This window comes from Mastigoproctus giganteus, chromosome 8 (assembly GCF_048544385.1).
Source record: "Mastigoproctus giganteus isolate SK-2022 chromosome 8, ASM4854438v1, whole genome shotgun sequence".
Lineage (NCBI taxonomy): Eukaryota > Metazoa > Arthropoda > Arachnida > Uropygi > Thelyphonidae > Mastigoproctus > Mastigoproctus giganteus.
The window spans coordinates 90,843,007-91,419,722 of NC_143582.1; the positions used below are offsets into that span (position 1 = coordinate 90,843,007).

Sequence of the window (576,716 nt, forward strand, 5' to 3'; positions counted from 1 at the left end):
ATCTAACCCTGCTGTTAAAGCAACAGAAGGGTTTGATAAACCAAACGTGGTGAAATATAGTTGGTAATCTGGAGTTTAAAATGAACGTATTTGAAGAAAGTTTTTATTGATGGAAATCTTCACGTTTGTCCCTCCAGCTTTGTGAACCTCCTTAAAGCCATTTTGAAATGGAAGAAAAATGAGCATGCAGCAACGTATCTATGCCTAATTGATAAGTCCGAGAATAGTAAGTTTTATTTCTGTAGGTAAACCGATGTTAGAGTACTTTATTTCGGGATGATACAAATTCCAAAAATTGAAGTGATAGCCTGTCAATGAAATGAAAAATTTTCCTCGCTGGGCTCTCTAAAAGCTTGCCATGCTGCACTTTATTCCCTCTGAAATTTTTCTAAAAATTTCAACTTTAATAACTCAATTTCTCAGAATTTAACTAAGACTACAAATCCGCGTTTTGTTTACTTTTATTCGATGTAGTGTAGTTCTGCTAATGAGTGACCAATATTTAACAGCTTAGCTCAAGAAAAGGTGTTTATAGCAACGAGGAAACGGAGTCCTTGGAAGTTTCCGAGGAAACTTCCAGGGAAGAAGGTTTCCGACTATACCTCGAAGGTGGTCGATAGGTCTTTGCTCGATTTGGAAAAGTTAAGAGTTTCAAAATGAACATTTTCCATTTAAGCGAAGGTTGAATTTAAGCGTATGTAAATTATCTAGCACAATTTCTTGTTCTCAGTGTGTGCCGATGATCTAAATCATGTAATGACATTGTTAGATGGTTCGTCCTTAATGTCATGACATATCTTCAGTCAGATCTGAATTCAACGTTTGAAATCTCCTCTTCTTAAAATAGGATGCCATTACTTCGTCGTACATTAATTTCTTTTCGTTCCAAAACTTCCCTTTCATAATGAATTGATCTCTAGACAGTTCGGTTAAGATCATTCGCTGATGTATTACGTCGGATGTTCGATTAAAACAAGAGCGTCCCCATTTTCTATAACGCAAAGAAGGCAACGGCCGAAACTGATCAACGCTGTTTTGTTTTTTTTACATTAATCTGCGAAGCGAGAGCAGGTCGTATTTTTAACTGCAAATCAAAAACTTGTCCACGTGAAATGATTAAATAAATCACCTAACTGTATACGATAATTGAAGTACATTTGTTAGGTTAGCGAAACGGATGAGAAACGATGGCATTCCTTAAATGTTTAAGGCGTGCCATAGCTAGTTTAAATTATATGCTGTGTAGTTGAGTTGACAGTCATTAATAGCAATCATTTGAAGAGACATAACCGTAGAATCAGATTATGAACGAGCCACCAAATAACATAAGCGCAGATTTTTATTTCTCCAAGTGCTCTACTTCGTGAGATGAATTTCGAATGTGCCACAAGAGCTAGTAAATAAAAAATTCTTTCTTTGAAAGAATATCTCGGAATGAAAGGAAGCCATGGCTTACGTTCGCCTTTCCCCTCCCTCTTTCAGATGACACATTCCGACTCTTGCTCTTCACATAATAATATTCATTGCAACGACTACCCTTTTAACCAAATCCCACATTACGAAATAAGCTCCGACCGAATTCTCTTATCAGTGCTTTGAATTGTTGTTTTAACGAAAGAGTTTATACAAAAAATTCCATATAATGAGTTATTTTGCCAAGTATACAAGTTGTCAAATATGACAGTTCAGGAACCGATAGCGAGGAATGTTGTTGTTACAGTGGTTTAGGCGCATCAACGACTTAGACCATATTGAGCCATATATTTTATATCTGTGTGTTCTTTGGTCGATTTATTTTTTGCTGGACGGAAAAGTCTTCAGGGAGAAAAATCATGCTATCCTCGCTTGAGACCGACTAACTCAGCTACGTGCTGAAAGTCCTAAACAAATTTCTATCGTCATTTACGGGCTTCAAACTCTAGTCTCTCCCACCCGGTGTGAGGAGGACTGATTATATCGACTGAACAATGCATAGGGCATAGCAAGGAATGATCACAATGACATAAAATGTTCAGTCTCCAAGGGCCTTTCAGTGGTTAAAGGAATGGGTAAAGGCTTTATAGAAAAGGGGATTTGTTGCTTTAACTGGGGCATGTTAAACCCCTTAAACATTATTGGAAATAGATATTTATTTAAAGTATACCCAATAAAATAAAATATTTCCAGAAGCTTTTACCATAATACCACGTGGTTCTGAAACGGTACTACTAGAATACCTCAACTCTCTATCCAATTTCATCAAGTTTACCGTAGAATCAGAGGTGGACGGTTCGCTCCCGTTTCTGGACGTGCTAGTGCATCGCGTAGGCCCACATCTAGAGACCTCAGTATACCGCAAACCCATGTGGTGCGGTCAATTCACCAACTACGGGTCCGGCCACGCTCCAAGCCATCTCAATAGCACTGCCCGCACCCTGTTCTCCAGGGCCTGGAGCCATTCCAGCACCGACACAATTAGACGTAACGAGATCTCCCGTGTGAAGGCGGACTTAACCAGATGCGGTTATCCATCCCATGTACTAAACAGATGCTTGTTACAGGCACAAGAACTTACTTCCAACCCAAGACCTCCGAAGCAAGTCGGCATATCATCCGCCTACATTCCGTACTATCCAGGAGTGTCAGGACGTATCTCGAAGATCCTGAGAAGTTACAACATAAAATGTGTACAATTACCAGGTAGGAACCTACGTTCACTTGTCTCCAGTGTGAAGACCCCTGTCACACCTGTCTTACGCAGCAATGTAGTGTACCGTATCACCTGTAGGGCCTGTAACAGTTGCTACGTAGGTGAGACATCGAGACGTCTCCAGGATCGCCTCACGGAACACGACAGAGCAATCCGGCTTGCCGAAACTGACCAGTCCGCGCTTGCAGAACATTTTTGGGCTACCAACCACGATCTTGACCCCAAGCGCGACTTTGAGATAGTGGACCACGCGCGACACTTTCGCCACCGCCTATGGCTAGAGTCACTAAACATAATGAACAACCCTAAGGCGATTAAATCGCCAGAAAGGCATGCGTATACATCCAATCCTGGAGACAACCGTTTTATTGATGGATGATCACTGGCGCAAGGCAGCACACGTCCGTGCTACAACAATGACGAATGAGTAACGTGCCACACTTTGCTTGTAATTATTGGAAATGTTTAAGAGATTTAACATGGCGGACTCAAACAAGTTACTTTCCATTCAAGTAATGCAGAAAAGGTGCCAAAATGGATGACAACAGAGCTGAAAGACTAAATTGGGCAAAAGAAAGGCTGGGACAGTCACTTCATGCGACAACTGAGTATCTGCTCAGTTGTCGCATGAAAGGGATCGATATGGCGGTCGAGGTGTTCTCGTCTGGGGAGGCCTTATCTTGGATGGACGTACACAACTCCAGATGCTGGAAGGCGATACTGTAACCAGTGCACGCTACTGTATTGAGGTAATCCTTCCCCATGCGTGTCTGTTCCGAGGTGCCATTGGCCCCGAGTTCGTGTTTATGGATGATAACACCACACTTCATCGCACTGCAGCTGTTGATATGCTTTTGGAAAGTGAGGGCATTGTTCGTATTGACTGTCCTGCCCGTTAGATATAAATCCCATGGGATATTTTGGGAAGACGCCTAGCGCCACGTCCACACCCACCAAAAAATCTTCACCAGCTGAAGATGGCGCTGACAGAGAAATGGACGATGTTACCACAAGGACTTAGACAACATTGTTCTAAATATGGACAGGCGGTGCCAAGCCTGCATCGACATTAGGGGTGACCATATCTTCTACTGAAGATCCCCCTCTTCCCTTTGTTCCATCTTTGGCAGTGATGCATCTGTATCATGGCAGCCAGTGCTATGTTGCCATTTTTGAATAAAGCCCCTCTGTACCGTTGTTGTGTTGGTGTTTCCTTCATTTCTGTACCTCACGAGGTTCCTTCGGTATGCTTTTCCCATATCCAGGCCACTCCTATGAGAATCTACAGGTGAAAATGTGACTGGTCTTTAAATTTTGCACACCAGTGTATATAGATTAAAGATGAGAAACTGAGGTTGTTCAAAATGAGACTGGCCTTACATTGCCGAAAGACAAGTTAAACATGCAGTATAAACGGAGACAAGAGACACAGTTTCCGGAACTTTGCATGTAGAGAGGAGGGTATTATTCATATTATGACGGTGCAATCAGATTTAGAATATTGTATCTAGGTCAGGAAGTATGTATATAAAGCACACCAGAACTTCTGGAGGTGTGCAAGGAAGGACGACTAGATTGAAGCGTGCTAACCATTATTCAGACGAATGACTTAGATATGGTCTGTGGAGCTTGGCAATTGTACACCAAGGCGGGGGGAGGGTCAGGAATTTCAAGTGTATAAGGTCCTGAGGGGAAGAACAAGAAGGAATTTTCTCTGGCCAGAGACATGAGCAAGCGGGCACAACTCTTGACGTTTTAAGTAGAAGCTTACCTTCATGAAATGTGTTGTGGAAGTTGGAATAAGTTTCCTGTAAGAGTGGCCGACACGGAGAATTTGACAATTTCAAGACTTGGAAACACTTTCTTGATGACTGTGCTTGCAGATGCACAATATGCCAATTTCCTTCCATCATACCTGCGTGACATTAGGTACATTAAGATTGTGTAACGTCCAACAGTTCAGTAACTGCGGCATTTTGTATTAAACGTGACTTGGAGTGTTAGGTGTTCCACTCGTTAAAATCGAAATCACTTAAGACGTTATGTTTCGATTAACACTTAAACAAAAACTTAAATTCACAATGAATTAGTCGAGCTGAATCATTCTATATATTGCAGTTGTCTGCTACCCAACCAGTGAAATTTGAAACTTTGTTAGTTCAACTGATGGAATAATTTATTTATCCCTATTTTATGTTACACTTTTTTGGGAGATAACAGCAAAAAGGGAGGGAGAACACATAAGCCAATGGCTTTTTAGGGGGTGTTCCCTTGAAAATACAATTGAAAAATTGTACAGGTAACATTCAACAGGAAAGATATAAATAAATTGGAGAGTTTTGTACATTTCTTTACAGAAGGCTTCGAAAAGCATCACTACTTATTAATAAATAATTGCGAACATTTTTTTTACAACTAAATGAGGAGAGAAAAGAAAAATGAGATACATGCACAGAAATTTACAAACTATTTGCCGACTTCTTCCTTTAACATTTATATATTATTTCCATGTTGGTGTTTAAAATCCAGGAGTTTGAGTGGAAGGTGATTTGAATCAGACATCCCTGGTGTTGATGTGTTCAATTAGTAGTTTCTTGAATTGATTTATTGAAGTGACATTTTTGCAGCAAGTTTGTTCCAGGATTTAACACCTCTGTATTTTACTTTTCTGACCTATGGCTTTTCTGAAAAGCGGAATCTTCAGGTTGGCTTCATTTCTTAAATTGTATGTGGACATGTTTATGTAAGGGGCGGCTCCTAGAACGTCAGTTCAACTCCGCCTCTGTATCTCTGTGAAGAACAGTATCACTACAAATGGGCCAGATATGTATGTGTGACGTCGGTTTGTGTGTATTATGTGTGTGTGTTCTGTTATGTTCTGACCGCTTGGCTACCCAGAAGCATCAGTCACCTGGATAGATGATTCTGGGTACTCGTCCACACCACGGGAAGGTGGGCAAGTTCCAGTAGATGGGACACCTATGGTCTCAGAGTATGAGACAAATAAAATTCCTTAGATTGTATGATATTTCTTCTTCGTTTGTGGTTATGAAAAAGGATCCGAAGAGAGGGGAAGTCTGCTGTCTTCACAGCATTGTAAACAAGGATCGCCTAGGCTTTTCTGCAATAGCTGGTAGATGCTTAGGAGTCTCTCTTGTATCTCGAACTAACCGATGCGTTCCAGAGAAGGCCCAAAATTGAACGAACGCATCGATTGAGAATGGAGTTGATTCTCGCAAGGTCTTCTTGGCTGGTGGTACCATATGAGATGATTCCATAGATGAGGTGCGCCTGAATTAAAGAAAGGAATACTTGTCTGAGAAGAGGAGACACCCAAGCAGAGACCCTGGCGAGTATTTCCGCTAGTGACAAAGTTTTCTTTGGTATAGTTATCATTTGTTTTGCCCAACTTAGCTTATCATCTAGCCAGATTCCGAGAAACTTGGTTTCATTCACCCTTTCAAGTTGGTTTTTCTTTGTATGTTACGTCTGAATCAATATTTAGTGGTTTGTTTTTCGTTCTAAACACCATATTTTGATTTTTCTTGATTCAGTATAAGCTGATTCTTTTGAAGCCAATTATGCATCACTGAAAGCAAGGCAGAGATTGACTTGAAGCTCATTAGGGTCTTTATCTGTAATTAGGATGGAAATATCATCGACATACGCTACTAGGTGAGAAGATGGAAGAGAGAAATTCATCGATGTAAAGAACAAATTGGATAGGTCCAAGAAGTGAGCCTTGAGGTACTCCCATGGAGAAATAACAGATGTCGGAGTATGATTGATTTGTTCTTACGACAAACGGCCGATCGGTAAGATAGGAGAAGCCTTCAAGGAGAAGGCTCATTTTCCCTCTCAAGCCAAGGTTATTGAGTTTAAGTAGAATAGTATGGTTTATGCAATCAAAAGCTTTAGGTAAGTAAAGAAAAGTGCTATAGCATAGTGACCTTTTTCAAGACTATCAATGATCCTTGAGCAGAAATCAACAATTGCAAGATCAGTGGATCTTTTAGAGTGATAAGAATAATGTTGTTGATGGTTGAGCTGATTTTCTTGAAGAAAACCCCAGTCTGCTATGAATTTTTTTCGAATAATTTTGCAAAAAATTGTAGAGCTATTGGGCGAAAGTTGGAGTTCCAACGGATTCCCTTTGGAACAGGGATGATTATTGCTTTTTTGAATTGAGAAGGGAATTTACCAGATTGAAAGAAGATATTGAATATATACTTCAGTGGCGTAATAATTGAGCTAAGGACCTTTTCAGCAGAGACGGAGATATTTCATCAAAGCCAGGGGCTCCCTTTTCTTTCAATTGATTCCTGCCTCTAAAATCTCTTGATCGGAGAGAGGAGCGAGAAACTCAAGTTTTTGATTGAGTATTTGGAAGATTCTCTCATTTCACTATCTCTGGAGTCAAGTTCCTCTTGAAAGAGGTTATTCACACTTGAAATAAAGTGGTTACAGAAGGCAGTAACTTTTAGCTCGTCATCTGAAATGAGTACCTCGTTTTCAACTACATCTCCAACATAGCTCCGTGATTTCAGTTTCCTTCCCCGTAATAGTTTGTTCGAAACTGTCCATATTTTTTTTTCTTGCTTGTTATGATACTTCTAAGTTGAACTATAGTACTTTCTTTTCTCTGACTGAAAGAAGTCAGTGACTTTGTTCCTGTACGTTTTGTATTTAATTTTATCTGCCTCGATTCCTGTTGCTCCTACAATTCTTGCAAGGTTGTCTCTTTTCTTTAACATATTACAAATCTTGTTTGAGATGAACGGGCATATTTTCCCTCTTGTCCTGGTAGCCTTTTTATTCCTTGGGCTCCTGATACGACAAGTATTTTTCATAGCATATTTAGGATATGCTTAAAAAAGCAGTTAGTTGCAATTTCAGGATCACTTGTAGCAAGCACTCCATCCCACGTTGACTGCTGCAGATCGTGACAAAGCTGATTGAGTCTGGAGTAACAGATTTGAAAGTGCATGATTTCTGCTTCATTTATTTCATTTTCAATTACCATTTAAGATGGGACGATGATCCGAAATAGTTATATCAAGTATTGCAAACGTGAGAGAGCAATTCCCCAATTGCGAAGGGAATTGTGGGACTCTCCCATTCTAGTCGGGATATCTCCATCAGTAAGAACAGAAACCGTTTGAAGTAATGACATCTAGGAGGTCTTGCACCTGAGAGGAAGAGCTTTGAAGAATGTTAATATTAAATCGCCAATCAGTAGAAGGCTTAGGAATTTGCTTGTGAAATGGGATAGTGTTGTCAAGAGTTACAACTGAGGGAAGGGAGATCGGTATAGACACCCGATCACCAAAGAGGCAATGCGGATAAAAGTGAGTTCACAAGCTTGATCAGGCAGATTTGACATAGGAAGTGGCAGAGCATCGCAGATGACTATGAACATAAATAACAACTCCACCTTTTGAATCGCCTCTGCAACTTTGAAGAAGAGTCTGGAATTTTGATTGAAACCTCGGGAGAGAACCAGGTCTCAGTAAAAACCATCGAGTCTGGATGCAGATTCCATGTCAGTTGAGTGAGGATTTCATTATGTTTTACAAGACTGCGAGAGTTTATATAGAATACAGTTATTGCATTTTTTGTTGCTGCTGTAAGGCATAAGTTGTTTGGCTTAATTGTTGGCGAGTGACAGGGTAGAAAGATCTTTTTTTTTACAAGAGTTAGTGTCATTCAAATTCTGGTAGGCTGAAGAGACAGACATTTGTAAGCGTTATTTCCTGTAGAGATTCCTGGATATCTGGAAAAACTCGCGGATTGTCACTCATGCTCACTTGTTTCGATAGCTAAGTCACTAGCTGGTAACCTAGGGTCAGGAACAGGGGGGTCGTCCATAGATAGGTCGAATGATAGTTCCCACAGGCCAATAGTGGTCCTTAGTAATCCATCAAAGTCTGTTTGCTGATATTGAATGTAGAAAGAACTGTAAGACTCGTGTTTAGAAATCATTTTATTGCCTCTGTTTCTATCTGCAGCTGCGTTCTGATGTGCTTCTCTATCGCAGAGTTGGGGTTTGAGTCTCGAGACAAAAATACCCTTGGTCAAACCTTTGGTTCTGGGAATTGCTCTGATTGTAGAGTTGGTGGCTGTTCCCACAACAGGAGGAGGATGTCGACGTCTGCCTATGTGATTAGAGGCAGATAGATTCCGCTATCTTCCGATGAGATCTGTCCGCCGCCTAGAAGAAATATCTTGTAGGAGTGGATTTGCAATTCGATTGACAGTCTTAGATGTTTTCTGAGACTGACTGGGGACAGGAGCATATACTGGAGGGTATGGAGGTTGCCTTTGTAATAGATGCGTAAGTGGCTTCTGGAGCAGGGGTTGGCTGGAAAGTAGAATTTTCCATGGGGTTTCGTCCAATTGTATGTAGGACTTTATCTGCTGGAGTTTCGAATAAGATCTGTCAAATCCGAAATTTTCTTTAGTAAAATATAATTAAATTCACTCAATTGCGCGTTTTCCAAATGTTTTTTAGTTTCATCAAGAAGAGACCATGGATTTGTGAGTGTCCAAGATTTGAAAAATGAGTTGTGGTCAGCTCATTTGGATTTTCATCTTGTGAAACTTCTTGGTTGAGGTGAGAGAAGGAGCAGATTTGTCTGTTCTGATGGCACGCAATGAGGTATGGCCTCGGATAGCCCACTCTGCCGAGTATCCATTGACGACGAGGGACAGTTGAAACACTGCGGTTCACCGTCGGGAGGGCTTGAGGGGTCAGCTGGACTGGAGCCCAAGTTATTTCATGTTTCGTCTGCTTTTTCTTTGATTTATACAAGGGCCTTCCACGAGTCTATCGTTGCTTGTGACATCTTTTTCCGGTTTCGCAGTTGACATCTATGCATTTGATGCAGTACACAAGACCGCATTGCATTGAAGGAAGTCTTTGCATTTCTTTTTGCACAATTGGCAAATAATTCGTATTTGCGGAGCCATTGTAATTAACAATAAGTACACAGAATTTCTTTTGAGATTATACAAAGTAAGATATTATACAGCACAATTATTGCTATCTGAAATAATTTTGTACTAAACGTATCCGTGAACTTTAGTTAAAATTCTTCAGAATTCATTCAAAGAGTGAATTTTAAAGATATGCTTAGTTAATTCCTAATTTAAGCAACAGTTCTGGATTTCATACCACTGCAGATTAACTAGCAGAGGACTTTTTTTGAAGGTCTTTTGGAAAAGATGTTATCTGCACACGAAAAAGTCCTGCACTTGCTAATTTTGAATACATATCTGCCAAAATTTCCTTTAAAAATCATAGTACTTTAAATATTTTTCTCAATAGCTTGTATGTGTTGAATGAGCGAAATTACACCTGATATCCGTTACACCGTCAGGAATACACGTACAGTAGCAAGACTAAACAAACGGGGTGAAATTTTGATGTTTTTATTCTTTACGAATAAGGAAATCGAGTATTATAGGTATCTTGCTGAAAAGCCAGTTGTGAAAATGTAAGCCTCATCTCCCAGTTGTTCCACCTGTTCTGTTGAAGGGAGAGATTGTGTAAGCAATTACACTTTAAAAAAAATCATCTTTTCTTTAATTTTTTTCCTTTACAGTTGATCGGCACCTGTTGGTGGCAATGTGTAATCCGATTGTGGATCCTGCTGTTACTGAGATCAATTTCTCTAATATTGACCTTAAGTTTGTAATATTTTTAACTGGTATGTGCCAGTTCTCAAACTCTCACTGAGAACCGAAACTTTTTGCGGAACTTGTAGAAATTGCTACTGAATTGAGCAAGGTTTCCAAATCCTCACAGCTGAGGATACTCGGGATGTAATCTCGCGAATAGTATTGGAAAGAGTTTCTGCTTTCACACGACGCGGAAAACTTGTGGGCTAGCTTTTCCGTTACCGGCTAAGATGAATTAATCAGAGGTCAGACTCCTGTGGAAAAATTCCTACCTTGGTTGAGGTCTTCGGAAAATTGTTGCATGGTTTATTTCAGGCTGCTTCTTTAATTTTCTTTTCAACCATAAAGTACGAAAACGTAATGCTAGTTTCAGGTATGTTATGCCTACGCGTTCGTGGCCTTGGTTGCCTTAAGCGCAGTACTAAAACCACCAAATTGCTTGATAGTGAACACTTGGCAAAACGATATTACTACGAGCATTCCTACCCAAATGAGTATAAACTTAAATGGGCAGAAATTCTGTTTATCCATTCATTTGAACAAATAAAATTTATAATTTAACTCCTTTTTAACTTGCAAGTCTACTAGGATATCTAATTTTCATTAGATTAATTAATCCCGAACTTTTTTCTCCTTTTTGTAGAAGAAAGAAAAGAAATGGCTAGAACTGCTCGAAGGGAAAAGAAAATACCAGTAAGTATTGATATCCATAATTTTTCTCCAGTTGATTTGAAAAAGTAGTTTATTTCTCCGTGCAGCTACCGTGGCCAGATGGAACTTCATTAAATGTTTGTTTATCCGTAAGGTATTTTCTAAACGTTCTTGTAGTCTGAGTTGGCGCTAACTTCGATGTCTCCGACAGTGAGAAATTTCTTTAAGCGCTAATGGTGCAAAGAGGCGTCTGTAACATCCCGAATTTGCTTCGTGTCATCTCGGATCCCTGGGAATCTCTCCATCTTAATGTAAAGTTGTTTTCGTGTACTAACGGCACAGGGGTTTCTCCCATCTTCGCGTAGCATACATTGTGTGTGGTATCACTGGTGGCTCCTAGTCATTAGCCCATCTCCACTTTGTTCATCTGTGGTGGTGCAGAACCTCTGCAGATCGGGCCCGAAAAAATGTCAGCCTAATGTGCTGCTTGTCATCCTCCAAGTCAAAGGTACTCAACAATTAGATATCTTGCCTTTCAATCTTCCGCAGAAGAAATGTACTGGATGCAGATGAAGCCTAATGTGCTGCTTGTCATCCTCCAAGTCAAAGGTACTCAACATTAGATATCTTGCCTTTCAATCTTCCGCAGAAGAAATGTACTGGATGCAGATGAAAAAGATCACAATGAGCCAGTGCCTCTATAATACATTATTTCACAATTCATTTCCCAAGTAAGGGGCGCCTCCGTAGCCAGGTGGGAAGGAGCAGCAGTGCGTAGCACCCGCTTCTTGATTAGACCGGGGTTCGAGCCGTCACCACCAAATACGGAGGATGTGGAAAGGTCAGGGAATGACCACCGCATATTCCCGGAGCAATATGGCCTTAGTTGCTAATGCTCCTAAAAACCAAATGACAACATTTCCCAAGTAGTAAAGTCTAGGAAATAATTTGATCAGAAAATTAGGATCGATGACAGATGCAATGGACTGACACGGCACGATTTGTTATCTAATCCAAAAGTGGAGTATGAGGATGTAGTTTGACCTTTATATTGGACTGTGTGGTGTCGGATCAGTATGGTATCTATTTCCAGAGTCGAACAAGCGGGAGGTTACAAGATTCAAATAATGAACTCAAAAGTTCCCCCCCGCCTCCCACAAAGTAACCTAAGGTCTTCTCTCCTAGTATTGATATTTTTATTATTTATATTGTTTACTTGATATCTGCCTTATTTACAACAAGCGTAATCGGGTATCCCAATAAATCACAGTAGGCATATTTTGTTCATTAAAATGCAGCTCGTGCAACTTTCACACAAAGTTGATTTCAAATTAATTAACCAAGCTGAATTCTAAGTTTTTAGTTCTTTTCTGAAAAAACTGACACTGAGAAGATCTGGAAGGCGGTAAAATCTTGTTCTTTTTCCTATAAGGATACGAACATTATCCACTGATAGGTTAGGAGGCCAATTTACAAGACGTCTCTGTTCCTAGTACAGTAGGCACATTAACAGGGCATGTTCCCAATCCTCGTTCTGACCACAAGTGCACAACGGATCTGGCTCCAGCCTCATCTCATGGAGTTAGTCCCGAGACAACCATGGACAGATTCCCGGAGAATTCACAAATTCACTTGTTGAATGAACTTTTGTCAGCAGTCCAGAATGGATTCTTCCCATCTGGACTGCCAAATAGCTGTTATCTCAGTCCAGCTTTTCTTTAATGTCGTTTGATGTCATGCTCAAAAACGTTGTAGATATCCCTTTCTTTAACGTGTAGATTGTGCCTCTGAATAAAATATATAAATCTATGGGCAATTTCACCACTAAGAATTGAGTACATTATTTGAAGCCGTACGAGGGACGCGGTGAACAGTTAGTTAGAAGAACAAATCTTTGAATTGATATCAACTTCCTGTTCACAACAACATTCTGATGCCAAACGCCTGCAGCATACGAGACAATAGGTAAGAATATAGTCTTGTAATACGGTCTGAATGTTTTCTTATTCAAACCCCATTCCTCCTTACAAATGCTTTTTACAGCAGCCGTAAAATTTCTGATTTTATGTACCGAATTAGTTGCATGTGGCAAAAAAGGTCAGTTTGCCATCCAATAATTAGCAGACATTTAATTTGTGAGACGTATGGTAGTTCTGAATGGTTCAGAAGAATCTTAGGGGTCTCACATAATTGAAGTGACTTTTAAAAGTCAAAGTTGGATTTACTTGTAGAGATTTTTAGCTTGTTCATGCTCGCCAATGCTGCAAGGTCGTCAAGTAATGGCTGTTTTCTCTTCAGTAAAGAACGGCCTTCAATCACAAGATCGTCTGCATAGGCCATCTTTAATACCTCTGGATAGTATACATTGTTGTGTGAAACAGGACACTCATAAGGCCAGAGATTTAAGTGTTTGTATATGTGAAGTGTTGTGTATAGTTCTTCTGGCCATTTAGCCGTTGGGCCCTTAATTGGACCTGCCGTTGATTCCACTTTGCCTCGTGGAGGTAGATCAGGTACCCATTTGTTTTATATTTACTCTGGCAGGCCATTCCACTTAATTTCCCGAGATTTCAGTCGCAAGGGCCTATTCCGTAAAAGAAAAGGAGGGGAAACGCTGAAATTTAGGTAAGGCTGAGAGGGCTTTAATGTAAAGCGGTTTAATTTGGAAATGGTTGAATTTTGACGTTGTGTGGGCCGTACGCTGAAGGTTAAGTGAAAGCAAGCTCGAATATCTGGAGAATGTTAAACAGAATTTCTGTAAAGAAAATAAAATTATCTGAAGCTTTTGTTAAAGAAGCTATTGAGTTTAAAGGAAGGCGAGGCCCCCAAGAGAGATGTATTCAATTATAATGAGCCATCAGACCATTTGGAATGTTAAGTAGACTCGGCAAAACTCTTCTTGAAGTGTAGAAGTACTGATGTTTCCACAAATGTGGTGCTAAGTAGGAGTTTGGTAAGTGCAGTGAGGTTTCACTTATGTAGTATGAAAGAACATAGCGTGTAGTTAGGTTGCCGACTGTCTCTCGACAAGAATATCCTAAACATATGCCATCGCGGGAATCACAGTTGGTAGAATCGCCGTCCTCTTCACACCGGTGGAAAAGCCTTTAGTTTGAATGTTAACGTTAGAAATTTTGTAGGCCTTTTCACAAAGCGACTGGGTGTCAGGCGCATGTAGCTTGGGTTTTCTCCCGAAAATCCTCTTTTTTTTTTTTTCTTCCAGCAAACAAGCAAATTAACCACAGAACACATGCAACTTTGAGAGCGTATATAGGGGCGCGATATGGCCAAAGTTGCTGACGCGTCTACAACAACCAAATCTGAAGGTGTCAGCATGGGTTCGTTGACAGGATCATGCTTTATATCTGAGGCTTTTAAAAAAATCGCTTGCTATCAGGAGGCACAAATCTTCAGGAGTAAGAGAAGTCTAGATATTGCGAGCAGAATTTTATAGACGATAGTAATAAATTACCTGGCGAGATCAAATGTTTGAAATTCTGCGTGGAATTGTATGGTCACCTTGTGTAATTTTGTGGAAAGTTCCCAGAAATTCGTTTCCATATAATGATACTTAATACAAACATTAAACCACTTACAAATATCTTCGAGTTTTTATTCACCAACCGGAAAGCTTGTGCGCTGCAAAACTAATCAAAGTGGAATTTATCAATCTTTAGAAGTGCGTACTTTGTTTCAACGAACTAGCCTGCCACTGCTGCTACGGGTAAATTTCGACTCTTCTTTTAAAAAGAAGCTACCAATGATCTGCAGTGATAAGGGAAAAAATAATAAGAGGCCTATTTGTGTGATCATCCTAGGGTGACCGAACAAAATCAGTGCGGGCTCCGTGGACCTGTTTCAAGAATTTTTACGTGAAGCAGGGGAATTCCAGACGACATACCATTCTTGGAGATGACCATGTCAAGAACAACTTACGTCATCGTCTGAGGATAAATCCACAGCTCACCCAATTCGTCGGTCGGTGATAACCAAGAAGATGGATTTATCTTTTTTTGATAAATTCCGCCATGATTACAGTTTTGCGATTATGCTGCCATCTACTGCTGAGCGCACATTTTCCGGTCAGATAATTAACTGATCCCAAAAAGTTGAAATTAACACTTGGTCTTTCATCCTGTATTACACCTAACGTATATCCATAAAAAATAAATAAATAAAAAGCTCAGTTGAATATAGTTAATTACCTGTAGATTTTTATATTTGATAATTTATTTTCAGGTTTTCTTAGAGCCCCATCCAAGAGAATATCGTGCAACCCAGGTTACAACGACAGCTTATATTTTTATGGAAGAAAACGTCTTGGCTTTGGACATGATAAGAGTAATGAAGTAAGAATTAATGTATCACTCAATTTGTATAAATTATCACTGTCATTCACCTTTCTTTTTTTTATACTGAAAATTTGTTTTTCTTCAGTAAACTGACCGAGGAAACGCAGTTGCAGACATAATATATTGGCACCTTAGTTGTTTTGGTGGCTTAATGTGCACCTACTCACTCCCATCTGGCAGTTTCAATAATAATTAATGTAATTGCTCCTTATGGATTTTTTCCTCTTTCTATAATTAAGTCAGTCCACTAAACGTGATGATTTATTAAATCCCCAACTAAATATAAAGTGGATATCATCTTTCTTCAAATTCATGTTGATGACGGCGAATTCTTTCCATACCAAACACAATGAATGCAATATCTCCCCCGTGGTTTTCCCATAAGGGAAATTTGAATATCTGAACCTTCTTTCAGTCTAATTTCACTGGTGTTTTTCCTTCTACGTAATTTCTTTTTTCTTTCTTAAGTTTCGAGAGGAAAAAAACAGAAAATGAGCAATTTTCAGCTCTTTCAATTATAGCTCCACTTCAATATGCCTACTCCTTCCGAATCAATACCTATTCAACTCTTATACCATCTCGAAACGTTCCATTAGATCAATGATCGCAAATACGGGCTCCATTAGTGTTAGTCCACTGGTAATATCTTGACTTATATTACTCCTTTTTGGGCAAATTCACTGAAGCAGTTTTCGATATCTACAATGGCTAGGCCTAAACCTAGGAGAAGAATCTCCTTTTCAGGGTTGAATGGAGCAAAGATGGATAATCTTTCCGCCATCGAGCTCGAGACCACAGACAAATAACATTGCAAATTACTTTCAACTTAAGAGGTTGAAAACAACCCATCAAGTGGGGATGCCACCATCCCTCACTTTGCCTTTTCTATCAGTAAATTATCACCATTCCTTGTGCAGAAATGCAATGAGTTTACTGCAGGTTCACCGAAATCAGTAAGAGTCCAGTCTAGCGATCTTCTGGTAGTCTGCTTAATCCCGACATCCCGTAAAGCTATTAAAGCTGACAACCTTTGGCGGACATCCAATGAAAGTTGCTCCTCATGCCACCCTAAACTTCTGAAAGGGTGTAATAACAGAATGGGATTTATTAACTGTATCAGAGGAGGAAATTGTCCAAGAACTACGTAAACAAAGTCATCTAAGCAATAAGGGTCATCTCTCGAATAGATGGTTGCCTTGTTCCGACAAGGAGCATAATCCTGACTTTTAGCTCTCCCAACATCCGGCAAAGCAGACAATTTCCACTGACCTTGCATCCCAAACCCCATCAGAAGCTACAAGTGCCAAAATGTGATACCTAATTGTAGATAAACGGAAAACAACCATTCTAATTGCATTCTTACCTCATTGCCCAAATTGTAAGGGTTAACCGCTTGGCTTTCTCTCCTATCATGTGAACTATAGAAGCAAAGAGAAAAATGCAAAAATTTAAAGTGGAGAACAATGTCACATACTCAGAGGCGAGAAGACTAACAAAATAACCAAAGCGTATATATGCCACAGCTGCTAAATTTTCAATAAGTAAGCATTACTGATAGATTTTCCTACAGCAGCGTACTCTAGAGCATGCTGCTGTAGGAAACAATCATCTAATAAATCACACAATTCTTAATAGTGTGAGTGACCAACTCATAAGTTCCATGTAATATCTGGGAAGCTAAAATCTGCCATTATAAAACAATCTGATTTACTGGCCCACTATTTCTCTGTACAGTTGGTCGTTGTACTCGTCAGAGTCATTAGGCCTATAATCCACTCCTAGCTCCTCAATTTTGCTTTCCCAGTGCTGATGTCACACCAAACTAACTCAACATCACACTGTCAAGTGGATGCACTTAGATTTTGTTTCTTAACAGCATAACACTTCTTCCCTTTCTATCCTTTTGTACACATTCTACTCGCCAAATTCCAGTTGTGCATTGCTTATATCTGTGTGATACCACGTCTGATATCGCAACAATATCTGCCTTTGATGTCTTGACCAGCACTTCAAATTTATTTAATGTACTCCTAGCATTGGTATACTTGCAAGTATACATGCACTTATTCTTGCTCTTAGTTACCCTAACACAGTCCATCTTATTTGTTCCATGATGATTCCATGCAGTCCTTAATCTCCAACAGCTTGCTTTCCAGACTGCTGCTCATTCCAGTAGCAGTGTAAAAATCACTTTCATCCCCCTCAAGCTAGCAGTTTTCCGACCTATCTAACGCTGCCTCGATAGCGTCAGCAAATATTCTCGCACTTTTTCTATTGAAGTGTATCCCACCCTGTAGGAGCAATCTCGGCTTTTAACACAGACCACGCTGTGAAAAAATTCTACCCATGTCCTTGTATCCTCTGGAGGGCCAAATTAATGGACAAGGCTCTCGTCATATACTCTCTCCTGTTGTCTTGGCCGGAATTTCAAACACTTGAAATTTAACCCTAACTCTCGACTTTTGTTTTTATCACTTTGTCCTTAAAAGATATCTGCTCTACAACGTCAACTTTTATTCTTGGCAGACATACCCTCGTTCTATTCTTTTTGCACAACTTTATTTCCCGTCTCCCTGACAACTGAATCACTGAAAATAACTAGCACCTGTGGGACCAGTGTATTCTGCCTTGAAGATTGCCGCTGTGTTGCCTGATGCACAAGAGTGAGCTCTGGCGTTGAGTTGAGCAGCTCAGTTTAATTGGCCCCATTTCAATTTCTTCGAGGACATCCACCCTATTCTTCAAACTCTGACTCCCATAACAACACTGAGTTGGCGCCTAATTTCTTGACACTCTCTGCACTTAGCACACACAGAAACATCTTCCTTGGCTAGATAATGTCCAGTTCCAGAAATCTGCAAAAATTTCACAAGTTGCATGCGTTTTTTTAGACTGCGATGCGTTGGAGAATCGCCTGCTTCGCTTTGATTTCCCCTGAGCTACAGCACTCCGGCTACTTTGTGCAAGTTGCTTAGCTGCTCTAATCTGGGTCATGATTTCCATTTAAATACAACTTAATTAATAAAATTTAATTGACAATACTACCTTAACCTAATGCAGTAATGCATATTACGCTATACCTTACAAGTTCGGGATATAAGCTATCAGGTTACGCAATACCGTAACGATAACAACCTTAATTAGATATATCCTTAGCATAAATATAAAAGTTATGCCAACAAGTGATTAAAACCTTAACTTTTTAATCACAATTAAAATCTCATTCTTCTGCGCTACTGGTTATGTACTACGATATTCGCGCCAAAATATCGTTAATGAATGCCTTTTGATACAATTGGCGATATAGTTCAAGATGTTCATTCTTTTGGTCTGAGAGTGCAGTTAGCTCAATTTCTACAAAGCATAGCTTCCTATGCTGTAGAACATTTCAGGTTAGTTTTACGAACATCTTAGCCAAAATCATTTGAACAAGAGTAGTGTACCGCAGGTTTCCATCCGCGTCTGCAACATTACTTACAATAAGTACACACATGACATAATGTAGTTAGATCGTAATGTTTGAAAATGTAATCACGAGTGCTACGGGAATGGCTTTTCCGTAGCAAAAAAAGAAATCCACTGCAATCCATTTCTGAAAAAAAAAAAAGCACCCCACAGACTACATCTGTATCCAGAAATATATATTTAAAAATCAGTGATTCTTTTACCGACAACTTTCGTTTATTGTGTTTTTATTTAGATAGCAACTTAATTTTGCTGCTCAAGTATAGCTTGTCAAAAAAAAAAAAAAAAAAAATTTGAACATCCTAAGAGGGTTTGGTCCCGCTTGGATTATGGATCACCAGTCTGACTTCGCAATGAAAGTTCTCGTATGTCTGAACACTATCCAGCATATATGTACCCTTAGATCAGCCGTGAGCACCTTCATAGTGTTCTGTGGAAGGTGCCACCAGTGGTTTCCCACATCTGCGCTATGGTACTTTCTGAAGAATTACAGAATCTCTGTAAGAGCCAGAAAGTGTAATCTGGTTTGTGTGCAATGTTCTGTCTCTGGCTGCTTGGCCACGGTCCCCTAGGGGACCCCACGTTGCCCGCCAACACCACTGGGAGGCGAGCCAGGCTGCCCATTACTCTCCCTGGCCTCTGCCAGGGTTGCTTGAGCTTTCTGATGGAGGAAAAAAAACGAGAGTCGTATAGAAAAGATGATTGAAGGAGAATGAATTTGGGTGGATTGACAGGGGAGAATTAGTCCACCCTAGTTTAGGCGAAGTAAGGGTGAGAGTTTGAAAGTCAGGGGACAGGCGCCCTTGTGTAATTGGCATAGTACTTGTAAACCCTGCATTGCGATGAGTGCAGCAATCCCGCACCTAGATCGGTGCCAGCGGTATATCCTATCCATTTTAATTTTCAAATCCTGCACTCGAGGAGTGCCAGCATCCCGCACCTTGGATTGTACCTGCAATAAATGCTACCCTATTCGGGTTAGCATGACCCTGTGTGTGTGTGTTCTGGGTTCTGTTAGTTCTTGGGCTCCGAGTTCTGCAATCTTAGCTCGCCTAAATGCAAATGTTTCCTGCATGTAGGTGATTGATAGTTTATAGGTATGTTCACTCGAGTAGCAGAGTGAATTCTTGATTGCAAGGGTTCCTGTGTATTGTGGTGAGGAATTTAAGCCTAATGTTGTCATAGCTGGGGCACTCGTACATGGGTGCCCCCAAGGCTCCTCTTCGCCGCAGTGGCAACGTGGATCATACTCAATTCACATGGCCGTCAGTTTTTGTTGGAAGGATTCATGCCCGGTGAGGATAAAGATCACATGGAGACCCGGCGAAAACCAGGGTGGAGGTTCTGGGTGAGTTCTAATTATAGATGGAAGGAATAGTTTTGTGATGGTCCCTTTGTTGTCGTGTCCCAGTCATGTTGCCATATCTCTTGTAGATGTTGGGTTATCAGTCTTCTTTCCGGCCTGGGGTGGTTTGTCAAGTTGAAGATTAAGCAGTTGGGTTGGAACTCCCTTCCTTAAATGATAGAAAAGCCCTCTTGTAACCACTTCTAAGTATAGTGCCTGGCATCAAGTTGTTACCTGCAGAGCAAGGGTACTGACGGTGTGGCAAGCCCTGCAAATTGAAAGGAGCGTGAACCTCCGGACCATAACACACAATTGACACGTATATTGCTTGGTATATGAGAGTAAGGGCCGTGTTTCAGCCCTGCTGATCTGCCTTATCAGAGCAGGGTAACTTTTGAATTTTGTTGGCTAGATACTTAGTGTATTCTACCCTGTAGGAGCTTATCTTCTAAGTCTAAGAAGATACCTAGGAGTTTGACTTCCGTGTGTAGTCGTATGGATGTTAAGTTTATTTCATTGTAGGCGGTCTCCTGATTTGTAGCCCGCGTTTAAGGAGTATGGATTTTGTTTTCTGACCTAAAATGGTAAGATTGTGCAGGGCCACTCAGTTCTGGAGTTTCACCTGTATTCCATCTGCAGTTGTCTCCAGGGTTGCCCTAATATCGGCACATACCAAAAGGACAAGATCATCCGCAAAGGCCAAGGGCTTCCCATGGTCCATGTCCAGGACAATAGACCAGAGGAACGGGCCAAGCACAGAGCCCTGCATACAGCTTCAGTCGATGTACCTAGTCACTGTCTGAAATCTATTGGTAACTTGGACTTTTCTGCCAGTTAGATCTGACCATAAGCTGTTGTATAGGTTGTTGGAAACATTTGACTGCCGAAGAACGCTGGGCGACCCTAGTGGATCAACGGTCCCAGCGAAGTCTACCATGATGCAAGGGAATGCGTAAAGGCTGTGTTGCTTGAGTGATTAATCTGTTTATGGCATCTTCCCTGCTGCAACCTGCTTTGAATCCAAATTACTTGTCACTTGGAAGTTGTTTTTTCTTCATATCTGGCGTTTAAGCGAAATAGAGGGCGTTCTTTTAACTTGGCCATTATAGAGAGCAAGAAACTCGGGTGGTAGGAGATTGGAATTTGTGGTGGCTTGGCCGGATTTTTCAATATAAATTTCAGTTTCCGTTTTCCAGGATGTCGGAAAGGTGCCTTCTGTCAAGCACCTATTTAGAAGGCTTAGGAGACTAACAGGATAGTATCCTGGAAATTAACCATATCCACTTCCAGCAGGTCTTCCGAGGTGCTTTTCCTTCTTTCATTTGTTTATTGCCATGTTAATGAAGGGATTCCACAGAGGCAGGATGATATTTGTAGTTTTGATGTACTATTTGTTGATGAGTCATAGCTGCACTTCAATGTTGTAAATGGTGCCTAGAATAAAATTAACTCTTCTCCCAGGTGTAAGTAGAAGAACCATCCATCTTGAGTCCCTGATCCCCAAGGGTACTTTTTCCTGGAAGTCGAAACCAGGTTTTGCCGCGTTTACTTTTACGTATTACTTTTGTGCATTCATTTCTGAAAATGCGGTAAGCCTCCCTGGCGGCATCTACCTCATGTGGAAGAAGCCTTGATCGAGCCTGCCGGAATATTTTTCTGGTATGGTGGACTCTTATTCTGAGATCCTGTAGTTGGATCCCACCAACTACCTTCAGTAATGCCCTGTGGGAATCCACAATAGACATCTCAGCAGCCACAAGATTCATTGCCACTAAGCTCACTGACTGGAAAGTCCGCGAGGCTTGGACAACTTCCGACCATAGGGTGATTACTTTTAACCTTCAGCGCTCAATAGAATCAGCACCTCCGCCTAGAAACAATATCATCTGCTATGCAATTAATAAAGCAGACTGGAACTCCTTTAATTTAACGGTCCAAGCTTCCCCTCAAATTCCTGGAAACACCAACCAGCATCAGAGGAAAATAACATTAATCAATGTCTGACAAAACAATCAAGAAGAAACGCCCTTTTCCGAGTGCTGTCCCATGGTGGCGCAACCAACTGGATAATCTCCGCCATCAGGTTCATACAGCACGGAAATCATTTCGCTGTACCTGGTCCCCTCATGAAGTTGATGCCCTACGCAATAACTATCGTAGGCTAAGAAATAACTACGCTAGTTTAGTTTAGAGCCAAGAAGAAAGTCTTGGAGCACATGGTTTCCGACTGGAAACAGCACCCCCTGGGGAGTTGTGTATCGCATTGTTACGAACAAGCTCCCCTACAGTCACCCCGCAGGGCACCACAACCCTAACATGCCAAGAGTCAGACAACCTCTTGGACACCCTGTTCCCGCTAAACACAGATCCTCAATCCAGCCAGCAACAAATCTGTACTGAAAACGCATCCTACAGTACCACTTCTATAGAACAGCCTTTCAACTTAGATGAATTAAAACTTGCCATCGGTCAAGTTTTCAATGAAGTCTAACCCTGGGCAAAAGCCCAGGGTTAGACTTCATTGAAGCAGCAGTAATTAAGAAGCTTGCAGAGACGCAATCAAATCTCCTTCTCAGCCTGTACAACCATTGTCTGGAAGTTGGCCTCTTCCCAGACGACTGGAAAGAGGCCAATCTACGCCTCATTTTGAAGAACCCAAGTAAACCACAGCCAAGGTCATACAGACCCATAGCACTCCTTCCCGTTTTTAAGCAAAATATTTGAACGTCTTCTCCTATCCAGATTGGAAAAACACTATAAAACTGCAAATCTTCAGTTCGGTTTTCGGGCAGTCCGTTCAGCAGAAGATGCTCTTCGACAACTCACAGATTCAGTCAAAAATTCAGCCACCAAATACTTAGTAATATCAGTGGATTTCGCCGGGGCTTTTGACTTGCTCTGGTGGCCAAGTATACTACGAAGACTCAGAAGCTAGCGTTCCAGCAAATCTTTACAGCTGCATACAGGGCTATCTTCACAACAGAAGTGTTAGTCAGAAATGTCTACAGAGGATGCCCCCAAGGCTCTGTCCTTGGCCACTTTCCTATGGAATGTGGTCATGGATGAGTTCCTGAACCTAGACCTGGGGATGTTTCCACCCAAGCCTTCGCAGACGACTTGATACTGACAGTCACTGGAAACTCCAGAGCTTCCCTGGAAACAAGTCAACGGATCCCTTACAAAGCTACAAGAATGGGCCAGCCTCCATATATCCGCTGAGAAAACTACTTCAATTCTACTCAGAGAACCTTGCAAATAAGCAGGCCACCGCAGATTAAAATTTCTGGAAGAATCATCAAACTGACAACTGAGATGAAGTACCTTGGTAATTCTCGACCCCCAAGCTCGCGTTTTACCTGTATCTTACCTGACTTTGCATACCTTCGTTGCGAAGTCGGGAACTACACGGCAATGGTAGTGAGGATGAGCCGGTCTGACTGGGGCCTAAATCGCCGCTCACTGCAAATGCTATACAAAGCTGTATTTATTCCCACTATAACCTATTGTACAGGTGTCTGGTATCATTGTGCCTTTTGTTCGTAACCAAAGGAAGCTCACCTCCATCCAGCGTAATATCCTTCTCACTATCACCCGTGCCTGCTGCACAGTAAGCAACCCAGCGCTCCAAGTCCTGGCAGGAGTTCTCCCTCTGGACCTGCAGATAATTCGCAAAGGCGTGCACTACCGGCTCGCAAAGAGATTCCCTACCACCATCATGGATTTCACTACAAACACCATGAAAGAAGAAAAAAAGTGCCTTGCAGTCTACCTTCTTAACGCCTGGCAAAACAGATGGAATACCACCTCCAAAGGTTCCATCACTAAAAAATTGTTACCTGAAATAGCCCAGATCTATCCTAAAGCTCCAGCATGGTACAGTCCAAGGTTATATACCACTTTTCTGATTACAGGCTATGGATCCATAAATCAGACTTGCCTCTATGAACATCGTGGATGACCCTAGCTGGCTTTGTGGTGAAAACGAAGACTGGGATCACATATTCTATGTTTGCCCGCTCTATGAGGATCTGCAAACGTTGCTCATATCAAAAATACATGCCTTGCCACGAGGAAAATGAACATTTTCTGATCAATGAGGAAGACCAGTACCACACTTTCTGCCTTCGCCATAATCTCTTCACCAGAAGATCACTGGTACAACGTCCTGGAACTGATGCACATTGATCAACACCCTTTTCTCATATACTGAACCATCTTCACCTAGATTGTGACCACTTCTAGCTACTGAACTTGACACTCAGGTCGCTTGAATTGTTTCATCCGTGTCTCTCTTGATACGTGATTGCCTTCCCACCGTCTCGAGGGCCCTCTTCTTCCGCTTAGGTGGGAGAATTCCCACGCAACCTGCGGAGGATGCCTTCTCTTACATCCTCCATCGCTCTGTTTATACCTCCTTTCTTTTACCCTCTCCGGTACTCCCTGTACTATATATATATATATATATATATATATATATATATATATATATATTTTTTTTTTTTTTTTACTTGGTCTCTTTTCAGGAAGCTCAGGCGACCTGTAGGAGGCTAGCCAGAGAATTACGGGCAGCCTGGCTACCTCCTAGTGGTGTGTGTGTGCGGGCAACGTGGAGTCCCATCAGGGGCCCTGTGGCCGAAAGCCAGGACACCCAACAGAACCCAGCACAATACTACATTTACAACAATTTTTCTGGCTTTCACAGTGATACTGTTTATCTCCACAGAGTTCATATGACGCAGATATGGGGAACCACCGGAGGCGCCTTTTCCCCCAACACTATGCACATTATGATCAAGGTTGCTACGCTGTAGTACAGTTCCGATCAATGATCTTATTAGTGCATAGATCGGTTTCTTAGTTGAATCCCACCAGGGAACTACATACCAATAGGGATTTTTCTGCACGGAATGGAGAGATCACATGCAGATCTTATGGTAATAATCTGTACGCAGTCGTCAAAGGGAGTCTTTTTGTTAGTTCAGTCCGAAAGCGTTGCTAGTCCTTTTTTTTTTAATTGTATCGTATCACATCTCGTGGGATCGGAGCGCTCCGTTCCACAGAGCGAACTAGAGAAAAATGATATCACTGTGTAGTCCGACGTGGTCCAGGCTTCTTGTACGGTCCATTTGGCTAGTTTGTTGGCAATACTTGGTGTGGCCTCTGTAACATCTATGGTGCCTTCCCAAAGGGGGCTGCTGTAGGCTGCAAGTTTATCTGGACAGTTTATTATTTGAAGCCTGTGGCTAAGAAGCATTCTAGTTTTGCACCGTTTCTTTGGGCAGATCTGTCAGGAGTGAGACTGTGCAAGAATAGAAATCTGCAGTTTGCATCCATGACTTATCAGCTACCCCCCCCCCCCCCCCCGAAGATTCTGAAGAGCTGTCTGAATGGTTGAGATCGCTGGGGTGATATCCTTACCAGGGAGAGCATATATTAACAGGAACAAGTGACCCGAGTTACTTGTGCACAGAAACTGTTTGCAGTGCAGAGTCGCATAATCTTTGTACTGATTTCTGGGTTCCTGATGATTATTGATCCCCATGTGTTGTCTGTTTTACAGTAGATCCGTTGTGTAGGCTGAAGGATAACCTGTAACCCCACCTGAGAGAATATACGGTTCCTGTAATAAGGCCACATCAATTGGGTTTTCCTCTGTTTTTGCTTTTAGTTGGTCAGCTACCAGCCTCTCTTTGCGCGTTCAGTTGAACTATTTTTATTTCATGGCGGCAGTTTGTAGAGGGGCCTCTAACCATAGTTGACTCATTTGATATTGGCTTTTAGCTATACCGGACAGTTTCCATCCTTGATTGAGGGTTGATGAGTAATTCTTCATTGCTTTGCGGTTTGCACAGACTGGGGGTTGGGTTTTGCTGGGCAGTCTTTGTATTTGTCCTTTTGTGGCACAGTGGCCGCACGTTGAATCACGCTGGATGCATGTATGCGATGTGTGGCCAAAACGAAGGCACTTGTAACATTTCGTAACTGAAATATGCTCCTTAAGCCTATGGCATTCCCCGCCTATGAAAATGCGACTCTGGTTCTAAGATTTGCCATACTCGCGTGGAGAGCTGGATTACCCAATTTACATTAGAATGTGATTTAGTACTGTGTTTTGGGCTAAGGTCTTCTTCCTCAGCTAGGTACGGACAGGTTTTTGTGGTAAATTTCCTCTTTGACAAATTTGGTAAATTTCCTCTTTGTCTGATTTCCTCAAATAAGACAATTGAGACTCATTTTTTCTTGGGGGGAGGGGGCCTCTAACAGTACTTGGTCATATTTGCATTAAATAAATTTTCTGTTTATACTCCGGGACGACCAAACGGTCAGGAGGTCACAAGATGGACAGAATACAAGAAACAGCACCGTATTCAGCGGTCACGGGCTTGAATCCCGGTTACTCAAGGCACGTGTACTTATGCACCCGCGTGCTTGACCACTCGGCTACTACGGCCTTTACTTAAGATTGTTTGTACCTCTTCCCTACAGTTGGTTTCAATTACCGCGCCTGGTTGCCCAGTCTTCTGGACAGTCTTCATTTGGTCTTTTAGATTTTTGGTTAAAGTCTCGGTTACTGCTTCACTTGTATCAAGCTGCGCGTCTTCTGTCGGCTTAATCAGAATTATATGTGAATGTCTTTCTTGTTACTGTTTTAGTTTGGGATCCATCTGGTTTATGGAATAAGACTTTAGCCCCATTCCTCAACGCCTACGCGAAGGTAGGGGGAGTTGTTGCATTTGTTTTCTCCCCTTTCTGAGGGAGAGCCTCCTATTTTGCTTGCAGTTTTTCGTATTCGATGTAGAGGTTGAAAATCAGTCTCCATCTTACCGAATATAGTAATGAGGTCAGTGCGGATAGCAGCAGTAATTTTGTTTTGGTTTTTCCCACATACTCCTCAAGCGTCCCTCTGATAGCCATAATTTGGTCAACTGGGGCCTTCAGAATATCTCTTGTCCACTTTCTTTATATTGAGGTAAATGAACTCTCTGAACCTCAGGAAAAATTCCTTACTGTGTAACTATGCGCCAAAAATTAAAGTATTCCATCTCACCCCAGCTGGAAGTATTTCTTTAATCCACAAAAAGCCATGCCATTCCATAATAAACCTAATGAAAACTGCCCTGTAGGACTTTGGATGAGCTCTTGCACATCTGGGACATTATCTTCCAAGACATTGATACTTCTGAAGCTCTCTGGTCTCATCCCTTTGTGACTTTCTAAGACGGGGTAAATGCTCCCTTACAAACAGCGTTCAGCAGCTACATACAACGCATCCGTCGAAAAACTCAAACTATATATCTGAACTGATAGCTCCAAAACAGCACCAGCTGTAGGTGCTGCAGCAGTTTCTTTCACCTTCCCAGTAGGCGTCTCATTCTTACTGAATGTCTTGTCTGTACCGCAGAACTGGATGCAATGAAACTAATCCTAGACAACATAATCACCATTTAAAGCGAGCTGTAATATATATATATAGACTCCTTAAGTACGGGTAACTGCCATTCGGTCTTTCTTTCTTTTTCATCCCATCCTGAAACAGATCCGATCTGCATGGTCACTATTAAACATCCACCCAGATGTCGCCTTTTGAATTCCCGGTCATATCAGCATCCCAGGTAATGAATGTGTGGATCATGCTGGTTAAACATCCCGCCACTAGATCTTCTCACCGGAAGGTGCCTTTTCTCGGAAAATAATCTTCTGCTCGCCTTTGACATTCAGATTTTTAGAGTACTAGTGAACATCCATGTTTCAACTGCACTCGCAGAACTAACTCTTCCTCTTTATCCCTTTTTAATTCTGTTTATTCCCCCCCTTCCTTTCACATGTATTTCCTGAAAATTGCGATCTTCAGAAATTATGCCGTCAACAAACATCTATCTTCTTGGCCTTCAATCCCTGAACGGTACCAAACTATACGTTCTAATACATCTCTTGTTTGAATTATCAAACTGTGCTAAGTAATTCGTACTCTTTCTCAGATATTGTTTTTCTTCCTGATCATTATTTCGTGTGATGTATTCTTGGGCTTTTCCCAGTGTCGCATGCAACCTTTTACTCCGAAAACTTTTCGAATGCATTTTTATTGAACTGTCTCTGACTTCTAATTTCTTCATTATACTTTTAGTATCTAATCAGTGATTTAAACAGTTTGAATTATAAAATTTCAATGTCTTGATGCGAATTTTGAATCTTTTATAGCGCTGTCCTTTCTGCACCTCGTGGGCAAATGTACGTTGCTTTCTTGGACAACGCAAATGTGTCTCCAATACACGTTACTATGAACGAACTTTACTTAAGATATAAAGACGAAACCGATGAGCTACTGCACGTCAAGTATTGTTGTATAGAAAGATGTTCATTTTCAGCTGGCCAAAAGGCAGAGTACAATAAAGTAAGTGAAAATATAGAACTATCTTAATTTATTTTGTAGTCGTAGTGTTGTCATTAAGTATTGTCTGAAAAGCTGTTTTCTTTTAATTATTTTCAGGGCAACTGTCTGATTCAACTGATATTGTAAGAGTTCTTGCAGCTTTCTGCATCGGTAGCTATAGTTTATTCGGAAAACGCAATGCAGATCGAACTTCAAATTATAAGCTTAGTTTGAACTTTGTGCAGTTTGGGTTGTTACCTGAACTGCTGAAATAAGTACTTGTTTCATTTGTCAAACAGTTTTTAGTTTTCTAAATAACTACACGATATTCTCTAGTTACCTACAAACAGGAGAGGACTGACCATTCAGGCAGTCCCTGGTGGACTGCCTTATGGACGGGTCAAAATATCCGCAATGTTGCAAAAGTAAACAACAAATCAATATTAAAAAAACTTATTTATTATAAAAATTGCTTTTGTCAGCACAAAAGAAATTATATCAACTTCTCATCCAAGGTCCTGTTCGCGCAAGCAACAGGAGGTGGCTTCTACGATGGAGACTAACTGAAAATGGAACAAAACATTGGAAAAAGAAAATATAAGATCATGGCAAACAAGCGAGAAGTGCCATAGGAGAAATTCCAACACTGGAAACTGCAACAGAAGAGAAGGAAATGAGGTAGAAGCTAAATAGAAATATGGTTGAAATTACAACCCAGGAAAATACAATTAAGAACTTTTCAACAACAGAATTATTTCAAAGGAAAACGTTGATTTAACTTCAAACGCCATCCGATTCAACCAATCACGCTTCCTAATGTTTAAAAGAATGTTTACATATCGACGAAGACTTCGATTACATGGACATTGGATTACGTACTTTTTTTTTTTTTTTTTTTTTCTTTCTGCACCAATGTTTACTTTTCTCGTGACACCTAAAATGAAGAAAATATTTACATTCGAATTTTGTTATACTCTACATTTAATCCCAAACACATTTTTAACGGAATATTAGAACACAAACGCGGTAGTTATAGTTGTGTTGATGCCTATTTTAATGTTCCATAGAAGCAACGAGAAATTTTTTTTTTTTTCTTGTTCTGAAATAAAGCTCTGCATAACAAATCGTTGAAGCAGATTGCTACGAGTTTGTGGTGAAATTAATAAGAAAATGTGGCTTGAGTAAGAGGGAAAGAATAAAGTACAAGGTTGTTGTTAAGTTCTTGAGAGAGACTCAGGACCCTGGGTGTGCAAATCTGGTGAGTATGGTACCCACCATATGTGAGCTTGTTCCATGAGAAACTGGATCGAGGAGACTTCCTGAATCTCTTATTGTCGGACTTTGATAATACATTAAAGAAATAGCAAACATGTAACAAAATAAACAATTACTAAAAACGCTGTTAGCTGCTGTTAATCATAATTGAAATTTAAGAAAAAACATCGCCAAAGAAGTTTGCGAAGCCAAAACAGTGAGTTTACAGTATATGAGCCAATTTAAATACCCGGGCCAGTACCCCCCTCCTCCATTGCAACCTTACAGTTGAAATTAACCTATTTCTTAGTCTGGAATCTCCAATTAACATTAAAAGATAAACCTTACTTCTGTCCTTTTTTTTGATCTTTTATTAAAAAGATCAAAAATGATTTATCCAATTCATGGTATGCAAAATTTAACTTGTATGGAGTCTGGTTAGCTGTGGTAACAGAAGCGCATAAAATTTGTGTGGGTTTTCTCAATGAGGGAACACACGCCAAAACTATCTCCTAAATAGACTAGGAAAGTCTCGCTAAACTAAAGTGGGTATGTGGACTATTTAGCTTAAATCTTTTTTAAACAAAACTTGCAACTAGTGTTCTTCTAGAGAATTTGTATGACCTAGCTGAGGGTTATGCAACCACCTGTACAGTGGTTCGAGCCTATTTAACATCTAAATACGTGCTGGTTTTGCACTCTGCCCTTCATCGTCCGATGTTTATTCTGGAGTATAGTTTTCTTACGTTGCCCCATCACCATCAAAACTAAAAGACTTGAAAGATAAGGTCTGTAATGAAACTTCGCCGGTTTACCTTCATTGTTTACCAGAATTTGAAACTTGCGCAAATGAAGTGAAGATAAAGTATGATATCTTTCCCGCACGTAGAACCGTCATTTATCTTCAGTTGCTATTTCCTAGGATAGATCAAACTTTACGCAAGTATACTTTAAGTAAATAAACGGCTTTCAGCTACGTGCATTCCTTCAATAATGCAAACAAGTTAAGTAACGTACTGCGTACGTTACATCTCAGGCGCGTTCAGCTTCATTTCTGAATTTGTTTTCTTTAGAATTAATAGAACTCGAATAAATTCTCTTGCCAATTAGTTAATAAATAATAGCGTACAATTGTAAATGCAACACGTGTTTAACTGACTTCTGCGATTTAATGAAGTAAACAAATAGCAACAAGCTCGTACAGTCAAGTCTTGTATCGCGCTTTACTTTAAAAAAAATGATTTTAATTACATACTGATAACAAACTAAATAAAACTACCACTTCGTATGCACGAACAGAATTTTGTGTCCATCACATTGCTCATTCGTGCATTACTACAGTCACACTATTAGTGTCCAATGCTTAATCTACGATATATGGACAGCCTATATGGAAAAATAAAATAATTACCCGATTTATGTTTGGAATGTCTGCAGAGCTATCATGTATTCCTTCAAAATAGGCTAAAGAAGCAAAATACAAATTTGCTTAAGTCCGTCAACTTGGAAGTAGTTAAATGTGAGCAGGGGAACGTGTGATGAAGACAATAGGTGCTATACGCATATCTGAATTCTATTAGACACTTGGCTAGGGCAGAAGATCAGTAGAACACGATCTCGCAAATCTAAAGAAACAGATTTGTGCACCTCAAGTGGAGCACAGCAACTAAATTTGAATTCTTACTTTAAACATTCATACAAAGTGACGAATAAAGAGCACGTTCAAACAATGATTTCGACAAGCTTAAATTAAGCTTCACAGGATTGATGCTAAGGAACATGCTCCAGTTCGAAGCCATGGGCATAGAACTGGAGAAAACGTAATGGGTAAACGATCCAGTCCTGATACTTGAATAAACGTATATCTTTATTCAAGGGCCTCCTTTATTGGAGGACCTGAAATGGACCTCTTCAGCACAGATAATAACGACCAATAGTTGTAACTTTTATCTACTGAAAAAGTCCTTCAGGCCATAAAATTAAATGAATACTACCCTCTCAGGATTCTTCCCCGCGCAAGCAACCCAAACGGAAACTTTCTCATTGAATGTCCTCAACCTTTCTGACATCAAAACAAAAGTTCTCTGACGGCAGCTTTGAAAATTAACGGATACATAAAATTTTACCTGCGCAAAGTATTTGCGTTGAGAGTTCTCGCTAGTAATTTGTCGGCCGTACTGTATTGGCTTCCCCATACCAATCCTACACTTCATTATTAATCTTCCATTCGAGTAAAGGGCGCCTATTTATTTTCTTTTCTCAGTTGGATGATAATTCCTGCTGTCAAATGGGGGAGGGGAAAATTTTTAGAAAAAAAATTTAAATCCCACGGGCTTTAATTCCATCGAGCATTCTCTGAAAACTAGGCTGGAACCTTATTAGTCCCTTATGGTAAGGCTACAGCTAGTTATCTTTACCTAGGAAGTATTGTTCTGCTTAACTGTGCCAAAACATAAATGCTTAATTGGATTCAGTCAGATCAGGGAAGAAAATAATAGGTTCACCAAAGTCCTTAAACCACTACATTGCTCATACTTTGTAATATGGAGCATTGTCATACAGAGATACAGACCTTCTCCCAAGAATTGGCAATACAGGAAAAATTGAGTTGCTCAATGCAAGAGGCGCTGACTTGTATCTTTGGAGCAACTGATTCGACTTAAGAGCAGCTGTACGATTATGGTAACTCTTTTTTTTATCGTTTCTGGTCGTATCAGTTTTTTGTTCGTTGTCTCTAATCAGCTTATTAAAGCGATTTTCGATTTCTGGTCGTTTCAGGTTTCGATATGCCCCTGAGTGTTGTCTCAGTTTGTTTTGCTTCCTGGCTTCAACATCCGTACTATGAGGCATAGTGAATGTAAAAATAAGATAAATGAAGGTAAATGAGAATTGTGTGTATATAAAGTCTCTTTTATAACATTTAGTCATTATAATACTACTACCCTACCTTGCATTGGAGGGTGAAGTGTCACAATTCATACAAAAAAAGTATGTGAAACGAGCCTTGTATAAGCTCTCCCCCGTAACCTGTTTGCAGCTTTTCAATTTCAAAAAAATCCTTGAGGCCTCGTGTAGATAGTCGTGACAACAGCATTTTAAATAGCGCCTACTATAATTCGAACACTCCTCATACTGTTACTTATGACTTAATGTTAATTCCATTTTTGCTTTATAAAAGTAATTTAATGTTATATATATTACGCCCAACTAGTGTTCCGTGCTTTTGTATAATTCGAAGGATGGAATCCTCTTGGCCTTGTTTGGCATGGTGGACCACACTGTTATAACTATTTATGAATGCAGTTCGTTTTGATGATTTTGTCATCTTGCGTTATTCATAATTATGTTGTGTAATTATGACCAGTCTTCATATTATTTTAATAATAAATACTACAAATTTAGGTAGTTCAGGAGATGTTTTCCCTCTCCAGAAAAACTGAACTTAATTCCTAATTTTTTTGTTTTGTTCGTTTTCCAGTACTTCGAGCAGTTCATCAAAAGATGATGGCAACATTCTTTTCAAGAATACTCAACGCATGCTGATCTTTGACGGACGCTTGGATCAAAAGAAGTATAGTTGCTGTGTTTTTATTATTCTACAGATCACGGTCGGACATAAATCTTCAAACACAAGATTAGAGTATATTTTAATGTAATTTCGATACAACTTACTTTTTACCTTTTTTAAAAAAAATATTTAGATATTATTCCACTTTTAACGAGAATACTTTTGTATTTGGCTTAAATCCAATAAAGTTTTTTTCTGGTGAAAAAGAAGTATTTGGAATACGCCTAGTTCACTCTTCCCCCAGCACATCTCAACTCTGCTACTTCTAATCTGGTATCAAGGACTGAATCGTATACGCTGATTCACACTGAAACTTCATTTCAAGCAGTGATATTAACTCGTTTTTACTTCATATCGCTAATATGCCTAATTAACTTTTCCATATTTACCATTCCCGAAAAGCGTTTTTACGTTGTTAATGACTGTGTAGAATAACACTGGAAGATAAAGTAACGAAACCAACGAACAAGTTGATCTGATGGTGAGAAATGTCTGGCTAAAAACAGGGACAAGGAGTCTTCAATAAAAAGAAAATGCTTTTTGTATAAGCATACTATGAATTTTTACACCCATCACAAAATACCAGAAATGCGCCTTTGTTTCCATAAATTACATTAATATTTTTGAATTATAGTAGTTTTACATAAGACAGGCTTTTCTAATTGATTTAGACAACGATTATCAAATTATGAATTCAATTATTCTAATTCTTTTTGGCTGTTGTTGCCGTGGTCCCATATACCCTAATTATGCCTCTGCGAATCAGATTGGACCATTGCATAATAGTATCAAATAACCCAGTTGATGTCGCCAACGAATTGGACAGGTATTTCGCATTGATCTTTACCGATCAATGAACTTATTCGGAGAAAAGCAGGGCAGTATGTGATTAGATACTGAAAGTAGAGAATTTATTTATTGGAAAAACTTACAAATCTAAAAGCAAGTAAGGCAGCTAGGCTGTTGTACGCCCAGTAACTTGGAGGGAGGCAGCGAGAGAATGCATTGAACCATTAAGATTAATTACGAGGAAATCGTTGGACTTGGACGTTTCTTTTGAGTTGAGTAAAGAGTTCTCATATTTACCTGTTGGTCTGGCTTCAATATTAGGAGGGAACTACGGAATCAATATTTAAGGATGCAATAAATGTTCGTGTTCTGAATATTGGACAGTTTTGTGTAATAAAACTGCACTTTTAATACAAGCCCATCTGAAGAATAACTGACTGGCCATCCTTCAGATGGGCTAGTGTTAAATGTATTGGGACTACTTCCTGATTTCTTCAGACGAAGGAATATGACGAGTGACGTCGATTTGAATATGATATAAGGCAGAGGAAGAATGATTAATTCCAAGCAACACTTTCGGAAAGACTTGGATAGGCTTTGGAGATGTCATAAAAGTAGAAGTTATATTTTAAAGCGTCAAAATGGATGATTTGCGCTTGAGCAATATGACATAAGAGGTGTGATTTTAAAAATTCGAGGATCAACTAATATTTTTGAAAAATGGAGCTTACCGGCTATTCGAATGGCTCTCCGAAGTGATTTCTTTACGATGATAACGATATAGGCCAATTCCAACACTTTGCAACGTTTAGAGGCATTCCTAGTAGGCTTCTTTTGGAATTGCTAAAAATTCATGTGTTGGATTCTGAATAATATTCGGTCGTAAATATAAACGTTCAAGGAAACTAAGCTTGAGAAACAGATCATTGCAAGGAGGTAAAATTCGGTGAGGCTGACGGATAGGGTACTACTGTGAGGAAGTTCTTCGCAATAAATTCTTGGGACTACTTCTTAGAAGTGTATAGAGGCATTGTCATCATTAGATATAGGATTATATGCACTAAAACAGTTCAAATATGTACCAAAATGCTAATATGCTCTACAATTTTACATTTATTACTCGATTAAGTGAACCACAGTTTTTCTTTGTATACACGTTAAAGTACAGTGTAGGAAAAGTTAACATTTTTAAAGGTGGTTTTTTTTTTCTTCCTTTTCACACCTGGTAATTTGATACAATAAACAATATTGATCTGCTTCTACGGAAGTGACTGGGCTATATTTTAAAAATGTGAGCTTTAGAAGCCTCTACTTGAAATGAAAGTTCCTCTTCCACTTAACTATCTATTTTCCTTAAAGTGTGAAATGTTTTTTTTCTTTTCTAAGACATTGTATTTTCTTATTTCTTCTCTTATGCCTCCAGGCACGGTTGAAATTTGCAGTTCAACTTTTTCCATCTCTCCAATTGTACTGCTCAGTATCCACGTTTCAAGTTCGGTTATACAACTAGGTATCCAGCTGAAATGAGTCTGGATGAACAAGCCTTTTTAGCAAAAAATTTAATTCTATAAAGGAATTTATTCCTTGGATAGTACATTCAGCTGCTATTTGTAGTACTAAGGAATCAATCTTTTATAGAATCCAATCTTTGCATAAAACGATGGCGCTTGTAACCATGTTCCCATCTTGCGAGAAAAGGATCAGGTGGTAGAGGAAGTGTAGGGAGCATATTTGCTGTTCTCGAAGGCGCTTTTGACAAAATCATTTTATACTGGAAACTTAATTTCTCCCGAATTGCCGCTGCCAACTTATGAGCCATGGTCTAAGCAAGTAACATTGATCAGATTTGGATAGAAAACTTGTAACGCAGAAGCGGCTTTTACCATATACGAAGCAGCTTCAACAGAAATGCGTACTCTTTCGCTATGGGTCGATTCTGACCATAATGATTGCAAACAATCATTACAAAATCTTGTTATTGTACAGTAATTCCTCTTTTCGAGGGCCTTAAAAGAAACTAAATGACGCGATCATGGGCGCTGGCAGCGTGGTGCAAGTGCACCACCTTTTGGATGTCCAAGTGATAACTTTTAATATTATAATTAATTGAAATACTAAAACAATACATTCTAAAAAAAATAATTAATTCAAATTTATCAGAACAAAATGAATAACTCTTGAAAAACAATCGCCATCTTTAAATAAAAATTGCAATCTTCTCTGCAGATATAGTTGTGAATAAAATTTATTGCCAATGACCAAGTTTCGCGCCTTTTTCCTTTTCATTCTGCCGAAATGCGCTTGCAGTCTGCGTGGTGTGAGCAACTTCAGACCGTTGCTCACACCACGACATTGCAGTTTCTAGCCAGTGAAGGCCTCCGCGTGAGTGGTCCCGCTCCTTCATCAAAATCACCTTGGTTCAAGTGAACACGTTCATCCTGGACTACTGAAACTTTTTCTTCAGTTAAAATGTGAATAACCAGGATCATCGGCATTGTTTAACCACGTCTCTGCATCATCTTGCCCACACTCGGACAACCCGGGAATCTCTTGAAATAAAGTTACAATCTCACTACGTCTTCATTAGTCTTGCACATGTGACCGTCAGTACCCTAAAGTTGATGCCATACCTTTTTACGGATTTCTCTCCTACATGTTCCAATCCTTAACGTTGAGCTTTTTTGGAAAGTCAGCCATGCTCTCTTCATTTCCCTCTGGTAGCAGCAAGCGACGCAAGACTTTTTTTGGAAATTTTTTTTTTAGTTTTTCTATAACACCTTGATTCATCATTGGATGTAACATTTGGCAGTAAAATCCTGACAACGAAGCTCTCGTCAATTGAACTCATTTTTTCAAGAGGAGGGTGGGATGGAGCATTATCAATAATAAACAAAACTTTACCAGCTTTATCCTCATTTTATCGATGCCTGTTCACACTTGGAACAAATTCTTAGCTAAACCAATAAAAAAAAAAAAAAAAACGGAATTCATCCAAGCATTTTTTTTTTTTTGTCCTTTATATCCTACTGGTAGGCACTTTACACCATTTTTAAAGCATCTTGGATTTCCGAATCACCAACAATGGTAAAAAATGCTGTCCACTGCATTTGCACCCATGTTACTGTAACACGCTGTTTGTTAGCTTTTGAAACGAGGAGCAGCCATTTCGCGTCGTGATGCAAGTGATTTACAAGGGAATGACTTCCAATTAAGACCAGTTTCTTCTGCATTGTAAGCGTCATCCTTAGAAAACCTTCCTCCGCCATTTTCAGAAGACTCTTTAAAAGCTTCTGCCTCTGGGACATCACCTGATAAAGCTTCTTGAATTTCAAGTTTCCTTATATCGTGACGAGATTTGAAAATTCAGTTATCCTGTACTGGATTTAAATTCAGATGGGCTTTTAAAACTTTGATTCAGTTGTAACGTTTTTTTCGCATAACAGAGGTCCAGAAGAGTTTGACTTTTCTTTTGTAGAAACCATAAATAAACGGTCTTCTAACTTCTCATCACTAGCTTTTTTTTCCTTCATAGTTTTCTTTTTGGGGGGGGGGGGGGCTGTGCTCATTATCTAACTTCGAAGTAAACTTCAAAATTTCGTTTTTTTTCCTGCTGTGTCAGATATGGTTGCTTTACCAACGTTAAAAATCTTAGCAAGAGATACCGGTTGCGCCTTTTCCAGTTTATTAATAATTGGTATTTTGTCTTTTATTGACGCCATATTGCGGTTTATTTTGCCTGTACACGCCATTATTAACTCTAAGGGGCAACAGTATTAAAATTAAAGCAGAATGACACAATATTTCACTTTGAAATAGCCGCGAACAAAAACTCGAACATTGAATGATTAGAAACAAAACTGAAATAACCTCACACTGCAGTGGCTCGCAGCGGATTGAGTGAAAGGTAGCCTTCCCCCCCCCCCCCCAACCATACTCCAGCGTTGAAAACGGTACAACACAATGGCGCAACAAGGTCACGGGAGGCTATCCTGGGTACAGACAGTTCTTGAAGTCAATATTTGATTTTTAACTCCTGTAATGACAAATTAAGACTATATGCTATACTGCATTATCTTCAAATAAATAATGGGAAATGAATGCTTAAAGAGGTAGGAGTAATATTTAAGCATGACAACCAGTGCATTAAAGTAGACACTAATTTTATATTTTGGGGGCGGCTGTGGTTCTGATAACCGACGTTGTACTGTGTTTTTTTTTTTTTTTTTTTTTTGTTGCACCACCTTTCAAAATATCCTGCCCGTTGCCCATGGACACGATGGTTCAGCGTCTAATTAATTTTCCACATACAAAATGTGCAATATAGTGGCCACAAACGAATCGTCATGTCCATAGACGAAATGTAATTTCGTCTATGGACATCCACATGTAGTTTCTCTAATATCTTAACGAATTTCGCCAATAAAGTCAACATAAATAGCTTAAAGGAAATTCTTTCTCAAGGTAGATTCGTCTGGAATATTCTGATTTATACAATATTTTTTCAATAACTGCTTGAAGACTCGATTGGTTAACTTATTGAAAAGGATATTACTGATTACCAAAGCAACACAAATCCTTGGAAAAATCACTTTTCTTTCGAAGTACATGTCTTGGTTAAGTCATTTCTCTGGAAATTTTTCCTTTTCTTAGCCTCACTGTGCGATGCTGTTTTCACGTGTTGACCGATCCTGAATTTTTTTCTTGCGGGGAACATTCTTTTCGCAAACAACGCACAACTCAATGCCATCCGTAGCAAAATCATCCCGTGATTGGCAATCTACGATTCTATACGAAGTTTTGTAACAGATTTAAGTTTTGTAATGTTTAACGAAAACTTTCATCTGATGTAGTCGATAGCATGAGAATGAATAGCAAGATACCATTAAAACGTTTCCCACGCTCAGTGAAATATTATCCCAAACTAATGTAATTGCCATACATTATTGTTACGTAGTTCTGAGATCATTATTTGGAAAAATATATTTAAGGAATATGCAGTATTGCTTGTAATATTTGTTATACGCACATGACTGCAATGCCCACTATTTGTGTAGCAATTGCATATAATCCAAAGTCTAGTCATCACGCAAACTCCAATTCCCTGAGGCTAATTTGCCGGTTGATTATTTTTTTTTTTTTTACCACGCGGGATAAATTCATAATGAACAATGCACTGAGAGCTAGAATACAACTGTGATCACCATTGATCAGATTGCTTTTTTTATTCTCCTCCTTGGAAGAAAACTGTCTTTCTTTGAAAGGATTGGGCCTCTGTTTTTGGGGTCATAGCTCACACCCACAATTTGTTACCTGTGGTGATGGAAGAAAAAACAGGCCAGCAGCAGCAGCACGTTGCCGAACACACTGATGTGAGTAATGGGTCACTCGACGTTCTGTATAGTTGGTGAGGATGCTCAAACTTGGCTGAAATGCGTGGCTTACCAAATCTTCAAAAGTACGTTGACATTTCAATAGCAAATTTTCAGTAAGTTAAACGTCGATTACCTCTGATCAAATAACGAATACTAGCGATTGAGTCATTGGAGTTTTTTAAAGTTAAGGGGCGGCGAAAGTGCAGGTCGCCCCGAAGGACAAGCGGCCATCTTTACATTCCATAAACCACTGAAAATATTCGAACGGCAAAAGCACCTTCTCTGAAAGCTGTTTTTAATATCTTGTTGGTTTCGGTTGCACTTGCCCATAACTTGAAACAAAATTTACGAACTCACTACTTAGTAAAATCACTTGTTTTAAAGTCCAACTGAACAGAAACGCCTATTTAACACGCCATAATTCAAATTATCCATTCACGCATCGCTGTGTCTAATCATAGAATATGTTGCGCCAAGTCGTAAACTCCTTTGTATCTTGCAATCCTTAAGACAAAATTCTAAATTGCAATATACAAAATCAATTTCCGAAATTTTTGATTCCATCTCGTACATTACGAGTGGTTGAATTAAAGGGAAAGGAGAGACTTGGACGTTACTATCTAGACTGACTAATTCTGCATTAAGTACTGACAGACTGCAAGGAGGGCATAATGTATCATATCGATGACTCGTAGTACATTTGGTTGTAGCCATAGGGCAAAATCTTACTGTTTAAGGGCAATGTCAATGCCCACTCCTTGAGTAGTGTGGCGAGCTTTTTGAAAATAGCACACTACTGTATAGCCATAGTTGCTGATGCTATCGGATTTTCTGTATGCGAATTTCTGCGCCTTTGTTGATGGTTGGTCACATGATAAAGCAGACTACAAATCCGGTTACATACCCCATCTTCAGCCCCAAAGCAATTGCAAATAAGCTTTAATTGTTTATAATATGAATATTTTTTAACACCATAAGCTAAAATGTGCTAACTTTAACATGGGTCTTATTATGGTACGTGCACTTTAATATCCGAAGCCTGTTCAAGAATGAATCGGTTTTGTAAACAAACTGATTTAATAATGAAGTCTTATTAATCGGATACAATAAAGTATTTTATTGTATCCGAGCAAAGCAAAAAATAAATATACAAATCCTTGTTTGCAAGAAATCCTAACGCATTGGAACCCCGCTTAAAACTGCACGCACAGGTAGGTAGGATTAATGAGGATTGTTTGTCTCAGTCTAACCAGCATCTAACAATGCATTAAACGTCTTATCTTCATTTTAAAATGTCCTCTTGGGTAGTACAGTTGATAGAATCGCCATCTTCTCCACATCGAGTGGAAAACACCTCCCTTCAATGACGAGAGAAATATTTATGGTGCTATTTCACGACGTGGCTGAGTTAGTCGGTCTCTGGCAAGGTTAGCATGTTTTTTTTTTCTGTGTTCACGGAAACTCGAGGGTTTTTGTCCAATAAACAGCAAATCGACCACAAAACATAAAAATATACGCAATTTACAGACATTATATACGGCGCAATATAGCCTAAATTGCTGATGCGACTACAACAAACAATCTCTTTTGGATCCTACGAGAAAACTATCCATCCATGTGAGGAAATGATTATCCAAGATGGTATATTAATCACCCCCACTCTTTGCTGAGATTTTGGAATCGTTTCTTGGAATTTCAGCTCCAAGAAAAGATTCCTAGGTGATGATTAAAAATTTTTGTTGAGTGCAAGATCCTCAGCACACAGCAAGAGAAAATCAACAACTGGTAACACAAATCAAAACAAATTGATTACCTATAGACGATAGGGTACCACCTCAAGACCGCTCAGATACTTGTAACAAAGAGGAGAACGGGGAATGATACACTGGTGTTCAAAGAAAGTGCATCACCTAGGAATTTCACATTTTTAACCCTTTTTTGCGATGGTATGTTACATTAATGACTAGCACAACAAAGAGAAATATAAACAAAAGATATTTATTAATAGTTAAGGCAAAGCTAAGTAATATTTCACAGGTGCTCTCAAAATGTTCCAAAATGAGCATTTTCAGCAGTTTTGGTAAACACGCCAATTATGGCTGAAATGCTAGCAGAAGCCCTCAATTTGCTTCAGTTTATCATTTTAAATGGTAAACGAAATGAAAAGTTCACCAGGTGCAAACTAATATTTAGTTGAACCGTCTCTGGCCCTGATGACAGCAGCACACCGTCGAGGCATTGACAAGATCAATGTCTGAAGATAATGAACTGATAGTTCGTGGTTCCAAACACGAATTATGGCTTCCTGAAGTTCACGAAAGTTCTTTGGTTGCTTTCTGGCAACTGCACATTGCACACGATGCCAACAGTTCTCTATAGGAATCAGGTCCGGGCTGTTTCCTGGCCAGCTAAGAGTTGTAATGGACCGTTCGTTCTTCCAACCATTTTTCCACCTGTAACAAATAAACACATTACCGTCGAACTGCTAATGCAGAAAAGAAGCTAAAGTAACTGCAGAAGTGCCTACTTACAATTTTCACCCAACGACAAGGAGCAGAGTCGTCCTGAAAGATGCAGTTACTTGGCAGATTGAAATGGTCTTTAATGGTTGGCAGCAATTTGCCTTCCTATATAGCCAGGTATCCATTGGCATTTACGGACCTTTTGTAAACGACAGGTGACCTACTCCGCCATAGATACAAAATGCACCCCATATCATTTGGTTGGGAATTTCACTGCAGACATCATACTGGTGTCTGGATGGTATTCTTCACTACGTCTACGGCGAATCGTTTGTATCCCATCAGAGTTGTGCAGGTTGAATTTCTTCTCATCTGAGAAAATAACTGACTTCCACTGCTCGGGGGTCCATTTGACATACTCCTTAATTACACCAAATTAATCGGGCCTTTTTCATTTTTTGTGTGAGGAGGGACTTCTTCTTAGGACGACGGGTTACATGTCCATTTTCAAGAGGTGTTCTGACTATTACTGCACACTACCACTCCTGCATGTTCTTCCCATTCTCTTTTCAGCTCAGAAGTTTTATGGTTTTTAATTCATAAGCTCTTCAAGAACCGGTCCTGTTTTGATGTAGAGACTCGTTTGCGTCCGGTTCCTTTTTTCCTATCAGCAGAACCAGTATTCTTGAGTTTGGAAAGAAATCTACTCACTGTCGACTGATTACAAGACACTCTATAAGCAATATGACGGGAAGAACATCCTTCCTCACGTAAAGCAACAATAGCTCTCTTTCTTCGTGGCGTCGACTGCATGTAAATCGCCATTCTGACACAAGCAAGGAATGACTAACTCTTTCAGAGCGTGCTTATATAGCTGAAAGTAACAGCTGATGCAATATTACGTCATCACATACGCGTGTCAATCTTATCTGATGCAATCTGTAAGAAATAGTGCCATATACTTACGTTATTCGGACGACAATTACAATTTTAAGAGGTGATAAACTATAGTGAATAGGATATAAATTAAAAGCCTCTTCCCACTCAGACAGTTTACCTGACGTGAGAACTTCATTTTCTAAGAACATTTCTTACAAAAAAAAAAAAGAGCGTAAGCTGCATTTTTTTGGCTATTTTCCAGAGCTGTCAGGTTGCCACAATTTTTGATAAACTAATAAGAGTATATAAGAGAGGTATCTTCATCGATACTGGTGTATGCCTCTGAGGTCTGGTCCGGATCACTGACATGCTACAAGAAAGAAATTATTACCCGTGGAACGCTGGATCTTGTGATGAACTACATGGCGGGTAATCAATTCACCATCTTTAAATCCGTCTTTCAAAAAAAAGAAAAAAAAAACTGATGGCCCAGATAACAGCACCCCTAAGTAATTTATTTTATTTTGTGGCACCCCTACTCAATTTTCTAACTCTTAGATCCGATTCACTCTCTGTATGTGTGTGTATATATATATATACAGATATATATATATCTGTATGTGTGTGTGTGTCTGTACAAATTTGTATAGATATACAGAGAGAGATGATTTTTTAATATTATACATATATATATTTATAATGTTAAAAAAAGTTATATTATAGTTATTACAATAATATAACTATAAATAAAATTCATAATATAAATTATATATATATAATTTTATTCTTTATATAGAAGAATTAAATAAACATCAATTATAGATCACCACAAAATTAAGAAGATACCGTACACCTTTTTATAATGAAATAAATATATAAATTAAAAAAAATAATAAGTTTAAGTTACTTAAACCCAAATTACTTGGCATCCCTGGAGTCTTGTTGCAGCACCCAGGTTGAAAACCACTGGCCTAGAGATTCATTATCCCAACCAAGAATCTCTACACCCTTGCAATACTTCCGAATTCTAGTTTTGTCCTAGTGCTGACGCCCGTGCATCATTTGTGGAGGACTTTGTCTTGAATAGAAACCTCACAATACACAACCAACCCAGTCCCTTAATCACTTATAGTAGCTCTATTGGTGAATCCAAATCGATGTCACCATCTGCTCTAGGGACCTTGGCGCCCTGGTCTCCGACTGGAAGGCTATCCCGGACGGGACCCTCGGCGTCCACAGAGTCACATTTTTCCTCATTAATTTAACCCCGCTCAGAAAAGACAACCAGATAAGACTACCTGCACTTGTCAGGTTCTCCACCAGAAATATCGATTGGCAGTCCTTTGAACGCTGTATTAAAGAGAACTTCCCTGCGAATTAGCCAAATCTATATGAATCCACACAAGCCAATGAACTGGTAAGTTCTCCAACAAGAAATCCTCAAAGCATCCTATAAATCTGCCAAAGAAAATATTCCCACTTGTTGTCTCCACTTAATGGGCCAATGCTCTCACTAGGCTTCGGATATTGGCACTGGGGTCCCGTCGCTACTACCAGCGGCACAGGGAATGTCCGCCCACAGAAGTTGAGCTCTACAGTGACTACATCCAAAGGAAAAACGATTATACTAAAGCCATAACATTCGGAACAAAAAGCAACCTGGATGAGCTTTGTTAAGGAAACTGGAAATTCCAACCCTTACCCTTGGGGCTTAGTATATAAAATTACGAGAGATAAAACCTTCACCCCTGAAATTTTCAACGCTGTACAGGCTAACTCCCAGGAAACCTCCAACTGGCACGATTCAGCCAACCTAATTCTTGATAGGTTGTTTCCTTCGGACGACGTTGCAGAGGATCTCTGAGAACATACAGCAATCAGAAGAGCAAATCGCAGTTAAGCCACATAAAGCACAACCGAACCTTTCACCTCGGAAGAGCTGACCACAGTACTACTGAAAATAAACCCGAACAAACGGCCTGGTTTAGATCTGACAGAGTATACCGTCATCTTCCGTCTGTTTGAACTAAGACCGCTATACCTGGCGCCTTCGTAGCCAGGTGGGAAGGAGCAGCAGTGCGTAGTACACACGCTTCTTGATTAGACCGGGGTTCGAGCCTGTCACCACCAAATATGGAGGATGCAGAAAGGTCAGGGAATGACCACTGCATATCCCCGGAGCAATATGGCCTTAGTTGCTAATGCTCCTAAAAACCAAATAACAACAACAACAACCGCTATACCTACTCCTGCCGTACAACAAATGCTTCCAGGAAGATTTATTTATAAGGCCTGGAAAACTTATTTTCTGCGCCTCAGAAAAAAAAACCGCATACGTTCTTTCAGATACTCGTTCTTTCCGTCCCATTACACTCTTGACAAATCTAGGTAAAATTCTTGAACGCCTCGTGGCCTTCAGTATCTCGGCGCTTTTCCAGGCGAAAAATCTAATCTATCCGCACCAATACGGCTTCACTCCAGGGCGCTTCTGTGAAGAGGCCCTTTTCGATCTGGTTCTACATATTGAAAACTCCGAGTCCAAGTTTGAATTGGCAATTTTTGTCAAGGGGGCGTTCGGTTCCTTCTGGTGAAGGAGCGCCTTAGGTCTGCCAGCTGTTCCCATCTACTCTATAAACTTTTCTTTAGCTACTTCTCTGAAAAAACTGTTATCCTAAAATCTAAGTATCAACATGTTCTCAGGCATTTTTCTCAAGACTTCCCCCAGGGGTAGGTTTTGTGGCCTCTAGTATGGAATATGGTTCTACAGGATTGGCTCTCCTGCTCCTTTGAGAACACCAAAGTTGTAGCCTTCGCCAGACACTTCGCCAGTGGCCTGGCAAATCTAGGAGGGACATTGAACACGACAATCGGGTCCTGTCCGATCTCTCCTCCTGGGCAGCTTTTTGGTTTTATTTGGGTCAATGCTGAGCAGCATTAACCCAAGTAAAACCAAAATGATGCATTTTAAGCACAAGCTAGACCTCAGGCATCCACCACAGGCTAAAATCTCTGGAAGCTGGCTACCCATAGTTACTCAAACTACCGTTCTCGGAGTGGTTATTGACTACAAATTGAGCTTCCTGCCACACCTTACCCATCTCAGATCAAAAGTCAAGAAATTTTCCAGCTCCATTATTCGTATCTCCAGGAATGACTGCACCTTTCCAAGAGGACGCTGGGTCTCTTCTATTAAGCAGTCTTCCTGCCGATCGTCACATATGCGGCCGGCACCTGGTTACACCGGGTAGACTTGGTCAAGATGAGAGACAGATTGAGTTCCATCTAACATACAATGTCACATAAAACCCTTAAAGTTTCCAGAACAGTCTCTACAGCAGTCATCTAGTTCATAGCCGGAACTCTTCCTCTGGATCTGTATACCGTCTACATAGGATTAGTATTTAGAATTAGAAAGAACGTCCCCACTCAGTTAGCATTAGCATTATTAGAGGTGTATGATGCAAGAAAGCGAGCTTATATAGCATCAGCCAAAAAAAAAGAAACTTCCCATTTCACCAATCCATTCACTCCAAAAGTTTGTCTAGTTCAGCCTTGAATTTATTTAAGCTGTCAACTGCCGCAGAATCTGAGCAAGAGGAAGAATCCCATCAGCATTGATCTTGCTCAAACTGTTCAAGGCCTTATACACCTCAGATCACTTCGCAGATGCTAGTCTCCAGACGCTGCAGTTTGCAGAACTTAAGCCCTCTTGATACATCAGGCCTTTGATCCACTCACTAATCTCGTTATTCTTCTATGTACTCGTTCCAGCAGCTCTACATCTTTTCTAAAATGAAACCTCCAGACCTGTATGCAGTATTCAAGGTGTGGCCTGACCATTTCCTTATACAAGGAGATAATGACCACCTTATCCCTGTTAGCAAAATTCCTGTATATCATTGACAAGACCCCCATGAGCTTCTCTTGCAGCCTGTCTGCACTGATCAGAAATTTTCAAATCAGACTGCAATTACCCCCAGGTCTGATTCATTCTCCACTGCCCTGAGTGTAGTACCATACAGTTGGTATATTACTCTGCGGTTACTGCTACCCATATTCAACACTTTGCATTTGTCAATGTTAAACTTCAGTTGCCACCTTCTACTCAACTTTTCCAGATCATCTTGCAGTAGCTTGCCTTCCTTACTATCATTAACAACTCTACCAACCTTCGTATCATCTGCAAACTTGGATGTAAACCTGATATACCTTTACAATACCATTGATAAATACACAAAACAACAGTGGGCCCAACACGAACCCCTGGGGGAAAACATTAATAACATTAATCCCCGAAGGGCAGTGTTCTTTGGTTACCACTCTCTGTCCTTTCCTACTCAACCATCCCTTTATCCACAGCAGCAACTTGCCCTTGATGCCATACTGCACCAAGGAAGACTACTTGTACAATAGTCTTCCACGTGCAACGGGATCAAAAGGTTTCCTAAAATTCAAGTACAGTATATGAAATCAAAATTATGTTTTGCATCCAGTTCATTTGTAACCACATCGTAGTATCCAATCAAATTAGTCAGAAAAGACTTTCCCTTAACAAATGCATGCTGTGTCTGAACTATAACAGCAGTCTTGTTTAGATGATACTGCAGTGCTTCTTTAACCAGTAACTCCAATATTTTTTTCCCGGAACAGAAGTTAAACTAACAGGCCTGTACTTACTCTTGGCACCTTTTGATCCCCCTTTGTGAATTGGGGATACATTTGGGCATCTCCAGTCATGGGGACCTCGCACGAATCCAAGGAAACTTTCATAATTATGGTTAAGGTTTTGCTTACTTCCTTTGCTGCCTCTCCATTGAGAGAGAGAAAAGAGAATCTTTATTGCAACATTTGATTGTAAGGTTAAGGTTACAAGGTATTGCAACTTTCCCTTCACGGCCAAAAGGCCAGGGGTTTACAAATAAGAAGTGTTACAAAAACATTAAATACTATAAGACATTAAAGAAACAAAAACAAGATAACATTAAATTATATAGGGATAAAACAAAATGAAAAATACAGTTTAGAGTAGTGATTATTGCCCTCACAATTTATGGGAGAGAGCAGCAAGAGCACTGTCAGGCTCGTTTCCCGTTATGCTCACTTATTAATTCAGAGGGTCTCCCTATTCGGGGCAGTTTCACTTCCGTCGATGAGTTGCAATGCTTTGTCAAGAGATGGTGGTGCTACGTCCCCTGTGGTCCCCATTCCCTGTATTAGTTAAGGGGATTGGCAGATCCACCTGCAGTTCGCGGTCCATGGAGTGTGTTGGACCGGGTATCGTTGGTTGACGGCAAATTTCTTAAGATCGGCGTCGATGTCCTGGATTCTTCCGAGCATGTGGTATGGTAGCAAACGATCTGATAGGTAGAGACGCATGAAGAGGGCAAATAGTTGGGGTGTCTGAGCTGAGCAGGTGGAATTCTCCAGCCACAGAGATCCCAGAATGAAGGAGATGTGATCAAACCGGAAATAAATTGATAATAATAATAATAAATAATAATCTTTAATGTGAATATCAGTCTTTTTTCGTCAATAAGATAGGCTAGCCTGGGGATTCCCAGGACCTGGGCGATTTCAGTTGTATGAACATGGGGTGGTAACCTGTGCTTGTAGGTTACCCATTTGAGGAGCCAATATTCTGCTGCCCAGATGGGTTTTCTGATCGTAGGTGCTGATGAGGCCCAGATTTCAGTTGTATAAAGTAGTGGGGAGTATATAATGGTCCTGACATATTTTGTTGCTGTAACCCTGTCCGAGACGTAATGCAAGTGTTGTTTCGCTCTCCATTTCAGGTGCGCCGCACGACTGATGAGTTTGTCAATGAGCTTGTTGAATCTGAGTTTTGTGTCAAAGACAACCCCCAAATCTCAATGATAACGAAACAGTCCGGATGGAAACTCCACTTACGTTAGGCGAGATGATTGTTGTTGTTTCTTTCTTCAGGGAGCAGAGCACGCACTTAGACTTCGCTGGGTTAATGTTAAGGCCAAATTGTTTAAAGTAGCCCGCTAGTGTAAGGAGAACACTGTTAATTTCCTCTGTGATCCTATAGAGGTCTGTGTTTGCTTGGGTGGTAGTCAATATTTTTAAATCAACCGTGTAAGATAATACGTCTGGTCTCGGGCAGTAAAGAGAAGACAAGAGAGGTCTCTCCCCCCCTGTGATACTCCTGGGTATTTGCTTCATATAGGTTTTTTTTTTTGAATGATGGAGTATGATAGTACAGTTGAGAAGGAGTGATGAGAGAAAGTACAAAGAGGAAGTACAAGTTGTAAGAGGGCAGGTACCTGAACAGTATCAAAAGCTGATTCGATGTCGAGGTTTGTTATGAGAAGTTCTTTTCTCTCAAATGCTGTTGGTAGTGGCAAGGAGATTGGTAATGGTGGACCTATTTGGTAATGAAGAATGAATTTGTGGTGGGGCATCTGGAAGTATGTGAGTTATTAGAGTTGGAAGGAGGGCTCTTTCTAGTAGTTTCAGGAGATATGAAGCCTGAAGTGCTTTTCCAATGATGGCGTTCTTATTTTCGGGTGTTACCTTATCAGATATACATTCCATTGATGAGGGAAGATGCGACTGGTCAGCATTGATTGCATTAAAGATGCTAACAAAGGGTTCTCTGCGCGCGTAGCACAGTGATATCATCACTGTCCTCCCGCCGCCTCCGTAGCCAGGTGAGCAGGAGCAGCAGTGCGTAGCACACGCTTCTTGATTAGACCGGGGTTTGAGCGCGTGACCACCAAATACGGAGGATGCGGAAAGGCCAGGGAATGACCACCGCATATCCCGGAGCAATATGGCCTTAGTTGCTAATGCTCCTAAAAACCAAATAAACAACAACCGTCCTCCCCGCAGCGGGTGGAAAAGGCCCGGGTTCGAATCCCGTCGATGACGCGAGGAACTTTAATGGGCTTTTTTCATTCCGTGGCTGAGTTAGTCGGTCTCAGGCGTAGATAGCAAGGTTTTTTCCCCAGAAACTGGGGTATTTCGTCCAGCAAACAGAGAAATTAACCATAGAACACACGCAATTAACAGACATAAGACACAGCACGGCAGATGAATTTAATTATTCGGGTGGCCTAAATAACAGGGATTTAACAAAACACTCGATGATATATGGTCTCAGGCATCTCAACATGAACTGCGTCATTCCCTCAGCACCCTCAGCTCTACAGGACGGGGTTGAATTCAAGGTTGTCAAGATTTGGTTCTTTGTTATGGTTATAGTTGTCAGAGAGTTCTGTTTGTCATGATTGAATATGTGGTCGAGGTTACTGCTGGATCCCGCAACGTCTTCAAATCTGGTTACGAAGTCAATCCACCTCTGGGGGTCGAGTTGCTCTGGGAAACTGGTGGTTTATTCTGTGTATGGTATCGTACTTATTGCTAGCAAACGATCAAAATACTGTAGTTCTTGATGGTCTGGGATTTTTAACGGTTGAAAATGCCTCTTGCTCTTGAAAAGGTCATTCTGTCATTAATTTCACCAGACTGCTTCCATTGCTTATGGAGTTGCTGCTTTAGTTGAGAGGCGGAGTTTGGATGTGGGGACCACCATGATCTCGAGTGAGGAGTGATAGTGACTGTCTTTCAGGTAGTGTATTGAGCTACCGTAATAATCCATTGAGTTATCAGGTCGACTGCTAGTAGGGTATCGCAGGATTCAAGGACATACCATGGGATGAGAGATGCTACTGTAATTCATCTGGAAACATCCAGATATTTTGGACTAGAAATTGTCCTTCGTATCACCTGTCCTTTTGGGTTGTAACTTGGGGTTGGCGGTTCTAATTGTATTAGGATTGGTTCTTGGTCAGAATTAAAGTAACCATCTTGAGGAGTCTGAAGCGTACAGGCAATAGAAGCAAAAATCAGATCCAGATGGTTTGTACCCCTTGCAGGGCCTTCATTTTTTATAGTAAGGGCAGCTACTCCAACCTGTGAGAGGAGCAATTTTTTCATGTGTTCCAGACATGGAGGGAGGTTGAAATACCCACAAACAATTTTCGTTGATGAGGCGTGGAGATGGTGAAGGATCCAGTTCGTCACCTCTTGTTTCTGGTTTAGGATTGGGAGGTATGTAAATGACAACGATTTCAATGGAAATGGACCTCATTTTCAGCAATGCGAAGAGCGCCTCATAATCATCTGAGTTACTGGAGATGCTGTTCTCAATGGTGAGGATGGCTTGATTGTAGAATAGTGACGTTTCTCCTCCGCTCCTTTTATTTCTGGATGTGAGTACAGAGCCACAGCCACTTGGAGTCATAGCTGCAATGAAATGCTCACTGGGTTCTAGTCAGGTCTAGGTGAAGCAAAGCATATCAAACTCTTTCGATAGCAGAATTAATTTTGTCCATGGTTTCAATTTTATTCCTTAAACTACAGATGTTTTGGTACAGCAGTGTGACCATGGAGGCCAAAATGATTCTTCTAATTGTTCGGACTCTCGTCGATTTGTTCTTTCGAGGACGGGCCGTATCCCTTAATGTGATCCTGGTAGTCATCGGCATCTCGGTTTGGTGGGTTATGTTTTGGGGTTATCTTTCCAGAGGCGATACCGGGAGGCAACTCAGGTTGGAAGGTAGCAGCTGAGCGTGTACTGAAGCATCTAACTTTTGGATGGATTGATCGCTACTGTGGCTATAGTCGAGTCAGCTGTCTTTATTTTTGGAGGCCTTGGCGTTTCCCAGCGTGTCATTATGGCGTGTTGCTCTCCTGTAAAAGGGGCGTATCATGGTTTCTACTCGCCATATAGATGGACTTTTTACGTTGTGATACCGTTCGGAGTCGCATTCGAGCATGAAAGGCATAGCTTTGGTGCTTGGCTGGAAATTTTTCCACTGAGACATCAAGTTGCCGCTCATCTCTGAAGGCTGTTGCGATTTGATCAGCTGTGGTCTGAGGGAAGAGTCGCGAGACATATATGCTGCTTTTCTCCTTTGCCTTAGTGCTTACTGCTTGGAGCTGTGAGGTGGTGAATGTTCCTATAGCATAAGATCGGCTTGCTCTTCGTCTGGGCAAGGAGCTCTGTTTTGGCTGCTTCTTTTCTGCCGAACGCATTCCAGTTTCCGACTGTGTCGCCGCGATCTGGGCCCGGTCGTAGGTTGATCAAGGGCGATCTGTTGATTGGCATATTGAGGATGTTGTCACATTTCTTAGACTGGGGTCTGTGGGATGGGGAGGTGGTATATTCCGTGTGGGCTGATGAATGGATGAGCTGCGGGGAGGCTGCAATTGTGTGACATCTTTCTGAGCTGCATGAATATGCTGCATGCTTGGTGTTTTGGTTAGATTCGATTGACTAGACGTAGGCTCAGTTTCAGTGGGGATTTCGTTTCCTTCTAACTGGCGATCTGCATGACCGGAAAGGTTTGAAGAGGAACCTTGAATGCTAGTCGAGTACACAGGTTTATATTGTGACCATTCATGAGGGATGTCCGTTGAGGAACGAAGTGTAAGCCATTCGGGGCAGCTGTTGCTGCTCTGAGAGGAATGGTAGGTGATTATTAAACAGCACAGTTCCTTCATTTTCTTTTCAATAGTTTGGATTATAGATGCTTTACAGATGTCGTGTATCGCATATAATTGGGCTGGCTGCTCTGCGTCTTGTACTTCCAATAGCTGTGGATGTCCGGCGTTTATGGCAGGATGCGGGTTCATAGTCATATCGGTTTCCGACTCGACACATCTTCGACTGGGAGCTGTGTGTGTGTGTGTGTGTGTGTGTGTGTGTGTGTGTGTGTGTGTGTGTGTGCAGACGTTTGCGTTGTCGCATTCTTGATATCTCGTAATCTTGTCGTCGACGCCATTTTTCTGTTAGTGCAATCCGTTTGAGCTGGCTGACGCACATCTTCCTTTGTATTATTTTTATCGGGTGTATCTTGAGGGATAGTACATGTGGTTTTGCGGCGAGCTATCTGGGTACGTGTGAGAGAGGTGGAGGCTCGGTCAGGTGATGCGTTAACTAGCGCAGGCACTGCATTCCCACAATTACCGCAGGCGTATGAGGCCAGGAGGCACTTTAGAACTTTAACTTTGCTATATTTTTCACAAAATACCCGTGCGCAGGGACAAATGCACACGACTGTGTGTATGATTTTCCGAAAAACAGCTCTGGCAGGTTTGTTTTGCGTGAATGGGTGGCATCCTGGAATATTCTTAAAAAAATCTTTTCACACTCAGGTAATTCAGTTGCAGAAAGATTAGTTCAGTCTGAGTTACTCAGTATAGGTTTATACAAAGGTAGTTTCATTTGAAATGGAAATTTCATTTCATTTGAAATGAAAGTTTCATTAGCCACTGAGGGTGAAAGTAGCGTATCTCTGGAGATGTCGGAGGCATTGAATACCTGTTTGTCCTGACTGCGTTAATCCTCCGTGTGGTTAGAGTTTAGTGGATGCGGCTGACCTTGGTTGCCGGACGGTCTCTACTTTTTATTAGGATATTAAAATTAAACTGTAAAATACATAATTACCTGATGTTTATGCGGCAATGAAATGTCCACCTTCCTGTTCAGCTTGGCGTGGGGAGTATATCTATATCAAACATTCGATATTACTACTATTGCTTCTGAAAGAAATACTACTGAATCACGGAGCACCTTTTCATGCGACCAGTGCCGCTCAAGACTGGCATAATTCTGTATAGATCCCATTCACCCCAGGTGCCTTTCTTAAGTTTAACTTCAACAATTTCTCCTCCACGTTTACTCTCAGTTATTAAAAAAATCATTTAACTCCCTGTTAGAGTTTGATAAGTTTCTGGCCTCCACTTCCCTACAGAATTCCTAACGTGTGAATGTAGATGCAAAATGATCATTCAGTTTGTCAGCTACATGAGCAGAATCATCAACAATCGAACCATCGATATCAAGTGGACCAATTTGATTCGTTCCCTTCCTTCTCGAATTTACATAAGTAAAGAAGTGTTTAATGTTTATCTTTGCATCATTTGGCAAAGATTTCTCGTAATCTACCTTCTTTTGCGCCTACCTTCCTTTGTGACTTGATTGATTACAGACTATCTTATATCTATCATGGGCATCTGCGCTCCTGATAATTAATTATGCATCCCATGCATTTTTCTTCTCTGCCATTAGTCTCATTAGTTCATCTGACATCCATTTGGGCCTAAACCTTGAACAGTATTTCTTAGTTGGTGCGAAAAGCCTAGTAGCTTCCAAGATTAGGATTTGCTTTTGGTAACATCATCAGTTGGTCCCAGTGTATAGAATATAAAACCTCTCTGAGACCGCTGTAGTCACCTTTACGAAAGCAAAAACTCTTCTCTTTACGTAACCCTGATGGCAGTTACATCTTTGAGTAAATCCCACATCAGTACACTATGATCACTGCCACCTAGTGGTTCCTTTATCTTCAGATTCTTGACATCGAGCTTTATCTTAAACAACGACCCAAAAGCTGAGAAATCCAGATGCTACAACGAGTTAGTGAACATCAGGCAGCCCCGCTAGTATACGTCCCAGATTGGTACGGTTACCTGAAGATTTCTTCCCGACGTCACCTTTACATATTCTAAATCTGTCCAATTTTGGCTTTCCCTTATCCTGGAGACTTCCTTCCTGGTTACAGGACACAGTTCTGTTAATGAAAAATTGCACCAACTAGGCCTCTGCACAACTGACCTGTGCTACCGGAGAGCCAAGGAAAACTGGTGGCACCTTTTGACCGTATTCCATAAGATCTGTGGAAAATTTTTTGAACATCATCCCAAAATCTGAATATCAATTATACCAGTTACTCCTAACCCCTGAACATCTGTACTTCAGAACTTTGCTACAGAAGTCTTTGGTCGCAGGAGGAGATCACATACAGTGGTCAACACTCCCGGCGTTGGGCCTGAAGTGAATTAGATAGAACTATTTTTTCCCCTTATTTTATCTTTTTATTTATTTCCCTCTAAAGTGTATCTATGCAATATTTTTTTCCTTTTCTATTTATTTCATCTCTCTCTCTCTAGCGTATTGCCAATATTTTCTCTCTCTCTCTCTCTCTCTCTCTCTCTCTCTCTCTCTCTCTCTCTCTCTCTCTCTCTCTCGCATACAATTTTTTCCCTCGCGTTTTGTCTGGAGTCAGCCACTCCAGTGTAGCATTTTTTTAAACAGCATCACTTTGTTGTTTTTTTTTTTTCTTCGCATTCTGCCTGCAGTGAGCCACTCTTGGGTAGCAATTTTTATTTTTATTTTACCAGCACCATTTGCTTTCTTTTTTTTTATATTATTTCATAACCTGCACAACGGACAGTTTATTATTATTATTTTTTTTTTTTGTCCCTCTGGAATGGACCCCCAGAGGATCGTGGTGGGCCAGCCTGGTCCACCCACCTGCTGGCAACACCAGTTGGTATGGACTAGTACCCAGAAACATATCTCCAGGTGACTGATGCTTCTGGATGGCCAAGCGGCCAGAACAGAACTTTGAGTAACACACACTTCTCACACAAACCTACACCAATGTCATTTCTGGCCCTTTTACAATTGATTCTGTTCTTCACAGCGACACGAGGCGAAGTTGAACAGATGTTCCAGGTGCCGCCTTTCACATATACACATGTCCTTGCAAAACTTCTCATTGGCCTTCCTTCCCCGTCCGTTGAGACTATCATCTCTGCCACAAAAAACACGAAGAAAGAGCAAACAATATGACACTGTTCCCCGAGAATGAAACTTGCAATGCTCGTATCTGTAGAGAGTATGTTTCAGAAAAATACCCAACAATACTTCTACAACCCTGGAAATAAATCCAAATAGATTCATTAATGACGATCTACAGGCAAAAAAAAAAAAAAAAATCTTGAAAATACATGTCAACATGTCGACTTAAAAAAATTATGCTGCGTCCATACCATACCTCGCTAATGAATTAAATAATTTGGACTCTCTGGTGTCCCTGAGATATCACTTTACTCTCATATTAAATTTTCATCGTAGGAACGACAAAATTGTAAATAAATTCCTGGTCAGTCTCTAATCGATTTTAACAGGTGTAAATGATCTGTTCACAATTGTTGTTAGCTATTGCTTATAAATACAAGGAATTGTCAATAAATTAACCCTCACCTAGAAATATTTGAGTTAGGGTTTTTAAATTTGGCTGGCAATTTCATCCTACTCTATGTAGCTACTTTATAGAGCTGCACATTTTTCCCATCTCTGGATAAGCCCTTTCAGGTCTCTTGAATAAACTCAATTTGAGCAGAAAACTAGGCTCTGAAATTTACGGCTCCGTAATGGATTCTTCATTTTAGGAAAGAGGAACAAGTCTAGACCTGAGAGGTCGGAAGAATAACGTTGGTGCTGCAGATTTGTTCCATGAAGCTGTGACACCATTGTCGCAAGCATGCCAAGCTGGGCTTGCTACCTGAGAGTCTAAAACACTGATGGAAGTCATATTCAGTCCACTTGACACTCATTCGGTCCACTTGACACTCAAGTCAAGTGAACCGAATTTCGGCGAAGATCGGTGACGGTTAAATCCTTATTGGAAGCTTGAAATGGTAGAAACCATATTTAGTCTAAAAGCTCCAGCAAAGCCCCCATTGGTCCATCATGAAGTACGATTGATGTCTTTTGAGGTTTTATGATGGGCATCATGGCGAGATCCAATCTTCCTTGCATTTCGAGGGCACAGCTCTCACACTGGTCAGTGGAAAAGATTAAGGCATATTCCCGACGCGGATGATACGCCGTGGTCAACCCGTGTTCTCCTGTTACACCCTGCTAGAGAATCAAGAGAGAGTGATTTTCCATTATTCTGAAAAAATTATTCCGTTCTTTCGGAGAAACGAGTCATCCACACTTTCAGTAAATTTCGCCTGTCTCTGGTTTTGTAAACACGGTAGGCACAACTGGACCCTAGTTTAAACCAGGGCTTTAAAAAAAGAAATCGCTTTGAAAATTTCTTATTACAGAGGCCCCTCTATTGTGAGGCCCAAAGCTAGCACCTAATGCACCTATTTATAAGTACTGCTCTGCAGGCCGCTAGATAATCCACCGGACCAAACCTATTGGATATCTACAAGGCTACTTGATCAACAAGTTTATACGGGGCGCATTGTCGAAGCCACGTTATGTCAAGTAGCTGGTCATACGCCCAGATTTGGATATGGCGTACACATATCCGATGTCTTTTGAATATGACATATCACATATCCTTTGTAGTGATATGCATTAAGAATTTGCAGATAAAAGAACCACTGGGTAACAGCGATCACAATGTACTGATGTGGGAATTACTTAAAGATGTAACTACCATCAAGGCTAAAAGGAAGAGCTTTTGCTTTCGTAAAGGTGACTACAGAGATCTCAGACAGTTTTTAAATTCCGTACAGTGGAATCAACTGATGATGTTACCGACGTTGAATTCTAAATGCGAAGCCTTCACGAACTTAATTCTGGAGGCTACTAGGATTTCATTCCAACTAAGAAATACTCTTCAAGGTTTAGGGCTAAATGGATGTCAGATGAGTTAATGAGGCTCGTGGCAGAGAAGACAAATATATGGAATGCATATAAAGTATCAGGTGACACAGAAGCCTATGGCAGGTATAAACTAGTCTATAATCAAGTCACAAAGGAGGTTAGGCAGGCGAAGGCAGATTACAAGAAATCTTTGGCAAAGAATGCAAAGAAACAGAGCAAAGAGTTCTTTACTTATGTATACTCTAGAAGGAAAGGGATGAATCAGCTTGGACCACTTACGATAGATGGGTTGACTATTGATGATCATGCTCAGGTAGCTGATAAATTGAATGAGTATTTTGCATCTACATTCACACATGAGAAGTTATTCAATGAGGAGAGTGTCAGAAGTTTATCAAACGCACACAGGGAGCTAAGTGATTTTGTTATAACTGAGAGTAAAGTGGAGGAGAAACTTCCTTATGTTTAACTTGTTGAAGTTAAACATAAGGAAGGCACCTAGAGTGGACGGGATCCATCCAGTTATATTAAAGGGGGCAGCAAAGGAAGTAAGCAAACCCTTAACCATAATTATGAGAGCTTTCTTGAACTCAGGGGAGGTCCCCATGGATTGGAGGTGTGCAAATGTATCACCAATTCACAAAGGGGGTTCAAAAGCTGACTCAAGTAACTACCGACTTGTTGATTTAACTTGTGTTCCGAGGAAAATAATGAAATCACTGGTTAAAGAAGCATTGCAGGATCATCTAAACAAGACTGCAGTGATAGTTAAGACATAGCATGGATTTGTTAAAAGGAGGTCTTGTCTGACCAATTTGATTGGGTACTATGATGAGGTCACAAAGGCACTAAATGTCAAAAATAATTTTGATATCATATAATTGGATTTCAGGAAAGCTTTTGATACTGTTGCACATGGATGACTGCTGTACAAATTGGAGAGGTATGGCATTAAGGGAAAGTTGCTAAAATGGATAAAGGGTTTGTGGAGTGGGAGATGACAGAGAGTGGTAATCAATGGACACTGCTCTTCGTGGACAAATGTTATTAGTGGAGGTCCCCAGGGTTCGGTGTTTTCTGGCTATTGTTGTTTTGTATATTTATCAATGATATTGATGAAGGTATATCGGGTTTAATTTCCAAATTTGCAGATGATACAAAGGTTCGCATGGTTGTTAACGCCCGTATGCTACTCCAACGGGATCTAGATAAGTTAAGAAAATGGGCTGAGAAGTGGTAACTGAAGTTTAACATTAACAAATGCAGTAACCGAAGAGAAACGTACCAACTGTGTGGTACTACACTCAGGGAAGTGGAAAGTGAAAACGACCTGAGGATAATTATGCAGTAAAATATGAAATTCGCTGAGCAGTGTAGATGGGTTGCCAGGGCAGGTCATGGAAGCTTGTCAATGATATATAGGAATTTTGCTAGCCGGGATAGGGAGCTGATTATCCCCTTATACAAGGCAATGGCCAGGCCACACCTAGAGTATTGTGTACAGTTCTGGAGGCCTCATTTTATTGCTAGAACGTGCACAAAGAAGGGCAACAAGATTGGTGAGGGAACAAAGGGGGTGCTCTTACCAAGAAAGATTTAAGTTCTGCAAATTTCAGCGCCTGGAGAGTGATCACCTGCGAGGTGATCTGATTGAGGTGTATAAGGCCTTGAATAGAGGAAAGATAGTTGTAGAATAGATGTGCGGAAATTTGTCTTTAGCCAACGGGTAATTGATTTGTGTAACAGGCTTCCATCTTTTGTTATGGAAGCTAATAGCCTAAATAAATATATGGCTGAGTTGGACAGGCATTTGAAACGAATGGAGGGGTGAAATGGTTGGGTTTTTTTTTTTTTTTTTTAGGATGATGCTGTATAAGCTTGCTTTCTTGCATCGTATGCCTCTACTAATGCTAATATTAATATGACGTACACATATTCTATGTGTACGTTATATCCAAAAATTTCGTTACTTCATAGAACCTGTCCTCCCTCATTTTCTTACTACTCAATACGTGATGAATTGTTAAACTAATAGAACAAAACAAATTCTTCTGCGAAAAGATATAAACCTCCCAAAACTTTGTTGTTTATTTCATAAATATACACTGAGTGATCACTAAATTATGACCGCCTACGTAATACTTCGTAGATCCTCCTTTTGCCCTTAGTACAGCAGCTATCCGACGTGGTATTGATTCAACAAGATGTCGGAAGCGTTCGAGAGGTATGGCCAACCAAGCTGTGTGTAATGCGGTCAGCAATGCAGGTATGGAGGTGAGTGCATATCCAGATGCCTGATATGTCTTTCCATAGTGTCCCACAAGTGCTCTGTGGGATTGATATTGGGGGAGTTCGGAGGCCAATCGCTATAAAGTAAAGTGTAAAGTGTTTGGGGTCAAATGGCACCAGGGGTTTCCCCCATCTCCGCGTTGTTTTCATTGTAGGTGTACCAGTTCACTGGAAATGCCAGAGATTTAAAAGTGTGCGGATATTGTATTTGTGCAGCGTCATGTACCGTTGTTCTTCTGGTCGTTTAGCCGCTAGACTACTGGTGAGGCCCAACTTCGCCCCATGGAGGCAGACCACAGACCAGGAAACACCAGCAGGCTAAAATTTACTCTGGCAGATCCTGCCGCTTAATTTCCTGAGATTTCGGCGGCTAGGATCTAAAAAAAAAAAAAAAAGGGAATAAACACATAGTGGGGATAGCATTAAAATTTGAAAGGCCGGAAATATTAATGGGCGAATGTAATTTAGATTAATATAATTAGGTTTGGAAAATTTGGGGCATTCGCTTGCATCAGATAGAGTGGGGGAGGGAGACTAAAGGCTAGGGGGAGATAGACAGAAATATTGGAGTCAACAGACTAGACGACTCCAGATTTTGGTGGGGGAATGCCCATGTCCCACCAGAAGGGAAAGTGAGGAGGGGAGGAAATACTCCCCCTACCGGGGAAAGGGAAGGAAAGGTGGGCCAGGCAAGGGTGCCAGCTCTGACCGCCAACATGCTTATGTCATCAGTGGGTGGAAGGTCACTCATGGGACAGTATCCCGACCAAGGTATCCAAAGGTCCAATTTATTTAGTAGTCATTCATGGGACTAGTCCCGTCCATATCGTCTTCATTTCTTGCTTCTTGTACTCACTACAGTTGAAGCTGTCGGTGGTGTAGTCTGTTTACGGGCAGTTTATGCCGTTCGGGGTTATGTTGGTATCAGGTCCATGCCGTGGTTTGCCATAGTTTATGCCGGGTAGACCCTTTACGGCTGCAGTTGTGGTTGTGGGAATATCCTTCTTCTTGGAAAGAGATCTTGTGCAAACTGGGTGAAATCATTGTGGGTGTCTTCTTCAGTTAGTCCTGGTCTCGTAATATTAGTTGGGTGTTAGTTATGTGTCGGCAGCGGAGGTTTTCGTACAGTTGGCAGTCGTACATTAGGTGTCTCCATGTTTCCCGTAGGCCACAATGGCATAAGGGGGTGTCGCTGTCCGAATCCTTGGAGTTTGTCTCTTATAGCGCCGTGTCCAGTTAGCAGATAGGCAACAAGGAGTCCGGGAGAGAGCCAAGGTGGATAATTTGGGAATACTGGTTGTATATTGGGTATAAATTTTCTAGTAATTTCAACCTTGCTTGATGCTTGCCAGCGGTTTGGCCAGACCTGCTGGAGGTATATGAAGAGACGTTTACGTTCTGATTTGGAGTCGTTTGCAGGGTCCACAATGGAGTTCAAGTGGGTAGCTCCTTGTCCTTTCGAGAGTTGGTATAAAGTGTAACATAGCGGGGTGAACACAGTCAGCAAGCAGTTGACGACAGCGGAGACCAACCTTGTTCCACATGCAACAGGGGTACACGTTGCGGCCAGTGAACCCCTGTTGAACCTCCACTGGCCTGCACTTTTGATACTATACACGATCCATCATGCATGGTATCAAAAGTGCAGGCCAGTGGAGGCGGTTTTTAGATTTGTTGACGCCAAATCCGTACACGACCATCCATGGTGTGGAGTAAATAATGTGATTCATCTGACCAGCACACCTTCTTCCAGTCTTCTAACGTCCAACTTGCATGCTCTTTGCACAAGGCAAGTCTTTTACGCGGATGAATCTTGTTTAGGAGAGGATGCCGTAAGTGTGGTCTGCTGATATAGCCCATAACTGCGAGCGTGCGACGCATGATCATGCCAGATATCGTTCTGGGTTGGCCCATGTTGTACTGGGTAGTCAAAACTTCAACAGTGCTGCGCCTGTTCGCCTGTACGAGTCGTCAGACCCGGCACTTACCTCTAACATCAACCTTTCACTGACCTTTGCAGTTTTGCCGTCGGGTCGTTGTTTGATAATTTTGATGCCAGACCTGGTACACTTTAACTGCAGCGGCTCTCGAACACCCCACCAGTTCAGTCGTTTGGGAAATCGAGGCACCAGCTCGTCGAGCATCCACTGTCCTTTATCAAAAGTCCGATAAAGCCTTCCTTTTACCCATAACGCTCTGAATTTCACTACCTACTGAACCACTGACACGTTATCTATGCTACGTAGATCGACTACTTCGCACTCTCGTACCTCACGTGGTCAACGGTCTCCTTCAGTTTTCATAGGGGTTGTCATATTTCAGTGATCATTCAGTGTACATCCTCTCGGTGTGATTCTTTAGTATTATAGAGAAAAACAACCTTTTAAGTGTTTAACAACTGCTTAATCTTAAATCATACTTCGGAATAGATTTTACACATTAATGTATACAGAGGTTTGAGAATATAACAATCATTACAGATAAACTTGATAAGACTTCAAGGAAACACAGAGTTTAAATTTTTCAGTTTTTCAAGAACAGATGGAACTTTGGTGAAGAAAATTTTATTTTCAGGTCTCAACAACAGATGGAAACAGCAAGGAATTTTTTTATCTTTCAGGAAAAAAAAAAAGGTTTTTCATCATGCACAGAAGATGCCGCGCCAGCGATGCAGGAGCGAGAAGCGGCGGCGGCGCTCCTCACAGCAAAAACACTCCAAAATAAACTTCCAGAAGATGAGGGGACGACTACCCCACAGCATGACCACATCCCCCAAAATAGACCTTCGATGCAACGCCACATAATTAACGTTAAAAATATTCACAAAAAATTTATTATGACGTCAAAACCGATACATTCAAAGACTACATCTAGACCTCTAATACCCCGAGAGGAAACGTCGCAGACAACAACCCCAGTTCACACCCTCAAGCTAAAGATAAATAAATAAATTGAAAATTAAATTCTGAAATTGCGACTACCGCCATCTATCGAGAAAAAAAAATAAAAACACTCGCCAGAAAATATAAATCGATTTTTTTTTAACCCCTCCCCTCAGACATTGTCAAGTCAAACGCGTGTACTGAAACGCATTCGGACCAGAACCAGATACTTCTTACTTCTGAATATACCATGAATTGTCAAAATAATAGAAAAACTTATCTGAGAGAAGATCTTAACCTCACAAACACTTCCTCCCTTTCATAAATATGCATGGTCTAGTTCTATTCCCAATAAAGCCCATTTCTACTTAAAGTCTGCCAAAACCCATGTACTTTTTCTTACAGAATCCCAGTTATCGGTTATGTCAACTACTGCTAATCTCAATTGTCCAAATTATTCACTGCATGACTCCTTTCGCTTCAAAGGTAGCGCTTGTGCATATGCCCGTTCTAATATTTCCTGTCCGAGACAGTAATTTGGAATCGCTTCTTTTCGAAATTCTCTGGTGTAAAACATCTCTAGCACAATCTGTCAAATTCATCTGTACGTGGTCTAAATTCCAATCACAATGAAATTCATTTCCACTTAATCTGCCAAGCCCCACGTAATTTTTCGCACAGAATTCCAGTTAGCTGATTCAACCATTGCTTATCTCAATCGTCCCAATTATATTATTCGCTTTATGCTTCTTTTCGCTTCAATGGTGGTACTTTTTTATTTGTCCACTCTGACATTCCCTATCAGAAATTTGGAATCGCCTCTTTTTGATCTTCTTTGGCTTTTAGACGGGAGAACAGCGGCGGATTATCGCACAGGCGTATGAAGCTGACGCCACGGGCCCCCACATGCCCAGGGGCCCCCAATCCGAGGGAAAAAAAATTGTTATTATTTCATTTTAAAGCTTTAAGTTACACGAAGGTTTTATTTATACGAAAAACGAAAACGACACGGTGTTAGAGCTGTCCTCACATACCATTACAATTCACCACTCGCCGGTGAGTGTTGAATTGCACGCAGCGTTTGTGTGCAAGCAATAAACCGTATATGTCGGCACAGGAACAGATTAGATACTTATGCTTACTTATAATTTTTGTTCTAGTTTTCTTATTATAGAAATAAAAAGTTTAAATAAAAATTCGTGCCTTGTATTTATTCATTTAAGTTTCAATATTTTAAAATTTTAGGTGGGCCCCTGAAATGCATAATCTGCTACTGCTAGAGAAGAAGAAAATCTGAGTAGGGTTATGCGGAGGGGGGAGGGCATAATAACCCTACTCATACTTTTTCTTACTTCTGAATATACTATGAATTGTCAAAATAATAGAAAATCTTCTATTATTTTGACAATAGAGAAGATCTTCACATCACAAACACTTTGTAGGCGTTTTCCTTTTCTTCTGGTTGCAACCTATTGCTAAAATTTAGTTAGCTAAAGCCAGTATTTCCTACTTTAATCAGTGTTTGATTTAAAGCCTCTGAAGTCGGGGCTAGGGCGCCGACTTCAGAGGCTTTGGGAGAGCCCAGTTATCGGTTGAGTCAACCACTGCTCATCTCAGTTATCCAAATTATTCACTGTATGATTCCATTCGCTTCAAAGGTAGTACTTGTGCATATGGCCGTTCTGATATTTCCTGTCAGAGACTTAGTAATTTGGAATCGCTTCTTTTCTAGATTCTCTGGTGTAAAATCTCCCTTGCACATGCTGTCAAATTCATCGGTTGCCTCTATCATCTTCCAAATCCATTAATCACTTGGAACGGAACCTTTCACTTCCTTTCTTTGAAAATTGACCTTCTCCAGTCCAACTTTCCTAACAGCGAGGTCATTATTTTTCTTGATGATTTTAATGTTCACAACTCTAGCTGGCTTCCGTTTTTTAGTCACAATGCCCAGCTGGTCGAGATTCTGTGGCTTTTGCAATTACAGTACTAATGACCTTGCACAGATTGTTCATTTACCTAGCAGAATAGCAGAAGATCCTAATCGCACAACCAACACACTTGATCTTTTTTCTCACAAAAAAGGCACCACCTCAGATCACATCTTGGTGATGATCCCTTCTCCAATGGAGCCTTTCTCGTGGTTAATTTCAACCTCGTGTTCTTTCGCATTACAAGAATGCAAAATTGGATGATCTCCGAGATTTCTTTTCTTCTTTTCCTTGGTCGGATTAATGTTTCAAATCTTCTGATGTAAGCATTTTCTCAGATCGTGTAAGCGAAATTTTTCTTGTAGGAATGGAATCTTTTATTTTCAACTCTACCTTAAAATCTCATCCTTTATCTAAACCTTGATTTTCCAATAAATGTGCTAAGGCTGTTCAAGATAAGAATGTTGCATATTGCAATTGGCTTGTATCAAAATCTTCAGATTCATTTTCTGCCTACACCAAAGCTTACAACAATTGTAAAGCAGTTATTAATCAGTCCAAACTAGAGTTTGAACAAACTAGAGTTATTCTGACCGTTTGGTCATCCTGGAGTATAAACAGAAAATTTATTTATTTTTTATTTTTATTAATCGTTCCAAAAAATATTTCGAACAGATTAAGAACAAAAAAACTTGTTTTTTTGTCCATACAGTCGAGCAATCTAATTTCTTGCCAAAGCTATTTGACACAACTTTTGCCCCTCTCCATTCCCATCTGTGTCAAAACTAAATGGTTCTATTGCCACCTCAGCCAAAGATAAAGCTGAATTGACAGCAACCGACTTTTCTTCCAGCTCGTGTATTGATGATCTTGGAAAACCACTTCCCACCATTCCGAGTATACTGAATGTTGTCTTTCTGCTGTAGTCTTCTGTCAAAAAGATGTCAAACGGATTTTGAACAATCTTGATGCTAAGTTAGCTCCAGGTCCTGATGGAATTTCCCGACTTGTCCTTAAAACCGGTCATCTTGCGCTTACTCTTGTTCTGTGTTGCATTTTTCACTTTCTTATTCCATCAGTCTTTTCCCTTCTCCTTGCTCATATCCAGCCAGTTCCTAAATAAGGTGTAAGGTGTATTTAGTGTCAGACGGCAACACGGAGATGGGGTTTCCCCCATCTCCGTGTTGCTTTCATTGTGAGTGTACCAGTTCGCTGGGAATGCCAGAGATTTAAAAGTGTGTGGGCTTTGTATCTGTATGATGTCGTGTACCGTTGTTCATCTGGTCGTTTAGCCGCTGGACCCCTGCTGAGGCCCAACGTTGCCCCACCTTCGCCCCGTGGAGGCAGACCAGGAACCCAGTAGTTTTAGTTTCACTCTGGCAGGTCCTGCCACCTAATTTCCTGAGATTTCAGAGGCTAGGACCTAAAAAAAAAAAAAAATAAAATAAAAACGCGCGCGCTCTTTTATATGCACGTACGTACAGACAGATACATATATCCATCATCGTCGGTTTGATGATCGTTAGGTGAGGGGGATAATACTTGCATAATAAAGGCCGAAAGAATGGGCGAATGGGAATTTTGACATAATTAAGTTTTTGTGTGTGGGACATTCGCTAGCATAAAGATAGAGTGGGTGGGAGACTGAAGGCTGGGGGGGTTAAGGCAGAAATATGGGAATGATAGAGTAGGCAACCCAAGAAGTCAGTGAGGCATGCGCATGCCCATGCCTCACCAGGAGAAAGTAAGGGGCGCCGGGGGAGACCGTCCCACCATCGGCGCAGGGGAGGGGGTGGAAAGGCACCAGGCAAGGGAGCCCGGTGAGCTGAAGAACAGATGTTCTTTGGTTATAATGGTAGTGGGTCGTGGGCTGCGGTCATTTGGTTTCTCCTCGTCCTCCTCCTCGTGAACAGTGCCTGTGCGTAATCCGAGAAGGCTTGATACTCCTCCTTCGTGTCTAGGAGGTGATGTTCTTGTCCCTGTGGTAAGTAATGGATTCTGGTGAGTAAAACACCACGTAGGTCTTCATAGAGCCTGCAGTCATACATTAGGTGCTGCCAGCTCTCCAGCCCCCGCAAGTGCAAGTTGGATCAACCTGAATCCCAAGTAGAGACAGTTTGGCATTAATCGCTCAGTGTCCAGTTAAGAGGTACGTTGCTTTTAGACCTGGAGAGAACCAGTTGGGTGAGGTTGGGTAATTTTTTTCAATATTGGGTAGAAATTTCTTTGTGATCTCTCCCTTTTGAGAGTTGCACCACCTTTCCTGCCATGCCTGCTGCAAGTGAGTTTGTATCTTCTTCTTTCCCACATTTCTGTTGCTGGTTAGGTCAATAGTGAACCCTAGAAAAGTCTGTGGGGTGCCTTTGTCTAGGTAGTATAGTAGGCCGCGTTGAATGATTTCTTAAGTCCAGCGGGAGAGTGCCTGCGAGCACTTGCAGGGCGTGGGTGCTCACCGTGCGAGTTCCTAAATAAGGTATGAGGTATGAGGTATATTGAGGGTATAGCGGCTCCTGGGATTTCTCCCATCTCCGCGAATGTTCTATGTATCGGTGAAAGCCAGAGCCAGAGATTTAGAAGTGTGTGGGTCATAGTGTGCAAGTGTGCATAGTTTTGGGGGAAAGGCGCCTCCGGTGGTTTCCCACATCTGCGCCATATATACTCTGTGGAGACAAACAGTATCACTGTGAAAGCCAGAAAAAAATTTTTGTGTTGTAAATGAAGTATTGTGCTGGGTTCTGTTGGGTGTCCTGGCTTTTGGCCGCAGGGCCCCTGATGGGACCCCACGTTGCCCGCACACACCACTAGGAGGTAGCCAGGCTGCCCATAATTCTCTGGCTAGTCTCCTCCAGGTCACCTGAGCTTCCTGGAAAGAGACCAAGTAAAAAAAAAAAAAAAAAAAAAAGATATATATAAAATAATATAATAGGGTACAGGGAGTACAGGATGTACTGCAGGGGGTAAAGGAAGGAAGTATAGACAGAGCGACGGAGGATGTAAGGGAAGCCATCCTCCACAGGTTGGGTGGGAATTCTCTCACCTAAGCGGAAGTGGAAGAAGAGGCCCCTCGAGAGGGTGGGAAGGCAATCACGTATCAAGAGAGACACGGATGAAACAATTCAAGCGACCTGAGTGTCAAGTCCAGTAGCTAGAAGTGGTCACAATCTAGGTGAAGATGTTCAGTATATGAGAAAGAGTGTTCATCAATGTGCATCAGTTCCAGGACGTTGTACCAGTGATCTTCTTCTGGTGAAGAGATCATGGGCGAAGGCAGAAAAAGCGTGGTACTGGTCTTCCTCATTGATCAGAAAATGTTCATTTCCTCGAGGCAAGGCATGTATTTTTGATATGAGCAACGTTCGCAGGTCCTCGTAGAGCGGGCAAACATAGAATAGGTGATCCCAGTCTTCGTTTTCACTACAAAGACAGCGAGGATCATCCACGATGTTCATAGAGGCAAGTTTGTGATTTATAGATCCATGGCCTGTAATCAGGAAAGTGGTATATAACCCTGGGCTGTACCATGCTGGAGCTTTAGGGTAGATCTGGGCTATTTCAGGTAAGAATTTTTTAGTGATGGTACCTTTGGGGTAGTATTCCATCTGTTTTGCCAGGCGTTAAGAAGGTAGACTGCAAGGCGCTTTTTTTCTTCTTTGATGGTGTTTGCTGGGTTTGTAGTGAAATCCAGGATGGTGGTAGGGAGGGTAGTGTGTGGGTCATGAGTAGTGTTATATGTTGTGCCCATTGTTTATCCGGCTTATTGGCCGCCAGGCCCCTAATGGGACCCGACGTTGCCCATACCTCGCCACGTGGAGGCTAGCCGGGTGTTACCATTGAGTTAATTGTACTCTGGCAGGTCCTGCCACTTACTTTCCTGGGATTTTAGTGGCTAGGACCTAAAATAAAATTAGAACGACCGCGGTTGATTTTAATTCACTTACATTAAAGCGCTAATATGGGGTTTGACGCTGAAGGCCTGTTTCTAAAGTGCCTAAAAGGTTGGGCGAAATTGTTTTTGGTGTATTTTAAATTTGGACGTGTAGGGCTATACACTGTGCAAGAGAAAGTGCTGGGAGGGGAGCGTGAAGGCCGGGTTTGAAATAGGAAGAAGAGGGTCGATAGGGTAGGTGACCCCCAATTATTCAGTGAGGCATGCCCATGCCCCACCAGAGGGAAGGAGTGGTGTGGTGTGGCAGGGAAGAGAGGAGACAGCAAGCCGTCACCTCCCTCCCCTGCCGGGTGTGGGAGTAAAAGAATTGAACTGCACAAGAGAGTGCAGAGCCTTGAGCCAATATGGCTCCGTTGAGGCAGCAAATGGAGTTTCTCTATCTTCGTCGGTCTTCTCTGTCATTGGTAGCGTTTGGTATCCAGATTTGTCCTCAGCTATGAACACTGGTCAGGTCCGTTGTTAGTCTGTTTCTCTTCATCGTGGGAAGATCCGCATCTCCATGGGGTTTTATTCTTGCGATCGCTGGTTTTAGATGATTAGTCTTGAGCAGGTTCCTGAGGGAGGTTCTCCTTGAGTCCTCTCCATGCGTGTTCTGTGTCTCTTTTTATTTATTTATTTATTTTATTTTATTATTTTTTTTTATCTTCTTCTGTAGATGGCTATCAGTATTTTACGCCTACCAAATAGTTTTTAGGCATATTCCTTTAGCTCCCTGTATTCCTCTAGTGAGTCCAATAGATGTGATTCCAAGTTCTTGGGGAGGTAATGTATTGCAGTGATCAGTCTGCACCTGAGGTCCTCATAATGGGTGCAATCATACATAATGTGCTCCCAGCACTCAAGCTCCCCACAGGCACAGCTCGGATCCACCTCAATCCCCAGCACTGCCAGCTTGGCTTTAAAGGCCCCGTGACCAGTCTATAAATAGGTGGTGTATAAGCCAGGTTGAAACCAAGTTGGGGGACTGGGGTACATCCTGTCGATGTTCGGAATGAATTTCCTGGTGATATTTCCCTTATTTGAGTTGGCCGAGCGCTCCTGCCAAACTTGCATCAGGTTCCTAAATAAGGGTATTTTTTTTTTTTATTTCAAAGTATTTTATTATTTTTTTTTGGCGGGCTCCAGGGTTTCCCCTATTCACCTATAAGGGTGACATAGTGACATAGTGTTTTTTGACAAGCGGCACCGGTGCTTTCGCACAACTCCGCATTTGAATCTCTTGTGAAGTAAGACAGTACAGTACTGTGAAGGCCAGATATCATATGTTAGTGTATGTTCATGTTTGCTTAGTGCGGGTTATGTTGTTCATCTGGCCGCTTAGCCTAGGGTCTGTGGAACACCACAGACTGCTAGTTACCGTCACTGGCACTGGGAGCCGGACCAGGTATGTGGAAAGAGAACTCTGGCTGGCCGACCCTGGGGTTAGCCTGAGCTTCCCAGGGAGGGCCGAAAAAAAAAAAAAAAAAAAAAAGAAAATAATAATAAAAAAAATAAATAAATAAAATAAAAAAAAAATAAATAAATAAAAATAAATAATATAAAATAAATAAAAAAAATAATTATAATAAAAGAAATTAATAATCAAAAAAAATAAAAAAATAAAATAAATAAAATAAAAAAAAATAAAAATAAAAAAATAAAAAATAAAAAAAATAATAATAATAATAAATTAATAAATAAATTAAACAAAAAAATTTTTTTTTTTTTTTTGAAATAGGCGAAGGGGTGAGAGATTGAGGAGAAGAAAGAAGGTAAGCAGAAGAGAGAGGGTGAGGTAGGGTGGGCTCCCCCAGGGGGGGAGCCCACCCTACCTCAGGAAGAAGAGAAAAGGTTGTGAGGTCAAGTGACCCACAAAGTCAGATTTCCTAATAGCATGATCCTGCATTTGATAAGTCAAATGCCAGTCCCACTCCCAGAGGAGTATTTATATGAGTTCCTGCACAAGTAGGAAAATCAGATATTGTCATACACCTTGAAGAGAAGAGGTGCCAGCAAGTGAGTGGGTCCCACAATGGGCAAGGGGCCCAGTGTCAAGCAATTAAATCTTCTTCATCCAAGGGTGACTTGTAGGCAATGAGCAGTGTCCCACACTGGGACTTGGATAATCTTCTCTTAGGGGATGAGAGGCGGCTCATGGATTCATGAAGCTCAAGGATTGCTTGGAGTTCTTGTGGCTATTGTAGAAAAGTCCTTTTTGGGTTCGTGGGTTTGTCAGATAGCTACCTTTGTGAACGTCGAGAGATTCCTGTTAGGTCATGACAAAGATCAATATTCTGTTTGTGTTTTCTTTGATTCCATTCAGGATATGTTCTGTGAATTGAGTTTTGGGTTCATTATAAGATGGGGGTGCGTTGAACAGTTTGCTGTAGGTGAATTTGACGCATTTCAAATACAGTCTGGGCAAAAGTAGTGAAGGCTTTGTAGTGGTTTCGTCAATTATGTAGAGGTGTTCCTGCCCACTGGGTATATTTCCAGTTTTGGTGATTAGGAGACTTCTGGGTAAATCATAAAGAGGGCAATTATACATGAGGTGAATCCAGTCTTCATTGTCACCGCATGTGCAGAGAGGAGAATCGGTGAGACCCAGGGCATGCAGCTTGGCCCGAAACGATCCATGACCAGTGAGGAAGAAGGAGACGTGAAGGCCTGGTGAGTACCACGGAGGAGGTTTTGGTGCAGTTATCATAACTTGTGGAAGAAATCTTTTAGTTGTTTCACCTTTGGTTGTTTGCTCCCAAGATCTTTGCCAATGCTGGAAGAGCTTAGAGTAAATCTGTTTCATTTCGTTTTTTGGATCGTTATCTAGATCGAGTGTTATATCCAGAATGGTGGTGGGAATTCCTCTCTTTATGCGGTATGCAAGGCCGCGACGAATAACCTCCAGGTCCAGAGGAAGAGTGCCTGCTAAGACCTGCAGGGCAGGATTACTGACTGTGCGGCATGCTCTAGTCACAGTGAGTAGGATATTGCGTTGAATTGTATGTAGCTTTGCTTTATTACGTGCAATGATGGCACGAGGGAACCATATGGCTGCACCATAGCACACAGCTGGTAAGAAGATGGTTTTATAAATTAGCATGAGAGTCCTCCTCTTCAAACCCCAGTCTGCTCTGCTAATTCTTACGATCATGGCAGTATAACGACGTATTTTATTGGAGAGGTAATTAAGATGAGGTAAGAATGTTAATCGGGAGTCGAAGGTTACTCCTAGATATTTTAGTTCTGTTTTGAGTTGCAATGTCTGCCCAGAGATTTTAATTTGGGGTGGTCTTCTTATGTCCAAGGATCCTTTGAGGAGGATAGTCTTCGTTTTTTCCCCAGAGATGACTAACTTGTGGTTGTTTGCCCAATTTTGGAGGATCGTTAAGGCAGGGGAGGCAATTTGCTCAAGCTGAGTTCTAGAATCAGCTTTGATAAGGAGGATGAAGTCATTTGCATAGGCCATGCAGTCCACAGGACCCAAATCCATAAGAAGAAATTCATCTAGTATCAAGTTCCAGAAGTAGGGCCCAAGAACCGAGCCCTGTGGACACCCTCTAACAACTGGTCGGGAGGTTTTCTGAAAATTTGTTTGAACAGTGACTGAGCGGTTGAAGAGGTAGTTCTGGAGACAGCGGTAGAGGTTGAGTGGAATATTGATTTGACGTAATCTCCTGACAATGCTGGGCCACCAGATGGAATCGAAGGCACCAGCAAAGTCAATGGAAATAGCCAGTAGATATTTTTCTGTGGTTGAGTTTGCTGTGTTGAGCAGATTGTTCATAGCATCTTCAGTGGAGCATCCTGGCTTAAAGCCATACTGCTTTGGAGAGTCTAAGTTGGCTGTCTGGTAGTAGGTGGATAATCTGGATTGAAGCAGCCGCTCCATTAACTTTCCCAAGACCGGGAGAAGAGCAATGGGGCGGTAAGATTTGGGTAGAGTACGATCTTTATCTGGACAAGGGTGACAAATCCCCCCCCCACCATTCAATTATTGTCGCATTGAACTTAGGTCTATTCTTTCTAAAATAACAGAGAAATCGATTAACCGCCAACTTTAAACTGTCTAGATACTTTCCATGTGATCAACAATCGCCAGTATGGATTCCATCAGTGTTCATCCACTGGTGATATACTGGCTTATGTTACCCATCTAGGACACATTCAATGAAAACGTTTGGTGAAATTCAAGCAGTTGTTCTTGACATTTCAAAAGCTTTTAGCATTAGCATTAGCATTAGTAGAGGCATTTGATGCAAGAAAGCAAGCTTATGCAGCATAAGCCAAAAAAAAAAAAAAAAACCCACTTCCACTTCACCCCTCTGTTGGTTCAAAATACCTGTCTAGCTGAGCCTTAAACTTATTTAGGCTATCAACCTCCACGACAAGGGATGGAAGTCTGTTCCACCAACCAACCACCCGCTGGCTAAAGGCAAATTTCCGCACGTCTATCCTACATCTGTCTTTCCTCAATTTGAATTTATGCCCTCTCAGGTGATTTTTCTGAGCTAGAGGAAGAATCCCATCAGCATTGAGCATGCTTAAACCATTCAAGGCTTTATACACCTCTATCAGATCACCTCGCTGGTGCCTAGTCTCCAGACACTGTAATTTGCAAAACTTAAGCCTTTCTTCGTAAGAGCACCCCTTTGTTCCATTCACTAATCTTGTTGCCCTTCTCTGTACTCGTTCTAGCAGCTCTACATCCTTCTTGAAATGAGGCCTCCAGACCTGTATACAGTACTCTAGGTGTGGCCTGACCATTGCCTTATACAAGGGAATAATCACCTCCTTATCCCTGCTGGAAAAATTCCTGTATATCATTGACAATACTCCATGAGCTACTCTTGCAGCCCGTCTGCACTGCTCAGAGAACTTCATATCTGCCTGCACAACCACCCCCAGGTCCCTTTCATTCTCTACTACTGTCAGTGTAGTACCACAGAGTTGATACGTTGCTCTGGGGTTGCTGTTTCCCATGTGTAGTACTTTACATTTGTCAATGTTAAACTTCATTTGCCACCTCTCAGCCCATCTGCTCAACCTTTCTAGATCCTGTTGCAGCAGCATAGTGTCAGTAGTGTCCTTAACAACCCTGCCAACCTTTGTATCGTCTGCAAACTTGGACATTAAGCTTGATATACCATCATCAAAATCATTTATAAATACAGAAAACAATAATGGACCCAACACTGAGCCCTGATGGACTCCACTAATAACGTTAGACCACGATGAGCAGTGTCCATTGATTACCACTCTCTGTCTTCTCCCCCTCAACCACCCCTTTATCCTTTGCAGCAATTTGCCTCCAATGTCACACTGCTCCAATTGTGTAGCAGTCTTCCATGTGCAACAGTATCAAAAGCCTCTCTAAGATCCAAGTATATAATATCAAAGTTATTCCCTGCATCCTGTTCTTTTGTGACTGCATCACAGTATCCAATCAAATTGGTCAGGCAAGACTTCCCCTTAACAAAACCATGCTGTGTCCGAGCTATAACTGAAGTCTTGTCTAAATGATCCTGAAGTGCTTCTTTAACCAGTGCCTCCATTAAGTTTCCTGGAACAGAAGTTAAGCTCACAGGTCTATAATTATTTGTGTCAGCCTTTGATCCTCCTTTGTGAATTGGGGTCACATTTGCACATTTCCAGTCTATGCGTACCTCCCCTGAATCCAAGGAAGCTCTCATAATTATGGCTAAGGGTTTACTTACTTCCTTTGCTGCCTCCTTTAATATAACTGGATAGATCCCATCCACGCTGGGTGCTTTTCTTGTGTTTATCTTCAACAATTTCTCCTCCACTTTACTCCCAGTTATTTCAAGATTCTGTAGCTTACTGCTAGAGTTGAATACACCTCTGGCATTCCCCTCGCTGAATAACTCCTCATGTGTGAATGTCGATGCAAAATATTCATTTAGTTTGTTAGCTACCTGAGCAGGATCATCAACAGTTGACCCATCAATATCAAGTGGACCAATCTGATTCATCCCCTTCCTTCTAGAGTTTACATAAGTAAAGAACTCTTTGCTGTTTTTCTTTGCATCCCATGCCAAGGATTTCTCGTAATCTGCCTTCGCCTGCCTAACCTCCTTTGTAACTTGGTTGCATATCAACTTGTATCTGTCATAGGCTTCTGTGTCATGTGTTAATTTGTAAGTATCCCATGCATTTTTCTTCTCTACCATATGCCTCATTAGTTCATCTGACATCCATTTTGTCCTAAACCTTGAACAATATTTCTTAGTTGGTATGTAAAGCCTAGTAGCTTCCAAGATAAGTTCTTTGAATGCTTCCCATTTTGAATTTGCTGTTGGTAACATCATCAGTTGGTCCCCCTGTATAGAATTTAAATACTCTCTCAGTCCATCGTAGTCGCCTTTACGGAAGCAATAACCCTTCCCTTTACCCCTAATGGTAGTTACCTCTTTGAGTAAATCCCACTTCAGCACACTGTGATCACTGCCACCTAGTGGTTCATTTATCTGCAGATTCTTAATGCATGAAGAATCACTGCTGATAATCAAATCAAGAGTATTACTCCTTCTAGTTGCCTTCCCGAACATGCTGATGTAGAAAACAATCATCCAATAAATCCACAAAAGCCCTGCTTGTGTGTCAGTGACCAGCCCCCAAATTCCAGTTAATATCTGGGAAATTAAAATCTCCCATTATAAGACTCTCTGATTTACTGGCCCACTCTATTTCGCTGTACAGTTTCTTATTATACTAATCAGAGTCATTAGGCCTATAGCACACTCCTACTCTCAATTTTGATCTCCCAATGCTTATGTGACACCAAACTGACTCAGCACTGCACTGTCCAGCGATGTCGTCTGGTTTCACTTCCTTGGTTTTTATGTGTTTCTTAACTAATAGCATAACCCCTCCCCCCTTTCTATCCTTCTATCCTTTCTGTAGACGTTGTACTCCCCAAATTCCAGTTCTGCATCCCTTATATCTGTGTGACACCACGTCTCTGATATCCCAACAATATCTGCCTTTGATGTTTTGAGCAATACCTCAAATTCATCAAATTTATTTACTAAACTTCTAGCATTGGTGTACACTCAAGTATACCTGCACCTGTTTCTATTCTTAGCTACCCTAACACAACCCATGTGTTTACTTGTACCGCAATGGCTCCCAGCAGTCTCTGAAATATCATGCATCTTGTTTTTCAGGCTTCTACTCATTCTAATAGAAGCAATGCAAGAATCTCTTTCACCTCTGCCAGTGGCTACTGTCAATCTATTGGTCTTTGTCTCCCCCCAAGCTAGCAGTTTTCCGACCCACCTAACACTGCCTCGATAGCATCAGCAAATATTCTTGCACCCTTTCTATTTAAGTGTATCCCATCCCTGTAGAAGCAATCTCTCCTGTTAACAAGTACAGTCCAGGCTGAAAAAAATTCTACCCCTTGAGCCTTGCACAATCTTTCCAGGGCCGAATTGATCGACAAGGCTCTCATCATATACTCCCTCCTATCGTGTCTGGGCAGAATTGCAGACACTTTCAAATTCAACCCTAATTCACGGCTTTTGTTCAACAGTGACCTGTACTTGTTAAGTAATTCTGCCGGTCTCCTACTCTTAATATCATTAGTGCCAACGTGTACAACTATATCACCTTTTGTGCCCTTAAAAGATGATATTCGCTCTACAACGTAATCGTGTTTTGATCGTGTTTAGCTTAAAGGTCTTTTAAATAATCTTCTATTTTATGGTTTACCAACTGCTTTTTGTAATTCGGATCCAGTTTTCTATCTGACTGCTCATTACGGATTATGGTAGATGTCTCTCTCTGTCTGCTAGCTTCTCCACTAATGCTGGTGTTCCCCAAAGTTCAGTTTTTTCTCCCACTCTTTTCCTTTTGTGTATTAATGACCTTCTTCCATTGACCAGAAATAGTATCCACAGTTTTTCTGATGATAGCACATTGCATTCCATCATCCAGTTTGAGAAACCCGAACACCATCGACTTCTCGAATATCCACTGTCGAAAATTCCTTAAATGCTGATCTCCAGGTAGTTCTCAAGTGGTTCAAATATAACTTAGTTGATTTCGATTCTTCTAAAACTCAGTCCTGTCTTGTATCTCACAAAAAAAGGAATCTTCTGCTCCTACGCTTTTCTTTGATGACATTCAGATTTCTAGACAAGATTACATATCTCTAGTAGGGATTACCTTGACTTCTAATCTCTCTCTTGGCATAAGTCCACTCAAATATTGCTTCCTTTGCAAAGAAAAAAAGCGTGGTTTTCGCTTTTTCATTCTGCTTTACTTTTCTTCCAAACAGTTTATAACTATCTATACAAATCTGGAAAAAAAGGACTTCCTACGCTGGAAAAGTGGAAATTTATATCTACTCGTGCAAGTCAGAATGATAAAATAGCAGTTATGGGATGTAATAAAGATATCACGGAGTTTCAAAAGGGCATGTTTATGGGAGCTAGTCCGCCGAGTGCTTCTATATCGGAAACAGCACGTCTTGTCGGTTGCTCACGGCTCACTGTGGTTAAGGTATACAAAGAATTGTGTAGAACTAGTCGGTTCACATCTCGCCGACAGAACTGTAAAGGATTACACAGACTGAGTGATGAGTTCATGGTGAGTGAAGGGTGCAGCGCGTTGTGTGCGGGCTCAATTGATATGGTAATACAATATAGCGAATGCAAGAACAACATCCCAAATGACGAATGGCTGCACATTCAGAACATTTGGGGTTCTCCAAGCAGCGACCCAAGAGATAAGCTTTCTCCAGGCAGTTCTCTAGTGACTCAAAGATTATTATTATTATTATTATTATTATTATTATTATTATTATTAGCCATATGGTGCAAGGAAGCCTGATGCTTATGCTGCATCAGCCAAAAAAAAAAAAAAATTTCTGAGAGAGAGAGAGAAGTAGAAGGGAATCACCGATTAAAAGAAGAATGATTATATCCAGCTAACTTAGTTGTTTTTGATTCTTCTAAAACTCAGTCCTGTTTTAGGACTGAGTTTTAGAAGACGACCCAAGAGATACGCTTTCTTTACCAGTGATCATCTTTACATACCTTTGGACTCCTATGTGTGTGTGTGTGTGTGTGTGGGTGGCAATCAACAGGAGTCCGTGGACGCATCGTTCTCAGTGCCCTCTATCCAGGCAGGTGGCAGTGTTTACTTAATATGTGGCATGTTTTGCTTGGAAGAACTATGACCCCAGGTGCTTATGGACCAACTTTCACTAGTCAGGTCTACTAGCAGCCCTAACATGTGCACCCTGCCATATTGCATTTTTAATAGGACAGAAGCAGGATTTTCCAAGACGATAATGCGTCATTTCATCTGTCCCGCAGGAGTGGTTCAAGGAACATAGTGAAGATATCACCCACCTTGAATGGCCTCCAAATTCACCTGACCTCAATTCAATTGAACACCTGTGGAATGTTTTGGAACAAGAAGTGGGTTGTATGAACATTCAACCGTCATTAATTCTGAAGCATGGCTGCGGTTTCTAATGGGACGTTTTCAGACATCTAGTGGAATTAGCGTCTAGGCGACCAGTGGCTGTTATCCGTGCGAGAGGGGGCACAACACGATTTTAGGTAGGTGATCATAATTCAGTGATCACTCAGTGTATGTGCTCATAGTCCTAACAAGGTCATATATTTTTTTGTCCCATGAGAACCCCAGAAAGCCTTGTAATTGTCTCTCTTCCGTCTTACTCTCCTGGTTACTGCATGTCCTAGTAGAAGCACTGCGAGAATAAATTTCTCTTCTGCCTATAGTTGCTATTATACTATTTGTTTGTATATTCCTCCTCTCCTCCAGTACCCGCCCCACCGGTGAATATAAGCACTGTCCGCCCTACACTGGGTGAAAAGACCAGTTTTGAATACCGTAAATAACAGGAGCTGTTATTTTCACTATTAACTATTAATCATTCGATATTAACTGACCATAACGTGGCTTCAGTTAGCCATCTCAGGAGACAGTTTCGTGGTTTTTATTTTCAGAAACTCGAATTTTTTTTCCACAAAGAGGAAAATCGACCACAGAACCAGAACACAAGTAATTTACAGACATAATATATTACACACACACTGTGTTAGTTAGGTTTCCAACCTACCTAAAACTGTCTGTCTTAATAGAACCTGAAAATATACTTGCATCCCTTCTAGTTAAGTGTGTCCTGTCCCCTATAAGAACATTCTCTCCTGCTACAAAGTGTAGGCCATTCTGTAAAAATTATGAGCCTTGCACAATCTCTCCAGAGCCAAGTTGATTGACAATGCTGTGCTTGTCAATTCTTTCCTTCTATCCAGTCTCGGCAAATTCCAGATACAAAATTTAGCCAGAATCGCTGCTTTTTCGTCAGCATTGTGAAGTAAATCCTTAGACCACGTATGGTTAATATTATCAGTACCTATACGTACATCATCATCTTTCGTGCAGGGTTCGGAATGAATGCCCGAATGCAGGTCCGGTTTCCGATTTCACTTTTGTAAGTGTCGTGCTGACGAGCATTGTGCTTCGTAAAATTTTCAGTTTTTAATCTTGTTTTTGTGTCCTTAAAAGATGACAAATGTTAATTAGCAAAACTATAAATTCTGAGATTTTTCCGCGAGATCCTTCTAGAAACCATGCTAAACCAACTGTCCAGGTCATCTTAACTTTTTCCTCTTCTCTGTGACAGATCTGGTGGTATAGTAATTTCCCCACTGTAGCTGGTCTGCAATATCATTAGCTTTTGTGTTTGTCAAATATACCCCAGTTCCATTCCACCCATCCTTTTTTGGCACAATGAGTTTTTATTTCTGGCTACAAAAAAATATCAACATAAACTTTTAAAACTGGAATGCTTAGGTAAATGTTAAAAAAAAAGGCGTAAATTTAAAAATGTCAGTGATGAGGATGCAAGAAAAAAATGACAAAATAAATGAATAAAATTCATTTCTGTAATCTTCTTATCTATTATGGATTGGTAGTACCGTACTTAATTATTTATTTAAAGTTGTGTGCAAAAACATTTGCTAGTAAAAATTCTGTTTTTAGATTCAGGAGTAAATTTTTGTTTCCTAAAATGACACTAGAGCTTTTGCAGTCATTTCGTACTGAGACATTCCGTATGAAGTTATCTGTTGTGTTAGAAGTTTACAGCGTTACTTAATATGAAAATGAGACCGTTGGGAACCCTATGAAATCATTCGATATTTTAAAAAGAAGTACGGTGAAGTTTAATCGGGAATTAAGTAAATAGCATGATCTTATTTGTATATTTTCTAAGAAACCCGTGACACATAGGGTGCGAAACTAATTCTTCTTATGACCGGCTCCTCTTACACAGAATGGCGGTGTTTGGTTGGGGTAGTTGCCGTTGTTTAATATCGTTTATTCACTGTAAGCGTGTGAACTCAGTGTCTGTTGTATGTAGTGTTCGGTGATAGCAGGGTGTTTTGAGTAAGCATATTTGTGTTATATTGTGCAGAAAACTTAGGTAATATAGTAGTTTTTAATGGATTTTCGTATTTATTTCTGTTTTAAGAATTTCCACAGCTGCCTGCGTTCCACTTTAAAACTTCTTAATCTCATCTGTACCATCCATATTAATAAAAAATCGTCATTTAACACGTGTAATTCTCTCTATAGGAACAGTAAATTTTATAATAAATAAATTTAGATCGAGGTTTGGATATATATTTTTTCCGTATTATTTGTTTATTTATTTATTATTTCTTATAAAATAAAATACCAGTGATTTTTTGCGGAATTTGCTTCTTACTTTTGCCGTTTAGGAGGACCTTGCTATACTTTTACGACATCAAATGTTATTTGTTTCTTCCTTATATAATTTATTTTAATCGTAGCATTACTGATGCAATTTTTCCGTCGTGTTGGTTATATTGTAGTACCTGCCGATCGTTACGTTTAATGCAGTGATATAATTTGTATTGGTTCAGAAAAATAGTTGGAAATTGCATACAGACCGATCAAAGAATTTTTTTTTTTTTTAAACTGGCAATTTTAAATAAATTTTATCGTACAACCACATAAATTGAACAGGACTGTGATACAAGCCACAGAAGAAGGGCAGCAGTTTTGAGGTTTTGTAAGCTGATTATGCAGATATGATTTGTAAATATTACAGACGACCAAATGGTGATATTTCAGAATATATATTACAGCTTGTTAAAATGTTTAGAAGTATATATGGTGTTCGTATATTTGCCCCTGAAACAAATGTGATGAACAATAAAAATACACAACGGTTTCATATCATCTGCTGTGACAATTATAACCCATGAAACAACGATTAGTAGGTCATTCAGTTAAACACTAGGATAAAATATCATTAGTATGGTGGGAAAAAGAGAGAAGAAAATACATTTTCGAATGGTTTTTATTAAGATGTGTCTATATGTTGCACTCAATTGTGACAGTTGAACAAATCGTTTATTCTAAAAGTTATTATGAATACTCCTCCTCGTAGAACACATTATTTTGGGATGGATTAGTGGGGTGACCCAGGTTGGTGTCCAAGCAGACTGCTGGAAAATAGTAAGGAGCAAAAATAAATTTGCAAATCTTACATATTTCAGCAAACAAAATTGTTTAATTTACAGTTAAGATATTTTTCAGCAGAATGAAGTAAACTGGCCTAATAAGAATTTTCATGATGGAAAATCTACTGCTGCTTTCTGAAGAAAGAAAGAAATTTAAAAAAAATAACCTTAGTTGAAAACTAATAGAACACAAATATTCAGTTTAATGATGAAAGAATTTATTGTCGTGTATATCATTAAATGTTGTGCATGACAAACTTGTTATAATTGGGACATATGGCCACTTCAGAGAAGGGTAAAGAGTAAATAAATTGATTAGACTTAATGATGTCATGTTTTTTGTTAGTGAACAATCAAATTTAATCCTTTGTAAGCCTAATTGAATTGAAATTGGATAAAATACACTGAATGGAATAAAATAATAGTGCAGTCACTTCATGAAGAAATTTACATCCTTTCATGGATGTAAAAAAAGGAGGGAAGGAAAGACTCATTAAGTGCTGGGATGAATAAGTGATTATTCCCCCTCACCTCCTTTTTGTTTGGTTTGTACCCTAATGTTTCATTTGGTAATCTAGCTGTTGGTGTTGGGTTCTAGCTGCTACATTTAGAACTGGTTCTGATGAGGTGTGGCAATAAAGTTCCTGGCCTGGTATATAAAAATAATACAGAGCGAAGGAGTTCAAAAATATTTTTATCACCACCTGATTGAATGCACTTATTACACCACACCATTCTAAAAGTTTATGCTGATGCTAGATCAGGTGGATGGTTGATCTGTATAATGCTATCTTTTGTCAGAAATGTCTTTGCAAGTGAAGAATGGGCAGGGACATTTTCATGCAACAAGAACCAGCTGACTTTCTCCTAAAATTATGTCCTCACCTAGGAAATGCATTCAATAGTCTTTGAAGCACCTATACGTAGAACTCAGCATTAACTCTCTCCCCTTCAGATACAAATTCCTTGCGAATCACACCCTGTTTTTCAAAAGACATGATTAGCATAGTCTTGATCCTAGTCTTCTTTAAACAAAACGTTTTGGGCCTTGGTGGTGATTTGGAAATCAACTGCATGCTCTGGCTCTTTGTTGTACTGAAACACCCAACACTAGTCTCCAGTGACAATACAGTTGAGGAAATTAGCAGCCTTGACAAGTCTGGATGAAGTCTTTGCATGGTTACACTCTTTGTTGCTTCTGCTGATCCATGAGACTGTGGCACAGATTTTCAATACAGTTGCAAAAGGTTGGGAAATTATGGCAAGAGATCATTGTCTCCTTATTTACATCCAACTCATCAGCCATCATTCTGAGGGTAAAACAATGAGCTCTTGCCATTATTTCCCAACCTTTTGCAACCCTGTTTTCATTTCGAGAGGTTGATGGCTGTCAACTTCTTATGTCATCGCGAATCGCCTCATTTCCATCTTTGAACTGTTTATATTGTTTCAAACACACTGGTACAACTTAATATTTCATCACTATAAACAGTTTAACAGATTTTCCCAGTTTAAAGCAAAATTTGATATTCATTCGTTGCTCCATTGCAAAATTGTGTCATGGAATGTTAAAGCTACTGATGAAACTGTCATTACTTGCAACCTGTCAGCCTACTAGACAATCTTTGTATCATCATCTGTTGGAAGAAGTTTGAACAACAACCTATCACTTGAATTTATTTTCATACTCATTGAACATAACTAAAAAGCACCAGTCTGGGAACTTTATTGCTACCCTTCATATTTCAATGCAGTTTTCTTATCTAATTTTATATATCCATCAGTAAATTGCAGGAACTATTCCTGCACCGTAGTTCCTTTGTAGACACATTATTAGACCTGAAGGTAGCTTTCAATAGAATCCCAAAACATTACCAAAAATAATTTTTATTGAGTAGGTATTGACGATTTAAATAGCATTTTAGTAAACTTATGTAACCTCATATGTTGTAAAGGAGTGTATCTTCTAGTTAGCTTTAGTTTTTTTTTTTTTTTTTTTTTTGTCAGATGCTCATTCATAATATACCATGTTAAGACTACATGTTGTTCTGAATTAAACTCCTATTATTTTTTTGTTTAATTACCACATTAATATATGTCCTGAAGCTATTTTACTTTTTGGTAAAGTGTGATTGTGGTATTTCCCCTTAGTATTTTGGCAAAAAATTTGTATTCCTAAATTCTTTTATAGTTCATATAAATTCTGTTCCTTTTTTTACATACTGAGATAGCAATTTTCTTTTCCAGTTAGCTATTTTTTAATATATTTTTTTCATATTTAATTTGTTAAAAAATAGTGTTATCTCATTTAGAAAATATTACAAGAAATATTAATGTGCAAATCAGTCTGTTTAATCATGTGGAGATCATTTTGACCTCCAAAGTATTACTTAAATTAGCTTGATATAGAATGTAACTTAGTTTCTGCAGCATTTAGTGCTTGTAATCTAGCCTTAAATGCCTTTAAAGAAAAGTTTTTGTCCAAGTTTTGCTATTAACCTTAGTTATAGGTAACTGTTATTAGATTTTGAAATATGACTGATTGCATGAGACAGATTTTTATTCCAAAATTTAAATGCTTACATTACAGCTGTTTTTGAATGTTTTTCATTTAAGCTTGTCAGAAAGAATTAATAAAGCAACACTAATATATATGTATTTCTTACAAATACGAATTGGTATACATGTATATCAATGCTAGAAGTATAGTATAAATTTGATGAATTTGAAGTGTTGGTGAAGTGAATTTGAAGTGAATTGTTATGTATAAATAAAGTTTAATATCATTTCGAAATATAATTTATTATAAATGTATGTAAGTTTATGTTCTACATTACAAAAAATTATATTATCCCAATTTGTAGTGTATTATGAAAAAAAATTGAACTTTTAAGCAAATTTATTAAAGCTGAATAAGATGCAGCAACACATCTAAAGAAAATGACCAGCTGAGTGGCTCAAGTGAAAATGTTCAAGTAAGCTCTCATGCAATGAGTGCAGAACAAAACTCCAAAGAATAAACCCCTACACAAAGAACATTTAAAGCTATATATAATTATGTATTAAAACTGATTTAATGAAAATATAAAGTAGGGTTTAATGCATTCCACCACACTAAGGGTGTATTCATATTCCATGGCATTAATGAAAGGTTAATAGTTATTGAAAAAAAGCTTTCATAGGATAAGTAGATGTGTTTGTTCAACATCGTCCAAATCTTATATCCAGTGGATGTTAGCCACCATAATATGACTAATCAGTCCTTCAGGAATATCAGCCTTTTCCATTTTCTCTTTTTAGACCTTCAGTCTGAGTCAGAGAAAACCAGCTTTCCTCTAACAGTGCCATTGCTCTCCCTTTCTCTTGGTTTTGTTAGCACTATTACCATTCATTTTTGCTTTGAATATCTGTTTAGCTAATTTTCCCTTTCTGTGTTACTGGATATTGTTCTCCAAGGATTTTTTCTGATTTCCTTATTTTTAATATAATCCTGCAATTGCTTGCATCTGTATTTCTGTTTATATTTCTTAACCATTCACTTCTACTTGGTGCATCAAAACTGTTACAGCAGCTTTGTACATTGGAGCTGTAGTCTAGTGGTCAGTTGTGTGGATGCATAAGTACACGTGCCTTGAGTGACTGGGGTTCAAGCCTGTGACTGCTGAATACGGTGCTGTTTCTTGTATTCTGTCTATCTTGTAAACTCCTCTGACCGTTTGGATGACGAAACGGTCAGAGGAGTTTATACCCCATCTGTTTATACTCTGGTATAAACAGAAAATTTATTTATTTAACCAATGAAGTTTTTTGGAAAATGCAGCAAGAAATTTTTTAAAATGGGAATTTTAAAAATTATTTTTAATTCTGAAACTGCATTAGATGATAAGTTCAAAAATCAGTTTTAGAAACAACAGGTTTGTTATGAAAAAAATATATATATTTCCCTGACTGCCTTAAAGGCAAACTTTTGGCTGAGAAATGTGCAAAAACAAAAGCAAATTGAAACTCTGGAAAATTAAATGGTGGGTGATTTTTTTTTTTTTTTTTTTACTACATTTTTCCAAAATGGAGTGCAAAAAGAATTTTTTATGCCTGTGAAAAAATAATAATTGATACAGTTGGGGACTTTTACCATACTTAGGGAATACTGAAATTTTCACATTGTTTTGAAAAGTCACAACAAAATCATTTGATGATAATCGATCAAAGTGCTCACTCAAAGTTTAAAACTCTTGTCCGATGACAAAACCAAATAGTTCACAATAATGCCCTTGAGCACAATGTATTCATCCTCTTGGTGATGTTATTAAATGAAAAATGATATTAATAATTCTGGTTTGACTCACGAATAAACAATTTCTAAAGAGCATAAATCCAAGCTCCGTCATTGTCATGCAGAGGACTAGAATCCTGTCAGTAAAGACGGAGAATCCTGCATAGTGCAATGTTATTTTCTCATATTTTTCAATATATGATGCGAAATGAAGTTATAAATAACCTACTCCTATACTAAAATGTAAAAACTTATTTCAGGAATTAAGTTTTTGTTATTATTATTTTTTTTACATTTCTTATCCGGTTCTTGGGTCTGTTGGTTAAAATAGGCTGAAAACCTGTATTATATACAGCCAATTTTGTCATTTTGGCTAATTTCTTTTCTTCTCACAGTGAACAAATTTTATTAGCATCATGTGCTTCCTGCTTTACTTATTCTGTTGATTTTTTTTTTGTCACTAATATTCCATCTTATTAAAGACTAACTTGTTCTAATCTTTGGTTATTTGCTCTGCCCTCAAAATTTTCTTCCCCCCCCTCTCTCAGCTTTCGTTTAGATATTTTATTATGTAACTAAATTACATATCAAAATATCTACAACCTTTATTTAATTTATTCTGAGTTTCTTATGGTCCTTTCAAGCTATTATTTCACATCACACATAACGATGCTCCAATTCTTACATCTCCCACATTAAACTTTGTTATTTTTTTAATAATAAGCAGTTCCCATTGATGCCAGAGGAGCCTTTATTGTTAAAAAAATATATACTGCTCTTAATAGCAATTTTTAGGAAAGTATACAAGACAGATACAAATAACTGAATTTTAAAATGCCATTGGGATGAATTATTAACAAATTTCTCTGTACCAGATAGATGTAATCAATCATATGGCATCTGTCAGATTAGCATTAGCATTAGTAGAGGCATTTGATGCAAGAAAGCAAGCTTATGCAGCATCAGCCAAAAAAAAAAAAACCACTTCCACTTCACCCCTCTGTTCGTTCAAAATACCTGTCCAGCTGAGCCTTAAACTTATTTAGGCTATCAACCTCCACTACAAGGGATGGAAGTCTGTTCCACCAACCAACCACCCGCTGGCTAAAGGCAAATTTCCACACGTCTATCCTACATCTGTCTTTCCTCAATTTGAATTATGCCCTCTCAGGTGATTTTTCTGAGCTAGAGGAAGAATCCCATCAGCATTGAGCATGCTTAAACCATTCAAGGCTTTATACACCTCTATCAGATCACCTCGCTGGTGCCTAGTCTCCAGACACTGTAATTTGCAAAACTTAAGCCTTTCTTCGTAAGAGCACCCCTTTGTTCCATTCACTAATCTTGTTGCCCTTCTCTGTACTCGTTCCAGCAGCTCTACATCCTTCTTGAAATGAGGCCTCCAGACCTGTATACAGTACTCTAGGTGTGGCCTGACCATTGCCTTATACAATGGAATAATCACCTCCTTATCCCTGCTGGAAAAATTCCTGTATATCATTGACAATACTCCATGAGCTACTCTTGCAGCCCATCTGCACTGCTCAGAGAACTTCATATCTGCCTGCACAACCACCCCCAAGTCCCTTTCATTCTCTACCACTGTCAGTGTAGTACCACAGAGTTGATACATTGCTCTGGGGTTGCTGTTTCCCATATGTAGTACTTTACATTTGTCAATGTTAAACTTCATTTGCCACCTCTCAGCCCATCTGCTCAACCTTTCCAGATCCTGTTGCAGCAGCATAGTGTCAGTAGTGTCCTTGACAACCCTGCCAACCTTTGTATCGTCTGCAAACTTGGACATTAAGCTTGATATACCATCATCAATATCATTTATAAATACAGAAAACAATAATGGACCCAACACTGAGCCCTGAGGGACTCCACTAATAACATTAGTCCATGATGAGCAGTGTCCATTGATTACCACTCTCTGTCTTCTCCCCCTCAACCACACCTTTATCCATAGCAGCAATTTGCCTCCAATGTCACACTGCTCCAATTTGTGTAGCAGTCTTCCATGTGCAACAGTATCAAAAGCCTTTCTAAGATCCAAGTATATAATATCAAAGTTATTCCCTGCATCCAGTTCTTTTGTGACTGCATCATAGTATCCAATCAAGTTGGTCAGGCAAGACTTCCCCTTAACAAAACCATGCTGTGTCTGAGCTATAACTGAAGTCTTGTCTAAATGATCCTGCAGTGCTTCTTTAACCAGTGCCTCCATTAATTTTCCTGGAACAGAAGTTAAGCTCACAGGTCTATAATTACTTGCGTCAGCCTTTGATCCTCCTTTGTGAATTGGGGTCACATTTGCACATTTCCAGTCTATGGGTACCTCCCCTGAGTCCAAGGAAGCTCTCATAATTATGGCTAAGGGTTTGCTTACTTCCTTTGCTGCCTCCTTTAATATACCTGGATAGATCCCATCCACCCCGGGTGCCTTTCTTGAGTTTATCTTCAACAGTTTCTCCTCCACTTTACTCCCAGATGCCAAACAAAACCTCTCATGATTTATAAATGGAAATGAAAATAGAAAATACTATATCATCATTTAGTGAAAATTAATATTACTATTAGTACCAGTTAAATGATGCAATGTAGCACCAGCCAAAAATAAATACATAAGTCAAATCTAAATTAAAATAAATTAAATAATGTCACTTCATCATTTACCTGTTTCTTTTGTATTTATCCAATCCATCCTTAAAATAAATAAACTTCCAACCTCCACATGAATAAATGGAAGTTGATTCCAACACTTGGTCACTCTGACTAAAGGTAACTTTTTGGATATCCAGTCTACAGTTATTCCTTCTAAATTTAAATTTATACCCCTTATGTATGCTGTAACTAAGAATAAAAATTCCTTTGGCATTTAGTTTATTCAAACCTTTCAAGGCCTTGATGTCTTGAATCAGGCTACCCCATGAAATCCTGGTTTCCAAAGAGTGTAGCTTACAAATTCAACTCACTCTCTGTACAAAGCTGGTATTAATATTAGTATTAGCAACATGATCTAAGAAAGCAAAGCTTATAAAACACTGCAAAAAAAAAAAAAAAAATCCTTTCAATAATTTGTCCAAATCTTCCTTAAATTTAATTAAACCACCCAACTCCAAAACATTAGGTTGAAATTTATTCCACCAATTGAATACCCTTTGGGTGAATGTAAATTTCCACACATCTATTTTGCAATTATCCTTTTCTAATTTAAATTTATGCGTCTTATGTATGGTTCATCTGAGAATGTGATAATGATCTCTTTGTACCTGCTGCTAGAGTTCTTGTACTTCATTGTCAGAACCCCGTGGGCTGTTTTGGCAGCTTGTTTGCACTGCTCAGAGAATTTCATATCAGACAGTATAATTACCCTTAGATCTTTTTCATATTCTGCTACCTTGAGTTTGGTAGCACTCAAATGGTATGCTATTCTGGGATTAATGCTGCTCAAATGCAGTACCTTGCATTCATCATTATTAAACCTCATTTCCTATTTTACAGCCCATCTGCTTGTTTTATCTAGATAATCTTGAAGTAGCACATTGACCACTATGCCCCACCTTTATATCACAGCAAATTTAGATACCTAACTTGAAGAATACCTACATCAATGTCAATAATGATATCAAAAACAATAAGGGGTGACCAACCCATGTGGAACCCCACTCATTACATTGGTCCATGAAGACCAGAGGCCATTTGTAACCATTTGTTTTTGTCCATATTAGCAAGTTGATTAGTGAATGAAACAAAGGGTTGCTCTTAAAAAGAAAGACTTAAGTTTTGCAAATTACAGTGTCTGGAGACAAGGCACCTGTAAGATAATCTGATTGAGGTGTATATAGCCCCAAATGATTTGAGCATGCTCAATGCTGATGAGATTCTTCCTCTTGCTCAGAATAATTACCTGAGAGGGCATAAATTCAAGTTGTGGAAAGGCAGTTGCAGGATAGATGTGCAGAAGTTTGCCTTTAGGCAGTTGGTGGTTGATTGCTGGAACAAACTTCCATCTGTCGTTGTAGAAGTTGATAGCTTAAATAGCTTCAAGGTAGAACTAGACAAACATTTGGAGCAAGTGGATGGGTAAAATGAGAAGGGTTTTTTTTTGGCTGATGCTGTATAAGCTTGCTTTCTTGCATCATATGCGTTTGCTAATGTTACATTGGTTACTATTTGCTCTTATTTATATGACAATTACTGTTGTACAGTATTAAAGGCTTTACTAAAATCTAAGTACAGTAGATGCTGCTTATTGAGATCACTTTGGTACCCTTGATAACAGTAATGAAGAAACAAGAATGCAGCTGTTCAGCATAGTTTATTGATGCACAGCAAAAATGTGTACATAAGATGGTGTATGTTGACAGAAAGAAAATGTTAAAATCAAGCAATATAAAATACTGCAATTGACTATCACTATTTCTTCAAGAAAGTCATCATTAAAAATGAAACTGTTGTAATGTTTCTGGAAATCCATACAAACCATTAAAATCAAGAATTAGAAAAGGGTTAATGCTCTACTGCAAAACAATCAGATTGGTAGGAATACAGATACAGTACTTTGCTTCACAGAGTTATGCCATCCATAACCATTTGAACTGTATGGAACAACTACAGTAACTAGATTTGAAACATGCTGGATTTCAGTAACAAATCAGGATGTTAAATAATCACTTTCACTGCGTATGCATAAGCTGCAATAAGGCAAATAAGTGATAACATAAACTCAGGTGCCAATTACAATAAACAATTTTTTTCTATGTATAGATTGGAACTTCATAAAAGCAATACTGTTAAACAAATGATAGCATTATCCATGATCACAATAAGCAGTGTGCACTGTATATATTGCCAGAATTATTCTTTGCATCCAGTTCCTTTGTAACATCTTCATAGTAAGCAGATTAGTGAAGTGTGACCTTCCTTATGTTTTTGTGTTATTGCCTTATGACTACTTCATAACTACTCTCCACTTCTATCAAGATGAACTTGCATTGTTTCTTTATATTGATTACTTTATTTTCCTTGGTGCAGGGGTTACAGGTCTTTTGTTGTGCCTGTTTTACCTTTGGAACCACACTTGTGAATAGGGGATACATTTCTGTATCTCCAATTGTCAGAACTCTTAGATACTTCTGAATACAAGGACTCTGTCATTATCATAATGATGGCTAAATGTTTAATTACCTCTTTTGTGGCTTTTAATATAATTGGATAGGTTCAATCGCACCAGGCTCTTGTTCACTTTTAGCTTCAGTGATTTCTCTTCTGCCTTACTTTGTTATTATAAAATCATTTAAATTGTAATCAGCATTAGAAAGACTTCTGCTAATCCAGCTCTAAAAACTTTATGTGAATGTAGATGAAAAATATTCAATTTTTACAGAATCATCAACAGTTATACCATTCATATCCAGTTGTCCACTGTGATTTATTCCACTCTTAGCTTCAACATACACAAAGCATTCCTTGCTGCTTTTTTTTTTTTATTTATTTATTATTTTTTTTTTAATTTTTTTTTGCATCATTAGCTAGACTTCTCATCTACCTTATCCTGCCTAACTCCCTGAGTAACTTAATTACACACTGGAGGTACAGAGTTTTGCTTATTGTAGGACTCAGTATCCCCCACCCCCCAACAATTTATAATTATCCCATGAATTTTTCTTCTCTGCCATTGAACTCATCAGTTTATCTGACCCCTTTTGATCTGTATCTTGAACACTATTTCTTAGTTATATAAAATTCTTAATGGCCTCTACAATTACTTCCCTGAGCACTTCCCATTTGACATATTTTTAACATCATCAGTTAGTCACACCAGGTTTATAAAAGAGAAATTTTTCTGATCCCATCATAATAAACTTTGCAAAGACAAAAATCCTTCTCTTTACACCTGACAGTTTTTCTTTGAATAAATTTCAGTCACATCAGTAGCCTGTGATCACTGTCACTTAAAGGTACTTTTACTTGAAAATTCTTAATACATGATGAATCAATACTAATAGTGGGCTTTTTCTTATTGCCTCTCTAGCATTTTGGTGTGGAAAGTAGTCATCCATCAAATTAAAAAGTGTTTTGCTACTGAGTGAGCTGCCAGCTTACAAATTCCAAGAATACCTGGATAGTTAATATCTCCCATGATAAGACATTCTAATTTACTGGCCCTCTATATGCAATATTCAATTTGCAGCCTAACCGTTTTTTTACATAATGGAAAAAGTGTTATGCAAACGGTGGCATGACAGATGCTCCCATTTAATTACTATGCAGAAACCACAAGAAAAAAAAATCCAGAACTATTGTATTAAAGTTTGTATGCATTTAGAAAGCTAGAAAAATCTCAGATTTTTAGCCATTGATTAGAGTAACGTGAGAACGTTATTTTTGAAAGGCACCTGTCGAGTGCTGTGCAATCAATTCTTACGTTCTGAAATTCTGATATTTAATATCTTGCTTGAGGTATAAAATATTATAAACTGAATAAGTCAAGATAAACTTAATGAAACTTAAGCTAAAAAGCTTATCTATTTGTAACAAAAATAGAATGATGACAAATAAAATAAATAAATAAAAGTGATAAAACATGACTACACTAGGTGCCTTTAATAGTTTAATTTTTTTTAATGAAATTATGTAACACTGGAGCCATGATTTGTAATCATGCAAGACAGTGCTAGTCAGGAGTAGTGTAGTAGCATCTGCTAAATCAGTGGTAGAAAAAAGGAGAGAAAGAAATAATAGGATCGAAAAAAAAAAAGGTAGTGGGAAAATGGAAAAGAGGGAAGTGGAACGGAAGAAAGGAACAGGAATCGATTAACATTAACTAGTGGAAAGCTGTAAACCAGGGATGGGCAACCTGTGGGTTGGACCTGACCTACAGAGCATTTCACATGTCCTGTGGTGGCCTGCTGAAAAAAATTGTAATTTTAAGCATTTATTTCTTATTCTGCAGACAATATTTGCATCACTTTTAAAAATCAATATTTAGTATGTATTTTATATTCTGAAATAAAATTTTAACTTCTTTGACATAAGACTTTTTTTTTGTCATTTCTCTGAATATAGAAGAGGAACCACATACATTCATGTAAGCTTTCCCAACAATTATATTCCTAGATCAAGAGTATCAATAAATGTGAACAGATAATTTACAAAATGAAACAAAGATAAAGAATAAAAATTACAGATAGCTATGCCCAGCATTTTTGCCAAATACTGATATGCTTGCAGAACATTTCCAGTACTAGAAAATTAAAGCTGTATTTTATTTCTTCATTTCTTTTGGTATTATGAAATAATTTCATGTCATTTATATTTCTATTCCATTTGTGTTATTATTTTATTGCCATTTAAAACTCTGTAGTCATTTTTTAAAATTTAAACAATCCTACATCCAGAGCCATTCAGAATTGGGTAAATATTTATGACATTTTTTTCCTTAATTTGGACCTTAATTCCTTAATTTGTTTAATTAGTTTTAGAAGAATTAAAATTAAGTTTTCTTTGTTCCTTTGGAGAATTATTAAGAGGAATTGCTTCAGTTATGTTGAGAATGTCAAGAGCAGTTGCTGATGGACAATGGAGAATGTTTTCAATTAAAGATTAAATCTCTGTTCTAGCAAAACAATCAATAAATAAAATTATATTCATTCACAAAACAGTGATTTTGAAATTTTTGGTCACTGGAATTCTTAACCACAGTTTTGCTGGTGACACTACTTGTTCCACATTTCTGTTTGGGTAACCTTGCTTAACCCTGTGCAAACACATTGGTACATTTTCTTGACCAAAAAATCAAAAACAATGAAAAGAAATTAAATATCTAGAATTATATAGAAATAGAATTTTCCTATTATCATAATAGGCATGCAAACAATTCATTTTCAAAGGGGAAAAAATTAAAGATTTTTATGTAAACAACAGATTTTTCATACAGAATTTCTACATGAGAGAGAGAGATGTCATTTACAGAAAAGCATTTACTTTTAATGGAGCATGCTCCATTTTCACAATGAGTTGCCTGATATTGCCCTACTTCACCTTAAATATATTAGGTGGCATTTTTGACCTTGTATATGTCAACACCCAGGGTTACTAAATTGGATAAAGTGGAATGTGTGACGGACATAGCTTGGCACTTGACTTATCACAAACCATTTTCTTGGTGACTCATATAATACTGAGAACTTAAAGAATATGCCCAAGTGTGACATCAACAGCTTTTAGAATTATGAAAGGAAGAGACCATGTTATGAATGGTGTGTAGAAAATGTTAAAAATGAAGACTGAAGAAGGTGAACAACTAAGATGACAGTGACTTAATTCCAGAATGGGATTGCATTATATTTTGGCATATTTATTAGTGATTAGAGTACAAAGAAAAAGTTATGAATAATGTATTAGGATATCCAGTTTATAATGTTCTTTTTGCATTTTTTCTGACACAGTTTCATGGTTACAGCTGATGGACTGGTGTTGGTCAGTATTTTTTATTTGCTTCTGCATATTCATCAAGTAACATTTTCTATGAAGAAATCAAACTTGATTGGGCAGGAGATTTTACTGACACATACTGTTCAAATAGAAAATCAGAGCATTCGGCATTATTGAAATAGAACTGATATTCGTATATATTCCTCTTTTGTCGATACACTAAATTGGTGGGAGAAAAAAGGACTTCAGGAATATTATCCCAGGCTTTCTAATTAATCCAAAGCAAATTTTGCATATTTCCTACCTCATTTCAAGTGAGAATTTTCTTGAAAGGGAACTGATGATCACTAAGAAACATAGCAGGTGTGTATAAAATTTTGCAGGCATTGACAATACGAGATATACTTAAATGATGCCAATTTTGTAACTACTTAGTAGTTGCCTACATATAAACATAATGCAGTAGCACAAACCTATTTGATAGTACATTTTATTGTTTGTGGTCTTTAATCCTTCATTTTACCATTTGTGTCTGTGTTTTTTTAACAGGAGAGACTGCTTTCACAGGGATGGGATACACTTAAATAGAAAGGGTGCAATAATATTTGCTGATGCTATCAAGGCAGTGTTAGAAGGTCCGGAAAACTGCAAGTTTGAGGGATGGTACACAGACTAATAGATTAATAAGAGCCGCAGGTAGAAGTGAAAGTGATTCTAGCACTGCACTGCTTCTGTTGGAACGTACAGCACCCTGGAAGCAAGGTGCTGTTAATTTCAAAACCTGCTGTGATTCATCATGGAATATGTAAATACATGGCCTGTGTTAGTGTAACTAAGAGTAAGAACAGGTGCATGTATACCAATGCTAGGAGATAAATTTGATGAATCTGAAGGGCTAGTTGAGTCATCAACTCCTCATCTCTGATATCAGATATAAAGGATGTAGAATTGGAATATGGAGAATACAATGTATAAGAAAGAACAGACAGGATAGGAGCACATAAAGTGCAATGTTAAGTCAGTTTGATGTGACATAATCACCTGGAAAGCAAAAATTAGAGGAGTGTGTTATAGGCCTAATGACTCTGATGAGTACAATGAACAACTGTACAGAGAACTAGAGTGGGTTAGTAAACCAGAATGTTTTATAATGGGCAGTTTTAACTTTCTAGATCTTGACTGGTGTAGATTGGTCACTCCCACATTAGGATGACTTTTGTGGATTTATTGGATGACTTTTCTAGAGCAGCATGTTAGAGAGGCAACAAGAGAGAGTAATACTCTTGATCTGATTATTAGCAGTTAAAATTCATGCATTAAGAATCTGCAGATAAAAGAACCGAACCAATAGGTCGCAGTGTATTGATGTGTGATTTACTTAAGGATGTAACTACAATCATTGGTAAAGGGAATGGGTTTTGCTTTCAGAAAGGTGACTGTAGTGGTGTCAGTCTTTTAAATTCTATACAGAGGGAACAACTGATGATGGTACCATCAGCAAATTCTAAATGGAAATAATTCAAGAAAATAAACACAGAAGCCGTTAGGCTTTTTATACCAACTAAAGAAGGTTGAGCCAGCATTGAGAAGGTTCAATCAACATCCATTTAGGTCTACACAGAGATTGGCTATCTCTTTAGGCAGAGATAGCCAATCTCTGTCTTCTACCACTCAATCATTTTATCCATAGCAGTAACTTATCCTTAATTCTGCACTGCTCCAATTTATACAGTACTCTTTTATGTGTATCAAAGTATTAAAAAAAAGTAACAGTATCAAAGGCTCCCCTGAAATCCAAGTACCGTATTTCCCATGTATAAGACGCACCTTAATTTTTGGGCCCAAAATTTGAAAAAAAAATGTATTACATAAAGTTATTGAACTCAAGTTTTATTCATCATAAAATTCATACAACTCATCGCTGTCAAAACTCCCATCCATTAGCTTGTCCTTATCTGTGTCTGATTAGCAGTTATCACTGTCTTCATATATTGCCTTGTCCTCAGTTCCATCTATGGCATTTGAAATGCCACACTTCTTAAATGACTTGACAGCGATCTCAATCTTGATATTATCCCAGAATCTTTTCATCCAAGTACAAATTTTTCCTATAGTTGGTTTCTTCACTCTTCCTGCTGGTGTCAAATTGTCCCCAGAAGACTTCATCCGTTGGTTCCATTCGTCTCTCATGTCAGCTTTGAAGGGTTTGTTAATGCTGACATCAAGTGGTTGGAGCTGGGATGTCAAAGTATGACGGCAAGTTTTGTTTTTTGCTCTACAGCAATCTTTGTGTTTTTTGTTATGTGCGCCCTGAACTGATCAAGCACCAATAGAGCAAGTTTGCATAAGAGCCTGCCTGGTCTCCTGCTCCGAACTTTCTCAAACCAGATCTTCATCCCATCCTGATCCATCCAACCTTTGTCATGAACGTGGACAATCACTCCTCGAGGAATGTCTTCTTTTGGCATTGTTTTTGCGTTTGAAAATCAGCATAGGATGTAGCTTGGTTCCGTCAGCACAAAAAACTAGAACAACTGTATAATGGCTCTTTTCATGTCCACTTGTCTTCACAGTTCCAGTTTTCACCCCCTTCTTATCAACAGTGCTGTTACTTGGGGCATCAAATTGAAGGGGGACTTTGTCCATATTTGCAATCTGTCCCAACTCAAACTGATGTGTCTTCCGACATTGAATAACAAAACGATGAAATTCAAGGACCTTCTGCTCATAGCTTTCAGGCATCTTTTGGGCAAGTCTGGTGTGTGTACACATGCTTAGTCCATTCCGTTTCATGAACCTGAAGCACCAATTGTGTCCTCCTTTGAAATCAGTAACTTCTTTTTTATCAGCAATTCTTCTTGCCTCATGCTGAACCATCTTTGTGGACACAGGAATTCCAATTGCCCTTTGCTCTTCAATCCATATCTTCAATTCCCTTTCTAAATCAGGCCATTTTGCTAACTTGCCTCTCATGGCCTTCTTCTGCTGTGGCGTTTTCAGTAGGGTTTCTTCTTCCCGTAGCCAGTCTCGGATTGTTTTCTCAGTTGGAGGAGGACCAAACTTACATTCAGCAGCACGATTTCCATTCACTTTTGCAAACCGGATCACTTTTAACTTGAATTCAGCACTGTACGAAAATCTTTTCTGAGCCATTTCTGGGCAGAACGTGGCAAAATGTAACCTAATATACCGGTAACAAGTGCAAAACAATGAGCGCAAAGACAACAAGCGGGAAATGCAAGTAAAAAAATCTACAACCACTGTATAAGATGCACCCAGTTTTTAGATCCCAAATTTTTCAAAAAAGGTGCGTCTTATACATGGGGAAATACGGTATATGATTATTTTTAAAAATTATTTTTAATTAAAATTTATTTTTGGCATCCAGTTTCTGTGTGACCTCATCATAGTATTCAGTCAGATTGGTCATATAAGGTTTCCCCTTCATGGACCCATGTTTTGTCTGAAGTATAACTGTACTCATGGCTAGATGTTTCTGCATTACTTCTTTAATGTGACTCCATTGTTTTCCTTGGAACAGAAGTTAAGCTAACAGGTCTATAAATTGATTGAGTCACCCCTTTGATTCCTCCCCCCCCATTTGTGAATTGGGGATACATTCACACATTCCCAGTCCATAGGGATTTTCCCTGAATCCAACGATGCTCTCATAATTATGGCTAAAGGCTTGCTTACCACCTTTGCTGCCTCTCTTAATATTGCATAGATTCCATCCATCCCAGGTCCTTTTTTTATGTTCAGTTTCAACAATTCCTCTTCCATGTTCCTTTCATGTATCACAAAGTCATTTTGCTCCTCATTGGAGTTTGATAAAATTTTGGCATTCCCTCCCCTAAAGAATTCCCACGTATGAATGCTGATTCAAAATACCTATTCGATTTGTCAGCAACCAGAGCAGGGTTTTGAACAGTTAACCTATTTGCATCAAGTGGCCCAATGTGATTCTGTTCCTTTCTTCTACTGTTAATATGAGCATAGAAGCCTTTTCTGCTTTTCTTTGTCAGAAACTTCTAAAGAATTCCTCATATGTGAATGTAGATGCAAAATACATTTTCAATTTGTTTTGTCTGCACCCTGAGCAGCCTCTTCAACAGTAAACCCATAGACATCAAGTGGTCCAACATGATTCAACCACTTCCTTCTACTGTTAATATAAACATAGAAGTCTTTTGCTATTTTTCTTTGAATTCTTTGCCAGGGATGTTTCATAATCTGCCTCAGCTTGCCTGACCTCCTTTGTGACTTGATTACAGACTAATTTATATCTACCATAGATTTCTGAATCATATGATAATTTATATGCATCCCATGCACTTGCCATTTTGTCTCTGTAGTCCATCTGACATCCATTTAAGTCTAAGCCTTTAACAGAAATTATTAAAGGCTTAGAGAAATTGTTGTTGTTAAACATAAAGGCACCTGGGGTGGATGGGATCTATCCAGTTATATTAAAGGAGGCAGCAAAGGAAGTAAGCAAACCCTTAGCCATAATTATGAGAGCATCCTTGGACTTAGGGGAGGTCTCCACGAACTGGAGATGTGCAAATGTATCCCCAATTCACAAAGAGGAATCGAAGGGTGACATGAGTAATTACAGACCAGTTAGTTTAACTTCTTTTCCTGGTAAAATAATGGAGTCACTGGTTAAAGATGCATTGCAGGATCATCTAGACAAGACTGCAGCAATAATTCAGACATAGCATGGGTTTGTTAAGGGAAAGTCTTGTCTGACAAATTTGATAGGATATTATGATGTGGTTACAAAGAAACTGGATGCAAAAAATAATTTTGATGTCATATACTTGGATTTCAGGAAAGCTTTTGAATTGTTGCACATGGAAGACTACTGTACAAATTGGAGCAGAATGGTATTAAGGGTAAGTTGCTACAATGGATAAAAGGATGGTTGAGTGGGAGAAGACAGAGGATGGTAATCAATGGGTGCTGCTCTTCGTGGACTAATGTAATTCGTGGAGTTCCACAGGGTTCGGTGTTGGATCCACTGTTTTGTATATTTTTCAGTGATATTAATGAAGGTATATCAGGCTTAGTGTCAAAGTTTGCAGATGATACAAAGGTTGGCAGGGTTGTTAATGACAGTAATGGCAGTGTGCTACTGCAACAGAATCTAGAAAATTTGGGCAGATGGGCTGAGAAGTGGCAACTGAAGTTTAACCTTGCCACATGCAAAGTACTCCATATAGGTAGAAGTAACCTCAGAGAAACGTAACCAACTGTGTGGTTACAGTTCTCTAAGGTGGTAGAAAATGAAAAAGACCTGGGAGTAATTGTGCAGTGAGATATGAAGTTTTCTGAGCAATGCAGACAGGCTGCCAGTGCAGGCCACGGGTTTTTTTTCCATGATATATAGGAATTTTGCTAGCAGGGAAAAGGTGATTGTCCCTCTCTATAAGGCAATGGTCAGACCATGCCTTGAGTACTACGTACAGGTACTCATTTTAGGAAAGATGTAGATTTGCTTGAGCATGTATAGAGAAGGGCAACAAGATTGGTGAGGGGAATGAAGAGATCCTCTTAGCAAGAGAGGCTTAAGTTCTGCAAATTTCAGTGGCTTGAGACTAGGCACCTGCGTGGTGATCTGATTGAGGTGTATAAGGCCTTGAATGGTTTGAGCATGCTGAATTCTGATGGGATTCTTCCACTTGTTCAGATTACAAACCTAAGGGGGCATAAATTCAAATTAAGAAAAGACATGTAGAATAGATGTGCAGAAATTTGCCTTTAGCCAGCGGGTGGTTAACTGCTGGAACAAACTTCCATCTGTCGTTGTGGAAGTTGATAGGTTAAATAAATTTAAGGAGGAACTGGACAAACGTTTAGAGGGAATGGTTGTGTGAAATTTTTTTTTTTTTTTTATTGGCTGATGCTGCATAAGCTCATACACTTGCTTTCTTGCATCACATGCCACCACTACTACAAACAGTATTTCTTCCTTGGTATGAAAAGGCTTGTAGCTTCTGTGATTCTGCTTCCTTTTTAGAATTTGCTGTTGGTAACATCATCAGTTGGTCTCACTGCATAGAATTTAAAAACTGTCCGAGACAATTGTAGGCACTCTTACGAAAGCAAACACTTTTCCCTTTACCCTCGATGGTAGTTACAACCTTAAGTAAATCAAATCAATGAACTGTGATCACTGTTATCCCTTGTTTCTTTTATCTGCAGATTCTTAATGCATGAATTATCACTGCAGATAATTAGATTGAGTATTACTTCACTGGCCTACTCTATATCTCTGTATAGCTGTTTGGTATACTCATCACAGTCATTAGGCTAATAACACACTCCTACTCTCAGTTTTGTTTTCCCAGTGCTTATAGAAACCATATGCTTAAATTGTCATAGTAATCTTTCCTGAAATTAAAACTGTGCCTTTGCCGTTAATTGATTACTATTACCTGTCAATGGTCCCTATACTATCAGCCCTATTATGTCATCTGATCCCAGTGCTTATATTGGGGAAATGCTGACATAATGTGGCTGGCATTAGTTGAGGCATGTGATGCAAGAAAGCAAGCAAGCTTATAGTGCCACTCAGAAATTGGGGACGAGAAGTTCCACCATGGTATGATAGTGTATTTTAGGGAAACAGAAGGGGTGGTGATGGGGTCATACTGCTTATCAAAAGCAACCTGGGCACTTTAAATAGCTTTTTCTGAATCAGAAGTTACTTATGCCTTCCAGCATGGAATCAAGTGGGAGGGAAACAAAATTTATAAATAAACTAGATGATTTTTATTTGTACCAGCATGTCATGTACTAGCAGAGAAATTGCTAGAGATAAGAATATTCTAAACCTCATTATTACTCATAAATCAGATGACATCATAGGGCTGAACGTACAGGAACCATTGACAGGTAGTGATCACACAGGTGTTGGCTGAAAGATGAGAATTATGTTACAGTTGTTAAAGGTGAAGACATGGATTTTAATTTCAGGAAAGAAGACTATGGCTATTTTTTTTTTTTTTTCTGGAGAGAAGTTTAAGTATAAAATTACTTGCTTTATATTTTGTAAATTGGGGATGTATTTGCATATAAATATGGCTGAAGGTTTACTTACCTCTTTTGCTGGCTCCCTTAATATAATTGGATAGATCCATCCATTCCAGGTACCATTTTTAGGTTTAACTTCAATTTCTGTTCCACTTTCCTCTCAGTTATCCCTAATCATTCAACTCCCTATTAGAATTTAATAGACTGGTATTCCCATCCCTAAAAAAATTGTCATGTGAATATAGATGCAAAATATCTATTCAGTTTTTCAGTAATGGGAGCATGTTCATCAGCTAAAATATTCATGTCAAGCAGACCAATGTGATTCATTCCCTTTCTAGTGTTTACATAAGTAAATAAGTCTGCTGCTTTTGTTTGTATTCTTTTCCAGTGTCTTCTCATAATCTTTGTGATTTGGTTGCAGACTAGTTTATGCCTAGGTTTTGTACCCCCTTATAATTTGTGTCCACATATTTTTCTTCTCTGCTACAAGTGTTATCAGTTCATCTGACATATTAATTCTAAGAATTGAACAGCATCTCTTAGTTGGTTTAAAAAGCCGAATAGCTTCTATGATTACTTTCTGTTCCCATTTACAATTTGCTGTTGTAACGTCAATACTTGGTCCCACTGAATAGAATTAAAAACTGAGAATGTTGTAGTCATCTTTATGAAAGTGAAATACCATATCAGTAACTTGCAACATCTCGTAACATGCTAGTGTAGAAGACAGTTATTCAGCAAATCCTTAAGTTTTGCTACTGGATGAGAAACCGATACACAAGTTCATTCACTACCTGCAGTACCATTACATTCACTACCATTAAAATCCCTCATTACAAGACATTCTGATTTATTGGTGCACTGTTTCTCTGTATATAGTTGTTTATGATACTCATTACAGTAATTGAGCCCATAACGCACTGCTACTCTTAATTTTGTTTTCCCTGTGCTTATCCAAACTGACTTAACTGATTGCATTAGCCACCCATGTCAGCTGGGTGCACTGTCTTAGATTCTGTATGCTTCGTAACGAAGAGCATAACTCCTTCAAAACTACTTATATACTTGGTAGGGTTGGGCTGAAAGCAATAGTAGAATGAAGGGATTTGGGGGTTACAATTTGGTTGGACTTTTAAGTTCTCTGAGCTTAAAAGTTCTGAGTTTTAAGTTCTCTGGTTATATAGTTTAGTAAAGAAGGCACTTGTGGTATCCTAATAACGATTTATTAAATATTTGCTTGTAATGATAGAGAGGTTGTAATCCCACCATATAAAGCAGTTATAAGACTGCACTTAGAATACTAATTTCAAGTATGGAGACTGCATCTACAAAAAGACATTGAGCTTCGCTTCTTGAAAGGGTCCAAAGATGGGCAACTGGCTTAGTGAAATCTGCAAAGGGCCATCTGTAAGAAACCAAGGAACGATTTCAGATATATGGGTTACAGAGCTGTTAAGCAGAGAAGAAAGTAAAATGAATGAGGTTGACATTTTCTTCATTACAAATGATTTCAGAACTAGGGACAGAGGTTTAAACTGGATTGCAGAAAATTTAGTTTCAGCAAACAGTTGCTAATTACTGTAATAAGCAAATGTCTCCATGGGTGGTCAAGGCTTAGAGCTTGGGGAAATTCAAAGATCAGCTGGATGGATACCTACATGAGGAGAATCTCAAAGAGGTAGTCTGTATTATTTATTGTTATTTGTTGTCTGGTTGAGCAAAAACCTCAGGCTTCCATATGCTTAATACTAATTATGTTATATATTAAAAGTGTTTGTGAAAATATTTCCCTGTAATATTTTACCTTCACCCACCCCCCTCCAAAAAACCAAGAAAAAAAATATGAAGGTTGGATCTGCCCATGGGAATACCTAAATTTCAAAGTTCACAACAGCAAACAGTATGCCTTGCTCTAACTGCAAGGTTCCAGACAGGGACACAGTAGAAGCAATGTATCTGGTCCCCCAAATCAATCCCTCACAGTTCTGACAAGAAGGACCATGCAGTGGCCTCTACATTAATTCTTGTATTTTGGTCTCCTGAACTCTAGGACAAGCTATGGCTTGAAGAACAGTTAAGAGAAGTATGTAAAGGTTAATGGTAGTGATGGGAGAATTACACAAAACTTGATTATAGAATGATCATTTTGTTATAAGTAATGAAACAGTTATTCAATAGCTTTAAATTAGACTTGAAAATTTCAGAATGAATAAAACACACTATGAAAATGCTGATTTAATTGTCAGTTTATTCAGCCATTTCAAAAACAACCAAACTGTTTGATAATGTTCATTAAAGTATAATATAAATTGATTATTGACTACTATATTTTGCATCTAAATCCAAACGAGAGGAGTTATTCAGGGAGGGGAAGGCCAGAAGTTTGTCAAACTGTAACACAGAGTTAAATGATTTTGTAATAACTAAGAGCAGCAATTGGAGGAAAAATTGTTGAAGATAAACGTAAGAAAGGCACCTTGAGTGGATGGAATCTATCCAGTTATTTTAAAGGAGGTGGCAAAGAAAGTAAGCAAACCCTTGGCCATAATTATGAGAGCATCATTGGACTCGGGGGAGTTCCCCATGGACTGGAGATGTGCAAATGTATCTCAAATTCACAAAGGGTGACACGAGTAATTAGAGACCTGTTAGTTTAACTTCTGTTCCAGGGAAAACAATGGAGTCACTGGTTAAAAAAGCATTGCAGGATCATCTAGACAAGATGGCAGTAATAATTCAGACACAACATGGATTTGTTAAGGGAAGTCTCGTCTGATCAATTTGAAAGGATTGCTATGATGTGGTCACAAAGGAACTGGATGCAAAAAATAATTTTGATATCATATGCTTGGATTTCAGGAAAGATTTTGATACTGTTGCACTTGGAAGACTACTATACAAATTTGAGCAGTATGGCATTAAGGGCAAGTTTCTACAATGGATAAAAGCAATGTTTCCCAAACTGTGTTCCGCGAAAAATCGTAATTAATAATTAAAAAAAAATAGTGAAATAAATTTTTGATATTTGTAGCGTACACCACTTTTGTATCATTATAATTTTTAACATTTTATTATTTTTTTTCCGGTTATTAATATAATGACGTAGGCGCTGTGGTAGTGGCTGTGTTAAAATGTGTTCTCAATTGCATTAAAATTTGGTTTAAGCATAAAAACTGAAAATACATCTTACCATACAGAAGAATAGGTACATTAGATGCATTTGTTATATCTGTGTGGTGTGGTAAATATTTAAGATTAAAATAACAGTTTAACAGATAGTGCTTTCGAAGAATACAGAAGATTATGCAGCAGTTAATGCCATATGAAAGGAGTGTAAATTTGAAAAAGAGGAATGAATATTTTAAAACGTAAAAAATGCATTAATCAGGGGTTAAGACTGTGCCAATCAGCATGAAAATATGTTATGGTAAGGAAACATTGCATGCTTTATGGTTTGGGAGAAAATTATTTTAATATATATTTGACATAGTTAATTGGAAATATTTGACATTAAGTAGGTGGTAGATGACTTTCATCAACCGGTGAAATACCACCACTTTGCTTATTGGGGGCTTGAAGTGGTGAAACCCATGTTTAGTCTCTAGAGCAAAGTTTCCGGCATCCCCCTCCCCCCATACTTCTCCTTTAACCCATGCACGGTACTAAGTACTATAGGTTTTGATACCTTTCGTGTTTGGGGTTTTCATAAAAAAAAAAAAAAAAAAAAAAAAATTAGACATCGAAGGACTGATAATAGTGTCACATTATGAATAAATTCATTGACTTAAGATATAATAACTACTTGTGTGAATCTAATGAATAATATATATATATATATATATATATATATCTGTTTATATACATAGACAACCTCTGGAAACCAGGCAAAAACAAATTGTAATCAGCCTTCTGCACTAAGCCGGGGGCTCTGCTGTAGTCACCGTTCCTCTTCAAGAGCATCTTGTGGGATGCATGATGACTCTTCCTATGATTAAAGCCGGCCCCTTTCAAAATCCGCCATGTGGTAGGCAATTGCATACCACCACATTATCTGATGCCACAGAGACCATAACAAAACCAACTCCGAAAACTGTTGTAAATGGAAGACCTGCAACTAGGTGGAAGGATGGGATCAGTGACCTTTTGGGCATGACATTTTGTGATGTTGCTCGTTTGTTATTTGGTTTTTAGGAGCATTAGCAACTAAGGTCATACTCCGGGGATATGCGGTGGTCATTCTCTGACCTTTCTGCATCCTCCGTATTTGGTGGTCGCCAGCTCGAACCCCTGTCTAATCTAGCAGCGTGTGCTACGCACTGCTCCTGCCCACCTGGCTACAGAGGTGCCAATACTGCTTGTATAGCACACGATTGATGCAGTTGGAGGAATTTGTTGGTGGCCACAACATCTCAGGGAATTATGTGACTGGAAGAAGAAGAAGAAGAAGAAGAAGATAGACTAATAATCAAATAGACCGTAGAACACTTTATTTTGGAGCTTTTGCATAAAGAACTATGTGTACAGGTAATGAGATCTACAAAAAAGTAGCAATGTAGTGATCTAATATGTCATTTGTATGCAGTTTAGCCTGGAGTACACGGGTTGAGGGGGGCGAACCAATATCATAACTAAACTCGCTTTCTTGAGAAAGTGAGTTTAGTTATGATATTGTCTTATACACCTGACTGAGGTGTATAAGGCATTGAATGGATTGAGATGGGATTCTTCCTCTTGCTCAGATTACAAACTTGAGTGGGCATAAACACAAACATTTAGTGGAAGTAGGTAATACCTAAAGGAATGTGAATCGCATAGGAACCCATAACCAGAAACATCACTGTAAGTCGGTACGCAGCGCTGTTCATCAGTTTGCGAGAGGGAAAATTTCTGGTTTACTCATTCAAGCAGTAGTCGCCGCACGAAGAGCATGCATTGATATACAAACTGTGAGCTGACAGACATGCACCTAGTGTATGGATTAGCAGAGGGCAGTGGACGAGCCGCTCAACGAATTTATGGAGAATGCTTCCCAGACAGACATGTACCGGACCACCGTTTGTTTGCACGTGTGCATCAAAATTTGTGCGATTATGGATCATTTAGAGGTAACAGGAGTAGTGCGGGCAGACCACGTTCGACACTAACTCCTGCCATGGAAAAAAGTGTGTTGAATGCTGTCCAGAATAATCCTACTACCAGCGCATGTGCCATTGCCTCTGCCTTAGGAGTGTCTCGTTGCAATTTACAGCATGTCTGGCATGACGATTCCTTACACCCCTTTCATCTCCAAAGGGTTCAGTTACTGCTCCCCCAAGACCATCCTGCACGTGTGGCTTTTGCAAAGTGGTTTCTCCAAGAAAATGTTCAAGACTTGATTTTTCCGGCCTATGTTTTGTTCACAGATGAGGCTTATTTCACTCAGGAAGGCTTATTCAATCAGCACAATGCGCATGTGTGGGCTCACGACAACCCACGCAGTGTGTGCCCCCATGTGGCACAACATCGTTTTGCAATAAATGTGTGGGCAGGTATGGTCGGTGACTGCTTAGTCGGCCCATACCTGTTACCATCCCGCACGAACTCTGCTAAATATCGGATCTTTCTTGAACAAGTTCTACCATGATTACTTGAAGATGTTCCAGCAAATGTGAGACGCAACATTTAGTTTCAACATGACGGGGTGCGTGCCCATTATGGAAGGTGCGTTCATGACCATTTGAACAGGTGTTTTGGGCATCAATGGATTGGCCGTGGTGGACCCGTTGCCTGGCCCCCACGCTCACCTGATTTATCGAGTCTTGATTTCTTTCTGTGGGGAGCCCTCAAATCTATCGTGTATGAATCGCCTGTGGAGATGGAAATGGATCTCGTGGCAAGACTCGTCTGCGCTGCTGCTACCGTCAAAGAAACTCCAGGTGTATTCGACCGTGTCGGCCAATCCATGCTGCGTCGGTGTCACGCATGCATCATGTCTCGTGGTGGAACCTTCGAGCATCTATTGTAACATCATGAAATGCATCCATCTTGTACTCCATTGTTAATATTATGTCAAATAAATGTTTGCCACTAATTATTGCCTTGTGTCATTTCTACTTCTTGTGCCTCTGCTGCTACTATTTTCCCGTGACATTTCCGGTTATGGGTTCCTATGCGATTCACATTCCTTTAGATGTTACCTACCTCACTTAAATGTATTTGTGGTTGAAAAAAGGAACTTTAAAACGAGAAGCAAGTACTTTTAGTAGTGCAACTGTGGTCGATGGAAACGAACACAATATTGTCACACTTCAAAGTGAGCTGACCGGGCTAGCCGAGTGGGTAAAGTACCTGCCCGGCAACCCAAAGGTCGCGGGTTCGATTCCCGCCTCGGGCTTGGATCAAAGTACTGCAAAAACCTTGGGAGGTGCAATATGGCCACAGAAGCCGATGCGCCAACAACTACCAAATCAAAAAAAAAAAAAAAAAACTTCAAAGTGAGGATGAACAATCGCAGCCTTTTGTTCCCAAAAATCCAAAGTGAAAAAACCGGAACCAACTAATAAAAGACCAAAACCAAAGTATGATGACACTTATTTGAATTTCAGCTTTACATTTGTTGGAAATAAAGATGCTCCTGATGCACAGTTTGTCGTATGTAATAAAATATTAGCACACAGTTCTTTGGTTCTCAGTAAACTTGTGTTTTATAAGCTTTCCCTAAATATGTGTGTTCAGTAAATATACAAGTGTTCCGTAAATATATTGTGAGATGAAAAGGGTTTCATGACTAAAAAAGTTTGGGAAATTCTGGCTAAAAGGATGGTTGAGTGGGAGAAGACAGATAGTGGTAATCAATGGACACTGCTCTTCGTGGCCTAATGTTATTAGTGGTGTCCACCACAGTTTGGTGTTGGGCCCGTTGTTGTTTTGTATATTTATCAATGATACTGATGAAGGTATATTAAGCTTAACGTTGAAGTTTGCAGATGATACAAAGGTTGGCAGGGTTGTTAATGACATTATGCTACTGCAACAAGATCTAGAAAAGTGGGCAGATGGGCTAAGAAGTGGCAACTGAAGTTTAATGTTGACAAATGCAAAGTACTGCATATGGATAGCAATAGCCCCAGAGAAATGTACCAACTGTGTGGTGTTATACTCAGAGAAATCGAGAATGAAAGAGACCTGGGGGTAATTGTGCACTTAGATATGAAGTTTTCTGAGTAGTGCAGACAGGCTGCCAGAGCAGGTCATGGGGTCTTATTATTATTAGCAATATAGTGCAAGGAAGCCTGAGGCTTATGCTGCACCATCCAGAAAAAAAAAAAAAAAAAAAAAATTACAAGTTACCCAGACAGAGAGAGAGAGAGTAGAAAGGAATCACCAAGAAAGAGAAGAGTGATGATATCCAGCTCAGGACTTCTTTACTTATATAAACACTAAAAGGAAGGGGATGAATCTGTGCCAAGCCCATACTCATTAGATGTGAGTCTTGTCAATGATATATAGGAATTTTGCTAGCAAGGATAAGGAGGTGATTATCCCCTTGTATAAGGCAATGATCAGGCCACATCTTGAGTACTGGGTACAGGTCTGAAAGCGTCATTTTAGGAAGGATGTAGAGTTGCAGAGAATGGCAAAAAGACTGTTGGGGAACAGAGGAGTGCTCTTACAGAGAAAGGCTTAAGTTCTGCAAATTGTAGCATTGAGACTAGGCACCTGTGAGGTGATCTGACTGAGGTGTATAAGGCATTGAATGGATTGAAATGAGATTCTTCCTCTTGCTCAGATTACAAACCTGAGTGGGCATAAACTGAAATTGTGCAAAGACAGTTGTTGAATAGATGGGCAGAAATTTGCCTTTAGCCAATGGGTAGTTGATGGCTGGAACAAACTTCCATATGTCTTTGTGGAAGTTGATAGCTTAAATAAATTCAAGGAAGAGGAGGACAATCTGTTGGAGTGATGGATGAAATGGGAAGGGTGTTTTTTTTTTTTTTTTGACTAATGCTGTATAAGCTTCCTTTCTTTCATAATGTGCCTCTACTAATGCTAATATCACATGAGCACTACTCATTGAATTTGGAAATTGCAATGAGTATTGCTGAATTAGTGCCAGCTGTTACCTCCATTTGAGCAGTAATTAAATTATACCACCAAATATTTCTGTTAACTGATTGGCTTCAGTTGACAGGAAATATATATTTTATCTTTTCAGTTGTTTTCTAGTTATTAGTTTAGCCATATTTAATTTTAAAGCCTTATTTTCTGTTCTCTGTTTCAGTTGCATCCATGCATAATTTAGTTGATGTCCTGCATTTGAATTATCATGAACTCCTGCTTCATCACTGCCACGATTTTACAACTGTGTAATTTTATGAATCTGTTTCATTTGGGGTAAATAATGTTTTTTGCTTTCGTTAAACTAAGCAGCAGTGCAAAGTTGTCCAATTAATTAGTGCACTTCAAGTTTTTGCATTTTTCAAATTGAAACCCTAAATCTCTATATAATGTTTTCTTAACAGCTTGGTAATACTACTGAAATTTATTTCTCTTTCTATCACCTTAAGTAATTTCTTCATTGTTGCTACCTCTTTCTTCACTTCATAGAATTCATTTATCTTTTGGTGGATCACATTGTTTAAAGTCATCAGTGTATTTACTATTACTTCAGTCTCTTTTTGTACAATAAAAATTTGCCATTCTGTTTGATACCTTTTCATTAAATCCTTTTAATTATTTTTTCTGATTTTTCAATAGCAAGGGCAGCTTGTTTGGTTGATTTTTTTTTTTTTTACAGTAATTTATATATATCATTACACAATACTTTCAAATAACATTGCTAATAATTTTACATTTCTTGCTGCTGACTTGTTTCTTTCCTATATTTAAAAACAGTAAAACTTATTAACTGATATTACTATACAAATAGCATAACTGAATGGTATGACAAAGGCAAGCTCTAATTAGCTTTACTAGTACTGACAAGTTCAGCAACACTAACCTCTACTGACTAACCTCCCTTTCGTTAAGTAGCCATTCTTCACTCCAAACTGCACTGCCCTCTTGAGGGTCATGGTATAGTATGCAAACTGTATTTTGTATTTTTAAATTTAATCTATTTAGTAATTTCATATTTTCATTTTTGCTTGAATGAAGATTGAAGTTTTTGTTCAGTTGTGTTGATTATTTGGTGTGCAGAATGAGTCAGTAGCATACCTAGACTGATATACATCACATACTTCCCCCCCCTCACCCATTTAAACCTTGGACTGGTTAGGTATTTAATTGGTACTGCTATTATACTGAATGATGACTTATATCAAAGTGACTCAGTGATGCAAGTCACATTTTCTATAACAACTGAGTCATCAGCCAAAGGATTCGTTTTGACTGTCAACAACCCATTAGCATTAGTAGAGGCATATGATGCAAGAAAGCAAGCTTGTGCAGCATCAGCCAAAAAAAAAAAAAAAAAAAACCCCATTTCACCCATCCATTTGCTCCAAAAGTTTGTCCAGTTCTCCCTTGAATTTATTTAACCTATCAACTTCCACAACAAAAGATGGAAGCCTGTTACACCAATCAACTACCAGTTGGCTAAAGACAAATTTCTGCACATCTATTATACAACTATCTTTCCTCAATTTGAAACTGTGCCCCCTCAGGTTCTTAGTCTGAGCAAGAGGAAAAATCCCATCAGCATTCAGCTTGCTCAACCCATTCAAGGCCTTATATACCTCAATCAGATCACCTCGCAGGTGATCACTCTCCAGGTGCTGCAATTTGCAGAACTTAAGCCTTTCTTGGTAAGAGAAGAACCCGCCTTTCCCCCCTCACCAATCTTGTTGCCCCTCTTTGTACTTGTTCTATCAAATTTATATCCTTTCTACAATGAGGCCTCCAGACCCAAGGTGTGACTTGACCATTGCCTTATACAAAGGGATAATCATCTCATTATCTCTACTAGCAAAATTCCTGTATATCATTGACAAGATCCTGTGTCCTGCTCTGGCAGCCTGTCTGCACTGCTCAGAAAACTTCATATCTGACTGCACAATTACCCCCAGTTATTTTTCATTCTCCACTACCCGAATGTAGTACCACACAGTTCGTACATTTCTCTGGGGTTACTGCTACCCATATCCAGTACTTTGCATTTGTCAATTTTAAACTTCAGTTACTACTTCTCAGCCCATCTGCCCAACTTTTCTAGATCCTGTTTCAGTAGCATACTGTCATTACTGCCATTAACAACCCTACCAACCGTTGTGTTATTTGCAGACTTCAATATTAAGCCTGATATACCTTCATCAATATCATTGATAAATATACAAAACAACAATTGCCCCAACACCGAACCCTGTGAGACTCAACTAATAACATTAGTCCATGAAGAGCAGTGTCATTTGTTACCACTTTGTCTTTTCCCACTCAATCATCCTTTTATCCATTGTAACAACTTGCCCTTAATGCCATACTGCTACAGTTTGTACTGTAGTATTCCATGTGTAACAGTATCAAAAGCTTTCCTGAAATCCAAGTATATGATATCAAAATTATTTTTTGCATTCAGTTCCTTTGTGACCACATCATAGTACCCAATCAAATTGATCAGACATGACTTCCCCTTAACAAACCCATGCTGTCTGAATTATTACTGCAGTCTTGTTTAGATGATCCTACAATTCTTCTTTAACCAGTGACTCCATTATTTTCTCCAGAACATAATTTAAATTACAGGTCTGTAATTACTTGTCACCCTTTGATGCTGCTTTGTGAAATGGAGATACATTCACACATCTCCAGTCCATGGGGACCTCTCCTGAGTCCAACGATGTTCTCATAATTATGGGTAAGGGTTTGATTACTTCCTTTGCCACCTCCTTTAATATAACTGGATAGATCCCCCTCCCCCAGGAGCATTTCTTTTGTGTAATTAAAACAATTTCTCCTCCACTTTGCTCTCAGTTATTACAAAACCATTTGGCTCTCTGTTAGAATATAATAAGCTTTTGTCATCCACTTCTCTACAGAATTCCTCATGTTTGAATGTAGATGCAAAATGCTCATTGTTTGTCAGCTGTCTGAGCAGGATCATCAACGGTCGAACAATCAATATCAAGTGGACCAAACTGATTCATTCCCTTCCTTCTAGAGTTTATATAAATAAAGAAGTCTTTGCTATTTTTCTTTGCATCCTTTGGCATAGATTTCTTGTAATCTGCATCTCTGTTGTTATGTTACTGGGCACAAAATGGCAAGTTTCATACAAATAGCAATGTTTGTATCATTCAGATTATACTAGCTATGTCAGTGTAAAAAAAATTAAGTCATGCTCTTTAGGAACATATCCCTGTAGAGGGCCACCTGTATTTTTTAAAATTTTTTTTTATTATTATTTTTGTATTTTACAAAATGTAATGCACTATGCAGATTTTCACTATATTTATGTTGTTATGTGTGTATATAATAAACTATTTTTATTTTATTTTGTAGAATGTCTGACTTGTTACTGGAAGCATTACTTCAAGCAGGCATAATACAAGAGGAAGCAGCAGTTACTGAAGAAAATTCTACAAATGTATCAGATCCATCCAGTGAGATTGTAACCAGTATAACACAAACAGAAACTTCTTTTATCAACAGACTTAATTCTTTTAATGCCACAAGTACACCAGTTAGAATACATCCACATATAACACAATTAACAAATTCCTCTTCAGCAAGGCAGAATTTTCAAATAATAAATGGACCTAATAGATCACTTAGGGTTGAAGCATGTACGGTTTCTCCTTCGCCAGTACAAAATTCACTCCATACAATTGCAAAGTCTGCCAGATCAGTTACCCTTCAGACACCAACACCACAAACAGTACTTCCTTCTGCCACTGGACAGAATCATCTTCAGATAGTAAATGGACTTGTTAGACCAGTAAGAGTTCAAGTGCCTACAACATCTGTGATTTCAGCCTGTGGACAGAATTCATCTCCTGCAGTAAATGGAATTGTTACACCAGTTAGAATTCAGGTGCCTACAACACAAGGAACAGTTTTGTCAACCAATAGACAAAATCCTCTACAGGCAGTAAACGGACTTACTACTAAGATTCACGCTCCTATAGCTCAAGCACTTGTTTCGCCTAGAATTAATTCTACACAGACAGTAAATAGGACGATTAGAATTCAACCAGTAGTTACATCAACATGTGGAGAAAATAGTGTACAGACTATCAGTAGGTCAGTTAGACCCATTAGGTATCAGGTATTGTCACCGGCCCCTGTAGGTAATAATGCTCATATAATAAATAGGCCTATTAGACTCCATGCACCTGTCACTCAAGCAGTGGTTTCTTCTGCAGCAGAAAACAGTCTCCATATTTTAAAGAGACCTGTTAGGCCTCTCAGACTCGAACCACCCGTAACACAAGCAGTTGTTTCTCCAGCAGGAGTTAATTGTGCACAGTCTCTAAATAATCCTGTCAGACCAGTTAAACTTCAGACGCCTGTCGCACAAACATTTTCATCTGCTATTGGAGAGAATCAGTTCAGTGCATCAAATAAACTGGTAAGGTTAATAATTCCCCATCTTTAATACTGTATAATACTGTATATTGTTGTTGTATAATATATAATAGTTGGTTATATAATAATATGTAACTGAATGTAATACAGGGTGTCCCAGAAGTCACTGCGTATTTTGGTGAAAGAGTGATTTTTAAATAAATTTCATTACAACAAGTATATTTATTCTTTTTTACATAAAACATAAGTACAGGCATACCTCGAATAACGAATAGGATGCGTTCTACGAAATTACTTCGTTAAGCGAAACTTCGTTTTCAGAGGTAAAAATACTATGGCCAGAATAGGGATACGTTCCTACGTAAAGAAAATGAAAAGCTTTTTTTCCGAACAAAGAAAAGTTTTATTAAATAAACAGTCAACTTACATACAAAGTGAAATCACATTTTAAAATACGAGTCTAAAGTTGTTGTTTATGCTCTTTTTCTCTTTCATTTAGCAATTGCCTATACGGAGTTATTGCATTTAACACTGATCGCTTAACAATAACACTTCTTCCTAAATCAGGATCATTTTCACTAAAAAAATTTAAAACGTTTTCAATGTCATTTAAGTACCTTTTTTTAAATCTTTGGTTGTTAACACTTTTTCGGCAGGAACTTCTTTAACTTCGTCTTCATTAACTTTGTCTTCGTTGCTAACAAGGTTTTCTAAATCTTCCACTAAAAAAAACATCATCTTCTGCATTCAATAAATTTCTAACATCCTCTTCATCGACATTTTCGAAACCTATTGATTGAGCCATCTGGATAACTTCATTTCTAATTTCTTGGATGTTATTTTCTTCTTCTAGTACAACTTCTGGGCCAAACTTATTTTGCCATATTTTGCGCCAAACTCCATTTAAGCATTTCTTAGTGACTTCTTTCCAAGAACTATCAATGTTTTCAATTGCGTTTTTAATGGTGTAGTTTTTCCAAAAAGTTTTAACTGTCATTTCCTCTTTATCCTCTAGTTCAGTTAAACTGCTTAATGTTCGACGCAGATAATAAGCTTTAAATGATGCTATTACTCCCTGATCCAATGGTTGAATCAGGGAAGTTGTGTTTGCTGGAAGAAACACAACTTTGACAGGAATGCATGTGTCCAACGTGTTAAGATCAGTAGGATGTCCCGGAGCATTGTCTAACAACAAAAGAGCTTTTTCTTCAAAGTTGTTTTTTTTTTGACAATACCGTTTTACTTCAGGACAAAAGTGGTTAACAAACCAATCAGTAAATAACTCCTTGGTAACCCACGCTTTTCTATTTGCTTTCCATATTACAGGTAAATTCATTTTTATGTTACCTTTTAACGCCCTCGGATTTTCTGAATGGTAAACTAATAACAATTTTAATTTATAATTGCCAGAGGCATTTGATCCGAAGAGTAACGTTAAACGGTCTTTGGCTGCTTTGAACCCAGCAGCTGATTTTTCTTCAATAGAAATGAAGCTTTTTGTTGGTAGCCGTTTCCAGAACAAACCGCTTTCGTCAACATTGAACACCAAATATGGAAAATTTTCACGTTCAATTATTTCCTTTAGTTTTTCTGGAAACTTATTTGCAGCTTCTCCTGTTAATTTTACACTATGAATCCTGGCCCGTTTTTTAAATTTCTCGAACCAACCACGAGAAGCCCCAAAGGTTTCCGTAATTTCTTCAGTTTGTTTAGATTTCAGGTGATTAAACTGGAATAATTTTTTTTTTATGTTAAATGGGGGCTTGAAATTGCCGACTTCGTTATATCGAAGCTTCGTTATCAGAGGTAACGTTAACCGAGGTATGCCTGTATTTGTAATGTGTTAAAGATATTATTATAATTTTTAAAATTTTTTAATGTTTTATTTTCAGACCCATAATTTGTGATGAATGTTCATGAGTGAATTTTTGATGTTACATCCCACATCAAAGGAATAAAGCTTTGTGAAATTAGGGAGAGATTTCATGGTGTGGTCCATTAAGCTGTTATTTTTGATTTGATTGACAAGTTCTGCACACATTGCTGCTCAACATGGAAAACCTTATTCATGCAGGTCATGCAACAGTTGGATGTGGTAGGGCTTTTTCATCTGTGTCAAATGCAAAATTCTGTGAACTGATGTCTTGAGTATGTTCAGTCTTCGAGATCCCTCCCTAACTAATAACTTTGGTTCCTCTTTGAACATTTCTCTAATTGATTCAATGTTTCACATGCTGTCCTTGGGCGTCCACATCTCTCCTCATCACACACAGACCCAGTTCTTTTAAGCGTATTCACCAGTTCACGAATTGTATTGTCTGTAGGACTGGGACTATGAAATCTTTCCCTTATTTCACAAAACTTCATTCCATTGATGTAGGCTGTTACAACAAAAATTCCCTCTTGAACGTTCATCATGAATTATGGGTCTGAAAAGAAAACATTAAAAAATTAATAAAAAATTATAATAACATCTCCAACACATTACAGATACTTAAATTTTATGTAAAAAAGAATAAATATACTTGTCATAATGAAGTTTATTTGAAAATCGCACTGTTTCACCAAAATACGTAGTGACTTTTGTTTCACTCTGTGTATTCAGTTTATGTTAATCAGGTTAGTCACTTAAAGTTTCAACTGTATTTTACCGATAAACTGTTAATTTAACCTTTTAGTACACACTTGCCCATTTGTGACACTTAACATCGACCACCCACTTTATTGTCCTCAGCGACATTTTAGTTGTTTCTCCACTTATTTGAATAGAATCCAGAAATAGATGACTGGGTTCTATTCCTGTCAATAGCTGGAGGAATTTCTGAACTCCTCCCCAATCAGTTAGCCAGATTAGAGAGGCTACTCCTTCCACCTGGAAGGAGTAGTTGTTTACTTTGTCGTAAATCAAGAGGTATCCCTTACAATGTAAGGTATACCTCCTGATTGAAATGTAAGACTTACATTTCAATCATTTGTAAGGCTTACAATGTAAGACATTGTGTCGCCAGCACGCTGTTAGTGAGGCTACAAGCTTTCATCTGTCACAGTCGATCACCAGCTTCTAAGCATGTAGTATGTATTGAATTTATTTTTGTGTATTCGTAAAGTATTTTTTTTTTTTATGTTTTCACAAAACTAGTGTGTGAGAATAGCTGATAAAATTTGTAGTGATATTTGATTGTATATGTTGGGTGAGGTTTTTGTATATTTTTAATTATATTTAATTAATAAGTGATATTTTGTTTGAGATTGGAATTATTTATTTTAGGAATTTAATGTCAGCCCTGTACTCAGTATAGTATACTGAACAACATAGATAAGTGGGTCAAAAATCCTGTTTTTACATCAACCCAATACTAGTTTTTTCATAGCTGTAAAGAAACCCTACCCGGTGGTCCTCAGTAAGTAAAGAATGCTTGAAGTGATCCATGAATAATAAAAGGTTGAGATGCTCTGCTATAGAGTTGTATAACCGACACTCATATAAGCTGCATTATGCTGCACCAAGGGACTAGAAATGACAAAGCCCAATTTCATTTAAAGAAACTATGAAGGATTGAATTCATGAATTAGCCCATGAACAGAAGATTATTAAAAAAATGCACACATCACAGATAAGTAGTCTGTACATAAGGCATAGCTGGTAACATCTTTGTAGCTGCTGGCTAACTGTTTACTGTTTGTAGGTATATACCACAATATAAATAATTGTGGTAATAAAATAAAAAAAAAAAAATTATATATAAGCCTGCATGTATGGTAGCATTACACTGCCTTTTATTTGATAAAATGTTTAAAAAAATTCTTTTGTATATAAAATGTCTGTTATATTAAAATAAAATGGCTGTTATTTTATTTATTAATAAATTAAATTTTAGTCATAATGTATTAAATATGCATTTGTCTAATTCATTATGCTTGGTGTACTTAAGGTATCTACTAAAATATTGGGCATTTGAATTTATCTTTAAAAATTTATTTGCTTAATTTATTCATTCATTTATTTATTATTATTATTTATTTTATTTTTTTTTGAGAAATTTTTACTTGCAGTTTTTCCAAGAACATGAGCTATTAATGACTAGCTCAGTGGTGATGCTGAATGTTAACAAAAGAAATGGATCATTATTAATTCAAACAGTGAGATTAATGATGATCCATATCATTACATAATAGTGCAGTCCATATGATCACTGTACTCCCATTATGTAATCGTGTATTTCTGATTAGTTAATATTGTTGAGGAATGAAAGGAGCATTGTTCCCCATTTTTCTGATATCTTTAATTAATGCTATGAGAAATGTCAAATATGTGCTATAGTTTCTTTTAAAGGAAGTTTCTGGTTTTACCAAGATTTTTAATCTAAGCACTCTAGGCCAATGTTTTCCAACCATTGTTTCATGAGCATTTCCTCAAATGTTCTGTGAAATGTTCTGCCAAAAAATTCACATTTATATGCATTTCAAAATTATGATGCACTTTTTAACTTTTTTGCAAATATGTACATATATCTATATTTTTCATGTATGTGCTTCTGGGAGTATATAGATATGGACTGTTTTTCTTCTCAAAGAACATTAAGTACATTTCAACTGATATGTATGTTTATATATTATCTGGAAATTTGACCGCTACGTGCTGTCATGTCTTATCAGCATTTACAATTAATAATGGATACTATTCTAATAGATGGAAAAGTGCAAATAGAGCTTTGAAAATCAGAGGAGGATGCTACATCTGTCATTTGTTTCTGCCTGATTTTGGCTTACAAGAGCTGAAATTGAAGAAATTTTGTGAAGTTCAGATCCAGAAAGTCTGAAATTGAATTTTATGGTACAAAGTACACACACGAGTAATATTCACAAATTCCTCTACTATTGAAGATTTTTTTTTTTTTTTTTTTAATGAAAACCTACAAACATAAAAGGGAAGAGAATCTGTAGTACTGTCTATGAGCTTTAGGTTGAGAAGACAAAAATGCTTGTTGGCATTAGACTTGAATTTTTGTGAATTCAAGTTATGCTGAGAGCAGTCAGAAGTTAGTGAGATATCTAGTAATTTTTATATCATTTAAGATGAACAAAGGAGCAGTAGATGCTGTTTTGCAAGAAATAAGACATGACTGAATTTGAGAAGAATTCATCTGTTTTCTCTGCCCCACTGAAAAATGACCTGAGATCAGCATTTAAAGGCTTGGTAGAGAATATTCAAGAAGCTGAGGCTGTTTGTGCAGGGATTTTGAAAATTTAAAGTTGAAATGTAGTGTGCTGTCATCTAGTCAGTGAAAGAAGATTATTAATATACAAGAGGAAAAGAGTGGGAGGAAAATCCATCACTTGCAGAGAGTTGTCAGAGATATAACTGGATACCCAGTTGCAAAAAAATCATTTGGGCAATCCATAATGTCGGAGCTGGTTTAGAAGACCTTTGTGCCAAACATGATCAAAGCCTTAGAAATGTCAAGAGCAACTACTTCAGTTTCACCAAACATTTCCATTGAATGTGTCAAAGGATGGATGATATAAACCAATATATCACTAGTAGATAAGCATTAACAGATCCATATTGACAGTCATTGACCAGATGAAAGATTTCAACACTAACAGTTGCCAGAATGCTTGACTGTTTAAAAGGAACAAGTTTTCTACTCTTAATCTGTTCAAAATCAAATTTTGATTAATAACTGTTTTACAATTGTTGCAATCTTTAGTATAGGAGAAAACAAAGCTGGAAATTGGATGAAAGCCATTTGCAATATGAAACATTGTTATCATGAACAGAAAGCTAACCTTATTGCCATTTTTACAATTAGTTTTAACAGTTTTTCTTCCTCTTTCCTCTCAGTTATTACAAACTATTTAGCTCCTGGTTAAAATTTGATAAATTTCTGGCATCCCCATCCCTAAAAATTTCCTCCTTTGTGAATGTAGATACAAAACAACTGTTCAATCTAACATAAACCTGAGCAGGATCATGAACACTTAAACCATTTTTTTTTTTTTTTTAAGTAAACCCCAAACACGAGAGGTATTAGAATCTATAGTACTTAGTACTGTGCTTGGATTGGAGGTTGAGAAGACGAAAGAAGATATTTGTTGACCTTGGACTTGAACTTCTGTAGATTTTCAGGAAATTTCAGGAATTTTCAGGAAATACGTATGAAGGAAGGTTGTTCCAGAAAACGGCAGTTGAATGAATAAACGAGGAAGATGAAAAGTTGGTTCTGTGAGTTGGAAGTTGGACAGTAAATGGATGTTGGCTGGTGGCAGCACGTGTTCGGACTGTTTTGAAAGAGAGAGCGGGAATTATAGAAGCCAATTCAGTGCCCATGGAAGTATCTGTAGAAGAGGCATACAGCAGAAACAGTACGTCTATGAGACAGCGAGTGGAGAGAGACTGTTAGAGATGAATCATTAATTAACCTAACTGCCCTCTTCTGAATGGAATCAAGAAGCTTGAGAGAGATTTTGGGGGCACTACCCCAGATGTGGGAACAATATTCCATGGCAGGGCGGATTTGCGATTTATACAGAGTGAGCAGCTGTTTGAAAAAAAAGTAATGCCAACAGCGAAAGAGAAAACCAACTTTTTTAGATGCAGAGGAAGCAATATTTGTAATGTGCTTGTGCAAAGAGTGATTAGAAGTCAGGGTAGTCCCCAAAAGTGATATATCATTTTGCCTAGAAATCTGAGTGCCACTAAAGATAAGCATAGGAGCAGAAGAATCCTTTTTGCGAGATATAAGACAAGACTGAGTTTTAGAAGGATTGGAATCAACTAAGTTGTCTTTGTCCCACTGGAGAATTACATGGAGATCGGCATTTAAGGAATTGGTAGCAGAGCTTGGTCCTTGAGGTTGTCACAGACATTCTCTCAGATATACCAGACAAGCTGTACTTGCTACCTGGGAGTCTAAAACGCTGATGGAACTGATATTCGGGTGACACTCAAGTCAAGTGGACCCAATTTCGGTGAAGTCCGGACGGTCTGTGACAGCCAAATCCTCTGCTTGCACCTTCACGACGGTGGGACTGTTAGTAATCCTGGGTATAACCTCCATGCACAAGCACATGGTGGGTGACCACCCAGGTGTGAACCAACGTAAGCAGGGGTCGAGGTGTGGTGCCCACACCACATGGAGGAATGCCGCCCCTCTATGTTACCAGGCAGTACTAGGTGGTAGATGACTCTCATCAACCGGTGAAATACCACCACTTTGCTTATTGGAGGCTTGAAGTGGTGGAACCCATGTTTAGTCTCTAGAGCTAAGTTCCGGTCAACCCTTCCCTATCTCTTCCATCATGCAGTATGATTGATGACTTTTGAGGTTATGATGAACGTCGTGGCGAGATCCAATATTCCTTACATTTCGAGGGTACAGCTCTAAAACGGTTTTCGCAGGCCGGCCGCTAGTTAGTACACCGGACCGAACCTATTGGTAACTCTCTAGGAGGCTTCCGGATCAGCTAGTGTATAATCTTGCTACCTCTACTCTGCCAGATAGTGACTGGAGGGAGTCCGAGTAGTGTGTATGCGGGGAGCATTGTCGAGGCCACGTTATGTCAAGGATCTGGGTATATTCTTACCACATGTACGCCATATCCAAAAATTTCATTACTTCATACAGCATGTCCCACCCACTTTTTCTTACTATTGAATACACCATGAATTGTCAAACTAATAGAACAAGCTTATCTGCGAAAAGATCTAAACCTCCCAAGGATTTCCTAATTCATTTCACAAATATACGTGGTCTCAACTCTAATCTCAACGATGTCCATTTCCACTTGCAGTCTGCCAAACCCCATGTACTTTTTCTGACAGAATCTCAGTTATCGGTTGATTCAACTACTGCTCATCTCAGATGCCCAAATTATTCGCTGTATGATTCCTTTCGCCTCAAAGGTGGTACTTGTGCATATGTCCGTTCTGATATTCCCTGTCAGAGACTTGGCAATTTGGAATCTTCTCTCTTTGATCTTCTCTGGCTTAAAATCTCTCTACCTCATTGTGTCAAATTCATCTGTTGTCTCTACCGTTCTCCCAACTCCACTAATCACTTGGAGCTCTTTGACTTCCTCTCGTTGCAACTTGACTTTCTCCAGTCCAACTTTCCTAACAGTGAGGTAATTTTCCTTGGTGATTTTAATGTTCACAACTCCAGCTGGCTTCCGTTTTCTAGTCACACCGACCCAGCAGGTCGAGATGCTGAGGCTTTTGCAATTACTAATGACCTAGCACAGATTGTTCATTTACCTACAAGAATACCGGACAATCCGAATCATACAGCCAATACGCTTGATCTTTTTCTCACAAACAACCCTTCTAAGTACACGGTCGAAGTGAGAGGTCCTTTAGGCACTTCAGATCACAACTTGGTGATTGTCTCTTCTCCAATGGAACCTTTATCTCATGGCTATTCCCAACCTCGTGTTGTTTGGCATTACAAGAATGCAAAATGGGATGACCTGCGAGACTTCTTTTCTTCTTTTCCTTGGTCGGATTACTGTTTCAAAACTCCTGATGTCAACGTTTGCTCAGATCGTGTCAGTGAAATTATTCTTGCAGGAATGGAATCCTTTATCCCACACTCCACTTTAAAATCTCGTCCTTTATCTAAACCTTGGTTTTCCAATAAATGTGCTAAGGCTGTTCAAGAGAAGAATGTTGCATATCGTAATTGGCTTGTTTCTAATTCTTCAGTTTCATTTTCTGCCTACACCAAAGCTCGCAACAATTGTAAAGCAGTTATTAATCAGTCCAAACTAGAGTTTGAACAGGCTAAGAGTAGAAAACTTGCTTCTTGCCCTAATGGTAGCCGAGCATTCTGGTCTCTTGCCAAAGCTATTGGCCGCAACTTTTACCCATCTCTGCTTCCACCTCTGTCCAAACCAGATGGTTCTGTTGTCACTTTAGCCAAGGATAAAGCTGACCTGCTAGCATCCCATTTTTCTTCCAGCTCATGCATTAATGAACTTGGTAAAACACCTCCCACCATTCCCAACACGGTCCATTCAATGCCTCCTGTGGTCTTCCGTCAAAAGGATATCAGAAGGATTTTGATGAATCTTGATGCTAAGAAAACTCCGGGTCCTGATGGTATTTCTCCACTTGTTCTCAAAATCTGTGCTCCTGAACTTACTCCTATTCTTTGCCGCCTTTTTTCACTTTCTTATTCCAAAGGTGTTTTTCCTTCTGCTTGGAAATTTGCTCATATCCAGCCGGTTCCTAAAAAGGGTGACAAATCCCTCCCATCCAATTATCGTCCCATTGCAATTACTTCTACTCTTTCTAAAGTAATGGAGAAATCAATTAACCGCCAACTCTTAAACTACCTAGAAACCTTCCGTCTGATCAACGATCGCCAGTATGGATTCCGTCGGTGTCGATCCACTGGTGATATTCTGGCTTATGTTACCCATATATGGACTACTTCAATGGAAAGGTTCGGTGAAACACAAGTAGTTGTTCTTGACATCTCAAAGGCTTTCGATCGTGTTTGGCATAAAGGTCTTCTAAACAAGCTTCCATCTTATGGTTTGCCAACAGTTTTTAGTAATTGGTTATCCAGTTTTCTCTCTGATCGCTCACTGAGGGTGATGGTAGATGGCTCTCTGTCTTCTAACTTCTCCACTAATGCCGGTGTCCCCCAAGGTTCAGTTCTTTCCCCCACTCTTTTCCTCTTGTATATCAATGACCTTCTTCCATTGACTGGAAATCCTATCCATAGTTTTGCCGATGATAGCACATTGCATTCAACTTTCCATTTTGAGAAACCTTGCCCTGCTCAATCAGCTTCAACTTCTCGAAAATCTGCTACCAATTCCTTAAATGCCGATCTTCAGGTAATTCTCCAGTGGGGCAAAGACAACTTAGTTGATTTCAACCCTTCTAAAACTCAGTCTTGTCTTATATCTCGCAAAAAGGATTCTTCTGCTCCTATGCTTATCTTTAGTGACACTCCAATTTCTAGGCAAAAGGATATATCTCTTTTGGGGATTACCCTGACTTCTAATCTCTCTTGGCACAAGCACATTACAAATATTGCTTCCTCTGCATCTAGAAAACTTGGTTTTCTCTTTCGCTCTCGGCGTTACTTTTCTTCCAAACAGCTGCTCACTCTGTATAAATCGCAAATCCGCCCTGCCATGGAATATTGTTCCCACATTTGGGGTGGTGCCCCCAAAACCTCTCTCAGGCTTCTTGATTCCATTCAGAAGAGGGCAGTTAGGTTAATTAATGATTCATCTCTAACAGAGTCTCTCCACTCGCTTTCTCATAGACGTACTGTTTCTGCTGCATGCCTCTTCTACAGATATTTCCATGGGCACTGTTCTTCTGAATTGGCTTCTATGATTCCCGCTCTCTCTTTCAAAACAGTCCGAACACGTGCCGCCACCAGCCAACATCCATTTACTGTCCAACTTCAAACCCACAGAACCAACTTTTCATCTTCCTCATTTATTCATTCAACTGCCGTTTTCTGGAACAACCTTCCTTCATACGTATTTCCTGAAAATTACAATCTACAGAAGTTCAAGTCCAATGTCAACAAATATCTTCTTTCGTCTCCTCAACCTCCAACCCAAGCACGGTACTAAGTACTATAGGTTCTAATACCTCTCGTGTTTGGGGTTCACATAAAAAAAAAAAAAAAAAAAAAGAATTTTGAGAAGTTGAAGCTGATTGAACAGGGCAAGGTTTCTCAAAATGGAAAGTGGAATGCAATGTGTTATCATCGGCAAAACTATGGATAGGATTTCCAGTCAATGGAAGAAGGTCATTAATATACAAGAGGAAAAGAGTGGGGGGAAGAACTGAACCTTGGGGGACTCTGGCATTAGTGGAGAAGTTAGAAGACAGAGAGCCATCTACCATCACCCTCTGTGAGCGATCAAAGAGAAAAACTGCATAACCAATTACTAAAAACAGTTGGCAAACCATAAGATGGAAGCTTGTTTAGAAGACCTTTATGCCAAACACGATCGAAAGTCTTTGAGATGTCAAGAGCAACTATTTGTGTTTCACTGAACCTTTCCATTGAATTAGTCCATAAATGGATAACATAAGCCAGAACATCACCAGTGGATCGACACTGACAGAATCCATACTGGCGATCATTGATCGGACGGAAGGTTTCTAAGTAGTTTAAGAGGTGGTGGTTAATTGATTTCTCCATTACTTTAGAAAGAGTAGAAGTAATTGCAATGGGACGATAATTGGATGGGAGGGATTTGTCACCCTTTTTAGGAACTGGCCGGATATGAGCAAATTTCCAAGCAGAAGGAAAAACACCTTTGGAATAAGAAAGTGAAAAAAGACAGCAGAGAATAGGAGTAAGTTCAGGAGCACAGGTTTTGAGAACAAGTGGAGAAATACCAGTGGGACCTGGAGCTTTCTTAGCATCAAGATTCGTCAAAATCCTTCTGACGGAAGACCACGGTAGGCATCGAATGGAGCGTGTTGGGAATGGTGAAACATGAATTTTACACAATGAAGTAGAGAGATTTTAAGCCAGAAAAGATCAAAGAGAGGAGATTCCAAATTGCCAAGTATCTGACGGAATATCAGAACGGACATATGCACAAGTACCACCTTTGAGGCGAAAGGAATCATACAGCGAATAATTTGGGCATCTGAGATGAGCAGTAGTTGAATCAACCAATAATTGAGATTTTGTCAGAAAAAGTACATGGCGTTTGGCAGACTGCAAGTGGAAATGGACATCGTTGAGATTAGATTTGAGACCACGTATATTTATGAAATGAATTAGGAAGTGCTTGGGAGGTTTAGATCTTTTCACATATAAGCTTGCTCTATTAGTTTGACAATTCGTGGTGTATTCGATAGTAAGAAAAAGTGGGTGGGGCATGCTGTGTGAAGTAATGAAATTTTTGGATATGCCGTACACATGGTAAGAATATACCCAAATCCTTGGCCTTGACAATGCTCCCCACATATACACTACTCGGACTCCCTCCAGTCACTATCTGGCAGAGTAGAGGTAGCAAGATTATACACTATCTGATCCGGAAGCCTCCTAGAGAGTTATCAATAGGTTCGGTCCGGTGTACTAACTAGCGGCCGGCCTGCAAACACCGTTTTAGAACTGTACCCTCGAAATGAATGTAAGGAATATTGGATCTCGCCATGATGTTCATCATAACCTCAAAAGTCATCAATCATACTGCATGATGGAAGAGATAGGGAAGGGTTGACCGGAACTTAGCTCTAGAGACTAAACATGGGTTCCACCACTTCAAGCCTCCAATAAGCAAAGTGGTGGTATTGCACCGGTTGATGGTCATCTACCTCCTAGTACTGCCTGGTAACATAGAGGGGCGGCATTCCTCCCTGTGGTGTGGGTGCCACACCTTGACCCCTGCTTGCGTTGGTTCACACCTGGGTATAACCTCCATGCACAAGTACATGGTGTACTTGTATACTTGTGCATGGAGGTTATACCCAGGATTACTAACAGTCCCACCATCGTGAAGGTGCAAGCAGAGGATTTGGCTGTCACAGACTGTCCGGACTTCGTCGAAATTGGGTCTACTTGACTTGAGGGTTACCCAAACATCAGTTCTATCAGCGTTTTAAACTCCCAGGTAGCAAGTGCAGCTTGTCTGCCATATCTGAGAGAATGTCTGTGACGACCTCAACAACCTCATTCACATTTATTGGACCAATGTTATTCATCCCTTTACTTTTTGTGTTTACATAAGTAAAGAAGTCTTTGCTACTTTTCTTTACATTTTTTGGAGAGATGCCTTTTAATGTGCTTTTGTTTGTGACTTGATTACAAATTAGTTTATATTTACTGTTGGTTTTAGTATCTCTTGATAATTTATGTGCATCCCATGCATTTTTCTTCTCTGCTATGAATCTCATCAGTACATATGACATCCATTCAGTTCTAAGCCTTGAACAATATCTCTTAATTGGTATAAAATGTTTAATAGCTTATGACTACTTCCCTGAATGCTTCCCATTTTGAATTTGCTGTTGGTAACATCAACAGTTGGTCCTGCTGCATAGACTTTTAAAAACTGTCTGAGACACTCACTTTTTATGAAAGTAAAAGCTCTCCCTTTTGCACTTTGAAAGTAGTTGTTTTTAAGTAAATCTCACCTCTGTATGCTGTGATCACTACCACCCAGTGGGTCTTTATTTTTCTGCAGATTTCTAATGTATGAAGGTTCACTGCTGATAAGCACATTAAGAGCATTGTTTTCTCTTATTGCATTCTCTTAACATTCTGGTTTAAAAAACAGTTATCTAGTAAATCCACAAACATGTTGCTATTGGGCGAGTGACTAATCTACAAGGTCTGCTCAGTATCTGGAAAGTTAAAATCCCGCATTATAAGACATTCTGATTTACTGCCCACTGTATATATCTGTGCAGTTTGTTATAGTCATCACAGTTATTAGATCTATAACTCACTACTACTCACATATTATATTAAGAGTGAGCGAGAAATTTTGATAAAAGTTAGTGGGTGTGATTTAATTCAATCACTTTTGCTTTTCATATTCATTAAATGACTAAGTGCTTTCAGAGGTAATGTCTCCACAATCCTTGGCATTTGCACCTTTCTGACAGCTGGGATCGTGGCGCGGTGTAGTAGGTGTGGCTTGTTTATTTATTCTTTTGTTTAATTGGTTAATATAAGGCATAGATGGGATGAGAAATTACTTCAGTCTATTTTTTCTACCTTCCAAGTGACAATTAGTATTGATTTATCGTTTCCCTGTGGAAGTTGGTTATTTTTGATCCACAGTGATTTTGTGAGTGACATGGACTATGAGAGTTAAATAAAAATAGTTTGTTTTATTTAATTCTTTGTAGTTATTCAACCCATCATCAATCATGTTAAGTGCTGAAAAGAAAAATTATCGACAGTATCTGGATGAATATCTAGCTTATGGTTTTATTGAAAGCCCATTCAACTCAAGACAGGCTATATGTCTTATATGTAATGGTTTTTTTTTTTTTTTTTTTTTAAATGAGGCTATGGAACCATCAAGACTTTTAGATCACTTAAAAAGGAAACATCCTGTTAAAGTTGGTAAATATTATTATTATTATTACTAGCCATATAGTGCAAGGAAGCCTGAGGCTAATGCTGCACCAGCTAAAAAAAATTTCCGAGTTACCCTGAGAGAGAGAGAGAGAGAGAGAGAGAGAGAGAGAGAGTTGAAGGGAATCGCCAAGAAAAAGAATAATGATATCCAGCTCAGGACCCTGGGTGTCATCATCATCAGCCATTTTCAATCCAGTGCAGGATGAAGACCTCTCCAGTTATAGTCTTAGACTTAGAGGGGGAACAGGTATCCTGTGTGTTATCTGACACTCAGCCTAAAACACTGATGGGTCCAATATCTCTCTATTACCCTGGGTGTACCAAGCCTATACTCACCAGATGTGAGCCCCTGGGGTTATATATATCGAATATTTTAAAATTTAAAACAGAATTTTGAGCAACGTAACACCGTTACTTACTTATTTAAGAAGAACACAAACAAATGAAGATTGGAATGATGGTATCTTACAAATTTGCAGAAATCATTGCAAAAACTGGTAGTGCTCATTCAGTTGCCAAGAATCTTATACGACCCTCATTAGAGACTAATTTTAACAGTGATGCATCAAAATCCTTCCAGCATTTTAAAAGCATTGCCATTGAGCGACGATTCAATTCAGAGACAAATCAGCGATTTGGTATCCTTTGCCACTTGGTGCTACCTCCATTGTTTTGAAGACAAAGGTTTTATAGCCCATCTAAAGGAAATATATCCCGAAGTTCTTGCAATACACTGCTTTGTGCACCGACATCATCTGGTTGCAAAAAATATTAGTCCGGTTCTTTATCAATCTCTCAGTATATTTATTAAAACCATCAATAAAATAAAGTCACATAGCAAATATGATTGTCTTTTCAGAAAATTTTGTGTTGATAATGAAGAACAGTATGTGAGGCTTCTTTTACCTACAGAAGTCAGATGGCTTTCTAAAGGAAGCCGTCTAATAAGACTTGTAAACTTTTTTCATACGATAATTAGTTTTTTTGGAAAACGAAGGGGAGACAGATTTAGCAAAGAAGATCAGCAAACACAAAAAAAACATATACTATATGTCTTGGATTTTTCAAAAACTTAATGAAGTATCACTTCAACTTCAAGGGAAATTATTACCATGATAATTGCGATGATAGACTGCAAACACGTATTAAAAACCTTCACCGAAAAACTGGAAATATTTGAAAGCAATTTAATGAGAAAACAATTTCATTGTATGCAAGAGTTAGCTGAAATCAATGAATCTCTCACTGAGAATAATCTTAAGAATTATTCAGATCATATCTGTTCTTTAAAAGGTGAACTGAAAAATAGATTTTACGATTTATTTTCTTTTGAAGTGAAGAAATTCAAGAGGAACTCATTGAATTAAAATGTAACAAAGAATGCAAATATAAATTCAAAAAGTGCAAAATTGCTGAGTTGTGGAGATCAAAAGCAACTATACTTCGTAGTTTTCCAACTTCTTATATGGTTGAAAGTGGTTTCAGTTCAGCAAATAAAATATTAACAAAGGAAAGAAACAGAATTGATATATGTTCAAGAGTAGGTATTAGAATTAAACTTGCTATCATACCGAGCATTGAACTTTTGGCTAAGAAGCATCAGGCTCAGGGATCCCATTGAATAAAAAGTAAAAAAAGTAAAGTGCAGCCATTATCAACCCACTGCAGGATGGAAGCCTCCTCAACAATTCATGCTGAGGGAAAGTATCAAATATTTTCATGTTTAAAATTTCATGGGGTGGGGTGATTAGAAAAAAAATTGTCTAAAAAAGCCCTTTGGGGGCGATAAAAAAAAAAAAAGGTTGAGAAACACTGCTATAAACAAAAGGAGAGCGTTACATTCTATTTGATCCCGACAATGTCTGCCTGTTTTTTTTTACTCTTTGTGATAATGTCTGGCGGGTGGTATTCTCATAATTGGGGTTATAGTCGTGGGATTTGCTTCTCTTTCGACGGAAACTTTTACTTACAAAAATCTGGTCTCAGCATGGGCAAGTACCTTTCTCCATTCTTTGACCCACTTGGAAACCACTTCCCTAAATGAACACATGTTCAAACTAAAATTCTGGGGTTGATACATTGAAGATATCCTGTGCATCTGAAATGGCAGCCTAGAAGACCTAAATTCCTTCCACAAATTCATTAAATTCAAAATGGAAATTAAAGAAAATGGCACTCTCCCATTCCTGGATATTGCTCCAAAGAAGTTAGCATCAGTATTTTATCAGTATATTAACATCAGCATACCACCCCCCCCCCATACTACATAAAAATCGGAGTAGTAAATTTGTATGTCGAGTCCTCACCAATGGTTACCCACTACATGTGACAAAGAAAATCCTAGACTAAGCCATCAAAGAGACCAAAGACTCCTGAAGCAAAATGAAGGAAATTCCATACATCTGCATTCTATAGTAGTACACCATTCCCCCCCCCCCCTCCAAACAACACTTAAAAATACCCAACAATTCCAGAGGGCCAAGATACCACATAAGTTGAGTTTATGGGGTCACCTACATTTTTTTTATTATTATTATATTTTTATTCAACTGCGTTTATATACATAAACTGTGTATATATATATTATATATATTATATTTGGAAGGAACCAAGAAAATCAATTCTTTACAGATACATTACAGTATTTATAATTCTAAGGAAGGATTATAGAAACCTGTAATTAAATACATATTCACTGATTACATAAGTAGGTAACTTATGGAGATGGTACCAGGAACATCGGTTCAGCCCCACCATAAACGTTGTGGCCTCTAGTAACATGGTCTGTCCTGGGAGGGAAATTATCCTGCACCCACTGGAGGAAGTGCTATACCAATGGGTGCCAGCAAAATTGCTCACGTACCCTGGTGGGCCAGTCCATGGGTAACAGCAAAAAAAATGAAATATTAGCATTAGTGGCATATGATGCAAGAAAGCAAGCTTATGCAGCATCAGCCCCCCCCCCCCCCCCCCTATTTCACCCCCATTCGTTCCAAATGCCTGTCCAGCTCAACCATAAATTTATTTAGGCTATCAACTTCCACAACAAAAGATGGTAGTCTGTTCCACCAATCAACTACCCACTGGCTAAAGACAAATTTCCACACATCTGTTCTACAGCTGTCTTTCCTCAATTTGAAACTGTGCCCCCTCAGGTTCTTAATCTGAGCAAGAGGAAGAATCCCATCAGCATTCAGCTTGCTCAACCCATTCTAGGCCTTATACACCTAAATCAGATCACCTCACAGGTGCCTACTCTCCAGGCACTGCAATTTGCAGAACTTAAGTCTTTCTTGGTGTAAGAGCACCCCCACCCTTTGTTCCCCCTCACCAATCTTCTTGCCCTTCTTTGTACTCTTTCTAGCAACTCTACATCCTTCCTAAAGGGAGTATATGATGAGAGCCTTGTCGATCAATTCGGCCCTGGAAAGATTGTGCAAGGCTCAAGGGGTAGAATTTTTTTCAGCCTGGACTGTACTTGTTAACAGGAGAGATTGCTTCTACAGGGATGGGATACACTTAAATAGAAAGGGTGCAAGAATATTTGCTGATGCTATCGAGGCAGTGTTAGGTGGGTCGGAAAACTGCTAGCTTGGGGGGAGAAAAAGACCAATAGATTGACAGTAGCCACTGGCAGAGGTGAAAGAGATTCTTGCACTGCTTCTATTAGAATGAGTATAAGCCTGAAAAACAAGATGCATGATATTTCAGAGACTGCTGGGAGCCATTGCGGTAAAAGTAAACACATGGGTTGTGTTAGGGTAGCTAAGAATAGAAACAGGTGCAGGTATACTTGCGTGTACACCAATGCTAGGAGTTTAGTAAACAAATTTGATGAATTTGAGGTATTGCTCAAAACATCAAAGGCAGATATTGTTGGGATATCAGAGACGTGGTGTCACACAGATATAAAGGATGCAGAACTAGAATTTGGGGAGTACAACGTCTACAGAAAGGATAGACAGGATAAGAAGGGGTTATGCTATTAGTTAAGAAACACATAAAAACCAAGGAAGTGAAGCCAGTCGACATCGCTGGACAGTGCAGTGTTGAGTCAGTTTGGTGTGACATTAGCATTGGGAGATCAAAATTGAGAGTAGGAGTGTGCTATAGGCCTAATGACTCTGATGAGTATAATAAGAAACTGTACAGGGAAATAGAGTGGGCCAGTAAATCAGAGAGTCTTATAATGGGGGATTTTAATTTCCCAGATATTGACTGGAATTTGGGCGCTGGTCACTCACACACTAGCAGGGCTTTTGTGGATTTATTGGATGATTGTTTTCTACATCAGCATGTTCGGGAGGCAACTAGAGGGAGTAATACTCTTGATTTGATTATCAGCAGTGATTCTTCATGCATTAAGAATCTGCAGATAAATGAACCACTAGGTGGCAGTGATCACAGTGTGCTGAAGTGGGATTTACTCAAAGAGGTAACTACCATTAGGGGTAAAGGGAAGGGTTATTGCTTCCGTAAAGGCGACTACGATGGACTGAGACAGTATTTAAATTCTATACAGTGGGACCAACTGATGATGTTACCAAGAGCAAATTCAAAATGGGAAGCATTCAAAGAACTTATCTTGGACGCTACTAGGCTTTACATACCAACTAAGAAATTTGTTCAAGGTTTAGGCCAAAATGGATGTCAGATGAACTAATGAGGCATATGGCAGAGAAGAAAAATGCATGGGATACTTACAAATTAACACATGACACAGAAGCCTATGATAGATACAAGTTGATATGCAACCAAGTTACAAAGGAGGTTAGTCAGGCGAAGGCAGATTACGAGAAATCCTTGGCAAGGGATGCAAAGAAAAACAGCAAAGAGTTCTTTACTTATGTAAACTCTAGAAGGAAGGGAATGAATCAGATTAGTCCACTTGATATTGATGGGTCAACTGTTGATGATCCTGCTCAGGTAGCTAACAAACTAAATGAATATTTTGCATCAACATTCACACATGAGGAGTTATTCAGCGAGGGGAATGCCAGAGGTGTATTCAACTCTAGCAGTAAGCTACAGAATCTTGAAATAACTGAGAGTAAAGTGGAGGAGAAATTGTTGAAGATAAACACAAGAAAGGCACCCGGGGTGGATGGGATCTATCCAGTTATATTAAAGGAGGCAGCAAAGGAAGTAAGCAAACCCTTAGCCATAATTATGAGAGCTTCCTTGGACTCAGGGGAGGTACCCATAGACTGGAAATGTGCAAATGTGACCCCCAATTCACAAAGGAGGATCAAAGGCTAACACAAGTAATTATAGACCTGTGAGCTTAACTTCTGTTCCAGGAAAATTAATGGAGGCGCTGCTTAAAGAAGCACTGCAGGATCATTTAGACAAGACTTCAGTTATAGCTCGGACACAGCATAGTTTTGTTAAGGAGAAGTCTTGCCTGACCAACTTGATTGGATATTATGATGCAGTCACAAAAGAACTGGATGCAGGGAATAACTTTGATATTATATACTTGGATCTTAGAAAGGCTTTTGATACTGTTGCACATGGAAGACTGCTACACAAATTGGAGCAGTGTGACATTGGGGGCAAATTGCTGCTATGGATAAAGGGGTGGTTGAGGGGGAGAAGACAGAGTGGTAATCAATGGACACTGCTCATCGTGGACTAATGTTATTAGTGTAGTCCTTCAGGGCTCAGTGTTGGGTCCATTATTGTTTTCTGTATTTATAAATGATATTGATGATGGTATATCAAGCTTAATGTCCAAGTTTGCAGACGATACAAAGGTTGGCAGGGTTGTCAAGGACACTACTGACACTATGCTGCTGCAACAGGATCTGGGAAGGTTGAGCAGATGGGCTGAGAGGTGGCAAATGAAGTTTAACATTGACAAATGTAAAGTACTACACATGGGAAACAGCAACCCCAGAGGAACGTATCAACTCTGTGGTACTACACTGACAGTGGTAGAGAATGAAAGGGACTTGGGGGTGATTGTGCAGGCAGATATGAAGTTCTCTGAGCAGTGCAGATGGGCTGCAAGAGTAGCTCATGGAGTATTGTCAATGATATACAGGAATTTTTCCAGCAGGGATAAGGAGGTGATTATTCCCTTGTATAAGGCAATGGTCAGGCCACACCTAGAGTACTGTATACAGGTCTGGAGGCCTCATTTCAAGAAGGATGTAGAGCTGCTGGAACGAGTACCGAGAAGGGCAACAAGATTAGTGAATGGAACAAAGGGGTGCTTTTACGAAGAAAGGCTTAAGTTTTGCAAATTACAGTGTCTGGAGACTAGGCACCAGCGAGGTGATCTGATAGAGGTGTATAAAGCCTTGAATGGTTTAAGCATGCTCAATGCTGATGGGATTCTTCCTCTAGCTCAGAATAATCACCTGAGAGGGCATAAATTCAAATTGAGGAAAGACAGATGTAGGATAGACGTGCGGAAATTTGCCTTTAGCCAGCGGGTGGTTGGTTGGTGGAACAGACTTCCATCCCTTGTCGTGGAGGTTGATAGCCTAAATAAGTTTAAGGCTCAGCTGGACAGGTATTTTGAACGAACAGAGGGGTGAAGTGGAAATGGGTTTTTTTTTTTTTTTTTTTGTGGCTGATGCTGCATAAGCTTGCTTTCTTGCATCAAATGCCTCTACTAATGCTAATGCTAAAATGAGGCCTCCAGACTTGTACACAGTACTCTAGGTGTGGCCTGACCATTGCCTTGTATAACGGGATAATTACCTCCCTGTCTCTGCTAGCAAAATTCCTATATATCATGACCTGCCCTGGCAGCCCGTCTGCACTGCTTAGTGAACTTCATATTTGACTGCACAATTACCCCCAGGTCTTTTTCGCTTTCCTCTTCCCTGAGTGTAGTACCACAAGTTGGTACATTTCTCTTTGGTTATTGCTACCCATATGCAGTACTTTGCATTTATCAATGTTAAACTTGAGGTGCCACTTGCCCAACTTATCTAGATCCAGTTGGAGTAGCATACTGTCGTTAACAACTCTGCCAACCTTCGTATAATCTGCAAACTTGGATATTAAACCTGATATACATTGATAAATATGCAAAACAATAATGGGCCCAACACCCACCGAATCCCACTAATAACATTTGTCCACTAAGAGCAGTGTCCATTGATTACCACTCTCTGTCATCTCCCACTCAACCATCCCTTTTATCCATTGTAGCAACTTACCCTTAATGCCATACCTCTCCAATTTGTATAGCAGTCTTCCACGTGCAACATTATCAAAAACTTTCCCGAAATCCAAGTATATGATATCAAAATTATTTTAGGCATTCAGTTCTTTTGTAACCACATCATAGTGTCCAATCAAATTGGTGAGACAAGACCTCCCTTTAATAAACCCATGCTGTGTCTTAACTATTACTACAGTCTTGTCTAGTTGATCCTGCAATGCTTCTTTAATATCATGCCAGTGATTCCATTATTTTCCCCAGAACACAAGTTAAACTAACAGGCCTATAGTTATTTGTGAATTGGTGATACATTTGCACACCTCCAGTCCATGGGGTACTCCCCTGAGTCCAAGGAATCTCTCATAATCATGGCTAAGGGTTTGCTCACTTCCTTTGCTGCTTCCTTTAATATAACTGGATAGATCCCATCCACCCCAGGTACCTTTTTTATGTTTAACTTGAACAATTTCTCTTCCACTTTGCTCTCAGTTATTACAAAATCAATTAGCTTCCTCTTAGAGTTTGATAAACCTTTGGCACTCCCCTCATTGAATAACTCTTCATGTGTGAATGTAGATGCAAAAATATAATAAAAAATGATAAAATGAAATAAATAAAAAATGTGTGGAGAGAGAGAGAGAGAGAGAGAGAGAGAGAGAGAGAGAGAGAGAGAGAGAGATACAAGTCAAATCCCTGAGACTTACAAGGATTTTCATAAAAATAACATGCATTAAGGTTACAGAAGTATTTCAAGATTATTAGAAGTATTTTAACAAATTAACAGTCAATGTTTAAAGAGAGGAATAAATATAGATTTATCGGAAATTGGGAAACAAACTTGATACTCAAAAAGCAGGACGTTGTATATAAAATAATACAATTTCAAAATATAACTACAGTTAAACATAATGGCATACATAGAACAGAGACATAAATAATTTTCTAAGATGAAACGACATTTATTAGGTTAAGCAGATTACAATAGATTCAGTAGACAAGTTCAGTTTAAAGTATTAAGAGAATAGAGGGCAATTGATTTTAAGAAGCTATAAATTGCAAACTTAAATGTTAAAAAGGGTTTTTTTTTTTTTTTTTTTTTAATGTAAACCCCAAATACGAGAGGTATTAGAACCTATAGTACTTAGTACCGTGCTTGGGTTGGAGGTTGAGAAGACGAAAGAAGATATTTGTTGACATTGGACTTGAACTTTTGTAGATTGTAATTTTCAGGAAATACGTATGAAGGAAGGTTGTTCCAGATAACGGCAGTTGAATGAATAAATGAGGAAGATGAAAAGTTGGTTCTGTGAGTTTGAAGTTGGACAGTAAATGGATGTTGGCTGGTGGTGGCATGTGTTCGGACTGTTTTGAAAGAGAGAGCGGGAATTATAGAAGCCAATTCAGAAGAACAGTGCCTGTGGAAGTATCTGTTGAAGAGGCATGCAGCAGAAACAGTACGTCTTTGAGAAAGCGAGTGGAGAGACTCTGTTAGAGATGAATCATTAATTAACCTAACTGCCCTCTTCTGAATGGAATCAAGAAGCCTGAGAGAGGTTTTGGGGGCACCACCCCAGATGTGGGAACAATATTCCATGGCAGGGCGGATTTGCGATTTATACAGAGTGAGCAGCTGTTTGGAAGAAAAGTAATGCCGAGAGCGAAAGAGAAAACCAAGTTTTTTAGATGCAGAGGAAGCAATATTTGTAATGTGCTTGTGCCAAGCTTGATTAGAAGTCAAGGTAATCCCCAAAAGAGATATATCATTTTGCCTAGAAATCGGAGTGTCACTAAAGATAAGCATAGGAGCAGAAGAATCCTTTTTGCGAGATATAAGACAAGACTGAGTTTTAGAAGAGTTGAAATCAACTAAGTTGTCTTTGCCCCACTGAAGAATTACCTGAAGATCGGCATTTAAGGAATTGGTAGCAGATTTTCGAGAAATTGATGCTGATTGAGCAGGACAAGGTTTCTCAAAATGGAAAGTGGAATGCAATGTGCTATCATTGGCAAACCTATGGATAGGATTTCCAGTCAATGGAAGAAGGTCATTAATATACAAGAGGAAAAGAGTGGGGGAAAGAACTGAACCTTGGGGGACATCGGCATTAGAGAAGTTAGAAGACAGAGAGCCATCTACCATCACCCTCAGTGAGTGATCAGAGAGAAAACTGGGTAACCAATTACTAAAATCAGTTGGCAAACCATAAGATGGAAGCTTGTTTAGAAGACCTTTATGTCAAACACGATCGAAAGTCTTTGAGATGTCAAGAGCAACTACTTGTGTTTCCCCAAACCTTTTCATTGAATTAGTCCATAAATGGGTAACATAAGCCAGAATATCACCAGTGGATCGACACTGATGGAATCCATATGGCGATCGTTGATCAGATGGAAGGTTTCTAGGTAGTTTAAGAGTTGGTGGTTAATTGATTTCTCCATTACTTTAGAAGTAATTGCAGTGGGACGACGTGAAGGTGCGAGCAGAGGATTTTGCTGTCGCAGACTGTCCAGACTTTGCCGAACTTATTTAAGTTCAAGGCAGAAGTAGACAAACTACAACAGATGGATGTTTGTTCCAACTATGAACCACCCGCTGGCTAAAGGCACATTTCCGCACATCTATTCTACTTTCCCCAATTTCAATTACTCCCCTCTCCTCCCCCCCCAGGTGAGTAATCCGAGCAAGAGGAAGAATCACATTAGTATTGAGCTTGCTTAATTCATTCAAGGCCTTATACACATCAATTAGATCACCTCGTCCTATATCTTCAGAAGCTGCAATTCAGAATTTAAGCCTTTCTTGGTAACACCATCCCTTTGTTCCATTCACCAATCTCGTTGCCCTTTTGTACTCGTTCCAGCAGCTCTACATTTCCTAAAATGAGGCAACCAGACCTGTATAGACTACTCAAGGTGTGGCCTAACCAAGGGGACAATCACCCCCTGATTTCTGCTAGCAAAATTCCTGTATATCATTGACAAGACATCATGAGCCACTCTTTCAGCTTTTTTGCACCCAGTTGGTACTTACTTTACTCTGGGATTACTGCTATGTAAAGTACTGCCATATGCAATACTTTACATTTGTCAATGTTAAACTTCAGTTGCCACCTCTCAGCCCATCTGCTCAACTTTTCCAGATCTTGTTGCAGTAGCATACTATCATTACTGTCATTAACAACCCTGCCAACCTTCATATAGTCTGCAAACTTGGACATTAATCGTGATATACCATCATCAATATCATTGATAAATACCGAAAACAACAATGGGCCCAACACTGAAACCAGAGGGACTCCACTAATAACATTAGTCCACAAAGAGCAGTGTCCATTGATTACCACTCTGTCTTCTCCCACTCAACCATCCCTTTATCCATAGCAGCAATTTGCCTCCAGTGCCACACTGCTCCAATTTGTGCAGCAGTCTTCCATGTGCAACAGTACCAAAGGCCTTCCTAAGATCCAAATATATGATATCAAAGTTATTCTTTGCATCCAGTTCCTTTGTGACTACATCATAGTATCCAATCAAATTATCAGCAGTAGTCAAACCATATTACGTTGACCAATCTAATTCATTCTTTTTCTTCTGGAGTTTACATAAATAAAGAAATCTTTGCTGTTTTTCTTTGCATCCTTTGCCAAAGATTTCCTTTGCCTGCCTAACCTTCTTTGTGACTTGATTACAGACTAACTTATATCTGCCATAGGCTTCTGTGTCACAATAATTTATATGCATCCCATGCATTTCTCTTCTCTGCCATGAGCCTCATTAATTCATCTGACATCCATTTAGGCCTAAACCTTGAACAGTATTTCTTAGTTGGTATGAAAAGCCTATTACCCTTCAAGATTAAGTCCCTCAAGGCTTCCCATTTGGAATTCACTGTTGGTAACATCATCAACAACAGTGGTCTCTCTGAGACCACTAGTCAGCTTTACGGAAGCAAAAACCCTTCCCCTTATTACCCATGATGGTAGTTACATCTTTAAGTAAATCCCTCATCAATACATTGTGATCACTGCCACCTAGTGGTTCCTTTATCTGCAAATTCTTAATGCATGAAGAATCGGAAAATCTACTGATCAAAACAACAGTATTATTCCCTCTGGTTACCTATCGAACATGCTGAGCACTGTAGAAAAGTCATCCAATAAATCCACAAGTCTTCTTGCTAGTGTGCGAGTAACCAACCCACAAGTTCCAGTCAATATCTGAAAAGTTAAACCCCCCCCCCACCCCATTATAAGGTATTCTAATTTACTGGCCCATGCTATTTCTCTGCACAATTGCTTATTATACTCATCAGATTCATTAAGCCTATAACACACACCTACTCTCATTTTCCCTTTTCCAGTGCTTATATCACACTGCATTGGCCACCAACATCAGTTGGATGCACTTCCTTAGATTTTGTGTTTCTTAACTAACAGCATAACTTCTCCTGTCCTATCTAACCTTTCTTCCTGTCCTATCACTTCAACATTTTCAAGAGAACAATAGAAAATGAAGCATTAGCATTAGTAGAGGCATTTGATGCAAGAAAGCAAGCTTATGCAGCATCAGCCAAAAAAAAAAAAAAAAAAAAACACCCACTTCCACTTCACCCCTCTGTTCATTCAAAATACCTGTCCAGCTGAGCCTTAAACTTATTTAGGCTATCAACCTCCACTACAAGGGATGGAAGTCTGTTCCACCAACCAACCAACCACCCGCTGACTAAAGGCAAATTTCCGCACGTCTATCCTACATCTGTCTTTCATCAATTTGAATTTATGCCCTCTCAGGTGATTTTTCTGAGCTAGAGGAAGAATCCCATCAGCATTGAGCATGCTTAAACCATTTCAAGGCTTTATACACCTCTATCAGATCACCTCGCTGGTGCCTAGTCTCCAGACACTGTAATTTGCAAAACTTAAACCTTTCTTCGTAAGAGCACCCCTTTGTTCCATTCACTAATCTTGTTGCCCTTCTCTGTACTCGTTCCAGCAGCTCTACATCCTTCTTGAAATGAGGCCTCCAGACCTGTATACAGTACTCTAGGTGTGGCCTGACCATTGCCTTATACAATGGAATAATCACCTCCTTATCCCTGCTGGAAAATTCCTGTATATCATTGACAATACTCCGTGAGCTACTCTTGCAGCCGTTTGCACTGCCCAGAGAACTTCATATCTGCCTGCACAACTACCCCCAAGTCCCTTTCATTCTCTACCACTGTCAGTGTAGTACCACAGAGTTGATACGTTGCTCTGGGGTTGCTGTTTCCCATGTGTAGCACTTTACATTTGTCAATGTTAAACTTCATTTGCCACCTCTCAGCCCATCTGCTCAACCTTTCCAGATCCTGTTGCAGCAGCATAGTGTTAGTAGTGTCCTTGACAACCCTGCCAACCTTTGTATCGTCTGCAAACTTGGACATTAAGCTTGATATACCATCATCAATATCATTTATAAATACAGAAAACAATAATGGACCCAACACTGAGCCCTGAGGGACTCCACTAATAACATTAGTCCACGATGAGCAGTGTCCATTGATTACCACTTTCTGTCTTCTCCCCTTCAACCACCCCTTTATCCATAGCAGCAATTTGCCTCCAATGTCACACTGCTCCAATTTGTGTAGCAGTCTTCCATGTGCAACAGTATCAAAAGCCTTTCTAAGATCCAAGTATATAATATCAAAGTTATTCCCTGCATCCAGTTCTTTTGTGACTGCATCATAGTATCCAATCAAATTGGTCAGGCAAGACTTCCCCTTAACAAAACCATGCTGTGTCTGAGCTATAACTGAAGTCTTGTCTAAATGATCGTGCAGTGCTTCTTTAACCAGTGCCTCCATTAATTTTCCTGGAACAGAAGTTAAGCTCACAGGTCTATAATTACTTGTGTCAGCCTTTGATCCTCCTTTGTGAATTGGGGTCACATTTTCACATTTCCAGTCTATGGGTACCTCCCCTGAGTCCAAGGAAGCTCTCATAATTATGGCTAAGGGTTTGCTTACTTCCTTTGCTGCCTCCTTTAATATAACTGTATAGATCTCATCCACCCCGGGTGCCTTTCTTGTGTTTATCTTCAACAGTTTCTCCTCCACTTTACTCCCAGTTATTTCAAGATTCTGTAGCTTACTGCTAGAGTTGAATACACCTCTGGCATTCCCCTCGCTGAATAACTCCTCATGTGTGAATGTCGATGCAAAATATTCATTTAGTTTGTTAGCTACCTGAGCAGGATCATCAACAGTTGACCCATCAATATCAATATGGTTAGAAACAAACGATTACTAACCATAACTCACTATAACCCTAATCATGAGAATACCACTAACTAGATGTTACCACAAGGAGAGGATTAAAAAATAGCTGTACATAGTAGGGACCAATAGGATGTAGTGCTCTACTTTTGTTTATAGATATAAGATTCTGCTTCGATCATTCTCCTGGCCAAATCTCCTGTTTCAGTGCTGTAACCTAGAACCAGCATAGACGCCTTATGGTCTTTGCACTATGTTTCTTTATTCATTTGATATCCTTGCAATTCTTAATAAGTCTTCTGCACCGGGGTGTATTGTTGTAATTGAATTTGCAATGTAGGAAGTAAGAGAGCTCTATCGGTAGAGTTGTAGCTATGTAGTTTTCATGATTCATTTTATCTTGTGTTTTATCATGTTTATAGTTTCTAAGTTCCTGAACACACATCAGAAATATAATATCTGGATGGATATTTAATATAACTGGATAGATCCCATCCACCCCACGTGCCTTTTTATGTTCAATTTCAACAATTTCTCCTCCACTTTGCTCTCAATTATTACAAAATCATTTAGCTCTTTGCTAGAGTTTGATAAGCTTCTGACTTCCACTTCCCTACAGATTTCCTCATGTGTGAAAGTTGATGAAGAATAGTCAGTCAGCTGCCTCAGCAGGTTCATCAACAATCGAACCATTGAAATCAAGTGAACCAATGTCATTCATCTCCTTCCTTCTAGAGTTAACATAAGTAAAGAAGTCTTTGCTGTTTTTATTTGCATCCTTTACCAAAAGTGTTCTCATCTGCTTTGCTTGCCTAACCTCCTTTGTGACTTGATTACAGATTAGCTTATATCTAGCATAATCTTCTGTGTCACCTGATCAATTTATATGCATCCCACGCATTTTTCTTCTCTGCCCCGAGTCTCATTAGTTCATCTGCCATCCATTTAGGCCTAAACCTTGAACAGCATTTTTTAGTTGGGACAAAATGCCTAGTAGCTTCCAAGATTTCTTGAATGCTTCCCATTTAGAATTTGCTGTTGGTAACATCAACTGTTGATCCCATTGTATAGTATTTAAAAACTGTCTGAGACCACTGTACAAAACCATTGTATAGTATAGTATTTAAAAACTGTCTATATAGTATTGAGACCATTGTATAGTATTTAAAAACTATCTGAGACCACTGTACACCTTTACAAAAGAAAAACCCTTCCCTTTACCCCTGATTGTAATTACATCTTTAAGTAAATCCCACAGCACGATGTGGTAGCTGCCACCTAGTAGTTCCGTTATCTGCAAATTTTTAATGCATGAAGAATCACTGCTGATAATCAGATCAAGAGTCTTACTCCCTATTGCCTCTCTAACATGCTGCTGTTGAAAGCAGTCATCCAATAAATCCACAAAAGCATTGCTAGTGTGTCAGTGAACAACCAACAAGTTCCAGTCAATATCTGGGAAGTTAAAATCCCCCATTATAAGACAATCTGAGTTACTAGCCCACTCCATTTTTCTGTATAGTTGTTCATTGTACTCATCAGAATCATTAGTCCTATAACACACTCCTGTCAATTTTGCTTTCCCAGTGCTCACGTCACACCAAACTGACTCAACATTGCACTGTCCACCCATGTCAGCTGGATGCATTTCCTTAGATTTTATGTATCTTAACTAACAGCATTACTCCCCCTCCCTTTCTACACATTTTACTCTCCAAATTCCAATTCTACATTCCTTATCTCTCTGTGGCATGATGTCTCTGATATCCAAACAATATCTGCCTTTGATGTCTTCACCAGCACATCAAATTTATTTAAGAGTATTGGTGTACATGCAAGTATACATCCACCTATTCTTACTCTTTAGTTATCCTAACACAGCCAGTGTATTTCATTGTTCTATGATAACTCCCAGCAGTCCTGGAAATCCCCAGCACCAATCCAATAGAATCAATGCTCACTCCAATAGAATCAATGCTCACTCCAATAGAAGCAGTGCAAGAGTCACTTTCACTGATTCATGTGGCTATTGTTAATCTATTAGTCTGTGAATCCCTCCCCAAGCTAGCAGTTTTCCGACCCACTTCACACTGCCTCCATAGCATCAGCAAATACAGGGCATCCGGGCTAGAGGTATCCAAAAATACACACACACACATATCTCAGCATCTATAAGGTGTATTAAAATTATTATTTTTTTATTATACAGAGTAACTCACCAAGTTTTCATGAAGGTTAGTAAAGTTCAATGTGGGCACCTTTTGTAGGTCGACAGATGTCAAAACGAAATTTGAGCTCTAGCCAAGTGTTTTCCAGCAGCTGAGGCGTTATTAGAGCAACTGCTTCAACGATATGCTGTTTCAAATTGTCCAAATCTTCAACTTTTCTCTGGTACACACAGTCTTTAATAAAGCCCCATGCAAAAAGTTCAGTGGAGTCATATCCGGAGATCTAGGCGTCCAGGCAGTTGGGCCTCCTTTTCTGATCCAACGTCCGGGGAAAGTGCACTCCTAACCAGACATTGACTTTTAGTGTGTCCCTTTCATTTTTGATCACTTGGTGAGGATTCCCCATACCCCAAATGCAGCAATTGTGCCTGTTAACTTTTCCGCAAATGTGAAAGGTTGATTGATCACTGAATAATAACAGATCAAGATAATTGGGATTATCATCGATACAGCTGATCATCTCAGCAGCAAAATCAGCTCTTAAGCGGTAATCATCTGGCTTAAGGTGTTGAAGAAGCTGAACTTTGTACGCATGCAAACAGAGACCGTTTGTGAACTGTTGAACGAGGAATCTGCAGTTCATTACTAGCCAGTCTAATTGACTTACTTGGACTCCTAGAGAATGACTCACGCACCCGATCCACGGTTTCATCGGTCACACACTTTCGGGTGTTTCAGGAAGTTTGTGAAACCAAACTTCCCATCTCTTTTAGACTGGGATAAGACTCTTTTAGAGTCTTATCCCACTGAAGAATTTGGATGTATGAGGATCCACATTCCATTCCATTCCATTCGTGCATGCTGCCGAACACATGTAACTGATTGAAATTCAGCTAACCAAAGCATGCATTGCACCTTCCGCTGTGGTGACCACATCTCAACTGAAGGACTGAGGCAATAGCCATTCTTATGCCATTTTTGTGCATCTACCTGCACTTGACCTTAACAGTGTGACGAAACAAATCTTGGAGAGTAGTAGTAGTAGTAGTAGTGGCACTTGATGCAAGAAAGCAAGTGTAGGAGCTTATGCAGCATCAGCCAAAAAAAAAAAAATCACACCATACCCTCCAAATGCCTGTCCAGTTCCTCCTTAAATTTATTTAACCTATCAACTTCCACAACGACAGATGGAAGTTTGTTCCAGCAATTAACCACCTGCTGGCTAAAGGCAAATTTCCGCACATCTATTCTACATCTATCCTTTCTTAATTTGAACTTATGTCCCCGTAGGTTCGTATTCTGAACAAGTGGGAGGATCCCATCAGAATTCAGCGTGCTCAACCCATTCAAGGCCTTATAGACCTCAATCAGATCACCGCGCAGGTGCCTAGTCTCCAGCCACTGCAATTTGCAGAACTTAAGCCTCTCTTGGTAAGAGGATCCCTTCATTCCCCTCACCAATCGTGTTGCTCTTCTCTGTACACGCTCAAGCAAATCTACATCCTTCCTAAAATGAGGCCTCCAGACCTGTACGCAGTACTCAAGGCGTGGCCTGACCATTGCCTTATACAGAGGGACAATCACCTCCTTTTCCCTGCTAGCAAAATTCCTATATATCATTGACAAAACCCCGTGACCTGCCCTAGCAGCCTGTCTGCATTGCTCAGAAAACTTCATATCTGACTGCACAATTATTCCCAGGTCTTTTTCATTTTCTACCACCTTAAGTGTAGTACCACACAGTTGGTACGTTTCTCTGGGGTTACTTCTACCCATATGCAGTACTTTGCATTTGTCAAGGTTAAACTTCAGTTGCCACTTCTTAGCCCATCTGCCCAAATTATCTAGATCCTGTTGCAGTAGCACACTGCCATGACTGTCATTAACAACCCTGCCAACCTTCGTGTCATCTGCAAACTTCGACATTAAGCTTGATATACCTTCATCAATATCATTGATAAATATACAAAACAACAGTGGACCCAACACCGAACCCTGTGGGACTCCACTAATAACATTAGTCCACAAAGAGCACCCATTGATTACCACCCTCTGTCTTCTCCCACTTAACCATCCTTTTATCCATTGTAGCAACTTACCCTTAATACCATTCTGCTCCAATTTGTACAGTAGTCTTCCATGCGCAACAGTGTCAAAAGCTTTCCTGAAATCCAAGTATATGATATCAAAATTATTTTTTGCATCCAGTTCCTTTGTGACCACATCATAATAACCAATCAAATTTGTCAGACAAGACTTTCCCTTAACAAACCCATGCTGTGTCTGAATTATTGCTGCAGTCTTGTCTAGATGATCCTGCAATGCATCTTTAACCAGTGACTCCATTATTTTACCTGGAACAGAAGTTAAACTAACTGGTCTGTAATTACTCGTGTCACCCTTCGAACCTCCTTTGTGAATTGGGGATACATTTGCACATCTCCAGTCCGTGGGAACCTCCCCTGAATCCAAAGATGCTCTCATAATTATGGCTAAGGGTTTGCTTAGTTGGTTTGCCGCCTCCTTTAATATAACTGGATAGATCCCATCCACCCCAGGTGCCTTTCTTATGTTTAACTTCAACAATTTCTCCTCCACTTTGCTCTCAGTTATTACAAAATCATTAAGCACACTGCTACAATTTGATAACCTTCTTCCATTTTCAAACTGTAATAATTCCTCACGTGTGAATGTAGATGCAAAATACTCATTCAGTTTGTTTGCTATCTGAGCAGGATCATCAACAGTCAAACCATCGATGTCAAGTGGACCAATCATATTCATTCCCTTCCTTTTAGAGTTTATATAAGTAAAGAAATCCTTGCTGTTTTTCTTAGCATCTTTTGCCAAAGATTTCTCGTAATCCGCCTTTGCCTGCCGAACCTCCTTTGTGACCTGATTACAGACTAGCTTATATCTGCTACAGGCTTCTGCGTCGCCTGATAATTTATATGCATCCCATGCATTTTTCTTCTCTGTCACGAGTCTCATTAGTTCATTTGATAACCATCATCATCATCATCATCAGCCATTTTCAATCCACTGCAGGATGAAGGCCTCTCCAGCAACTTTCCAGTTCCTTCTGTTTTGAGCACTGGCCATCCATTTACTACTCAAAAACTCATGAATTTCATCTATCCATCTCCGCCTTTGTCTTCCAGGTTTTCTTCTAGCTCCTCTTGGGTACCATTCTGTTATTTTCTTAGTCCATCTGTCATCATGTCTTCGAGCTATGTGTCCTGCCCAAGACCATTTTAGTTCTTTAGTTTTGATAAGAATGTCCTTTACTTGAGTTTGCTGCCTAATCCATGTGTTTCTCTTCTTATCTAACAGTCTGATTCCCAGTATAATTCGTTCCATTCTTCGCTGTGTAGTTCTCAGCTTCTCTTCCATTCTTTTGGTGAGTGCCCAAGTTTCACTTCCATAAGTCATGGTGGGGAGTATACATTGGTTCATTATTTTACGTTTCAGACAAACTGGGATATTGCTCTTCAGTATGTGACTATATTTCCTGAATGCTAACCATCCAAAATTTATTCTTCTCTTGACTTCCAGCCATTTATCATTATTACAGCTAATAACTTGTCCCAGATAAGTATATGACTCCACCTTTTCAATTACTGCTCCTTCAATCATTATTTCCCTTTCCGTGGCATACTTGTTCATCATTACTTTTGTTTTAGCCATATTCATCTTTAGTCCAAAATCCTTACTAACTGTGCATAACTGATTAAGATTTTCCGCTAATTCTTTGGGATCGTGGCTTATGACCACAATGTCATCTGCAAATCGTAAATGGTTTAGGTACTCTCCGTTCACATTGACTCCTTTCTGCAACCAGTCTAATCTTCTGAAAGCTTCCTCAAGGGCAGCCGTAAACAGCTTCGGAGATATTGTGTCTCCTTGTCCAACTCCTTTCTCGATTTTAAATTTGCTACTGTCTTTGTCTAGTCTAATAAAGGATGTAGCACTCTCCTATATTTTCTTCAAAATCATAATATATGGAGTATCTATGCCTTGTCTTTCCAGTGCCCGAAACATTGCGTTATGCTGTATGGAGTCAAATGCCTTTTCATAATCCACAAATGCCAGGCATAATGGTGTTTTATATTCATTTGCTTTCTCCATTAGCTGTGATATTACGTGAAGGTGATCCATAGTTGAGAATCCTGTCCTAAAGCCAGCTTGCTCTTTCGGTTGATTCTCATCAAGTATTCTTTCTAATCTGTTAGTAATGACCCTTGTGAACAACTTGTAGATATGGGATAACAAGCTAATTGGTCTATAATTTCCAATTTCTGATTTATCTCCTTTCTTATGCAGCAAAACTATGATTGCATTATTCCACTGCTTAGGCATCACACCTTTTCTAATGCACTTTGTGAAGAGCCTTGCCAGTTTTTGTGTTATGTCTCTTCCTCCCAATTTTAACAACTCTACAGTAACTTCATCTTCCCCCGGGGCTTTCCGATTCTTCATTTTCTTCAATGCATGTTCTACCTCATCAGGAAGAATATCGGGTATGTCGTATGTGTTGCTACTTTGCAATCCATGTTCCCCACTGCTGGTATCATTCCCTCGCTCCTTGTATAATTCTCTATAGTAGTCTTCTGCTATTTGAATTATGCCTTCTCTGCTGTTTATAAGTACACCATCGTTATTCTTCAGTTTCAGTATCATTTGTCTTTCTGTATTACTGCTCATGGCTGCTGATTTAAATGTTTTGTTTTCCCTTAATGCTTGTTCTACTTTTCTTGTGTTAAATCTTCTTATGTCCTCTCTGTCTCTTTCTAATGGCTTTGCATAACTCAGTATACTCAATTTTCTCCCTGTCAGTGTTTTTCTTGCTCTTCATTTGTCGTCTTTGGTTCATCATGACAAGTGTTTCTTGACTAATTTTTTCTTCTTTGGATTTCTGTTTCCCTATAGGTTTCTTGGGCTTTATCACTTTCAGAAAGTTGTAATATTCCTCGTCGATATCTTGGTCCTGAGCAGTCTGCAGAAGCTCAAACTTGTTCTTAAGTTCCAGTACATACTGCTTTTTCTCCTCCTCTGTTATTTCAAAGACCTTTGTATTATTTACTCGAGTCAGTTTTTTCCTTTCCTTTCCTACATCTATATCAAGTGTACATCTTACCATTCTGTGATCACTTCCAACATTTACCTTATTCAGGACGGTAACATCATTCACAATATATCTTCTGTTAGTGAGGATGAAGTCGATTTCATTAGTTGTTAATCCATTTGGACTCTTCCATGTCCACTTTCTGTTCACCCTTTTCTTGAAAAAAGTGTTCATTACTGACAGTCCTTGAGATTCTGCAAATTCCACAAGTCTTTCACCTCTTTTATTTCTTTCACCAATTCCAAAATTTCCTATAGTTCCTCTTTCTGCGCTGTTTTGCCTTTTTCCAACTTTAGCATTGAAGTCCCCCATAATAATAGTGTAGTGGGTTTTCTGCTCATCTAGAAGACTCAATTTCGGTGTACATTTCTTCAACCTCTTCATCATCATGGCTCGATGTTGGTGCATAAATCATTATAACCTTTAGCTTGTACCTCTTAGAAATCTTGAATATTAGTCTTGACACCCTTGGTGATGTACTTTTGAATTCCAAAATGTTGTTTTTAAAATCTTTATGGACCAGAAACCCAACTCCACCTTCACTCCTTTCATTGTTTCCATTAGTGTACAGCAGATTTCCACTTGATAAACTTATAAGTGATTCATTTCTTCTTCTTGTTTCAGCCAAACCGATGATATTCCAACTCACATTTTCTAATTCCTTTCCAGCTCTAATATCCTGTCTTCACCGATGAGTGATCGTACGTTATAACAGGCCAAGTTCAATTTCCGTGCATGGCAGCCTGGTCGTACCCAGAGATTCTTAGCACCCTCTGCTTCCACTCTGATCCTCTCGCTGCCGTAAGAGGGAGAGTGAAAGCTGCTGGGGACTGAGGGCCGTTTGTATTGTTGTGCTTTCATTGCTGGAGGGTTTGGTCTTTTCCTCTTCACGCTGACCAGGCGTCTTGAAGAGAACCACTCTACACGTTCGTTGCCACTTAAGTGACGTAACAGGGCTTACCATCGAGAAGGTGTGCATGAGTGGATTTTAGGGAGGCAGGCCAACCGGACTTCTCCTAAATCTTCTGTAATAGAGAGATATTGGATCCATCAGTGTTTTAGGCTGAGTGTCTGGTAACACACAGGATACTTGTTCCCCTCTAAGCCCCTATTTGATAACCATTTAGGCCTAAACCTTGAACAATATTTCTTCATCGGTATGAAAAGTCTAGTAGCTTCCACGATTAATTCCTTGAATGCTTCCCACTTAGAATTTACTGTTTGTAACATCGTCAGTTGATCCCACTGTACAGAATTTAAAAACTGTCTGAGACCAGTGTACTCCCCTTTACGGAAGCAAAAACCCTTACCTTTACCCCTGACGGTAGTTACCTCTTTGAGTAAATCCCACTTCAGCACACTGTGATCACTGCCACCTAGTGGTTCCTTTATCTGCAAATTCTTAATACACGAATGATCACTGCTGATAACCAGATCAAGAGTATTACTTTCTCTGGTTGCCATCCAATAAATCCACAAAAGTCTGACTAGCGTGTGAGTGACCAACCCACAAGTTCCAGTCAATATCTGGGAAGTTAAAATCCCCCATTATAAGACATTCTGATTTACTGGCCCACTCTATTTCTCTGTACAATTGTTCATTGTACTCATTCGAGTCATTAGGCCTGTAACACACTCCTACTCTTATTTTTGCTTTTGCAGTGCTTATGTCACACCAAACTGACTCAACATTGCACTGTCCATCTATCAACTGGATGCACTTCTTTTGATTTTATGTTTTTCTTAATTAACAGCATAACACCTCCTCCCTTTCTGTCCTGTCTATCCTTTCTGTACACATTGTACTCCCCAAATTCCAGTTCTGCATTCCTTATATCTTTGTGACACCACGTCTCTGCTATCCCAACAATATCCGCGAGAGATTTCCTATCGACTGTGCTTTCGTTTGAGAAGTGGTTCTCGCATTATAAGCAGTTATTTTTGGATACCTCTAGCCTGGATACCCTGTATTCTTGCATCTTTTCTATTTAAGCGTATCCCATCTCTGTAGAAAAAGTCTCACCTGTTAACAAGCACAGACCAGGTTGAGAGAAATTCTACATCACAAGCCTTGCACAATCTCTCCACTGCTGAATTGATTGACAAGGCTCTTATCGTATACTCCCTCCTATCATGTCTGGGCAGAATTGCAGATGCTTTCAAATTTAACCCTAACTTGCAGTTTTTTTTTTTTTTTTTCTCTTCTTCTTCAACATTGATCTGCACTTGCTAAGTAAGTCTGCAGATCTTCTTCTCTTAATGTCATTAGTGCCAATGTGTATAACAGTATCACCTTTTGTGCCCTTAAAGGATGATATCTGCTCTGCAACATCAAATACTTTTGCCCTGGCAGACATACCATGGTCTTGTTCCAGCTATTCTTTTTGCACAATATATTTCCCATCTCCCTGACAATAGAGTCACTAACAATAGCTAACTCCTGTGGGACCAGCCCATTCTGCCCTGAAGATTGCCGTTGTGTTGCATGATGCACAAGAGTGAGATCTGGAGTTGAGTTGAGTAGCTGAGAGCTTGATGGGTTCTCCATTTTAATTGTTTGAGGGAATCTACCCTATTCTTCAAACTCTCATAGATGCCCATGAGAATGCTGAGTTGCCACCTAATTTCTTGACGCTCTCTGCACCTAGCACACACACAGACATCCTCCTTGCCTAGATCACATCCCATTCCAGAAAGTTCTGGAAACATTTCACTAGTTGCACATGTTTTTTAGGCTGTGATGCATTGGAGAATAGCCCCTTTGGTTCTCCCCCGAGCCACAGCACTCCCACTGCTTTTGTGCACGTTGCTTTGATTTGGGGCATGATTTCCTTTTAAATATGGTTTAATTAATTAACAATGAAAATTAATACGGTTAATAAATTTAATTGATTAATAGAGTATAGTATACTACACTTGACTGTACAATACTATATATTATCATAATGCAGTGATATGTTAAGATAGTATCAAGCTGTCAAGTTCGAGATGTATACTATCAAGTTACGCTATACCATAATGTTAAATTAGTTATATCCTTAGCTAAATACACTCAGTCCTCATATAACACGTGCTTGCACTGCATGAATTCGGTCATACACAATTTATAAGTAGGGTTACGATATCGTATATAGCACAAACCGAATTTGCTTATGCACGATTCACCTTTGTGTTTACAAGAAATGGCAGTCAAACACGGCAGTCAAACCCCAACTGAATGCAACACAATAGGAATGAAGAGAAGATTCTGAAAATGTATTTGTTTTTTATATCAGTGAAGGGGAAACACATTTCACCACAATAACATAAAAATCCACAATTCCAACTATCGGTATTATTGCAAATGCAATTAGATCGAGTTTACTACCAGTTTGTAACAGATTCCACTAACAAAATGCAACTGGAGATTGTTTTTATTGTTTTATGGTAGTGACCTTCAGAAATGTGCTTTAGTAAAATGTGAGCTAGTTGAGGTGTTAATAGTTGTGTGTCTGCCTGTATGGTGTTGTTTATTTAGTTGCTACAACCGGCAACTTTGTTTATATCTATCAAGCGTGCCTCCTCATTTTGTAATTGTGCTTTATTCCCTAAAAATGAGTAAAACACTTAAAAAGTGTGAAAAGGAAGCATCCTGGTGAAAACACTACAGATTCAGAGAGAAAACTAAAAGCAATATTGATAGAGGCAGACTGGGTCAAATTCTTACCCGGGAAAATTTGTAGTGGCCTCATACTAGTGTTTATGGCCAAAATCACACTGACCGCTGGCTCACCATGGTTTCCCTGATAAGGTGTTATGGCCAGTCCACCTCTATCGATAGAGAAAAAATATGAAATTGTGAAACGTTTTGAGCAAAATGAAAGAACATGTGATGACGTAGCTAAATGATCATGAGCGACAGTGAATAGCACACATTCCTTGAGTGGACCTGGGTTCAAGCCCGTGACTACTAAATACGATAAATACTTGTATTGATGGCTTATTGTAAACTCTACTGACTTGGTTGTCATGCCGGAATATAAACAAATTTTTTTAATTTTTTTTTCTTGCACGTGCTACAGGCCTAAATGAGGCAAGGCTGAGAATTAGAAAGAATGCAAAGATAATAAAAACAACTTTCATAGCAGGAACAACTCAAAGTATAACAAAATCCATTAGATCAAGACACAAAGAATTGGAAGAGATGGAACAGATAGAAGATCAGACAAAGAACAAGTTTGCTTATGATAGAAGTAAAAGCATTAGCAATATTTTATTGCGTAATAAAATACATATTTTATTTCGATTTTTACTGTGTTTTGGTAATGTTTTGGTTACAAATGTGTGTCTTCAATCTTGGGTGGTCGGCACCTAAACCTATTTTTCCCATAGGGCCCATTATTTATATATATTGCATGATTTTGCATTGCACGAGGACTGACTGTACAAAAGATATATGCCCAAAAAAGTGATCAAAACCTTTACACTACTTTTTAATCACAATTAAAACCCCTACTATTCTTCTGCTCTACTGGTTACGTTATACGATATTTGCGGCCAAAACTCCGATACAATAGTGGTATATAAGTAGTGAGTCGTAACTTACAAAATGACTAGCTAATTTATAAATTAAGCTAATGACCACTACTAAGCCTATTTAATCTATTTTTAAAATACAAATATGTTAATTAATCAAAAATATAAAATGTGTAAGAAAAACTTATCATTTGCAGGAAAGAAATGTATGCCTTCACACTTATTAACATTAGTTGAGGCATATGATACAAGAAAGCAAGCTTATACAGCCTCAGCCAAAAACAAAAAAAAAAAAAAAAAAGAAGCCTTCCCATTTTGCCCATCTGGCCACTCCAAATGTTTGTCTAGTTCAGCCTTAAATTTATTTAAGCTATCAACTTCCACAGCAACAGATGGAAGTCTGTTCCAGCAATCAACTACCCACTGGCCAAATGCAAACTTTTGCACATCTATTCTACAACAGTCTTTCCTTAATTTAAATCTATGCCCTCTCAGGTTCTTAGTCTGAGCAAGCGGAAGTATCCTGTCAGCATTGAGCCTGCTCAAACCATTCGAGGCCTTATATACCGCAATCATCACCTCGCAGGTGCCTACTCTCCAGATGCTGCAACTTGCAGAACTTAAGCCTTTGTTCCTCTCACCAGTCTTCTTATAAAATGTAGATGATCCTGCCAAAGTGAATGAGTATTTTGCATCTTCATTCATACATGAGGAATTCTATAGGGAAGTGGAGAACAGAAGCTTAATAAACTTGAACAGGGAGGTAAATGATTTCGTAATAACTGAGAGCAAAGTGGAGGAGAAATTGTTGAAGTAAAACATAAGAAAGGCACCTGGGGTGAATGAGATTTATCAAGTTATATTAAAGGAGATGGCAAATCAAGTAAGCAAACCCTGAGCCATAATTTATCAGAGCATCGTTGTACTCAGGGTAGGTCCTCATTGACTGTAGATGTGCAAATATATCTCCAGTTCACAAAGGGGGGTATGCCATGAGCAATTACAGACCTGTTAGTTTACTTTCTGTTCCTGGGAAAATAATGGAGTCACTGGTTAAAGAAGCATTACAGGATCATCTAGACAAGATGGCAGTAATAATTCAGACACAGCATGGGTTTGTCAAGATAAGTCTTGTCTGACCAATTTTATTGGATACTATGATGTGATCACAAAGGAATTGGATGCAAAAAATAATTTTGATATCATATACTTGGATTTCAGGAAAGCTTTTGATACTGTTGCACGTGGGAGACTACTGTACAAATTGGAGCAGTATGGCATTAAGGACAAGTTGCAATAATACATAAAAGGAAGGCTGAGTGGGAGAAGACAGAGTTTTAATCAATAGACGCTGCTCTTTATGGACTAATGTTATTACTGGAGTCCTCCACAGTTCGGTGTTGGGCCCATTGTTGTTTTCTGTATTTATCAATGATATTGATGAAGGTATATCAAGCTTAATGTCAAAGTTTTGCTGATGATACCAAGGTTAGCAGGGTTGTTTTTAATAGTAATGACTGTATTCTACTGCAACATGATCTAGAAAAGTTTGGCAGATGGTCTTAGAAGTGGCAACCGAAGTTTAACATTGACAAATGTTAAATGCAGAGTGCTGCATATGGGTAGCAGTAGTAACTGCAGAGAAATGTACCAACTGTGTGGTGTTACACTCAGGGTAGTGGAGAATGAAAGAGACCTGGGGGTAATTGTGTGGTCAGATATGAAATTTTTTGAGCAGTGCAGACATGAATGCAAGAGCAGGTCATGGGGTCTTGTCAATGATATGCAGGAATTTTGCTAGCAGGGATAAGGAGGTGATTATCCCCCTGTATATGGCAATGGTCAGGCCACACCTTGAGTATTGTGTACAGGTCTGGAAGCCTCATTTTAGGAAGGAGGTGGTAGATGACTTTCATCAACCGGTGAAATACCACCAGTTTGCTTATTGGAGGCTTTTGAAGTGGTGAAACCCATGTTTAGTCTCTAGAGCAAAGTTTCCGGCAACCCCCTCCCCCCATACTTCTTCTTCAACCCATGCCACGGTACTAAGTACTATAGGTTTTGATACCTTTCGTGTTTGGAGTTTTTCATAAAAAAAAAAAAAAAGTTGCTAGAATGAATACAGAGAGTGGCAGTAAGACTGGTGAGGGGAACAAAGTGGTGTTTTTATCAAGAAAGGCTTAAGTTCTGTAAATTGCAGCGTCTGGAGACTAGGCACCTGCAAGGTGATCTGATTGAGGTTTCTAAGGCCATGAATGGATTGAGCAGGCTCAATGCTGATGGGATTCTTCCTCTTGCTCAGATTACAAACCCGAGGGAGCATAAACTTAAATTGAGGAATGACAGTTGTCGAATAGATGTGCAGAAATTTGCCTTTAACTTGCAGGTAGTGTATTGCTGGAACAAATGCTTAAATAAATTCAAGGAAGAAGTGATCAAACTGTTTGAGCGAATGGATGGGTGAAATGGGAAGGGATTTTTTTTTTTTTTTTGGCTGATACCATATAAGCTTGCTTTCTTGCATCATATGCCTCCACTAATGCTAATATTGTCTGATAACCTAATCTAAAATTAAAAAGAAAACTTTTTTTTTTAGCTATAATTGCTTCTGATTATATGTCTTATCAATTTAATTTACATAATTGTTAAATGTTCTTCTATCTCTACCCCCACCCTATACCATTTATGATCTGCTGACAGTGTTCAGTAAGAATCCTGAATTTAGTGTAGATATTGAGCTTGTATTTCTGTTATGAGTTTAATAAAACCTATTTTATTAATTTCATGTGGTATGATGTCATTTATTATTATATATGCTATTATAATTTATCGTATAAAAAGAAATTAATATTTAAAAACATTTTACTTCAAATTAAAAATGCCTTCGGATGTTATTGGAATTGAAACATTCGCATAAAATAATGGGTTTTCAGTATTGAACGAGAGCACTTCAGTAGCTGTACTGGTTAATTTGTATTTGAATTTTGGCTTAATAATTTTAAAATAATAGTGTGCGTATCATACACTTAAATGGAAGAATTTTTCGGGGAAGCATAGATTCCCCCAAAACAGATTTTTGTATTTGTGTGAGTTATTTTAAATGAGTGTAGTAAACTCTCACAAATCTGGAAGACAAAAATTTAATGCTCTGGGGGAGTCAGGGGGATCCAAAAATCATATCAGGGCTGTGTTTAAAATTCTGTGATTGTGGAAAACTTGACCATAACTACATTAAACAGAGTTTCCAGTGGAATCAAGTGTTTTTTTTTAATCACAAGAAACTTCTGTGATTGCCAGAACAGCAGCTATGGAAAAGTTTCTCAATATATTATAAATATTAAGTTGAAAAATTATAATTAGTGTACATATTGAATAACAGTAGCTGTTGGGTGTAATTAAGAGCGACTAAAGAGAGACACATCATGGAATCTGACAGTGAAGATTTCTGTGCTTATATTAACAGTAGAAGGAAGGGTTTGAATCACTTTGAGCCACTTGATGTCTGTGGGTTCACTGTTGATGACCTTGCTTAGGTTTCAGACAATAGGTATTTTGCATCTACATTCACTACATTCAATTCTTTAGGGGAGGGGATGCTAGAAGCTTATCAAACTGTAATGAGGCACTACATTACTTTCTGTTAACTGAAATGAAAGTGTTGAGAAATTATCATTAGTAGAAGCGCGTGATGCAAGAAAGCAAGCTTATACATCATCAGCCAAAAAAAAAAAAAAAACCTTCCCATTTCACTCATCCATCCATTCCAAATGTTTGTCTAGTTCTGCCTTTAATTTATTTAACCTATCAACTTCCACAACAACAACAACAGATGGAAGTTTGTTCCAGCAATCAACTACCTGCTGGCTAAAGGCAAATTTCTGTACTTCTATTCTACAACTGTCTTTCCTCAGTTAGAATCTAGATTTGTAATCTGAGCAAGAGGAAGAATCCCATCAGCATTAAGTTCCTAGTCTCCAGAAGCTGCAATTTGCAGAACTTAAGCCTTTCTTGGTAACAGCAACCCTTGGTTCCACTCACTAATCTTGTTGCCATTCTCTGTACTCGTTCCAATAACATATTGGAATGAGTACGTAGAAAGCTCTACATCTTTCCTAAAATGAGGTCTCCAGACCTGTATGCATTACTGAAGGTGTGGCCTGAGCATTGCCTTATACAAGGGGATAATCACCTCCTTATCCCTGCTTGCAAAATTCCTGTATATCATTGACAAGACCCTATGACCTACTCTGGCAGCCTGTCTGCACTGCTCAGAAAAATTCATATCTGACAGCACAGTTACCTCCAGGTCTCTTTCATTCTCCACTACCCTGAGTGTAACACCACATGGTATATTTCTCTGTGGTTACTGCTCCCTATATGCAGTACTTTGCATTTGTCAATGTTAAACTAAGTTGCCACTTCTCAGCACATCTGCCCAACTTTTGCAGATCCTGTTGCAGCAGCATGCTGTCAGTACTGTTATTAACAACCCTGCCAACCTTTGTATCATCTGCAGACTTTGACATTAAGCTTGATATACCTTCATCAATATCATTGATAAATATACAAAACAACAATGGGCCCAACACTGAACCCTGAGGGCCACCACTAATAACATTTGTCCATGTACAGCAGTACCCATTGATTACCACTTTGTCTTCTCCCACTCAACCATCCTTTTATCCATTGTAGCCGCTTGCCCTTAATGCCATACTGCTCCAATTTGTACAGTAGTCTTCCATGTGCAACAGTATCAAAAGCTTTCCTGAAATCCAAGTACTGTGTATATGGTATCAAAATTATTTTTTGCATCCAGTTCCTTTGTGATCACATCATAGTATCCAATCCCCTTGACAAACCCATGCTGTGTCTGAATTATTACTGCACTCTTGTCTAGATGATCCTGCAGTGCTTTAACCTCTGACTCCATTATTTTCCCTGGAACAGAAGTCAAGCTAACAGGTCTGTAATTACTCGTGTCACCTTTTGATCCCCCTTTGTGAATTGGAGATACATTTGACATCTCCAGTCCATGGGCACTTCCCCAAACAACAATGGCTTTTTATGTCTGTCCTCAAAAATATAAATTGTTGAGGATAGGCATAAAGGTACTTGGGGCAGATGGAATCCATCCAATTATATTAAAGGAGGTAAGCAAACCCTTAGCTATAATTATGAGAGCATCCTTGGATTCCCGGGAGGTCCTATGGACTGGAGATGTGTGAATATATCTATTCATAAAGAGGTATCAAAAAGTAACATGATTAATTACAGACCTGTTAGCGTAACGTATGTTCCAGGAAAAATTATGGAATCACTGATTAAAGAAATAAGGCAGGGCCATTTGGACAGGCATGCAATTATACTGCAATCACAGCATGGAGTTGTCAAGGGACCTTCTTGTCTAACCAATGTGGTAGCTTACTATAATGAAGTGACCAAGGAACTGGATGCAAAAAATCATATACTTGGATTTCAGGAAGGCTTTTTTTGCTGTTGCCCATAAAAAGACTGGAGCAATGTGGCATTAAGGGTAAGTTACTGATTTGATAATAATAAGAGCTTAATTGACAGTACTCACCTGTGAGTACCGTCAATTAAGCTCTTATTGCTATTATTATTATTAAGTTGATTACATAATGGTACATTAAGAAGCTCTATAAATCAGCTTAGGGGTAAGCTACTGCTATGGATGAAGGGATGGTTAAGTGAAAGAAGACAGAGTGGTTATCAATGTCACTGCTCTTCGTGGAGTTCTCCAGGGTTCAGTGCCAGGCCCATTGTTGTTTTCAATATTTATCAATGATATTGATGAAGGTATGTCAGGCTTAATGTCTACGTTTGCAGATGATACAAAGGTTGGCATAACTGTTGTTAACCACTGTTGGTGGTTAACAACAGTTATGAGGGTGAGCTACTGCAAAAGGATCTAGGAATATCGGGTCAATGGGATGAGAAATGGCAGTTGAAGTTTAACAATGATAAATGCAAGTTACTGCACATTGGTAGCTGTAACCCAAGAGTAACTTATCAACTGTGTAGCACTACACTCAGATAGTGGAGAATGAAAAAGACTTAGGGGTAATTGTGCAGTTAGACAAAATTCTCTTTGTAGTGCACACATGCAGCCATGGGGTTTTGTCAATTATATACAGAAACTTTGCTAGCATGGATGAGAAGGTTGATTTTCCTTTGTATATAATTTGTACGTAATTAATAATTAAAAAATAAAATAAATAAATTTTGCATATTTGTAGCATACACCACTTTTGTATCATAATTTTTAACCTTACTTTTTTTCTGTTATTAATATACTACCATAGACTAATAATCAAACAGATCTCGGAACACTTTATTTTGGCAGGCTTTTGCATAGAGGTAATGACATATGAAAAAGTAGCAATGCAGTGATCTAATATGCCATTCATATGCGATTTAGCCTGAAGTATACAGGTTGAAGGAGAGGGGAAGTGAACCAATATCATAACTAAACTCACTTCCTAGTATAAATTTTTTTTTATAATTATCAGCATTTCAAAATATTATTATTAAAATAAATGACTACGGATTTGTGGTTGAAAAAAGTAACTTTAAAATGAGAAGCAAGTACAGTACTTCTAGTATTGCAACTGTGGTCGATGAAAACGAACATAATATTGTCACACTTCAAAGTGAGGATGAGCGATCACAGCATTTTGTTGCCCAAAAATCCAAAATGAAAAACAGGAACCAAATAATAAATGACCAAAACGAAAGTATGATGACAGTTATTTGAATTTCAGTTTGACATGTTGGAAATAAAGATGTTCCTGATGCACAGTGCGTCATATGTAATAAAATATTAGCAACATTTCTTTGGCTCTCACTAAACTTGTGTTTCGTAAATATATTGTGAGATGAAAAGTGTTCTGTGACTAGAAAAGTTTGGGAAACGCTGGTATAAGGCCAGGGTTAGGCCACATCTTGAGTACTGCATACAGGTCTGAAGGCCTCACTTTAGGAAAGCTGCACATCTGCTGGAACAGGTGCAGAGAAGGGCAACCAGATTGGTGAAGGGAACAAAAGGTTGCTCTCACCTAGAAAGGCTTCAGTTGTGCAAATTGCAGCGTCTCAAGACTAGGCATCTGTGGAGAGATCTGATTGAGGTGTTTAAAACCTTGAATGGATTGAGTAAGCTGAATGCTAATGGTATTTTTCCACTTGCTGAGACTACACACACGAGGGGGACAAATTCAAGTTGAGGAAGGATGGCTTTAGGATAGATGTGTGGAACCACTGGCAACAATCAACCAACCACTTTCCTTCAGCTGGTGGTTGGTTGATTGTTGGAACAGGCTTCTATCTGTTGTTTTGGAAGTGGATGGGTTGAATAAATTAAAGGAATAACTAGACAAATTCTTGGATGGTACAGATGGGTGAACTGTGGTTTTTTTTTTTTTTTGGCAGTTGCTATATAAGCTTGCTTTTTTGCATCATTTGCCATTACTACTACTGCTATTATCAACAAACAGTCCATTTGGTGAGTTTCATTAACTTTAGGAAATGTGCTACTTCTGAAACCATGGTAAAAATTTACTGCAGTCATATTTAATCTACATTTGTGACTATAGCAATTTTTATTTACTAATTTTACTTTTTTGTTTTTTGATGGGGCTTAGCATATGAAGCTTGAGAAACTTTTCAGAAGTGAGTAATGTACTATAATTTAAGTAGTGGTAAAAGTTCTTTGAACCTCCATTGGAACATTGCATTATCTTTCTACACTAGCTGAAAGTCTGTGCACATTAGATTTCAGAAACCTCGTCATTCAGAAATTAGTAAGAAAGAGCCATGTTTATGAGATTCTATTATCTGTTTATTAAAATTTAAATTCATTATGGAAGGTTATTTTATGCTAATGCTGCTTATTAATGTTTTTTAAAATTACTGAGGTTCTGTAGATAAAAACGTTGAAGAACATTGATTTAAATAAGAGGATATGTAGGCTGGTTTGCTGACTGGCTTTGGGAGAGGGGTTGGATTAGAATTTTGACAAAGTTATTATTGTTATTATTTGGTTTTTAGGAGCATTAGCAACTAAGGCCATATTGCTCCGGGGATATGTGGTGGTCATTTCCTGACCTTTCCGCATCCTCCGTATTTGGTGGGCACGGGCTCGAACCCTGGTCTAATCAAGAAGCATGTGCTATGCACTGCTGCTCCTGGCTACAGAGGCGCCATTGACAAATTAGCTGTACATTAGTACATATGCTTTGCTGTAGGGTGCTTGTTTGTGTGATCTTTTTGTGTTGTGGCTATAAGAGTCGGTGTGTTTATAGATTGATTTGCATCTTATGCAAGTTTAAAACCATATAATAGCTTATGGTTAACCTTATTCCTCCTGCCTGAGATACTCAAACTACATTTTCAACTGTGAAGATGCTTTTAAGAAATTACCCACACTGATACAATTTGAACTGAAATTACCCACACTGATGCAATTAGTAGATGTACCATATTGTCACAGAGACTGTGACAGATGTTAAATTGTATACCTGTTTTGCTGTCTTATTATAAGTGGAGTAAATCAGTTATTACAGAAGTAAAAACTGTTATAGCAGTTAGTATGCCATCAAAATATTCATACTTTCATGTATATGAATATTTTGGAAAATAATAGTATAACAAACCTGTTATCAAGCTATCCTTTTAACTTTTAATGTGTAAAAAAAAAAAAAAAAAAAAATAGAGGAGAGTGAGAGTCACTGACCATTACTCTATCTTAATATTTGCTAGGTAAGTATTCTATAATAGATTTAGATATTTGAAAGGTGTTTAAACTGTCTTTTCAGCCTGAAACAGCAAAAATTCCTAATCCTGTGGCCGAAGAGCCAGAAGAAGAAGAGGAAGAATTAGGCTATGCAGAAACCTATGCTGAATATATGCCTTCTAAGTGTGAGTTTACTTGAAATTTTTATACTTAAAACCTGTTCATGTTATAAAGCTCATAAAATAAAGAGACATTGGAAACAGTGACGGATTAAGGCATGGGCTAGCAGAGTCCTTGCCCAAGGCATCATTCTTTAAGGGGGACCAATTTAAAAAAAATATATATATATATATATCCTTAGTAAAGGGGGCACCTAAAAATCTTTTTTCTGGGGGCTCAAAAATACCTTGGTCTGCCACTGATTGGAGATCAGTGATCTTCAATGTGTGAGTTCTCCAGAGTATGCATGTATATTTACATTACCCATTTCCTATTATCTCAATAATAGAAATTTCATTTCATTAATTTTTTTACTTTGAGGTTCTTTAAGCTTTCAAAATATTTTAATATTTTGAAAGCAAAGTGCAAAACAAAAACGAATAAAATTTATATTGTTTGAGATAACAAGAAATGAGCAAAAAGTTTGAAGCAGTTGAAAAGTTCTGGTCAGCCCAGCCCTATGCTATATTTAGATATTCTTGAAGTGCTTTTTTTTTTTCTTTTTTTAACACCAGTCTTGTAGTTCCTAATGAGATGAGTATTGATCAGATAAAATCCTTCTTTATTCTATTATGCATTGTTTAATTGTATTCTATAATTTTTTTTGACATTTTTCTATTTCACAGATCCAGCTTATTATTTCATAAGTGTTTCTAAAATCATCATTCAGTCTCAGTGTAGCATAGTGTTACATGATTAGATTTATAATTCTGTTTTGTTCTCTTTGCTCACACATTTCTAAGTTTGAAGACTTTTTTTTCTTCTTTTTTTTTGTCACTGTTTGGCACATTGTGCTGAGTAAATTTTTATATTTTTTCTGTTAATTTAAAAAATTTTTGATTTTAGTTTTGCTTTACTGTATTCATCATTCTGTCATACCCATGGTAAGTGGTATAAGGCCTAAAATAATAGTAAAATAGCAGTCATTATCTTTGTTCTACTCTTGTGTAAGAGTAGAACAAAAATAAGTATAATATTTAATACTATTATAGTAACAAAAAAAAAAATTGCAAAAAAATTTTTGCAGTTTTTGTTGTTACTATAATAGCATTGATTAATGTTGATATTCTAATGCTAATGATGTAAGTTAAAGTGTGCATGCTTTTTTCAATCATTTTTGGTGTTCCAAAATAAGGTTAGGTAATATGCAAATGCATTAATGCACAACTTTCTTATCACTTAACATTAGTATTAATAGTGACAAATGATGCAAGGAAGCAAGCTTATACATCATCAACAAGAAAAAAAAAAAAAAAACTGCTCAACCCCTCTAATAACACTGACGAACAAAATGAAACTTTTTTTCCCCCTAGTATCCATAATTTTCTTAATTATGGATATCTTAATAATTATCTACAAAACAGTAGATAATTATTGTTAAAAAAAGTGATAATTCCAGTCTCAAGTGAGACTATAATTATCACTTTTTACACAGTTAAAAATAGTACAGTACATACACTATTGTAAAAAAACATTTATTTACAATTTAAAGATGTTGTGCAGAATTAATTCTGATAAGAGATTGAACAGTGCTGCATTCCATGTAAATTTTAAAGGAAAAAAAATGATCGTTTATTGAAATAAGTTGGGAAAAAAACTTTACAGAAAACATTCCAATAACCCAACTATTTAGAGGCCAATTTTGATATTTCGAAATCCTTGTAGATATTGTTTTGCCAAAACAATATCCACAAGGTGTTGCTGTTGTAGTGCTACTGACATAATTTAAAGTTGGCATGCTTTCAGTAATCATTTTTGGTGTTCAGAAATAAGATTAATAAGCAAATGTCTTTGGTACACTTTGTCTGGAATGTTGTAGTACAACATCCTACAGTAGTCTGCTGACATACATTTGTTTCAAAAACCTTGATAGCAGTTTTCCATTGACTTAATGTCTTGTTGAAATTGTTCGCCCCCCCCCTTTGGGAAAAGAACCTTAGTGCAAATGCAAGAATTGAAGTTTCAAAAGCATATGACATCTCGTTTTTTTAATTTTGAGCTGTTTCTGAAATTCATGTTTGTATGTGGGATACCTATGGTTACCCAAAAGTTTTCACAAAACCACCTGCCATGCTTTTAGTTCTAATACATTTCTGCAAGCTTTCATCCTGCATAAGCATAATGAAAGTTTTGAAGAATGAGTGGTGGGTGGTATGATCCATTAATGGAACATACTGCATTCCTGGCAATCGTGTGTACTTTGATATTTGATCATTATTGAAACATTATTCACTCACATTCAATGTAATGGCCTGCAGTAGAAACTCTGTCCCTTTGACATAGAAAACAATAGTGTTTTGAGGTTACTGCAATGCTGTATTGAATTGCATAGAGCACAGTCTTCATGTTAGTCTAAAGTGTCTTCCCCCCTTTGATGAACAGAGTGGGAAATGGAGTGCGGATGGCTTTAACCAGGTGTTGGCATGGGACCTGACAGATGCTTATCAATAAAAAAAAAAAAAAATCTCACAAGTTACCCTTTAATTAATATGTTCATTAATTAATTGCTGACCGCATCACAGTGTTTACGTATATGCACCTACATATACAGAACAGCCAAGCCGTCCGTCATGTACACTGTATTTGAAACAGCCCAGTTCTGCTGCGAATGCTCATACTCGCTTAGCAGATCCTAGCCCTTAGCCTTAAAATTTCAATATACTGTAATTTTGTATTGTTTTTTTTTTATTTTGAATTATTTTAGTTCCTGGATATAAATTAGAAAATGTACTTATTGTTCTAAACACATTAAAATAAGTATGAAAAAACAATTGAATATTATTTCTTTAATTTAGATTTTTTTCATACAATTTATTATTCTTAGAGATATAGAAATTGTGCATAAAATGCAGTATGAGGCGAATTTTTAAATAAAAAAATTTTTGTTTAAAAATCCTGTACCAAAAGCCAAATGTTTCTTTTTCATGCATTTTTCAAAAAAAAAAAAAAATCCCTCATTGCCCTTCCACGTGCACCACCTTAAAAATTTTCTGCCAGCGACCATGCACCCGGTGCTGGGGGATGCCGGGAATTTTTCATAATGAATTTCATAATGAATGGTGTCTTCACATTAAAAAGTTTGAGAACCACTGGTCTAATATGATGGGCAATTCTCCTCATATACAGCTTTCATCTCATGTATTGGTTTTGCTTCTCAGTTTTGCAAATGAAAAAATTTTATAATGGATCAGACCTGAACCTTCTCCAGCATACCACCTCTCACTGTATTCTTAGTTCTAGTTCAGTAACCAATGGATCTAGAAAAATATATGTTAAATAGGAGACTTAGTAGTATGCACACCCTATCAAATCCCTAACTCAAATATTTCTAGGTGAGAGTAAATATTTATTGATCACCTATTGTAATAATACTGTTTTATAAATTTTCTTTAAAAAAATAATAAAAATATACAAGTATTGCAATCTTTTAAGAAAAGATGAAATACTGCTGTAGTTTCATGGACAATTCAAAAATGCCCAAAATTTTTTTTCAATAACTAAAAATAAAATTTCACCTGCAAGATGCTGTACCACTGTTTGTGTAATAGAGTTTGTACCACAACTGCTGGGTCAAGTTCCCATTATGCAAAAGAACAGCTTTGCGATTTCACTGGTGTTGGTGAAGAGGCACCATTCAAGATGTAAGGTGTACGTGTGACAATTCCACTGATGTCATTTGCAGTAGTAGTAGAGTAGACTGCTTACTGCAAACAATGCCACCAAGACTTGGTTCTTTTTGTTTAACCAAGCTTGTTGGTTAAACAAAAGAGCTTGGTCTCTAATGAAGTCATTCAGTTCATCTTGGTTAAACAACTGTCTCTTCAGTGAGCATTTATACTCAGGGTTGGCTGAAGTTATTTGGGCTCTGCCAATTGCAGTCCATTTCATCTTCTAAATAATCTAGTTCATGCTGTGGAGGTGGTAGTAGTGGCAAATGATGCAAGAAAGAAAGCTTATATAGTGTCAGCCAAAAAAAAAAAAAAAACACAGTTCACCCATCCATACCAGCCAAGAATTTGTCTAGTTCTCCTTTCAATTTATTCAACCCATCCACTTCCAAAACAACAGATGAAAGCCTTTTCCAACAATCAACCACTTGCTATATTTTGAGTACCCACAAAAAATTCTCTCTTATTTTGGTCTCACTGATTTGAGAAAATTTTTGCCTCAAAGAGGAAAATCCTTCTCTGTTTTTTGTCCATTGCTTTCACAAATATTTTTATCAAACCTAGCTTGATGTGCAATGGAGGTAAGTAGATTTTTGTCTTATCCACCAAAGGAGCATGTTCTACATTTTTCTGGCCTGGCATAGTTTCTGAACAGGCTGTCCATTTTTTACCTTGTAGTGGCAGAACAAGGTGTTAAATTGGAAAAAAACGGAAAAGAACCTGTAGGTTATTTTCCTTCCCGTGAACTGCATGGGCCAGTGGATACTTATTTCCATTATGCAGTAAAACTGCTTTCAAACTGATCTTCGATGAATCACTAAAAAACCTCCACTGCTCGGGGATGTGCTCCAGATGTAACTCATTAATTCCTGAACATAGTTACAATATACCAAAGCACCATCAATGGAGTAATAGATTATTATGTTAGATTGCCTCCTCCTATAAAAAGACACCTTTACACCCTTTTCAAGAAGATTCCACTGCTGAAGCCATGATCCTAGTAATTGAGGCTTGGTTTTGGAGAGGTCCAAATCTCAGACCAAATTGCTCCATTCTGCCTGAGTGGTTAGATGTGGCTTCACAGTATCAAGAGTTGAAAAGTCTGGATCTGTACTCATTCTGCATCTTCTAGAGACTCCTTTTCCAATTCTGAATCAGTCAAGTCCATAAGTTTCTGGTGGCTTTGGCACTGACATTATACCGTTAGGATACTCTTCGTTATGCTTGGATTTCCCAGAAAAACCAGAAATATTGGTCATGCAAAAGTAGCAGTTGTTTATGTGGTCTTGAGGTTCCCGCCATATCACCGGAACAGAAAAAGGCATTGATTTATGACTACCTCTAAGCCAGCCTGTCAAAGTCCTTGAATTTGAGCTACAGGAAATCTTTGGAGCCCATACTTTATATTGATCTCTGAACTTACATCCAAAATAGACTGGCCCCGAGTGCCAAGCGAGTGATCTAGCGATTTCCAAAGCGATTTTCAAAGCGAATTTTCTATAAAGAAGTAGTTAAAATTTCTAAAGTCTTTTACTTTCAAAGTTATTTATTTTCTGGCTCTTTATAAATAAAGAAGGAAGCCTCCTACAAGAAAGGAAAATCACCTTTCTTTTGTATATATATAACTAACTCTTGTAACACACTAACCACTAACTTTTTATCGCTTGGTCACTGGTGGCACTGCTCCTACCTCCACGTGGCGGGGCAGGTAACCTGGGAGAAGGAAGCTCCTCTCCCGGGGCGAAAAGGAGCAACAATGGATTGCGACGAATTTCCACCAATAGAGCCAACAGGCTCTCAACAAATTGACACCCGTAGAAGGGAACATGATCCTAGTCTCTCGAAAAGAATGAGAACAGATTCTAGCAAACCAGAACCACCAGCTTTTTTGATAATGCATTCATTATCGAATCAACCAGTAAGCAATTTGTCTCCCTTTGTCATTCAAAGGTGTCTTGAAAATTCAGCAGGAACACCAAAAATGGTAAAACGACTTCAGTCAGGAGATCTATTAATTGAAACCACGCAGGCAAGACACTCTGAACTGTTATTGAAACTGTCAACTATAAGCGGAATCCCAATTAAAGTCACGCCGCATAATACACTGAACTCCTCTAAAGGAGTAATAAGTGAGTGGGATCTACTAAACGTCACTGAAGAGGAAATAGTTACGGAATTACAAGAACAAAAAGTAACACAAGCAAGGCGAATCATGATCCGGAAAGACGATAAACTAGTTCCAACACGAAATATCATATTGACCTTCAGTACACCAAATTTATCAAACTCAGTAAAAGCAGGCTACCTCCACTGCCGAGTCCGAGCATACATTCCAAATCCCTTAAGGTGTTTCAAATGCCAAAAATTCGGTCATTCTCAAACAACATGCAGAGGAGAAAATACATGTCCTATTTGTGGTTCGAAAAATCATTCTCAAACAGATTGTACTGCAAAATCTCCAGAGTGCCCAAATTGTAAGAATGATCACCCAGCTTATTCAAAATCATGTGATCTGTGGAAAATGGAAAAAAATATACAGAAGTTTAAGATTGAACACAAAGTATCATATCAAGAAGCAAGAAGACAAGTCAAGGTAACTATGCCAAAACGCAGCTATGCTACTGCTACCCAAAACTGTCAAGCTGTTGCTACCCAAACAGAAGTGTCAATCCCACCTAACACATCCATTGCAGAATGGGCACGATCTGTACTTTTGACAGATCAGCCCGCTAACAAACCTGTTTCAATAGACGAAGTAAACAATACCCCACTCTCAGTTCCATCTAAAATTACATCAATCGATAAATCACGAAGGAAACCACAAAGGCAACGTGCCTCTGAATTGAAACAACCAAATTCAAGCAGTATGGACAGCGAAGCTGTAAATGCACAAGAAGAAACAGTCCTTGAAAAATTACATCAATCGATAAATCACGAAGGAAACCACAAAGGCAACGTGCCTCTGAATTGAAACAACCAAATTCAAGCAGTATGGACAGCGAAGCTGTAAATGCACAAGAAGAAACAGTTCTTGATCTTCATGCAGAAGATGACATGGAGACTGGATGTTCATCTACTGGTATCGATGATGTAGAAGGGAGTACAGAATATGGACGCCCTTATTTTCCAAGAAAGGATAAGATAAAACATGATCGTCAAAAGCAAACTGCACCCTCTTACAAGAAACAGACAGAATCATCTTCCCTCTCTAAAACCAAATAATGATGCACATCATACAATGGAATTGCAGAGGTTTACGTAGTAATACCGATGATATATACGATTTGATCTCACAATATAATCCGGTAGCCTTTTGCTTGCAAGAGACTTACTTAAATCCACAGGTAACTTATTCGATTAAACATTTTACAGCCCATAGAAAAGATAGATTTAGTTCAAGCCATGCACATGGTGGAGTTGCAATTCTAGTGAATTGTAAATTTCCAGCAAGAAACATTCCTCTTCAGACCCACTTAGAAGCCGTTGCAGTTCGTGTAGCAATGGGAAAAACAATAACTCTCGTCTCATTGTATCTTCCACCTAACAATATCTACACGTTGAAAGAATTAGAAGATCTTATAAAACAGATACCATCTCCTTTTTGTCTTCTTGGTGACCTAAATGCACATCATCCGCTATGGGGATCTGCTTACATGGATAATAGAGGGCACTTGCTAGAAAAACTCATAGACCAACTGAACCTAACTTTGCTGAACACTGGTCATAACACCTACACTCATCTCTCCACGGGATGTATGTCGGCAATTGACTTATCTATATGCTCCCCTGAGTTACTTCCTACTATAGATTGGACGGTTTTAAATGATCTGCACAACAGTGATCATTTTCCAATAATATGCAGAATTCAAACAATGCAGACACCTTGCCCCGATCATCGGGTATTATGGAAATTTTCTAAAGCAGATTGGGAAAAGTTTTCTGTCTCCATCTCCTTTGATAGCCAATTGATACAACTAGGGTCCATTGATGATGCCACCGAGCACATTACCAAACAAATACTAGCAGCAGCTTCCAAAGCAATACCAAAATTTTCTACTTTCAAACACAGAAACCTTAAACACTGGTGGAATGACGCTTGTACCATAGCGAAAAAAAGAAAAAAATAAAGCCTGGAATCAGTTCCATAAGTTTCCGACCACCGACAACCTAATCCAGTTTAAAAGGCTTAAGGCAAAAGCACGACAAATTAGAAGACAAGCCAAAAAAGAATCATGGATACAGTTTGCCTCTTCTATCACAAAAGACACTAGCAGTAAAACTATTTGGAAAAAAATTCGACAACTAAATGGCAAATTTTTCCCGGTTTCTGCTCCAATATTAATCAAGAACGGACAAGAAATATCCTCACCACAAGAAATAGCTAATGCGCTTGCAGAGACTTTCTCCGAAACTTCTGCCACTACAGCTTATGATACTTCCTTTCTACAAACTAAAGCCATAGCTGAAAAATATAAGATAAATTTCCAAACTACTCAGTCTCTAGCCTACAATCAACCTTTTCGTCTTTTTGAACTCCAAACAGCAATAAACAGATCACCAAATAGCGCTGCTGGAGCTGATGGAATCTATTATGTAATGCTAAAACATCTAAACAATATAGATTTGAATTTGCTAATAACTTTCTTTAATCGAATCTTCCTTGAAGGTACATATCCCTCTACCTGGCATCACTCCGTTATTCTAGCCTTTCCCAAACCAGGAAAGGATCAATCACTCACACAAAATTATCGACCAATCTCCCTCACCAGTTGTCTTGGCAAAACTCTAGAAAAGATGGTACACAGGCGACTTACCTGGATTCTTGAAACTCAAAAGTTGCTAAACAACAATCAATTTGGATTCCGACAAAACAGATCCACTTTAGATCTCATGGTGAAAGCAGAAACTAACATCCGTAATGCTTATGTAAAAAACGAACACCTTGTAATGGTAAGTTTGGACATTGAAAAGGCTTTTGACACAACTTGGAGGTATGGCATATTGCGAGAACTTTATTCCCTAGGACTGCGGGGACATTTACCGAAATTTATTAAAAACTTCCTCCAAAACAGAACTTTTCAGGTTCGCTATCAATCAGTACTTTCTCGTATCTATACCCAAGAAGAAGGTGTCCCACAAGGGTCAATACTTAGCGCTACTCTTTTTTCACTTAGGCTAAACACTATAACTCACAATATTCCCAGTACTGTCGAATTATACATGTATGCTGATGATCTCACTCTATCTTGCAGTTCAAAAAATATTCCTACCATTGAAAGACAGCTGCAACTCTCCATAAATAAGCTGGAAATATGGACACAGCACAATGGATATCGTATGTCAGAACAAAAAACAGTTGCAATCCACTTCTGCAAAAAACGCAAGCTGCATCCGGAACCGGAACTTCGGCTAAAGAACCACCTGATACCACTCACCAGTAATTTTCGTTTCCTAGGTTTAATGTTGGACACCAAACTTAACTTTGTTTCTCACATAACATATCTCCGAACAGTATGCTTAAAGAAACTAAATATTCTTCGGTCCATTTCTGCTATGAAATGGGGTGCTGATAGATACTCTCTCCTACATCTGTATCGCGCTCTTATCAGGTCCCGATTAGATTATGGAGCTGTTGTCTATGACTCTGCTAGGAAAAGTGCACTAACCAGACTGAACACCATCCAACACAGTGCCCTTCGTACTTCGCTAGGAGCCTTTAGAACATCCCCTGTCCAGAGTCTGTATGTAGAGGCGTATGAACCTCCACTTCACCTTAGAAGGAAAATGCTGCTCCTTAATTATGCAGCCAAAATTCAAAGCCTTCCAGCCCATCCTGTTCGACCATTGCTTCTCAACCCTGATTGGATCACGTTCTACAACAGCAAAGTTACAGAAAATAGACCCACTGGTATTCGATTAAAAGAATTGATACATGCCTGGGACATAAACTTTGACAATATGCTTCAAGAGAAAGATGTACCTGATCCACCCTGGTCTGTAACTCTACCTCACTGTGATAACTATTTTCAGCAATGGGGAAAAAAATCCCTGCCATATGAAAGTATTAAACAGCTACATAAAGACCATGCCCTCAACAATGCTCAACGCTGTATAATATATACAGACGGTTCGAAAACAGACTCTTCTGTTGGTGCTGCAGCTGTCTTTTCCACTTTTACGCTTTCAATATCATTACCAGTTGAGTGTAGCAGTTACACTGCAGAATTATACGCAATAAAATTAGCCCTAGAAAATATAAACACTTCCCACAATACTAGCAGTATAATATACATAGATTCCATGAGTGCAGTATCCGCTTTGGACAATAAACTTTCAATATCGCATCCCGTCATAAAACAAATTTTTTCCTGCTTAAACCAGCTACGAAGTAAGAATCATGCAGTGCTATTTTGCTGGATCCCAGGGCACTCTGGTATCACAGGTAACGAGAGAGCAGATCAGGCAGCCAAACAACCAAACAGTGCAATACCATCACATTACCATGTACCATACGTAGATTATTTGAAGCACATTAAAAAAATCAATACAATCCAGTGGTCTGAAATCTGGAGGTCACAAACGAACAACAAATTGCTTGAAATCAAAGAGAAACCAGCACTATGGAAATCTAGCTTAAGAAAAAACAGACAAGAAGAGGTTGTGCTAGCAAGATTACGCATAGGGCATACACATCCAACCCATATATATCTACTCAAGCAGGAGGTCCCACCTCAATGCACTCATTGCGCTTTACCACTTACCGTCAAGCATATACTCTTAGATTGTAAGCAGTATTCCTATTTCCGAAAAAATAGTTTCCCTTCACTGTCACAACTGAAAGAGCCTCTATCACTTGCCCATATTATTGGAAACAATGCGAATTTAAAAGAACTATTCACCTTTCTTAAGCAGATACAAATATATGATTTTCTATGATTACAAACTGGAACCAAATTTTATATAAAAACAGGTCATAAGAACAGGCACATTTTGGCCCTAGTTGCCCTTGTGCCCAAAAATACCAATACCAATACCAATCCAAAATAGACTTCATGGGCTTTTCTCACAAGTTGTGACACTGGCTTCCACTGTGATTTTAATACCACTTCTCCACAATTGCAGCAGCAAAAGCTGTCAGGCTTATTTCAGCAAGAATGCAACATTTTCATGTATGTTTAAAGTATTTTTTTTTTTTTTTTTCATGAAAACCCCAAACACGAAAGGTATCAAAACCTATAGTACTTAGTACCGTGCATGGGTTAAAGGAGAAGTATGGGGGGAGGGGAATGCCGGAAACTTTGCTCTAGAGACTAAACATGGGTTTCACCACTTCAAGCCTCCAATAAGCAAAGTGGTGGTATTTCACAGGTTGATGAAAGTCATCTACCACAATAAAGAAATTGTAGCTTTTTATTTTTAATTTAAACACTTCAGAGTTTACACTAATGCACACAACACTCGTTTACAAACACTTGTTCACCACTTGCTCTCTGAAACAGACTTTTTGAAATACAAAGATGCTTGCTTAGTGTGGAACCCACTTGTATATATACTGGTAGAGAAGTTTCTGGAAGAGGCTTACGATGCTTTTATAGAACTCCATCTAAAGTTCTAGAACCTTCCAGAAACATCTGACCTTTCATCTGCATGCAACACTATTCTAGAATGGTCCAGAACATTCTTGAATGTTGTAGAAATCTCCCGAATGTTCTAGAACAAATTTTTAAAAAATAAATGAATAGATAAAATAGATGGAAAAGATGCTTAAACCAACTACAGGTCTTGGTTTTCAATCGTTAACCTATGATATTTGAAAACTGAATGAGAACTTTTTAAGTATATATATCTGAATTTTTAAACATATTTCCTAAAAGAATCTATCAATTATTTTGGGGAGGAAATTGATGCCGACCAGTGTTTTTTGAGTTTCTTTAAACTTTTCCATGCTCAGGTGGTAGATGACTTTCATCAACCGGTGAAATACTACCACTTTGCTTATTGGAGGCTTGAAGTGGTGAAATCCATGTTTAGTCTCTAGAGCAAAGTTTCCGGCATCTCCCTCCCCCATACTTCTCCTTTAACCCATGCACGGTACTAAGTACTATAGGTTTTGATACCTTTCGTGTTTGGGGTTTTCATTAAAAAAAAACCAAATTTTTAGTAAATCATAACCAATGTTTCTAGTGTTGTTTAATAATTGATTTTGCTCTGTCTTGATTTAAGAGTTGATCTTGATTATACATTGAAACTTTAACGGACAGCCATGGGAAATGAGAATTTGTCCCTTAGAGAGAAGTGTCTGCTAACAAGAAGTCTGAGGGAGAAAAAAAAAAAAAAGAAAGAAAAATCGTTAAACATTTAATGTAAAATTAAATTAAAATATATACAGATTTTGAACAATATTTTTGTAAATAATATACAATTACATACACAAGAGATAAAGAAAAATCGTCAAACGTTTAATGTAAAATTAAATTATATACAGATTTTGCACAATATTTTTGTAAATAATATACATACAAGTGTGCTATGCATATTATGACTTTATCTTAAGAAAAATACATACAGTAATCACTTATTTTCTTCTGCACCTTCTTCCGGCTGATAATTTTGTTTTCAACATTTGTTTGGAGTGAAGAAACCATCGAAAGTCCTTCAGTATCTTCCTCAGCGACGAAAAACATTTTTAAATGATTGATTTGTATGAGCTCTTCTTCCATTTTCATCGGTGGTTCGTCGTTAATATGTTCTTCGACAGAATGACCTCCTTCCATTTCTTCATCCTCATGAAGAACTTCTTGAACAATATCAATGATAATGTCGTTGATATCTAGAGCACCATCTTCTGTAGTGAGGTTTGAGTCTATATCTTTGTAGCCAGGGTCACTTGTAGCTGAAGTATCGTACATTATCAATAGACGTTGAAGTTCTTGTTCTTCTTGTTGTTCCACATTGCTGTTCACAACTTCAATTTTTGCGTTTGAGAAGCCAGACTTTACAAAACAGTTCACAACAGTTTGTTTTCTAATTGCGTTTACTGAAGAGGAAATCCATTGAATCGCATCTAGGATGCTGATTTTCTTTGCAAGGTCACTCGCACATGTTACATCGTTCATGTTTGCAATGAGATGTCTTAAAACACATTTTCTGTAGTGAAGTTTAAAATTTTTTATTATCCCTTGATCCAAGGGCTGACACTCTGCAGTTGTGTTTGGTGGCAGAAAAGCGATTTGAATGTTGGACAATTCAATGTGCGGGTGAGATGCAGCATTATTCATGAAAAGAATAATTTTTCTGTTTTGACGAATCATGTTTTGGTTAAAGTGACTTATCATTTCGCTCATGATATCTCGTGTCATCCACGCTTTTTTATTAGACTTCCAGACAACATTCAAAAGATTCAACTTTATGCCCTTGAAACAACGAGGATTTTGTGGTTTTCCTATAACAAGAGGTTGTTCAAAGTCTCCCAGCATATTTGTACACAATAGTACAGTCAAGCGTTCCTTAGAAATTTTTCCGCCCTGGCACTTTTCGTTTTTTAGACTCATTGTTTTTTCAGGAAGAGCTTTAAAAAACAACCCTGTTTTGTCACAGTTGTAAATATCCTTAGCTTCAAAATCACAACATAAATCTTCCAATTTGACGGTCCACTCTGTTACAACCCCAGTATCAACAGATCCACCTTCACCACTTATGGTTTTCCAAGAAATTTTATGCCGAGTTTTGAACTTGTCTGGCCATCCCACAGAAGCTTTGAACTCATTTACTCCCATAGATTTCGCAACCTCCATGGCCTTTTCCCTAATAATAGGTCCATTGGTGGGAATTTTTTTAGCACGTGTGCAACAATGCCACTCATACGTAACATTGTCAATTTGAAGTCCAACAGTTTTCAGGATTGATTTTTTGAACCTGATCATTTCCATGTTGCCAAAATTGTTTGAGCAGTTCATTTTTTTTCTTTAGGATGTCGCTTACCTGCGTCTTCCCGATTTTGAATTTTGCAGCGAGATTGTGAACACTATTTTTTTGCCGATCATACACATTAATGAGTTCGACTTTATCTTTTAAAGTTAAATGTTTATGAGAAGACATTGTGCACTTCACACGACACTGAAAAAAACTGAAAAGACGAAAGGCCGACCAAATTCCCTCCCCCCTGCACACACCGAATTCATCAGAAGTTTTACACGTGCCTTAAAATTCTTGAAAAAGAGTTTAGAACCGCGACGTAAACCTTGATAAAATTCAGAGAATCGGAAATAGAAAATAAACACACGATTGAGGCAATACATGGAAGAAAAGTTCCTAGAAAAAGGGCCGTGAGCTCGCCTGCTGTCCATTATGGGGAGTTCAAATTAAGTGCTAATCTAAACGAAACAGTGCAGATTGCCTGTCCGCGTCCGTTACAGAGAATGTCCGCTAGACAGAAGCTGAAAACACGTTAATACCAATAGAGGAGAGTTGGGGAATTTGAAAATGTCCGTTGTAGAGAGATGTCCATTAGAGAGAGGTGTCTGTTAGGAGAAGTTTAACTGTATTTACTTTGATGTAATTTTTGTTCAGTTTTCTGAAAATTTTAATGGTTTGGGGCCAGTAATCTCATTCCATATGCAAAAATAATTACCTTTTGTCTTATAGAAGTTTTGCAGTTAAGATGATATAAGCTTATATTACTCATGAAGCAAGTTGTATAAGCTGTTTCTTTTACAGTAAAAATTGGAGAACGTCATCCTGATCCTGTAGTCGAAACTAGTTCTCTGTCTAGCATACAGCCACCAAATGTTGAATATCATCTCTCCATTTCTGAAGAAGTAGTAGACAGGAAGCTTTTATCAGCTCTCCAGTTAGAAGCCATTGTTTATGCTTGCCAAAAGCATGAAAATATCCTGCCTGATGGATCGCGATCTGGATTTCTGATTGGTAAGTTAGTAATTTTCAAATAATATGAGGATTATTGTTAAAGCTATAGTGCTTTTTTGATAGAATTTTTAGTTAGTATTGTGTATTATGATAAGATACAGTTAATGGTAAATAAAATCATACTAATCACATTCTCTTCATATATTAGAGACCAGATTACCACACACACAAACACACGGAAAAAGAAAAACAAAAGGAAGATAGATAATAGAAATTTATTTGTGTAGGTCCTAAGATCAACAAATAAAATTTGTTCGTTATCTTATGAGTTATTTAGCATTGGGTCGCTTTGAAAAGTAGAAACAAAGAATGACAAGATACTGCATAATGGTTCTTTCACTCAAGTATGTTATACCATACAGATCCAAGACTCATCTAGACAGGAATTCACCAGTTTCCTCCATGTTTCCAGCTTCTTAGAACATCGTGTGCTTGGTTTGTAATGGAGTTCCCCCCAAACCAGTGATCTCACGTAGCAAAATAAATTATTTCCAAATGAAGATGGAAACTGTTATGACTAGAAATGGGCCACAGAATGGTTTCAGAATTTGATTCACTCAGGAAAGTGCCACCAGGTGTAGAAGGTTGAAAAACACTGCTATAAATGTGATAAACAACAGTTTCATTACTATAATTTACCAATGATTTCTACTTTACTTCAGTAATCATTGACAATTCTCATAGAGATTTTAATGCTGATTTTAGAAATGCATTTGAATTATCTCTATCGTGTACAGTTTTGATTACAACTGGTTTGTTATAGCACTTGTGCAGCTGGAACTCCCAGATGAAGGTATTATTAAACATCTTTTTAGAAAACAATATGCACCATATAATTCCCTTGAGTTGTGTGACAATTCAAGTGAAAGCAGTGAGTGTATGAAGCTTGGATATATATTGACTTAATACACCTGAAAACTCATAAGCAGCAGGAAAATCAGATACAACCCTTTCTTTAATGTAGGAAAGTCAGCGTTGACACTTGCTGATTATGACCAACAGACACTGGTATACTTGCTTCCCTCCCATATGGGAATAAAAGTAAGAACTTTGGATCTTTTTAAAAATAAAAATGAAGGCTTTTGGATTTTTTCTGGAATAAAAGTAAATGCTTTGGAATTTTTATGGGATTAACTTTTATTCCTATTTAGGTGCTGAGGTTTCTTGTGGGCATTCTTCTATTGATGTTAGCTAAGGTTATCACTTAGAATTCTAGAATGATGATGGATCTAATATTCCTCACTTGGAGTTGGAGGGTGGAAAATTTTGGCAAAGTTCAGTTGTTATGTAACAATTAAAGGCTCTGTTTGCACCTCTGTACTGAGAAACTTAATAATTCTTGGTATATCCTTTGTGCACACAGATTTAAAAATAATTTCTTATAACATTCCTACTCTTTAGTGAGAATATTTTAAGGGGTTTTTACTGTGCCAATGGGTATAATGGTATTATGAGTATTACATATTGGATGGCTATATTTTAGCACTTTTCTGGTCCTGTGGTCAATTTTATGAAGTGTGATGCATTTTTTTTTTTTTTTAATATCTCTAACACTCCGATTTGAATGCTTTTCAGCTTGTATCACTTTCTTTTATAAATTCTAGGAATTACTGTGTAATTTCTAGTAACAACTGACAGGCTGGTTTAAATTAAACTGTATTAAAATAAATAAATAACTAGATTTTTACATAAATAAAGTACTAAAACAGATATAAAATAAAAGCGTTAAAATATATATAAATAAAAAAGCAATAAATAGAGCTTTCGGGACAAGATGTCCCTTCATCAGCTAGTCGGTGTATGGGTAAAATAACAGAAGATGACTGGACATGTTCATAAATCACAACTCCAGTGCCAGTAACACAATATTACACATGTGTAAGGAACACCAGCTCTCATCGCATTGTATTATGGCAGACCCCATAATGGAGTGTATATGAACTCCCCTATTACGATTCATAGTACTGTTACAGCTGATTTTGTGAAAGCCTCAAACCACGAGTGCTCGCAGCACATCAATAGACGACAGTTTCAATGTCGTGTCAGGGATCAAGGTTATGCTGCTCGACCCAGTACTGTTCAGCAGCAGCAGCAGCAGCAGAGCACATCAAAGTTAGTGGTGTGGAGAGCCACCTCATGCTCTGAGACATGATCTTTTAACCTCCTGGCAGTCTCACAATCCAGACCTGCAATATGGTAAATTGAACCGCTCCTTAAAAGGGAGAAATAGGTGTTTTAACTCTGGAAATAATGGAATGGAATTTCATACCAGGAAATTGCATTGCATTTGTGCATCCCGTGTTCGTCATTATCAATTGCTTATCTTTTTTACTGTTTTAAATTTTATAACCCAAAAAAAAAAAAAGAAAAAAAAAGTTGGTGAACAGAAATATTATTCAAGCAAACTTCATATCTTGTAAAGGTAATGCTATATTTACTGTAATATTTATTAGAAATTAACATGTTTAAACCCATGTCAGCAATTTTATTGAGTTTATAACTTTTTAGCATTTTACTTTCCTGACTGAACATTTTTTCGAGTGCTCTGCCCCACCCCTATTTTCCCCATAAGTTCTGTTTTTAATGTGCGAAATACTATAAGACAGAGATTTTTAGGAACACATGTACTGCATTGTAGAGGTATAACTGACTGTAATATGATTAGCTTTTAGATGTCTTCATTCTATCTCGATCTATTCACTTTTTATGGATCCTGTAAAATTTGAAAAATGTCATGTTTCTGAAATGGCCAAATCAGTTGTTGGATTTTTTGCATTTAATAATTTTAATTAAAAAATTAAAATAAATACAAAACCTGCATGATTAACAATTTTTAGAATTAGAAAACAGGTCTTGATTATCGAGTTCTATGCGGTGTTGTGCAATTTTATTGTGATTTTGTCAATCAATCAGATCCTCCCCACAATAATGAGTTTTATCTCTGTTGCCTACATCCCTTATTATTTGGGCACGTTTGAATATCTCGCTCAAGTTTTACATTCTTACCGTATATGGAGTATGCAATTTCCTGTCAGGAAATTGCATTCCACTATTTCCAGAGTGAAAACACCTATTTCTCCTTTTTTATGGAGCAGTTCCATTTACCATATTACATGTCTAGATTTCGGGGTGTGTTATGTTGGTGAGACTGTCAGGTGGTTAAAAGATCGTGTCTCAGAGCATGAAGTGGCTCTCTGCACCCCTATCTTTGAATGCGCTCTGCTGTTGCTGAACATTATTGGGTCGAGCAGCATTACCTTGATCCCCAACATGACATTGAAACCGTAGACTATTGGCGTGATTACCACCAGTGCTCATGGTTTGAGGCACTCCACATAGTCAGCTGTAACAGTACTATGAATTGTAATAGGGGAGTTCGTATACACTCCATTATGGAGTCTGCTGTACTACAGTGCGATGAGACTGGCGTTCCTTATGCATGCATAATACAGGAGGGCCTCAATTAACGTGATTAATTGAGGCCCTCAATTAACGTCCCGCAAGCGCATTGCACAAAACGGAAACGCATTAATCGAATATAATAACCAATAGGAAAAATTATAATTGGTCTTTGACCTTCTGGAATGTCCATAAAGAATTTTAAAAATACCTTTTAAATAACTTTTTAACTGTATACAGTGTAAAAGATAATGAAAATAATTATGGAATTAAATGTTTATTGCATAAAACAGCGGTTCCCAAACTGCGCGCCATGGAATATTTTAAAATTTCGAGGGAAACACAGCGATACTCGCCATCTGTCGGACACTGCGCGAACTACTAGCTCGAGGTAGTTCACAGTTTTGTTTCTTATTAAGTTGTTTGGACCTAACTACTAAGCGGAACTGTTAGGTATTTCTTTTGGTCTGAGTGCGCCTTAAAAAAATTACTGAGACACTAAGGGCGCCGTGAATCGAGAAAGTTTGGGAACCTCTGACATAAAATACACAATGAAGAAATGACGGTTGCGGAAATATTTGAACAGTGTTGACTTTCTCTTTTCATCAGTCAATTTCCAATAGCTGACAACAATCTTCTCTGGGCCCTGGCGAAATAAATATTGCAGAGAACGATATTTATTTGCGATATGAAAGATTTCATCTAATTCTTTTACCGTTATCTCCTTCGCAGTAACATTTTCATCTGGCTCATTTAAAAATTTGAATTTTTATGCAAGTGTGCATTGACTTTATTAGCAGGAGACAAACAAGTAACACGTCTTCTTCCGATGGAACACACCGAGGCGGGCAACAGGCAAACGTTTGTTTATTGACCATACTACTTGCAGTAAGCTTTAACGCGCGATTCAAATCTTTTTCAACTATCGCATTAAAAAAAAAAAAAAAGATCGCGTTAACTGGAAATTTGCATCGTGTAAAGTGAAAAGTGGTATAATTTTTCAAATAGCGTTAACTGAAATTCACGTTAATCGAACTCGCGTTATGAGAGGCCTTCCTGTACTGTGTTACCGGCACCAGAGTTGTGATTTTTGATTATGCCCAATTGTCTTCTGTTATCTTAACCAATAATCAAAATAAAATCAGAATAGAAATTAATTAATCAGAATAGAAGCCCCAAAAGCTTCTATTTTATTGCCTTTTACTTGTGTGTGTGTGTGTGTGTGTGTGTGTGTGTGTGTGTGTGTGTGTGTGTGTGTGTGTGTGTGTGTGTGTGTGTGTGTGTGTGTGTGTGTGTGTGTGTGTGTAAAATATTGTAGGTAGAACATGTTAACGAGCTTTATGTAAAAATTAAAACTGACGAATATACGGTGTACACCCTGGGAGTGATATGTTGTGAAATAAAGGGGGGGGGTGAAATGAACAGGAAAATAAAACAATAAGATTTGCACCAATTGAAACAATACCAAATAAATTTTGAAAATATTTTAAGATTTTGAAAAAAACTTGAAATATTTTGAAAAAACGATCAATGTTTTGCTATAGCAGAGTCCCTGATCCATAAGTTATGTTATTGTAATTCAGACTTATCTAATTTTAAATTTAATTTTCCTCCCATATCATATAGCTTCTCTATATCATTATTCTTGACTATGTTTTGTGCTAATAATATATATTAGTGCTTTTATTTTATATCTGTTTTAGTATTTTACTTATGTATATATCTGTTTTAGTATTTTACTTATGTATATATCTATTTATTTATTTTAATAAAGTTTAACTTAAATCAGTCTTTCGGTCATTACTAGAAATTATATAGCAGTATACAGCCTGACATTCAAGACCTGTTTTCTAATTCTAGAAATTGTTAATCATGCAGGTTTTGTATTTAATTATTTTAATTAAAATTATTAAATGCAAAATATCCAACAATTGATTTGGCCATTTCAGAAACATGACATTTTTAAAATTTTACAGGAATCCACAAAAAGTGAATAGATCGACATAGAGTGAAGATATCTAAAAGCTAATCATATTACAGTCAGTTCCTCTATAATGCGGTACATGTGTTCCTAAAAATCTCTACCTTGTGGTATTTCAAACAACTTGCATTAAAAACAACAGGGCTTATGGGGAAAATAGAGATAGGGCAAAGCACTCAAAAAAATGTTCAGTCAGGAAAGTAAAACACTAAAAAGTTAGAAATCCAATAAAATTGCTGTCACAGGTTAAACATCTTAATTTCTAATAAATATTACAGTAAATATAGCACATTACCTTGAAAAGATATGAAGTTTGCTTAAATGATATTTCTGTTACTGACTTTTTTTTGGGGGGGGGGTTATCAAATTTAAAACAGTAAAAAAGATAAGCAATAATAATGACGAACGTGTAATGCACAAATGAAACAAGTTTATGAAGCTTAAAAAATTGGAATGAAGAGCAGATTCTGAAAATTTACTTATGTCTTTTATATGAATAAAGATTTCGTGGAAGGAGAAACACATTTCACCATAATAACTTAAAAACCCACAAAATTCCAGCTATCAGTATTATCACAAATGCGGAAGATCGAGTTTACTACCAGTTTATAATTCATCATCATCAGCCATTTTCAATCCACTGCAGGATGAAGGCCTCTCCAGCAACTTTCCAGTTCCTTCTGTTTTGAGCACTGGCCATCCATTTACTACCCACAAACTCATGAATTTCATCTATCCATCTCCGCCTTTGTCTTCCAGGTTTTCTTCTAGCTCCTCTTGGATACCATTCTGTTATTTTCTTAGTCCATCTGTCATCATGTCTTCGAGCTATGTGTCCTGCCCAAGACCATTTTAGTTCTTTAGTTTTGATAAGAATGCCCTTTACTTGAGTTTGTTGCTTAATCCATGTTTCTCTTCTTATCTAACAGTCTGATTCCCAATATGATTCGTTCCATTCTTCGCTGTGTAGTTCTCAGCTTCTCTTCCATTCTTTTGGTGAGTGCCCAAGTTTCACTTCCATAAGTCACGTTGGGGAGTATACATTGGTTCATTATTTTACGTTTCAGACAAACTGGGATATTGCTCTTCAGTATGTGACTATATTTCCTGAATGCTATCCATCGAAAATTTATTCTTCTCTTGACTTCCAGCCATTTATCATTATTACAGCTAATAACTTGTCCCAGATAAGTATATGACTCCACCTTTTCAATTACTGCTCCTTCAATCATTATTTCCCTTTCTGTGGCATACTTGTTCATCATTACTTTTGTTTTAGCCATATTCATCTTTAGTCCAAAATCCTTACTAGCTGTGCATAACTGATTAAGATTTTCCTCTAATTCTTTGGGATCATGGCTTATGACCACAATGTCATCTGCAAATCATAAATGGTTTAGGTACTCTCCGTTCACATTGACTCCTTTCTGCGACCAGTATAATCTTCTGAAAGCTTCCTCAAGGGCAGCAGTAAATAGCTTCGGAGGTATTATGTCTCCTTGTCGAACTCCTTTCTCAATTTTAAATTTCCTACTGTCTTTGTCTAGTCTAGTCTGATAAAGGAAGTAGCACTCTCATGTATTTTCTTCAAAATCATAATATATGGGGTATCAATGCCTTGTCTTTCCAGTGCCCGAAACATTGCCTTATGCTGTATGGAGTCAAATGCCTTTTCATAATCCACAAATGCCAGGCATAATGGTGTTTTATATTCATTTGCTTTCTCCATTAGCTGTGATATTACGTGAAGGTGATCCATAGTTGAGAATTCTGTCCTAAAGCCAGCTTGCTCTTTCGGTTGATTCTCATCAAGTATTCTTTCTAATCTGTTAGTAATGACCCTTGTGAACAACTTGTAGATGTGGGATAACAAGCTAATTGGTCTATAATTTACAATTTCTGATTTATCTCCTTTCTTATGCAGCAAAACTAGGATTGCATTATTCCACTGCTTAGGCATCACACCTTTTCTAATGCACTTTGTGAAGAGCCTTGCCAGTTTTTGTGTTATGTCTCTTCCTCCCAATTTTAAAAACTCTACAGTAACTTCATCTTCCCCCGGGGCTTTCTGATTCTTCATTTTCTTCAATGCATGTTCTACCTCATCAGGAAGAATATTGGGTATGTCGTATGTGTTGCTACTTTGCAATCCATCTTCCCCACTGCTGGTATCATTCCCCTGCTCCTTGTATAATTCTCTATAGTAGTCTTCTGCTATTTGAATTATGCTTTCTCTGCTGTTTATAAGTACACCATCGCTATTCTTCAGTTTCAGTATCATTTGTCTTTCTGTATTACTGCTCATGGCTGCTGATTTAAATCCTTTGTTTTCCCTTAATGCTTGTTCTACTTTTCTTGTGTTAAATCTTCTTATGTCCTCTCTGAGTCTCTTTCTAATGGCTTTGCATAACTCAGTATACTCAATTTTCTCCCTGTCAGTGTTTTTCTTGCTTTTCATTTGTCGTCTTCGGTTCATCATGACAAGTGTTTCTTGACTAATTTTTTCTTCTTTGGATTTCTTTTTCCCTATAGGTTTCTTGGGCTTTATCACTTTCAAAAAGTTGTAATATTCCTCGTCGATATCTTGGTCCTCAGCAGTCTGCAGAAGCTCATACTTGTTCTTAAGTTCCAGTACATACTGCTTTTTCTCCTCTTCTGTTATCTCAAAGACCTTTGTATTATTTACTCGAGTCAGTTTTTCCCTTTCCTAAATCTATATCAAGTGTACATCTTACCATTCTGTGATCACTTCCAACATTTACCTTATTCAGGACGGTAACATCATTCACAATATATCTTCTGTTAGTGAGGATGAAGTCGATTTCGTTAGTAGTTAATCCATTTGGACTCTTCCATGTCCACTTTCTGTTCACCCTTTTCTTGAAAAAAAAGTGTTCATTACTGACAGTCCTTGATCGCAGATTTTAATTCTGCAAATTCCACAAGTCTTTCACCTCTTTCATTTCTTTCACCAATTCCAAAATTTCCTATAGTTCCCCTTTCTGCGCTGTTTTGTCTTTTTCCAACCTTAGCATTGAATTCTCCCATAATAATAGTGTAGTGGGTTTTCTGCTCATCTAGAAGACTCTCAATTTCGGTGTACATTTCTTCAACCTCTTCATCATCATGGCTCGATGTTGGTGCATAAATCATTATAATCTTTAGCTTGTGCCTCTTAGAAATCTTGAGTATTAGTCTTGACACTCTTGGTGATGTGCTTTTGGTTTATAATTAGATTGTGCTAACAGTAAAGTCCAATAAACCGGGAACTGCAAATTGTTTTTATTTTTTTATGGTAGTGACCTTCAGAAATGTGTTCCTATGCTATCTCGCCTCACGAAATTTCTGTTTGAACAGAAAAATGTGAGCTTCTGAAAATGTGAGTCGGCCCTCAATATCATCTATTATCTTGTGAATACAGTAAGAACAGTGTGTCTCTGACCAATACAACTACAGTAAATGGGAAATATAGCTCTCACAATTTTGACGTTTTTTAAGCTTTATAAACTTGTATGTGTTGCTGCACAGATTGCTATGTTCAGCTTGGTGCTGGGTTTAGCATTCACCTGGTGTTACTTGCAGACAGAATTGCATATGAGGCCACACAAAAATCACATTATACTCATATTGTTCCCTAATATATCAGTCTCCTTGGAGCAAATTCGTGTTGCAAAAATATGCATTATAGCAGAACTGACTGTACTCTGAAGAAGGTAATTTACCAGTCATTTCTAAATTACTTTCAAGAGTGTTGCTTTTTACAGCAACTGATTTTAATATTTACAGCAACTGATTTTAATATCTGACCTATTTAAGCATTTACAGCAACTGATTTTAATATCTGACCTATGATCTTTTTGCAGGAAAAAGAACTATAAAATGTTTTGGAAAGGATCATATTATTGAAAAAAAATAAAAAATACTTATTCTAAACAGAATAAACAACAATATATGAATTAAATTGGTTTTCAGCAACATGGTCATGTTTGTCATCTGACTGCTTTGTTTTGGACTGCTTCTTATTCAGCTGTCCAGTTGTATATTCCTCTCGTAAAATTTTTAGTCCTCAAGTAGGAAGTAGAATGAAAAGTTACTTTCTTTCCTTCGAAATTTAGTCCTATTAAGATTCTAATGACAAATAAGTCTTATAATATTGTGCCACCACATTTTGACCTCAAGACTTTGGGCAATTTGAAGCTGTAAATAGCAGCTTCAAATACCTTTTAGTATTTATCTAGAACAGTGGTTCCCAAACTACTGAGATTTATGGACCCCTTCAAAAATCAAAACAAGCTTGCAGACCTCCTTCAAAAAAGTTTGTGTACTCCTGTGTGTGTGGGGGGGGGGAGGACATTGAGTTTTCTGAAGAAAAAAATTCAAAGTTATATGTGTGAAACAACTAAACTTTATTCTTATTTCTTTACAGGTATATAATAGTAACTTTATTTATCATCAATTTGCTATACATAGAATGAATAATTTGAAATATGTATACAATTATATATACTAACCATATCGAAAATAAGTAATGTTCTATAACGAAATTCATTGTGATTCTATCAGTATATATATTATTTTAAGAAAATAAACACCTATTACTTGATACCTTCTGAACATTTCGTGGACCCCCAGTTTGGGAAACTCTGATCTAGAACATCTATCCATCATTTTTTTACTTTCTTTAACACACTGAAGTTCTGTTCATTAGTTTGGGAGGAGTGGCTCCCCATGGGAAAGTAGCGAAATATTTTATCAAAACATCAGTTAAGGATAACAAAAATCTAATATTCATGTGATTTTTATTCTGGATGGGAGATTCTAGGAATTGCTCACTATCACAGAATATAAATATATAGTTTTTTTACATTTTGGTTTAATATTCTACTTATAATTCCTATGAATGCCTACATGGTCACAGGTTGGACACCACTGGACTAATCTATTAAGTAAGTGCGTGCGTGTCACTAGCACTTATTTAATACAGACAAACAACCCATTATTTTTTAATAGGTTGTTTGTCTGTAATGTAGATGTGTATAAATAGTTAAAAAGTCAGCTAAAATCTCCTCCACATTTTGTCTGTTGACAGGATTTCAAAGAAGGTAATCCAGAAATATCAGCATTAATTTTTTTTTTTTTTTTTTTGTTTTCTAGTTTAATCGGTATTTTTGCTTTATAGAATTACCAGTAGCTTAAATTGTTTGTGTTCAACTTCCCATAATGTCACTTAAGTAGGCCTATAAATTGAACTTTATTTCCTATGTGAAAAGCATTCAATGAGGCCAAAGGCTGGGGTTCGTAATTTGTCAAGATTGTAATTCTTTTAATGAAGTTTTTCAAGTTTGATAATCAGAAATCTTTGAAAAGTACTCTTGTTATATTTCTTATTGCAGAGGGTTACTGCCTCAGTGTTCTGGACATCTTCACAAACAGGTTAAACTAATTAGATAATTCATTTAACCCCAGGGCTCAGAATGGAAGCTGGAATGGTACTCTTGTTTGTCATATGCATTAATAATATCATAGATATCTGTTAATTCTTTCTGCATGTATTATAGTGATAAGTTCCAATGCAAGCCCTGTTTAACCGTTGTTGTTAATCCTTAAAGTAAGTTGTCATTAGGTAGGCAGAATTAATTGTTAGATTTCTAACTAGTGAATGCACAGAACTGAGATTCTTCCCAAACAGGTAATAAGCACGCACCTTCTCCTATTTGCAGAAATAACTAATAGTTTATTATGGGGAATGAAAACATTGTTATATCATTTTAAGTTAAAGTTGATAAAAACTTAAACCATGCAATAAATACAGCAAAATAATTAATGCTGTTAAAAGAGTTAGAGGTGAGACAAGATGCTGTGCTGCTCCTATGAACCCTGCCATATCAAAACAAAATATAAAATTAAAATTATATAAAATTAATTAATAAAATATAAAAATAAAATTAAAGAATAAAATAAATATAAAAACATAAGCTAAAGAATAAAAAGAAAAAAGCCAAGCAACACTCACCCTTGTGGGAGCAAATGTATATCTCCTTGCCCAAAGAAACACATGCCCACACCTAAAGAATGAGTGCTATTAAAATAAAATAAAAATAATAACAAAAGAGCTCACAAGCACCATCTTTTCAAGGACATGGGCACTTGTGACTCTGAAAAGGATACAAAATATAAAATTAAAATTATATAAAATTAATTAATAAAATATAAAAATAAAATTAAAGAATAAAATATAAAAATAAAATTAAAGAATAAAATAAATATAAAAACATAAGCTAAAGAATAAAAAGAAAAAAGCCAAGCAACACTCACCCTTGTGGGAGCAAATGTATATCTCCTTGCCCAAAGAAACACATGCCCACACCTAAAGAATGAGTGCTATTAAAATAAAATAAAAATAATAACAAAAGAGCTCACAAGCACCATCTTTTCAAGGACATGGGCACTTGTGACTCTGAAAAGGATCCAATCAGTATTTCAATCACTGATTGATATCCCAGCCAAATATCAGTGGATTTCATGATATACCCCAGACATTAAAAGAAATAATGAGCCGAGTAAAATATGCTATGGCCACCATCCTATATGGAATAAATTAAGACAGACAAACAAAATGCAAATATGCAAAACTCATAATTAAGAAATCATAATAACAGAGACTGAACTTAAATAACTGAAATTATTAAATTACTATTATTAATGTAAACCAAATCATAGAATGAATTAAAACTTAAGCATCCAAATTAGCAAAATAATTAATGCTATTCATAGGGTTATAAGTAAGGCAAGGTGTTATTCTGCTCCTTGGAACCTTGCCAACCTGTATCAAAACAAAAAATAAATAAAATAAACAAAAAATATAATAAGCTAAAGAATAAAAAAAAAATATAGTGCTTGTGTGCTGTTTTTTTTTTTTTTTTCTTATTTTATTAGCACTCGTTCTTTGGGGTGTGAGCATGTCTTTTGGCAAGGATCCACACATTTGCTCTCCCAAGGGTAAATGTTGCTTTTTTTTCTTTGTTGGGTTTTTTTTTTTTTTTTTTATGTTTTAGCTTATAATTTTATGTTCATTGTATTCTTTATTAAGAAAGTAGTCTGGCACTTATATCTCTGATTTCATTTACCCTTAATAATCCATGCAAAAAAGATATTTCTCTCTTTTAGTGTTCTTGCTTATTCAGTAACTTTGTAACTTAGTGTTGAACTACTTTTGTCATACTGCACCCTGAGTGAACCACTGGCCAGTTTAATATCACCGTGGAACAAAGAGAGAGAGAGAGAGAGAGAGAGAGAGAGAGAGAGAGAGAGAGAGAGAGAGATGGAAGATGTCCAGTGTGAATACTGCTGAAAAAAAATGTATTCTTTGTTAAAACTATGGTTAATCTCTAGAATATTGCAGAAAGGTGTGGAAGGTTTCTGAATGTGGTAGAACACTGTAGATTATTCTAGAAAGTAGGAGTGTTATTTCAATATTATAGATTATAAATGATTCTAAAACTTATAAACATATAAAATTGAACACTTTTCATTCAGAAAGACTGTTTAGTGCAAGTTTTTTGTGTTTCATGATAAACATGGCAAGAAATAAGGAAATAAGTGTTGAAAAAAGAATTACAACTCTTTATAAAGAAAATTATTCCATGAGATGTATTGCAAAACATTAGGTGTTTCGTTTAAAGCTTAAATTTATAACAAACTACCATTTGATGATTCAAAGAGACTGGCAGTTTAAAGGACAAACCATGATCAGGATGAACCATTCATAACAACAGCATAAGATAAGACCATAACACTGATTTCTAAAGGCATTTGATGAATTTCTGCTCCTGAAATCCAAGCTGAGTTTAATAGGAACATAGAAACTCCTGTGTTCTACATTCACTATAAAATTTTTGTCTTAAACAAGCAGGACTTCTTGGTCATGTAGCAGTCTGAAAATCTTTATTAAAACTGAAAAATCGAAAAATGGTTGACTTGGGCTGAGCCATCAACATTGAACAGTTGAAGAGTGGAAAAACATACTGTGGAGGGATGAATTCAAATTTCAAATTTTTTGATCCTGGCGTATAACTTATGTGAAACGATCAACTGAAGAAAAAAAATGGTGCCATATTGTGTGTCTACAGTCAAGCACGTTCGTGGTTCCATCAGGATCTGGTTTTGCTTCTGTTTTTCTTGCGTGGATAACTCGTTAGAATTAAAGGAATTTTAAGAAAAGAAGGCTATAAAAACATTCTTGAACATAATGCCGTATCGTCTAGACTTTGACACTGTAGAAGAAATTTTATATTACAAGACAACGACCTGAAGCACAGCTTTAAGCTGAGCAAGAACTTTCTAGCAACTAAACAACAGGAGGGGGTATTGCAGATTATGGTGTTACCACCCCAGTTGCCTGACTTAAACCCAATAGAGCTTTTATGGTATCATCCAGACTATCAAGTCCATGATGTTTGCCCAACTTCACAAAATTTATGGGAAACCATCTAGATCACTTGGAATAATGTTACTCAAGACACTATTATAATATTAATCGCCAGAATGCCACTATCTTACACAGATTTTATCACTATCTGTGTAAGATAGTGATAAAATCACATGGAGGATATTTTGATGAAAAAATCAGTATATATGTTGATATTAATCATTTCAACATTTTTTACTGTAAATTTTTCAATGCTTAATAAAAAAAAATCGATCGTAAAATATTTGTAGTGTGTGTTTGTTTTTTTTTATATTAAACCTTACATTGTAATAACTAATTTCAAAAAAAAAATGAACAAAATCTGTTCTCATATGCTGTGATTTCAAACTTTTAGGTGGGAGTGTATATGCCCAGAACACAGAGCAGTCTTCTACGAAAAAAAAAAAAAAAATTAATTAAATTAAATGAAAAGTACCCTTCAAAGATATTACATATACAGCACTTAATTTTTGCTTCCTGGTGTTGTACTTTAATAAAATTTGTAATTTTATGATTATAATTAAATTTCTTCATTAATAACAGGGGATGGAGCTGGTGTTGGTAAAGGAAGAACATTAGCTGGAGTTATTTATGAAAACTATCTTTTGGGAAGGAAGCGAGCTGTATGGTAAGAATTGATTTAACTACTGATGAAGTAATTTTTATGTGTACACATATGTTTAGAGTAATATATTTTCATATGTTGAAGTAGATTTATCTTAATAGTCTTAATTATATATACTTTTAAATTTATGGTTATTTATAGTTTAAATTTTTCATTACTCAGGAAAATTGATTTATATTTATGTACTTTCCATCCTAGGTTTAGTGTTTCTAATGATTTGAAATATGATGCTGAACGAGATTTAAGAGATATTGGTGCAGGAAAGATAGAAGTTCACTCATTGAATAAAGTAAGCAGATATGAATCTTTTAAATATAACACATTTCATTTACAAAAGGCTAAATTTCATAATGTTTTTTAACACCTTCAGTTAGTTGTATAATTAGACTATCTCTTCTGTAAATATCTAGAATGCTTACCTTTCTTGGGTTTATTGAAAATGGTCCTACAATTAGAGTATGTGATAGTCAAATTTGAACAAATTACACGAGCGCAACTTCATTTTTGATACATGCTTTTTTCAAAAGATCCTAGTAAAAATACTTGCAGATTCTTACTAGAAAAATCTAGTAAGAGTCTCAGTATAAAATAAAAATTCATTCCAGACAAAGTCTTGAAAGGTGGTGTAATGAATATTCTTCTCAGGTCTGGCAACCAATCTGCTAGAAACATAAGCAGCAGTAACCATCTGACCAGTAATGCTATAGCCATGACTTCCAGAGAATGAGAGAATGCAACTCTTTATGTTGGAACCAAACCAGCAAAAACCATGTAGTGTGTAACTATATACACAAACTGTAGTCACACGCCATATAGTGTGTGACTAAAACTTGTGTACCTGGAAGAATCATGCAGGAGATTCTGTATACTAGAATACAAGAACATATCGAAGATTTTTTATAAACTGTTATAATACTACTTATACTATGAAATTAAATGCGGCAAATTAATGCATTGATTAATGTTATACTTGGCATGGTTAAGTTCTGCTTCCTGATTGTCAAAGGTACTCTAGAAATCAAATTTAAATAAAATCATAATAAAATATAAAATAAAATAACATACAGGAACTCCCCGACTTACGCAATACTCGACTTATGGAAATTTGACTTTACATAAGTTTTTGCTGGCCGATGCAAACTTTAAAAAATCGGGAAACATATTTTGCATCCCATAGGAATAAATAGAGGTATAGTCAAAATGATTCCAAAGGATTCCAAAACATTAAAATATGCGGTGAAGTCGCCAGTGCTGATTCTGCTGCTGCAGAGAAATTTTGTAACGTGTTGTAAAAAATTATTGATGAAGGTGGCTATTCAATGCAACAAATTTTTAACGTTGACGAGACTGCTCTGTATTGGAAAAAAATGCCTGATCGAACGTACATTGCCAAAGAGGAAAATACAACACCAGGTTTGAAGGCGTCAAAAGATAGGGCTGGCTCTGTTTCTTGCTTGGGGCTAATTCATCAGGAGATTACATATTAAAACCACTGCTTGTGTACCATTCTGGAAATCCTCGTGCATTTAAGGACATTAATAAAGCCACTCTACCCGTTCATTTCTGATCAAACCAGAGAGCATGTATAACAATATCTCTTTTTGAGGATTGGTTTAAGTGCTGCTTTATTCCAGAGGTTGAAAAATATTGTAAAGACAGTGACGTTCCTTTCAAGATTTTGCTTCTATTAGATAATGCTTTTGGATGTCCTATGCATCTAGATGATTTCAATTTGAATGTGCGAGTCATATTTCTACTGCCAAACACGACTTAACTCATCCAACCTATGGATCAAGGTTTTCAAATTTCAAAGCATACTATTTATGCACAACATTTGCTCAGGCATTGTCTGCAGTAGAGGATAAGAAAAATTTTATGTTAAGAGACTTTTGGAAATCTTACAGTATTTACCACGGCATCTTAAACATTAATAAGGCCTGGGTAGAAATTACTAAAAGTTGTTTAAATGGAGCATGGAAGAAAATATGGCCACAGCACATAAAAGGCCTCAAAGGATTTGAAAAAGACGAATCATATGAAGAGGTTACAGATAAGATTGTAAAGGTTGCAGAGCTACTTCAGTTGGAGGTTGTTGCCAAAGACGTGGAGGAGTTGATAAGAGGAAGAAGAGAAGGAATTATCTAACGAAGAACTTATTGACTTGCAGGCAGTGATAGTGAAAGAGAAAATGCTGACGAAGCTCAAGATGAACCAAATGAGGAGCCAAGATGCTTCATCACCAGAGATGGCAATGGCAAGGTTTGAGAAGATGGATCCTGACAGCGAACTATTCTTAAAAGTTAAAAGAGGGGGTGAATGATATGCTTGCTTGCTACAAAGAAATCTATGATGAAAATAAAAAAAAGCCACTGTCCAGTTATCCATTAATATGTTCTTTCGTAAGGTTGAGCAGCTTGCCCAGGCGCCTCCGTAGCCAGGTGGGAAGGAGCAGCAGTGCATAGCACACGCTTCTTGATAGACCGGGGTTCGAGCCCGTCACCACCAAATACGGAGAATGCGGAAAGGTCAGGGAATGACCACCGCATATCCCGGAGCAATATGGCCTTAGTTGCTAATGCTCCTAAAAACCAAATAACAACAACAAGCAGCTTGCCCCTTCTAAATCTCCATAGGCCTCAACTTCCACAGCTTTGTACTTATCAGCTGAAGGCCGATTCTGGTCACGATGCTCGAGAGGTAAAACTTGCTGACATTATGCTTGTGTCTTCTCCTTTTTTGTAATTTTATAATTTTGAAATTTTTCTAAATTGACACTTTTGTAATTTTACTAGCGCATGTGATAAAAAATTGAATAAATACAATAAATAATTCTATTCACATGTTCATCGAACATTTCTTTTTTGATTCAATCAATTCAGCGAGCACAGTTGCGAGTGCTGCATAAGCATGGGGGAAATTCTGACTTACGTAGCATTCCGTGGAATGCAACCCTTCCATAAGTTGGGGAGTTCCTGTATAATAAAATCAAAAAAAACCTGAGGTGGCACTTGCTGGACCAAATGCACTATATTCCCTGCTCAAGAAAGATGCTCCCTCACACCCACTAACTGCTTATTAAAGATTTATGTCAGGATAAAGAAATCTGCAATGGCAGCTCATTCTTTTCATTGCAGAGGTTCGTTGAATTTCATCCAAGCTTCACTTCTGTTTAATTTTTTTTCAAAAATGGACTTTAAGAAGCATTATTTATAAAATGCTTCTCAGCTACAACTATTGGTATATAGCAAGGAGTAGATTTTGATCCGACTTAACTGTGTTATTAAAGTCTTACAAATCAACTTTACAGCATACCAAGAGCTCTGACACTAACAACCACTCCAGTATAAGTAAAAACACCTCCTTGCTGAAACAGACTTGTACCCATGAGAATCAACCATTCCAACACTAATGGAGAGTTCATATGCAATCTCAAGAAAAGACACCCTCATGCACCCCGATCATAGGTGATCTCAAGGCAGCCTTAGCTCCATTTATTGTGTGTAGGTCAACAGTATTGTATTCTTAATAGTCACAAAGGTTTAACTTAACTGTATCAGTAGGGCTATGTTTACATAAATCCAGATAATCTATTGCAATTAGTATTAGTATTGATCAAGGCGCCTCCGTAGCCAGGTGGGAAGGAGCAGCAGTGCGTAGCACACTCTTCTTGATTAGACCGGTGTTTGAGCCCGTCACCACCGAATACGGAGGATGCGGAAAGGTCAGGGAATGACCACCGCATATCCTGGAGCAATATGGCCTTAGTTACTAATGCTCCTAAAAACCAAATAACAAACAACAAACAAACAAACAAATTAGTATTGATCAGCTGAATAATAGGGAAGTTTATTTATTGTGCATTTATCAAAAGAAAATAAATAAAATAAACTCTTGAACTTTGTTGGACTCATTTCATGATCTATTCTACTGCTTCCCAAAACTTTTTTGTGCCCTTTTCCTCCATTCTAATTTCATTTGCCAATGCAGAAATACTGCTCTCTCATACATTCTGCTTATTCCTTTATGGGCCTTAAATACCTTGATCAGGTCATCTAGTGGTGACCTTATCAAGGTGATTAGGTCTTCTGAGGTGTCTAGTGTCCAGGCCCTCCATGCATGAACCTCTAAAATTCTTATGGAGACAAAGACAACCATTAGCACCTGAATACATTATTCCAAATGTGGTCTTATCACTTTATAAAGAAGAATAACAGCACCTTTTAGGCCATTGACAATACACCCCCCCCCCCAAGTCTTCCTTGCCACCAGTCATCTCCACTTCTGTTATTACCATTGTCTTTCTCATCCGAAACCACCTTTAATTCCAAATCCCATTGTCTGTAAACTTCCCCCTCTTCCAGATTTCTTTTCCCCAAATGAAAAAAAAAAAAAAAAAAACTTATATTTAGCTGGATTAAACTTCAGTTGCCATCTTTCCATCTATAGTTCTTAACACTCTATCTCCTTTCACTCACCCAGCCACTGATCCACTTGGCGCCTCCGTAGCCAGGTGGGAAGGAGCAACAGTGCGTAGCACACGCTTCTTGATTAGACCGGGGTTCGAGCCCGTCACCACCAAATACGGAGGATGCGGAAAGGTCAGGGAATGACCACCGCATATCCCGGAGCAATATGGCCTTAGTTGCTAATGCTCCTAAAAACCAAATAACAAACAAATAACAAACTGATCCACTTAGGTATATTCCCTGTAATTCCAGCATAATCCAGTAGCCTCTCTTGTGGACCAATTCAAAAGCTGTACTAAAATTGTTTCTTACATCTAAATGCTTTGACATAGTAACTAGGTTCATTAGGCAAGATATTCCCATTAAAAACCCCTGCTGTGATAACTTTAGAATTTCATTCTTATCATGATGTTCATGAGGTGGTGAAAAGTAACCAGTTTGTGGTTACTTTTCACCACCTTACCTTCTCACTTATGAATGGCAAGACATTTACACTTCTCTGTTTCAAAGGAATTATCTAAGAGTCTACTAATAATCTTATAGCATTTCTAATAGATCAGCAGAACAGGAATATGATTCTTGTTTATATTCTGTTCTCCTCTGATTCTGTTATCGTTAATAATATACATAACTATGTTATTAGTTCTTGGTGCCATTATTTACTTTAATTAGTGGTTTAAGAATTTACAACATTTAAGCATCACAATGTAAATGAGTTATGTACTGTGTATTACAGATGCTTTGTTATCATTAATATAATTCATTCTGAAGAAGGGATAAATTCTTGTTCCCCCATTCTACTGAGTTTTCTACAAAAACTGGAATGGAAGTTTGTTGCAGAAACTTATTACTAAAGAAATTTGTAAAGAAAACTACCAGAGTATCATAGGAAGTTGCATACTGTGATCCAAGTAGCCAGCGCATGAAAAATTCCCAAGAACCGGTCCTGTTGATTTGTAGGTTTTTATCCCCCCCCCCCAATAGTAATCCAATAATGGCCTTCTATTATGTTATCCTTGGAAATTAATATCTCCAAAATGAGTTCCTCTGAACTTTGTTTGTCAGCACTTGTTGCTTGGCAGCATTGTAGCATTTATTATGGTGTTGAGCACATTTAAAATTAGAATTTTATGTAGTATTTTTATTTTTTTTTATCCTGTATTGTTCTATAGGCTTGATAGGATTCAAAACTGATTACAGAAATAAATTGGTTGACTGTTTGTACAGTTAAGTTTCTAAAAAATATTTCATGTGGTTCAGTTTGTGTATTCTTATTTGCAATTATTTGAAATACAGGCAGTTCTTGCTTTATGAGTTCCCGGGTTTATGAGTTTTTTTCCCCAAGTATCAACAAAATTGAAAATATGAAACATTAATTGCAAAAAACGAATGTTAAACATTCATAAATACCGCATTCCAAACCACGTGCTATACAATGCAGTGTACCCCGCATTATGATATTAATCAGTTCCAGAGACACCATCGTATTGTTAAAATATCGTAATGTGACCCGATAACACATTGTTTTTTGGTAATTTGTTTCAAGATCTTGGAAGTTGTAATTTTTGCTGTATAACTAAACTATTTATCTCTCTTAAATGTCATTTTTAAGGTCATGAGCGTGACCTTAAGGCCATATAAAAAGTCATGAGCATGGTTTGTAAATTGTATTAGTTACCAATTCAAATCATTAAAATGCACTACACTTTCATCGTTATCCTATGTTCCGTTATAAGAATCAATTTTAAATGCTTTTGTGATATTTTTCTAAAGCACATTTCTGGAGGTCACGACCATAAAACAAAAATAATTTGCACTTTCCGGTTTGTTGGTCTTTTCTTTTCTTTTCTGTTGTTTTTTTTTAAGCAAGCAATTATAAACTGGTAGTAAACTCTATCTTCTTGCATTTGTGAAAATACCAATAACTGGAATTGTGCGGTTTTTTACGTTATTATGGTGAAATGTGTTTCCCCTTTACTGAAATCTTCAATCGTATAAAAAACAAATAAACTTTCAGAATCTTCTCTTCATTCCTTTTTTTTTTTAAGCTTCGTAAACTTGTTACTCCATGCGAATCATGTTAGTTGCAATTTGTGTGTGCCGTTAAAAAATGCTTATGCATGCAATCGTGAAATTTATAATTAAAAGAGAAGATTATCTTGGAAACAAACGCCTCTTGAAACATTTCTGAAGAAGACGACTCCTTGTGAAACAAACAAACGAGTGCCAAGCCAATAATGAGTGATCAACGAGTGTGCATTTACTCGACGATGATGATGAATAAACATTCTTTAATATTTGTAGGTCTTAAATAATTTCTCTATTATAATTTGCTTGATTTTACAGGCTACATTTTAATTCCTTTTGATAAATCAATCGTTGTTTAAACATAAACTAATTAGCTAACAAATTTCATTGTTGATAACGTAACCCCTATTTTTAACATTGTCTATGGCAAATAAATTCCTACTTTACAAGTGCGTGCTAGGAACACATTAACTCAAAGTCTAGAACTACCTGTATTATTGGGCACAAAAAATCAGAGGATATCTAAACAGGAGATCTCCGTGTCTCTAAAGTTAGATATGTAGGAATCCTGGTCCTATTCTTAATGTTGTGGTGTAACTTCTTATTATATAGCTAGCTGCACTGCTACTAAATGAAAAAGGATGGAATGCCAATCCCATGTGTAATCAAGTCACAAAGGAGGTTAGGCAGGCAAAGGCAGATTACGAGAAACCTTTGGCAAAGGATGCAAAGAAAAACAGCAAAGAGTTATTTACTTATGTAAACTCTAGAAGGAAAGGGATGAATCAGATTGGACCACTTAACATAGATGGGTTGACTATTTATGATCGTGCTCAGGTAGCTGATAAACTGAATGCTATTACAAACAATGCTCTAGGCAGCAAATTTTAATAATCCACACTTCCTCTTCTGTACGTTCTGTTGATCCTTCATCTGAAGGGAAAGTCAGGTTATTACTGTATCTTAACTCTTGCACTAATGCCATAGTATTTAACTTGTGTTTTGCATTGTCTTTTTAGACTTCCATTAGTGTTTCTTCTTCTGCATGGAATTTTGCAATGAATACTAATTCCTAAGAAAAGAGTGGCAATCTTTACTTCCAATTACATTGATATACATTTTTTTTTTTTTTTTTTTTTAATATTTAGTAGGTGAACTTGTACAATTTTTAGGTGGTGATTCCAAATCTGTAATTTATATTTCTCTGCCATGTAAGTTTTTTGCACAAAATGAAATATAAAAAATGTACTTCCTACAGCAAAATATGTATGTATTTTGAACATTCATTAGACAGTTTTCAGTAGAGTATTAAGAACAAACGGCAATATACCATTTGTTCTTAATACTCCAGGTAAATAAATAAATAAATCTTTATTGCAAAGATATACATATAGTGAAGTACATAAGTAGGCTAAGCTCCTTCTAAAGCAAGGTATATGGCCATAATACAAAAATTACTGGCATGGAGGAAGCTCACATCGAGATATTCAGCATTCTCCCCATCAGGGATTATTACAGTTAGTATATTTTATATTACAGAAGGTGTTAGTTTAGTTAGAAAAATTGAAACAAGAATGACAGATTGACATGAATGAACAATTTCTGTTGTCAGTTGTGAATAAAAATTCAATAAGAATTATACCGTATAAATCAGTATAATTCATAGAAATGCTGTAGACATCAAATATTCAATAGAGATTTTGTTTTAAGCAGGCTCTGGAATAGATCCTTAATTACTTTCTGCTGATTTTTTAACAGGAACTTTTCATGACTGTAGTTAGAATGTTTAACCCATCTGCAGTCATGAAAAGTTCCTGTTAAAAAATCAGCAGTAAGTAATTCGAAATTGTACACTTTTTGATGTCACCTTTATTTTCAATCTTTTCTGCAAGCAACACTAAAAAATCCATGTTTTATATTAAAATATTTTAAAATTATTTTTAAAATTGAAACTCTCCGTCGACCTGTTAGTGAGCAAAATGTAAATTGAAAAATCCCACATGCTTCAATTAACACGTAAAATTATATGCCAGCTTGTGAATAGCAGGAGTGCCCACTGCATAAAATCATCTTCTCGAATATCCACTACCAGTTCCTTAAATTCTGATCTCCAGGTAATTCTCCAGTGGGTCAAAGATAACTTAGTTGATTTCAATCTTTCCAAAAATTGAGTCTTGTCTTATACAGTAATACCCCGACTTACGCTACCCCGACTTACGCGAACTCGGAGTTACGCGGTTCTTGATTTTTTTCGTTTGGCAACGCTGCCGCCCACTATCTTCAAGGTCGTTTTTCATATGTTATCGATATACGGTGCGACGGCGGAGAATGAGAGCGAAAGATGAACAAAATTCAACTTTGCTGCTTTTATGTTTTTTATATCAGTGAAGGGGAAACTCATTTCACCATAATAACGTAAAAACCAACACAATTCCAGCTATTGGTATAATCGCAAATGCAATTAGATCGAGTTTACTACCAGTTTATAACAGATTTCACTAGCAGAAACGCAACTGGATTTTTATTGTTTTATGGTAGTAACCCCTAGAAATGTGAGGTGTTAATAGTGTATCTCTGCCTTTATGGTGTTGTTTATTCAGTTGCTACATGCGCGCAGCTTTGTTTATGCGTATCAAGCGTGCCTCCTCGTTTTGTAATTGTGCTTTATTCCCTAAAAATGAGTAAAATACTTAATTAAAAGGTGTGAAAAGGAAGCGTCCTGGTGAAGACACTGCAGATTCAGAAAGAAAAAGAAAAGCAATTATCGATAAACAGAGGCGGACTGGATCAAAAATTCTTACCCGGGAAAATTTATAGTGGCCTCATACTATGGTTTATGGCCAAAATCCCACTGGCCCACCGGGGTTTCCCCGGTAAGGCTTATGGCTAGTCCGCCTCTGTCGATAGAGAAAAAATATGAAATTGTGAAACGCTTTGAGCGAAATGAAAGACCACGTGATATTGCACGTGCTACAGGCCTAAATGAAGCAACGGCGAAAAGCACATGACAATTGCAAACTTGACAGGTTGAAAATTGAAAAGGGCTCAATTGTAAAGGGCTTAAAAATTTTAGAAAACAGACTCCAACGAAGAACGCGTTATAGCTACAAAGCAAGGAATAAAAAAATTATTAGCTTGCTACGAAGAAATTCTGCGTGAAAAAAAGAAGGCGCTGTGTCGTCAGACGAATTTGTTAGATTTTATGAAGCCATCGACATCGAAATAACTTTTTTACGTAAGTCATTTGTTTTTTTAATACATATTTTGTATTAATATGTATAAAGAACTGCAATTTTATTAATATTTTTCTTCTAAACTAGTGTTTTTGTTAGTCCTTGGTCCCAATTAAGCAAAATTTATATGTATTTATATGCAAAGTTGTACCCCGACTTACGCGAATTTGACTTACGCGATTTTCGTCGGACCCACCTATCGCGTAACTTCGGGGTATTACTGTATCTCACAAAAATGATTTTTCTGCTCCTATGCTTATCTTCGATGACACTCCGATTTCTAGGCAAGATCATATATTTCTATTGCGTGTTAACCTGACTTCTAATCTCTCCTAGCATTATTAGCACATTACAACTATTATTTCCTCTGCATCTAAAAAACTGGGTTTTCTCTTTTGCTCTAAGCATTATTTTTCTTCCAAACAGCTGCTCACTCTGTGCAAATCACAAATCCATCCTACCATGGATTTATTGTTCCCACATGTGGGGTGGTGCCCCCAAAACCTCTCTCAGGCTTCTAGATTCAATTCAGAAGAAGCCAGTTAGGTTAAGTAATGACTCATCCCTAATAGAGCTTCTCCACACTGTCTAATAGATGTCCTGTTTCTGCTGTATGCTACTTCCATGGGCACTGTTCTTCTGAATTGTCTTCTATAATTCCTGCTTTCTCTTTCAAAGCAGAACAACACATGCTGCAACCAGCCAATGTCCTTTTATTGTCCAACTTCAAACTCACAGAACCAACTTTTCTTCTACCTCATTTATTCAGTCAACTGCTGTTTTCTGGAACAACTGTCATACGTATTTCCTGAAAATTACAATCTACAGAAGTTTAAGTGTATTGTCAACAAATATCTTCTATCAGCTTTTCAATCTGCAACCCATGCACAGTACTAAGTACTATAGGTTCTAATACCTCATGTTTGGAGTTTTCATAAAAAAAAAATAAATACATAAAGAAATAAAATGTGAAGTGCACATGTCAACAGTTTGATTCCAGATGATGCTTCAATGTCATAAAGCCAGGGAGTATTACTGATGAGGAAAGTGCATGTTAGTAAATCCAGATCTCTATCAGTAATTCTACCTGCCACACAACATAGGCATATAATTAGGTTTAACAGAAATTTTCAGTGGAGAAATCAAAGAAAACATTTTGAAAAACAGCTATTAAGGTTTTCTGGTTGTGTTGATGAAGAGCTTGAATTACTGAAATATTGTCTGGGGTCTCATTGATTGTGTGTGCCCAGCTTGGGTTAAAATGTTTACATTAGAAGCTGACTAAATTTGTAAGGCTAAGTCTTCAGCTTGTATAATAGTAATATGAAGGCAGCAGTGTGCAACAACAGCTAGGCTCCTATAATAAACAATAAAGGCAGTTTATGTGATAATTCTTGGTCTCAATTCTTCATAATTCTAATTCTGGATAACCAGTGTGACCATCTGAGAAGTCCAACACAGAAGTAGGCGGACAATAGGCCTTTAAGTGAGAGTAGATAATATAATGTAATAGTTCCTTGAGATCAAACACTGAATTGGAACATAAGAACATGGCTATGCTCTAAGATTTTCAAGTGATATTTCTTTTAATGAGTTCTGGTAGAGGACTGCATTTGAAATATTCAGTGGTGATTCTGAGATAAATGGTCTTGGGTATCTTATTATAAATTGTGGAACCCCATAGGCTTCAGAAGTAGCAGTCAGCGATAGCATACAAAGGGTACTAGGAAAGTTTTGCAATACAGCTTTGTTTATTTAATTTTTTCAAAGTAATTTCCTCTACATTCAATACACCTCTCCATCCTCCGAAACCAATCTTTAAACCAGTTCTGCCAAGTTTCACTAGGGAGTAAAGCACACTCGTTGTCCCAAGCCCATAGAAGGTCCTCATCACTGGAAAACCGCCTCCCTTTTAGCTTCATTTTCACATGCGGGAACAGTGCAAAGTCGCAGGGAGCAAGGTCTGGACTGTAGGGAGGGTGCTCGAGAAGTTTCAGTCCTGTCGTGGTCAAATATTCGGTGCAGGCTTTGGCGCGGTGAGCTGCAGCATTATCGTGATGGAGGTACCAGGTGTCCATTCTTGACTTTGGCCGCAGGTTCTTCATAGATCCAATGACTTTAGGCAGGCATTGTTCAGTATACCACTTAGCTGTGACTGTCTTCTGCGTGTCCAAAACGACACGTTCCACAATTCCACTCGATTTGAAAAATACAGCTATCATTTTCTTCTTTACAGATCGGGATTTTCTGACAATTACGGGTGTGTCGTCATCACCAAAGACCCAAACTTTGTTTTGAGCCTTGGTCGGCAGATCGTAATAGTACAGCCAAGTCTCGTCACCTGTCACGATGTTGTTCACATACCGAGATTGTCCCTTATCAAACTTTTTTAACATCTCCCGGCACCAAGTCACACGTCGTGTCATCTGCTCTTCAGTCAGTTGATGCGGCACCCAGGAGAACAAAGTTTCTTCACGTGCAAATGATCTTGCAGAATCGAACGAATTGCTGGTGCATTTAGGCCCAAAGTATCCTCTATCTGTTGGTAGGTCACTCGCCTGTTTTCGTCAAGCATTTTCCTCACAGCAGTAACGTTTTCCTGCGTAACTGACATTCGTGGCCTTCCCGCCTCTCAGAATCTTCCAGAGTGAAATTTCCCCTTTGGAATTCTCTATACCACCTGAATATCGTTGTACGATGTGGACAATCATCATCTAGTGCAAGAGTCATTTCTTCTAAGCACTGGTCTATGGTTAAACCACGCACGAAATTATACCGCAAAACTGTCCTTATCTCATTTCGTGACCACGATGCCATCGCAAGCACTTTACACTCTCACTACTAATGAATAACTGAGCCCATCGACTTGGCGCGGCGGCTACTATGCACGTATGAACATGTCTCAACATGCAGCAACAAGCAGCTTCCTGTGATTCATTGTTGCGTCATATTGCAAAACTTTCGTAGTACCCTTTGTATTAATGCCTTTAATCAGCTGTGGCCCAGAAATTGTGATATCTGCTAAAGCATCAGATGGTGTATAGTCAAATGTTCAGAAGACCTGGCCCAATGCTGTGCCAGGTCTTCTGAGCAATCTGAAAGCATGCAGTTTTTCTTCAAAAAACTGCTTGGCAGTTAGTGTTGATAATGCTCTGTTATAGTATACCTAAAAACTGAAGTAACAAAGGTATGAAAAGAAGAGATTGTGATTAATTTCATCTAATTAATCATCTTATCATCTGATTAATTTGTGTGGTAGGAAGAACTGCGTACTTTCCTGTGAAAATAGATGAATATTTGTGGAAATTTACTACTATCTACAAAAGAAGTGCTAAAAGGAAAGTTGAAACGTAATTGTTTAAATAGATTTAAACAATTAAGTTTCAACTGGTGCATGCCACTGACATAAAAAAAAATTGAAAGTGATCTTTGGTTAAATGTGTAATTAGACTGGTAGAACAGTGGCCACCTTTGACAAGTCTGTTTAAAGAAGAGGGTAGAAGTGGTGACAAAAGCAGTATGGTTTCAACTGGTGCATGCCACTGACATAAAAAAAATTGAAAGTGATCTTTGGTTAAATGTGTAATTAGACTGGTAGAACAGTGGCCACCTTTGACAAGTCTGTTTAAAGAAGAGGGTAGAAGTGGTGACAAAAGCAGTATGAATACTTTTTCAGAGTTACCAAATTGAAAAGTATAAAAAGCAATCACTAGCGAGTGGACGGACATGTTTAATCCAAAAGTTCATGATCCAGAGTTTTGGTAGAGGGAAAATTGAACTTATGTAAAAGAACTGGTAAACTTTTTGTAAAAGCAATCCTAAACAGGCCAAGAAAGTCTGTTCATGTTTCTTTCTTCTGGCTTGATTAATGCGATTTGCTTGTTTCTTTTAAATGTTAGATCAGATCCACATACTTATGTCATTACTCCTAGATATGTTGAAAACTGTTACATGCAAATTTATTTTACTAACACTTTTTAAATCTTCCACTTCCATTTTGGAAATTTATTGCCATAGCAGACCAAACCAGATGGATGATTGTGACTTGTCATGCATTTCTACTGCAAAGGTCGTGGGGAGTTTAAAACAAGAGCAGAAGACTGTTCTTTTGCTCCACGAGGAAGTACTTTATGGCTGCATTTGACTCTGTGTCATTCCCATTGAAAAATTGTCCAAATAAATGCTGAGGTAGCACAAATTTCATGACGCTGCCTCCGTAGCCAGGTGGGAAGGAGCAGCAGTGTGTAGCACACACTTCTTGATTAGACCGGGGTTCGAGCCCGTCACCACCAAATACGGAGGATGCGGAAAGGTCAGGAAATGACCACCGCATATCCCGGAGCAATATAGCCTTAGTTGCTAATGCTCCTAAAAATCAAATAACAACAACAACAAATTTCATCGATTTTCATTGCATCATTTTCAGATTTGAAATTTATTGTAGGTAAATTTCTGGTACTTCTTGGTGTTGTTAAAGAGAAAGAATTAGTTGAAGCAGTATATGCTTTGCAGCATCAGTTGTATCAATTTCAGTGTGAGAACCTACCAGGTGCTATTATGAAACAAGAAAGAATTGATGTCCAGTGGTCCTTGGTTGGCAAACTGACAAGTGCATAAGGATGCTTGTCCTTTTAACAGTTCCTTATAACAGTGCTAAGAGCATATTCATCTAGGTTATAAAAACAAAAACTGAGTTGAAATCTCTTTCCCTTCCCCAAATTAATTTCTTCCACTGTCCCATATGCACACATCCATCTTAGAACTGTGGGATCTCCCCCACCCAAGGGTTGCTGTGTTGCTACTATGGGTTTTAATTAAGTTTAAAATACGCCCCTATTACTTTCCCTAACATGCTGGTATAAATAGTCATCTATTTAGTTAAACATTTTGTGCTCCATGGTGGATTCCTCCACTTACCGGTAAGCCACAACTTGAAACTGCCCATTCATTCACAATTGCTTGCCCATTCGATCTTATGTAGAGACTGTCATCATACTCTTTGCAATCTTCTGGTCTGTAGCACATCCTACTCTCATCTTCTCTTGCTTCCAGCTGTCTCTTCGTACAGATTCTGTGTTGTCATGCATAAGTATATTGATTATACTTATATATGCAAAAACATAGTTATCAACGGATTTGACAGGATCATATTGACAATAAGCTCTTCAGGTCAAACCAGAATTGCAGTTTTGAAAATCATGTACAGTAAACCCCCGCTATTCGCGGTATCTGTATTCGGGGTCGCTTATTTAATATAAAATGAAAACCTATAAAAATGTGAATTTTAAAGCGCCGTGAACATTTTCCGCCATAAAAAAAACATGAGCGTGGCTAAAATTATCTTTCCCGGTCAAAACAGCGTTCAGTGGGTGAGGGAGAGGGGTGACAAAATCGCGAGCGTGGGTGTTTCTCGCTAATCCTTGTTCAGTATGTGTTATACGCTTGTCATGGAAGGTTTCATCATTTGCTTTTAATTTATATGCTTATAAATTGAATAAATTTATCAATTTATAAATTGATATGCGTACAAAAGTGATAAATCTACCGTTTTCAGTGTAAAACAGACTTTTTCGAGTGTGTTAACGGAAGAAAGTGACTTTATTGTGGACAAATTCTTTCTAACCCGTACAAAAATATGGCTACGAATAACAAGAGAGATGTGAAAAGATCAAAGAAGGTGATGACATTAGCGAATAAAATTGAGTTATTAGACAAAATTTCTAATGGTGAAAGTGTCTTCTCAGTGGCAAAACATTATAAAATCAATGAGTCAACGGTACGATCAATCAAGAAATCAGAAGAAAAAATCCACCGTAGTGTCCGTGAAAACGCACTAATTGCTTCAAAAATTTGCTCTGTAACTCGTGATGTTAAATTAGAAAAAATGGAAAAAGCTTTAAATCTGTGGATAGAAGACCGAACTCAAAATAAAATTCTGTTAAGTTCACTCATCATTTGTGAAAAGGCAAAACTCCTTTATCAAAACTTTAGCAAAACAGGTGATAGCACTGACGTGATAAGTTTTTTAGTTAGCAAAGGCGCTGGTTTGAAAGATTTGTTTGAAATTTCTAATAAATATTACATTTAATATTTAATTGTTTCATATTTTCATTTCGATGCCATATGCTTGCATTTCACTATGTACATAGTCATATCATGAAGGTACATATAATACATACATAGACAAAATTTTAGACTAGTTTTTCTTATATATTTCATACTTTGGAACGGAACCGCTTTATTACTATGGGAGCCATAACTCAGTATTCGCGTTTTTGGTATTCGCAACATTTTTCAGGAACGTAACCCCCGCGAATAGCGGGGGTTTACTGTACTTTTTCAAACAGAAAAGAGCAAGTAATACTTTTGAGACAAAATTTTTTTTTTGAAGTGCCACTGAAGCAGTAACTACATGTTGGTCAATCTGATGTCAGTGATAGGGAAAATCATGGAGGCAGTGATCAAGAATGCAATACGGCAACAGTTAGGTAGAAATGTAATTCTGATACAAAACATGTTTTTTTTAAAGGAAAAAATCATCTTTAACTAAATTGGTTAGCTATTTTGAAAGAGTTACTTATGAGCTGGATGTAGAAAACAATTTTGACATTGTTTATTAGGATTTTAGCATAGTATTTGACTCAGTCCTGCATGACAGGTTACTGTTTGTGCTGGAATATTTTGGAAACAGGGTAAGATTCTTAAATGGATCGCAAGTCACTACTGGGCAGAGGCAGACTTGTGATTAATCACTTAAGTTGGGCTAATGTCAGAAGTGGAGGATATATTAGGATCACTTTTTTTTCTGATTTTCTTAAATGACATTGATGAAGAGAAACAGAGCATGAAATCAATTTGCAGATAATGATTGGCACAAAGCAGTGTTCCATCAGGTCAACTTTTATATGTCTTCAATTTGCCACTTTTCATCAAAATTTTGCAAAATGCAAGATCTTACACTTGGTGAACAAAAACCCCAAAATAACTCGTAAACTTGGGCGGGGTGAATTACACGAAGAAAGGGATTTGAGTATACATAGGGTTCTCGCACTGTAGACAGGTGGCAAGGTTGGCTTGGGTCTCTTATTGATGATGCTGAATAACAATCATTAAGGCTATTGTAAGCCCTGCAATGTTATATCAGGTAGTCCATTAGATGGGTAACCCATTTGCTGAAATTTGCAAGCGTGCATATATGAGGAAAGACAAAATATGAGCTAAAGAGTTATAAACTAGTCAACGTAGAGGAGGGTGTGATGAGATCTGTGACTCCAAGAGGGGTCAGCAACCTGCAGCTCTTTAACTTTTAGCCCATAAGAATCAAAGTTTGAAATGGAGTTACAGGACTTAAAAATCAAGGACATGTGGAGTGCAAGACTAAAAATGTCTTAAAACTGAAATTGAGGATTTGAAGAGGCAAAAAGCTGCCCTTGCAATTCTACATAAATGGATGATGATAGATGAGTCATGAATGGATAATGATAGAAAGCAAAACCAAATTGTGTTTGATGCGTGGTGTAGCTTACCGGACACGTATATGAATTTGAAAATATTTGCGTTTGGACTTCTCTCAGTTTTTGGTTTGATGATAAATTTCTGCAGGCAAATATTTTCGAACATGAACTTTAAAAATAAATCAAGAAACCATCCAAACAATGCGAGTCTATCAGCATGTTTAAAGATGAAAATTACGGCATACTCGCCTGATGTTGAGAGACTCGCTCAAGAAATTCAACTGCGAAAGTCATATTAATCAGAAATATTGTTAATAAATAATATTTCAAAAAATATATATTTTTTAATAAAACACATTCCCACTCTATTCCATTTCTTAAAAACTCCCCCCCCAGCTTGAGCTGAAGTGCGGCTCTTCGGATTCTCTCTTTTTTTTTTTTTTTTTTAATTAGATCAAAAATGGCTCTTCACTCAGAAAGGTTGTCGACCCCTGGTATAGTATAATGAATGAAGACAGATTTTCACTGTTATAAATGATTCCAGAACTAGGAGCCATAAAGAAATTATAGTAGGTGTAAAGGTTTAGATTGGATTACAGAAAGTTTTCTTTTAGATACTGAGTTGTTAATTATTGGAATAAGTTGCCCTCTGTGGATAGCTGAAACTGACATCTTGGAAAAATTCAAAGGTCAGCTGGGTAGTTAATCTTACTGGAGGAGGGAAACACATCAATAGTTTTTTATTTATTATTATTTTTTTTTGTTTTATTTTATTTTTTTTAAATAATTTTTATTTATTTTTTTGTCCCTGCTGCTGTAGTCAGATTAGAGCAGCAAGGAAAAAAATCAGTCAGGGGGGGTTTCCTTGCACCAATGTTACTAATACTAGTCAGACACAATTAAATTAATTTGTGCATATTTACTTGAACAGGAGGACCTCCATTGTGCTCTAGCTGTCACACTATTTGTAAACACCTAAAATGTGTGGTATCTTTGCACATTTTCTGCAAGCTACCTATTAATTAAAGATGTGTAAAGATTTATCATTTCTGAGGTGATTAGCTCTGAAACAACAGAATTCATTTATAAACACTAAGATTATTCATTTGAATGCATAAATAATTTCATTGTGAATTTTCTATATGGATTTTCATTAAATAATATTGCTTCTCTTTTCTTATATTTTAGTTCAAGTATGATAAAATATCTTCTAAAGCAAATGGAAGTGTCAAGAAAGGAGTTATATTTGCAACTTATTCTTCCCTAATTGGTGAAAGTCAGTCTGGAGGAAAATATGGGACACGTCTAAAGCAGTTGCTGCACTGGTGTGGTGAAGAATTTGAAGGAGTTGTATCCTCTTACTTTTTGCTAGAAATGATTCTTTTAGGTCTGGTTTCTTTATGGATATGCAAATAACTGAAATGAGAAATTTCCAAATATTTTCACCCTAGCTTAAATTTAATATTATCCCAAATTATAACGCTGGAATAACACACAGTCATACCTCACAAAAAAATTTATGTCAGATACTCCACATTTTAGGCAAGCAGGCTATATTGCTATAAAAACTGGAGATATTTAAATATCTCTGCCATAACTAACCTAAAGCTCAACATTACAGTAAAAATAGCTTAAAATAGACCTTATTAATGTGGAACTTTGGCCTGCCGTGCTCCACAAGGTAATTAATATTGGTTCCATTTTTGAAATGCCAATTCACAATACATCATCTAATTGTATTTAATTAATCTAATTCTATTCAATTCTTGAATCGAACTTCAATTTGTGTGTGTGTGTGTGTGTGTGTAAACACACAGACACCAGTGCACCTGTTGTCTCAATGTAAAGAACCACGGGGTGAGGTCGGAAAATGCCTAGGAGGGCTACAATGTTTTTTACAGTGCAAACAAAGTATGACTAATGTGGAACGGTTATGAAAATATGGCAAATATGTAGAAGGTACAGACCCACACTCCACCAGTGCCGAGCCACTATAGCTGATAGGGGGTAGTAAAATGAAATATACTTTTAGAGAATAGTAAGTTAAGTAAACAATTTTTAAATGATAATGGCTTACTTTATTTATTTATTACTTACTTATTTATTTTTTATAATCTGCAGTGAGTTATGTAACAATTAATATAATATGAGGATGAATGAATTACAACTAATAGCACAGAAAAGATAGGAAAAAAATTTATAATAAGTGATCATAAACCCAACGTACATATTATTTTATCTACACTATAACTATGGTTTATGGAAGCACAAAGTATTTCAATTAGCCAGGCAATTTTGTGCAAATTCACCAAATTTTTTTACTAAATTACTTTATTTTAAATTTGGTAGCCTTCTCTATTTTAAATTTTGTACATCTAAACTGAATGGCAGTGTGTGTATATAGAAAAAGGCAATTTTAGCAAGAGGTCGAATCAGAGGATGGCAAATATGCAAAATCTGAATATAGTAGATGAAAATATGATACATAGTCAGGAAATTCATCAGGGGACTATTCCTGACCATGTATCAGGCACTGCATATCCAAACTTGTCTGTAGTATTAGAAAATGGGGGAAGCAAATATGCAGCCTTTATCGTAGTACTAGTATACAAGGTAGTCCCTGCGCGGTGTAAAAATAATAATATAAATTAAAATAAATACAAATTTACAAAAGTGTAATGTGAAATATAATACAAATGTGAAGTGTGGAAGGGATGAAAGGTAATTAAATTAACATAGTTGAAAATTAAAATTCAAAAATAAAGCAGAGAAATTTGAATAAAAAAGTGTAGATAAGCAAATGGTATAGGGGTGGTAAAATTCTTGGGGAGGGGAAGGGAAGAAAAAGATGGTCAAAAGAAGGCAAAAATATCGATAGGATTGAGGATAGACAGAGCGTTCGTATCACCCTTGTGTTACACTAATAGTTCTACAAATGGAAAAAAAATAGAAAAAGACAGTATAAAGATAAAGAGTGTCTAAAAAGTCATTAAAAATACTGAACTTACTTGGTGTGTAGGGGCCCAACCTTAAAGACAGGGTTCTGGTATAAGCAAGCATTAGTAAAAATAGGTGTTAATACCATATGCTTGTAGAGAGGAAGGGAAATCGAAACTAAAACTAAAAGTCGGAGTTACCTGGAGTCATTAAGTCCAGCGGAGGAGAGATGTACACAGCCAGGATGCAAAAGGGGGGGAACAATGACAAGTCACCGAGTTATACAGATTTAGAGAAACAGAAAAGGATGACCTCTATCGTTGGGGGGGGGAGAAGCGGGAAAGATGGCCTGAAACATGAAATGCCAGACAAAAGGCCGCAGACATACCAATATGTGAAACAGAAAGTAGAACAAGAATAAGTCCGAACTACAGGAGATAAAATTATGGTAAAATTTAGATGATCAGCGAAGAGGGTTTATAGATCACAGCTCCAAACTTCCAAGGTGACAAACTGCTGTAGAAAGAGAAAAGTGCAGTTTGGCACAACTGAGGTTGATTGAAGGTTTAATGAATCCATTGAAGAGTGTGACAAAAAAATCTGGCAGGCGAAAAAACTATTGATGGAAACAGAATTAAAAACCTTGAAGAAGAATTTTCGTATCCATAGATAAAATTAATTCTACCAAATAAAAGGCCTGGTTCAATGATGCAAGGATACCATGCAGACAGTAGATCTGAGACCGGTGTCAGGAAAGCAAAGTACCAAACCTAGCGGTTGTAATCAGGGAAGAAACACACTTAAGTCCAGGAATAAAAAGCCAAATGTATAGGATTCCAAAAAGTAGAAAGGATGTAATGTCTGTATGTACTGTCAGAGAGTAAAGCAACAGTAATCTCATTCTGAGAAAGAACCTTAAAAAACGGAAGTAATGAACAGTGATTACTAACTAAGTAGTGAAAATCCCACCAAATAATATACAACTGTGTTTGTTTGTTTGTTTGTTATTTGGTTTTTAGGAGCATTAGCAACTAAGGCCATATTGCTCCGGGATATGCGGCGGTCATTCCCTGACCTTTCCGCATCCTCCGTATTTGGTGGTGACGGGCTCGAACCCGGGTCTAATCAAGAAGCGTGTGCTACGCACTGCTGCTCCTTCCCACCTGGCTACGGAGGCGCCTATACAACTGTACAATACCGTTAACACGGACAGGTGCCAAGTAAATCAAAATTGAATTTATTTTTAATTGTAGAAGAAACTATACTGAAACAGTATTTGATAAAAAAGGGAGGTATATTATTATTTAAAAGCTTGTTACAAAAAACTTTTATTGCTTTGCTGAAAAGGATATGGTTGCTGCATATGTTGGCTAATCTTGATAGCTTGAATACAAATAGTATTTTTGCGAATTTTATTGGAAATATTAAATTGCCAATTTTTATTTTGTCATAAGATACATGGTTAGGAGTAGTCCCTTGATGAATTTCCTGACTATGTATCATATTTTCATTTACTATATTCAGATTTTGCATATTTGCTATTCCCTGATTTGACTTCTTGCTAAAATTGCCCTCCCATATCTGAATATAGTGTTATTTACTTATTTATTTCTTTGTTGTTGTTTTTTTTTTTTTAATTTATTTGCTTCCTCAGAACCAGTTGATTTTTGTACTAGGTTTTTCAAATTCTTTCACATGTTTAACCACTACTTCACTTCCACTTTCAACTACCCCTTAAACTTCTCTTAGTTCAGGCACTGTGTGTGTACTTTTCATTTCCATTTTCACAGACACTTTCATATCTATTTTACAAACCACACATTATTTATATCCTTTTGCTTCCTTTACTGCTGCACTGTGTGTTTTGGAGCATTAGACATATGATAACTTCTGTTATTTTCCTTTTTCTGCTTATTTTGCTTTTCAACAGTTGTATATTACTACTATTTGTGTATGCATGCGTGTGCGTGCGCGCACACACATACACTCATGGAAAAGCCATATTTCGTGAAACTTGTGTAATTCATACAGCTATTAGGTGAGAAAGTATAAAGGTAATAAAAGCTTCTTGTTGAAACCACTAATAAAATTGAGTCTTCAGTTCAGCAATTCAAATTGCAGTTTTGCAGGTTCATCGCTGACTTGAACAGAGAATGGGTTTTCAAAGGTCGCCGTCGTCATTATCAACTGTCATCATTCTGCTATCCACAGGTCAGACGTATGAAGCCTAGCTACCATGCCCTGTCCATGTACTTCTGTCCATCATTGATTTCACTCCAGTTTCCTCCTCTCTTAATGACATCAATCTTTATCATGTACAGGACCTTCAATCCTATTCTGGAGTTTTTCAACCTGAATTCTCTCCCTGATCACATAATTTCTGATTTTGTTGCACCTTGTCTTTCCAGCTATGCTCCTCACAAATCTCATTTCTGACCCCCTGCATTCTGCTTTCATCTTTTTTCCTCATAGTCCAAATTTCAGAAGCATATGTCACAATTGGTACATAATTGGTCTGGTATATAGCATTCTTACACTTCAGTGGTATGTTTCTGTTCCAGAGCAGATCTCTTGTCTGCCTGTAGAAATTACACCTGCTTGTATCCTTCTACTTATCAAAGATATATATACACACACTAAGTTCATTGACCCTCATTTTAAAGTTTTCAGTCATTTCCACAGAACACACACACACACACACACACTTGGAAAGAGAATACTTACTGATTCATCCTTGTGAAGCAAATCTGTGAAGAAAAATGACAGAAGTTAACTCTTTCTGAAATAGTTTAAACTTTTTTCTTTCTTTAGTAAAAACCTGTGCTCCTGAACTTACTCCTGGTCTTTGCCACCTTTTTCATTTTCTTATTCCAAAGGTGTTTTTCCTTCTACTTGTAAATTTGCTCATATCCAGCCAGTTCCTAAACTGGGTGACAAATCACTCCCATCCAATTATCGTCCCATTGCAATTACTTCTACTCCTTCTAAAGTAATGGAGAAATCAATTAACCGCCAACTCTTAAAACTATCTAGAAACTTTCTGTATGATTAGCGATCGCCAGTATGGATTCCATCAGTGTTGATCCACTGGTGATATTCTGGCTTATGTTACCCGTTTATGAAAAAGTTCAGCAAAACACAAGCAGTTGCTTTCGATCGTGTTTGGCATAAAGGTCTTCTAAACAAGCTTCCATCTTATGGCTTGCCAAATGTTTTTTTTTGTAATTGGTTATCCAATTTTCTCTCTGACTGCTTACTGAGGGTGATGGTCGATGGCTCTCTGTCTTCTAACTTCTCCACTAATGCTGATGTCCCCCATGGTTCAGAGGAAAAGAGTTTCCTTCCACTCTTTTCCTCTTGTATATTAATGACCTTCTATGATTGACCGGAAATGCTATCCATAGTTTTGCTGATGATAGCACATTGCATTCTTCTTTCCAGTTTGAGAAACCTCGCCCTGCTCAATCAGCTTCAATTTCTCGAATATCCGCCACCAATTCCTTAAATGTCAATCTCCAGTAATTCTCCAGTGGGGCAAAGACAACTTAGTTGATTTCAATCCTTCTAAAACTCAGTCATGTCTTATATCTCACAAAAAGGATTCTTCTGCTCCTGTGGTTATCTTTGGTGACACTCTGATTTCTAGGCAAGATGATATATCTCTTTTGGGGATTACCCTGACTTCTAATCTCTCTTGGCACAAGCACATTACAAATATTGCTTCTTCTGCATCTAAAAGACTTGGTTTTCGCTCTCGGCATTACTTTTCTTCCAAACAGCTGTTCGTTCTGTATTTAAGTGACTTAAATACAGAAAATCACTTAAATTTCTGTAAAACTTAAATCCAAAAGAATAAAAAAGATTTTACTGCTTTCACCCTCCTTTTTAGTAAGCATTTTTTTTTTTTTTTTTTTTTTTTTTGTTTGCATGCACTTTATTTAGGTTAATTTATTTAGTTAGTTTTTTTATTATTTATTATATTATTTTTTAAAATTATTATTTATTATATTATTTTTTTAAATTTATTATTTATTTATGTTTTTTTTTTAATATTTTACTTCCCTAACTGCACATAAGCATAGAAACACAGTTTATTGATACATGATCAGGTGTAGTCCTCCGATGAAATGCCCACATTATGCCTCAATCTTTTATAGCATGCATCATATATTTTAACTTTTATTTTTCTTTCCCTTATATTTAGATTTTTATTATATCAAATTATTTTCCCACATTCTATTCGATGCTTGCCATTTCTTTGCAATTAATTAAAAGAAATTTAAGAAATTTAAGGCTGAATTAATAATTGCTTATTAATTCAACCTTAAATTTCTTGTGATTTGATGTATCATTTAGGTTTTTTCACATTCTTTCTCTATCCACCTTTAATACTTCTTTCTTTCTATCCTTTTCCTATTAGTCAGCAGGTGCTAGCACTCAACACAAATACTTACACCTACATACATACATGCACTCGCCTGCCTTGGCTTTGTCTTTTCAGATGCTACAATGACATATAGGGGAAACCCTGGAAACTGCAATTAAAACAAACACACCTTGACACCTATGTTTGCCTACTAGTTTTGGCACCTTGTGTTCTTTATGCTTCCATCTCTTAACCCTTTTTTTTTTACTTTTTTTTCCTCACTTTATTACTTCAACCTTAAATATATATATATATTTTATTTAAAAAAAAAAAATATATATATATATATTTATATATATATATATATATATATATTTCTTTTAATTTTTCCCCCCTTTCTGCTAGCCAGGAAGGTTTAATTACAAGTTCACATAAATAAAATTCCACTGTTACCAGTCACTTTAGCCACATTTTTAGAGCTTTATTTATTTTATTCTGTATTCGATTTTCATCCCCAACAAAACCCCATGGGAGCTTACTAAAAGTTTTTTTTTTTTTTTTAGCATTAAATTTGGATTTGTTGCAGATTAATTGAAGGAATATTTTTAAATGCTATTTTTATGTCAGATGGTTCATGATTAGCTAGTTCATTATAGCATTCTATACATTTGATGCACTCTAATGGAAGCTTCATTCTGTATTCTTTTAACTTAAAGTATTAAAAAAGAGGAAAATTTTTAAAATGGTGAATGCATTAATGTGGATATGTGCTACAAATTTAACTATATTTTGTATATGGTTTCAAACAGCCAGATACAGATTAAATACCATTCTCTTAATGTAAATAAAACACCCAGTTTTTTCCCTTGAATTAATGCAGTCTTCATTTGGGAAGAATAAATTTTAACATAAGCTCCTCTGTTCTTGGTGTATGTTATTTATCTTTTGTTTTAATTGCTTATATATGGCATATGAATGTGAAGTTATTGACTTAATCAATTACTTAGATTGTTTTTGATGAATGCCATAAAGCTAAGAATCTATGCCCAGTAGGCTCAAGCAAGCCAACTAAAACTGGTCTGAAAGTTTTAGAGCTGCAGAATAGACTTCCAAGAGCCCGTGTTGTATATGCAAGTGCCACAGGTTAGGAGATTTTTACTTGCTTTATATAATTAGCTGAAAATTAACATTTGTTGTGAAGTTTATCCCAGTATATTTAGTAGGAATTGCAAATTACAGGATGGGTGGGCATATATTAGTCACCACATTACAAAATGTCATGAAAAGTACAGCTCAAAATTTCATGGAACTTCAGTGACTACTAGATGGCAGAGCTGATAAAGGTCGCTCCCAAAATTGTGTTGTTGTGAAACACTTTTGTGAGCAACAAAAGTAGGTGTGTGCATGTTTGTGCGTGCTATAGGAGCTTAAAGAAAAGAAAGCACTCAGACTGTTTCGAGTTGGGGGTGAAATTGAATATTGTTTTGATATCTTTTGAGCTGCAAATGGAGCCTACATAGAAACCTGTTAATGTCTGCATGAAAGCTTTTTGGGTTCTTTCAAATAAAATAAATTTGCCCACCTAGTATTATGAAGCCAGCAATCTGTATTTTCCTGTAGTTTCTAGCACTCATAGTGTGTAGTTTTTAAAACTTAGAACATTCTCTTCAGCCCATAAGCTTTAAAAATAGAAATATTGATTTTGGAATGTTGACTGAATGTATAATTGTAGACTATCACTGGATTAACTGATTGTTAGTTCAAAACAGTAAATATAACCAATGAATAAATCAGACCAAAATTCCAACTATGAAAACAACTTAAAGCTCCTTAAAAACGAGTTTGGATTCACTTTAAAACAGTTTTGGAATTGCCCTTAAAACAAGTTCAGCTGTTGTGTTTTAATCTCTCTCTCTCTCTCTCTCTCTCTCTCTCTCTCTCTCTCTCTCTCTCTCTCTCTCTCTCACCTAAACAAGTGTATTTCTGCAGTGAAAGACTAAGAACAAGCAATAAGAAAGAAAACACTATATTTTTCAACTTAGATCAAGGACGAGACATTTCTTTCTACATAGTTAAGTATATCTTTACTTGATCTCCGTAGCAAACAAGTATTCCAAATGTTAATCTTTCCATTAGGTAAGTATCACTATTAACTTTCTTCATCATTTTAATGGTTAATTTCTTTCTCCTTTCTCATTAACCTTGTTTCACAAAAAAAAAAATTGTTATTAAAACTCATGTTTGCTTGCTTATTTATTTATTTTTTTTTGTCACTTCACATTATCCAAGGAAAATCTATCCATGTAATCTGTATTAACTTTTGGTTTTGTTCTGTTGTTCACCTAAACAGCTGTATGATCAGTTCATAATGGTACAAGAGTTTGGCATTAATCTTGCTTTATTCTGCCTTTGATTATTAAGCTTTGCTCCACGTATGTAACTCTTACCAAGTACCACATGTCCTAAGTTCAAAAGCATTAACATTACTTTTACATCAAATTATAACTTTATAACTGCTTATGGAATTCACAGAGTTAAATTATAATTAAACTTTTAATTGTTAAATATATAGACAGTCTCTCTACATTAGTAATCTCTCTCTCTAACATATACAGAGTCCAGTCACAATATTATGACCATCCCCCAATGCAGACATCACACACCTATCAAATTATACAGCAGATCATGTCAAGTTCACACACTGCAAGCAAATAAGGCTTGATGTTCAGCCTCTGTCATGGGCAAAGCACATGACCTATCAGACCTGGAAAAAGGCATGATCATTAGCTATCAGGCCAGTGGTGCCAGCATTTCCGAAACAGCGGACTTTGTGAAATGCTCAAATGCTGCAGTGGTGAAAGTGTATCAAGACTGGACGAATGAGACAGTTTTGATGATCCAATGTGCCAATTGTTAAGCCTCATGTGCCATTGATCTCATAGGTGAATGTAGACTTAAACTGTTGATCAGGACCGATCGGCGCACTACTGTTGCTCAAGTGGCCGTCCAAATGAACGTGGGGCCACCAGAAAGATCTCCAACCCGATAGTGCATCGGGCTCCAAAGCAGACACTTGGTGACAGCACCCATGCTGTATTAGGCATGAAACCTAATACAGCATGGGTGCTGTATTAGGCATGGTGTATTAGGCACAGACAGACACCCTGACATGATTGTTGGTAGAAGGCTGGCTTTATGGTCTGGGGAATGTTTTCATGGCATGGCTTGGGTCCGCTGATACCTCTGGAGGGCACAATGAATGCAAATGGTTACCTATCGATCGTTGCAGATCAGGTACACACATACATGTTGACCATGTTCCCTGGGGACGATGGTATTTATCAGCAAGAAAATGCACCATGCCATGTCTCCAGAATTGTCTGAGTGGTTTGAGGAGCATGATGAAGACTTTAAGCTACTCCCTTGGCCACTGAATGCCCCGCATCTTAATCCAATTGAAAATCTATGGGACCACCTTGATCGACACATCAGACAGATGGATCCTCCACTAAGGAACCTACAGGAACTCCAGGGTGCACTGCAGTCTGCATGGTCACAGATACCCGTATCAACCTTCCGCCGACTTATTGAGTCCCTCCCATGGTGGCTGGCTGTGGTGCATGCTGCAAAAGACACATATTCTGGATACTAGGTGGTCATAATAATGTGACTGGACCCTGTAAAAATCTTTTCCCCACCATTAGTAACACATACCTCATGTCATAAGAACAAGCATGAGAAGTCACACTTATCGAACAAGTTAGTGCATAGCATCATTTTAGTTCATAGTAAATCACCAAAGTAAGTTTTTGAAATGGTAACGTTTTTTGTTACCTCTCATATTGTGAATGCCTTCACAATGAGTTGCCATGATATTGCACTGCCTCAAATAAGCACTGCTTATTTGAGGTAGTGCAATATCATGCAATGTTACTTATTCCCTGTAGATACCACCACTCAGATGTGTTTTTAAGGTTGTTGACTTCTCGTTGGTGGGTGGGTACCTTGGTGATACAATAAGTGACAATTCAGTTATGAAGTATAACTCCATAATATGAGAGATGCCAGATGGTGTGTGACAGTAAAGACTAAAAAGGATTTTTGGACATTTACCTCAGACTACAGAAAATTTACTAATTAAACAAATTGGTCTTCCCTACTCGCGAAGCATTGCTTATTCAAGGTAGTGCAATATCAGGGCAACTCATTGTGAAATTGTGAAGGCATTCACAATATGAGATGTAATAGAAACAATGCCATTTCACCTACTTCAGTGATTTACTACGAACTAAAATGATGCTTTGCACTAACTTGTCCGATTAGTAAATTTTCCATAGTCTGAGGCTGTCAGCCCTCAAACACTTTTCAGTCTTTACTGTTGTACACCATCTGACATATTGTGGGGTTATACTTCATAACTGATTATGAAGTATAACCTGGTGATACTTATTGTATCACCAGGGTACCTACTTGCCCACCTCACCATTCTGCCTCAATTGCATATGATCCAACTTTCCTAAAAACCAAAACAATAACTGAAAAATATAAAATAAATTTCGGAATGAAGTCAGCCCTCTCTTATAATAAACCACTAACTATGTATGAATTAGAAGAATCCTTAAAAAATTCAGCCAATAGTGCACCTCCTCCAGACGGCATATACTACCTAATGTTAAAGAATCTAAATGAGAGAACTCATTAAACTCTCCTAAAACTTTTCAACCGAATATTTGTTCCAAATTATTTTCCCATTTCCTGGAGACATTCTGTTGTTTACCCATTCCAAAACCAGAAAAAGACAAATCAGACCCGCATAATTATAGACCACTCTTACTTACTACCTGTCTGGGTAAGACTCTGGAAAAAATGGTACACAGTCCCTCACCTGGAAATCCAAACAATCAGGTTGGATTTCGTAAAAACAGATCTACCCTAGATCTTATGATAAAGGCTGAGGCAAATGTGCGATTCATAAAGAACGAACATTTGGTCATGGTGAGCTTAGATATAGAGAAAGCCTTTGAAACTACGTGGCATCATGGCATCCTTCATGACTTACATGCCCTAGGACTAAGGGGACATTTACCATCATTAATTCTGAGCTTTCTCGAATATCGAACCTTTCAGGTTCGTTATCAAAGTGCACTCTCGAAAATCTGCATACAGGAGGAAGGAGTCCCACAAGGGTCAGTCCTCAGTGCCACACTGTTCGCAGTTAGAATACACACTCTAACAACAACCATCCCGATTTCAGTAGAAACTTATCTCTATGCTGACGATCTCACTATATCTAGTCACTCGCAAAATATGTTCTCCATTAAAAGGAAACTCCAACTGTCAATAAACAAAACACAGTCATGGATGTTACAAAATGGCTACCGACTATCTCCTCAGAAAACGTTTGCTATACACTTCTGCAAGAAACGAAAACTGCACCCTAATCCTGAATTGCGCCTGGGAAATCGTGCTATTCCAGTCAATGACAATATTAAATTCCTAGGTTTAATATTGGACAAGAAATTAAACTTTCTGAAACACATACAGCATGTATGAACTATTTGTTTGAAAAAAAAAATGAATATCCTTAGAATTCTTTCTGCAGTATCATGGGGAGCTGACTGATACGCCCTTCTTCACTTATATAAAACCATAATCCGATCCAGACTAGACTATGGTGCACCCGTATATGACTCAGCTAGAAAGTCAGCATTACAGTCCCTAAATACCATTCAACACAATGCACTTAGAATAGTTCTAGGTGCCTTCCGAACATCTCCAGTGCATAGTCTGTATATTGACGCACGTGAACCTCCATTATCCTTAAGGAGACAGATGCTGCTGCTTACGTACACTGCCAAACTTCGGAGTATGCCCTCACATCCTATCTGTCCCCACCTCTTTAACCCATCTTTCATAAATTTCTACAGGAATAAACCAAATGAAAATAAACCTGCTGGAATCAGATTGAAGTATGTTGCTCAGTATTGGAATGTCCTACTCAACAATATCCACCAAGATACCAGAGAAATAGAGCCTCCGTGGTCCACTTTGATGACTTTTTTCGGCAATGGGCAAAACAGGCGCTGAACAATGAAAATATACAGCAGCTACATTTAGCTCATGCATCAGCAAACAAACACTGTCTGCATATATATACTGATGGATCCAAATCTGATAGAGATGTAGGTGCTGCACTAGTTCTTCCCACTTGTGCAATCTCTGAAAAACTTTTCCCAAGTTTCAGTATTTACACCGCTGAACTTCATGCAATAAAAATGGCTATCAAACACGTCAACAACAGGTCTAATGAAGAGATAATAATCTATACCGATTCCTTGAGTGCAGTAACTTCTTTACAACATAAATGTCCGAACTCTCACCCTATCCTGAAATAAATCAGAGCAGAGTTAATTAATCTCACAGAGCATAACACAGACGTAAGATTCTGCTGGAATCCAGGGAAATGAAAAAGCAGATCAAGCAGCAAAAAATCCAGTCAACCCCTTGTTTTCACTTGCCTCGATTCCTTATATGGACTGCAAACTCATCATAAAACAGTCATGCATTGACTAATGGACATCAGTATGGCAGCAACAGACCCATAATAAACTTTTCCAAATAAAGAAAAAGCCACAATACTGGAAATCTAGTTCACGACTAAACAGACTAGAAGAGGTTGTCCTTGCAAGGACACGCATTGGGCATTCCCATCTGACCCACCTCCATTTGTTGACAGGTGATGAACCTCCTCACTGTCGTCATTGTTCCACCCTACTTACAGTGAAACACATTCTCCTCGAGTGTCCCTACAATCATGCTGCTTGATTAACAAATTTTAAATCGGTTTTAACCCAAAACAATTCATTAGAGATGAACCATATTCTCAGTGATGATGCAAATTTATCCAATTTATTTAATTTTTTAAAACAAATTCGTTTATATGAACTTATCTGACATATGAATGGGAAAAAAAATCATTTGCAGAATTATTGTGACAGGCACAATTTGGCCTTAGTTGCCCTTGTGCCAATAAACTTCCATTTAAACCAACCAACCAACCTGCCCACCGATGAGAGACCTACAAGCTTATAAACACGTCTGGGTGGTAGTATCTGTTGAGAGTAAGTAACATTAGTCTTCCCTACTGGTGAAGCTTTGCTTATTTGAGGTAATGCAATATCAGGGTAACTCATTGTGAAGGCATTCACAATGAGATGTAACAATAATGCTGCAATTTCACCTACTTTCAGTGATTTACTATGAACTAAAATGATGCTGTGCACTAACTTGTTCAAATAATAAATTTTCCGTAGTCTGAGGCTTTCACCTCTAAAACCCTTTTAAATCATATTTATTCTTGCTTCATTAGCCATGCTTAATAAAGAATAAGGTTTAACCCTGTTTCACACAGTGCAGTGTGTACATATTACAGGTTATACTAAACGAGATAAAAACTGCGAGTTAATCAAGTAGTCTTATTTTATGACAAAATTCATAGTGCTCCCTGTTTTAATAACACTCCAAGTGCACTCAATTCTAATCTCAACGATGACCATTTCCACTTGCAGTCTGCCAAACCCCATGTACTTTTTCTGACAGAATCTCAGTTATCGGTTGATTCAACTACTGCTCATCTCAGATGCCCAAATTATTCGCTGTATGATTCCTTTCGCCTCAAAGGTGGTACTTGTGCATATGTCCGTTCTGATATTCCCTGTCAGAGACTTGGCAATTTGGAATCTCCTCTCTTTGATCTTCTCTGGCTTAAAATCTCTCTACCTCATTGTGTCAAATTCATCTGTTGTCTCTACGGTTCTCCCAACTCCACTAATCACTTGGAGCTCTTTGACTTCCTCTCTTTGCAACTTGACTTTCTCCAGTCCAACTTTCCTAACAGTGAGGTAATTTTCCTTGGTAATTTTAATGTTCACAACTCCAGCTGGCTTCCGTTTTCTAGTCACACCGACCCAGCAGGTTGAGATGCTGAGGCTTTTGCAATTTCTAATGACCTAGCACAGATTGTTCATTTACCTACAAAAATACCGGACACTCCTAATCATACAGCCAATACGCTTGATCTTTTTCTCACAAACAACCCTTCTAAGTACATGGTCGAAGTGAGAGGTCCTTTAGGCACTTCAGATCACAACTTGGTGATTGTCTCTTCTCCAACAGAACCTTTATCTCATGGATATGCCCAACCTCGTGTTGTTTGGCATTACAAGAATGCAAAATGGGATGACCTGCGAGACTTCTTTTCTTCTTTTCCATGGTCGTATTACTGTTTCAAAACTTCTGATGTCAACGTTTGCTCAGATCGTGTCAGTGAAATTATTCTTACAGGAATGGAATCCTTTATCCCACACTCCGCTTTAAAATCTCGTCCTTTATCTAAACCTTGGTTTTCCAATAAATGTGCTAAGGCTGTTCAAGAGAAGAACGTTGCATATCGTAATTGGCTTGTTTCTAATTCTTCAGTTTCATTTTCTGCCTACACCAAAGCTCGCAACAATTGTAAGGCAGTTATTAATCAGTCCAAACTAGAGTTTGAACAGGCTAAGAGTACAAAACTTGCTTTTTTCCCTAATGGTAGCCGAGCATTCTGGTCTCTTGCCAAAGCTATTGGCCGCAACATTTGCCCATCTCTGCTCCCACCTCTGTCCAAACCAGATGGTTCTGTTGTCACTTCAGCCAAGGATAAAGCTGACCTGCTAGCATCCCATTTTTCTTCCAGCTCATGTATTAATGATCTTGGTAAAACACCTCCCACCATTCCCAACCTCCTCCATTCAATGCCTCCTGTGGTCTTCCGTCAAAAGGATATCAGAAGGATTTCGATGAATCTTGATGCTAAGAAAGCTCCAGGTCCTGATGGTATTTCTCCACTTGTTCTCAAAACCTGTGCTCCTGAACTTACTCCTATTCTTTGCCGCCTTTTTTTTCACTTTCTTATTCCAAAGGTGTTTTTCCTTCTGCTTGGAAATTTGCTCATATCCAGCCAGTTCCTAAAAAGGGTGACAAATCCCTCCCATCCAATTATCGTCCCATTGCAATTACTTGTACTCTTTCTAAAGAAATGGGGAAATCAATTAACCGCCAACTCTTAAACTACCTAGAAACCTTCCGTCTGATCAACGATCGCCAGTATGGATTCCGTCAATGTCGATCCACTGGTGATATTCTGGCTTATGTTACCCATTTATGGACTAATTCGATGGAAAGGTTCGGTGAAACGCAAGTAGTTGCTCTTGACATCTCAAAAGCTTTTGATCGTGTTTGGCATAAAGGTCTCCTAAACAAGCTTCCATCTTATGGTTTGCCGCTGTTTTTAGTAATTGGTTATCCAGTTTTCTCTCTTATCGCTCACTGAGGGCGATGGTAGATGGCTCTCTGTCTTCTAACTTCTCCACTAATGCCGGTGTCCCCCAAGGCTCAGTTCTTTCCCCCACTCTTTTCCTCTTGTATATTAATGACCTTCTTCCATTGACTGGAAATCATATCCATAGTTTTGCCGATGATAGCACAACGCATTCCACTTTCCATTTTGAGAAACCTTGTCCTGCTCAATCAGCTTCAACTTCTCGAAAATCTACTACCAATTCCTTAAATGCCGATCTTCGGGTAATTCTCCAGTGGGGCAAAGACAGCTTAGTTGATTTCAACCCTTCTAAAACTCAGTCTTGTCTTATATCTCGCAAAAAGGATTCTTCTGCTCCTATGCTTATCTTTAGTGACACTCCGATTTCTAGGCAAAATGATATATCTCTTTTGGGGATTACCCTGACTTCTAATCTCTCTTGGCACAAGCACATTACAAATATTACTTCCTCTGCATCTAAAAAACTTGGTTTTCTGTTTCGCTCTTGGCGTTACTTTTCTTCCAAACAGCTGCTCACTCTGTATAAATTGCAAATCTGCTCTGCCATGGAATATTGTTACCACATCTGGGGTGGTGCCCCCAAAACCTATCTCAGGCTTCTTGATTCCATTCAGAAGAGGGCAGTTAGGTTAATTAATGATTCATCTCTAACAGAGTCTCTCCACTCGCTTTCTCATAGACGTACTGTTTCTGCTGCATGCCTCTTCTACAGATACTTCCATGGGCACTGTTCTACTGAATTGGCTTCTATAATTCCCGCTTTCTCTTTCAGTAATTCCTGCTTTCTCTTTCAAAACAGTCTGAACGTGCCGTCACCAGCCAACATCCATTTACTGTCCAACTTCAAACCCACAGAACCAACTTTTCATCTTCCTCATTTATTCATTCAACTGCCATTTTCTGGAACAACCTTCCTTCATACGTATTTCCTGAAATTTCAATCTACAGAAGTTCAAGTCCAATGTCAACAAATATCTTCTTTCGTCTTCTCAACCTCCAACCCAAGCACGGTACTAAGTACTATAGGTTCTAATACCTCTCATGTTTGGGGTTCACATAAAAAAAAAAAAAAAAAAAAAAAAATCAGGTATGGTGCCCCCAAAACCTCTCTCAGGCTTCTTGATTCCATTCAGAAGAGGCTGTTAGGTTAATTAATGATTCATCTTTAACAAAGTCTCTCCACTCGCTTTCTCATAGACGTTCTGTTTCTGCTGCATGCCTCTTCTACAGATACTTCTGTGGGCACTGTTCTTCTGAATTGGCTTCTATAATTCCTACTCTCTCTCTTTCAAAACAGTCTGAACACGTGCCGCCACCAGCCAACATCCATTTACTGTCCAACTTCAAACTCACAGAACCAACTTTTCATCTTCCTCGTTTATTCATTCAACCGCTGTTTTCTGGAACAACCTTGCTTCATATGTATTTCCTGAAAATTACAATCTACAGAAGTTCAAGTCCAATGTCAACAAATATCTTCTTTCGTCTTCTCAACCTCCAACCCAAGCACGGTACTAAGTACTATAGGTTCTAATACCTCTCATGTTTGGGGTTTACATAAAAAAAAAATAAATAAAAACTCCTCTTTTAGGTGTAAACAATTAAAATAATTAACAAAGAAAATATAACTTACCATAAAAAAAAATTGGATAATTTGAGGGTGGATGAAACTACACACAGGAATACAAGCTAAATTTATGATATATATTAATTAGCTAATTAATTTAGTCATAATCAGTTACTTTGTCTATACAGACGTATTAATATTATTCTAATTAATTTGAAAATATATCAGTATTCCTTCTATAACCAATTTTTTTTTTTTTTTTTTATTATTATTTAACCCCCTCCCTCCCTTTCAACCAAAAGTTGAAAGGGAGGGAGGGGCTCTTTTATTATAATAATAGTTTTTTTGTTTTATTCTGTACTTTGCAGAATAGCAATAGTACGGAAAATGAATATACTGTTAACTTATTTCTTATTGTACATTATATGCTGACAGTATTTAGACATGACTGCTTTTACTGTTAGTCTGCCTTTTCATTTCCAACTTGTTTTCTGATTTCTTGAAAATACACAGCACGAAGAAATCAGTATACCAGCAGAACTTGGGATCTGTTGTAAGCTTATTGTATAGTGTGTATTCTATAGGTCTCTAGTTTTTAGGCTTATAATAAAAAAAAATAAATAAAAAAAGTAATAACACAAAACCAGCCAATTCAAATATATTATGGAGGGCTACCGTCCTGACACAGACATGTTTGACAAAAATGGTTCTGTGGAAATTAATTCTCATAAATAACAAATGAATGACAAAAAAAAATTGTAAAATTACAGTTATTAGAAGGAAATCAAAAAAAGGAAAGCCACTCTGGGCCAGACAAAATTGAATGGAAAATTATTATTAAAATTCCATAAAGTAAAACCTCATATTCTTAAAACATTGCACAACAAATATTTAAATTAGGGTGCCTTTCGTAAATTATGAAAAATTGCCATCCTTAATTTATGAACCAAAAAAATCCTGAAAAGTCTTGCTACCATTCATGTTATAACCCTGTAGCATTAATATCCATAATGGGGAGAAGTTTATGAACATTTGATTGCAGCTGTTAATCTACCAATATGGAACATTTAAAGATGGTCATGTACATATTTAAATATACAGTTTGGCTTCAGTAAAGATCATAGCACTATAGAAGATATTAAAAAAAATAAAAGTAATGGAAATCATAAAAAAATAAAAGAAAATTACTAGCACTTCTTACAGACCTCTAAGCATCTTTTAACTCAGTCTGGTGATGAAAGAGTCAGGGCTGAAGACAACTGAAGGTGTGCTGCCTTTCTGAGTTTACAATAAAATTTAATGTTTGCATGTTGCTGAATCATCGTTTTTAGAACACTCAATTGAAAAAAAGAAGTGTTCACTGACAGTGGCTTTCTGCTAGACTTACGTAACAAGTGAAAACATGATCTGTTCAAGTGCAAAAGATGTAAACTCTGCTCACAATCTTTTAGTTATCAGTGTCATCGCCTCTCGGCCTTTTGGTTAAGATCAAAGTGTAGTTATCGGTTTCATTCAGAAATTATATATTTTTTTCAAACCTTGTATGCTACTGGGTTTGGTTCAGAGCAATTATGATGATCATAATACAGAAACACTTAGGGAAGGTTAGCTGGTGTATGTTTGCTTTCAAAATCACCAGAGCTTGTCATACTGTCTCTATTCCAGCTCTGTATGTTTTGGCTGTTAAATTGCCTCTGGACTTAACACTTCTTTCAAGTCTAGATTACCATTCTAAGAAAAAGATCTGTCATCATTTTAGAAATACAGTAGGTCCTCATTATAACCTCGGTTTGCATTACACTGATTCACTATAACACTGTTCTTATATTATAACCCATATCTCACTATAATGCTGTCACAAATCACTATAACTCTCTTTTACTGGTATACAGATTGATTTTTGGCATGTTTAACAAAACTATTTCATCTGATATAGTCGATAGCATGATATGAATAGTAAAGCATTATTAAAAGTTTCCCACGCCCACTTGAGAAATTTTCTCCCACACTAATTTAATTGCAGTACAGTGACTTATTACATTACTTCCGAAATTAACATTTAAAAAAATGATCAAGTATATTGCTTGTAATATTTGCGTTATATGCATTTATCTGGAGTCTAGTCATCACTCAGTACAGTGTTAGGCATTGTCCATAATGGATAGTTTGCTCTAACATTGTATCATAATTAATGCCAGGCTTTAAAGTGGCGAAGGATCAGTTGACTTTATTGTTGGGTGGTTACACTTCAGGGAATTTTAAATTAAAACCCCTTTTAGTTTACTAGGAAGTGGTACAACCCAAAATTGATCAAAGAGACAGAAACTCAACAGCCCAGCCTATTGGATTAATAAATTCATGATTTTAGTTGGCATTTTAAGCTTAATTTTGATAAGCAATGTTTTGATGTGCATACGTATAATGATGTATAATTTGACATATATACATATAATTATATATGTATGTAATGCAGAATATTTTATATGTACAAATTTTTGAATATTAAATATTTTGACCAACATTTGAGTCTTTTCACTACCATTTATTATTTATTAGGAAATATCCTATGGGATAGGCCGCAACTCACAAATACATATGTTACCTTATGGGAATACAGTGCCCACTTAGTGCTTTTTCCGAAACTAATTATCAGCGTTAAGTGGGGATCACCTGCACATACATATAATGGGATAACAAGAATGAAGAGCGTCCAACAGAAAATTTCATACTGAATTTTGCCCTCATTTCATAATGCAGTGAGCCCTTGGTTTTTCTTTCAGCCTCTATCCTACGTTTTCCTCAGAATTTATGGATCGCTCAATCCAAACTCCTTGACCTGTGAATCTGAGGTGAACCCCCATACCTATATGAAGAATGGGAAAATTACTTTAATTTATTATGTGAATGCCATATTTATTCTGGCCTCAGAAGCATCCTAACTGAACAAATTGATAGAGTTTTCCACAGTCAAGAACATAACCCAATCAGACAAAAGACACTTGGGAATTTTACCTACTACTCAAAGCTGTATTTGAGTAGTAGGTAAAATTCTCCCCCCTCCACCAAGTTTAATTATGTCTTCTGTTTAATTAAAATTGATTTTTTTTTGTCTAAATTTATATATGGGAAATATTTAACCATTCAGAAAACTGGATATTTTAGTGTGCTTGGACGATAAGTTTTCTCATAGTTTACTGCTGTCAAGTAATCTGATCTACATTTTTAATGGAAATTTCAAGAGTTATTTTAAATTTGCTGTCATGTCAGAATTTTTTTCAAATTAAAAAAAAAATACTGGTGAAAGTGCTTTGGGGGTTTTTTTTTTTTTTTTGTATTTTTACAGATTTTACAAATTATTTTTATATAAAAATACCAAAAGAAATATAAAAATGGAAATATCAAAGGTGGCTACATTCACCTATCATTTGTCATTTGAGATGACCACACATTGGATTTATTATACAGTAGACTGGGTTAAATGTATACCTTTTTGACTTCCTCAGGCAGCTAGTTTTGGTGGTTATTCATCTTTTTAGCATTCAGCAGTAATTGGCCACTGACATTCCATCCCCCATCTTACCATTTTTTTTTTTTTTTTTTATTTCTTTTATATTTCGATGGAATCTTTCCTTCTCGCTCTTCACTTAAAGTAATTAAATTTGCTGAGAAATAGTTAATGATTGTTGTTGTTTGATTTTTAGGAGCATTAGCAACTAAGGCCATATTGATCCGGGGATATGCGGTGGTCATACATATTCACATTCTTCGTATTTGGTGAATACGGAGCCTCCACGGGCTCGAACCCCGGTCTAATCAAGAAGCGTGTGCTACGCTCTACTGGCGCCTCCGTAGCCCACCTGGCTACGGAGGCGCCAGTTAATGAGAGTGCAAGAAGTATACCTTATAACACTCCTTTTGCAGTCTAGTTTTCCGAACTTCTCCAGCCTAGTTTTCCGAACTTCTCCAGCCTAGTTTTCTGAACTTCTCCAGCATGGTACTCAGGACTGTTTCATAATTTGGGTGTTTATTGTTTCTCAAAAAATTGCATACTATTTTAAAGCCAGTCCAACATCTCTTTCATATTTGTTCACAGATTCTTCAATAGAGAGCCCAGCAGAGGCTTGCTGATTTGAGGTCTAACAAAAATTCCTGCTCAACTAGATGATTGAGACACATGTCAGCACCAGTACAGTGTGTACAGGATGCTGTATAATATACACTGTGCTGCCACTTTATTAGGTACACCTACCTAGTAGCAGGTTGAGCCTCCTTTAGACTTCAAAACAGCCTGAATTCATCTAGGCATGTATTGAACAAGATGCTGAAAATGTTGTGCAGGAATGGAGTGTGGCGCAGACATGAGTGTGTCACGCAGTTCCTTGAGATTCAATGGAGGTGTAGGCCTGCGGCGAACGGCCCTTTCCAGCTCATCCCAAAGATGTTCAGTAGGTTTGAGATCCAGGGACTGAGAGGGCCACTGCAGCAAAGAAAAGTCACTGTCATGTTCCTGGAACTATTCCATAGTGATTCGGACTTTGCACCGGCTCGTTATCCTGCTGGGAGTAACCATCTCACTGAGGATAAACTGTAAACATGAACGGATGCACTTAGTCAGCAATGATGTTTAGGTACGATGTGGCATTCAGACGTGAATCTATGGGTATCAATGAACCCAACGTGTGCCAAGAAAACATTCCCCACCACCTTGCACAGTAGTCGTCAGACATGACGGGTCCATGGATTCACGTTGTTTTTGCCAAATTCCGAGCCCATCAACATGATGCACCAGGAACTTCGACTCGTCAGACCAAGCAATTGTTTTCCAATCCTCAATAGTCCAGTGCTGGTGTTGCTGTGCCCAAAGGGGGATTGCTCTCTTGTTCTTCATTGATAACATAGGTATGCAATGTGGCCGTCAGCTGTTGTAGCCCATTCGCAACAAAGTGCGACTAGTGGTCTGTTGCGATATTTTGTTCTGTGCACCAAGGTTGTATTCTGATGTGATGTGTGACATTGTGCCCATCTGTTTGTTTGCACAGTTCTAGCCATCCTCCTCTGACCTCTCTCTCATCAACAAGCGATTTTCTTCCACAAGAGTGCCGTTGAGAGGATGTTTTCTGTTCATTGCACCATTCTCGATACACCCTTGAAACTATGGTGCGTGAAAAGTTCAGGAGAACTGCCGTTTCAGAGATGCTTTGTCCAGCACGTCTTGCACCTACTACCATGTCACGTTCGAACTCCATTAGATCACTCCTTTTCCCCATTCTTGCTGCGGTTTGTACGCTTAACTGATACTAGAAAGGTTGTTCTGCTGCATTTATATCCACAACTGTGACTTGCAACGTTGCATTTATATCCACAACACGTGACTTGCAATGTTGTGGGACGAACCAGTTGGTGCACAGCAGGGGTGTACCTAATAAAGTGGCAGCACAGTGTATATTATCATGGTCATGCAGCAGTTCACAAGACACTAATCACCCTGACTGACTAATACCAGATGCATTTAGTTTGGTGTAATGCTTGCTGTTCTTTGGACTGTAGACCAACAGAAAGCTGTACTTTGGAGTGACAAGTCATTGTACATGGTCTGCCAATCTGACAGTTGCGCTTGCATAATGGGCTGAATTGAGTACAGTGGGTATCAAAAAAGTTGAACTGGCCAACCGAGAGCCATGACCACAATCCTATAGAGAACCTGTGGGATGAATTGGTTTTTAATGTGTACATGTGAGGAGAGACTGGCGGAAAACAGCTGAATTGATTACCACTTTAATAGCTGAATGGAGGAAAATATCGGAGGATATTTACAAAAAGAGAAAAAAAAAAAAAAAAAAAAAGAGTTCCACAGTGATTAGAGACTCAAAGGTTACAGATTCCAGTACACACTATTAGTTTTCCTGTAAATAAAGATTATTTGTAAATATGCAGGTGTCATTAATGCTAAGGCAGTGTATATCAGTGAACAAATTAAGAATTGAAAAAATCCACTGCGCTCAGATAACTGATTTGCCCCCTCCCCACAAGGTTGCAAAGTGGGAGAGTTTTCTCTCTTCAGCTTCTAGAAAATTGTTCTGGAATTAATATTCACTTGGCTCTCTCTCTGATATAAAACAGTATAGATGCTTGCTTTCAAGAAATTCATTTATAGATTCAAGGCGAATGCAAGAGATATCTTATGCTTGGCAACATAACATCTTTGATCCTTCTAATCTCTTTCGCGTTTCAACTCTGATGGTGGGATGCAGAACTGGACAATGCTTTCAAATGTAAATGATTCGTTGAGCTAAACAAAGACTTCAAACTCCCCAGTCCATTCATGGTTATTGTAAAACTTCAGTCAACTGTAAAGATAAAGAAACATATCGCTAATTTTTTAATGCAGGTTCCTAAAAATAAAATGTTTTTTCCTAACAAAAGTCAAATATTTCACTTCGGACAATATAGTTGCTTGCTTTGATTCCATTTATAGATACAAAGAGAATGCAAGAGATCTCTTGGGCTTGGCAACCTCTTAACTCTGAAATGGTTAAGAAAGCAATAAACAAGCCTCCTTATAAGTAACACTGCATCGCTAACACTTCGCTACTCGTTCCAACAGCTCTCTTAGGTTCCTACATATTACCTTCATATTCACTCACAATTTGTAAATTGTGAGTGAATTCAGCAGATTTTCCTACCCTTCAGTGAAATTGACAGAACAGCTATATGGGTACTTTCAGAAGATAAAAAAAAAAAATTAAATTAAGAAAACTACTTGTTTTACCAATAAATAAAATACATTGAACAGTGAGCTGATTTCCATAAATAAATAAATAAATCTTTATTTGTCCTACCATACTAAATAAAGTATTACATTGGTGAGTGACATTTACTGCCCTTCACGGCAGTAAATGCCAGGAGATCCATTTCATGCCGAACGCTGATACACTATATATATGCTTAGCATTAGATGGATATTATATGTATATAGATAAAAATAAGGTAATTCATAGCTTTTCATTTCAGATTTATTTCTTAGATTTCAAAGTTTTTTTTTTTTTTTATGCTATTTCTATTGTTGCTCCACTATTAAATTTTGCCACAATCTTTTCAAATAGGTGCAACTGAACCAAAAAATATGGCTTATATGGCACGATTAGGGTTGTGGGGAGAAGGCACCCCATTTCCTAAATTTGATAATTTTATCTCAACAGTAGAAAGAAGAGGAATGGGTGCAATGGAACTTGTTGCAATGGAAATGAAGGTAATAAAGTTTCTTATAGGTTTCTTCTACCAGATTTTTAAATAGATTACTGTTGTAAAACTCTTCTGTGTATTATATACTGTTTAAATATCTATCCCAGAGATTGAATTATATTGTATAAACATATCGTTAAACTGTATAGATAATATAGTATTTTGAAGTTAGACACTTGTTTATACCAAAATATGTTACATATTTTTGATCAATGTTTGTTTACCCAAATGTTCCAGAAATTTGAATGTTGCTAAGTAACACTGCATGCATCCATTGTGAATCCATGTGACGTTGGGCTGCATAGAGTCATTGAATATTTATGCGCAGTTCTTTGGTGGTTGGTTGATGACAACGATCGCTCTGGGCATCCATCATCGAGCACCACCCCAGAAAATGTCACAAAGGTTTGGGTAGTGATCCATGAAGACTGCAGGCAGACCATCCACAACATTTGTGGGATTGCCGTACGATACTTGTCAGCGGATTTTGTCAGACAAGTTGAACATTAGAAAGATTGCGGCCAAGTTCTTGCCATGGTTACTGAGTGACTACACAATTTTCTACCACCCTGAGTGTAGTACCACACAGTTGATACGTTACTCTTGGGTTACTACTTCCCATATTCAGTACTTTACATTTGTCAATGTTAAACTTCAGTTGTCACCTCTCAGCCCATCTGCTCAACTTTTCTAGATCCTGTTGCGGTAGCATGCTCTCATTAATAACAACCATGCCAACCTTTGTATTGTCTGAAACTTGGACATTAAGCCTGATATACCTTCATCAGTATTATTGATCAATACAGAAAAGAACAATAGGCCCAACACCAGACCACTGGGGGACACCACTAATAACAATAGTCCATGAAGAGCAGTGGCCATTGATTACCACTCTCTGTCTTCTCACACTCAACCATAGGAGCAACTTGCCCTTAATGCCATACTGCTCCAATTTGTATAGTAGTTTTCCATGTGCAACAGTATCTAAAGCTTTCCTGAAATCCAAGTATATGATATCAGAATTATTTTTGCATTCAGTTCCTTTGTGACCTGCTTGTAGTATCCAATCAAATTGGTCAGACAAGACTATCCCTTAACAAACTCATGCTGTCTGAATTATTACTGCAGTCTTGTCCAGATAACGTAGTGCTTCTTTAACCAATGCCTCCATTAATTTCCCTAGAACAGAAGTTTTAAACTGGCAGTTCTGTAATTATTTGGGTCACCCTTTGATCCCCCTTTGTGAATTGGGGTCACAATTGCATAACTCCGGTCCCTGGGGACCTCCCCTGAGTCCAATCATTATGGCTAAGGGTTTGCTTACTTCCTTTGCTGCCTCGTTTAATATAACTGGATAGATCTCCTCCACCCCAGGTGCCTTTCCTATGGTTAACTTTTGCAGAACTTCCTTTGAAGCCTTTCTTGAAAAAGCATTCCTTTATGTTCCCCTCACAAATTTTGTTACCCTTCGCTACTCGTTCCAACAGCTCTCTATCCTTTCTAAAATGAGGCCACTGGACTTGTATGTAGTACTCAAGGTGTAGCCTGACTATTGTCTTATATAAAGGGATAATCACCTCCTTATCCCTGCTAGCAAAATTCCTGTATATCATTGACAAGACCCCATGAGCTGCTCTGGCAACCTCTCTGCACTGTTCAGAAAACTTCATATCTGACTGCATAATTATCCCCAGGTCTTTTTCATTCTCCACTACCCTGAGTGTAATACTGTACAGTTGGTACGGTACTCTGGGATTACCACTACCCACATACAGTACTTTGCATTTGTCAATGTTAAGCTTCAGTTGCCGCCTCTCAACCTTTTCGAGATCCTGTTGCAGCAGCGTACCATCGTTACTATCATTAACAGCCCTACCAACCTTTGTATCATCTAGTTTATATTTAGTGTAGGATTCTGTGTCCTCTGTGACACTGAATCCTGCACTAAGGATTCTGTGTCATCAGAATTCTATATATTTTTACATATATAGGATTCTGATAGGAATCTAATACATATCCTATATATTTTTCACTTGTGACATTAATATCATTAGCTCGTTTGATATACATTTGGGTCTAAGCTTTGAGAAGTATCTCTTAGTATAAAAAGCATAGTAGCAATTACTTCCCTAAATGGTTCCTGTTTGGAATTGGCAGTTGATAACGTCATCATTAGCACACTTAGCCCACTGAAGAGAATTTAAAAAATGTCTCTTTACTTTTGACAGTTATATCCTTAAGTAGATCCTACATCAGTACACTACTATGACAGAATATTTAAATCTCACATAATGCACATATCTCACTTTTAATAATGCCTGTTATCTCCTACCATTGTTTGGCACATAATGGCCTTTAGCTGCCGTTGCATCATAAAACCTCCAACAACAACAACATCAGTACACTACTATCACTGCCACTTGGTGGTTCCTTTATCTTGAAATTCTTAATGAATTCGTAATACAGTTTCCAGTTTTATTTGTCTCTAGGGAAGCACCAGTTTCTGCACTGATTCAAATTATTTTAGCAATGCACAGTTTTAATTTGAAATCGGTACATGCTTTACATTATGATAGTTAACTAGATCAAACTTTGAATACCTACCACAGGCTATGCAGATATGAACTCATGACTCATGTGGGAATTGACGATAACCATTTCCATTTAAGTCATGATATCCTCAGACAAAGTATTAAATGCTGACCTAATAATAACTATGATTAAGGTAAAAAAAGGTTTGTTGACCTGTTCATCCAAGAATGGTAAGATATCTTCTTCCATTTCTACCTTAAACTTGATGTTAGAACATTAATCATCTTATCAATAAATATTTTAAGTTCATTGCCATGGAAATATAAATATATTTTATTCACAGCTACACACATTGTCATGTGTAGCATACACTTTCCAAGAAGTAGATTACTCATTGGATTGTTGACTCTAAAAATGTCATCCCTGTGATCAGCATATAAAGGTGATATCTTGTAACCACATGCATGTGATGAAGGAACTACTGTAGGTTCTGGAACATTATTATTTTGAATGAATTTGTTATAGTATGCAGTAATTGTGTAATTAATTTAAAGTCTCTCTACCTTTTATTGTGTTTCCATCCAGAACTGTGTAAAAAATAGGATTTGCTGATTTTTTTTTTTTTTTTTTTTCCCCCTCTTCCTCATTTCACCCTGATAAAATTGGCATTTTAATATATGGCACTTCACTATATTTTAAAATTTTAAGTCTCCACAGAAGAAATTTTTGTTTAAACTAAGGAACATTATCTCAGATTTTAATTACTTTAAAATTTTTGTTTGAAATACAAAATGGCTAGTTATACCTCTTAATAATGTTGTAACATTATATTTATTTTTCACATTTAGCTGCGTGGATTGTATATGGCCAGACAGCTGAGTTTTGCTGGGGTGGCATTCAGAATTGAGGAAATACCTTTAATTAAGAGTTTTATCCAAATGTATAATGATTCTGTTAAATTGGTAAGTAACATTGAAACCTATTTAAAATTATAGTAGCGTTTCACTTTTATCGTATTTCCCCATGTATTATGAGACGCACCCTTTTTTCGAAAAATTTGGGATCTAAAAACTGGGTGCGTCTTATACAGTGGTTGTAGATTTTTTTTACTTGCATTTCGCGCTTGTTTTCTTTGCGCTCATTGTTTCGCACTTGGTACCGGTATATTAGGTTACATTTTGCCACATTCTGCCCAGAAATGGCTCAGAAAAGATTTTCGTACAGTGTGAATTCAAGTTAAAAGTGATCCAGTTTGCAAAAGTGAATGGAAATCATGCTGCTGAACATAAGTTTGCTCCTCCTCCAACTGAGCAAACAATCCGAGACTGGCTACGGGAAGAAGAACCCCTACTGAAAACACCACGGCAGAAGGCCATGAGAGGCAAGTCAGCAAAATGGCCTGATTTAGAGAGGGAATTGAAGATATGGATTGAAGAGCAAAGTGCAATTGGAATTCCTGTGTTCACAAAGATGGTTCAGCATGAGGCAAGAAGAATTGCTGATGAAAAAGAAGTTGCTGATTTCAAAGGAGGACACAATCGGTGCTTCAGGTTCATGAAACGGAATGGACTAAGCATGCATACACACACCAGACTTGCCCAAAAGATGCCTGAAAGCTATGAGCAGAAGGTCCTTGAATTTCATTGTTTTGTCATTCAATGTCGGAAGACATCAGTTTGAGTTGGGACAGATATCAAATATGGACAAAGTCCCCCTTCAATTTGATGTCCCAAGTAACAGAAGGAGTGAAAACTGTAACTGTGAAGACAAGCGGACATGAAAAGAGCCATTGTACAGTTGTTCTAGCTTGTTGTGCCGACAGAACCAAGCTGCCTCCTATGCTGATTTTCAAATGCAAAACAATGCCAAAAGAAGACATTCCTCGAGGAGCGATTATCCACGTTCATGACAAAGGTTGGATGGATCAGGATGGGATGAAGATCTGGTTTGAGAAAGTTTGGAGCAGGAGACCAGGTGGGCTCTTATGCAAACCTGCCCTATTGGTGCTTTATCAGTTCAGGGTGCACACAACAAAAAACACAAAGAATATTGCTTTTGAGCAAAAAACAAAACTTGCCGTCATACCTGGAGGCTTGACATCCCAGCTCCAACCACTTGATGTCAGCATTAACAAACCCTTCAAAGCTGCTATGAGAGACGAATGGAACCAATGGATGAAGTTCTCTGGGGACAATTTGACACCAGCAGGAAGAGTGAAGAAACCAACTATAGGAGAAGTTTGTACCTGGGTGAAAAGATCCTGGGGTAATATTAAGATTGAGATCGTTGTCAAGTCATTTAAGAAGTGTGGCATTTCAAATGCCATAGATGGAACTGAGGACGAGGCAATATATGAAGACAGTGATTCGTCATCAGACACAGATGAGGACAAGCTAATGGATGGGAGTTTTGACAGTGATGAGGAGTTTTATGAATTTTATGATGAATAAAACTTGAGTTCAATAACTTTATGTAATACATTTTTTTTTTTTTTTTTTTTTCCAAATTTTGGTCCCCAATATTAAGGTGTGTCTTATACATGGGGAAATACGGCATATGTGTGTTTGTGCCACTTTGCACAGATATGAATTTTAATTTCCATAAATTTTAAAAAAATTCCAATTCAGATTCATGACTGACTGTTAATTTATAATTTATTTTTTTACTCTGCTTATTTTGTGTATACACTATCCTGTTATTTTTTATTAATAACTTAACTCATATGGCATGGCATCATTACAGAAGCCCATATTCTCATTCATTATCCCTACATTGCTTTTGCCTGTGCAAAAGCAGTGTGTTTCAAGGTGTGTAATGTCAGTTAAATTAGTTTTGTGAAATGCAGTTGTTTCATGGCATAAATGTTCAGATCCAAATGTAATCTTTCTTTTTTTAAAGATTGACTGTAGTTGACCTGACAAATCTTTATTTGTGGGTTAAATCTATATTCTGCAATGAAAAATGCATGAACATTGTAAACTCTGGTGCTGAAAATTTGGCTGGCCTTATTTGTGAGAAGAAATAGAAATTTATTTATTTGATAAACAATGCATAAATTCGATAATAGTTTTGATATTTTAGATTTTTTTTCGTTACGGAGGAAACTCCATTAACATTGATATCAAACAATTTAAAGTAATGAGTAACCCTAGTCTAGTCTGCATAGATTTTGTCTACAAAATTCAGTGTTTCTCAGTGTATTTTCGTATTCCATGTCTTTGACAATGGTGGTTATGTGAACAATCCAAATATATTTTGTTGCATTTGTGGTAACTGTGTTGTGGTGAAACAGAGATAGGATAAACATCATTTGTGTTTGGAGTTAAATTAGGTGGCCAAGATAAATGTTCCCCCACACAAAGTGTAGTGTGTGTGTGTGTGTGTGTGTGTGTGTGGATTGTTTTTTTTTTTTTTTTTTAAGGAGCATTAGCAACTAAGGCCATATTGTTCCAGGATATGCGGTGGTCATTCCCTGACCTTTCCGCATCCTCCGTATTTGGTGGTGACAGGCTCGAACCCCGGTCTAATCAAGAAGCGTGTGCTACGCACTGCTGCTCCTTCCCACATCTCATGAAGGATCATATCTTAACTGCTACATTTTGTTCCATAAATGTAGCAGGTTATAATGCAAAGAACAAATAGGGCATTGTGTACTCGAACTACCTGTACCATTTCCACCAGTTGGTCTTGAACATTTGCCATCAGATCCCGAATCTGACATTCTGTGATCTAGAGAACGATATAAACCGTTATGATAGAGAAGTTCAGAAACTCTGGACTGCAGCTTTTTACACAAAGTAAACTCGATCTCTTGAGAGATTTAAATGTACCGAAAGGGTTTGTGGAGATTTTAGAATAGAAACTGAATTCCAAATGTATGCTGGCTCCAGGAACAGCTTTTTCATGTTATAGATGTTTCAAGAAAGAATTTGCCCATATTTCCAAAAAAAGGCCCAATGATATATTGCAACAATATTCCTGCAGTTATGAACTTTTTTTTTTGAATTTTCTACTAAACTGCAGAATGGAGGCTGTTATTGACTCATTGAAGTAATCCTCAAAGGAGTTCTTCAAAATGGAAACAAGTATGTATCCATTCCTGTAGCCATTCAGTACACTTTAAAGAAAACTGTAAAGTGTTAAGCTTCTTTCGGAAAAAATTCAGAATAAGGATCATGTTTAGCTAGTGTGTGAAGATTTTAAAGTTATTTGTCTAGTACTCAACCAACTGCTTGGTTTTTACAAAAATGCCTTGCTTTCTTGTGCAAGTGTGATAGTCATGCAAGAAGAGAATGTTGGGAGAGGAAAATGTGCCCGGCAGATGATACAAAGGTTGGCAGGGTGGTTAACAGCAGTCATCAGGGTGAGCTACCGCAACAAGATCTAGGAAAATTGGGTTGATGGCCAAGAAATGGCAGTTGAAGTTTAACATTGACAAATGCAAGGTACTTCATATGGCTAGCAGTAACTCCAGAGTAACTTATCATCAGGGAATCGAACGCATAGTCACACGTTCCGAGAAGTGTTTACACCGACTCAGTGACTATGTGGAAAAGTAATGCAAGGTATGTGCTTTCTATTGCATAATGTTACATACCACAATAAATGTCTCTTGGGTTACAATGGTCAATTGTAACTTATTTTTTGAATTACCCTCATATAAGTGCTTGCATTTTGCATCATTAAAATGTAGTGTCACTCTTCTGAAGAAGTCTGTACTAATCCTGTATAGTCCTGAATGAACACTGATCTGCAGTGGTCATTCATCAATCTACTGATCTTCATATCATCTGCAAATTTTGACGTATCCTGTATCACTTCATCACTGTCGTTTAAAACATCAAAAACAACAGCAGTACTAATCCCTGAGAGGACCCACTTCTCATTCTCAAGAATAATTATTCATCAGTCTGCTGCCTCCTGCCCACAGCTACTCTGTGATCCATCTAAGCCTCTTCCCTGTGATTCCAAGATGTTCCAGTTTATCTGGTAACCTCTTGTGCTGAATGAGTAAAATGCTTTGCTAAAATCCAAACAAACAATGGCAAAATAGCTAACCAAAATAGCTATTTGGATACAGTTGTTAGTAGAATTTAACACTTGAAGACTATATGCCATAGTCTCATTTCCTGAAATTAAACCATGCTGTTTCCTTCAGAATTACATTTCTATCTAAATGACCCTGTATTGTACTCTTGCCTCCATTTTCTCTACCATTAAAGCCAGACTGACCAACTGGTAATAACCCACTTCATGTATAGAACCACCTTTATGTATTGGCAATACATCAGTACTCAGCAATCCAACCGAAAGGAATCTCTAGCAAAGTTCAATGATACCCTCATATTGAACCATAATGGTTCAGTGCACTCCCTTACTGCTTCCTTCAGAATTACTGAGTGTGCCATGCACTTACTTGCCTTTAGGCTCAAAAACTTTTCTTATAAACTTATAAAGTCTTCTGAAATTTCAGTATTTCTAATTTAATTTTCCCTGCTTCATCATGCAGCTTCTCCTCACTATGAGGGATCTTTCATCTATTTAGTCCAACAGAGTTATTTGTGGCTATCCCACATCTATTATGCATGGATCTGATCTAATTCATTCTTTTCTTCTTTGTATTCATATATGTGAAAAGTCCTTGTCTTTAGCCAGCAATTTCTCATTATCAGGTTTTGCCAACCTAACCTTTTCTGTAGTGCTATTACAGTTCAGCTTGTATCTGTTGTAGGCTTGTCATCGCTCTTTAATTTTCTCTTGCCACCTTTTTGTGCTCTGTTAAACTAGCTAGCTCATTTTTCATCCATGTCAGCATTATCTTCGGGCTTTATTTTCTTAATGGTATGTATGCATGCATTCACATCTGTGACTTTAAAGGTATTCCATAATTCTAATATTTGCCCTCTGCAGTTGATAGAGGCCATGTAAGACTTGAAGCTATATGGTTTCCTTTCCTGAAATTAAATTCATTCTTTTCTAATTCATTCTTTTCTATCTTGGTTAGTTAGTTAGGTATCTATTGTAGGCTTGTCATCGCTCTTTAATTTTCTCTTGCCACCTTTTTGTGCTGTGTTAAACTAGCTAGCTCATTTTTCATCCATGTCAGCATTATCTTCGGGCTTTATTTTCTTAATGGTATGTATGCATGCATTCACATCTGTGACTTTAAAGGTATTCCATAATTCTAATATTTGCCCTCTGCAGTTGATAGAGGCCATGTAAGACTTGAAGCTATATGGTTTCCTTTCCTGAAATTAAAACCAATTCCTTTGCCTTTAGCAACTGTTAACATTTCTACTCATTATCCAACTGAGAACTGTATGACATTCCTGTCTAAAAATTCCTATACTGTCATCCCTGTGATGTTATCTGGTGTGTGGGTGATGATAAAATCTTTGTGCATACCTGAAAATTATAGTCTACAGAAATTTATGTCAAATTTTCTCTATCTTCTCAATCCACACGAAATTATGGTTCTACCGTTTGATGAATACCTTTGATGTTTGGGGCTGTGATATATAAAAAAAAAAAAAAAAATGAACCATACACTTGGTTAGTTATCTTGGGATTGATATGCAAATTGTAAATTAAAGTTATCTTAAGTTTAGTTGAAAAGTTATTTTTAATAATTTATGGTATCAGTAAGCAATTGAATTTCATTAAATATTTCTAATACATAATAGTGGGTAGAAGCACGTAAAAAATTCCAAGAAGCTGCTGAATTAATGGAAGGAGATCCACGCTCAAAGAAGACAATGTGGAGTCAGTTTTGGGCTTCCCACCAACGTTTTTTCAAATATCTTTGCATAGCTTCAAAAGTACGGCATGCAGTGGAGTTGGCTAGAACAGCAGTAAAGGATGGAAAGGTAAAATTTTTCTTTTCTTTTAAATGGGCAGGAGGAATCTAGATTTTAAATTTGATTTTTGTTAGCAAAATACGAGACACGTAATTTCATGCAATGTAGCAAAGAAGCCAAAAACATAATTTTCTATTTTTTTATTATTCGAATTAGCCTTTTGTGACTGGTTGCCATAAGTGATATCCAAGATGTAGAAATGGCAACTGGTATTCCCAAGTGTTCGTGAGATTTTCATGAGTGTTTTGTGAGGCTTATTTATTTACTGATTTGTCAGAGTCCATATGGATTTTCATGTATTATTTCTGTATGAGTGTGTATGTGTTCACTGGCTGATTTGCATGTTACTGCAACTGTAAAACCTAGAAAAGCTTGTGTATGGGGGGGGGGGAGAACCAAAGTCCCAGTTGAAAAGATATTTAAGAATTCTTTTCAGTCTCTTATAGGTTTTGAGTTCCCCCATACCAATGCATAACAAGTGGTGTACTGACTATACTGCCATGAAAAATTCTTCAACAGATATAATGATAGCCGAAATAATTTAAAGCTAGAGATATCACATAATTGACAACCAGGCAACAGGTTTCCTAAAATTGTTGCATCATCAATATGTAGTATGTGCACAATTTAAATTATGTATGTAAAAAGAAAATCCTTTCTTTTCATAATTGTTATTAAAGCTAAAGTGATAACATGCATTAGACCCTAAAGAAGCAGAATTTCTATAACAGATAAGTTGTACAGTTTATTTATCATTACACAGTCACCTTGATATTTTATAAAGTAATCTACTGTGTGTAATAACTGTGTCACTATGAAAAAGTAACCTCTTCCTTAGCAGGAAGACAGTGTTCATATTGTTGAAAACTTTGTTATAATTCCTGTCTTTCACTCTCCTTTATTTAATTTAATTTCTTGTTAAATGGCAACCAGTGAAGGAAACTGTTTACCATTTAATAGTGGATGATACTAAAAGTTTTATACCTGTTAAGAAATATTGTTCAAGGTTTAGGCTTAAATGGTTATCAAATGAACTAATGAGACTCGTGACAGAGAAGAAAAATGCATGGGATACATATAAATTATCAAGCGACTCAGAAGCCTATGGCAGATATAAGCTAGTCTGTAATCAGGTCACAAAGGGGGTTAGGCAGGCGAAGGCAGATTACGAAAAATCTTGGCAAAAGATGCTAAGAAAAACAACAAGGATTTCTTTACTTATATAAACTCTAAAAGGAAGGGGATGAATCTGATTGGTTCACTTGATATCGATGATTCGACTGTTGGTGATCCTGCTCAGATAGCAAACAAACTGAATGAGTATTTTGCATCTACAGTCACACATGAGGAGTTATTAAGGTTTGAAAATGGCAGAAGGTTATCAAATTGTAGCAGGGTGCTTAATGATTTTGTAATAACTGATAGCAAAGTGGAGGAGAAATTGTTGAAGTTAAACATAAGAAAGGCACCTGGGGTGGATGGGATCAGTCCACTTATATTAAAGGAGGCGGCAAAGCAACTAAGCAAACCCTTAGCCATAATTATGAGAGCATCCTTGGACTCAGGGGAGGGCCCCACGGACTGGAGATGTGCAAATGTATCCCCAATTCACAAAGGGGTATCGAAGGGTGACACGAGTAATTACAGACCAGTTAGTTTAACTTCTGTTCTGGGTAAAATAATGGAGTCACTGGTAAAAGATGCATTGCAGGATCATCTAGACAAGACTGCAGCAATAATTCAGACACAGCATTAAGCGAAAGTCTTGTCTGACAAATTTGATAGGATGTTATGATGTGGTTACAAAGGAACTAGATGCAAAAAATAATTTTGATATCATATATTTGGATTTCGGGAAAGCTTTTGACACTGTTGCGCATGGAAGACTATTGTACAAATTGGAGCAGAATGGTATTAAGGGTAAGTTGCTACAATGGATAAAAGGATGGTTGAGTGGGAGAAGACAGAGGGTGGTGATCAATGGATGCTGCTCTTCGTCGACTAATGTTATTAGTGGAGTTCCACAGGGTTCGGTGTTGGGTCCTCTGTTGTTTTGTATATTTATCAATGATATTGATGAAGGTATGTCAGGCTTAGTGTCGAAGTTTGCGGTGTTGTTAATGACAGTAATGGCAGTGTTCTACTGCAACAGGATCTAGATAATTTGGGCAGATGGGCTAAGAAGTGGAAACTGAAGTTTAACCTTGACAAATGCAAAGTACTGCATATGGGTAGAAGTAACCCCAGAGAAACGTACCAACTGTGTGGTACTACACTTAAAGTGGTAGAAAATGAAAAAGACCTGGGAGTAATTGTGCAGTCAGATATGAAGTTTTCTGAGCAATACAGACAGGCTGCCTGGGCAGGTCATGGGGTTTTGTCAATGATATATAGGAATTTTGCTAGCAGGGAAAAGGAGGTGATTGTCCCTCTGTATAAGGCAATGGTCAGACCACAACTTGAGTACTGCGTACAGGTCTGGAGGCCTCATTTTAGGAAGTATGTAGATTTGCTTGATGTGTACAAGAAGGGCAACAAGATTGGTGAGGGGAAAGAAGGGATCCTCTTACCAAGAGAGGCTTAAGTTGTGCAAATTGCACTGGCTGGAGACTAGGCACCTGCGTGGTGATCTGATTGAGGTGTAAAAGGCCTTGAATGGGTTGAGCACACTAAATTCTGATGGTATCCTTCCACTTGTTCAGATTATGAACCTAAAGGGGCATAAATTGAAATTAAGAAAAGACAGATGTAGAATAGATGTGCGGCAATTTGCCTTTAGCCAGCGGATGGTTAATTGCTGAAACAAACTTCCATCTGTCGTTGTGGAAGTTGATAGGTTAAATAAATTTAAGAAGGAACTGGGCAGGCATTTGGAGGGAATGGTGTGATTTTTTTTTTTTTTTTTTTTTTGGCTGATGCTGCATAAGCTACACTTGCTTTCTTGCATTACATGCCACTACTACTACTACTACTACTATTTTTTGTTAATGGGGATATTACTTACTTTATAGTGCTTTTGAACTTTATTTCTGTTTATTTTAATTTAAAAATGCAGTTTTTATAGTTCACCCTTTCACCCTTAGTTCCTGGAAAACAGCTGACTTACTATTATGAACTCCTAAGACCAAAGTGTGTTTCCTTATTGCATTTAAAAGCCTGCTGGCTATAGAATTCATAGATAACAAGTTGCCAACTGGGTTTTTGGAAGTGTTCATTTAAATAAATGTTATTTGACTTGAACTTAAATATAATCACATTTTGAGAACCACTTAATGATCCAGTAGCACTGTTTGGTAAACATGAAAGAAGAAAGATTTGATGTACAATAATTCTTGGTTGGTGAACTGACAGTTCACAAGGAAACTTGAAATATAACTGTTTATTCCAAATAATGCTTGGTATTTTAACAGGTCTCACAGCAGTGCTGAGTGTAAGAGAATATCCAGCTGGGTGGGGGAACTCAGTTCAGATATTCTCTTTCTTGTGAAGCTTAGGAAATGATCTTGACAATCAGATATAATTAGATAGCAGTGCCATTGTTACAAAAAAAAAAAAAAAAAACTTTAACTCAACATTTCTGAAGAGGGCAAAGTCTGCAACAGTATCTTTCTTGAAGCAGTCATAATAAGTTGATATTTAATAGACAATTCAAGTGGAAATCCAGGCATAAAAATCCTATAAGCTTGTGTTTGAAAGCATACTCTACTTGTAAGCAATCCTATGGCTTTATTTTAATGTAAAATATTTATATATATATATATGTATAAAAGTTTGTAGGTAGAGAATGGAATAGGTAAATGGCTGATGGAACTGAAATTGTAACTATGGAGAACAATCAAGGGACAGAAGTTAATAAGAAGTAATTAGAAGTACTTAATGCTGTGTATTCTATGATTTCAATGCCTTCTTCAAGAGCCAGCTGCCAAAATCAAAGGAAAAAGCATCATACACCAACTCGATCTCAGTAAGTTATCCTCTTTTATTTTAACCTTTCACTTTGCGTTCTGCCTCTGTTGGGTAAACCATGAAATATACGTATGCCTTATAATTTCAATTTCAACCCTTATCTTCTATACTGGCTTTTCAAATCTACCATTTTCTGCATATATTTCATGTCAGAAACGGCGGCCTTACTTGTTGCTGCTTTTTCCTTTTATTTCGGTGGCTGGCTCTCGAAGGTGTTGAAATCATAGGATATGCAGAATTAAATACTTCTAATTACTACTTATTAACTTCTGTCCCTTGTTCTCTGTAGTTACAATTTCAGTTCCATCAGCCTTTTACCTATTCCACTCTCTACCTATAAAACTTAAGTATCCATTATGGTCGAGGGTTCCTTCTGCTTAATTTTGACAGTGTGCCTGGTCCATAAACCATTAATTATTAATAATATATACTGTTACACTCTTGGTAAAATTCTTATAAATAATTTATATATATATTTAAATAATGGCTTAAAAGTTAGAATGTAATAACATATAATAAAAAAATAAATTTTTTTTTGAATTATCGGTTATATATATATATATATATATATATATATATATTCACATACACTGAGTGATCACTGAATTATGACCACGTGAGGTACGAGAGTGCAGAGTTAGTCGACCTACGTAACATAGATAAGGTGTCAGTGGTTCTGTAGGTAGTAAAATTCTGAGCAGCACAATGGGTAAAAGGAAGGATTTATCAGACTTTGATAAAGGACAGATTGTGGGTGCTTGATGAGCTGGTGTCTCGATTTCCCAAATGGCTGAACTGGTGGGGTGTTCGAGAGCCACTGTAGTTAAAGTGTACCAGGACTAGCATCAAAATGGTCAAACAACGACCCGACAGCAAAACTGCAAAGGTCAGCGAAAGGTTGATGTTAGAGGTGAGCACGAGGTCCGACAACTTGTACAGCGAACCCAATACAACATGGGCTGTACCAGCAGACAATCCCTACGGCATCCTCTTCTAACCAAGGTTCATCAGTGTAAAAGACTCACCTAGTGCAAAGAGCATGCATGCTGGACGTTAGAAGACTGGAAGAAGGTGTGCTAGTTGGATGAATCACGTTATTTACTCCATGGATGGTCATGTATGGATTTGGCTTAAACAACACGAGGCTCTTGATCCATCGTGCATGGTATCAAAAGTGCAGGCTGGTGTGGGTCATGTTTCACTGGCAGGAACTTGGACCCCTAATGCATGTGGAACAATGTATCAGTGATCTCCGCTATCATCAACTGCTTGTTACGCTTTGTTACACTTTTTCCCAAATGGCAATGGTGTCTTCCAAGATGACAGTGTGCCGAGCCATCAGGCACTTGTTTTGCAGAAATGGTTTGAGGAACACAGTTCTGACTTCCATCATATCGATTGGCCTGTGAACTTCCCCGATATCAATCCCATAGAGCACTTGCAGGACACTATGGAAAGGAATATCAGGCTTCCGGATACACCAATCACCTTCATACCTGCATTGCTGACCACATTACACACAGCTTGGTTGGACCTACCTCCCGAACGCTTTCGACATCTTGTTGAATCAATGCCACATTGTACTGAGGGCAGAAGGTGGACCTACAAAGTATTAGGTAGGTGGTTATAATTTAGTGATCACTCAGTGTGTATATATACACATTATTCAGTGAAATTTAGTATCTAGTGTAGCATGAATTTAAAAAAATCTGTTGTGGTATTTTTTTTTTTTTTTTCCCCTCCTGTTTTGGCCAATATATCTCCTGCTTTCCTCCTTAAAGTTACCTAATCTCCACCTTTCCGAAGGCCAAGATAGCAGCTGTGCATTAGTGTTACCATGTTGTTTTAATATATTTATTGCTTGCAGTAGGACCTTCAAAGTTCACATCATGAAATCTAATTCATTTATTTCAGTGTGTTGTAATTGGCTTGCAATCAACAGGTGAATCACGTACATTAGAACAAGTAGAGGAAAGTGGTGGAGAATTAACAGACTTTGTTTCTACTGCAAAGTAAGTGTGAATGTCGTTAGCATATGAAATTAAAATATATATATATATATATATATATATATATATATATATAAGATGTTTGTTAGAGTTAATTTTATTTAAATATTTTAAAATGGTGAGTGAATTATTTGATTTTACACACACGCAGTACAAAAAACATTAGTTGTTTAATATGGAAAATTTTTTGTTCTCAATGGCAGGGAAACTCATTTTCCATTTATAATTATATATGAATTCTCCCTATATCAGAATTGAGCAGTGAACAACAATTTGTTTTTAAATATTGAGAGTAAAATGTTCTTCAGTCTGTAGAAATGTAAAGCAATGGTATGACAGAAAATGAATAAAAAAATAAGTCTGCTAAGTTAAATTTTCATAGGTTTTTTTTTTCCCCCCATTTGGCCAGCCTTTTCCAAGATACCAAAAAAAAAAAAAAAAACCTGAATGGGTATAAACATGCATTCACCGATGAGCCAAAACATTATGACCAGCAAGTCGCTATGCAAATCAAAGCAACTGCAGGTGAACTATGTGCGTGTCGGGACATGGTATAAAAAACACCTGATACTGAGCTCCGCTAATCAGTGTTACTTTTGTTCTTCAGATGGGAAAGAAAGTGGACTTAAGCGAGTTTGACAATGGCCAGATGACTGGGTCAGAGCATATCCGAAACGGCACTGCTGGTGGAGTGCTTACTGTCAGCCGTGGATAGTACCTACCGAAAGTGGTCCAAAGAGGGGGAACCCATGAACTGCTGGGGAAGTGTTGGACGACCATGGCGACTCATCGATGCTCGAGGTGAGTGAAGGCTCTCCCAGATGGTATGTGGCAACAGAAGGGCAACTGTGGCGCAACTTGCCAGTAATTGGAATGCTGGTGGAAGGAGTAATGTGTCACAAAACACAGTACATCAAACCCTGCTGAAAATGGGCCTGTGTAGCCGCAGGCCACTCCGAGTGCCCATACTAACCATGGTTCACTGACGGCAGCGCCCACAATGGGCACACGAGCCTTGAAACTGGACCTCAAGTGATTGGAAGAAGGTCGTCTGGTCCAATGAATCGTGTTTCCTGTTGCACCATGTGGACAACCGGGTACATGTGCGTTGTTTACCTGGGGAAGTGATGGCGCCTGGATGCACCATGGGAAGAAAACAAGCTGGTGGCGGTGGTGTCATGCTTTGGGTGATGTTCAGCTGGGATACCCTGGGTCCAGTCATCATCCATGTGCCAGGCACTCTGACATCTACCACCTACCTAAACACCATTGCCAACCAGTGTACCACCCTTTCATGGCAATGGTCTTCCCCTTTGGCGGTACCATCTTTCAGCAGGATAATGCACCAGGCCACACTGCCCGGATTGTTCGAGACTGGTTCACGGAACATGAGTAGACTTCCAGGTATTGCCCTTGCCTCCAAATTCCCCAGACATCAATCTCATCAAGCATCTGTGGTTTGTGTTGGAACAGCAACTCTGGTCTGCAGCATCTCAACCACAGACCTTACAGGAGTTGAAAGGATCTGCAGGTTACATGTTGATACCACAAGACACATTTAGAAATCTTGTAGCATCCATGCCTTGCTGGGTTCAAGCTGTTTTGGCTGCACGTGGAGGACCAACATCATATTAGGTAGGTGGCCATAATGTTTTGTCTCATCAGTGTATATTATCAGTGAAATTTAATTTCTAATAAAAAAAAAAATCTCCTGTCTTTTTACCTGTTCTAGATTGCCTGGGGATATAGAATGATTATAAATAACTTCATAAGTTGTTATAAATTGTATTCAGAGTGTCTGCTTTTAATATTTACTCAAGCTGGATCACTTAAGAGGGAAAGACGTGTTTAAGACAGTCAGTTTACAAGATTATTATCGTTAACTATTTTTGGTGGCCACATGGACTCACACTATGGTCAACTCAAATGCATAATGAAAATTTAAGCTGCAAAAATTTTTTATTCATTATCTAAAAGATTATGAAACCAAGACCTACTGGCATGGGATTTCAGTTGTGGAACTTAGTAATTTCTTGTTGCTTGTTTAATGGAAGTGCATTTGCAAAAAGAAATAGACAACCTCAAAAACCAAATCTGAAATATGACTCCCAGTGAATTCCATCACCTGTTTTTGTCTAACGAAGAAGATGAACACATACTTGGGTGTTAAAAAGTGAACCACTATGTAATTTACCATATTTCCCCATGTATAAGACGCACCCTTTTTCGAAAAATTTGGGGTCTAAAAACTGGGTGCATCTTCTACAGTGGTTGTAGATTTTTTTACTTGCATCTCCCGCTTTTTCACGCTTGTTTTCTTTGCACTCATTGTTTCGCACTTGTTACCGGTATATTAGGTTATGTTTTGCCACGTTCTCACAGAAATGGCTCAGAAAAGATTTTCGTACAGTACTGAATTCAAATTAAAAGTGATCCAGTTTGCAAAAGTGAATGGAAATCGTGCTGTTGAACGTAAGCTTGCTCCTCCTCCTCCTCCAACTGAGAAAACAATCCAAGACTGACTATGGGAAGAAGAAACCATACTGAAAATGGCCTGATTTAGAGAGGGAATTGAAGATGTGGATTGAAGAGCAAAGGGCAATTGGAATTCATGTGTCCACAAAGATGGTTCAGCATGAGGCAAGAAGAATTGCTGATGAAAAAGAAGTTACTGATTTCAAAGGAGGACACAATTGGTACTTCGGGTTCATGAAACAGAATGGACTAAGCATGCGTACATGAACCAGACTTGCCCAAAAGATGCCTGAAAGCTATGAGCAGAAGGTCCTAGAGTTTCATCATTTTGTCATTCAATGTCAAAAGACACATCAGTTTGAGTTGGGACAGATTACAAATATGGACGAAGTCCCCCTTCAATTTGATGTCCCAAGTAACAGAACTGTTGATAAGAAGGGGTGAAAACCGTAACTGTGAAGACAAGTGGGCATGAAAAGAGCCATTATGCAGTTGTTCTAGCTTGTTGTGCCAATGGAACCAAGCTGCCTCCTATGCTGATTTTCAAACGCAAAACAATGCCAAAAGAAGACATTCCTCGAGGAGTGATTGTCTACGTTCGTGACAAGGGTTGGATGGATCAGGATGGGATGAAGATCTGGTTTGAGAAAGTTTGGAGCAGGAGATCAGGCGGGCTCTTATGCAAACCTGCTCTATTGGTGCTTGATCAGTTCAGGGCACACATTACAAAAAACACAAAGAAGATTGCTGCAGAGCAAAAACAAAACTTGCCATCATACCTGGAGGCTTGACATCCCAACTCTAACCACTTGATGTCAGTATTAACAAACTCTTCAAAGCTGCCATGAGAGACGAATGGAACCAATGGATGAAGTCTTCTGGGGACAATTTGACACCAGCAGGAAGAGTGAAGAAACCAACTATAGGAGAAGTTTGTACCTGGGTGAAAAGATCCTGAGGTAATATTAAGATTGAGATCGTTGTCAAGTCATTTAAGAAGTGTGGCATTTCAAATGCCATAGATGGAACTGAGGACGATTCAATGTATGAAGACAGTGATTCCTCATCAGACACAGATGAGGACAAGCTAATGGATGGGAGTTTTGACAGTGATGAGGAGTTTTATGAATTTTATGATGAATAAAATCTGAGTTCAATAACTTTATGTAATAAATTTTTTTTTCAAATTTCAGGCCCCAAAATTAAGGTGCATCTTATACATGGGGAAATACGGTATGTTAAAAAAAAAAATGTCTTATAAATTGGAAATAGTTTAGGGTTTTGTATTCTCTGTACAAGTTAACCTTAAAATTTTAGATAATTTATTGATACTTATACAGCAGCATACTATATACCAGAACATATAGTAAGTTCTATTTTTGATGAAGCAAGATTCAGCCTGAATAGTGATTTTTGACATTGTTATATTTTGAGAGAATGTAGTGCTGATGTCTGCCAACCATTGTATGAAAGAGGATGACTTCAGTGATGGAAGTTATAATGGTGTTGGAAGCATCACCATTACTAGCTGAATGCCTTCTATGTCTACAAGTGTTGAACTTTGACTGTCTGGCCAAATATGTCCTCTGTGACATCTTAGTCAGCATGATATATTTCCATCTGGCACTTATTCTGAGTTTAATTACCAGTGGTCGGGGTTTGATTCCAAATAATGACTTAATGAATTTCCAAAGTTATCTTTAGTCGAGCCTGTAGCTAGCCAATCTCAGTCAAGGAGGATATGGTTTCTCCCCAAGAAAGCAAGCTTAAATAGCATCAGGTTAAAAGAAACTAGACTTCAGACCTCCATACCTGCCAAATATGTGTCTAGTTCTTCCTTGAATTTATTCAATCCCCCCCCCCTTCCACAACAGATGGAAGCCTGTTCCAGCAAGCAAACATCTGCTGGCTGGCAGAAAGCAAACTTCCACACATCTATCCTGCAATCTTCCTTCTCCAACTTGAATTTGTGCCCCATCGTGTGTGTAGTCTCAGCAAGAGGAAAAATGCCATAAACATTTAGCTTACTCAAGTGTATGCAAAGCCTTAAACACCTCAATCAGATCTTCCTGCAGTGCCTAGTCCCCAGATGCTACGATTTGCAGAACTAATGTCTTTCTAGTTAACACCCTTTTGTTCTCCACCAATCTGGTTGCCCTTCTCTGCACTCAATGCAGCAGATCCTTCCTAAAGTGAGGTCTCCAGACTTATATATAATACTCAAAATATGGCCTTGTACAGAAGGATAATCAGCTCCTTATAATTGCCAGCAAAGTTTTTGTATATCATTGACAAAACCCCATGAACTATCCTGTTCAAGAGAAGAATGTTGCATATTGTAATTGGCTTGTTTTCAAATTTTCAAGATTCGTTTTCTGCCTGCACCAAAGATTGCAACAATTGTAAAGCAGTTATTAATCAGTCGAAACTTAATTTCGAACAGGCTAAGAGTAGAAAACTTGCTTCTTGTCCAAATAGTAGCCAAGTATTCTGGTCTCTTACCAAAGCTACTGGCCGTAACTTTTGCCCATCTCTGTCAAAATGAGATAGTTCTGTTGCCAATTCAACCAAGAATAAAGCTGACCTGCTAGCATCCTATTTTTTTTCCAACTCATATATTGTTGATCTTGGTAAATCACCTCTCACTATTCCCAGTACACTCCATTCAATGCCTCGTGGTCTTCCATCAAAAAGATGTCAGAAGAATTTTTACTAATCTTGGTGCTAAGAAAGCTCCATGTTCTGATGATATTTCTCCACTTGTTCTCAAAACCTGACCTCCTGAACTTACTCCTGTTCTGTGTTGCCTTTTTTTTTTTTTTTTTCACTTTCTTATTCCAAAGGTGTTTTTCCTTCTGCTTGGAAATTTGCTCATATCCTGCAAGTTCCTAAAAAGGATGACAAATCCCTCCCGTCTAGTTTCTACTCTTTCGAAAGTAATGTCGTAATCAATTAACTGCCAGCTCTTAAACTATCTAGAAATCGAGAAACCTTCTATTTGATCAGCATTCGTCAGTATGTATTCCATCAATGTTAATCCACTGGTTATATTCTGGCTTATGTTACCTATTTATGGACATATTCAGTGGAAAAGATTGGTGAAACCCAAGTGGTTGCTATTGACATTTCAAAGGCTTTTGATTGTGTTTGGTATAGAGGTGTTCTAAATTGGTTTCCATCTTATGGTTTGCCAACTTTTTTTTTTTTTTTATAAATGAATATCCAGTTTTTTCTCTGACCGCTCTCCTCTCTGCAGGTGATGGTTGATGGCTATCTGTCTTCTAAATTTTCCTCTAATGCTGGAATCTGATGTTCCTCAAGGTTCAGTTCTTTCTCTCACTCTTTTCCTCTTGTATATTAATGACCTTCTTCCACTGACCAGAAATCCTATCCATAATTTTGCTGATGATAGTGCATTACATTCCACCTTCCAGTTTAAGAAACCCTGCCCTGCTCAAACATCTACAACTTTTCAAATATCAACTACCAATTCCTTTTCCATTGTGGAAAAGATAACTTAATTGATTTCAGTCCTCCTTAAACTCAGACCTGTGCTATATCTCTCAAAAAGAAATTCTTCTGCTCCTATGCTTATCTTCATTGACACTTCGATTTATAGGCAAGATGATATATCTCTATTGAGGATTACCCTATATTCTAATCTCTCTTGGCATAAAGACATTACAAATATTGCTTCCTCTGCTTCAAAAAAAACTGGGTTTTCTGTTTTTCTCACAGCATTAGTTTTCTTCCACCTCAAATATTGGAATATTGTTCCCACATCTGGGATGGTGCTTCGATACCTCTTTCAGGCTTCTAGATTCCATTCAAAAGAGGACAATTAGGAGTGAAGAGACAGAGAGTCTCTTCACTCTCTGTCTCATAGATGTTCTGTTTCTGCTGCATGCCTTTTCTATTGATACTTTCATAGGCACTGTTCTTCTGGATTGGCTTCTATAATTCCTGCTCTGTCTTACAAAGTCGTCTGAATACATGATGCAACCAGTCAATATACTTTTACTGTCCAACTTTCCATTCTCTGGAACAACCTTCCTTCATACGTATTTCCTGAAAATTACATACAGCAGTTCAAAAGTGATGTCAACAAATATCTTCTTTCATTTTCTCAACCTTCAACCCATGCACAGTAATGAATACTGTAGGTTCTAATACCCCTTGTTTGGAGTTTTCGTTAAAAAACTTGTAGCCAGATGTTTTCGACCTTAAACTTGTTCATTTCCTTAAACCTTGCTCATTATCTCCCTTTTGCCTTCATTAGTTGTTTGTGGGGTCACTCGGATCACATGCACATATATTTGAAAAATCAGCAAAAAATAATTCAAAATTTTTCACATTTTTTTTGATGCCACCAACTATTTTAATCCTTTGTGAATACAACTGTGGCACAACTATGAAAAATCCAGTTTTTTATATTAAAAACATTTTTTAAATTAAAATTTGAAATTAAGACTTCCTTTAGACCCATCAGCGAGAGAATTGCAAATTGAAAAATCCTTGCACTTCAACTAATGCAAGCAATTGGATGCCAGCCTATTGATAACAGGAGTGCCTGCTTTATAAAATAATGAAGCATGCATGTCAATGGTTTGATTCTAGATGATGCTTCAATGCCATGAAGCCAGAGAGTGTTACTGATTGGAGAAAACAATCAGTAATACTCTAGCTGACAGAACGTGTGACAGATATCACACATGTACATATAATTAGGTGCAACTTAATTCATGAGTTTTTAATTAATTATTGCAATGCTAATTGCAATAATTAGCAGATTTCTGGAATTTTCAGTGGAGAAATCCAAGAAAATCTTTTCGAGACACAGCTGTTAGAAGTTTCAGCCGTGAAGATGGAGATAAAGAGCACAAATTGCTGAAATATTATGTTGCGTCTTATCAACCCCCTTACATCCGGCACACTGTTAAAAGAGTTCCCAACACTTTGAGAACTAAGTAGACTAAAATTCTTAATGTTTTTTATTCTTATGTGGGTACAGCTTGAAGACCACTGCTTTTTCATATTTGTCATTCTTCATCTCATTTCTGTTAATATTTCAGTTTCTGTAATATAGTTAATAATAATGTTTTGTATTTTCAGGGGTGTTTTTCAAAATCTTATTGAGAAACATTTTCCCGCTTCCAACAGAAGAAAAACATTAAAGCTACTTGGCCTTGACGAAATATTAGATCAAACAAATGGCTCAAAACGTAAAAGATGTAAGTTTGTTTGTTAGTTGAAGGAATATGAATTTGTATAATTTATAATTTTCTTACTTTATTTTCTAACTGCATTGGTATTTATTTTAAGCCATTTAATTGATTCAGTAACCTACGATGATTAATTATCTGTTTTTGCCCAACAGTATTATGTTTTATACCGATTTTACCACCTGATCCTCAGTATGTCTATTTTGGGATTGAAGGTAGTATTTATTTACTTCTCTCTCTCTCTCTTTTTCTCAATCAGAAATCTAGAAGAAAATTTTAAAGATTAGTAGATAAGAGTGTCAAGTTAAATCTATTGCTCATTGAAAATTTTTGTTTTTGCTTATTACATACTACACTCCAAAAAAAGTATCTGGGTGCACATTGATTTCATGTTGATATCATTGCCACTCTCTTTTGTGGTGTGTGTGTGTGTGTGTGTCACCATTTGGCTGACACACCATGAACCAGTCCCAAACAGCACCAGAAGTATGGTGGAGCATTCTACTCTTGAAACAAACATGAATCTGTACCAGTGAATTGCTACATCTTAGGGAGTGTGGAATGGCCCAAAATGTTAAGGTAAGTGTCAGCAATATTGGTTCCTCTACAGACCCACCAAGCTTTCTAATCTGTACCATTAGAAGCAACTCCACACTATAACCTTACCTCTTGCAAATGTCATTGTTGATTCAGTGCACTCTGGCAGCAGTCATTTTTCAGGCATCCTCTGCATCCACACCTGCCCATCTAATTAGAACAGGGTGTAACTCTCCATAGAACTAATTTCCACTGCTCTTTGGATCTGTTATGCTATTCATTGTGCCCTGCAGGGTAGAGCTCTGATTGTGATTGGTGGTGTTTAGCTTATGTGCTACTGCTGTTCCATGGAAACCAAAACTGTGGAATTCTGCACGTAGTGTGTTCGTGCAAATCTCCTGTTTATGCTTTTATTGTTGGTTGGTGTTTTGCAGGAATGTCTGATGAGATATTTGTACTAACCTTCCAAATAGCCTCTGGTCACGTGGAGGAGCTTCTGTGATCTTACTGTGCATTGCTGGATGATGATGGTTAACCATAGCATAGGCTGTCAGCAGTTTGGTATCTGTGTCGTGACGATCCTCTCGTTCATTGTAAGGTTTGTGGTACTTTTCTATGATCAAACTGTTCTGAAACGATTAAAAAAAATTAAATTATTTTTCAAATAACTTATACATATTTAGATTAGTAGTCATTCAAAATAGTTCCTTACTTATTGGCCAACCTCTGTATATATGTGATAAATTTTAGGAAAGAAAATTATGAATTGTAACTGCAAAGTATCAGACATTTTCAGTGCCACCGGAAATTATTTGTTAATATTACATCTGCTTTTGAATATCCACATTTAATTAAGCGGGAAGACAGAATAAACTTTATTTGCTAAAATACTGACTTTATATATATATAAATGGGTATTCGATGTAACTCTATAAAGGTAATGTTTAAAGAGTTACACATGAAAAAGGTATACAGTTGATGAAATGGTTTCAGTGAATGCAAAATTAATAAATAGGTATGACAGATGCACTTAAAAGCACAAAACAGCATTAAAGGATGCAAGAGTAAATATAAGTTGTATTAATATATTGAATTAAATGGATGTGATAGTTATACAAAGTGCCAGAAACTAGCAGGGTGAGAAAAGTAGAAAAAGAAGTGTAGTAGGTTTATGAAAGATGAAAGAATGTTAAAATCCTAGAGGTTTTGATAAATTAAAAAAAATTATGGGCTGAATTACCAAGCCAATATAAAGTGGGGGAACTGTAAAACAAAATTAGTACATCAAAATAATATAATGCAAATAAAGTGGAAATAAACATTAAAGTGAAAATGTTATGGCTGTCATTAGATGTGGGGGGAACATATTTAGTAAATGGTCGAATATAGGTAATGCAAATATGCATAATCTGATGTCAGCAGAAATAATTATTGATACATGATCCGGTATTTCACCAGGGGGACTACACCTGACCATGTATCAGGAACTACGTTTCTATACTTGTCCATAGTAGTAGAAGAAAGGTAAATGGGCAAAACAAGTCATGATAAAGAAATTAGCACTTTCTAATACAGTGTGGACAAGGTAATTCCAACGCAGTGTAATTTATTGAGGTATAAATAATTTAGTTAAAATAGAAAAATGTTAAAATGAATATGTAGAATTTATTGTAGGATTTAATTTTGTGTAGATAGGAAATCAATTTAGAACAAGCAAATGGTATAAGGGTGAGGTATTAAATTGAGGAAGGGGGGAAGGGAAAATGGAGTATTTTAAATAAATAAATAAAGAAGAAAAATAGCAATAGAAGTAGGATAGTAGGAATGTTCGTTTCACCCTCATATTGCACTAATAGTTCAACGAATGTAAAGAAATTAGAAATAGACAGCAGAAAGATAAAAAGCATAGAAAAAGTAATTAAAAAATACCAATTTCTTCCCTTTCGTTGAACTATTAGTGCAGTACGAGGGTGAAATGAACGTTTCACCCTCGTACTGCACTAATAGTTCAACGAACATTAATTTTGAATGCCTTTGTGATATTTTTCTAAAGCACAACTATAAAACAACAAAAACAATTTGCACTTTCCAGTGTATTGGGCTTTTCTGTTAGTGCATCTAATTATAAACGGGTAGTAAACTCGATCTTATTGCATAAGCGATAATACCAATAACTGCAATTGTGTGGGCCCTTCACTGAAATCTTCAAAAAAAAAATAAAAAATTTTTTTTTTTCAGAAACTTCTCTTCATTCCTATTTACATATTAGAATGATGAAGGGAAAGCAGCCAATGAAAAGTGCAAGTGGTGGTAATGCCAGGAAACGAAACAAAATTGATTTAGAAATGAAGATGAAAATTATTAAGTACGAAGCAGGAAAAAGTTTGTCATCTATTGGAAGAGAATTAGTTCTCACTGCTTCAACAGTGAATACTATTTTAAAGGACAGTGCACATATAAAAGAACATGTCAAAGCATCAATGCACTTAGATCAACAGTGATCACAAAATAGCGTTCAGGTGCTATATCGAAGATGGAACAGCTGTTAATAATATCGATGGAAAATCAGATTCAGAAGTGAGTGCCTCAGAGTCTAATAACCATTCAAGCAAAAGCAACAAGTATTTATACATTAAAGATAAGTACGGCAAACCCCAACCCAAGTTATTGGCAAGCAGCGGGTGGTTTAATAGGTTCAAGCATCGCGCTGGTTTCCACAATGTTAAAATATGTGTAGTCACCAGTGCTGATTCTGCAGCTGCAGAGAAATTTTGTGATGTGTTGGAAAAAATTGCTGATGAAAGCGACTATTGAATGCAGCAAATTTTTAACGATGACGAGACCGCTCTGTATTGGTAAAAAATGCCCCATCGAATATACATGGCCAAAGAGGAAAGAACAAAGCCAGGTTCCGTGGGTTCAAAAGATAGCACCACACATTTGCTTGGGATTAAAACCACTGCTTGTGTACCATTCTAGAAATCCTCGTGCATTTAAGGGCATCAATAAAGCCACCCTACCCATACATTTCCGATCGAACCAGAAAGCATGGATAACAATATCTCTCTTTGAGGATTGGTTTAAATGCTGCTTCATTCCAGAGGTAGAAAAATATTTTAAAGACACCGGCATTCCTTTCAAGATTTTACTTCTATTACATAATTCTCCTGGACATCCTACGCATCTAGATGATTTCAATTCGAATGTGAGAGTCATTTGTACCGCCAAACACAACTTCACTCATCCAACCTGTGGATCAGGGTATTATTTCGAATTTAAAAGCATACTATTTACGCACAACATTTGCTCCTGAATTGTCTGCAGTAGAGGATGAGAAAAATTTTGTTAAGAGCCTTTTGGAAATCTTAAAATATTTACCATGCCATCTAAACCTTAATAAGGCCTGGGCAGAAATTACTAAAAGTTGTTTAAATGGTGCATGGAAGAAAATATGCCCACGAAAAAGACGAATCATATGAAGAGGTTACAGATAAGATTGTAAAGGTTGCAGAGCTACTTCAGTTGGAGGTGTTGTTGCCAAAGATGTGGAGGAGTTAATAAGAGGAAGAAGAGAAGGAATTGTCTAACGAAGAACTTATTGACTTGCAGTCAGCTATAATGAAAGAAGAAAATGCTAACGAAGCTCAATATGAACCAAATGAGGAGCCAAGACGCTTCATCACTAGAGAGATGGCAATGGCAGAGTGTGAGAAGATGGATCCTGACAGCGAACGATCCTTAAAAGTTAACAGAGGTGTGAAAGATATGCTTGCTACAAAGAAATCTACAATGAAAAGAAAAAAGCACCATCCAGTTATCTATTAATATGTTCTTTCGTAAGGTTTATTGGCCGACCCCTTCTAAATCTCCACAGCCCTCAACCTCTGCAGTGGCATACTTCTCAGCTGAAGATGTCGATTCTGGCAATGATGCTCGAGAGGTACAACTTACTGACATTATTCCTGTCTCCTCTCTCTTTTTTTTCGTAATTTTATAATTTGAAAATTTTTTAAATTGCATGCTTTTCTAATTTTTCCTGCTCATGAGATGAAAAATTGAATAAATACAATAAATAATTCTATTTACATGTTCAACAAACATTTCTTTTTTTGATTCAATCAATTCTGCAGAACGCAACCCTTGTGTAAGTTGGGGAGTTCCTGTATTATTATTTTGATATACTAATTTTCCTTTACAGTTCCCCCGCTGTATATTGGCTTGGTAATTCAGCCCATAATTTTTTTTAATTTATCAAAACCTCTAGGATTTTAACATTCTTTCATCTTTCATAAACCTACTACACTTCTTTTTCTACTTTCCTCACCCTGCTAGTTGCTGGCACTTTGTATAACTATCACGTCCATTTATGCATATTTAATTCAATATATTAATACAACTTATATACAGCAGACTCTCGATTTACCGGGATCAGATTAATCGGGACACTTTAAGACTCCAAATTAAAAAAAAAAACCCAACCAGAAATCATAAAATTCAAGTAATAACTAGAATAGGTATAAACAGATGTTTTGCAAGTCACAAATAAGCAACCAGAAGTTCCATTATAAGTCGTCATTGGGAGATTAGTGTACCTATTATCTTTAGTTTAGTTTGTTTATTAAGTCGCATGATATAGTAGCAATATTACATTAGTCATTCCCGAGTTCTAAAATTCGACTTACGCAAGAAGTCCTGTAACGTACTCTTATGTGTGTCAGGGACTTACTGTATTTTTGGATTAATTGGAAAATCGATTATCCGGGAATTTCTTTATACCATCTATCCCGGAAAATCGAGAGTCTAGTATGTGTGTGTATGTATATCAGTAAGCTGTTAAATTATATTTTAATAATATTATCTCTGGCCAATTTCTAGCATAGCATAGCTAAAACTGGTAAAAAAAATCATTATAGAAATGGATAGCTTTTCCAGTTTGTTTCAGATATATTTAATGGTGCTAGCACCATGACAGCATGCCATTCAGTGTATTCTGTTTATAATTGATTATATATATATATATATATATATATATATATATATATATAGAAAATTATTTTAATGTTATGTGCAAATCTTTAATTTAACTTATGCTAATAATGAAAATACCGTGTACCCTGGGAGCGATGTATGTTGAATAAAGGGGGGAAGAACGGAAAAGAGTAACGTTATAAACAAAGTGCGAATTTTGAAAAATGTAAAATTTGAAAAGAACGAAAATAGAAATAGCAGATTATTGAAAAGAACGACCAAAGTAGAAATAGCTGATTGATTGATTGATTGATTTGGTAGTTGTTGGCGCATCGGCTTCTGTGGCCATATTGCACCTCCCAAGGTTTTTGCAGTACTTTGATCCAAGCCCGAGGCGGGAATCGAACCCGCGACCTTTGGGTTGCCGGGCAGGTACTTTACCCACTCGACTAGCCCGGTCGGCTAGTAGAAATAGCATTGCAGTATCTTTCATAATTTCTGTGTCTTCTTCAGAGGTCATCCACCTAAATTATGAAAAAGAACAGCAATACTCTTACTTCTGTTTCTGACATGTTCTGTATGTCAAAAAAACACGTGTACGCGGACACGTTGTAAAAAATAATTTAGAATATAAATTTTGAAAAAATAAAATACAAGTTAAGCAAAAATATTATTCCAAAGTATAACATACAGAACATGGATGACCTTACAGAAGTAAGTAACCCGCCAAAAAGAGAAGACAAAGGAAGCGAGTGTCCGATTGACAAGAATGACAAGAATGTCAATAACTTACCGCTACGTGACCGGTCGACGGTATTTTCATTATTAGCATAAGTTAAATTAAAGATTTGCACATAACATTAAAATAATTTTCTATATATACATTATGGTTGTAGGGTACCTTTGCTCTTGCAGTGTCCCTGATCCATAATTCATATTATTGATATTCCATTTTATCTCTATTCAAATTCAAATCCATTTTCTTTCTTTACTTAATTTTAATTTTTATTCATAATTATATATATATATATATATATATATTTTTTTTTTTTTTTTTTTTCTGTCTGCATTTTGTCTATATTTATATATAAAATTTTTAATAAATTTTAATATTCTCCTGTAGGGGGCTTGTGCTTCAGTGCTTCATTTTGAATCAAGGTTCATATACCTAGTTATCCAGCGTTTTAGCTAATAAAGTTTATTTCTGCCTTCCAGCTTAAATAAATACACACAAACTAACTCCATTTCATAGATGTTCACTACAGTGAAATGTGCAAATTTTGGGTTTGTTGCTAGCCTTGCCTTGTGCATAGCATATCAAAGAATAATGAGGTTCTGGACTTGTCACTAATTGGGGGGAATGCACATTTTTTCTTCAAATACTCTCTTCTGGAAACAATCTACACTCTTTCAGCTCAGTACACTGAAATAAAGATCAGTTTACACTGATGGTTACTTGCAGGTTTGTGATTTACCCAAATCTGCAAGTAATCTTGGAGCATCTGTGCTCCTTTCCAACAATACCATAGCCCAAAAATTGCTATTTGAGTGTAGTAGTTACACTTCTGAACTTTACACAATCAAAATATTCTTAAATTTTGTTTGGAATCTTCCCTATCACAATGTCATCTAAACACTCACCACGGTTCCAGCTACAGAGGAAAAATTATTATAATTCATTACTAAAGTAGATTTAACAGATTCTAGCAAGAACAAAAGTAAACAAACAAATTTTACTTTTTCGTTAGAGAAGTTGATCTGTAATAGTACCACAGATGAGATTAGGAACGCCAAGGCTGAGTATAAGAAAGCACTGACTAAGAGTTCAAAGAATGGAGATGAGAAGTTTTTCATGTATGTGAATACAAAGAAACAGATTCCACCTCTTCAACCTCCACTATGCAGTGGTGGTATTGCACTGGTTGATGAGAGTCGTCTACCACCTAGTATTGCCTGGTAACAGGGGGGGGGTGGCATTCCTCCATGTGGTGTAGGTATCACACCTCGACCCCCACCACTATACTGCTCTAGACTCCCAGGCCAAGCACAGCTTGGCATATCTGAGAGAATGTCTGTGACATCCTCAAGGACCAGAATTCCAGAACTAGTAGCCATAAATTCAAATTTCAGGAGAAGAGGTTTAGACTAGATTGTAGGAAGTTTTATTTTAGCCAGTAATTTGTTGATTACTGGTAAAAGTTTCCTTCATAGGTAGTTGAGGTTGACAGTTTGAAGAAATTCAGAGATCATTAGGATAGTCATCCATGTGAGCAGGGAAGTGCATAATTTGTATTTTAACTACTTTTTTTTTTTTTTTTTTTTTTTGGCTGATTTAGCAAAAGCCTATGGCTTTCTTGGACTATATGACTAACTACAACTCTGATTGAAGAAATCTTTAAGAATTCCCCTACATTATAATGTTGTGTAGGGGTTTTGATCATTAATACATTCATTATTGAACTTTTTTGGACCCTATGTCATAAATATTTAATTAATATTAAGACTTAATGGTTAGAATGAACTCTAATTTTATTTTATTGCTGCTTGAATTTTTTTTTTATAGCAAATCAAGATGAACCGGGAAAAAAGAAGTACAAAATGGATGACCAAAATGAAAAGGCACATGATGAGAATCAGGAAAGTAGTGATATTGGCTCATCAGACTTAGACTCAACAGGTGAAGAAAGCAATTTTAATTCAGAATCTGATTCTGAAAGTGATTCAAATCCTTTTGGAGAGGACAACATTTATGGTATCTATATATTTGTTAATCTTTTTTTTATTTAATTTAGTTACTTTGTATTTGGGAAAAAAACTATTTGATTAGTTGCTACAAAGTCTTAGTTATTTATATTATACAAATTCTTAAATAAATTTAAGGCAAAGGCCTCATGATACAATTACTAATTTGTAGATTTGAGCAAACTAACCTTCTAACTGAATGCATCAGTCTTGTTGCATTCAGAAAGGCAACTTGTGGTTAAGTAGGCACTTAACCACAAGTTGTCTTTCTATTGCATTTAAGGTATATATACACTGAAAGGACAGAATTCATGGGATACCTAGTTCATGGTGCCTCCATTGCCAGGTGGGCAGGAGTAGCAGTGCATAGTACACACTTCTTGATTAGACCGGGGGTTCGAGCCTGTGACCACCAAATATGGAGGATGCGGAAAGGTCAGGGAATGACGACCGTATATCCCCGGAGCAATATAGCCTTAGCTGCTAATGCTCCTAAATAACAAACAATAAAAAAAAAAAAAAAAAAAAACCTAGTTCATGGGCAACTTGATGCTGTCACCCCTCTCCCTAGTGGATGAACCCACTACTTGGCAGGTATATAGTTATACTGCATCACTGCCTTCATGTAGATGGTAATTTGATGTAAGTATGGATAAATGTCATGAGTTAACTGACTTCAAAACAGGGATGATAGTGGGCACCTGACGCATGGGTCACTATATTGCAGAGTTGGTACAGAAATTGCACTATCCCCATTCGACAGAATCATGGGTGTATAGGGAATGCACCATTTCCGGAATTCTGATGGGATCCTTCCACTTGTTCAGATTACCAACCTACGGGGACATAAGTTCAAATTAAGAAAGGACAGACGTAGAATAGATGTGCGGAAATTTGCCTTTAGCCAGCGGGTGGTTAATTGCTGGAACAAACTTCCATCTGTCGTTGTAGAAGTTGATAGGTTAAATAAATTTAAGGAGGAACTGGACAGGCATTTGGAGGGAATGGTGTGATTTTTTTTTGGCTGATGCTGCATAAGCTCCTACACTTGCTTTCTTGCATCATGTGCCACTACTACTACTGCTACTATAACATCTCATTGTGGAGAAAGGCAGTAAATGAACATAGCCTTCGACATCTGTCTTGCATTGTTTCAGCCAACCAGAGAGTGACAGTGGCACAGATCACCACCGACTTCAACGAGGGTGGTGCCAGAAACGTCTCCATCAAGACCATCAGGGGATTCATTAGCCTCAATAAGTTAATGGAGCAGCTGACCCACCAGTTCCATTGCTAACAGCATGACACAGGACTACTACGCCACCGGACCTTGGATGATTGGGGACGGGTCTCATGGTCTGATGAGCCTTTTTTCCAGTTATTTCCTGTGAATGGGAGGGTGAATATCTGGCAGAAACTGCACAAAGCTATGCACCCATCATGTTAACAAGGACCTTCATGCAAGTTGAAGGTCGGTAATGGTCCAGGTCTTGTTCAACTGGCACAGACCATTACTGACCATCCCCCTGCATGGTCTGGTGCATGTTTAACTGGCACACACTGGAACATCTGGTATGTCTAGATGCATCTCTGAATGGTCCAGATTGTGTCCATCCTTGCAGACCATCTGCATCCCTTCATGGTCATCGTGCACACAAAGGGCAATGGACTCTTCCAGCAGGACAGTGCACCTCCCCACAGAGCTGTGGTGACTAGAACATAGTTCAAAGAGCATTCTGCAGATTTTACCTCCATGGCATGGCCTCCCCATTCACCAGACATGAAACCTTAGCGATGCTGTGGAAAGGTCCATTCGAGCTTTAGATCCTCCACCCAGGAATGCGACAGAATTATGGACAGCGGTGCAGCAAGCATGGATGGAAATACCTGTGGAATTATTTTGTGAACTTAATGGACTCAATGGCTCGCTGTGTGACTGCCCTTTTCCGGGTGAATGATGGGCCTACCCGTTACTGGTAGGTATCCCATGATTTCTGTCCACTGAGTGTAGTGCAGCACAAAGGCAACTTGTGATAAGGTGCCCCTGCAATACTAGGTCAACACAATTGATTACAAACTCAGTTTGCTGAGTGCTACATGCAAACTCAGTTTAAGCCCTACCTATACATAATGTTATACAAATTTTGCTAGTTGTATAGTAAAATCAATTATTAATATTAAAATCTATATGAAATAAATTCATATAAAATCTATATGAAATAAAAAAATCAATTTGGGGTTCCCCTAAAACGGTTTCTTAATTGGTGTCTCACACACTCTAGGGCATTGGTTCTTAACCATTTTGTAAATTCACCTCCGTATGCTATCTTCAAATACTTGGCCCAAAAATTCAATTTTGAAAAGTCCTTGTTAACTTAATTCACATTCTTCTCATTACAGCAATTTGAAAATGAATAGATGATGCAAAAAGAAATATTATACGGTAATTTGGGAGGTGAGCATTCTCAGTTGTGTTATAACTCTGAAAGGAGGTTATGTTAAGAATTTAATTAAAAGATAAACTGCAGAACGATAAAAGATAAACTGTGCAAAAAAAGGAATTTTTAAATGAAGTTCTTTTATTTTGGCATGAGAATTTATTTTTTAATTTAATGAATTATCTTTAGTTAAACTTGTTGAAATTTTGCATGCATCGTTTTTTTAAGCATTAAAAATTTTTACTTGTTCCTTGAGGTTGTGCCTAATATATTCAGTTATTCATTTCCAATAACATGATAATTTTATTTACAGCCATTGTATGTTGGGATTTCAATTTTTAAGTGATGATAATTTACGTTATGCATTGCTATGTGATACATTCCCCCCCCCCCTGCGCCTCCGTAGCCAGGTGGGAAGGAGCAACAGTGCATAGCACACGCTTCTTGATTAGACCGGGGTTCAAGCCCGTCACCACCAAATATGGAGGATGCGGAAAGGTCAGGGAATGACCACCGCACATCCCCCAAGCAATATGGCCTTAGTCGCTAATGCTCCTAAAAACCAAATAACAAAAAATAACCCCCCCCTTTTTTTTTTATGTATGAGTTTGAATCACAAATAAGAACTTTTAAGATACTTTTCATGTCTCTATTATAGAAAATATTTCTCCTTTTGTGAGGGAAACTGCTTTCCTTACAGTGGCCAGGAATAGAAATCTCCTTTTTTACTATACAATACATTCATCAATTCTGTTTCGGCACCTCCATAGCCAGGTGGGCAGGAGGCAGCAGTGCGTAACACACACTTCTTGATTAGAGCGGGGTTCAAGCCCGTGACCACCAAATACGGAGGATGCGGAAAGTTCAGGGAATGACCACCGCATATCCCCAGAGCAATATGGCCTTAGTTGCTAATGCTCCTAAAAACCAAAACAAAACAAAACAAATCAATTCTGTTTACCAAATTGTGGGCATTTTCAGAAACAAACTAATGTGGCTAGACAACTTTTTTTTTTTATTTATGATTATGATATATATATATATATATATATATATTTTTTTTTTTTTTTTATGAAAACCCCAAAAATGAGAGGTATTAGAACGTATAGTATTTAGTACCGTGTTTGGGAAGACGAGAGAAGATATTTGCTGACATTAGACTTGAACTTCTGTAGACTGTAATTTTCAGGAGATACATATGAAGGAAGGTTGTTCCAGAAAATGGCAGTTGAATGAATAAACAAGGAAGATGAAAAGTTGGTTCTGTGAGTTTGAAGTTGGACAGTAAATGGATGTTGGCTGGTGGCAGCACTTGTTTGGACTGTTTTGAAAGAGAGAGAGAATTATAGAAGCCAATTCAGAAGAACAATGCCCATGGAAGTACCTGTAGAAAAGGCATGCAGCAGAAACAATGTCTATGAGACAGCGAGTGGAAAGACTCAGTTAGTGATGAGTCATTAATTAACCTAACTGCCCTCTTCTGAATGGAATCTAGAAGCCCAAGAGACGTTTTGGGGGGGCACTGCCCCAGATGTGGGAACAATATTCCATGGTAGGGCGGATTTGCGATTTGTAGAGTGAACAGCTGTTTGGAAGAAAAGTAATGCTGAGAGCGAAAGAGAAAACCAAGTTTTTTAGATGCAGAGGAAGCAATATTTGTAATGTGCTTGTGCCAAGAGAGAGAGAGAGAGAGAGAGATTAGAAATCAGAGTGTCACTAAAGATAAGCATAGGAGCAGAAGAATCCTTTTTGTGAGATATAAGACAAGACTGAGTTTTAGAAGAATTGAAATCAACTAAGTTGTCTTTGCCCCACTCAAGAATTACTTGGAGATTTAAGGATTTGGTAGTGGATATTCGAGAAGTTGAAGCTGATTGAGCAGGGCAAGGTTTCTGAAAGTGGAATGCAATGTGCTATCATCGGCAAAACTATGTGGATAGGATTTCCAGACAATGGAAGAAAGTCATTAATATACAAACAGAAAAGAGTGGGAACAAGAGGAACTGAACCTTGGGGGATACCAGCATTAGTGGAGAAGTTAGAAGACAAAGAGCCATCTACCATCACCCTCAGTGAGCAATCAGAGAGAAAACTGGATAATCGGTTACAAAAAACAGTTGGCAAACCATAAGATGGAAGCTTGTTTAGAAGACCTTTATGCCAAACACAATCAAAAGCCTTTGAGATATCAAGAGCACTGGTTGTGTTTCACCAAACTTTTCCATTGAATTTGTCTATAAATGGGTAACATAAGCCAGAATATCAGCAGTGGATCGACTGATGGAATCTATACTGGCGATCATGGATCAGATGGAAGGTTTCTAGGTAGTTTAAGAGTTGTCGGTTAATTGATTTCTCCATTACATTAGAAAGAGAAGTAATTGCATTGGGATGATAATTGGAATGGAGGAATTTGTCACCCTTTGTAGGAACTGGCTAGATATGAGAATATTTCCAAGCACAAGGAAAAACACCTTTGGAATAAGAAAGTGAAAAAAGGTGGTAAAGCACAGGAGTAAATTAAGGAGCACAGGTTTTGAGAACAAGTGGGGAAAAACCATCAGGACCTGTAACTTTCTTAGCATCAAGATTCATCAAAATCCTTTTGAAGGAAGACCACAGGAGGCATTGAATAGAGCGTGTTGGGAATAGTGGGAGGTGTTTTACCAAAATCATTAATACATGAGTTGGAAGAAAAATGGAATGTTAGCAGGTCAGTTTTATCCTTGGCTGAAGTGACAACAGAACCATCTGGTTTTGACAGAGTTGGGCAAAAGTTGCAACCAATAGCTTTGGCAAGAGACCAGAATGCTTGGCTGCCATTAAGGCAAGAAGCAAGTTTTCTGCCCTTAGCCTGTTCAAACTCTAGTTTGGACTGATTAATAACTGGTTTACAATTGTTGCGAGCTTTGGTGTAGGCAGAAAATAAAACTGAAGAATTAGAAACAAGCCAATTACGATATGCAACATTCTTCTCTTGAACAGCCTTAGCATGTTTATTGGAAAACCAAGGATTAGATAAAATACGAGGTTTTAAACTGGAGTGTGGAACAAAGGATTCCATTCCTACAAAAATAATTTCACTAACACGATCTGAGCAAACGTTGACATCAGAAGTGTTGAAACAGTAATCTGACCAAGGAAAAGAAGAAAAGAAATCTCGTAGGTCATCCCATTTTGCATTCTTGTAATGCCAAACAATATGAGGTTAAGAATACCCATGAGATAAAGGTTCCATTGGAGAAGAGACAATTACCAATTTGTGATCTCAGGTGCCTAAAGGATCACTCACTTCGACCATGTATTTAGAAGGGTTGTTTGTGAGAAAAAGATCAAGCGTGTTGGATGTATGGTTAGAATTGTCCGGTATTCTTGTAGGTAAATGAACGATCTGTGCAAGGTCATTAATAATTGCAAACGCCTCAGCATCTCGACCAGCTGGGGTTGTGAACATTAAAATCACCAAGGAAAATTACTCACTGTTAGGAAAGTTGGACTGGAGAAAGTCAAATTGCAAAGAGAGGAAGTCAAAGAGTTCTAAGTGATTAGTGGAGTTGGGAGAATGATAGAGACAACAGATGAATTTCACAAAATAAGGTAGAGGGATTTTAAGCCAGAGGAGATTCCAAATTACCAAGTCTCTGACAGGGAATATCGGAATGGACATATGCATAAGTACCACCTTTGAAGCGAAAGGAATCATACAGCGAATAATTTCGGCAACTGAGATGAGCAGTAGTTGAATCAACCAATAAATGAGATTCTGTCAGAAAAAGTACGTGGGGTTTTACACAGACTGCAAGTGGAAATGGACATCATTGAGATCAGAATTGAGACCACGCATATTTGTGAAATGAACTAGGAAGTGTTTGGGAGGTTTAGATCTTTTTGTAGATAAGCTTACTCTATTAGTTAGACAATTCATGGTGTATTCAATAGTAAGAAAAAGTGGGGGGGGACATGCTGTATGAAGTAATGAAATATTTGGATATGGCATACACATGGTAAGAATATACCTAGTTCCTTGACATGACGTGGCCTCGGCAATGCCCCCCCCCCTGCATACACACTACCCGGACTCCCTCCAGTCACTATCTGGCAGAGTAGAGGTAGCAAGATTATACACTAGCTGATCCGGAAGCCTTCTAAAGAGTTACCAAATGGTTCATTCCAGTGTACTAACTAGCGGCCGCCCTGCGAACACCATTTTAGAGCTGTGCCCTCGAAGTGTAAGGAAAATTGGATCTCGCCATGGTGTCCATCATAACCTCAAAAGTCATCAGTCATACTGCATGATGGAAGAGATGGGGAAGGGTTGACTGGAACTTAGCTCTGGAGACTAAACACGGGTTCCACCACTTCAAGCTTCCAATAAACAAAGTGGTGGTATTGCACCACTTTGATTGGGAGTCATCTACCACCTAGTGTTGCCTGGTAACACAGAGGGTTGGCATTTCTCCATGTGGTGTGGGTGCCATACCTCATTAGTGTATATCATGTATAAGGCTGTGGATTAATTGTATCTTTGTGTGTTGCTATTTGTATATTGAATTTGCTATCTGATTTATAAATTTAATAGCTTTAAATTTTTTTAAAATGAGGCTTCAATTAACTGATGCTTTTGCCTGTGATTTTCTATATATTTCTAACCGAATGGAAGTAAATGTGTACAAACATTTCTCACCATTATCTATATAAGCTGGAACAGGGGCTGCTTTAATTACCATAAAAATTTTGCAGATGGTTGTAAATTTAACTGTGACATTTTTTGTTTTTACTATTAAAAATTTTTTTGTGAAATAACTAATATAGTGTGAATGTGGAACATTCGCATTGTATTAGTATTATTAGTAAAGTCTGTATTTAGTTTGTGTTTATTTCATCAATTGCAATTGCATTCCTGGATAGTATTTGTTTTTAAAATAAATAAGTTTGCACGAGGCTGGAATATTTGTAACACTATATAACAAAAAAAGTTTGTTAATATTTCACTGTTTCTTATGTGTATATGGTGGGCTGAATCTAACAGTGTAATTGGTTTTTCTCTATTGAGTATCAGTGCCAATATTTTGGCAGTAATTAAAAGTTTTATGTTTTTGTGATATGCGTATTACCTAAGTGCATACCAATAGTGTGATATATAAGCACCTATAGTATTCATATAAGTCCCTCCCTCTTCCCACAGTACGTTATGGCTATCAAATGAATGTATTAGTTATCCCCATTGGATATTATATAGGTATGAAACAGGTGTCCTTTTCTGTGTGATTGATGGCATCAAGTTATGGCCCCCTCATTTTGGCTATGATGATTGCAGATTTACTTCAAAAGACAAGTTTCTCGTTAGTTAGCCTTTTGCCATCCCCTAAATGATCATGACAGCTGCTACTTTTGTGCAGTGGATATATATCAAACTAAAAATTCTTTAAATCAAAAAGCTATAGTTTGTCCCAAAATTCCATGCTGTAAATTAAGACCTGCCAGTTGCCATTCTACCTTTCAGAGATCTCTTCAGAACTGGATAATGAATCTGGTGAACAAGATATTGTGATCACACCTCAGAGGCTTGTTCAAGTAAAGTGCCACATTGCCTTTATCAGAAAGAATTGCATAACATAGTGATGGACCTAACAAAATCCAATGCATAGTTCTGACATCTCATTTAAAAGAGTGGAATGTACTGGAGCTCAGCTGCAAGACTTTCTCACAGAAAAGGACATGCCTTATACACATTTCTGCACTGTTGCAGAATCTCTTTGCTATTGCTTTACTCCGTTTGATCTTTATAAAGAAATTGTTATTAGTTACAATCCAGAAGAGTGGAGTTTTTTCATAGACAGTTCAAGGAAATATTTTAATTTTGTTGCTTTACATTGGGGAATATACACCAATTGATTTATGTCAGGCACTATGTTCATATTAAAGGTGAATAAATGGGGATGATTGTGGTGACTTTGAGATGCTGGAGTTTCTTTTGATTTTGTGAGGTGGTTTACTAATTTCCCTTACTTTATCCCTCTGGGACAGCAGAGCAGTAGACGAGTACTATGGGAAAAGAAAATGAACCCCCAAAATTGAGCCACAACCTTGCACATGCAATGTAATAAACAATCTCTTTGATTCCAGGATAGTCTTTCTTTTGATAATCCATGTCAATTGCAGCTTGACATGGATTATCAGAAAATTTGTTAAAGCATTGGGTCCTTAAGCATACCTTCAAGCATATACAATCTAATCCAAAATTTTTCAGTAAAAAAGTAATGGGTAGCATATTCATTGGCCCACAAGTTAAGCACAGGAACTTGGCAAATTGACTGATGCTTGAATGGCTTTTTTGGTAACATTGAGTCAGAATTACAAATAAGTAGTTGACAGACTGATTGAAAATTACAGAAAAATAGGATGTCTGTTAAGCACCATTACTTGCACTCTCACCTGGATTTTTTCAGTACAATTCTGTAGGATGCTAATGAATAGCATAGGGAGAGGTTCCACTATGACATAATGGTCAGTGATGAAACTATAATGGTTAACTGTATCTGGTTTGTGGTTCAGGATGATTACACTGACCATGAAAGGCAAAGGCATTCAATTGTTAAAGATTTTTTTTATTAAGGTTCTGCTTTGTAATTTGATTTTTTTTTTTTTTTTTTAAATTATGTACTCTTATGAAATATTAATACTCTTCTCTACAGAAGTTAAACACGTTGATAAATCTCTTATAGCATTAATGCATATTTCGTTTTTCTTTAATTTCTGAGCAAACTGTTGGACATATGCACAAATTAAGATCATATTTGAAATCAGCATTTTTTAAGTCATTTTCAGAAAACTTTAACATTTGTTACATAGTGTAATTATTCTGGCGTATATGTGTGTTTATTACATATTATTCTCATTTTAGAACCATGGTTGCGCAGGAAGAAAAAGCCAAAAAAATCAGTTAAACATAGAAAAAAGCAACCGGAAGTTTCTAATGAATGTAATCCCAAAGTGGATGATAAAAGTGAGTGTTGATTTTAAACATCCATTATCATAATAGTGGACAAAGAATCATAGCAGTAATTTTATTGTAATATATTTATTGTCAAAATAATAATAAATTTATATATATTGATTAACATTTTGTAATATATTTCTTTTCATCTTTCAAAGTTGCAGTAGTGGCTGCTCTCTGGCTTCTTCATTATATTCTTTTGTAGGTCTTGAATTATTAAACTTTATTAGCTTACATTATTATTATTATTATTATTATTATTTTGTTTTGTTCATATTCTGTTTGGCATGTGTATCAAGATATTGAAATTTCCATGCTAGGATTTTAATAATTAATTTAATGCAATATTATTATGCAACATACTAAATGTTGCATTAAATTAATTATTAAAATCCTAGCATGGAAATTTCAATATTTATTTATTTATTAAATGACATGCTAACATCAGGAAGAAGGGACAACTCAGTTTTTATCAAGTATTGCATAACATTTTCTTGTGATTATGTGCAATTTGGACTGCATGAAATTTAGTGTGTGATTATGGACAGATAGCTCAATTTCAGTTCTTTGTGGGTATTTGAGTTTAGCTTGTTTTATTACATCTGATGAATTGTTGAATGGCATGCTACATGCTTAGAATATATGGATTTTGGAAAAATTTTCCTATACAACTGTATATAACAACTTTAGTACCTTATACAACACCATGCCCTAAGGACCGAACTTTTTTCCTTAGAACATCGATACAAAGTCTGTATATTAATACTCATGTGCCAAATCCTTGCACAAGGAAAAAGTTGTTGCTTATGTACGCATTCAAAATACAAAGTTTCCATACCTTCTTTTATCAACAGTTTGAAACCCTCAATAGAAATCAGCTTCTATTGTAAAACCAGGAGGCCATCTTTTTTAACTAGCATAAAACTGGAATGTCTTCACTAACAATGTACAACAGGAAGAACCGTGTGCTTCATGGATCCCCCCCCTCCTCCTCCTCCTCCTCCACAGCCAGCCCCTCGAAATGGGCCTCTGTATATGATGAGGGTCTCAGTGATGTTGCTGGTCCCTATATGATTCTAAACACAAAAATAAATAATCAACTCGAATCAGTATGCCATGGCTGCACTGCCGGCACCTCCATAGCCAGGTGGGCAGGAGCAGCAGTGTGTAGCACACGCTTCTTGATTAGACTGAGGTTCGAGCCTGTGACCACCAAATACGGAGGATGCAGAAAGGTCAAGGAATGACGGCCGCATATCCCTGGAGGAATATGGCCTTAGTTGCTAATGCTCCTAAAAACCAAATAACAAACAGCTGCACTGCCACCGTATATAGTTTAAATAAGGAAACATAACAAACAAAATGTAAATTTAAACATCAATCCACGGGATCAATGGGCTTCCACCCCCCCCCCCCCCCCACCCCCTTTTTTTTGTAATTTTATTTGTCCTAAGTGTAGCACTTATTTGATTTGTGGTAAATTGTCTCTTTTTCATATTGGTCTTGATGACATACCCGCATTTGTCTAATCATAACGTGGTTTTGCTAATTATTGTTTCACAAATTTATTACTGACAATGGGAATATACCTGCCCACTGTCATAAATGGATTGCAAATTACCTTGTCGGTTATTATGTCAGTAATTTGTTGGTTCATGACAGCTGAAATGGTCTGTTTGAGCCTTCCAAAATTAATAATCGAAATTATTGTGAAAACAGGAAAGATAAAGGGTTATAAAACAGTTAAATCACAATCTGCGGGTCATAATGGCTAAGAAAATTGAGGGATAGGAAATAGTGGTCTGAACCAGATAGTTCATCATAATAAATTTGGAAAACTAATGAGTTGCAAACATCATTTATGTTATGTTCATGCCATACAGATTGCTGTGTGTGATGTTCTTTATAAGAAAACAAGTGATTCTGATATAAATGTTTCTCAGGAAATGAGTGAGATGAAGAGGAGTTGAGTACAGTAGTTGAAATTGAGGAGTTAACTGCAACTGAGAAAATTAATCAAATTGCCATCAGTGAAGACATCTACTTCTAATCATCTACATTATAATGTAGATGGTTAGAAGAATTAAGATTATTTAGAAAGTCACCACTCAAGAATGAAATTTTATGAAATTCGTGAGAGCGGAGCATGGCCATGAAAAGGCCATGGCCCACTTTACCGAATAAGAAATCATTATTCAAATCTGTAAAGATGACATGTCAAGGCTATTCAAAGAAGGCAAATCACAATCTAGCTCTTCACATTCAGAAGAAAAGGAAGGTTAGGAAATTGCACAATCCCTGCCACTAGCAGACACATTAGAAGCAGCAATACAATCAAAAACAAAAACTATGCATAATTCAACATTTTCATGTCAGGCTCAGAATTCTTAAAAATGCATTTGAAGCAAGAACTGTTATTCGAGACAGTAGGGAACAGAATGTTATGAATTTATTTAATGCATTGAAAACCATTTTGCCAACTTCTGTTGAATCAGAAAGGGCGTGTTCTCCAGTAGGTTTATTTATAACAAGTTAAGAACTCGTCTTAATGATAGAAATATCAATTGTTTGTTTTTTAAGAAACTATTTTAAAAATTTTGTTTGACTTTAAATATTTAAAATAAAAATAATCTTTTTTAATCTGCATTGTAATTAAAGGAATATAATATTTTAGCCTTTTATTTGTTCATTGTTGATGAATAGCTTATGAATTGTTTAATAAATAATAAATAGCTGCCACTAATGGTGAATACAATTCATATATTACAATGTATAAATGGTCATCTAGGCAAGTAATTGATTTTCCAAATTCTAAAAGGGGTTTCTTATCACCAAACAATAAAAAAATTGCCTTTCTCTTAATATACCACCATTTCCTGGATAACTTGTACATTGTGGCATTGAATTAAGAACAGTAGAGGAAGAAAGGAAATTTAGGTTCATGTTTCAATTAGCTAAAGTGAAATTTTCACTATTATAAGTAAATCTAGAACTAGGGGCCATAAATTAGTAGATTTAGATCTTGATTGTATGAAGTTTCCTTTCAGTCATAAAATTGTTAATTACTGGAATTAAGTTAGTTCCATGGGGTAGTTGATGCTGACAGCTCAGAAAATTCCAAGATCAGATGGATAGGCTTCTTTTCAATTTTGTATTAGCCATGTGGTGCAAGATAGTGCCATGTCCAGCCATTCTGTCATAAGAATAGATGGCAGACACAGGACTGCCTCTCATTGACTAATATAATATTTGAACAGCATGTTGCAGAGGTTATCTTTATCAAAGTACTTTAACTGAAAGGCCCTTGCTATTACTTAAGCAAATGCAATTTTTATGATATAATTAACGGATAAATCATCTTATTTTTAATTTTGCAAATCAGTGAAGCCAAGCAGAATACTGCTGTGAAATATATGATTTGTGGACTCTGTTAAATTCTAAAAAATAAATAATAAATATATAAATTTATGTATATTCTCTAGATGGCAGAGATCAGAAGAGTTTACAAATTCATCATGAATGTATACATATTGAATTATTAATGATGGCCAGATTTTCAGCACCACAGTCACAACTGGTATGCATTTTTTTGTAGCAGCCCTTGGTAACCTATACACTATGACAATCTATGGACTTGAACCCAAAACCCTCATCACCATCAGACTTGTGAGGATCCCTTGAATCTGCAGACAAGTCTGGGGGTGGGAGCATGGGTGGACTCTGTTCGTGCAGGTGCCACAAATGAATTACATAGCAAATAAAAGTTAAAAAGCATTCTGTGAGACCTTTTTTCTCTAGAATTTCTCAAGCTGAGATTTGAGTTAAGCATTTATGTATCAGACTACATATAGATGAATAGAACTTTAATTTTATTTTTTAAATCTACATACATTGAAACATGAAAGGAAAAATTTTGAAAGTGGATTAGAAATATTTCTATTCATCAATCACAATGTTTGATTATTGCATCAAGCAAAATATTTTATTTTGGGGTTCACTGGTAAAGCCAGAGATTGAAAAGAGGGGTCCAGGCCAAAAACATTTGCATGACACTGATTTAAGTAATCATATGGATTCGGCCCTGGTTCAGTGTTGATAGTTTTTAGACCTTGGGCATTGTGTACAGACTTTTGGTCAAAGCACTCTTTTGAGAATTAGACCCATCATCAGTTGGGATCAGAGTACCATGCATTCAACCTATGTTGGAATCAGTGGTTCTGTAAAAGGATCCATGTTGGTTCAGTTTCTACAGTACTATCCATTCTGTTTGAAATTTTTGTTTTTCTGTTTCCTTTTTCATTCTACGCTGGTTACACGCTCTTCCTTTCTTGTGTATTTACCTGATCCCTCTGTTATTTTTATTCTATTTTCCCCCTTAAAACTGCTCATATCTGTGTCACTTTGTCACATTTCTTTTTCACTTATTCATTTCATCTTCATTTCCTCTCCACCTGCCATAAAAAGCACAAGCTGCCCTTGTAAACCTATACCTGAAATGATAAAATGTACTGCTTCCATAGACAGTGCACTATGACAATCTAATTTTGTCTGTTTGTATATTTTAAGCCGACCGGGCTAGCCGGCTGGGTAAAGTGCCTGCCTGGCAACCCAAAGGTCGCGGGTTCGAATCCCGCCTCGGGCTTGGATCAAAGTACTGAAAAAACCTTGGGAGGTGCATTATGGCCACAGAAGCCGATGCGCCAACAACTACCAAAAAAAAAAAAAATTGTATATTTTAATCACTGCTTTATTTTAATATGATTTTAAATAAAGTTTTATTCAGTGTAGTTGGAGTTTGTGATATTCTATTTAATATGAATTTTTTTCAGTTGCCATATGCATTTTAGTACACTGATCTCTTGATTTACAAATACCACAAACACCTGAGAAGCAGTTCATAAATCAGAAGTTTTTAAATTAGCTGCAATTTTCCAATACATATAATGATATAATGAGAAGATGCCTGCCAAAAAGTTTTCCTCTTCTCATTTACATAATGGCTAATATCAGAATGGCCAAATAATGAAAGGACATAGAATTCCTCTTTAGGTGAGGAATTCTGTCTTTATGTACTTTTAGACATAAAGAGATTGATGTCATCAGTTTGGCTTTATGTAGATTGAAGAGCAAATAATGCATGAAAGTAAGCTTATGTAGCACCAGCAAGGGGAAGAAAAAAAAACTGTACAGTTCATCTATCCGTACCCTCCAGAATTTCTCTAGTTCTTGAATTTATTCAACCCATCCACTTCCACAGCAACAGATGGAAGCTTGTTCCAGCAATCAACCATCTTCTGGCTGAAGGCAAACTTATGCACATCTATCCTTAATCAACTTGAATTTATATACCCTCATGTGCATAGTCTCAGCAAGTGGAATAATGCCATTAGCATTTTTTCAGCCATTGGAATTAAGCTTTAATGCCCAAGTTTCCAGCCCCCACTATGTGGAGGCAGGAGCAATGTCAACTAGTGACCAAGCAAATGGAAAAAATAAAGAGTAGTATATTGCAAGGGAATGGCAGTGCATTGTAGTGGAACTTTGAAAGTTATTTAGAATCAGTTTACATTAAATTAATGAAATTTTCTGGGCTTTTTTTTTTTTTTTTTGTGTGTTAATGACAGGAGAAAGATAGGGAAACTTTTTTTCATTAGATGTGAGCTACACAGTTTCAGATAAAGATTTAGGATTGTCCCTGCTTGCCTTTTTCTCTCTCCCTCCACCCATGCACTGGTAGACTGATGTCTAATGCATTTTTGCATAATCATAAACTCCTCAACATTGATAAAATTATACTTGATTCAAATACTCTGTCTATTTCATATATTTGTGGAATTACTGAATTGTAATTTAAAACATACTTGTATAATGCCCACTCACTTCATCCCCCCCTCTCTGCGTGCATACACATAAATACAGATGACACCTACATATTTACTTTTTAATTTGTGTTTTGTATCAAAAATTTGATCAAGAAAATTTGTCCTTAATCCAGAGTTCTTTCTAGATGTAAACTGAAATACTCAAACTCTTCTTTCATTACACTTTTATCATTTTTATTTTACTGAATTTGTTTGATATATTTATAGATCCAGGATCTCCTAAGTTTCTTACTGTTGATATCGATGAAAGAACAGCTGCTATGAAAGAAGAGCTTCTACAAAAATTAGAAGAATTAGGTGATAAGCTTCCACCTAACACTTTAGATCAGCTTATAGATGACCTAGGAGGTCCAGAAAATGTTGCTGAAGTTAGTTAATTTTATAATCTGCAGTTTTTTTTTTTTTTTTGTATTAAAATGATGAAATATTTGTTCAAATATTTTTGGTTCATAGTTTTAGTGCTTTGACTCAGTGTAATCCATCTACTCAAATTAGTAGTAGTTGTAGTAGTGGCAAATAATGCAGGAAAGCAAGCTTATATACCTTCAACCGGGGGGGGGGGGGTGGACACTTCACACTTCACCTGTCCATACTTTCCAAGAATTTGCTATTTTTTCCCATTTCCACAACAACAGATGAAAGCCTGTTCCAACAATCAACAACCCACTGGCTGAAGGCAAACTTTCCCACATCTATCTAGCATCCATCCTTTCTCAACTTGAATTTGTGTCCCCTCATGCGTAGTCTCATCATGAGGGAGAATGCTTTTTTGGTTGTTCCTTTGCTGTTCTAGTCTGGGTATGATTGTCGTTTAAATACAATTTAATTGATTAATTTTTTTTTTTTTTTTTTTTTTTTATGTGAACCCCAAACACGAGAGGTGTTAGAACCTATAGTACTTAGTACCATGCTTGGGTTGGAGGTTGAGAAGACGAAAGAAGATATTTGTTGACATTGGACTTGAACTTCTGTAGATAGTAATTTTCAGGAAATACGTATGAAGGAAGGTTCTTCCAGAAAACGGCAGTTAAATGAATAAATGAGGAAGATGAAAAGTTGGTTCTGTGGGTTTGAAGTTGGACAGTAAATGGATGTTGGCAGCACGTGTTTGGACTGTTTTGAAAGAGAGAGTTGGAATTATAGAAGCCAATTCAGAAGAACAGTGCCCTTGGAAGTATCTGTAGAAGAGGCATGCCACTTCACCTGTCCATACTTTCCAAGAATTTGCTATTTTTTCCCATTTCCACAACAACAGATGAAAGCCTGTTCCAACAATCAACAACCCACTGGCTGAAGGCAAACTTTCCCACATCTATCTAGCATCCATCCTTTCTCAACTTGAATTTGTGTCCCCTCATGCGTAGTCTCATCATGAGGGAGAATGCTTTTTTGGTTGTTCCTTTGCTGTTCTAGTCTGGGTATGATTGTCGTTTAAATACAATTTAATTGATTAATTTTTTTTTTTTTTTTTTTTATGTGAACCCCAAACACGAGAGGTATTAGAACCTATAGTACTTAGTACCATGCTTGGGTTGGAGGTTGAGAAGACGAAAGAAGATATTTGTTGACATTGGACTTGAACTTCTGTAGATAGTAATTTTCAGGAAATACGTATGAAGGAAGGTTCTTCCAGAAAACGGCAGTTGAATGAATAAATGAGGAAGATGAAAAGTTGGTTCTGTGGGTTTGAAGTTGGACAGTAAATGGATGTTGGCAGCACGTGTTTGGACTGTTTTGAAAGAGAGAGTTGGAATTATAGAAGCCAATTCAGAAGAACAGTGCCCTTGGAAGTATCTGTAGAAGAGGCATGCAGCAAAAACAGTACGCCTATGAGAAAGCGAGTGGAGAGACTCGGTTAGAGATGAATCATTAATTAACCTAACTGCCCTCTTCTGAATGGAATCAAGAAGCCTCGAGAGGTTTGGGGGGCACCACCCCAGATGTGGGAACAATATTCCATGGCAGGGCGGATTTGCGATTTATACAGAGTGAACAGCTGTTTGGAAGAAAAGTAATGCCGAGAGCGAAAGAGAAAACCAAGTTTTTTAGATGCAGAGGAAGCAATATTTGTAATGTGCTTGTGCCAAGAGAGATTAGAAGTCAGGGTAATCCCCAAAAGATATATATCATTTTGCCTAGAAATCGGAGTGTCATTAAAGATAAGCATAGGAGCAGAAGAATCCTTTTTGCGAGATATAAGACAAGACTGAGTTTTAGAAGGGTTGAAATCAACTAAGTTGTCTTTGCCCCACTGGAGAATTACCTGAACATCGGTATTTAAGGAATTGATGGCAGATTTTCGAGAAGTTGAAGCTGATTGAGCAGGACAAGGTTTCTCAAAATGGAAAGTGGAATGCAATGTGCTATCATCGGCAAAACTATGGATAGGATTTCCAGTCAATGGAAGAAGGTAATTAATAATACAAGAGGAAAAGAGTGAGGGAAAGAACTGAACCTTGGGGGACACCGGAATTAGTGGAGAAGTTAGAAGACAGAGAGCCATCTACCATCACCCTCAGTGAGCGATCAAAGAGAAAACTGGATAACCAATTACTAAAAACAGTTGGCAAACCATAAGATGGAAGCTTGTTTAGAAGATCTTTATGCCAAACACGATCAAAAGCCTTTGAGATGTCAAGAACAACTATTTGTGTTTCACCAAACCTTTCCATTGAATTAGTCCATAAATGGATAACATAAGCCAGAATATCACCAGTGGATCGACACTGACGGAATCCATACTGGCGATCGTTGATCAAACGGAAGGTTTCTAGGTAGTATCAGAGTTGGCGGTTAATTGATTTCTCCATTACTTTAGAAAGAGTAGAAGTAATTGCAATGGGACGATAATTGGATGGGAGGGATTTGTCACACTTTTTAGGAACTGGCTGGGTATGAGCAAATTTCCAAGCAGAAGGAAAAACACCTTTGGAATAAGAAAGTGAAAAAAGGCGGCAGTGAATAGGAGTAAGTTCATGAGCACAGGTTTTGAGAACAAGTGGAGAAATACCATCAGGACCTGGAGCTTTCTTAGCAACAAGATTCATCAAAATCCTTCTGATATCCTTTTAACAGAAGACCACAGGAGGCATTGAATGGAGCGTGTTGGGAATGGTGGGAGATGTTTTACCAAGATCTCTAATACATGAGCTGGAAGAAAAATGGGATGCTAGCAGGTCAGCTTTATCCTTGGCTGAAGTGACAACAGAACCATCTGGTTTGGACAGAGGTGGGAGCAGAGATGGGCAAAAGTTGTGGCCAATAGCTTTGGCAAGAGACCAGAATGCTCGGCTACCATCAGGGCAAGAAGCAAGTTTTCTACTCTTAGCCAGTTCAAACTCAAGTATGGACTGATTAATAACTGCTTTACAATTGTTGCGAGTCTGGGTGCGAGGTTAGCCTGTGCGGACGTAGTTCCTTGAAGCTCTTGAAACAGAAGTTTTTCCTGATTTATTTTCTGATTTATTAGTTTAAATTGTCATATTAACTTATTTTCTAGAGTAGCTTTATATTCCTAGTTACGATACTTAGTTTAAAGTTTAACTTAGACAGAGAATTTGTAGATATTACTTAGTATCGGTAACGGTATCAAATCCACGTGTCACAAATTGAACGAGAGGTCTTTTTTTTAACCAAATTTAGTCGATTTATTAACCAATTGTTATATCAAATTATCTTCTATAAGTAGATTATAGATCTAGTCAGGATCCTTAGTTTATTCTAAATTGAGATAGCGAGATTTGGAAGCTAATCAATACTTACGAGTCCGTAGAAGTACCGTTCGAGAATTCCCGCCATTTTTACACGATAGCATAAGCTTAGTGTAGTATAGTGCATAATATAATATTGTCAATTAATCAGTAAATCTATTAATCTTGATAAACTTTATTGTCAATTAAATTGTATTTTTTACTCTATATATATATAACGACTTAATCGTAACAAATAATTAATACATAACTATAGTGGTACACGTGATACGGAAGTTGTATAAAGGGAACTCGTAGAAAACACTAGATACCGAAAAAAAAAATATATATATATAACATAACTGTTTTGAGATATAACTTAAGGATTTAATTTTTGTTTTGAAATTTTATTGAATTAAATTGGAATCATGACTCTGACCAGAGCAGCAAAGCAAAAGGCTCAAGCTAATGGGAGTGTTGTGGTTCAGGGGAGAACTGAGGGGGGGCAGTTGCCCTCTGAATCACAGTCTTTTAAAATGCACTGTTTGCTTGATGTTTGCGGAGCAGTCGGGTACGGGACATGATACTGCCAAGGGGGATGTCTTTGTGTGTGCACGATGTAAGGAGTGCAAGGAAATCAGGCGACAACTCAGCGTTGTTATGGGCCTTTATGAGAGCTTGAAGGGCAGGGTGGATGCCCTCAAAGGAAATAAATTGAGGGGCCCATCAAGCTCTCAGCTGCCCACATCAACGCCAGAGCTTGCACTTGGTCATCAGGCACCACAGAGGCAGCCCCCTAGGCAGAATGCGCTGGTCCCACAGGAACTAGTAGTTGTTGGTGACTCTATTGTCAGGGAAACGGGGAACATGCTTTGTAAAAAGGATAGGTGGAATAGGATCAGGGTATGTCTGCCAGGGGCAAAGGTTGATGACGTTGTAGAGCGGATATCATCTTTTAAGGGCACAAAAGGTGATATAGTTGTACACGTTGGCACTAATGATATTAAGAGTAGGAGACAAGCGGAATTAATTAGCAAGTACAGGTCAATGTTGAAAAAAAGCCGTGAATTAGGGTTGAATTTGAAAGTGTCTGCAATTCTGCCCAGACACGATAGGAGGGAGTATATGATGAGAGCCTTGTCGATCAATTCGGCCCTGGAGGGATTGTGCAAGGCTCAAGGGGTAGAATTTTTTTCAGCCTGGACTGTACTTGTTAACAGGAGAGATTGCTTCTACAGGGATGGGATACACTTAAATAGAAAGGGTGCAAGAATTTTTGCTGATGCTGTCGAGGCAGTGTTAGGTGGGTCGGAAAACTGCTAGTTGGGGGGGATACAAGGACTAATAGATTAACAGTAGCCACTGGCAGAGGTGGAAGTGATTCTTGCACTGCTTCTATTGAAATGAGCAGAAGCCTGAAAAACAAGATGCAGGATATTTCAGAGACTGCTGGGAGTCATTGCGGTACAAGTAAACACATGGGTTGTGTTAGGGTAGCTAAGAATAGAAACAGGTGCATGTATACCTGCGTGTACACCAATGCTAGGAGTTTGGTAAATAAATTTGATGAATTTGAGGTATTGCTCAAAACATCAAAGGCAGATATTGTTGGGATATCAGAGACGTGGTGTCACACAGATATAAGTAATGCGGAACTGGAATTTGGGGAATACAATGTGTATAGAAAGGATAGACAGGACAGGAGGGGAGGAGGGGTTATGCTATTAATTAAGAAACACACAAGGTCCAAGGAAGTGAAGTCAGTCGACATCGATGGAGAGGGCAGTGTCGAGTCAGTTTGGTGTGACATAAGCATAGGGAAATCAAAATTGAGAGTAGGAGTGTGCTATAGGCCTAATGACTCTGATGAGTATAATAAGATATTGTACAGGGAAATAGAGTGGGCCAGTAAATCAGAGAGTCTTATAATGGGAGATTTTAATTTCCCAGATATTGACTGGAATTGGTGGGTTGGTCACTTGCACACTAGCAAGGCTTTTGTGGATTTATTGGATGATTGTTTTCTACATCAGCATGTTCGTGAGGCAACAAGAGGGAGCAATACTCTTGATCTGATTATCAGTAGTGATTCTTCATGCATTAAGAATCTGCAGATAAATGAACCACTAGGTGGCAGTGATCACAGTGTGTTGAAGTGGGATTTACTCAAGGAGGTAACTACCATCAGAGGTAAAGGGAAGGGTTTTTGTTTTCGTAAAGGCGACTATGATGGTCTGAGACAGTATTTAAATTCTATACAGTGGGACCAACTGATGATGTTACCAACAGCGAACTCAAAATGGGAAGCATTCAAGGAACTAATCTTGGAGGCTACCAGGCTTTACATACCAACTAAGAAATATTGTTCAAGGTTTAGGCCTAAATGGTTGTCAGATGAACTAATGAGGCATGTGGCAGAGAAGAAAAATGCATGGGATACATACAAATTAATGGGTGACATGGAAGCCTATGATAGATATAAGTTGGTCTGTAACCAAGTCACAAAGGAGATTAGACAGGCAAAGGCAGACTACGAAAAATCCTTGGCAAAGGATGCAGAGAAAAACAGAAAAGAGTTCTTTACATATTTAAACTCGAGAAGGAAAGGGATGAATCAGATTGGTCCACTGGATATTGATGGTTCAACAGTTCATTGCACCTTGAAACAAAATTACATGTAGAATTAACCCCATATAGCAAAGTGTTAGTCTCTTTATAGCGAATTTTTAAAAAAATTAGTAAAAGCATTTTAAGATTTTCAAGCATTTACTGCTAAACAGTCGCTCAAATATACTGCCTCCTTCCCTCCGAAATTGCACATTAGCATCTGGAATTAAATAATCATCCTTTTAGTGAACACTTGTGGCCATTGACGCCCATAGGAAGGTCTTTATTTCATTTTTGTTACAGTCATTAAACCAAATGGGTTTTCTTTAAAGGGGTCGTAAACTTTACAATAAATAGGGTAGATTTGTAAATTAATGTTGGTTTAGGGGGAAACGAAATTCGCTGTGGTAAACTTGAGCATGCTATAGCGGCAATACATAGAACGCTGCCATAGTCGGTTTTTAGTAACGCCTACTGAGTGATATTCGCTTCTCACCTCAACTGTACCATTTTATTTTTTTTTTCTTAAAAGTAACATACAGCATACATTAACCATAAATTTTCTTTCGTGTATATATGAATGAAAGCAGAATAAAAGAAATTCACAAAGTCGTATATTTCTTCAAAGTGATTGATAGGAAAGGTCGATACTGTTGAATTGGCAAGCGAACGCCATTGAGTAGGCGGTACTAACAATTCACTATATGGCCAGCGCAGCGAAGTTTGCAGTGTATGTATCGGCAAGAGCTGCAGTCGAGTAATTTTTACAATTGCAGGAACAATGTCAAAAAGAAAGTAAGTATTAATGATAATGCAAAGATTGTTATGATATTGACCAGGGATTTAAGAAAAAAGATGTTACAGAGAAATGTGGTATACCTGCAAGCAGTTTATCTACGATTTAAAAAAATCGAGAATCGATTTTAAATGCAATTGAAGGAGGAGCAGACAAGAAACGAATTAAGTTGTGTATATACGAAGATGTTGATAAAGCTGTTTTAAAATGGGTGCAAATGATACGTGAATAGAATATACCAATATCAGGCCTAATAATTAAGCAACAAGCTCTGAAATTTGCTCAGTCCCTTGGAATTTCATTCTAAGTGCAAACTGTGCAAATACAGAATTTAATGCGAGCACTGGGTGGCTAGAGAAATTTAAGAAACGCCACAGAATTGTGGAAAAGGTTATTTGTGGAGAAAGTGTTAATGTAAGCGAAGAAGATTGCAACAGTTGGGGGAACAGTACCTTAAAGATTTTGGAAGAATATGAGCATAAGGATGTTTTTAATGCTCACAAAATGGGTTTATTCTTTTAAATGTTTACCGAATAGAATGCTTGCTTTTAAGGATGATAAATGTTTTGGCGAAAAAGAAAGCAAAGAATCACTGTGTGCTAGTTGGAGCAAATTGACTTTTAGATGACTTTCATCAACCGGTGAAATACCACCACTTTGCTTATTGGTGGCTTGAAGTGGTGAAATCCATGTTTAGTCTCTAGAGCAAAGTTCCCCCCCCCCCCCCATACTTCTCCTTCAACCCATGCGCGGTACTAAGTACTATAGGTTTTGATACCTTTCGTGTCTGGAGTTTTCATAAAAAAAAAAAAAAAATATTGACAGGATGTGAAAAATTAAGACTTTTAGTCATCGGAATATCAAAAAACCCAAGATGTTTTAGAGGCACAAAATCTTTGGAAGTTGACTACACCTTTAATAAAAAGGCATGGATGACAAGTGATATTTTTGAAGAATGGATATTAAAACTAGACAAGCGTATAACAAAAAAAATTAAAAAGGAAAACCGTGTTGGTAACTGACAACTGTCCGGCACACCCTGCCAAACTTAAAAGTGCGAAGTTGTTGTTTTTACCACCAAACATAATGTCAAAACTCTGCCAGTGGACCAAGGCATTATTAAAAATTTTAAATTTCATTATTGAAAGAGAATAATAATGAAGATTGTCAATGCGTTATCAGAAAATAGAAACTTGGAGGTTACAATTAAACTTAGAGATTGCATCTCTGAACTGGCAAAAGTTTGGACAAACGATGTCACTGAATACACTATTTAAAATTATTTTTTGAAAGCGGGATTTGCATTGAATACAGAAGTCGAACAATGACTGGACGAACAAGATGAACTGCCCCTTTCACAACTGAAAAACTATTGGACATTATTAGAATTGTCCGGAAACATCGAAAATGAAATAACACTGGATAGTTATGTTTATGTAGATCACAGCAGAACATTCAAATGAAGATGAAATAAGGTCGTGTCTAAGCAGTATTTCAAATAAGCTGCTGAACAGCTTATTTGAAATACTGCTTAGCCACGACCATGATCACTAAGAAATTAACGATGTGCTGAAGATGCATCAGAACAACTCGTATAAAAGCCAACTCACGAAGAAATGAGTAACGATTTTAAAATGGTTCGTATGGGTCTACAGTTTTGTGAAAATGTTCCTGATAATGTTTTAATGCTCTGAACAAGCGAGGTTTTTTTTTTTTTTTTTTTTTTTGAGAATCAGACAATTTTTTTAACTGTACTGTGCAAACGAAAATTACGAATTTTTTTAAATTTGTGATACTTACCAGCGAAAATTGTGTAAACGTGATTTAAATAAGTATGTTTTTGAAATAAAATACATTAAAAATAAATGTAAATTCGTTTTCATTTTCTAATTAGATAACAATTTCTAATAAAAAAGATTCTCTGTATAACGAAATTTCTCTATAATGAATTTTTTCGCTGGATTTATCAAATTCGTTATAGGGAAGTTCGACTGTATTTTGAAAATTTTTCGAAACACTGAAATCTTTGTTCCTGCTGTGAGTATATTCCGCTGCTGTAACTTAGAACTTAACAGTTCAGATTGTTTTTTCGGAAAATTTGTCTCAAACCAGATCATTCAACTCACCTTTTTTGATTAAATGTACCTCACTACGTGAACTTACTGTCTGATAGTCGACATCTTGTGAAATGGAGGCTTCCAGGGAATCCTCAACTTGAACTTGATCACTATTATCTTCCTCTATAACTGTTTCCTATAACTGTTATCCCAAGTTGAGGGGGGGGGGGGGCACTGGTACTGGCAAATAATGCGCTGTGTGGAACAGGCCAAATTGCAGAAGGTATATTTCGATATATTATAGCACGTTTCCTTTTTATAGACATACCAGGCATATTTGTCATACAGAAGTAGCAATCATTAATGTGGTTAGACGGTTCTCGCCAAACCATAGGGACTGCAAAAGGTAATACTTTGAGTTTGCCACATAACCACTTCCTATGGTTTGTCATACAGATAATACAACACTTGTGAGATGCCCAAGGTTTGTCTTGATAACCAATTTTACAAACAAAATAAAAATAATTCAAAAGTTTTGTAATGTTTTATATATTTTTCCTTTGAGTCCTTGGGGTATACTGTCCACAAACAACAAAAATTGTTTGGATAGACACACTTCCTATGTGTCTGCTTATTCATTGTAGCACTATATGAATTTCTGAAAGCACAAATTCAGTTTTGAACACTACAATATAAAAACAACACAAATTCAATTTTTATCACTGCACAGTATGGCAACTTACTAGTTCTACTTATGTGAAAACACTGAAAGGAAAAATATTTGAGAATCGGTAGGTAGAGCCGGAAATTATTTTACTGCTCCTGCAAGGGTTGCAGGCCACACCCTCCTACGCTCAAGGGGCTATTTATGTTTGGAGGATAAGTTTATAATCTTGAGAACATGTCAAACGTAACTCCCTCTATTTAATAACTGCGACGTGATGTGAAACTATCATGGTGATTTTCGAAATCTACGCATAAAAATTGGTTAAAAGCAGCATTTACATTCTTGGAGGTAAAAATCATGTTGGCTTATTGTTAAGGGCTTATTAAAAATAAATATGAATTATATGGTTTAGTTACCAAATTAATTTTAAGAAGGGTAAGTGTGACTTAATTTTAAAAGGAAATATTTCAGGCTTATGCTGTTAGCTTTGAATAATAATAATAATAATCACCTCTTACCTTTATTGCTACTAGGTTGGTGAGTCTTCAAAGCTATTTCAATCATGATTTTTGTATACCTGATGATTCATATAATGAATTCACTTTCATACTATTAAATTGTACACTTTACACTGGTAACATGGTGTGTGTTTTATCTGAGCAAGAAGTATTGACTGACCAACACTAGTAACCGGAAGGAAGATAAATGTCTTTTACTAGGAATCATTGAAACCCCAAAAAAATTTAAAAATTAAGTTTTATCGATGCCAATTTTAAGATTTATTACTAAAATTACTAAAAGACTGCAATATTGTTCATAATATTTGCACCCAATTCTTTTTGGCTTAATTAAATTAGCTAGTTAAAAATAAAGAAATATCTGACTGATTAATGCCTTTGTAATCACAACCAAAGTTAAGAAGAATCTAGGTCAAAAGGGCCTAAGCCCTTTTGACTGGTTTAACAAAATAACATTTGAATATTTTAAGGGCACAAAATGAATTATGCCCATTCTGCAGAACAAGAACTGTAAAAGTGGGAGTTGATTCCATGTTACTGCATCTGTATCTTCACAACAGTATGAGCTAGAATTATGCCTTTTTTTTACCATTAAAAAGAAATATTTTCTGATCACGTGGACCTAATTTTCTAAAAATAGCCAAAATTGGACCTGTTTATGTCCTTTGTACTGCCCTCGATAGATATAGCAGCATTCTCTTATTTTTCCTTGCAGTTGCATAAATTTATATCATTCTATATGTAGTGAAATAATTGCTTTTTCAGATTCAGAAGTTATGCCTGCTAATAGTAATCTGTGTGGTATGAGCTATTTGGAAGCAAAAGTGGAGTGGGCTAATCCACATTCCAGAATATTGTGAAGATTATTACGAGTCTCTATATGTAGGTTTATTATAAAAAATTGAGCCTAAAGATGTGAACAAGGCTCCAGGAGTTGATGGCATATGCTCAGTTATTTTGAGGGAGGCGGAAAGAGAGTGTATTAAACCATTAAGGTTAATTATGAGAGAATCTTTGGACTCAGGAGAAATTCACTTGGATTGTAGAAGTGCCACCATATGGCCAATTCATAAACATGGTTCTAAGGGTGAAGTGGATAAATACTGAAAAGTGCAGTATATGATCGTTTGGATATGAATGGAATTCTGAAGGAAACACAGCATGGTTTTGTAAAGGGAAATCATGTTTAACCAACCAGGTAAGTTATTTTGATTGTCACTCATGAGCTGGATGTAGGAAATAATTTTTGCATTGTTTACTTAGATTTCAGAAAAACATTTGACTTGGTACTGCATGAGAGATTGCTCTATAAGCTGGAACGCATTGGAATCACAGGAAAAATACTTAGATTTGTCACAGGGTGGCTGCAAGGGTGGCAGAGGGTTGTGATTAATGGTTACTCTTCAGATTGGGCCTGTGTAAGAAGTGGGATTCCCTAAGGATTGGTACTGTTTCAGAATAATTTCCGTATAGGAAAAGTACCATGAGCCTTACACTGAAGGAGAGGATTGTAGTAAAGTGGTATACAAGATATAAAAACTGGTGTACAGCTGCAAAAGCTGTATACCAGTTCAAGAAGTTTTTTGGATATAAACCACCCACAATAAAGACCTTGAAGCAAATTGTGAAGAAGTTTGATAGAGTGGAAATGATACAATATTCCAAAACCTGGTAAACTGTGTATCTCAAAGACATCTGCCAGTTTGAAATTTGTAAAAGAGGGTATCAAAAGGAATCTGAAAAATATTTCAAAGAAAGTGACGTTTGGAACTTGAATACAAGATTTACCATACCATGTTGCTACAAAGTTTGAATGAGGATGACCCAGATAGAAGATTGGAGTTTGCTGAACAGGTTTTGGCCATAAGTGTTACAAACCCCAGATATTGTTAATGTTTTTAGGACTGATGATCTGTTTTTTTTTTGTTGTTGTTGTTGTTGTTGTTGGCACATTGGCTTCTGTATCCATAATGCACCTCCCAAAGTTTTTGCATTTTACTGTGATCCAAGCCCGAGATGGGATTCGAACCTGCGACCTTTGGATTGCCAGGCAGGCACTTTACCCGCCTGATGATTGTTTTGATGGAAATGGAATTCTGAAGGAAACACAGAATGGTATTCACATTTAAACTAAATAGAACTGTTAATATCCATAACTGTTTATTACTCCCTTAACAATGCCATTCCTTCTTTAATAAGGATTTAAATATTCTTGGCTTGAATTTGTATTTGTATATGCATCTTTTTTCTTTGAAGGAATCATGACAAGAGAAAGCTACTTGAGATTGCTGAAAGACAAAATCATTTCTTTAATGTAGTCCAATATCAGTTTTTATCATTGCTTTTTTATGTGGGATGAAGCACCAGCTCACTATATAAAAAATTGGCTGTGAATTCGTAGACAAAAACTTCTTAGTTCAATGGATCAAATAGTTAGGGTTTTTTTTTTTTTTTTTTTAGTTTATATCCTTTTTGATTGCTTGGCTGTAAATAACAAAATTATTTTAAATATTTATATTTAAAATAATGTTACTAAAATTGTTATTTACAGCCAGTCATGTTTTATTACTTATGGATCACCTCTATATATGATAATGATGTAAGATGTAGTGGTATTAGCATTAGCATTAGTAGAGGCATTTGATGCAAGAAAGCAAGCTTATGCAGCATCAGCCAAAAAAAAAAAAAAAAAAAAAAAAAAAAGTAACATAAAAAAATAAAAATAACCACTTCCACTTCACCCCTCTGTTCGTTCGAAATACCTGTCCAGCTGAGCCTTAAACTTATTTAGGCTATCAACTTCCAGTTTGGTAGTACAGTTTCTGATTAGAAATTGTTTTAAAAGTCTGTTTTTTTTGTTTTTTTTTTTAAGTAAATGCTAAAATAATTAAAATTAATAAATCTCATTTATAAATCAGTGAAATTGGTCAGAAATTAGCAGGGTGTCCATAAAAATAAAGACAAGAGTGTAAATTATAGGTCTGAATCCACTGTGATAGTGGGTTAGACTTCTCATGAAACTGAGAGCTACCTTTATACGATAAAATATCTAAACAGTATAAAGTATATAAATTTATGTTGTTATACACAGCTGAATTTGTCTTTTGGTTTCAATAAAAATATAAATATTTTATTGTAGATGACAGGCAGAAAGGGTAGAGTTGTAAGTACAGATGAAGGGACAGTAAGATATGAATCAAGATCAGAATATGATGTATCATTGGAAACACTAAATATTACAGAAAAGCAAAGGTTCATGGATGGAGAAAAGGTATGTTCAACCTTTAATTTATTTGTGTGCTATATTCATTGCCATTTCATGTGAGAATGTAAATATATGGTAAACTTTTTAAAAATAGATCAAAAAGAAAGTTTTTTTTTAGTCTTCCTCTAGGTATATTATCATCTCATTCATTTCCTTTGGATAATAGTTTCCCAAACTGTTTTGCTCATGGATCCCCTTTTGGCTTCGAAAAATATCTGCAGATCCTCGCAGCATTACTCATGTTTACTTGTCATAAAACTGTGAAGAATGTTGTTATAGGGTGTCTGGATCAGGCATGTCCCTAGGCAGAAATGTATTCGGTTCCCCTGTGCCCTGCTTACCTGGCTTACTGTAATCTGCCAGCCCTGGTCCAAATTATAGGTATCTAAAATTAAAATCTCAGAACTGATTTATTATATGTTCACAATCTACCTTTTTCAGACTGACACAAAAAAAAAAATAACTGAATAATAAATTCACTATTTGAGTATACAATAAATTGTACCTCATAGACTACTAGTGTGAAGAATGTTGTTGTTTCTTCGTCTCACAAAGTCCTTTAAAGTTGATTGTAGACAATTGAATGTCGGGAATGACATCCAGTCTGTATCAATACAGTAAACCCCCAAAATATTTGCGGTTTCGCGTATTCGCGGTTGCTGATTTAATATAAAATGAAACCTAAAAAAAATGTGAATTTTAAAGTGCCGTGAATTTTCCCCCATAAAAAACATGGGCGTGGCTAAAATCATCTTTCCCAGTCAAAACAGCGCTCAGTGGGTGGGGGAGAGGGTTGACAAAATTGTGAGCGTGGATGTTTCTCGCTAATCCTTGTTCAGTATGTGATATGCGCTTGTCATGGAAGGTTTATAAATTTTGCTTATAAATTCAATAAATTTATAAATTGATATGCTTACAAAAGTGAAAAATCTACCTTTTTGCAGTGTGTTAGTTTAAACAGGCTTTTTCGAGTGTATTAACGGAAGAAAGTGACTGTTGTGAACAAGTTCTTTTCTAACACCTACAAAAATATGGCTACGAATAACAAGGGAATTGTGAAAAGATCAAAGAAGGTGATGACATTAGTGAGTAAAATTCAGTTATTAGAAAAAATTTCTAATGGTGAAAGTGTCTCGTAAGTCGAAAAACATTGTAAAATCAATAAGTCAACAGTACGATCAATCAAGAAATCGAAGAAAAAATTCGCCGTAGTGTCCTTTCAACCTAATTGCTTCAAAAATTTGCTCTGTAACTCGTGATGTTAAATTAGAAAAAATGGAAAAGGCTTTAAATTTGTGGATAGAAGACTGAATTCAAAATAAAATTCCGTTAAGTTCATTCGTGAAAAGGCAAAACACCTTTGTCAACACTTTAGCGAAACTGGTGATAGCACTGGCGGGATAAGTTTTTAGCTGTAGCAAAGGCACTGGATTGAAAGATTTGTTTGAAATTTCTTAAATTTCTAATAAATATTACATTTAATGTTAAATTGTTTCTTATTTTCATTTCGATGCCTTATGCTTGCATTTCACTATGTACATAGTCATATGAAGGTACATAGAATACATACATAGACAAAATTTTAGACTGGTTTTTCTTATATATTTCATACTTTGGAACAGAACCCCTTTATTACTATGGGAGCCATAAGTCAGTATTCACGTTTTCGGTATTTGCAGCATTTCTCAGGAACGTAGCCCCCCTCCCCCCACAAATAGTGGGGGGCTATGTTCTGTATTTATATATTTTTATTTATACTTTATTTATGTTTTGTTGCTGCACACCTTAAAAATCGCACAGATAAGTTGTGGGAAACAGAAGTATGAGCACTGCATATTTTAAACACTTGAGGATATTGCTTTAATTAAATTTTAAACACTTGAGGATATTGCCTTAACCCATACCATCTTAAGGTTGCTTCACTTACCTTTAATTCTTTTTTTTTTTTTTTTTACACTCCTTATTTCCCAAGTTTTTTACTTATTTCTTCATTTCTAGCAGGGATAAGGAGGTGATTATTCCCTTGTATAAGGTGATGGTCAGGCCACACCTTGAGTACTGTATACAGGTCTGGAGGCCTCATTTTAGGAAGAATGTAGAGTTGCTAGAATGAGTACAGAGAAGGGAAACAAAATTATTGAGTGGAACAAAGGGTTGCTGTTACCAAGAAAGACTTAAGTTCCGCAAATTGCTATGTCTGGAGACTAGGCATCTGCGAGGACCCGATTGAGGTGTATAAGGCCTTGAATGGTGTGAGCAAGTTCAGTGCTGATGGGATTCTTGCCCAGATTAATCACCTGAGGGGACATAAATTCAAATTGAAGAAAAACAGTGGGTGGTTGATTGCTGGAACATACTTCCATGTGTTGCTGTGGAAGTTGACAGCTTAAAATAAATTCAAGGCAAAACTAGATGAACATTTGGAGTGAATGGATAGATGAAATGGGAAGGTTTTTTTTTTTTTTGTCTGATACGGCTCTTCTTCTGAGGATCCCTTCACTAATATAGAAATTGATTCTGCCATTAATACCCTTACTATTGGCAAAAGTCCAGGTCTGGACCTCATGGAGGTTTCTGTGATTAAAAGAATCTGGAAAATCAAACCTATCCTTATTTCTATCCTAACGAATTCTTGCCTTCGGTTTGGTGTTTTCCCTGATCGCTGGAAAATTGCCAACTTAAAAATCCTTCCCAAGAGTCCTGGCAATCCAGTTGCCTCTCCTTCTTCTTATCGTCCAATTTCCCTTCTTCCTTTTCTTGGCAAGTTGTTGGAAAAACTTCTGGTTTCACGTTTCAAGGGTTACTATAACTCAAAAAATCTTTGTTCTTCTTCCCAGTTTGGTTTCACGCAAGGTAAATCAACTACAGATGCAATTAATCTTCTCCTGAGCACTGTTCGAGCATCTCCTTCTAAATACATTCTCGGTCTCTTTGTAGACTTCAAAGGGGCCTTTGACACCTTATGGTGGCAGAGTGTCCTGGCGAGGTTTCGGGAGGCCGAGGTCTCCTGTCCTATCTACAAACTAATTTCTAGTTATTTCGATAATAGAAGCCTTGTGGTCTCCTCCGGTTTTTGCTCGGTTACGAGGCCGGTTTCTAGGGGTTGTCCTCAGGGATCCGTTCTTGGCCCTGTTTGCTGGAACGTGGTGTGGTCCTTGATGGATGGCTAAATGCCCCTCATGATGATATTGTCAACATTGCCTACGCCGACGATCTTGCCTTGCTTGTACCTGGGAATTCTCGTCTAGAATTGGAAATTAAAGCAAACCACATCTTGAATGATCTTCACATGTGGTGTTCCCTCCATAAACTCTCCATTTCAGTCCCTAAAACTAAACAGGTTCTTCTGAAAGGCCTACTGAATCGTAATCGTCCCCCTGTGGTTAAAATTCTTGACCAGGCTGTTAAATTGGTAAGTGAATATAAATACCTTGGGGTGGTGATTGATGATCGTTTATCTTTCATTCCCCATTGTAAGTACCTTCGGCAGAAAATCCGTTCTCTTACCGGCTGGCTGTTGCGTCTTGCCCGTTCCCTCTGGAATCTTAAGTCGTCTTCTCTTGGTCTTTACTACAAGTGTATCTTCATCCCCATCGTCTGCTATGGTGCTGGCGCTTGGGGCTTCAGAATTCTTAATTCACTGGTCCAAAAATACCTTCTGCAGGCGCAGCGGTCCTTCCTTCTCTATACTTGCAGGGCATGTAGAACTGTTTCTACTGATGCCCTGCTTGTTATTAATGGTCGTCTCCCTATCTACCTGGAAATTATATTGCATTTCTTGTCTTACCATAGGAAATCTCTCTCTCCTGCCTCGGTGGGAGATTTTGCTAATTATTATGAGAACTCTACAAATGTTGATCTGGCCAGACTTTCCAATCTTGCTTTGGAAGAGTGGCAACACTCTTGGGATGATTCCTCTCTCGGCAGAATCACATACGCTTTCTTTCCTCGTGTTTTTATTAAAGATAAAAATTTTAACTGGCTTCAACTTGGGTTATTTCCCACTTTCTTAATCACGGGACATGGAATTAATTCTCGTTTGTATAGATTTGGACTCGTCCCCTCTCCTCTCTGCTCTTGTGGCTCTGAGGAGACGGTTGAACATATTGTCCTACATTGTAATTTATATGTGGATTTAAGACAACAATTGTCTATCTGTACAAATGTATATAATTTAGATGATTTTTGGCGCCTGGTTGGGTCGGCGGACTCTCTTTCTGCCTTCTCTTCTTTTGCTAATAGTGTCTTCCGGAGAAGAGTGGCTTTATCAAGGAATAACCCTTGATTTCGTTATTTGTTCTTAATATTTATATATATTACTGTATTGATTTTTTTTTTTTTTTTGAGAGGAGTTTCTTCCTTGCCTAAATTGTCTTGTGTTTTGGACGCAGAGTTTTTGCGTCTTTTTCTGGAGACTTGTTTCAGGTTTTTGCCTGGCCGAGTGGGAGAGATGGACCTCCCCTCTCCCACTTCGAACTCTGTCCGGGTTGCCTGAAATGATTTTCTGTGTTAAATTGTATGTATTTTGTAAATACTGTAATTATCTTGTTAATATCATGGTGCTTTTGTTTGATTTGTTGTTTGCTCTCAGAATTGAGAGTAACTGATTTTATTGTGTTTTAAATCAGCAGTTAATCTTAAATGTTTATATTGTACATTACTTGTGTAGTTAGCTCATTATTATGTTGAAGAGACAGTTTTTCTCTTCTTGCGTTGTCTGTTTGGCTCTGAGGAGTGGGATGGACCTCTCCCTGCTCCCTCAGATCCAACCTTCAGTTGGCTATTCTGGTTGAGTGAGAAGATTTTCCTCTCTAGCCTGTCTTACTGCTGGCTGCTTCTCTTGCTGCTTGTGTTTTGATTTAATTTAGTTTTCCTGCGGGGCTAATTATTTGTTGTATTTTTCTTTCCTGCCTGATTGCAGCTGCAATCAGTTGGGTTTTTGCTAGTACCATATAGTTCTTAGTCTAGCATTTTTAGTTGTAAATGGGTTTTGGTTCTGAGGGGTGGGATGGACCTCTCCCCACCCTCTCAGATCCAATTGCTTTGTTGGCAATTGACATCCATTTTTTTTTTTTTTTTTTTAATGCTTACCTATGCATTATTGTTAATTCTACGTGTCTTGTTATTTGAAACAAGTTTTGTTTTTCGCAGCTTGTGGTAGCAGCTTTGCACTTGCTGGTTATGTACATATGTTTATAGATTAGATTACTTGTGCAGAGACATTTTCTCTGCATATTAATTAATTATTGTTTAATACTTAACTTATTATTTTGATCTGTTATACTTAGATTTAAATTTAGAATTGCTTTTGATTCGGTTAACTAATTTATTTGTACAGTATTTATTGGTTTTGCCTTTGGCATATCTTTGCCTTGGGTGAGGTCTGTTTGTCTCTTTGTGTTTTGTATATATGTTTCTACATTTCTTCTGGTTGACTATTTCTGTTAATTTCTTGGTTGACTAATTTTTCAGCCAAGATTTTAATTACTTATTTTGTAAATATTGTATATTTTACTCTCTGCTTATGCAGTGTAATTTGTTAATATGTTTACTGCTATGTTTCATATCGGTGACATAAGTATTTATTATTTATCTTAATTTATTCTTTTAAGTGGCTATCTAATAGCCACTTGTACATTACCTATGTTCTTTCCTTGAGACTTTTCTTTTTCCCCTTGTCGGTGCAAGTTGGGCTTCCTTCCCGGCTAGGGGAATCTTTCTTTCAAATGTACAAGCCTTCAGGCTTCAAAATTTTACCTCTTCAAGCTCTCTCGCTTGTTAGATTTTCCAACTAGTGTTTTCCTCTTTCCTGTTTCTTCTTTTTCCTGAGAGAGTGTTTTGCTCTCATTTCTTCTTCTACTTTCTTTTCTCCTACTTTATCCTCCCTATTCATTATTTACTATAACCGGGATTCCACTTGTTGGAATCCCACTAAGTGTAATTTAGATAGTTCCTGGAGCGCCTCCACGTGGCTAGGGACGGGAGTCGGGACGCAGGTAGCTTGCTCCCTGCCTCCCGGCTGCTAAGACTCCAGGGCCGGCAAACAACAACCATCACAACACACATATATACTTACACACACACACACACACACACACTTGCCGGCTATAAATAACCTACAGATACTACAGCGGTATATAGGGGTAACCCTGGAGGCCGCAATCAATACATGAATACCTTGTCCCTTGTCCGATACTGTATAAGCTTGCTTTCTTGCATCATATGCCTAATATTTAAAACTTCCATTTCTGAATATTTTAATTTTTGATCCCTTCCTTTATTTCTTACTCAGCTCTTAGTTCTGTAGTTTAAAATCTGCTTAAAAATTGTGTTATAAATTGCTAATTTCTTTTGGGTGATTTCTTGTTTTTTCAAAATAAACTTGTTTAACTAGCTTTTTTCAAATTAAACTTGTTAAACATGGACAAAACTTATTGGTTTTGTCCATGTTTAACCTTTCATTAAAGACTTCCCAGCTACGTAAAGTTGCTAACTTTTCCAATTTCTGGTTATTTAGTCTACAGTTTAAGTTTACTTATTTCACCCAACTTTTGTAACATTTTATTTCATAATTGAATTCTTTTATTAAATGGTTTGTGAAAATTATATACTGAAATGATGAGATATATTTGTCACTGCCATTTTTCAGGATTATAGAAGAATTTGATGCCATCAAACAAGGAGAAGTCATAGCTCCTAACTTAGTAGATAAAATCAGCCTGAATCCTAACCCAATATCCACCCCATGCCATGTTTAATATGTTAATAGAGAGTAAGCTATATGAATAGCCATATCCTCGAGATGGCCTGAATGGATAACATATGGGACGAAAACTTCATTGTTAGGTCATGTATGTATGGATACATTACTGTCTAGGCAGTTCCCCGCATCAGCCTACAATCTGCTATCATCTGAGTTTGCATTGGCATATATACACATGAAGTCGAGCATGTTAGTATTGTGGCAACAATGCAAGAAAGCAAGCCTATACAGCATCTGCAGAAAACACCCATATGCTTCCCATATCATCCACCCATCAGCATTGAGGTTACATTAGCATTAGTAGAGGCATATGATGCAAGAAAGAAAGCTTATGCAGCATTAGCCAAAAAAAAAAAAAAAAAACACTCCCATTTCACCCCTCCATTCGTTTCAAATACCTGTCCAGCTCAGCCTTATTATGCCCCTCTCAGGTGATTATTCAGACCAAGAGGAAGAATTCCATCAGCATTGAGCATGCTCAAATCATTCAAGGCTTTATACACCTCAATCAGATCACCTCGCAGGTTCCTAATCTCCATACACTGTAATCTGCAAAACTTAAACCTTTCTTCGTAAGAGCAACCCTTCGTTCCATTCGCTAATCTTGTTTCCCTTCTCTGTGCTCGTTCCACCAGCTCTACATCCTTCTTAAAATGAGGCCTCCAGACCTGTATACAGTACTCAGGGTGTGGCCTGACCATTGCCTTATGCAAGGGGATAATCACATCCTTATCCCTGCTAGAAAAATTCCTGTACATCATTGAGCTACTCTTGCAGACCATCTGCAATGCTCAGAAAACTTCATATCTGCCTGCACAATTACCCCCAGGTCTTTTTCATTCTCTACCACTGTCCGTGTGTACCACAGAGTTGATACGTTACTCTGGGGTTACTGCTTCCCATATGTAGTACTTTACATTTGTCAGTGTTAAACTTCATTTGCCACCTCTCAGCCCATCTGCTCAACTTTTCTAGATCCTGTTGCAGCAGCGTACTGTCATTAGTATCCTTAACAACCGTGGCAGCCTTTGTATCGTCTGCAAACTTGGACATTAAGCCTGATATACAGACCAGCTTGTACCATTAATTTATATGTATCCCATGCATTTTTCTTTTTTGCCACATATCTCATAGTTCATCTGATATCCACTTAGGCCTAAACCTTGAACAATATTTCTTAGTTGGTGTGTAAAGCCTAGTAGCTTCCAAGATTAATTCTTTGAATGCCTCCCATTTTGAATTTGCTGTTAGTAACATCATCAGTTGTCCCACCATATGGAATTTAAATACTCTCTCAGACCACCATAGTCACCTTTACAAAAGCAAAAACCCTTCCCTTTACTCCTTATGGTAGTTACCTCTCTAAGTAAATCCCACTTCAGCACACTGTGATCACTGCCACCTAGTGGTTTCTTTATCTGCAGATTCTTAATGTATGAAGAATCACTACTTATAATCAGATCAAGAGTATTAATCCCTCTAGTTGTCTCCCGAACATGCTGGTGTAGAAAACGATCATCCAATAAATCCACAAAAGCCTTGCTAGTGTGTGAGTAACCAATCCACAAATTCCAATCAATATCCGGGAAATTAAAATCCCCCATTATAAGACTGATTTACTGACACACTTATTTCCCTGTGCAGTTTTTTATTATATTCATCAGAGTCATTAGGCCTATAACACACTCCTACTCTCAATTTTGATCTCCTAATGCTTATGTCACACCAAACTGACTCGACAGTGCACTGTCCAGCGATGTCGACTCACTGCACTTCCTTGAATTTTATGTGTTTCTTAATTAATAGCATCTCCTCCTCCTCCTCCCCCCTTCCTATCCTGTCTATCCTTCCTGTACACATTGTACTCCCCAAATTCCAGTTCTGCATTCCTTATATCTGTGTGACACCACGGCTCTGATATCCCAACAATATCTGCCTTTGATGTTTTGACGAACAACTCAAATTCATCAAATTTATTTACCAAACTCCTGGCATTGGTGTAAACACAAGTATACATGCACCTGTTCCTATTCTTAGCTACCCCAACACAACCCATGTGTTTACTTGTACCACATTGACTCCATGCAGTCTCTGAAATACCCTGCATCTTGTTTTTCAGGCTGCTGCTTTTCTCAAATCCACGTACACAGTGTCAAAATTATTTTTTGCATCTTCGTTACTGCATCACAGTATTCAGTCAAATCGGCAGACAAATTTCCCTTTAATAAATCCATGCTGCAACTGCAGTGTAACTGCATTTCTGTCTAGATGGTCCTGTGTTGCTTCTTTAACCAACAACTCCATTTTTTTTTTGCTGGAACAAATATTCATGATACTCATGTCACCCTCTGATTTCCCTTTGTGAGTTGGAGATACATTTGCACATCTTTAGTCTGTAGGGATCTCCCTTAAAACCAAGAATGCTCTCAAAATTTATGCTTGCTAAAGGTTTGCTTACCTCCATTGCTCTCTCCTTCAATATAATTAAATATATACCATCTACCCCAGTTGCCTTTTTTATGTTTAGCTTCAGCAATTTCTCTTCCACTTTCTTATCATTTATCACAAGATCATTTAATCATATCACAATAAAATTGTGATCATTTTATTGCAATATCACATAATTTGGAAATGGTGCTATGTGGTGTGATTACCATGGATTAATTTTGAAATGAACCACTCGTTTAGCACGTGGAAAATGCAGAATTAGTTTATCAGTTAAGTGTTTTGGCCTAATATACATGTTTCAAGGATAAAGAAATATGAACAATAGAAGCATCAGTTCTGTAAGTTTCAATCTGGTTTGTTCTTATACCATACATTTTTATGAAGAAAGAAAGAATTTGTGGGCAGTGGCCTTTGAAATCAATACTGACACTACACAAGAAAACATGTTGAGCATTAGCATGCTAATGCTAATATTAAGTAGTTGGAGGAAAAAAGCATAATCAATTGATAACACGAGTCTGCATCTTAAAAAAGGTTCTCTGATGTTTTATTGTTAATAAATAATCTGAACTACATCTTTAATGGAAATTTCTAAAGTTACTTGAAATTGTCTTGAGAATTTTTTTTTATATAAAAAACAAAAATATTGATGGAGGTGCATCTGGTTTATTTTGTATTTTTACAGATTTTACAAATGAGTTATTTTTATATAATAATATATAAAAGTAGAAATATCAAATTTGGAAATTACACTATGTGATGATTATCCATGGATTAATTTTTAAACGAACTGCTGTTTTATGATGTGGAAAATGCAAAATTTGTTTATTAAGTGCTTTGAACTAATTTCTAAACTTATTATAAAGGTGGCAGTTTAGGATCGTTGCAAGATTCCATCAATCAGACCATACTGGACTGCTAACAGCTCCTCACACTGTCTTGTCTAAGACTGCTACAGGAATGGGTGCATATTTGTTTTCATTACAAAGGAGAAGTCTGATAATTTTTGATATTCGCTTCGATGTGTCAATAAATAGCCTCCACTCTTTTGCTTGGTAAAAATTCCATAAAAGTGCATAACTGCAGGAACGTTGCTGCAATATATCATCAATCTAGGAAAATTTGGGAAAATCTTCCCAAAAAGTTTTGTTTACAAAAGTACAGGATCAAGACTGTTTTTCGACAAATGGTGTAATTCACAAGGAATTTGTACCTGAAGAGGGGGGGGGGATCAGCTATGTTCTAATTACAGGTGCTGCTTCAAAGGCTATTTAAGTGCATTTCCCTGGTGAGGCCACAATTCTGAGAGAAAGGCAGCTGTTTCTTATTGCACAACAATGCCTGTGCCCATTCCACACTTGTGAAAACTTTTTTGATGGAATATTACATTGCACAGATCAACATCCACCCTATTCTCCTGATTTAGTACTAGTGAATTTCTGGATGTTAAGGGCATAAAGAAAAGCATAACTGCTGAACTGAACTATCTTTAGATATCTTCGCTGACTCTTTTCAGGAACTTTTAGGTGTAATAAATGCATTCATTCAGGTGGTGATTACTTTGAATAAAAATAAAACCATTTTTGAGCTCCTTTACTTTGTAATATTTTTATTGCACCAGCCTAAAAACTTTATTGCCACACTTTGTACATTCACAGTAGTAAAATTAATATTGCTGGCCATTCCCTGGTTGTTAAAGGTAGTGGATTGATGAAAGAGAAGTATCTTATGTTCGTGAAAACTAAATTTGTAAATTTTTTGAGTCGTTTGTTTGAAAATGTGTTTTTTTTTTGTTTTTTTTTAAGTAATATGAATTTGGTGTCTTACTTTAAAACACTCTTAAACATTTGGACAGAGAAATTGAAAGACGATGTTCTCTGATCTGTGTAATTGTTTTGGAAACCCTTGCATACAACCCAGAATAGTTTTAATTAGCAATTTATATTTCTTTAAAATAAATACAGTGGATTTGGGCCACTGGTTAATCAGGGCAGCATTTATTTGGGACAAATCTTAAGGAACAGAACCCAATCAAGAAAATAGCCAGGGTTTACTTCGCTTAATTGGGACAACATGCCGTTTAATCGGGGCAGGAGACTGCAGGACTCTAGATTACCCTACAATTGTCTCAGACCATACAACGTGGTTCAGTCAGATTTCTAGAGGTCACAACCATAAAACAATAAAAACAATTAGCAGTCCCCTGTTTATTGTGCTTTTCTGTTAGTGCAATCTATTATAAACAGATAGTAAACTCATCTTACTGAATTTGTGATAATACCGACAGCTGGAATTCTGTGGGTTTTTATGGCAAAATGTGTTTATGCTTCCATGAAATCTTCAATCATATAAAAAAAATTTGTTTTCAGAATCCTCTCTTCATTCCCATTTTTTAAGCTTTGTAACTTGTTACTCCATTCTCACTTGTGTGTATCATGTTACTTGCGATTTCTGTTTGCCGTGTTCTTTGTTATTGATTGCTTATCTTTTTTTACTGTTTTAAATTTTAACCCCTGCCCACAAATGTCAGTGAACAGAAATGTCAACTAGTTAGTATGTACATATTACAGTATATATTAATTAAGCTATGCACGTAAGCATAAATTTGTTTTTAATTGGTAATGTGATAAAGTATAAATTTGTACTTAATATATCTTTACTTTTTTAGCCTGTGGATAATATTCCTCCTATTTTCGCTAATTAGAATCGCTGTTTAATAGAATTAAATTCAATTCACAAACGTGAGTTGAATTTACATAACATGATTTGATTACGTAACATGATTTGATTGTACAGAAACAATCAAATTTAGAATTAAATCTTTCATAACATGATTTGATTGTACAGAAAATCAATCATAAAGCTGTATTTTTTAACTATTTGCATGAAACTTCGCATAATTGGGGGCTGCTTAATTGGACCAGGGTGCACTAGTCCCAATGTGTCCCAAATAACTAGAATCGATTGTACTTCTACTATCCTTTCAATAGTTTGGGGGAGGGGGGGGTTGTTTTTTTAAAATGCACATGAAATCCTCCGTAATTGGTGGTGTTATAGAAATACATCACATTTTGAATAATCCGATGTCAGATTGACGAGGATATATTTTAGTGAGTTGTGTTTATAAATTTTGTGGAAAAGAATGCCACAGTTTATTAAGGCATGGAAAGGTGCTCATTAAAGTTTTAAAAAATTTAAGTGGGGCGGCCCAAAGCAAGATCTGTATATATCACCCGCTATTTATACTTGTGACTGAATGAATTGTGCTGTGTTGTCAAACATCTGTTTATCAAAGACAAAAGTGATATTGTTTGAAAATTGAAAAAAGGTATTAATACCATGGTTTTCTGAATATACAACAGGAAATAAGTTCCAACATTAACAAAAATTATGTGTGATCAGTTTTTGAAATTTCACTTCTGAATTTTATAGTGATAATTCACTAAATACGGAGGGGAAAACTTTGGATCTGCAAACTATACTTGGTTCCTCTTGGTTGTTCATAATTTGTTTCAACAATCATATGATCATTTGAATCTTTAGCAGCTGATCAATTTGAAGTGTCTGGCGTATGGTATTTAAAAAACCTCCATACTTTTGTTTTAATTTTATATCCATAATTCACCCAAAAGAAGATAAAAAAAAAAAATTAATGTAATCCAAATCCTTCTTTGTACTTCGTTTGTCTGTGTACCTAATTTTAATATTTTCTTGTTTTGCACCACTTATTTACAAATGATAGTAAAATAGCTTAAAAAAAAAACTCTGACATTACTGTGCCACCAGTTTAGTTGTTATCCATAGATCCATAGACAATATGTATTGCTGCTCTATTGTTTTCCCTCTCAAAAAATGAATAAACAATACAGTAAGAAGAAAGAGAAAAGAAAGATTTTTAACATAGCCGCAAAAGAATGGGTCTAGTACCATTTCTTCTATTTTGCAGTTTTCATAGCATTCGCCTTACTAATAGTTCACTGATATATTTAGTTATATTTATCAATATTTATGTTAATAATGGGTTATATAAAATAAAGTATAAAAGAGTAATAGGCAACTTACAAGTTAAAAAATTAATCTGCATGCTTGTTTCACTATCATCAGTAGCTTAGCATTTGAATTTTATATCCAAAAATAAAAATCAATCTTTGCCATATATCTTAACAAATCATATAAAAATTTATTTTTTATCTATTATTATTTTTATTTATTTATTTTTTTTAAGAAATGCTAAATAGCATTACTGTTATGTTATGGGGCCATTCTGTTCACTCCTATATTACTGCATTGTTATTCTGTCATTTAGCACATTCATACTGGAGCAACTCAGCAAAAACATGTTAACTGGTGCAGTCACCAAGTGTTGCAGTATTCTTTTGGGTTACTTTACTTGTGTCTAAAGAAAAGGTTATACCACACTACTTTCTACCTCTACTTCTTTAAGAAGTAGAGGTAGAAAGTAGAAAGTTTCTCCCTCTACTTCTTTAAGAATATTTTAAAATATTTTAATTTTTTATTACAAAACGAGAATGTTTTGCTTAGTACCCACCTATCAAACAGATTGACCCATCAACTACAGGACTAGATCCATGTAGGATCTAGTCCTGTAGTTGGAACAACCCACAGTGGACTGATAAATCCTTCTAGTGATAGCAGTTCATATGAATGACTGAAATATTTCCATCCTGCACTTCATACATCACTTACATTTAATAACAATATAAGAAAAAACTTTATACACAAGTGATGACAAGTGATATTTTATTACTGAAAGTTATCATCACACTTTCTAACTTTAAATAATTATAGCTTACATATGAGTATGATCTAAATATTAGTGTCCTCCGCTAATTATATATCAACTATATTTTACAAAAATAATGAATTTCATTGCATAGGAATGATTATTTTTATGTTTCTTCAAAGGTGATTTTCTGTATAGGCATATATTCTGAATGAATGACAGATTATAAGGGGCTTTATTTTATTTTTTATTTTTTTATTTTTGAAAATGATCAAAAATAGTTCATTACTATGCAAAAGGAAAGAAGGTGATATGAAACTTTCTAATAGTGGTGTGATTTTTGACAACAAATAAAAATAGATAATTTTTATATTGAATCACAGAAAGATAAATAGAGAAGTGCACCCTGTTATATCAGTGTCAGTTCATCAGGCAGGAAATCCACTAGTAAGTGTAATTTTTGACTAACATTATCTCTATTTATTCATTACTACACAATACAGAACAACACAGTGAGATTCACTTATGCTATTTTACTTCTGAATACCGTGAATGAACAGACATGGCAGAAGCATTGAAATTCATGGAAGAAGCATTGAAAATGTGGTAATGTGTAGGCACTGGTGATTCTCATCGCCCATTATGTCAGTGACGATTCATCTGGTGGGGTGATTCACCAGTGGGTTGCAGCAATTGATGCTTGTTTAGTGCAAAAATTCGTGCTAATTAAGTATGAAATTATGCCAACTCATTTTAGAGTCAAAATACATAAAAAGTGGGAGGACTTCCCAATAGAATGAATGAATTTTATAAAAATACACTCATCTATAAGGATAAATTTGTGATTTGCATATATATTGATAATGGAAAGAGTATTAAATGATTTATATTTTTTGTTTCTCTGTATTAAATTTCACTGTCTATTCCTCCTAGAGAATTGCCATAATATCAGAAGCAGCTAGTTCAGGAATTTCTCTGCAGTCGGATCGTAGAGTTAGAAATCAAGCAAGAAGAGTTCATATTACACTTGAACTGCCATGGAGTGCAGACAGAGCAATTCAACAGTTTGGTAAGGTTTTTTTAAGCTGTTTGTGATTTGCATAAATATCCAAAACTTGGATCAGATTTTTCATGTTTCATTAGCCAAAATCTTTAGTTACCTTAAATTCTCACATGGAAATATCTAATGCTTCATGTTTTTGTAGGTGGCAACATTGTGGTTTTTAAAATCCTGGAATTATTCCATGTCCATGTTAATGCCACATTTTGCATAACTGTACTCAGTTATGCAAAAAGGAGATACCCAAATGCCATAAAATGATGGTTACACATTCAGAAAATAGTGCCCTGATTCATGTAAGTGTTACAAGTACACTTACAAGTACACTTACATGAATAAAGTGTTATTGAAACAAATGCTTGGTATAAAAGTGTTAAAATGAACCAAAATTAAAAAGCTCTGATTTGTCATCCACTATTAAATATAGAAACCTTGCTAAAATGTTAAATAATATTCTTAATGCTGACGTAGAAATTTAAGATAACTTTTGTGGAATCTGCAAGGGGGACAGAAAGGAAGGTCTGTAAAGACAGATTCAGAACACCATGGTGACATGCAAGAAGTTAAAAGTAGGAGAAATAAAATATATATGAAATTTTTGGTGAATAAAACCAATTAATCCTTATTGGAATATAAAGGAAGCACAAAAGAACTGAGATATCTGTGAAATAGACTAAAGAAAAATCTTGGAAAGATATGGAAAAAAATGTAGCAAGAAAGCAGAAAATGTTTTCATAGTTAGTTGCAAATCACACAATTGAGAAAAATCATAAGATAATCAGTGATAGAAAACAAAGGGCAAAGTAAAGTTATGGATCAAACAGAGAATAACAGTAAAGCTCTGGAATTGGTTGAATAACAATGACACAAGTAATTAGGTGCGACTCCCAATGAGACTGGAAGCTAAAGTAAATTCATTCTTAAATAAATGATTGTGTGAAAATAAAATTGAGAAAGATACCTACTGGAAACTGCATGTCTCTGGATGTCAATTATCTAAGTCCTGTGGTTCCCAAAAGTACCCAAACCAAATATTTCCTTATGCCTTGTTATATTGTGCTCTGGATTTTCCACACATAAATTATCCAATTCACTATAAGAATATCAGTGATATATAACCATATTTTTCCGTAGTAGTAAAAACTACAGAAGTAGTGTAAATGGCATCGATTTAATTGTATCTCATATTGTGACTACCTTCACAACAAGTTACCATGTATTGCACTACCTCGAAAAAGTAATGCTTCACCAATGGAAAAAATTAAGATAACTTTTGTGGAACTATCGTTACTTATTCTAGGGGATACCACCACCCAGACGGCACTGTTTCAAGGTTGTTGGCCTATTGTTGGTGGGGTAGTAACCCGGTCTTGCAATCATGCCAACTGTTGTGAAGTATAACTCCACAGTATGATAGATGCCAGTTGGTGGGCACAGTAATAATACTAAAAAAAAAATAAATAAATAAACACGCAAGGCATAATAAACTACGGATTGGTAATTCACTATAAGAATATCAGTGATATATCACCATATTTTTCTGTAGTAGTAAAAAACTACAGAAGTAGTGTAAATGGCATCGATTTAATTATATCTTATATTATGACTACCTTCATAATGAGTTACTATGTATTGCACTACCTCGATTAAGGGGCGCCTCCGTAGCCAGGTGGGAAGGAGCAGCAGTGCGTAGCACACGCTTCTTGATTAGACCGGGGTTCGAGCCCGTCACCACCAAATACGGAGGATGCGGAAAGGTCAGGGAATGACCACCGCATATCATGGAGCAATATGGCCTTAGTTGCTAATGCTCCTGAAAACTAAACAACAACAACCTCGATTAAGTAGCAATTCACCACTGGAGAAGACTATTGTTACTTTTATTCTCAGGGGATACCACCACCCATTTGGCACCATTTCAAGGCTTGTTGCCCTATTGTTCGTGGTGGGCCATTTACACTACTTCTGTAGTTTTTTACTACTACAGAAAAATATGTTGATATATATCAATGATATTCTTATAGTGAATTACCATTCCATGTGAAATGTTTGCCGAACTCTCTGGAACAGAACATGATCTAGCCAAGGAGGATGTCTTTGTGTGTGCCAAGTGCAGAGAGTGTCTAGAAATTAGGCATAAACTTGGCGTTCTACTGGGCTTGAGGTTTAGGGTAGATGCCCTCGAAGAAATTAATATGAGGGCCCGTCAAGCTCTCAGCTGCCCAACTCAACGGCAGAGCTCACTCCTGGGCATCAGGCAACACAGCGGCAATCTTCAAGGCAGAATGTGCTGGTCCCAAAGGAACTAGTTGTTGGTGACTCTATTGTCAGGGAGACGGGGAATATATTGTGTAAAAAGGATAGATAACAGGACCAGGGTATGTCTGCCAATGGCAAAAGTTGATGACGTAAAGCATATATCATCTTTTAAGGGCACAAAAGGTGATATTGTTGTACACGTTGGCACCAATGACATTAAGAGTAGGAGATCTGCAGATTTACTTAACAAGTACAGGTCAATGTTGCAAAAAAGTCGTGAATTAGGGTTAAATTTGAAAGTGTCTGCAATTCTGCCAAGACACAATAGGAGGGAGTATATGATGAGAGCCTGGAGGGAATGTGCAATCAATTCGGCCCTGGAGGGAATGTGCAAGGCTCAAGGGGTAGAATTTTTTTTTAGCTTGGTCTGCGCTTGTTAACAGGAGAGACTGCTTCTACAGGGATGGGATACATTTAAATAGAAAGGGTTCAAGAATATTTGCTGATGCTATCGAGGCAGTGTTAGGTGAGTCGGAAAACTGCTAGATTGGGGTGATTCACAGACTAAAAGGTTAAAAGTAGCCGCAGGCAGAGGTGAAGGTGATTCCTGCACAACTTCTATTAGAATGAGTAGCAACCTGGAGCGAGGGATGCTGCGAGTTTCATGGACTGATGACAGTCATCATGAAACAGGTGGGTATATGGGATGTGTTAGGGTAACTAATAATAAGAATAGGTACATGTATACTTGCATGTATACCAATGCTAGAAGTATAGTAAATAAATTTGAAGTGTTGGTCAAGACATCAAAGGCGGATATTGTTGGGATAGCAGAGACGTGGTGTCACACAGATATAAGGAATGCAGAACTGGAATTTGGAGAGTACAATGTGTACAGAAAGGATAGACAGGATAGGATGCGAGGAGATGTTATGCTGTTAATTAAGAAAAACAAAATCAAAACAAGTGCATCCAGTTGATATAGATGAACAGTGCACTGTTTAGTCAGTTTGGTGTGACATAAGTACTGCGAAAGCAAAAATAAGAGTAGGAGTGTGTTATAGGCCTAATGACTCAAATGAGTACAATGAACAATTGTACAGAGAAATAGTGGGCTAGTAAATCAGAATGTCTTATAATGGGGTATTTTAACTTTCCAGATATTGACTGGAACTTGTGGGTTGGTCACTCACACTAGTAAGACTTTTGTGGATTTATTGGATGATTGTTTTCTGCAGCAGCATGTTCGAGAGGCAACAAGAGAGGGTAATACTCTTGATCTGGTTATCAGCAGTGATCATTCGTGTATTAAGAATTTGCAGATAAAGGAACCACTAGGTGGTAATGATCACAGTGTACTGATGTGGGATTTACTTAAAGATATAATTACCATCAGAGGTAAAGGAAAGGGTTTTTGCTTCCATAAAGGTGAGTACAGTGGTCTCAGACAGTTTTTAAATTCTGTACAGTGGGATCAACTGACAATGTTACAAACAGTAAATTCTAAGTGGGACGCATTCAAGGAATTAATCGTGGATGCTACTAAAAGTTTAATACCTATTAAGAAATATTGTTCAAGGTTTAGGCCTAAATGGTTATCAAATGAACTAATGAGACTCGTGACAGAGAAGAAAAATGCATGGGATGCATATAAATTATCAAGCGACTTAGAAGCCTATGTCAGATATAAGCTAGTCTGTAATCAGGTCACAAAGGAGGTTAGGCAGGCGAAGGCAGATTACAAGAAATCTTTGGCAAAAGATGCCAAGAAAAACATCAAGGATTTCTTTTCTTATATAAACTCTAAAAGGAAGGGGATGAATCTGATTGGTCCACTTGATATCGATGGTTCGACTGTTGATGATCCTGGCCAGATAGCAAACAAACTGAATGAGTATTTTGCATCTACATTCACACACGAGGAGTTATTAAGGTTTGAAAATGGCAGAAGTTTATCAAATTGTAGCAGGTGTTTAATGATTTTGTAATAACTGAGAGCAAAGTGGAGGAGAAATTGTTGAAGTTAAACATAAGAAAGGAGGCGGCAAAGCAACTAAGCAAACCCTTAGCCATAATCCATGGACTCGCGGGAAGTCCCTGTGGACTGGAGATGTGCAAATGTATCCCCAATTCACAAAGGGGGATCTAAGGGTGATACGAGTAATTACAGACCAGTTAGTTTAACTTCTGTTCCGGGTAAAATAATGGATTCACTGGTTAAAGATGCATTGCAGGATCATCTAGACAAGACTGCAGCAATAATTCAGACACAGCATGTTAAGGGAAGGTCTTGTCTAACAAATTTGATAGGATATTATGATGTGGTTACAAAGGAACTGGATGCAAAAAATAATTTTGATATCATATATTTGAATTTCAGGAAAGCTTTTGACACTGTTGCACATGGAAGACTATTGGTACAAATTGGAGCAGAATGGTATTAAGGGTAAGTTGCTACAATGGATAAAAGGATGGTTGAGTGGGAGAAGACTGGGGGTAATTAATGGGTGCTGCTCTTCGTGGACTAATGTTATTAGTGGAGTCCCACAGGGTTCGGTGTTGGGTCCTCTGTTGTTTTGTATATTTATCAATGATATTGATGAAGGTATATGAGGCTTAGTGTCGAAGTTTGCAGATGATACAAAGGTTGGCAGGGTTGTTAATGACAGTAATGGCAGTGTGCTACTGCAACAGGATCTAGATAATTTGGGCAGATGGGCTAAGAAGTGGCAACTGAAGTTTAACCTAGACAAATGCAAAGTACTGCATATGGGTAGAAGTAACCCCAGAGAAATGTACCAACTGTGTGGTACTACGCTTAAGGTGGTAGAAAATGAAAAAGACCTGAGAGTAATTGTGCAGTCAGATATGAAGTTTTCTGAGCAGTGCAGACAAGTTGCCAGGGCAGGTCATGGGGTTTTGTCAATGATTTATAGGAATTTTGCTAGCAGGGAAAAGGAGGTGATTGTCCCTCTGTATAAGGCAAATATCAGACCACACCTTGAGTACTGCATACAGGTCTGGAGGCCTCATTTTAGGAAGGATGTAGATTTGCTTGAGCATGTATAGAGAAGGGCAACAAGATTGGTGAGGGGAATGAAGGGATTCTCTTACCAAGTGAGGCTTAAGTTCTGCAAATTGCAGTGGCTGGAGGCTAGGCACCTGCGCGGTGATCTGATTGAGGTGTATAAGGCCTTGAATGGATTGAGCATGCTGAATTCTGATGGGATCCTTCCACTTGTTCAGATTACGAACCTAAGGGGACATAAATTGAAATTAAGAAAAGACAGATGTAGAATAGATGTGCAGAAAATTGCCTTTAGCCAGCAGGTGGTTAATTGCTGGAACAAACTTCCATCTGTCGTTGTGGAAGTTGATAGGTTAAATAAATTTAAGGAGGAACTGGACAGGCATTTGGAGGGAATGGTGTGATTTTTTTTTTTTTTTTTTTTTTGGCTGATGCTGCATAAGCTCATGCACTTGCTTTCTTACATCACATACTACTACTACAAAAATAAATGGATGTTCTGACTGAGGGCTCAGTTTTGTAACTTTTTTGCTGAGGAAGAAATGGGAACAGGACAGCAACCCTACCTTTTCAAAAAAAGATAAATCCGAGGCTGGAAAAAACAAGCACTTGACACTTCAGATGCCAACCAACAGATCCACCTTTCCAAATATTGGCTAAATTCCTGCAGTGGAATTGTGGATTCTTGCAAAAGTGTAAACCAGTTTGTTTTTTAACGGGATGCATGCCTAATTGCAAAAAAAATCCTTTTGCATAATATTGCAATCACACATAAGGATAGAACTGGAAATGGATCTGCCAAATTGCTATCCTTGTTGGTAGCTGCACTCCATTTCAAGCTATACCTCTAACCACCAACTTAGAGGCAGTAGCAATCTGTCTTATTGTAGGATTTTAAATAAAATCTGTTCCATCTGTTTTTTTTTTTTTTTTTTGCTGGCACTGATTTTCCCTAGATAATCTTATTTTGCATTTGCCTTCCCCTGTCGTACTCTTCAGGGATTTTGATGGACATAACACCCTGTGGGGTGGTGCTGACATTAATGGAAAGGGATGTGTCATAGAGCATATGCTTAATGACAGTGACTTCTCTCTTCTAAGTGTGGGAAACCACCTTCCACATGCCTATCCATTGATCTTTCTGTTTGCTCCCCCTTCACTTATTTGGGAGGTGGAAGAGAATCTGTACAGAAGTGATGGGAGACCATGTGTTCATTTTAGATTGCCGTAGTCGAAGATTGATTGCACTGACTGGAATGCCTTACAACATCTGGCAGAGTTTGACATCACTACAGTCAGTCAGAAGCCTATCAATGATGCAGTGATATACATCACAGAAAATATTGTTCATGCAGCTGCAACTGCCATTCTGAAAACATCAACTCGATTTCCACCTTTTCCCAAACGATAGTGAAATGCAGAATATACATCAGTAAAAAAAAAAAAGGCTCAAAACAAAGCTTGGTCAGTGTTCCAACAGTATCTTACTGCAGACAGACCAATAGCTTTTAAATGTATATGAGCCAAAGCACACCATCAGAGTCAAAAGGAATTATAGATCCATTCATTTGTTTTCCAGTTAACCAACATTAGTGGTGTGGGATAAAATCCAGAAACTGAAGGGAAACTATACATCTCACCCTTCATCAATCCTAGAGTATAATGGGTGCACTGTTGCAGAACCAACTTCAGTAGCTAATGCTCTTGAAGAAACATTTTCTAACATCTCTGCAGTGTCATCTTATTCCCCAGAGTTCCTGGCCCTGAAACAAGAGAATGAAAAACATGCCCCCAGTTTCACATCAAAGGGTCTTTATCCTTACAGTGGGCTGTTTACTATAAGAGCTAAAAATAGCTTTAATTCATATGAAGGCAAGTGCTGTTGGGCCAGATGGCATCCATTATGAAATGATTAAGCACTTTTCTAAAATCTATGGGTCAACTGCTCTTTCTGTATAACAGAATTTTTCTTGTAGAGCTGTTTCCCAAATGCCTGGTGTGAGGTAGCCATTCTTGTTTTTTGCTAAACCAGGAAAGGATCCTAAAATTCTACCAACTATCGACCTATTGCCCTTACTAGCCATTAGTGCAAAATCCTGGAGAGAATGGTCAGTGCTCATCTTATATGGTAATTTAAAATCAAATTACTTTCTCTCTAGCATGCAGTGCAGCTTCTGAAAAAACGTGTTAGTTAAATGGTCCACTCTGGACCATTTAAATGGGCACTGGCTAATGAATTCAGGTTCTTGCTGCATTAGACTGGAAGCATCCATTCAGCATTCTTTCCTAAAACAAAAAAAAAACATTATCTGTGGTTTTTGTTATGGAAGAAGCATACGATACAACTTGGAGATGGCATTTTAAAAGACATAGCTTCGATCTTATACGTCTTCTCCCTCTTTTTATTAAAAACTTTATCCAATCGGTCTTTCCAAGTTTGTGTAGGATCAGCTCTTCCTTACCATTTTTGTCAAGAGGAAGGATCAGTTTTAAATGTTACACTTTTTGCCATCAAAGTAAATTCCATCACACAACGTTCTTCAGCCATAAATAGTAACCCATATGTTGATGAGTTTAGCATATTTTCTTAGTCGTGAAACATGAGGGTTATTGAAAGACAACTGCAGCAAGCCATTGATCGCCTTAACTCCTGAACACTGGCTAATGAATTCAGGTTCTCACTGCAAAATCTCAGTTCCAGTTCATAATCTGAACTTGAATTGAGATTTGGACAGAATGCTATTCCAGTAATAGTAGACAAAATTCTTGGGATTCATATTCAATAAAAAGTTGACTATTCTCCATGCTTTCTCCTCTACTTCTTGGGGTGAGGACTGATGCACTTTACATTGCCTTTGTCATATGCACTTGTGCAATCTCAACTGAATTACGGATCCCAAGTATACACATCACCAGCAAGTGTTCTTTGATGGCTGGCCCCATCCATCATAAGGCTACCTGTATGCTACTGTAGTATTTCGAACGTCTGATTAAGCACATCTAGAGCCTACATGTGGAAGCAGATGAACCACCATTATCGGAGAGAGAGAGCTGAAATTAAGTAATGAAGTAGAGATCCTTTGTGTTTCTACAAAAAGATTTGTCAGAGATGGTTTCAGGTGTTATTACACAAAAATAATTTATGATTCAACTAGAGATATAGGTGTTGAGTGTTAGGTTAAGTTTTTTGGGCTTGGAGGTGGCTTTCTTTTCAGGATTGAGTGTGATAATTGCTTGTTTCACAATGGTGAAACAGTAAAGGCTGCCATACTGTAATATGGCCATAGAGGTCATATCCCCATAGGAAATTCAAGGTTATTACTGGAGAGAATTTCTTGTCTGGATAGAAGGTTATGCAGTGGTCATTGTTCATTTTTCTAATTGTGAGGAGTAGAGGCTGTGTGAAACTAATATTGGTAAAAGTGACTATACAAAGTTTTAGGGTTTATTGAATTTTACTAGACTTCAAGGTCACATCGATTCTGTTGTAACAACCATATCTCTTCCATCATGCAGTATGATTGATGATTTTTGAGGTTACGATGAACGTCGTGGCGAGATCCAATATTCCTTACATTTCGAGGGTACAGCTCTAAAATGGTGCTCGCAGCCCGGCCGCTAGTTAGTACACCGGACAGAACCTATTGGTAACTCTCTAGGAGGCTTCCGGATCAGCTAGTGTATAATCCTACTCTGCCAGATAGTGACTGGAGGGAGTCCGATTAGTGTGTATGTGGAGAGCATTGTCGAGGCCACGTTATGTCAAGGATCTGGGTATATTCTTACCACGTGTATGCCATATCCAAAAATTTCATTACTTCATACAGCATGTCCCACCCACTTTTTCTTACTATTGAATACACCATGAATTGTCAAACTAATAGAGCAAGCTCATCTGCGAAAAGATCTAAACCTCCCAAGCACTTCCTAATTCATTTCACAAATATATGTGGCCACAATTCTAATCTCAATGATGTCCATTTCCACTTGCAGTCTGCCAAACCCCATGTGCTTTTTCTGACAGAATCTCAGTTATCGGTTGATTCAACTACTGCTCATCTCAGATGCCCAAATTATTCGCTGTATGATTCCTTTCGCCTCAAAGGTGGTACTTGTGGACTTGGCAATTTGGAATCTCCTCTCTTTGATCTTCTCTGGCTCAAAATCTCTCTACCTCATTGTGTCAAATTCATCTGTTGTCTCTACCGTTCTCCCAACTCCACTAATCACTTGGAGCTCTTTGACTTCCTCTCTTTGCAACTTGACTTTCTCCAGTCCAACTTTCCTAACAGTGATTTTAATGTTCACAACTCCAGCTGGCTTCCGTTTTCTAGTCACACCGACCCAGCAGGTCGAGATGCTGAGGCTTTTGCAATTACTAATGACCTAGCACAGATTGTTCATCTACAAGAATACCGGACAATCCTAATCATACAGCCAATACGCTTGATCTTTTTCTCACAAACAACCCTTCTAAGTACACGGTCGAAGTGAGAGGTCCTTTAGGCACTTCAGATCACAACTTGGTGATTGTCTCTTCTCCAATGGAACCTTTATCTCAAGGCTATTCCCAACCTCATGTTGTTTGGCATTGCAAGAATTCAAAATGGGATGATGACCTGCGAGACTTTTCTTCTTTTCCTTGGTCGGATTACTATTTCAAAACTTCTGATGTCAACGTTTGCTCAGATCGTGTCAGTGAAATTATTCTTGCAGGAATGGAATCCTTTATCCCACACTCCACTTTAAAATCTCGTCCTTTATCTAAACCTTGGTTTTCCAATAAATGTGCTAAGACTGTTCAAGAGAAGAATGTTGCATATCGTAATTGGCTTGTTTCTAATTCTTCAGTTTCATTTTCTGCCTACACCAAAGCTCGCAACAATTGTAAAGCAGTTATTAATCAGTCCAAACTAGAGTTTGAACAGGCTAAGAGTAGAAAACTTGCTTCTTGCCCTACTGGTAGCCGAGCATTCTGGTCTCTTGCCAAAGCTATTGGCCGCAACATTTGCCCACCTCTGTCCAAACCAGATGGTTCTGTTGTCACTTCAGCCAAGGATAAAGCTGACCTGCTAGCATCCCATTTTTCTTCCAGCTCATGTATTAATGATCTTGGTAAAACACCTCCCACCATTCCCAACACGCTCCATTCAATGCTTCCTGTGGTCTTCCGTCAAAAGGATATCAGAAGGATTTTGATGAATCTTGATGCTAAGAAAGCTCCAGGTCCTGATGGTATTTCTCCACTTGTTCTCAAAACCTGTGCTCCTGAACTTACTCCCATTCTTTGCCGCCTTTTTTCACTTTCTTATTCCAAAGGTGTTTTTCCTTCTGCTTGGAAATTTGCTCATATCCAGCCAGTTCCTAAAAAGGGTGACAAATCCCTCCCATCCAATTATCGTCCCATTGCAATTACTTCTACTCTTTCTAAAGTAATGGAGAAATCAATTAACTGCCAACTCTTAAACTACCTAGAAACCTTCCGTCTGATCAACGATCACCAGTATGGATTCCGTCAGTGTCGATCCACTGGAGATATTCTGGCTTATGTTACCCATTTATGGACTAATTCAATGGACAGGTTCGGTGAAACACAAGTAGTTGCTCTTGACATCTCAAAGGCTTTTGATCGTGTTTGGCATAAAGGTCTTCTAAAGAAGCTTCCATCTTATGGTTTGCCAACTGTTTTTAGTAATTGGTTATCCAGTTTTCTCTCTGATTGCTCACTGAGGGTGATGGTAGATGGCTCTCTGTCTTCTAACTTCTCCACTAATGCCGGTGTCCCCCAAGGTTCAGTTCTTTCCCCCACTCCTTTCCTCTTGTATATTAATGACTTTCTTCCATTGACTGGAAATCCTATCCATAGTTTTTCCGATGATAGCACATTGCATTCCACTTTCCATTTTGAGAAACCTTGTCCTGCTCAATCAGCTTCAACTTCTCGAAAATCTGCTACCAATTCCTTAAATACCGATCTTCAGGTAATTCTCCAGTGGGGCAAAGACAACTTAGTTGATTTCAACCATTCTAAAACTCAGTCTTGTCTTATATCTCGCAAAAAAGGATTCTTCTGCTCCTATACTTATCTTTAGTGACACTCCGATTTCTAGGCAAAATGATATATCTCTTTTGGGGATTACCCTGACTTCTAATCTCTCTTGGCACAAGCACATTACAAATATTGCTTCCTCTGCATCTAAAAAACTTGGTTTTCTCTTTCGCTCTTGGCGTTACGTTTTTTCCAAACAGCTGCTCACTCTGTATAAATCGGAAATCCGTCCTGCCATGGAATATTGTTCCCACATCTGGGGTGGTGCCCAAAACCTCTCTCAGGCTTCTTGATTCCATTCAGAAGAGGGCAGTTAGGTTAATTATTGATTCATCTCTAACAGAGTCTCTCCACACGCTTTCTCATAGACATACTGTTTCTGCTGCATGCCTCTCCTACAAATACTTCCATGGGCACTGTTCTTCTGAATTGGCTTCTATAATTCCTGCTCTCTCTTTCAAAACAGTCCAAACACGTGCCGCCAACATCCATTTACTGTCCAACTTCAAACCCACAGAACCAACTTTTCATCTTCCTCATTTATTCGTTCATCTGCCGTTTTCTGGAACAACCTTCCTTCATACATATTTCCTGAAAATTACAATCTACAGAATTTCAAGTCCAATGTCAACAAATATCTTCTTTCGTCTTCTCAACCTCCAACCCAAGCACGGTACCAAGTACTATAGGTTCTAATACCTCTCGTGTTTGGGGTTCACATAAAAAATATATATATATATTGCATACTTCCTGCAAGGTTTAATTTTGCTACAGTGGCCCCACCTGCCTGCAGTTTCATTTAATAAAATTAAATGTTCACTAAATTGTTTGTGTGAATTCTCCCATAGAATTACATTATGAGGTCAGGTTGGGTTGTTTGCATTGCCCAGTGTTGGCTCGAGTTGAAGGGCAGAGTGAATCTCAGTCGCAGACACTGCTGTATCTTGAGATCTATCATTTCTAGAAATAAAGTGTTACAAGGATGTATATGCAGTCCTCTGATTGATGATATCATTGGTTGAATGTTGTTGCCAAGGATTGTCTTCTAATGCTTGCTTGAACTTCTCCATAGAATAACATTGTCTTGGCCATCTTGCTTTTTGCTTTCTGGAAGAGACTTTAATATTACAATATGGACTGTCTAGTTATATAGGTAAAATAATAGTGCTATTGATAGTGGTGCCTTGGCCATATTGTTTTCTTGAGGGCAGATGTGGGACTGCCTGAGCCACAGATGATAAATAGATAAATAATTTCATAAATATTTTATTTGAAGTTTTTTGAGTGATGAAGTGGTGCCACCAGGACTATAGAGCTACAGCGGATGAATGTGAATAAGTAATATTATTTCAGGCTTCGTTATAATATTTATTGAATCTGTATTGTTCGGCTACTATTATCTTTCTTATACTCGCACACCTTTTCGCTCACTTCGTAATTCCGACACTTTTCTGTATTGGTTAAAGATGGATTATGATGATAAACATATGTAGGGTGACAGATATGGAGGACATTGCAACCTGATTGGTTGATGTCCAGTGGTACTCTTACAGGTTGCAGAAATCCGTGTACAAAAATCCCATTGTGCAGGAACCTGATGTGGCCAGTGGATTGTTACTGCAAGGAACAGGTCATTGGTGGAATGGATAATGCATGTAAGGATGGTAATGTATCTAAGAAAGAAGGGACAAAAAAGAGGATTAAGTCAAAGCAAAAGGGCAGAAAATTTGTGGAGAGGTAATTTGAAAAATACATCTGGTGTTGAGACACCAATGTGGCAGACAGCAGCATTGGTAGATGCTGAACAGGATGAAGAGCTTATATATGCACAGATCCTTCCAGATTCTGGAAAACAGAGTTAAGGCATAAAGTCCAGAAAGCGATTGGGAGGGTATTATATCTGAGTTGGCACTAGAGGACAATCTGAATATATCATTGACTGGTTTTCTTTCTGGCAGGTCCTTGCATACCTCTTTACTCATGTCATAAACAATTACCTTCAGAATAGGTCACCTTGGTTTGGAAAAGGTTACCCCCAACCGACAAATCCTTTCATTTTTTTATTTTTTTTTTATTTCCTCAGAATCTTTCTCACTTTCCAGATCTAATACTATACCATTCTCCATTGCTGGAGGCTTATTTTTACCTTAACCATTTTGAGCATTCCAGTCATTGCTCTAATAACAGCATTTTGCACATTCCTACTACTCTTTAATTTGGAGCTATTCTTTGCCTTAATAACCAGAGCACAGCCTTACTGGTATCAATCTTCAGTTCTGTGGCCTCTTGACCCTGTCTTGCTATAAGGATCCTTATCGAAATGATTTTTGTCTCTGCCGAATGAAGAGTCCAACAAATCACTTATCTGCCCTTCGTATACCTTAACTAATTTCTCTAGACCACTTATTTTTTCCCTCTAAATTTTCATTCTGCGCACCTAGTTCAATAGCTGCAGTCTCTAATGTACTTCAACAGGATAATATTTCCCACCTCAATTCCTACTAAATTACTTGTATGATCGAAACTTAAATTATATTAGTAGAACTGATATGGATTGTGAAAGCATTAATAAAGTGCGAACAGGCAGGAACTGGATTCCAGAAGTTTCTGGACAAATATACCTGTTGTCCCAGAAACATTTATGTAGAAATAATGTCTTATAGACTAAATCTGTTGTACTTGGTAATGAGATGTTATCACTGCCAAGCATTTGGATACATGGGTAAGACTTGTAGACGTGGTGAGCCTGTATGTAGTCACTGTGGTAGGAGTGTTTGTTGCTAAAGTGCAGGAAAGCTTCTGTCTTGTGTGAATTGTGCACTGAGGGAGGAATCCTAATCATCATGTGAGGGATAAACAACATTTATCCCTCACAGAATGGCACAGAAATTGTAATGCAGCAGACAGATTTTTGTCTGATAATGACAGGTTGCTCTAACTACAGGACTGATACTGGGAACATAGTACAAGCAACTAGAAGAGAGTTGCATTTTAATCATAGAAGACAGGTTAATTTCTCTCATCTTGAAGAACTCAAAATCATCCAAATGCACAGTGGTCTCGAGCTGTTGCAGATGGGTTTTGAATTTCTTACAACCATGAGGGAGTTGATATCTCTTGCATACAGGAACCGTATGTGGTCAATGGGAGGTTGATGGGTTTCCAGTTTTGTCCATGGATAGCATCTTGTCATGCAGGTCAGCTGCATGTAATAACCATGGACATTTTCAGCTCGAATCTTGCATAACTAAGCTGTCTCAGTTTTGCACATCTCATTCTGTCTGTGTTTGTATTGAATCAGCTGGTGTTAAATTCTATTTAGTTTCTATGTATTTTAAATATGTTGATGATATATATATATATATATATATCCATACATTGCTGGAGGATTTGATCAGTCACTTGCAGGGGAACAGGATATTCTTCTGTGTGGATGCTAATATGAAAAATCATCTATGGCACAGTAGGTTGATGCGAGGGGACTTGCATTAGAGGAGGTTAATTATCCATTGTGAATTAGTTGACTGTAATGAGAGCCCTGCCCATTCTACTTTTTTTGGGTGTAAATGGTGACTCTAATATAGATGTAAGACACTCAGCATTTGATGGTTCAAGTCAAAGTGGGTTTCCAGTGATCATAGGTTTTTACCGTTATCATGGTGCCTTCAAGTACAGTAAGTCCCCGACTTATGTAAGCCCAAGTTACGTAACTTTGGACTTACGTAAATGTTTTTCACTCATACATATATATATATATATATATATATATATATATATATATATATTTTTTTTTTTTAGGATTGTAAAATTTTAATCGGTAAAAAAAAAAAAAAAAAAAAAAGTGAATAAAAAATAAGCAATCAATGACGACGAACACAGCATGCACAAATTGCATAAGTGAGATATGGAGTAACAAGTTTACCAAGCTGAAAAAATAGGAATGAATAGAGAATTCTGAAAATTTGTTGTTGCGTTTTTTTTTTTTTTTTTTTTTTATATATGACTGGATTTCAGTGAAGGGGGGACAATTTCACCATAATAACATAAAAAACCCACACAAAAAAAAAAAAAAAAACACTCCATTATTACTTCAACATAAATAGCTGTGTATAGTATGCTGTAAACTGAAATCCCTGCCAGACCATCCTACATAAACAAGTTTTCCCATCTGTGTTTGAGTAATTTGTACAATGCCTGTCACACTTCCAATCATCCTTTTGGTATTCCTGTCCAAGCACTGCAGACAGGGTTGGCCAGCACTGACTCCTTTAGTGTACCTCTTGCCATTCAATGAAAACATGGCCATAGACCCCTATTAAACCAATTTTTTATCCTGTGACAAGAATAAACAAGAACATCCATTTTGCTGGGTCACTGGATCCATTTTGCTGGGTCCTGACATTCCAGGAAATGAACATTCAATTATTGCAGCAAAAATAGCAAGCCAGATTTAAGCCTCTCATAAAGAGCCAGTGCATTGATCAGTGGCAAAGCAAACTTGTCAAACCCAGACAACTAATAACTTTTTCAAATAAAGCAAGAACGTGAGCCTTGGAAAATTAGTTCGAACTTCCATGCAAGAAATAATATTGGCTAGGGCATACACAAGCAGGGGCAAACTAGGCAACTGCCTAGGGCCAGTAATTTTTTAAGGCCCGTAAAATAGTTTTATTATACATTTTTATAGGCAGAGGCCTCTTTTTAGCTTTCAACATAATGCAAGACATTTTTTAATCCATTCAACTGTGTCCTCCATTGCAATTTCTGAAAGGTGGCAAACCTAGGTGGGACCCGAAATGAGAATCTTGCCCAGGGCCCGATTTTTCCTTAGTCCGCCACTGTATACAGATTATACCCACCTGACTTGCTACTACCTCTTAACAGCTTCTGATCCACCTCAGTATCTCATTTACTATACCCAGCTAACTATTCAACATATTACTGTTGGTTTTCCCCCTGTGTAACAAGACACAACAATCAATCCAGGCCTGTCTGTTGAGAGCTCAAGTTTCCCATTACTCTGTGAAATCATTAATTGTATTTAGCAATCATGGGGTTGAACCACAGTCACTCTCACTCCTGACCACTTGGCTATGTAAATACACTTATTCAATAAAACACAGGTATCAGTAAATTCAGTGAATTTATTGTTCATATTCAATATTATCAATATTATTCAGTGAATAATATCACTGCCATCAAAATATTTGGCACTATATAGCCTTTGTTGTACTTGCACTATTAAACAGTTACAATAGCAAATACAGTAAAGAAGGGCGGAACTTCTGAAGAGGATTAAATTAAAACAAACCAGATTGGTGAGGAATGCAAACTGCAAAGTTCAGCAACTAGCACTAAGGGGAATAAGTAACATGAATGAGGGAGGTATATTCTTGCTGCTGGTGAGACAAGAACCAGGGGAAACAAATATAACATCTTAGGGAGTAATAAAAGATTGGATCTCATGAAGTTTACCTTGTGACAGTACATTATAGATTACTGGAATAAATTACTTCCAAAGGTGGTAGAGAATTTATAACAGTTCAAGGCAGAATAGGATTGCATCCCCCCCCCCCCCAGGAAGATTCATAAAAGGTCTGAGATTCCTTGCTTCATTTGGCCATATCAAGGACATGGCAAATTTTAAGTGTTATTAATTGTTAATTGGGAGCACCTGGTGTGTAATGAGAGACAGAACTCAAAACAAGCTGTCATAAAAGTAGCTCATATTGAAACAAATAATAAAATAGGCCTTTTGATATGTGTTTAAAAGTAGTGCTTCTTGGTCTGGCTTGTAATTCAAGAAGTTCCACCTCATTCGTTACTAATTGTATTGCAGTTATGTGATACATACAGCATTTCTCTTACTGTGAATCATTCGATATCAAGAAAGTAAATATCGATGATGAAAGCATTGCCATTATTATTATTATAGAAACAGTTTTATTAATAGGAACTGCACTATGCAAAATTTGTGTATGCACTTGAGTGCATTATATTGTTATTTAATTATATTTATATAATTAATTAAAATTCAGACATGCATAAACATATTTAGTTCCTGATTTGAGGAATTTTCACTTAATCTGCAAGCTTAAGATTATAAATTCTATATTAAATGAGGTGTTATTGTTAATAATTAGGACGTACCCACAGATCAAATCAAGTAAATGCTCCTGAGTACTTGTTTCTCATCTCTGATCTGGCTGGAGAAAGGCGATTTGCTGCCATAGTAGCTAAGAGACTGGAAAGTTTGGTAAGTAAAGCATAAAAATGGATCTAATCATAAATTGCAGAATTCCTTTAAAAAATGGATTACTTTTGTGTTTAATTGAAAGAAAATTAGAATAATCCAAGTTCCTAATTTCTATAAGGAGGTGCAGTAAATATAATAAACAATTTTTAAAAATATATAATAAAAAAAAAAACTGCTTTGAGTAATTCATTATTACATCTGGATATGTGGTGTATGCTGCAGTTAAAATTATTATATGTCTTATAGAAGAGGTTTGGAACTTTGACTGTGTGAAATAGGAAGTAATTTAAGTGGTTGTAAAATTAAGTCATATGACTAAGTTTTAGGCATTCATTTGCCCTATTCATTCAGTTAAACAGTACCCAGTAGTCTGCTGTTAGCATGCATTTTTATTTCAGAATATATCTGAAAGCAGTAGCCACTTGAATATTATGACTAAAAAAGTTTTGTGGTTTTGAGTAAATAATTTACTTAATTTTCTTGCATACTTTAACTTAATTAAAATTAAAAAAAGCAAATAAAGTACTGCAGTTTACTTTGGTAACTTTAAGAAGCAGTACACATTCATCAGCAAAACAGCTTTTAGCATTATCTTGTGAGGCTATAGCCAATATACTTTATATATTGAGGCAAGTGACTTGGCCACCTCTGCACTAAGACAATATGTAAACAAATCGAGGACTTAGTGTCAGACAACTTTAACTACAAAATTGCATTTTTGTTTTGAGACAACTTTAGTTTAACTTTATACAAATAACAATGCATATCATGTCATAGAAATGTATTTCTCTGGTAGTCTACAAGTTAGCATGGGCTATAAGCACATTTCCGGTAAACCAAGAAAATATCAAATGACTTTTTCTTGGTTAATTACAAAAATGTTTACTACAAAATGATTTTGTAGTTAACGTTGTCTGACAATAAACTCTTCAAATGTGCATCTTCAATAACAAATTCTCAGATGGTTCAGAGGGTCATTCCATGTCAAGTGGCCTAGGGGTCCCTGCTTGACCATCTTTAATTTTGTTGAAACTTGGTGTGGATGTTTAAACAGGTTTCAAATGAAACTGTGCAAAATTTCAGTTCAAAATATAGTATGCTTGAGGCCCTAGCACCTTTTTTTGTGGAGGTCACTTGTGTTATGCAGAATAAATTACAAAAAATTTTCAAAGTTTTAAGTGTTACTGTTGCTCAACGGTGAGAGGTAGTGCTCTGAAACTTGGTATACCTGGTTAACTTTTGGCAGAGAATGCAAAACGTTTGGTGTCCAGGCTCAAAAACCTTCACATTTTTTTACAATATGGACTAAAACTGCACCAAAATTTTGTCGCAACAAATTTAAGCAAGACTTTTGAAAGTCATAACTTTGAAATAAAAACCCTTTGGACATTCTACTTACCAACTGCATGAATTCAACTTAACTAAATATCAGCTCTTATACTTGTTTTCTGGCTGAGATATTTTACTTCAAAGATTGACTCAAAATTTGAAAGTCAAATTTGACCAATTTTAAGGGGCAAATATCTTAATGTGGGACACCTTCATTAAGATATCTCTCTTTTTTGCCACCACTTGAAAGAGAAGAGTTTCAGTTACAAGGATCATGGTTTATCTGTTTTGTGTCTTTGCACTTAAGGCATTAAAATTAAGCCTAAACATCAAGTAGTTTTATGTGGTATGGAGTATATATACTCCATATATATACTATATATAGAATATGGAGTATATTCTAGAATTCTGGATTATTCTAGAAGAATACAAAAAAAGTATAAATAGCTGATATTTGAACCATGCTGTTATTAATGTGTTTTATCTTCATGATGAACAATTTGTTTATTTTGTTCCTCAATTTTTTATTGTTTGACTAATAAAGTTAATTAAGTTTTCATTGCTTGCAGAAACGTCCAAACTATGTAATCAGAAGATTTTGCTGGTAATAAGCTGTACTCATGCACCATCAGTCATATGGATAATTCTAAATGTCATGTACTATCCTATACACACAAAACTGGGTTAAAATTATTTAAAGAATTTGAATTTAAAGAACAACAGCTGATAGGTCGACATTGTGGATTAAAACTGGGTGAAGAAAACACAATTTGTCTACATCATGAAGCTTTGCTTTTGACAAAATTTGAATTTTTGCAGCATTCATGTTGCAATCCTTTCCAGAAGAAAAATCATATGATGAAAAAAAGTTTAAAACCAATTGATTTGTCAATAGCAGATCTGAAAGACCTAACAAAGGTAGACATAAAACCAAGCCAGAAGCTGTGCCCATCATGCCAAAAAGAGTCTAACAGTTGAAAAGCAACAACAGGAACATCAACTTCATCTGGATCAGACCATGATGACAAAGTGCATGTGACTGAAAGCTTGAACACACAAGTTTGATGACTATTGGTATTTCTCCTCTGAAATTTCATCGAATGGCTAAGAGAGACTCACAAGGCTATGCCAAAAGGAAGGCAAGTCAAGTACAAGATGTAATTGCCAGTAAAATTGCATCTATTGGTGGCATGAATCCAAATGACATCATGGAGCTAAGTGCAAGTCATTGGTGGTGGAAATTGCTTAGATTACAATGAGCTGCTGAAAGAAAAGTTGATGGTATTAAATCATTCAGAAATACTTCCAATATTATCACTAGCTCCAGTTAGTTGGTCCATAAAGAAAGAAATGGAAGAGTTTATAGTGTCTCAGAAAGAATGGTCAAGAAAGCTAGAAAACTTAAAGCAGATGAAGGAATCTTGGCCATACCTAGAAAAAAGCTTTCTGGACAAGTAAAGCAAAAGGCGATGGAATTTTATGAAGATGATGAATTTAGTTGTATATATGCTCTGGAAAGAAAGATTACATTTCCATTAGAAATGCAAATGCAAAAGCTACTACTACTCAGCAACTTGAAGGAAATGTTTGTAGCTTATCAAGATAGAAATGGATCGGACGTTGGATTTTCTAAATTTTGTGAACGACCCAAGTGGTGCATCACAGTTAGTGCACCAGGAACACATTCTGTGTGTGTATACACAATCCATCAAAATGTCAAGTTAATGCTAGCAGCAAGTCCTATTGAATGTGATTACAAGGTTCTCATTGTTAAACAGTCTATGATTTGGAGTCAAAAGATTGTATGCTTCATTGGTGTGAAAAATATCCAGGAATATATTAATTTAAAAAGTTTCTAGAGAATATTTTTGAAAACAATGAACCAGAAGATATTGAATTCAAGCAATGGATAGACACTGACAGAGATAACTGGATACAAAGCAATTAACAACAGAAGATTTTATTGAGAGTTGAGTACAAAGATATTTAACCTTTCTTGTCATCACTACATTGCTAAACATCAAAACTTCCATTTGATGTCAACAAAGAAAAGCCTAATGACCGGAGAATTGGTCATCTTGATGGATTTTGCAGAAAATTATTTGTTTGTTGTGCAAATTGCTGTTAAGGGTTCCACTGGGAGATAGCCAGGCTACATTGCATCCATTTGTCATTTATTACAAGGATGTTGAACTTCAGAATATAAGTTTCTGCGTAATCAGTGACTGCCTTTGACATGACACAATTGCAGTGCATGTTAACCAACTTAATTGAATATTTGAAGAGTTTCATGACAGAAATCAGGCACATTTACTACTTTAGTGATGGTTCTACAAGAATACAAGAATTTCAAGAATTTTATTAACTTGTGTCATCATCAAAAGAATTTTGATATCAGTGCTGAATGCAATTTCTTTGGCACTAGCCATGGTAAGTCATCATGTGATGAAATTGTTGGAACACTAAAACAATTGGCAGCATGTGCAAGTCTCCAACGCCCAATTGAAAAACAAATCCTGACACAAAGAAGCATGTTTGAATTTTGTGACAAGCATATGACTGGAATAAAATTCTGTTTTGTTTCTAAAGAGGAAATTGAGCAAGTAAGGCCATTTCAAGAGAAAAGATTCATAGATGGTTATACTATTGCTGGAACAAGAGAAAATCATCACTTCAATCCTATTGATGTAAGATAGTCTTGTTTGCAGAGTATCAAATGACACACCATCATCATTTGTAGGTCATATAGATCAGACTAGTGAAACCAATATTCAACATGTGCCAATTGTTAATTTACAACCTGGCCAATGCATTGCCTGTATTTATGACAATAATTGGTGGATTGGAAATATTTTTGAAATTTCATTTGAAGAACATGATCTATTGGTAAATTTCATGCATTCTCGTGGAGCAGCTCGCTCATTTCACTGGCCTGTTAGACAAGACATCTGCTGGATTCCTGAACAACAAATTATTGCCAATCTTCCCACTGCAAAAACGACAACAATGGGACGACAATATAGTTTGCCTGAAGTAGCAATATCAACCATCAATGAAAAATTCCAGTCTATTATGAAGCAGTGATTCAATATCTTCACACTCAAATTATAACAATATCAAATTGTATTGTGTTTTAAATAAATTTTGTTGCAGTTATAACTTCTTTCAAGCTTAGAAACCAATAGAACATCTTTATGCTTGGAATCCTGAATAAAGACCACTTTTCAGGCTTTGGAACTTGCACTAAAGAAACCCTTGAAATTTCTTTTCTTGCCATTTGCACCCCCACCCCCCATTGTAAAAAATACAGATCTTTTTGTGCATTGCCAATATATCCTTTCTCCTTAAACCAAAGGGCAGAGTAATTACAGAAAATTTCACTCTTAGAAATGCAATAGTTCTGTCCTTATTGAGATGTGAAACTTCACCATGAAATAAGTGTACAAATATTATGTGGAAAATATAAAATGTTTAAGGCCATTTTTTAGGCCTTACGTAGCAAGACACAAAACTGAAAAACCATGATTCTTGTTGCATAAAACCTGCTCTTTCCAATGGTGGCAAAAATGAGAGAATTGAAGGTGTCACACATTAAGATATTTGCCCCTAAAGATTGGTCAAATTTTGACTCTTATCTTTGAAAGAAAATATCTCAGCCAGCAAACAAGTATAAGAGCTCATATTTAGTTAGGCTGAATTCATGCAGATGTTAAATGGAACGCCCAAAGAAGAAGGTACCAAAGGTTTTTATTTCAAAGTTATCAATTTCAAAAGTCTTGCTTAAATTTGCCACAACAAATTTTTGTTGTGGCAAAAATTTGCAGTCTAAAACTGTGCCAGTTTTAGACTGCAAATTTTTTTCTTATTCTTAATTTTTAAAATTCTTAAAATTTTTCTTATAATACCATGATAATAGACTAAGTATTAAATAGCAAATGCTTAATGTACGGTACTCACCTTGAATGTAATCTGCAATAGTTTTACGAAGAGACTGATGGCTAAATTTAAGGTGGAATAATTAAATTAATGAATTAAGGCGGGATAAAAAATTAGTTAATTTAACGGAAATTTAAGATAAGTGCAAGGAAGCAGAAGTGCACCACTCCGTTCCTGGTTGTCATAAGGTAGAAAGTAGTTAATCTAGAACTTAAGTGAAAAAAATTGATAATGCCAATAGTCATAACGACGGACTTTCGTTAAGTTTTAACTTCGCCAACAGAAGACGTTATGTGGGGAGTAGACGCATGCTGTATTTAAAGAATTATCTATACTCTCGTGATGCTCTTTGGAACACGTGGGAATCTCAAATGTGAGAGATTCCAAGCCGGGGAAAGATTAAAGGGGAGTTTCGCATTTATAATATTGAAATTAGAATGGTGTCGGAACCATTCAATAATGAGAGCTTCATATTGAATTTTGTGGCTGGTTTTAAGTTTAATAATTACAAAAACAAACAAACTTAAAAACAAATTTGATATAATCTTAAGAAAACTTTGACAAAACAAAGAAATCAATTTATATACACTACAATAGGTAGGAATCTGTAACAATATCCTCCCTATTACCAAACTATACGAATCTGGCCATCCTTTAAGACCAATTATTTCTTTCAGTAAATCAGCTTTTGCAAACTTATCCACTTACTTAGTTAAAATTATATCCCCTCTCACCAGATTCTCAGAATTTAAAATCAGCTATACCAATCAGGCTTTTCAGAAAATAAGTACCACTACAATTTCTGATGGAGATATTCTAGCGTCTTTTGACGTAGTATCTATATACACCAACGTGCATATCCCATTCACATTACAGGCTTTACGAAAGTTTTTAGCAACAGACGACACCTTAATAAAACGTACCTCTTTTTCCATCAATGATATCCTTGAACTCACTTCGCTATTACTAGATGCCAGATATTTCAGATTCAATAACAAAATTTTTCAACAAATATTCGGTTTATCCGTGAGTTTAGGCATTTCTGCTCCTCTGTCTGAAATTTATTTAGCTACAATAGAGAATCAAATTTTACAACCATTTCCTTCAGAAATAAAATTATACACATGTTACGCAGATGATATACTCATGATAGGTAATAGATCCACTATAGACAATCTTTTTTCAAAATTTAATTCAATACATGATAGATTAAAACTCAATCTTGAAATTGAAACGAACAATCAAATCAACTTTCTTAACAACCTTATCATTTACAAAACAGGCACAAAACTAGGTACAAAGATTTTCAGAAAAAATACACACACAGGAAAATACCTACATTTTGCTTCGCACCACCCTTTTAGTACAAAAAAAGCTGTCCTGTACAACCAAATCCATAATGCCATAAAATATAATTCCTCACAAAATGACTTAACTAACGAACTTCAATACCTCACAGAAAAATTTATAGCTAGGGACTACCCAACCCAATTATCCAACACACCATTTTTGCCTCCAAAAGTAAAATTAACAACCCACCCAAACCCACTACTTAGGCAAATACACGCATCATCCTCCCTTACCATAGCAAACTTGCCGGACAGTTTTGCCGAGTATTTACAGGCACAGATATCTCCCTCATTTTTTCAGCTTATAATAAACTCGGATCCTTATTTAATACTTACAAAGACACACATAAGTACCCGACTAGCGATTTGAACAATATAATTTATCTGACCAAATGTCAACCAAACTGTGATGCCTGCTATATTGGTAGTACTACAACAAAGTTTGGTTCTACCACAACCTCTAATACTCGCACATACTACCACTATAATAGTTTTAGAACTGGACAATCTAGCATGGAACTTACAATACATGCCCATACCCACAATCACACTCCCCTAATCGATTCTGCTATCACTATTATTAAACTTAAAACCAGCCACAAAATTCTTCAATATGAAGCTCTCATTATTGAATGGTTCTGACACCATTTTAATCTCAATATTATAAATGTGAAACTCCCCTTTAATCTTTCCCCACTTGGAATCTCTCACATTTGAGATTCCCATGTGTTCCAAAGAGCATCACGAGAGTATGGATAATTCTTTAAATACAGCACTCGTCTACTCCCCACTTAACTTCGCCAACTGAAGACGTTATAATTTAACAAAAGTCCGTCATTATGACTATTGGCATTATCAATTTTTTTCACTTAAGTTTTAGATTAACTACTTTCTACCTTATGACAACCAGGGACGGAGTGGTGCACTTCTGCTTCCTTGCGCTTATCTTAAATTCCGTTAAATTAACTTATTTTTTATCCCACCTTAATTTAATTATTCCATCTTAAATGGCGCCTCCGTAGCCAGGTGGGAAGGAGCAGCAGTGCATAGCACACGCTTCTTGATTAGACCGGGGTTCGAGCCCGTCACCACCAAATATGGAGGATGCGGAAAGGTCAGGGAATGACCACCGCATATCCCTGAGCAATATGGCCTTAGTTGCTAATGCTCCTAAAAACCAAACAACAAACAAACAAACCATCTTAAATTTAGCCATCAGTCTCTTCATAAAACTATTGCAGATTACATTCAAGGTGAATACCGTACATTAAGCATTTGCAACAGTAACACTTAAAACTGAAAATTATTTGTGATTTGCTCCACTTAAAACACAAGTGACCTCCACAAAAAAGGTGCTGGTGCCTCAAACATACTATATTTTGAACTGAATTTTTGCACAGCTTCTTCGGAAACCTGTTTAAACATCTACACCAAGTTTCAACAAAATTGAAGATTCAAAATTAGCCACCCTAGAGCTAATTTTGAATCTTCAATCTCCTCCCAAAAATGTTCCACATCAGCAAACAGCCCATAGGCAGCCTCCTTCGCACAGAGCTTATCTGCAAGGTGTAAAAATTAAGGTGTAGTATTGTCACTTTACAGAAAACCAGATATTAGGTTGAAAAAAAACTCAGTATTTTTCAAACAAATTGCCTTGAGTGGTTATGAGATTGTTTGTAGAACCCTTGGAACATTTTTTTTTAAATGCATTTGAACTGGCCTACCTCCAATTCCTTTGTTTGTTTTAATATCCTGTACACTCTTAATTTTCATCCTTTCAGCACCAATTTGATTTGGGGAACAAGTAATATTCTGAGAATTGGTTTAGGTCCATAGTCCTATACTTTGCTAAAAACTCATTGACATTCAGTGCAGAATCCCCCCCCCTCCCCCACAGTATCGTCATATGACAGAAACAGATGTTTGCATGCTTTTTTTTTTTTTTTTTCTCTTTGTTTGTAGTTGTATTCAAGACAAATAACTCAACATACTACATTTGAATTGAGCAAGGAGAGATCATTGTCAACATCTTAATGAGCTCCTTGCATGCTTTAAATCTGAATAGCTTTCATTCATCAGTCAAACAGTAGGAAAAAAACCTAGTGCTGATCTTCTGTTTGCCAAAATAGTCTGACAGAACTTCAAAATGTCCCTTGACAATGAGAAAATTATTTTATAAAAATTTTCAACCATTTTTGGTATTAAAAGTGTTGAATGCCCAGAGCTCTCATAATTTAACACAGATTTATAGAGATTCTCTTAAAACTCTTCAGAGACATCCTTCCATCTGTCAACTATTTTTAATGAGTAATATATGTAGTGGGGTGTACCCTTTCAACAAGATTCAAAGTGATATTGATCTGCACAATACAAAATTGAAGAAATTCTATGGAAGAACTTGAATTCGTAGTTGATGAACAGGAGTTATTGCTACAAATAAAAAAAAATATAGTTATGAATTTGTTTTAATATTTTTTCTTTTCTTTTTTTTCTTTTTATTTCAATTTTATTTTTGATAATCCTGCTGTAACGTTCAACTGTAAAAAGTCAAATAGAAAAAATTAATATTTAAAGTATATATGCATGTCATTTTGCAGTTTTTACAAATTTCCAAATCCCTTGAAAATATTCACACTGAGTTACATGTATACAGTTCAGAAACCTGCTTGTGAAAAAGGTAATCAAGATAAATATGGGCATCAAAGGCCACTTCCACAAAGAGGCTTAGTGCAACACAGTAAAGTGACTACAGTGCAGAGGTAGCCATTCACATGCTTCAATGTCTGTCATAGTTTTATAACTTATTTTGCTGATGAACAGGAGCATAGTACAACAAATGGACTGGTTACCTTGAATATGCTTCATTGACTAACCAGAAGTTACTAGACCTGAACATCTTGCAGTTTGAAGCTTCCCCACCATACACATCTTAAATGTTTTGGTAGCTGCAGTCACATCATTACCTTTTTTTTTTAAATTCATACTGCATTATATGCTAATGTGTTCTTCTGATTCCTCCATCCTGTTTTTAATGCCTGGAAAAAGAAATGGAATACTGTTAACTTAAGACCTAAATAGAGGCTGATGATTGTCTCTAAGCAAGTTAGCATAGGAATATGAAATATGATATACATAGATACACATATAAATAAAATACAAGATTTGAATATTTACATGTCTCTGTGCAGAATAATTTGTTTGGGTTGTACTATATTTTACTACCTGAAATAGTGAGCCCTCTCTAGAGACACAAACACACGCACACACACCCACCCAGGTGTGTCAAGCATATTTCGAGGCCAAGTGATATACTTGTGATTCATAAAGTGCTCTTGATAAGCGATTGAAATTATATTTTAAGTTTCTATATTTCTTTCAATAGTCTTACTTTAAAAACAGTTCTATACTTGAAAAGCCACAAGTTAGAATGCAGAAAGGAAATACACCTTTCTTTACATTTTCCTATATTTCTATTTCTACTAATTAACTAACACTTCAACCACTTGGCCTCCGAGCAGCACTGCTCCTGCCGCCCCTGTGGCAGGGCCGGTAACCTGGGGAGAAAGTTATCCTCCAGGGCTAAAAAGAGTAACCATAGATATAAACTACTATCCACCTCTGGAGCCTTCAAACTCAAGGCCAGACAAACCCAATGATGGTGACTTTAACCAAACCAAAAAGGCTCCAAAGAGAAGTGCAGTGCAATGAGATGCCAAACTTTCTGGTGACACACACACAAACACACACACACACTCTCTCTCTCTCTCTCTCTCTCTCTCTCTCTCTCTCTCTCTCTCTCTCTCTCTCTCTCTCTTCCCCCCCCCTCCAACCAGTCTGTCGGCAAGTTATCACCATTTCTTATCCAAAGATATTTGGAATCCATTGCTAGAATACCAAAAATGGTTAAACGACTGCAATCTGGAGACCTTGATTGAAACAGCTATCTCAAAGCATTCAGAGTGGCTGCTCAAAAACCTGCAGCCCAACATTTGCTGGGCTGCTGGTACCGATCACTCCCCACACTACATTAAATTCATCCAAAGGTGTCGTCACAGAATGGGACCTGATTACAGTATCTGAAGAGGAATTAGTGCAGAAATTGAGCAATCGAAAAGTAATTAGTGCAAAATGTATAATGACAAAAAAAAGATGGAAATCTCGTTCCAACTCTGTCCATAATTTTAACTTTCAGCACCCCCAGATCTGCCATTCTCAGTAAAAGCTGGCTATTTAAACTGTCGAATTTGGCGTTATATCCCTAATCCCATTTGTTGTTTTTAATGCCAAAAATATGGACACTCCCAGCAAGCATGTAGTGGTGATGCCATTTGTCCTATTCGTGGTTCCAAGGAACATACACAAGCAGACTGTTCAGCCTCAAGGCCTGTTTGCCTCAGCTGCAAATAAAGTCACCCAGCCTTTTCTAAATCATAATGTGGAAGACAGGGGAGAAAATCCAAAAATTTAAAATAGAGCACAGTCACATACCCCGAGGCATGCAGACAGATTATGTCACCCATGCCCAGTCGTTTGTATGCATCTCACGCTCGAAGCTTTCATTGAACAGCAGCTCGAACAGATGCATCAATACCTCCCAGCACATCTCTAGCTAACTGGGTTAAAAGTACATTATCAAACTCTGGCACATCAAACTAAAACCAGTGAAGTGACCACCACTTCAATCAGCATCCCGGCTGATACTCGGATGGTCCTGCATGACAAAGAAAAATTAAAAACTACTAAAGACAGCAAGAAACCTGAATCATCCCCAATAGTATGGAAGTAGGTGTACACTCAGATTATGAGGAACCCATACTAGAACTTTTCGCAAATGACACTATGGATACCAGACACCCCATCTTCCCAAAAAAAGACTGAAAAAAATGCTCCTCGGACAAAAAACAGTCACATGAATCATCTAAACCTAAATGAACCACAGCATCTTACAATGGAATTGCAGAGGCTTTCCTTGCAACGCTGATGATATTGAAGACCTAATTAACTGATATTCTCCAGTTGCCCTTTGTCTACGGGAAACTTACCTAACCTCACAAATTTCTTCTTCGATAAAGAACTATTGACTTTCTCGAAGAGATCGAAATACAGCTAATGCAGTCAATGGTGGTGTGGCAATCCTAGTAAATTCAAAGATCCCAACTAAACATATCCCACTTCAAACTGAAGTAGAAGCTGTTGCTGTTTGTATAACTCTCCATATTGCAATAACACTTCTATTCGTCTCAATCTATTTACCGCCAAACCGTACTTACTCTTTTAAAAATCTTGAAGACCTTTTCATACGGATACCTCCACCTCTCTGTATATTAGGGAACTTTTAACGGGCACCACCCCTTATGGGGTGCTCCTAAATTAGAAAGTGGGGTCAACTAATTGAAATCTTTTTAGAGGCTCTAAATCTCACCATTCTCAATACTGGTGCACTGACACATGCACAGCTCCCAACTGGACACATCTCAGCAATAGATCTCTCAATTTGTTCTCCAGTACTGGTTCCAACCATAGAGTGGTATGTAATAAATGATCCCATGGGCAGTGATCGCTTCCCAATATATGCAACTTTTTGATAGCACAGACTCCTTCAACTCAACCCTGAAGAAAATGGAAATTTGTCCAAGCAGACTGGGAAAAATTTCAGTCATCAATTGCCTTTGATGAGGAAAAAATCCGCCTCCAGCATATTGATAATGTGACAGATTACATCACGTCACATCTTCTAAATGTGGCTAAAGACACAATACAACCATCAAATCCCTGGGCCGAAAGCATAATTACTGGTGGAAGAATGAGGAATGCACCAAAGCAAAGAGAACAAAAAATAAAGCCTGGAATTTATTTCGGCAGTCCAAGCACAGCCAATCTCATTCATTATAAGAAATTAAGGGCGAAAGCACATTTCATACAAAGGCAAGCCAAGAAAGAATCCTGGACCCGTTTTGCATCCAGCTTTCACAGAATCACTAATCCCAAAATAATGTGGAAAAAAATTAGCTGTCTGGTAAGTTTCCTACCATACCTTCTCCATTCCTCTTCTGGAATGGGCAAAATCTATCTAGTCCCTTAGATATAGCTAATGCTTTGGACAATACATTTGCTGAAGTCTCAGTAGCATCAGCCTATACTACCTCATTCCAACGAATTAAAAACACCAAAGAAAAGCATGCTATTAATTTTCAAACTGCCTTCCTTCTTCCATACAACAAACCTCTGCAATATTCTGAATTTTTGCATGCCATTAGAACAGCCCGCAATGATGCTGCTGGACCAGATGGAATTTATTATGTCATGCTACAACATCTTGATGACAAAGCTTTGCACCTTCTTCTTGTCTTTAACACTTGTATATTTTTAGAAAATGTTTTTCCAGCTTCTTGGCATCACTATATTTGGCATTCCTAAAGCCTGGGAAAGATCCATCCAACCCCCATAGCTATAGACCCAATCTCTCTCTCTCTCTCTCTCTCTCTCTCTCTCTCTCTCTCTCTCTCTCTCTCTCTCTCTCTCTCTCTCTCTCTCTCTCTCAAGTTGCCTCAGCAAAATCCTTGAGAAAATTATTCATAGAAGACGCGTCTGGATCATTGCGTCAGAACATCTAATGGGCCTTGGTCAGTGTGGCTTTCATCAAAATAGGTCATGTTTGGATCTTATGGTCAAGGCTGAATTTACCATTCGTAGTTTTGTTAAACATGAACATGTAGTAATGGTTTCAATAGATATAGAGAAGGCTTTTGATACCACCTGGTGGCATGGTATGCTTAGTGATCTTTACTTTCTTAGACTACAGAGCAAACTTCCTATATTTGTTCAGAACTTTCTACATACTAGATAATTCCAAGTTCAATACCAACAAGCCCTCTTTGCAAAGTTCATTCAGGAAGAAGGTTCCACAAGGATTGGTACTGAGTGCCACTCTTTTTGCTCTTAGAATAGATTCTATCACTAAACAGCTCCCAAATACAGTTGAGACTTACTTTTATGCAGATGACCTTTCCATCTCCTGCCATTTCCTTAACATGAGATCTGTTGAAAGACAGCTTCAGATATTACTTAACAAAATAAAACAGTTACTATCCATTTTTGTAGACAACGCAAACTTCATGCGGATCATGAACTTCAAATTTCTAACATCTTAAACTTATTGAAATAAGTTTTAACTTATTTCAATAAGTTAAATTTCCTAGATCGTATTTAAAAATGGAAAGACTTCCTGTCTAAAAAAGTTAAACATACGCAGAGCTTTATCTGCCCAAACACGGGGTGCAAATCATACCTCCCTGCTTCAGTTATATGGGGCATTAATCAGATCCTATCTTGATTATGGTGCTCCCATCTATGATTCTGCCAGAAAGTGTGCATTACTCTGGCTTCAATACAGTGCTTTGAGAATTGCACTTGGTGCATTCAGAACATTGTCAGCACATAGCCTCTACACTGATGTTCATGAACCCACACTAACTTTACATAGGAAAACACTGTTATTGAATTATGCTATCAAGATACAAAGTTGTGCTTTTCATCCCATTCAGTCATACCTTTTCAATCCACCATTAGAAAACTTATGTAGAAATAAATCTAACATAGTAAAACCAGCTGGTCTTTGCCTTCTTGAACTGGTGCAGGTTTGGAATGTTTCCATCAATTCCGTACAACAGATAGCAACTTGTACTCAACCACCATGGGCTCTTCCTCCTTTACCAATCTGTGACACTTACCTCTGTCAATGCAGAAGAATATTTTGCAAGCATCAAATGTCAAACAACTTCATGCAGTTCACACTCAAAGATATATTGATTTTTCTCCAATTGATACAGATAGCTCTAAATCTAATTCAATACTGCAGCTGCTCCAAATGTTAGAGCAGCTGCAGTGTTCTCAAATACCATTATTTCAGCAATCCTTCCACCCAAATTCAGTATCTTCTCAGCTGAATTATCAACCAAACTAGCTTTAGCAAATCTCTATTCTGACTTTTCCTTAAAATCTGTTATTTACACTAATTCCCTCAGCTCAATCATGGCATTATGTAACTCCTCAGATAAAGTTCACCTGTTCTAGATGAAATCAGAAGCTTATTACTACAAATTGAAGAATGCCACGAACTGGTCACTTTTTGTTGGATTCCAGTATGTTGGAAACCTCCATAACACACACACACACACATGAATTGTAAAGTATATTAAAAACGAAAATATGATTTGAGTTTGGCAGTGCAAAAAAATTACTGCTTTTGCAATAACTTAATAGATTATAATGAAGTGAACTGCTGAAGTTTGGCAGTGAAAATTATGCAGTGCTGCAACATTGACAGCATAAGATAATGTTAGTTTAGTCAACTGAGACAGTTGGTTAAAATTAAACAATTCAAAGAAGAAATATGTGACATATTATATCCACTTGGATCTCAAATGTATATTTTTGCTTAATCATTCCAATACAATCAATATTTAAACATGGACAACTATTCAAAAATAATAGCATAGCAATAAGATAGAGAGAGAGAGAGAGAGAGAGAGAGAGAGAGAGAGAGAGAGAGAGAGAGAGAGAAAAATAACATTAAATAATTGCTATAATGGTTATCCACATTTCAAAAGTTAATAATTGTTGGATACTTTGAACAGCTTTTCAAAAAATATATATATTAAACAACTTGTTTCATTTTAACAGCCACAGCCTTGACAGGAGTAAATATCAGATTGAATGCCTATACATTAAAAACATTTATTTAAATATATGGTATTCTGTTAATTAATTATAGTGAAAGCTTTTTAAATCTTGAATATTTATTTTCATCTGTTTTTGAACACTTTAGTGATCCACTTTGATATAATACTTTGCAGATGTTTTGTAATCATGCGTTGAATTCCATAAGAAAATGGATAAATAAAACTCTTGTCTGCATTGAAAGTTAGTGGTGTTTGATGGAAAGGACATCAGGCAGTTTGATCCACTTTTTTTTTTTTTTTTTCCATTTTTCTTTTGCTAGATTTGGCCTCCTGTGACTCTTTCTCAAATATAATATTTACAGATAACTTCTTCTTTGTCTTCACCTTTTCCCATGTTATATGGGGTCGGCATTCAATGTTCCCAATTCACACTTTACATCCTCTTCTTCTCCTGCAGTTGGATTAACTTATTAACTGGAACACATCTATTGGTTTTGGCATATTTTTTATGACTAGATGCCCTTCCTGACGTCGACCCTCACCATTTATCCGGGTTTGGGATTTAAGCTGCCGATCTACTAAACCTGCCGCAGCCATATAAATGGAGTAGCTCTTATTCAGTGATGAAGCTTCCTCGTGATGTCACAATTTAATAATTTTACGCAATTTATGCCGAATTTCTAGTCACCACTGAACAAGCAGGTGGCACTGCTGTAGTTCTTTTATCTCCTGGAAACATCCAATAAAAAAGTTCATAGTCTGAAAAATAAAACCACCTTTAGGTCCCAAATCTTAACCTATCACTCACCCACATTTATTTTATCTAAAATATAACTTCTTTTTGAGCAACACTCACGAAAACCTTCTTTATTAATTAATATTTATAGATAACTACATAATGAATTTTCCAAAATTTTACGTATAATTATTTTTGGCATTTACATTGTGTTTATACACATTTTTTTCTACTAATTATATAATTAGGGGGAAAAAAGCTTTTGCAAAATCGTTCGGTGTTTTTTTTTTTTTTTTTTTTTTTTTTTGTTGGAATTCCTGGCTGACATTTGTCATAACTACCATAACTTCTACTTTACTCAAAAATCAACATACCTGTATTGAATTTTGTGGTTTGGAAAAAATAAAAATCAGATGCCACCAGGTTAGGTGAAAAAGATAAGACAGTTATAAAATATCTGGAAAGTTAAATATAGAGGATGTTGTAAGACAGCTACAGAGTGTTTGGAAAGGTATTTGAAAAGTTATTGTTGCACCATAACCTGGAACATTAGTTATGGAGTAATTTCAATTTTTCTTTACCTCACAGATGAGAGCCCTTCCTTTTAATTTCATCTCGTAAGCACCTAATTTCTGAGTACAGGAATTCATAATGAATTATGCCTTTGTGGCAAAAGATTATTCTAGCATAACTTTACTTTTAGACATATCAACCAATTTTTTTTTTTTTTTTTTTTTTTATTCTGAAAAAAACGTGTGAAATTTCTGTTCAAAGGACTGATGTGTTTTCTGTAGGTCATGAAGATAACACCATAATTCACCTCCTTTCTTCACTGTTGTTTTTTGAAATTCTGATTTACGATCACAATTTTCGGTCAGTTCTTTTGAAAATTAAAGTGTTGTACTCAGATCTGCTGTTAAAAACTTGGGAACCAAGCAGTTGCATAATCTTTTGCAACCGCTTGGTTTCAAGCAGTGATATTCCATTTCCAGTGACTGTACCTCGTTTTTATTTGACAATTGTGTGAATGATAAAAATAACAAGTTAAGTTCTAAAATGCAAGAGGCTTGATAACAGACCTGTGTTCATCATGTAGTCAGTTATGAGAGTAATGAGGAAGTGAGTGAAACTATAGGGTCAGGTGGGAGAAGAGGTTACAGTGCAGTGAGGTAGTCTCCTACATCTTACATCATTCTCAGTGATATTGCATCCTTAATGGAAGTGCCTGTAATATTTTAATACCTTACTTCTTGATAGCTTTTTCACTCTATGCTTAAGTGGTAATTTCAGCAGTTTCTGAGATGGTTTTCTCTAACAAATAGCAGTGTTCTAAAAATTGTGCACGTGGGCAACCATTATGCCGCTTCTGCAAAAAAATTCTAGACATTCCAGTTTATTTACAAAATAAAATAGTTTCTCCTTTTTTGTTTATGTATTTATAATAAATTCAGTCCAACCTTTTGATCCTACCATGTATAAACATCATAAAAATAAAATGCCATATGAATAGAAAAATTTTTTATGAATTATGAAAATTTTTATGAAACTGAAAGGCAACTTATAACTTACAGGGAAGCTGATTTGTCTGTCACTCTCATGAAACAGCTCCAGTGAGGACATTCTTTACAATAAGAAATGTATAAGTACAAAACTTTCTCTGAATGTATTCTTGTAAAGAGAGGTGCTTGAGAATCATTTGATATAATAAATAAAATGCTGGTGACTAGAAATGCCCTTCTATTAGAATGGACGTTTAAAATAAACAAAATAACTAGCATGATTGGTTACCATATGAAAGCAAAATAAATCATAAACAGTATTTCCCCCTCCTCAAGTATCAACTAGAGGTGAACAGATTTTCTTGCTCAAATTGCATTCTTTAACTTACTAGAGATTTCAGTGGAACAGGACTGTTATTTTTATGCAAGGCTATAAAAACTATAGTACTCTGTCAGAGCTACCCAAGAGGACTACTTTGAATAAAGTTCATTTCGTATACCAATAGAGATTTATTATAAAATTAGGCTCATTACTTGAGCTATATCTTGTATTTGTTTAAGGTATGGGGATTGCCCAAGTTACATCACGGAAAATGTAGAAGTTTAACTGCACTGGTGTGCAAAACCTAAGGAACAACACTATTTCTACCACAAAATCAAATGAAACAGCCTATGGCAATTTGCATAACTGTGGCCATTCAGTAGAAAGCTGGTGCACATGCAAAAATTTGAATCATGAAAGGGCTCACATAAACAGATAACAGAAGCAAGTTCGGCAGTTATGTGCAAATTACCGAATAGTGAGCATGATTGTTACAGGTGTTCAATTGGTTTCATACAGTGCTAAAGACAGCAAAATGGCCAGTAGACAACATCTGGATGACTTTACCCCGGGGTCGAATAATTGGGGAAGCTCGAGGAAGGTCAAAGTGTGAGGAGTGTGGCATGCATGGGTGGCCTTCAGAACGACAGGTACAGCTGTTCGAAGGACCAGTGGTGGTCATCCACGAAAAACAACGCCCAATGATGACTGCTATATACTCCTATAGGCCAAGACAGACCGACACCAGACAGCGGGATCCATTGCAAACCAGCTGCACAGGACGCAGGATATCGCGGTTTACTGTGGCCAGGCAACTCCACAATGGTGGTCTGTTTGCCCGACAGCCAGTGCACTGTGTCCCTTTAACACCTGCCCATTAGAGACACCATTTACAGTGGTGCATTGAACACAAGAACTGGACAGCAGCGCGAGTGGGGTAAGGTACTCTACTGATGAGAGTAGATTAAGTCTCAGCAGCGATTCTGGATGTCAGTTAATCTGGCGAGAGGTTGACACACGGTATCACCCCGCAAACATCACTGAAAGGGATCGATGTGGTGGTCGAGGTATTCTTGTCTGGGGAGGCCTTATCTTAGTTGGACATACACAACTCCAGATACTGGGAGGCGAGACTGTAACTGGTGCATGGTACTGTGCTGAGGTAATCTTTCCCCATGTGTGCCTGTTCTGAAGTGTCATTGGCCCTGAGTTCTTGTTTATGAATGATAACGCCACACCCTATTGCACTGCAGTTGTTGATATTATTTTGGAATGAGGACATTGTTCGTATGGATTGGCATGCTCGTTCTGCCGTGAAATCCTATGAAACACACATGGGACGACGGAGATGCCCAGCACTACATCTACACCCACCAGAAAATGTTGACTAGTTGAAGATGCCACTGACAGAGGAATGGATGATGTTATTGCAAGAACTTATCAACAACACTGTTCTAAGTATGGACAGGCGGTGCAAAGCCTGCATCGACATTAGGGGTGGCCATATCTCCTATTGAGGGCAACCTCTTCCCTTTGTTCCATCTTTGGCAGTGATGCATCTGTATCATGGCAGCCAGTGCTATGTTGCCATTTTTGAATAAAGTGCCTCTGTACCTCACGAGGTTCCTTTGGTATGCTTTTCCCATATCCAGGATACTCCTATGAGAAGCTACAGGTGAAAACCTGACTGGTCCTTAAGTTTTGCACACCGGTGTAGTATCTTGGTAAATGTAAACTAAAAATCATGTTAATCTTGTTTATTCGAGGACAAGGTTAACAATGTGATTTATCAATATTCTTACACATTTTTCAACAATGTAACTGATAATTAAGTTATTTTACATAGGACAGCAGTGCTCTGATCACAGAGACTGTTTGTAGCTAACACAAATGCTTTTATATTTGTCATAAGTAATGTGCTTATTATTAAAGAAATGAGAGCAATCCTGTAACGTCAAGATTAAATGCATAATTTTTTTCTCGGTATAAATTGTTATTTTGTTGACAATTACTTTAATTACTGGTATGCGTGATGTATGAACCTATGCAGAACATGGTAAATATGTACAGACTACAGTCAAAATGATAAAGATGCAAGAAAAACTTGGAGAAAAAGAAATAATGGCTTTTGTATTAACTGTGTGAGAGCAATACTTGTGACAAGGAGATTGCCAAATATATTATTATGTAAAGCTTAATTATGCACAATTTTTATAAATTTGTTATCAGTTAGATAATGGAGTAATGTGGAAATTTAACTAGTGTGTTTAGTATATTATTAAGCTGATAATTTTCTTTCAGGGAGCATTGACCCACGGCGATAGAAGAGCTTCTGAGAGTCGAGATCTCAGCCGTTTCAATATTGATAATAAGGTGAGTAACTAAGAATTTATTTTGATATTAATGTAAAACGGAGGTAGAAGCTAAAAATGCAAATAAAAAAAAGCCTCGTGAGAGAAATATTTTGTTTTTTATGTGTTTGTAGTTCGTTTAACCTTTTCACAAATTAGTATTAGTATTATCCACATGGTACAAGAAAATCCTGGATTTTTGCTGCACCAGCCAAATAATAATAATAATAAACCACCTCTTTGAACCCATCTCACATAGATATCTAATCCAGCTTAGTTTGAATTTTCTCTAGCTTCCAGCCTCAACTAGGGAGGCAACTTTCTCCAATAGTTAAAAACACTTGCTAAAAGAAACTTCTTGAAATCCTGTCTGCATCCACAATTTAAATTGATGGCTCCTAGTTCTGGAATCATAACAATGAAAATTCACCCTCATCATTTTAAAATCTAAGTTCCTACATAGACAAAGTATCATTGGTCTATGTAGGCATTTCTGTTTTTATTCAGATAAACAAGATTTTCTGTATTTTAAAATCTGAAAAATGTAACACTTTTACCTTTCCTACTGTATATAGATGTGATTTTTCAATTTCACACAAAGAAAGGACATTTGAAAACAAATGATAAAACATAGGGACACTGCAGTGTATAGAAAGAAATGTTATAAAAAGATGTTGCATTTCATGTATTGTTGATGATGTTGTACATGTCAAATGTTTGCTTGCATATTTTTTCATAGAACATAATTTTCTTCCGAGTCAGCTGATCATGCAAGTGCATTATTCAGAAATTTCCAATTTAGTAATTCTGAAAAAGTACTCGTGGTTTTTTTTTACCACTTCTAACCTCTTTTTAAAAATGTTTGTCAAAGGCTGCTATTATTCTATTCAGGCAATTAAATACTTAACCAAGGACAGTCAGTGTGTGTATACACATGCTTCATTTTTTTTTTTTTTTTTTTTTTTTGTTTTTTGTTTCAGTGGCACGCATTAGTTGAAACTATTTAAATCAATCTTTCCACTTAGCCCTTCTTTCTAATTAGTCATATTAGTCAAGATGTGCAATCCACTTGCTATCACCAGCAAGTGGATTGCACATCTTGGAGTAAACTTGTCTTTTAATACTCTTTTAGGCCTACCTAAAGGTATATTATAAACACTAAGTGCCAGATAGTTTTTTTTTTTTTTTTTTTTTTCTTTTGAAGGAAACACATATGCTTTCAGAAGATGTCCAATGTTTTACCCTGTAATCACCTTCCAATACTGACACTGAGAACAAGCTGTTTCGATTTGATAGTTTTTTTTTTTTTTTTTATATATATAGGATATAGCTTTTACTTTTAGCATTAGCATTAGTAGAGGCATTTGATGCAAGAAAGCAAGCTTATGCAGCATCAGCCAAAAAAAAAAAAAAAAAAACCCACTTCCACTTCACTCCTCTGTTCGTTCAAAATACCTTTATGTTTATACTCCGAGATGACCACATGGCCAGAGGAGTCTCACAAGATACAGCACTGCATTTAGCAGTCATGGGTTTGAACCCAGATCACTCAAAGCACGTGTACTTATGCACATTCGCCTTTGACCACTCGGCTACGACGACCATTAAAGAAAATGGTTTTTTCACCCCTGGCGGGACTCGAACCCGCAATTCCCGGTTTAGGAACAGTCATTAAATATTTGGAACAGTCATTAAATATTTTGCCTTTGTTCAATTCTGCAGAATTACCTTATTATTGGAAATGCTTGATTTTTCACTTGAAATGAGTTTATAGTTTTGTATATTGTGCATTTATTAAAATCATCGATTTCAGTCATGGGAATAAATTAATGGCACATTTTAGGCGATTTAAAAGATTTAATAGTTTTGTTCAACTTCCACTTCTCATTTCTTATTCAATGCAAGCTTCATCTAGACCAGTGTTTCCCAACTTTTTTTGCTATGTGGCCCAACTGGCTTTTGGCCTGACATGTCATGACCTATTTGGGATCATAGTTGAGCAATTTTTTGAAACCAAAGAAATGTCAGTAACAACCACAACTTAGTTCAATTTAAAAGTATTTAACGGATCAATGTTTCTCACTTGAACAATTTCTGTGTGAAAACAAAACATTGCAGGCATCTGCTGAATGAAAAAAAAAAAACCTCAAACCAGTTTAAGCTGAAGCTACTTTATTGAGAGATGCTCCTCTGGATTTTCTTCACCAGTTTCCCAATTCCTAGGTTCTGTTGTAGAAAGCGCACATCTAAGATCTGCCTCACATTCAAGGTAGTTCCAAGCCTTTGTCTTCAGCTGCACCAATATTGAGAAGCCTGATTCACAAAGATAAGTTGTTGGAAAGGGCAGGAGCTTCCGAAAGCATTCCTTTGCAACATTGGGGTAGCTTCCCATCTTTTTTGGCCAAAACTCATAGATAAAGGAAGCTTCAAAGACATCTCTGCATCCAGAATCATTTTGAAATTCAATAGGTTCATCTTGCAGGTCATCCTGGACATCACTGACTTTAACAAGAAAAGGATTCCTCGTGAGTTCCAGTCCATCCCTCCCAATTTCTGAAAAGTACTACAAAAATTCTTCTCAGAGATAGCTGCGGTGTGTCACAACATCCTTTGCAACACCAGGATCCAACAGATCATTAATAGTGACTGCTGAAAGAAGAGATTCGAACATGGCGAAGTTCTCTTCCTCAGCCTTTCATTTACAGTTTCCAAGCATTCTGTATAAATGCACTGAGAGTGTCATTGAACTGAATGATAGTTGTTCCCTTTTTGTGAAGCTTTAGATTCAGTCTGTTCAGTTGATCAAAAATATCCACAAGGTATGCACAGCAAAAGACCTACAGCTTTTCGTGGAAGGAAGCTTCAAGTTTGTGCTTTTCTTGCACTTCTAGGAAACTCTACAGCTCTTCCCGGAGTTCAAACACTCATGCCACACCATTGCCTTTTGATAGCCAACACACCTTGTTGTAGTAGCGCAGATTCTTATGCTCTGAATCCATTTCTGTGCACAATTGCTTGAACAGTCACAAATTCAAAGCACTTCGTTCACAATTTTGATGACTTGTTCAGTAACATCCTGAAGATGAGATGGAAGAGTTTTTGAAGCTTGCAAGTGAATTAGACAGTGAACACCAATGGTGCGTGGAGATCAATCTCGAACAAGCATTTGGAAGCCACTTTTTTCTCCTAGCATAGCTGAAGTGCCAACGGTGCACACTCCACATAGATTGTGCCAGTTTAGTCCCTCATGGTCAAAGAACTCTGATACTGTTTCCATCACATCCACAGCTCTGGTGTTTCTTTTGAGAGAACTGCAGAATAAGAATTATTCCATGATGGAATCACCCTTCACATACTGAACAAAGTCAATAAGCTGGGAACAGGATGAAACATCTGTGGTTTCATCCAACTGAATTGAGAACAACTGAAATGCAGCATCTTTGATTTCAGCAATCACCTGTTCTTTTATGTTGCTAGACAAGTTCAGCAATCCTCCTTGAACTGTATTATTTGATAAAGAAATTCTGTCATACAGATAGGACATGGGGGTGATGGGGGAAGGAGTTATAATCTTTGTTAAGAAGCACATATAACTTTTTCTCAGCTTCTCTAAGCAGAATACAAGTCATCTTCAGAGCACATGGCTTGATCAGAGTCTCTCCCATTGTATGAGGTTTCTTCTGTTGCACAATGAGGAAGCTGACAGCATAAGAAGCCTCCTTAAGACTCCTGTCTTGCTGAAACAGTGCTCCACTTTGATCCAAGCACTGGCGCTTCACGTTCTCTTCCATTTGCTTGAAGTAGTCCACATCCTTATGTTGATGTTGTGGATGCATCTTCCCTAAATGGAGCTTCAACTTCAATGGGTACAAAGAGTGATTTTTGAGAACTTTCTGGCACAGGTCGTATTGTCCCTTTAATTCTTCACGATCATGGAAGGACGTGAATCCAAACTTTGTATTGCTCATCATATCCTCGTTTTGTCATTTCAGAAATGTTTCTGGTGTAAAACTTTTAAATACGTAGGAAACAGCAAATATAAAATAATGTAAAAAAAAAAAACAACACTAAAAAAAAAAATGCAGGGAATAAAAAAAATGGACATATGATCATAGCCATTAGATTGGATCTCAGATCCAAGAATAGTTTGAGTAGCATGGCCCCTACATTTTTTATCAGCATGCAATGAATTGATGATGCTTGAGGGATGACCCCATTTATTTATCGTTTCACCATATATATGTTCTTCACTATAGAAGTTGTTACCATGAAATATACTAACAAGATAACTTACCTAGAAATAGTGTCTTGGAAGGTGATAAATATGAGCGAATGACACATACTTCTGACTCAAGCTTGCCACAAAACATGAATAAGTTGTCAGCAACTGCCAGAAACCAAACACTACACAGAACATGATATGACTCGTGCAAGTTGCATGAATCATAGTGTTCTGCCAAGTTTGTCGGGTACAACTTGAAAATGGTGTGGCAAAAAAGCTGTCAAGAAAAAAAGACAAGAATTAGGCAGTCTGTGTGGTCCACCTGGAAAATGTGCTGTGGCCCGCCACGACCCACAATCGGGAACCCCTGATCTAGACTAATGTTTGTCTACCTTGTTTTATAGAGTAGGTCCCTTTTGGGAGGAAAAAAAAAAAAAAAGCTGTAAGTACCCCAAATAGCTAAAAGTTTGATTTTGAGACTTTTTTTTTTTTTCCCCTGCTCTGCCAATGCACCAAGTTTTTTTTTTTTTTTAAACAGCTTAATTGTGTAACTAGTTGGTTGGAAAAATTGCTTACAGTACTGTACTTTTGATTGTGCAATTGGAATAAACCACTTAGGTGATGTGTTCAGTGCATTACATTTACAGGGCACATTTCTGTGATTAATAGAACTGAATAGTGAATATAGTTATCTTATCAATTAATTACTAAGATTATAACTTTAATAAAATTATAGTTTTATGTTCTCTAAACTTAGCTGTTCACTTTATTTACAGCTCAATAATATTTATTCCTTTTTTTTTTTTTTTTTTTTTTTCTTCTCTCTCGCTCTCTCTCTATGAGGTGTGTCTAAAAAGTAATGAGACTGGTGCTATGAAATTTTTTTATTAACAACTGAACTACAAATCAACATTGTTCCCTTGGTAAGCCATACACTGCCGGAGACATTGCTCCCACTCCTGGTAGCAGTGCTGGAGGTTTTCAACTGAAAGTGCCTTCAGTTGGTCTGTCACGACCTTTTGGATGTTGTCTACAGTTCTAAAATGACGATCTTTGAGGTGGAATTTGAGCTTGGGGAAAATGAAGAAGTCACGTAGACTCATATCAGGCAAGCATTGGGGGCTGCGAAACCACTGGAATAACCTTTTTGGTCAAAAATTCTGTCACGGAAATTGCAGTATGACAGGGAGCATTGTCAGGATGCAGCATCCAAGAGTCCGCAGTCTCCAGTCGGACACAATTAACCCTTTTTCTGAGTCATTCAAGGACCTTACAATAGTACTGTTGATTAACTGTTTGTCCTTGAGGCAAGAATTTCTTATGAACACCACCTTGACTGTTGAAAAAACAAATAAGCATGGATTTGATTTTCGATTTGCTCATTCTTGCTTTTTTCAGGCGAGGTGAGTTGCTCATGTACCACTCCGAACTTTGTCGTTTGGTTTCAGGATCGTACTCGAAAACGAAAAAATGTTTGATATGTTTTCAATACAAGAAGATCTAGGCACACATTTCATTGGTGAAGTTTTTTGGAACCAATTTTGCACAAATTTTCCAAATGCCCAATTTGGAAATGTCGTGAACGGTTTGGTGATTCAAATTCAACTCACTATCGATCATTCTGAGTGTCAAACGCCGATCAGACCTCACAAGAGCTCTCACTTTGGGGCCCCGGGTGCCAAGCGTTATAGTGATCAAGCGATTCCCTGAGTGATTTCTAGAGCGTTTTTGTCAAAGCTACAGTTATATTCATTTGTAGAAGTTTTCTTACGTTCCCATTAATTATTTGTTACGAATTGTAACTAAGTTACAGGAAGGAAATTCACCTTTCTTTTTTTCTCTTTAAACTAACGCATTAACCCTTATACCGCTTGGTCACTCTAGCGGCACTGCTCCTGCCTCCCCGTGGCGGGGCCGGTAACCTGGGAGAAGAAATCCACTCTCCTGGGGCTGAAAGGAGCAAAGATGGAAAACAGTTCTTTTCCACCTTTTAGAGCCATCGAGCTCAAGACTAGAAAATGAATCCGAAAATGACTACTCTCAACCAAAGAGGTTGAAAACAACCCGACAAGAGGAAATACCAGCATTCCTCATACTACACTCTCTATCAGAGTTGCCTCTGAGTAAACTGTCCCCATTCCTTGTCCAAAAATGCATCGAGTCTGCTGCAGGTTCACCAAAAACAGTAAAGCGGCTCCAGTCAGGGGATCTTCTTGTAGAGACCATGAAATCCCAGCATTCCGAAAAATTATTAAACATGACTACTTTTGGCGGACAACCAATAAAAGTTACTCCCATGCCACCTTAAACTCCTCGAAGGGAGTAATCACAGAATGGGACTTGTTAGCTGTATCAGAGGAGGAGATAGTTCAAGAGCTAAGTAAACAAAAAGTCATACAAGCAAGGAGAATTATGACTCGGAAAGATGGTGTTCTTGTTCCCACTAGGAGCATAATTCTTACTTTCACCTCTCCCATCCTACCATCATCTGTTAAAGCAGGCTATCTCCATTGCCGTGTCCGTCCTTACATCCCAAACCCACTCAGGTGTTACAAGTGCCAAAAATATGGACACTGCCAAACTGCATGTCGAGGTGAGTCAGTATGTCCAGTTTGTGGATCGAAGGAGCACAATCAAACTGAATGCTCTGCTACGACTTCTGTATGCCCAAACTGTAAGGGTGATCACCCAGCTTTTTCCAAAAGTTGCGAACTTTGGAAGCAAGGGAAAAAAATCCAGAAATATAAAATTGAGAATAAAGTGACATATCCAGAGGCGAGAAGGCAAATACTAAAAACAGATCCAAAACGTACATATGCAACGGCTGCTAAACAATTTCAGTCAACAGGTACACAAACAGATGTTGCCGTTCCCCCCAGATATGTCTATCGCTAATTGGGCACGCTCCATACTCTCTGCCCCCCAAACAGTGTCCTTCGCAACAAAAAACTGAACAAGCCAGTAATACCCCAATTACCATTCCAGCTAATGTAAACCCAACAGCAAAACAAAAAGTAACAGAAACCATGGTATTGAAACCACCAAATTCAACCAGAATGGATATTGACCAGCACAATGACCCAGAAGATGCCATATTGGAACTTCATGCGACTGATGAGATGGACGTAACGCGTCCCTACTTTCCAAAGAAAGACAAAGGAAAATCGGATCAATGCAAACAAGTCCCAACTAAAAAGCAGTCAGAAACAAAAACAACCAACAAAACCGCCTAATGGAAAGAATTCTTCAATGAAATTGTAGAGGGTTTCGCAGTACAAAAGATGATATATGTGATCTCATCCACCGTTATGATCCAGCAGGCGTATGCCTACAGGAAACTTATTTAAATTCACAAGTGTGTCCTACTATAAAAGATTACTCTATCTTTAGAAGAGATAGAAATATCGACTCTCCAGCCCGTGGAGGAGTGGTGGTTCTTATAAGAAACAACGTACCCTCCAAACATATTGCTCTTCAGACTCCTTTTGAAGTAGTGGCAGTGCGCATTGAAATTGGCATCACTCTTACAATAGCATCTATATATATTCCTCCTAATTTCTCATTTTCTTCAGATGACCTAGAAAAACTAATAGAACAGCTACCGTCTCCTTTCTGCTTACTTTGAGACTTTAATGCTCATCATCCGATGTGGGGATCTCCAACAATTGACAAGAGAGGCAAGTTAATAGAATCTCCTCTGGACTCTTATCAACTTATTCTTCTGAACACTGGTGAACCTACCTATATTCATTTTTCGACAGGATCCATGAGTGCAATAGACCTGTCAATCTGTTCTCCTTCCATATATACTATTATGGAGTGGTCGGTTCTTGAAAATCCACTAAAAGTGATCACCTTCCGATTCTCTGCAAGCTGCAAACATGGGCAAACTCTCCTTCACTACGTCGCTCCACTTGGAAATTTCGTAGGGCACGCTGGTATGAATATGCAACTCAAGTGCAGTTAGACAATAAAATAATCCAATCTCAACCCATAGACAATGTCACAGAACATGTAACTAATCAAATATTACAAGCTGCTACCTCTGCAATACCAAAATCTTTCCCGGGGAAACGGAAACATAGTAATTACTGGTGGAATCAAGATTGCACACATGCCAAACAGTACAAAAATAGAGCTTGAATTTATTTCGTAAATTTCCCACAACTACCAATCTAATTAACTTCAAAAGACTGAAAGCTCAGTTCCGCCAAATAAGACGAAAAGCAAAGAAAGATGCCTGGATTGGCTTTTCCTCGAGCATAAACAAGGATACAGACAACAGAATTATCTGGAGAAAAATGCAAATGCTAAATGGCAAATACATTCAGTCCCCAGCTACAATACTAAACTGGGAAGGGAAAGAGTTGTCATCCCCGGGAGAAATAGCAAATGCCTTAGTGGAATCGTTCGCCAGTATATCAGCAATAGCCTCCTACAAACCAACCTTTCAGCGAATTAAAAAAACTGCAGAGCAGCATAAGATTAATTTTTCCATGAGAATTTCACATCCATATAACCAGCCATTCACATTAACAGAACTTTTTGGAGTGCGCAATAAAACATCAAATAACGCTGCTGGTCCAGATGGGATCTACTATATAATGTTAAAACAACTGAATGACAGAGCAAAAAGATCATTGTTAAACTACTACAACCGAATATTCTTAGAAAATGCTTACCCAATTTCCTGGTATCACTCAATAGTTCTAGCCTTCCCAAAGCCCGGAAAGGATCGTACTTTTCCACATAACTATAGGCCAATTTCACTGACCAATTGTTTAGGCAAAGTCCTGGAAAAAATGGTTCACAGGCGGTTAATCTGGTCCCTGGAAACTAACAACTTGCTAAATAGTAATCAGTACGGGTTTCGAAAAAGCCGTTCCACCTTATACATAATGATAAAAGCAGAGTCAAATATACGTAATGCCTTCATAAGGGGACAGCATCTGGTGATGTGCGCCTCCGTAGCCAGGTGGGAAGGAGCAGCAGTGCGTAGCACACGCTTCTTGATTAGACCGGGGTTCGAGCCCGTCACCACCAAATATGGAGGATGCGGAAAGGTCAGGGAATGACCACCGCATATCCCGGAGCAATATGGCCTTAGTTGCTAATGCTCCTAAAAACCAAACAACAACAAGCATCTGGTGATGATTAATCTAGATATTCAGAAAGCCTTTGATACCACCTGGCAGTATGGTGTTCTTAAAGATCTACACTCTTTCGGCTTGAGAGGTCATCTACCCCAATTTATACAAAGCTTCCTATGCCATAGAACTTTTCAGGTCAGATACATGAATAATTTATCCAAAACATTTGAACAAGAGGAAGGTGTACTACAGGGTTCCATTCTAAGTCCAACATTATTTGCAATAAGAATCACCAACATGACAAGGGATGTACCAAGTACCGTACAATCGTACATGTTTGCCGATGACCTCATTATCTCTACTCAATCCATCCCAGACTATGAACACCATCGAAAGGCAACTTCAGATTGCTATAGTTAGAATAGAATCATGGGCATTGCGGGATGGTTATTCCCTAGCAGAAAAGAAGTCTACTGCTATTCATTTCTGTAAAATGAATAGCAGTAGACTACATCCGGATCCAGAAATATTTTTAAATAACAGCCTGATTCCTGTCACTAACAATTTCCGTCTGTTGGGGTTAAATCTAGATAATAAACTTTATTTTGCTTCCCATATGGCGTACCTCCAGAATACTTGTCTTAAAAAACTGAATATCCTAAGAGCTGTCTCCGCTATGTCCTGGGGTGCTGACAGAAGCTCTCTCTTACATCTTTATAGAGCTTTAATAAGATCGCGCTTGGATTATGGAGCACCTGTCTACGACTCTGCCAGGAAAAGTTCTCTATTACGTCTGAACACCATCCAGCATAGTGCCCTTAGAATAGCTGTTGGAGCCTTCAGAACATCTCCAGTTCACAGCCTGTATATTGAGGCAAACGAATCCCCTCTGCATCTCAGGAGAAAAATGTTATTGTTAAATTATGCAGCAAAGATTGGAAGTATTCCAGCCCACCCCAGCTGGCAGTATCTGTTTGATCCTCAAAACACCCTCCTATATCACAATAAACCTAATGAAAACTGCCCCATGGGGATTCGATTGCAAGAACTGATGATCAGTTGGAAAATTAACTTTAAGAATATATTCCAAGATCTTGCTACTCCTGAACCTCCCTGGACTGAATTCATACCTCTCTGTGACAATTTCTTTTCAAGATGGGGAAAATCCTCCCTGGCAAATACCAACTTTCAACAGCTACATAAACTGCATTCTTTGGAAAACTCGGAGAAAGTTCATATCTATACCGATGGCTCCAAAACAGATACGACTGTTGGTGCAGCAGCAGTTTCCGCCACTTTCTTAACAGTTGCCTCTCTTCCCGCTGAATGCAGTATCTATACTGCAGAATTATTTGCAATAAAACTGGCTCTAGATAACATAAACAAATATCATATCAAATAATCTCTGATATATACAGACTCTTTAAGTGCAATAAGTGCCTTTCAATCTACCTTTCCTCCTTCTCATCCCGTTCTTAAAGAGATCCGGTCTAAATTATTTTACCATCAAACAGCCAACTACAAGGTTATCTTCTGCTGGATTCCTGGTCATGTCGGCATCCAAGGTAATGACCGTGCGGATGAGGCTGCTAAACATCCCGACTCTGGATCTTACAGTCAACTGAAAGTTCCATACACAGACTACAAATCCATTATTAAAAAAACATGTTGGAAACAATGGTCTCACCTCTGGCAATCTCAAACCAATAATAAACTGTTCCAGATAAAAAAAGAGCCTCAACTGTGGACATCTTGTTTTAGAAGAAACAGGTGACAAGACGTAATCCTGGCAAGGCTTCGCATCGGTCATTCACATCCAACTCATCTGCATTTGCTTTTGGGAGAGACTCCTCCTCAGTGCTTTTTTTGCCAGTCGAACCTAACAATAAAACATATTCTAATTGAATGTCCCCACCTTTCATCTGTCTGAAATTCCAGCTTCAGCTCCCTCTCCAACTTGTAGGAACCCTTAACCTTATCACATATTCTTGGTAAGAAAGCAAATTTCAAGGATCTGTTTATGTACAATAGAGGTTGAGAACTATAGCTAAACAACAGAACTGAAGAAGGTCTGCAACAAACTAACTGCTGCTCATATAATAAATAAATTTGCATTTATTATTCTTCAATGGCCTTGCCACTCTTGGCGGAAAAGGCCCGAATTCAGATCTCATCGATGATATGGGAATTTTTAATGAGCTTTTTTTCACAACTGGCTGAGTTAGCCAGTTTCATGCAGGGATTACATTGTTTTTCTCAGAAAACTGGTTTTTCATCCGGGAAACAGGCAAGTCAATCATAGAACACAAGCATTAGGCAGATGTAACACACACACACAACAATACATGTGGCAAATATTTCACTAAAACTGTTTTTGAGAAGAAATAAAGATTAATATTGAAGTAACCTCTCCTTCAGTTCCCTTCGCTGCTAGCAAAGGTGTACAGACTCATGTAATAAAATGACTAAAAATGCAATTTGATAATTTTTTACATGTATAACTATAATCATCCTTTTACAAATTACAATTATTGCAAAAAAAATATCAGACCACAAGCAAAAATGCCAATTTCATTGAAAGTGTGACCCTGAGATTTGTTGATTGTGATGACACAAAAGCTAAGAAATTGTCTTCTTTTTAAAATAAAAAATGGCAAGTTACTTTCGCTGGGAACTGAATCAATTCTCAGGATTTGAAAATTGGTTGGGAATTTTTTTTTTTTTTTTGAAAATTTTTTAATTTCAATTTTATTTCTGAATAAAACCTATTGCAAAGGAATTAGGTCAAAAAAAATCGGTCAGATTTTTTTTATTTATTTATTTTTACTATTAATTAACCTATCGCAAAAGGAATCAGCTTGCTTAATCTTTGAGTTCAAAGAGTGTCACAGACTGAAGGACACAAGTAAATTACATATATAATGCCACAATATGCTCTAGGCTGCTGGTTCACCTTAAACCCTATAGCAACTTCAATAGCTCCTATTCAAGATGAATTAAGGACTTCATTGGGAAGCATTCAAGGAATTAATCGTGGAAGCTACTAAAAGTTTCATACCTATTAAGAAATATTGTTCAAGGTTTAGGCCTAAATGGTTATCTAATGAACTAATGAGACTCATAATAGAGAAGAAAAATGCATGGGATGCATATAAATTATCAAGCGACTCAGAAGCCTATGGCAGATATAAGCTGGTCTGTAATCAGGTGACAAAGGAGGTTAGGCAGGCGAAGGCAGATTACGAGAAATCCTTGGCAAAAGATGCTAAGAAAAAACAGTAAGGATTGCTTTACTTATATAAACTCTAAAAGGAAGGGGATGAATCTGATTGGTCCACTTGACATCGATGGTTCGACTGTTGATGATCCTGCTCAGATAGCATACAAACTGAATGAGTATTTTGCATCTACATTCACACATGAGGAATTATTAAGGTTTGAAAATGGCAGAAGGTTATCAAATTGTAGCAGGATACTTAATGATTTTGGAATAACTAAAAGCAAAGTGGAGGAGAAATTGTTGAAGTTAAACATAAGAAAAGCACCTGGGGTGGATGGGATCTATCCAGTTATATTAAAGGAGGCGGCAAAGCAACTAAGCAAACCCTTAGCCATAATTATGAGAGCGTCCTTGGACTCAGTGGAGGTTCCCACAGACTGGAGATGTGCAAATGTATCTCCAATTCACAAAGGGGGATCGAAGGGTGACACGAGTAATTACAGACCAGTTAGTTTAACTTCTGTTCCGGGTAAAATAATGGAGTCACTGGTTAAAGATGCATTGCAGGATCATCCAGACAAGACTGCAGCAATAATTCAGACAGAGCATGGGTTTGTTAAGGGAAAGTCTTGTCTGACAAATTTGATAGGATATTATGATGTGGTTACAAAGGAACTGGATGCAAAAAATAATTTTGATATCATATATTTGGATTTCAGGAAAGCTTTTGACACTGTTGCACATGGAAGACTATTGTACAAATTGGAGCAGAATGGTGTTAAGGGTAAGTTGCTACAATGGATAAAAGGATGGTTAAGTGGGAGAAGACTGAGGGTGGTAATCAATGGGTGCTGCTCTTCTTGGACTAATGTTATTAGTGGAGTCCCACAGGGTTCGGTGTTAGGTCCACTGTTGTTTTGTATATTTATCAATGATATTGATGAAGGTATATCAGGCTTAATGTCGAAGTTTGCAGATGATACAAAGGTTGGCAGGGTTGTTAATGACAGTAATGGCAGTGTGCTACTGCAACAGGATCTAGATAATTTGGGCAGATGGGCTAAGAAGTAGCAACCGAAGTTTAACCTTGACAAATGCAAAATACTGCATATGGGTAGAAGTAACCCCAGAGAAACGTATCAACTGTGTGGTACTACACTTAAGGTGGTAGAAAATGAAAAAGACCTGGGAGTAATTGTGCAGTTAGATATGAAGTTTTCTGAGCAATGCAGACAGGCTGCCAGGGCAGGTCATGGGGTTTTGTCAATGATATATAGGAATTTTGCTAGCAGGGAAAAGGAGGTGATTATCCCTCTGTATAAGGCAATGGTCAGGCCACGTCTTGAGTACTGCGTACAGGTCTGGAGGCCTCATTTTAGGAAGGATGTAGATTTACTTGAACGTGTACAGAGAAGGGCAACAAGATTGGTGAGGGGAATGGAGGAATCCTCTTACCAAGAGAGGCTTAAGTTCTGCAAATTGCAGTGGCTGGAGACTAGGCACCTGCGCGGTGATCTGATTGAGGTATATAAGGCCTTGGATGGGTTGAGCATGCTGAATTCTGATGGGATCCTTCCACTTGTTCAGATTACGAACCTAAGAGGGCATAAATTGAAATTAAGAAAAGACAGATGTAGAATAGATGTGCGGAAATTTGCCTTTAGCCAGCGGGTGGTTAATTGCTGGAACAAACTTCCGTCTGTCATTGTGGAAGTTGATAGGTTGAATAAATTTAAGGAAGAACTGGACAGGCATTTGGAGGGAATGGTGTGATTTTTTTTTTTTTTTTTTGGCTGATGCTGCATAAGCTCATACACTTGCTTTCTTGCATCACATGCCACTGCTGCTGCTACTATTACTGCTACTACATTCTCCAGCTGGTGGTTCGGAACAATAGTCACCTATTTGCCTGAATAAAAGTTGCACCTTTTTCCACCTGAAAAATATCCATTTGAAATAAGAGTGCAATCCATAAACAGTTCTTGTGGAGGTGTGTGTGTGGGGGGGGGGGTGATTGTCTAGATTTAGCAGACATATAGTACATTTTTGTGAAGTTACGTTTGTGCTTCATTTATACAATCAATATGAATGTTGAATTAGTGTTGTCAACTAGGGAGCTCTAATGAAAATACATCATACCTAATTTTTTTGCTGTTACTAGATCCTCTTGTTAATCTAGCACATGCCATTCATAGTTCCTTACCTCCAAAGAAATTTATTTTCAAGTATTCTGTGTATATCAGTGTTTTGCATTCATTGCTATCATGATTAGTCTAAATGTTGAAGTGAAGATGAGATTTTTTTCACTTCAGCAAGGAAACTGGGCTTTTGCTGCATCAGCCAAAAATAACTTGACAACACACCAACTATAAACTTCCTATGATCGAGGATACTAGTTTTTCAATAATTTATATTTCCCTTGGTTTTTGTATAGTATTTCAGCGTGAAAATTCCCACATCATTCAACTTTATCTCTTCTCCTTATACCTCAATCAGATTCCCACACTAAACAAGCCTTAAATGGGACTGCAAATGAGAACATGATATTTGGTGATAGGAGAGACATTGCACATAGATAGTGCATGCTAGGTTGTAATAGGCATATGTGTCACTCCTGTTAATGGAATTGTTGCTTACTGCAAAAAAAAATGATTTATTGTGAAGTCTTGTGGACCATTTTCATAAATTATGCAGGCCACGGGTTGGGAAACATTAAGCTAGAGTGTGGTATCCTCAACTTTAAAACCTTCCTCATATATGAATGTTGATGCAAGATATTCAACTTATCAGCGACCAATTCAGAATCACCAGTACTGTTGCTACAGATATCAAGTGGACCAATATGGTTGATTCATTTCCTTTTACTGCTAACATAAGCAAAGAAATTGTTGGTAATGTTCTTTGCACTTTTAGCTAAAGTCTTCTCATAATTTGCCTTGGCATTCCTAACCCTCTGTGCAATATTATCCTATGCATGTTTCTTTTCAACCATTAAGGGTCATCACTCTTATCTTCCATTGTGGTCTCTACCTTGAACAATACCTTTTTGTTGTAATTCCCCCATGAAATCAAAAATCCATCTCATTTCCTCCAGTAGAAACTACTTCTTTAAATAGATTCCACTGTGATCACTGTGATCCCTTTATTTCAAGATTCTTAATATGTAATCTTTTCTTACTGATAACCAGGTCGGGAATATTTCTTTCTATTGTGGCATCTCCTAAACATGATGATATAAGAAGCAGTCATTCAGCATCTCCTCTTTTCAATCTTCTCTCTACCACATTCTGTCAAATTCGGTCTGTTGTTCTCCCAAATCCACTAATCACTTGGAACTCTTTGACTTCCTTTCTTTGAGAAACTTGACTTTCTCCAGTCCAACTTTCCTAACAGTGGGGTAATTTTCCATGAGGATTTTAATGTTCACAACTGCAACTGACTTCCATTTTCTAGTCATACGGACTCAGCTGGTCAAGATGCTGAAGCTTTTGCAGTTACTAATGACCTCGCACAGATTGTTGATTTACCTTCCAGAATACCAGACAATCCTAACATCATACCTAACACAAACAACCCTTCTAAGTACACGGTTGAGGTGAGTGGTCCTCTAGGAACCTAAAATCACAACTTGGTGACCATCTCATCTCCAATGGAGCCTTTCTCTCGTAGTCATTCACAACCTCATGTTGTTTGGCATTACAAGAATGCAAAATGGGATGATCTGCAGGGTTTCTTTTCTTCTTTTCCTTGGTTGAATTACTGTTTCAAATTGCTCAGATCATGTCAGTGAAATCCTTTATTTCACACTACATCTTAAAATCTCATCCTTTATCTAAACCCTGGTTTTTCAATAAATATGCTAAAGCCTGTTCAAGAGAAGAATGTTGCTTATCATTAGTGGCTTGTTTCCAAATCATCAGTTTCATTTTCTGCCTACACTAAAGCTCTCAACAATTGAAAAACAGTTATTAATCAGTCCAAACTAGATTCCAAACCGGCTAAGAGTAGAAAACTTGCTTCTTGTCCAAATAGTAGTCGAGCATTCTGGTCTCTTACCAAATCTCCTGACCGTAACTTTTGCCCATCTCTGTCAGAACGAGATGGTTCTATTGCCACTTCAGCCAAGATTAAAGCTGATCTGCTAGCATCATGTTTTTTTTTTTTCCAACTTGTGTATTAATGATCTTGGTAAAACACCTCCCACCATTCCCAGTATGCTCCATTCAATGCCTCCTGTGGTATTCCATCAAAAGGATGTCAGAAGGATTTGGACAAATCTTGATGCCAAGAAAGCTCGAGATCCTGACCATATTTATCCACTTGTTCTCAAAACTTGTGCCCCCTGAACTTACTCCTGTGCTGAAAAACTTACTCCTGAACTTACTCATTTATTGAAAAACCAGGGTTTAGATAAAGGATGAGATTTTAAGGTGTAGTGTGAAATAAAGGATTTCACTGACATGATCTGAGCAATTTGAATTCTGTGTTGCCTTTTTTTCACTTTCTTATTCCAGAGGTGTTTTTCCTTCTGCTTGAAAATTTACTGATATCCAACCATTTCCTAAAAAGGGTGCCAATTCTCTCCCATCCAATTATTGTCCCATTGCAATTACTTCTATTCTTTCTGAAATAATGAAGAAATCAATTAACTGCCAACAATTACCAGTATGGATTCCATCAGTGTCAGTCCACTGGTGATATTCTGGCTTATGTTACCCATCCGTGGACAAATTCAATGGAAAAGTTTGGTGAAACTCAAGCAGTTGCTCTTGACATTACAAAGACTTTTGATTGAGTTTGGCATAAAGATCTTCTAAATAAGCTCCCAACTTATGGTTTGCCAACTGTTTTTGTAATTGGGTATCCAGTTTTTTCTCTGACTGCTCACTGCAAACAATGGTAGATGGCTGTCTGTCTTCTAACTTCTCTGCATTAATGCAAGGTTCAGTTCTTTCTCCCACTCTTTTCTTCTTGTATATAATGACCTTCCATTGACAAGAAAGCCTATCCATGGTTTTGCTGATGATAGCACATTGTATTCCACCTTCAAGTTTGATAAACCTTGCCCTTCTCAAACAACTACAACTTCTCAAATATCCACTACCAACTCCATAAATGCTGATCTCCAGGTAATTCTTCAGTGGGTAAAGATAACTTAATTGATTTCGATCCTTCTAAAACTCAGTCCTGTCTTATATCTCTCCAAAAGGATTCTTCCACTCCTATGCTTACTTTGATGACACTCCGATTTCTAGGCAAGAACATATATCTCTATTGAGGATTACACTAGCTTCTAATCTCTCTTGTGCATAAGCACATTACAAATATTGCTTCCTCTGCATCTAAAAATCTGGGTTCTCTCACTCTCTCAGCATTACTTTTCTTACAGACAGCTGTTCACTCTGTACAAATTGCAAATCTGCCCCACCGTGGAATATTGTTCCCACATTTGGAGCGGTGTCCCCAAAACCCCTCTCAGGCTTCTAGATTCCATTCTGAAGAAGGCAGTTAATGACATCTCTGTTAGAGATGTCATTAGAGATTAATGACATCTCTAACAGAGAGGTGTTTTGTTTCTGCTGCATGCTTTTCTATAGATACTTCTATGGGCACTGTTCTTCTGAGTTGGATTCTATAATTCCCACTCTCTCTCTCTTCCAAAGAAGTCTGAGCATATGCTACAACCAGTCAACATCCTTTTACTGTCCATCTTCATACTCATATAACCAACTTTTCTTCTTTCTCATTTATTCATTCAACTTCCGTTTTTCTGGAACAACCTTCCTTCATACATATTTCCTGAAAATTGCAATCTACAGAAGTTTGTCTAGTGTCAACAAATATCTTCTTTCATCTTGTCAACCTCCTACCTATACATTGGGGTTTTCATATAAAAAAAATTCTAGAAATATTTGATTACTTGTTGAATGACCAATCCACTAGTTGTGCTCAATCTCTGAAAATTAGTGTCCCAAAATAAGACATTCTGATTTGTTAGCCCATTCTGTTTTGCCCTATATTCAGCTTTTTTTAACATGGTTATATACTTTTCACCCAAGTGCTTGGTTTGTTGAATATCATTAGTACCTACGTGTATACAAAATCCCATTAGTCTCTTTGAGAACTGACAACTGGCTAGTTACACTAGCAATAGTAGCACAGAGAAAGGTTCCGGTTCTTTTCCACCTGTTTTTATTACAAAATATATTTGTCAGAAAATGTTGGTGCTTAAAATATTTTTATTTATTTTAATGGTTAATTTGTTTTTGTATTGAAGACCATATAATTAGGGAGAGGCTTATATCCCAGCAAATATGGTATTAAATTTTCATTTGTCAACAGATTATTTAAATATGGATTGTTGTTAGAATGTAGCTTCTCACTTGCACTTTGTAATTGTAAGATTATTTAGATTTGATGCATACATTAGTTTATTATATATTGTGTGTGTGTGTGTGTGTGTGTGTGTGTGTGTGTGTGTGTGTGTGTGTGTGTGTGTGTGTGTGTGTGTGTGTGTGTGTGTGTGTGTGTGTGTGTGTGTGTAGTATGGCCGTACAGCACTTGAATATGTAATGCAAAATATGGTATTTAATTTTCATTTGTCAACAGACTATTTAAATGTGGATTGTTGTTCGAATGTAGCTTCTCACTTGCACTTTGTAATTGTGAGATTATTTAGATTTGATGCATACATTAGTTTATTATATATTATATGTATGTGTGTGTACTTGTAGTATGGCCGTACAGCACTTGAATATGTAATGCAAGCTGTAATGCAAAATCGAAAGGAGCCTCCTCTTGTTCCGTCACCTACTGATTATCATGGGGAATTTTTTGCTGGTAATGTATTTACTTATGTTTGTGAAATTCTCTCTTATTAATTTTGCCTACTATGAAAATTAAAACTTATTAGATGTTGAAGAATTGCATTTGCAGATTAGCATTAGCATAAGCATATGGTGCAAGAAACAAGCTTATGCAGCATCAGCCAAAGGGGGGAGGGAACGCTCCCATTTCACCCCTCTGGTCGTTCCAAATACCTGTCCATCTCAGCCTTAAATTTATTTAGGCTATCAACTTCCACAACAAAAGATGGAAGTCTGTTCCACCAACCTGCTGGCTAAAGGAAAACTTCTACACATCTATCCTACAACTGTCTTTCCTCAATTTGAATTTATGCCCTCTCAGGTGATTATTCTGGGCAAGAGGAAGAATCCCATCAGCATTAAGCATGCTCAAACCATTCAAGGCTTTATACACCTCAAACAAATCACCTCTCAGGTGCCTAGTCTCCAGACACTGTAATCTGCAAAACTTAAGCCTTTCTTCATAAGAGCAACCCTTCGTTCCATTCACTGATCTTGTTGCCCTTCTCTGTACTCTTTCCAACAGCTCTACATCCTTCTTAAAATGAGGCCTCCAGACCTGTATACAGTACTCAAGGTGTGGCCTGACCATTGCCTTATACAAGGGGATAATCACCTCCTTATCCCTGCTAGAAAAGGATGCAGCATTTTTTTTTTTTTTTTTTATGTGAACCCAAAACACGAGAGGTATTAGAACCTATAGTACTTAGTACAGTGCTTGGGTTTGAGGTTAAGAAGATGAAAGAAGATATTTGTTGACATTGGACTTGAACTTCTGTAGATTGTAATTTTCAGGAAATACGTATGAAAGAAGGTTGTTCCAGAAAACGGCAGTTGAATGAATAAATGAGGAAGATGAAAAGTTGGTTCTGTGGGTTTGAAGTTGGACAGTAAATGGATGTTGGCTGGTGGCGGTACGTGTTCGGACTATTTTGAAAGAGAGAGCAGGAATTATAGAAGCCAATTCAGAAGAACAGTGCCCATGTAAGTATCTGTAGAAGAGGCATGCAGCAGAAACAGTGCGTCTATGAGAAAGCGAGTGGAGAGACTCTGTTAGAGATGAATCATTAATTAACCTAACTGCCCTCTTCTGAATGGAATCAAGAAGCCGGAGAAAGGTTTTGGGGGCACCACCCCAGATATGGGAACAATATTCCATGGCAGGGCGAATTTGCGATTTATACAGAGTGAGCAGCTGTTTGGAAGAAAAGTAACGCCGAGAGCGAAAGAGAAAACCAAGTTTTTTAGATGCAGAGGAAGCAATATTTGTAATGTGCTTGTGCCAAGAGAGATTAGAAGTCAGGGTAATCCCCAAAAGAGATATATCATTTTGCCTAGAAATCGGAGTGTCACTAAAGATAAGTATAGGAGCAGAAGAATCCTTTTTTGCGAGATATAAGACAAGACTGAGTTTTAGAAGGGTTGAAATCAACTAAGTTGTCTTTGCCCCACTGGAGAATTACCTGAAGATCGGCATTTAAGGAATTGGTAGCAGATTTTCGAGAAGTTGAAGCTGATTGAGCAGGACAAGGTTTCTCAAAATGGAAAGTTGAATGCAATGTGCTATCATCGGCAAAACTATGGATAGGATTTTCAGTCAATTTAAGAAGGTCATTGATATACAAGAGGAAAAGAGTGGGGGGAAGAACTGAACCTTGACGGACACCGGCATTAGTGGAGAAGTTAGAAGACAGAGAGCCATCTACCATCACCCTCAGTGAGCGATCAGAGAGAAAACTGGATAACTAATTACTAAAAACAGTTGGCAAACCATAAGATGGAAGCTTCTTTAGAAGACCTTTATGCCAAACACGATCAAAAGCCTTTGAGATGTCAAGAGCAACTACTTGTGTTTCACCGAACCTGTCCATTGAATTAGTCCATAAATGGGTAACATAAGCCAGAATATCTCCAGTGGATCGACACTGACGGAATCCATACTGGTGATCGTTGATCAGACGGAAGGTTTCTAGGTAGTTTAAGAGTTGGCAGTTAATTGATTTCTCCATTACTTTAGAAAGAGTAGAAGTAATTGCAATGGGACGATAATTGGATGGGAGGGATTTGTCACCCTTTTTAGGAACTGGCTGGATATGAGCAAATTTCCAAGCAGAAGGAAAAACACCTTTGGAATAAGAAAGTGAAAAAAGGCGGCAAAGAATGGGTGTAAGTTCAGGAGCACAGGTTTAGAGAACAAGTGGAGAAATACCATCAGGACCTGGAGCTTTCTTAGCATCAAGATTCATCAAAATCCTTCTGATATCCTTTTGACGGAAGATCACAGGAAGCATTGAATGGAGCGTGTTGGGAATGGTGGGAGGTGTTTTACCAAGATCATTAATACATGAGCTGGAAGAAAAATGGGATGCTAGCAGGTCAGCTTTATCCTTGGCTGAAGTGGCAACAGAACCATCTGGTTTGGACAGAGGTGGGAGCAGAGATGGGCAAATGTTGCGGCCAATAGCTTTGGCAAGAGACCAGAATGCTCGGCTACCATTAGGGCAAGAAGCAAGTTTTCTACTCTTAGCCTGTTCAAACTCTAGTTTGGACTGGTTAATAATTGCTTTACAACTGTTGCGAGCTTTGGTGTAGGCAGAAAATGAAACTGAAGAATTAGAAACAAGCCAATTACGATATGCAACATTCTTCTCTTGAACAGTCGTAGCACATTTATTGGAAAACCAAGGTTTAGATAAAGGACGAGATTTTAAAGTGGAGTGTGGGATAAAGGATTCCATTCCTGCAAAAATAATTTCACTGACACGATCTGAGCAAACGTTGACATCAGAAGTTTTGAAATAGTAATCCGACCAAGGAAAAGAAGAAAAGAAGTCTCGCAGGTCATCATCCCATTTTGAATTCTTGCAATGCCAAACAACATGAGGTTGGGAATAGCCTTGAGATAAAGGTTCCATTGGAGAAGAGACAATCACCAATTTGTGATCTGAAGTGCCTAAAGGACCTCTCACTTCGACCGTGTACTTAGAAGGGTTGTTTGTGAGAAAAAGATCAAGCGTATTGGCTGTATGATTAGGATTGTCCGGTATTCTTGTAGATGAACAATCTGTGCTAGGTCATTAGTAATTGCAAATGCCTCAGCATCTCGACCTGCTGGGTCGGTGTGACTAGAAAACGGAAGCCAGCTGGAGTTGTGAACATTAAAATCACTGTTAGGAAAGTTGGACTGGAGAAAGTCAAGTTGCAAAGAGAGGAAGTCAAAGAGCTCCAAGTGATTAGTGGAGTTGGGAGAACGGTAGAGACAACAGATGAATTTGACACAATGAGGTAGAGAGATTTTAAGCCAGAGAAGATCAAAGAGAGGAGATTCCAAATTGCCAAGTCTCTGACAGGGAATATCAGAACGGACATATGCACAAGTACCATCTTTGAGGCGAAAGGAATCATACGGGGAATAATTTGGGCATCTGAGATGAGCAGTAGATGAATCAACCGATAACTGAGATTCTGTCAGAAAAAGTACATTGGGTTTGGCAGACTGCAAGTGGAAATGGACATCGTTGAGATTAGAATTGAGACCACGTATATTTCTGAAATGAATTAGGAAGTCTTTGGGAGGTTTAGATCTTTTTGCAGATAAGCTTGCTCTATTAGTTTGACAATTCATGGTGTATTCAATAGTAAGGAAAAGTAGGTGGGACGTGCTGTATGAAGTAATGAAATTTTTGGATATGCCGTACATGTGGTAAGAATATACCCAGATCGTTGACATAACGTGGCCTCGACAATGCTCCCCGCATACACACTACTCCCTCCAGTCACTATCTGGCAGAGTAGAGGCAGCAAGATTATACACTAGCTGATCCGGAAGCTTCCTAGAGAGTTACCAATAGGTTCAGTCCGGTGTACTAACTAGCGGCCGGCCTGCGAACACCGTTTTAGAGCTGTACCCTCGAAATGTAAGGAACATTGGATCTCGCCACGACGTTCATCATAACCTCAAAAGTCATCAATCATACTGCATGGTGGAAGAGATAGGGAAAGGTTGACCAGAACTTAGCTCTAGAGACTAAACATGGGTTCCACCATTTCAAGCCTCCAATAAGCAAAGTGGTGGTATTTCACCGGTTGATGACAGTCATCTACCACATAGAGGGGCGGCGTTCCTCCATGTGGTGTGGACGCCACACCTCGACCCCTGCTTACATTGGTTCACACCTGGGTGGTCACCCACCATGTACTTGTGCATGGAGGTTATACCCAGGATTACTAACAATCCCACCATCGTGAAGGTGCAAGCAGAGGATTTGGCTGTCACAGACTGTCCGGACTTCGCCGAAATTGGGTCCACTTGACTTGAGTGTCACCCGAATATCAGTTCCATCAGCGTTTTAGACTCCCAGATAGCAAGTACAGCTTGTCTGGCATATCTGAGAGAATGTCTGTGACAACCTCAAGGACCCTTTCTCTTGAACAAGTAACAGCCATCAAATTTACATTGAAGAAGAGTCCATACAAGACATGAGCAAAGTCATATCAATTAAAAGTTCAGAAAAAATTTGAATACATACCTTGTTGGCCTCCAAGGTTACAACTTCATTGTGAAGTAGTATAAATCAATGCATGGCTACTAATTAATCAATTACATCATTTCTGATCATTGTTAATTCCTCAATTAGCAATGTAGTTTAATTGTAGTTTAATTTACCAGGTGATGAAAATCAAGAAACACCAGTATTAAGCTGCATTATGAGTATATGAATGCCAAGATATTTAAAAAAATGCCTGAGTGACCATTAATGTTTCGGCCACTACCACCAAAGGACTAAGTCCAAACAAGCTGAACAGTAACATACTACAGACCTCCTTTACTACACTCAATGATTAAGATACACTCCAACAGGAATGCTCTCTAGACATCTCCACATCCAAACATGTCCATTGAAACAAAGCATGTATAGCGAGATCCATTGGTCCGTAACACCTTCTGTAATTGTTCTTGGGTCTGTTAATATCATGAATAATACCATTCTAAATGTTGTTTCACATTGGTGACTATGGTATTGGGCTTATGTTCAGCTGCCCTACTGTTGAACCTAACACTGCAATTTCCTCTGGATGATTGACATATTATTGGATTTTCTTATGGCTTCTTCAACCTGGTTTGTGATGTTTTTTGCAGACAACATACTACAGTCTTCTAATTTTGAATAAGGTCCACCACAGTTGATTTTGGGAAGTTTGGACAAGTTGCATTTGTGCACATAAAAGGGTTACTGATGTCACATCCAACCACCATCCCACAATGAAAGTTTGTAAGTTACAACCCACAACCTATACTGGATTCTATTGTACTGCTGCTGAGCCAGTGTTCTTAGTTGTGGAAGCGAGACTTCTTTTGACACCTACTCCACAATATTGTGAAGAGATCTCCAAATATTTTACATAATAATATGTAGATGTGTAACTGGTTAATGTGGGTCAGTGTCACTCTTTTGCTCCTTTAGGGTTTGAATGAGATGCTTCTGGAGTCTGAAGATGAATCAAGGCCTCAAAATGTCAGTGGACAATCATTCAACAGTTAATTAAGTGGAAGGATATGATGAAACCAATAAACAGATGGCTAGTGACAGCATAATTTGCTTCATTAGTTACAAGAGTGCATTAGTTAAATGAATAGCAAGCAAATGCATAATTTATTTTTACAGGGTGACCTTTAAATTGATGTTGATATTTATTGAGGGAATAGTTCGTTAAAATACAAGAAGTCTACACTCAGTTTGAAGTAGGAGCACTGGCTTTTGGGTTAGTGTTAAACAGATTAGTGACATCATTTCTGCTTCTAGCATTTTGCAAACATCACGAAGTGGGATATGCAAATCATATTGTTCCACAAAATATTATGTAAATTGTTTTTCTGTATTTTTTATAAAATGTGTGATGGAACTATAAGGCTGCAACAAATGGATTGGTGGGGTACAGTTACTTTATTACGTGTATGACTAACATTATCAGAATATGCAGACATTCACTTTGTGTATGGGAAGGAAATGCTAGAGACGCAGCCAGCAAATACCAACATTTTCCAATAAGGCAACACCCTAATTAGTGTGTTTGTCACCATCCATTATAATTTGAGGGAATGGGTACAGTGAAAGGGTATCACGATTGAGGCCTATCCCAATCATATTCTACACAAGCAGAGAAGAGGTGCTAGATATTGTGACATTGGATCCCTCCACCAGCACACGAAGAGTTTCTGCAAGAATGGGTCATCCCAAAACCTTTGTTTGGCCCACACTGCATGAACATGGGCTGTATGCATACCATAAGCAGAGAATTCTGGCATTGCAAGCAGGCGATTCACTTTTGCATGAGCAGTTTTGTTTATGGATACTTAATCGTATCAACAACAGCCCTGACTTTCTTTTCAGTATCCTGCAGACCAATGAGGCAACACTGACACAAGATAGGATATTCAACATGCACAATTTCCATACATGATCAGTGGAAAATCCTCATACCATTCAGCAATCCCGTTTCCAAGTGGGGTTTAGCGTCAGTGTGGGCCAGTATTGTAGGAGATAACTTTATTCATCGTGAGTTCCCTGCCAACGTAAACACAGATCATTTTGCAGTGGACATTAAAAGGCTTGGAGGTTTGAGTCTCTCTCTCCTGGTTTTATTATGATAATTTTTTTGAAATTAGGAAGTCTCTCTCTCTCTCACACACACACACACACACACACACACACACACACACACACGAATCTGCAGTCACTAATGACACTGTATCTATTAAACTAAACAGTAGAAAAATAGGGGGTTTTTTGTACAGTCCACGCTAGATTAAAAATTAGATTTTACAGACAACAATGAATATACATTGTATATTAAAATACAATCATAGCATTGTTTACCAGTACAGTAATACCCCGAAGTTACACAATAGGTGGGTCCGACGAAAATCGCTTAAGTCGAATTTGCGTAAGTCGGGGTACAACTTTGCATATAAATACAGTAAACCCTCTCTATTCGCGGGGGTTACGTTCCTGAGAAATTCCGCGAATACTAAGTTATGGCTTCCATAGTAATAAAGGGGTTCCGTTCCAAAGTATGAAATATATAAGAAAAACTAGTCTAAAATTTTGTCTGTCTATGTACCTTCACAATATGACTATTTACGTAGACAGTACATAAAATGACTATGTACATAGACAGTGAAATGCAGTAAAGTGTTGATAAAGGTGTTTTGCCTTTTCACGAATGATAGGTGAACTTAACAGAATTTTATTTTGAGTTTGGTCTTCTATCCACAGATTTAAAGCCTTTTCCATTTTTTCTAATTTAACATCACGAGTTACAGAGCAAATTTTTGAGGCAATTAGCACGTTTTCACGGACACTATGGCGGATTTTTTCTTCCGATTTTTTTATTGATCGTACCGTTGATTCATTGATTTTATGATGTTTTGCCACTGAGGAGACACTTTCACCATTAGAAATTTTGTCTAATAACTCAATTTTATTCGCTAATGTCATCGCCTTTGATCTTTTCACATTTCACTTGTTATTCGTAGCCATATTTTTGTACGGGTTAGAAAGAACTTGTCCACAATAAAGTCACTTTCTTCCGTTAACACACTCGAAAAAGTCTGTTTTACACTTTTGTTTTATCACTTTTGTAAGCATATCAATTTATAAATTGATAAATTTATTCAATTTATGAGCATATAAATTAAAAGCAAACGACGAAACCTTCCATGACAAGCGCATAACACATACTGAACAAGGATTAGCGAGAAACATCCACACTTGCGATTTTGTCACCCCTCACCCCCCACCCACTGAGCACTGTTTTGACCAGGAAAGATAATTTTAACCACGCCCATGTTTTTTTATGGCGGAAAATGTTCACGGCGCTTTAAAATTCACATTTTTTTAGGTTTCATTTTATATTAAATCAGCGACCGCGAATAGCGGGGTTTACTGTACATATAAATTTTGTTTAATTGGGACCAAGGACTAACAAAAACACTAGTTTAGAAGAAAAATATTAAATAAAATTGCAGTTCTTTATACATATTAATACAAAATATGTATTAAAAATAAATGAGTTACGTAAAAAAGTTATTTCAATGTCGATGGCTTCATAAAATCTAACAAATTCGTCTGACGACACAGCACCTTCTTTTTTTCATGCAGAATTTCTTCGTAGCTAGCTAATAATTTTTTTATTCCTTGCTTTGTTCTTCATTGGAGTCTGTTTTCTAAAATTTTTAAGCCCTTTTCAATTGAGCTGAGACCTGTCAAGCTTGCAATTGTCATGTGCTTTTCTGGTGGAACTGGTCTAAAGTGTCGGATACTTCAGTGACGTTTTGCTCACGCATCTCTGTGAGCTCATTCATTGTCAGCTCCTGACTATGTGAATCCAACAGCTCGTTGACATCATCATCACCATTGACTTACAAATCTTCTATCACATGAGCATGTTGTTCATGTGATACATGAACCGATCAATGATCAGTTTCTGGCGTTGTTTTCGTCTCGTTTTTGAAAAAAAAAAAATGGACAAAATTTCTTCTAGACACCATTCAATGTTTTTTTGTGAATTTCATCCCAAGATTCTTCAATTATTCTTACGGCATCTAAAACATTGAATTGTTTCCAAAAGTCTTTAACAGATATCTCACTATTTACATCTCACAATGTAATTTCCAACAAAAGTTGAGCACGAATTCGAACGCACACATATAAATATGACAGTTGGAATACAAATTCTTGTATATGTGTGCGGCTCATGCGGCAGCAAAGTTGAATTTTGTTCATCTTTCGCTCTCACTCTCCACCGTCGCAACATATATCGATAGCATATGAAAAATGACCTTGAAGATAGTGGGCGGCAGTGTTGCCAAACGAAAAAATCAAGAACCGCATAACTCCGAGTTCGAGTAAGTCGGGGTATTACTGTAGTACAATATGCTTTCAAATATTGGCTTACATAGAAGTATGTTTTTTGTTTGTAGATTTCTGCAAAGTCAGTAAAAATTATTTATTCATTTTGTGATTAATACATAGTTAAATATTCTCTGATGTACATCATTACCACGAGAAATTATTAGCAGATTTGGATAAGAGTCAGTGTCACTCCCAAGTGATCACTCATCATATTTTTCATTTTGATAACTCTGAAAAGTACTCATTGCTTTTCTCACTATTTATAACACCTCATCTTTAAACAAACTTTCAAAGGTTACTACTGTTCTACCAGTCTATACATTTAACCGCAAATATAACCCAAAGACAGTAAATATATAGACATATGCTTCAAAATCCTATTTACTTTGGTAGCATTTGTTTAAATTTGCATTTTCTTTTAGCACTTCTTTCTAGATAGTAATAAATTTCCAAAAAGCATTCATCCACTTTCAGAGGAAAGTATACATCTCCCTGGCCCCGGATGCCAAGCGTTTTCCGTGGCCAAGCGATTCTCTGAGCTCTATAAAGCGATTTAAAGCGTTCTCCTTTAAAGGAATCACTCTTCTTTTAAGTTCCACGTTAGTTTCACTTAAGTTCTTAAAAAAAAAAGCACTGTAGACTTCATCTTACAAGTTGTAAGTTAAGTCAGGAAAGAAAAGACAACTTTCCTTTTAATTTTATTAGAGTTACTAACCTAACAACCGCTTGGCCACTTGTGGCATTACTCCTGCCTCCCCGTGGCGGGGCCGGTAACCTGAGTGGGAAAGCCAACCCTCAGGGCCAAAAGGAGTATAAAATGGATAAAGAAACCTTTCCCTCACTTGATCAGTTGAGATCACCTACTGATCAAGACCAACCCGATCATGACACTTATCAAAATAAAAGACAAAAAACAGATCTATGTCAACAAGATCACCCAGCCTTTCTCCTTATTCATTCTGTTTCAGAGTCTCCTGTTAGCAAATTATCCCCATTTCTAATCCAGAAATGCTTGAAAAATGCTGCAGGATCACCGAAGATGGTAAAGCGATTACAGTCTGGAGATCTGCTGGTAGAGACAATGAAGCCAAAACACTCAGAATTTTTATTGAAACTGACTACTTTTGGTGGAATTCCCGTGAAAATAACGCCTCATGCCACTCTGAATACATCAAAAGGAGTTATAGCAGAGTGGGATCTGATTAACATCTCAGAGGATGAAATTGTACAAGAATTGACAGATTAAAAAGTAATACATGCAAAAAGAATATTAATCCGGAAAGATGGAGAATTAAAGCCAACAAGGAACATAATACTGACCTTTAGTACCCCAAACTTACCAACAGTGGTCAAAGCAGGGTATCTGAATTGTCGTATACGTCCATATATACCGAATCCCATCAGGTGTTACAAATGCCAGAAATATGGACACTCCCAGGTAGCTTGCCGTGGCACTATGATTTGCCCAAACTGTGGTTCAACAGAACACACTCAAGCTGATTGTACCGTAACCTCCTTCATCTGTCCCAATTGCAAAGGTAACCATCCGGCATATTCAAAAAATTGTGAAATGTGGAAAGTGGGGAAAGAAATACAAAAATACAAAACAGAAAACAAAGTAACGTATCAGGAAGCCAAAAAGCACATCATGCAGTTTATGCCAAAACGCACGTATGCACAAGCAACCAAACACAATCATTCTATTGCTACTCAAACTGACATTGCAGTCCCTCCAAACATTTCTTTTGCAGATTGGGCCAGGTCCGTGCTTAATGCTAAGCCACAACCTGCCAAACACAAGCAATTAATACACCAATTTCTAGGCGCCTCCGTAGCCAGGTGGGAAGGAGCAGCAGTGCGCAGCACACGCTTCTTGATTAGACCGGGGTTCGAGCCCGTCACCACCAAATACGGAGGATGCGGAAAGGTCAAGGAATGACCACCGCATATCCCGGAGCAATATGGCCTTAGTTGCTAATGCTCCTAAAAACAAACCAAAAAAAAAAAAAAAAACACCAATTTCAGTTCCTCCTAACGTGCCTGAAACTACAAAAAAAGCAGAAAAAACAGTACCTACAGATCATGCTCAGACCAAGAAACAGTTCCCTATACATATGGATGTTGGCAACAAAACTGACCAAGAAGAAACTATATTAGAACTTCATGCAGACGAACACCGGTTTTCCCCAAAAAAGACAGAAATAAATCAGATCGTTATAAACAAACTGCTTCAAAAAAACAGACAGATCAAAACACAACTCCTAAAAGCAAGTAATGCAGCACATACTTCAATGGAATTGCAGAGGCATACGAGCCAATATTGATGATATATATGACCTGATTAATAAGTACAATCCAGTGAGTGTTTGTCTGCAAGAAACAAATTTAACACCACAGGTAACCCTCTCAATTAGAAATTTCACAAATGTACAGAAAAGACAGGAATACTGCCAAATCCGCACATGGAGGAGTAGCAATACTAGTTAACTCTAAAATCCCAGTTCGACATATCTCTCTACAGACTGACTTAGAAGCTGTTGCTGTGCGTATTGCGCTTGGAATAACACTAACTCTTGTTTCAATATACCTCCCACCAAACAGACTTTTCATGCTTAAAGAACTAGAAGATCTTATAGCACAATTGCCAAAACCTTTCTGCCTTTTTGGAGATTTCAATGGGCATCACCCGTTGTGGGGATCTTCAAGCATGGATAAAAGAGGACATATGATAGAGACATTACTGAATCAACAGCAGTTAACCTTGCTAAATACTGGCCATCACACTTATGTCCATCTACCCACAGGCTCCTGTTCAGCAATTGATCTGTCAATCTGTTCTCCCATACTGTTCCCCAGTATGGAGTGGTCAACCTTATATGATCCACACAACAGCGATCATTTTCCAATTATATGTAAAATTCAAACAAAACAATCCCACTCTCCAGATTACAGAGTAAAATGGAAATTCACAAAAGCGAACTGGACAAAATATTCATTCTGTATTAATTTTGATGATCAATTTATTAAAACCCAACCAATAGATAAAGTCACAGAGCACATCACCGCACAAATTTTGGCAGCGGCTTCTGAGGCAATTCCTCAATCCTCTGCAAACCAAAAAAGACATGCAAAACACTGGTGGAATGAGGCCTGTAAGAGTGCAAAACGAGAAAAAAATAAAGCTTGGAACCTATTTCGTAGATTTCCTACAACAGCCAACCTCATTTTATATAAAAAACAAAAGGCAAGGGCATGACAAATCAGGAAACAAGCCAAAAAAGAAGCGTGGATAACATTTGCTAGTACCATTACGAAGGACACCAGCAGTCGGCTAATATGGAAGAAAATCCAACAATTAAATAATAAGTACATTCCCTTCTCTGCTCCAATCTTGATTAAGAATGGACGAGAACTGTCCTCTCCAAAGGAAATAGGCGATTTCCTTGGAGAGACCTTCAGTCAAATATCATCAGCTTCTGCGTACGACAATCCTTTTCTGAAAATCAAAACCTGTGCATAAAAATATAAATTAAATTTCAACACCAACCAATCCCTTCCTTATAATCAACCATTCATCCTAGCTGAACTCCAAGAAGCTCTAAACAGATCAGCAAACAGCTCAGCAGGACCGGGCGGAATCTATTATATAATGCTTAAACACCTAAATAATGCAGCTTTAAGATTATTACTAGTATTCTGCAACCGGATATTTCTTGAATGTGTTTATCCTTCCTCATGGCATCATTCTGTAATTCTTGCCTTTCCAAAACCAGGAAAGGATCAATCGCTTCCACAAAACTACCGACCAATTTCCCTAACCAGCTGTTTGAGTAAAACACTAGAAAAAATGATACATAGGAGATTAAAATGGATACTAGAAAGCAAAATGCTACTAAATATCAACCAATATGGTTTCAGACAAAACAGATCCTGTTTGGACCTTATGGTAAGAGCCGAAACTAACATTTGGAATGCATATGTTAAAAATGAACATCTGGTAATGGTGAGTCTAGATATTGAAAAGGCATTCGATACCACATGGAGGTATGGCATTCTTCGAGAGCTGTATACCCTAGGGTTGAGAGGACACATACCTCAATTCATCCAGAACTTTCTCAAGTGCAGAACCTTTCAAGTTCATCACCAGAATGTACTTTCACAATATTTTATTCAAGAAGAAGGGGTTCCTCAAGGGTCCATACTTAGTCCTACCCTCTTCGCAATTAGACTAAATACCATGACGCAGAATATCCCCAAAACTGTAGAAATATATATGTATGCCGACGATCTTGCTATATCATGCCATTCACCAACCATTAACAGCATAGAGAGGCAGTTACAACTTACCATAAATAAGTTAGAGACATGGACTGTAGAAAATGGTTATCGCCTGTCAAAACAAAAGACAATTGCAGTTCATTTCTGTAAAAAGCGCAGATTACATCCAGAGCCTGAACTTAAGTTAAAAAACCAACCAATCCCTCTTGCCAGCAATATCTGCTTTTTAGGTTTAATATTAGATACTAAACTTAATTTTTCCATGCACATAACTTATCTCAGAACTCTCTGCTTGAAAAAACTCAATATACTCAGAGCCATCTCCACCATGGCATGGGGTGCAGATAGATGCACTCTCCTGCATTTGTATCGTTCGCTCATCAGGTCTCGTCTAGATTATGGTTCAATAGTATACGACTCAGCTAGGAAAACTGTACTTACAAGACTGAATACAATACAGCACAGTGCTCTTTGCACTGCTCTTGGAGCTTTTCGAACATCTCCGGTCCAAAGTCTCTATATAGAGGCATACGAACCACCACTCCACCTCAGAAGGAAAATGTTACTCCTCACCTATGCAGCCAGGATTAAAAGTCTTCCAGATCATCCGAATCGACCGCTGCTTTTCAATCCTGAAAGGGTAACATTCTATAACAATAAACCCACTGAAAATAGACCAACTGGTATTAGACTACAAGATTTGATGCATTGCTGGAATGTTCATTTTGAAAACACGCTCAAAGAAACCAAAATATCTGATCCGTCTTGGTCCTCAAACCCACCTTACTGTGATACCTATTTCCAACAATGGGGAAAAAAGTCCATGGAAAGCTGTTACATCAAGAAATTGCACGAAGCACATGCCGCTAGCAATGCGCAGAGCTGCTTAATATATACTGATGGCTCAAAATCAGATGATGCCGTAGGTGCTGCAGCAGTCTTTCCCACATTTACAGTATCTGTATCTCTCCCGACTGAATGTAGCAGTTATACTGCAGAACTTTATGCAATCCACCTAGCTATATACAATATCAATATCTGTCTCAACACTAATAGTTTAATTTATACAGACTCTATGAGTGCGCTTTCCGCAATAAGTAACAATTTCTCAACCCTACATCCCATAATAAAAGAAATCCAGTCTCGTCTAAATCATTTGAGGAATCTGAATCATACCGTAAGTTTCTGTTGGATTCCAGGGCATGCTGGAATCACAGGTAACGAAACAGCAGACCAGGCAGCTAAGCACCCAAAGAGCAACGCACCTCCATCTTACCAAGTACCCTATATAGATTTATTAAAACATATCAGATGTATCTGTAGGGAACAATGGTTAAACATTTGGAAGACACAGACAAACAATAAATTATTTGAAATTAAACAAGAACCACAAATATGGAGCTCGAGCTTGAGGAAAAATAGGCATGAAGAAGTAATACTGGCAAGATTGCACATAGGGCACACACACACCTGACCCACTTGTTCCTGCTCATGGGCGATGACCCTCCTGTATGCATGCATTGTTCATCACAACTTACAGTTCGACATATTCTGTTAGATTGTTCGTGTTACTCCCATATCAGAAATACTACCTTCCTTTCCCTGACACAAATGCAAGAACCTTTATCACTAACCCACCTATTGGGAAACAATGCCAATCTGAATGAGCTTTTCGCTTATCTCAAACAAATTAGACTTTATGAATGTATCTAATAACAAATAAGGCAAACTCCGGTACCATTCCAAATATTTGAATAGGCACATTTTGGCCACAGTTGCCCTTGTGCCGAAAAACCTCTACACCAACAACAACATACATCTCCCTTTTCAGCACAGAAATTAATAAGAGAAGAACAGCCTATTACCACTAAATATTCAATCTCTTTTAATACCCTTGCTACTATAGTTGTCAGGGCCTACCATAATAACAGTCCCATTATCAAAACTAAATGCCAGAGTTTTTTTGAAGGAATCCCACATGCTTTCAGATTGTTCAGTAGACCTTGTCCAAGGCTGTTTATGTTCCTATGTACCATGTAGAGTCACCTGCAATGCTGGCACTTAGAGCAAACTTCTTTCAATTTGATGATTTTTTTTTTTTTTTATTACAAAAGGTAGCCACAATGGGATATAGCTTGGAATCACTTTTATTACTGCTGTCTGTAGAAATTGAAAATGGTCCATTTTTCAGAGCCATCACTACCTCTATCCTTATACTTGCACAATTTCACTAACAATTCCTTTGTTTTCCTTCTTCCACAAACTTTTTTTTTTTTTTTTTTGCCATTTTGTTATTGGTTTATGCATCTGATCATGCAAGGTGCAGAAACCAATGCACCTGCATGATCAGAAAACCCACATGAAGATTTTGTTCTATGACATCTTCACCATGAAATGCAACAGTGCTGTTGTTATGTTTATTTATTTGCAAATTTTTGCTATCACAATTCCCACCACTGAAATTGAAAAATCACACCTACATATAGTACATAAGTCAAATGTGTTACTTTTTTTCCCCAATACGTGGAAAATCTATATATTCTTCTGAATTTTACTTCATATTTCTTTGGGCTGACAGTGGTCAGGGAGAGATGTGCATGAAGGCACATTTACATATTATGAGATTGAGCACATACATTGTCACAAGAAGTGTGCAGCCCATTGTTAGCTGCTGTGCCATTAAGTCAGCTGCAATAAAACAGTTACAGTGAAGTTGTAAACTCATCTCGTCTTGCCCGTCCAGAGTATAAACAGACATTAATTTATTTACTGGAACACTTTATTAATTAGTTTCACACCACACAAGTATAATGAAATATCGTACATTACAGCGAAGAACGCTATTATTGCACATTTCTATTTTGCAATGTGGACCACCACAGCACACCTGAAGGTCAATTGATTAATGAAAATAGAAAAGAATAGAGACTCTTTGTCACTAACTATATTATGATGGTGAGATGGAAATTTGGCATCTGTGCGATTAACTTATTTATATTATTTTAATTATTTAATTCTCATTATCTACATTTTTTTTATTCTTATTTTATTCTTTTTTCTCTTGGGTTATTGATCAAAATCTAGAGGTGAGAAATCTTCCATTGTGAAGTTACTGAAGTGGTTTTGTATGTGATTGTTTGTTTCAGTATATTCACTTACTGAAAAAAATAAATAAAGAAATAAAAAAATAACAGATGGATACTTTTTACAAGATTATTTTATCCTTTTTTTTGAATAAAAATACAGTTTTAGACTTCCTCCCCTTTGTGTGATCGACAACAGCATACTTTCCTCCTGATACGGCAGTTGGGGGAAAAATTTTTAGATACTATTGGAACACCTTCAATTGCCTTGAAATCCGTGCAAAAAAAAAAAAGTCACTTTAGAAACGAAACATTGTAGTAATAATACTAATAGACGCAGTTGATGCAAAAAAGCACCCATATGAGCATATGTAGCATCAGCCAAAAAATAATAATAATAAATAAATAAATAATAAAAAATAAATAAATAAAAAATCCCCACAACCATTCCCTCTAAAAGTTTATCCATTTCCTCCTTGATTTTATTTAAGCTATCGACCTCCACAACGACAGGTGAAAGTTTGTTCCAGCAATTAACCATCAGCTGGCTAAAGGCAAATTTCCAAACATCTATTCTACAACTGTTTATCCTCAATTTCAATTTATGACCCCTTGGGTTCATAATCTGAGCAAGTGGAAGAATCCGACCAGAATTCAGTGCTCAGCCCATTCAAGGCTTTACACACCTCAATCAGATCACCTCGCAGGTGCCTAGCCTCCAGCGGCTGCAGTTTGCAGAACTTAAGCCTCTCTTGGTAAGAGGATCCCTTCATTCCTCTAACCAATCTTGTTGCTCTTCTCTGTACACACTCAAGCAAATCTACATCTTTCCTAAAATGAGGCCTCCAGACCTATATGCAGTACTCAAGGCATGGCCTAACCATTGCCTTATACAAAGGAATAATAACTTCCTTTTCCCTGATAGCAAAATTCCTGTATATTATTGACAAAACCCCATGACCTGCTCTTGCAGCCTGTCTGCATTGCTCAGAAAACTTCATATATGACTGTACAATTACTCCCAGGTCTTTTTCATTTTCTACCACTCTAAGTGTAGTACCACACAGTTGGTACGTTTCTCTGGGGTTACTTCTACCCATATGCAGTACTTTGTATTTGTCAATGTTAAATTTCAGTTGCCACTTGTCAGACCATCTGCCCAAATTTTCTAGATCCTGTTGCTGTAGGCACACTGGCATTACAGCCATTAACATACCTGCCAACCGTTGTTTCATCTGAATCTTCGACACTCAACCCTGATATACCTTCATCAGTATCATTGATAAATATACAAAACAACAGTGGGCCCAACACCGAACCCTGTGGCACTCCACTAATAACATTAGTCCACAAAGAGCAGCATCCACTGATTACTACTCTCTGTCTTCTCCCACTCAACCATTCTTTTATCCATTGTAGCAACTTACCCTTAATATCATTCTGCTCCAGTTTGTACAGTAGCCTTCCATGCACAACAGTGTCAAAAGCTTTCCTGAAATCCAAGTATTATTTTTTTTTTTTTTTTGCATCCAGTTCCTTTGTAACCACATCATAATATCCAGTCAGATTTGTCAGACAAGACTTTCCCTTAACAAACCCATGCTGTGTCTGAATTATTGCTGCAGTTTTGTCTAGATGATCCTGCAATTCATCTTTAACCAGTGACTCCATTATTTTATGCGGAACAGAAGTTAAACTAACTGGTCTGTAATTAGGCGTGTCACCCTTCGATCCTCCTTTGTGAATTGGGGATATATTTGCACATCTCCTGTCCATCTCCTGAGTACAAGGATACTCTTATAATTATGGCTAGGGGTTTGCTTAGTTCCTTTGCTGCCTGCTTTAATATAACTGGATAGATCTGATTCACCCCAGGTGCCTTTCTTATGTTTAACTTCAACAACTTCTCCACTTTGCTCTCAGTTATTACAAAATCATTAAACACCCTGTTACAATTTGATAACCTTCTGCCATTTTCAAACTTTAATAATTCCTCATGTGTGAATGTAGATGCAAAATACTCATTCAGTTTGTTTGCTATCTGAGCAGGATCATCAACAGTCGAACCATCGATGTCAAGTGGACCAATCAGATTCATCCCGTTCCTTTTAGAGTTTATATAAGTAAAGAAATCCTTGCTGTTTTTCTTAGCATCCTTTGCCAAAGATTTCTCGTAATCTGCCTTCGCTTGCCTAATCTCCTTTGTGACTTGATTACAGGCTTCTGTGTCACCTGATAATTTGTGCATCCCATGCATTTTTCTTCTCTACCACGAGTCGCATTAGTTCATTTGACAACCATTTATGCCTAAACCTTGAACAATATTTCTTATAGGCATGAAAAGTCTAGTAGCTTCCACGATTAATTCCTTGAATGCTTCCCACTCAGAATTTGCTGTTGGTAACATCCCAGTTGGTCCCACTGTACAGAATTTAAAACTGTCTGAGACCACTATAGTTACCTGTATGAAAGCAAAAACCCTTCTCTTCACCCCTGATGATAGTTATATCTTTAAGTTGTTGTTGTTATTTGGTTTTTAGGAGCATTAGCTACTAAGGCCATATTGCTCTGGGGATATGCGGTGGTCATTCCTTGACCTTCTCAGCCCACCTGGCTATGGAGGCGCCACATCTTTAAGTAAATCCCACATCAGTACACTGTGATCACTGTCACCTAGTGGTTCTTTTATCTGCAAATTCTTAATACACGAATTATCACTGCTGATAACCAGATCACAAGTATTACCCTCTCTGGTTGCCCCTCAAATGTGCTGCTGCAGAAAATAATCATCCAGTGAATCCACAAAAGTCTTGTTAGTGTGCGAGTGACCAACCCACTAGTTCCAGTCAATATCTGGAAAGTTAAAATCCCCCATTATAAGGCATTCTGATTTACTAGCCCACTATATCTCTGTACAATTGTTCATTGTACTCATTTGAGTCATTAGGCCTATAATACACTCCTACTCTTATATTTGCTTTCCCAATGCTTATGTCACACCAAACTGACTCTACATTGTACTGTCCATCTATGTGTGCAATACTGAGTACCCAGTCTTGAGAATGCTATCTTAAACTTTGAAACTTCTTTTGTGTACTGTTAGTCTTACATTTTGTAAAATAATGCCAGTGTTATAGTTTAATTTGTTTGTCACTTTGATTGCAGATATTCGAAAATCCCTTGTAGGTGTTGGTGTTATAAATGAAGATGAAACTACTGGAATTCAAACACTTGAAAAGGGTGATGTATTTTTGGTTTAATAAATATCTAAATTATTTTTTTTTTTGTAATTTTTAAATAGTAAACTATTTGAGTGTTCTAGCATTATTATAATGTTGTTCATGTATATAATGCAATACATACTGGGTAGCCAGTTTATTGGGTACATCTCCATCATATATAAAAAAAACAGGATGTGTACCCTGGATGCACAAAAGATGTTTTATTTTATGAAAACTTCCGTAGCAAACGTACACTTGAGATTGTATTTTCAACACTTTTCACAATTCTTTAGTAGATGACGAAAGAAAATCAAAACTGTTTAAAATTTTAAAATCAAACGACTAGAAACAAAGTTATGAACAATGTTAGTGACTGAGTTAGCGTCGTTGGTATCATTTCTGTCTCGCATTTTCTTTACCAATTGGTTTTACTTCAGTCCAAAATATTTAGTATGATCGATGTAACGTTTTATGCTCACACCCGCTTACTCTACTGAATCAACATTTAGTGACTGGGTTAGCGTCATCTAGGAAGTGACGTCATTTTGATCTCATTTTCGTCACCAATCTGTTTTACTTCAGTCCAAATATTTAGTAGGTGCTGCCAAAGATGTTTTCACATCAAAAAGATAGGTTGAATAGGACCAGGGTATGCCTGCTGGAGGGGGGGGGTGATGTAGCAGAGCAGAGCAACTTTCATAATTTAAGGACACAAAGGTACCATTGATATTTAAAAGGAAATCTAAGAATTTACTCAACAAGTACAGGACAGTGTTTAAAATTAGGGTTGAAATTGAACGTTTCTGCACAGACGTCATAGCAGGGAGTACATAATGAGAGCTTTGTCAATCAGTTTTCTAAATGAGTATTGTAAGCAGATCTTTTTAATGACTTTCAGCTTGCTGTGTTTTAGCATGAATAGAGTGCTATGCATTAATTTCATGTAGGATTGCTGCTATTCCATTCGGTGAGCAGTGTCCCAAATCTATTAATGCTTTGGGGACTGGCTCTGTTGCATCTACTATGTTCTTGTCTAACTATAGTGATTTTTTTATCTTTTAGTGTTCTGCCCCATATATTTTTAATTAGCTGAAATACAGTATAAGCACATTGTTTGGTGGTATTGTAGGTGAAGTTCCTGCCATTAGACCTATTGTTTGACCCATAAGGATAAAGTGATTTGTAGTACAGTATGAAGAGGTCTTCTGTGATTTCACTTTTCGCTGTGTTTTCTTCTATAGTTATTATTGCTTTAGTTATATTACTAAACTGTTTTTTGAAGCACTTCAGTTCAATCTCATTGGTATATTTATCTGAATCTTTTTTTTAATTTGTGATCTGTATAGGTTTAATCTTAAATGCAGTTACATGCTTGTTTGTCCAACATAATACAACCCACATTGCTTACAGCTAATGACGTATATAGCATTTTGCATATGGCAAAAAATAGGAATGCTGTATACTGTGGTATTGTGTTTATTGTGCATGTATGAAAATGTCATACATTTTACTTTTACATTTGCTAAATTTTAACTGATAAAGACAGGCTATATAATCTGCTATGTATGGCAAGATGTTACTTCCATTAAACAGTCGGGATTCATATAAAAAATTTGTCTGTTGGTTGCATTGAATGCTACATGAACCATATTTGGATTTAACAGGTCCTTTGCGGTCTTAACCAGAAAACTTATCTTTGTGTGTGTGTGCATGATTATTTATTAAAAGATCAGAATTTAAGGCTTAAGGCCTACTAATTTCTCTAATGTATCCTGTTAAATAGGCAAAGTATTGAGCTAATTGCGTAATATTTTGATACTTCAAATTATTTGTTCAACTTTTCATTTTCAAATTTATTCTAATTCAGACTTATTTGGACTGTTGTCCCTGTAGTGACTAGCAAAATAAGGGTACTAATACCACCTTTTGTATATATATCACCTATATATAAGATATATTTCTTATATATCACCTTTTGTACCCTTAAAATATTTTTCTGGTATTCAGAATCTCGGTATTGTAAGCCCTATTAGGGCTTACAAAATTAGTCAAGAAACACTTGTCATGATTAACCGAAGACGACAAACGAAAAGCAAGAAAAACACTGACAGGGAAAAAATTGAGTATACTGAGTTATGCAAAGCCATTAGAAAGAGACTCAGAGAGGACATAAGAAGATTTAACACAAGAAAAGTAGAACAAGCATTAAGGGAAAACAAAGGATTTAAATGAGCAGTAATACAGAAAGACAAATGATACTGAAACTGAAGAATAGTGATGGTGTACTTATAAACAGCAGAGAAGGCATAATTCAAATAGCAGAAGACTACTATAGAGAATTATACAAGGAGCAAGGGAATGATACCAGCAGTGGGGAAGATGGATTGCAAAGTAGCAACACATACGACATACCCGATATTCTTCCTGATGAGGTAGAACATGCATTGAAGAAAATGAAGAATCGGAACGCCCCAGGGGAAGATGAAGTTACTGTAGAGTTGTTAAAATTGGGAGGAAGAGACATAACACAAATACTGGCAAGGCTCTTCACAAAGTGCATTAGAAAAGGTGTGACGCCTAAGCAGTGGAATAATGCAATCATAGTTTTGCTGCATAAGAAAGGAGATAAATCAGAAATTGGAAATTATAGACCAATTAGCTTGCTATCCCACATCTACAAGTTGTTCACAAGGGTCATTACTAACAGATTAGAAAGAATACTTGATGAGAATCAACCGAAAGAGCAAGCTGGCTTTAGGACAGGATTCTCAACTATGGATCACCTTCACGTAATATCACAGCTAATGGAGAAAGCAAATGAATATAAAACACCATTATGCCTGGCATTTGTGGATTATGAAAAGGCATTTGACTCCATACAGCATAAGGCAATGTTTCGGGCACTGGAAAGACAAGGCATTGATGCTCCATATATTATGATTTTGAAGAAAATATATGAGAGTGCTACCTCCTTTATTAGACTAGACAAAGACAGTAGGAAATTTAAAATTGAGAAAGGAGTTCGACAAGGAGACACAATATCTCCGAAGCTGTTTACTGCTGCCCTTGAGGAAGCTTCCAGAAGATTAGACTGGTCGCAGAAAGGAATCAGTGTGAACGGAGAGTACCTAAACCATTTACGATTTGCAGATGACATTGTGGTCATAAGCCATGATCCCAAAGAATTAGAGGAAAATCTTAATCAGTTATGCACAGCTAGTAAGGATTTTGGACTAAAGATGAATATGGCTAAAACAAAAGTAATGATGAACAAGTATGCCACAGAAAGGGAAATAATGATTGAAGGAGCAGTAATTGAAAAGGTGGAGTCATATACTTATCTGGGACAAGTTATTAGCTGTAATAATGATAAATGGCTGGAAGTCAAGAGAAGAATAAATTTTCGATAGATATCATTCAGGAAATATAGTCACATACTGAAGAGCAATATCCCAGTTTGTCTGAAACGTAAAATAATGAACCAATGTATATTCCCCACCATGACTTATGGAAGTGAAACTTGGGCACTCACCAAAAGAATGGAAGAGAAGCTGAGAACTACACAGCGAAGAATGGAAAATCATATTGGGAATCAGACTGTTAGATAAGAAGAGAAACACATGGATTAGGCAACAAACTCAAGTAAAGGACATTCTTATCAAAACAAAAGAACTAAAATGGTCTTGGGCAGGACACATAGCTCGAAGACATGATGACAGATGGACTAAGAAAATAACAGAATGGTATCCAAGAGGAGCTAGAAGAAAACCTCGAAGACAAAGGCGGAGATGGATAAATGAAATTCATGAGTTTGTGGGTAGTAAATGGATGGCCAGTGCTCAAAACAGAAGGAACTGGAAAGTTGCTGGAGAGGCCTTCATCCTGCAGTGGATTGAAAATGGCTAATGATGATGATTCAATGCTTATCAAGGGAAAACTATTCCGATTGAAATCTATCATTTACTTTTTATGTTAAAATTAAAAAAACTAATTTTTATTGCCCTTCGATAGCACGCTTCTTTGTACTAAGTAACTCTCCTTTTGGAGACAAAGGTTGCTAAATAGTTAGTTAGTTAATTTTATAAATTTTGAGACAGGAAGTATTTTTAACAATTTTCAAAGTTGGAGTTGTCCTGGCAAGGAGGTACTCAGATAGCCAGTGTTGAGACGGCGGCGGTGGCCATGCAAGACTCTGCACCTGTGCGGAGTCTTGTATGGCCCTCACCTGCCAATCGCTTCTCCACCAAGACATTAATTGCTTCTCGTGGGAGAAGTCAGTCACTTCTCCCACCGTCGTCATTCACAATAACTGGAAAGACTGAAAATAGACAACGTTTTCATTCAGTTCCTCAGTTCAGTTTTAGGTCAAGCTGGGGTACTAGAAACTTTTTCAGTTACCATAAAGCTGTCTATTTGAGATACTACCCTAATGACCATTTGTGACTATGGACCCTTCATACTGAGTGCCCGGCACTCAGTAGCTGATCAATTTATTTGCGCTCGTAGTGTTTTTATCTGAAGGCATCTTCCTTTTGTCCATTTTGTTAAGGGCACTTCTTAAAACAATTAAAACAAATCACGAAAACTAATGTATATATATTACATTAGTTTTCGTGAAGTGCGTGAGTTAATGCAAGGCTAGCTGTGCTAGCCTCACATTAACTGACTTTTGGTTCAGATTAAATGCAACCTGGTATTGCTATACAATTCGCACATTGAATTTGTTAAACAATTCACACATCAAATATCGCATTAATCGCGATCTAGCTTACATATTAACCAAGTTTTGTAATAAGATATATTAGTAATATTAATAGAGGCATTCGATGTAAGAAAGCAGACATATGAGCTTATGTAGCCCCAGCCAAAAAAAAAATAGATAAATAAAAAAATTCAAACAACCATTCCCTCTAAAAGTTTGTCCAGCTCCTCCTTGAATTTATTTAAGTTATCAACTTCCACAATGACAGATGGAAGTTTGTTCCAGCAATTAACTACCTGCAGGCTAAAGGCAAATTTCCACACATCTGTTCTACAACTGTCTTTCCTCAATTTGAATTTATGCCCCCCTCAGGTTTGTAATCTGAGAAAGTGGAACGAACCCATCAGAATACAGCGTGCTCAACCCATTCAAGGCCTTATACACCTCACAGGTGCCTAGTCTCCAGCCACTGCATTTTGCAGACTTAAGCCTTTCTTGGTGAGCAGACCCTTTTGTTCCCCCTCACCAATCTTGTTGCCCTTCTCTGTACATGCTCAAGCAACTCTACATCCTTCCTAAAATGAGGCCTCCAAACATATGCATTACTCAAGGCGTAGCCTGACCATTGCCTTATAAAAAGGTATAATCATCTCCATTTCCCTGCTAGCAAAAGTCCTGTATATCATTGATAATACTCCATGGCCTGCTCTGGCAGCCTGTCTGCTTTGCTCAGAAAACTTCATATTTGACTGCACAATCACTCCCAGGTCTTTTTTGCTTTCTACCACCCTAAGTATAGTTACACAGAATTCTTTCATGCAGTACTTTGCATTTGTCAATGTTAAACTTCAGTTGCCACTTCTGAACTCATCTGCACAAATTTTCTAGATCCTGTTGCATTAGCACACTGCCATTGCTGTCATTAACAACCCTGCCAACCTTTGCATCATCTGCAAACTAAGCCTGATTCTACTTGTTCCAGTCACATAGTTCCCTGAGGAGCTGTTGTGGGCACCAACAAATTCCTCCAACTGCATCGATCATGTGCTATACGAGCAGAATTGCAAAATGTCATGCCCAAAAGTTCACTGATCCCATCCTTCCACCTAGTTGCAGGTCTTCCTTTTACAACTGTTTTTGAAGTTTGTTTTGTTATGGTCTCTTCGGCATCTAATAATGTGGTCGTATGCCATTGCCTACCACATGGCCAATTTTGAAAGGGGTCGGCTTTAATCATAGCAAGAGTCATCATACATTCCATGCTCTTGAAGGTGACTATAGCAAAGCCCCGCTTAGTTCAGAAGGCTGATTACAACTGTTTTTTTTTTTCCTGGTTTCCAGAGGTCGTCTATGTATATAAACGGATATATATTATTCATTAGATTCACACAAGTAGTTATTATATCTTCAGTCAATGAATTTATTCATAAGGTGACACTATTATACCTCTTCTTCCTTCTTCAATGTGTAATTAATGTCCATTATTTCCAATTAATTATGTTGAATACAATTTAAGCGTGATATACCTTCATCAATATCATTGATAAATATACAAAACAACAGTGGGCCCAGCACCAAACGCTTTGGGACTCCACTAATAACATCAGTCCACGAAGAGCAGCGTCTATTGATTACCACTCTGTCTTCTCTCACTCAACCAGCCTTTTATCCATTGTAGCAGCTTACCATTAATACCATACTGCTCCAATTTGTACAGTAATCCACCATGCGCAACAGTGTCAAAAGCTTTCCTAAAATCCAAGTATATGATATCAAAATTATATTTTGCGTCTAGTTCCCTTGTAACCACCGTATAGTATCCAATCAAATTTGTCAGACAAGACTTTCCCTTAACAAACCCATGCTGTGTCTGAATTATTGCTGCAGTCTTGTCTAGATGATCCTGCAATGCATCTTTAACCAGTGACTCCATTATTTTACTCAGAACAGAAGTTAAACTGACTGGTCTATAATTACTTGTGTCACCCTTATGAAAAGCTTAGTAGCTTCCACAATTAATTTCTTGAATGGTTCCCACTTAGAATTTGCTCTTAGTAACATCATGATTTAGCCCCACTGTGCATATTTACATAGAAAAGCCTATCCTTTTGCAGGGGAATAGTAAGTTGCGTGTGCTTCATATAAACAAGTACTTTGTATAAACTGAGCTTGTATTAATGGAATTTTTTGGTGTGTGCGTGTGTGTGCAAGAGAGAGACCTGAACACTGTTCCATTAGTATCTGAAAATACAAAAATCCAAGGTGTTTTAAAAAATGTTCATCAGTTCCTTTGTGAGTAGCTAAACAATTCAAAAGCACGACTGGTGAAATTTTTTTCTAATTGGATTTTGTCTCTAGAACAATGCATGAAGGATGAGAACAGAAATATTGCACTTGATCGACAGTTATGCAGCCCTTAAGCCCATTCCATGACATTTAAATAATGTCAAATTTTATTTCTGTCACCAGATTGCTTTGATTTTGCAGCTACTAGATCAAGGAATTAACCAAAATACTGAAGTGCATTATAGGTCAGATTCTGTTAGATGGATATTAGCTAATATTTCCATGGGTTGCGGCGCCTCCGTAGCCAGGTGGGCAGGAGCAGCAGTGTGTAGCACACGCTTCTTGATTAGACCGGGGCTCGAGCCCGTGACCACCAAATACAGAGGATGCGGAAAGGTCAGGGAATGACCACCGCATATCTCCAGAGCAATATGGCCTTAGTTGCTAATGCTCCTAAAAACCAAAATGATGCAAACAAATATTTTAGAGGCAATGCAAATGTTTAGTACAGCTTGGAATTCAGAAGTTCAGCTGAAGACTATCAGTAGAAATGCAATTACTTTTGAAGAGTAAAAATAAAAATAAATTGTTTGTCTGAACAATTCTTCAAGACTTTATAGAAAGATCGTTAGTTAAACAAACTGCCAAAAAAATTACTTATTTTTTATACTAAACTTTTTGAGTATTCCAGTGTGTTGAGTTTAATTAAAATTTCGATATAACAAAAATATTTTCATTTCCCCGTGTGTGCATGCGCGCACATTTTGATTCGACAATTGGCCAAGTGGCAACAGCACATTACCTTTAGTATTAATAACACTGGATGAAATCTCTCCACTGTCTTCGCCCCTTTCATTTTCTCTCTCTCTCTCGGGCACCTCCGTAGCCAGGTGGGAAGGAGCAGCAGTGCATAGCACACGCTTCTTGATTAGACCGGGGTTCGAGCCCGTCACCACCAAATATGGAGGATGCGGAAAGGTCAGGGAATGACCACCGCATATCCCCGAGCAATATGGCCTTAGTTGCTAATGCTCCTAAAAACCAAAAAACAACAACAAAACAACAACAACTTTCTCTCTCTTTGATTTTATAAGTACTTAATTTGCATATAATCGATTACATAATTGAGAATTATAATTGAAATAATTGAAATTGATTGTTTCGATTATGATTCTCAATTATGCCTAGTTATAGCACTATCCCACTTTTAGCATCACTCTTATCTTCTGGTCCCATGATTAATCCTATGAAGTGGAGGTGAGGGGGTGGCTGCTTATAATGCTCTTTGTAGCCAGTCCTGTAGAAGTGATATAATAGGAGTTTACTATATTATTAATTTTAAATATGAAATATAATATAAAACAGTACCCAAAAATTTTGTGGGGACACCAGGACAATCATAGAAAAAAGAGTTTTCATAACAAACCCAAACCAAAAAAAAGTCTAATTAAAGAAGCAACCAATAACTCAGTGAAATGCTTTCATCACCTATTTTAATGGCAATGCAAATTCAACCAAATGCAGTATTTTTTTTTTATGTCATAGTGTTTTTTATGTTTAATAAGATAAAAATAATAAATATGTAATAAACAATTTTTTTTCCCCTTCTGTTTAGATTATAACAATATGAGTAAATTTCTGAACCGTATTCTTGGTGTAGAAGTAGAACTTCAGAATCGTCTGTTTCAATATTTTACTGACACACTAGAAGCTGTCATTAGGAAAGAAAAAAAAGCTGGCCAGTGGGACATGGGAATATTGGGTATGTGGTGTTATTGAAGTTTCTGTGCATATTTTTTTCATTAGCTAAACAACCATTTTTATCTATAATGTTAACTGATGTGGATATTGATATATACATCTCCTGGTTAATTTGAATCAATAATATACAATTTCTTAACACTAATTATGAAAATCAAGCAAACATCTGAAATCCACTGACCAGTAACTCAAAAGTTATGTTGTTAATTCAGTATATCCCCTTGATAGCATTTTTCAGAAGGAAGCAAAATTTACATGTTTTTGGTGTAGTTATTTTCTTGTAATAAGGGAAAAATGTCTGCAAAAACAAAATATATATAAATGGACATGAACTGTTTATTAGGTATTCATCTGCTTCATTGATTTTTTTTTTTTTTTTTTTTGTTTGTTTGTTTTGAAGACAGGAGGTTTTTTTTTTATTTATTATTATTTTTTTTTTTTTTTCGGAAAAAGTAAAAAAAAAAAATAAATTGCAGCCATTATCAACCCACTGCAGAATGGAGGCCTCCTCAACAATTCATGCTGAGGGAAGTGGACGATAATCTGCCACGCTGGTTCAGTGCGGGTTGGCAGATCGACCGTATTTAGCAGTCAAGGGCTTGAACCCCGGTCTACTCAAAGAGCGTGTGCTACTGCACTCCTGCTCCTGACCACTCAGCTACGGAGGCCTACCCTTTTTTTTTTTTTTTTTGAAAAACTTTTACCTAATCTGCAAGGACCCATTAAATTTTAGGGCGATTAAAGCCTCAAACTAATTTAAACTTAACTAACATGCATTTAGTGGTGTTACTAGTGCTTTGCATCATTTTGTACACAGCTAAATTATATAAAAAATGCAAAGTTTCCTCAAAGCAGCAGCAATCATCATTATTATATATCTCTCTCATATCATGACACCCTCAAAGTGAGTAGCCTACTTTTGCCCTTCAAATAAGTAATGCTTTCCAATAGACTATTTCTATTTCCTTACCATCTACCACCTAGATGGTACCATTTTAGAGATGATTGTCTTCTTCTGGGTGATTAAAGAGGCACCCAAAGTGTAAGGGAAGACAACCCAGTTATGAATTATTTCTGCAATATGAGAGATGCCAAAAGGTGCATGATTTTAAATGCAGAAATATTTAGAGCTGTTAAATCTACAGAAAACTTTACTAACATATGGTTAGCATTATTTTGTCCATAGCTTATATAGTTTGTAAATTAATAAGCAAGTGAAGTTTGTGAACCTTCATCATTATACAACATTTCACCATGCAGATGGCACAATTTCACAGATGACTAAGATGGCTGCCCTCATTAATATAACTATTTTGATTTCATTTCCCACTGAATGCAGCAATCATGCCACTGAGTTATGTTACTTTAAGCTTGCCTTAGAAATGTTTTTTGTTTTTTTTTTTTACCTGTGAATTCAAAAAATAATATATACCAACTCAGAGCTTTTCTCTTAGCTTTGTAAAGTAACTCCTCATCTGATAATTCCTTAATTAAAACACATAAGATCTTAGCATACAACTCGAGGAGCTACAGTCAGTAGTTATCTTGTGTTGAATTCCATGCCACATTGGTGTACCAGGAAATGAAGGTACAGATCATACTGTCAAGCATCCATCCAACATAGCCCAAAAAAGTTTCTGCTACCATATACTGATTATAGTTAGTATATGTAAGGAAGAATGGATACTTTTACAGTACATGCAAAGACATAATAAGCTCTTTCAGTTTAAATCTGAACCACAATTATGGATCTCTCCTGCTTCCATATAAATAGAAAAGAGGAAGTAATCCTTCAGAACCTGAATAGGTTATACTTTGCCACACACACCTTCTTTGAATGTGCCTTGTTCAACAATGCCTAATGCTCCTCATTCAGTTTCCTCTCAAATGTATGAGAACCTATATCATTCTGCCATATCATAGTTGCATTGCAGAGCTGTTTTTTTTTTTTTTTTTTTTTCCTGAAATGAATACAACTGTATGATTACTTTGATTGCTCCATAGCAGTCATTCAATGTAACCTCAATTACATTGTTAGGTGTGGCCTAAAGTAGGCCTTGTGTCAGCAACTCCCATAGCAGCAGCAACAACAGTCCTGCATTTCAGCAGTTCTTCTGGAAGATTTTATTCATTATCAAAACCTGAAAATCCATCACTTCTGTCATCCTCATCATGATGATGATCACACTCTTCATCCTCTTGATACTCAGTGACTGTGAGTAATCAACCATGATAGAAAACTGTCATTTTCATGAAACAGACTGTTTTCTTCTGTGCTGTCCAAGATGTTACTGATACCCCCACTTCTTAATTGATTTCATAACTGTCTCAGTTTTTACTACATTCCAAGAACTTTTTACCCATTGACACGCCTGAGAAATTATTGGTTTCTTCATACGACCAGTAGGTGTTTGCATTCATTCATTCATTTAGTCCATTCATCTTTTATGAAAGCTTTAAAAGGCTTGTTAATATAAATTATCCAGCACAGTTGCAGTAAGTCTACCTGGAATTACAGTGAATTCTGTTTTTAAGTTTTCCACCCTTCTTTTTGTGGCCTCTGTGTTGTTGTTTTTTTTTTTTTTTTTTTTTTTGTGCATGAAATTGGTCCCATACCAGTAGAGCTGGTTTCTTGAGAAGGCCCCCAGGATACTGTGACTACACTTTTTCCAGCCATGGTCAGCGCTGCTCCTGCCTCCACATGGCAGGGCCAGTAACCTGGGGGATAAACCAACCCTCAGAACTAAAAGGAGCAGAGATGGAAACAAATAAATTTCCATGTTTAGAGTCAAAGAGCTCTCAACAAAGTGACAATCATGATACTGACCATGGCTTTTCTCTCTCTAAGAGAATGAAGAAAGACACTTGCAGACAAGATTCACCAGCATTCCTGATGATATATTCTGTCAACACAACTTGTGGGCAAGCTCTCCCCCTTCATCATTCAGAGATGCCTCGAACATGCTTCAGGTTCACCAAAAATGGTGAACAGTTTCCAACTGGAGATTTATTAATAGAGACCACCAATTCTCAACATTGAACTGTTATTATTCTTCAAAGGGATTGATCACTGAATGAGATTTATTGAACATTCCTGAAAATGAAATAGTTCAGGAACTTAAAGATCAAAAAGGATCGTGATCTGTAAAGATGGCAGTTTAGTATATACCCGGAATATAATTTTAATTTTCAGTTCTCTAAACTTACCAGCTTCCTTCAAGGCGGGATATTTAAACTATTGTGTTCAGCCATATATTCCGAACCTCCTAAGATGTTTTAAATGCCAGAAATTTGGTCCTTCTCAGACATCATGCCGTAGAGATGCAACATGTGCAAACTGTGGGTATGCAAACAGAACGTAAAGCATCAACTCCACAGTGTCCTAATTGCAAGGGCAACCATCCGGCATACTCCACAGACTGCGACCTCTGGAAGTTGGAGGGGGAAAATACAAAAATATAAAATTAAAAATAGTTTCCTACCAGAGGGAAGAAATTAAGTATGCCAAAATGCACCCATGCTTCTGCTACTTACAGTCACCAATCAATAGCATGTCAGACAGAAGTGTCCATCCCTCCAGACAAATCAATCTCAAACTGAGCTCGATCAGTCCTCTCGGTCCAGCATCCATCTCCATCAAACGTAGCATACCAATGCAATAATACACCACTGACAGTTCCATCCCCGAGACTTCCCCATTGCCAATAGTAGATAATTTGCAAAAATCAGATCCTGTTGAGGTGAGGCAATCTCATCTATCTAGCATGGACACAGATGATACAACCAACCAAGAAGATCTGCTTGAAATACATGCAGATGATGATATGAAAGCAATGACTAAGGACACCCTACATTTTCAAGAAAAGAAAAATCAAACTCGACAGATAGAAACAAGCCACTCAGAAAAAACAGACAGTCATCTTCTTCTCACAAAACAAAATAATGGAACAAATCATACAATGGAGTTGCAGAGGTTTTCACAACAATATTGATGATATCTATGAATTAATTCACCATTACAATCCTGCTGCCACATGCCTACAAGAAATGAATTTAACACCAAAAAATCTCCATTTCAGTAAAAAACTATACTACCTTCAGTAAAGATTGATCTGAAACTAACAGCCCCATGGAGGAGTAGCTGTATTCATGGAATCACGAGTCTCCTCCAGGTGCATTCCACTGCAAACGCCGTTAGAAGCTGTTGCTACACATATAGTAATTGGTATCACATTGACAGTGGTCTCAATATGTATCTTCTGCCAAACCATTTGTGAACGATGCAGGATCTGGAAAATCTTATTTCTCAATTACTTTCTCCTGTTAGAAGATTTGGATGGACATCATGCATTGTGGGGTTCTCTTGTCTCAGATGGACATGGTGAGCTTATTGAAATGCTGCTTGACAGAGAGAATTTGATGCTGTTGAACATTGGCTTACCCACTTACATCCATTTTCCTACTGGGTCACCTACTGCAATTGATCTCTCAATCTGCTCCTCTTCCCAACTATAGCGTGGGCAGTACATGGCAATCTAAACAGCGATCACTATCTGCTGATTTGTAGCATTCAAACCACCCATTCCAAGCAAACAGAAACAAAAACTAAATGGAAATTTTTCAAAGCGGACTGGGCAAAATTTACCAATCATGTATCTTTTGATGATGACATCATTGAGTCTTCTGCTGTTGACACTGTCACCGATCATATTACAATATAGATACTAACAGCTGCAACAGCCGCCATCCCACAGTCACAAATAAGGAACAATCAGCATATCAATTACTGATGGAATGGTGATTGTAAAAAGCGAAAACAGGAAAAATATGTAGCATAGAACACTTTCTGCAAATATACCACCACTGCCAACCTTATTAACTTCAAGAGACGGAGAGCCAAAGCTTATTACATCCAACGAAAGGCCAAAAAGGATTCATGGATAAAATTTGCTTCATCAATCAACAAAGATACCGATGCTCGAATAATCTGAGAAAAAATAAGGCAAGGTCAATGTTTGAAAACCTTATGAAAAAAAGAGGGTAGTGATGAGACATTTTTTAGGTAGCAAGGAATGGTCCATGCGATTTAAATCTCAAAGTAAGTGCTGCTGTTTGAAATTAAGTGGCAAGTGTAGATGCTGAGGCAGCTGCAGCATTTCCAGCAGAGTTTTGTGCTATTTTATAGGAGGGTAATTTTCTTCCTGATCTAATTTTTAATGTTGACGAGACCAGGCTTTATTGGAAGAAATTGCGATCACAGACCTTCATTGCCCATGAAGCTGCATTGCCCAATCTGCACTAGGTTTCAAGGCTGCAAAAGGCAGGCTAACACTTCTGCTGGTTGCAAATGTCTCTGGCACTTTAAAATTAAAACCAATGTTGGCACCATTGGTTTTAATTTTAAAGTGCCAGAGACATTTGCACCAAGTGCTCTCAGACACCAAATGCTCTCAAGGGTTCTAAAGAAAGCCATGTTGTCAGTCTACTGGAAATAGAACAAGAGGACTTGGGCAACACAAGAAATCTTCTTGGATTGGTATACAAACTATTTTTTGCCTACTGTGCTCCACTTTTGTCAAGAGAATGAGTTACCAGGCCAAAAGCTCTTCTTCTCTTGGACAATGCCCCTGGCCATCCTGCAAACCTTGTTGAAGTCGGAACATCTCTGGACATCAATGTTGTTTACATGCCACCATACACCACTTCAGTTTTGCAACCCAATTGACCAAAGGGTAATAGCAATCTCTAAAACCTATTTCCTCTGCCAAACCTTCATGGAAATGGTAAGAGTTTGGGCATCTCAGCCAAAACTATCAAAGATTATTGGCACTCATTTGACATTTTGAAGAGCATTAATAACATTAATGCAACCTGGGAGGAAGTGTTAGTGAACTGGTCAAATGGAATGTGGCACAAACTTCTCCCACAATTTAAGCACGACTTCACAGGATTAGAGCCAGTGGAGAACATTGTTGAAGACTTTAGCAGGCTGGTGCAAGAGGCTGGATTACAGTTGAATGCAGGTTACAGCTCAAGATGTAAGAGAGCTGTTGGGTAAATGGACAGCAGCTTTCCAATGAGTACTTGGAAGAATTGGCTAAAGAACTAAGCCAATGGGAGGAGGAGGAGGAGAAAGAAAAAGATGAAGAGCCTCCTCTAAAATCTATGAATAAAAGCAACCTACAGCACATCCTTTCAGCCATGGAGACCCTCACTGATGAACTCTGTTGAGATTGACCACGACTGGGAGTGAAGTTTGAAAATGAAAAGGAGCGTAATTGTATCTATTTGCCCTTATTCTGAGATTCTCAAAGAAAGAAAGAAAGAGGAAATCTTGACAGTCAACACGGCATGCTTTCTTCAAAAAAAGGAAGATCCTCAACCAGGACTTTATCAGAGAATTGTCAGTATTGTCATTACAGTATTGTCAAAAAAGATCAATGCAGGGGCCTTACAGTGTTGCTTACAAAAATTTTCAGTCTGGGATTTGAACATATCAAAGTAAATGTACAGAGTTTAATTTTTTTTTTATTTAATTACATTTAGTTTGGTTATTTTATACTGTATTACATTTGATATATATTCATAAAAATACTGTTTTTACATTCATAGCATTCATTTTAGAGCTTTAAATATAGTAATATATTACCTGTGTAAATTTTAAGAGGGACTTGGAACATAACTTATTGACTTACATTATATAATTAGGTTCATTTTACTCTGTGTTTTTTGTTTTGTTTGCCACAGTTCCATCAAGAATGGAACCCCATCATAAACAGAGGGGTGTGTGTGTGTGTGTGTGTGTGTGTGTGTGTGTGTGTGTGTGTGTGTGTGTGTGTGTGTGTGTGTGTGTGTGTGTGTGTGTGTGTGTGTGTGTGTGTTGGTTTGTATATTTGTAAATAAGTCAGTTTTTGATAACTAGCAAAGTACTCATTTCAGTAAATTGGTTTCTCCCTGTAGCATAATACAACAGAATATGCATATTTATAAATTTGTCCTGTCTTTTTAGATCTTGGTGCCACAGGGGATGGTGTGAAAAGAATAAGGTGTCAGCATTTTGTTAGGCAAACAGCAACAGGAATTGCCGAGACAGAATTACATATTGTAAGTGTTATATAGAATTATGAAATATTCCTTTTTTTGGTATAGAATAATTGTCTCTTACTTCTTTCACATATAATAGATTAACAGTATGACTTGCTATTACCATTTTGAGCATCAATATTTAATGCCAAAATCATAAGGCAAGTAATTTTAAATGGAAAACTGAACTTTTAACTCTTGAAGCCTTTGGCCATAATTTTGAGAGCATCTTTTGGATTCAGGGAGGGTGTCTGTAGATTGGAGATGTGCAAATGTCTCTCCTATTCAGAAAGGGGGGGTCGAAAGGGGAAGGGAGTAATTATAGATCTGTAAGCTGGATCTCTGTTCCAGGGAAAATAATGGAATCAATGGTTAAATAAGTATTGCAGAACCAACTTGACAGGAATGGAGTTAAACAGAAATTGCAGAGTGGATTTGTTAAGAGCCGTCTGATTTAACTATTATGACTTAGTAACAAAGGAACTGGATGCAGAAAATTATTTTGACATCACATACTTAGATTTCAGAAATGCATTTGACATTGTTTCTCATAAAAGACTGCTGTAACTGTGTAGCATCATGGGCAAATTACTGCTGTGAATAACAGGCAGTTTTAATAGTGGTATATAAAGCATCAGCCAAAAAAAAAAAAAAAAAACTTCCCGCATCACCTGCCCATCCCTCCAATAATTTTTCTAGTTCTTCCTTGAATTTATTCAAACTATCCACTACCACAACAATAGATGGAATTTAGTTCCAGCAATCAAAAATCTGCTGGTTGAAGGCAAGTTTTGCAACTATCCTTCCTCAATTTGAATTTATGCCCCCTCGTGTGTGTGTGTGTGTAAAATGTCATCAGGATTGAGTTTGCTCAATCTATTCAAAGCCTTAAACACCTCAGTCAAATCACGGTGCAGGTGCCTAATCTCCAGATGCTGAAATTTACAGAACTGAAGCCTTTCTTGGTAAGATCATCCTTTTGTTCCCATTACCAATCTTGTTGCTTTTCTTTGCACCCATTCCAGCAGATTTACATCCTTAGACAATTGAGACTCTGGACCTGGATGCAGTACACAAGATGCAGCCTAACTATTGCCTTGTACAGTGGGATAATCACCTGCTTATCCCTATTAGCAAAGTTCCTGTATATCATTGACAGAACCCTATGAGCTGTCTTTGACAGCTTGTCCAAATTGCTTGGATAACTTTGTATGTGACTGTACAATTACCCCAGATCTTTTTCATTTTCCACTACCGAGTGCAGTTTCGTTCGGTTGGTATGTTAATTTGAGATTGTATTGTTGAAATTCAATGTTGAATTTCACCTGGCATTTGTCAGCCCATTTGCCTAATTTTTCTATATGTTGTAGTACTGTATATACTTTGATCATTGTTGATTGGTATAAGACAGGATATGTTTATAAATGTGCACTGCCCTTCCTGGACTAACGTTATTAGTGGAGTCCCTCAGAGTTCAGTGGAAAGGCCAGGGAATGACCACCGCATATCCCCGGAGCAATGTGGCCTTAGTTGCTAACGCTCCTAAAAACCAAATAACAAAACAAACAGAGTTCAGTCCTGCACTGGACTGGACACCTCACTGTTTTCAATATTTATTAGTGATATTGACAAAGGCATGTTAAGTTAATTGTCTTAGTATCCATATGATACAAAGGTTGGCACAGTGATTAACGACAAGAATAAAGATGGACTACTGCAAAAAGACCTAGAAAATTAGGCAGGTGGGCTTGAGAAGTAGCAGAGAGGAGAAGTTGCCTCCCATTATAGTTCTGTTATACCAGTGGTTCTCAACCTTTTTGATCGATGTACCCCCTGAAAGTTCGCAAAGTCCTCATGTACCCCCCCTAAGATTATCATAGCCATAGAATGCCAAGAACAGGGAATTTTTCAGTTTTTTACATGAAAAATGGGCATTTTTCATTTTTTTTAATGTGTACTGTATTATAGTGGAACAAAAAATAATCACTACTCTTAAAATTTTAAACTATTAATGTAAGTATTATTAAGACTTCAAATTAAAAAATAAAAAATATTCTTACTCAGTGAATCTAATAAGAGACCTGCTGTGAAAGATTTTCACCGATTTTGCTGAAATTAGGTGTCAAAGTTGATAATTTACAGTGAATATCTGCTGAATATTCAAGCTGTTTCTCCTTTTTGATTTTGTGTCACAAGATTTGGCAAACCCACATTCACATAAATAAATTGCCACAGTTGGTAAAAGTTTACGAAGTGCTTTGTCTGCTATATTAGGGAAAGAATCAAACAAACTGACCCAGAACCAAGACAGTGGAACACTAAAAAACCTTTTTTTTTTTTTTTTTTTTTTTTGAGTGACATGTTACAAGGGATATCAATCAGTTCTTCTTTTGTGAATAGGACAAAGGAGTTTCAGCTTTTCAAGAAAGGGTTAACTGTCTACCAGTAATTTCCAATGTCTGTAATGACAGGAAAATATTCTCCAAAAGAGATCAACAGTTTTTTGAGGTATTCAGTTATTGCTTTCTGTAAGTGGAGATATTTTTTCAATGAGACATCTAGTAAAAGTATTGAAGGTATCATATTGTCCTGCTTTAGCTCTCTTTCTCCAAAGAATAATTTTTTTCTTTGAATGCAGAGATTTTATCATTATCCATGAAAAGTGTCTTATTTTTACCTTGAAATGATAGATTCAGTGTGTTCGGTTTGTCAAATGTATCAGCAAGGAATGCAACCCCTTGTGAATTATAAACACTAGACAAAGTTGATGAATCTCCGCAGTTAATCTCAAGTTGTTTTTCTTTGTGGCTTCAGCTTTATGATCAGTAAGAAACATCACAATTTCAGAGCCTAATTCAGAGAATCTCATCAGCACTTTACCTTGACTCGGCCAATGTGCTTTGGTGTAAATTGTAAGCATTCGTAAATCTGCCGTAATAGCCTTGTACTTAAGCCATTAGATTTCACATAATTGATGATTTTTATTAGTGTCTTAAAATATCTTAAGTTTTTCACAACTAAATTTTCCCTGTGGAGTAAACAGTGACTTCTTGAACAGGAAGGGTGTACTACTGGCTTGATTCTCTTAACAAAACTTGAAATTGGGCTCTGCATAGCCTTTCTACCATCAGTACAGATGTTAATACACATCTTCCAGTCAAATTCATGAGTACAAAAAAAAAAAAAAACTGTCAATTTTTTCAAAAATATCATCTCCTGTTGTAGTGGCGCCTCCGTAGCCAGGTGGGCAGAAGCAACAGTACGTAGCACACTTCTTGATCAGACCGGGATTCGAGCCTGTGACCACCAAATACGGACGATGCGGAAAGGTCAGGAAATGACCACCGCATATCCCCGGAGCAATATGGCCTTAGTTGCTAATGTCAAAATAACAATAACAACCTGTTGTAGTCGTTTTCGAATCATCACAGGTAAGAATGTCTTCACTTAGCTCACCGTTATACGGTTGTCAGACAAGTACTATCGGCATAGCTAGTCTACTGACAGCAGTTGCAAGGTAAAATAAAGTGATAGTTTAAGTCTACAAATGAATCCATTGAGAAGATCGGGTGAACAAATTAAAATCCTTCTTTTTACGCTGTCATTAGAGAGTGGCACCTGTTTAATTTTTGCTGATTCATTGGATCCAAATATAGTCTCGTACACAGGTCAATAGCACATGGCATTATCAAATTTTTACCAAATAGTGAGAGCCTCTCCTTGACAAGCAACGTGATAGCTCACTTTTAATGAGGCTTCTAATAATTCTTTTTTACAACTCACATATATGTATTTCACCAACAGTCATGATGTAATATTTCTTTTTCTCTTCAAAATAAGCAATAGATTTAATGACTAATTTTACAGCCGAAAGCTTGAAGTACTCTTGATTATCTATTAAGATTCTTAGCAAAGCTTATTATCTTAGTACTCACCTCTGACAATTATCGTTAAGTATTTATATTTGTAATAATGACTAATTTTACAACTGAAAGATTGAAGTACTGTTGATCTATTATGATCTGTAAGGAGGTGAGTACAAAGATAATAAGCTTTGCTAAGCAATAATTTACCATTCAAGGTCTCAATGATTTCTTTTAAAGTTCTCATCAGCAGAGAGAGAACACAGAGGGATTTGATTCTGCTCATCACCACAATAATATAAGCCATATTTATTTCAAATATTCATATTGTAATTTTTTTTTTTTTTTTTCTTTTTTTTTTTTTTTTCTCTTTCTGGAGCTGATTTGCTTGTAGACAGACTTGGTGAATGGTCACGATTACACTCACCACTTGGTCTGCCATATTGAGGTGTTCTTGACTCATCTTCACATCTTTTCTCATGATTTTCTGTTCTCTCTGCAGGATCTGACTTTTGCTTTGTTCCTCTTACTAAAAATTTATCGATGATTCGACGGTGTGAAATTAAAATTAAAAATAGTTATGCAGAAAAACCACCCTTCATCACAAACTCGCAACACAAAGCATTTCTGGGACTCATAGCTATTGTATATCTGTTTTTCTGAGAGGGAAAAATAGTAAAAATTGACTATATATTTGCTTCAATATATTCAGTATTTAGTTACCTAGTAATTTTTGTAGACAGCAGCATATAACATCCTTTCGTTGACTAGAAGTTGCACTTAGGACACTCAGCCTAAAACACTGATGGATCCAATATCTCTCTATTACAGAAGATTTAGGAGAAGTCCGGTTGGCCTGACTCCATAAAATCCGCTCATGCACACCTTCTCGATGGTAAGCCCTGTTACGTCACTTAGGTGGCAACAAATGTGTTGAGTGGTTCTCTTCAAGACTCCTGGTCAGTGTGAAGAGGAAAAGACCAAAACCCTCCAGCATATGAAAGCACGATGAAACAAATGGCCCTCAGTCCCCAGCAGCTTTCACTCTCCCTCTTACGGCAGTGAGAGGATCAGAGTGGAAGCAGACGGTGCTAAGAATCTCTGGGTACGACCAGGCTGCCATGCACGGAAACTGAACTTCGCCTGTTATAACGTAATATCACTCATCGGTGAAGACAGGATATTAGAGCTGGAAAAGGAATTAAAAAATGTGAATTGGAATATCATCGGTTTGGCTGAAACAAGAAAAAGAAATGAATCACTTATAAGTTTATCAAGTGGAAATCTGCTGTACATCAATGGAAACAGTGAAAGGAATGAAGGTGGAGTTGGGTTTCTGGTCCATAAAGATTTTAAAAACAACATTTTGGAATTCAAAAGTACATCACCAAGGGTGTCAAGACTAATACTCAAGATTTTTAAGAGGTACAAGCTAAAGATTATAATGATTTATGCACCAACATCGAGCCATGATGATGAAGAGGTTGAAGAAATGTACAATGAAATTGAGAGTCTTCTAGATGAGCAGAAAACCCACTACACTTATTATGGGGGACTTCAATGCTAAGGTTGGAAAAAGGTAAAACAGCGCAGAAAGAGGAACTATAGGAAATTTTGGAATTGGTGAAAGAAATAAGAGGTGAAAGACTTGTGGAATTTTCGGAATCTCAAGGACTGTCGGTAATGAACACTTTTTTCAAGAAAAGGGTGAACAGAAAGTGGACCTGGAAGAGTCCAAATGGATTAACAACTAATGAAATCGACTTCATCCTCATTAACAGAAGATATATTGTGAATGATGTTACCGTCCTAAATAAGGTAAATGTTGGAAGTGATCACAGAATGGTAAGATGTACACTTGATATAGATTTAGGAAAGGGAAAAACTGACTCGAGTAAATAATACAAAGGTCTTTGAGATAACAGAGGAGGAGAAAAAGCAGTGTACTGGAACTTAAGAACAAGTTTGAGCTTCTGCAGACTGCTCAGGACCAAGATATCGACGAGGAATATTACAACTTTCTGAAAGTGATAAAGTCCAAGAAACCTATAGGGAAAAAGAAATCCAACGAAGAAAAAATTAGTCAAGAAACACTTGTCATGATGAACCGAAGACGGCAAATGAAGAGCAAGAAAAACACTGACAGGGAGAAAATTGAGTATACTGAGTTATGCAAAACCATTAGAAAGAGACTCAGAGAGGACATAAGAAGATTTAACACAAGAAAAGTAGAACAAGCATTAAGGGAAAACAAAGGATTTAAATCAGCAGCCATGAGCAGTAATACAGAATGACAAATGATACTGAAACTGAAGAATAGTGATGGTGTACTTATAAACAGCAGAGAAGGCATAATTCAAATAGCAGAAGACTACTATAGAGAATGATACAAGGAGCAAGGGAATGATACCAGCAGTGGGGAAGATGGATTGCAAAGTAGCAACACATACGACATACCCGATATTCTTCCTGATGAGGTAGAACATGCATTGAAGAAAATGAAGAATCGGAACGCCCCGGGGGAAGATGAAGTTACTGTAGAGTTGTTAAAATTGGGAGGAAGAGACATAACACAAATACTGGCAAGGCTCTTCACAAAGTGCATTAGAAAAGGTGTGACGCCTAAGCAGTGGAATAATGCAATCATAGTTTTGCTGCATAAGAAAGGAGATAAATCAGAAATTTGAAATTATAGACCAATTAGCTTGTTATCCCACATCTACAAGTTGTTCACAAGGGTCATTACTAACAGATTAGAAAGAATACTTGATGAGAATCAACCGAAAGAGCAAGCTGGCTTTAGGACAGGATTCTCAACTATGGATCACCTTCACGTAATATCACAGCTAATGGAGAAAGCAAATTAATATAAAACACCATTATGCCTGGCATTTGTGGATTATAAAAAGGCATTTGACTCCATACAGCATAAGGTAATGTTTCGGGCACTGAAAAGACAAGTATATATTATGATTTTGAAGAAAATATATGAGAATGCTACCTCCTTTTATTAGACTAGACAAAGACAGTAGGAAATTTAAAAATAATGAAGGAGTTTGACAAGGAGACACAATATCTCCGATGTTGTTTACTGCTGCCCTTGAGAAAGCTTTCAGAAGATTAGACTGGTTGCAGAAAGGAGTCAATGTGAACGGAGAGTACCTAAACCATTTACGATTTGCAGATGACATTATGGTCATAAGCCATGATCCCAAAGAATTAGAGGAAAATCTTAATCAGTTATGCACAGTTAGTAAGGATTTTGGACTAAAGATGAATATTGCTAAAACAAAAGTAATGATGAACAAGTATGCCAAGGAAAGGGAAATAATGATTGAAGGAGCAGTAATTGAAAAGGTGGAGTCATATACTTATCTGGGACAAGTTATTAGCTGTAATAATGATAAATGGCTGGAAGTCAAGAGAAGAATAAATTTTCGATGGATAGCATTCAGGAAATATAGTCACATACTGAAGAGCAATATCCCAGTTTGTCTGAAACGTGAAATAATGAATCAATGTATACTCCCCACCATAACTTATGGAAGTGAAACTTGGGCACTCACCAAAAGAATGGAAGAGAAGCTGAGAACTACACAGCGAAGAATAGAACGAATTATACTGGGAATCAGACTGTTAGATAAGAAGAGAAACACATGGATTAGGCAGCAAACTCAAGTAAAGGACATTCTTATCAAAACTAAAGAACTAAAATGGTCTTGGGCAGGACACATAGCTCGAAGACATGATGACAGATGGACTAAGAAAATAACAGAATGGTACCCAAGAGGAGCTAGAAGAAAACCTGGAAAACAAAGGTGGAGATGGATGGATGAAATTCATGAGTTTTTGGGTATAAATGGATGGCCAGTGCTCAAAACAGAAGGAACTGGAAAGTTGCTGGAGAGGCCTTCATCCTGCAGTGGATTGAAAATGGCTGATGATGATGATGATGTATGGAGAAATGACATGATTTCACTTTGCCACTATGATAGGTTGGACAGTGGTTTTGATTTAGCTTCTCAAAACAAGATATATTCTAGGACATCAGAAATAAACACCTAGAAATCAGTAAAATTTTGCAATTAGCTGATAAATATTTTACTAAAAAGTAAAAGGTTTAGGCCCACAGTGCTATACCATTTAAGAAACACTTTGTGGTGCCCCCCCTTCTGTATCAGCACCCAAGTGCATCACATTGATTCCATCATGACAGGTGGAATTATTATTGGTGGTTGCATGGGCTCCCGTGGGTAACTCGCTTTTTATCAAGCAAGGAAGGCAAACTGAGAATGCAGTATATATTCAACACAGTTTACAGACATTATGTACAGATACTTCACAGCATTAGTTGTTTGGTGCACAAAACAAATACCCTTTTAAACTACCCTCCTCCATGCTGATGCTAACCAAATGTATTCTGGCTTTACCAACCCTTAATCAGGGGCACTGAGAGATGCCACAGGCTCTAGGGAAAGGGAGCTGACTGACTTGACTTTTTACAGGACTTCCCTAAAGGGAAGTCCTGTAAAAAGTATACTGCATTACAAATCGAATGTGGTTAGTTCACTCTATCAAAAATATGAATCATACCATGATTGTTAAATTAACCATTAGCAGCACAGCATGTTAACAGTTTTCATTCTTTATTTATCATTATTTGGTGTCTTATTCAGTGTATAAGACACCAAATTGTCTTATACACTGAATTTACATGGACCCATCAGTCATACTCTAAAAGCTAAACATAGCATGGCACTCATTATCAAGACTTTCAGAAGATTTATCCTTCATTCTTAATTTTAAAGTCCTACCTCTGTGGAAAATCCTCCATGACAGTATGCTGATTCCACCACTTGTCATTTATTTGTTGGAGTGGTCTGGATTCAAGTCCAGTCCTAACCTTTCACCTTTTGTATTTTACATTGGAGGAATTCTCATTCTCAAAGAGGTTTTCAGTTGGGGCTAGTTAGCCAATGTCAGGCAGAGGAGTAGGATTCTTCCCCAGCTGCTGACGTGCTGTAAAACCAATAAACCAAACCAGGTGGTGACAGAAAAAGGATAAACAAGCCGTGGGCAAGAAATATCCACTTGCATAGTAAAAACTTTCATATCTCAGAGGTCAGGGCTCAGAATGGACTGGAGCAAACAGGGTTCCAATTCATCACATTCATCATAAAGTCATGTGAGTACTTGATTATTTAATTTGAAAAAAAGCTATTTTATTTAACAGTATTCCTTTTGTAAAATTTCCTGTTTTGAGCCCTGTCTGAGATTGAATCTCTGCCCAGACACTGCATTCAAGGAAATTAAAAAACTACCTACATAACATGCATACATTTTTTTATTATCATGGCTTTTGTTATGCTAATTGCTGTAGTATTGATTTTTACTAGTTTTCATTCTATGTATATAATTATTAGTAAATAACCCCCTATTCACTGCGCTCGCTTCTTTTGATAAAATAGAATGAAATACTTACAGAAACTTTTGACTGTGTGTCTCTTCCTCAGCTATAAATACACAAACACATTACTATATCTATATAATATCAGTATAGATAAACAACTCAAAGAAAAACTACGATAATTGTGTAAAAGGTATCATTTCATCTGTATCTCATATTGTGCTTATCCTTCACAACAAGTTACCATGTATTGCACTACCTCGAATAAGTAACTCTTCGCTAATAGAGAAGACTATTGTCACTTATTCTTGGTGTGCACCACCACTCAGGCGGCACCGTAGTTTTTCTTTAAGAGTTGTCTATGGTGTATCTAGACTGATATATAGATATAGAATCTTAAAATATTATGCCTTGTTGTATTTAGTTTATTTAAATAAATACATTACACGTGGCAATCAAGGATGGTCATGTTAGATAAATATAGCATATGACCACGCTTAAACAGGTTTGTTTTACCACAGTAAAACAAGCTCCTGTTACTTATTTTTGTGCTTGTTACGTATTACCGCATAACCTGCATCTCTCTTCTCCCATTAGCTGAATAAATATCATTAGGAGGAAAATTATTTTAATGTATAGAAAGATATTAATAGTATTTTAGCTACATTTATAGATTAAATATTCTTTTGCAGCTGGTGACATATTATCATGAGCTTGGGCCCTGATGTAGCATTTCCTTATTGGCCCTCAGGGTTATTCTCCTTTCATTTTCGCTCCTGAGTTCATGACTCTGGTACCCTTGCACGATAGGATGATTTGGCTCTTTGTGGACTACTCTGGGGAACTAACTACCATTTACAGTATTCTTCCCAGAAAATTTTGCCAGCTGGGTGTCATTATGAAGTAGTTAGGTGGGGAAGTGTAATACTTCGCAATATTATAAAATTTTCTGTTATTAATGTGACTTAAGTGATTCAGAACAAAAATTAATTGCATAATTTAACATATGCTCCTGTTAATTGCATAATTTAACATATGCTCATAGTATGTTCGAATTAATATTAATTGAGATCAGTGAGCTACCATACGGTACCAAGAGAATCGCTTCAATTTTAGCTGGGCGGTCAGTTAAATTCACCAAAGAGGTTAAGGATTCCTTGCCTGATTGCCTCCCTTCCACCAACTCCTTAAATTGGCCATGGTACAATCCTAATAATGATTAAACCACTTGGGAATTGTGAAATATACTTCTATAGATATGTTGTTACTGTTATTGTAACTGTTTACTTCACTACGGTAAATTAATTTCTAAGGTCTCCCCACTTCCCACACTTTTGGTGTACTTGGCTGACATCCTGTGAAGTATGGAACCCTAGGTCATTGTCCCACTCCATTTCTGCCATTGATCTTTTAGTTCTGTTGTGGTAAATTAATGCAGTAATTTTAATCAGTATGAGAAAGGTAACAGTTATTCTGTGGAGAAATTCGATCAATTTGTCACTGTGGTAATTGTTGCTAAGTTTTGCTTTTGCACCATTATTAATTGTAAAGCTCAATATACATTGAGCTGTACAATATGTATACAAACATATGCACATTTGCTCTGTTTTTTTTTAGTACCATTGCTTATTCAGTGAACATATAGTGTTTGTGAGCTGGTGACCAGTCAGTTCGTCACTTTAGAATAACCCAGAAAACATTCATTTTTCTGGTTGTTTTATTATGGATGTAAAATAAATTTATTTTCTTGATTATGTTGAATTAAATAATGCGTGTGTGTTCGTTCTTTAAATGATTTTCTGGTAGATAATGCATTATTTTAAAAGCCTACATATGATATTGATTAATAAATTTTTAATTAGTATTGATTATACAAAATTTAATATTTATAATAATTTGGACTAATGTTTATAGGTAAAAGTTGAACGTGGGATGCCATGGGATGATGCTTGTGAACTTTGGGCAGAACTAGTTGGAAATGAAGAAGGATTTTACTTGTCTTCACAGGTAATGAATATATTACATTTATGAATCTGTCATGATTATTTACTGTTTATAGATTTTTTGATGGAAATATGAAATTTAGAGATGCTTGTCCATCACTCCAAGCTACTGTGAATAATGTATTCTGCCCAAGAAGATTGATGTGTCCAGTATAGGCAGCATTCAGTAGACCTGGCTGCATTACATGATATGAATCATGATGGTTTAGCAAAGTTTGGAAAGGATATGAGTATCAAAGGCCAGAAGAGGGAATATCACTTTTAAAGAATGGTTGGCGAACTATTCTCATGCAAACCAACCATGTATAACATCTAACAGTAACTGCACAATATAACACAAACAATTGCAGCCAAGGGTTAACATAAAATATTAACAGAGACACCTCAACAGTAACAGAAAGTAACTAGACAAAACTAGTATATAAATTAGCATTAGCATTAGCATTAGTAGAGGCATTTGATGCAAGAAAGCAAGCTTATGCAGCATCAGCCAAAAAAAAAAAAAAAAAAGTAACATAAATAAATAAAAATAACCACTTCCACTTCACCCCTCTGTTCGTTCGAAATACCTGTCCAGCTGAGCCTTAAACTTATTTAGGCTATCAACTTCCACGACAAGGGATGGAAGTCTGTTCCACCCACCAACCACCCGCTGGCTAAAGGCAAATTTCCGCACATCTATCCTACATCTGTCTTTCCTCAATTTGAATTTATGCCCTCTCAGGTGATTTTTCTGAGCTAGAGGAAGAATCCCATCAGCATTGAGCATGCTCAAACCATTCAAGGCTTTGTACACCTCTATCAGATCACCCCGCTGGTGCCTAGTTTCCAGACACTGTAATTTGCAAAACTTAAGCCTTTCTTCGTAAGAGAACCCCTTTGTCCCATTCACCAATCTAGTTGCCCTTCTCTGTACTCGTTCCAGCAGCTCTACATCCTTCCTGAAATGAGGCCTCCAGGCCTGTATACAGTACTCTAGGTGTGGCCTGACCATTGCCTTATACAAGGGAATAATCACCTCCTTATCCCTGCTAGAAAAATTTCTATATATCATTGACAATACACCATGAGCTACTCTTGCAGCTCGTCTGCACTGCTCAGAGAACTTCATATCTGCCTGCACCACCACCCCCAGGTCCCTTTCATTCTCTACCACTGTCAGTGTAGTACCACAGAGTTGATACGTTGCTCTGGGGTTGCTGTTTCCCATATGTAGTACTTTACATTTGTCAATGTTAAACTTCATTTGCCACCTCGAAGCCCATCTGCTCAACCTTTCCAAATCCTGTTGCAGCAGCATAGTGTCAGTAGTGTCCTTGACAACCCTGCCAACCTTTGTATCGTCTGCAAACTTGGACATTAAGCCTGATATACCATCATCAATATCATTTATAAATACAGAAAACAATAAAGGCCCCAATACTGAACCCTGAGGGACTCCACTAATAACATTAGTCCACGATGAGCAGTGTCCATTGATTACCACTCTCTGTCTTCTCCCCCTCAACCACCCCTTTATCCATAGCAGCAACTTGCCTCCAATGCCACACTGCTCCAATTTGTGCAGCAGTCTTCCATGTGCAACAGTATCAAAAGCCTTTCTAAGATCCAAGTATATAATATCAAAGTTATTCCCTGCATCCAGTTCTTTTGTGACTGCATCATAGTATCCAATCAAATTGGTCAGGCAAGACTTCCCTTTAACAAAACCATGCTGTGTCCTAGCTATAACTGAAGTCTTGTCTAGATGATCCTGCAGTGCTTCTTTCACCAATGCCTCCATTAATTTTCCGGGAACAGAAGTTAAACTCACAGGTCTATAATTACTTGTGTCAGCCTTTGATCCCCCTTTGTGAATTGGGGTCACATTTGCACATCTCCAGTCAATGGGTACCTCCCCTGAGTCCAAGGAAGCTCTCATAATTATGGCTAAGGGTTTGCTTACCTCCTTTGCTGCCTCCTTTAATATAACTGGATAGATCCCATCCACCCCAGGTGCCTTTCTTGTGTTTATCTTCAACAATTTCTCCTCCACTTTGCTCTCAGTTATTACAAGATTCTCTAGCTTACTGCTAGAGTTGAATACACCTCTGGCATTCCCCTCGCTGAATAACTCCTCATGTGTGAATGTCGATGCAAAATATTCATTTAGTTTGTTAGCTACCCGAGCAGGGTCATCAACAGTTGACCCATCGATCTCAAGTGGACCAATCTGATTCATCCCCTTCCTTCTAGAGTTTACATAAGTAAAGAACTCTTTGCTGTTTTTCTTTGCATCCCTTGCCAAGGATCTCTCGTAATCTGCCTTCGCCTGCCTAACCTCCTTTGTAACTTGGTTACAGATCAACTTGTATCTATCATAGGCATCCGTGTTACGTGTTAATTTGTATGTATCCCATGCATTTTTCTTCTCTGCCATATGCCTCATTAGTTCATCTGACAACCATTTAGGCCTAAACCTTGAACAATATTTCTTAGTTGGTATGTAAAGCCTAGTAGCTTCCACGATAAGTTCTTTGAATGCTTCCCATTTTGAATTTGCTGTTGGCAATATCATCAGTTGATCCCACTGTATAGAATTTAAATACTGTCTCAGTCCATTGTAGTCGTCTTTACGAAAGCAATACCCCTTCCCTTTACCCCTAATGGTAGTTACCTCTTTGAGTAACTCCCACTTCAGCACACTGTGATCACTGCCACCAAGTGGTTCATTTATCTGCAGATTCTGAATGCATGAAGAATCACTACTGATAATCAAATCAAGAGTATTACTCCCTCTAGTTGCCTCCCGAACATGCTGATGTAGAAAACAATCATCCAATAAATCCACAAAAGCCTTGCTACTGTGTGAGTGACCAGCCCCCAAATTCCAGTCAATATCTGGGAAATTAAAATCCCCCATTATAAGACTCTCTGATTTACTGGCCCACTCTATTTCTCCGAACAGTTTCTTATTATACTCATCAGAGTCATTAGGCCTATAGCACACTCCTACTCTCAATTTTGATCTCCCAATGCTTATGTCACACCAAACTGACTCGACACTGCACTGTCCAGCGATGTCGACTGGCTTCACTTCCTTGGATTTTATGTGTTTCTTAATTAATAGCATAACCCCTCCTCCCTTCCTATCCTGTCTATCCTTTCTGTACACATTGTACTCCCCAAATTCCAGTTCTGCATTTCTTATATCTGTGTGACACCACGTCTCTGAAATCCCCACAATATCTGCCTTTGATGTTTTGAGCAATACCTCAAATTCATCAAATTTATTTACTAAACTCCTAGCATTGGTGTACACACAAGTATACATGCACCTGTTCTTTTTCTTAGCTACCCTAACACAACCCATGTGTTTACTTGTACCCCAATGATTCCCAGCAGTCTCTGAAATATCCTGCATCTTATTTTCCAGGCTGCGGCTCATTCCAATAGAAGCAGTGCAAGAATCACTTTCACCTCTGCCAGTGGCTACTGTTAATCTATTAGTCCTTGTATCCCCCCAATCTAGCAGTTTTCCGACCCACCTAACATTGCCTCGATAGCATCAGCAAACATTCTTGCACCCTTTCTATTTAAGTGTATCCCATCCCTGTAGAAGCAGTCTCTCCTGTTAACAAGTACAGACCAGGCTGAAAAAAATTCTACCCCTTGAGCCCTGCACAATCTTTCCAGGGCCGAATTGATTGACAGGGCTCTCATCATATACTCCCTCCTATCGTGTCTGGGCAGAATTGCAGACACTTTCAATTTCAACCCTAATTCACTGCTTTTTTTCATCAGTGACCTGACCTTTTTTTCATCAGTGACCTTTCATCAGTGACCTTTCATCAGTGAAATTAAAAAGTTAATTTGAATAATTTAAAAGAAAACAAATGATATTAAGAGACTGCTGGACAGTTCTGAAGTACTATCTGTGTAAGAATACTTTCACTAGGAATTATAATGACCTCTCTCTTTGCTGTCTTCTGTCCAGGCACATGAGGGAGTAAATGATGAGAGTCTTGTCAATCAATTCAGCACTGGATAAACTGTGAAAGGTTAATGGGGTAAAAATTGTGCATCTGCATGTGCTTGTTAACAGAAGAGACTGTTTACAAGATAGAATAAACTTAAATAGAAGGGATGCAAGAATATTTCTTGATGAAATAAAGGCAGTGTTAATTGGATCAGAAAACTGATATCTGGGGATACACAAACTAGTATATTAACAGTAATGCTGCAAGGAAATGTAGCAGTAGAGCATTATGATGCAAGAAAGGAAGCTTATGTGGCATCAGCCAAACAAAAAACCATTTCACACATCCATTCCCCTCTAAACATTTGTCCAGTTCCTCCTTGCATTTATTTACGCTATCAACTTCCACAACTACAGATGGAAGTTTGCTCCAGCAATCAGCTACCCACTGGCTAAAGGCAAATTTCTGCACATCAGTTCTACAACTGTCTTTCCTCAATTTGAATTTATTCCCCCTCGAGTGCAGAATCTGAGCAAGAAGAAGAATCCCATCAGCATCGATCTTGCTCAAACCATTCAAGGCCTTATACACCTCAATTAGATCACATCACAGGTGCCTAGTCTCCAGAATGCACTTTGCAGAGTAGCCAGGTGGGAAGGAGCAGCAGCAGTGTGTAGCACACGCTTCTTGATTAGACCGTGGTTCGAATCCGTCACCACCAAATACGGAAGATGCGGAAAGGTCAGGGAATGACCACCGCATATCCTGGAGCAATATGGCCTTAGTTGCTAATGCTCCTAAAAACCAAACAACAGCACTTTGCAGAACTTAAGTCTTTCATGGTAACAGCAACCCTTTGTTCCACTCACTAATTTTGTTTCCCTTCTCTGTACTTGTTCTAGTAGCTCTACATCATTTCCTAAAATGAGGCCTCCAGACCTGTATGCAGTACAGGTAGTTCCCGACTTTACAAGTTAATTCGTTCCTATCACATGCTCGTAAAGCAGGAATTTATTACCCATAGACATAATGTGAAAAATAGGGGTTATGTTCTCAGCAATGAAATTAGTTAGCTAATTAGTTTATGTTTAAACAATGATTGATTTATCCAAAGAAAGGAAAACATAGCCTGTAAAATCAAGCAAATTATAATAATAAAGAAATTATTTATGACTTACAAATGTTAAAGAATGTTTATTCATCATCGTCGACTAAATGCACACTCGTTGATCACTCATTATTGGCTCAGCACTCGTTGGTTTGTTCCTCAAGGAGTCGTCTTCTTCGGAAATGCTTCAAGAGGTGTTTGTTTCCAATATAGTTTTCTCTCTTCTTTATAAATTTCAATAGCATTGCATAAGCATTTTTTAACAGAACGCACAAATTGCAACTAAAACAATTTGCACGGAGCGACAAGGAATGAAGAGAAGGTTCTGAAAATTTGTTTTTTATACGTTTTGAAAATTTCAGTAAACACATTTCACCATAATAACATAAAAAAACACACAATTCCAGCTATCGGTATTTTCGCAAATGTAATAACATGGAGTTTACTACCTGTTAATAATTGCTTGTAGTAACAGAAAAGCCCAATAAACTGGAAAGTGCAAATTGTTTTTATTGTTTTCTGGTTGTGACCTCCAGAAATGTGCTTTAGAAAAATATCACAAAGCCGTTCAAAATTGGTTCTTATAACAGAATGTATGATAACAATGAAAGTGTAGTGCACTTTAATGATTTGAGTTGGTAACTAATACAATTTACACTATAAAAATTACCTTTTAGAGAGTTATATAGCAAAAATTTCAACTTCCAAGGTCATGGAACGAATTACCAAAAAACAATGTGTTATTGGGTTCACAATACGATTGTGTCTCTGGAACAGATAAATATCGTATAGCGAGGAACGCTATTGTATAGCTATGCACATGGTTTGAAAAAATGCAGTAAATTTTTGCAATTAATATTCATATTTTTGATTTGTTGCTACTTGTTACTTGGGGGGGGAAAAAAACTCGTAAACCCGGGAAGTCATAAAGCGACAACTGCCTGTACTGAAGGCCTGACCATTATACGAGGGAATAATCACCTCCTTATCCCTATGAACAAAATTCCTATATATCATTGACAATACCCCATGAGCTTCTCTGACTTCACATTTACCCCCCCAGGTCTTTTTCAATCTCCACTATACCTTGAGTGTAGTACTGCACAGTTAGTATGTTAGTCTGGAGTTACTGCTACCCATATGCAGCACTTTGCATTTGTCAATGGAGTCATTCCATGTCAAGTAGCCTGGGGTCTCTGCTCGACCATCAATATTTTGGTGAAACTTAGTGTGGATGTTTAAACAGGTTTCAAATGAAGCTGTGCAAAATTTCAGTTCAAAATATAGTATGCTTCAGGCACTAGCACCTTTTTTGTGGAGGTCACTTGTGTTATGTGGAATAAATCACAAAAAAATTTTCAAAGGTAAGTGTTACTGTTGCACAATGGTGAGATGTGGTGCTCTGAAACTTGGTGTACTTAGTTAACTTTTGGCAGAGAATGCAAAACTTTTGGTGTCCAGGCACAAAAAACTTTCATATTTTTTATAATGTGGTCTAAAACTGGCACCAAAAATTTGTCGCAACAAATTTAAGCAAGACTTTTGAAAGTCATAACTTTGAAATAAAAACCCTTTCTACCTTCTTCTTTGGACATTCCACTTACCAACTACATGAATTCAGCTTAAATATCAGCTCTTATACTTGTTTTCTGGCTGAGATATTTTCCTTCAAAGATGACTCGGAATTTGAAAGTCAAATTTGACCTATTTTAAGGGGCAAGTATCTTAATGTGGGACACCAACAATTCTCTCGTTTTTGCCACCACTGGAAAGTTCTACAATTCTGGAATATTCTAGAATCATACAAAAAAAAGTATAAATAGCTGATATTTGAACCATGCTATTATTAATGTGTTCTATCTTCATGATGAACAGTTTGTTTATTTTGTTCCTCTGTTTTTTATTGTTTGACTGTAATAAAGTTAAGTTTTCATTGCTTGCAGAAACGTCCTCTTATTAGTCAGCATTAAAGTCATGGAATTAGATTTTGCTGGAGATAAGCTGGACTCATGTGCCATCAGTCATATAGATAATTCTAAATGTCATGTGCTATCCTATACACACAAAACTGGGTTAAAATTATTTAAAGAATTTGAATTTGAAGAACAACAGCTGATAGGTCAACATTGTGGATTAAAACTGGGTGAAGAAAACACAATTTGTCTACATCATGAAGCTTTGCTTATGACAAAATTTGAATTTTTGCAGCATTCATGTTGCAATCCTTTCCAGAAGAAAAATCATATGATGAAAAAAGGTTTAAAACCAATTGATTTGTCAATAGCAGATCTGAAAGACCTAACAAAGGTAGACATAAAACCAAGCCAGAAGCTGTGCCCATCATGCCAAAAAGAGTAACAGTTGAAAAGCAACAACAGGAACATCAACTTCATCTGGATCAGACCATGATGACAAAGTGCATGTGACTGAAAGCTTGAACACACAAGTTTGATGACTATTGGTATTTCTCCTCTGAAATTTCATTGAATGGCTAAGAGAGACTCACAAGGCTATGCCAAAAGGAAGGCAAGTCAAGTACAAGATGTAATTGCCAGTAAAATTGCATCTATTGGTGGCATGAATCCAAATGACATTATGGAGCTAAGTGCAAGTCATTGGTGGTGGAAATTGCTTAGATTACAATGAGCTGCTGAAGGAAAAGTTGATGGTATCAAGTCATTCAGAAATACTTCAAATATTATCACTAGCTTCAGTTAGTTGGTCCATAAAGAAAACAGTGGAAGAGTTTAGTGTCTCAGAAAGAATGGTCAAGAAAGCTAGAAAACTTAAAGCAAAAGAAGAAATCATGATCACATAAAGCAAAAGTGATGAATTTTTTGAAGATGATGAATTTAGTTGGATATGCCTTGGAAAGAAAGATTATATTTCCATTAGAAATGCAGATGGAATGCAAATGCAAAAGCAACTGATACTCAGCAACTTGAAGGAAATGTTTGTAGCTTATCAAGATAGAAATGGATCTGACATTGGATTTTCTAAATTTTTTTAACTTCGACCCAAGTGGTGTGTGACAGTTGGTGCACCAGGAACACATTCTGTATGTATATGCACAATCCATCAAAATGTCAAGTTAATGCTAGAAGCAAGTCCTGTTGAATGTGATTACAAGGTGCTCATTGGTAAAACAGTCTGTGATTTGGAGTCAAAAGATTGTATGCTTCATCGGTGCGAAAAATGTCCAGAATAGATAAGCGAAAAAGTTTCTAGAGAATATTTTTGAAAACAATGAACCAGAAGATATTGAATTCAAGCAATGGATAGACACTGGCAGAGATAACTGGACACAAAGCAATTAACAACAGAAGATTTTATTGAAGAGTTGACTACAAAGATATTTAACCTTTCCTGTCATCACTACATTGCTAAATATCAAAGCTATCATTTGAAGTCAACAAAGGAAAGCCTATTGACAGGAGAATTGGTCATCTTGATGGTTTTTGCAGAAAATTATTCATTTGTTGTGCAAGACGCTGTTCAAGGGTTCCACTTGGAGAATAGCCAAGCTACATTGCATCCATTTGTCATTTTTTACAAGTTTATGCATAATCAGTGACTGCCTTCAACACCCCACAATTGCAGTGCATGTTAACCAACTTAATTGAATATTTGTAGAGTTTTGTGACAGAAATCAGGCACATTTACTACTTCAGTGATGGTTCTGTACAACAATTTCAAGAATTTTATTAACTTGTGTCATCATCAAAAGAATTTTGATATCAGTGCTGATTGGAATTTCTTTGGCACTATCCATGGGAAGTCACCATGTGATGGAATTGGTGGAAAATAAAAAGATTGGCAGCATGTGCAAGTCTCCAATGCTCAACTGTAAACCAAATCCCGACACCAGGAAACATGTTTGAATTTTGTGACATGCATGTGACCGAAATAAAATTCTGTTCTGTTTCTAAAGAGGAAATTTAACAAGTAAGGCCATTTCAAGAGAAAAGATTCATAGATGGTCATACTATTGCTGGAACAAGAGAAAATCATCACATTATTCTTATTGATGCAAGACAGATTCATGTTTGCGAAGTATCAAATGACACACCATCATCATTTGTAGCTCATGTAGATCAGACTAGTGAAACCAATATTCAATATGTGCCAATTGTTAATTTACAACCTGGCCAATACATTGCCTGTATTTATGACAATAATTGGTGGATTGGAAATATTTGTGAAATTTCATTTGAAAAACACGATGTATTGGTAAATTTCATGCATCCTCATGGAGCAGCTCGCTCATTTCACTAGCATGCTAGACAAGACGTCTGCTGGATTCCTGAATAACAAATTATTGCCAATCTTCCAGCTCCAAACAGCAACAATGGGAAGACAATATAGCTTGCCTGAAATAGTAATATCAACCATCAGTGAAAAATTCCAGTCCATTATGTGGCATTGATTCAATATCTTCACACTCACTTGCTTATTTCAAATTGTATTGCATTTTAAATAAATTTTGTTGCAGTTATAACTTCTTTCAAGCTTAGAAACCAATAGAACATCATCTTTATGCTTGGAATCCTGAATAAAGACCACTTTTCAGGCTTTGGAACTTGCACTAAAGAAACTCTTGAAATTTCTTTTCTTGCCATTTGCACTCCCCCATTGTAAAAAATACAGATCTTTTTGTGCATTGCCAATATATCCTTTCTCCTTAAACCAAAGGGCAGAGTAATTACAGAAGCTTTCACTCTTGTAAATGCAATATTTCTGTCCTTACTGAGATGACAAACTTCACCATCAAATAAGTATGCAAATATTATGTGGAAAATATAAAATGTTTAAGGCCATTTTTAGGCCTTAAGTAACAAGACAGAAAACTGAAAAACCATGATTCTTGTAGCTGAAACTCTGCTCTTTCCAGTGGTGGCAAAAACAAGAGAATTGAAGGTGTCCCACATTAAGATATTTGACCCTAAAGATAGATCAAATTTTGACTATCTTTGAAGGAAAATATCTCGGTCAGCAAACAAGTATAAGTGCTCATATTTAGTTGGGCTGAATTCATGCAGATGTTTGGAATGCCCAAAGAAGGTACCAAACATTTTTATTTCAAATTTATGACTTTTAAGTCTTGCTTAAATTTGTCGTGACAAATTTTTGGTGCCAGTTTTAGACTGCATTGTAAAAAAATGTGAAGGTTTTTGAGCCTGCACACCAAACGTTTTGCATTCTCTGCCAAAAGTTAACTAGGTATACCAAGTTTCAGAGCACTACCTCTCACCATTGTGCAACAGTAACACTTAAAACGTGAAAAATTTTTGTGATTTGCTCTGCTTAAAACACACACACTAGGTACACTATAGCCATAGCAGCTAATGCACCAATAAACAACCATACCACACACACACTTAAAACACAAGTGATCTCCACAAAAAAGTTGCTGGTGCCTCAAACATGCTATATTTTGAACTGAATTGTTGCACGAATGCTTTGAAAACCTGTTTAAACATCTACACCAAGTTTCAACAAAATTGAAGGTGGTCAAGCAGGGACCATCTTCAAAATTAGGCCACTTGACATGGAATCGCCCAATGTTAAACTTGAGTTGCCACCTCTCAGCTCATCTGCTCAACTTTTCCATATCCTGTTTCAGTAGCATACAATGCTTACTGTCATTAAAAACCCTACCAATCTTGGTATCATCTACAAACTTGGACATTAAGCCTAATAGACATTCATCAGTATCATTGATAAATACAGAAAACGACAATAGGCACAACACGGACCCCTGGGGGACACCACTACTAACATTAGTCCACAAGGAGCAGTCTCCATCGATTACTACTCTCTGTCTTCTCTTACTCAGCCATCCCTTTATCCATAGTAGCAGCTTGCCCTTAATACCATACTGCTCCAACTTGTATAGTAATCTTCCATGTGCAACAGTATCAGAAGCTTTCCTAAAATCCAAGTATATGATATCAAAATTATTTTTTGCATCCTGTTCCTTTGTAACCACATCGTATTATCCAATCAAATTGGTCAGACAAGAGTTCCCCCTTAACAAACCCATGCTGTGCCAGTCTTGTCTAAATGATCCTGCAGTACGTCTTTTATCAGTGATGCCATTATTTTTCCCATAACAGAAGTTAAACTAACAGGTCTGTGGTTGCTCATGTCTCCTTTCGATCCTCCTTTGTGAATTGGAGATACATTTGCCCATCTCCAGTTTGTGGATACCTCCCCTGAGTGCAAGGATTCCCCCATAATCATAGCTAAGGGCCTGCTTACTTACTTTGCTGGCTCCTTTAATATAACTGGATAGATTCCATCCACCCCGGGTTCTTGGATAGTTTTATCCATGTTCAGATAGGTTTGAAATTCTATTCAGTGGGACCAGGTGATGATGTTACCAGCAGCAAATTGTAAATGGGTAACATTCAAAGAAGTAATCTTGGAAGTTTTCAGTCTTTTAAACCAACTAAGAGATATTGTTTAAAGCTTAAACCTAAATGGATGTTGGATGATCTGATGAGATTTGTGGCAAAGAATAAAAATAAATGGGATACAGAAACTTAGCCATAAACTAGTCTGCAATCCAGTCACAAAAGGAATGAAACAAAGTAAGGCAGATTATGAGAAGTCTCTGGCAAAGAATGCAAAGGAAATTAAAAAATATTTCTGTATTTATATAAACTCTAGAAAGAAAGGGATAAGCCACAAAGGTCCACTAGATAAGATTGATATTAGCATTAGTAGAGGCGTACAATGCAAGAAAGCAAGCTTATGCAGCATCAGCCAAGCAAAAAAAAAAAAAAAAAATCTCCCATTTCATCCCTCCATTCATTCAAAATGCCTGTCCAGCTCAGCCTTAAATTTATTTAGGCTATTAGCTGCCACAACAAAAGATGGAAGGAAGTCTGTTCCACCAATTAACTACTGCCTAAAGGCAAATTTCTGCACATCTATTCTACAAATATCTTTCCTCAATTGAAACTGTGCCCCCTCAGGTTCTTAGTCTGAGCAAGACGAAGAATCCCATCAGCATTCAGCTTGCTCAACCCATTCAAGGCCTTATACACTTCAATCAGATCACCTCGCAAGTGCCTACTCTCCAGTCGCTGCAATTTGCAGAACTTAAGACTTTCTTGGTAAGAAAGGCTTAAGTTCACCAATCTTGTTGCCCTTCTTTGTACTCATTCTAGCAACTCTACATCCTTCCTAAAATGAGGCCTCCAGACCTGTACACAGTACTTTAGGTGTGGCCTGACCATTGCCTTGTATAACGGGATAATCACCTCCCTGTCCCTGCTAGCAAAATTCCTATATATCATTGACAAGACTCAGTGACCTGCCCTGTCACCCCATCTGCACTACTCAGCGAACTTTGTATTTGGCTGCACAATTACCCCTAGATCTTTTTCACTTTCCACTTCCCTGAGTGTAGTACCACCCAGTTGGTACGTTTCTCTTCGGTTATTTCTATCCATATGCAGTACTTTGCATTTATCATGTTAAACTCCAATTGCCACTTCTCAGCCCATTTTCCCAACTTACCTAGATCCAGTCGGAGTAGCATACTGTCATTACTCGTCATTACCTCGTTAACAACCCTGCCAACCTTTGTATCATCTACATACTTGGACATTAAACCTGATATACCTTCATCAATATTAGCATTGATAAATATGCAAAACAACAATGGGCCCAACATCGAACCTTGGGGAACTCCACTAATAACATTTGTCCACAAAGAGCAGGGTCCATTGATTACCACTCTCTGTTGTCTCCCACTCAACCATCCCTTTATCCACTGGAGCAGCTTACCCTTGATGCCATACCTCTCCAGTTTGTATAGCAGTTTTCCATGTGCAACAGTATCATACCTCTCCAATTTGTATAGCAGTCTTCCATGTGCAACAGTATCAAAAGCTTTCCTGAAATCCAAGTATATGATATCAAAATTATTTTTGGCATTCAGTTCCTTTGTGACCACATCATAGTAACCAATCAAATTGGTCAGACAAGATCTCCCTTTGACAAACCCATGCTGTTGTGTCTTAACTATTACTGCAGTCTTGTCTAGATGATCCTGAAATGCTTCTTTAACCAGTGATTCCATTATTTTCCCCAGAACACAAGTTAAACTAAGGTCTGTATTTACTTGTCATCTTTTGAACCTCCTTTGTGAATTGGTGATACATTTGCACACCACCAGTCCATGAGGACCTCTCCTGAGTCCAAGGAAGCTCTCATAATTATGGCTAAGGGTTTGCTTACTTCCTTTGCTGCCTTCTTTAATATAACTGGATAGATCCCATCCACTCCAGGTGCCTTCCTTATGTTTAACTTCAACAATTTCTCCTCCACTTTGCTCTCAGTTATTACAGTATCACTTAGCTCCCTATTAGCGTTTGATACTTCTGGCACTCCCTTCATTGAATAACTCCTACTGTATGAATGCAGATGCAAAATACTCATTCAGTTTATCAAGCTACCTGAGCATGATCATCAATAGTCAATCCATCTATGTTAAGTGGTCCAATCTGATTCATCCCTTTCCTTCTAGAGTTTACATAAGTAAAGAACTCCTTGCTGTTTTTCTTTGCATCCTTTGCCAAAGATTTCTCATAATCTGCCTTTGCCTGCCTAACCTCCTTTGTGACTTGATTACAGAGGAGGCTAGTTTATACCTGCCATAGGCTTCTGTGTTGCCTGCTACTTTATATGCATCCCATACATTCTTCTTCTCTGCCACTCATTAATTCATTTGACATCTGTTTAGGCCTAAACCTTAAACAGTATTTCTTAGTTGGAATGAAAAGGTGTGAAATGAAACTTAATTTCCAAAATTAAGTCCCTGAAGGCTTCCCATTTAGAATTCACTGTTGGTAACATCATCAGTTGATCTCACTGTACGGAATTTAAAAACTATCTGAGTCCTCTACTCCCTCCAGGGTTCAGTTTTGGACCCATTGTTGTTTTCAATATTTATAAATGATACTGATTACAGCATATCGGGCTTAATGTCTAGGTTTTCAGATGGCACCTCTATAGCCAGGTGGGCAGGAGGCGTGGCACACGCTTCTTGATTAGACCGGGGTTTGAGCCTGTGACCACCAAATACGGAGGATGCGGAAAGGTCGGGGATGACCACCGCATATCCCCGGAGGCTCCTCCGTAGCCAGGTGGGCAGAAGCAGCAGTGCGTAGCACATGCTTCTTGATTAGACTGGGGTTCGAGCTCGTGACCACCAAATACGGAGGATGCGGAAAGGTCAGGGAATGACCAACACACATCCCTGGAGCAATATGGCCTTAGTTGATAATGCTCCTAAAAACCAAATAACAAACAAACAACAAATAGACACAAACAGACACTAGATAACAGATTGGTTAATGAAAGAAATCAGTTATGCTACTGCAGTAAGACCTAGAATTAGGCAGGTGGGCTGAGAAGAGGTGATTGAAGTTTAGCATTGACAAATGCAAGGTGCTGTATGTGAGTAGCAGTAATCCAAGAATAACATATCGTACGGTACCACACGTAGGTAGTGGAGAACAAAAAAGACCTGGGGGTAATTGTGCAGTCACACATGTTCTCTGAGTAGTGCAGATGGGCTGCTAGGACAGTTATGCAATTTTGTCAATGATGTACAAAAATTTTGGCAGCAGGGATAAGGATATGATTATCCTATTATATAAGGTGATGGTAGCCTGATCTTCAGTACAGTGCAAGTCTAGAAGATTCATTTTAGCAAGAATGCAGATATATTTGAGCAGGTTACAAAAGTTAGTGGATTGCACCAGAAAGTGTGTTGACTGAAGGGGGAGACTATGTTTGAAAATAAATAGTTTCACAACTTTCCAGCATTCCTTTTATGAAAGCTAGAAACTTTTCAACCTCCCCTAGTACATCATAAGAATGATGTATTTAAACATTCTTCTTATTTTAAAAATTATTGTTACATCATAAGAATGATGTAATTATAAATTTATGAAATTTTCAACTTTGTTTATATTACTGTACAAGTTGGGAATTTTTACTGTTCTGTTGCAGTGTATTTCATATAATTTGCAGCAGATCATATAATAATATTTAATTTGTTTTTCAGACTCGTACTAACAAGAGAAGAGTTATCTTGGTAGTTTCTGATACAACACGAAGAGAAAGGGATAGAAGTAACAAAGATAGATTTTACAGAGTGTACCATCCTAATACAGGACTGCAGGCAAAACCTGAAACTTTGAAAATGTTAAAATCTAAGTATGAGAAGGTAAATTTTCTTCATCGTTAAATTTTTACCAGTTTCTTTATTCAATGAATAAAATTTTTAAAAATCTGTTGCACCAAATGAATTTCATGTCATGCTATTCCTCCAAGTTGCTACTGTTACTAGTTCTCTGAATAGCCACTGCATGATACCAGTCATAGCTTTGTGAATTTTAGATTTGTACTGTAAAAGGTTTTTGTATTATTGTTTAACATGTAAAAAAGGCCAGTGCAAAAAATAGAAAGACTAGTTCAGAAATACTATTAAACAAGAACTATTTCCTACTTATGGACAAATAGTAAATAGTTCTTGTTATATGGTTATGAGAATAGAATAACTGCCAGAAACAAATGTTCTCTTGAGCTGAATGCCTGCATGTGCAAATAATGTACAATGGGCGAGTCAGGCTAGTTTGTTGATTTAATTTCTGGAATATTGGAGCAGCCAGCAGCCACACAATTAGTTAAATTGTGAAACACTGTCATAGGTTACAGAAGAAAGATGTGTACATTTGGATATAGCTATGTTACCAAAAGTATTGGAATGCTGTCAAATGCCACACATAATTTGTGTGAAATACTTCACACAAATTATGTACTATGTAAATATTGTAGCAGGCTATGCAGTATCACATATGTAAATGAAACTGCATAAAATAATGACATTTAAATGCCATGTGAAAATAAGCTCAACAAATTTGAATACAAGTAGGTGGACAAGGAAGAAAACCATAGAGTAGCACTTAATGTACAATGTATATTAGAACTTTCAAAGCACCATAATGCAAGTGTAAGGCAGTTAGCCATGCCAAAATTGAACATCAGCAAGAAGACTATAATTTTATGGAGAGATATTAAAATAGTTGGTAGTGTTCTCCAGAACTATCAGGTTTGCCCAAGAATTAACCACAAGGGCAAGGACCATATAGAGTCATTTGTCAGTGTGTGTGTTACTGTATGTAAAGCATTTCTTCATCATAGATCCCACAAGCAGGAACACAAGAACTGTTTGTTTACTGGAGGAGTAGAAAATAATGACGAATCTTAATATATGCAGTTTTCATAAGATGGAATAACTTGAATTTAGGTCAACCATAGAACACAGCTAAACCAGTTGCTGATGCACAGCACTTGTAGTGGTTTTGAGCCTGCTTTTTCTGATATGGTGTATGAACAATGATTGTTTCTGGTGTTTCCAATGACTACTACATCTGAAAGGTTTTTGATGCCTTTCCGACATGATAGTCGTCCTCTTCATCAACAGGCGCCTCCGTAGCCAGGTGGGAAGGAGCAGCAGTGCGTAGCACACGCTTCTTGATTAGACTGGGGTTCGAGCCCGTGACCACCAAATACGGAGAATGCGGAAAGATCAGGGAATGACCACCGCATATCCCTGGAGCAATATGGCCTTAGTTGCTAATGCTCCTAAAAACCAAATAACAACAATAACAACAACTCTTCATCAACAGTAATTGCATGTGTACAGCTTTGACAGACAAGTACACCATATTTCTCTATACAGGGCGATTCACTACCAATGCGACAAACTTGCAGGAGGTGTAGGGGACACAAAGACGAATCGGAATCACATAGCATTGCAGGGTCCGAAATGCCTTCGTCATGCGGTAGAGGACGTTGAACGGGAGGTCGCGTGAACAGCGATCCCGCTGGAAGTCAGCATTTGCAAACCGTTTCTGTTGAAGAAACCTAGTAGCAAAAGTCCTCTGGAGTGGATAATCCGCAGGCTCCAATGATTGGACGCGTTGCAGATGGTATGAACTCATTTGGTTTGTTGACAGTATCCTCCATACAGTGGATTGGGAAATACCCAATCGTTGGCCTATCGCTCGAGTACTCGTACTCGGATTGCCTTCTGCAAGACGTAGGACATTCTCCTCATTATCTCGCGTCCTTGTCGTTCGCTCTCGATTCATGGTACCTCTCGTGGAACAAGAGGTAATTCATGGTGCCTTCCGTGCACACGTGCAAAAATCGTATGAGGAGGAGCATGCCTGTGCGGGAAACATTCCTGGTACAAGCGCAGAGCGGCGCGCCCGTTACAGTCCGCAGCTCCATATGCGAGGTGCATGTCGGCCAGTTCAACGTTTGAATACTTGTCCATCTTACTGCCTCGGGAACCGGTTCGCAAATGCTGACTTCCAGCGGGATTGCTGTTTATGCGACCTCCCGTTCAACGTCCTCTACCGCATGACGAAGGCATTTCAGACCCTGCAATGCTATGTGATTCCGATTCGTCTTTGTGCCCCCTACACCTCCTGCAAGTTTGCCGCACTGGTAGTGAATCACCCTGTATAGATATAAAATCCATTTTTTCAGGTTGTTATCAGTGGACGTTTCGAGTTGAGAAAAAAAAAATGTTCTGTTTAGTCTATACTAAGTGTAAGATGAAAAACCAAATCATTTTATTGATTTTTTAAATCGATAATTTATTTTTATTTCTTTTTCCTTTAACGTTGAATCTGTACAAATGTTTTTTCAGGTTTAGTATAAGTAAGATAATTTTCTGAATTTGTTCACACAGTTTATGTGCCATTGAAAGAGGATAAGTATTTTTTTATTTATTTATTTTATTCTATTGGTGTTTTGTGACTGTACTAGCAAGATCTCAATTACTGAAGAAGCAGGAGAGAAAACATCTTTGAAATGCATGCTTGTTAGTTTCTATCGGTAATAAATAGATTCAAACTTTACAAAAGTGAAGTGCTTTTATTTCTCTCATTTAAACTAAACTTTTCTTCTCAGACCCCAACACAGTCCCAAACAGAAAACAGTGACACCAATACTGATGTTACCACTAAAATAAATAACAAAAAAGTTCCAGAGTGAAAGAAATATCAGTAAATACACCACACTTTCTTATAATTCATTCCACTAGCGAAAAAGATCCAGCTGCCAATTCACTATGATTATATAGTGGTAACAGGTTTTTCTCCCTGTTTTCTACAAAGACATGGAGAAATTGTGAGATATAATATCAGTTTTAGACAACATGACCAGCAGCCTAAATTCACTCAGTTTATTAACAACACTGCTAGCATTCCATATGAATAGGTTAAATTTTTTACCCTTACACATCCATTATAACTACATGCAGTTGATATCTCTTCTCTGCACATTATATTGAGATCTCACAAATATTCTCAAGAGGGTGTGAGTAGAACTTTAATATGGGTCTAGTTAATTTTCCAAAGGATGTCCTATCCCCTCCCTAGTTAGCAGTTCCCATTAACCCTTGATATCTCCTCGATAACTGCAGCAAAGACTCTTGCACTTCTTCTGTTCAAATGAACACCATTCCTCGATTTTTTTTTTTATGAAAACCACAAACACGAAAGGTATTAGACCCTATAATACTTAGTACTGTGCGTGGGTTGAGTGTTTACAAGATGAAAGAAGATATTTGTTGACATTAGACTTGAACTTCTGTAGATTGTAATTTTCAGGGAATAGTAATGGAGGCATGCGATGCAAGAAAGCAAGTGTATGAGCTTATGTAACATCAGGGGAAAAAAAAAAAAAAAAACATTTCACACATCCATTCCCTTTAAAAGTTTTTCCAGTTCCTCCTTGAATTTATTTAAGTATCAGCTTCCATAACAACAGATGGAAGTTTGTTCCAGCAATTAACCGCCTGCTAGCTAAAGGCAAATTTCCACACATCTATTCTACAACCGTCTTTTGCTTAATTTGAATTTATGTCCCCTCAGGTTCATAATCTGAGCAAGCGGAAGAATCCCATCAGAATTCAGCATGCTCTACCCATTCAAGGCCTTATCATCACAGGTGCCCAGTCTCCTGACTGCAATTTGCAGAACTTAAGTCTTTCGTGGTAACAGCAAACCTTTGTTTCCTTTCTCTGTACTCATTCCAGTAGCTCTACATCATTTCCTAAAATGAGGCCTCCAGATCTGTATGCAGTACTCAAGGTGTGGTCTGACCATTGCCTTATACAAGGGGATAATCACCTCCTTTTCCCTACTAGCTAAATTCCTGTATATCATTGACAATACCTCATGACCTGCTCTGGCAACCTGTCTGCTTTGCTCAGAAAACTTCATATCTGACTGCACAATTACTCCCACGTCTTTTTCGTTTTCTACCCATATGCAGTACTTTGCATTTGTCAATTTTAAACTTCAGTTGCCACTTCTGGGATATTAAGGGTTAATGGATTAATGGGAACTGCTAACTAGGGAGGGAATAGGACATCCTTTGGAAAACTCACAGCCACCCGGTGGTTCCTCAGCCCATCTGCCCAAATTTTCTAGATCCTGTTGCAGTAGCACGCTGCCATTACTAACCCTGCCAACCGTTGTATCGTCTGTAAACTTCGACATTAAGCCTAATATACCTTCATTAATATCATTGATAAATATACAAGACAACAGTGGGCCCAACACCGAACCCTGGGGAACTCCACTAATAACATTAGTCCAAGAAGAGCAGCATCCATTGATTACCACTCTTTTTCTTCCACCACTCAACCACCCTTTTATCCATTGTATCAACTTGCCCTTAATACCATACTGCTCCTATTTGTACAATAGTCTTCTATGCACAACGGTGTCAAAAGCTTTCCTGAAATCAAAGTATATGATATCAAAATTATTTTTTGCGTCCATTTCCTTTGTAACCACGTCATAGTATCCAATCACATTTGTCAGGCAAGGCTTTCCCTTAACAGAACCATGCTGTGTCCAAATTATTACTGCAGTCTTCTCTAGATGATCCTGCAATGCATCTTTAACCAGTGACTCCATTATTTTCCCCAGAACAGAAGTTAAACTAACTGGCCTGTAATTACTCATGTGACCCTTAGATCCATCTCCCTTTGTGAATTGGAGATAAATTTGCACATCTCCAGTTCGTGGGGACTTCCCCTGAGTCCAAGGATGCTCTCATAATTATGGCTAAGGGTTTACTTGCTTCCTTTGCCACCTCCTTTAAGATAACTGCAAAGATCCCATCCACTCCAAGTGCCTTTCTTATATTTAACTTCAACAATTTCTCCTCCACTTTGCTGTCAGTTATCACAAAATCATTAAGCTCCCTGTTAGAGTTTAATAAGCTTATATCCTCCACTTCGTACAGAATCCTTCATGTGTGAATGAAAAAGATGCAAAATACTCATTCAGTTTGTCAGCTATCTGCACAGGATCATCAATAGTCAAACCATCGATATCAATTAGAGACCAGCCTGATTCATCCCCTTCCTTTTAGAATTTATATAATAAAGGGAGTCCTGCTGTTTTTTTTTTTTTTTTCCCCTTCCTTTGCCAAAGATTTCTCGTAATCTGCCTTTGCTTGACTAACCTCCTTTGTGACTTTATTACAGACTAGCTTATATCTACCATATTCATCCATGTCTCCTGATAATTTATGTGTCCCATACATTTTTCTTCTCTGCCACGAGTCTCATTAGTTCATCTGACATCCATTTAAACCTAAACCTTGAACAGTATTTCTTAGTTGGTATGAAAATCCTTGAATGCTTCCCATTTAGAATTTGCTGTTGTTAACATCATCAGTTGGTCCTACTGTATAGAATTTAAAACTGTCTGAGATCACTGTAGTCACTTTTACGAAAGCAAAAACCCTTCCATTTACCCATGATGGTAGTAATGTCTTTCAGTAAATCCCACATCAGTACACTGTATCACTGCCACCCAGTGGTTCCTTTATCTTCAAATTCTTAATGCACGAATAATCGCTGCTGATAACCAAAAGTATTACTTACTCCGGTTGCCTCTCAAACATGCTACTGTAGTAAACAATCATCCAATAAATCCACAAAAGTCTTGCTAATGTGTGAGTGACCAACCCAAAAGTCCCAGTTAATATCTGGGAAGATAAAATCCCCCATTATAAGACATTCTGATTTACTGGCCACTCTATTTCTCTGTACAATTGTTCGTTGTACTCATCAGAGTCATTAGGCCTATAACACACTCCTACTCTCATTTTTGCTTTACCAGTGACTAAGCACTGGTAAAGCAGTGACTTGTTTGGTGTTTAGTCACGTGTGTTTGAACATGGCACCGTCCATCTATGCAAACTGGATGCACTTGGTTAGATTTTGTTTTTCTTAACTAACAGCATAACCCCTCCTCCCTTTTTATCCTGTCTATCCTTTCTGTACACGATGTAATCCCCATATTCCAATTCTGCACTACTTATGTCTGTGTGACACCACGTCTCTGACGTTGCAACAAGATCAATATTTGATGTCGTGACCAGCACTTGAAATTCATCAAATTTATTTACTGTATTCCTAGCATTGGTGTATATGCAAATATACATGCACCTGTTCTTACCGTTAGTTACCCTAATGTGTGAATGACCAACCCAAAAGTCCCAGTTAATATCTGGGAAGTTAAAATCCCCCATTATAAGACATTCTGATTTACTGGCCACTCTATTTCTAAGACATTCTGATTTATCTGGCCACTCAATATCACACATGTATTTACTTGTTCCATGATGACTTCCACTAGCCCCTGAAATTCAGCACTTTGATTTCCAAACTGCTGTTCAGTGTAATAGAAGCAGTGCAAGAATCACTTTCACTTCTGCCTGTGATTAATGTTAATATTTTAGTCTGTGATTCCCCTCAAGCTAGCTAGTAGTTTCCTGACCCACCTAACACTGCCTTGATAAAATCAGCAAACATTCTTGCACCCCTTCTAGTTAAGTGTATCCCCTCTCTGTAGAAGCAGTCTCTGCTGTTAACAAGCACAGACCACACGTAGAAAAATTCTATGCCATGAGCCTTGCACAATCTCTCCAGGGCCGAACTGATTGACAAGGTAGTTATCATGTACTCCCTCCTATCGTGTCTGGGCAGAATTTCAGACACTCGATTTTAACCCTAACTAACTTTTTTTAATGTCTTATTTGTTTAGTAACTCTGCACTTCTTCTATTCTGTTAATGTCATTAGTGCTTACATATCCAACAATATCACCCATGTGTCCTTCAAAGATGATATCTGCTCTACAATGTCATCAACTTTTGCTTTTGGCAGACATAACCTGGTGTTATTCCACCTATCCTTTTTACACAATGTATTACCCGTCTCCCTGAGAATAGACTCACTGACAATAACTAACTCCTGTGGGACCAGTGCATTCTGCTTTTGAGATTGCCACTGTGTTGTCTGATGCACAAGAGTGAGCTCTGGCATTGAGAGTTCAATAGGTCCCCCATTTTAATATCTTCAAGAGCATCTACCCAACTCTTCAAAATCTCATTAGAGCCCATCATTGAGCTGGTGCCTAATTTCTTGACACCCTCTGCACCTAGCACACAAAGACATCCTCCTTGGCTAGATAATGTCCTCTTCCAGAGAGTTCCACAAACATGTCACATTTTGCAAATTTTTTTAGGCATGCGCATCTACAACGCATCACTAAAATGTTTTAGTGATGCGTTGTAGAATCACCCCCCTCGGTTCTCCCTCGAATCACAGCACTCTTGCTACTTTGTGTCTGTTGCTTTACTGCTCTAGTCTGGTGCATCATGTTGAAATTAACAATGAAAATTAATAAGATTAATAAATTTAATTAATTATCAATACTACACTATCTAATAGATTCCTAAATGCAGTGATACATATTACACTATCTAGTTTTACGTTAGAGTTACCTATTTACCACAATTAAAAATTTGAATTCACTACCACTCACCCTATACAAAAACTATCTAAATTAAAAATAAAAATAGTGATCGTAACTCTAACTATAAAGCTACTTATAAAGTACAATATAATATGGCAATTAAGTAAAGAAAATTGTAAAACACTTATGCTTTTTTGGAGCTTGCAATTCACAACTGTAAACTGCAAGGGCTGTCAGCACCCTCTCTTTCCATATAAATACATATGAAGAAAGGTTGTTCCAGAGAATGGAAGTTGAATGAATAAACGAGGAAGAAGAAAAATTGGTTCTATGAGTTTGAAGTTGGACAATAAAAGGATATTGACTTGTTGCAGCACATTTGGATTTCTTTGGAATGGAGCGAGCGGGAATAATAGAAGCCAATTCAAAAAAACATGCCCATGGAAGTATCTATAGAAAAAGCATGCAGCAGAAACAGAATATCTATGAGGAGAGTGAAGAGACTGTTAGAGTGATGATGCATCAATAAACCTAACTGCCCTCTTTTGAATGGAATTTAGAAGCCTGAGAGAGGTTTTGGGTACTGTTCCCCAGATGTGGGAACAATATTCCATGTAGAGTAGTTTGCGATTTGTACAGTGTGAACAGCTATTTGGAAGAAAAGTAACGCCGAGAGTTAGAGAAAACCCAGTTTTTTAGATGCAGAGGAAGCAATATTTGTAATGTGCTTATGCCAAGGGACATTTGGAGTGAGGGTAATCCCCACCAGAGATATATGATCTTGCTTAGAAATCAGTGTCATTGAAGATGAGCATAGATAAATTTGCTTTGCCAATAAGGGCGAGCCAAGCTAAGAAAAACTTCTTCCTATATGCCTAGCAGAGTCCCTGAAGTCGGAAGTTAATTGACTAGGCTCTCATCATAAGATCCCTCCTATTGCATCGGGACAAAATTTGAAGACATGAACATTTTGACCTGACTTGCAACTTTTTTGCAGATTAAATATACACTTGTGAACCACATCCTTCTTTCTTTTATCCTTTAAATTATCAATACCTGTATTTAATTATATTCCCATTAGCCCTTCCTTGCAATCTGACAGCTATTTGTAACATACAGGCAGGTGTAATCTGGTTTTGTTTTATCTGGGTGTGGTTTTTTTTTTTTTTGCGTAAAATTACCTCATGATCCAGAGCATTCTTGACTTAGCACATTATTGAACACTTAAGTATTGATGAGTCCTTGGTTTAATGCTTTTTAAGGTATTTACTCATGTTGACAGAGACTCAGTTTTAGCCATTGATACATCAAGTGTTATCTTAAGTTTGCTGAATTACCTACATCTGGCACATGAAAATTCATCACTATCATTTACAGTCAAGAATTCTAAAAAGGAGAGCTCAGGTAGCCAACAGGCCACAGTAAAAATAAACCAGCAGGCTATCATCATGCACTGTCTTCTGCTTTCCACTATTCCCTTATTAGCATTCTTATTTCCTGGCCATAACTATATTTCTAACTAGGATTAATCATTTACCTAGGTAATTTTAGTTAGTTAAATAAAGCTTTGCACATTATATTATTATTAGTAACCCTAGAGTAACATTCCAGCTGTGCAGTACTACACTCCCGGTAGTGGAGAATGAAAAAGACCCGGTAATTAGTCAGATATGAAGTTTTCTGAGCAGTGCAAAGGCTGCCAGAGCAGGTCATGGGGTCTTGTCAAAGATATACAGAAATTTTGCTAGCAGGTATAAGGAGCCACTGCCTTATACAAAGGGATTATCCCTTTGTATAAGGCAGTGGTCGGGCCACACCTTGAGTACTGCGTACAGATCTGGGGGCCCTCATTTTAGGAAGAATGTATGGTTGCTAGAATGAGTACATAGAAGAGCAACAAGATTGGTGAGGGGAATAGAGGCGTGCTCAAGAAAGGCTTAATCTCTGCAAATTGCAGCTTCTGGAGACTAGGCACCTGCGAAGTGATATGATTGAGGTGTATAAATCCTCGAATGGTTTGAGCAAGCTCAGTGCTGATGGGGATTCTTCCTCTTGCTCAGATTATGAACTTGAGGGGCCATAAATTCAAATTGAAGAGAGACATTTGTAGAATAGATGTGCAGAAATTTTTAGCCAGTGGGTGGTTGATTGCTGGAACAAACTTTCATCTGTTGCTGTAAAAGTTGATAGCTTAAATAAATTCAAGTAAAAACTAGACAAACTTTTGGAGCAAATGGATGTGTGAAATGGGAAGTTTCTTTGGTGTTTTTTTTTTTTTTCTGATGCCGCATAGGCTTGCTTTCTTACATCATATGTCTCTGCTAATGTTAATATCTTACTTGCAGAAATTCTGGTAGTAATGGTAGTATGCTTAATATGTTATTTATGTAATTAGCTTAAAACAGAAATAAGCTTATCTAGGCCTCTTAAATCTATTTCTTTACTACAATTTATAGCATTAGTTAATTATATAAAAAAATAAAAACACCATCTTAAGACTTAAGAAAATTTACCAAAATTACAGAAATATTGATTGTATATATATTAAGCTATAACTATTTAAATATTTCAATAAATACAAAAAAAGGGTTGACCAAATGATTAGTGTACGGTTTCTTTACTACAATTTACAATATAAAATGAATAATAAATCTCAGTTTTTGCAGAAAATCTCCAAATTTCACCACCTCACAACATTAGGACTCGACCAAATTAAAAATATTTAAAAAAACAGTTAAATGTAAACACAGACATTTTTTTTGTTCCATAATGTTTTGTACACTGATGAGCCAAAACATTATGACCAGCGAGTCATTGTGCAAATCGAAGCAACTGCAGGTGAACTACGGTGTGTGCTTGGGTCGGGACACGGTATAAAAAAGAGCAGGATACTGAACTCCGTTAATTAATGTGTTACTCTGGTTCTTCAGATGGGAAAGGCAGCAGACTTAAGCGAGTGTGGCAAAGGCCAAATGTAATGTCCAGAAGACTGGGCCAGAGCATATCTGAAATGGCACTGCTGGCAGGTTGCTCACGGTCATCTGTGGTTAGTGCCTACCAAAAGTGGTCCGAGGAGGGGGTGAACCCACGAACTGTCAGGGAGGTGTTGGACGAATATGGATCATCAACGCTCGAGGTGAGCGAAGGCTTTTCCGGATGATACATGGCAGCAGAAGGGCGACTGTGGCACAACTTGCTGGTAATTGAAAAATGCTGGTGACAGGAGTAATGTCACAACACACAGTACATCAAACCCCTCTGAAAATGGGGTTGCGTAGCTGCAGGCCGCTCCGAGTGCCCATGCTAACCACGGTTCACCAGCAACAGTGCCTACAGTGGTCACACAAGAATCGAAACTGGACCTTGAGTGGTTGGAAGAAGATCCATCTGGTCCGATGAATCACATTTGCTGTTGCACCATGTGGATGGTTAGGTATGTGTGCTTTGTTTACCTGGGGAAGTGACGGCACCTGGATGCATTGTGGGATGAAAACAAGCCGGTGGTGGTGTCATGCTTTGGGCATTGTTCTGCTGGGATATCCTGGGTCCAATCGTCCATGTGCTGGGCACTCTGATGTCTACCATCTACCTAAACATCATTGCTCACCAGGTACACCCTTTCATGCCAGTGGTCTTCCCCTCTGACAGTGCCATCTTTCAGCAGGATAATGCCACGCCGCCTGGATTGTTCAAGACGTTCTCGGAACATGAGATAGACTTTCAGGTATTGCCCTGGCCTCCAAATTCCCCAGACATCTCTCCCATGAGCATCTGTGGTTTGTGTTAGAACAGAAACTCCGATCTGCAGCTTCTCAACCATGCACCTTACAGGAGTTAAAGGATCTGCTGGTTACGTGTTGGTAGCAGATACCACAGGACACATTTAGAAACCTTGTAGCATCCATGCCTCACTGGGTACAAGCTGTTTTGGCTCATCGATGTATATTATGAACAATATATAGAGGGAGAATCATAAAATTTCAGAAATTTTATTTAAACAAATGCATATACAGAATTTACAGTCCTTTTTTTGTCATAGCTGCTAACACTTCTGTTCCAACAGAAAATAGTCATTCCTTTTAGGAGTTTAATTTGCAAAAGAAAAAAAGTTAAAAATCACATGCTCACTATGCTTGGTATAATATTTAGAAATTGCCACACAATAAGCTGAAGAATTGTCATAGTAATTTTCAGTTTTTCCTTTCTGTAGAAAGTCTCTTCCTTTTGATTGTATCTCTTGAGCACTTCATGATTTCTAAATGACACTTAGCCTCTAGATATAAATTAATAATGAATCTTGTATTATAGACATAATTCAAAATATTTTATAAAACAAGTTTTTACCTTTAGTCCTGTCAGAACAAATTTTTACTTACTTGGAGGAAAGGAAGCCTTCATTCAGAGAACTGACATTTATGTGGCTTACAAAGATAACACCATGTTTCATCTCCTGTAACAATTATTTTTATAAATCTTAGATCACGATTATAAATTTCAGTTTGAAAATTCAAACTGAAAGTTGTAATCTTGTTTGATGTTTAAAATATCTATTATAAATATATATATATATATATAATCTATCCTATATATATATATATATATATATATATAACTTTGCATCCATCTTTAAAGCACTTATACCATTCAAATGGCCTACCTCTTTATAAACCTTTTTATTGTATGCTACAAGAATCATCTTTTCAGTGGATTTCCTAAAATTTTACTGATTTCATAATATCTATAAAATTTTGATTTTTAACAAAAAGCAAAATTTTATAGATCTTTGTACAAGTTACAACTTTTTAAAAAAATTACAGCATGAAATTTCCTTTTTCAACATCTGAAAATAAACCTTTACATGTGTACAAGAAAATACTATATACTGTAAAAAAAAAAATTCTAGACATTCTATGGTGCAAAATAAAATATTTTCTTATACAATGTTCATATATTTTTAATGAATTCTGCCCTAGAAGTGTTTTATTCTGTACTGTTATACTCTTTGGCTGCAATTGTCATGTATGTACAGTGGCTTATGTGACCAGCATTTCCACAATCAGTAAGCTTTAAAGACCAATGGGGAAAGCAGGCAGGATTAGGTTCTACACAGGTGATATCTGATTTCATGATGGTACTAAAAATAGTCTAATAAAAAATAATTTTTACCATAAATGAACAAAGCATGAATAATGAGATTTTAATACAAATGTGGTTTCATGTTTATATGCCAAGATTTTTTAATTTGTGCTTTCTTTACGATGTGTGGTTCAATCAAGTGTCCTTTAAAAAAAAAAAAATTATTGCTCTTGCCTCTAGTAAATCACGTAAGTAGATATAAGGGGGGGGAAATGTCAGACTTTGGGTAGTTTGGGAACAGGCCCCACTGCAACTGGGGACTGGAGAAACTATGCCACTACATCTCAATAAATCTATTTCTAGTGGTGGTGCAGAGAGAGAGAGAGAGAGAGAGAGAGAGAGAGAGAGAGAGAGAGCAGCTTTGTTTATGCTCTACCCTGTCAGTGATATACTTGTCAGTACCATATATACCAGGATCACCAATTAATTTTCTATGCAGTCCATATTAGAAAGAAATGTAACTCATAATGGTCTAACTTCCTTTTATTGCAAACATGAAGAAAGGTGCATTCACATTGAATAAAGGAATTTACAAAAATTGCAAAACCAAAATAATTACTTATACAGATTTCTGACTTGGTTCAGCTCATTCACAAGAAAAATCTTTGGCAGTCTGTGTGCTATCTGCTATTGCTGACCTTTAATTATACAGTCCTGTGCATGGACATGTTACCACCTCTCTGTACTGTAGATTTCCTGTTTCTGATAGCATTTATATTTTTCCAGGGCATATTTTGGATTTGGTTTTGCAGCACTTTGAAGGTTACTATGTCTGTTGTGCATTAATTTCAATTAATGTTAATTACACCCTTTATTATATCCTCTGAACAGTCAATAAGTGCAGAAATTGAATATGTGTATGATTCCATTACCTTGTCATCTTTTTTTTTTTTTTTTTTTTTTTGTCGACCTTATAGTTTTTATGTTGTATAAATAGAAAATGAAATTTACTGTGCTATTTTCATGTTGTTTTTCCCTGATCCTCTATTTTCTGTAGGACTCTAATCTTGCTAGGCCTGGTTTTACCAAACACTACATCTTAAAGAATATGGTTGGCAGGGATTCCTGCTACTTTTAGAATATTTAAAATTAATTATCTGGGCTTATTATATGTGTCTGTATTAACTGAATATATTATTCATATTAACATTATTAGCATAACAAGATTAAGTTGGTAAAGAAATACAGTGAAAAAAAAATAAATGCATCAAAATTATTTGTTTTTGTCTGTAAAGGCTGCCATATTGCAGATAACCAAAATATATTTAAATAATGTAGTGTAGCTACTGAATATTGAATAGAGGTTTTCCTCACTTTTATATTATAGGTTTCAGTTGAAGATGCAGAACCACATTGGAAAATGCATTATGAAGCTTCTGGAAAAATGTGTAATCACATATACCGGTAATTGATAAATATTTTTTTAGAGTAATTTAAAAGTAAAACAATTTTTGAAAATAAAAAATTTTGTCATATTTAATTTGGTTTCTTATCTGGGGGAAAAAAGACTTAAGATGTCAAATAATAATATATATATATATATATATATATATATATACAACTAAAGACTGAAACTGGTTATTGTCAAAATTAACTGCCTATTATTGGTATTATCCAGTGTGAGGATCAAGTTCAAAATAAAACATTCAGAGAACACATTTCAAATATTTGCTGTATAATCTTGACATTGACCAAAAGGGATTGGCTGGCTAAAATTGAATAGAACTTCTTTAAATAACATAATATTTTGTGTAATGCTGAACAAAACTGGTTAAAAAAATTTTATAGTGTCAATAAATAAAAAAAAAAAACGTTATGCCTAAAAGTATCATTTTACTTTATAATCCATAAGGTTGCAAATAATGTGCAATTTTTTATGAAAAAAACAAAATGGCTCTAATTATTATTCCTAGATAAATTAGATATTTTTAAGTTCCTAAAAACCCTTGGAACTTTTAATAATTTCATGGAATTTAACACTATTTTTGTCCCCAGCAATTGGCAAAGGATTTTGTACTGCTTTTTGAGATATTTAAAATTAATCATCAGGGATTGCTGAAAATGCAAATAATAATGCTAAAGAGATGCTAACTACAACACACAAATTAAAATTACATAACGAAAAATTAATAAAATAAAATGCTAGAAGTTAACAAGCAAGAGATAGCACTCAGCCTGGGAAGCACAACAGCATGGATCCTGCAGTATATGATGAAACTGCCCCATAACTCCCACTCTACTGTACTACCCTATTAGGAAAACACAGAACAGATATCCAGTAAAGAGAAAAAAAAAAAGGTGTAGGAGACGTGATCACTACATTGCAAATGCAATGGCCTGCCAAATCAGCAGAATTCTGTATTAGCAATAAAGGATCAGTAGAAAATGTCTTAAATATGGTTAACCCAATAACCGTATTTAAGACAACTGAATTTAAAAAAAAAAAATTAAATTTGTGTGTCAATTGAAACCATTCTACAAGTATATGTGGTATGACATGTCATCCTACAATACAACTGCAGTATGGGCAGGAAAGAAATTTTGTTTCATTTCATAATAATCTCCCACTTCATCCACCTCCCATATTGAGTGATTAGTCCTAATGTGGATGACATATCTTTTATCTGTACTACATTTGTGTTCTTGAGCCAATTTGCATGTTATACAGGGTAAAACCCAGAATAACTCACAGGAGGATCCCTGCTCCTTCCACTGAGAATGGTTAACCGCTGCCTTGAAGTGAGGAGGCCTTAAAGAATTGCTTCAGTCACAGATGAGAATCGAAGCCCAGACCACCTCCGACAAATGGCAGGCAGAGATGAATTGTGCTAATTAGTCTGCCATAGAGGATAATGATTTTTTATTTTGTTACATCACTTATTGATTAATGTGAAGAATGGCTGGTTTATGATGTTAACATTAGCCGGATTTCAGTCTTTAGCCATAGCATATACAACAGCAAATGGTATGGGATATTTCTTATTATAATAAATTATCAGAAGTTTAAAAAAAAAAAAAAAAAAAAAAAGTTAATATACCCAGCATTACATTTAAGGATGTTAAAATTTTTTCTCTTAAATTAATTGAATTTTTTTTCTCTTTCTGTGAATAATAGTGAAAAGTAAATATGGTTATCTCCTTATCAATTAATTAGTATGGTTATACTTTATAGAACACTTAATAAAACTCTACAGTGTTATGCTCTTTAAACTTAGCCATCCAGTTTAACTATAACTTTAAATATTTATTACTCTTCTTACTATATACTTCCCTCATGAAATCCACTGGACTATCCAGTTGAACCTTAAATAAATTCAAAGGACAACTGGATAGTTACCTATATAAGGAGGAAAGCACTTTTTCCTTCTTCCTTATACCCTATAATTGCATATGATGGCATATACCCTATAATTTTAAGTGAGTGCATTGAACCCTTGAGGCTAATTATGAGAGCATCACTGACTCTTTGAACATATCCTATCAGGAGGCCAGAAAACGAATCGAACCAGTAAATAATGCCAAGCCCTCATAAGTGCCCAGATAGCTTCTAGGAAGAGTACCATCAGGACCCAGACTGCTATGGGAGTAAATGATTCCACCAAGGGAATCATTTACTCCCATTGCGCGCTATTTATTAAGTTCACAAAAGCCCACCCAGAAATCTCAGTCAGCTGCCACTCCTATATCTGTACCTCCTAATGCTCCAGCACTTCCAAAACAAGGTGCTAAAGAAACTCCAAAGAAATTGGAACAGCCACCTATAATTCAAGAAACAATGGATATGGAAGATAAGGAGGTACAGGATGAGTCTGTCCTGGAACTCTTTGCAGAAGAAGAAGAAGAAGAAGAAATGGATACGGGCCAATGTTCAGTCTTCCCTAAGAAAGAGAAATCCAAGACTGAGAAAACAAAGCCCTCAGCCCTTCAGAAGCCACCAGACAGACCCAGTAAATCTAAATAATGGGTACATTTAAATTTCTACAGTGGAATTGTTGTGGATGCCATAAAAATAGTGATGACATCAAGGCTCTCCTGACTAAGCATGAGCCAACTTGCTTTTGCTTACAAGAGACTTATTTTAAGGCAAATAACGATCCTTTCTTGTATAACTGTTTAGTTATCCAGAGCTGGGGATGGACCCGCCCACAGAGGAGTCACCATCCTTGTGGGTAACCACACCGCTTTCCAAGCTATGCCACTTACCACCAACCTAGAGGCTGTAGCAGTTCCTCTTAACAGTTTGTTCCATCTATTTGCCACCTGGGAACGACATCCCCCAGGCAGACCTTCATGACTCATTAAGCAACTGTCACCCCCTTTTCTATTATGTGGGCATTTTACAAAAGTATACACTGATGGATCAAAGTCTGAAAGTGGAGTCGGGGCTGCAGCTGTCTTTCCCTTTAACACCATCTCTGTTTCCTTGCCCACTGAATGCAGCAGTTACACAGCAGAATTATGGGCCATCAACCTTGCCTTAGAAAATATCCTCCATCTGTCCATCCAAAAAACTGTGATATATACAGACTCACAGAGCGCACTTATAGCCTTGCAAAATTCCTCCTCGCCAACACATCCTGTAATAGCAATAATAAAATCTCGGCTGATGCATATCCAAGAGCAACAGCAAGTAGTCATCTTTTGTTGGATCCCAGGCCACATGGGGATATCAGGTAATGAAAAAGCGGATTATGCAGCAAAACAATCATCCAACATAACATCTACAAATTACTACGTTCCATACATTGACTACAGATCCTATATAAGACATGTATGTAAGGAACAGTGGACACTTCTATGGCAAGCTCAACCGCAGAACAAGCTCCTGCAAATAAAATCTGAACCACAGTTATGGACTTCCAGTTTCCGTGCAAGCAGAAGGGAAGAAGTGCTCCTGTCCAGAGCGCGAATTGGTCACAGTCACCTCACCCATCTTTATCTACTCACAGGAGACGATCCTCCTAAGTGTACGCACTGTAACGCTTTTCTCACAATCAAACACATTCTCATTGATTGTACACTATACACTGACGTCCGAATATCCTCTTTCAGTATTATACGAAATCTTCAAGAACCTTTAACACTTCGTCATATTATAGACAATGATGCAAATCTTCAAGAATTTTTCTGCTTCCTCAAAGAGATACAACTATATGATCGCATCTGATATGATTCTATAATCACAATGTCTGAACTCCATACCTTTGATAGGCGCAATATGGCCCTAGTAGCCCTTGCGCCAGAAATACCAATACCAATACCAATCTATTATGTGGGATCAATGGACATAATACTCTATAGGGTAGTTCATCAATAAAAGAGGTCAGATTATTGAGCAATTGCTTGAAAATAATGATCTGGCCTTCTAAATGTACCTTTTCCACATTGCTACCCATACCTTTACTGCCATTGATCTTTCCATCTGCTCAGCTTCCCTCCTGCCTGTGTGTACATGGGACACTGAAGAAAACCTTTATGCCAGTGATCACTTCCTCATGTTATCCACCATTTATAATGAGAGACAAAGCCACCAGCAGTCTAGGATACCACAGTGGAAGATCGATCACGCAGACTGGGATGCCTTTAGACATTTGGCCACGTTTAATACCACTGCAGTCAGGTAGGAGCCAGTTGACGAGGCAATAAAACACACATCACAGAAAGTATTGTACAAGCAGCGGTAGTTGCAATCCCAAGGACATCGACAAGATTTCCACACTTTCCAAAACCATGGTGGAATGAAGAATGCACAGCAGCTAGGAAGGCTCAAAACAAAGTGTGGGGAATATTCCGTCGGTACCCCACCAGCGATAATGTAATAGCCTTCAAACATGTCCATGCCAAAGCACATTACATCAGACGTCAGAGCCAAAGGGAATCTTGGATCCAATATGCATCTTTCCTCACACTGTTTACCAATCCCAAATCCATCTGGGACAAAGTATGGAAAATGAAGGGCAAATACACATCACACCCTTCATCAATCCTTGAACATAATGGATGTACAAGTGTAGGCCTAACTGCAATCGCAAACCTTCTTGGGGAGACATTTGCTGAAGTGTCTTCAGAAACATACCCCTCAGAGTTCCTGGCGCTCAAACAAAGATCAAAAAAACAGCAACTCAAACTGTCTTCAAATGGCAGTGAAGAATACAATCAGCCTTTTACACAATGGGAGCTGAAAGCAGTGCTCTTCCTATCCAAAGCAAGTGCCGTTGGGCCAGATAACATCCATTATGAGATGACTAAACATCTTCCCTCAGAATCCATGGATCTTTTGCTCTGTCTCTCTAATATAATCTATGCTGAAGAATACTTTCCAGACTCATGACATACAGCAACCTTCATTGCCTTTCCGAAACCGGGGAAGGATCCAAAAATACCAAAAAATTACCGTCCTATTGCTCTGACCAGCTGCTTGTGCAAAATTCTGGAAAGAATAGTCAACGTTCGTCTTTTGTGGTATTTAGAAGATAATAATCTTCTTTCCAGGACACAGTATGGCTTCCGAAGGAACAGATCACTTGACCATTTAATCTGACTGGAAACATCTATACGTGATACTTTCCTGAAACGTGAGCACCAGGTGTCAGTTTTCTTTGACATGGAAAAAGCGTATGACACGGCTTGGAGATATGGAATCTTAAAAGACATACAGTAGACTCGATTTACTGGTATCGTATTAACCAGGACACTTCGACTCCAAATAAAAAAAAAACAACCAGAGATCATAAAATTCAAGTAATAACTAGAATAGGTATAAACAGATGTGATTATTATCTTACAACCACTGCTGTCTTCACACCCGCACCTAAAAAAAAAGAGAGAGAGAGACCAAGTGTTTAGTTTGTTTTAGTGCGTTGCATCGATTGTTCAAATTATTCAACTGATTAAAGAAGTAATGCGGGACCATCTGTGCAGGAATGCAATTATACTGCAGTCACATCATAAATTTGTTAAGAGGCAGTCTTGTCTAACTAATCTGATAGGTTACTGTGATGTAGTGACCAAAGAAGTGGATTCCAAAAACAATTTTGATATCTTATACTTGGATTTCAGGAAGGTTTTTGATACTGTTGCACGCAAGACTGCTGTACAAACAGGAGCAATGTGGCATTAAGGGTAAGTTACTGCTGTGGATAAGGATCATTAAGTAGAAGAAGACAGAGTGGTTATCACTGCTCTTCGTGGACCCATCAAGCTTCTCATCTTCTAGGATTCAGTGCTGGTCCCATTGTTGTTTTCAATATTTATTAATGATATTGATGAAGGTATATTAGGCTTAATGTCTAAGTTTGCAGGTGATACATAGGTTGGCAAGATGGTTAATGGCAGTCATCAGGGTGAGCTACTGCAACAAGATGTAGGAAAATTGGGTCAGTTAGGTCAGTAGGCTGAGAAATGACAGTTGACGTTTAACATTGACAAATGCAAGGTACTGCATATGGGTAGTAGTAATCCCAGATTAACATACCAACTTTGGTACCACACTCAGGGTAGTGGGAAATGAAAAAGAAATGGAATTAATTGTGTAGTCAGATATGAAGTTCTCTAATCAGTGCGGACAGATTTCCAGGACACCTCATTGGGTTTTGTCAATGAAGTGTAGAAACTTTGCTAACAGAGATAAGGTGATTATCCCTTTGTACAAGGCCATGGTTCGGCTGCATCTTGAATACTTATTAGAGGTTTGGAGGTCTTACTTTAAATAGGATGTAGATCTGCTGGAACAGGTCTACATCCTATTTAAAGAAGGGCAGTCAGATTGGTGAAGGGAACAAGAGGGTGCCCTTGCCAAGAAAAGCTTCAGTTCTGCAAATCGCAGCATCTGAAGACTAATCACCTGTGGAGGAGATCTGATTGAGTTGTTTAAGGTGTTAAATGGACTGAGTAAGCTAAATGTTGATGGCATTCTTCCTCTTGCTGAGACTACACACATGAAGTGGCATAAATTCAAGTTGTGGAAGGATGGTTGTGGGATAAATGTACAGAAGTTTGCCTTCAGCCAACAGGTGGATGATTGGTTGAACAAATTTCCATCTGTTGTGGAAGTGGGTGGTTTGAATAAGTTCAAGGAAGAACTAGACAAATTCTTGGAAGGGGTGGATGGGTAAATTTTGTAGGGTTTTTTTTTTTTTTTTTTTTTTTGCTGATGCTATATAAGCTTGTTTTCTTGCATCATTTGCCACTAAATTCAAGGAAGAACTAGACATGCATTTAGAGGGGGTGAATAAGTATTACGTAAAGTGCTGGGTTTTTTTTTTTTTTTTTTTGTTTACCTCTTTGGCCTATGCTACCTCAAGTTATGATTCTAGGTTTCAGTAGGTAGGGGTGACTTCAAATACTACCTCAAATCACTGAATGCCATATGATAATAGTTGTTTGTCAGGAAATGATCCCATTCAGTGGAATCTGGACCTTGCCTGACCAACAAGATCATCAAAAGCAAGGTATGTATTTGACCATCTACGTACACGCTATTTCCAGGTTTAAACTTGGAATTCAAGAGGAAATAAATAGAATTCCTGTGTAATGGGAAATATGCAATAAGATTGGAGAAGCGTCTGTGCTTAGATGGAAGTTGCCTTGAAGAAATCTTCAAAAAATAACAGCCTTGTTTTCTGTACTTTTAGGTTGGTATGTTTAATTTCTTAAATAAAGCATTTTGAGTTTGATTTTTTATAATATCCCCTTTTTTTTCCACACCCTGTACTTCTCACTTGAAGTAGTGCTTATTATTTAAAGTGTGTAAAGGAATACCAAGGCAGCTCGTGGTGAAGCACATTCGCAATGTAAGTTCGGTGCACCTAGTAGTGCAAACTTATGTTTGCTCACTCTAATACAATCTCGAGTAAGATTGTGGGGAGATTGTGCCAAACCTTTACAGTAGATGTTAATGAAACATTACTAAAGTTATTTCTTTTAGATGAGTCGGTTATTATTTTACGATATTTTTATAATTTATTATCTTTATTTCATTATATTCTTCCCACACATATTGGTTTTCAGATTTATGTTTCTTGAAATTTATTTTTAGACATGGACAGTGCAAATTAAGAGCTTCTGATCAGATGTGTGAAACTGGCTTAAGAGAGAAAACATATTATGTTCTTAGTGGATCCGTTCTCTCAGTTTGGACACAAGTTGATAGAGCATTATCCTCTCATACTTCTACCTCTGGAAAGTCTGCATATTTATCATGCACAGAGAATGCCTACTATTCGAAATTACAAGTTGTGCGCTTGCGTACTGAAGATAACTTAAGGATTGTTGGTAAGTAAATTTTTGCTTGAATCTGACTTCTGTTTCTTTAACTCCTATTCTCTCCCCCCCCCCTTTGCATTGTGTGTCTGTCTAGTAATTTAGAACAGTTCTGTAGCAAATTAACAAAGTTTTAAATTTAGTATTACTGAGAAAACATGAAAGAAATTCTGTTGTCTCTTGTCTTTGGATCACTTGAGCAAATAAGACATGTGCAATGTGTTTCATCTTATTTGCATTTACAACTAATGTGATGCTACTTATAAATGTACCTCCTTGGTTTTGAATAGTAAGAATATGATATTACAAGGAAGAATTAATAATAATAGTTAAAACTCACCCTGTTTGCAATCTTACAGTGTAGTGTCTGTCTACTTCATATTGCCAAATGGATAATTCATCTCAGTATACAGCAATGGAAAAGAAAAACAACAGCAAAACTACTCTTAGTGTTTTAATCAACAAGCCTGGATCACTTCACCAGAAAACTAATATGTGCGATCAAATACAGATTTTAAAAGGTCAGCAGAACCTTCTCCCATTGTAGAAATGAACATAACCTTAAAAGAAATTCAGAATCACGTGAAACTTGTAGCTATTCAACTATTTCTATAGGAGAAAGCAGTATTCTTGATATGATTATCAGCAGTGATCTTAGTGTATTGATTTAGGACTTATTCAAAGTAACTACTGCCAAAGATTAAAGGGAAGGAATTTGTTCTCACAAAGATGATTATATTACAAACATTTTTAAAGTACAGACATTTTTTTTTTTAAATTCTTTTCATTGTGACTAATAATGTTAAAAAATGTAAATGCCAAATAGAAAGTGTTTATAGATGTAATCATATAAGCCACATTTTATACCAACTAAAAGATATGTTCAGTATTTTGAAATAAAATGGATATCAACTGAACTGATAGGTTTAGTGGCAGTTAAGAAAAGTAAATGGGATGATTATAAATTGTCAAGTGATGTAGACACCTATATCAAGTATAAATTAGTTTGTAATCAAATTACTCAGGGAGTTGTTACTCAGGCATGTTAAGCAGATTATGGGACATCTTTGGCTAAGATGTTCCATAAAGAATAGTAGTCAAGAATTCTTTGCTTAAAACTAGAAGGAAAGGCAGAATCAAATTGGTCCACTTCATGTCAATAGCATAACTATTGACGACACTCTACAGGTTGCTGACAAATTGAATAAATATTTTGCATCTGCATTTATACATGGTTTTTAGAGAGTGGGATAGCAGACTTCTATGTGACGTCGAGTGGGAGCTAAATAATTTTATATATAAAAAGGAGCTAAGAAAAAAAATAAGAGTTGCAGCCAAAAGTGGACTGGGCACCTGGGGCTGACAGAATCCATCTAATTATATAAAAAGTAGCAGCAGCAAAGAGGTAATCAAACCTTTAGCCATAATGTCTGAGCATCTTGGATTCAGAAAATTCCTTCACAGATTGGATATATACAAATGTGTCTCCTAGAAGTGGTAATTCAATTGGTGAATTGAGTAACTGTGGACAGAGAAACCTGTAAGTTAGACTTCTGTGCCAATGAAAATGAGGAAGTCAGTGATGAAAGTCATCTTGATAGGAACAGAGTTATAAAATAATCACACCATAGATTTGTTAAAAGAAGTCATGCCTGACCAATCTCACTATCTACTGTGAGGTCTTAATTTTCCAGAGACAGAACATGATTATATCTCAAAGACTACTGTAGGAAAAAAGGCATTGTTATATCACCAATCTAATGCACCATATTAATTAGCTTGCTGTATTAGTATGTCACAGGTATTGGAGACCTTGCACATCAACAAATGAACTTGTGTCCTATTTTAGCATTATTTGGGCCAAACATCAAATAAGAATTCAAGACATTCAAGAATTCTCCAATCGAAATGTCGTATGATAAATGCCAAGCACAAAGAAATTGCATAAAAATATTATGAAATGTCTCTCCCTCCCCCCATGTTTTTATCAGCAGGTCATATGAAAAGCAAAACCATTGAATTTACGACATTATATCAATTTTATATGAAGCAAGATGCCACAGTGCATACAAAACCAAAATAAGTGAAATTGATGCATTGCAGAAAACAGTTTGCTTTTGCCGACATACACAGATGAAGTTTTACCATCGTTGGTTTATATCTTCCTTTATAAGTTCCTAGATAAGCTACTGGTTTTTAATACAAATTATCTCCTGAGCCACCTAATCTAAATTTTTTCATCATATTGTTAAATATATTTTTTTTAATCTGTAATATAAGGTTTGAGCCTCATTAGGAATAATACATTCATTGTGATATAAACTAAATTTTAATGCTATTGTAATGTGACATACGAGGCTATTCAATAATGAGACTACATGTGCAGTCGCTGCACCAAACACCACCTGTGAAACAAAGAAACAGTCGTTGACCTTGAACCTTTTCCCAGTTGCTTACCAAGTCAGGTTCCAACATGCTCATTTACTTTGCAGCGAAACAGGTTTTCAATACCTTGTGTTTTTGCTGTTGCCATAAAAATGAGAGAAAAAAAAAAGAATCAAACAATGAATTAACCTCGCCTTTTTAACAAAACTTTGAAAAAAAAATACGAACTGAAAAAAATACAAACTTTGAGTTGTTGCGTCAAGTTACTAGATAAGAAAAAAGTAGGTGCCTCCGTAGCCAGGTGGGAAGGAGCAGCAGTGCATAGCACACGCTTCTTGATTAGCCCGGGGGTCGAGCCCGTCACCACCAAATACGGAGGATGCGGAAAGGTCAGGGAATGACCACCGCATATCCCGGAGCAATATGGCCTTAGTTGCTAATGCTCCAAATAACAAACAAATACTAGATAAGATACTATGTCAAGAGCTTGCATTTGAATGGCATAAAAGATTTTTTTAGAAGGAACAGAGAATGTGAAAGATGATTATTGACCAGGCGATCCAGTATGCATGAAAACCGATGAAAATGTGGACCAGGTTAGGATATTGATTAGAAGTGATCATCATTTAAGCATAGAGTGGTTGTATCAGAACCCAATATGGACAAAGAAACAATTAGACAAATTTTGAATGAAGGTCAGAAAATGAGAAGACACGGAAGTTTGTGAAGCTGTTTTGAAAAAAAAAAAAAAAAAAATGAAGAAGATCCAGACTTTGAGTACTGTAATTACTTGCAATGAAAGTTGGCTGTTCCAGTACAACCCAAAAACTAAAAGACAGTTAATGCAGTGAAAGACAAAACAATCCCCCAGACCAAAAAAAAAAAAAGCAAGAATGTCAAAATCAAAAATGAAAACCATGCTTCTTGTTTTCTTCAATATTAAAGGTATTATTATGTCTCACCAAATCAGATTGTCAATCATATACTACAGTGAAGTTCTGACAGGGTTGTGCGAAAAAAATCGAAGGAAGAGACCTGAATTGTGAAAGGATTGTTGGATGCTCTTTACTCACCAGACCTAGACCCTTGTGAATTTTTTCTCTTCCTAAACTGAAAAGTGTACTTAAGGCTCCCATTTTCAGTCCATTGAAGTCATTCAGAAAAACTCAACCCAAGTGTTAAAAGGGCTTACAGAAGATGACTTCCAGAAATATTTCTGTGCTTGGAAGAAAGAGTGTGTGCAAGCCCAAGGCTGAAGGGGCATAACTTGTAGAAGTATGAAATATTTCATTATATTTATTTGATAGCAACAGTCTCATTATTTGATAGCCACATCTTGTGTAATGCTAGTACTGAAAAAAAGTAAAATAAATGTCATTTGATATTTAACTTAAGTTTCACTATTGAAGTTTTGTCAGTTACAGGTGTTTTTTTTTTTTTTTAATCCCCTTCAGGTACTCTTATTCCAACTGAGCGTGTTGGTCCATTAATTAAAATATTATCCCAAGGTGCAACAAAAGTTTATGAAGAAATGTTTTAAAATTCCATGTGCCAAAGTTTTGAAGTTCGACTATTTATGAATTGAAAATTTAATGCTGTGATATATATATACCGAATCCTGCATACTGCTGTATACAGGTCAGGATCATGTCTGTGATTAACAGGATATTCATATAGTCAATGTAGACTTTCAGTTAGTTTCCAAAGAATCTTAGTTTTTCTGTACTAGAATTTAAAAAAAAAAAGAAGAGAGAAGAGAAAAAATGAGAGAAAACATTACATACCATGAACAGTATGTCAGTAGTAATAACAAAGTCATTGCTTGAGAGTGTACACTGACTTTTATGAGTCCTGTATTATAAATAAAGTATTTATTGTTTCTCCTGTGAATATAATGTGGTGTTTTTAGTAAAAATCATTGTTTACATCATATAGTTCATACATTTGCTTGAAATAAATAGATCTGTATAAAATGTAAAAGTCTCACTTCATAAAATTTCTTGTTATACAAGTTGTAATATTTGTGGTATTCTGTATCATATTGTAATTCTTCCTGCAATAAATACTGTTAGATTTAATTTTTTTTAGTATACATTTTATCAGTAATATTTGAGAAAGTTGAAGCATCCAGCCTGTATTTAATAAGGAGCATCTGAATTTGGGTTACAGGGTAAGTATGTTTAGCAAAATCTCACAAGGATATAAATATGATGTGATAGACAACACGAAATGTAGGATGCTTTGCACATCAACAGATGAACTTATCTCCTGTCTCAGAAGCATTCTTTGGCCAAAGTGTCAAATAAGAATTCAAGACATAACCTCTCAAGTTGGAACAGTTGCATAAAATATTGTGCCTTTTTTACCTCATGATATTAAAAGCAATTTGTGTAGAAACAGAATCTGAGATGCAATCTGAATAAAAATCCTATGGGGGTAAGAACAAATGAATAAAGGAGACACTCAACAAACTCGTGAGTTGTTTGTGATAGCAGTGGGAAACTTATGTTGATACAGTAAAATCTTTTTCAATAAAGTATTGCTTTCAATAAATTTCACATTGCTCACAAAAACTTTCAGTTTTTGTGAGCAATGTGATGTTTTGTAGATTCATACGTACTCCACTGCCTCAAAAATGAATATTTTACACGTGCGTGCACACACACACACAGGGAGTTTTACATATGAATCTATATGAGAATACACCATAGTTTACCCATAAATTCGAACTGTGTATATAGTGTAAAGGCATCATTTCAATTGTATCTAATATTGTGGGTGCCTTCACAACAAGATAGCTGGTATTGCACTACTTCAAATAAATAACACTTCTCTAGTAGAGAAGATTACTGTTATTAATTTTCAGTGGATACCACCACCCAGATGATCGTTTCGAAGATAGTGGGCTTCTTCGGTGGATGGGCAGGTACCCTGGTAATGCAACATGCCATCACAGTTGCGAAGTTATTTCCATAATATGAGAGATGCCAATTAGTGTAGATAATAATATATTAGAAGGTGAAATGCATAAGGCATAATTTCTTATGGGTTTAAGTAATTAACTATATAATATCGGTGTAGATACAACATAGTTTCCCGTAAATTTGAACTATGTATGTAGTGTGAGGGCATCGTTTTAACTTTGCAACTGTAATGGCATGTTGAGTTACCAGAGTACCTGCCTACCCACTGATGATGAAGCCCACTAGCTTCGAAATGGGTGGTGATATCCACTGAAAATAAATAACAGTAGTCTTCTCTACTAGAGAAGCATTATTTATTTGAAGTTTATATGAGATACAATTAAAATGATGCCTTTGCACTACGTGTGTAGTTCAAATTTATGGGTAAACTATGGTGTATCTACACAGATATTATATAGTTTTTCAACCACTTTCTTCATCACAAATGATTGAAGGTGAGATGCTTGCATTACAGTTCAGTGCAGCATGTCTACTCCAAACATCACAAGAACAATCAGATAATACTACAGATAAGATTAGGAGAGGCACATAAACAAACAACTGAAGTAAACATGATCAGCAGACCAATCATGATGCATCCCTCGAAAGCCTGGTTTGTTTGGTGGGTTACAGTGTCTGCTGCTTGTTGCCCTACGCACATGTACTGCAATCCACTGTCAACCACCTTACTGTGGTTAACAGCGGATTGTTGGATCTGGTCTGTGCCAGCACTCTAATGTAAAATGCTTCCATGCATAGCATGTGAATACAATGTTTACCAGATGTTAAAATACCTTTTTGGAGAAATCCCATCCATGGTCTTCCTCTTGCAAGTGAAATGCAGGGTTCAAGACCACTGTGTTGGTTTTATCATTGTCCATCTTGTCTTTCTTGAGCCACAGTGTTGCTCAAAAAAGCTTCCTCTTGCTCTGATCTGCATAGTTTTGGCAGTTGATTTTATAGTGTGTTCCTTTGCATTGGGTCAGAGGAGGAAGAGAACCTAGTTTTGATATTGTACCTCTTTGCTAATCTTACAAAATATTGTAAGATTAGCAGAGTGAGAGAGAGAGAGTCTTGAATTGTAACCTTGCCTGTTCTTCATGAGAAGGAGGAATTGGAGTAGCCGTTGTTTATAAAGCTATATTTATATAGATTTATAAACAGCATGATGGCATAGCCTCCAGAGTGAACTAGTCTTGGAGACTAGTTCACTCTGAAGGCTATGCCATTACAAACTGAGGGCCATGTCAAGAAGAACTCTAGAATTCACATCCTAATGCTTCTAAAATGGTTATAATGGGGTGGAAGGACAGTGTCTGAGTCTGGCTGGTTTTTGAAAATGATAATTGTATGACTGTAGTTCAATCTTTGCAGGTTGACAGGTGCTTTTACACCAGCCGTTATTGTTCCAATATGCCATAAAAATGAAATTTCTGCCAGCACATCCCACATGGACATCCATTTTTATGCCACAATAAGAAAAATCTTTATAACAACTGCTATTCTTCCCCTAGGTGTGTCAGGATCCAAGGCCACGCTTGCTAACTTTACATTGGATAATTTGTCTCTGTCAGATAATAAAATCCTCACTCCCATCCAGAGCCTATCTTGTGACTTCACCTGTAGTAATTTGCTGGAAGTCAAGCATCCTTATCTATATGAAATGTGGCAATAAAGTTCCTGGATTGGTGCAATAAAAAGAACTATTCAGTTAGGGTGGTTACGTTTTTTTTTTTTTTTTACTTTCAACATCCATAAATCTCTTTTCACCTTGGGAAAGAGGAAGAAATCCACTGGTGCTAGATTGGAAAATAGGGTGAATGGTTGATCTGTACAATGTCATATTTCATCAGAAATGTGTTCACAAGTGCAGAATGGGCTGGGGTATTATCATGCAACAAGAACTAGCTGTCTTTCTCTTGAAATTGTGGCCTCACCCAGGAAATGCACCTCGATAGTATTTGAATCACATCATTTGTTGCGAAATGTGATCGGCATTATCTTCATCTTGGTCTTCTGTAAACAAAACTTTTTGGGCTTCGGTGATGATTTTGAAGTCCACTGCATGCTCTGGCCCTTCATCTCTAGATCATACTGAAACACCCAACATTCATCTCCAGTGACAATACAGTTGAGGAAAGGATTGTATCGACAAATCTGGATGAAATCACATGATAACACTCTTCGTTGCTTTTGCTCATCTGTGTGGCACAAATTTTGCATAGGCCTTCCTTTTCTCTAAATACTCATGCAGAATTTGACAAACCATCTTATTCTTATCTATCAGTCATCATTCTGCGGGTCAAATGATGATCCCTTGCCACAATTACATGAACTTTTGCAACTCTGTCCTCATTTTAAGAGGTTGATGGACCCCATCTCTTGGGTCATTACAAACATACATCCCTCTTTAAACCACTAATACCATTCAGACACACTGGTATGACTTAATATTTCATCACCATAAACAGTTTTTAACATTTTATAGGTTTCTGTTATAGTTCCCAGTTTAAAGCAGAATTTTATATTTGTTTGCGGAATTGCAAACTGCATTTCATTAGTAGTGTTAACATTACAGAATTTTAATACTACTAATGAAACTGGTTGTTACTTGCAACCTGTCAGACTACTGGACAATCTCTGTACCATCATCTTTTTGGAGGAAGTTAGAACAACAACATACCACTTCCGTTTATTTTCAAACTCATTGAAACATGATCGCAGCAGCAAATGTCTGGGAACTTTTTCGCCTTACCTTGTATTTCAGCAACTTTTTGCAAAACACAAAGTGAACATTCTGACTTCTTGCCACCATATGCAGATAGCTCAAAATCAGAAGTATCTGTAGGTACTGCAGAGCTGCATGAAACAGCACTGTCCTTATATCATATAAAATCCCATCAATACTAAAGCTGTATGGTATATACTGACTAAGCATGTTACAGGCTTTATTATAAATGAGATACACTCCTCATTCAATGTTGATGCTGAGTACAGAAATTGCTACACTCTCTCTCACACTCGGGGTTAGACTTTGATATTCACTTTTGCTGGATCCCTTGCCATTCTGAGATCACAGGCAATGATTTTGCTGATGTTGCAGTCAAATATCAGCAATACCACAGAATGACATTTACTTTTTAGTTCCCTTTACAGACCACATCCATACAAAATTATTAGTATTAGTAATGGCCGCATGGGGCAAGAAAGCCATGGCTTATGCTGCACCATTCAAAAAAAAAAAAAAAAAAAACCGAATAAAACAATGATAAAAAAAATAAATAATAATAATTAATAAAAGAAAAGGAAATTAAACCTATCATCCTATGTGCTTCCCTGACCTGAAAGTACTATCCAGATGACCTTTGAATTTCCCCAAACTGTCAGCCTCTACCACACATGTAGGCAACTTATTCCAGTAATTTATAACTCGCTGGCTAAAATAAAACTTCCTGCAGTCCATTCTAAACATTCCCCCCCCCGTAACTTGAATTTATGTCCCCTAGTTCTAGCATCATTTATAATCTTAAAAATTTCGTCCTCGTTCATTTTAATGATGCCTCTCAGAGCCTTAAACACCTGAATCAAATCTCCTCTAAGGTGTCTAGTTTCCAAACTCTGCAACCCATATATTCGAAGTTTTTCTTTATAAGGATGCCCTTTTGCCGATCTCACCAGGTGACTTACCCGTCTTTGCACCCTTTCAAGAAGCTCGATGTCTTTCTTTAGGTGCGGTCTCCATACTTGAACACAGTATTCCAAGTGTGGTCTAACAAAAGCCTTATATAATGGGATTATCCCGTCCCTATCTCTACTTGCAAAAGTTCGATTGATCATCCATAGGACACCATGGGCCTTCCTTGCAACCTGTTTACAATGCTCAGAGAATTTCATGTCTGACTGTATCGTAACACCCAAGTCCCTTTCCTCCAGTACTGGCTTTAGTTGAACTCCACCAAGTGAATAAATTATTTTGGGATTACTGTTTCCCAGGTGTAATACCTTACACTTTGTTGGATTAAAGCATAGCTGCCATTTTCTGACCATTCCTGAAGTCTATCTAGGTCTCTGAAGAAGCTCAGCTTGACAGTGATCATTGACTACTCTACCAATTTTAACATCATCTGCAAATTTAGACATCACGCCCTCTATCCCTTCATCAATATCGTTGGCGCCTCCATAGCCAGGTGGGCAGGAGCAGCAGTGCATAGTAAACGCTTCTTGATTAGACCGGGATTGAGCCCGTGCCCACCAAATACGGAGGATGTGGAAAGGTCAAGGAATTACCACCGCATATCCCTGGAGCAATATGGCCTTTGGCTCCTAAAAACCAAATAATAATAATAATAATAATAATAATTATCGATGTAATTTATGAAAATTAAAAACAACAGTGGTCGTAATACTGATCCTTGTGGAACCCCACTTCTTACATCAACCCAATCTGCGGAATAGCCATTTATCACAACCCTCTGCCTCCTGCCCTGAAGCCATCCTGCTGTCCATCTAAGGGTTTTCCCAGTGATTCCAATCTGTTCCAGCTTATAAAGCAACCACTCATGTGGGACTGAGTCAGAAGCTTTGCTGAAATCTAAATAAACAATGTCGAAATTATTCCCTAAATCCAACTCGTGAGTGACCCTTTCAAAATAGCGAACCAGATTTGTTAAACATGATTTTCCCTTTACAAAACCATGCTGAGTACCCTTGAGAATTTCAATTCAATCCAAGTGATCCTGAATTCCACCCTTGATCATTGCCTCCATGATTTTCCCCACCACTGAAGTCAGACTGACAGGTCGATAATTTCCCACTTCACTCTTAGTCCCACCCTTATGTATGGGAGAGACATTGGCACTTTTCCAATCCAAGGGAATCTCCCCAGAGTCTAGTGATGCTCTCACAATTAGCCTCAATGGTTCAATGCACTCGCTTGCCGCCGCCTCCCTTAAGATTATAGGGTATATTCCATCAACTCCAGGAGCCGTACTGGCCTGTAGGCTCGAAAGTTTTTTCATTAAATAACTTGCAAAATTTCAATATCATTAATTACATATTTTTTAACTTCGCTCCCACAATTTCCCATTGCCACAAAAAGGTTTTTCATTTGTAAATATCGATGCAAAATAACTGTTGAGTTCATCTGCAACAGAAGCTGTTGTATTTAATACTATCCCCTTTCCCTTACGTAAAGGTCCGATCTGGTTTGTCCTGCTGCTCTTGGCATTTATATATTTGAAGAATTCCTTATCTCCCCCCCCCCCCCTCTTTGCTCTGTTTGCTAGTGATTTCTCATAAACTGCCTTTGCCAGTCGAACCTTTTCTGTGGCTCTATTACAGATCATCTTGTAGCTGCTATAGGCTTCGGTACTTTTTATTGCTCTGTAACCTTTCCATGCCACCTTTTTCTGCTCAAGTAATGTGGCAACTTCACTATTCATCCAACTTGGAACCCTCCTCGTGGAGTATTTTTTTAATGGTGAATACACATTCAAGGCATCTATGATTAATGTTTTAAAAGCATACCACAGTTCAATTGTATTCATTCTCTGCGTGATATCTACCCAGTTAATAGAGGCCATGTAGCACCTTAAGGCATCGTAATTTCGTTTTCTGAAATTAAAACCCATTCTTTTGCCTTGTACTGCTGCTACTGGTTCCTCTACTGTCAGCCCTGTTATGTAATCTGATTCATGGGTGATGATGAGGTCTAGGATATTCTTTTCTCTAGTACATGTTGATACAAATAAGTCATCTAGTTGATTTAAAAATTTTGTTCCTCATGTCGAGTTTCCTTTCCATTTACTCCAATCAATTAGAGGCAAATTGAAATCACCCATAATAAGACATTGACGCTTACTTGCCCATTCCATTTGCATGTAGAGGCGTTCGTCATAATCTTCACAATCACCTGGTCTGTAGATTACTCCTACTCGCATTATACCTTTGTTTCCAACTATCTCACACCATACAGATTCTATATTAGCATGTGAAACATCTGAATCTGGGAAAGCTATTGTCGCATCAGGCTGCTTCTGATAAGAAGCATTACCCCACCACCCCTTCTATCTACCCTATCCTTCCTAAATACATTATACAAGCCGTATACTGAAACTCATCATCCCCAATTTCCGGGTGGCACCACGTCTCTGTAAGCCCTATTATGTCCGCGTTACTTGTTTTAACCAACAGTTCAAATTCGCTCATTTTATTGACGACACTTCTAACATTACTATATGAATAAGACTTACTGTTCTTGTATATTTAACAACCCTAACACAACCCTTGAAGTTTTTTAGGCTCTCTTCCCTGGCTACCCGCTCACTTGAAATGTTTCTGCCCCCAGAACATCTAGATAATATGTCCAGTTGGGGTAACAGATGAGAACTCTTGAGGTATGTGCAAGAGTTACTTTAACCAATATTATCGGATAAATGCATGTCAGTATTACCCACATCCCCTCCTAACTAGCAGTTTCCCTGAACCTTTAAGGTATCCTCAATAATACTGGCAAAAACTTTTGCACCACCTTTGTTTAAGTGTATCCCGTCTCTCCAAAACAAATTCCTTCTACCTACAAGTGTGGGCCATGCTGATAGAAATTCCCCCCCCTAAAGCCTTGCAGAGTCCTTCAAGTCTTGAGTTAATCCACAAGGCTTTTAACATATAATCCCTCCTATCGTGTCTGGGCAGAATTGCAGACACATAGACATTGTGGCCTAGCTCGCGGCATTTCCTCAGCCTGGTCCTGTATTTTTCCAACACGTCATCAGATCGTGTATGATGATCGTGTTTAATGTCATTTGTCCCCACATGAATAATAATATTCTCTTTACCCCCTTAAAATCTGACAATCTGTTGGTGACATCATTAATAGTTGCTCCCGGCAGAGATACCCTGGTTCTACTCCACCTATCCTAATTACAAAAAACGTTCCCCGTTTCCCTGACAATGGAGTCTCCTAATAAAACATCCTTTTTAACCAGAGTAGTTTGCACTTGGGTTTTCTGTTTTGAGGTGCGAATCGGGTGTGCATCACTTGGTAGATGCAATATTCTCGAGGGCAAGTACCCATTTTCTCAGGGACTCAAATTGTTCCATCAGTGCACTCCTTACATCGATCACAAAGAAAAGAATCCCCAGGTGAGCTATGATTAATCACCAGGTCGACCTTAGAAAACATTCCACAGGTTCCGTAACGTATTAAATCATGACTCGCCCATAAATCGCCACCGGCTATTTCCGTGTGAGTCACGATACCCTGTGACGTGTTTAAGGCAGATCTCGTAACTACCATTATAAAATTAGCCAAATATCAATGAAAATTAACTTTAAAAAATTATCTATAATATTATTAAAATCACACTGTTACAGGAAAACTTATAACAAAATAATCCAACAATATATAAATATATCAAATATTTAAAAGCACTAATCAACAGTAATCCAATCCACTTAACTGAGGAGCCCTGACGAAGCGCTTCCGCTCACCTCGACTGCCAACACTCGAATTACTTTCATAATGGCAAGAATCTTGGCACACCATAAATGAACTACCAAATTATGCTTGTAATTACAATGGCAGTCTAATCAATGGAAGGTTCTCTGCAAAAAAAATTGTCCTCAGCTCCACATAGGGCTATCACCCCATGCATTTCTATCTCCTGAGGTCTAACTATGTGTAGATACTGTGACACCTGTGCATCTTTTAATAATCAGAACTGTCTATCTTTTATGCATTAACTGAGCATTATTACACACTCAGATTTTCAAATGATGACATGTCAAAAAATTCAAATTTTTACAACTTATTTATATAATTTCATTTAAAGTGTTTCTACAATTCCTCTTAATTGTTTTTTATATCATATTAATATTACTCTATAGTAGTTAATTATATATACATTTATATTATACCATTTGACTTGGCACACTGTATAGCCTTAGTTGCTAAAGCACCATTAATGCCTTAAATAACCTACCAATTATCCCAACCTCTCCCTCCAATTAACCAAACAGATCGTAAATTGCTAGGAAAAAAATAAATTACTTTATTAAGGTAATCTATAAACATTATACTTTTTAGACAATGTTATATTAATTTTTTAGAACAGAGAAAAACAATTTACTTATTAAAGAATAATATTCTTGCTATCTTAACACCCAGAATAATGTATTATGTAGCTCTAACCTCATACCATTCTGGAGATAGGAAATTAAATTACTGAAGGTAAAAATCATGCAATGTGGTTAATTTAGGTGTACACTAAGTGCCAAAACACTATGGCCATGAAACATTAGTATATATTATGTCTGTAATTGGGTTCTCTTTTGTCAGTTTGCAAGATAAAAAAAAAAGTCAGTTTCTGGACCAAAAACTTCACAGGAATATCGGTCAAGTTTCTGTTCTTTCATGCTGAATAACTGTCTTCAGTGGAATAACAGACATGAAGTAATACCCATCACAACAACCCACAGAATAACCATAACCTTCGAAATAGCATCTAAACCTGTGGCCCTGTAAGGATTCCAGGCCTTAGCAACAGACATTCTAAGGTCTGCAAGAAGCAATGTCAATGTATCCAGTGGCATTTCACAAGATTAACTGCTCCACACTCTATGGTATTTAACATGACTTGTGGCAAAGAGAAGCCTCATGTTTGATCATGAAAATGAAAACTGGCCACCTAACCTTTCTTTGTCCCAGACCTCCTCTCTTTCTTCTTGTCTTTATTGTGTTGTGAAATGGTAACATAAAAATGATATGCATTATTTTTAAACATATTATAGGCATCTTTGTATGTAATTTTATAGCTGTACTAATTCCCCACTTTTATATCTACACTAATTCCATACTTATGAAGAAACCACAGCGTTCTGAAACATGAGGTTTTTGTGCCACAGTGTTTAATTAATTATATTTAATATGGAAAGTCATTATAACTAAGTATATATTTTAATCAAATTAGTTATTCCTGCATATGTAAACTATGTCCTTCAACCATCTTATTTTGAATAAACTCATTGAATCTTGATATAAAGATTCAAAGTTTGAACTCCCATAAACACTAAGGGTATAGTAAAAAGTATCAAAAGAGAACAAATGTTACCCAAAATTTTTGGTTCTCTTCTCATCTTATGACCCTTGAGCACACTAAACAACATGAGAACTGTTGGCTCTTCACTAAACTAGTTAAATACCTTTTCCATTGGAGAGAACTGCAATAGTATTTAGCTCTGAATATTCCTCTCCATTTACCATCAGGTGTCCCTCAAAGCCCATGATTGGGCCTATTACGTTTTTGCATTTTTTTTTTTTTTTTTATGAATAATATTAAAATTGTAGTGACAGGATTATTGATGTATGCAGATGATATAAAGTTGTGCAAGACCATAAATAGTATAAATGACTACCACAGATTGGATGAAGCAATGGATAATCTTCACCACCAGATTCATAGGCTTGAATAAATGTACTATAATTAGGTTGATTTATGACCTAATCACAAAATAGAGGTTTATACTAATAATAAAAAATTGATTCCTCGAACAAAGTGACATCTCAGAGTAATTGTCAATCACACATTTCACTAGAATATAGACCAGGTAGTAGGAAAGACTTCAAGGATGTTAGGAATTCCAAAGCATTCTTTGAGACTTCTGTGACAATAATTATATGATTAAAGCCTCCCAAATGATTTTAGCTCCAATAACATTATCTACCCAAGTAACCTGGCAGAAGTAAATTTTTTAATGTGTACCTCCAGATGGTGCACAAGTGGAAGACTTGTGCACCATATAGAGGTACACAGTAAAAATTTACTTCTGAATTAAAAATTTAATTCTTTTTTTTTTTTTTTTTTTTATCTCTTTATATTTTTTTAGTTTATCTCTTTTTAGTTTAGTAATGCTTGTATATTTATATGTAAAGGCTTCATCTTAATGTATTTTGTATGCCATTTTATTTCACTTTCACTAAACCTTTAGTACTTGGTGTTAAGAAAAAACTGATTGAAAATGTATTTTACATGGCAAGAGATTGGAGGAAAGGTAAGTTTTTTTTTTTTTTTTTCCCTTTACTTTCTCTCCTAGGGATCATAGGATTATTTTTATTCTTCATTCTAGGGAAGTTAACTTGTTACACACACAGTTTGAAGAATAACCTTTCTTCCTTGGTTGGATTATTAAAAGTATTGGATTAGTTTGAAGGATTAACTATTGTTATGCAAAGGTTTTTTGAAAGTAGTGGGTATTTTGCATTTAGGCCCTCCAGTTAGTGTTCAAGCTTCACAATGGTTTCCATGATGACTTGTTCACTAAGTAAAATAAATCTCAGGTGGCAATAGTGGTTGGAGATTTTAATTTAAATAGCTGTGTGAATTTAAATTCTTGAAGATTTTGATTCCTTTTCAAAAGGACCACTGCAATAATATCAAAAGGTCAGTGGGAATAATGACCTGATCCTTCATCATATCCTTGTAATTTTCATCAGTAAGTGAGCTGTACCTTGACTTAATGAATGTTACTGAGCTAGTAGCACTTTCACAAAGCCCTCGTGAGTAGCACATTTGGTAGATTCATCATCCTCCCCACACTGTGGAAAACACCTGAGTTCGACTCTCGCAATGACGAGGAATTTTTATGAGCCTTTTTCACAACACATGGATTAGTTGGTCTCTGTTGAGGGTAGCATTGTTTTTTGTCCAGCAAAACAAAATCAAATTTTTCGGACAGTATATACGGAGCAATATGGTCTTAGTTGCTGTTGCTACTGTAGCCCTGATACAGTAGACTTGAAATAACAGAACATTCAAGCTAGTGGCACATTGAGATTGAATGTTACATACAGCACAGATGTTTTACAGTACTGAAAACAGCAAGTTACTTGATTACTGTATTTGTTTACATTCACCATTTTGAAAGTGAATTCTGTACTGATATCATGGATTATACCGCTGTTTTCCATTTCTTTTAAATTAAAAATCCCTTGCTGTGGCTCCTAAAATTAATAAACCTCATACAGAGAAAAGAACAACATTTAAGCTTTTTTTTCATGAAAGCTCCAAACAGGAGAGGTATTAGAACCTATAGTACATAGTACCATGCTTGAGTTGGAGGTTGAGAAGACAAAAGAAGATATTGTTGACATTAGACTTGAACTTCTGTAGACTATGATTTTCAGGAATACGTACGAAAGAAGGTTGTTCCAGAAAACGGCAGTTGAATGAATAAACAAGGAAGATGAAAAGTTGGTTCTGAGAGTTTGAAGTTGGACAGCAAATGGATTTTGGCTGGTGGCAGCACACGTTCGGACTGTTTTGAAAGAGAGCAGAAATTATAGAAGCCAATTCAGAAGAACAGTGCCCAAACAAGTATCTATAGAAAGGGCATGCAACAGAAACAGTATGTCTGTGAGACAGTGAGTGGAGAGACTATTAGAGATGAGTCATTAGTTAACCTAACTGCCCCCTTCTGAATGGAATCTAGAAGCCTGAGAGAGGTTTTGGGTGCACTGCCACAGATGTGAGAACAATATTCCATGGTAGGGTGGTTTTGCGATTTGTACAAAATGTGAACAGCTGTTTAGAAGAAAAGTAACACCAAGAGCAAAAGAGAAAACCCAAGTTTTTTAGATGCAGATGAAGTAATATTTGTAATGTGCTTGTGCCAAGAGAGATTAGAAGTCAGGGTAATCCCCAAAAGAAAAATATCATTTTGCCTAGAAATCGGAGTGTCACCAAAAATAAGCATAGGGGCAGAAGAATTATTTTTTGCAAGATATAAGACAAGACTTAGTTTTAGAAGGATTAAAATCAACTAAGTTGTCTTTGCCCCACTGGAGATTGGCATTTAAGGAATTGGTAGCGGATATTCGAGAAGTTTAAGCTGATTCAGCAGGGCAAGATTTCTCAAAGTGGAAAGTGGAATGCAATGTGCTCAGCAAAACTATGGATAGGATTTTCAGTCAATGTAAATTGACTGAAAATTGACTGTAAATTGACCGGCGATCGTTGATCATACAGAAGGTTTCGAGGAAGTTTAAGTGTTTGCATTTAATTGATTTCTCCATTACTTTAGAAAGAGTAGAAGTAATTGCATGGGAAGGATTTGTCACCCTTTTTAGGAAATGGCTGGATATGAGCAAATTTCCAAGTAGAAGGAAAAACACCTTTGGAATAAGAGTGAAAAAAGACGGAAAAGAACAGGAGTAAGTTCAGGAGCACAGGTTTTGAGAAAAAGTGGAGAAATACCATCAGGACCTGGAGCTTTCTTGGCATCAAGATTCGTCGAAGTCCTGACATCCTTTTGACAGAAGACCACAGGAGGCATTGAATGGGGCGTGTTGGGAATGGTGGGAGGGGTTTTAAGTAGATCATTAATACAAGAGTTGGAAGGAAAATGGGATGCTAGCAGGTCAGCTATATCCTTGACTGAAGTGACAACAACCATCTGGTTTTGACAGGTGGGCAAAAGTTGCGGCAAAATAGCTTTAGCAAGAGATAGAATGCTCGGCTGCCATTAGGGCAAGAAGCACGTTTTCTACTCTTAGCCTGTTCAAAATCTAGTTTGGACTGATTAATAGATGCTTTGCAATTGTTCCAAGCTTTGGAACAATTGTAAAGGTGTAGGCAGAAAATGAAACTGAAGAATTGGAAACAAGCCAATTACGATATGCAACGTTCTCTTGAACAGCCTTAGCACATTTATTGGAAAACGAAGTGGAGTGTGAAATAAAGGATTCCATTCCTACAAGAATAATTTCACTGACACGATCTGACCAAGGAAAAGAAGAAAAGAAATATCGCAGGTCATCCCATTTTGTATTCTTGTAATGCCAAACAATACGAGGTTGGGAATAGGCATGAGATAAAGGCTGCATTGGAGAAGAGACAATCACCAAGTTGTGATCTGAGGTGCCTAAAGGACCACTCACTTCGACCGTATGCTTAGAAGGGTTGTTTGTGAGAAAAAGATCAAGTGTGTGTTGGCTGTATGGTTAGAATTGTCTGGTATTCTTGAAGCTAAATGAACAATCTCTGCAGGGTCGTTAGTAATTGCAAAAGCCTTCGCATCTCGACCAGCTGGGTCAGTGTGAGTAGAAAATGGAAGCCAGCTGGAGTTGTGAACATTAAAATCACCAAGGAAAATTACCTCGCTGTTAGGAAAGTTGGACCGGAAAAAGTCAAGTTGCAAAGAGAGGAAGTCAAAGAGCTCCAAGTGATTAGTGGAGTTGGGAGAACGCTTCAGACAAATGAATTTGACACAATGAGGTAGAGAGATTTTAAGCCAGAGAAGATTGAAAAGAGGAGATTCCAAATTACCACGTCTGATGGAATATCGGAACGGACATATGCACAAGTACCATCTTTGAGGAAAAGAAATCATACAGCTAATAATTTGGGCAACTCAGTTGAGCAATAGTTGAATCAACAGATAACTGAGTTTCTGTCAGAAAAAGTGCATGGGGTTTGTTAGACTGCGAGTGGAAATGGACCTCGTTGAGATTAGAATTGAGACCACCACGTATATTTGTGAAAATGAACTAGGAAACGTTTGGGAGGTTTAGATCTTTTTGCAGATAATCTTACGCCATTAGTTTGAAAATTCGTGCTGTATTCAATAGTAAGAAAAAGTGGGGGGGACATGCTATATGAAGTAATGAAAAATTTGGATATGGCATACACGTAAGAATATACTCAGATCCTTGACATAATGTGGCCTCGACATTTCCCTTCCCATACACACTTTCTCAGACTCCCTCCAGTCACTATCTGGCAGAGTAGAGGTAGCAAGATTATACACTAGCTGATCCGGAATCCTAAAGAGTTACAAACAGGTTCGGTCTGGCGTACTAACCCGCGGCCAGTCTGTAAACACCGTTTTAGAGCTGTACCCTCGAAATGTAAGGAAGATTGGATCTCGCCATGATGTTCATCATAACCTCAAAAAACATTAATCATACTGAATGATGGAAGAGATGGGGAAAGGTTGACCGGAATTTAACTCTGGAGACTAAACATGGATTCCACCACTTCAAACCTGCACTAATCAAAGTGCTTCATGCATTAAGAATCTGCAGAAAAGGAACCACGAGGCGGCAGTGATGAGTGTGCTGAAGTGGGATTTACTCAAAGAGGTAACTACCAGTAAATGGAACGGTTATTGATTTCGTAAAGGCGACTACGATGGTCTGAGACAGTGTTTAAATTCTATACAGTGGGACCAACTGATGATGTTACCAACAGAAAATTCAAAATGGGAAGCATTCAAAGAATTTATCTTGGAAGCTACTAGGCTTTACATACCAACTAAGAAATATTGTTCAAGGTCTAGTTAGGCCTAAATGGATGTCAGATGAACTAATGAGACATATGACAGAAGAAAAATGCATGGGATACATATAAATTAACACGTGACACAGAAGCCTATGATAGATACAAGTTGATCTGTAACCAAGTTACAAAGGAGGTTAGGCAGGCAAAGGCAGATTACGAGAAATCTTTGGCAAGGGATGCAAAGAAAAACAGCAAAGAGTTCTTTACTTACGTAAACTCTAGAACGAAGGGGATGAATCAGATTGGTCCACTTGATATCGATGGCTCAACTGTCGATGATCCTGCTCAGGTAGCTAACAAACTAAATGAATATTTTGCATCGACATTCACACATGAGGAGTTATTCAGCGAGCAGAATGCCAGAGGTGTATTCAACTCGGGCAGTAAGCTAGGGAATCTTGTAATAACTGAGAGTAAAGTGGAGGAGAAATTGTTGAAGATAAACACAAGAAAGGCACCTGGGATGGATGGGATCTATCCAGTTATATTAAAGGAGGCAGCAAAGGAAGTAAGCAAACCCTTAGCCATAATTATGAGAGCTTCCTTGGACTCAGGAGAGGGACCCACAGACTGGAGATGTGCAAATGCGACCCCAATTCACAAAGTAGGATCAAAGGCCGACACAAGTAATTATAGACCTGTGAGTTTAACTTCTGTTCCAGGAAAATTAATGGAGGCACTGGTTAAATAAGCACTGCAGGATCATCTAGACAAGACTTCGGTTATAGCTCGGACACAGCATGGTTTTGTTAAGGGGAAGTCTTGCCTGACCAATTTGATTGGATACTATGATGCAGTTACAAAAGAACTGGATGCAGGGAATAACTTTGATATTATATACTTGGATCTTAGAAAGGCTTTTGATACTGCTTGCACATGGAAGACTGCTGTACAAATTGGAGCAGTGTGGCATTGGAGGCAAATTGCTGCTATGGAATAAGGGGTGGTTGAGGGGGAGAAGACAGTGGTAAACAATGGACACTGCTCATCGCGGACTAATGTTATTAGTGGAGTACCTCAGGGTTCAGTGTTGGGTCCATTATTGTTTTCTGTATTTATAAATGATATTGATGATGGTATATCAAGCTTAGTGTCCAAGTTTGCAGACGATACAAAGGTTGGCAGGGTTGTCAAGGGCACTACTGACACTGTGCTGCTGCAACAGGATGGAAAGGTTGAGCAGATGGGCTGAGAGGTGGCAAATGAAGTTTAACATTGACAAATGTAAAGTACTACATATGGGAAACAGCAACCCCAGAACGTATCAACTCTGTGGTACTACACTGACAGTGGTAGAGAATGAAAAGGACCTGGGGGTAATTGTGCAGGCAAATAGGAAGTTCTCTGAGCAGTGCAGATGGGCTGCAAGAGTAGCTCATGGTGTCTTGTCAATGATATACAGGAATTTTTCTAGCAGGGATAAGGAGTTGATTATTCCCTTGTATAAGGCAATGGTCAGGCGACACCTTGAGTACTGTATACAGGTCTGGAGCCCTCATTTCAAGAAGGATGTAGAGCTGCTGGAGCGAGTACTGAGAAGGGCAACAAGATTAGTGAATGGAACAAAGGGGTACTCTTACGAAGAAAGGCTTAAGTTTTGTAAATTATAGTGTCTGGAGACTAGGCACCAACGAGGTGATCTGATAGAGGTGCATAAAGCCTTGTATGGTTTGAGCATGCTCAATGCTAATGGGATTCTTCCTCTTGCTCAGAATAATCACCTGAGAGGGCATAAATTCAAATTGAGGAAAGACAGATGTAGGATAGACGTGCGAAAATTTGCCTTTAGCCAGCGGGTAGTTGGTGGAACAGACTTCCATCCCTTGTCGTGGAAGTTGATAGCCTAAATAAATTTAAGGCTCAGCTGGACAGGTATTTCGAACGAACAGAGGAGTGAAGTGGAAGTGGGTTTTTTTTTTTGCTGGTGCTGGTGCTGCATAAGCTTGCTATCTTGCATCATATGCCGCTACTAATGCTAATGCTAAAATGGTGGTATTGCACCAGTTGATGAGAGTCATCTACCACCTAGTATTGCCTGGTAACACAGAAGGGATGGCAATCCTCCATGTGGTGTGGCCGCCACACATCGACCCTTGGTTACATTGGTTCACACTGTGGGTGGTCACCCACAGTGTGCTTGTGCATGGAGGTTATACCCAGGATTATTAACAGTCCCGCCATCGTGAAAGTGCAAGCAGAGGATTTGGCTGTCACAGATCATCTGGACCTCGCCGAAATTGGGTCCACTTAACTTGAATGTCACCTGAATATTAATTCCATCAGCGGTTTAGTCTCCCAGGTAGCAAGTACAGCTTGTCTGGCCTATCTGAGAGAATGTCTGTGACAACCTCAAGGCTTAGTGATAAACTTGATATAATCCAATCTATTACATTAGGGTCACCCGGAAAGTTCATTCATATACCTATGTGTATTGCGTGTTTTCTCTGTTCGATTTTCTTGCCTTGCTAAATGAAAAACACCAGTTTCTGGTGAATATTATAGAAAAAGGAATAGAGCGCAGGAATAGATCATTCAGTCACTGCGAACCACTGGGCAGTGCAAGGTTAACTCTTTACTCCTTGTTGCCTGAGACCAAGTAACTCAGCCAATGAGTTAAAAAAGCCCATAAAAGTTTCTCGCGTTATGGACGGGATTCGAACCCTGGCATTTTCCACCAGGTGTGGGGAGGACAGTGATGATACCATTCTACTACTGCGCAGACTAAACTTGATATAATGAAGAATATAGAACGATGCATAAGTAGGAGTGTATTAATGGTAGAATATAACATTGGATCATCAACATATTTATGTTTTTATGGGCGATTAATAAAATTGCATTCTTAATCTCTCTATTTCTTATTTAGATTCATTATTTCTGCATTAAAGATATTAAAAATAAAACTTTTTTTTAAGAAAAAATAAAAATAAAAACTTAAAAAAATAAAAATAAAACTTAGATAATGGAAAAATTGGAACGGCAGCACCTTGAATTCCTTAAGGTGCCATTATTCTGGAAGTCTACTGTACTGCAACTGGAACACTTTCACAAATCCAGATTGACCCAAACATTGTTAGCATTTTTGGTTGAAATTTACTTTATGGTCCTTATCCGTGTGTCTTTACCACAAAAAGTAAAGAGCCTTGCACCGCCCACTGGTTTGAAGTGGTTGAACAATCTACTCCTGTGCATAACTTCATTTCCCTATTTTAAACCAGCACCAAAGGGAGAAATTGCAAAACCAATTCCCCTTTCGTAGTAGTAGGAACATTAGCGACTAAGGTAATATTGTTCTGTCATACTGTCTGTTACAAAACTGTGTGTGTTCTGTGGTCGAATTTCTGTTTTGCTGGAAGGAAACCTCAGGTTCTTGGAGAAAAACCCATGCTGCCCTCTCCTGAGACCGACTAACTCAGCCATGTTTTGAAAAAAAAGCACATAAATATTCTTCACGTCACTGGGGAGTCCAACTCAGGTGTTTTACACCTAGTGTGGGGAGGATGACGGTGACTCTACCAAACAGCATGGGGTCCCTTTGGTGCTGGTTTAAAAACGGGAGACGATTTTCCTCCCTTTGCGGCTATTTTTAAATCGGGAACAGATCGTCCAATCACTGCAAACCAGTGGGCAGAGCTAGACTAGTTCTTCACTCCTTGTCACCAAGATCTATGGGTAAGCACCATGAAGTAAATTTCAACCGAATTTTTATAGCCACTTGTGATTTCAGGATATTCGTTGTTGATGTGGGGGCTCTATCCAAAATTTGGGTAGTGAATAGACTTAAATAATTCAGTAACTCTTGATTGTCTTGTAAATTCACACATTTCCAATTTAAACTGGTCCTCATCTGCTTATAATCATTCTTTTATTTCCTGCATTATATGTGATTTCTGCTGATAGAGAGTAGTCAGAAAATCGTAGTGCACACTGTTTGCCTCCCACATTTTTGAATCTATGAACAAACGCACTTTTCAGTTTATTTAAGAATTCTAATATATCAGTTTCATACATACTTATCACTTCATCTTTAAAATTTTGAAGAGTGGGGAACAAAATAAATTCATTACTTCTTGCATCCTGAATGAAAAGTTTCTTTTTGAAACTTAATATAGACTCATAGAGTTCACTGGTCCTTTTATCTTTTCTTTGGAGACAAATGTTTAGCTCATTAATGTAAGAAAAAATATTAACCAAAAATGCTAAATTAGAAAAATGGTGGGCGTTCCTCAAAATGTCAGCAAATTATTTAGTTTTATCATTGACTCCAGCCTGCTGCAAAAAAACTCAAAATTTAACTTCTTAAATCCGATATCCTTTTCAGCATTATTTCCTTACTTAACCACCTCACGTTATTAACCACCTCAAGCAACCAAGTCAGGAAACTCAGCATCAATATCTTTTAAAAACTTTTAATTGCTTGTGTGACTGCTGATTTTGATCGCAGAAAATTAACTAATTTGGTCATTTTAGTCAGTTTTGAACAGTGTTGCTATACAGTGTGCTCCACTTTATTAGGTAAACCTACCTAGTAGCATGTTGAGCCCCCCCCCCCCTTTAGCCTTCAAAACAGCCTGAATTCTTCTAGGCATGGATTGAACAAGATGCTGAAAACGTTGTGCAATAATGGAGTACCATGCAGACATCAGTGTGTCACGCAGTTCCTTAAGATTCGACTGAGATGTAGGCCTACTGCGAACAGTCCCTTCGAGCTCATCCCAAAGATGTTCAGTAGGATTGAGATCCGCCGACTGAGCGGGACACTGCAGCAAAGAAAAGTCATTGTCATGTTCCTGGAACCATTCCATAGTGATTCGGGCTTTGCACCGGCGCATTATCCTGCTGGAAGTAACCATCTGACTCAGGATAAACTGTAAACATGAACGGATGCACTAGGTTAGCAATGATGTTTAGGTACGATGTGGCATTCAGACGTGAATTTATGGGTATCAATGGACCCAACGTGTGCCAAGAAAACATTCCCCACGCCATAACACCGCCCCCACTACCTTGCACAGTACTCGTCAGACATGACGGGCCCATGGATTCATGTTATATTCGCCAAATTCTGAGCCTTCCATCAACATGATGCACCAGGAACTTTGACTCGTCAGACCAAGCAACTGTTTTCCAATCCTCGATAGTCCAGTGTTGCTGTGCCCACAGGAGGCGTGCTCTCTTGTTCTTCATTGATAACAGAGGTACGCGATGTGGCTGTCGGCTGTTGTAGCCCATTCGCGACAAAGTGCGGCTAGTGGTCCGTTGCGATATTTTGTTCTGCTCACCAAGGTTGTATTCTGACGTGATGTGCGACATTGTGGCCCGTCTGTTTGCTTGCACAATTCTAGCCATCCTCCTCTGACCTCTCTCATCAACAAGCGATTTTCTTCCACAGGAGTGTCGTTGAGAGGATGTTTTCTGTTCGTTGCACCATTGTCGATACACCCTTGAAACTGTGGTGCATGAAAAGTTCAGGAGAACTGCCGTTTGAGAGATGCTTTGTCCAGCACGTTCAAAGTCCGTTAAATCACTCCTTTTCCCCATTCTTGCTACAGTTTTTACACTTAACGTATACTAGAAAGGTTGTTCTGCTGCATTTATATCCACAACTGTGGTCATGTGACTTGCAACGTTGTGGGACGAACCATTTACATGCACAGCAGGGGTGTACCTAATAAGTGGCAGCACAGTGTATGTATAATACAGTGATAGGAATAAGATTGTGTTTTGTTTCTTTGAGCCTGCTAACAAGCCCACTTCTTTCACCTACATGACTGGAGCCTCATCTGTTGTAATGGAAAGAAAGCACATCTTCAGTTCTAAGTTCTTTGGAAGTAAATAATTTTTAAACTTTGTTACAGATTACTTCCCCTGTTGTCTGTCCTGTGTAGAGCTATTAGTCCCAACAAATCTTCAACAAATACATCACCATTAAAGAATCTCAAAAATAAAAAACTGCAAGCTGGGTTGTATCTGTGCAATGGCTAAAGAAAAGTATTTGCATGTAGACAGTTTAGCAAGTAATTGACCAGCTTCATTGCGAGATCACGACAGTGTCGTGCAGCTGTATCATTTGATAAAAGAATCTTATTAAATTTTTTAACTGTTTCTTTCCCCACTGATATGCATCGTTTCACCACCTCAGCGTGAGTGAGGGGTAGCATTGTCTTAGTTAAGATCCACGATTCTCAAAGAAGCTTCCGTACATTTTTTCTGTGATGCAGAAGGTCCCCACAATACTACGTTGGACTGCCTGTATGACGCTTTTAGGTTATCTAGCTTACCTTCTCTGGATTTCGAGCGTGGGGGAAATTTTCCGTGAAAAGTGTTATGCTTTGTCTCATAATGTCTTTTCAGTTTACACACTTTAACAACTTATATGACTTCATTACAGATTAAACAAATGGGTAAATTATTATGAAGTAGTAGAAAACAAAAGTAATTTCTGCATTCTGTTTAAACTGACTGTTTTCACTGTCAACTTTTCTTTTCTTTTGAGTAAGACAATTTCGGCTAAAATTGAATAAAACAATAAAAAAATAAATAAATAAAAGAGGTACATAATTAAATTGGACATTTTGCGTAAAATGTAAATAAAACAAAGATTTTCTTTTCGTGCATAACAACGTCACTGCACATAGAGCTCAAGTGGTAGAGGAATGAAACTGAATCCTGAAACTGAAGATATCTAACGACTGCCGTGCCCGGCATGATCAACGCACTTAAATCCGATCGAACAAGTGTGGGGGCGCCCTTTGGGTGTCGAACTGCATGCAGGCAGCAAGCTGCTAGGCCATTTGATGAGCTGACGTCTGCGCCGGTGGTTGAATGGAATTTCTTTCCACAGAATCATACAGACACCCTTATATAGAGCATGGTTCACTACTGCCAGGCCTGTTTAACCGTTGAAAGAGATCATATGTTGACTAATGTCATATGACCATATTTTTGAGCACCTTGCATCGACTTCTGTAATGTGGCCTTTTTGGTAATTGCTGTACAGCCCCTTCTAAATGTCCTTTATACCTGTCCGAAGTTTCTCGCTGCCTCTTCATTCCATCGTTATTCTATGACACACCACCATACCAAATTTTGCCCACTTCATCTCATTCTGCAAGAGTAACACCACGTTTTCTGTGTTCTGTTAATTTTGTCAAGCACTGTAGCTTGAGACAAAACCAGAACTTTAGCTGCAAAGTTAAACACGCACAAGGTTGTGAGAATATTTTGTTTAAAAAGGAAACGAAAATTAAATGGTTATTATTGCAAAGAGTGAAACCCGGTGTTATTGGCTTAACTGAAAAAGTGGCATGATGTTTCATTTACGTTTCCGTCTCGTACATACAAGCAAAAATCCTTTCCCGTTTAAGTGATCTCAGTGGTCTCAGAGATTTTTTAAATTCTATACAGTGGACCAACTGATGATGTTACCAACAGCAAATTCTAAATGGGAAGCATTCAAGGAATTAATCTTGGAAGCTACCAGGCATTTCATACCAACTAAGAAATAATGTTCAAGGTTTAGGCCCAAATGGATGTCAGATGAACTAATGAGACTCGTGGCAGAAAAAAAAAATTGATGGGGGTATATATAAATTATCATGCGATACAGGTAGATATACACTGAGTGGACAAAAAGTATTGGAATTTCTACCTAGTAACTGGTAGGCCCACCTTTCGCCCGGGTAAGGGCAGTCACACAGCGAGGTATTGAGTCAACTAGTTCACGAAAGCGTACCACAGGTAATTCAATCCAGGGTTGCTGCACCACTGTCTATAATTCCGTCGCATTCCTGGGTGGAGGATCCACAGCTCGAAACAGACCTTTCCACAGCATCCCGAAGATACTCCTCAGGGTTCATGTCCGATGAACGGGGAGCCCATTCCACATTCCATGGTGGTAAAATCTTCGGAATGATCTTCGAACCAAGTTCTAGTCGCCACGGCTCTGAGGGGTGGCGAATTGTCCCGCCGAAAGAATCCTGTGGGTGTGCTATGACTATGAAGGGATGCAGACGGTTCACAAGGATGAACACATAACCTGAACCATTCAGAGATGTGTCTAGACGTACCAGCGGTCCCAACGTGTGCCAGTTGAACACACCCCAGACCATTACCGACCGTCCGCCTGCCTGAACAGTTCCTTGTTGACATGACGGGTGCATAGCTTCGTCCGGTTTCCGCAAGATACGCACCCTACCTGCTCGAAATAACTGGAAATGCTCGATATGCTCGAAATAACTGGAAATAGGACTCATCGGGCCAGAGAGCCGTCTCCAATCATTCAAGGTCCAGTGCTGATGTTCTTTCCCCCAGTTGAGACGTAGAGTCCTGTGCCGTTGTGTTAGCAAAGGGATACTTGGGTCGGCAGTTCCCATAACCTATTGCAGCTAATGATCGCCTAATGGTCTTAGTGGAGACGTTTCTGGCACCTCCCTCTTTGAAGTCGGTAGTGATTTGTGCCACTATTGCTATCTGGTTGGTTGTAGCAATGTAAGACAGATGTCGACGACCACGTTCATACACCTTTTTCAGCCCACAACTCTGTTCATAATGAGATGTTATTCCGGAATTGTGGTATTTCCGATATACTGTTGATACTGTTGAACGGGAACAGTGCAATTTCTGTACTACCTCTTCGATAGAGTGACCCATGCGTCGGGTACCCAATAGCATCACTCTCTCAAAGTCGATAAGCTCACGACGTTTATCCATACTGCTATCGAATTACCTATCACTAACGTGAATGCAGTGTGCCTACGATATACCTATCAAGTTTTTAGTTTAGTCCACTAGCAAGAGAGGTGATAGCATCGCGTTGCCCAGGAACCAGGTATCCCATGAATTCTGTCCTTTCAGTGTACAGTAGTCTTCCATGTGCAACAGTATCAAAAGCTTTCCTGATATCAAGTATGTGATATCAAAATTATTTTTTGCGTCCATTTCCTTTGTGACCACATCAAAGTATCCAATCGAATTGGTCAAAAAAGACTTGCCCTTAACAAACTAATGCTGTGTCTGAATTATTACTGCAATGCTTCTGCAGGATCTGCCACAGAACAGAAGTTAAACTAACAGGTCTGTAATTATTCGTGTCAGCCGTTGATCCTCCTTTGTGAATTGGAGATACATTTGCACATCTCCAGTCCGTCAGGACCTCCCCTGAGTCTAACAATGCTCTCATAATTATGGTTAAGGGTTTGCTTACTTCCTTTGCCACCTCCTTTAATATACAATGGTGGACAAAAAAAACTGCATCAATTGTGAATTTTGAAAATAATCTGTTTTGCGCTGCATTATAGGTTGCAGAAATATTCGAAATGCATTTGTTAAATGGGATATATATCTCTGCAAATGAAATCCAATAAAAAGACCACCTGATATACCCAATTGCCATAAATATCTTCCAAAAGAGTAAAATGTGTAATTAATGGAAATATGAGAAATCATGCAAATGCAATCATGACAACCAAACATACATTTTATTGCATTTACGTGTACAAACTGAAATGACGAGTTAACGTAATAGTATTATGTACTGAAATCTGGCATAGAGTTAATCAACTTTTGGATACACGGTTGCCCAATTCCGTGATACCACACCCTTACAATGCTCTCCTGCAGCTGAATCGAGGTTCTTTTTCAGCCTTCAACCCCTACGCGGTATTAAGTGCTATAAGCTCCGATAGCTTTCGTGTTTTGAAGTTTTCATGAAAAAAATTTGACAAGAATATTGCAATTAATATATGTGGTCATGTGAATGACTACACATATTTATCACAGTCAACTTGTTTCCACTCCAGCTACGCCAGACCTCGCACTCATGTATTTAAAACACTGACTTGGAGCTAGTTACCATATATAAAAATTTAATACCCAGTATTTTGAAAAAATATGTATTTAATATAATACATATAATTAAAAGCAAAATTTGCAGACTGTTATTATATCCTTATAAATTCAAACACTCCCGCTAGCTAATGTATGTTCTTGCATTTCGCATTCTGATTATTTCCTCTGCCCATCAACTGATTGTCAATAAGATGTAGCCACTTATAATAATCACTTCGATGCAGTGCAATAAGCACTGCGTATTATCGCTGGTTGCATTGGTCGATGATAATTCAGATAGAAATAGTATAAGTTGCCAACATGCTTAGAGCCAGTACTAGGTACAAAAAAAACGTATCTCTGGCTGATTTGTTGTGTTGTTTGTTGTCAAAACAATATGCATACCTTGGAAAAAAAGTCTGCAATTAGAGAATTGCAAACACAGAGGTACACTTGTAGCTTCCCTGCGTGCTTACTCTTTTTTTCTTTTTTTTTTATGTGAACCCCAAACACGAGAGGTATTAGAACCTATAGTACTTAGTACCGTGCTTGGATTGGAGGTTGAGAAGACGAAAGAAGATATTTGTTGACATCGGACTTAAACTTCTGTAGACTGTAATTTTCAGGAAATGCGTCTGAAGGAAGGTTGTTCCAGAAAACGGCAGTTGAATGAATAAACGAGGAAGAGGAAAAGTTGGTTCTGTGGGTTTAAAGTTGGACAGTAAATGGATGTTGGCTGGTGGCGGCACGTGTTCGGACTGTTTTGAAAGGGAGAGCGGGAATTATAGAAGCCAATTCAGAAGAACAGTGTCCATGGAAGTATCTGTAGAAAAGGCATGCAACAGAAACAGTACGTCTATGAGAAAGCGAGTAGAGAGACTCTGTTAGAGATGAATCATAAATTAACCTAACTGCCCTCTTCTGAATGGAATCAAGAAGCCTGAGAGAGGTTTTGGGGGCACCACCCCAGATGTGGGAACAATATTCCATGGCAGGGCGGATTTGCGATTTATACAGAGTGAGCAGCTGTTTGGAAGAAAAGTAGCGCCGAGAGAGAAAGAGAAAACCAAGTTTTTTAGATGCAGAGGAAGCAATATTTGTAATGTGCTTGTGCCAAGAGAGATTATAAGTCAGGGTAATCCCCAAAAGAGATATATCATTTTGCCTAGAAATCGGAGTGTCACGAAAGATAAGCATAGGAGCAGAAGAATCCTTTTTGCGAGATATAAGACAAGACTGAGTTTTAGAAGGGTTGAAATTAACTAAGTTGTCTTTGCCCCACTGGAGAATTACCTGAAGATCGGCATTTAAGGAATTGGTAGCAGATTTTCGACAAGTTGAAGCTGATTGAGCAGGACAAGGTTTCTCAAAATGGAAAGTGGAATGCAATGCGCTATCATCGGAAAAACTATGGATAGGATTGCCAGTCAATGGAAGAAGGTCATTAATATACAAGAGGAAAAGAGTGGGGGAAAGAACTGAACCTTGGGGGACACCGGCATTATTGGTCTTTGAGGTTGTCACAGACATTATCTCAGATATGCCAGACAAGCTGTACTTGCTACCTGGGAGTCTAAAACGCTGATGGAACTGATATTCGGGTGTCACTCAAGTCAAGTGGACCCAATTTCGGCGAAGTCCGGACGGTCTGACAGCCAAAACCTCTGCTTGCACCTTCACGATGGTGGGACTGTTAGTAATCTTGGGTATAACCTCCTTGCACAAGTACATGGTGGGTCACCACCCAGGTGTGAACCAACGTAAGCAGGGGTCGAGGTGTGGCGCCCACACCACATGGAGCAACGCCGCCCCTCTATGTTACAGGCAGTACTAGGTAGTAGATGACGCTGATCAACCGGTGCAATACCACCACTTTGCTTATTGGAGGCTTGAAGTGGTGGAACCCATGTTTAGTCTCTAGAGCTAAGTTCCGGTCAACCCTTCCCTATCTCTTCCATCATGCAGTATGATTGATGACTTTTGAGGTTATGATGAACGTCGTGGCGAGATCCAATATTCCTTACATTTCGAGGGTACAGCTCTAAAACGGTGTTCGCAGGTCGGCCGCTAGTTAGTACACCGGACCGAACCTATTGGTAACTCTCTAGGAGGCTTCCGGATCAGCTAGTGTACAATCTTGCTACCTCTACTCTGCCAGATAGTGACTGGAGGGAGTCCGAGTAGTGTATATGCAGGGAGCATTGTCGAGGCCCGTTATGTCAAGGATCTGGGTATATTCTTACCACATGTACGCCATATCCAAAAATTTCATTACTTCATACAGCATGTCCCACTCACTTTTTCTTACTATTGAATACACCATGAATTGTCAAACTAATAGAGCAAGCTTATCTGCGAAAAGATCTAAACCTTCCAAGCACTTCCTAATTCATTTCACAAATATACGTGGTCTCAATTCTAATCTCAACAATGTCCATTTCCACTTGCAGTCTGCCAAACCCCATGTACTTTTTCTGACAGAATCTCAGTTATCGGTTGATTCAACTACTGCTCATCTCAGATGCCCAAATTATTCGCTGTATGATTGGAAAATAAGATGCAGGATATTTCAGAGACTGCTGGGAATCATTGGGGTACAAGTAAACACATGGGTTGTGTTAGGGTAGCTAAGAAAAAGAACAGGTGCATGTATACTTGTGTGTACACCAATGCTAGGAGTTTAGCAAATAAATTTGATGAATTTGAGGTATTGCTCAAAACATCAAAGGCAGATATTGTGGGGATTTCAGAGACGTGGTGTCACACAGATATAAGAAATGCAGAACTGGAATTTGGGGAGTACAATGTCTACAGAAAGGATAGACAGGATAGGAAGGGAGGAGGGGTTATGCTATTAGTTAAAAAACACATAAAATCCAAGGAAGTGAAGCCAGTCGACATCGCTGGACAGTGCAGTGTCGAGTCAGTTTGGTGTGACATAAGCATTGGGAGATCAAAATTGAGAGTAGGAGTGTGCTATAGGCCTAATGACTCTGATGAGTATAATAAGAAACTGTTCGGAGAAATAGAGTGGGCCAGTAAATCAGAGAGTCTTATAATGGGGGATTTTAATTTCCCAGATATTGACTGGAATTTGGGAGCTGGTCACTCACACAGTAGCAAGGCTTTTGTGGATTTATTGGATGATTGTTTTCTACATCAGCATGTTCGGGAGGCAACTAGAGGGAGTAATACTCTTGACTTGATTATCAGTAGTGATTCTTCATGCATTAAGAATCTGCAGATAAATGAACCACTTGGTGGCAGTGATCACAGTGTGCTGAAGTGGGAGTTACTCAAAGAGGTAACTACCATTAGGGGTAAAGGGAAGGGGTATTGCTTTCGTAAAGGCGTCTACAATGGACTGAGACAGTATTTAAATTCTATACAGTGGGATCAACTGATGATATTGCCAACAGCAAATTCAAAATGGGAAGCATTCAAAGAACTTATCGTGGAAGCTACTAGGCTTTACATACCAACTAAGAAATATTGTTCAAGGTTTAGGCCTAAATGGTTGTCAGATGAACTAATGAGGCATATGGCAGAGAAGAAAAATGCATGGGATACATACAAATTAACACGTGACACGGACGCCTATGATAGATACAAGTTGATCTGTAACCAAGTTACAAAGGAGGTTAGGCAGGCGAAGGCAGATTACGAGAGATCCTTGGCAAGGGATGCGAAGAAAAACAGCAAAGATTCTTTACTTATGTAAACTCTAGAAGGAAGGGGATGAATCAGATTGGTCCACTTGAGATCGATGGGTCAACTGTTGATGACCCTGCTCGGGTAGCTAACAAACTAAATGAATATTTTGCATCGACATTCACACATGAGGAGTTATTCAGCGAGGGGAATGCCAGAGGTGTATTCAACTCTAGCAGTAAGCTAGAGAATCTTGTAATAACTGAGAGCAAAGTGGAGGAGAAATTGTTGAAGATAAACACAAGAAAGGCACCTGGGGTGGATGGGATCTATCCAGTTATATTAAAGGAGGCAGCAAAGGAGGTAAGCAAACCCTTAGCCATAATTATGAGAGCTTCCTTGGACTCAGGGGAGGTACCCATTGACTGGAGATGTGCAAATGTGACCCCAATTCACAAAGGGGGATCAAAGGCTGACACAAGTAATTATAGACCTGTGAGTTTAACTTCTGTTCCCGGAAAATTAATGGAGGCACTGGTGAAAGAAGCACTGCAGGATCATCTAGACAAGACTTCAGTTATAGCTAGGACACAGCATGGTTTTGTTAAGGGGAAGTCTTGCCTGACCAATTTGATTGGATACTATGATGCAGTCACAAAAGAACTGGATGCAGGGAATAACTTTGATATTATATACTTGGATCTTAGAAAGGCTTTTGATACTGTTGCACATGGAAGACTGCTGCACAAATTGGAGCAGTGTGGCATTGGAGGCAAGTTGCTGCTATGGATAAAGGGGTGGTTGAGGGGGAGAAGACAGAGAGTGGTAATCAATGGACACTGCTCATCGTGGACTAATGTTATTAGTGGAGTCCCTCAGGGTTCAGTATTGGGGCCTTTATTGTTTTCTGTATTTATAAATGATATTGATGATGGTATATCAGGCTTAATGTCCAAGTTTGCAGACGATACGAAGGTTGGCAGGGTTGTCAAGGACACTACTGACACTATGCTGCTGCAACAGGATTTGGAAAGGTTGAGCAGATGGGCTTCGAGGTGGCAAATGAAGTTTAACATTGACAAATGTAAAGTACTACATATGGGAAACAGCAACCCCAGAGCAACGTATCAACTCTGTGGTACTACACTGACAGTGGTAGAGAATGAAAGGGACCTGGGGGTGGTTGTGCAGGCAGATATGAAGTTCTCTGAGCAGTGCAGACGGGCTGCAAGAGTAGCTCATGGTGTATTGTCAATGATATATAGGAATTTTTCTAGCAGGGATAAGGAGGTGATTATTCCCTTGTATAAGGCAATGGTCAGGCCACACCTAGAGTACTGTATACAGGCCTGGAGGCCTCATTTCAGGAAGGATGTAGAGCTGCTTGAACGAGTACAGAGAAGGGCAACTAGATTGGTCAATGGGACAAAGGGGTTCTCTTACGAAGAAAGGCTTAAGTTTTGCAAATTACAGTGTCTGGAAACTAGGCACCAGCGGGGTGATCTGATAGAGGTGTACAAAGCCTTGAATGGTTTGAGCATGCCCAATGCTGATGGGATTCTTCCTCTAGCTCAGAAAAATCACCTGAGAGGGCATAAATTCAAATTGAGGAAAGACAGATGTAGGATAGATGTGCGGAAATTTGCCTTTAGCCAGCGGGTGGTTGGTGGGTGGAACAGACTTCCATCCCTTGTCGTGGAAGTTGATAGCCTAAATAAGTTTAAGGCTCAGCTGGACAGGTATTTCGAACGAACAGAGGGGTGAAGTGGAAGTGGTTATTTTTATTTATTTATGTTACTTTTTTTTTTTTTTTTTGGCTGATGCTGCATAAGCTTGCTTTCTTGCATCAAATGCCTCTACTAATGCTAATGCTAATGCTAATGCTAATGATTCCTTTCTCCTCAAAGGTGGTACTTGTGCATATGTCCGTTCTGATATTCCCTGTCAGAGACTTGGCAATTTGGAATCTCCTATCTTTGATCTTCTCTGGCTTAAAATTTCTCTACCTCATTGTGTCAAATTCATCTGTTGTCTGTACCGTTCTCCCAACTCCACTAATCACTAGGAGCTCTTTGACTTCCTCTCGTTGCAACTTGACTTTCTCCAGTCCAACTTTCCTAATAGTGAGGTAATTTTCCTTGGTGATTTTAATGTTCACAACTCCAGCTGGCTTCCGTTTTCTAGTCACACCGACCCAGCAGGTCGAGATGCTGAGGCTAGTGGAGAAGTTAGAAGACAGAGAGCCATCTACTATCACCGTCAGTGAGCGATCAGAGAGAAAACTGGATAACCAATTACTGAAAACAGTTGGCAAACCATAAGATGGAAGCTTGTTTAGAAGACCTTTATGCCAAACACGATCAAAAGCCTTTGAGATGTCAAGAACAACCACTTGTGTTTCACCGAACCTTTCCATTGAATTAGTCCATAAATGGGTAACATAAGCCAGAATATCTCCAGTGGATCGACACTGACAGAATCCATACTGACGATCGTTGATCAGACGGAAGGTTTCTAGATAGTTTAAGAGTTGGCGGTTAATTGATTTCTCCATTACTTTAGAAAGTGTAGAAGTAATTGCAATGGGACGATAATTGGATGGGAGGGATTTGTCACCCTTTTTAGGAACTGGCTGGATATGAGCAAATTTCCAAGCAGAAGGAAAAACACCTTTGGAACAAGAAAGTGAAAAAAGGCGGCAAAGAATAGGAGTAAGTTCAGGAGCACAGGTTTTGAGAACAAGTGGAGAAATACCATCAGGACCTGGAGCTTTCTTAGCATCAAGATTCATCAAAATCCTTCTGACATCCTTTTGACGGAAGACCACAGGAGGCATTGAATGGAGCGTGTTGTGAATGGTGGGAGGTGTTTTACCAAGATCATTAATACATGAGTTGGAAGAAAAATGGGATGCTAGCAGGTCAGCTTTATCCTTGGCTGAAGTGACAACAGAACCATCTGGTTTGGACAGAGGTGGGAACAGAGATGGGCAAAAGTTGCGGCCAAAAGCTTTGGCAAGAGACCAGAATGCTCGGCTACCATTAGGGCAAGAAGCAAGGTTTCTACTCTTAGCCTGTTCAAACTCTAGTTTGGACTGATTAATAACTGCTTTGCAATTGTTGCGAGCTTTGGTGTAGGCAGAAAATGAAACTGAAGAATTAGAAACAAGCCAATTGCGATATGCAACATTCTTCTCTTTTTCGAAGTAATAAAACTATCTAGCTTGGAATCTGAGGATATGATATGAGTTATGCTGACTTCCAAGGCTGGGAGTGGAGTTTGGGCAGCATATTATGTGGCCACTGATACATGAACGTTTGAGATGGAGTCTGTATGCTGTCTCAAAAATTTCACTGTTCCTTCATATCTGTGATGCTAGTATACCGTAAGACACTTGCGATGTGGTGCAAGGTTGGCCCGAGATATATTAGTGCCCCGAGTGGAGAGGCATTCCTGCGTCCCCATCCAGATAGAAAAAATTGAAGCAGGTGTTTTTATTGAGTTAATATTTTTAGTTTTGCTAGAGAAAAGTTAAAAAAACAACTGTAAACACAAAAAACAACCAGAATATTTATAATGTTTTAATTGTCATATTAAATCGTTTTCCCCCTTTCACGAAGCATATGCGTCCTCTCAAAACTTCGACACCCCTGAAGGCCTGAGGTACTGTGGAGACCATGGTTGGCCTCCAGAGAAAAGCTTTGCATATTCCCATCTCTCCTTTTATGAAGAATGAGTCATATGTTTTGAGGTTATGATGGGTAACATGACGACACTCAATATTTTCTTAACCTTCGAAGGTACAGCTGTAAAATGATTTTCACACATTAGCTGCTCGTCCACTAGACCGAAGACAGAATTTGATAATGTTCTAAGAGGCATCCGAGTCAAAAAACATTTTAAACAAACAAACATTAACATACAATTTCAAGTTAGGATTGTCCGAGAGGCAGCCAAGCGTATTTTGTCTATAAGTAAGCGTTTTCTGGTCTGTCTGCTTCTTTTTTTTTTTTTTTTTGCGGGAGTAAAAAAGTTCCTCACGTTATTTATCGAATTCCAACTCGGACCTTTTCTACAGGGTGTGGAAGAAGAGTGAGTAACTATAACCACTGTGCTACTAGAAACAGCTAGTTTCCGAGTGAGCTAATATATAACTAATGATGGGCAAAATTAAATGATTAACAACAAAAGTTATAAAAGGAAAATGAAATGACAGTGATTGTTCTCTCTCTCTCTCTTTTTCGTCCATAATCTAAAGATCTTCGTGGGTAGCACAGTTGGTAAAATCGCCGTCCCCTCATACCGGGTGGAAAAAACCTGAGTTCAAGCCCCGTCGATGATGGGAGGAATTTTAATGGGCCTTTTTCACAACGTGGCTGGGTTAGGTCTCAGGCGAGGTTAGCATGGTTTTTTAATTCCGGCAATTCGGGTTTTTCGTCCAGCTTACAGAAAATCGACCCCAGAACATATACACAATTTACAGACAATATAAACGGAGTAATATGGCTTTAGTCCTTAAAATGCTCTAATCATTCACTCTGTGAATGTTCTAAGTTCGAACTCTACTCTAATCATTCACTCTGTGAATGATTAGAGTAGAGTTCGACGTCAACGAAATGGAAAATACCTTGGGTGCTGAACTAGGCAATATACCACAATAAAAGAATGAAGCATTAAGTTAAACAAAGAACTAATTTATTTACTGATTCGTAATTTCAGTGGCATTTTTCTTGGTATGAATTTTAGAAAAGTTGAGTTAAATCAAAACATATTAAAGAAAAAAACGAATAAATAATTTTCCTGACAGCTGTACATGTCATCAACCTATCCTACCTGCTTTTTAAACAAAATTCGCTGATACCTAGAAACCGAATTCCATTTGTCTATTCTTGAAATCACGTGAGTATACTGCTATTTAAAAAGGATTCCTTTGCACTGGTAATTTTGAGAGTAATCATGGCTGAGAACAATGAGTGCGAGAACAACAGACCTACCTATCAGGAAAGAGTTCACTTAGGTAAGGTTAAATGTTAAAAATTAAATTATTTTCTGTTAGAAGTTTGTTCTGTATGAGTGTATTAAATCCAAAAGTTTTCAAATTTTGCATCGTCGTTCTAGAATTAAAGCAGCTTCTTATGAACTTCTCAATTGTACAACAAAAGTGAATAAGTTTTTCTACATATTACCTAATCCATTGATTTGGAAAAGCAATTAATTGGGACCCAAGGCAAAATTGACTGAAGTTCGACTTCATATCAGTAATTTCATTGGAAAAACTACCTACTGGAGTAGCCGCTGATTTTGACCCTACTTAAATTCTTGAGGTTTTGGGGAATACGGTTGCGTTGATTCAACAAATGTGTGCGTCTTTAAACTGTACAGGGTAGCGGAAGTACGAATTCTTGGCCTGTGCAAGTTTCGCGAACTGATTCCCCCACCTTTTTATTACTCGTAAAACCATACCATCTGACGTTACGTTCGATTCTCGCAGTGATGAGGGTAGTCAGAATCCCGCAAATTAGTCGCAGTCTTCAATTTAAACTAGACTGTCTTTTGGATTGATTCTGCAATTATTTGTTTTGCAGTACATCGGATAACAGTCATACCATTACATCGTTAGCTTAAGAATACGCGATGGTTATATTTCGAACTGAAATCTACTAAACTTGATTTTTGACTTCCCGTTTTTCGAGACATTAGTCAATCAGTTCCACATGATGTGACCACGCTGGCGTATCTTATAAGAATGCATTTGAATGTGGTATTGATGGAGCATAGTTTCCTTAAAGGAACTATGCTACTTTGCAGTCAATTCGGCAATATTTGGTCTTCGATGTTGATATGGGTTTGCAAATACACAACAAGCATTAACTTGTATGTTTACTTCGTAATGCATAACTTACTCCGTCCACTCTTCCAAAGATTAGTCAGGAATCTGTCATCTAATCTTCGTGAGTGCTGTAATCGCTGTCTTATTACGTGTCTAATAGGCTTTGATTCCAATATATCGAAGGATTGGAGGAATTTCATCACCATGTTTCTCGAGCAATGGTAGAGATCTTCTCCCGGCAGATTTGTTTTTTTTTTTTTTCTCTGCTGCAACCAATTTCAATTACCCACTACATACTGCGAGTTTGATCTGGCTCAGAAGCAGTAATCGTAATTATTTCTCGTACTGCTAAATACGATTTAACATTTGCATTGATTTATTTTAAACTTCACTGACCTGGTGGTCGTGCTGGAGTAAATTTTTTTTTTTTTGTAGCTAGTCTCGACCCAAGAATGAAAGGTTCTAAGAGGTGAATGTTTCATCTTATGAAGATGCTTATTTGAAATCTTAATTCCAGATTGGAATTAAGAAGATTAAATTTAAGTATGATAGTTTTTTTTTTCTTGCAGATGAACGAAAAAAGATGTGTGAAGCGGTATACAAGCTAGGAAAGATCCCAGTAAGTTCAAAACTTAAAGTTGTGTAGTATAAATTCAGTATTGTAAATTGGATTATTGAAATAAGTTTCCTTATTACGTCGAATAAGTACCTATCCCATTTAGAGACGCTAACAGTTATCTTAGTTTTGATCCACTACTCGTACTGTCTTAGTTATTTGGCTTCTTCTCAGTGAACGCGTAGATACCCCCGCTAAGTTATTAGTACTAATTTAGATAAATCATTACAGAATGAGATCCAAATTGGTTTTTACTTAGACTAATGAATCTTATCAATTGATTCCTGATATCATGAATGCAGCAATTTTATTAATGATATATATTAATATCTATTTTTTGATGCAACGCAAAACTCTGGAAGTTGCAATTCGTTCTGCTCTATTCTGACTTGAATAGAATGAACTTTGTGCCACTTCACACACGGTCCAACTTAATTCGGTAGTTTTCTGTAGTTCAGCCCTTGCATATGCCTCCAGCTCACTGTAAAGAAAACAAGTGACCCTTCCAGACTCGCTACAGTATGTGGTGCTTTAGTTTAGAATTGCTTCTGAAGCAGATGAAAGCTGTGTTAGAGCTCATAACTGTACGATACTGACATAGCTTAAGAATTGCAAACAATCTTAAGTTAAACATCTTCTACAGAGACTTCATGAATTCCTTTTTTACAGGTTGTTCTCCAACCCCATCCCAAGCAAGGAGTACCTCTCCTTCCTTTCGAGCTGTGGTATGTGGAAAAGGGGACCTCATTCATCTCCTTAATGAGGGATGTTAGGTAAGTATTTTAAGGTTAAGTGGGAACTTTCTTTAAATTTGAGTGAATTAGTACTTATGGCAGTTTTATGGATGTAATTTGCCGACGTAAGCTTGTTTCTCAGTTTATTTCGGTTATATAACCTATCTATTATAACCCTATTTAAGTACAGAAAGTTTGGCAGCTTAAGAATTGCAGATTTAAGTATAGACCAAATTTTGCTTTAGGTCTTTCAAGGGTGTCCTCAAGGTTCCATTTTGGTACCACTTTTCTGGAACTTTGTTCTGCAAGGTTGGATTACCCGAAACTTTGACAACGGGAAGATCATGGCATATGCGGATGATTTGACAGTCCTTGTTGGTGGCAATTCAAGATTATTCTATTGAAATATCCGCTGAGAAAGTTGTATCTGATCTTCAACAATGGACAGTTGAAAATAAATTGGTTCTACCAAGACAAATTATGATCCTTGGTTCTAAATTGGACGTTATTCGACCATTAACAGTTTACAATACACAAATGCCTCTAATAACAAAAATTAAATTTTTGGGAATAACTATTGAGAGCAAGTTAAATTTTTCTCCCTCATTTATCCAATCTGCGAATTAAGATCAAATTTCACCGGCGCTCGTGTCAGTTTCTCGAACTGAGTGGACTTCTAGAAATTTAAGAATCTGTTTCTCTATGTTGCTTGGTTCCATAGTGTGCGGACTGCACAAATTATCAATCAAAATTGATATATACAGCGTACAATGTTATTTTGAAGATTTATCGAACAGTTTCAACACTTGCTTTGCAGGTTTTAGCTGGGACGTTACCACTCTCTCTACGTAATTTTCAGAGGCTTGTTATCGCTTGAAACGACATTCCCACTCAGATCCTTAGACTTGAGTTTGAATAGGAATTCAATGTTAAACCTGAACGACAATTTGGGAAGGAGTTGATCAATTTTTGGCAGAGTAGGTGGGGTAGCCCAAAACTGGGCAGTGTAACACGCAAGTGGTTTTTTCTCCCTCAAGTTGACTTTTATGGATAAAAAATCTATTCTGGTTTAACTTTGACTTTACCTCCTATTTGATATGAGGACATGGATCATTAAATAAACTTAAGTTTCGCTTTTATCCTACGGAACTTTGTCATTGTGGCGGTGTGAAAGATTGGGAGCACTTGTACTCATTGTCCCTCATACAATGAATTTAGAGTAATTCTGCAGAATGCATTTCCCAACTTTTCATCAGAATTGGAACCTGACTTTGTATCAAATGCCACGAGTTACCGCGCCCTTCAGGATTTTGGTAAGGCAAGCCTCAAAAGGCTTGCAATGACGTCCAATTTCTCAAGATCTTTAATTCTCGACTTTTTTGAAACTACAAGTGTCTGGAACTCAATTTGGCGATAAATTCCTTTGCTCGGATGGCTGTTAACCGACTGACTTTGTTATTGGTGATTGACTTTGCTACTAATGACTGAAGTAACTTTACTGGAGTTAACCTCGACTGTTTATAAGGCTTATGCCTGCTTCTGGTCTAAAATGCTTATGTAAAGTTTTGTCGGTTGAATGATACTGTTATCCTTAATTATTCTTTGCATATTTTTTAATATGCAAAAGATTACTTTCATTGTTTACTTTGAAACATCAGTATCATCTGTGTTAACCTCCTCAGATTGAGGTTATCTTGTATAGTATTTTTAATTTTTGTATAGCTGTAAAAGTTCCTTTTTTACTATTTTTGGCTCCAACTTTGGGCTGTTGGCGTCCCTCTCCTGCTGCCCCAGGTCTGCCTTCCTGTGATGGCGCGTTTCCGACCTGATTCCGGGTTGCCAAACAGCCAGTTCATTTCTGCAGAATCTTCTACTTTAAAAGTGAAACGAAGCGGAGATGAACTACCGTTCCAGGTGCCGCCCAAGACACATATTATAACCCTAAAATATCTACTATGTATTTTAATAGTGAATTCTGGAATCGATAGCGTAAGTACGCTATTTAAGTATGATCAATCCTGTACTTCCAAAGAAGTAATCCATCAACGTTAACTTTGTATGAACTGCCCCATTAAACGGGAAAGTGCCTAAACTAAGCATTTGCTGCAGTGTTTCCATTAATTACAGTATTGCTGTCTGTTTCGACAACTTGACTGTACAATTTTTACAAAAACTACTTTTACTGCACGGATTGTTTCTAATGAAACATCGAAAAGATTTAAAGCTAAATCTAGTATCCCTATCGAGATGCTCTGAATCTTTGCAGACTCAAGAAATTTGATTAGTTTCTTTGTTGCCATCGTTGCTTGCTATTTGTAGTAAATAGCACCTTGAGTTGGAAACAGATGTAAAATGATCCCAAAAAATTGCTGAGCATGAACCATAACTAGCAAAACAATTCTGTTACCTCTTATAAACATCTTGTCGACAAACTGAAAATTCCCTAAATTAGCGGCAGGGAGAATATTCGAAGCGATCTATTCACATCGTTTTCTAAACAGTTTATGTACCCAAGACTGAATTACAAGCTCTTCCTGGCCTAATAATACTCTAGACTCGTATGGCGGGCATACGTAACTACTCCAATCTGTAACGTACACTTCTGTACTTCAATCCGATTTTTGTGCATCCGCGTTCATCTGTTTAAGGATTTCTTAATTTCAAATGGTGCTTAATTCGAAGGTAGATATATCGTAAGTCGATAATTAGTGTATAAATCTCTTGTTATTTGCACTTAACCGTGCAAAGCCTCTTTTTGCAGAAGAATAGCAAAAAGGCATTCGAGAAATAGCACTGAAAATTCGGTACAATTCATTTGAAAGCTGGAAATTGAAGCAAATCTGGCGGTCGCTGTCAAATTTTTAAGTTTAATGATAATTAATATTAACTTCAATCCTTCATTGCATTAATCTAGTTTTACTACAACTAAGGCCCATTAAATCTGACCTTGTTCCAATATTTCAGGCTTAGTATGAACGCAGCAAAGGGAGAAATCTATTTCCTGATGACTTGCAATGGTGGAATTTTCCCTTACCAGTCAATCCTGGAGGTATATGACAACCATAAGGACGAAGAAGACGACATACTCTACTTGCTTTACGTCTCTTCAGCAAGGTTTTCATGTGCGTCTCAACATCTTGATACTCTAAACAAGCTATCGGAGGTAAGAATGCTTTGACAAATGGGTTGTCATTAACATAGGGATTCTACTTACACAACTTGGTCTTTTACCAGCAAGTCGGCCTGTTCAGAATGAATCGAGTCATCAACTCGAAGCTTCGGTAACCTAATAGTATACATTGAATAGCCTTCAGTTAAATTAACATACGTAATGTTGGGCATTGAGCTGGCATTGTTCAAAATGGTATTTGGCATAAACCACTCCAAGCAACCTTGCGGAAATCTTAAACATCAACTTTCGGTCTTCATAGAATCCAAGTTGAATAGCGCTTATTTACTTTGCCCATTGTTCTCGGCATAGTTGAAGTTGTTTCACTGTTAAGTACAGTATTTAACGTTTTCCTATAACGCAATGCTTTAGTCAGCGTTTCTAGTGAACGCTGAGCGGGCCATATTAGGGAAGTTTAAAGCCATATTAGCCCTTAACTGTCCTCGTACAGTGTGCAAGGACTGAATCGATGGGATAATCACCCCATTTTCTAACTTTGACAATCAACTGTAGCTTAGTAAGTTGTAAACAGTCTTAATGGCATATTAGTTGCAGTACTTTTCTAAAGTCTGCTTCAATGCAGCAGCCAAAGCGTTATCTATTGAACTTATGCACAATGGATCACAACTTAACTAATTTTAGAAATCTTTATTGCAATAATAGTAATACAAGGCCAGGGGTTAACATTGAGATTACAATATTTACAAATTACTATTAAAAAGCTGATAAGAGATCAGCTTGAACTAAAAACGAAAGTTCAATTTTTATGAGAAAATGCTGTAGCCTGTTTGCCCTACTGTTTTAGGAAGCTTTCCCTAAGGAACTTAACTCCTGTGGTTAAAAATAGTGCTTTTAGACTTTGTATAGTTCTCGTGTGCCAGTTAAGGAAGAAGTTAACTACTGATAACGAACTGAAACAAATTCGGCCATTTAGAATTCTGAATGTCTTAATTGGAGTAAGTGTGTATGTCTAAGTGTGTGCATTGAAACTAATACCAATCTGTATTTCATTTTCAGATTCTCTCTTGAATTTAAGACCAACTGAATATTAGCAAGAAACTAATTCCAGATTGTACTGCAGAAATTGTTAATTTTTTTTAACTGTTTAACTATGTATTACTGTTTCTCAGAAAATAAAGCTTAATTTCCTTTAGACTGCATGTTCTTTCATATTACTACAATAAATTTGTAAAATAGTACCATAACTTAATGTAATAAATTTATTTTCAATAACAGCCTAAGCTCAATTCGCAATTAGTGACAGTTAATTTCATTTATTTGTACACTTATTTACAAAGAAGACACATACAATTTTATTAGCATTCTCATTATATATTATATCTGAACTCATGTGTGTTTTACCTGTATCAAGGGTGGCTTGTAGGTCTTAGCCTATCTCCACCTTGCACATCTGTGTGGGTGTAAAGTGTTTGGGCACCAGGGGTTCCCCCATCTCCGCGTTGTTTACATTGTCGTGTGATACAGTACGCTGTAAAGGCCAGAGATTTAAAAGTGTATGGATATTGTAGATGAGTAGTGTCGTGTACCGTTGTTCTTCTGGCCATTTAGCCACCAGGCCTCTGCTGAGGCCAGACGTTGCCCACACTTTGCCCCGTGGAGGCAGACCAGGTACACCAATATCTTAAATAAGTACTCTGGCAGGTCCTGCCACCTAATTTCCTGAGATTTCAGTGGCTAGGACCTTAAAAAAAATTGAAGTTATCGCGTGGTGGTTGTGCTAGAATTGTGAGGCCGAAAATTGTGGGCAAATGAAATTTGGCTGTAATTAAGTTTGGATGTGTGGGGCTTTCGCTTGCGTGCAGTTAGAGTGGGAGGGAGGCTGGGGGGGCGACAGACAGAAGAATGGAGTCGATAGGGGGGTGACTCCAAGATTTGGTGGGCATGTCCCACCAGAAGGGAAAGTGTGGGTGGCAAGGAGGAAAGGAGATAGAGGGACCATCACCTCCCCCGGCCAGGGAAAGGAAATCTGTGTGGGTGCAGAAACTCTACAAAGCTTTTTGTATTGGGGTGTCGCTTGAGTACATCTCCTATTACCAAGGAGCAGCCAACACCTAAGCAGCCACTGCCCACCCTCAGGCCCAAGTCACCTTTAGTGCCTTGTGAACGAATCCCGCACCCACCAGAGATAGTGTAATACCGGTGGGTGCCAGCAATCCCATCCCCAGGTTGCCCAAACCTGGAAACAAGGAAAAATATCCAAGCCGAAGCAGATTTGAAAAATTCCAGTAAACTTAGCGAAGTAAATATATACATTTCTATAAGATAATAGAATTTTAACAATCCAACTAAATTTACATATCTTACAACAGGTCCTTCTATTTGTATTTAAGGGGATACAAACACAGCAGATTTTCAGCTGTCAAATTTATATTTGAGTTCTTAGTTCAAGTCTCTTCTTAGAGACCGATTCTGGAAAGTCAAAGTTTGTTTTGTTCTCGACTAGTATTTTTACATTGTCCTCAGCTAGACCTAGAACCTGATTTAAATAGCAATACTCGATGGTGTGTATATTGTGGACAAAATAGTAAAACATGGATCCAGTCCTCCATTTGACCACAGGTGCAAAAAGGATCTGGCTCCAAACCTCTGTCGAAAAATTTGGTCCTCAAAGATCCATGGCCTGTTAATAAGCACGTCGCAAACATGCTTGGTGCAAACCATGAAACAGAAGATTGAGTAGAACCAAGCTCAACATTTTCAATATACTTTGTGACTTCACCATGCACAGACTCATTCCAAATACTAACCATTTCACTCCATATTCTTTCCCGTTCTGTCTTCAAGTTACTAACTGGGTCTATTGTAATTCCCATAATAGATACCTGCAGTCCTTTCTTATGTTTATAAATCATGCCACGGTATAAGATAGATAAATCTAAAGGCAGTTCTCCAAGGATTGAGGGCATTGTTTGATATTATACGAGGGGCATTATTTAGTGCCAGAAGCACTGTTCTTCGAATTTATAGTAGCTTATTTTTGATTTTCACCTTAACGATGTTCTGGTGCCAAATACCTGCTCTGTTCGAAACTGTAGGCAGAATAATTGCTTTATAATAGTTTCATGGTCTTTTTATTCAGACTCCAGTCTCTTTTTGGAGATTCTTATGACCGAAGCAGTAAAATTTCTAATTTTTTCCTTCAGTTTGGTGACATGACGGAGAAAGGTTAATTTATCATCGAGGATTTTGCCAAGATATTTGTTTTGAGGAACATAAGGTATCTGTGAACCATTCAGTTGAATTCTTGGTGGTCTTCCATAATTAAAGTGGTTTTAAAATGTCATGAAATTTGTTTTACTCAGATATCTTGAGCTTGTTGATTTCAGCCATGCCACCAAATCATCTAAGATGGGTTGAATCTATGGCAAACAGGAGGTCATCGGCGTAGGCCACCTTTAGAGAATTCTCGTGAGCCACAGATCTAATCTGGCATTCTGGAGGAGAGGCCCCAACACCGAACCCTGGGGGCATCCTCTCGCAACCTGGGCCTTATACGACAGATGCTTTGCCTTGACCATGATGTATCTCTCATTAAAGTATGATCTCAGTACCCTGTACACATAATTATCACATTTTAGCCAGCCTTAAAAACCTGAGGGCACTCTCCCACCAGAGGGAGTCAAAGTCCACAAAAATTCCCAAAACATATTTAGAAGATGAATTCTGGATAAAGTTAGTCTATGTAAGAATAGAATCGTCAGTGGACCTCCCGTTTTTTGAAGCCAAACTGGCAGCTTGAGCACAATTGGTTTTCCTCAAATTTCTGTAGTCTTCTTGGAGCCAGAAGATGTTCGAATAAATTTCCCAGATTAGCAAGTAAGGAAATTGGTCTGTAAGCAGGAGGATCGGATGTGTTTTTCCCTGTCTTGTGAAGAATCTTGAGCAATGCCACTTTCCACTGATTTGGAAAGTATCCTTCCAGGAGGCATTTGTTCAAGAGATTTAGGAGTACTTGTGAGTATAAGTTGAAAAACTTGACGATAACAAGATTCTCCACAAGGTCAATTCCGGGTCATTTCTTGCTATTTAGTCTAGCTATGGCAGAACCCAACTCCAACAGATTAAAACACTCAATATCAGTTGAACCCGTATACATACTATTTTCAAGACGTATCTGGCCTTGCTGCAATGTATCCAACTCTGGAATATCTTTAGGGAACAGACTTGACACTATAGCATGTACCGTCGAGCTCCAGTCTTCAGATTCTGCTCCGTTTATTCTTAATGTATTGTACACTTCTCCACAGATTAGTTTGTTTCTGGAGATTTTGTAAACTAACCCCCACGGTTCTGAATTCCCAATTTCTTTGTGGTATCCCCTCCAAAGATCTCTATAAGAATCCTTGTATGCTTGAACATCCTGTTGAGACATATCTGTTTTTCATATTCCTTCCTTCCTTGCGATCTTAAATTTACAAGATCTGAATTCCACCAAGGGACAGGAGTTGTCATGTTGTTTTTTCTTTGCTGCATAATCCGTGGCCAGATACAATTGGGTTTGAACAAAATCAATAGTCTCCTCAGCCATTAATATATTAAGGGATTCGATCATTTCTATCGTGTAGACATGTATAGTATCTTATGTAGGACGGCACCTGAACGAAAGTTCAACTCCGTCTTTGTACACTGTGGTGGTTACAGAAAGCACTGTAACAGGCCAGAAATGTGTGTAACGTTATGTTCGTGCAGTGTGTGTGTTGTTTAGTTGTTTCTGGCCGTTTTGTCACCAGGCAGGCGATCACCTGGAAAGCCTGCCCAATGTCCGTCTACACCACGGGGAGGTAGGCCACAACTGCGCAGAAACCATGGCCAACCTCAGCAGTCACGTACTGAATGTCCAAAGAGGGTTTGGAGCCATTCAAAAGAATCCCGTGCCAGCAAGCCGGCAACAGCGCATGCGCTCACACACACACACACACACATCCCCAGGAGACAGGACAGCAGAAGACGAAGAAATAAGGATGAGAATAGCATAGAGTAAATAAAAAAAATAATAAAAAAAAAATAATAAATAAAAAAATATATATAAAAAAAAAAAAAGGAAATTAAATCTTTGTCCATTTCTTGCCCACGTCTTTATGCAGTGCTGCCTAAAGTGGTCCACAAAGAGAAAGAGGTGTATTGTCAACCAGAAGTAGTAATGTCATTCAATCTTGATCGACAGGAACAAATTCTAGATGTAATTCTGAATTCTGTTAATCTGGAGTGGTGTCAGAAGTCTCTGGTCGATGACGGTATCACTGAGTAGAGGTTTAGTTGCAGAGTCTTGATAAAGGATGAGTCAGAGAAGTGCAGCATCTGTTAAAATCTTTGCGTGTTTTGAAAGCCACAATTTTGTATATGACGTCATCAGGACGACGAGGCAGCGCACAGTTGTATTATGATTTATGATGTGTTTTCGGTTTTGATTTCTTGAATTAACATTAAGGTTGAGAGCCTTCCTGCGATTAAAAGCTGAATTGCAGAAGGTTTGAAGGGCCTGGAAATTGTTGACAGAAATGAGTATCTTCTCACCTCCGGGACACAAGTTGGGTACTGTTGCCTTAAGAGCCGATCTTAGATCCTCGTAAAGGGAGCATTCAAAACGTACGTGAGGAGAGTCTTCCGGTAGCCCACATCGACAGGAAACTGTATTGGAAAGTCTAAATTGGTAGAGTTTTGCGTTTAGCGAACCATGCCCAGTTAGTATGTAGGAGGTAAACAGTGAGGGTGAAAACCATTTTCTGGTGGATGATGAGAGTAGTGCAGTTACGTCGGGAACGAAGTTTTTGGTAATAGCTCCTTTTTCGGTAGAATTCCATCTATTCTGCAGGTGTTCACTAACAAGTTCCAGCATCTGGTTCGCTCAGTTTTGGGATCAGCCTGAGGGTTAACAATGATTCCCTGAAATTCCGTAGAAATGCCTTTGCGGATGTAAAAGCAAAGCCCTCTAAACACAACATGCAGGTCAAGTGGTATAGTGCCTGCAAGAGTCTGTAAAGCTGGAGTTGATAATGTTCGGCAAACGTGAAGTAGGCTAAGGAGAAAACAACTTTGAATAGTGGATAACTTGGTTTGTACAGTTTTGAGTGCAGTACGTCTAAACCAAAGGCTGGCAGCATAGGTTGTAATTGGGATTATGGCAGCATTATAAAATAGATGTAGGGTTTTAGTGTTCAGTCTTGTCTGGTAATTTGGAGCAGCATTGCGGTAAAACTCTTAACTTTGACGGACAGATGTTGAATATGCTCAGTAAAGGAGAAGCGGTCGTCGATGATGACTCCTAAAAATTTGGTGCTTCGGACAAGTGGAAGTGATTTCTTGTCAAGTTTTACAACTGGTGGTCTGCGATAGTCTAATTTGTGTTTAAAAATCATGATCTTCGATTTTGTTGGGGATAATTTTAATTTGTTCTTAGAGGACCAGGACGATAGTTCAAGGAGTACTTTATTGGCATAGAGTTCTAATTCAGATCTTGAGTTTCCATTCACTAAAATGATAATGTCATCTGCATACGCAAGTTGTTGAACATTTTGAAATTCAGTCGTCCTAAGCAGCCAATCATCGAGAACTAGGTTCCAAATCAAGGGACCCTAGTAAAGACAGCAGAGGGAAAATCTTTTAATTTGTTCCATTTAATACTGTTAATGAAAAATCTCCTAAGATCAGTAAGTTGAAAGTCATCGACTCGCTGCCCAGAAAGAAGGCCATAAACTATGGCACGGTGGTCACCGTTGATTAACTCTGGGACAACATCCCAATGAGAGATTGGGATGTTGATAGTGGTCAGAGTAATATCAATATTGCTTTCACCGTATAAGGTTCCTGAATACAAATAATATCCATATTATTCTCAAACGCCGCCACCCTTATCTCATCCATAGCTGCTGTTTGGCCGTTACTTTGCAGGATTTTAATGCCCTGGTAAGCATAATTTACACTCAAAAGAGGATTTAGATTAGCCGTATTATTCATATTGTGTTCTCTTTTCTGTCAATTCCACCGCTCTTATGTATTCGGGACAGCAGCCATCACGAACAGAATGTTGAAAATCTCGATTTCTCCTCTTACAGTTGACACGATTTTCATCAGGAACCTATCGATAAAAATTCGCAATTAATTCAAATTTCAGAATCTGTTTTGAAATGCATTCTGATATCCGTAACCTGAGACGCCACATCCACTTTAAAATAAGTGATGTGCAGCTGTCTCTAGTGAAGTAGGTAGCAGCTATCACATGCAAGTGCTACACCTGCTTCTAAGAGCAGGTATTTGCAATGCACCAGGTTAGAAAAGGGCCCGATATCCCTAAGTTCCTTGCTGTAACTTTTCCAACAATCCTTGCAGCACCTGAACTCTGGCCCCTTCCGAGATTTACCTATAGTGGATTTCGTGACCTCTGAAATCTTCAGAGAAGTAGTGCATTTTCTTAAAAGTATGTAAACGGGTTCTAAAGTTGGATAACAGTAGACGGAAGAACAATTTGAGGCTAGAGCCTTAAACTACGAAGGAGTTTAGTGACATATTGGTTAGTGCAATGGCCTCATATTTGTACATAATAAGCTACCAAGATAGTTGAATTGGCGTCGTTTTAATTATCTCATGTTGTGAATACCTTCACAACTAGTTGCCATGATATTGCGCTACCTCCAATGAGGAGGTAGCGCAATATCACTACTCCGTTGGGAGTTTTACTTATTCGACATAGTGCAATATCATGGTAAATCGTTAAGATCGCTATGATCTACCTTGGTAGTTTACTACGTATGAAAATTACTCGATTGTTGAAAATATTCAAAATAAAAACTTTGTTTTGAATGCCTTTTGTGTATTTTATGCGGAACGAGCAATTCTCAAGTGAGAATTAATACATCTTCAGAAAACTTTTACGAGTGACATTAAAATGTAGCACTGAGTGTTAGGTAATGCCCATGCACAGCCTTCTGTTTTTCAGATTAAACGCTTACTCTACTGTAAGTGATTAAAGGAAACTGTTTTCGAGTGACGAGAGAAAGCGGCTAACAGTCGCAATTATTTTTAAAAAATTGCGGGGAAAGCTATTAAATGATCACGTTTTGGTTTAGATGGAATCAACGATTTTATCAGTGACTATAAAGATAGCCGAGGTGGTGCAAAGAATTTAAATAAATCTGCATGGGGCGTTAATATAAAGTTAAATGTTACGCAAGCAAAAATCGCCTACATACTCATTTTGCAAAATATTTTATGCTCAAAATACTTCCGATTAGGGAAGTTCTGTACCAAATGATGTGGTGCACTGTTTTCAGTTATCTATGCTAAAAAAAAAAAAAATAGCCGGATTATATTTAAGGATTTCTGAAAAAAAAAATCTGTTCTCTTATTTGATTTGTTATATTACATACTTTATGAGTATGTTGTTGGATTGTGAATAAATTTAGGTGTTTGGACTACCAATATAAATAGAATAGATATACCTAGTAATAGTCTGCGAGTCTGACCCCCTTCCCCACGTCTAGGTATGAATTAGCAACAGTGTAAATTCTTACAAATGAATAGCGGGGATAGATGTTTTTGGCTGGAATACCTTGCCAGTTGCAGGGCCGACCCCAGAATTTGCTGAAGGACTGATGTAGTGTTCCTGGGGATCACTGACCTTATAGCGTAAAAAAAGAATCGAGTGGGATTTAGCTACTATCTGGCACTTCTGCTACCCAGCTTAGAAGGAGCCCTCACCCAGAGCCGATTATTGGGTGTGACCTTGAAAGGCTAATCTTAGTTGAAAATAGGATGGAAATAAACCAAATACCATTATACACGGCCTCAAATGCCTAGGGGATGTTTTAAGATCGCAAAGTCTTTTGCATAACTAAATAAAAACAGTCTGATCTACTAAAGTCATGATTTAAGGCTATCGTATTCTCCTACCAATAGCCTCAAACTTGCTATTAACACTTTCGTCCTAGCATAACCTAAGCAATTAAGTGTCCTTTTCGTTCGATCAAGAACGTAATAAATTTTGGATATGTTAAGTGATATTTCTGATATTGATATATGGTTTTCGATTATCATACGATCGATATATTTTCTTTATTTTTCCGTCTGCTTCTAACCAGAGCCAGTTGATATTTCTAACATGGCAAGATTAGATCTTTGGGATTTAATCCTGGTTTCTAAATGGGTAAACAACGTTGGGTTCTTTAAGTGGTTTTTAAGTTCTTTATGATAAAATCTCACTGCATGAAAATATATTTTTATGCTTATTTCATGCTGATGTTTTCGTGCTTCCATTTTCACACGATATGAAATAACCTCAGCTTAGTAATACTCTGTCCTGGCTTTCAGGGGAAGAGCTCTTAAAAAGCATACGATCTTTATTTCAGATTCAGTGACTTCATGTTCTAGTAGAACTATAACAGCTGGATATAGGACTGTCATCTCCATGGGAAATTAGTTCTGGGAGACATGTGGAAAAGTTAATGTTTTTCCCATCAGAAAATTTAAATGTACAATATTGTAGAAAATTTCTTACAATTGTTTAGTTTCTACGGCGAGAAACGTGACTATAGTAGCAAAATTCTGGAAGAAATACTCATGTTCTTGGCACATGCCCTGTAATGGCATTGCTTCCACATACATTTTCGTAAAAGGAGGATTTTTCTTATCTAAATACGATGTTGGCATTGCCTTGTACTGCATACATTTTGTACGACATGGTGGTCGTGTATTCATTCTTGCTTGCTTACTCAAAGAGTGGCAAGTTTGGTCATTGATTAGCTTAGCTGTCGATCCACTTAATTTTAAAATGTTTTGACGTGCTTTTTCAACAGAGTGAACTGCGCAGCCCGTTCCAATTTTGTGATAAGATGGTGAATCGGAATATTTTTCTCCCTCCTGTTAGGACACCCTAAAATCTTCGTGTACTAGGTACTAAACAAATTTGTAAACAAATTTTTAAAGGAGGAAGGACCAGCTGTTACATAAAGACTCCATATGTTTGGATATTAAACTGAAAATAGTACTGTAACTTTCTCAAAGTTAAGCAACAAATTAACTGAGTAATTCCATAACGAATTAAAATTATATGTTATACTCGTATCTTAGAAAAATGAGAAATAGCGATTAACATCTGCATTTATGTTGTTTCAAAAAAGTATGTACAATAAAGTTAATTTTATTTTAACTTTTGGAATGAACCTTCTCACACGCATAAATGCTTGTGAGAAGGTTCATTCCAAAATGTCAAAGCAATAGACCATGGAAATGAAAAGAGTTGCGCTGAATGCAACATACCCAGGCCGACACAGAAGGGGATCCTCGAAAGTTTCTTAAATGGTAATAATATAACAAAATAAAGGGGGTCCCTAAATCCAACAATGCACCGTGCTCTCGGATTCGGGTACTGAGTTATTATAGTTCTCGGATGTCAAAGGCACAAGGATGGAAGCAGACTAGATTCAAGAGATGGTGCATTTATAGATAATGTACTGACGCCTCACACACACATACTCTCCTAATCTTTCCACATATGCCCCTTCTGCCCACCCTAACACACATACCCCCTAACCTTTCCGCATATACCCCCTCCTTAACCCTAATTTTTTTTGAACGCTTGCTTTCTAAAAAAACTCACTGGTCGCCATGCCCCCAGTTACGGCACAGCCTTAGTTTCTTTGGAGTTTAACCCCCCTAACCTTCCATAAATAAAACTAATAATTTCATTTGGTTTAGAGCTGGACAAGAAATATTCAATTTTTAAATCAAAGGTTAGTATAAAAAACATCTGCAAATTTAAACTTTCCACAAGTTTATATTTGGAGGCTGTTTTCACCTCACTTATTAAAAACGCTTCACTTTATTTTCCCAGGACATGTGAAGGTGCATAACGGCTTTCTTGGTCACAACGCATTTGTAAATTCCTCGCGGTTAACATAGTGATTACCATCGCCATTCTTCTACCTTGTATGAGAAAACCCTAGATTAAAATATCTGTTAACATGTTCGGAATTTCTGTTTGATTTTTTGATAAAAAAAAGAATTTCCATAAATTCAAGGTTTTCAGTGCAATTTCATTACACCTACAAGTACACTTAGTGATCACTGAATTATGACCACCTCGTCCGTGTCCTCGTGGGCTAAATCGTGGTAAAATCGCCTTCCACCCCACACCGGGTGGAAAAGACCTGAGTTCGAGTCCCATCAATGACGTGAGGAATTTTTATGGGCCTATTTTCGTTTATACTCCGGCATAACCGCCAGGTCAGTGGAGTTTCAATAAATTAATCAATACAAACTTTAATTGTATTTAGCAGGTTTGAACCCTGGTCCACTTAAAGAGTGTGCTACAGCGCTCGCTCTCCTGACCACTCTGTACGTCAAGCCTAATTTCACAACTTGGCTGAGTTAGTCGGTCTCAGGCGAGGGTAAAAAAGTCGAACAGCTTCATACGATAGAGAAGTGGAAATTTGCATCTTTTCGTGTAAATCAAAGTCATAAAGTAGCAGCTATGGAACGTAGTAAAGATATTACAGAGTTTCAAAAAGGGCATGATTGTGGTAACTTGTGCGTCGGATCGAAAACGGCACGTTTTCGATCAGTTGCTCGTGGCTCACCAGTTAAGGTGTGTAAAGAATTGTCTCAAACAGGTCAAACCACCCTCCTGCCGACAAAATTGTCAAGGATTATGCAAGGTGGATGTTCGTGATGTGCAATCTGAACGACAGTTTACTGTGGAGGATGCATGGTTTTAGTATGGAGGATGCACAGAGAACACTTACATTAGTGTGTTGTCTGAACGCTAAAATTACGTGGAGTAGGAGATGTCATGGTCTGGGAATATTTATCGTGGTATAGGCTAGATCCACTGGTCACAGTGCATGGGATCATGAATGCTGCATCCGATGTTTTGGATAATGGTTGTCTATTGAGCAACAGGCCATACCCATAGTCAATAAATATTTCTAACATGAAATGTCCAGAATTTTTGCATTAACTGTTTATATACTTTAATTATAAAAAAAAAAAGTTTCACTTTAATGGTTAAGTTTAAAAATAAAAGAAAAATTTAAATAACATAATTTGAACTTTTGCGATTGGTCCAAATCAATAAACAGTACAGTATATGCACCGAACTTATTCATCCATACTACCTATCACATAACACTCGAAAGTAAAATATTTCTTTTATGAAAAACTCGTTGAAATCGATTGCCACGCTATTCATTCAAGCGGCCGATTTACGAAACCCTCTTACTTCCGACAAAAACAGTTGTTCGTCTTAACACAATTAATTTCGTAATTAAAAAAAGTAATTAATCTTAATATGTGTAATTCTGATTTATATCGGATACCCAATTTCTCAGCAGGAGCATTCGAATGATATATGAACTGTCTTTCTAGATGTAAAACTCTAGAGAAAGATTGTGGACAAAAACATATTGGAGTGGCTTTTTTAAGGTTACTTTTAAGGAAAATTTAAGGTCAAGAATCTGTCTTGCTTATTTTAAGGTTTAATAAAGTCCTTATCTTAGATGGGTGTTGTTGTTTTTTTTTCTGTATTTCTGCCAGAATAATTTAATTTGTTGTTAAAATTTGGCTGAGTTTGGCTTAATTCCCATTAAGATTTTACAGACTTGAAAATTTGCTTAACTGCTTATTTCTAAGAGGAAAAGCAAAAAAACAAGAACGTTCTTCGTTCTAAATGTAGTTAAATCCTCCATTACGTTATCCTCCCCCCCCTCATTCCATGTTTCTACCAATAACAGTACAGTCTGAAGTCGAGAGTTTCGAGTACGACACCACCTCAGTATTCCAAATTGTGTTTAGCAAGCGGTAGTTATCCACTTTTTTCTTCTTTAATTGTAATTGAACTATTTTAGTTACAGAAACTTATTCTATTAATTAACATTTATATTAATTTGCTTGTCAGTTAATTTAATTACAACGGCTGGTTTAAATATTAAGACTAGGAATATATTTAGTCATTAAGAGAATGAAGTTCTATCATGATATTAGCTACCGTTTTCCAATACTCAAATCTGAAATAAAATCAAATTCGGACCTTGTAACTTAAATATCAAAATAATCAGTTAATATTCTAAAAGTTGCTTCGTTTACAACTTGTCAGTTAACTTCCAAAATTCTCTTTATGAACTAGCTAGATAAAACTCTAAATTTTATTTAATTTAATATTTTAAGAGTAAAGAGAAGAATTTATCGGAATTATACAATTCTACGTTTTAAATAGGTGTTGACAATTAATGGGCAGTCAGCAGTCATACTGAATTGAATAGTTTTGCTTGACCAGCTTATATCAAGGGAAAATAGTATTGGATAATACCATTTTCGATGGAAACCTCTGCACTGTTTAGAAAGTTAATCACTAAGCAAACAGTTCTTAAAAATGTGCACTGAACTTTCACACTGCGTCCGCAAAGATTCATTGGAGTTTGCTCTAGGAATTTCAGAGCTCTCCAGTAAGTTTTGAGTTTGTACAGTCTATCGAAACTGTTTGTCCTTTCCTTAGCTGCGGTGTGAACAAACAAATATCAGCTTGGTAAGTAGACTTAATTGCGATACATGTTCTGCTTTCGTTACATCCAATGAAAGGGGGAGTGGAGGGAGGGAACGTACAGAGAGACTCATACAAATTAACTATAATATACATGTAATATGACGAAAGTTACAGTATTTTGTTAACTTAGAGTGCCCATTTGTATCTACTTTTATCTTTAAAACCGAATTTGAATAAAAGAAATTTGAACTGATAATTCCGCAGTTATAACAGCTACCCAACTATCCTTTTCTAGTTAAGAAAGTTCGAAAGCAAACGCCACCTTTTCGATTTCCTGGAGATATAACAGAACGCTCAAGGATGAGTCAAAATGAGTGCAGTGGATCTGAAACGGAGCAGGAATCTGCGGATGATATGGGAAGTAAACCAACTACAACTCGTTCCCAAGAAGAAAAGTTGACATTTAAAGAACAATATTCGGCTGGTAAGTGTATTATATAATAAAATTACAAGATTTGAATTACAGTTCTGCTTATTCGTTTTCTTATAAAACATAATTTCCTTGTCTTGTCTGTAGTCCACCTCTTCAAAATATTTAATTTATTTTTTCACTTACGAGAGTTAGGCTGTTTTAATTTTAATATTTTCCTAATTAGTTAGTGTTTTAATATAAATATGGACACTATCCATGTTTGGCTCACTCCTCAATTATAGGAAAGAGCATGATCATGCTCTTTCCTGAAATTGAAGTTGGTTGTCCAATCATTATTTTTACACATTTCAAAGAATTGCTTTGGAATCCGGCTAATTTTCCAACCGAAATGATTAACCCATTCTCTCAGCTAAAGTATAGGGAAATAATTTCCTTTTGCTTTAGCCTACCAAAGGAACAAAACTATCATTTTATAATTTAAGTGGAATGAACGTACGAAAGGTTGGAGGTAGTCGTGAATTTTTAGTAGCACGAACTATAACATTTAAATTATCAACTCTACCTATGATACAATATTTCGACCGAAAGGGTGTGATAGGTAGTCTAAGCTTTGCATGGCGCTCGCACCACATACCCACCCCCCCCATCCTCAACTACTGGTTTGTCATATCAGCATTTAAAGTTTCGATGGTTTACTCTTGGTGTGCGGAAACGAGAAACCATGTCTAACGTTGAAACTGCTTTTGATTTATGTAGCGGATTCTCTAACTTAGTAAGCTATTTTTCCCCTTTAAAAATATTTATTTTCTTGTTATCTGATGAGTAAATAAACTTTTTAATCGTTAAAGTTTCATAAATTTTCTATGTATTTGTGTTTCAAGAAGTAGATGTGCTAAACACTTCTGAAGTTTCCTGTGCCTCAATTCTGCGTTCATATTATTAGTGGTGTATGAGGCAAGAAAGCAAGCTTATCATCAAAAAAAAAGAGCATCAGCCAAAACAAAAAAAAAAAAACCTCTTCCCATTTCACCTATCCATTTCCTCCAAACGTTTGTCTAGTTCTTCCTTGAATCTATTTAAGCTATCAACTTCCACAACGACTGATGAAAGTTTGTTCCAACAATCACCTCAACCACTCGCTGCCTAAAGGCAAATTTCCACACATCTATTCTGCAACCATCTTTCCTGAATTTGAATTTATGCACCGTCAAGTGCGTAATCTGAACAAGAGAAAGAATCCCATCAGCATTTAGCTTGCTCAAAGTATTGGGATCCTTAAACACTTCAGCCACCTCACAGTTGCCTAGCCTCCAGATGCTGCAATTTGAAGATGGAGCATTTCTTGGTACGAGCACCCCTTTTTTCCACTCACTAATCACGTTACCCTGTACACGTTCCAGCGGCTCCACATCCTTCCTAAAATGAGGCCTACAGACCTGTATGCAGTACTCAAGGTATGACTTGACCATTGCTTTATGTAAGGGGAAAATCAACTCCCTATCCCTGTTAGCAAAATTCCTGTATATCATTGACAAAACCCAATGAGCTGTCCTGGCAGCCTGTCTGCACTGTTCAGAGAGTTACGCTGTGGTTACTGCAATCCATATGCAGTACTTTGTATTTGTTAATCTTCAATTGCCCATCTGTTAATGATGGGCAACTGATGATTAATGTTAATCTTCTCAGCCCGTCTGCCCAACTTGTCTAGATTGTGTTGCAGTAGCGTACTGTAATTAACAACCCTGCTAACCTTTGTCTCGTTTGCACACTTGGACATCGAGCGTGATTACCTTCATCAAATATCATTAATAAATATAAAAAACAACAATGGATCCAACACCGAACCTGGGGGGCTCCACTAATAACATTAGACCACGAAGAGCAGTGTCCAATGATTCACTCAGTCTTCTCCCGCTCAGCCATCCCTTTATCCATAGCAGCAACTTGCTCGTAATGCCACACTGCTCCAATCTGCACAGCAGTCTTTTGTGTAGAAAAATATCAAAATTATTTTTTGTATCCAGTTCCTTTGTGACCACATCGCAGTATCCAATCAAATCGGGCAGATAAGATTTCTCGTAAACAAACCTATGCTGTGTCTGAACTATAACTGCGACCATGTCTTGATGAACCTTGCATTACTTCTTTCACCAGAGACTCCATTATTTTCCCTGGAACAGAAGTTACTAACAGATCTGAAATTACTCGTGTCACCCTTCAATCCACTTGTGTGAAATGGGGACACTTTGGCACTTCTCCAGTCCACCGGGACCTCTCCTGAACCCAAGGATGCTTTCATGGGTTTGTTTACTTCCTTTGCTTGCCTCCCTTAATATAATTGGATAGGTCCATCCACCCCAGGTGCATTTCTTTATTTTACTTGAATAATTTGTCTTTCACTTTCCTTTAAGTTATTACAAAATCATTTAGCTCTCTGTTAGTTTGATAAACTTCTGGCCTCCACTACCCTAGAGAATTCCTCATGTGTGAATATAATGCAAAATTCTCATTCAGTTTGTCAGCTACTTGAGCAGGATCATCAACAGTCGAACCGTCGATGTCAAGTGGACTAAACTGATTCATCGCCTTCCTTCTAGAGTTTACATAAATAAAAAAGTCTTTGTTGTTTTTCTTTGCACCCCTTGCCAAAGATTTCTCGTAATCTGCCTTTGCATTCCTAACCTCCTTTGTGACTTGATTACTGTACATACTAGCTTATATCTACCATAGGTTTCATGTGTCACTTGATAATTTTTATATGCATCCCACGCAATATCCTTCTCTGCCAGGGCAATCTCGTTAAATAAATAAATCTTTATTGTGAAGTACAGAATTACATACAACACAATATCCCATCACGGCGACCAGCACATATAAGAGTTTGAATAAACAGACTACAAAATATAGCATACAAAACAAAGTTCAACATACATAGGCAGCATACAAAAACAAAAGAATGAATACATTACGGATTAAAGGAGTATAGAAACGTAATAGATATCAGTTTGATTTATGTTCACGGAGCCTAGCCTAGGGATAGGAAACAGGAGCATCGTAATCCCCCCTCTAGAAGGTCAGGGATCATGAGCGACGAAGGCCTTGATGAAGTTGGATCTGTCTTTCTTGTTTTTTTATCAGGCTATGAAAGTCAGCATCTACACAGTGAAGGGCGGCGAGCATTTGCTTGGGGAGAAACCTCTCAGTGAATATGAGCCAATTGTGGTGAGCCGCAAGTAGAGGTGACGATCTTAGCTGTGGGATCTCCAAGAGCAGGCGTTCCAAATGCTTGGAGATGATATCCCGCCGGTGAGGAGTTGGCTGTGAAGACCAGCCTCTTTTCTGTGATCAGGAACTTCGCCCTCGGGATTTCGAGTGCTTGAGCCGTTGTGGTAGCGGGAGGCAGACGAACCTTAGTATTGGCCCATTTCAATAACCAGTATTCAGCGGTGTACACCACCCGCTTAAGGTCTGTGGATGCGACTAAGGCCCATATTTCTGCGCCCTGGAGAATAGCGGGGGAGATCGTGAAGTTGAATTTTTTAACAGTGAGGGGATGTCAGCAGCTGCTTTGAGATCCACCGTAGACGAAAGAATTTGGTACTGATTTCAACTCGTTGATAATTAGTTCATCTGATATCCACTTCGGCCTAAAACTTGAAGTATTTCTTATTTGTCATGAAAAGCCTAATAGCTTCCATGATTAATTCCTTGAATGCTTCCCATCTAGAATTTGCTGTTGGTAACACCATCAGTTCCATTATATAGATTTTAAAAATTGTGAGACAACTTTAGTCACCTTTACAAAAGCAAAACCTTTCTCTTTACCACTAATGTTAGTTACATCTTTCAGTAAATCCCATATCAATACACTATGATAACTGCAACCTTGTGGTTCTTTTATCTGCTGGTTACCAGTCTTGTGTTATGTCTAAACAAGTGTAAGCAATTTGCGCACTGTACAAGCCGAAAGTCCAAATCTACCTCAAAGGATAAAAACATAATGGGCCGACTAGAGCTTTATGAATAAAATCAACAAAATAATATTTCATAAGTGTAAAAATATTTTTCGCCACTTATGAAAGGAAACTTTAATTTATATAACAAATTATGGCGCCTCCGTAGCCAGGTGGGCAAGAGCAGCAGTGCGTAGCACACACTTCTTGATTAGACTGGGGTTCGAGCCCGTGACCACCGAATACGAAGGATGTGGAAAGGTCAGGGAATGACCGCCGCATATCCCCGGAGCAATATGGCCTCAGTTGCTAATGCTCCTAAAAACCAAATAACAAACAACAACAATCTTCCCTGTTTGTTCTCGGTCTTATCATCCGAGGTTCCAGTGATCGATCCGTTTCCCACTTTCGGCGCATCTATTCTCTCCGTTAGTAGCTTTGTCAGAGTTAAGGTGATGATGATATACTTCCAGGGTGTGATATCCAGATTGGCAACGGAATCCTTTGTTAATTTCTGTATTCAGTTGTGAATTCAGAGGACTGACTGCTGAGAAATGCAATTTATAAATGTAGTATACTCAATTTTGAAGGACGCATCTGTGGCTGCCCTCTTCAGTAGTTATGTAGGTTCCGGTCCTAGTTAGCCGATGTCATTTCAGGTCAAACTGGGTAAATGGACTAGAAAGTAACAAATTAAGGTAGCAGCATTAACATGCTAATTGGGTGATACCACCCAATTAACACACAAACACGAGGTATTTGAGAACGAAAAAGACCTAATTGTAGTCCAACATGAAGTTCGCTAAGCAGTGCTGACAGGCCCATGGCAGTGGTTTACTGGGGGGGGGGGGGTCCTCCCTTGGGAGGAATGAGGCGAACCCTTTGTTAAAAAAATTGTTCGAAAAAACTTAGATTATTTTATTCGGGGATTGACATTTAACTGAAATTTTAACAAACTGGCATGGGGTTTCTGTTGATAATATACAGGAATTTTTCAAGGAAGGATAAGCAAGTGATTGTACCATTTCTACAAGGCAATAGTTAGGCCACATCTTAAGTACTATACAAGTCTGGATGCTTTATTTTAAAGAATGATTTGGACCTGTTGGAATATGCAAAAAAGAAAAACAATTAAACTGTACAAAAGTTCTCTTGACGAAAAAGGCTTCAGGTCTGAAAATTACAGAAGGAACCAAGCATCCGCTAGGGAACCGGATTGAGGTGTTTAAGGCCTTAAATGGATTAAGGATGCCACCTCCTCCTTTCGCGGACAGGTTACATAAGGAGACAGACTTAAATTGACAAAAAGATGGCTGCAAGGTAGAGGTATGGAAATTTTCTTTCAGCCGTAGAGTAATTGATTGTTGGAACAAATTTCCATCTGGTGTTGTGGAAACTGATAGTTTAATTTTTAAGAGAGGATTAGAGGAGTTATTATTAAGGATGGGCAGGTGATGTGGGTAGTTTTTTTTTGTTTTTTTTTTCTTTGCTGGTGCTGTATTATAAGCTTGCTGCTTCCTTGCATCAAATCATTACTAATACTAATTTATCTACAATAACTATTATTACAAGATCTGCTGTTTCCTCAAAGTATTGTATCATTGATTACTAGAATTTTTCAGAAAGTGTTAAAAAAATAACATATAAACTTACCTTTCCCATAATATCAGATGTTCCTCAGAGCAGTATAGACTCTGCTGTCATGTTTACTGGGTGCAGTCCGATGCAAAACAATAATCTAAGGCAAATAATGATCAATTCCTCACTGTTGAAAACCCAAATGAACTCAAATCGTGATGAGTAAATCTAGGTTTTCCTCGAGGAAAACTTGATCCTTAAGGAAGTCTAAGATTGGTGCAGTACTCCTGCATCCTGATATCAATGCTAGTCTGAATGTGGTAAACAAGGAAGTAAATTCTGATCTGTCTTACAGTTAAAAATTAGACAAGAATTGCTCAGCGGACTACTTAAATCACTTCTCTACTTGTGATTTCAATAACTCAATGACCAATGTGCAGCTCAAATGACCAGGAGTCACTGTCTAAATGTGCTTTATCTCGCTTCACCCTATTCAACATTCAGCTCTTAGAATAGCCCTAGGTGCGTTCAGAACATCTTCAGTGCAAAGTCTGTATGTAGAAGCCTATGAAGCTCCTCTAAAGAGCAGAAGAAAGATGTTATTACTGAACTACGCAACCAAGATCCAAAGCCAGTCGACCCATCCTAATTTGGCAAGATTTAATGATCCGCAACTCACGGCCTTTTATAGAAACAAACCACACGGAACTAGGCCTGTAGGTATTAGATTAATGGAACTAGCAGAAAACTGGAACATACAACTCAAAGTCCACCAAGAACCTATAGATCACATTCCTCCATTGTCTGTCATCATGCCGTCTTGTGACAATTATTTCCACCAATGGGGGAAACACTCTTTAACGGGTATTAACGTCCAATAGCTGCACATACACAATGTTATCCTGATTTCGCTAAAATATATACTGATGGATCGAAGTCCAAGACTGGAACAGGTGTAGCAGCGGTATTCCACGACTACCATTTCTGTATCACTTCCGACAGAATGCAGTAGTTACACCACTGAATTATATGCCATAAAGCTTGCTCTGGAAAACATTTTCTATCTCTCAATCAAAAAGAGCATAATCTACACAGACTCGCAAAGTTGCCCTATTAGCAATGCAAAAGATTCCCCCACCTACTCTTCCGTTACTACAGCTCATCAGATTAGAGTTGTTTTGGTCTCGGAGATCATCGGCAAAATGTTGTATTCTGCTGGATCTAGGTTGTATTCTGCTGGATCCTAGGCCATACTAGAATACCAGGAAACGAAATTGCAGATGCTGCTGTCAAGCATCCATCCAGCACAGCCCCAATTATTTTTCTGGTCCCGTTCAGTGATTACAAAATGCATATACGAAATATATGTAAGGTAAGATGAACACTTCAGTGCCAAATGCATGTACATAACAAATTCCTTGAAATTAAACCTGTACCACAATTATGGGTCTCCAATTTCCGCACTAACAGACACCAGAGCCCAAATAAATCACACTCATTTGACCCATCTACTCCTATTGTCAGGTAATGACCCTTCATATTGCCACAATAAAATGCATACTCCTGGAATGCACCTTGTATATTGGTGTGCAAAACTTAAGGACGAACACTATTTCTAAAGGTTACAACCACAAAGTCAAACGAAACAGCCTGTGGCGATTTGCATAGAAAGCTTCATGCACATGCAAAAATTTGAATTGTGATGAGATGGCTAACATAACAGATCAAAGCAGCAGTTATGTGCAAATTACCGATGGTGACCACCATTGTTACGGACGTTCAATTGGTTTCATACAGTGCTACAGACAACAAAATGGCCATAGTGTGCATAGTATTAGGGTCAAGCGCCCTCTGTGGTTTCCCACATATGCGCTCCAGTAGACATCTGTATGACTTTATCTAGGGTCAAATAATTGGGAAGCTTGAAGTGCTAGGAGTGGCTGCAGAGTTCGGTATCGTCCATAGCATCGTCTCACGTGCGTGGTCGGCCTTCAGAATGACAGGTACAGCTGTTCGAAGGACCAGTGGTGGTCGTCCGCGAAAAACAACCCCCAATGATGACCTATATTCTCCTACAGGCCAAGAAGGATCGACACCAGACAGCGCGATCCATTGCAAACCGGCTACACAGGATATTTATTATTTATTTATTACTCCAAAACAGCCGAAGCCTTACAGAGGAGGAATTTTTCAGTAGCAATACCGCAATCATTCTGTTTACAATCTGTACACAATGTCAGGTATCAATATACAATTTCAAATATACAAAGTAATTTACAACATATACAATGCATATGATATGGTACAAGCGATTTGCATTTGAGCAAAGCTGTGGTAACAGAAAAATTTGTTTTACTAAGCATTTGTTGTTTTCTTTTCTTGATAGTTTACAAAAAGTAGTTGCATTGATTAATTTGTGTTATTATAATCTTATGGTTATCCCTATTTTTTTTTTTTTTTTTTTTCCTAATTGTTATTTCTTATCTTTGTTTATTGAGAGAAAAAAAAAAAGTTTTTTTTTTTTTTTTTTTTTTTTTCCTACTCAAGCACTTTTTAAACTTAAAGCTAAGTAAACCTATCTTTAAAGTATTATTATTGTTGTTATTATTAAATTAGTCCTTTATTTTCATTCTCTATTAGTTTGATTGTAATACCTTTGTAGCTCTTTTTTGATATTAATGTGTTCATTTAGGATATCAATGTTGGATTCATTCAGCAATTTAGTAGTTCTGTTGAAGTAATGGAATCTGAGGTGATCAGTTCTGAATGGCTCTTGTGCCAGCATATTGTGCCTTCTCAAGACTCTTGGAGGACAGCTGAAGTTTATGAGATAGAGCAGCTCGGGGGCATCCAACTTTCCAGCCACAAGATGCATTAAGAATTTGCAGTCTGCCGCAGCTCTTCTTTGGTATAGTGGTACAATCCCGAAGTGAGTGCACCATTCACCATAGGATTTTGTGTTCAATTCCAACCTAGCTTTGTACACCAGGAATCTGACTATGGATTTCTGAATACGTTCCAGTTGTTTTATAAGAATTTTGGTGTGAGGATTCCAGATTTGTGAGGCATATTCTAGAATTGGGTTGATTATCATCATGCAAGCTGTTTTTATGAGCTGTACGTTGGTGAAATCGAAGCAGATTCTTTTAACCAGTCCAAGGGATTTGGAGGCCTTAGCTGTAGTTTTATTTACATGTTTGTTGAAGTTTCCCTTCTCAGAAAACCATACTCCCAAATCTGAAACCTCATGTATTCTCAATAGCTCATGATTATTAGCTTTATAGGGATAATTAATCTTGTGTTTTTTGTGATAGTCTGCGACAGACATGGTGCAGCATTTGTTTAAGTTTAGTGTTAGACCATTGTTTGTGATCCATCGGGTGATGGTGTCTAGTCCAATTTCCAGTGATTCACAGTCTTGTGTTGTTTTGATGGTTTTGTAAATTTAAGTCATCTGCATATGAGAGCACTTTGATGTCAACATATTGCATACCATCTTGTATGTCATTAATATATACAGCAAAGAGTAGTGGCCCCAGAGGAGAACCCTGTGGGACTCCCCTTTGTATATGGAAAGTGGAGGAGTATTTTCCTTCAAAATGAACTCTGCTTTTCCTATTTTCAAGGAAGTTAGACATAAGTGATAAAGCATTACTCGATAAACCTATGTGCTTTAATTTGAGGCAAAGCAACTTGTGGATATTGCGGTTTACTGTGGCCAGGCGGCTCCACAAAAGGGAACTGTTTGCCCGAGCCAGCACATTGTGTCCCTTTAACACCTGCCCATCGGAGACACCGTTTACAGTGGTGCATCGAACACAAGGACTGGACAGCAGTGCAATGGGTAAGGTATTCTTTACTGATGAGAGTAGATTCAGTCTCAGCAGCGATTCTAGACGTCAGCTAATCTAGCGAGAGGTTGGCACACTGTATCACCCTGCAACCATCACTGAAAGAGTTCGATAAGGCGGACAAGGTGTTCTCGTCTGGGGAGGCGTTATCCTTGGATGGACGTACACGACTCCAGATACTGGAAGGCGGTACTGTAACCGGTGCACGCTACTGTACTGAGGTAATCCTTCCCCATGTCCGTCTGTTCCGAGGTGCCATTGGGCCCCCACACCCCATCGCATTGCAACTGATGATATGCTTTTGGAAAGTGAGGGCATTGTTCGTATGGATTGGCCTGCTCGTTCCTACGATCTAGATTCCATCGAACACATATGGGACGCTCTGGGGGACCCCTAGCGGCACTTCCACACCCACCAGATAATGTTCAACAGCTGAAGCTGGCGCTGACAGAGGAATGGACGATGTTACCTCAAGAACTTAATCAACAACATTGTGCTAAGTATGTCAACGCCGCAGTAAAAAGCATGCATCGACATTAGGGGGTTGCCATATCTCCTACTGAGGACCACCTCTTCCCTTTATTCCATCTTTGGCAGTGATGCATCTGTATCATGGCAGTCAGTGTTATGTTGCCAATTTTTAATAAAGTCCCCCTGTACCGTTTTGTTTACGTTGTTATATCGGTGTTGTTTCCTTCATTTCTGTACCTCACGAGGTTTCTTTGGTATGCTTTTCCCATATCCAGGCCACTCCTGTGAGAAGCTACAGGTGAAAGCCTGACTGGTCCTTAGGTTTTGAACACCAGCGTATAACAACTCTGGTCTAATTTCATTCACTTCTCTCTCAAACTTACAGGAATTGTTACTGAGCCATATTATAGGCGAAAATTCAAACCTTACAGAATTTTTCTTCTTTCTGAAACGAATAGGTTTATATAACTGTTTGTAACTGCTTCTATAGAAGCCAATAAACTTAGTATTAACTACTATGATAGGTGCAATATGGCCTAAGTAGCCTTTGCACCAGAAAAATCCAAGCACAACTGTCTAAATCTGACCAATCGATTCAACATTAATTTGAGAGATCTGCTTATTCAGAGATATTTTAGAATGTGTGTTGGTAAATGCAGAGTTACGATTATGTTTATATTTTTAATATGATACATACCTAGTGCATTAATTTTAACTCTAACCGGGGCAGTATTGGTGATCACAATTGGTGATCAATTTGTTCATTATAATATATGTATTATTATATTAATTACATATGTAATTAGACTTGAAATACTTCGTATATTTCTGAGTACAGAATATGCGTATTTTCTGTATTAATCAAAGCCCTTTTTTTTTTTCTTTCTTTCAGAAGAACGTAAGGCGATGTGCAGCAAAGCTTTCGAGAGATTCCCAAGCAAAATACCAGTAAGTTTTTTTTATATCTATTTTTAAAATAGCGGTTTTTCTATGACCAAAAGCAACGTGCAGAATTTAATTTATTAATTATTATTTAGTTTCTGTGTACACAGTATATAGAACAGAAATATCAGAATTGTTGAATGATATAAGACATTTTTCTGAACTTCTGATTTCTAATTAAGATTGAAAGTAAAATATATGAAAAAGAAACCAGACATTTAAAAAATACGAAAAATACTGTTTAAGAAAATGTCTACTTTCTAGCATTAGCATTAGTAGAGGCATTTGATGCAAGAAAGCAAGCTTATGCAGCACCAGCCAAAAAAAAAACCACTTCCTCTTCACCCCTCTGTTCGTTCAAAATAACTGTCCAGTGAGCCTTAAACTTATTTAGGCTATCAACTTCCACCACAAGGGATGGAAGTCTGTTCCACCAACCAACCACCCGCTGGCTAAGGGCAAATTTCCGCACGTCTATCCTACATCTGTCTTTCCTCAATTTGAATTTATGCTCTCTCAGGTGGATTCTGAGCGAGAGGAAGAATCCCATTAGCATTGAGCATGCTCAAACCATTCAAGGCTTTATACACCTCTATCAGATCACCTCGCTGGTGCCTAGTCTCCAGACACTGTAATTTGCAAAACTTAAGCCTTTCTTCGTAAGAGCACCCCTTTGTTCCATTCACTAATCTTGTTGCCCTTCTCTGTACTCGTTCCAGCAGCTCTACATCCTTCTTGAAATGAGGCCTCCAGACCTGTATACAGTACTCTAGGTGTGGCCTGACCATTGCCTTATACAGGGGAATAATCACCTCCTTATCCCTGCTAGAAAAATTCCTATATATCATTGACAATACACCATGAGCTACCCTTGCAGCCCGTCTGCACTGCTCAGAGAACTTCATATCTGCCTGCACAACCACCCCCAGGTCCCTTTCATTCTCCACCACTGTCAGTGTAGTACCACAGAGTTTGATACGTTGCTCTGGGGTTGCTGTTTCCCATGTGTATACAGTACTCTAGGTGTATCAAACAAAAGTGCAATTATCATTGCAATTTTGTTAAAAGTGCAATGATATTTTTTTTTAAAAGAAAATATGAAAAATGAATAATATAAGACGGCATTTGTGACCTGATAATAAAACTTGAATCTGTCATTTCAAAAATAATTGCCATAAGTTTGTTTGGATGCTATGACGTGGTCACAAAGGAACTGGATGCAAAAAATAATTTCGATATCGTATACTGTACTTGGATTTCAGGAAAACTTTTTTGATACTGTTGCACATGAAAGACTACTGTACAAATTGGAGCGGTATAGCATTAAGGGCAAGTTGCTACAATGGATAGATGGATGGTTGAGTGGGAGAAGATAGAGTGGTAATCAATAGGCACTGCTCTTCGTGAACTAATGTTAATTATAAACTATTTAATCAAACCACTGTCTGAAGTACACAACCCCGATCCTATTAAAGCACTACAGTCTAGTTTTGATGTCTAGTAATAACTGATGAGAAGGCTGCTCTCCAGTCTTCACCCAGATCCCATGTAACAGTCACTTGTCCCCTAAACTGGTCAATGGCGACAAACCTGCAAAGTAGTGTTCTCGACACTGCTTTCGACGCCATACAATGCTTTGCCGTATTGATTATGCTTAAGTTGCACCACAATAAAGGGGGCGACATTCTCAGCCTCTAGTTTTCACTTTCCAGGAATCTCGTGGTAACGCTAAGGGAACCCTTATGAGAACAACCGCTGCGGCAATTCCCAAGGTGAAGCCTCTCTCGATTGTTGTTTATTGCACTAATTATTCTTCTTAAATGAAATTTGTACTCTCCCAGATGATAACCTAGTGTCAGAGGAGTTTACAAGAACGAGCGAATGCAAAAACATCATCGTTTCTAACGGTCACGGTAGATAGAACTCCCGTGAATGTTACAAACCATGATGTTTCTGCATTCTATCACCTGTAACAGTCACGGGAGTTTCTATCTCCCGATTCTGTAACAATCATAGGAGATAAAACTCCCGTGACTGTTACAAAACGGTCAATTCAAACGCCTGCACTACTTATCCTCTCGTTTTATCACTATTCATTCTGTGGCACAACTGAAATGAGTTGCATGAAGTGGCATCAAGCTGTTCACAACAATCAGCCCCTTTACCAGTAAATCAACCAATCTCTGAACATCAATCTTGTAAAAACATGCCTCAACTAATTTGGCCTACACGATAATCCCTTCACCTCAGAGTTTATAGAATGCCATCCCAGAATTGGAAACACGGTCATCCATAGCCTTCATTATACATATTGTCCGTTATTATTATTATTTTTTTTTTTTTTTTTTTTTTTACTCCAACATTTCGATAAACTTCTTTTGCGGACGATTCGAGTACCCAACAAGTTTATCAACGAATCGTGAGGCAACACCTCTGAGGACAAAACAATACATACTTTGACAGTAAATTATACAACAGTGATTGTCTATCTCTGATGTATGCTATAGAAATCTGAGCTTCTCCCCACAACAATAAAGCTCATTTTCTTGCCTGATCTTTGGGGTATTAAATGGGCTGATTGGAAGCGCAGACACCGACGTCGGGAGCGAACAACTTCCCTAAATAAATGTAGCCTCTGTAGCTTTGGAAAAAGACTCCTTGCACCAACAACTGATCACTGCCACATTTCTGGTAGAAATAAAATCGATAGCATAATTCTGGTAGGCCTGCCTGCCATTGGAGGAGTCCATCGGTCCATACGCATCTTCGTTTATCTGATAGTTCGTCCTCATCAAATACTATCTCGTGTCTATATCTGAACAAATTGCATTAGACCGTACTTACAGGCATCAAATACTGGAACCGGAGAAAGGAAGTTGTTCTAGCTCTGCGAAGGACACAATTCGTCTAACACATTCGTTTTTGCGCTGGGGGCTGATGAACCTCCCATGTATGAGAATTAAGACACTCTTTTAGATGTCCTACATGTTTTATCAGAATGGCTTCTTTTTACCAGAGAACGCATTTTGTCTGATTCTTATACACTCAATAACATTTTATCTGACAACGATCTTGCATCTGCTCTTTTTAACTTTATAAAACCTTAGAAGTTATATGTAGTCAGATTTCAATTGTTTAATGTTTTCAAAATGGATTTTAACTTTTTATCTTTTATGTATTGTACCATATATTTTAACTTTAATACATCATGGTACTCTACATACGAGGGGGTATCAAAACGTTCATACCCTTACTTAGAAATAATAGCCCTAGAAAGGTGAAACTTCACAGGAACTTTAATCCTTTTCTATGTACTTTCCATGTACAGTAACACATTTCTCCCATCTATGGATCAGTTATGGATCATAACTGATCCATAACTTCTATGGATCATAGAAGTCCACACTTTTTGTCCGAAACCACGATTCCACTTCATTGATCACTTCCTGAGACGAATCAAAGCGGCCCCCACGCAATTTTTTTTTTTTTTTTTTTTTTTTTTCATTTCTCGAAACAAGAAGTCTGATAGTGCTAGGTCAGGAGACTAGAGAGGGTGCTGCAGTAGCATAAATCCAACAGTTGGCGAGAATGTTGCATTCGGCATTGCTTCTGCAAAGGCGTCAGCAATCTTGGAACCCATCGTGCGGAGACCTTAGACATGTGCAGATGGTCAAGTGAAATGCTGTGGGCAGACCCATAACTAATTCCCACTGCATCTGCAATGAAATGAATTGTCACACGTCTGTCACTCAGTGCCAGCTGCTCAACCTTTGCAACCGTCTCGCTGTCTGTGGATGTTGATGGCCTTCCTTCTCTTGGTTCGTCAAAGACGCTTGTACGACCGCACTGGAACCCCCGTTTCCACTGTTTGTGTCATAAGATGGACAATTCTTCCCATACACAGCTTTCATTTCTTCTTCAATTTCCCGAGCTTTCTTGCCATGCAAATGCAGTAACTTGATCACTGCTCGATACTTCACTTTGTCACCCATAGCGTCCTTCCTCCGATTCCAGGCTCCACCTCTGGTGTACGATCACCTACGGGAATGAAATTTCATATGTTAGTTACTGAAAATGTAGAAAACTTATATTAAAAACGGCATCTTCGCACTGATGTTTTATCTAGGTCAGGGTACGAACTTTTTGATATCCCCTCGTAGATAGACCCTGATATGGTGACCTATTACCATAGGTCACAGAAATCCACACTGTTTATTTCCTTTATATGAATCGGGTTCAGTGCATTATATCGCCTGTGCTATTAAACTCGACTGAAATGAAACAGTCGAGACCAGTGTATTAACGGTGTCCAGTTCTGCTAACTTCCCATCTGCGTGTATCATTCATCACTACTTGCTTTTGCCTACCCTTACTTTTAATGAAATAGGCATGAAGGAAATGAGACCTTTGTTGTTTATTAAATGATGGCGGTTGCCTCACTGTAAAGTGTATTCATTTTTTGCTGAAATTATGTATACTTAAGTTTGGAGAAATGTACAAACGCAACGATTAAATTGTTACGAATGTAGACATCAATATTATAGAATATTCAGTACTTATTTTCCTACTGTATTTCTTTCAGAATAATTATATAAAGTTTAAACTCATGTGCTTATCTTGCAATTTATGCAATACCTTGTGTCGACTGTGCCCAGCTCATTCTTGATTCTTCCTTTCTACAGGTGGTGTTGGAAAGATGTGCTGGTGAAACCGAACTGCCAACTTTGAGTTCTGTAAGATATTTGCTTTCGGAGGAGATGACTGTCGGTAATTTCACAAACATATTGAGGTAAATTTTACAATTGAGTGAATTTTTTTTAGTACGAGATGCTACACCAAACGTTATGAGAATGTATTTAAAAACTACAGGTTCATTTAATTTGCCTAATTTTGCCTTGTTCCCTTCAAAGTATTCTCCTTGAACAACAAGCACTCCCGTCGTTGTAAATGTCTTAATAGTGTCAAGTGCCTCATGCCCTTTATTCTGAATCTCCATTTTTTTAAGCTTCGATTGAGTCTTAGAAAGTATATCAGAAAAATAAGGGGAATTGGAGAATTGAGAGCATTTAGTTCTTTGTCCAAAACAAGTACAACCTGAGGTTTATTCTTTTCTTGAAGTACCTTCTGTGAAAGCCGTGATAAGAGCCATATCATGCGTTTCTGAAGTTTACCATTCTTGAAACAATACTAGACGTATTGATCCATTGAATCGCTCATTTCAAAGTATCACAGGGTACGTATGCGGACGAATTACGACGAAAATATACTCGCCATCTGCTCGGAACAATTCTTACTATTATTGGTGAAATTTTTAATTGATCATTCTCATAACGTTCAGGAGAACTTCGTATATTTATTATGCCGTAGTTTCAAAGCCAACCAGATCCCTATTTTAAACATTTGAAGGCATCTGGGTTTTTTTTTTTTTTACCACCTTGGAAGACAAGTTTTCTTGATATTAAGGAATCGTTATGCAACTTTTATCTGACTCCATCAGTAAGCGAGACTGATATTATTATCAGGCCAAACACTGCACAGATGTGTCTAGTGCATACCGAGAATTTCTAGCAACCAGCAACTATCCAACTAACAGCATGTATGGGGGTGGTGGGTAGCAAACTTTTTGCGCATCAGAGAAAAAAAAAAACTTCAGTCGATTACAATTTGGCTTCGCTAAAAGATAACTATTGAACTTTGTAGGACACCCTCTCTGCCTCGATTACCTTTTTAAAAGCAACTTCAAGGAGATTTAATCTTTTGTTGATTGCCAAAACTTTATGTTCGTGTCCCCACCCCCTCTTCTAGTTTCACCTTCCAGCGCGAATATACACTACTTCTCTTTCATTTTTCTTGTTCCTTTCAGGGCCTTCTTTATCAGGTCATCCCAGAGATATCCGCTCTCTAAGCCAATTCAATCTTCCAATATACAATATAGTTTCCCTACTTCGTACTTTCCGTAGAGGTCGTCCTTTTTTCGGCGAGGCTACCAGAATTATATTCTAAATGTGCTCGCACCATTTTATAAAGAGAAATATTATATTTTTCTGTATAGATCATTACTAGTACACCGAAAGTGTTTCAGACCACCCGCTTACACTGCAAAAAAAAAATGTCATGCCTGCTTGTGTCATAACCCTGTCTTTCCCAACCTGAACCAAATTTAATGCTGTGTAACGTACCCTGTAATTCCATCCCCCTCTTTCAGATTTTTTGATCGAAATATCAAGCTTTACATTTAGCAGGATTAAAAATCTGAATCACCATGGTTTCACGAAAGAATCAACAACAAAATAATAATAATAAATAAAGCAGTGAACTAATTAGTAGCACTGTGGCTGAAGTTGAAGAGTTGTGATTCAAAGTCAAATGGACGATTTTATATTGCGCAGAAAAGTGAGCAACCTGAATGAATTCCTTGGGATCTGCAGAATGTAGTTAAAAGTGTAGTTGCTCGGATCACGAAGATGATCCGAGCAATTACACTTTCAGAGATTTCAGAAGGAAACTTGTTGCCAGAATGTATCCAGTGAAGGTTTGACGGAATCATTTCTGATGATATAAAGCCACATGAGTTTTGGGCGACTGTAATATAAAGTGATTGTACAGTTTGTAGATGATTCTATGACTTTGAAATTGTTTCAGTTGGCGTTTCGCATGAATGTTGTATGGATTTCAAGGGGGGAAGACAAAACTAGTGATTCTACAAGACCATTAGAAGACTTCTGAAGAGCAGAATTGAGAAATGTGGATTCCTGAATACGATTATCTTTCTAATAAATCCTGCTTCCTTATTTGAAAAATTATATTTTTGATATGGTGATCAAATTTATGAAACATAAAACCTCGACAAATCAAACGTTAGCAGTATCCAAGCCGCCAGTCATACTCGGAGGCGAAGCAGTCTTTTCTTCTCAGGATCAGAAAGTGAGCAAGCAGAATTTACTTAATGTACCGAGTCTTATTAGTTGACCAGAATTAGGCTAGATTTCTTGACTAGGATCTTTCTTTTGGGACTATTACTACAGTATAATACCACTTTTAAATCCAAGGTGTTTTTGCTAAAACACCTTAAATACAAAACTGAGAAGACAACACGTGACTCTTAAAAGAAGATAAGAAAATGAGAATTTGGAACTGAAGATGTCTAATTAGTGACACAAATTCAATATATTTTCCAACATAGGATATTTAATTAAAAACTAGTTTTTCGGACTGTTTCTTGAAAGTTGACTTCTGGTTTATAACAAATTGTGATACTTCACCTAAAGTAAAACCATAGTGAAAAACAACGGGTGTGACTAGGACTTTATTCACAGTGACTTCTTACATGGACTTCAGGTGTTTTGGACAAAGCTGGAGACAAACGAACTTTCTGCTGTTTCTTGTGTTGGATATTACCTATTGGACACATTTGAATCCCATAGGAGACTGTAACAAACATGTACAGTCTCCAATTTACAATTAAACTACAGCTGTGACTTTGTAAGTACGTGGCTCTGAGGTTAGAACTTGTAAAGAATCCTTCAGTTTGGGAGAAGACATTAAACATAAGGTGCTATGTTGGTTACCGTTGTTTGCCAGAGTTAGGCCTTGGCAACGACTAAATATTTACGTTGTAAATAGTGTACATAACGTGATGTTAAAAACTATACAGGTTTTGGTGCTACTCCTAGCTTTGTTTGGACTTGACGCTATTATGAGTAAACTTATAAGTATTTAAGTACTAATAAATGTTAAACTGCTATATTTCAATGGCGCAAATGGCCGTAGTTGCCAATGCGCCTAATAAATTCCCAAACAAACAGCTTTATTTAAAGCATTGAGTGCCATGTTTGCCTAAAAGTAGGTAATGGTACTACTATGCCACTAGTTTTATTTTATTTTTGCTAGCTCCCAGGTCTGAGCAACCTGGGAGCTGGATTGCTGGCACCCACCTGTATTGCACTACCTCTGGTGGGTGCGGGATTTTTTGCAGAGGATATAGAATAGTAGATCTGTGCCTGGGGACGGGCACCAGGATGCAGTTGCCCAGGTGTTGGCTGGTGACGAAGTGGCCTGACACAAACAACATAACACACACTACTCTTTACACACAAACACTGACTTTTTCAGGCCCGCCATGTAGAGTTTCTGCACCATCACAGAAGCAAAGGTGGAAATGGGCTATTGCCTTGGAGCCACCACGATACAGGCGCGCGCGTAGTCCGCGTCCAGGCTGTTCTGAATAGGTAGCCAGTTTATTAAGTCCTCAATTAAGTTTATTATATTGTTAAGTTAACTGCCAAGGTATTCATTATAATTGAGCCACTATTTTCTTATTTTTCTTTCCTTATATTTTAAGGCTTATTTACAAATTAACATATTAATTTGCGAATTATCCTTAAATTATTTACAGCACTTCCTTACAGATAAGCAGACACTGTTCTAATGGAAAAATTCGTTTGCTGCCATCTTTTCACTATTTCAAACTACCGTCTGATTTAACGATCGCCAATATAGAGTTAGGAATTGTCAGTTCTCATGCCATGTTTTAGCTTAACGCTCCTCTTTAGAAAATTCGCCCTCTTTCATTCATTTTTTTATTAATATTAGGTATGAAGAATACCTAGATTTTTAACAGTGAAACCGATATTAAAAATTTAGTCAAGCCTCTTGACTAAATTTTTAATATCGGTCACCAAGTTTCTCGGTGCCAGGTGTTCACAGATAATATTTAAAATAACGAATTTTACAGTTAAAGATTAACTGTAGTTTTAAAAATTACAGTTATCTTAAAAATAAGAAGACATTAATATTTGAACGTGTTATATTTGTACAACAAAGATAATATATACAAAGACACGTTGTATAGATTATTTTTGAAATATAAACACTTGAACCTGTGTAAAATTTTTAGAATATTCCTTTAATAGTGTACAAGTCATAAGTTTTCGGTTTTTTTTTTTTTTTTTTTCAATATCTCCATTCGCAAAGAATTTCTGGAGCGATTATAATCTTCATGATGCTCTCTCTCTTTCTCTCACACAAGACCAAACTAACAGTTTGGTTTTCTGGTGTTTTTGTGATGGTGTATTATTTGATGGATCACTTTTTTGTGATAACAATGATCCTTAATGACTTGATGTTGAACCACAAAAAGTTAAAATATTTTGTTGGATCTTATTAGAGTTACCATCAAGTTCTAGAGCTCTCTGTGGAGGTTGGAGTATCGCCAGAGTCGACAACTCAAGCTTTTTTGAGAATTTATAAATAGTTTTTCAAGCCTTCAATGAGTACCCTCATGAGGTAACCAGGTACAGTATCTGTTTGATGGCGTTGAGATGACTGGGGCAGGGATTAAGGTCAGTCCTAGCGGATGCATTGCGCACACCCCTTCCAACTGGAAAGGGTTTCAAATCCCTCAGCCAGGTCAGTTCTTTTTCTTCTACATTAATTCTTGTGACTTGCCATGTGACCACCAGTTATGAATGAGTGAGTGAGAGAGGAATGTAATCTGGGAGCCTAAGGATACACTTGCTATAAGGTTGGCTGATAGTAACCAACCTTTTAGAGTGTATAACGTTGGTTGATAGCAAATTTTATCAGGTCGGCATCCAGTTCCTAATTGGAGCATCTAATTAGTTTCTAAGCTAATAGTTGGAGGTAGAATCGTAGAGAGAACAAATTGTTTTGAGGTTTCTCTAAGCAAAGACGTGATTAGGCTAATAAATGCCTGTTTTCTAACGATTCGTCCTGTGAGAGAAAGGAACTTAGGGATAGATGGGGTATCATTGTAGTGAAGACCTAAGAATAATTTCTGGGGCTAATAGGACTTCAGGGAAATGTGGAAACCTATGCTTGTAGATTGGCTACATGAAGAACCAGGTATTCACGTGCTGTGTTCTAAACAATCTTATTTTGTCTATTGACTGTATCCTGTAGCATATTATTTTAGGTTAATTTAATATGCCACGTTTATTTTGATGCCTGTAAATTCCTTTTCTTGTATTTCTCGCTTGCAGTCCTGGGCAGAACCTTATCCTATATCTACCTTGTTATTGTTACTTGTTTACTGATATTTGTCTTTTAGTTTATACCTGTTTTTATACCTTGACTTAGTGACCTAAATCATTAGGCGACTGAAAATTTTACTTTTTTATAACCAGGTTTTGGCGCATTATAGCCTTAGTCGCTAATGCGCCAATAAAACCCAAGCAACAACAACCTTATCCTATTATTAGATAAATTGTGGATGTTAAGTGTAAAAACCCGATTTATTTTGTACCTTTGACGTAATTATAAGCCCATTGCAGAAAACACCATACCACACCCTAAAAGTGTTAAGATCATACTTAACAAGAACAGTATTTTTCCTGAATACCCTTAACCGTTAAAATAAAATTTATTGATCATAATGTTAAATAAAAACAAATTGTGAATACAACAATTTAACTGTTCAAGTAACTTGGTACTGGGGCAACAAAAATGGCGCTTGCCGTAAGCGTTCTTTTCAAAAATAGTCATGAAGATATAACTACGTTTCATTGCTTAATTTTTTACTTATCTTAAAATTTTAAGATTAGTAAAAATCAAATTAATAAGTAATAGTTTTTAAGTTTATTTATTAAACCCACAATCTGCGTTTTATATTTTAACTAATAAGATGATGTGGCTCTCTCCTATAACCGACATAATTTATTTTACATATTTAAAACAAACATGAAAATTTTATTTGGATGGCTTAAATTTGAAAAATTCTAAAATTATAAACTTTTGTAGTCCCATTTTAGCCCCTGGGCAGCAGTTTCATTTTTTAGCAATATGGGGATCCATCTCGCCACTTTCAACTAAAGACCTCTCTGCATTCCACAAATATTCTTTAGCGGCATAGTGCGCAGGTATATCAACAACTATAAATTGGTGATAACGATTAAACCTGCATGGAGCGCAATCTGCTCTTAATTTTCTTAAAGAATTACAGATTATTCTCAGAAGTTTCGTAGTACAGTACTTCTTGTACCACTTCTTCAGTGACTGTAAAGACAACAGGACCTTTAAGTTACGGTGACCTGATCAAATTGATAACTTTGGGTAAACCATGTCACAATATCTTCACGCAGGTTTAAGTGTTTATTATTTCACCCCTTTTCTACAAAGTACGCGGATCTATCAGATTTGACACCCAAGGAATTATTTTTCTTTCTATTACGGGATAGGAGTTGTTTATCGTATTCATATCTCTCATGTTCAATCCTAAGGTTATTTTTGATTTCTTCAGTTCTCATTTTAGAACTAATGGCGCATTTTATTCTTTCTTTCTTAAATTATTTTCTCTGTTTTTATTTCCTTTATTTTTGAGGTAGTTTGAAAATCTGGCAATTTGAAAATCATCTTCTCTTCTTTCTACAACTCGCTTCCAAACTATTTTGACAGAAAATTATTCAAGAATTGTTGCTCAATCTTGTTAAGCTTTATCCTAAATTTAATAGTCATGTATGTTTTAAGCAAGAAAAATAAGAATTATGGAGTACTTTAATTAGTTTATTGGTCTGCAAAGAACAATTAGTACAATTATATCCCGACAATTAAATGAAATTGGAAATGTGTCGGATTTCAGTATCGAAGTCAGTCTTCAGGCGTAGGCCAGAAGATGGATTTTTAGTATTCAAGTTTGTTTTACAGTTTGCCAGTGTTGGAAACTGGACGTAATTGCGGTTCTCAACTGATTTCTGAAAACGAAGTTTAATTTCAGATCGAACACCTAGCCCCTTACACATAAAACAAACAAAAATGTTAGTCAATCCGTTTCTCCTGAAATATTCCACGTTCATCAACAATTCCCCCCCCCACACGACTTAACCATAATAAACAACGTCCCAAGATCTGTGTCCTTAGCATTTATCATTTCCTGAAATTGTCTGTAGTGCAGGCCTTTCGATTGAATAAAATTGACTACTTTTATACAACAGACATGACACTTTCGATCGATACTAACTTAGCACAAGTATATCCTGGTAGATGACACAGTGTTGTCTCATTAATGAGTTATTTTTCACTCGTATCGCATTATCCTTCATTAAATTTACTTAAACCTTTTCGTGTCACCACCATATTAGAGGTTCCATCGGTAATGCACCTGATATGTTTCAAGGTTTAGACCCAATCAAGTTAATGTCTTTACACCTGCTTAAAAATACTGTATTTATACATGTCCTTTAGTAGAACTAGGGCAGCCATTTCTTCCGTTATCTTCATCGACAACACCTATAAAGAAGCTAAGTGGTCCCTGTCAGTGTCATCCGTACTTTAGTCAAGTACAAGTGAATATAACTTTAAATTGGAGGCTTTCAATTTTAGGGTGTGTGGATTCATCAATGCGTCTTGCCATAGTTTTCCGAGCTCATAAATTTGGAAAATTGGGCTCTTTTTACACGGGTACCTAATCTCAAAAGTGTAATAAAGCACTGATAAATTCACGACCAGAGAAAGGTGTCAAATTTTTAGCCGAGAATTCTGCCACTGGAGAACTGGCTTTTACATTAGATTTTGCTTGGAAGGTGGTAATTTTGAAGAACACCTGTTGACTCAAAAAATTTACTTTTCAATGCAAATCTGTTGCGAAATTGTTCGAGAATACTGTCAAATGTGAAAAGACAGCATAATAAACATCTTTTCACATTTAAGCTCTTTTAAAAAGAAACTTATTACATACCAAAGTTTTTTTTTTTTTTTATAAATAAAAAATATTGGTCATTGCATTTTTTCGAGTATATTATCTGTTCATCGATTTTTTTTTTTTCTTTTGCCAGAAATAGAAACCATTATTATCAATTCATTAAAGATGGAAAATAGCACAATAATATACGTGCTAAAAGTAAACAGCACAAAAGCCGTAACCGTGAAAAATAGCACACGAATTCTTTAAATGGTTTTTTTTATGAATTCTTTAATTCATAAAAAAAAAATAATACCAAGCTCTGCAACCCACATATTCGAAGTCTTTCCTCGTATGGACTCCCTTTTGCCGATCTCACTAGGCAAGTTACCCGTCTTTGGACTCTTTCAAGAAGCACAATGGCTTTCTTTTGCTGCATTCACCATATTTGAACACAGTATTCCAAGTGTGGTCTAACAATAGTCTTATACAATGGGATTGTGATGTCCTTATCTCTACTCACAATTGTTCGATAAATCATCGATAGGACACCATGGGCTTTCCTTGCAACCAGTCTTGGCGCCTCCGTAGCCAGGTGGGAAGGAGCAGCAGTGCGCAGCACACGCTTCTTGATTAGACCGGGGTTCGAGCCCATCACCACCAAATACGTATGATGCGGAAAGGTCAGGAAATGGCCACCGCATATCCCGGAGCAATATGGCCTAAGCTGCTAATGCTCCTAAAATCCAAAACAACAACAACAACCAGTCTACAATGGTCGGAGAACTTCATATCTGACCGTATCGTAATAATCTCAAGTCCCATTCCTCCACTAACGACTTTAGTTCAACTCCACCAAGTGCATAAGTTATTTTGGGGTTACTGTTCCCCAGGTGCAATACCTTACACTTTTCTGGATTAAAGCATAGCTGCCATTTTTCTGACCATCCCTGCTAGTCTATCTAGGTCATTCTGAACAAGCTCTGCTTGGCGGCAATCATTAACTACTCTACCAATCTTTACATCATCTGCAAATTTAGACATCACGCCCTCTATCCCTTCATCGACGTCATTTATGAAAATCAGAAACAACAGTGGTCCTAATACTGATCCTTGGGGAACCCCACTTCTTACATCAACCCAATCTGAGGAATAACCATTTATCACAACCCTCTGCCTCCTGCCCTGAAGCCATCCAGCTATCCATCTAAGGATTTTCCCTGTGATTCCAACCTGTTCCAGCTTATAAAGTAACCGCCCATGTGGGGACTGAGTCAGATGCTTTGCTGAAATCCAAATAAGCAATGTTGAAATTATTCCCTAAGTCCAGCTCTTGAGTGACCCTGTCAAAGTAGCTAACCAGATTATTTAAACATGATTTTCCATTTACAAAACCATTCTGAGTATCCTTCGGAATTCCATTTCTATATAAATGATCCTGAATTCCACCCTTGATCAGTCTCCATGATTTTTCTGTACTACTGAAGTTAGACTAGCCGGTCGCTAATTTCCCACTTCACTTTTAGAACCCCCTAAACAATGGGAGGATGAAGGGGAATGGAATGAAATGCCGAATTTTTATGTATTGGAGATACATTGGCACTTTTCCAATTCAACGGAATCACTCCCGAGTCTGATGCTCTCATAAATAGCCTCAATTGTTCAATGCACTCAACTGCCGTCTCCCTTAAGATTGTAGAGTATGACATCAACCCCAGGGGCCTTACCGGCCTGTAGGCTCGAAAATGTTTTCATTAAATAAACATGTGAAATTTCAACGTCATTAATTACATTTTTTTTTTTTTCAACTTCACTCCCATAATTTCTCATTGACGTAAAGGATTTTTCTTCTGTAAATATCGATGCAAACTAACTGTTGAGTTCATCTGAAACCTCAGCTGGGGTATCTAATACTATTCAACGTCCATTACATAAATTACATTACATCTGGTTTGTCCTTCTCTTCATAAAATCATTAGTGCCAACGTGTACGACATTGACCCTTTGTGCTCTTAAAAGATGATATCTGCTCATAAAAGTTGTCATCTACTTTTGCTCCCAGCAGACATATTCTGAATATATTCCACCCATTCTTCTTCTTGCACAACATATTTCCTGTTTCTCTGACAAGAGAGTCACTGACAATAACTAGCTCCTGTGGGACCAGCGCATTGTGCTTTGAAGATTGCTGCTGTGTTATCACAAGAGTTCTGGCGTTGAGTTGGGCAGCTGAGAGGTTAATGGTCCCCATTTTAATTTCTTCGTTTTCATTTACCCTACTCTTCAAACTTTCATAAATATCAGGCGCCCATCAGAACACTGAGTTTCCCCTAATTTCTTCATACTCTCTGTACCTGGCGCGCGCACACACATACACACTCTCCTTGGCTGGATCATCTCATGTTACAGAAAGTCTGCAAACATTTCACTAGTTGAAAATTTTTTTAGGCTGTGATGCGTTGAAGAATTGCCCCTTCTGTTTTCCCCCGGGCCACAGCACTCCCACTACTTTGTGCGCGTTGCTTTGCTGCTCTAGTCTAGGGTATGATTTCCGTTTAAATACAATTTAATTGATTAACAATGAAATTAATAATAAGATGGAAAACTCAAGAATACCACGTTATAATGAAAGGGCTCAATTTTAACGAAAACAGTTTGCGCAAGCGCAAACTGGCTCCATCCATCCCTCCATCCTCCCTGATTCCAAGTAGAGTTCACATACTGAAACTACTGTTTCTTGTGTAAACATAGAATATCTCGTAACGGTTCAGAAACATTTTTTTTTCTTATTAGTTATGTTTTTGACAACGTGAAGGAATGGGGCTCGGGTTGAACGCCCGTGGACTAACGCATGAAACTATTCTGAAATGAAGATTGCAAATATTCTTTCCTAGCAGTTCTTTCTTAATCATTCCTTAGTCACTCTGTTGAATTTGCATCAACAGATTAACAAAGTTTTTCTCATTAAGACTCACGTCCGGTGAGTTTTACCACGAGATACAAAACAAAACAAAATTCGAAGAAAGGTCTTCTGGTGAGTCGGACGAAAAAACTGCTAGTGCATGCTTTTTCGTATCGTTACCGTGAACATAAGTTGTGTTAAAAGATCTCCGTAACTGTACAGTTGTTTCATCACTTCTCCAGTGTTTCAAGAAATCTGGGTTCGAATCCTTTCCCGAGAGCTGAGGAAATCTTAACGGCCTCTTCGGTGGGGATTATATTTAATCAATTTCAGGAGTAAGGTTACTTCCAGTTCATCTTGTGATTGCTTCGGGTTTTACAGCCCCCTGCATATAACTCTGCCCTTGAACACAACTTCGTCAGTCATATTAACCAGAGCACAAAAATGACTTTTAAATGCCTAATTTTAAATGCCTAAATAAATAGTAATATTAAAGTAGTTTAAGTAAAAACGTAAAATCGTATTTGCTATTTCTACTTGCCATGTAGTGGATATTTCGCATTTTTTTTTTTTTTTATAAAAACACCAAACACAAAATGTATTAGAATCTATAGTACTTATTGCCGTGCGTGCTTTGAAGGATGAAAGAAGATACTTCTTGACATTGCACTTGTATTCCCGTGGATTATAATTTTCAGGAGATAAATATGTCGTTGTGGGCGGTCGTAAAAGAAAACGGAAGTTGTAGGAATAAACGTGGAGGAAGAAAAGTTGGTTCTGTGAGTTTGAAGTTCGACACTAAAAAGGATGCTGACAGGTTACCGGCCGTGTTCGGGACCATCTTGGAAGAGAGGGAATTACGGAAGCCAATTCAAAAGAGCAGTGCCCATAGAAGTATCTAAAGAAAAGGCTTGCAGCAGAAATAGAACGTCTATGAAAGAGAGAGAGAGTGTGGAGAGAATTTGTAAGAGATGGATTATTGATTAACCTAACTGCCCTCTTTTGAATGGGAAGGTTATGGGGGCACACCCAGATTTAGGAACAATATTCTATGGTAGGGCGGATTTGGAATTTTCACAGAGTTCAGAAGAAAAGTAACTCCAAGAGCGAAAGAGAAAGCCCAGTTTTTTCGGGTGCAGAGGAGGGAATATATGTGATGTGTTGCCAAGTGAGATCACATATCTTGATTAGGGATTAATCAAGATATATGATCTTCACTAAGAAAGCTTAGTGGCAGCGAAGATAAGCGTAGGAGCAGAATCCTTTTTGTGAGATATGACAGGACTAAGTTTGGAAGGATCGAAATTAACGAAGTTATCTTTGCCCACTGGAGAATTACCTGGAGAAGTGCATTTAAGAATAAACAATAAATGTAGACTTCTGTCATCTAAAACTTTGTCTGGCCCACACGCGAAGTTCCAGTTCAACCCATAGGATTCAAATCGAGATTATAAACTGCCGTTCCAACAGCACCGCGGAATATCATGGGTGGGGGGGGGGGTTATCCTGTTGAAACACGGATCTATGCCAAAGAATTTTCAGAGGATAGAAAGCATGGAATTGACCAAATTTTAGTGTTGGGGGAGGGTCAACATGGTTCTTCGCACAACCACCAAAGGCCCCTATGAGAAACGGGCCCAGACCGCAAACCTACATCCTCCCAACTTCGTTATTGGAAAACTGTACTCCAGCAGCAGATGTTCTCCAAGCATCATCCACACCTGCCCATCTGATTGGAATAGGGTGTGGTGAGATTGTTAGTCTGTGGAACTGATACTCCATGAAATCACCGCTACTCTGCGGAGCGATTATACGGCAAATTGCACTAAGACTGCTGATTGCAGTTGGTAAAGTTTTGGCTGATGCGCTGCCGCTCTCCCATGAAAACCGAGGCTGGGGAGCTCCGTTCGTAGCGTGTTAGTACACAGACGTCAACCTCTGTTGACAACTAAAATTCCTGGTTTACAGGGATTAGACAACATTATCATGCATGAGAGTATCATTTAATCATGTGGAGTAATCGGGCGGTGTTGCCATCTTCTCGCTTCCATTTCATGATAACGTGACAGATGGACGATTCTAGCTGGAGCGATCAACAAGCCATGAATGTGACATTCTACAATAACATTTATCTTGAAATCCAGACTATACGTGCCATAACGATAACAACTAATCTGGGTGACTCATTCACCTTCCTTGGTTATCAGTAGATAACTAAATAGCAGTCGTTCTTGCTGTTAGAATGCCACTTAGCAGACTTCTAGTAATAAAAGAAGGGAGGTCATTTTAGTAAACTGTTTGATAAACCTGAGGTTGAAGTACCACAGGTAATCCTTTATTACAGATTACATAAATTACTTAATATAGATAAGATCAAGCCTTTAATTTAACGGTATAGATGATTTCAACTTAACAAAATGAAATCTGAGCTAGAAATAACTTTAGTGGACATGAAGCTTCAAAATACTAACTGTTTTTCTGTTTTAGGAATCAATTAAACCTGACCGATTATCAAGGCCTCTGTATAACCGTAAACAAGCAAACGTTTCATTATTCTACATCCCTTATGGACGTCTATTATAGAGAGAAAGACAATACTGATGACATTTTGTACATGGAATATTGCTCCCATTCTCCGAGCGGCCTTTAATATCGAAATTCTGGAAACCATTGTTTTGAGAAAAATTCTCCGAATGTAATTTAAACGGAAATATTTTGGGTTTTCTGTGAATAATATTCTAATTATTGAATGCTGTGTATATTAGTGTATTCGATTTTTAGTGTTAAACTTGACTAAAAAGTTGACAAAAAGTACGAGCGGACGTGACGTCCGATATTTGATCCTCTTCTCCGAAAAAAAAAAGTTTTTATTCTCTATGTAATTGCATTTTAATTTAGAATGAAAAAAAATCATTTACATGTATATTCTGTACTAAATTTTTTTGAATAAAATATTTTAAATTTTCTAAGAATTTTTCTCGTATGAATATGGCAGTTTCTCTTTCTGAAATAGAACTGGTTCTGACTTGTCACATATGCCCCCCCCTTCCCCCAATATTCAAATATTAGCTTAAATTTTATCCTTACTATCACGCAGTTTGACTCATGGGATCATTCTGTGCCTACATATTAACAATATATTAATGCAAAAGGTTCTCGATTTGACCGAAATATTGTTTCAGTTCTGAGTTTTACTTTAAGGAATTAAGGTTTATGGAAACAAAAAAAGTGATGGCCGTTGAACTGTGATAATATTAGAATAAAGTATCAACGGATTGTGACTTAACAAAGAAGTAGAGCGCTTCATTTACAAGATGACAACGTGAAGGGCTCGGTTTGGACACCCGTGGACTAATGCATGAAACCATTCTGAAATGAAGATTTCAAATATTCTTTCTTAGCAGTATTTGCATCAACAGATTGACTAAAAGTTTTCTCATTAAAACTCACGGAACTCTTTCTCTATTTTCAGAGAGAAAGAATACTGGACTTAAACGGTAAAGAGATAGCAACTGGTTGTAAATTGATAGATTACGGATCGAGCTCTATAGCAAACTGTCGCCGACAGCACTTTAATTCAGAAGTAATCCTTGAATAATTTATTGGTCTGGAAAATAATTGCAATAAATCAGGTTCCAATAGCCTAATGGCTTCTATTACAGCTATCAAATTTCCACCTGTATTAAGATATTTCAGCAGGATGTGGCAAAAGATTGGACTATGCCGACTTTGCATCAAAGAACGCTGGCGCGTTGGAATTTCCCATTGATGGTACGTTGTATGCAAAACAACATATCCAAAAAAGGTGTTGGTTGTTGTGGATCTGTCCTCTTAACTGTACAGGTGTGGAGGCCTAAGTTCAAAGTAGTGCTATATCATTGTGGGTTATTTGGCAAAACTTTTCTGTAGAGTGCAGCTTATTGCTATGGGTTTGGAAGTACAGACAGGGATAAGGAACTGGGGAAGTCATCAGGCTCCATAGTGGCTTCATTTAAAAATGAATTTATTATCTACGTGAGCTTAAGTAAATTCCATGTTGAGAGTACTATCTAAATTATCTATCTAAACTCCATCTATTCTTTGGTTTTTGGAAAATTTTAGGAAACATCTTATTGCGTGCTTTTTTTTTTTTTTTTACATTTTATGAATTTCACTCAATCTTTAAGTTATTAGGTCTGCCTGTTTGATTCCCTTCGATTTACGTATACATTTTTACATCGAAAACCTTTTTTGGTGTTATTCTTTCTTTCTTTTTAACCGCTGCGTCATCGGAAATAAGTCAATTTTTGAGCTAAGCATAAGAAAAAGGTCTATCCTCCATCTATATTTCAGTACATCTCAATCAAATTAGAGAGGCTCTTAGAATGATTTCAGCCTTGAGAAAAATAGTATTAATATTTTTAATTAAAAAAAATTCTGTAACGTTTATTATGCGAGGATATAATAATTCACAGGGGCATTACGTCCTTATGATCAAAATAATGTGGATTTTTTTTTTACTTCTACGTGATAAATAAAGCTCAACAATATCCAGAACACTGTTTTAGCCTTCCCCTATAGAAAATCCTGGGACTGCTCCTGCACAAGTATAGATAAGGTAATTCTCGGGTGTCCCTAATATGACTTTTTAATGAATCAACAGAGTGGAAATGACAAAGGTGTTGGTTTAATATCTGATAATTGAGGAAGATCGGGTCACGTTTTGGGGGGTGATGTGGGAAGGTGTCTTAAGTAGGCGGATGGCAGCAGCAATGTAACTTCTGGCACTTTCACATCCGGGTGAAGAATGGGAGCACAGAAGTAAACGTAATACACGCGCTTTGACTGACCGTGGTTCAATCTCGCATGACTATTAAATATGGTAACGTTCTTGTTTATCTTGTGTATCCTCCGAACTCCTGAAATTACGTGGTCGTCCCGAAGTATAAACAGAAAATTTATCTATTCGGGTATGTTGAATTCGTCTAACAGTGAGATGGTAATTCTGTGGTTGTTTTTTTTTTATTTTTTAATTTATTTTCCCATGTTTCTTAGTATTTCCGTTGTAGCAATTGTTATTATTTTAGTACAACAGCTCCCCTGATGCAGTAAGGTGCCCAAGTTACCTGACCACATTAAAACATTTGAATTTCTAGGAGCTGAGGGATTTCCCATATAATATATATACATATTATATGGAAAAATCACAGTTTCTCATGAGTAATGACAAAAATTATAAAACAAAGTAATTTAGTATCCAAAACTACTTACAAGTATATACATAACTGGTATTCATTTACATTTAAACTATTAATTTTTCTCATTTAATCTTTTAGTACGTAATAGATGCTCTGATTTCCATAAAATTTCTCCCCATTAACAATATCAACTCTCTCTACGGCTAAAAACACTAAACTAATTCAATCTTAATTACTTCCTCATATTTCTCTTAATCGGCAATATGAATTCTCTTCACAACAGCAATCCATAAGATAACTTATTACTAACAATACCATATATCTCTCTTAATTCAACTATATCAATTTTCTTTACAACTTCAACCAATAAACCAACTCAATATTAAACATTTCCTTACACTTCTCGTAGTTTCTTCAAATTCAACCTTACTCTAAAGAAATATACAAATTTATATCAAATTACCTCCCCTCCTTTCCAAAACAACATAGTTCAGAGGACTTACGTTCCTTCCCTTTAACGGCAGAGTATAGTGAAGTCTTTCTTCTTACTTGAAGTCTACAATATAGCTCTTCCAGTACTGTCTTCTCTGTTAATACTGAAGGAAATCACCACAGCAGTAGTAGAAGCCAGGGGCACTATCTGATTGGATTGATACTCAGCTTCCGGATTAACTTCTACCACAGGAACATGCACGACGACAGATAAGCTACACTTTCCCTAAATTTCCCTAATAACGTTACTACTGGACAATACAGGTACCATTTTACTCGTTTTGATGCTTACTCTCTCCACCCCCACACACACACGCGCTATTACTGTAAAACAGCCTCTGTAGTGCACAGAGGAACTCCTCACTACATAGCCGGACCCTCCCAGAACTGGACCCCGAACTGAAGCCAGAAGTACAACAGCAACTACTTCGAACAACAACCACCACCACCACAACCCTTAACTTTTGGCGCGAAAACCTTATTTTTTTTCTCATTTACATATCTCCACCTAACTAATTTAAACCGGACCCAATCACGGTGTTATTCTCTAAACTCACCCTTCCCGTACGTCAGTAACTCACATTCTGTTTTTCCCACACAACGGAACTCTTTTATCGCTAGATCACCTGCTGGTCATACCTTTGAACTGCTCCATATGGACACCCTTCCCCAAAATGTACTAAGTGTCGCGTTCTCAATAGGTAATAGAGGGATAACTTAATTGTAATTTAATTTCACACCTGACCATACAGTTGTTTACCATATTCCTTAAGTGGCCAGGCCTACTCCCACTAATTGAAATATTTACGTAATGATGTTTTCTTTGTTCCTTAAGTGCTGTTCTTCCACACACTACTCTTACTACGAGAAATATATATTGGAAAGACTGTCTTACAATTCCATAAACAAGTCATATGAATTATCCAGTAAATAGCATCATGATCAAACGATGCATACATTTGGATTTTTGCTTGTGTGCTCGGAAATATCACATACGATAATTCAAAGCTGTTAGTTAGGTCATATTACTGACAATTGTCCGAAGTGGTCAAGCGAAAGATTCATTAGAACAGGCGTTTAAGATTGACGAAGATTCGATTAATAGCAAAATACGATTAATATCCATTGTGGAGATGATTAAATTGTAAAGTCTTCTTAACGTGGGCCCAGAGGTGATCGTGCCAGAGTACAAACAAATCTTATTATAATAGACGGCCATACCGATCCACTGCTTATAAAATTAAATGATATCGGGTATAAAATAGCAGCTTTGTAAGCTGCTATTTTATACCCGATAGCTATACCCAAATAGAAGAAGAAGAAGAAAATCTTTATTGTACAGTAAAGATACAATAATGTGCCCGCCACAGCCAGGAGGCCAGGGGCTTGACAATGATATAGAAATATAAAAATATGTACAGTATAAAAATTTGTGCAGTATAAAATATTACATAACAATTAAAAACGTAGCATTAGCCATTCAATAGATATGAGTATGTACATAGTTGTGAGGCAGACAGTACACCAAGGTATGTACACGTTCATATGTACAAAGCACATATTTAAGCATATTCACACAAGTCAGAAAATTTCACAGTGCCACATTATTGTTCGGTATTGCATTTTCTTGTGAAGACAGTTCGTCGATTTTCCTGCGACGTGCCGTTATGCACCTCATAGGAGATAGAAGATGGAGATATCAGTATGAGTCGACATCAGGGGCCAAACAAAAGGGGAAACAAGTTCGGCCAACGAGCGCCTGTAATTGCGATCAGAAGCGAATTTCTGCAGGTCAACTCCGATCATTAGCAGGGCTTGTACTGTAGGAAGTACTTGTCCAGGTAGGAATCTGTCACTGATCTTCAGCCTGTTCCGTTGTAGCTGAAGAAGAGGGGTGGCTCGTAAGGACGGAAGTGGAACATGCCACTGGCATATATCCCAGAAGTCAGGGGAGTTGATTTTGCCAACCAGCATTTTGACTGTGGTCACAGTTCTCCTCATGCTGATTATTTGAGGCAGCCGTGGGATTTGGAGTTGGTCGGCCATGCTGGTGGTCCTCTGCTGAGGGGGGAGTCGATGTTTGTGGGTTGCCCACTTCAATATCCAGTATTCACTGGCGAAGATGGGCTTCATGAGAGAAGGTACTGCGGATAATAGCTTTGTAAGACGTGTTTCTGTTATGCACAGACACAAAATCAACAGATGGTGCCAAGTGTAGAGCTCATTCGCTGCAAGCATCTTGGTAAACGGTTTGAACTTAGATTGTTGGATTTTTCTTGAAATGCGGTGCCTGTTTATTAGTTTTTGGTTCATTTGGTTGATCATTTTCAACAACGAGTTTCACTTAGGTCCCGGTGCGACGAGGTGCAGCTGATATACTTTCTGCCATTTCTTTACAGTGCTGTGGTGAAACTTCGAGAAGGTAGACTCATTAATTTCTTGCGTCTCTCTCGAACCTCTCATGATAAAATAAGTATGTGAATCGTTTTATTTCGTTTCCGTTAATTTTTCTATTGCCTTTCCATTGAGACTGAGCAGACAATCTCTGCATTCAGAGATACACACTACACATCTGTGTATCTTTGTGCAATACATTTTTAGTGAGAATTTACCACACTTAAAAAAATATCACGGAAGACATGCAATAATCTCTTGGGGAATTTACCTACCTAGCAGCACCACCACAATGTTCCAAATGATTGTGTCCTACTCTTTGAATCCCATTGCACTCCTAGGACGTTTTAAAGTAGTTTTTCGGTGCCTTTCTGTGTGTTTGAAGAGCAGTTTTAGCGATATTGTTACATTTCCATAAATTGCATCAACTTTCGCGTCTAATTTGTTAAATTCCCCAATTTAAGTGCTTCACGGTTATACCATTGGAGACTTATGGGATATCATTCAAGAATAGCTGTCTCGACTGTATGCAGTAGATTTTATGTGCTTCTTAACTAAGGTATAACCCCACTCCTAACATGTCTGTCCTTTCACATTATACTCCACATATTCAAATTCTGCATTCCTTATGTCTGAGTGACACAGCGTCTCCGATATACCTACAAAGTCCTCATTTGATGACTTAACCAGTACCATACACGAGACATGGAGCACTTTGGAACCAGAGAGCATGAGACACAGCATTCAGTAAAGACATCAGTCATCACCATATATTAAGATATTAAAGATTTTCGAAAGCACTGGGAAGTTCGGCTCATTCTATTATTCGACCCACAGGAACTGCTGGTCCATTTAAGGTGCAGAGATGAAGAGGTCAACTCACAAACTTATGCACGCGGATTATTAAAGTTGATCTGCGACTTTCCATCAAAAACAAGAGTCCGTGGTGTTTGACTGAGAACGTCACAGCAAAAAGAACGACCATAAGAGGAACAGCACATTACAATAATCCAATAGTTGCGTTGGGAAGTGATTACGATCTGGGCTTGTCGTCTTGATATTTTCATATTTTTAAAAGACTGAAACATGATCTGGTAGGATGGTGACTACATGTGGATGATGAAGTTACGGTAGCCAACAAACAATTGATGTCAACAGCAACCAAAGACTTTTATAATCAGGGTACATAAGTGTGCTGAATTTTTTTTTTTTTTTTTTTTTGTAAAAATAAAGTGTCAATTAATTCTGATTTTCATTTGACTCATTGTCGTATAGTGACCGGAACACATTTGTGGTTTGAATAATTTGCTTAAAGAGAATTATTTTCCTGCAGATTTTCTCAGCCCAAATAATGATTGTATTCGCGTCGAGAGCGATAAAGGAATTAATTTAAGATTAAAAAATCACAATGAAAAACAGATTTCAAACTACACAACATACCTGAGAAATTTCAGAAATGCATACTATGATATAACAATTATTACATAAAGAAAATGCGCACGCGCATACGAAAATGGACATGCGCATACGAAATGGTGTGGATAACTTGATGCGATTTAAGTTTTACTTGCAGTGAAAATTTCACTTCTTATTGTGGACGAAATTAGAGAGAAAAATAGACTCATTATAAAAAGGAAAATTCATTTTTTGTTAGCATATAGCATCACTAACTCCCCCTCCTCGTTTATCTGTTCTTCCGGTTCCCACACATTTGTAGTTTGCTGCCGCAGTTAGCCGATCTGTTTTCCATTTCCCAACCAGGTTTCGATTAGGCAAATGAAATCCTGGTCTTCGTACATCATCATCGTTTGTAAGGTGTGGAGCTTATTTGAGATGGTCCTCACGTTTTGTGCAACCAAGTGTATATGATGTTCTGCATCCCCAGTTGGGGGGGGGAGTCTTTTTTGATTGCTATTGATCCCGATTCCTTGCATCATTTTTAACCAGTGATCTGGCTCATCTGTCTCTGAAGGGCTTGACTAAGGTACCTACTGGCCAGGTACTTACGTCTTGTAGGCGAGTTGCTTTATCTGATGGACAAGAGATTATAAAGGAGGAGTAAGCTGGGTGTCGTGTTTTCACTTGCTTTACTTCCACAGTTATCCCATGTTCGCCCTCACACGTGGCTTTAATGTTTCTGGCTGTGTTGTGAGCTGCAGCCTTGATACAAAAATTTGCTCTCTGGTTGCAACGGAAGTAATGTTGTAGATAGATTTCAGAAAACCGTCTGTTTGCTTCAGGTGTGTTACAGGAAGACATACTTTATATACTTTCTATGTTCACATAGAAAGTATGTTCACATAGAAAGTATTAACTTTCTATGTGAACTGGCTTACGTCCTCGGCGAGAGCAGGAATGAAATTTTGGGAGGGGCGGGTTTTTCTATCCACAAAAGTGTTCTGCTTTTTAGGTAGCTTAGCGATGTGCGCATAAGTGAGTGGGTTTTCAGGAACATGATCTGAGGAGGAAGAGGTAACTCTGGCGTTCGTACTCTCGGAATACATGCATGCCCCAGTCATTTCAGCGGTTCCTGTTGTCCTAATATTTCTCAGACTTCTTTATTTTAGTTTCGACTTTTCCTAGTGGAATGTGTGAAGTTTCACTGGGTTTGGTGCTTGCGAGGTCCTGCTGCAGACAGTTCGCGGCTGGGCTTGAAATTCACATATTATTTGGCTGTCTTGTAGTTTTGCAATTCGTTCTGATATGTTTTCTCCCGAATTCCATTCTTTTCTTGTCTTCTGTTTGTGATTTTCAATGCTTTCTATCCTCCTGTGCAATCCATGCATATCACTTCTATTTTTTTTTGGGTAGCTCTTCCTCGCATAGCAAGTTTCGTCGGTTACGGAGGACGCTGAGCCACCTTGTGCAACGAGGACGGATTCAAAGCATCCTAGCTTTCCTCCAGTCGTTTAAGAGTGTGCAATATTCTACTGTTTTGTTCTTTGAGAAGAAAATTCTCTTTCTGCAGTTCCTGTAGCATTTTATGTACAGGGATGAAATTGCTTGAGAGGTTTTCAGCGTATTCCGCAGCCTGCATCGAAAAGGGGCTGATGCAGTCTGCAAGGATATCCTTCAATTCCACACGCGAGACATATAGGCCGCCGTAGCCTAGTAGTCAGGCGCGCAGGTGCATAACTACACGTGCCTTGAGTGACCGGGATTCAAGCCCCTGACTGCTGAATACGGTGCTGTTTCTTGTATTCTGTGTATCTTGTAAACTCCTCTGACCCGGAGTATAAACAATTTTTTTTTTTTTTTTTATATTCTTTATGGTTCTCTTCCTGCCTTTCATTCGGGCTATGATTGCTCCTTTGTCTAGCGGAATCCCCTTTAGAGTGCTCGCAGTCATATATCGCATCCCAAGGTTACAAAAATTGATCCTTCAGGATGGCCCAAGTTGCCATTTCCTAGGGGATTATTTCCTAGAGTATTATTTCCTAGGTCTAGAGGATTTTATGTATGCGCATGTCCATTCACGTGTGCGCGTGCCCATTTTCGTGTGTGCGCATGCGCGTGCGCAAATGGATGTTGGAAGCAGTTTCACTTTCTTGCTGCGATCTTCAGTTTATGCGTATGCATATGACAATTCACGTGTGCGCATGTGCATTTTCGTATGCGCGTGCGCATGTCCACAAATGAATGTTGGAAAGAGTCCTCACTTCAGCCGACGCGCCTTTAGATGACGTTACCCCATAACGCAAATGGAGAGCGGCCACACACAAACTTAGAATAAGTATTTCTGCGAAACGACAAGTAGAGCTGCATGCTGTGGATTTTTATGGAAGTGCTGGCAGTGCGCATGTGCATTTACATTTACGCGTACGCATATCAATTTATGTATTTACGTATTTAGATTTTTCTTAGGTACCCTCACACCTATCCTTCACCTTTTGCCACCTGACTGCTGTACTCTCTATATATCACAGAAGATTCTCAAGATCTTGAGGGTAATTTCTTTTGATTCCCCTTAATCAGCGACCAGGATTCTCTCGCCAAATTGTGGGAGAGCAAATTCTTAACTAGACAAGCAAGGCGTGTGTTATTTAGAATAACAGGACTCAAAGTGAAAATAAAACATGAAATTTATTATATATATATATATATATATATAGCTGAACTAGATAATATGATATACAAAGTTAAATCAGAGATACGTTGCATATATTATTCTTATTCCTCTTTCCCTTCACTAGCTAATCTGAGTTGACCATTATATGAAAACACCTGATTCATTCTTCTTGCCCTAACTCCTAACACTTGTACATTCACTATACTTATTTCATTTATTGGATACAATTCTGTTTCATATACTGTATTAACAATCAAATATGCTACATTCATCATTCAGCTCTGTGTTCTCACCACATTGTTACAATGCGCATGTGAATTTACGTATGCGCGTGCGCATATCAATTTAAGCTTCTGTTGATAAGCAACACCCCCTTTGTTCCCGTCACCAATCTCTTTGCCCTTCTCTGTACTTGTTCCAGCAAGTCTATGTCCTTCATAAAATGAGGCCTCCAGGCCTGTACGCAGTGCTCAAGATGTGGCTGGACGATTGCTACAATGAGACAATCACCTCCTTATCACCGCTTTCAAAATTCGTGTATATTATTGAGAAAAATCCCATTGGCTGTCCTGGCAGCCTGTCTGCATTGCTCGGAGAACTTCATATCTGACTGCACAATTATCCCCGGTTGTTTTTTCATTTTCCACTACCTTCAGTGTAACCGTGTAAGTGGGGTTACTGCAAACCATATGCAGTACTTTGCCTTCATCAGTGTTAAACTTCCTCAGCCCAATGCCCAAGTTTTCTAGATCCTGTTGCAGTAGTGTACTGACCTCTGTATCTCCTGCAAACTTAGAAATTAAGCCTGATATGCCTTCATCAATATCATTGATGATAAATATAAAAAAAAAAAAAAAAAATGGGTCCAACGCCGAACCCTGGGGACTCCACTAATAACAATAGTCCACGAATAGCAGTGTCTATTGATTACCACTCTTATCTTCTCCCGCTTAACCATCCCTTTATCCATAGCAGCAACTTGCCCTTAATACCACACTGTTCCAATTTGTACAGCAGTCTTCCATGTGCAACAGTATCAAAACCTTTCCTGAAATCCAAGTATATGATATCAAAATTAATCTTTGCATCCAGTTCCTTTGTGACCACATCGTAATATATCGTATCATCAGATTGGTCAAACAAGATTTCTCCTTAACAAACCCATGCTGTGTCTTAACTATAACTGCAGCCTTGTCTAGATGATCGTACATTACTTATTTTACCAGTGACCATTATTTCCACTGGAACAGAACTAATAGGTCTATAATTACACATGTGACGCTTTGATCCCCATCCCTCTGTGAATTGGGGATACATTCACACCTTTCCTCGTCCGCGGTTACCTCCCCTGAATCCAAGGATGCTCTTATAATTTTGGGTCAACTACTATAATTTAATATAAAAATCATAACAAAATACATCAGGGAATAATCAATAAAACATGTTTAGGCGCACTATATAGAAGCTGATACACCAGAAAAATTCCCAAAACAACAAATCAACCAATTATAATTAAGGGTTTGCTTACTTCCTTCGCTGCCTCCCTTAATATAATTGGATAGATCCTGTCCACCCCAGGTACCTTTCTTATGTTTAACTTCAACAATTTTATTTCTACTTTCTTCTCAGTTATTACAAAATCATTTATCTCTGTGTTAGAGTATGAAAAACCTCTGGTGTTCCTCGTGTGAATGTACAGTAGATGGAAAATACTCATTCAGTTTGGCAGAAACCTGAGCAGGATCATCAACAGACAAACCATCGATATCGAGTGGATCAATTTGGTCCGCTCTTTATCCAATCCTTCTAGTGTTTACATTAGTAAAGAAGTAGCCTAGTGGTCAGGCGCGCGGGTGCATAAGTACACGTGCCTTGAGTGATCGGGGTTCAAGCCCGTTACTGCTGAACACGGTGCTGTTTCTTGTATTCTGTCTATTTTGTGAACTCTTCTGACCGTTTGGTCGTCGAGGAGTATAAACAGAAAATTTAATTTTAATTTTTAAGTCTTTGCATCCTTTTCCCTATATTTCTCGTAATCTGGCTTCTTCTGCCTGACTTGATTACAGACTATCTTATATCTACCACAGGCATCTGTCTCTCTCGAACTAGGAAAAGAATGACTCAATCATGTGATGTGTACAGTATTGAGCCAATCGTGTTTCGCAGATGAACAATTTTTAAGAAATACCGTAGAGCAGTTGATAATCAATTAATTATTCCACTTGTATACATTTTTAAATCTCAAGTAGGTTGACTGCCACATTAACTCAACCTATTTTATTAATTAAATTTAAAATTATATTTAAGAAACCAACAGTATTCAATAGCCAGTTTTCTGTTTGAAGTTAGTAAAAATGTATACGCGATATGAAACTGACAAAAGTCAAACAGTTTCATATCATCATGCTTTTGCACCACCTTTTGTTCGTAGTGAACTGTTCAAATCGATAATTGGCATTGTTTTAATTGTATCTCATTTGCCTTAGTTTATATATGACTAGATTTAAACAATCTCAGCATTTGCAACTGACTTCAAGAAAAAAATTCCCGTTCCCAATTACAATAATTTTCTTATTTTTTTAGCAGATGAGTATTATAGTTAACCACTACAGTATGTCAAAACCATAATCTAATATCAATGCTTTCTCTTTCATCATCTCTCATATTCACTCTCAAGTAAAATTAACCCTAACTTCACGTGAACTAAATCAGTTGATCACTTTTTTTTTTTTTTTTCTCCTTTCTTCTAATTGTACAGTCCTACTCTAAAGACTTGAATGAACCATTAGGAATGATAACAATGAGCATCTTTATTTAGACACTTTTGTCCAGTCAAAAAGTACTGCATAGCTGATTCTGCTGAAAGCCTCTCTTTCTGTTCCTCTGTTTCTTCTCAAGATCATTGCAGACAATCTTTCTTTCCCTCAGCTGAAACTCTCCAAGTACGTGTACTGTTGAAAGGAAAGTCTCTAGCTTCCAGAGCGTATGGGATATGGCGTAATCGGCATACTCACATAAGGCTACCTCCATTTTTCTGCTCTGCTTTACTTCTGCTAGTCTTCATGATATTTGCTCCTCCAAAACGTCGTCACTCTGCGAAAGATTTCCAGGCACTCTTCTGCACCAACTGAGCATCCATACAACTCGCGCATATCATACTCATGCTGTGGCATATTCTTAAACTACTTTGCCACTGCATTCATCTCGCCCGTCTTAAGCCAAGTTTACTTGGTGTTCTGTACTTTACTTCACCCTTCTTCTGCATACGGTAGCCCACACTCGCGGCTCATGCGATTTGTCACTAAAATTTTGCTCATTTTCTTCTCTCTATCACTCTGTATACTGCACTGCTGCCTATCTCGACGCCCGGTCCTCACATCACGTTCTCTTATTTTTTTTCCATTCGAAACTGTTCATTTCTATAACTCCCCACTCCGCCATATCTCGACCAATAAAATATTCTTACAATTTATCTTTTCTTTCATTTCATTTGCTAGCCCTATTTTCTCAATTCGCACATCCCTTTTCCCATGGAAATGCTGGGTATGTTTTCTATTCGCCACCTGCTGGGCGAAATCTTCAGCCGTCCCTTTCATCCGTGATTTCGACGCGTCACCACTGTCCTCCCACAACTCAAGAACAAAGGTTTTTCACTGAAGATCCCTCTGTCTACCAGACTTCCACTCTCTTTCCGCGTCTTTACGTTACGATCCGGAATTACTCTGTCTCTTTCATCTCGTTTTTACTATTTTTCCAATACTGTATCCCACTTTCTTGATTGAAGCTCATCACATGGTACACCTTGGCCCAATGGTTATAATTCTCGTCTACGTATGGAGCGATTTACTCTCAAAGCGCTAATTTCCTTTTCCCCTTTTATGTCGCCCTATGTAGCGGAGTGGTTAAATTTAAGTACATAAGTACACGTGCTTTGAATGACTGGGATTCTATTTTTACCGGGATGCCCACGAATCCCGGTAAAAATATCCTATTTTCTAATTATTATTATTACAAATATTTTATTTCTATATTTTGTTGATTTTACAAGTTCTTGGAATACAGAATTAGTCAAATTTTAATAAAATTAACCGAATTATAGCCTTTAATTCGGAAAATTTTATTGCAAAAGTTATAAACACTAAAGGAAACTTTTTATAAATATTAACATCAAATGTTTTACATACTTGTTTACAATACATATTCAATAAACCTGATTTATTTAAAGACTCAGATACGACATTCTATCCTATTTACAAAGAGGGTTATAGAATATTTATATGCTTGGGCAACAAACTTTTTTTTTATTTAAAATTCCCAATATCAATATCGATTTTCTGTATGAAGAATATCTTCTGTTGAAATCATTCCATAAAAATATTGAGACAAAAGACCATAAAAATACCACAGATATTTGGATAAAAATTTTAAATGCATACGAAGTACATAATACAGAAAAAAATTATTAATTTTGTTTTTGCTTTGCCTTGCTTCACTCAAATGCATTGAGTAAGCGAGTATTTAGGCTTAATGTTTAACGCATGCAAAAAGGATAGAAATAAATTAGACGTAAAGAATGTTGAAGGAGGAACTGTTGGTGAAAACCAATCACAACGTGTCAAACGTATTGCTAGATAAATATTTTCTTTTTCATTAAATAAATCAGGGTTATTGAATATGTATTGTAAACAATTATGTAAAACATTTAATGTTAATATTATAAAAAGTTTCCTTTAGTGTAAAGTGACCAGATGTCCCGGATGTCGTTTGCCCCGCATTGCAAACTGTCCTGGATTGAACATAGTCTCCATACTTCAGTCGTTCCCAAACTACTGAGATCTACGGACCCTTTAAAAAATCAAAAAAAAATTCACGGACTACTTCAAATATCAAAAACAGTTTGGGAACCCCTACATATACATATGTTATATGCATGTGTGTGTATATATATATACATATATGGTCGAACACCGTTTCGCGGACCCCCCCCCCCTGGAACTGGTGTACCGACCCCAGGTTTGGGAAACGCTGCCATGGCAAACATAATGCAAATCATTCTGGAAAAAATAAATAAATAAATAAATTAGATGCTGTATTTTTTTTTTTAGAAGTGCGATATTTTTTATTAGTTTAGTTCAAAGAAGTACAGGGTTTAAAATTAAAGTATCCCTATGTAGAGGGCTCTGGAGCGAATTCTGAAGAGAAATTTGGACAATAGGTACAATAAAGAATGCATTTTCCTTTTATTGGGGAAATTAAAAAAATAGTTACAAAAGTTGTCACTGTATGGCGCATAACTATCTTAGTTACGATTATGCAAATAACTTACGTTATTTACTTTTGTAAGTTGCAGATAACTTAGGTTTAGTTACGATTACATTATTTGCATAATCGTAAGTTATTGCCAAAGCGCCACTATCAGCTCTACTGTATTGTATAAAAGCAAAGCAGTCTCTTCAAAATCATATAGTAGATGTTTGCCTGCACTACAGCAATGTTAACAACGTTGCAGGAAAAGGCGCTATTTTATTTTTTTTTTATTTTATTTTATTTTATTAATAACAAGATACACAACAGGTAACCATTAACAGTGTATCTGAGATCAGATCAATAAACATAATAACAATAATGTGAAATCCTACAGGACGATAAACATTGATATAGATTCAAACAATAAAAGCATATGTACAAAAGAGGATTGTATTAAGTTAAGTTACCGGTAAAACAAGTAATAATTAATCCGTTAGAGAACAGAAAAATAATATAACAAATAATAATAAACTACAATAATTAGATGTGAGCTAGTCACTTTGCAGTTTAAGTGAAGAGGCAAACTTGTGGATGGAGTTCATCAGTGATTGGGAGTTGTCAAAGAAGTCAATGCGAGAGTCGTTTGCTGATTCTGTTCAGTGGACTGAACTTCATAAAGTCCGTGTTGGCAGAGTCAAGGCGAAACGGTGTATGGTTCCTGACTTGTCTACAAGGAGCATTGAAGTTTATTTTACTCAGGATATCAGATGCTTCGTAAATTCCAGTGATTACTTTGGCTAGAAGGGCGATGTCAGCAGTAACTCTTCTAGTGCACAGAGGCCTCAGATGAAAGTAATCACACAGCGATTCATAATACACTGAGTGATAGAATAGAGGATTGCGGTACGTGAGGTAACGGACAAAGTTTTTTTGGACTGCTTCAATTTTGTTAGTTAAAGTCTTTGTGTGAGGATTCCAGATGGGTGAACTGAATTCAAGGATTGGCAGAACAATAGTTTTATAGAGGATAACCGCATATCTGTAGTTTTTGAACTTGTATGTGTTCCGTTTGATGAATCCCAGTGTTTTGAATGCTTTGCTGGTGATTTTAAGGACATGGGCATCGAATTTAGCTCTGCTGGAAAAGAGAATCCCTAAGTCGTTAACTTGGTCACACCTTTCGATGATCACAGAGTTAATACTATACTCCGTATTCATTAGTTGTGGAGATCTGCAAGATGAGAAAGAGATAACTTTGCACTTCGAGGGGTTAGCAGACAAGCCATTCAGAGATAGCCACAGAGAGAATTTATTGAGAGCACATTGAAGTTGTTGAGAATCGGTAGTCTCCTTCACTGCTGAGTAGATCTTAAGATCATCTGCATAGAGAGCAACTTGAACATTGGAGGTGTACATGAAAGAAGGAAGATCATTTACGAAAACAATGAAGAGAAGAGGACCTAAGGGAGAGCCTTGTGGTACTCCGCTTAGTGGTATAAAACAGTCTGAGTTCACTTGATCGATGATAACGCTCAAGGAACGATGCGTAATATAGCTGCGTAGCCATGAGAGCAAAGGGTCACGGATACCATATAGCTTAAGTTTTTCCAGAAGTTGTTCGTGCGGGACTTTATCAAATGCCTTGGATATATCTGTGTAGACCGCATCAACTTGTAGGTGGTTATCAAGAGCTTCAGAGGTGTATTGCCAGAAAGGAAGTAAATTTGTGACTACTGACTTGCCACTGCAGAAACCATGTTGATTCTGATCGATAAAAGGCTTGAAGAATTCGAAGAGATGTTTGTGCACTGCTGTGTCGAAGAGTTTAGCCAGGCTGTTTTGCAAGGTTATGGGTCTGTAATCGCATACGTAATTTTTATCACCTTTTTTGAAAATAGGAACTATATTGACCTGCTTAAAGTGCTTAGGATACTTCCCCAGCCTGAGAGACAGGTTGAAGATCCGCAGTATGAGGGGTTTCAATGTAGTGACAGTCCTTTTCCAAAATAAGCCTGGAATGTCATCTGGGCCTCTAGTATAGTCATTTCTCGTGCTTTTTAATGCCGAATTTAAATCTTCATCAGTGATAAAGAGATTAATGAGGATATCATCTTTAACAGGTGTGAAGTCAGGAAATGAGGCAGATCTCAATGTATCATTTGTTTGAATTCTGGAAAAGTGTTTGGCAAACTCTTGAGCAATACTGAATTCGTCAGATAAGAGAATTCCATCTGCGTTACGGAGTTGTAACTTTCTACTGGTTATGTTCTTATGCTTCATGAAATTCCAGAATGGTTTGATATCTCTGTGAGTAAGCAGACTATCCTGAACTGACTCTGTATACATGTTGTAGGAGTTTAATATGAGAGTTTTCACTTCTTTGCGGAGTTGGCTGAATATTTCATAGTATTGACTGTCACATGTTTGCTTATACTTGTTTCTGTAGAATTCTTTGGATTTAATTTTACGTATTAGTTCACTGTTATACCAGTGCGGGTAGGTAGAGCGTGCGGTAAGATGGGATTGAGGAACAATGTCAGATATAACTGAATGGACACAGTTAATCAGGTTGTTGGTGAGCACATCGATGTCATCCATAGCGTCAGCGAGCTGCTTGTCTACGTTTCTTAGAGCTAGGTTGAGCAGAGGCCAGTCAGCCTTTCTGAAATTGAATCGAGGAGTACGGGAGCTGCATTTGAAGTTATGAGAAGTCACTGTGATGTCAAAAGTAATTGGTGAATGATCCGAGTGAAATATGGGGTTGTCGGTGTGAACATCTATATGAGTAGAGGAAAATATTAGGTCGAGGTAGGCATTTTCTCTGGTTGGAAAGTTGCAAATTTGTTCCAGACCATAGCTGTGAAGCATATTAAAGAGAGCCCTAGTCTGCAGTGATGGAGAAGAAGATTCTAAATTGGCCATTTGACAGTTAAAGTCACCCAAAACCATTGCTATGTCGGCAGATTGAATTAGTGGGAAGATTGATTCCAGCGAGCTTTCTAAGTACTGGAGGTCTATATTAGTTAAGGGAGGTGGAAAATAAAGCAATACTATTAAAACCTTTACCTATTAGTGAAGCTGTACTATCAGAACAGCAACAAGGCAGCTGCGGCTATCAGAATTCCGGCGTCAGAAGCGCATAAGGCCCACATGGACCCATGACTGTTTGAGCTGTCCGCAAAATGATTGCGAAATTTGAAGCGACAGGACATCTTGATGTTCAACCAGGTAGAGGTCGAAAACGAGTGGACTCCTCTCGTGTTGAAGATGTGGCTATGGCTGTCGTGGATTTATCAAGTCAATCTCCATGTGGTAGCGCAAGTGTTTCTCGTGAAGTGGACATGCTGTATTCCACTGTAAGGCTAGTAATGCGTCAAGTGTTGCCGTCTATCCTTATAAGATGCACATGCTAAAGCATGATGATGCAGATATTCGTTTCACATACGGACTTCAGTTTCTGGCGCGAATGACAGCGGATATCACTTGGCCATGGAACAACCTTTGGAGTGATGAAGCCCACTTCTGCTTAAATGGACAAGTGAATATGCACAACTGTCGCATTTGGACAACAGAAAACCCTCGAGTTATCCAAGAGGTCCCGTTGCATTCTCCAAAAGTGACAGCGTGGTGTGGATTTACGGCCAAATTCATGATTGGGCCATATTTTTGTTTATCAGGTAACACCGACCCGACCTCGCACCTGCTCCGTCACTAGACAGCGATATTATGAAATGTCGGCAAATTTCGCAATACCAGAGCTGCAACAACGTGAGTGCCTTCAGGATACCATATTCATGCAAGATGGTGCGCCATCCCACATCCACCGTTGTGTCCAAAGATTGCTAAGGCAATACTTTACAGACGAACGCATCATCAGCCGTTGTTTCCAGATATCTTGGCCACACTCACCGGACCTCACCCCGTGCGACTTCTGGTTGTGGGGTTTTTTGAAGAACCAGGTGTATCGAGAAGGACGTCAAACTCTGGCAGACCTAAAGGTCATGTGCTGGCTATTCCAGTTGACATATTACGTTCTGCTGTAGAAAATTCTGTTCTTCGAATGGAAATTGTTTTTGGCTAAAATGGAGGACACATTGAGTCCTCAGTATGAGCCTTAGAACTCGCTCCAGAGCCCTCTACATAGGAATACTTTAATTTTAACAACCCTGTATATGTATCAATATTCACATACAAAATACTTAATTTATATTTTGTATGTGAATATTATTTTATTTATTTTTATTAATTTTATTTTTTTTTTTATATTTTTATAAATAAAAAAATTAAATTAAAAAAAATATATATATGTGTATATTGTTTCCAGGACAGGTTGTAAAGTCCCGCATTGGAATACTAAGAATCCGGTCACTTTACTTCAGTGTTTATAACTCTTACAATAAAATTTTCCGAATTAAAGCATAGGCTATAATTCGGTTAATTTTATTAAAATTTGACTAATTTTGCATTCCATGAACTTGTAAAAATCAACAAAATATAGAAATAAAATATTTCTTGTATTCTATCGACCTTGTGAACTCCTCTGACCGTGTGGTCGTCCCGGAGTATAAACAGAAAAATTTATTTATTTTTTTTTTTTAATGTAAATCCCAAACACGAGAGGTATTAGAACCTATAGTACTTAGTACCGTGCTTGGGTTGGAGGTTGACATTGGACTTGAACTTCTGTAGACTGTAATTTTCAGAAAATACGTATGAAGGAAGGTTGTTCCAGAAAACGGCAGTTGAATGAATAAATGAGGAAGATGAAAAGTTGGTTCTGTGGGTTTGAAGTTGGACAGTAAATGGATGTTGGCTGGTGGCGGCATGTGTTCGGACTGTTTTGAAAGAGAGAGAGGGAATTATAGAAGCCAATTCAGAAGAACAGTGCCCGTGGAAGTATCTGTAGAAGAGGCATGCAGCAGAAACAGTGCGTCTATGAGACAGCGAGTGCAGAGACTCTGTTAGAGATGAGTCATTAATTAACCTAACTGCTCTCTTCTGAATGGAATCAAGAAGCCTGAGAGAGGTTTTGGGAGCACCACCCCAGATGTGGGAACAATAATCCATGGCAGGGCGGATTTGCGATTTATATAGAGTAAACATCTGTTTGGAAGAAAAGTAGCGCCGAGAGAGAAAGAGAAAACCAAGTTTTTTAGATGCAGAGGAAGCAATATTTGTAATGTGCTTGTACCAAGAGAGATTAAAGTCACGGTAATCCCCAAAAGAGATATATCATTTTGCCTAGAAATCGGAGTGTCACTAAAGATAAGCATAGGAGCAGAAGAATCCTTTTTGCAAGATATAAGACAAGACTGAGTTTTAGAAGGTTTGAAATCAACTAAGTTGTCTTTGCCCCACTGGAGAATTACCTGAAGATCGGCATTTAAGGAATTGGTAGCAGATTTTAGAGAAGTTGAAGCTGATTTCTCAAAATGGAAAGTAGAATGCAATGTGCTATCATAGGCAAAACTATGGATAGGATTTCCAGTCAATGGCAGAAGGTCATTAATATACAAGAGGAAAAGAACTGAACCTTGGGGAACACCGGCATTAGTGGAGAAGTTAGAAGACAGAGAAACATCTACCATCACCCTCAGTGAGCGATTAGAGAGAAAACTGGATAACCAATTACTAAAAACAGTTGGCAAACCATAAGATGGAAGCTTGTTTTTGAAGACCTTTATGCCAAACACGATCGAAAGCCTTTGAGATGTCAAGAGCAACTATTTGTGTTTCACCAAACCTTTCCATTGAATTATTCCATAAATGGGTAACATAAGCCAGAATATCACCAGTGGATCGACACTGACGGAATCATACTGGCGATCATTGATCAGATGGAAGGTCTCTAGGTAGTTAAGAGTTGGCGGTTAATTGATTTCTCCATTACTTTAGAAAGAGTAGAAGTAATTGCAATGGGACGATAATTGGATGGGAGATTTATTACCTACTTTCTATAGGCAACGTTCAGAAATACACGCATTATCTTGCGTTCTTCGAAATTACAAGGGCTTCGGGGAGTTTAAGGGATAGCAGTCAGCTTCGCTGGCTGCTATCTCTTAAACCAAGCCTAATCTTTCTTCTACCATTTCATATATCCTTCTTTTACAGAACAATTAAAAATTATGATATATAAACGTAATGTCAGTTTTATGTACGATTTGGACCTTACAGACTAGCGTCTTCTATAGTGCAGGCCATGGCTCGGTACTGCTCTTTGAAAACAAAACAAGAAAAAAAAAACCTGGTACTTAGAAAACATACAAATAATCGCACTAACCTATTATTAGTGCATATTATTCATGATTGGGGACGACACATATAACAGCGAAAATAGTTTCTTGGCTTTTGTTCTCTTCAAAGTAGATTTAAAGATGAACGGGGAATTCTCGACCCCATAAGGAATGTTTGTTAGCAGCCTAATATAATGGCTGTATCTTAGTAAGATGTTAAAATATTTTTTGTTGTGAAACAAATGCATTTGAATAAATTGCGTTTGTTTAATTGCACGAATTGTAGCAGGCTGTTTATTGAACATTTAAATTTCTGTTGCTGAAGTCTAAAACAGCAAATTTCCCAACCTCGAGCCTTTTAAAAAATGCATTTTTCCCTCCAAAAAATAAATTTAAATTTTATCTCTTATTGCTTAATTATTTATTAAATCTCTTATTGGTTAATTATTTATTAAAAAATATTAAATAATTATAATGCATAAGTAAGTAATAATCACTTTGTGATTACTTACCAATAACGTTAGTAACAAAAAAAAAAACAGTAAAAAATTATTTGGTTTATTTATTTTTTGGCTTGTACAGCAAAAGCCTCAGACTTCTTTGCACCATATGGCTAATTATAATATGATCTTCTAATAATAATAACATGAATGTTAGTCTTCTTTTTGTTTCTTCAAGTGGAACGTGATATTTACAATAGCAAATGGTGGTCTGAAATTGTATCATTTTCCAAAACTGACAGCGAAAATCTCTTCGATTTAAAGTGGGTATAAATAGGTCGATTTCGGATTTATAACCCGAAATTATCCTGAAACCCCAGAATAATTGTCTGAACTTGAATTAAATTCATTCTCTGACTTGAATATCATTAAAAGCAGAGAAATGAATTGCTTGTTTGAATATCATTCAACTTCGATTATATATCAACTAAGTAAATCAAATTCAATTACTGCAGGGAGGTGAAAACATCGCTAACATCATAGACATTTTCTAATCAACATTTCTATGATGTTAGCGATGTTTTCACCTCCCTGCAGTAATAGCAAAATTTAATTTTCTGAATTTAATCTAATTATAAGAAAAATCATTAATGCATAGGGAAAGGGGGTGTTTGGGTCTGTATTTGTGTGTGTACATCGGCCGATTTGGGTTGGTGAGGGGGGAAAAAGCCCCCCTCACGGGACTCGGCCCAAGATCGACTAACTTGGTACTGAAAGAAAAAACCTCTGGAAACTCGTCCAGTGGGATTCGAACCGAGGTTGTTTTGATTCAGCAAGCGCGCTGCCGCCGAAGGCACTACGCTACCGAGCCCCTTGCGTCAAGTTCGTAACTTCTCTTACTTGAAGTGTTTGCGTGCACGTACATTACTGATGATAACGGAGTTGGCGTTGGTCGGCTAGAAATGTAGTCAGATTTATGTGCAAATTATTTGCTAGCAATCCATTTTAAAGGGGAAAAAAATCAAACATTTATTTATGATTCTGTTTTTATTTCACGATTATTACTAAATTAGATAATGGTCAAGAATTTTTTAGGAATTTGGTATTTCTTTATAGAAAAAAAGTTACAATTTATTAGTCATTCCTCGATGATGCATTATCTATTTATAATTTGCAATAAATGATAAAGAGCAGCCCTTCACTGTGTTATGGCAGAAACAAATTAAAATATTTCAGTGCATACGTTACGTGTGTTGCACACAGCAAATATTTGATTGTAGACATTAAATTTATGCATAGGTTTCAGTTACATATTGATACGGTTTGCGGAATGTTGTTTATTTCTATTAAAGTATTCGTCAGTTATGGTAAGATTCCAGACCACCTCTGTCTGTTGGTTTGGCAAGAGACTCCATACAACCAGACAGGTGCAGGGTGGCCATATTTTGAAAATCGCTAAGCGGGACAACTTGAAACGAAATGTGTAGTACAGCAATTTTTCCTTCAAAAAGTATAAAATTACAATAAATTTTTTTCATCAATCATAGTATTTATTTGTTATATGTATTTGTCCTATATAAACTATAATATTATTTATAACAGTTATTTTAAAAATAGCGAGGAAGACTACTTTTACTTTATATAGATGTCGGTTAAAATTTCTTCTCCTTCCGAAGATTTTAAAATCTGAACAGGACATGTTATAGTTTTCTTTCACCATAAGTTCGGCTTCTAAATTTTCAAACAAAAGACGGTTTCTCTCTTTCCACCATATCAACAACAGACCTGTATACAGTACTCAAGATGTGGCCTGACTATTGCCTTATATAAGGGGATAATCACCTCCTTATCCCTGCTGAAAAATTCCTGTATATCATTGACAAGACACCATGAGCTATTCTTGCAGACCGTCTGCACTGCTCAGTTACCCCCAAGTCCTTTTCACTGTCTACCAATGTCAGTGTAGTACCACACAGTTGATATTACTCTGGGGTTACTGCTTCCCATATGCAGTATTTTACATTCGTCAATGTTAAACTTCACTTTCCACCCCTCAGCCAACCTGCTCAACTTTTCTAGATCCTGTTTCAGCAGCATACTGTCATTAGTGTCCTTAACAACCCTGCCGACCTTCGTATCGTCTGCAAACTTGGACATTAAGCCTGGTATACCATCATCAATATCATTAATAAATACAGAAAAGAACACTGAACCCTGGGGGACTCCACTAATAACACTAGTCCACGAAGAGCAGTGTCCATTGATTACCACTCTGTCTTCTCTCACTCAGCCATCCCTTTATCCATAGCAGAAATTTGCCTCCAATGCCACACTGCTCCAATTTGTGCAGCAGTATCAAAAGCCTTTCTAATAATCAAATAGACAAAGGCGGACTTGTGCATAGAGAAGCAGTATTTCGAAATATCATTAAAATAAATGACCATGGATTTGTGGTTTAAACAAGGAACTTTAAAACGAGAAGCAAGTACTTCGAGTATTGCAACTGTAGTCGATGAAAACGAACACACTTCAAAGAGAGGATGAAGAATCGCGGCCTTTTGTTCCCCAAAAATCCGAAGTGTAAAAACGGAAACCAATTAATAAAAGACCAAAACGAAAGTATGATGACAGTTATTTTAATTTCGGCTTTACATGTGTTGGAAATAAAGATGCTCCTGACTCACAGTGCGTCGTACGTAATAAAATACAGTACTACCAAACAGTTCTTTGTGTTCCGTGACTAAAAAAACGCTGGTCTAAAGCAGCGGTTCCCAAACTGTGCTCCGTGGCGAACTCACAGGGGTGTCGCAACTCAACGATACTCGACATCTGTCTGACACCGCGCGAACTGCCAGCTCGAGGTAGTTAACTGTTTCAACACACTGTACTTATTAAGTTGTTTGGACCTATTAATAAAAGGAACTGTCAGGTGTTTTCTTTTGGCCTAGGGGCGACGTGAACTGAGAAATTTTGGAACCTCTAGTCTAGAGGTTATGAAAATGTTACGTTTTTTAACCCAGATTTTAATTGTGAGGCATCTTATGATGATTCAGAATGTGATATTGGGTTACACTAAGATGAATTTTTTCGGTGATTTACACAATAGTATTTTTGATGCCAAAATTTGGTGAAATTAGTCTTATGACATGACAAATTCAAATACAGGAAAGAGGTATAGACTTAACTTATATCCACAGAGCTATTTACTGGAATAAGTATACAGCAGACTCTCGATTTATCGGGACACTTCAAGGTTCCAAATTAAAAAAAAATAAATAATCAACCAGAAATCATAAAATTCAAGTAATAAATAGACAGGGTATAAACAGACGTATTGCGAGTCGTAAATAAGCGACAAGAAGCGGCGTTATAAGTCGTCAGTGTGCCTATTATCTTGCAACCCCCGCTGCCTTCACACCCGCCTGGGTTATATATATAACCCCGGGGGATCACATTTGGTGAGTATGGGCTTGGCACACCCAGGGTCGTGAGCTGGATATAAAGAACCATTATAATGTTGTTGACCAAATCATACGCGACATTGTAAAAAATAAGGGAAGCTATTAGATTTGGACACGCGAGTAGTACGTGGTAACTTTTTTTTTATCTATCGCCATACTTTTTAGGTAGGTTACTGAACATTTTTCGATACAGTAAGTCCCCTTCTTACGTTACATTATTTATATGACTGAAGATTTCAGTGAAGTGGACACACATTTCGCTATAATAAAGTAAAAACCCACAGAATTCCAGCTATCGGTAATATCGCAAATGCAATAAGATCGAGTTTACTACCAGTTTATAATTAATTGCACTAACAAAAAAGACAAATTGTTTTATGGTAGTGATCTGAATAATGTGGTGTCCGCTATTCTGGTGGGTAAATGAACATGTGCAAGGTCATTAGTAATTGCAAAAGCCTCAGCATCTCAACTAGCTAGGTCTGTGTGACTAGAAAATGGAAGCCAGCTGGAGCTGTGAACGTTAAAATCACGAAGGAAAATTACCTCACTGTTAGGAAAGTTGGACTGGAGAAAGTCAAAGAATTCCAAGTGATTAGTGAAGTTGGGAGAACGGTAGAAAGATTTTAAGCCAGAGAAGATCGAAAAGAGGAGATTCCAAATTGCCAAGTCTCTGACAGGGAATATCGGAACGGACATATGCACAAGTACCACATTTGAGGCGAAAGGAATCATACAGCGAATAATTTTGGCAATATATATATGAACAATGGTTGGATCAACCGATAACTGAGATTCTGTCAGAAAAAGTACACGGAGGTTTGGTAGACTGGAAATGGACATCACGTATATTTGTGAAATGAACTAGGAAATGTTTGGGAGGTTTAGATCTTTTTGCAGGCAAGTATGCTCTATTAGTTTGACAATTAGTCGTGTAATCAATAATAAGAAAAAGTAGGGGGGGGACATGCTGAATGAAGTAAAGTGTGTTTGGTGTCAAGCGGCACCAGGGGTTTCCCTCATCTCCGCATTGCTTGCATTGTGATGGGTGTGCCAGTTTACTGGAAATGCCAGAGATTCAAAAGTGTATGGATATTGTACATGTGTAGTGTCGTTTGAAGTAATGAAATTTTTGTATACACATGATAGGAATATACCCAGATCTTTAACAGTGCCCTCTTCCTTCACACATACATTACCTCTACTCTGCCAGTCACTATCTGGCAGAGTAGAGGTAGCAAGATTATACACTAGCTGATCCAGAAGCCTCCTAAAGAAGAGTTACCAGTAGGTTCGGTCTTGTGTACTAACTAGCAGCCGGTCTGCGAACACCGTTTTAGAGCTGACCCTCGAAATGTAAGGAAGTTTGGATCTCGCCGTGATGATCATCATAACCTCAAAAGACATCAATCATACTACATGTTGGAAGAGATGGGGAAGGGTTGAAGGGAAGGGTTGCTCTGGAGACTAAACATGGGTTCCACCACTTCAAGCCTCCAATAAGCAAAGTGATGGTATTGCACCAGTTGATGAGTCATCAAGGCCGGCCCTAAGAAAAGCTGGACCCGCTGCAAAGTTGACTTGCGGGGCTTGATACAAATTTCGTACAACAAAATAATTCATTGCACAAATTGGTTTAGTAAGGATTACATGAAAATGATAAATAATTAAATTATTTTAATAAAATTACCATTTCAATCACAAAAAAATCTTTAATAAATCAAATAAAGAAAAATAATTGCTTCATATACTTATAAAATACAATTTTGTATGCGACTTAATAGAATAAGGTCACAGTATGTGATTTTTGTTTTATTTTCTTAATGTTTTATAGCAAATTCGTTGATAGTATCATCATGATTTAGTTTTCTGGCTATTTCGGATTCGATAGATAAAATGGCTAAGGATGTAAATCGTTCTTGACTAATGCTAGATCTCAAGTAATTTTTTATTATTTTCAGTCTTGAGAAAGATCTTTCAGCAGATGCGACGGTAATTGGTAAAGTTAATATAATTTTCCGAACAGTAACAAAACTGCGATACAATTAAAATAAATTATTTTTCAGTAAATATTGTAATATTGTGATTCTGGAAGGCAAAACTCGACGACAAATTTTGATTTCATTAAATAAATCAATGCAATCGATATCGTCTTGCAAGGTCGCATTTAAGTCTTTGCAACATTTAAGAAGATCGTTTTCAGTCAGTTTTTGAATATTGTCCGAATTATATAAAAAGCCATATGATGTCTCATGTTCTTGATAAATTTCGAATCTTTTCTTAAAAGGAATAATCGCACTATCGATGTCTATGATGTTTTCACCTCCCTGCAGTAATAGCAAAATTTAATTTTCTGAATTTAATTTAATTATAAGATAAATCATTAATGCATGGGGAAAGGGGGTGTTTGGGTCTGTATTTGTGTGTGTACATCGGTCGATTTGGGTTGGTGAGGGGGGAAAAAGCCCCCCCTCACGGGACTCGGCCCAAGATCGACTAACTTGGTACTGAAAGAAAAAAAACCTCTGGAAACTCGTCCAGTGGGATTCGAACCGAGGTTGTTTTCATTCAGCAAGCGCGCTGCCGCCGAAGGCACTACGCTACCGAGCCCCTTGCGTCAAGTTCGTAACTTCTCTTACTTGAAGTGTTTGCGTGCACGTACATTACTGATAATAACGGAGTTGGCGTTGGTCGGCTAGAAATGTAGTCAGATTTATGTGCAAATTATTTGCTAGCAATCCATTTTAAAGGGGGAAAAAATCAAACATTTATTTATGATTCTGTTTTTATTTCACGATTATTACTAAATTAGATAATGGTCAAGAATTTTTTAGGAATTTGGTATTTCTTTATAGAAAAAAAGTTACTTATTAGTCATTCCTCGATGATGCATTATCTATTTATAATTTGCAATAAATGATAAAGAGAGCAGCCCTTCACTGTGTTATGGCAGAAACAAATTAAAATATTTCAGTGCACACGTGTGTTGCACACAGCAAACATTTGATTGTAGACATTAAATGTATTGATACGGAATGTTGTTTATTTCTATTAAAGTATTCGTCAGTTATGGTAAGATTCCAGACCACCTCTGTCTGGTGGTTTGGCAAGAGACTCCATAGAAACCAGACAGGTGTAGGGTGGCCATATTTTGAAAATCGCTAAGCGGGACAACTTGAAACGAAATGTGTAGTACAGTAATTTTTCCTTCAAAAAGTATAAAATTACAATAAATTTTTTTTCATCAATCATCGTATTTATTTGTTATATGTATTTGTCCTATATAAACTATAATATTATTTTAAAAATAGCGAGGAAGACTACTTTTACTTTATATAGATGTCGGTTAAAATTTCTTCTTCTTCCGAAGATTTTAAATCCTGAACAGGACATGTTATAATTTTCTTTCATCATAAGTTCGGCTTCTAAATTTTCAAATAAAAGACGGTTTCTCTCTTTCCACCATATCAACCACAACAGACTTGTATACAGTACTCAAGGTGTGGCCTGACTATTGCCTTATATAAGGGGATAATCACCTCCTTATCCCTGCTAGAAAAATTCCTGTATATCATTGACAAGACACCATGAGCTATTCTTGCTTACCGTCTGCACTGCTCAGTTACCCCCAAGTCCTTTTCACTCTCTACCAGTATCAGTGTAGTACCACACAGTTGATATTACTCTGGGGTTACTGCTTTACATATGCAGTATTTTACATTTGTCAATGTTAAACTTCAGTTTCCACCCCTCAGCCCACCTGCTCAACTTTTCTAGATCCTGTTGCAGCAGGATACTGTCATTAGTGTCCTTAACAACCCTGCCGACCTTCGTATCGTCTTCAAACTTGGACATTAAGTCTGGTATACAATCATCAATATCATTAATAAATACAGAAAAGAACACTGAACCCTGGGGACTTCACTAATAACATTAGTCCACGAAGAGCAGTGTCCATTGATCTACTCAAAGAGCGTGTGCTACTGCTCTCCCGCTCCTGCCCACTCGGCTACGGAGGACACGCGAGTAGTACGTGGTAACTTTTTTTATCTATCGCCATACTTTTTAGGTATGTTACTGAACATTTTTCGATATAGTATATCTCCGACTTACGTTACGTTATTTATATGACTGAAGATTTCAGTGAAGTGGACACACATTTCGCTATAATAACGTAAAAACCCACAGAATTCCAGCTATCGGTAATATCGCAAATGCAATAAGATCCAGTTTACTACCAGTTTATAATTAATTGCACTAACAAAAAAGACAAATTGTTTTATGGTAGTGATCTGAATAATGTGGTGTCCGGTATTCTGGTGGGTAAATGAACAATCTGTGCAAGGTCATTAGTAATTGCAAAAGCCTCAGCATCTCAAATAGCTAGGTCTGTGTGACTAGAAAATGGAAGCCAGCTGGAGTTGTGAACCTTAAAATCACGAAGGAAAATTACCTCAATGTTAGGAAAGTTGGACTGGAGAAAGTCAAAGAATTCCAAGTGATAAGTGAAGTTGGTTGTTGTTTGGTTTTTAGGAGCATTAACAACTAAGGCCATATTGCTCCGGGAATATGCGGCGGTCATTCCCTGACTTTTCCGCATCCTCCGTATTTGGTGGTGACGGGCTCGAACCGCGGTCTAATCAAGAAGCGTGTGCTATGTACTGCTGCTCCTTCCCACCTGGCTACGGAGGCGCCATAAGTGAAGTTGGGAGAACGGTAGAAAGATTTTAAGCCAGAGAAGATAGAAAAGAGGAGATTCCAAATTGCCAAGTCTCTGACAGGGAATATCGGAACGGACATTCGCACAAGTACCACCTTTGAGGAGAAAGGAATCATACAGCGAATAATTTGGGCAACATAGATGAACAGTGGTTGGATAAACCGATAACTGAGATTCTGTCAGAAAAAGTACATGGGGTTTGGCAGACTGTAAGTGGAAATGGACATCACGTATATTTGTGAATGGCTTGAGCAAACTCAAAGCTGAGGGGATTCTTCCTCAGACTATGCACATATAAAGTCAAATTGAGGAAATGATGGATGATGCTGTATAATGTGAGGACATTGTAATGAAGCATCAATAATTATAAAATAGAACACCAAATATTTTAATTTCTCTCCATTTGGTAAAATGCGTATGAGGGAGAGTATTCAAAGAAATGGACACTTTAGACAAGTTCAATGCATAACATTGGTAGCTTAAATAGAATCCAGGCAGAACTAGACAAACATTTGGAATGAGTGTATGGGTGAAATGAGGGTTTTTTTTTTTTTTTTTTTGGCTGATGCTATATAAGCTTGCTTTCTTGCATCACATGCTTTTGCTAATGCTAATTTTTAAGTAGTGGAGATATAAAAATCTAAAAAAAAAAAAAAAAAAAAGCAAAATTGCAGAAGCGAATCTACAAATTCTGCTTCCCTCCCACTTTGTTTACCAACAATCGTGTATTCTGAATTTTTGGAAACCTTCGCTGCTTGAATGTAATGGTGGTCCTGACAACTTCAGAGACTTTGAAAATTCACTATTTCAGTACATTGAATTCATTCGTCTGTTGGTTTTCCGGAGATTAAACCATACAAACTTCACCCATCTTGTGATAAGTTTATCAAAGGTCCTCAAGGCGAGATATATTACCCCATGTTTGGAACATTTAAAGATACACTGAAAAATTGTAGTCATTAGGTATTTGTTACTCCAAGCTTTCTGATTTCATTTTTATTATGGTCATTAATTCCTTAATCTGGAAGGGCGAGCAAGAAAATATTTAATTTAACTGTTTATATTGTTCCATTGTGTAACAAAACATTGCTTTTCTCTACTTGCCTATCTGAGAATTATCATGGAAATTCCACTGTAGTTTTTGGCTACGAATGGTAAATAAGTATACATGCTTTGAGTGATGGTGTTCAAGCTCATACGCTGTTAAATATGATGGTTTCTTGTATTGTCTCTATAACTTGAATTCCTGACTGTGATCCTCCCAGAGTATAAACAGAAATCAGCTAATCCAAGTGTAGTCATGGGCTGGCTGATATCAGTTTGTACATGATTTTTCTTCCCTAATGAATTTAGAAGGCATATTTTTGTATTTTATCCATGTAAGAGTATCAAAGGGGTCTTTGATACCCTTTGGTGGCAGAGTCCGAGAGGCCAGGGTGTCTGCACTGATGTATCACGTAGTGTCCAGTTACCAGACTAACAACCAGGGGTTGCCCGCAAGAATCCATACTGCCCCCCCCCCTGCATGGAACACAACGCAGTGTTCAACACCTGGCTATCAATACACCACAAAGGTAGCTTATGCCGATGATTTGGCCATGGTCCTGCAAGGAGATTCCAGGCAACAACTGGAAGTGGCCAACGTTCTAGATTCCTTACATGGTGTGACAACCACAAACTCAGTCTCAGCTGTAAAAACTTGACAGAGGCTCCCCCAAAGGACACCTAGTGGAACTGAACCCAACCAGGTCTCCCCAGATTAAATATCAGCATCAGCCTATAAGACTCCAAGATATTTGTGAGTAGTCCCCTCTACTTACAAATATGTTGGAGTCCTGCTGAATGGGAAGCTGTCCTTCAGAGAACAGGCGAACTAGATCAAGAAGTATTCCAGCAGGCTCCTGAGGGTCACCAGAAAGAACTGGGGTTTGAAGGAGCAAATAAAGCAGATACTCTTTGTGGATGCTAGTAAGAGCCACTCGTAGAAAAAACAGGCGTGCCTCAGCGACATATGGGGGAAAATCCTGGAGACTGCCACACAAAAACTCACATTTTGTATTGTATCTATGATGCCTCTAACACCATTTGTGAACTTATTTCATTAAAACTAATGAGTATTTTTTTTGTGGCAAAAGAAGAAATTTTATCTTTTGCTCAAACTGTGAATTGTTACACTTCCATCTTCATAGATGCCACAATTACAAACTTGTAGTTTGCATGCCAAATTGCCTACAACCTTTATTCAGAAATTCCTAAAAGCTATTATTTAGCACAACATAATGATTAAAGTGACGAGGGAAAAGGTTTTTTTTAATGCCTATATTACAATTTTGAATAGTCTCAAATCCTTTATCTTCAAGATAATTTTTCACTTAAATTAGTAATGAATAGCTTCCAGAAAATTATGGTAGCCTTTTACCATTACTGCTAGATTTAACTATCATCTGAGCATTCAACGGGCTGTGTACATTAATATTTCGGAGCTCTCTTCACTAGTTCTAGAGGGCGCCTCCATAGCCAGCACACGCTTCTTGATTAGACCGGGATTCGAGCCCGTGCCCACCAAATACGGAGGATGCGGAAAGGTGAGGGAATGACCACGGCATATCCTCGGAGCAATATGACCTTAGTTGCTACTGCTCCTAAATAACAACAACTAGTTCTAGAAGAGATTGATAGGAACTATCTCTAGTATTGCACATCTTGACTGCTGCATAAAGTTTCATGCCCACCTTTGTTCAACCAAGTTATATAGCTATATATATATATATATATACAGGGTGTTTCAGTTAAACGTTTCAGAACTTCTAAGAGGGATAGGGTACATCCTGACAACTCGAAATCATATAGCAATGTGGGGTCGGAAATGCTTTCCTGAAGCGGTGTTGTACACAGAAGCACCATAAAGAAAAGAGACCGTAAGTGAGAAATCGTTTTAATAATACATGAAAAGAAGCAAAAGGTACATGGATTAAAGTAAGTGTTCGAAGTTTCTTCCACGGGCTACAATGCACGCCTCACATCTCCGACGCATGGACATCCGAACATTCTGGAATACTCCAGGCGAATTTCGAATTTCTTCGGCAGCTACTGCGATTCTTGCAACCAGCTCCTCAGCATTGTCAACAGGGGTGTCATAAACTAGCGAGTCATAAACTCCCCTGTTTTGAATAACATTAGCAGAAAAGATTCTTTTAAGTTAAAGTTCTTGAATTTCCTTGGAAAACAGTAAATCTGCAATAACTGATTAGTTATACAGTAAACTTATGCTATAAAATTTTCATTTATTAGTGTTTTTTTTTATTAGTCGAGGGATTTTTCTGAACATCATTATTCTATATAGAATTCTTAGTCTTTTGAAAGATCATTGTTATTCTTTTACCTTCAGCACATATTGTGCTGCTTTACCGACATGTTTCTACATTTTGAAAACTGTTATAAATGAATTTGTTTGGAATACTGATCTATTTTATTGTTCATTTCTAGCCTGTCATATTTATAATACTATTTCAAGAAATTTATGGAATTCCATGCTATCTGCTTTTGTTATATTTATCTTACACTGCTCAATTTTTTTTTTTTTTTAATTCACACTCTTTTGCGGTCTCACAACCAATTTTATGGATGGCATTAAATGCCTCTGCTGCTCTCCCACTTAAACCAATTAAGGTTTAAAAAGAGATCACTCATGATGCATTTTACATGGATTCTTAAAGACAAATGTGATAGTGCTGGACTGATTGCTGTCTTAATATTTCCGAATTGTGACACATTTTTCTGAGCTATTTCCCTACTAGCTACCTCAATCCTGCTTCTCAGAACAAGATATTAGCAGGAATCAAAGTTATGCTGTTTAAGTTGCTATGTAAAACAAGCCTACTTGATTACACATTTCGTTAAGATCCGTTAAGTTACACTTAACGGATCTTAAAGAAATGTCTTTTTTTTTTGGCTAATGCTATTATCAATACTAAAACAGTGATGGCAGAAATCAACTGTGAATTTTTAAGCAATTGCTAGGGCCAAGTAAAAAATACTTCCCATTTCACCCAAATTGGTTCTTGACTCTTCTCTGCACCCATTACAACAGATCCACACCTGCATGCACTATTCAGGGTGTATCCTGATAGCCTGCCTACACAAGTACCTGTAGTGTCTCTTTTGTTTACCACATAATTGATATATTTTATTCTAGAATTACTGCTACCCATATGCAGGACCTTGCATTTACCAAGATGCTACATCATCTTAGATGCTGTCATTAACCACACTGCCAACTAAGACAAAAAGCTTGATATGCCTTATATGAATAAAGTAACTTTTTCCTAATTTGTACAGCAATCTTTCATGTGAAACAGTGTCAAAATTGTTTGCAACTGCATCATAGTAGCTAATCAGAGAGGATATACCCAACAAAACCATGCAGTGATTTCCATACAATTCCAATCCTGCAATCTGTCATACTGGTGGTTTTCCCCCTCTCGTTCGGGTTCATTGGGAGGTGTCTGTTATTGCGTTGGGCTGGGCTTATCTATTGGTATCTGCTATACAACTAGCTCACTATTTTTGGGACAGGTTGGGAATCTTTATTAAAGCTTGTCCCCAGGAAAAATACCAGTAAACTTACGTAACTGCCTAGTAGCTTTTAAAGTTGGACAATGGTCTCGAACCCTCAATGATCTATTCGTCCGAAGGGAATAGAACTCGAGATTTTGACCAGCGTTTGTCATCAGATCTAGAAGTGCTGCAGTGAAAGTTCTTTTATTCTAACGTCTACGTTCCGATCATCGTGTAGTCTGAGGCAGGGATGCTTAAACAAAACATAGTTTATTATTAAATCCATGCTAGAAAGACTATACACACAAATTAATAACCTTAAGTAATAGTGGCACGATTATATAAACAGTGTTCAATTTACTATGAGGAAAATATAACATATATATTCCAGCATAAGTGATAGTTAACAACGTAACAAAGAAAGAGAAGCACATCATACATTCATAAGCCGTCAAGGGAATTATGGTCGTATTCTTCGTGTGGTGTCTAGGCTGGCAGGTAATGGGCGAGAGGATACATTATTTTATTTAGCATTAATTACCAGTATAGGTGACTTAGCATTATGGATACAACAATGGCCTTAATGAGGAGAGATACTTATAATTAGAGAGGTGAACTATATTCCAGCTTACCGATCTGGGGGGAAATAATCCACGTCCTTTTCCCGGACTATTATCGGGTATTCCCTGCATCTTGTTCTGCCGCTTTGGAACTCTTCCTTTGCTCTGGGGTCGCTGGCTCTTTTGTCGTCTTCTCTGTGCTCAGCACCTTCTCCCTGGGTTTCCTTGCTTCTCTCTCCCCACTAATTTCTCTCTCTTCCAACCCGTATATATTTTCCTTATCCCTATTTGGGCGGCTGACCAATTTGCATAGAGGTGAAAAACAGGCGCAAGAAGAAAACACTTCTCTACCCGAAAATATACGGGAACAATAAAGGGGTACTGGTAAAATGTACGCATTTTACACCCCTCATGGCCACCACTGAGAATTTCGGTCATGGTTTTACAGACACTACAGAACTCATGACTGAAATTCCGGGTGTCCACACAGGTTGGGGTGACCTCTAGAAGTATGTCTCCTCTTACAAAGTAAACAAGTCTTAACTAACAGTACCAATTTATGATAAGCAAATATCAACATATTGTCTCTTAAGTTCAATTCAAGGGGATGATGAACCATAAAGGGTTGAAGCACAGGTTGTGACCATGTGATGCTGGGGCAGTGTCAACTTTCCCAAAGTTTTCTCTTTGATAGTCTCTTTCTAGGGACTCCTTCTCTTGGGTGCTCAGGGGTTTGGCTTGCGGCGCGTGGACGACTTTACTAGTGCTCCGCTGTTCACGATTTCTCCTGAAGTGTAAGGTTTACTTCCAGGTGGCGGTGCAGAGTGGCTTTTTCCACCTTCCATGTTCCTCTGGGGAGTTGGGGATGCAGAGTTCTTAAGAGCAGCATTCCTTCGTGTCCTGTGGTCATGATGGCATTGTACCGCTTACATGAAAAACCTGACAGAGGTACATCAGAAAATCATGGTCTCTTCTGATTATGTAATTTTTTATTCCGCATGCCTCATTTTTCATACACATGAAAACAAAAGAAATAGTGTTACTGTTCATATCAGTTATAACATTATTTAAATAATATATTATTTAAAGAATACTAAAAACAAAAACAGTTTTCAAAAGTAGCTGGGCTACTTCGACATAGTGGATCATCTTGAAGGGATATATTAATATTCGTTGATCTGTAACTAATACATTATAAGCAAGTGTATATATATATATATATATGTACATATATGGATTGACCATTTAATACAAGTTATATGGTTAATCATTCCATACAAATTGCCCTTTCAGCCTAATATTGAGAACTGTTGATATGGAGGTACAGAGCTAAATGAAACATTGATTGTGTATGGGTAATACTTCTATGGTTAAGAAGACTATGATACATACCTTAAAAAAATTTTTTTTTTCAAACACTCATTCATCCCACCACTCCGATTGAGTGGGGCTCTTTCTCATCTTCACTACTCCTTGTTTTAACCATCGGGTATATGCCTTGGCAGCGTATACCGTGCAATGCTTTTCTGGGTGATCCCACTGGCATATGAACCAGTAATTCTTCCTGGACAGTGTCAATGAGACACTTCTCCGGGCAGGCAAAGTTATAATGTTTATTTATAATGTTTTTATCTGGGAGAACTGTCTGGATGTAACGCGACCATTCTCTACCCTTGGTGAGGATCGTCCCATAAGCCCTAGTGAGTGGCCCGAAAAATGTTGCTATGCACTCTCCGCATTCCCATGGGAGGCCCCGTCGCTGGTCACACAGCCATAGATTGCAAAGCTTTAGCTGGCACGGAAGTGAGGAGAATTTGGTCGCTCCCTTCAATACTATATTCCTGTGGAGTTCATCGCATCCGATGATAGCAGCTTCCTTTGGGGAGGCCTTTCTCATCTTTGCAAAACTGAATGTCGATGAACACCCAGTCGTCGAAGGGAACCAGTGGTGATGGATGGTGCTCCTTATCGATGACATCTGGGAGAGATAGGATCATATCACAGTCGGCCAGAAAGGATGCTCGATGACAGGCTCCTTGGTCGCCGACATTTTTGATGGAGGGGGCCAGACATGGGTTAGACGAAGGGGTTGTCCTGCTGAACCAATGTGAGCTGGGGCCACCCGGATTTCGTAACGGTCATTGAGGAAATCCCTCTTTCTGTCATTTGGCTCCCTCTGGAGTACTGGCAAGATAGTGACTGTTTCCCCTCAAGTAGGGGGGTCCAGGTCGATAGCTAGCCCTGAACTTCCGGGATGGGGTGCAGAATGACGGTCCTGTGTGTGGTGTCTGGGCGTCTCGGGGAATAGACTCCACTGACGACACAGATGCTGGGATGTCGTTCTGCATTGTGCCAGTGCACTGAACATAATTGGCATCCCTACGTTCCAGCCAATCCTTAACGAGCAGCTGGGGTGGGGGGAAAATGGTTCCTCGAGGGCTGAGTGTTAACTGCGGGGGTCGGGTCCTGCTTTGAGTCTTCATGAGCCATAGCTCCATACCACCAACGCATGGGGGTGTGGAGGAAGGACCGTAGTTTCAGGAGAAGTTCCGGCAGGTTTCTAAAAAATGTCCTTGTGGCTGCTGTAAATAGGAAGAGAAATTAGTACACGAAAGTATTAACCTCACTCATTTGACCTTTGCCTTACACTTTCAGCCTTTTGGTCGGAAGGAAATCCCTCTCATTTGTACTCTTGTACCCTTCCTGCATGAGCAGGAAGAGTACTCTTGCTTCTTTATTCATGCATCTCATTTATTCGTCTTGTTCTCCTCTCTTTTACACCATACGCTCTAACTTACAAAAGCATGCCATACAGGAGAACAACAAATAGCCCAAAAAGAGTCACCAATAGAAATATAATAGGTATTTTGACCCATGAGGTGAACCCATCACTGATTAAGTAATGCAACCATGTTGCCCATGGTGTCTGTCCTGGCGCAAAGCTTGATGCATATGGATCTTGTGAGAAGTTTGGGTGGCTTATCTGCAGGGCAGGGTCTTCTAGGCAAAACTCCATGTCTGTGCAGGCGGTAATAGTTCTGCCAATGAGGCAGAATTTCTCATTGTGGCACTTGGTATCCATTTTAAATTGTATGGTGAAGGTTGTTAGCTCCTGTGTCAGTTGAATGGACCTAGTGGATACTGATATAGAAGGCCGCCGTAGCCTAGTGGTCAGGCGCGCGGGTGCATAAGTACACGTGCCTTGAGTGACCGGGGTTCAAGCCCGTGACTGCTGAATACGGTGCTGTTTCTTGTATTCTGTCTATCTTGTAAACTCCTCTGACCATTTGGTTGTCCCGGAGTATAAACAGAAAAATTTATTTATTTATATATCCTGGAAGTTGACAGACACCCTTCCGGCGAGGCACATTGATACACTTGCAACATTGGTGATCTCTTCACCAAATTTGGGACACACTGTGTTGGTCTCTAGGAAAAACTAACCCCGAGAAGGATATGTCCAACGTCAATGGGGCTGACTGTAACATTTTTGAGGTAGGCCTCACAGAAGGCTCCAACTCCAGCTGGTGGGAAACTTGACTTCTTGGGAGCTTATTTACTTTGTTGGCTACCATCTGCTCCAGGTAGGATTCCCTCTTCTGGCACCTAACTCTGTCCTCATAGAAATGACATTGTATAATTTGGTCGTCGAATATGAATTGCTTCGAGATGCTATAGTTTGACTGTACATCACTGATTTCCCCATATTTGGGTCGGGATGCTAGGGCTGCCTGGTCAAGATAGGCTTCCGTGGTATCTCCCGCCCTTAGGATTAAGTGATGCTCAAGGATGTTGGTAGGCTGATCCACTGCTCCCAGTATCTGCAGTTCGATGTTCTTCTGAGTGGTACCAAAATTTCTTATTGCCAACGTTTCGGTCATTTTACTGGCATGGGTCTGTACTTCCACTCTATAATGGCATGACATTCCTTCAATTTTCCGGACCTTATAAACTTTCATGAAATCTGAGACTAACCAAACCCGGTAATGCAAACAGGGTTGACTATCAACAATGTGGCAACTCGAGCCGCTGTCTCCTGCGATACAGTTTGTGATCACTGGCCAACTCAGGGATTCCTTGGTTATTGCTTCAAACTTACCTGCATTGTCGCCACCCGACTAATGAGATGAAGTTCTGTGGGGAAGGTGTAGTACATTCATTTCATCTGCCAGCGACAGCGGACTTGCTTGGAAGAGTCTGTTGAGTGTCCGAAACGAACCATAGGCACTGTTTATATTCTAGGTTCAGCAACGTTATGCGGACTTTTGTCAACCTCTTGCAGGGACAGGATAGGTCCGCCTGACACCTCCACTGTGGCATGCAGAATTTGATGGTTAGTGCACATTGAGCTTACTACGAGCAAAAGTGCTGCTAAGAACAGGAGGATTTGTAGAGGAGCTAGCTGCAAGAGTGGCCTTGGTTCCAAGTGGGCATATTCCTCTAGGTATTCCCGTACCTTTCCAGAAGTGGCTCTAAGTGCTGATCCTGTGGACAGGCTGGCTAGGCTTGTCACATGCCAGGTGAGCTGAACGCCCTCCAAGTGAGGCTAATCATCATGATAAGTACTCTGTCCGTTTGGGCAATCGATTTCAGAATGAGTTTGAAATACCACATTAACACGGCTGCAAAAATTCCAAGAGCTATGTAAACACTATATGGCAATAAGGGGGGCTGGGAATTGAAATAAGGCATTTCAATTCCCAGCCCCTCCCCCTTATTGAAATAGGGCATTTCAATTCCCAGCATAAAATGCAGCTCATTCTTTTACATTCATCTCGACCTGTCAGGTGTATTGTCCCCTGTATCACTTTACCTTGTTGTGATATGAACAGGAAGTTCAATGGGCCTGGGGGTTAGTACAAACTCGCGAGGCACCTCTGCCTGCAAGGGTTCCTCATTTATCACGAACGTCTTCTCGTTCCCGAATTTCCTTACAATCAAAGTGCCCTTCTCTAGTGTGGTAAAAACGGGATCTGTGAACATGACCTCCAAGCCCTGTTCCTCAGATAGCAAACGTCTCACAAGTCTGGCCCATTGTAAAATATCTTGGGGAATTGCTGGGGAGTGTCTCTATGCACATCCCGTATGAAAGGATGGGGGGATTTCTGATGGTCTCAGATCAAAACTCTGCGAGCCAACAGGTCTCAGCTGCCTGCCTTTGACAAACACATGAGGACTCCTGGTCACATTCTGACTCATAGCAGTACACCAAGCTGCCTTTGCAGAGGGCTCTCCGCATTCACACGACTCCCCACTCCTTTCCCACTGGTACAAAACCGAAGTTCCGTTCTCATTGAAGGCCTATTTCAGAATGAAATGCCCTGGTGTAACCAAGGTACTATTTGGTACGAGGATTCTTGATAGCCATTGTTTGAAGCAGGTTCCACAGTCTACCAGAGAACAGCTATTTTGGGGGATTGATTTGCATAGGGCAAGCAGCCAAGGGCTTGCATATTTCGCAGATGTAGGCGCCATGCTTCACCTGGCAAATCTCAATATCGGCTTGTGCTGATATAACAAGTATCTTGAGCATCAAAACCTGTAGTAGATCTATTGAGCCGAACGCCATGCTTACTGCCAATTCGAGCTGTCAGTCTACAAAGATGCAGTAGTAGTGTAGAAATTATTCAGCTGTCTTATTTGTTGATGAGTAGTCAAGTCATCCTCTGGGAGATCAGAAGGAAGCAGATTGTCCAAGATAGTGTCCCCCCAAGTGAGAGTTTCAGTGCCGTTTGCGGTTACTGACCAATAAACAGTAGGGAATAGGATTTGTTCCTCGTAAGGCGATAAACAAGGCCCCATGGGTCCTGATTGCCAGTAGAAGTAACCAAATTCTGCCAAGATTTTATTTTAGAGGTAGTGATGGTTTTGACGTATTGTCTTTTGAGAACTTGATATTGTGTTTTAAGACTTTCGACGTTGGGAGATGGCCAGTTCCTGCGATGTCGTTGGTAAGTGCGTCTAGCCTGATGCACTTGCTGATGAAGCAGAGTAAGTTCTTGGTTCCACCATGGAGTGGGATGGAAG

At 37.7% G+C, this 576,716-nt stretch overlaps 2 protein-coding genes and 1 long non-coding RNA gene across 6 annotated transcripts; all 3 read left to right on the forward strand.

Annotated features, from left to right (window-relative positions):
• The first annotated feature begins 79,458 nt into the window (after window positions 1-79,458).
• On the forward strand, window positions 79,459-453,710 carry LOC150081714 (protein strawberry notch homolog 1-like). 4 transcript variants are annotated; one of them, XM_090378820.1, is made up of 29 exons: window positions 79,459-79,557; window positions 112,130-113,198; window positions 161,321-161,423; window positions 175,842-176,051; window positions 190,442-190,526; window positions 190,722-190,812; window positions 208,893-209,054; window positions 216,015-216,150; window positions 233,057-233,202; window positions 236,576-236,689; window positions 242,411-242,593; window positions 248,465-248,562; window positions 256,147-256,265; window positions 264,325-264,513; window positions 273,846-273,947; window positions 280,028-280,188; window positions 293,294-293,425; window positions 308,308-308,443; window positions 325,914-326,026; window positions 346,180-346,251; window positions 365,496-365,601; window positions 385,069-385,143; window positions 393,728-393,874; window positions 400,883-400,977; window positions 412,141-412,233; window positions 427,381-427,542; window positions 441,638-441,714; window positions 449,348-449,583; window positions 453,411-453,710. In XM_090378820.1, the coding sequence occupies exons 2-29, from the start codon at window positions 112,131-112,133 to the stop codon at window positions 453,494-453,496; spliced, it is 4,497 nt and encodes a 1,498-aa protein (XP_090234946.1). In that variant the 5' UTR covers window positions 79,459-79,557; window position 112,130; the 3' UTR covers window positions 453,497-453,710. The 4 variants fall into 4 exon arrangements, with proteins under 4 accessions (XP_090234946.1, XP_090234947.1, XP_090234945.1 ...); XM_090378821.1 differs by having other exon boundaries at window positions 79,483-79,584; XM_090378819.1 differs by lacking the exon at window positions 79,459-79,557 and adding an exon at window positions 79,591-79,829.
• A 36,143-nt stretch (window positions 453,711-489,853) lies between these two features.
• LOC150081715 (uncharacterized) lies at window positions 489,854-494,166 on the forward strand. Its single transcript, XR_016547293.1, has 3 exons — window positions 489,854-489,953; window positions 492,879-493,077; window positions 494,101-494,166. It is a non-coding gene; the product is annotated as an uncharacterized LOC150081715 (long non-coding RNA).
• A 12,298-nt stretch (window positions 494,167-506,464) lies between these two features.
• Window positions 506,465-535,989, forward strand: LOC150081716 (uncharacterized). Its single transcript, XM_090380294.1, has 5 exons — window positions 506,465-506,537; window positions 506,871-507,059; window positions 517,754-517,809; window positions 522,486-522,592; window positions 535,827-535,989. Exons 1-5 carry the CDS (start codon window positions 506,465-506,467, stop codon window positions 535,987-535,989), a joined length of 588 nt encoding a protein of 195 aa, XP_090236420.1.
• The last annotated feature ends 40,727 nt before the right edge of the window (window positions 535,990-576,716 follow it).

Bases quoted from the DNA above. Each gene is read 5' to 3' on its own strand.
- LOC150081714 (XM_090378820.1), top strand. From the start codon at position 112,131: ATGTCTGACTTGTTACTGGAAGCATTACTTCAAGCAGGCATAATACAA. The intron at 248,563-256,146 runs GTAAGTGTGAAT...TTGTATTTTCAG, and splicing joins GACTTTGTTTCTACTGCAAA to GGGTGTTTTTCAAAATCTTA. The intron at 441,715-449,347 runs GTAATTGATAAA...ATTTATTTTTAG, and splicing joins ATGTGTAATCACATATACCG to ACATGGACAGTGCAAATTAA.
- LOC150081716 (XM_090380294.1), top strand. From the start codon at position 506,465: ATGTGCACTGAACTTTCACACTGCGTCCGCAAAGATTCATTGGAGTTT. The intron at 506,538-506,870 runs GTAAGTTTTGAG...ATCCTTTTCTAG, and splicing joins AGGAATTTCAGAGCTCTCCA to TTAAGAAAGTTCGAAAGCAA. The intron at 517,810-522,485 runs GTAAGTTTTTTT...TCCTTTCTACAG, and splicing joins GATTCCCAAGCAAAATACCA to GTGGTGTTGGAAAGATGTGC.